The sequence below is a fragment of the Puma concolor genome, chromosome A1 (genome assembly GCF_028749965.1).
Source record: "Puma concolor isolate L17-30 chromosome A1, mPumCon1.1.hap2, whole genome shotgun sequence".
NCBI classification, from domain to species: Eukaryota; Metazoa; Chordata; class Mammalia; order Carnivora; family Felidae; genus Puma; species Puma concolor.
In genome coordinates this window covers 34,591,085-35,167,800 of record NC_141667.1, presented here as the reverse complement: position 1 = coordinate 35,167,800, position 576,716 = coordinate 34,591,085, and the positions used below count along the sequence as shown (strand labels likewise).

Here is a 576,716-nt window from a genome sequence, read left to right as displayed (position 1 = left end):
GCCCCACTGGAGGGAGGTTCCCATTCCTTGCACACCATGCCTCTGCCAGCCCTTGTCTGCAGAGACTTACAGAGTATCTGACTTACAGATATGAAATCCCCCCCATAACAATGGGGGAACAAAATCCCCCCCCCCCCAACTCACCTGCTTTATGGTAGATCAAGTGCACTAAAAGGAAAAAAACCATGGGATTGATTGGTTGTACCTCATACCAGAAACAGGTGTCCTCATAGAACAATTTAATGCCTATTGAAGACTCAGCTGTTGCGCTATTTTGGAACAATACCCTGTGGAGTTGAGACACGGTTCTCCAGGATGTGCTTTGTGTATTGAAAAAATGATGGACACATAATGTGATGTCACGAATAGCTATAGTGTGCAGATCTGGAAACTAAGGAGTGAAAGGAGAATTGGCTTCCCTCATGTCATTACCCATGACCTACACGTCCAGAATTTGTGATTTGCATTTCTATATCTCTCCATTCTGCTGGGTTGGAGGAGTTCTTGGTTTTTGTGATGAAGAGGATGGGGTCCCTTTTACCTGGGGACATAACATGGGTTCCACTAAACTTGATGCTATGCTATTGCCTAGGCACTTTGAGTCTCTATAATGGTGAACTGATAGGCAAAAGAGGAAAATGTTATACTGATCATCAACCTGATTATTGTGATAAGTTTTATAAAGAGGCACAGGGGAATATCTCTGTAATTTGGGGGACTCACCCAGGTGGTAACGATAATCAGTCAATTGTAGAGGCCGTGAACTAGAGCTTATAAAAAGTGAGATCTCTCGGAGATAGATTGAACATTTCCCACTACATCAGTAGCATCACAATGCTGGTGTGCTTAGAGGTGAGGAAAATCTAGAATGAGTAGTAGAGTGGGGAGAAGGTGAATATTAGTGATGGTTTTTAAAGCTGCTGCTTCCATGAATATAGTGGGTCTTGTTCTGTGTTCCACTCACCCTATATTCATAAGTCTTTTAATAGAGTTGCTATTGGCTACCACCTTGAAAATTAGTCCATGTTTCACCAACTCTATGGGTATAGAGGAACTTGTTCTGTGTTCCACTAATCCTATGGGCACAAATCTTTTCATACAGCTGCTATAAGTGCCATCTTGAAAATTTGGTGGCAGAATGGACTTAATATGACACACGGGAATATTTGTGGTACAAAGAAAGGACTGTAATATATGCTTGTGATGTGTGGGACCAACTGATTTTAGAAAACTGTGCTGGAGATTTCTATCCCAGCGAAATATCCCATCGAATACGTGTCTTGGTGGGTTTTCTTCTGCTTTTTCTAAAGCTATGGAAGACCACTTAGCCATGTGCAGTGTTCGTTCAGGAGTTAAAATCCCTGGTTATAAGCCGCAGACATTTATGGAGCAGGATAAATTAAGCGACTGGAGGGTGTATAGGAATCTGACAACTGTATGCTTGGCATAATACAATGTGTTGATTCAAGGCAAGCATGTAAATATCACAGGCATTAGTGTTATATTTCTTCTCACCATTTGTTACTTCCTGTGCAACCTTGTAATTCTCTGAGACACAGTTTCCAGGGGAAGGCAGTGAGGTACTGGCCCAAACAGCTGCTACAGTGTTTAACTATTATCAACCTTTGGCAATCTTGTTTGATGTATGTGTCTCAGATTTCAGATAGAATGTTTTAAAGAAGATCAGAGGCATCATATTGTTGCAACTCTTAATACTGGAGTCTCTACACAGAACAGATCACACCTTGTTCATAGTGCCATCATCATATCTTATAATTTTAACAAGAATTAACACCATCCAGTAGTCAGTACTCATGACCTTCTCCCCACTTGTCTCAAAAATACCCTTTTATACTTGAGTTCTTTACATGAGGATTCAGAGAAGGTCCACGCATTCCATATAGTTAATATGTCTCTGAAAACTCTTGATTTACAATGATTCCAGTCCACTCTTTTTTCTTGCTTTTCATTTCTGAAAAAGCAGGGTAATAAATTCTGTAGAATAATCTACATTCTAGATTTGGCTGATTGATTGCTATGTGTTGCTTGTACTTCTATTCCTCGTAACTCTTTGTGCTGTTAGATTTAGAGGAGTGGTTAGATTTAGACTGAATTTGGGGGGACGAAAATACTTCATAGGTGATGCTGTGTTTCCTTTCAATTAGGGGCCACATAGCCTGAGTTATGCCCCTGTTAGTGGGTCCCACTGTGAGCGAAATTCAAACATTATTAGGGAAGCTTCTGGGTAAGAACCATGTTTCAGTATAAGCTTCAGTATAAGGACTGCCTACAACTAGGACTAAATGATGAGGAGAAGGAGGTTGCTAGTGCAATGTGGAAATCCTGATGTGGTTCACCAGCAACAACGTCTGGGAAGAGGGACAGCATACAAAACAAGCAAAACTTCCATTCATTGAAGAATACACACAAAAAAGTGAGAGATGACAATAAATAGAAGATTACTGTAGCATGGCTGAATTGTATGTGAAGAGAAGCTAAAAATCATTCTTGATAAGATAACACGCTAATTAATCTATGCAACTGTCAAAAGGACACAAATTAGAAACGTGGGTAATTCATTGCTTTGTTGCTCAGGCTTTGAAGTGAACAGACCTCTCAAAAGGCTGGTATTCCTGTGAATTCTGGAAAGCATTATGGAAGTATTGGTGGAAAGCTTTGTCCTTTGTTTGTCTAAACAGTACTCCTGGACCCATCTCACAGAAAACATCTCATACAGGTCCCCAGGGATACATACATGAGACATTGATCACAATATTTTTTTGTGATAGAGGGAAGTTGGAGGCACTTGTGCTGTTTATGGAAAATGTCCTGTATTCATTCTATAAAATGTTCTGTAGCAGTTAGCTATAACAAACAAGTTGTATATAGAGCTCAACTGATTAATCTTAAAATCCTAGTGAGGAGTAACTAATTAAATAGAAAGAGATATATACCAGAATCACATTTATATACGTGAAGAATATTTACATGCCCAAAGCTACAGATTCCATGGGATACATGCATGATTCCATGTAAGATCCAAGCAGGTGAGCTATCTCCTGCTGTGTAACCAGCTATCTCACATGTAAGGAACTTGAAACAGCAAACATTCTAAGATGAAGAGAGTTCTAGAGATAGGTGGGGATGATGGTTGGCAACATGAGTGCATTTAACACCGCTGGCCTGTGCACCTGAAAATGGTTAAGGTAGTAAATTTTATGTGATGTGTATTTTACCACAATTTGAAAAATTAGGGGATAGGAAAATCCTCAGCAAGCATGTACTATCTTACACAGCTTGTATTAACCAAGGAGGAACTTTGCGGGGTGATCATCTCACACAATTTCTGGAGATCAGGGAGGAGCTTAGCTGGGGTGTCTTGCAGAGGGTCTCTCAGGAAGAGTCATCTGAAGTATTGTCTGGGGCTGAGGGATCACTTTCCAAACTCACTCATCTCCTTGCTGACAAGAGGTCTTAGTTCTTTACCACAAGGGACTTTCCTAGGGATGTTCATACTGTAGAAGCTGGCTGCCGCACATGTAATGATCCAAGAGGGAGGAGGGATCATGATAGAGTAACCAAAATAGACCTGCAGTGTCTTTTGCAACCTAGTCTCAGAAAAGACACATCATCCCTTCCTACATATTCTGTGAGTCCCACCAACCAACCCATTACAATGTGGAAAGGGACTGCAAAGGGATGTGAATGCCAGGCTGCAGGGATCATTGGTGGCCATCCTGGGAGCTAGCTACCAAGTCACTTTAACGTTTAGTTTCCCCCAACAATAAAGTTTAGTCCAAAGGAAGAAAATGTAGGAGCACCAGGTTAGCTCAGTTTGTTAAGTGTCTGACATAGCCTGGGGTCTTGATCTTGTGGTTTGTAAGTTTGAGCCCTACACTGGGCTCTACATTGATGGTGTGGAGCCTGCTTGGGGTTCTCTCTCTTTCTCTCTGCCCCTCCCCCACTCATGCTTTCTTTCTCTCAAATGAGTAAATACACTTAAAAAAATAGAAAATATAGTTACATAATAATTCTTAATGGCAATCAAATTATCAATGCTTCAAAAGTACTTACAAAGAAATAATAAAATCATGCTCAAACTCTCCAAAATAAAACTGGGATATATATATATATATATATATATATATATATATATATATATATATATATATTCAAATCACTTGTATATAATATATATATATATTGCCTGTTATAGATATTTTAAGTTGATACCCAATGTTATTGAGAATAGGGCAGTATCTTCTCATATAATTCATGTAGGAAATTAGTGCCGCCATATTTTAAAGAACACTAATTTATATAAATTATATTTATTATGCACAGATCTTTCTACAACGTAGAAATTTCACTTTTAGCAATGTATTCATCCAAAAAAGCTCCATACAATGGAGATTATATGAACCACAAAGTAGAAATGGGGAAATTTGAAATAGAATATTTTTACTCCCCTCAAAAAAGTGTAAGTAGGGTGAAAGAGAAGACTCCACAATGTGGTCTTTTAAAAGAAAATACCAGGATATCAAGAGGAAAAAATAATTATAAATGGAGCGTTTATCATGATTTCATATTTATATGTAACTAGGAGAAATATAGGACCTCAATAGCTTTTATGAGATATTAGGGGCAGATGTGCTTTAGGATTCAGGTTGTGGAGGGTTTTAGATGGACTCGAAAGTGCATATTTTGAGATATGGTAACTGTGACCATCCCGGTCTGGGGCAGCATTTTGTAACATATCATTGCTATTTATGGTGTTTATGGCATGAAAAAAATGAGTAGTCATGTTAATTGGAATAAATAAAGAGCATAATACATATTTACCTCAGTTCAGATCTGTTGTGATGTCTCATACTTTGGGGACCAAATTGTGAAATAAAAAGAGGAGGTTTTAAGAAGCTTTGGACTTTAGAACTGCTAATAAGAAATTGTGCTCCAATCTGAATCTGTGGTTATCGGCAAGGAGCTTTGTAGAATACTTTCCTTAATCCATTCGGGGACTGTTTATCCACTTTTCATTCCCCTCCCCCAGTGATTAGTTACTAATTTGGATAGAAGAAAATAAACAGTAAAATTAGAAGTAAAGATGGAATTTCTGGCAATCTGTTATCTTTGATGCTTCCCTCTCTATTTTCCTTGCTCGTCTTAGAAATAAAGATTAATCCAGGGAAATTGAAGTATTTAAGTAAAGGCACGCACACCAGTGTCTCTGGCATATATCAACCTCTCTGGTGGTATGATTTATGTTTTATGGGCTAACTTTAACTGAAGTACTCAGAATTGATTGAAATAAAGAGATTATCATCCCATGGTTTCAATTTTTCAATTCCCCATGGAAAGGACAATGTTTACTTCCTGGATGAGTTACAGTCTCAGCTCCAGTGAGGGAGGCCCAGAGAATCTTGTAACAGGAAAAATGGAAAGGGTGGTGTGGTGTCTTAAAAAATAAAGAAGGGGTGCCTGGCTGGTTCAGTCAGTAGAGTAGGCAATTCTTGATCTCAGGATTGTGAGTTTGAGTCCCATGTTCAGTGTAAGGATTACTTAAAAAATAAAATCTTAAGAAAAAAGAAAAAGAGGGGAGTAGAAAAATGTTTAGGAAGTAATTCACAGGGAGGAAGGTACATTAAAACCTTGGTTTGCAAGCATAATTGTTCAGACAACATGCTTGTAATTCAAATCACTTGTATATCAAAGTGGATTTCCCCATAATAAAGAATGGAAACTGAGATGATTCATTCCACAACCCAAAAATATTCATGTAAAAATGATTACAATACTGTAATATAATACAAAATAATAATGACAACACAAAATATAAAGAAAAGTAAACAAATTAATCTGCACTTACCTTTGAAAACCTTCATTTTCAAACAGAGATGAGAGAGGACGGTTACTGTGTAGGATGGCTTTCACTGTCACTAATGGAATCACGGCTATCTATTGGCTCAACGGAATCTTTTTCTTGCCATGGGACTTTAACAAGGAACCTATCCAATGGCACTTGGTTTGGCCTCCTTTTGAGGATTTCGTGGAAATGGGACATTGCATTGTGGTTAAACAGATACATCGCTCGCACTGCTACAGCCTTCTTTGGGTGGTTTCTACAACATTTTGCACTGTTTCCCACATTTTACACATCTCCCTAATCTCATTTGAAGTGAGGGATTCTCCACCTTTTTCTCCTCCTCCTCTGCAAAGGAGAGGCAGACTTAGACTTCTCATAAAATCCTACATTTTTGGCCACTCTCATCATACTTCTCAATGATTTTCTTCTTTTTTTTTTTTTTAAATTTTTAACGTTTATTTATTTTTGAGACAGAGACAGAGCATGAACGGGGGAGGGGCAGAGAGAGAGGGAGACACAGAATCGGAAGCAGGCTCCAGGCTCTGAGCCATCAGCCCAGAGCTCGACGCGGGGCTTGAACTCACGGACTGTGAGATGGTGACCTGAGCTGAAGTCGGACGCGCAACCAACTGAGCCACCCAGGCGCCCCTCAATGATTTTCTTCTTAACTTCCACCGTAATCATCTCCTCCTTACCACCTTTCTTTTCAACATTTTCCTGCATGGGGGCCATTGTATATGCTCACAGTGATGTTGACTATAGCACAGTATTAATAAACTCTTGCCATATACTATATTTACGGTAACTGGCAATAAGGCAGCAGAGGAAAGGGTCTATATCTGCAGGCAGCCTGACCTAGAATGAAGCAAAGCATTCTTAAGCTTACTCTTGTATGGAAAAGAAAAGGACTGTCCATAGGTGCTTTGAAGTGACAAAAAATACACTAATGCCAGTTGTGGGCACCTTCCAACGTTCTGAAATATCACTGATTTCTGCCAAACACCACGGCCTGAGACCTAGCATCTGAGCATGGGAGACAATCACCCACAATCTTGCAGTGAGAGAGAGAGAGAGAGAGAGAGAAGAACCATTGGCTCAGCTGTGATCATGTGATGTTCGGCATCACTTACTACTGGTATTATAAGATTTTGCTTGTTTATCAAGTGAAAATTTATTAGAAATATTTCCTCCTCTTTTGGAACACTTGCAGGGCAAGTTAATCACAAGGTTTTACTGTATGAGTTTTCAAGAGCTCCAAAACTGGTACTGGTGAAATTTCTAGGAAGGAGGAATTAGAATAAACTCCTAGTTAACATTTTTTTGAGTTTACATTGTGCTAGATGTATGACTAAGGGAGAGTATCCATTAAAGACAGTGATATGGTAGGAATTACAATTAAATTCTGTTTTCTGTTTTTTTAAGTACTATTTTTTTTTTAACTGAAATATAGGGGCACCTGGTTGGCTAAGTTGTTTAAGGTCAGACTCTTGATTTTGGCTCAGGTCATGATCTGAGGGGCGTGGGACTGAGATCTGTGATAGGCCTGCACTGAGCGTGGAACCTGCTTAAGATGCTCTCTCGCTCCCTCTGCCCTTGTCCCCCACTTGTGCGTGCACACACACTCTCTCTCTAAAATAAAAAAAAATTAAATAAAAAATAAATTGAAATATAGTTTACCTAAACTCTATTTTCTTTTTTTTTTTTTTTTTTTTTTAAATTTTTTTTTTCAGCATTTTTTATGTTTATTTTTGGGACAGAGAGAGACAGAGCATGAATGGGGGAGGGGCAGAGAGAGAGGGAGACACAGAATCGGAAACAGGCTCCAGGCTCTGAGCCATCAGCCCAGAGCCCGACGCGGGGCTCGAACTCACGGACTGCGAGATCGTGACCTGGCTGAAGTCGGACGCTTAACCGACTGCGCCACCCAGGCGCCCTAAACTCTATTTTCTTAATGAGTAAAATGAATCAGAAAGGATCAACTAACTTCTGAAAGTCAAAGCTGCAAAAAACTCAAACAGAGAAACCACACCAGAATCCTAGTGCTTAATCTTCCAGGCTATAGTGGCCCTATGGCTGGTGTCACCATGCCTCAGCCATCATTGCCCCCAGACTCACTTCTCCATCTTCCAGAACTGCGATTCCCCGATGCCATGGGCATCTCTTCCTTGGGCTTCACCTGAGATCCAGGGAGAGGTGCACAAGGAGGCCTAAATTTGTATGTCATTTGGGAGTATAGGGGTGTTCAGTAAATGTTGGTAGAGATGGCAAAGCAATGTAAAGATGCTTGGAGAGCTCCCAAGGTGGACTTGGAGAAAACTATCTCAGGGCTGCCCCAAGGGGACTTCAGCAATTACACTCTCAGAGACACATGGGATCCAGTTCCTGTTGTTCAATTTCTTTCATCTCAGCCCCTTTTACTTGTTACTTTTTCTCATCTTCTCCCCCTTCTATTCTGTTTTCTGTCAACCTTTCTCCCTCGTATTCTGAAACTGTTCTGTACCTGAACCATATCCTCTGATCTCCATTTTTTTTCTTATCTTTTCCCGGGATTTACTTTTCTTTGCAATTTCTAGTTCTTGCTGCTGGATTCCAAGGTTTCACTGACCTCGATGTCATGTTCTCTTGGTTCTTATCCATCTTTGTTCACAACCTGGTTCTGTTGGGCCCTCAAACCCGGCAGCCCTAGGGCTGATGTGAGGTGAGAGCGCAGTCCCAGGGGCCACTTGGCCGCCCCTCCCCTGTGGGTATGGAACTGAGACCCTCCCCTGTGGGACCCACGTCTTTCCTCACTGTGGAGGCCAAACTGCCTGGCATCCTTGTGGTTCAAAAGAATCCCTGAGGAGAGGGAAGGGAAGAGGAGCAGACTGACTTTGGGACAGGAAGTAAATCTGATCAGATTGGGAAGCCAACTCCACATCCAGACCACAAAACCACTCCAACTCCTCTTTGACCACCTATGTCCATTCTCAAACACCGACAACTGACATCTGTTTAATCAGTTCTGCAAGATGTGCAAGGCAAATGCAGCTTTGTCCCAGTTTCCAGAGATTGCAGTACCTCAACTCTTCCACACAGATGTCCCTGGTCTCCAACAATTTGACTTACCTGACTTTATGGTGGTGCTAAAGCGATACATATGCCACAGAAATCGTACTTTGAGTTTTGAAGTTGGGTTTTTCCCCGGGCTGTGATATGCGGGATGATTCCTTCTTGCCATGCTGGGCAATGAGTCTGCAGCTCCCATGATCATAGGGGTCAAGAACCTATAGGCTTCCAACCATTCTGTTCTCATACAAGCATTCTGTCTTTCACCTTCAGGACAGTATTCAATAAATTACATGAGATATTTGACACTTTATTATGAAATAAGCTTTGTGTTAGATGATTTTGCCCAACTGTGGCTAATGGAAGTGTTCTGAGCACATTTAAGGTAGGCTGGGCTGAGCCGTGATGTGATGTTCAGTAGGTGAGGTGTATTAAATGCATTTTCAACTTAGGATATTTTCAACTTATGATGGGTTCATTGGGACATAACCCCATTCTAAGTCAAGGATGATTTGTATTGAAATGTGGAACAGTCTGTGTAAAAGGAGAAATGTCTTCATAGGGAGATTCAATAATGCCAGCACCTAGTTTCTGAATCTTGAATTCTAACTTCTCAGGGGACAGAAATGTTTAAAAGCCCAAAGTGTCTTTACGACATACTTTTTCACTCCTTGTAGCCCAGCCACTTTCATGTGGTATGCAGACTGCAGGGCTGAGGACTAGAAAGCTTCCTCCTAGGACACCAGGAGAGTAACTGTCAGATGCTGCAGGCCCCGAGATGGGCAGAGACTCTGAGGGCACAGCCTCACTGCGCCAAATGGCTGCATGCATGAGCCTTCACTGTTGCTGGATCTTGAAGTACAGTCCCTGTGAGTCCTGGTACAAGGTGGGTGCCAACAGAAGTCAGGGGAGTTGGATTCTGTAGCTGCCTGGAATTGTCTGACCTGGGGCAGATCCCCTGGAACTCCATGGCTGTCAGTTCAGATAGCACAAGGCTTAAGATCTTCCTCTTGTCCCTCTTTTTTTTTTTTTTTTTTAACGTTTATTTATTTTTGAGACAGAGAGAGACAGAGCATGAACGGGGGAGGGGCAGAGAGAGAGGGAGACACAGAATCGGAAGCAGGCTCCAGGCTCTGAGCCATCAGCCCAGAGCCTGACGCGGGGCTCGAACTCACGGACCGCGAGATCGTGACCTGGCTGAAGTCGGACGCTTAACCGACTGAGCCACCCAGGCGCCCCTTGTCCCTCTTAAACTTAACCTCTCCCCCCCACCCCCAGCCCTTGCTAATGTATCCTTCAAAGCATTCAAGGAACACCGATGCCTGCTCTCTGCACTCGGCTGGAGGGCCACGTTCAGCTTCAAGACAACCCTCCCCCCAGGAGGTGTCATCTGCTGCCCCTTCTCTCCCTAATAACCATGACATCTGAAAGGGCACTCTAGCTGAGCCCAGCTCTTCCTGCCCCAAAGCCACCCATATCTCTTCCCATCCCATCTCGATGCCACGTTCTGAGAATCGGGTCCACAGTGGAGAATAGGAAAAAGGGTTTAAACCTTGTATACATATTCAATTAGAGAACCATGAAAATTATAAGTAGATCCTAAAGTTTCTTAGCACATTATTGATTACATTAAGACCGGTGTTTTTTTTTTTTTTTTTTTTTTCCAACTAAAAAAATCTGCAAGTCATTCAAGGGAGGGAAGATAAGGCATGCTCTCTATAGCAGTGTAAGAACTCCTACTGTTGTGTCTCGGGCTCCTTCCAGCGCATCAGTTGAAGGGGCGCTGTGGGCCCCGACGACGATGCTGGAATTCTTTCCCTCTCCGGCTTCCACCTTGCTTTGAGCCACGGTTTTCAGCAGCTTCCGGGGACGGCCTGGGCTCCTGGAGGCGGTCTGGCCGTGGGTCTGTCCACCTCCGCTGGCGCTGGCATCTCCTGGCCGGTTCAGGGTCCATCGGGCAACACGGTCTGTCGCATGTGTCTCTCGTGGAGGTGACTGTAGCTCCATCGCGGTCTCAGCCGGGACGTAAGGGTCTCGACAGCGTTTCTGGCCCCTCTCAAGCCGGGGACCATCTCCGTGCCAAGGGCCAGCGTGGCGCAGCCTCCCGCACGCACCGGGGTTCCAGTCCCCACACAACTGGGGGCGTTGGCAGGAGGGGCGGCTCAGCCCCGGGAAGTTATCCAGCGCCCAGGCCCAGGCCTGTTTTCGGTTCAGGCCCGGGGGCATGCGGGGCTCCGGACGTGCCCACCTGCAAGACGGCCCTTCCAGCGTGGGCAGATGGGGGTCCATGGCTTCCTCCTCTGACCAGGCCGAGACGTGCAGCCAGTCTGGGAGAAAGAAGATGCATCCAGCGCTGGGTGTGCCCTTTTATAGAGCTCTGTGGTGATCCATACCCTGTAGGATCTCAGAAAGGACTGTCCTGATACTTGGGGCTGATCCTCATTAGCCTTGCAAATTACCACGGAGCCGGATAAGATTAAGGAGAAAATTGCATCATTCCAGAAGGCACTATGGAAACTCCAAAGTGTGATGATTGGGGGATGAGAAGAAGGGTCCAGTTATTGACAGCTCCCTTAGATATAGAAAGGCTCCACATGTTTCAGATAAGCATAGACAAATTGCACTTCTTATATCCAATTCTCTTCCCATCTCACAGAGGCACTGCCCGGTGGTGGAGCTGAGACTCTGGTGAGGCTGGATCATCACAGAAGATCACAAAGCTAGTTCATGCTGGCACTGGACTGAGAACCTTCATTAAGCATGGGTATGAGGTAAGGGAATGAGCAAAGGAATAATTAGGTTGGGCAGGAAAAAGGAGAGTCTCAGACCTACTTAGAATTGTAATTTTTCTCTTTCTTTCTACACTTAATTGCCTGAATGAAAGGGATGTTCAAAAGTGCTATGATTTTCATACCCTGTACGCAAATGACTTAAGGTCACATTTTCAAGAGTGTTTTTGCTGAACTTTTTCCTTTTCAATGCAATTATGTGCATTCTTAGTTATTTCCCTTATTTGCTTTCCCTTCTTCCACTGCAACACTATTTACTTTAAATGTGTATTTTTCTATTAACCAGTCTTGTAATAAGTGATTTATTTTGTGTGTGCTTTTATTTTCAATTCATGCAGAAACTATTAGATTGCATGTTATTTTATTTATTATTTTGCACTCATTTGCAAATTTCTAAGATGTTTACATGGACATTTGATCTGTTGCTTCCAAGTCTGGCATATTAGCCTCTGATGAGTCTCTGCCAGTCTTTACCTGTCTGCTGTCCCCAGGGGATACTCAGATTGCCACGTAGCCACCATCACCATATATGACAGTCCCTTACAACCTGTAAAGAGAATTTCTCTAGGCTATGAACCCATAGCAGAATTGTGCCATGGGAAATGTCTAAACCCAATTTTACCGAGTTCCGCCAGATTGTTTTTTTAGCACGAATGCAGCACTTACCTGGCACATGAGGATTACTTGGTGCACACATTCCCCCCAAGCCCTTGGAAGACCCAGCATTGGAACACTTGCCAGGGTGGCATGGTTCTGAAGAGACCAGCTGTGGTGGTGACCACCCGATTCAGTATGTTCTGATTTCTGACGGCATCTCTCTTGGTGTGTCAGTTTGCACGGCTACACTTGAGACCTTTTCTCTGATGTTCAGTTAAAATGTGTGTTCACCTTCCTGTTGGACTTGAAGTTATTCTTTATCTGCTAAAATCCTTAAACTACTGGGCTTAAACTACTGTTTCTGTTGCAAAAAAAGAAAAAGAAAAAGAAAAAACAGAAAAAGAAACAACAGTGACCGCACATTCAACTTTATGTATATATATTTTTAGCTTATTACAATCTATTTTCTTTTTCTTCTTGTATTTTTGTATTAAAAAAATTTTTTTTTTAACCCTTATTTATTTTTGAGACAGAGAGAGACAGAGCATGAACGGGGGGAGGGTCAGAGAGAGGGAGACACAGAATCCGAAACAGGCTCCAGGCTCTGAGCTGTCAGCACAGAGCCCGATGGCTCGATGCGGGGCTCGAACTCACGGACCGCGAGATCATGACCTGAGCCCAAGTCGGACGTTTAACCGACTGAGCCACCCAGGCGCCCCTATTTTCTTTTTAACAACCTTGGTAGAATGAATGTAGTTTTTCCTCATAAACTATTTAAATATTTAAAGTATTTTTTTTCTATTTTCAGGATATTTCAAGAATTGTTTTTGTTTTTAGATTTTATTTTCGAGTAATTTCTACACCCAGCCTAAGGCTTGAACTTACAACCAAGAGATCAAGAGTTGTATGTTCTACTGACTGAACCAGCCAGGCACCCCTATTCGAGAATGTTTGTTTGACATTGCACATGATTTTTAGATGAGCAAAAGGTAAATAAGAAGAAAAAAGAAATTCCCCTCATTGTTGCATCTGGAAACCTTACATTTTTCCTTTCTTATAAGCCCTTCCATCAAGAATTAAGTAAATTATTTAAATAAATACATTTTGATCCTTTCTGTATATGTTAATTTCATTCACACAGGGATCTTGGGGCAGGAGCCACGAGGGCTGCTTTCCAGGACCTACTGTGATCCCGGTGGGGTTGTTGATCTAGATCATACATTGGAGCCTGACTCTATGGCTGGAGGCCAGAGAGGGGAGAGAAACTCAAGATGTAGGAACTACTCCTTGGCTGAACTCAGAAGAAAAATTGTCCAAGCAGAAATATATCCTCCTTAACCAGATTCCCGGATTCCTGTCTCATTGCATATCCACTCCCAGACCTGCCCAGATTTTAAGACTGGCTTTGAGTGAGGCTGAAATTAGCACTCCTTTGCCACTGGCCGCATTGAATACTTTTTACCCATCCTCCCAGGACCAAAAGGAGAGGAGAACTCTAAGTTCCCACTGCTAGTAGGTCTCAAGGATAGCTCAGGATCAGAGCTTTGTCCCCTACCCTTCACCCTTCTGCAGCTTACTACCTTTATTCCAAGTACTAAAAGGAGAGGAAAAGTACTTCCTCACAGGTGTACCCTCCCTCTCCTCTTTTCCCTCTTTTCTTTTAATTCTGTTTACTATGGAGAAAGATAACAAAACATTTACACAGGCCTATAAAGAACATTTATTGTCTTACTAGTGAGTATATGAAGAGACTTTTGTAAATGAAACATCTCTCTAGAAGAGGATAAACAAATACAAGTTCCCAGGCTAACACCTCAGTTTTCCTAAGACCATATGGTCATGGCTCAGAGGCTCAAAAGTAGCATGTATCTGGGGAGCATCATTCTGGAAGTCCCCACTGCCAGAGATCTCAGTCTCCAGGGGTCTCTCCAGAGCTGGATGGATCTGGCTAAGACAGCCTGCCATGGCAGGTACCTGTCCCAGTGTTCTGAGGCACCCTGCTCTCCTGGGGCTGACTTGCACTCCTTCTGGCTCATGGGTGATGGCTCCTAGGCAGACAGGTCTAAGTCTTGTTCCAAAGTGTTCTGGGCTCTAGACAAGTGTTGGTGTTGAGGGCAGACCCAGCTCAGGAGTCTGCACAGACTGGAAAGCAGTTCCCAGTTGAAACTGGGCTCCCCCAGCTTAGGGTAGAAAGGCAGTGGCCATGGCCCCAAATCTTTTGAACTCAGAGACAAAGGCAGTTGGGGTTCCAGTGTCACCTCTGCAGAATCCCAAGCCAGCTTCACCCAGGGGCAAAAAGCTGGTCCATGACTTCAGCCTCTAGATCTGGAGGAATGGAGTATCTGGACCAAGGGAGGAGGCCAAAGATGGACCCCAGCATGGGAATTTGCACCGTTTGGTCTCTTGTACGGTCCCAAATGACAGTGCATTAGGTAGGCTGGTGACATTACTTTTGGAGACAAATTGCTTCAGCAGGCCGAAGGCTGTTAAGTCGGAAGTGTAAACGAATTGACTGCAATTTTATTGAACTGGCATCAGTTCGTAATTGGATTAAGGTTGAAAACCAGAAAGGCCACAAATGGGGTTAGTGATTATGAAAAACCAGATACATTCTGTGTCCCTTATATATGTGATGTCTGATGTTCTCATCACCTGAAATCAAAGCACAGGCTCTGGTGGAGCCCAGATGAAAACCTGGGTCTCCAGAGAGAACATTTCTGTAGTGGGGAATGGCTTGGAGAGGAGATGGGGGCCAAGGTAACTGATCAATTCTCCAGTCTTGACTTGGACTCTCAACTTTCTGTTCTGGTCCTCTTCTTTGCAACTCCTAAATTATAAGAACTGAGACAAGAGAGCCAAAGGAACTTTAGATACCAAAAGGTTACATATTTTGGGTCCCAAATCTGGTTTCGACCTTTACTAAACGTACGTAATTATTATTTAAACTCTCTAAGCCACAGGTTTTGTTTTTTAATCTCTAAAGGGAGGGAAAAAATTACTAATTTCAAAAAGTAGCTTTGAGGATTTTTTTTTTTTTTTTTTAATTTTTTTTTTTCAACGTTTATTTATTTTGGGGACAGAGAGAGACAGAGCATGAACGGGGGAGGGGCAGAGAGAGAGGGAGACACAGAATCGGAAACAGGCTCCAGGCTCTGAGCCATCAGCCCAGAGCCCGACGCGGGGCTCGAACTCACAGACCGTGAGATCGTGACCTGGTTGAAGTCGGACGCTTAACCGACTGCGCCACCCAGGCGCCCCGCTTTGAGGATTTAATAAAGTAATATAGGTAAGGTGACAGTTCCTGACACAGAATATCGTTAATAACCTTTGCAAAGGTATAATCATTATTATTTGATCAATGCTAGTATGGTAGAGGTCCGCGGTTCTATTACGGCTCTTTATCCCCAGAAGAACAAATGGAAAATGCAGCTTTCAAGAAATGTCTCTAATGTAAGTAGATTTTTACATTCTTTTATTGGATCCACAAATTGTAGCTAGTGTACCCATTTTCTGTTGAGCATTTTGCATGACCCAAGTTTTCCTCTTCAGTGTCATCGACATTGCGTATTCATTCAATTAACAGGCGTATATTGAGAGCCTGCCTTTTGCCAGGTGCTGTGAAAGGAGCCACACATACAAAGGCAATGAAGGCCCATCTCTCCTCTCCTGCCTGAAGCAGGTGCAGGATTCTGCAGCCCCACAACTTGAGCCTGAAAGGGACCAGACGCTGTGGAATTTGCCCACCGGGAACGGCTCTCTGAAAAGCACTGGGCAGACAGGAACCCCAGCCAGCCTCCCTGCTAGCTGCTTGGCTTCGTGGTTAAAGACACGGACAAGGTCTGGACACCAAGCGTACATGGCCTCTGCCAGGCCATTTGGGGCCCAAGCTCCGGTCCTGGGTCCGAAAGCCCAAAGCAGCGCCAGGGGAAGTTGGCCCACCTTGGCCAGCCAGCGGGGGAAGCGTCGCAGGGAGGCCGGGCCCTGCACGGGGCCTGTCGTGCTTACAGAGCGATTCCCGCGGCTTGCTGGAGTCTTGGCTACATCCCACACCCATCCACCCATCGCTCTTTCACATCCACCCCCCACCCGCACCCTTACACTGCCGCCTGTCCCCGAGCCCTGCTGCGGCCCTCTCCGCTCCCCCTTCTCTTTTTTTTAATACTTAAAAAAATTTGTTTTATAATTATATAAAATAATTCTTAAAAATTGAAACCAAAATGAAAAACAAAGGTCCTAAATGTGTAACAAGTTTGTGTCATACCACACCAGGAGGAACTATTTCAAGTGACTTTAAAAGGCCGTAATTTTACTATTTCTCTCTAGTAGAATAGACCAAAGACTCTTTTAAGTGCCCTGGATGCATAGCCTTCCGAGGTCCTCAGCCCCCCGGGGGCCCGCTTCCTTTCCGTGCCCTTCGTTTTGTGCACATTTAAAAAGTCTTCCGAATTGAATCATCCGCTTATGATAAAAAAAAACGTACCGAGATTTGTCTTTACGGGTTTTAGAGATTTCGAGGGGATGTTTTTCAAAGAAATTTTACCCCCCGCCCCCCAAGTCACAGTCATTTCGCTAATTCACTCGTTCAGAGGTGAAACAGGAGAGCAAAAAACTCCGTTAACGTTAACGGGAAAATGCAAGTCTTTTTTTGCACCCGCCTTTCGTCTTCCAGGTTGAGCCCTGACACGCTTTTAAAAGCCTTAGCTAGTGTTTCCAATCTAAGTTTGCTTAAAATTAGACTAGTGGCCCAAGGGCACAGCATTATTAGCTAATGAGAAGAAACAAAAGGCATTCACGTTAAAAACCAGCCCGCAGCTACTAGGCATTAAAGAAACAAAGTTTAAGCCGGACGCCAGAAGGGGGAGCACAAAGAGAGTGAATCCCTAAGTGTTTCCAACACACACACACACACACACACACACACACACACACACACACGCACTAACGCTGTGAAGCGATGGATGTGTTAACTAACTTGATTGTGGTACACTTCGCAATGTATACAGTATATTAAATCATTACGTTGTACAGCTCAAAAAAAAAAAAATTAGAGAAAATAGAAGAATGGGGGACCTAGAAGCTCGAACCAGAGAGAGAAGCTTCCTCCAGATGAGAGAAACAAGTTTCCACTCTGTTCTCTTCCCTCCTATCACCCAGTACTTTCCAGAAACACAGTTAATTACATGGGTTATCTCAAATGCACCCACAGGCATGCCAGAATAACAATTCCAACTCCAATAATACGGTTATAAAAAATCATTATAATTTTGAGGCACTTAAAAGAGTCTTTGGTCTATTCTACTAGAGAGAAATAGTAAAATTACGGCCTTTTAAAGTCACTTGAAATAGTTCCTCCTGGTGTGGTATGACACAAACTTGTTACACATTTAGGACCTTTGTTTTTCATTTTGGTTTCAATTTTTAAGAATTATTTTATATAATTATAAAACAAATTTTTTTAAGTATTAAAAATTTTCCCAAACCAAATCTACAAATTACATCCAGAGGTGTTCAGATTCTGTTCAAACGTCTTCCACTCTGTTCTTCTATATTCATATATATGGAGAGAGAGAAGGAGAGACTATATTCTCATCTTGCTTTTTTCCACTTACTAGGTTTCCAACAAGCTTCTCCCTTGGGTTCAATCCTTCCCCCATCTTTCAGGATTCCATAAGGCAGTTCTCACTATGTCTGTCTTCTTGTTGGTAAAGGACATAATTTATGATGGAAAATTGAGATTTCTCCCCCCTCTCCCAAGTCCCCACCTGTCTTACTGATTTAGAATGAGAAAATTAGAGGGAGAAAGGCAGAGGGTGGAACATGAGAAAAGGGATTCCCATTCAAGAATGAAGAAACTTAATTTTGATTAATAATTAAAAGCATTCAGATAAATGGATTCTACTTTTCTGGTTTCCTATCATTTGATGTGAAAAGATAAAGACTCTCTTGATCTCTCATTGCTTATTATTGTTTTGAGGTGAAAAGGTGTTTTAGAAAAGAGGGAAAAATATTTAAGATTTAAAAATGTTTATTTACTTTTGGGGGGGGGGGAAGGGGCAGAGAGAGCCAGGTAGACACAGAATCTGAAGCAGGCTCCTGGCAGCTCAGAGCCTGATTTGAGGCTTGAACTCACAAACTGTGAGATCATGACCTGAGCCAAAATTGGACACTTAACCGACTGAGCCACTCAGGCACCCCTGGGGAAAAATATTTAAAACATGGCTAGGGTGGAAGGTAGTGATAATCATTCGTAAGTGTATTATTTATCATTAATCACTCTACAGATCATTGAGCATAAAATGTCTTTATTGAGATTTAAAAATAGTTCCCACCGCCTAAAAAGACTCCCTATTCTCCAACATCATTAAAACCTTGGAGTGCCTTCAGCAATTTCAGACTGTAGTCTGACTGCTGTCTCTGCAGTCTTGCCCCAAAGACAAGTGTTTCTGACTGATTTCCAGCAGAAAGACATGCAGAGCTTTGCTTATACTTAGATATCATCCACCTCTCTGTGCCCAATGGCCCCTCAAGACAAATTTTTATACGTCCCCCGGTAAAGACCTTTCCTTCTCTCCTTTGTGCTGGCAAATTGGTGCCGCTGCAACCCCCAATGGGAAGGTTCGATTTGTAAATAGAAAGCAGAAGAGGCTTTTCCCCCTTCCCATTCTTCCCTCCCAGTGGGGCCAAAAGTAAGCTAGGATTTGTAGTCTAAGTTACTACTCAGCGTGTGGTTAGCAGATAGCACGGGCATCACCTGGGAGCTTGTTAGAGATGCAGTATCCCAGGCTCCACCCCAGACCTACTGAATCTGAATCTCATCGGTGGCGGGTGATTTGTGTTCGCATTAGAGTTGAGACATACTCTGCAGGATTGGGGTCTGGGAGTTTGGGAACCAGCTCCTTGTAATAGGCCGAGAGGACACTGACGCCCAATGCGGTTGTAAGATCCTTGGGCACAGGCTTTGGAACACAGGTGGCACTCTAGCTGCTCAGTGCCGAACCGTTCTTGGGAGACGTGCTGCTTCCTGCAGAATAGCTGCCAAACTGGCCCCGTGATTTTGAGTCAGATGAAGCCAGCGTCACCTCCCAGTAATGTCCAGGAGGCAACCTCGAGGCAGCCATGGCCCCGTGTTGAGGACAGTTACTTTTGTTATTTGGAAGTTTTGTGGGACTGCTAGTCCATGATATTTTACACACAAATTAAAATTGTTCAATCCTGGCCAGATTGAACTAGAGGTTGAATCCAGAGACAAATGGCAAGATCCTTACGAGTGGATAAAAATGTTTTTTCTAAGTGTGAATGTTGAGCTTTCATCAATGATTTTTCTGTATTTTTCTTTTGTTCTTTTAATGCATGGAGTTGCATTCATCAATTTACCCTTAGATACATCCAATTTGGTATCTATCTATCCATAATTTATCTTGGCTGGTTTCAATTTCCTAAAGAGAAAGGGAAGCTGAAGGGGTTCCATAAAAATATGCTTTTTGCTCCTTTTCTTGCTAAGACTGGCACCCCCACCTTACACATGCCGTTTTCAGAAAACATTTTTTATTTATTATTATTTTTTTATTTTGGGGAGAGAGAGTTGGCGAGAGGGGCATAGAGAGAGAGAGAGAGAGAGAGAGAGAAAGAGAGAGAGAGTGAGAGTGTGTCCGGGAGGGGCAGAGAGAAAGGGGGATATAGGATCTGAAGCCAGCTCTGTGCTGACAGCAGAGAGCCTGATGTAGGGCTCAAACTCACAAACATGGAGCCTACCTAAGATTCTTCCTCTGGGGTGCCGGGGTGGCTCAGTCGGTTGTTGAGCATTTGACTTCAGCTCAGGTCATGATTTCAGTGAACTCAATTTTTTTTCTACCAACAAGAATGAGTCACAATAGAATTTTACTGATATAAAGAAACAAACTCGGGGCGCCTGGGTGGCTTAGTTGGTTGAGCATCCGACTTCGGCTCAGGTCATGATCTCACAGTTCGTGAGTTCAAGCCCCGTGTCGGGCTCTGTGCTGAAAGCTCAGAGCGTGGAGCCTGCTTCTGATTCTGTGCCTCCCTTTCTGCCCCTCCCCTGCTCATGCTCTGTCTCTCTGTATCAAAAATAAATAAAACATTAACAAAATTAAAAAAAAAAGAAACTCAAATCTATCATAGAACTTTGAAACTATTGTACCTAGAAATTTTAAACAAATTAAATATTTACAGTTTTCCTGAATAGCTTGTGTTTTTTTATCATAACCGTATAAAAAAGTAATGATTTTTAAAATCAGGCCTCATAAACCTCTCCCCAATCATCTTCACTTTATCTTAGGTGCCAAATATTTTCATCATATTCTTTTTTTTTTTTAAGTTTGTTTATTTTGAGAGAGAAAGAGACAATGTGAGTGGGGGGGAGGGGCAGAGAGAGAGAGAGAGAGAGAGAGGGAGACAGAGAATCCCAAGCACTGACACTGCGGAGCCCAAAGAGGGGCTTGATCTCATGAAACTGTGAGATCATGACCTGAGCTGAAACCAAGAGTCAGATGCTTAACCGACTGAGCCCCCCAGATGCCCCAAATATTTTCATCTTCTATGTGTGCCAGGATATGAAAACATTGAGAAGAGTTGTTTGAGATTATAGCACAACTTAGTTACAAACTATATTTATATTACATTTTTTTTAAAACTGGCCATGTACATATAACTTATCTGACTTAGGAAAACAAATATTTGATAGTTTAAAGCCTCATCCATTTCCAGTTTATGAAAAAATGGAATCTTTGCAAGGATGAATGCATGCTTGCAATCCGATAATGCTTTCTGTGTTAACTGCACTATTACTGAGTGCAAACTATAAGGTCCTGTTAGACTCTAGAAGCATTTAAAAAGTACTGGAGTTAGTAATTTAAAAAAAAATTTTTTTTAACATTTATTTATTTTTGGGACAGAGAGAGACAGAGCATGAATGGGGAAGGGGCAGAGAGAGAGGGAGACACAGAATCGGAAGCAGGCTCCAGGCTCCGAGCCTTCAGCCCAGAGCCCGATGCGGGGCTTGAACTCACGGACCGCGAGATCGTGACCTGAGCTGAAGTCGGACGCCCAACCGACTGAGCCACCCAGGTGCCCCCGGAGTTAGTAATTTTAAGAGACCTTACTGTTGGCCAGAATCCCAGTTAACATTTAGCTCTCCTCCCACACCTCTTGTGGTTCCAGGTGCTGAGATATTCAGCCCTACAAGAACAGTTGAAATAAGACAAATTTGAAACATTTCCCCCTGAGATCAGATAAAGTCGGAAGGAACATGTGAGTCCTAACTGGGCCACAGTTTCGTTAGAACATTTCCTCCCTCTTTCCCATTCCTCTCCTTGGTCCCATATTTACCCTCTCTAGTACATCTTCCATCTACCCTTTGCCAGATGACTCCTTTTCTCAACACAATTTCTTCTTACCAAGCAAAGAATGGTCAATATTTGTTTAGTCAATAACATAAACAAGCATTAACAGGCTGAATTTCAAAAGGGAGTTTCCCCCACAGCACAGATATTATTTGCTCACAGCTCGGAGTCCAGGGATGCGGTTAGGAGGCATCCCAGGAATGGGATCGGCCAGAACTATGAGTCTTACTACCACTAAGGACAAAGGTCTGGAGGTCTCCGCTTCAGGTCCTCTGGGACTGCAAGTGAAATAGCCCAGGCAGACAGTTAATCTAGTGAGTCAGGCAGAAAAAGGTGGTGGAGTCACGAGGGAGTGAAATGGTACAATTGTCCCTTTTGGAGGCTGGTTTCCCATTGTCCTTAAAGAATTAAAAAAAACAAAAAACAAAAACAACCTTCTTTCCCCAATAGCACCTTTCTATATGGAGAATTAGCCCTGCCCTTCTCTTTCAAATCCTCAGCCCTCTCCTGTTTCCTCCCTCCAGTATTCACTGTGTTCCAGTGTTTCGTGCTGGCCAAAAGCCAGCTCATCCTGCAAAGAGGGCATCAGAGGATTCTGGTGGGAGGAAAAGGTAGAGAAAGGGAGAGAAGAGGTTAGAGCGTCTGTTGGAAAACTATAAAATCTGTTCTATACTTATGAAAGCACTTTATTCACGGGTAACCACAATATTTTTATAGCATGTCCAGTGAATGTTAGCACTGAAGGGATATAATTTATTTCTCTATATTTTCCACTCAAGCCCAAGCAAGGAATTTCTGTTTCTGAGCTCATATATATATTATCTTCATTTGTATCTGACAACTTCTGCTAATAAATAAGTCAAAAACATATGTTTAGCATCATTTGTCTACTATTTTTCTTAAAAAAATTTTTTTTAACATGTATTTTTGAGACAGAGAGACAGAACACGAGTGGGGGAGGGGCAGAGAAAGAGAGGGAGACACAGAATCCGAAGCAGGCTCCAGGCCGGATCTGTCAGCACAGAGCCCGATGCGGGGCTTGAACTCATGAACCGCGAGGTCATGACCTGAGCTGAAGGCAGACACTTAACCCACTGAGCCACACAGGTGTCCCTACTATTTTTCAATCAACTGGGGGTCAGAGATGAAAAATTCTGTCCTCTAGTTATGAATATTTATATCTATTCAGACACACATACTTACACATCATATACCAGGCACTGTGCTATGTCGTGGGAAACAATGAAGAGCAATACAGACGTGGTTCTATACTGTTTTGTCCACAACCATCCCTTGTAATTCACCTGAGTCTGGAAAGGGACCAGAATGCTTTCTCAACGTATTTCTTCTGGCTGCTCCGTTGGCAGCAGATGTTGTTTCATAACTTCTTGGTGTATACTACACGACTTGGCTCACCCTTCATTATCCTCTTCTTTGAGCACCAAATCAAGTCTTGGAAGGAACCTAGGAATACATGAGGAACTGGAATAAGATTAGGTCATTAGGGCTACAGTTCAAGTGATTAGGAACTTCCCTGCGGCAGCTTGTTATCCTCCATAGAGCAGGTGGGAGATTGAACCAAGAAGCAAGACCAAATTGAGAGCTGGGATCAGCACTGGATACTCATCCCTGGTCATCCTGACAGATCAGGGGAGGCTTATTTAAGCCCATTTAAGTAGGGTGGGGCTGGAGTGGGAGAGGCTATAAGGGACTGGGGCTATCTTGGCTCCCAGCCTGTCTCCAATCTTAGATGAATTGACAACAGAGGGAGAGAAGCTAATCTTGCAGGGGAGAAGTGAGGGGCTTCTAGGAGAACTAGCACAGAAGGCAACGACAGAGACAGAAAAATGTGGTTGGGGAGCGTTTATACTGGAAGTAATGAGACTTGGGAATCATTACATTTCCCTAGAGTGGTGATTCTCAGCCCTTGCTGGAGCTATGGTCATCTGGGGAAGCTTCTAGAAATACTAATGCCCAGGCACCATGCTTCCAGACTCAATCATTGGTTAGTGTGATGCTTGAGCACTGATGTCTTTAAAGCTCTAGAGGTGGTTCTAACATGTAGCCAAAGTTGAGGACAAACAGCATCACCATAACCTGGAACTCGATAGAAATGCAAAATCTTCAGCCACGGATCTACTGAGTCACAATCTGCATTTTAAAGAGATCCCCGGCGTTCTTGGGTGGCTCTGTGGTTGAGCGCTTGACTCTTGATTATGGCTCAGGTCACGATCCCATGATCCCAGGGTGGTAGGGTTGAGCCACTCTTCTGGCCCTCATGGGGCCTGCCTAAGAATCTCTGTCTTCCTCTGCTCTTCTCCCCCACTCATGCTCTCTCTCTCTCTCAAATTAAAAACATAAAAGAGGTCCCTAAGTGATTTGTATGCCCATTAAGTTTGATAAACATTGTTCAAAAGGAAAATGGATTGTGGGCAAATAGGAATTGGCTAGAGATGGGGCTGGGTGTGCTTCAGCCTCAGGCTTAGCCTGTCCTCCCTTTTTCATTAATGATGGACCCCTTTCAGCTACCCCTTCATCATCTTCTCTCTTATTGCTCCTCTTCTGTATTCTTTGAACCATTTGCTGTCACCTTGCTCTGTTTACAGCCATCCCTTCTGATCCCCAGGCTTCGTCCTGCCCTTGAATTCATACCAGTGATACAACAGCACTGGGATATGCTCCGTCCTTTGGTGTCCACGTCTACCCAGGCTGTGTCATCAGGGCTACATCATTCTGTTCATGAGTCTCCCTGAGCCATTCCCAGACCAGAGTTGTGCCATCATTAATCTGTCATCCTCAGCCTCCACTCGGCAGTATGACTGGCCTGTTGTTCCCATTTCTCTGTGTCCACCTTCTGCTGCCCATTGCTCAAGTTTCTAATTGCTGCCATTTTGTGGGGTCTCAACTGCCTTCTCTGATTCCCTCTGTTTTCTAAATTCTTGGGTTTAAGAAATGTCTTTTAGTATTTCACTATACCCTCATAAAATATGAGCCATTATAGAAGATATCATGAGCATTCAGCGTGATCTTTCTGGTGTTCAAGCCAACCTTGTGGGGTCCTGGTGTTTCTTGTCTGGCTCTCAATCTAGACTAAGAGTGTAAGGAGGATGGGAACCAGGCCTCATTCGTTCATTTTTTTGTGTGCCCAGCATTCAACACGGTGCCTAGCATGAAGCAGATGCTCAGTGGCTGTGAATTAGGCTGTGTTTAATGGACAGAATTGGTTGTTTAATGGACAGAACTATTCCATTAAACATAGAAACAAAGGTACGATCAATCTATATGCTAGATGGAGGAAAACTATATTTGTTTCCACCAGTGTTTCTGAAAACAGAGGCTCAAGAATTAACTGTAGGTATAAGAAGTATAAAGAGATTTCACAGTGTATGTGATTTAAAGAGTCAAAATTATCTTCTCATAGAAAGAACAACCCAAAACTCTGTTCCTATTTTGGTGTTTATTCTTCATTAATGGCTAGTTGTTACCTTAAAGAATAGCAATAGAAGCAATAGGCATTGACTGAGCACTTTCTTTGTACTAAACGCTTTGGAAAGCATTTTACCTGTTGTACCATTATTAACTCTGAGGCAGCTACTCTTACTGGCCCCACTTTGCAGGTGGAGAACTGCCGGAGTCAGGGGTTCCCGAAGGATGAATGGCGTTGGCGAAAAATTGAAAACAAAACAAAACTAAAATAAAAAACTAAAATAAAAGCAAAAGACAAAAATGGACACAGACAAACGCAGTATGTTGATCTGACCGATTTATTGTAGCAAACGTGGCATTATATTTGCTAGTGATTGCCTCGTAGCATATACGTCATCTATGTTTTTCTAACATTACCTAATTTTAAAAATGTTCCTATGTGTGATCAACCTTTAAGAAATAACATGGCAATTTTCTCCTAATGTTCCCACACACCCTTTGATTATTGATTAATTTCTTACATTATTCCATTATGCATCTGCGTTTATCCATAACCTACAAAGCATTTGCTTTGCTGTTCTCGTGCAAGGCCCTCCATTTCTCAACACCTCAAGTGGAACAGTTACAGGGACATGACCTCCTAACCACATGAGGCCAGAAGAACAATATGTTTGCCTCGGTCCGAGGTGCCAGAAAGGGGCTGAAAAAGCCTTAGAAACCCACGCCTCATGCGTTCTCAGAGAGACAATGCACCTAGGAACTGATGAACGATTCTGTACCTTAACCGACTAGGTTCAGTCATCATCTGGAATGCCTCCGGGGGCCAGGCGGGCCTAGGGGTTGAAGTCACCTGTGCCCAGAGATACACTCCTTAGTTGCCGGAGTGGGGCTTTCAAATCCATATGCCTCTTCTTTACAGGCCCTCTTTGCTGGCAAATGCATGAGGCTCTCCTTCCTGTAAGTAGAGGAGTCTCCATGGGGAATGGCAAGGGCTAAACGTAAGGCCGCACAATTTCTTGCTGAACCTTACTTTCTTCCCTAATGGTTCTTTTCCCAGGGGGCCTGCCGAGGGCAATTCCCCAACAGACAATACCCCACGTAGTTTTAAGGCCAAATTACCTAAAAGCGGGAATACAAGAAGCTTCTCTGTCGGGTTGCCCTACAGTCACCAATCCGTCTACAGCCCGGGCCCTGCCACTCAGGGAGAGCTTGGCTTCCAGCAGAAAACCTAAGGTTTTAGAGGTGATACTGACACAAAGTTACTAAATATTGAGGCCCATATAGTCTGAATCCCAGAGCCAATGATCTTGTACTTTATTTGCTCACGTGCACATAAACATATTCGTGTTCTTAGATTGGAATGTTCAAAAGTAGAAAATGAAATAGGGAGATGTAAATCAGTCTCGAGAGGGATTAGTGTAGATCTGAATTCGACTCCTGCCCCAGAACTAACTAGTACTGTAAACTGAACCTCGTCCATAAAACCAGACTAGTCTTACCTGGAAGAGATGCCTTAATGAATAGACCATGAACATTCTAGAGCAGACTCTCTATGATGGTTGGAAGCTCTACCAGCCCTCAAAGGACCTTTCTTTACTAGGTCCTCTGCTGAAGTTTGTCCAACTCTGCTTCTGCTCCAACCCATATGACAATCAATTCACATTGAAAAATATCATCCAGATCGTCCCAGTTACCCCCTCAATTCTATCAGTTCTGGCATTTTGAACCAATGTCACCAAAGATTAATGCCAGCATCCGCCATTCTGCCCTTTATTGATTTCTGATATGCTTAGAGGTTTGGAATAAACTTCACCTTATGTCTCTGTCCAGACACACTGCTTCTTTAGGTCTGGAGACTGACTCTATGGCAAACCTACATGTTACCTGTGGAAAGTGGGCTTGGAATTCTGCAGTGGAGGAGACAGCACCTCAGGTGTTATTAGCCTGGCTCTAGGAATGTTTTGGGCTGTAGGAGCTACCTTACTACCCCAAGTTGGGTTATCCCTTTCAGCAGAGCCCCAAATTGTCCTTGGATTTTCTTGGACAATTTCTGTGTTCTGTCATCCTGGAATTGCTCACGATGTGGATGTTTGCTCAAAGAAAACTACAAACCCTGCCCAGAGTGTCCTGAGCCCCAGCCTGCAGCTGGGGATATGAATCCCAGGGCAATCAGAGCAACTGAGCCTTGGGAAGCTCTCAGGAGGCCAAGGCCCACCTCTGGGGTGACAAGCCTGCCGTCCTCCCCATAGGGCCTTCCTGGGGCGACCACTAGAAAGAGTGCAGCCTGTAAGGCAAGTGCCACTGGCCACGGTGCTCCAGTCCAGATGCTAGCAGTTCATTCGGGTTGTACAAGGCCTGGTGATTTCCAGGGGAGAAAGAAAGGAAGGAAAGGGAGAGACTCTAAGCAACACGATGGATGTTATTGTGCTGCCCTGGCCTTTATTGAGAACTGGGAAGCAGATAAGTCAGCAGAGTGGTGACTTGGCTCAGGATTTACAAGGAAAAACCATGCCTTGGATGGTTCGGTGAAGAAAGAAAGAAGAGGTAGCTTATTTGCCTGGTTCCCTGATGTCTCCATTTTTCGTTGGTTCAATTTTATCCTTAGGGGAGCTGACTGTATTGCACTTTGGATTGTTTCATCCTGGATTACAGGCTTTTCAGGATGTTAGATCCCATACCTGGTGGGCCAGTGTTTCATCTAAGACCCAAGGTGGCATGGCACCAAGGAGGAGAAAAATGGGGTAGTTGAAGGTGTCTAAGAAGATGTGTAAGTTTGTGTCTTAAAACTTTACCCCTTAAGGGAAACTAAAATAATATAAAAACAGGGATGGGGACAAAACATAAGAGACTGTTAAATATGGAGAACACACAGAGGGTTACTGGAGCGGTTGTGGGAGAGGGGATGGGCTAAATGGGTAAGGGGCATTAAAGAATCTACTCCTGAAATCATTGTTGCACTCTCTGCTAACTACTTTGGATGTAAATTAAAAAAATAAAAATAAAAAACAAAACGAAACAAAAACTTTACCCCTTTTCCCACTTAGATCCACTCATACCTTCCTAATATATGCAGCTCCCAAACCACAATAAAGGGCTTCCCTTTCTTCTTTGGGAACAAAAATGTCCTCACTCTTTGCCTGTAAGGAGTTCAGGTCCAACCAGCCATAGATTCTTCTTCAAGGCAGGTAATCATGATCTCCTGGAAGAGGAAGGCAAGAGTAAAAACAAGGAACATTCTCCACTTTTTGGTTGGTCTCAATGCAATCAAACAGCTCCCCAGTTCTGCCACCAGGTGGAGCCATTGCACCCTCTTATTTTTTCCAGAAGGCAGCCTGTTTGGCCAATTTTCATTTTGTGATGTCTTCCCTAAGTTAATGGGCGGCACTGAACCTTTTAAGCAGAAAAAGGGCATGCTCAAAATCAAATAAAAAAGTATGGTGGCATTTCTATGGAGGATGGATTGAAGGAGGCCATGACATCAATAAGGAAAATTGTTAGGAATTTATTGAAATAGTCTGGGTGATAGGTTATTGCAGGTTTGAATTTGGACCATAGTAGTGGGTATAGAGAACAGGCCACAGGAGTCTATAGCACATAAAATAGGTCTCGGTGATGAACTGACATAACTTGATATAATTGGATTTATATCTACCATCTTAATATTTGTTTTCTATTTGGCCCATAAATTTAGTTCCATTTCTCCTTCTTTTTTTTTTTTTATCTTTTGGAATATCCAGACATTTTTATCCTTCCAATGTTTTCTTCTATTCACTTATTGGTTATACATTATTTTACTATTCTTTTATTTTTTTTATTTTTTTTTAACATTTATTTATTTTTGAGACAGGGAAAGACAGAGCATGAACAGGGCAGGGTCAGAGAGAGGGAGACACAGAATCTGAAACAGGCTCCAGGCTCTGAGCTGTCAGCACAGAGCCTGACGTGGGGCTGGAACTCACGGACTGTGAGATCATGACCTGAGCCGAAGTCGGACGCTCAACCGACTGAGCCACCCAGGCGCCCCAACTATTCTTTTAATGATTATGCAAGGGATAAAAATATTCAAACTAGACTTATTTAGTCTAATAGATATTATTGATTTTATGGTTTTCCTTTTTTTTTTTTTAGTAACATCAATATCTGGATCATCTGTGGGTTTAGTTCTATTATCTGGTTTTTTTCCACTTAGTTAGGATTTGCCTTATTACCTATCATTTTGTTGTATGCCAAAAGCATGAAAAAGAGGTAGATGGAGCCTCCATATAATGTGATCTTCCACCAGAGAGGGCTCCCTCTCTGTTCCTTAGGCAGATAGAATGAAGGCTTATCAGTGTTTGAGGAAAGATGAGACTGGGCTCAAGACTTTGCTGCACTTTCAAAGAAGGTCCTTTTCATTGACAGCCATGCTAATCTCCAACTTCAGCCCTAAAAGACTGAAGGAGATCTGGCTCTCTTCTTCAGAAGTTCTCATCCCAGCTCTAGAGTCTCCTGCTCTATGCAGCTCCTATCAGGTATCTGGAGGAAGAGAGTGGCCATGGGCTTGAGACAGGCCTTCCCTGCTCACGGGTCATGTTTCCTGAAAGGGACAAAACACTCTGCCTTCTAGAAGCTTTCTGGATAGTTTCTCAGCCTCTCATACAGCCCCAGAATTTAGCAAATGTCACTTAGGGAGAAAAGGCTATGTATTTGAGGCACATCAAGTTTTACATTTGCCATTTTAATATTTCTATTTGCCTGCAGAATTGGCCTGTGCCATGGTAGAGCCTGTTGTCTCCACTCAGAATTGGTAAATCCTCTGTGGTGTGAGTGTGTGTGTGTGTGTGTGCTGAGGGGCGGTGGCTGACACTGTCAACATATCTCAGAACAGTTCTGTTTTCCCTGGAATGTTAGCTCATCTACTTTTCTTTGATTTGACAGATCTCCAAGTCCCTTTTCCAGTGTGCCCTTGTTACTGAGCTGTTCTGACACTGGTCGCCTGACTGCTTCTTCCACTTCCTGTTTTTCTCTGAAAAGCATGTGTGAAGTCTTGGCTTTTGGCCACGATTCAGAGACTGGTTTAAAGCACACTTCACTGGAAATCCACAAGTGACATTTCAGTAAAAAAGCAACATTTTTGAACATCAGAGGGGGAGGTCAGTTCCTGACTTGTTGCCTGGGAGTTCATTTCTCTCTGGGACCTACCTTCCAAGTCCCCGCCTGCACGTTGGTAGTCTCTCAGTCACCTGCACTAATATTGGTTGGGCACATACTAGGTGCCAGGCCCAGTTATAGGTGTTGGGGATGTAGAATTTAACAGTTCAAAATCTCCTTGTCTGTATGGAGCTTATGTTCTAGCAGAGGAGAAAGAGCAATAAACAAATGTGTGTATTCTATAATGTCAGGATAAGTAAGAAGGAATATAAAAATATATGAGTAGGATGGAAAGGAAGAAGAATAAGGGTGGTGATTTAAGATAGAGGAGTCAGGAAAAGTTTCTCTGGGAAGGTGGCATATGAGCAGAGATTGAACTATGGGAGACTGTGAATCCTGTGAATATCTAGGGAGAAGAATGTTCTAGACAAACAGGACAACAAACACAAGGGTGAGTTTGGCCCATCCTAGGAAAAGCAAGGAGGTCATTCTGGCCAGACTGAAGGGAAAAAGGCAAAGAGTGAAAGGAGGGGTGCCTGGGTGGTTCGTCAGTTAAGCATCTGGCTCTTGATTTCAGCTCAGGTCATGATCTCACGTTTCACGGGATTGAGCCCCACGTTGAGCTCTGTGCTGAGCATGGAGCCTCCTTGGGATTCTCTCTCCCTCTGTCTCTGCCCCTCCTCTGCTCATGTGTTCTCTCTCTCAAAATAAATAAATAAACATTAAAAAAAGAGTAAAAGGAGATAAAGCTGGAGAAATAAGCAAGATCCACATTGGTGATCTTCTAGGACATGGTGAGGAATTATGAGAAGCCATTGAAGCAGGGATGAGATAAGATGTAACTTATGCTTTGGAAAGAGCATTTTTCTTTTCAGATATTTATATAAATTCCAGTTAGTTAACATATAGTGCAATACTGGTTTCAGAAGTAGAGTTTAGTGATTCATCACTTACGTGTAACACCCAGTGCACATCATAACAAGTGCCCTCTTTAATATCCATCTAGCCCATTCCCCACCCACCTCCCCTCCAGCAACCCCCAGTTTGTTTTTTATCTTTGTTTTATTTATTATTTTTAAAGGTTTAATGTTTTATTATTTATTTTTGAGAGAGAGAGAGCGAGAGAGCAGGGGAGGAGCAGAGAGAGAGGGAGACACAGAATCTGAAGCAGGCTCCAGGCCCTGAGCTGTCAGCACAGAGCCCGACGCGGGGCTCGAACTCACAAACCATGAGATCATGACCGGAGCTGAAGTTGGACGCTTAACTGACTGAGCCACCCAGGCGCCCCTGTTCTTTACCTTTAAGAGTCGAGAGAACATTCTTTCTATCTGAAGATCTGACCAGTGAGGAGTGAAAAAGGAACCAGGGAGTACAGGTGAAGGGCTACTGTCACAATGTAGATGGACAGGGATGGTTTCTTCAGTCTAGATGGTAGCAGTGGAAGTGGTAAAATGGGGTGAATTTGAAATAAAATTTGAAGGCAGAGTGAATAGAAATTTCTGATGAATTGAATGTGAGCTATGAAGAAAAGAGTTAAAAAAAAAGTGTCCTCTATTTTGATTCTGAACAACTGGGTGAATATTTGGGCCGTTTATTGAAAGGAGGAAGGCTGGAGGGAGGGCTAGGGTGAGGGTTTCACTAAACACCAACAGCTGGAGACATGAGGCGGGAGTTCAGGGGACAGATCAGGGTAAAGATGTGGGTTTGAGATTCTCCAGTATCTAGATGTATGTAAAGCTCTGGTTCTGAGTGAGACTGTCTAAGGGGAGGAAAGAAGATAGACGAGAGGGTTGAAGACTGAGCCCCAAGATGTTGGAAGAAGGAAGAGGTACCTGAACAAGATCAAGTTCAGGGGAGTGGTAGGAGTGGCCACTTAATCATTGTGTGTTGAAACCACAATCAGTAAGAAAGTGGAGGTCTAAGTATAGACAACTCTATTTAGAAGTTTTCTCTAAAGGAAAGCTGAGAAATGAAGCAGCGGTTGGAGGGAGATGAGGGGCCTAAGGAGCGATCTTTGGCGCTTATCAGGAGAGATATTGCAACATGGTTCCCTTTTCAGAGCTCAGGTTTAAGGGCAAATGTACAGGACTTGTTGGACAGAGCTCTGCTCCTGGCGGAGGCACAAACAGCAGACTTTTGCCTGAGAACTTAGATTCGCCAGAAGGGATGGAGCCTATTGGCTGCAGCAGCGTAAACAACACCACTGGGCAAATTGAGCTGAGCAGATCTCCATTTTGTCCTGAAGTTTCACGGTGAACATTTTTTTTTTAAGTTTTTTGTTTGTTTGTTTGTTTATTTTTAGTAATCTCTACACCCAACATGGGGCTGGAACTCATGACCCTGAGATCAAGTCACATGCTCCTCCAACTGAACCAGCCAGGGTACCCCTGATAGTGAACTTCTAATTGGGTGGTCCAATCATGTAGCCTTCAGCAACCCCACATGTGTTATCCCCCCGTTATTGGTGAAATTGGGTCTAAGCAGCTGATGGGTGGGTTTGAGGTCTATGGACTATGCTAGGGCAGCGGGGGCTGTGTGCCGGGTGAGTGCAAGGACAAAGGGCATATCCACGGGCCTCTTTCTCAAGAGGAGATAACAAGGGGGGACCTACTGGTGCTATTCTCTCCATCTCTTCACCTTCTCTTACACTTCTTTGCCTTGTTTTTAGAGAAGATGTAGAAGCAGCCCTTTATATCCCTGTCACACGAGAAAAGTAAATTAAAATGCACTGACATCATCTGAGGTCATAAGAATCCCATTAGAGAGTGTGATTAAAGCATCCAAATGAGAATAGAATATCCCAGTTATCTTATGTTGTTGTGGAAATTGCACTAAACTAAAATCACGGTGTGACCTTGATTGAGCATGTTATCTTTGGGCCTAAGTTTCTTCACTTACAAAATGAAAGTTTGGTAGGACAAGACAATGTCTAAAGTCCTAGCTGCTTAACAGTTTCTGGCTCTATGATGTATACAATTTTGAAGTTGTGGTGTGAATAGAGCTGGGGTTCTTAACGTTGGCTACACATTAGAATCATCCAGAGGAATTTTAAAAGTTCTTGACCCCAGGATGCAGGCATCGTATCCTTTGTTCATAAAGCCTGTCTGTCACCTGACTGCACCATGCAAGACCTGAGGCTGAGCAGCAGGGCTTGGGAGCCTGGCTATGCCCAGCGTGCTTCATGAACCCAGAGAGGCGTCCCTTGACTGCTAATTAGACACACGGACCTACTGAATTAGAATTTGCCTTAAAAAAAATTGTCAAGGTAGCTAACATACAGTGTAGTCTTGCCTTCAGGAGTAGATTCCCGTGATTCATCACTTACATACAACACCCAGTGCTCATCCTAACAAGTACCCTCTTCAATGCCCATCACCCATTTTCCCCATGTCCCAACCCGCATCAACCCTCGGTTTGTTCTCTGTATTTAAGAATCTTTATGGTTTCCCTCCATCTCTGTTTGTGTCTTACTTTTCCTTACTTTCCCCTATGGTCATCTGTTAAGTTTCTCAAGATTTCAAGGAGATTCACCTGCACAGGAAAGTTGGGGAGGCTGTTTTAAGAGCTTTGCTGACACCTACTGGAGACAGCAAATTTTGAGTTCCCCCAAATCCCATTGCAATACCAAATGTCGCTGTAGTAAGTCAAATTTGTGAAAAGCCAGTTTTGTGAATCCTGAGAACAATGTCTAAAGGAATGACCGTGCCCTTCTTAAGAGTAAATAGTGAATACAAGAAACGTGACAAACGTATTCCCTTTAGTGGAAAAGAAAAATGAAAATTGCTGGTGAAAGCACCCGGCTTCTGTAAATATATGCCAAGATTTAGCTTTTTGCATGCAGGTTTTTGTTTTCAGTTTAATTTCTGGTGTTAAAAAAAGCACCAGAATTAGAAATAATTCAAGTGTTTTCCAAGAGGGGGAATGGTTAAATAATTACTACATCCACTCAATGATTTTCAAGCAGATACAGTGAGGTTTTGGAAACATGAAAAAAGACAGCAGTCAAGATTTAGTAAAAAAAAAAAAAAAAAAAAAAAAAGATAGGTACACATTTGTACACAATGTGGTGTACAATGTGAAAAATAAACAACGCAAAACAAGCCCAAGGGCACCTTGCTGGCTCATCAGGAGAGGATGCGACCCTGTGGGCTCAAAAGGAACTTTTGCTTCTCTCTTAACTACACAGAAGAGTCTAAATTGGGGGTCTTTCCCAGAATAAGGGTTATTAGCAGAGACAACTTTTATCTGAGTGACCCACCCGTATGACAGGACAAACATCTAATTCCCAAACATCAGCTCTTCTTATGGCTCCGTGAGGTGCATTCCTTTCCTCTGGAGTCCCAGACTCCACATCCTTCTCCTTAGTTCAAGATGACATACAGATCTCATTCTCCCAACTGTCTTAGGAATTTTCATGTCACTGTGGATTCCTTGTACATACACTATTAAATTTGATCGTTTCCTGTTGCTCTGCCTCATGTCTTTTGGATTCTTAGTCCAGCTAGAAGAACCTTTGAGAGGATGGGAATTCTTGCTCCCTGACACTAGAAAACCTCTCCACAAAAGTAGGAGAAAAAGAAAACAGTTTTATTATTGAATAAACATTAAATCAGTGAGCATCATGAGCAACCCATCGAGAGATCGCAAGGACAGAGGAAATCTCACCTTTCACATAGCCCAGCAGAAACGGCCCATCACATACATGTAGTGTACTTAATAATAGTTCTCAAGTAAGAGGATTTAGCTCCATTTGTCATACACAGTCCACCATAAATTCACCTGGTTATTGGGATACCTATTTGCATTAATTAGCTCAGTGGCTTTATCCACAGGAGAAACAAATTTCTATCTTCACGACAGGAGTTTTAAAATTTAAAGTAAGACACACACCCTGAAGTTGGACTCCCACTTTCCTGGAAACTGTGGCTCAACTTCCCTCATGTTTACATTTCAAAGAGATAGCTCCCAGGTCCTGGAGAAAGACATTCTGGGTCCTAAAGCCAGCGGTGGGAGCTGGGATCCAGCCTAGGCTTGACCTAGCGACCAGGAATTCCCTGAGGGAATTTGCTCCTTTTGATTCGTGGAATTAGCGTGATCTTAAATGTTGGCTCTAGATACAGGGGAGGCAGATTGTAAGATTTCTGTTCCTCCCCTAGTGCTGGAGCCTAAGAGGAGACACATGCACATTTCAGAGGGGCTGGGGAAGCTGTTTGTCAGCTGCTTGGGTGGACTCAATTAAAAACGTGCAGATGCAGGTCATTTCCTGTATTACACATACCTTAACGTGGCCTTAGGAGTTTATGGCCTTCACAGTTGAAGAGGCCTCACCTCAATCCAGAAACTTCCATTGCTGCTGCAGCAGAGACCATCAAAGGCCTCAGGGTTGTTGTTGAGAGGCCCCCTCTATCTAGTTATGCCTCTGAGCCCAATTCTCCATATATCCCATTTGAGTAACCAGAAGCTGCTAATTTCTTATTCACTTGAACCCCAGCTGAATCCCTCCTTCACTAAAGCTGTGCTGATTGGATCTGTCCAGTGCCCAACCCCCAGAATCCTTCAGTCTCTGATGATGTAAACTCACTTGACTCCTACTGTGCATTCATGCTTACCAGAGGCAATCCAAAACATCCCCAGGAATTTTAGGATTCTTAGGCCAGGGCACAGTGGCTGAGCACCATTTTGACATGGCATCTGGTCCTGCTTGAGCATCATTCCCTGTTCCTCTTACCAGGCTTCTGTTTGGTTCCTGAATCTAAGCCCCTATCTCATACCACGCCAGTGTCTTGTCCAACTAAGCCCCTCTGCCTGAATGATGACATTTATAATTTACCCAGGACTCTACTTGCTCTAAAACCTAGGCTCCCACTTGATAGTTACGTGCTTGCCCTTGAACCACCATGCAGACTCTGGGCTCTTTCCCTGGTGCTGCAGAACCCCAATGCAATTCCCAGGTCCTCTGCAGAAGCATTTTCCCAACCGTCTTCTCCTCCTAGGGCCTTTAGGACACAGCCAGGCATCAGGCTTGTGTTCTTACTAAGTGTTTCGATGCCTTCTGGACACTACACCCCCTGGATTGGATCTGTCCTCCAACCTCTAGGCACTCAACATCTGCTTCACCCTGAAGAGCTGCTCTAGCCGTTCTAGCAGTCAGGAATCCACTTCTCCTTTGGCCACCCTATATCTTTTCCGTTCCAATGCCCCTTGTGTCTATCCCTTCCCAGTGTGGACACTGACTGAACTGGGCAATAGGAATAGAGGTGTTGATTAAAGGTTAATGGTCTCTTTCAGGAAGAAATGTGACTCTGAAACCCTGGATGCAGCTTGGGTAATACCTTCCTTTAGAATCAATATGATAACTAGTGTTCTAAATTACTAATGACTGTACTTTTAAGAAACGTACTCATTATCCAAATAATACCCATTCATTATAAAATTAGAAATTATGCATAGAGGAAAAGAAATAGTCACTTATAAACTACTCAGCTAGGCTCAGCAATTTCCAGTGCTGTTTGTTCATCATTACTATATGGAGATAATGTTAGGAATACATATTTCTGGTCTCTAACCCAGAACTACTGAGTCAAAGTTTCCAAGGGTAAGGCCTGAGAATCTGTGTTTGCTGTTTTTTTTTTTTTTTAACGTTTATTTATTTTTGAGACAGAGAGAGACAGAGCATGAATGGGGGAGGGTCAGAGAGAGAGGGAGACACAGAATCTGAAACAGGCACCAGGCTCTGAGCGGTCAGCACAGAGCCCGACGCGGGGCTCGAACTCACGGACTGCGAGATCATGACCTGAGCCGAAGTCGGCCGCTTAACCGACTGAGCCACCCAGGCGCCCCGAGAATCTGTGTTTTAAAAAGATTTCTGATGTAACAAGTTCACTAATCTGAAGCCACAAGTCTAGATAGAATCACTGTTAATATTTGGTGGAGTCTACCACGTTTTCTGTTCACAGATAATTTTAATTTCTTTATTTTAATAAAATTTTGGGATAATATTGTGTATTACTCATGATGGCACCCAAGCCCTAATTACCTTCAGCAAAAAGAATTTATTGACTCATAACTTAGAAGTCCAGGGCTGGCTCTCACTTTAAGAATATTCAGTCCGGGGGTGCCTGGGTGGCTCGGCGGGCTCAGTGTCTGACTTTGGCTCAGCTCATGATCTTGTGGTTTGTGAGTTTGAGCCCTGTGTCTGGCTCACTGCTGTCAGCCTGTCAGTGCAGAGCCCACTTCTGGTCCTCTGTCCCCTCTCTCTGCCCTTCCCCGGCTTGTGCTCTCCCCCAAATAAATAACTATTAAAAAAAAAAAAAAAGAATACTAAATCCAGGGTGTCTGATATCTTTACCACCTTTAACTTTATTTGGAAGTCAAGGCCCTCCTCTCCTTTGACAACTGGAAGAAAAGTTCCAGGAATTGTCCTCATGAGCCTGTCTTTCGCGTTGTGCTAAGGGGATTGTGGTACTTAGGTTTGATCAGATTCACTTCTTTGACCTGGATGGGTTGAGTCAGTACCACTTGAAACACACGGCTTGTTCCTTTATGAGAAGGGGAAGTTCTGTCACCAGGGCAAGGGGAAGGACATTTGCTGACCAGACGGAAACAATAGATACGCAACAGATTGCACAGATGGGCCTGCTTCCCATTATTTTCACTTAATATTGTCTGCTCTTCACATTTCATGGCATCATGTATTCTTTGAAAATCTGATACTTTATTGCGGCGCAATGTTCTCCTTTATGTGGACGCTGTATTAGTTCTCTATTGCTGCATTTCAAATTACTTCAAAATTTAGCAGCTTCAAACAACAACAAAAAAACCTTCTTGTCTCACACAATTGCTGAGTGTCGGTAGTCTCAGAGTGCTTGGCTAGGTAGTTCTGGCCCAGGTCTGTCATAAGGTTGCATGCTAGCTGTCCCCCAGAGCTAGTCCTTGAGGACTTGGCAGGGTGGAGGGTCCTCTTCCAAGCTCACTCACGTGGCTGTTGGCTAGAGGCTTTGGTTCCTCATGTGGGATTCTCCACAGGGCTGCTGATGACATGGCTTGCTTCAAGGGAGACATCCATGAGAGAAGGCAAGGGAGGTATGGGCAGGGAGAAAAGAGAGCTGCAAGTTTTTATCTTATATTTTAATCTTGGAAATGCAATATCATCACTTTTGCTTTATTATATTGGTCACGCAGACCTACGCAGGGGCAATGTGGAGGGGCTGCACAAAGGTGTGAATACCAGGAGGTAGAGATCACTGGGGGCCATCTTGGAGGCTGCCAATCACAGATACCACCTCTTTCTTGTCAGCTAATTAGGTTGTTTCCAGTTTGCCAAGAGTTTAAAGCATCTTGTATAGCAAGCATTATGCTTAAAATTGGGAAAAATATATAATTTTAAAAAAAGAATTAAGAGCAGGGAGCCTGGGTGGCTCAGTCAGTTAAGCATCTGGCTCTTGGTTTTGGCTTGGGTCGTGGTCTCACAGTTTGTGAGTTTGAGCCTTTCATCAGGCTCTTTGCTGGCAGTGCAGAGCCTGCTTGGGATTCTCTCTCTTCTCTCTCTGCTCATCCCCCGCTCTCTCTCAAAATAAATACATAAACTTTTTTTAAAAATTTAAAAAATAAATAAAAGAATTAAGATCAATTGTTGAGAACTTTGATGATCAAGACCAAAAAAATTATATCTTGGCCAAAAGAGGAGTTTCCTATTGATCCAAAGAGAACTTGTAACTCTCTTGAGCTTACATAGCGCAAATGACAGGTATATAAGTGGTTCATTCTGTGGTAAAGCCTCTGGGCCACCGTCAGATCCTCTGAGCCCACCTCTGATTTCGGGGGCAGCTGTGATGGGCAGGAGTGACTGACTCACATTTGGCTTTTGCCTTGTGTCTTTCCATATTCTTCCCCAGGCCTTTCCTTTGCCCTCGGAGCTTGTCTGGTTCCTGCTAAGGGCAGTTCAGAAGTGCTAAAGAGTTAAAGCCCATGGGACACCCCTTGGGGACCGACATCATAGTATTTATTCCACCTTCCATCTTTCAGGAGAACCACTGAAGAGAAAATTCTGCACGCCACTCAGAAGTCCCAGCAGAATTGACTATTAACTGTCTATGGCAGGGACCATAATAACACACCCACCTTTCCTATCTCACTAAGTTGGCTTGCTCCTGCTTCCTGGGATAACCTCTCCAATAAACTCCCCGCACAATAAACCCAGTGCTTACCTCTGGGTCTGATTTCAAGGGAATACTCAATAAGTCACCATGGTTTTATAATTACATAGTAATCATCCTGTTGAATTAAACTGTGAAGTCCCAGAAAAGACCAAGGATTCTTTGCTTCCCTATGAAGTACCACAGGACATGGTATATATACCATGTTTTTTGTGCTTTTGGGTTAAAGAAACATCATTTCCCTATTTCCTTTACTGAACAGATTACAACAAGCTACATTAATAGATGTTAATAGAAAACATTGCTGGGGAGCCTGGGTGGCTCAATGGTTAAACATCCTACTCGATTTTGGCTCCTTTCATGATCTCACAGTTTGTGAGTTCAAGCCTGCTTGGGATTCTCTGTCGCCTTCTCTGCCCCTCCCTGCTTGTGCTCTCTCTCTCTCTCTCTCTAAATAAATAAATAAATAACTGAATAAACTTAAAAAAAAAAAAAACAAACCAACATTGCTTCCCAGATAGTTTTCGAAGCTATATTTCAAATGATCACAATAGTTTCTCCTCCAGAAAAAAGAGAGTAGTTAAGATCCACCTTTGGCAAGCCAAGGCCATTAAGGAGTGGGATGTTTCCATTTAAGCAAGAAGGACTTATACCAGCTGCACCATCACTGGGCCAGATGTGGAACACACCAAAGCTACTATTCAGGACAATTTCCAATTTTGTGATGTGTCAATCCTAATAAAAAGAGTACAGAAGATAGTCCAAGGTCCTATGAGTTGGCCACGTACTAAGCCCCATGACTTTATGCAGAATCCAATTGCTAGGGACGTGGCTTCAAGTCAAATCTAAATTACCCTGGGTTAATGGGAGGAGGAGAAGAAAGGCATCTGCTCTATCAATGTCCTTTATCCTTTCTGTACATATTTTTGCAAGTTATGGGTATGCCTTACTTTATGCAATAGAAATTTATATGAGAAAGTTCTGAGCAAATCATACCATTGTTTAAAATCGCTATACTTCTCTCTAGACTCATCAAGTTATATATACTAATTATGTACAGCTTTTTGTACGTAAATTTTTAAAAAATAAAATCACTATAAAAATGGAGGAGGAAGATGTTTATTTACTCCTGATGACATGGGATAATTTTAGATTTAGATTTTATTCTCATTAAAATTTTCAACATTCAAAAAGGATTCTGGCCAGTCTTTCAGTCCAGCAGCCTTTTTTAAAACATTTGTGTCCGAACTTAACTGAAAACACAATGCCCAAAGGACTTGGTAGAACTATATCTAAAAATAAAAAAAAAAGAACTATATCTATAAACTTGCTGTGATTCAATGTATATTAAAAAGTTAAGATGAAATGTGTAAGAAAACTCTAATATTTAAACCCTGTGAATATTTTGGTGAAGTAACTATCAGGAACCAGTCTAATTTATGTTTGGGTTTTTCACATATTAGATTTTCTGCTGAATCACAAATTATCTGTAATAATCATTAAAATGAATTGACATAATTTTAGCTAAAGCAAAAACAAAAATGAACCCCCAAAAACACCAAACAAAAAAACTTGAGAGTCTAGTAAGTATTTGTACCATTAGGGCAGGCAAATGAAGATAGAGTTTTTTTGAAATACAATTTTTTTAGAGTCCTCATGAACAATTTTTTTATATTTTCAATTACAGATATAAATTTATAGATGTAATCCAACCTCTGGATTTGATATATTTTCCCTTGCAAAAATACAAGTAATTTGAACATACTGGACCCTTGTACCACAGCACTGAAAAAAATCAAAGGGATATAATTGGAATACCAAGAAACGGCACGTTTGTATAAGTGTAGTAAGATTCATATAAGCTATAATCAGTTTAGCTTAGTTTATATTCTAAATATTTATATATATTTTATTGAAGTATAGTTGACATTGAAATACAATCTTAAAGAAACTTCTCAGACCCCATTACTACTTTCAAAGAACGTTGGGTATGTGAAGTCCCCAATTTAAGAGTCCCTGGTTTAGGTCGTTCTATTTCTTGGAAGTCTGTCTGGGTCACTTGATGCAAATCAAGCTGAGGCCCTGGTAATCTAGAATTATCTCCCTTCTAATGCCTGACTGTCTGGTAACCTAAAGATCATAAAACCATGTCAGAGAGAGGACCTTGACCACTGGGAGATGAGTTCATAGCCAAGTCCACACTGGAGGTTACTCTTTTACCAGTAGATTCTGCAGGGAAAATGTTTGATTAGCATTTCTAGATCAAAGTTCCCATTTGTGAGGTCAGAGCTTTCCTGTGGTCTTACTACCCTGTGCTGGAGAGCGACAAGCTTGTGTATGTGTGTGTGTGTGTGTTTGGGGTGTCCTTCTCAGCATCTTTTTCTCTACACACACACACACACACACACACACACACACACACACACACTTTGTGCTGCTTTGGAGCAGGAAAATGGACCCGAACACACAGTTCATTGTGCTTTTCCATGTTTGACATCTAATGACTCCAGATGTGGGTTATACTGGAGAAGAGCTGAATATCAGGACAAATATTCTGTAAATATTCTCTCTTCTCTCCTCATGGTTTTTTCTTTCTCATTGAATGGGCTCAACACTGAATTCACAATTTTTATAGTGAAACCATGTTATCTTTTTCTCGATCGAACACTCAGATTTTTAAGTAGTTGGCTTTGATCCTTAAAATTTATGAATTTTTTCCCCTTCCAGCCCTCCCTTTAGAAAAAAATCCAAAAGGGAGCTCATTTTGCATTTTGGGTAGTATATTTATGATGAGAATCATTCAAAAACAATGTGTGGCTCTGTATCTTGGCCATCAGAGCAGCACTGGAATGCTGGCATAAAATCTATCAATGGGGCAGGGACCATTTCAGCAGCTTTTGTTTTGTTTTGTTTTGTGTTTTGTTTTGTGAACTCTCTAGCTGTTGACCAAAGGGCGGTTGCTGTAATCGGATAGGGGATAATTTTTCACGATTAATTTGCTTCCTCTTGTCTCCTTTTTTTCTGAACATTTATTTATTTTCAAGAGACAGAGGGAGACAGAGTGCAAGTGGGGGAGGGGCAGAGAGAGAGGGAGATACAGAACCAGAAGCAGGCTCCAGGCTCTGAGCTGTGATCCTTAAACTGACTCGGGGCTTGAACCCAACAGAGAGATCATGACCCGAGCTGAAGTCAGACGCTTAACTGACTGAGCCACCCAGGCGCCCCTTGTCTCATTTGTTTTTAAGTTTGTAGTCATCGCATGAGGATTATCAGCCCTGTACTCTCCCAGCAAGGATGCTGCTTCCCAAGGCTGCTGCTTCCATCCCAAGGACAGTTCTGCTGCACTGTGCCCGTCACTTTCTATACTCCTTCTATTCACCCTGAATCCCTGTTTGAGAGAGAACTTGATAAAACAGCCAAGAGGGAAGTGAAGGTCTGAGCTCTCTGGTCTCCTCTGGCCTTTGACCTGGCTCCCCATGTGTTCTTGAGTTTAGCAGGCCTCAGATAGAATTACCACAGATGAGAAGCTAACCAGCCTTTGCCTTCTTCTCAGAAAGGTCCTCTTTTCCCAAGGTCTCTGGACGCTCAAGCTTTCTCCAGTGATCCAAAGTGCAGGGACGGAGCACAGTGTAATTAATGATGACAGCAAGCAGTCCTGAGTACCTATGGTGTTGGGGGTCACGCACTAGCTGTTTACATGCTATCTCATTTCATCCTCAAGGTAAACTTTGCAGACTGTCACTTTCATTTAGGGGTGATGAGATCATTTCCACACTCCCCTGGTAGAACTTTTTCCTACAGCCCGTGTCCCAGGCCTGCAAGCTGCTCTCTGAATGCGCAACTAAAAGCTACCGTTTATTGAAGGTCTGTTACAGTCCCAGGCATTTTAACGGCAGCCTTAGATAAGTTCTCTAACTCAGTTTATTCCTCACCACCCTATTAGTCAGCTAGCATTACACCATTTGCTATTTCTCATTTCTCCTTGCTCATGAGAAAATTGTAGCTCAGAGAGTTTGAGTTGCCCAGTCACCCAGCTAGTAAAAGAGAAAATATTCAAGCCCAGTTTTCCTGATTGAAAGAAAAATGTTGTCTTTCCAAGGCATTAATTATGACTTTGCTTTCTTAACTGAAAAGTAATGCATGAATTCATATCAGATTCAGCATGTAATGGGGCCCCCTGATAGAATATTTGAAGTTATGATTGTCCTAAATGAATGGGGAGACAAGTTGACTAAACCCTATTTCATGGTCACCTCTTGTCCTGTCTCCCACATGCCCCAAACTGGTAGATATCAAGTAGCTTTTAGGAAGGAAGCAACGTGATGAAATGAGTCATCCAGATCAGGCTGGTGTGCTTGTTGTGTTGTGTTTTGTTTTCTTCTATGGTGTGAGCAATGGATAGCTTCAAATTATGAAGTGCTTTGAGGATTTTCCTGTTTTTATGTGGAATTTTAACATATGTGATTGCTAACTTGACAAGAACTCTCTCTTTTCCTTTCTTCTTTCTTCTTGAACAATGTACAAAAGGCCCAAGTTTCCTATTGGCCTCACCCAGCAGATTCAAAGCCTTCCTTTGTCTGCCCTCTAGACAATGCAGGACCATGTCATCTCTTATCAATGTCTTTTTTTTCCTTTTAATAATCAGCTTTGTATAGGAAGGTAATTAACCCCAAAAGGAACGTCTAATTGGTGAGTTTCTTGCTGGAAGGGGTTTCTGATCCCTCTGAAATCACATACTGGGTGGACATGCATGCGCCCCAGGAGTGAAGTGAGTACCTGGTGAAAGGAAGAAGAGGAGAGTCCATGAGCTCCCCAGCAGGGGGAGGAGGTGACAAATCCAGGGGTGCTGAGACTTCCCCACTCCCACTCAGTTATCTCCTGGACTATACATGAGGCAGGTGACCCAGGCCCCGAGGGGTCTTAAAGTAACGGCTTGGTGGTCTGCTCATCAAGATTGCTTTCCCTGCGCTGACTCCTGTCGGTCGGACTGCAACCTGTGCCCATTCACTTCCTGTTTTCAGCTTGACCCTGGGCTCTGCTTCCTCTTTCATCTCTGTGTCCTGAGGAAGAGGAAGCACCGGAAGAGGAAGGTGACTCCCCAGAGGAAACAGAAGCTGTGCTGAGTCCAGAGGCTTAAGTGATTGACTCAGCACTTCTCGCTGGAGCAGGGAGTGGACATCCTGAGGGTACATTCTGGATCTTAAATGTTTGGAAATCTGGGGGCAGAGGAAAGGGCACCGGAGAAAAGGGGAAATTCATCAGACCAATAGGTTCTGGTAAAAGATGTTGTAGCATTATGATTAGGGGACTTGAGACCCAGATTCAGTGAAGCCACTGAAGAGGGTCACATTGCTTCCCACACACTGGTCCATGAGGGTGCCCTCAGGTCAGTGAGAGGTTTTTATTACAATTTTACAAGTTACTAACCTGAGATTTGCTGATCTTCTAGTTCACAAAATACTCAAATACTCTAAGTTGTTTTTGCTGCTTATTCATTTCTGGGCACCTTTTCACATGCGTAGGGAGAAAGGGCATGAACACATCATAGCCCCCCAACCCCAACACAGGCGTATTTACTCCTAATAAACCACCGAGGCCAAACTCCAGTGGGCACAGGCAACCTGAGTTTGGTCAAGTCTCTGAAGTTAAGTTTCCTCCTTTGTAAGTGTGAGAGAAAATAGGGTGTCGTGAGGATTAAATGGGTTAATCAATTTTCCTTCATTTTTTCCCAACAGATATTTATCAAAAGCTTATCCTGTGTTCCCTTCCTCCAAACTGTGGGATTCTCAGCAAACACAATAGATGGGCTCTGATTATCAAGGCACTTCCATGGCATAGTGCGTTAGTGGTTTCTAATCTTTAAAAAAACATTTTTTAAAAATTGAGTAACCCTTTGTCTAGTAGCAACCTTACCTGGAAATCACTGTGTGAAATAAGTGAAAAGGAAATAACTGCAGAAACTAAATTTCTGCTTGCTTATCCCAGTCCCAGTTTCCCGGTGAACTTTGGGAGTACTGTTTGAGAACTACCTCAGTCAATTTCTTCACACACCCAAAAGATACAGATTGGGAACACGATGACTCTCAAATCTGCAAATACTCCGTGTAGATGCTGTTAGTGTCCGCCCAGACCCCCTATGCTGGCTGGAGCCCCAGCCTTGCTGCTGGGACTGTTGGCCACTCGCAGCTCACAGCTGACCCCCCCACCCCGATCCAGAACTTTGTCCTTGGCTTTGGGGAGCCTACTTGTCCCGAGAAGCTAGGGTACACCTCCTTCCTTTGACTCAACGTAGAGAAACTCTGTGGAGCCAGCCCTTCATGCATCAGAGCGCTCTGTGGGACCCGGCTGAGACTGACTTCAGCTAGAGCCCTCACCTTTGCCTGCCTTCTTTTCCCACCTGTCCTGCTTCCTCCTTCCATTCTGATTTCCCCTGCAAACACCCTCTGCACAAATCTCCTACACAAGGATTCCCGTCGCAGGCTATGCTTTTAGGGAGCCCCACCTGACACTTTTCTCTGTTCCATATGACGCCTATTTGGCACAAAGGCACAGAAGCACGATGTTGATGGAACCCTAAAGGTTCCGTGTCCATCGATGCTCACTGTTAAATCGCGATACCAAGGCTCCTCAGTATATGTTAGCATTTCCTAAACTAAGTACTAGGCAAATGTGAATCTTTTTTTTTTCTGGCCAGGAGTGATAGCAGCAGGAATGGTATAAGCTGCCTTCAGACACTGACTGCTCTTCCCCACCTTTCACTAAAGTTCAAGTAAGTCAGCAGAGATGCACTAGCTTCAGAATGCTTGCTTAACTGACCTGGTTGGGGTGTGTGGTGACTCAGAGACGACATTATTTTGTCCTCCCAGCAAGCACAGCGCAGGACTCTCGTGGGACTGAACAACAGATGCGTCGCAACGCATTTGAAAAATTTACCATTTTCGGTAAAAAAAAAATCTCATTCTTGAAAGTTGTTTGGTTACAGTTATGTTTTATTTCCATGGGCAAGGGAGAAACTTGGGGGAAAAAAACCCAAATTCGTCTTTCATAAATTATTTGTCTTAAAATAATTTCAGTGAAGTCTGCAAGTGGGTGGGCTTTTGTCTGAAATAAACGTTATTCATGCTGCAGCAGAAAATGCGGCGGTGTCTTGTGTCACTTGTGTCTTCTCACCCTTGAGGCCGGGGAACACGACGCACATAGGCCAGGGAGGTCTACAGCACGGTGTTGGCTGGAGCTGGAGATCCCTCTTGATCTGGTCTTTCTGAGACATCCTGGGGAGAAAGTGTAAGTGTGTGATGCGTATGTGAGTGTGTGTACGTTCGTGAGAGTGTGTGTGTCCATGTGCACGTGAGGGCGCGTCTGTGTGAGCGTGCGTATGTATGTGGAAAGAGCTGGAACCACCAAAATCCAGGAGGGGCTGTGGAGTTCTCCAACCTCAAGGGGTTTCTCTGGTAGTGTAGAGTGAGCCACCAGAGTTGTTTCTCTGGACGAGAAGTAAGCATCCTGAGTGTGTGTGTCTGTGTGAGTCTGGGGGACGGGATTTGTGGAGCTAGAGCTGGGGTTCAAGAGGAAGTTTACTTTTCAAGCACCATGCTCTTGGAAAGGCTTTGACCTCTGAGACGGCTTTCATACCTAAGTTGTCAGCTATGTGTTTTCCCGAATTACATCACGTCGAAAAAAATTCTTTGCCACTCCATAAATATTTATATGCATCCTTATTGGTTAGGGCCCTATCATAAAACAGACGAAAGAGAATTTGTGAAAAGGGGTGAGTGAACAGAATTTAATGGGAGTGTTTACAAAGGCAGGGGCATGATAAGAAGCAATGAACTCAGTGAGAACTGTAGCCAATGGAGAAGCTGCCTGATGACCTTTGCAGACTTTAGCAGAGGAACGCAGCGGCTGCCAAACCAAAGCCTGGTCAGAAGAGGCTCTGATCTCTGCCTCTTCCTTCCCTCCATCTCCTGTCAATGTTCTGCACTGGTGGAGACCAACCAGAAACTGAAGGCAAGGAGCCCCTGGTGATGGCAGGCACAGAGCAGGGTGGTGATGCGTGGGAGAGTAGACCTGGACAGGCAAATGGAGAATGTCTGTGATGGCACACTGGGACGTGTCGGGCTCTATGCGAGGTGCTGCAGGTACACAGTGGGCGAGGTGTGGCCCCTTTCTAGAAGAACGCAAGTTAGTAACTCTAGGAGAGAGCTAGCTTAGAATCGCGGCCTAGATAGTGGCTGTCTTATGGCAGAGCAAATGACAGCTTATAATCAATCTAGAAACTGGAATCCATACGCCTAAGAATAGCAGCCTCTGAACCAAAACCCTGATATTGATATGCAATACCCTTCTCGTGTCTTTCTCTGACAGGGTCCTGTCAGAGAAATGCAGACCCTGACCCTTAGATATTTGGCAACCTGGGTTCCTTGTCAGTATGACCTGTTTTGCTAATGGCATTAAAAGGTGCCTTGCAGTAACGCAGTAGAAAGGAGAGGGACCCCACCCCCACTCCACTCCCACCTTACCTGCCAAGTTAGCTCACAATGTCCTGTCATCTCGGGGGGGGGGGGGGACAATTGGCAACTGAAGGAAACATGATGAAACGTGAAACAAGGTAATACAGGACGTCCGTACATGACAAGTACGTGACAGTACTTAACTTGTGAAACCTGTCACAGCTCTACATGGCAACACAGTAAACATCATGGGTGCGTGTGTGTGTATGTCTTACTTTTTAAAGTTAAAAAAATATATTTATTTTGGGGGGGGAGGGAGGGGCAGAGAGAGAAGGAGAGAGGAGAGAGAGAGAGAGAGAGAGAGAGAATCCCAAGCAGGCTCCACGCTGTCAGCACAGAGCCTGATGCGGGGATCCGACACAGGAACTGTGAGATCATGCCCTGAATTGAAGTTGGACACTTTACCGACTGAGCCACCCAGGCGCCCCAGGTGTATGATTTCAAACACTGAAAACACAGACAAATATGTGGATTGTATGGATCCACTCCTGCTTTGGATTATTCCCTTCCCATCTCAGTAAGCTTCTGCTATGATGAAGAGTAGATGTGGAGGTGGGTCTATATGTCAACCTAAGATGGGGGTGGCAGGGCTCCTGTCCCCTGAACATTGATGGCCCTTGTTCTGTGGTGGCTGACTGTCAGAAGGCAGCTCCCAGGAAGCCTGAGGGTTTGCTGGGCCTCTGACCTCCTGGGAGAGCACCTGCCCATCAAGAGTGGGCAAGAAATCTCATCTTGAATGTTGTAGTTCAGTCTCCAGTTGAACTGCCACTGGATGGTTAGGAAAACTTGAAACAAATTCTTAATCAAATAAAACTGTGAAAAGAATTGTTTCTGGTCAGAAAACATTCGTCGATTTTTATAAATGCCAGCAAGTATGTGGAGAAAACATCTGATTTATCCAATGCAAGACTCCACAATTATGACTCAATTTTTCTAAGAATTGGAAATGAAATCGTTTCCCTGAGATAGAAAGGAAGTGGTTAATTGACCCTCTCTCAGAATCAAGTCTTCGAGGGAAAGGGAAAGGAGGAGGCAGCACATATATTGGCAGTACTCCGCCATGTCTGAGTCCCTGGGAAGGTGGGGAGGTTGTAACGAACCCTGTAGGCTCCCTTAACGAAGCAAAACTTGCCTGAGATGGTGTTCATAAGTTCCTTTCTGAAAAGTAACACAAAAAGATCAGGAAGGTCTGTTTTGAACACAGACTCTCTAGTCTGACTTTGTTTTCAGAAGCTGCTGTTTCCATTCACCTAAGAATGTGCTTTTTTTTTTTTTTAATGTTTATTTATTTTTGAGAGATAGAGACAGAATGCGAGTGGGGGAGGGGCAGAGAGAGAGGGAGACCCAGAATCCGAAGCAGGCTCCAGGCTCCGAGCGCGACGCGGGGCTCGAACCCACGAGCTGTGAGATCATGACCCGAGCCGAAGTCGGAGGCTCAACCGACTGAGCCACCCAGGCGCCCCGGGACTGTGCTTTTTAAAGGTGTACTATGCACAGAAAGTTCCTCTGGGTGGGACCCAGGGGAAAGGGGCCCCAAGGCGAGAAAACAGTTAAACAAACATGCCCAGGAGAACGAGGGGTGGCGTACAGGTTCTAAGGGCAGACGATAGGGCTGCTCAGTCTTCACCTACGGCCGCTGGGTCGCTTGGTGTGGGGAAAGCTGGAGCCCCTCCTTGTCACCCAGGACGTGACAAGGAGGACGTACTTACTCCATGTTCCTGAGGAAATAATTCATGGACGGGTCTGCACTTTGTCTTCTGAGATTCCTTAGCAAGTAATCAGTCAGGATGTTGGTAGGTTAAAGCTTGCTGACTTCCTCTTTCATGACTGTGAGAATGGTACATATATGGTTTTTTAAAATCAGAGGTTGAAAGTACCAGTGTCTTTAATGGAAAAAAATGGCTGGAAGAATGCTGTTTGGACTCACTGCCAAAACAGAGCTTCCTTCTGTTTTCTCCTTTGAAGTGTGTTAACCCATTAAGCTATGGAGAGTTGAAAAGGAGCCAGTGGAAAGGGGTAGAAAGGTAGCTGGGTCTGCCCAGAGGGAGGAAGGCAGGGAGCCACTGCCTCTGGGTACCGGCTGGTGGGGGAGGAGGAGAGAGAATGAAGGTGGAGGAAAAGTGGGGCACTTGTGTCTTCCTGCCCGCAATATTTTTTCCCCTCCGTTGTCCCACCGCTAGAATAGAGGAATGAATACCCTCCTCCTTTTCCTGTTTCTCTCCTCTTGTAGCAGCCACACATACCACTGTAAAATGCTGGGCGCGTGCTGTTCTGCCAACCCTTAGTGTGTACTTTGGGCAAGCTACCTAACTTTCTTTTCTATTTTATTTTATTTATATTCAAGTTAGTTACCATACAGTGTAGTCTTGGCTTCAGGAGTAGAACCCAGTGATTCACCTCTTACATATGACAGAGCTCATCCTGAAAACTGCCCCCCTTAGTGCCCATCGCTGATTTAAACCCCCTGCCCTCCGCCAGCAACACTTAGTTTGTTCTCTTTATTTAAGAGTCTCTTCTGGTTTGCCTTCCTCTCTGTTTTTATCTTATTTTTCCTTCCCTTCCCCTATGTTCATCTCTTTTGTTTCTTAAATTCCACATATAAATGAAATCATATGATATCTGTCTTTCTATTCTATGACTGACTTATTTTGCTTAGCATAATACCCTCCAGTTTTGTCCATGTTGTTGCAAATGGCAAGATTTCATTCTTTTTCATTGCTGAGTAGTATTCCATTATATATGTGTATGTATATACATATATGTGTGTATACACACACACACACACACACACACACACACACACACTACATCTGCTTAATCCATTCATCAGTTGATGGATATTTGGGCTTTTTCCACAATTTGGCTATTGTTGATAGTGTTGCTATAAACATTGCAGTGCATGTGCCCCTTGAATCAGCATTTTTGTATACTTTGAATAAATTCCTAGTAGTGCAATCGCTGGGTCATAGAGTAATTCTATTTTTAATATTTTGAGGAACCTCTACACTGTTTTCCAGAGTGGCTGCACCACTTCACATTCTCATCCCACCAACAGTACAAAGGCTTCCTTTTCTCCTCGTTCTTGCCAATATCTGTTGTTTCCTGAGTTGTTAATTTAAGCCATTCTGACAGGTGTGAGGTGGTAACTCATTGTGGTTTTGATTTGCATTTCCCTGATGATGAGTGATGTGGAGCATCTTTTCATGCATCTGTTGGCCATTTGTATGTCTTCTTTGGAAAAGTGTCTATTCACACCTTCTGCCCATTTCTTCACTGCATTATTTGTTTTTGACTGTTGAGTTCGATAAGTTCTTTATAGATTTTGGACTGATACTTTATCAGATATGTCATTTGCAAATATTTTCTCCCATTTTGTCAGTTGCCTTTTAGTTTTGTTGATTGTTTCCTTCGCTGTGCAGAAGCTTTTTATCTTGATGAGGTCCCAATAGTTCATTTTCGCTTTCATTTCCCTTTGGGCAAGTTGCTTAGTTTTCTGGTTCCCTCATTTGTAAAACGAAAATAATAAAAGTCCTTAAACATCCTAAACATCCACTGACAGCACTTAGAACCGTGTCTAGCAATAGCAGGTTCTCAGCAAAGCTGATAAAATCACTGCTCCTCCTGCTGATAAGTCTTTGGATTTTCCCAAGGCCCATTGATCACCAACTTAGGGGTGAAGGAAGTCATGGTACAAGCAGCTAACTGGGAGGTGGAGAAAGAGAATTTGTCAACAGAACCCTCTTCTTTCTGGAAATTCCTGAAGAGGGTGAGGTCAGTGGCAACAATTGATTAGGAGACCACCCAATAAGCATTGAGGATCTAATGATAAGGGACCCTTGCTTCAATGCGTGCTGTTGATTGTGCTGCACAGGCATGGTACTTAGGCCTGCAGATCTTTCATCCAGAAGCAAAGAGGAGCAGTGTAGATAAAGAATGGGAGTAAAAAGGTGTGGGAGCACCTAGAGAAGGTTAGGATTAGCATAAAAAGATCTTGACTTGCAGAGAAAACTCACACTGGCTTGGCCCGAGGGGGTGGAACTGACTTTACTTCCCCCAGTAGGATTGAGAACTTGAGCAGAGTAAAATTGGTAAAGTAGAGGGACTTGGTAGGGAGAATTTTGAGATGTGAAGGGTTAAGGCCAGAGATGAAGCAGAGAAATCATAGCTACCACTTTCACCATTAATAACCAATATTCACTAAATCTCTAGACAATTTTTATCTCATAAGTAATATACACTTGGATTTCGAAACTGGACTGTTTACATCGAGTAATCTCAGTTGTATAGTGTTCTCACTGTAATGATTCAGGTTATAGCAAAAGTTTTTATTTCTAAGTGACTGATTGAGTAGATACCCATGATGAATCTGTCTGCCCTGAGGAGAAATGCATGGGAGAGATAGAGCAAAGATGACAATGTGAGGTCTTCGCCCTTCAACATGGAATTCGCCTTTAGCCCCGATAGCAAGGACAGGGCAACGTCTTCACCAAACCACGTACATTCCATTCCTGAGCACTCAAGGAAACCACCTTTCTCAGTGTTTTGGTCCATATGATTAATTCTGGCCAACAGAATATTAGCAGAAGTGGTGTAAGCCACTAACATTTCCAGATCTTCTACTCTCTCCTTGTCCTTTTTAGGGAGTAGAGCCATGGTTGGGAGGGAGCCTGTATCCCTGAGTCAGAGCTTAGAGAAAATCCACCTGGGAAAGCCACCTAACCAACATCAGCGTGCAAAGTGGACTAGAAATAAAACAGCTGTATTAAGCCACTGAAGTTTTAGGCTTGTTTGTTGGGGAAGCTAGTAGCATCAATGACCCTGACTAGGTCATTGACATCAATGACCCTGACTAGGCTGACAGCCTCAGACAGCAAAAGTGTTGAAATCTTACTATTAAAATAACCATGGACCATGGCATTTCATAGCAAAAATAATTTATTTTGTCTTAAGATTTTCCTGTTAAAGTACAAATATAGAAGTAGAATATATCATGTGATCAAAAGGCATGATGACACCTGCAGAAGTCAGAGACACATGGAAATGCATAGATTCATTCATTCACTCAGCATTGAACAAGTGCTTGGCAATGGGATAGATGCTAAAGGGACTGGCATTGGTGCTGGTTGGTGGTTTGCGAAAGGCTTGTCTACTAGGATGGAGAGGTTTTAATATTTATTTATTTATTTATTTACTATTATTTTTCATAATCTGTACACCCAGTGTGGGGCTCAAACTTATGACCCTGAAGGGCGCCTGGGTGGATCAGTCGGTTAAGTGTCCAACTTCAGCTCAGGTCATAATCTCACCGTTCGTGAGTTCAAGCCCTGCGTAGGGCTCTCCTGCTGACAGCTCAGAGCCTGGATCCTGCTTCGGATTCTGTCTCCCTCTCTCTGCCCCTGCCCCGCTCACACTCTGTCTCTCTCTCTCTTTCAAAAATAAACATTAAAAAAAAATTTTAAAAAGCCCCTCATGACCCTAAGATCTAGAGTCACGTGCTCTGCTGACAGACAGCTGGGTGTCCCTAGGATGGAGATTTTTTTAGACCGAAATGAGAAGCTTACACATTCTGGTGTGCCTCCTCTCTGGGTTTTATTCCTCAGTCATACCAAGGAAGGACAAGGAAAGAGTGCCAAATGGTGAACATCTTGACTCACCCTTTGCAGTCTAAGTAGAGGCAACTCCCTGGTTGAGAGGCCCTGGGCTGGGCAGGGGAAGAATAGGGAATCCTTATGCACCCGAGAAGGGTGGGTAGGAGAGGACTATGTACTCATTTATGGTAAGGTAGGAGCCTGGAGGGCTTACAGAGAGCTTGGGATTCTTTGGAATAGGGACCTATTAGGAGGTCTGGATGCCTAACAATGTCCACTGTATATTCAAACAAATAAAAGCAGTGTGTCGTTTCCCACCTATAGATTTATATCCTTTGGAATTCTTTCAACTCTCCCAATATGACGGAGACTCTGAAGAGTGGGGTGAATGGCTGATGTAGAATTTTAAAATACTTTGTGAGAAAATCCCGTATTTATAGAAAGATAGAAAATCACCTTGGTGTAGACATTTGTTTCACTTGACATTTGAGATCACTTGAGTGGCCTCCTCATAATTGTCCAAGGTGAGAGTAGAATGCCCTGATGCCCTAGGAAAGGGATCTGAACATTTAAAAAAAAATTTTGTTTTAACGTTTATTTATTTTTGGGACAGAGAGAGACAGAGCATGAATGGGGGAGGGGCAGAGAGAGAGTGAGACACAGAATCGGAAGCAGGCTCCAGGCTCTGAGCCATCAGCCCAGAGCCCGACGCGGGGCTTGAACTCACAGACCGGAAGATCGTGACCCAAGCCGAAGTCGGACGCTCAACCGACCGAGCCACCCAGGCACCCCGGGATCTGAGCATTTTTTAAAAAATGTTCATTTATTTTTGAGAGAGAGAGAGAGAGAGAGAGAGAGAGAGAGCATGAATAGGGGAGGGGCAGAGAGAAAGAGAGACCATAGAACTCAAAGCAGGCTCCAGGCTCTGAGCTGTCAGCACAGAGCCTGACTCAGGGCCGAACCCAACAACCGTGAGATCATGACCTGAGCCAAAGTTGGACACTCAACCAACTGAGCCACCCAGGTGCCCCAAGGATCTGAACATTTTGTATTTGATGAAGAGAGCCCCTTCCTTGGTTGGAACTTGCAGAGTTCTGGAGAAGGGGACCAATTGCATAAAGAGATCAGGACTTCCTGCAAGAAAGGGATGGGATTGTAGCTCCTGGGTGGCTCAGTTGGTTAAGTGTCTGACTCCTGATTTTGGCTCTGTTCACTATCTCATGTACTTATACCTGAGAAAACACTCCTATGCTTTTTAAGCACAATGTGACATTTATTATGAAATAATGAAGTTCCCCAAGATGGTCTTTCAATTTCCCTAAACGTACCAGGTTCTCTGTTCACGACCATCTACCCTAATCTAAGGAGGAAGCAAACTGGGTCCAGTTGCTGATATTACTAAATAGTGAACTTAAAAAAGTCTTGTAAGAAAAATAATACATGTATAGATATGATCTAATGATGTACAAATAAACAGTACATACATACTATGTGTTATAGGGTTTACTTTACAACGTGCCTTTGTATACATACCTAATTTGATTCTCTAACTTATCTGTAGCATGATTATTATTAGTGTCTAAGGATTACACATTATTCTTAATTTTGTTAGACAATATAATGCTTGTATATTACAACGCACACTGCGGTTGCCTGCCCTTCTCCTTGTAACCACTCCGTATTTCATTTGTAGGCACACCTCCTCATGGAGTTTTCTAGAGCAGGTTTCTCACCTGGCAGCTATTTTCCCCCCACCCCGAGGACATTTAGCAATGTCTGGAGACATTTTCAGTTGCCAAAACTGGAATAGAGATGCTTCTGGCAACTTGCGGGTAGATGCCAGGAATGCTTCCAAGCATGTGACAAAGCATGGGACAGTCCCTCACATCAAAGAATGATCTGTCACAAAATGTCACTAACATACAGAGAGATTCTAACAGCGGGGCACATGGTTCAAGCCTAGCTTAAAAATCACAATCCCGGGGCGCCTGGGTGGCACAGTCGGTTAAGCGTCTGACTTCAGCCAGGTCACGATCTCGCGGTCCGTGAGTTTGAGCCCCGCGTCAGGCTCTGGGCTGATGGCTCAGAGCCTGGAGCCTGTTTCCGATTCTGTGTCTCCCCCTCTCTCTGCCCCTCCCCCGTTCATGCTCTGTCTCTCTCTGTCCCAAAAATAAAAAAAATGTTAAAAAAAAAATTAAAAAAAAAAATCACAATCCCATCTCCTTGCAAGACTTATGGATTCAGGGTGAACACACGACCATTAATGATCAACGGACCTGAAGAAGATATTTTCTGAGGCTTTCTGGGAAGAGAAGCTTCCACACTCTTCTCTCTCTTTTTTTTAGATTATTTTATTTAGATTTAGATTTATTTATTTATTTAGATTTATTTAGAAATAAATAAATATTTAGATTTATTTATTTATTTATTTATTTGGAGAGAGTGTGTGAACAGGGGAAGGGTAGAGAGAGAGGGAGAGAGAGAATCCCAAGCAGGCTCTGCACTGTTAGCACAGAACCTGAGGCGAGTTTCCATCTCACCAACTGCAAAATCATGACCTGAGCTGAAATCAAGAGTTGGGAGCTTAACTGACTGAGCCATCCAGGCAGGTGCCCCCATACTTGTTTGAGAAAGATTTTGAAATTGACTCTTGATGGTTCACTTTCCAGCCTAAATGGACTAGTAGTCACAGTTTTACCCTCCTGTTGGAAATTACTAAGAAACAGAAAAAAATATATATGAAACGATGGTTTTAAGACATTGGACATCAGATTGTGCAGGACAGTCATTCCTGAGAAAGGAGAAAAGCTGAAATAAACACAGTATCAGTGAGCTATGGAACAACTCCAAGCAACCTAATTCTATGTGTTACTGGATTAAATCGGGGGAAAGAATAAAAAAAAATAAAGAAATAATAACTTAAAATTTTCCAAATATGATTTTAAAAAGCTCCAGAAACTCAAGATCCAAGACTCTTGATAAGCTTCAATCATAAAAAAAAAAAAAAAAAAAGGAGAGGGGAAAGAACATATTACTATAGTGAAAGTAATTTACATCAGTGGTGGAAATCCATAAATCGTTTTTCCTTAAAAGAGGTCCATATGATGTCTTGTAGAGTCTGTTGTAAATAAATTACTCTTCTCTAACTCAGCAGTACACTGGGGATAGTTTGGTTTCTGTTTTGGCAGAACTCAAAACTAGCTCGGATATGTGAATAAGTCTCATTGTCCTGCTAATATATTATTCATCTCGATCACATGTTCAGGCCAGACCACTCTTGAGATTGTTGACAGGCAGGAAGAGGATGTGCCCAGCGTGTTGGCAAAGATGGTGAGCAGCTCATCTGTGATCCTCCTAATTGTCTGGGTTCGGCTCCAGCGATAATCTATCTTTATAACCAATATAAAGCATGCTGGGATCATGCAGATAGGCTGTATATCAATTTATAACAATTGCCCAATTAGACCATGAACATGAATAAATGTAGATTAATAGAGATTTGGAAAAGACTTTGAAAGGCTAAGATTACTCCTCCAGGAGAACCTAAGTGATAATCACACACTGGTGCCTGGAGGTCGCCGTCACCTGGTGGGACAGGTTGGCTATGACTATTGCTCCAAGCCTGACTCATGTGCTCAAAGTTCAGATATCTTCCAGGGATGCTCCACTTACAGAAACAGAAAGGAAAATGTCCTCTACTTCTGCTTCTGCAGGAGAGGAGGGCCAGCCCAGGCAAAACTGAGTCCTGCTAGCTTAGCTTCCTTATTTGGTGAAGGTTCAGTGATTGTGGACTATGTGATCAAGCAAAACCTGTCAATTAAAAACACCAGAAGCTGACTCTTTAGAAAAAATTAATTGTAACTTTAAATTTAAAACATATGGAAAATAACAGACACGTATCTATTGAGTTAACAAATATTAACATATTGTCATATTTCCTTTAGATCATTCTTTTTCTCTATAGAAATTAATCACACTCATTCCTACATCCATCCTAAAACCACAATTTTGAAGTTCTCTTGCTTTGAAATTAGAGACTGTAATTTTATTTCTACAGTGGTTATTCTTACATTAACAAAATCCTCTAAAGAGCCAAAAGTTAATAGAGCTATACTTTTTCTGAACAAAACAATGACTTTAGAATTCTTTACTCTCAATCACCTTTCCACCTTCCATTTTTTGTTTAATATTTTAATTTTACCTCCTTAAAATCCCCCTCTTCAGCCGTTGTTATCGTTGTTATTTCAAAGAGCCAATGAGTATTAACCTGAGTACTTCCCCAATTCTTTGGTCCCTACTCTTCCTGGTTCCTTTCCTGCTCCTTAAGTGCATCCTTTAGGGGTTCCTTGAAGGACTGTTTGAAAATGTATGCCATTTATTGCATATGGCATACACACTCGGACTTTTTCAATTTTCTCTCTTCCCTTTTATGATAATTTGGCTGACATGTTTCTTAGGCACTCTCTATTTTGTGGTCTTAGTTTTATTTCTGTTGAGAAGTTTCCTTTAGTCTTATTGTTACTCTGTAGCTAATCTGTCTTTTTCTGATTACTGTTAAGATAGATCTCTGATCTAAAACACACATTTTGTTTCTTCCAATAGATTTTAAGAACTTAGCAAGAATTCTTTCTTCATCTGGGAGATGTTAGACATATAGAACATAAAAACTAGGAGGGACCTAGTATTATCTGGTCCATTTTTCATATTTCAGTGATGAGAAAACTGAGGTCTTGAGAGTTTAAGCAATGGCGCCATGGTTGGATCCTTTGCAATGGCTAGCAAAGTGTTACGTACATAGAAATGTGCTCAATAAATGTTCATTATATGCATGAAAGACTAGAAATAACTTTCAGATGGACACCAAAGCTGGCTTACCTTTCAATATGCCTCAGGAGCTCTATTCTAACAACTTTCAAGCACAAATGTCTGGTCAGAAAATGTGAATTGGATTTGCCCTCTACCTGCTAATCTCTCTCATCCTTGAGTTTTTGTGACATTGTAAGATTTACTGTGTGATCTAAGTGCTTATTATCTGAAATATTTTTCTGTACATTATTGATGCTTTTCTGCACTTTAAATGTTCCGAGAGCATCTTAGTTTGTATTGCTCTGCCTCCCTCCATCACACCCAATCTTGGAACAGTGCTGGGATTTTAATAATGGTTAACTAAGTTCTTTGTCATTAATCACTGATAGATTACTGATGCCTAATTTCCAAGTAAAGTTGTTATACAGGTGACATTTACCTTCTTTGAGCTGAATACTGTCACTTGACATAGTCTTCACAGTAAATGGGTGAGTAAAGGTTAAATTCTCTTTCAAGCATAACTTTAGCAAACAACACATTGTGCTGCCTTGTTTTTGGAGACTCAAAAACACAAAATTTGAAAGTAACTTCCTGTTCTTTAGGGACATGTGATCTTAGTCTGCAAACATTAGTGCATTTGAGAACGATGTCTTATTTACTCATTACACAATGACAAATCCACAGCCTTGTGAATGTTAATATTTTCTGGAATGACAACAGACTTTGAAAAGATAAGAGGTGCAGAAATAGTCAGAAGTCACCTGCAGCTTGGAGCCTGAATGCCATTATTACACAGGAAAAGATGAAGATGAGGGGCCTAGAGAGGCAACAAATTAAATTTCCTGTGAGTCAAGAGGTTAGAGCTCTACTGGTTCAAGTCAGCTGTGAGGCCTCGGATAAGTCTATAAATCTTGCTGGGCCGACAGCTTCTCACTTTTAAAACCAGAGGATTGAATTTCAAGTGATTTGTAATGTCTCTTCCAAGTCTAAGAGTCTACCATTTATTTGAATCCATAACCACTATGATGGAAAGAACATATAATGGTGACAGCAAGTGTTAGCACTGGGAAGATGGGCTGCAGGATGGAGAGGAAGAAACTAGTGGTCTTGTGATACAGGGAGGACATAATCCTTCAACCTAAAAGCCCAAATTTCACAGCATCTGAACTGAATATTTAGGTGTTTATTTCCTTGCTTAAGAAGATTTTGAGGGGTGCCTGCCTGCCTTGTTGGTAGAGTGTGTGACTCTTGATCTGGGGGTCATGAGTTTGAGCCCCGCCTTGGGTATAGAGCTTCCTTAAAAAAAAGATTTTTGGGGCACCTGGGTGACTCAGTCTGTTGAGCATCTGACTTTAGCTCAGGTCATGATTTCTCCGTTCGTGAGTCCGAGCCCTACGTTGGGCTTACTGCTGTCAGCCTGTGGGCATAGAGCCCATTTCAAATCCTCAGTCCCCCTCTCTGCCCCTCCCCCACTTGTGCTGTCCCAAAGATAAATATTAAAAAAAAGATTTTGAAGTCCATAGATATGTCCAGCTAACCATTAAGTGAGTGAAACCAAGATATACGTAGACATAGATAGAAGTTCATAGAAACTAGGATCTCTTCTACAGTTTTCAATCAGTTGTTTTGATTCTGGGACTATGAAGACCAAGTCTTCATGGTCTCTATGACCAAAACTTCCAAATAATTTCTGCAAAGGTATTACTGAATTCAGCCAAAAGTCCATCTGACGTGGAAGGCAGCATGTTTCCAAGAATGACAGTTGTGGCTTTGTGAAGCCTATTCTGGGTGATGAGCCCACATGCCTCCCCCCCCCCACCTGCTTTTTGAGGTTGGGTGTTGGTGGTTGCTCTTTCTCTGCCTATGTGTGAGGTAGTCCTGGGTAAGCATCATGTGATGAATGGGCTTTTAGCTCTTTTAGTTAAAAGATATTAAGACTTACCCTGGCTGAGTGATCAAGGTTTATAGAGAGGATGATCCACGTGTAGAAAGGATAAACTTATAAAGTGACTCTAAGGGATACAGAAAATCCATGAAAAACAAGGGGAGGCTGGGTTGATAGTTTTCAGGGAGAAAAGAGGAACAGCATTTGGGTAGCAGAAGAACAGAGCTTGAATAGCTGCGTTATCTTGCTGAACCCTCAGCACTGGACTTTCTTCTCTTCACTAGAGTATCACCATCAATGTGACTCAACTATGCCCTTATCTTTGTTTCTCTTTGTGCCTGGTCATTTCTCCCCTCAAAATCAACAGTCTGAGGCTATTCTTGTTTCCCAGATTCTATTCCATCATCAAAGTTTATCAGTCTAGCTAATAATTATCACCTCTGTTTTGGGCCATGTGCAGAAATGAGTTAATACAGCAGGCCCAAGACTGCTATGTCTAGAAGGCCAGTTCACAAAGTTGGCCCTCGGCTGGTGTCTGGGTGTTTCCACTATTCTCATAACTGATAAGAGTGGTCCTCTGTGCCTAGACTGTTTGCATAAACAACATTATTCATGCTGAATATATTATTTCCTTCTGGGAGTCTGGAATTTGGAAAATGATAAGCAGAATGCAGATGTGACCAGCCCCCAATAAAAATGTTGGACGCCGAGTCTCTAAAGGGCTGTTCTGGGCAGGAACACCATACACATGTTACTGTACTTTTCATTGCTGGAGAAAGTATCATGTTTATGTGTACCCCTCACAGAAGGAGAGGGCACAGGATGCCTGTGCATGGATTTCTCTAGATTCGGCCTATGTCTTTTCCCATTATGATCTGATGGTGTATCCTTACTATGTCATTGTAATAAATCTTAGCCATGAGTCTAGCTATGTGCTAGATCCCATGAGTTCTCCTAGAAAATCTTTAAATATGGGGAACGCCATCCCAACTCATGCCACCTCAAAGGACCCAGGCCAACTTAGGTATTGGCTGTCCTTGGGCCAACTGTTCAACATGGGTCCAATCAATCACATATGGGGGAGGAAGTGTGGGATTGTACTTAGCCTGGCCAGTTCAGCTTGTGGAATAGTCTAGCACAGGGGTTCTCAGTGCAGGCTGAAAAACAGAATCTTCTATGGTGGCTTTAAAAATTAGACCCTATCCGGGGCACCTGGGTAGCTTAGTCAGTTAAGCATCCTACTTCAGCTCAGGTTGTGATCTCGAGGTCTGTGAGTTCGAACCCCACGTTAAGCTCTGTGTTGATAGCTCAGAGCCTGGAGCCTGCTTCGGATTTTGTGTCTCCCTCTCTCTCTGTCCCTCCCCAACTTGTGCTATCTCTGTCTCTCTAAAATTAAAAAAATTAACTTAAAAAAATAAAAAATTAGACCCCACCCAAGATTAATTAGAATCTCAGAATTAGAATCTGCAGGAATGGGGTTTAGATAGTGACATGTTTTTAAAGCTCTCCAGCGATTCTGATGTATATCCAGAATTGGGATAGATGGTCTGGAGTACAAGGCTCTAGGTGGCAGATTCCTTTAGAAGGAGACTATAGTCTTAGGAGGCATTGTGATCCATTTGGCCAGGGCAAAGTACATTTTTCATATGAAGAAAGGAACTCATATCTTCAGTCGTCTTGAAAAAAATGAGTGTGATCGCTTTGTGCTTATGAGCAATATTCTGGGAATTATGTCATTTTAGGGGTTCTACTGGAGCCACCTTCATAGCATAAAGTTCATGTTGACAACTTTCTGTGCTTCTAAACTGTGGTAGAAAAACAGGAAGGAAAAAATGAATTATAATGTATGTAATCAGTTACAGCAATATTTTGCCATGGATCCATATTCTTGAACATATTATTCCACAAAATCTGTCTCTTATGAGATAAACAGTCACATCTGTTTCTTAGGGTTATTTGTTATTCAAAGATCCATGTTAAATTGTTTATCCTTAGAGAGATTCTTTCTTTGTCTTTATTTTTTAATTTTTTAAATGTTTATTTATTTATTTTGAGAGAGAGAGAGAGAGAGCACAAGCAGGGGAGGGGCAGGGAGAGAGGGAAAGAGAGACTCCCAAGAGGCTCTGAGCTGTCAGCACAGAGCCTGACACGGGGCTCCATCCCACAAACCATGAGATTATGACCTGAGCCAAAATCAAGAGTAGGATGCTTAACAGACTGAACCACCCAGGCACCCCCTTTCTTTGTGTTTAAAAAAGCTGACTGGCCAAAAATCCCTATTGGGTCAGCCTGTGGTATCATGGTGATCCTTCCCTTTCAGTGCAGGGGGGCACAGCAGTTGACCCTTGGGTATGGGGGCGAGGGTGAGGGTTCCTCGGCCAGTCTTCCTGTTGCTCACTTCCTCACAGCCTCCAGTTCCAAAGCTGGCTGGAAGCTGCTGCATGAGAGAGCTCCCAGCTGCAGGACGCTGCCTTCACTGGGCAGGTCTACTGTGATGCAGTGTCCTGTTCACAGTGGATGCCTGGCATATATTTGTTGAGTTGACTTGATGTGATGGAGTTACTGGAAGAAAAGAACTGCAGTTGACAGGTGGGCGCTCACAGCCTTGTGTTTTCTATAGAGTCCAAGTTCGCTCCACAAAGTGCCACCTTGGTCTGTGCCACTTTCTTTTTTTTTTTTTTTTTAATTTTTTTTTTTTCAACGTTTATTTATTTTTTTGGGACAGAGAGAGACAGAGCATGAACGGGGGAGGGGCAGAGAGAGAGGGAGACACAGAATCGGAAACAGGCTCCAGGCTCTGAGCCATCAGCCCAGAGCCCGACGCGGGGCTCGAACTCACAGACTGCGAGATCGTGACCTGGCTGAAGTCGGACGCTTAACCGACTGCGCCACCCAGGCGCCCCAAGGTCTGTGCCACTTTCTATATGGAAGCCACCTTGGTCTGCATGTCCTGGGAGAGATCCTGAAGCCCAGGTGGAATGTGTCTTTTCCTCTGTAGGGTATTTGTAAGAGAACTCGACTACCAATCATGCCACCTCATTGCCCCCAGAGCTTAGACTGGTCCTTGCACAGTTCTTAGACTGTTTACCTTGGAGGCAAACAGGACTTAACTTCCAGCTTCCCCTTTGGAATCAATGTCTTTCTTACCCACACATGCCACACGTTCTCTCAAGCTGTTCCCCTGCCCCCGTTAAAACCCGCTTTTGGAAAGAACCTGCAACTCATTTATCCTAAGAACTTGAGGTTTAAATGTTCTCATGAATTTTTGCATTTTAGGAAAGGTCAGTGGACAGAACTTCAGGTGAAGGAGGTTGCTTTTCGGTGATAGAGCCAGGATACGGGCACCGAGGGGGTAACTTCCTGGTACCTTTGGCACCACAGCTGGAGTCTCCTCCTACAGGCCTGCTCTGTCTTGTGGCGGCCTGGCTCTGTCAGAGGTGTGGGCTTGGGGCACAGCTGACCCTTAGAACCACTGCTAAAATCAGCAGAGGAGCAAACATCCATTCAGCCACCACCATTTTGTGGTCTCTAAAGCATTTCATTTCATGATTCCATTTTGTTTTCCTTTCCATGAGTTAACCAAGGCATCTGGCAGCTACAATGTGGAGTCAGCAGGAACGGTTCTGTTTAGTTTTTGCCTCCTGGCAGTGTCTCAGATTTGAATGAGTTCTCGACCCCAACTGTGCTTTTGGAAGTTTTCTCAAACACAAGGAGCCTGTAAAAGATCAAGAGTCTTACTTAGAATGGCATAGAATTCTATACCAAGAGGTCTAAAGGAAGCCTGTTCCAATGAAAACATCATGAGACCAGAAAAAACCATTCTTATGTATGGGGCATTTATATATCCAGAAATGAAACTTAATAGGTAGATAAAACTCTAACAAACATGAGAAAATCTAGACTGCAAAAATAATGTGGACAGAATGACCCCATTTTGGTAAAATACAGACTTTGTAAAAAGACACAGAATATTTATTGTTTGCTTCCTATGTACCAGCACTTAGGTGCTTTATATCCAGCACTCTATTAATATATAATTGACAAAAGCCCAGAGAGGCCGTTCTTATTATCCCCATTTTACAGATGAGCTCATAGAGGTTCTGACTTGGTCAAAGTTGGCTGAAGTCACATTGATAATATGTGGGAAAATCCATGATCCATTAGAATACTGTGAACCATCACTGTGTATATCTGCTGAGACAAATCATTGGTGCTACATCATAATATAAGTTGGTAAAGGATAACGAGTGATTTTTATTTTCTTCATTTTGCATATATATATTTTCTACTCTTATGTTTATTTTCTAATTTCTCTATTTTCTAATATTTTCTAATTTCTAATTTCTCTCAAAACACTTCTGATAACAGAAGGTTATTCCTTAAGTAAGAAACCCATACCAAATATAGGCTTCCCCCACTATCCAAGAGTTGTAAAGTTGTAAAATCTTCCATAGTCAAAAAGGCATAAAGTGAAGAAGCAATTGCCATGAATTTATATGGAAACAATTTCGAGCATTCCCAGACCCCAAAAATAATCTCCTCTAGGTTTTCCTAATACTTCAAAACATATCTTACTTAAAGATGATAAAATAAATTAAGATAAAGCACAGACGCTCACACCTACTCAAAAGCTGTAAAGGCTTGATACCGAGATGCTGAGTGTAGTTCCCAGGGAAGGCGTTGGGTGGCGCCATTCTCGCTGCCTCTAGAAGACTGCGAAACCAATGCTGTGCGCTATTGTCACTTTTTGCCTTTTTCGTGAAAGCAAAAATCCTCTTTGGATTTCTTTTGGTTAGCGGAAATAGGTACTAATGTAAATCTTTTTTGTACAAGCGAAAAGGTGTAAGGCAAACATTCGAAAAGCAGGGTAACCTGCTGCAAACAGTTTATAGATGAGTGAAAATATATTTACTATGAAAGAATGATTTTTAAAGTTTTAAGTAAATTCTCTTTATTCTGTTTGTGAAATGATGAAGACTTTAGTGTTAGTTTGCTAGGGCTTCCACAACAATGTACCACAGGCTGGGCGGGCAACCCTGCTGATACCTTGATCATGGACTTCTAGCTTCCAGAACTGTGGGAAAATAGATTCCTATTGTTTAAGCCACCCCGCCTAAACCCCCGATTTTAGTGGGGGAGACAGATAATAAACAAATACAGAGATAAAGAAGCACCCAGAAAATCCAGTTATGGTATGAGCTGTGCTAGGCATTAAAATAAGATGAGGTGAAAGAGTAAGCCGAAGTTTGGATTATAGTACAGGGTAGGGGGTAAGAGCAGGGACGCAGGGACTTCGGAGCCACCTCTCTCATTTACTACCTGTGTGGCCTTGGGCACATTATTGTGGTAAAAAAAAAAAAGTCTTATAAAAAATCTACCATCTTGTCCATTTTTAATATTTTTTTCAATGTTTATTTTTTTGAGAGAGTGTGAGTGGGAGAGGGGCAGAGAGAGGAGGGTTCAGAGGATCCAAAGCTGGCTCGTGCTGAGAGCAGCAAGCCTGATGCCGGGCTCAAACCATGAGATCACGAACCGTGAGATCTTGACCTGAGTCGAAGTTAGACGTTCAACCGACGGAGCCACCCAGGGGCCCCCCATCTTAACCATTTTTAAGGGTACAGTGTTAAGTGTATCCACATTGTTGTGATCTTCAACACATTTTTGCCAGAGTTTGCCGGATGGGAAGATTGCCTGGACCCAAGGAAGACCCATCTCTCCAAAGAACAGTGAGAACCTGGTCTGAGGCAAGTCTCACCTGGTTGCTTAGGCTGAGGTCAGGGCCTCCACTCCTGGGGACTCTGATCTTAGAGCTCATGAGACATTTAGCCTGGTGGTACCCTAGTGAAGTCAAAGTCTCTGGACAGACCACTGTGATCTCCTACATGCTGCCAAATGTGGCTGCTTGATTGATGCTCGATTGTTTGCAAAGAAACACAGGAAGGAAGGAAGGAAAGAAGGAAGGAAGGAAAGAAGGATACAGTCAGTATTGTTGCTAAGCAACTTTTACCGTCTTATGTAGACCCAGCTTTCATGGTGTCAGCATTGGACTAAATGATATTTCTTGTGTAACTACAAAATGACCAATGTGCATGCTCCAAGGGCTCAGAATGCTGGAGAAACTGATTGCAAGTCTGCTCGCTTGAGCTTTCTTCACTAAAAAAGAAAAAGAAAAAGAAACATATTGTTTTTCTTCCCTACAGGCCTTTAGCTGCCTGGCATAAATTTGTTTTCTCATATTTTCCAGAAAACCTTGCCGTTGGACTGAGATCAAGAAAACTCTAGGCTTTTCTCAGAGCAAATGCAAATAAGATTCTGAGTGAAGTCTTCAACTCTGAGGAATGCTCTGTTTCCTTTCACCCAAATACATGCTTACCTGGCCCCAGGCCTGGGGGGCTCTGTCTGGGCACTGCTGGTGGAAACCCAGGAAGACAGGAGCTGCTAAAAATCTGCCAGAAAACCAGTCATGCCTCTTCTTTCCCCCCAGCTGTTTTGCCAACTCACAATTTCCCTACCCGAAACCTCCTTTCCCAGCCCAAAACACAGAACCTTCTGAAGATTCTTGACTTCCTTATCAGTCACATCTGTACTTTTCATAGTGACTCTAAATTCTATTACTTGAGGGGAAAAAATTGACTTCCTTTTCTCAGGACAACTAACTACATATAATATATATTTGCGGTCACCAAGTTGACAAGGCATGAGTTTTGAGTCTCACTTGAAAGCTAGGAGGGGGCACCTGGGTGACTCAGTTGCTTAAGCGTCCAGCTCTTGATTTTGGCTCAGGTCATGATCTCATGGTTTGTGGGCTCAAGCCCCACATTGGGCTCTATGCTGACAGTGTGGAGCCTGCTTGGGATTCTCTCTCTCCCCCTCTCTGCCCCTCTCCAGCTCGCTATCGATCTCTCAAAATAAAGAAATAAAATTTTTTTTGAATTAAGAAAAAAAAAAAAGAACAACTCTTTAAATTGAGTTGGTCCTTTTTCCAGCCCTGAACTATTCTGGCCAGGTGTGTAAATAGCCCCTCCGAGCTCCTTTTGAGCCCCTGGGAACCTTCAAGAAGCGGGCTTATGGTTGAAAAGACAGAGACTGGCCTTTGGAGAAGCCTTTCTGGACTATCTAGGCTCCACCTGCCGTTCTTGCTGCCTTCCACCCCATTCCTCACTGTGTGCTAAAGTGATCTTTGAGAATACAAATCGGACATGTGGCACACAAACTCCCACCAGGTCTGGCCCCTGTGCATGGCTCCTTTTCATCGCTTACCCTCTGCTCCAGCCACACGGGCTTTATTCAGTCCCTTCTGCCTGCCATGCTTCCTCTCACTATAGGTCTTTGCTCATGTTCTGCTCTCTTCCTCCAGCTTCATCTGATTAACGCCTCCATCTCACGTGGGTGGCAGCTCAGTTGTTATCTCATCAGGGAAGCTTTTACCAACTCTTGAACTGGCTGCTTTTCCTGTTTTCTACTCGCTGTTACTTAGCACTCGCTGACATTCGTTCTACCGTTAGACTACAGTGTCGTAAGCATAGGGCTGAGTATTCTTCTGCTTTTTCTTTTCTGCTCTCTAATATACAGCTAGTGCTCACAGCAATATCAGTATCTAGATACTCAATACATATTTGTTGAATTAAAGAAAAAACACATCTTAGGAACAGTGACCAAGACAACAAACACCACATCTTCCCTTCCTGGGATATCTTGAGATTTTTGCCATATTTTTTATTTTTATACTGCTTTTAAATGATAGGGTATCATTCTGACACCCAATTCCAATGTGCGTGTCTTTCCCCCACACCACCAAATAATTCCCTGAGACAAGCTGGGTGTCCTACAATTTAACTCAATTCTGCCACTATCTACATGAAGATGGCATTAGATTCCACATGTTAAGGGCTCGGTCCCACACGACACTCCCTTCCCTCCCGATAAGATGTCCAGGTTATCACCTGCATGTCTCACCACCCGGCTGTAGGTCAGAGGTTCCAAGGACCCCCTTCTTGGGTTTGATTAACTGGCTAGAATGGCTCACAGAACTCAGAGAAACATTTTATTACCAGATTACCAATTTATGGTGAGAGGATATAACTTGGAAATAACCAGATCGAAGAGATGTATAGGGCAAGATATGGGGAAGCGGGGGGGGGGGGGGGGACCTCCCACCGTGGGCCATGCAAGCCATTCTAGCAAGTGAAGGAGAGGACAGGGTACGAAGAGTTCACTGGACAGTGGTTTTCTGCTCCAGTCCTAGGTCTTTTTATAGTCCGATTCCTGAGGTGAGGGGAGCTTGTTAGAATATTGTGTCACTTGATAAGTAAGACAATGTGTAGACATAGTTATTGCTACTATGAATTAGCAGCCTTTCAAAACTTACCATTGATTATCGGTTCTATAGTAGCCAAAAGGTAAATAAAAAGAAAGGTTATTACCTAGATAATTTCATAAAAACCTATCAGCTGTACAATTCATCAAGAGAATTCCTTAGCTTTAAAGAATCTGGCCACAAAGTACAACCAAAAAACGTGAGGAAACAACTTTTCCAATGCTTCAGGGGTTCCAAAGTTTCTGAACAAGCAACTGATTATTCACCGAGCAGCACCGAGCAGAACTGGGCTAAGCATTGCAGGGAGAGCTCAGACTATCACATGTGCCCCCTACAACATAGTATCTACCTGCAGAGCTAGGAAATACAAGTTTAACAACCACAATACTAAAATTACAGCAGTGGGAGAGACCTAAGGCTCAGTGAATGGCGCAAAACGTAAGCTTGAGAGTCCTTTGAGAAGGGAGGTCTCACGCAGGCTGGTGGGCTTTGGAGCCGCTGGGACTTAAGTTGGGGTTTGAAATAGCAAAATCAATGAACACTTCATGAGCACTTACGAAGCCAGGCATTGCACTAGGTGCATACGTGCATTTTCTTATTCAGTCCTCGCAACAACTGTGCAAAGCTCTTAGGTAACAGAACCCCAACTATGTCAGCATAATGAAGGGGAAGCTTACTTGTCCTCACATAAGAAGGAGGCCAAGAGCGGGCGGTCTGGGGCTGAGGCAGGTGCTTGAGAAAACACAAGGCTCCAGCTCCTTCTAACTTCCTGCTCTACCGGCTTGGGTGTGGTTTTTTATCCTCGGTATAAAGTCCTTGACCGATCCACTTCGGGCGTTACATTGGCATCCCAGCAGAAACATAAAACCACAAGTGCTGGGGCACCCGGGTGGCTCAGTCAGTTGAGCATCTGACTTTGGCTCAGGTCATGATCTCACGGTTCTTGAGTTTAAGCTCCATGTAAGGCTCTGTGCTGACGGCGCAGAGCCGCTTAAGATTCTCTGTCTCTCTCTCTCTGCCCCTCCCCTGCTCTCTCTCTCTCTCTCAGAAATAAATAAACATTAAAAAACATAAATAAAACCACAAGTGCTAACAATGGAAAGAAAAACTTCCCTAGGCGTCCCCAGCAGACTTCAGACTTCTGCTCCGTTCCATTGGTCAGACTGTGTCACATAGAGACCCCGGCTGCAGGACTGGCTGAGGAAGGGAGGTGTTTTTGTTTTTATTATTTAGCCTGAGTACAGAGCTGCTTAGAAACTTGAGAGCTGTGTACAGAGAAGAAGGAAGGGAGTGGGTGTAGGATGGGCTGCTGGCAGGGCCTCTGCAGAGAGCACTGCCCCTCTCATTTTACACTTAAGAAAACATTAAGCATTGAGAGTTAGGTAAGAAAGCATTAAGTTAGTTAGAAAGCATTAAGAGTTAGGTAACTTGCCCAGGGTCATATAGTTAATAAGTAGAAAAGCTGGACACACGCATAAGCAATCTGATTCCGGAGCCTGAACTTTTAACCCCGTGCTAGGGTCTGAACTGGAGAGCGGAGGGAAAGGCACTGTGGGGCAAGGGGGACGGTGTTGACAAAGGTGCAGACGGGTGCCGTGTGTGAGTGAGGCCCTGAGGCTGGAACAGGGGAGCTACCCCAAGGCGTGGTAGGAGACAGGCTGGAACGAGTGGTTTGGGCTCATTCCTCTGCTTGGTTAGGTCTTCAGGGTCATGAGAATTGTCAGTCCTGGGATTGAAATAACGATAAAACACATAGGTGAGTGCTGGCAAGAAGCGAAAGCCTTGTCCAGAAGGCGAAAAGCCAAGTCAGCAAGCATGACCAGGGTCAGTTTATCAGGAGCTGCTAGATGTGAGCAGAGCCCAAACCCACGGTTCATGGCACATTCAACACTGAACTTGGGGGACTCTGGAGCAGCAGCAGAGGTGTGGTCCAGGTCTGTTCTGGAGAACAGATGATTCCAGCTCCCCCAGAGCTGGAGGTCAGGGTGTGGGTCTGATGGTTTGGGGTCAGAGAGGTGAAGAACTGGACCCCTGGATATGACATGCCTAAAGCCTGGTTGGTTTCATAGCAATATTTGTACACTTGAGCACCTTTGGAACGTTACTGTCAGCCTCCAGAGTCGAACACTTAACTTTCGATAGGATGTGATGACACCAGATGTTTTCCATCGGGACTTACTGCTTCCAAATATTAGCTTTACCTTAGTTATCTCACAGAGTAACTGGAGTGAGGACAGGAAGAGAAAGGCAGAATTCATAAGGAGGGGGCTCTTTCTGTAGAAGGACCAACCATATCAGGTTGAGCGCATATGCCTTTCTGTGTAGCTCCTGAGATGGCGCTTGTACCGTACGACTTCAGGGTCATGTCAGGAGACATTATTTATGAGACGGGAGACTTAGCAAGCCTGCACACGACCACCCAGAGTGGGAATTTTCCACACTGGCAGTGTTTAAGCAGAGCCTCAGAGAGAGGTTTCAGAACTGTTTCCTGCACGGGGTTTGAGGACTTCAAGTTTACGTCTTTTATAATTGTACAGCATGCTCATCTGAAATCATCTGAATTTTAGGCTCTAAGTAGTTAATCTGAGAGCATGCTGTTCTGAGTTGGCTGCCAACCAAACAGTAGGAGAGGCTTTGCAGAACCTTCTTCCTCCTCCCACATGTTTATTCTTTCTTCAGTTGAAAAAGCCTAGCAGTTAAGGTAGTTTGGGAAATAGTTATAATGACATTTCTCTAACAATCGAGAGAATGGAATTCAACTTTAGGTGTCACGCATTTATTTAAATGTACCAAGCCTCAGCACACATGTGCCTAGCCTTAAATGAAACCAGATGTACAGATGATTCTTGAACAATGTGGGGTTTGGGATGCCAACCCCCTGTGCAATTGAAAACCTGTGTATAACTTTTGACTCCCCTCAAAAACATAACTACTCACAGCCTACTGTTGACCAGAAGCATTCTCAGTAACATAGCTGATTAACACATATTTTGTATGTCATATGTATTATATACTGTATTCCTACAATAAAGAAAGCTAGAGAAGAGAAAATGTTGTTAAGATTGTAAGGAAGAGAAAATGCATTTACAGTATTGTATTTATTTTAAAAATCTGCAAATAAGTGGATCCATGAAGTTCAAACCCATGTTGTTCAAGGGTCGACTGTACACACACACACACGTATTTACACGCACACATACATTTACGATGAGAAGTAAGTTCACATTTATTACAGCAGTTGAACTCTCCAACTCTGGAACTGCTGAATTTGATCTCTACTTTCTAGAACCAAATCTGGTGGAAGCTACTCACCATCTCATCGCTTCAGGTGTGAGGATTAAACGAGCTGTGACCTATAAAAGACTTAGGATCATGACTGGCACATGAGAAATGATAACCATTACTGTGAACTGTTTAGAAAAACCAACTGAGAGCAAAGAAGAATGAAGCTACCCTTATACTAAAGGAGAACCACTGGTCATTCTTAGTATATCTTCCCAGTCTTTTTCATGTGCATGTCTTCTGTTTATTTTCACTCTGGTCTCAGTGAATTTCTTGTAAAGGTTAGATATTTTTTTCTTTTGCTTCTTGTAAAGGTTAGAATGTGTGCTTTAATGGTTAGATAATCCTGCACAAATACGCATTCAGGATTAAACTATGCACCAAAAGGTCAAAACTTGCTTTAATAGTTATCTTGGGGTCATTTTTCGAAAAGGGACAAATACTTTGCCATTTTCCCATTAATTTTCTAATCAGAGAAAGTATATATTCTTCTATTGGTTGCTTTGTTTGAATGTTTATATTTTTTAGTTACATAACCACAGAATATCTTAGGACTGAAATGGATGTCTATTTACACGGCCTGTTTCAAAAGGGAAATAGAGTATATTAGTTGCTTTAGTTGTAAATTACTGATAAATTGCCAATAGTGTTTCAAATAGCTAACAGGTCCCTTTATCCTTCTGATCTGCTCCTGCCTTCCTCCCCTTCCTTCCCAATGTAGAGAAGTCATTTTATTTAACATGGGTCTCTGCTCACATATTTGTTGCTTAAGCGCCTGACTTCAGGTCATGATCTCGTGGTTCATGAGTTCAAGCCCCACATCAGGCTCTGTGCTGACAGCTGGGAGCCCGGAGCCTGCTTCAGATTCTGTGTCTCCCTCTCTCTCTGCCCCTGCCCCACTCATGCTCTGTCTCTCTCTCTCAGAAATAAACATAAATTTTTTTTAAAAAGCATACTGTTATACAAGTTAGAAAACTGAAGCACAGGGTGATAAAGTTCCAGTTTCCAGGAAGAACTGGAGTGGTGTATCCCTTATTTATTTCCTGTTCTCCAGAAGGAATATTCTCTACCTAATTTCTTCCCTTCTTCACGTGAGGATTTCTGCAGGCTCAGGGACCATGTGTCTCATTGGTGAACAATATCACCCAATAAGTACATGAGAAACAATGGGTGATGATGACAATGTGACTATTTATGTTCTCTACAGTTCTAAGCTCTAAGTTGCATTATCAGACCCTCCTGGCCTCATTTCCTTAAGCCCGTGGCCTTGTTGCAGCACTGAGTTACTGTGCTAACGGTAGCCTTCTTTCTCAACTAACCATTTGCTATATCCCAGCGCTTTCTGGAGTCAAGGACAATGCTCCTAGGAGGACTTAAGGTACAGAGGAAGTAGTTTTGTGCCTCTCAAACTAAACCATATAGATGATTATCTACCTGCCTAAAAAGATAGCTGCTTCCACAGGCTGCTGTTTTCTTTATTTCTTTTTAGAAGGACGATTTTCATGACTGCTTGCACCAACTACTGGAAGGGTTAATAAGAAGAAAATAGCAGAGGAGAGCCTAGAGCTAAATTTGGGTGCTGGCTCTACATATTTTGTTGCTGAGATGTCTCCATGCTACCAGCATTACACTGAAACTGTGTTGTAGCAAACCCTAGTCTTAAAACTCCAAGAAAAACTGGGGTGCCGGGCTTCTATTTGGTATTTTAAGGGCATAAGAAGAATAAAATCCCTTCTGCACCTAGGCTTATACTGTTAATACGCCAGAATTTAAAAGATACACTTACATAAGTTGATACGTAAACCAGCAAAGAAAAGCACGAAGTGAAAGTATAATTTCCTCAATATACAAATAATCTTGGTAATAAATTTGAAAAGGTGACCTGATTAATAGTAAAATAGCCAGCTGGCATGTACTGGCATTTCACAGAAGAGGACCTACAGATGGCTAATACTATGGTCTGAATTGTATTCGTCCAAATTCATATGTTGGAATCCTCATTCCTAGTACCTCAGAATGTGACTATATATGGACACAGGGCCTTTGAAGAAGTAGTTAAGGTAAAATGATGTCATTCAGATGGGCGCTAATTCATCATGACCGGTGTCCTCTCAAGAAGCGATTAGGACGTAGGTACACAAGGAGGAAGACTGTACGAAGACAGAGAGAAAATAGCCATACAAACCAAGGAAAGAGGCTTCCGAATGAAATCAACTCTGCTGACGCCCTGATTTTGGACTCCTGGTTTCTAGAATTGTGAGGAAATAAATTTCTATCGTCTGAGCCACCCAACGTATGGTACTTTGTTACGGCAGCTCTGGCAAACTAATCGTCGGTAAACTTACAAATGATGAAATAAGCTCAAATTACACAACAATTTGATGGTGGAAGCAAGTACTACCATGTACTTTTAGGTGGGAGCATAATTTGATACACTTTGCGGTGCAATTTGGTAATAACGATCAAATTGGAAAGATGCACTCCTTTGATCAACAATTTTACTTCAGGCAGAAATTATACGTCATTCACAAGTGCATATATTGTATAAATATGGTCATTCGTTCGTAGAATGAAATTTTGTGCGAATTTTTTTAAAAGAATGAGGTGACGCTATACACATTGACATAGAAAGATGTCTACGGTTTGAAAAGATGTCCATGATAAATTATTAAATTAAAAATAGCTGTGGGGGTGCTTGGGTGGCTCAGTCTGTGAGGTATCTAACTCCTGATTTTGCCTCAGGTCATGATCTCACAGTCGTGGGATCAAGGCCTGTATGGGGCTCTGTGCTAAGCATGGAGCCTGCTCGGGCTTCTCTCCCTCCCTCTCAGTTTCTGCCTTTCTTTCTCTCAAAATTAATTAATAGACATTGAAAAAAAATAGCTGTGAAACAGTAAGTAGAAAATGACTATGTTTATTTATACCCAGTATATACTTTTTCACCCTTTTAGGATATAAATTAAGACCGCATTTCCTTTTTTGAAAAGTTGAAGTATTTTTAATGAACACTATATAAACCCACCTGGTCTGATATTATTATACTTAGTTATTCTGTCAGAAAATTCATGAGATCTGCTTTAAAATTTTATCAGAAACTCTTTAGATTTGAGAAATCATCAAACACAAGTCCTAGAAGACTTTTTGGTAGTACATACATATGTAAAATGGAAAGTGGCAAATTAAGACCACCATAAATTAATGTATGTTGTCTTGAAATATCCATTTAACTGAGATGAGAGGTGTGGTTCTCCTATATGAACCTGGCTTCTTTGCAAACTGGATAGCATGTTAGACATGCTCTTGGAGACAGCTCTCCAAGTTTTTTTTTTTAAGTTGATTTTTATTTATTTTGAGAGAGAGATAAAGAGCAAATGGGGGAAGGGAAGAGAGAGAGGGAGACAGAATCCCAAGAAGGCTCTGTGCTGTCAGTGCAGAGCCTGATGTGGGGCTCAAACCCATGAACTGTGAGATGATGACCTGAGCCAAAACGAAGAGCTGGATGCTTAACTGACTGACCCACCCAGGTGCCCCAAAAGCTCTCCAGGTTTTAAGGAAAGTGGGTATAAATGGTTTTTGATAGTCAGTCTAAGGCATTGTTAGTTTTGGAAAGGAATTCATCAGATACAACTATGTTTTGGGTCTTTCTTTTTAATCTGGGATGTGAAAAATGAATATTCACTTGAGTTTTACTGGGAATACTGCAGCTCTGATCATGGCAAATATTCTGGATAAGAATGAAGGAAATGATTTACTTCATTATGTTTGAATGTTCTTTGGGCTACAAAGGATTTCACAGGGATTTCAATGGAATCTCATAATTCCAGAATTCAGACTTAGTTCATACGTCTCAGGGAAAAATTCACCATTAATTTACACATCCCTTCAGCAAATATTTATTGTGAATCAGTAATTTATCAAGCTGCCCAGTGAATCTCTACTGTTGTGATTCAGAAGCCCCAAGGGCCATGAGAAAATGTGGCATGTTCCTAGTGCTTGTCTGGGACACCCGTCTCTGGTCCTTGTCATATTGCCTTATCAAGTATGTAAGAGCCAAGTACTGTCAACATTGCCTGTACAGGTGTCTGTCCAGCCATGGCTTCCAGATTACTCTTTTGATTCCAAACTCCCTGATTTTTTTTCTCTCTGCTCCTTTTTCCTAGTTCCATACCTGATTTTTTGAGCACTGACACTAGCTCCCCTTAGTTTGTTGACCTATTAGAGCCCTTACAAACCTCAGCTTCTGACTCAAGATTTTATCTTTATAGGCTCCTTCGACTTTAGTGTTTCCTGAAGCTTTGAGTTGAAGATAGTCCAGTCAGCCCTACGTTCAAGAACTCTCATCTGCTGGGCTAGTGGGAAAATTATAAAGGTTAAGCGTCAATTATGAGAAAATATAAGAATAAGACCCAGAGTTGCATTTAATTTCAGATTTTGGGAAAACTAGATCGCATACTTAGGAAGAAATTCCATAAAATTTACTCCAGACACCAATCTAGACAATCGTATAAGGGCTGATCAATATTATTTTTTTAAGATTTTTTTATTTTTAAGTAATCTCTATACGCAACGTGGGGCTCGAACTCACAACCCTAAGATCAAGAGTCACATGTTCCACTGAATGAGCCAGCTGGGTGCCCTGATCAATATTATTATAATGAAAAATAATTGCCAGATTTGCAAGAATATTCTTGGCAAGAATATTCTTTTTATAAAAAGAGTTTTCTAAAAGTTAATAGACTCACAGAAGAAGTCCTTGATCAAAGCTACACATTTAGTTGGAGTGCTGGTTAACTCCGATATCAGTGTGCTTTTTCTTCCCTGAGGACTGGGGGCATACCTACCTATAGCACAGGGCAGATGGTGTGAATCAGAACACCACTTTCCCACATGATCGCTGTCTAGTGTGGCTGCAGTTGACTCAAGAATCTCCTTAGTGCTTCTCTAAGCTCAACAGCTGTGTGTGTTAGAGCCCCAGTGCAGCTATAGTTAGGTGGACACCTCTCTAAAAACACAAAAATACTTCTTCAAGGCTTAAAAAAAACCTAATGAGAAACACTACTGATATTTTTAAAGATAAGCTAAAGTAAGTGAATAGAACATTGATTTTTCAGAGTATGTGATTCTTAATAGGTCACAATAATGTTAAAATTCCATGTTAAATACTTTAAAAAATTAGCTAATATATTATTCCCTATTTTTCAAACAATGAATGTTTTAAAAATCATGAATACTAACCTCATTGTTCCCCCCAACCCCCCCAACAACTATGCTTTAAAAAAAACTAAAAATTCTTCTACCAATTAGCAAATGCGTTAATAATACTTAAATACATAGCTGGTTTTTCATTGGTCAAAACACAAACGTCATACTCTATGAATGTGGTTTCCTTAATTCAGGGGATTATGTCACTTGGGGGCCATCTGGTGCCCCTACATGCTTCTTGCATGTTTGTGCCAACACCGTGTCCCGTGAGGAGCTGTGGGCATCAGCTCTGGCTTTGACAAGTTTGTTTGTTTTAATTAATAGCATCCTATTTCAAGCAAAATGTGTCTCTTGTTTGTTACCTTTGGATGTGCTCAGTCCCACGTGAAATTTGTCACCATATAGTTACCTCCATACCTGCATTTATGTTTGATACAGCAAACAGTTCTCAGATCTGTAAACTTGTGAGCTTGAAGAAAAGCTCCCATCAAAGCAGATCTCAGTCTCATGAATAGCAAAGGATCAAATTAGTCCTTATCTAATCAAAGCTGCTGTTTCCATGCCTTCCTCTGACTACTGTTCTTATTTATCTACTTTGAAAACATCTTGAGTTTTCCTAGGCATCCCTTCCATATCAGTGGCTTATCTTTCAACATGGATGCTCAAACAATATTAGATTTGGAACAATGCGTAGGGTGAAGTCTAAAGCACCTTCTAGTATATGCAAGGGAAAGGACCTTTTAGTAAATGCAAGGGAAAGGAAGAATCATACAGGTCAATTGGTGCTATTTCCCAAGATATTTCCCTTTGCATGTAAAACCCCCACCTAACACTCAAGCTAAGGGGGTTAGTGCTTTACATAGGCTCTTCATGTAGCAATAATACTTTCACTTTCTCATATATTGAGACATCAGTGTTTTACAAATGCTAATGGATCAATGCTGTATTATCACCTGCTGTAGCTAATAAACTCATTTATAGAGTCACAGCTCATAGCTCTTCTCTCTTTTAAGTGTATATTGGACTCAGATTCGTAGGGTCCTATTCTCCATGGAAATTACCTACTACCAATAAAAGGGTGAGCATGCTTCTTAAAACTTGGACCTAAATAAATGCATCAACATTCTGGGGCCAAATAATAAGGATGGGGAAGAATGAGATAGTATGCAGAGAGATCATTAGGATAAAGTTGAACTTGATAGAATGCAGTCGATGAACTTAATGTTCGATTGTGTGCTGGTGGCTGGAGCAAATGGTCAGATTTTAATCACTCATACAAATTGGAACAAAAAAACTTTCTAGACGGTGCTGTGGCCAGGTCTGCTGGGTGGTCTGAAGTAGAGGGTAAAATAAAAAGGGACTGTTGAACTTGCTTGAAGTGTACTAATCTAGCATGCTGGCCTATCTGTAGGCTGGGTTTAATGCTGCTTTTTTCATTCCCAAGTTTCCGACAGAACCTTGCGCAAGCAGCCATTAGGACATTGTCATACTTTACGGTTTTGTTTTGTTTTTGTTTTTTTCTGTTTGCTTGTATGTCTACCCTATTAGATTTTGAGAGCCTTGAGTATAAGAGAACTTAGTAGCATTGTAAGGGAACTTAGCATTGTGCCTGGCGTAAGCACCTAATTAAATGTTTAATTTCATTTGATTTAATGTAATTTAACATCACAGAAAGGTTTGTTTGAAAATTCTGTTTTCCTTTTCTTTTTAAAGTTTGTTTATCTATTTTGAGAGAGAGTTTGAGAGACAGGATCCCAAGCAGGCTGCACGGTCAGTGCAGAGCCCACGCAGGGCTTGATGAGATCACGACCTGAGTTGACACGAAGAGTTGGACACTTAACTGACAGCCACCCATGCGTCCCCAAAATTCTGTTCTCTTAACAATGCTGACTGGTCCCAGTTTGCTTGGCACAGAAGAGGCTGAGGCTGTTAAGGATGGATTGGTTCCCTGCAAACATCCCCGCCCCCCACCCCCAGTCTTCTCCTTTTGCCATCTGGGGTTTTAGACACACGCTGACCTGCACTCACAATCCTGGGTACTTTGCTGTGTAGCTAGAGGCACATCTGGAGGGAATCCTTTTGGGGCAGGAGGCAGCTGCTAAGCCACTTGTAAAGGAGGGAGGGGCTGGTAAAATGTCCTGCTGCAGACGACCCAAGATGACTATTCAAATAATCTGTCAGGGGAATGAGGTACAAGGGGGACAATCGGCTTTAAACAAAGATTTTTGACAAAAGTCTTTCAAAAAAATAAGTCTGTATATTTGCATTTTTATTCCCTGGAAAAACTAGGCATTTCTCAAAGGGATCTGGGACCCAAAATAGTACTACTGCTTAGTTTGAGTAAACAGTTTGGCTTTCAAAATCAAGCTTCTGATTTGATAAATTTCTTTGTGGGAAGGCTGACATCTGAGCCTCTTTGTATTCACCCTGTGTGGTACAACAGTACTCAGTACACAACAATCAATAGGGGTTTGTTTGGGAAAAATACATTAATAGTATAAGCAAGGCTTACTTGAAAACCAGGGCTATCCAGGGATGACATTTGACGTTGCTCCTTACCTTATACCCCATGGTGTGCTCACGTGTAGCAGTTATTGGGAAGCGTTTACCCCCTTCTGAAAGAGTAAGAACTTTCCATTTAATTTGTGAAAAATGTGAAATTTCTATATCCTTTTCCATGCTCAACTTCTACCACTAAAATTTTTTATCTGTATGGTACTTATATTTGTAAATATTTTCCATTCAATTCTTAAATGCTTCTGTGGGATCCACAGGTCTTACAGGGAGTACAACATCTGTTACAATAAACTGAGGCTTGGTTTCCCTCTGCTAGGAGGCTTAGTTTCTTGTTCCTTTCCTTAAATGAAAAAGAAGAGAGCAGAGATCCTGTGAGATCCCACACAGATCCAAGTTTTAAACATAGATAATCCAAGCAACTCTGTAACGGCAGGAGAGGGAAAGATTTGAAACAGCAGGTGACTTTTGTAACAAAGCTCACACAGTCTGGGTTAGGCTAACCTGGCCACAACAGAGCAGAAGGAAAAAACAGATTTTTTTTTTTTTTTTTTTTTTAAAGCAGCAGCTTAACTTGCTGGCTCAGCAAATGTTTTTCCCTATTATAGTTTGAAAAAGAACATTACTTGGAGGCCCTTTTACCCTTAGTCCTTCCTCCCGCCCCGACTGTACCATTAAATCCTAGATACTGGGGTGACTAAAAAAGATAGGGAATAAATCAATAATCACAAAAAAGTTTCCCCCCATTTTATGCCTGGCAGCACGATGCTTTCTTTAAGTTGATTGTAACACCCAGTTCAGGGGTTTGCTCTGCTTGCAAGGTCACAGCCAGAGGGGGGCAGTGAACTTTGGACTACAGCCCGGGAGAGAGGTAAACAACAGGACTATAAATATCAGGGCTTCTGGCTGTGGAGCTGCGGAGCTGAGCAAAGAGAAAGGAAGCAGGCTGATCCGAAGGGGTTGTGTAAGTAGGAACTTTGTGTTCTCCAGTATTTCTTTTAGAGTCTGGTAAATAATTTGATTTTGAGTCTGATAAAATGTTTCTGTCCTTAGAATAGATTTTTTAAAAAAGAGAGATGGGTAAAGAGATAAAAATAATACAAAAGAAAGAACAAAAGGGTCTGGACTTGGGTGTGGTGGGTGGAGGTCCGCAGCCCTTTGCTGACTTCTGCCCTGTCTTGTGCCCCCGGAGGACAGAGATGGGAGCAGAGGAGGCTGGAAAAATCAGTTACTCTGCAAAGAGTTGTGATGTTATAGAGGCAGTTTTGCTTGTTTAAGCTTAAATGTCTCCCACTGCAATGCAGAGTGAGAACTCTAAGGAGAAATCAGCCCGTGGGTTTGAAGAGCAGAGACTGAAATACGGCGATTCTACAGTGCTGTAGAAACGTCCAGGGATACTGTGAGGAGTTTCAGGAAACAAACAAACAAAACAAAACAAAACAAAACAAAACAAAAAAAAATCCCTGGCGGCAGGGAGAGCAGGTTGGGTCCACTGGGCAGAAGTGGTTGCCCTTAAAAGAGTTCAAACCCATGTCAAATCAGGTGGTCTGTGATTAAGTGCAAAGTTTTGCAGTTTACAAGGTGAGTGGGTACTTTTAGGTGAATGAGGAAGGACCTTCAGATGCCAGTTTGAAGTTAAGGGAGAAAGTTTCTGCATATTCTGCCTTTTAATGGGGGAGTTTTAAACAAATGTTAGTCTGTATGTGGCCAGAAATCTAGTTCTGTGATTGAAAAGTGGTGAGATTAGTGAAATTTACAAATACTTTCAACAGCTTCTAATAAATCCTATTTAGTTATTTATAGATAGATATAACTATAGTCAAATGTTTATTATGCAAAAAAATGATCTTAAGACAAAGTTGAACGGCCTATTGAATATAACAGAAGAGGAAAATTTGCGAGTGTGAACACTGTAACCCACTACCCTTTATGTCTTTTTTCATCAAAAAAATTAAATGAAGGGAATAAGGGAAAAAGCCTTTTCATTTATATTCGCTACTTAGCCACTAGAAAGGGTATACAAAAGTGAAAGGGTATGGCAAAGTGAGGAAACCAAGCGCTGAATTTATGCTGAAGCTTCTATAGTTACTGAAATTCTATTCTAGAAAGTAGGGGAAATCGCTCCATCCTAGTAAAAAACCAGACAGATTGAATTGAATTATTTTGATGTTCTCCTTGCCATCCCAGGGCATAAACAAACAAAACCCTGGCTACTATAGTTATTAAAGGTGATCTACCTCATAGCTAAGAGGTCATGTTTTGGATTTAGCAGAACTGGTTTGAATCTAGTTTCTTTGGTGACTTAATATCTGTGTGGACTTGGGCAAGATGCCTAAACTCTCTTGGCCATGTTTCTTCAGCTGCAAAAGGGGGGTAATGGTCATATAGTTGTAAGGATTAACTGACATGATAAAAAAAAAAAAAAACTGCTTAGCACCACCTGCATAGAGTTCTGTAAATGCTCAATGAGCAGTAGCCATAATAAGGATAATTGTGTCACCAGTATAAATACTATCCTAAAGAAATTCCCTAGATTTAGTCCAGATATATCCTCTCTTTTTTTAAATATTAGAATTTTAAAAAACATTAGAATAGTTGGGATGGCCTTAATCATTTATCTGTCTCTCTTTAAGTTAGGCTCTTGGATTTTGTGATATTAAATGATATGAAAGATAATCAAGTTTTAAAAATTCTATACTTATCAGTGCACCAGATCCCAAATCAATCTGATTCTAACGTTTCTACTCCCATCTTAATTCTGGGCTCACTCTAACTTATCATTAGCTGCCTACTAGCAGCTATCATTAGCTCCCTCCTCCCATCCCTCCCCCCCCCCCCCCAAAGTACCTTTACTTTCTTATCCCAGATCAGTGCCTGAAAATGTGTCAACTTCCTAGTTCTGGAATGTTGCCCTGATCTCTCTCCACAGATTCTTACATCAGAATAAGCCTGTTCCTGGGTTTTTCTCTTTCTGCTCTTCTCTGCTGAATGTGTTCCTTGTTTTCACTATCTGCCTATAGTTCACCTGTTTCATGTGTACCTCCCTGCTGAGAGTTAGCCCTAGTCTGGGGAATATTTCTAGTCAGATATTTAACTTTTCTACTCAGAGGTACTTAACCAAGAACGTGCCATCTAGTCACAGAAATTTCTTGAAAGTAATGGTAGCCAATAAATAGACTGAGTGTGAATTGCAGTGGGTCTTAAATGGTTGAAGGGGTCGTGATTTGTGACATTTCTCCTTGGTCAGTCAGGCTTTTTCCTTTGGTTCCTATCTATCTTGGATGTGGTAGTAACATTTTGGCAGGCAGTTTTATACCTGAAAAGATTCAAGTCCTTTAATATTCACATACAGCTAGACTTTAAAGAATAAGAAGAACAAAAGGGAGCCGGACCCAAGAGAATTATAAATACAGAAGGCTTGAACATGAAGAACTAAGGGCCCCATATGGGCCACCTTCATGTTGGTAAACTGCCCTTACAGCCTCCTCTTTCTTCCGGGGTTCTCTTTCCATGCTGGCTCTTTTCATTTCTGTGCAGAATCCTCTACTTACCCTTTCCTTTCTTAGATTGGTGGAGGACAGAAAGCAGCAATCAGAACTTGGTGCATTTTAAATAAAAACAAAATCACGTCTGCAGAATGTTATTGGGTTATAGAGGGCACAGTCTCAAAATTTTTCTAAACATGTATATTCTCCTAGAGAAATACTGGGCTGCCTGTTCAGGCAGATTTCCATAGCATGCTTACTAAAGTATCTTGTCAGGTCAGATAGTTAAGAGGTGCTTTGACAACTCCCTTGCCTCTGGCTGATTTTTTACTCCTTTTGGGAAGATTTGGTGCAGGAAGGCCCAACATGATGAATGAGCCCAGCAACACTGGGATAGAATCAATGGGCTAGATAGTGATAGAAAGGGGGACTGTACTGGCTGTATTTCTAGAAATTCCTGGCTATGACTGTGAAGTCACCTGTGAAGATGACAGCAAGGTTTCCTCTTTTACAGGACAACCCCAGCAATGTGGAAAAGCCTGGGGCTTGCCCTGGCTCTCTGTCTTCTCCCATGGGGAAGAACAGAGAGCCAGGGACAAAGCTCTTTTTGTAAGCAGCCTCCAGCCTGGAGCATAAGGGATCAAAATCCAATGCTAAACTCAAGTGGTTCCGTGACCGTGGTTGCTCTTCTTCAAGCCAGCTGATACCTGTGCATCCTGCAGGCATCCAGGTGAGCTGGTTTCAGTGGTCTAGGATTTCTCAAGGGGAAAGCTATTAAATACATAATACATACATACATAAAATAAAATAGAAATGGAAAAGATGTATTTATTAAATCACATTTTATAAAGAAGAGATATGAGTAAGTAAAAAAAAAGTAGTAAGAGAGTTTCATGTAAAAAAAGAGTGAGGAGAGAGAAGTCACTAATAAATTCAATGAGATTTTTCCTTTTTTTTTTTTTTTTGTATTTTTCCCAAATATTTTAGATTGGAAGACCTGAGAGTAAAACTGGAGCAAGCAGGATATTTGAACATCTCTTATGTTGTTGTTAATCATCAAGGACTCTCTTCTCGATTAAAATACATGCATCTTAAAAATAAGGTTTCAGAACATATTCCTGTTTATCAACAAGAAGAAAACGAAACAGATGTCTGGACTCTCTTAAATGGGAAGAAAGATGACTTCTTCGTATATGACAGGTGTGTATACACACACACATGCACACACACAACCCAAATTAAAAGATGCCTTCTTAGCATTTAATTTAATAGTGATTTAAAATAAGACATCTTCTTTTGTTTTTATTACCAAGTACTCAGGTGAGCTATTAAAATGGTTTTAATGTTTTATCTCAAAACTGACTTTCTTCTGTGCAAAAGAACTCACCATTCTAGTAGGGAAATACAGAAAATTGACTATAATCCCCCCCCCCCAATAAATTAGCATTCTGCCTCAATAAAAGGATCAATTTGTGTATCAAGTACAATTCAAACCTGAGAATTTGCAGAATAACTACACTTTGCAGACCACTTTTTTATCTTTAATCTGATTAATAATTTAAAGGGTACACACCTGAATTTCTGAACTATAAAGTGTTAATCATTTAGATCTAATCTGCATGAATCTGCTTTTGATTCCATGAATGAATAAAACATTTGTATCTTAAGGGAACCTCCATGCTTACATTATTTGATATTACCAACATTTTTAGTTGGTGCTGTTTTCTTTTGACTCTTCAGAAATGGTGAGGCATACTCTGCTTAGACCTAAGCCCTACTTCATCTTACTCTAAATATTTTTAATATTACATACTCTTTTAGGACTGCAGACTTCTAATTTAGACAGTTGCAAAGTGTAGCTCTTTGATAGTCACATAATATTATATATCCTGGGAAAAATGTGGGAAAGAAGGACATTTCAACTCCACTATTTCTGAGAATGCTGAGTATTATAATTCCATTTCTTTCATTATGCTGAAATTTTTGTTGCATCAGACATTTTTATTTTTATTAAAAAAATTTTTTTAACGTTTATTTATTTTTGAGACAGAGAGAGACAGAGCATGAATGGGGGAGGGTCAGAGAGAGAGGGAGACACAGAATCTGAAACAGGCTCCAGGCTCTGAGCCATCAGCACAGAGCCTGACGCGGGGCTCGAACTCACGGACCGCGAGATCATGACCTGGCCGAAGTCAGATGCTTAACCGACTGAGCCACCCAGGTGCCCCAATCAGACATATTTTTAAATGGCTATTGGCCAAGACTTGAGGATACTATAATTTTTTGTTGTTTGAAATTTGTGCTGCCATAGCAGTTATGAAAACCTCATGTGATTTGCAGAGCCTGATTTATGGTAAGGTAGTGGTTTGTGCATTCATAGAATTTATAAGTCTATACCAAATTGTATTCGGCCAAGTCACAGTGACTTGACTATGTATTTTGATATCATTTATAGTGGCATATCTAGAAGATTTCAAAACGCTGGTATGAGACTCCCGGTAGTCTTGCTCTGACCTAACCTGGTATGTGGTGCCAGGGAGCTCACGTGAGACCCCATTCAAGGAAGTTTATTGGAGGTGTGAATGGGTCTTAGTTATAAGACCATTAAACCAATAGCACCTTTCCCAAACTGCTTGAGTATGATCATGATACAGAAAATATTGTAATGATATGTAATGATAAATGTAATGTTTGCCCTTTTTTTTTTAGATGTGGCCGTCTTGTATACCATCTTGGTTTGCCTTACTCCTTCCTAACTTTCCCATATGTAGAAGAAGCCATTAAGATCGCTTACTGTGAAAAGAAATGTGGAAACTGCTCTCTCATGGTATTTTATTTTTCTCAATTATTTCTCCTGGGAGAAAAGAGAAAGTCTTTTAAGCTTTCTCTAAATAAGTTAATATTTCATGATCAATTAGCTAAGCAATGTTTCTGTTGGTATACTATAAATAAACAACAGTGATTTTTATAATTACTGCCTATTATGTAACATACACTGTAAGACATTTTTTCCAGATCTGTATTGCTGCTTTTATCTAGAAGGAGTTTATAAAACAAAAACCAACATAGATGGCATATTTCAAATACCACCGAATGATGTTGGGTGTGTTCAAAATGCCTAAAGAATTCAGCCAACATAAAATATTATTGTAGTACCCTGAATGTGTTCACACGAGAGCATAGTGATGGCAAAGCTTATTCATGGCATTACCTGAAATGGAATTGAGGCCCAGATAGTTACTTACGATATCAAAGATCTAAGACTGCAGCTTTCCCATGAAGCCCTTACACTGTCTGCCCACTCTGCAGTCAGAATTACTGCATTTATTTCACAGTGGAATAAGTTTTCTACTTGTTACTGATATTTTTCTCCTAACAACCATGAGAATATTTACTCCTTTTTATGAGAAGCTCTACATTCAAGTATTGTTTATAAAAAGATACTCAAGGAATTGATTTTAATTTATATTAACTAGACTCCCCCCTCCCCATATTGAAAAGGAAAACAATTACAAACAATGTTTCCTTAATAGGGAAAATTGGCAAAATTTGAACTCAGGTTTATTTATTTATTTATTTTTTTAAAGTTTTTTTTTTTCAACGTTTATTTATTTTTGGGAGAGAGAGAGAGACATAGCATGAACGGGGGAGGGGCAGACAGAGAGGGAGACACAGAATCGGAAACAGGCTCCAGGCTCTGAGCCATCAGCCCAGAGCCCGACGCGGGGCTCGAACTCGCGGACCGCGAGATCGTGACCTGGCTGAAGTCGGACGCTTAACCCACTGCGCCACCCAGGCGCCCCTGAACTCAGGTTTAAAAATAGTTCTGAATTTTATTTGAGAGCTATACATCCTTCAGATTTTTCCAGTTGTAAAGAAGCCATCTCGATTTGTAATGAATTATTTAATTAATTAATTTAGTTGTTGTGGAGCACAACAGGTTAATTACTCTAGTTGTATAATTTTTCACATTTTAATCTTCATTATAATCCTATGAAGCTTCGTCTACTCTTTCTAAAGATGGGGAGACTGAAGTAATGCAAATAAAGTATTAACTCAATGTCTGACTTCTACTAAGTATGTAATAAATGCTAGTTATATTGATTCCTCATATTCTGGGACTATTTTGCATTTTTGCAAATGCCTAATAGTTATAAATATACCCCGTTATATTGAAACAAAGGCAGAAACAGTCCCATAACATGCTTAAAATTTATGAACCTCTTGTAAATAGGATATACCATATAGATCTGATGTGCCAAATCAAATTGGAGTTTTCCTTTTTCATAGTATCCTAGATGCCATCAATTGTAGGACACATTATTTTATGTACTATTTTAAAAATGCTGTCAGCTAAGGTAGGACACTGTTATTACAACACCATCAATAATAGGATGCATTCTGATTTTAAAGATATTAAAATGTGAAAAAAATACCTTGTAGGATCAATAAAACCTAGTAATCCGTTTCAGAAACTAATGAGACCGCTACTGTCAACTTTTGAACATTTAGAACATTACATAGTATATTTTAAACATTTGTCAAGTTGTTTATAAGCTTTTAATCAAATAACATTAAATACTCAAAAGGAAACAGGCGACAAAACTAAAAGGCATCCTGTGGAATGGGAGAAAATAGTTGCAAATGACATATCCGATAAAGGGTTAGTATTCAAAATATATAAAGGACGTCTAAAACTCATCACCAAAAAAAAAAAAAAAAAAGAATAATTCAATTAAAAATTTGGCAGAAGACATGAATAGACACTTTTCCAAAGAAGACATACAGATAGTCAACGGACACATGAAAAGATGCTCAGCATCACTCATCATCAGGGACACATAAACCAAAACTACAATGAGATGTCACCTCACACTTGTCAGAAGGGCTAAAATCAACAACACAAGAAATAACAGGTCTTGGTGAAGATGTGAACAAAGGGGAACCATCTTATACGGTTGGTGGGAAGGCAAACTGGTGCGGCCACTCTGGAAAACAGTATGGAAGTTCCTCGGAAAGTTAAAGATAGAACTACCCTATGACCCAGCAATTGTGCTACTAGGTAGTACTAGTATTAGTACTAATTCAAGAGGATACGTGCACCCTGATGTTTATAGCAGCATTGTACGCAATAGCCAAATTATGGGAACGGCCCAAGTGTCCGCTGATTGGTGAATGGATGAAGATGTGGTGTATATACAATGGAATATTACTCAGCCATAAAAAAGAATGAGATCTTGCCATTTGCTATGGATGTGGATAGAGCTAAAGAGTATTATGCTAAGTGAAATAAGTCCGAGAAAGACAAATGCCATATGATTTCACTCATATGTGAAATTTAAGAAAAAAACAAATGAACTCACAGGGATAAAAAAGAGAGCCAAACCAAAAAACAGATTCTTAATTACAGACAACAAACTGAGGGTTGCGGGAGGGGAGGCGGGCAAGGGGACTAGGGTAAATAGGTGATGGGGATTGAGGAGTGCACTTGTCATGAGCATCAGATGATGTGCAGAAGTGTTGAATCACTATAGTGTACACCTGAAACTAATATTACACTGTATGTTAATTAATAGGAATTTGAAGAAAAGCTTAAAAAATAGCATGAAATTCTCAAAAGTAATTCAGAAATAACCAAAAACTGTACCACTTAATAGTTGTATGCAAAAATCCATGGAATTTTTAACCTTTCAAAACACAGAACCATACCACTTAGAAAATCAGTTTGAGAGATGAAAAAGACTCACTAAATTTATAAATCACTTTAGGGTAAAAGTTTCATATGATATTGCGATATCTATAAGCTTTGAGCTTATATTCGTAGGCACACAAGACAATAAAGACTTGGCAGCAAATTAACTAGATTGAGGCAGAATGGGATTGTATGCCCAATGGAAGATGGGCGGTAATTTGCTACTTGCAGCTGCCAGCTCAACAGTAGGGACACAGTAACAAGACTGGTGAATGGTGAAGTTCAAAACATTTCCTGGCATAAGCTGAGGCGTGAAAAACTGATTTTCAGCAGAGTTTATTGGCATTTTTGAATTAGCAGAAATTAGTTTGCTTCAGAATAGAACATTAAGTATGAATATAATATTAGAAGTATCCATATAGTTCAGCTGCTTTTAGGATTTGATATTTGTTTGACTTTACTGCAATCGATGTAAGTTCTTTTAACCAGTTTATTTAGTTTTGATTCTGCAGATGTAAATATAGTGGTTTGGCTTTCTTTTTAAGCCTTCTGTATCTCTTAAATTCTTCTTCAGGGTTCTTAAAAATCAGGGAAATGCTCTTGATAAGAAAAGGAAAATTTGAATTCTGCTATTGATTTAACCAGTATAGAAGCTTAGGCGAACTACTGAATTTTATTTATTTATTTATTAAAAAAAAATTTTTTTTAAACATTTTTATTTATTTTTGAGACAGGGAGAGACAGAGCATGAACAGGGGAGGGTCAGAGAGAGGGAGACACAGAATCTGAAACAGGCTTCAGGCTCTGAGCTGTCAGCACAGAGCCCGACGCGGGGCTCGAACTCACGGACTGTGAGATCATGACCTGAGCCGAAGTCGGCCGCTTAACCGACTGAGCCACCCAGGCGCCCCTGAACTGCTGAATTTTAATTGTCTTGTGCTTTGTTTTATCTATTTGCAAAACATTAATGTTAATTCCTTTGGAAGATGCTTGAGGATTCTCTGATTAAATGCAAACTTTGCACAAGAAGAACTTTATAATTATGTATGATTGGAACCAAATTTTAATAAAAAGTCTGGGTGTTGAAACATCAAAATTTTATCTCATTAACATGATGCTAGAAAAACAAAGCCAGTTTAATCCTAATTACTTTGAATTTTATATATGTTAGCTTTATAAATAATTTTTTGTGCACAGCTCCTAAATCTACAAATTTGTTGAAAATGATTCATAAATTTGTTCTAGACACCGGAAGATGAGGACTTCTGTAAAATTGTATCTTCAGCTACCGTGGGAAATACAACTGAGGCTCCACAGCCACATCACCACCACGACCATCACCACCATCATCACCATCATAATCATGAGCATGGGCATCAGCATCATGGGAATGGTGAACTTGCAGAGAACCAGCAACCAGAAACACCAGATGTCCCTGGGCACCCCTCTTCTCAAGTCCCTCATAACCACCACAAGCACAAGGACCACCAAAGACAGGGCCATCCAGAGGACTGAGATATGCCAGCAGGCAGTGAAAGTTTACAACTTTCTGTCCCACCAAAGAAGCTCTGACGAAAGGGATGTATAAATCAATTACACTGCAAATTGCCCAAAGATTCAGAGTTGGCTCCTAGCAGCTGATGCTGACACTGACGACATCTGATATTTGAAAAAACAGGGTCTGCAATCACCTGACAATGTAAAGAAAACCTCCCCTCTTTATGTAGCTGACAGGGACTCTGGGCGGAGGAGAACGTCATTGAATCTTGACAGTGACGTTTACCTCCTGCTGCCTGACACGCAATTCAGCAGCCCAAGCCCACAGAGGCCAGCACCAATTGAAGCTGAGAAAATAAGGCCAAAATGTGAAAATGACCTTCATACTAAATATTTTAAATAGGATTTTACTCCCCAAGTCAGTCTAGACAATTTCGTTTCCAGCATTTTTATATGCTACCTAATTAACAATGATCTAAAACTAAGAATTGGATTTGTACAAAACACGGGGAAATCTATTATATTGGCTCCCAAATTTTAAAATTTAAGTCAAAGAAATTTTGACCTAAACCAAATTTTTATTATTTTATTATAAAGGTGATTGCAGCACTTGGTTAATATGTTTTTCTTTTTCTTTTTCCAGCATTCTACTTGTATTAATGAGAACAGAGACATAAACTATGACCTAGGGGTTTCTGTTGGATAGTTAGCAATTTAGAATGGAGAAAGAACAACAAAGACATGTTTTCCATTTTTTTCTTTACTTATTTCTCAAAAAAATACTTGTCTTTTTAATCTTACATTTTTAACTGATTAAATCTTATAAAGAACTGCCTTTATAATTCTTTCAGGTTCCAGAAATACTGACACATGAATATTTTGCTGTGACTACATTTTAAATATCCATTTATACTTTGTATGTCTAAGAGTCATAGTCTTGATTTTTACTATCACATATGAATGAAACTCTTATTTTCTTTATCTAGCATTATATCATACTGTTTAAAATTTGAGATAGTCTGTCTTGAAAGATGTAATGGAGAAGGTAAATGAATGTTGTCTGTCTCTTGATTGCTTAGAAAGTATTTCCATAGTCAATGATGGTTCAATAGGTAAACTACGTGCTATAAACCTGAACTCCTCTATGGTTAATACTATTAAGCAAGAATGTGGTACACACAGTTGGCCAAATGTGGATTTGTTTAAATAAACTCAATTTAAAATGTTTAAAGCGATCTTTTTTTCATTGTTATTATTTAGGTAGTATGTTATATTAATGACAGAAGTGGCATTTTCAACTGCTTTTAAAGAAATTAAGTAGCAACTAATGAATTTACTGTCATACTCAAAACCGTCTACGCTTAGGGCAAGAACCTTTGTCAAAAGGTTTAAGTTGAGAATCTTTGTCAACAGACAGACGTTGCTCTAAATTGCGAATGGTATTACGAAGAACTGCAATCTCCTTGTTTTTTTCTTCTTGAAGATGTTGAAGCTTCTAAATAAAGCAGCAAAACATTTGTTATTGCAATTCAGAAATAGTAAGATTAAATACAAGAAGCAATAAAACAACAAAAACTACATTTCTGGTTTAAGTAGATTAAAAAAGCTTGTTTTGAAAGGTTTATGATTTTATTTTTATGAGGCATATGGGGTACAACTGGAATAAGGATATTAAAACACGTTTTAGCACCATTTGTTTTAGTTTATTCTCTTTTTTGTATATAGCTTGAAGTTCTGAATCATAAAGTAGGAGTTGAACAATAAAAAAAATATATTACCTAAGTGCCTAAATAACTTCAGAATAGTAGGTCAGCCTTAGTTCAGAACAGATCATGGAATTCCTTACATGACCAAAGATCAGAGGACTTCTCTAACGTTTTAATTTACTGCTAAGATTTACTAGGTCTTTAAATTTTTTAAAGTTTTATTTATTTTTGAGAGAGAGAGGGAGAGAGGAGGAGAGAGAGGCTCAAACTCGTGAACTACGAGATCATGACCTGAGCTGAAGTTGGACACTTAACTGACTGAGCCACCCGGGCACCCCTAAGATTTACTATTTTAAATTGAAAGTGACTTTTAAATATTATTCAAGACCTAGTATCTTTCTGGTTGTGTGATATATTTTAAGAAAAACTGTTAAGTATATTGTTAGTAAATACTAGATAGCTTTTATAGAAACACACTGAGAACGTTTATTTTCTTACACAATGGCTATGGAAAAAAATCTCACATACCCTTCTGTAGATACTCTGTGGCAAAACAGTAGAATCTGCATAGGATTTTGATTTAGTTTGAACTCTTGCTAGTTTGGCATCAAACTGAATCAAGTTTAAAAAGAAAGTCATTGAGAACATTCTAGTTAAACAATTGCTTCTATAAATATAAGTATAATCCATTATATCTTTTAACATGTAATCTCTAATTTAAGTATATTCTCTGTACAATACAATATAGAGAAGTTTTTCTTTAAGAAACAGTTTTTAAGAAAGAGCAAGGAACACCCAAACAAGATTAACCTTGCTCCATGTTAAAATTTCCTGGGGAGCTTTTTAAAAGTACCAAATACCTGGGCACTACCTTAGAGATTCTGGGATGGAGTCAGCATTATCTTTTTAAGACATTAAAAAGATAGATGATAGATGATTCTATCATGCAAGGCAAAGAATCTAGATAACTAGGGTTGAGAATCTAGTTAAAGATGGATAAAAATATTTTCACATTACTGTGAGTATCCTTTTGTAAAGAAATGTAGTATAGTCAACAGTCATGGGATAAAAACTCACATACTCTACTGTAAAAACTTTGAGACTAAGTGGTAGAATCTGGATATAATTTTGTTGATTCAGTCTGAACTCTTTTGACATTAAACTGAATCAGGTTTAAAAAATTCTCATAAGTCATTCTTACAGGTCATATATACATATATTTTTTGCAAAATCTTTCATTATAATTCTTCCCTTCGGGTTGAGTTCAGTGTAGCCTCTCTGTGGTCTAAAAACAAACTCTGTGAGATTGTGTTCTGGTTTGAGGAGGAAAATGGATAGCTACAATGAAGACGAGGAACAAAAAGAGTTGTGTGCATCAGTGTAAACCACAGATTTGGGCTCCACCAGAGAGACAGGGCACAGATGGCAAACAAAATGCACATTTGCAATCAATGGATTAGAAGTTGATGGTAGAACCTGAAACATGGCTTATTGTTTCTCAGTTGGCTATCCAGACCTCTCTGTGGGTTGTGGGCACACTTGACCAGAGACAGTAGCAGCAGCAAAATGCCTCTCAAGTCAACATCAGTTCCCTTTTGCTCAAAGATTATACAGATTTCAACACTGAACCTCACCAAACACCCCAGAGATACCAAACATCCATGAACGTGAATAGTAAGTTATCTTTAATAACTAAACTGGGGAATTCTGACAACATAAAGTAAGGTGGGAGTCAGACTGGGGAAAAGCAATGGAAGAATGATGGAAATGGAGATGGGTAGCATCTAGAAAAAAATTTTAAAGAACAAATATATTGTCAAAACATCAATGTCTCTGAGATTCTGACATCTGGTTAAACAACCTACTGAAAAGGCTTTAGAGCCTAGAACTAGAACTGCAGCCTTTGAGATGCCCTATGTAAGGTCCCTTTAACATTTATTTATTTTTTAAATTTATTTTTATTATTATTATTTTTTAAATACAATTTATTGTCAAATTGGTTTCCATACAACACCTTTAACATTTTTTTAAACATCTAGTCTGTCTGCCCTTCTGATATGTATTGTCCACACATTTATTAGGGAGCAACCTGCCTCTTTTTAATAAAAGTTGAAGGAATTTCTATTGGTTTACCAGGGTTCCACAATTTCTGCTGAGGAGAGAAAAATGTTAACGATTAGATACACTCTCCCCACTGCTGGAATGGTAGTCCTATGAAGCTTGCATAGACTCAGCTACAAAGTGTGGGTAATCCTTGAATTATCGATCTCCAGTCTCAGAGTAAACAGTACCCTCTCTGGAAACCAGGACCTTTTGAACGACTGAAGAATCCCACCTTCCAGCCAAATGCTGCAAGATAGCGTAGCTAGCGTGGTCTGGTGTTTGAGAACTGCACGTGATGGAGAATGAGTGTGTCGGGGTTGTTTCTATACCTGAAGTTTATCTCACTGTGATGAAAAATAACCAAAATTCAATCTAGACTTGAGGGATGCATCTTCAAATTTAGCAGACCCTTAAACACTTACCTCGAGCTGTAATTTGATTATTTCACTTTGTTTTTCCTTTTCTTGAGTTTTTAACTTTGCATTTAACTCTGAAATTTCCACCTCCTTTTTCTCTATCAGTTCTTTATGCTTTTCTTCATTTGACTCAACTGAAGAAAACGAAAATAAATAAATAACTAATCAGTTAATTCATCTTAACATTTCAAACATTTTATAAGCTTGTATTTCATTAGCATTTTAAACAATCCATAAGCAAGTACATTTTGGTAATAAGTAAACATATTTTAGAAACTGTTTATATGCAGGGTAGGTTTTATATATTTTGAATAAGCCCCTACAAAATGCTTGAAACACAAAGATCACCCATTAACTGCTTCTGAACAAATACGCTGATTTAACTGAATCAGCTGCTTCTGAACAAATACGCTGATATAAACATGAATTATATATAGGGGTGTCTGGGTGGCTCAGTCAGTTAAGTGTCCGACTTTGACTTGGGTCATGATCTCGCAGTTTGTGAGTTCGAGCTCTGCATCAGGCTCTGTGCTGACAGCTCAGAGCTTGGAGCCTGCTTCAGATTCTGTGTCTCCCTCTCTCTGCTTCTCCCCTGCTTGTGCTCTCTCTCAAAAATAAACAAACATTTAAAAATTTTTAAAAAACAGGGGCGCCTGGGTGGCGCAGTCGGTTGAGCGTCCGACTTCAGCCAGGTCACGATCTCACGGTCCGTGAGTTCGAGCCCCGCGTCAGGCTCTGGGCTGATGGCTCAGAACCTGGAGCCTGTTTCCGATTCTGTGTCTCCCTCTCTCTCTGCCCCTCCCCTGTTCGTGCTCTGTCTCTCTCTGTCCCCAAAATAAATGTTGAAAAAAAAATAAAAAAATAAAAAAAAAAACACAAAAAACAATTTCTAAAAAAAAAAAAAAAAAAAAACATGAATTATATATAATTATATAATATATAAATAATATAGTAATAATAAAATTAATAATTAATTATTAATAATATAACATATTAATAATATATAATACATATAATATTATATATATATATATATATATATATATATATATATATATATATATATGAGAGACAATAAATAGGAGACTTAGTGGTTAAACAGGGACACAAGGCCTGGGTTCCTAGGTACAGGGGGTCCCAAATTACTGGATGATTCTAGAGCTACATCAAACCCCCGCTATACTCTGTTCCACGTGATTGGGCCTCTGTCATGTTCACACCATGTCTCTATGCTTCATCAAATTTCCTCTGGTCTTATCTTTCCTATTCCTACTAGTGATACCATATTATCCAGTATGGGAGTCTCAAGGACATTTCTGACTTCAGGGGGAAAAGAAGGAGTCAACTCATCCACAAGCCCCACAAATAAGGGGTCTCCATCCATGATTAATCCCCTACTTACTTAGTTTCAAGCCTCATTTTTGCCTCAGTTGGACTCTATGTCCAGGCTCTTAATCACAAGTCTCTACACCCTATACACTGTTGCCAGGTTAGTCTTCCTAAAGCATACCTCTAAGTATGGCCATCACTTTCTCAGAAACCTTTAATCCCTCCCCCCCCTTTTTTTTTATCCTAAAATTCAAGGGGTCAAAGAATCCAGCCCTAGCCATGGCTGCTGGCTTTTTTCTTGCTAACCTTTCTGTGTGGTGCAAAGAAGAGGTAAGAAATAGACTATTATTCCCTAGAATGTCCTATGTCTTCCCCTCTCTACGTCTTGGCTTCTATTTTCTTTCTACTGAGAGACTCTTTTTTTCCATCCTCTCCAGTGAACTTTAGCCATATTCAATCTTCAGGATCAGGGCCTTGTACTTAACAGTGCTGAAGGACAAAAGTTAGTAACTTTGATAAAGTTCAAGTTAGAATGTTTTCCTTCATTGTTTGTGCTTTTTAATTCTTTCCAAGGAGTTGTAGCTAACTCAAGTTCACAAAGATTATCTTCTATGCTTTCTTCTAGCAGTTTTGTAGATGTAGGTTTATATTCTGACATCCATTTCCAGCAAATTTTTACCTATGTTGTACATAAGTATGGGCTCATTTGGAAAAGTTTTTGTTACTTTTATGAAACCATATAACTCTCAGCATAAGATCATGAGACCTGCTTTAATAAAGGAAGAAATTTTATTATTGAAATTATATCCTATATGCCAAGTATATAAATATTAAAGGTATTATACATTTCACATTAATTTTTATATAAGGACATTAGCTGCTTCATATTAAATAATGTTAAGTACAAAAACCATAAATCCAGCTTAGAAATGTTGTAATTTATATCACATAAATAAATTGAAAGGTACAAAACCCAAATTAAAATGCATCAAGGCAATGTTCATTCAAGAATACGGGCAATTACTGAAAAAAGTTTATACATGCATTTAAATTATTTTATGATGTCTTAGAATTCAGTAGGTCAAAAATAAAAACTTACTTTTTTCCTGCATATCCTGATAAAGTTTCCTTATTTCTATTTTATGTCCCTCCTCTTTGATTTTCATTTCACTCATAAGTTTGGCAATATTATTCTTATATTCCTAAAGATTAAAACACATATTAATTCTTCAGTTTAAATATATGTACACAACTTTCCACTAATTAGAAAGGTGAAATTCAGGGGCGCCTGGGTGGCGCAGTCGGTTAAGCGTCCGACTTCAGCCAGGTCACGATCTCGCGGTCCGTGAGTTCGAGCCCCGCGTCGGGCTCTGGGCTGATGGCTCAGAGCCTGGAGCCTGTTTCCGATTCTGTGTCTCCCTCTCTCTCTGCCCCTCCCCCGTTCATGCTCTGTCTCTCTCTGTCCCAAAAATAAATAAACGTTGAAAAAAAAATTAAAAAAATAAAATAAAATAGAAAGGTGAAATTCTCATACTTTATATTAATTGTTAATATGTAACCATATCTAGAGAGGAAAGATACTGTTTATCGCTTGAATAATCAGCTTTGAGAAGGAACAATTTCTGATCCAAGGAGATACAGCCCATCCAGAGACAATGTATTCTTATCTTTGCTTCCTGAATACTCATCACCAGTGTTTAACATATCATATAATCTCAAAGTATTTTGGTAACTGTATAAATAAATGCCATGATACCATTAAAATATGTCAATTAAAGCCAAAGTTATACTTTAGAGCTAATAGTACATTCTGTTCGATAGCTGGCAAGCTTAACCTAACATAGGATGACTCCTTTGAATGTGACCTGATGTTCTGTTTCTGAAAATTATATAAACAGCCCTAATTCCCAGAAGGAAGTTAAGCACTACCCATGGTAAAGGTTAGTTTTATGAGGAGGAGGCTAGAGAAGAATGAATTTGGGAGTTGAGAAGTGCTTGACAAGTGCCTGAGATTAGTTTCTTAGGTTGCTGCAGCATAGAAATGATCATTGTGTTAATGTGGACAGTCGCATTCAGAGAGGTGTTGGAAGAGAAAGCCCCCAAAGATAAAATTTACAATTTTTCCAGAGGGATGTTCCTACATAAACCACTTACAGTCCTAAGATGTAGGCAGGAGAAAAGGAAAGCAGCAAGAATAAAAATAAAATAGGATACTAAGAAAGGTACATTAATGAAGGCAAGAGGTTCAAGAAAAGCTTCTAAACATCATAAAAGCAGGGACTTTATTTTTACTCATCATGATGTCTCCAATTCCTATAGTATCTTAGGCTAAGCAATATTCTATGGCTTGACATTTTAGAAGAGAAAGAAGGTAAAAATTTCTCCCCCTTTTCTCTGCCCCAATGATACCCTAACTGTACCATCTATCATTGAGCTTTATAGGAAAGGTATGGAAAGAATGGGAAAGAAGAAAGGAAAGGGATAAAGGAAAGGAAAAATAAAGGGTGGGATATATTCCACACATATTTAAATTAACTCAAGTGAGGAACCAGATTGAATATGGAAATGATCCTTCAACTTGAAGTTCTAAGCTTGATACAGATCCAGTTTGAGTTTTGGAAATCTTAGGTCTGCCAAGGTTTGACATGTTGGCTCTTGGGAAAGGAGAAAAAAATTATGATAATAAGCCTCCCAAAGGGTGGTGGGAGCTGACATTTACTGAGCACTTTTTATGTTCTAAGCACTGTGTTATTTGTTCTATAATTGCTGCCGTATGCTGTTCCTATAGGAGAAAAGAAAAAGTAGCAGAGGGTATGGTAGCCCTGGGGAGAGAAATAATTGGTTATCCACATAAAGTCTTCCCTTCGTTTGGATGATGTAATAAAATTGCAAAAGGTTACTTAAATCAGAAAGATCAAGACTCATTTATTTTATGGTAAAAAGTTTAAAACTGCTAATTAATATAACAGAGTATACTCTATAGTAAAAGTTTTATTAACATAATTTAAAAATATGTAGCAAAATAGTTGTATCTCTTTTTGGTGGGAAGACAAAGTAATATAAGTGATACCTTAGTGCGTTATAGTCTGCAAAGAGACTAGAGTCCTTAAAACTGTTATTTCTTTAAGAAATTTTATTCATTAAAAATTCTGGCACACACATACACATATATATATTTCCTTTCCAAATTTTGGCTGTCCTTATTAATGAAAACCACCCTCCTTTTTTTCTAATTTGAGAAGACAAATGCTCTACAGGAATTTGATTGAATACAAAAATACATAAACTCACTTGTTCATGAGACTTCAGCTTTTCTCTCATAAGATCAGCATTTCTTTTTAGTTGTTCATTTTCACCTATGTAAAAATAACCAGAGGGCATCCTAATACACAAAACATTTTAACTAACATGGGAATACATTTAACATTTTGAGTTTCCTTTCATATATGCATTCAACACATACATACAGCATCTACTACACACGAGGTTGCATGCATGGCGCTGGAAATATTGAAACAAACAAAATTATTGCTCTTCAAAGAACTTACGGCCAAACGGTAAAACAGATGTGTAAGTGGTTATGATATGCTATGATAATTGCTCTGGAATGGCAGTGTGTCTGAAATACCATGGGGACTTGTGGAAAAAAAGTCTTATTCAGCCTGAAGTCAGGAAAGGATTTACAGAAGAGAAACCATTTGCACTAAGACTTACATGATAAGGGTTACCCCATGTGGCAGGAACGCATTTCACATACATAAAACTGCACAGAAGACTTTGGGCTTGAGTGACTATAGCACATTTGGGCAAGTTACAATTCAAATACAGTATTGTTGGAATGTAAACTCTGAGGAGGATGTGCTACATAGGTTGAAGCCATATCCTAATAGGAGATGGACATATTGCATATGAATGGCTTTAAGTTTTATCTTATAGGTTACAGTCAAAGAACTTTGAACAGTGAAGGGAAATGATTAGTTACATGTTGAAAAAATGATCTGGCAGTGTAGATGACGAATGGGCAGGTTTTGACCCTAGATGAATGGGTATCAGTAAAAATAGATCAAGTAGGAAATAACAGGAGCCTCAATTAGGTCAGTGGCAGCAGGACATAAAAGAAAATGAAGATAATTATTTAGATGGTAAGATTACCAGGAGACTTATGACTGACTGGATAGCAGAGGCAAAAAGGAAAGGGGAACTTTTGCTTTCTAGGTTTCTGGTTTGGGTAATTGAAAAATGTTTTGGTGCCTGGGTGGGCTCAGTTGTTAAACATCTGACTTTGGTTCAGAACACGACCTCAAGGTTCATGAGTTGAGTCCCATATCCAGTGAGTTCAAGCTCTGGTAAAACCGGAGACCCGCTTCAGGTGAGCCCTGCTTCTCTCTCTCTCTGTCTCTCTCTCTGCCTCTCACTCACTTGCGCCCCATCCCTCTCTCTCAAAAAACAAAGCAAAATTAAAAAAAAAAAAAGAAAAAAATGTTCATCAGTTTGGGAAAGATTAGAAGAGGAAGACTTTTAGGAGTGAAATGAAGACTATAGATTTTTACCTGCTAAATTTGATTGCTTGAGATATCCAGAAAACATTTCTGGTAGGCTGAGAAATATTTAGAGGTGGCCAAAGGAGAGTATTCTGTAAAGGAGACTGAGAAGTGTCCAGAGATGCAGGAGAGAGTGGTACTGAGAAAAGAGAGGTTAAAGGGATCATAATAAGTAGCAATAAAAGCAGTAAGAAGATCAAGTAAAAGAACTTTGAATCTGAAAACTTTGGGAAATGCTCAATTGTTGTAAGTTGAAGACTAGGCAAAGGTAAGGCAATGGATAGAGTGAGTACACCAGACCATTCCCTTGAGGTTTGATTGTAAAAGGAAAGAGTGAGGGCATTTGGAGGGAATCAACCTAAAGTTAAGGAAACTTTATTTTCTTGTTTATTTAAAATATGGGAAAGATGTGAGTTGTTTAAATGCTGAGAGGAATGGACAGTAGAAATAAATGAAAGACAGAAAAGAAGGGACAATTGAAGATGCAATACCCCAGAAGAGAGACAAGAGTTAAACCCAAGTGGAGGAATTAACTTTGGATAGGAAGAAGGATTTTCTCTCTCTCTTTTTTTAAGCTAAAGAGGAAGGTAGTAAGGATATGTCCAGGTATGTATATATTTGGAAGAGGTATAGTGGGAAGAAGAGGTACTAGGTGGTAAGAAATGAGATAATTTATGTCTGACAGCTTTCACTTTTTCTGTGAAATAGAAAGTAAAATAAGTTGAAAGAAAAGAACAGGTTTAAAGTTGGGGGCTAGAAGATTGCAAAGTTTGAAAAGTCAGGATAAATGAAAGGTATAATTGAAACTGGGATTCATAAATTAACATAGGTCTGCAATGTATGGTTTTTTTTTTTTTTTTTTTTTTTTACCATTAGTCTTCAGTAATTGCAGCCTTGTAAGTAAAGCAGGTGTATGGTTGGATTGATCCATATTTGAAAATTACTATAGTTGGTATTACAGGATGGGTAATGGAAATAAAACCACTGCCAAAAGAGAAGATAAGTAATATTCTAAGCTAGATATATAAGCTATAAAGGGAGGAAGGTTTTATCTTACAGCAACATTATTGAGAGCATTGTTATATTTACTTAATGTCTTTTCATGTAAAATGTAAATAAGAAAAAAAGAGAAACATATTAAAATATGGTTTTGCATCTTTAATTTGCCATATTGTTTCAGACCTACCATAATTGACATCTTTTGTATATAACCAAAGCTATCTTCTGACTTGGGATGATTAAGAGGGAGCAGTGCTTGAGTTTTCTATACTCACCTTGGTAATCTCTAGATTAGATCAGGAAAGAGTCCATCCTGATATAGTGTGTGATGAGGGTTTGAAACAGAGCCAGACTCTGTACCTAAGCCAGACATAAAAGGCTCAAAGCTAAAATATAGGCCAGGAGTAGACTTGGCATCAAGACTTGTAATTCAAAACCAGTGCGAAATAGAGCCGGGGCTTGAGTTCAGGGACTACTGGGGACCAGTGACAAGGATGAATGAGACACTAGACTTGGATAACAGTAATTATAGCTTTGTATTGTTTAGAATCAGTTTGTCTGTCAATATAGACAAAAAAACATGCTAGAATTTTGATTGGGATCACACTGAATTTATAGATCAAGTTGGGAAGAACTGACATCTTGACAATATTGGGTCTTCCTATCCATAAACATGGACTATTTCTTCATTTATTTAGTTCTTTTTGATTTACTTCATCAGAGTTTTGTAGTTTTCCTTATATAGATCTAGAACATATTTTGTTATACATATAGTTAAATATTGAATTTTGGAGGTTATTGTGTTTTTACTCTCAAATTTCACTTGTTCATTGCTGTTATATAGGAAAACAGTTGACTTTTATGTATTAACTTTGTATAATGCATGCAACCTCGCTATAATTGCTTATTAATTACAAGTAATTTTCCTCCCAAATCTTCTGAATTTTCTACCTAGACAGTCATGTCATCTATGAACAAGGACAGTTTTATTTCTTACTTCTGAATCTGCATACCTTTTATTTCTTTTTCTTGTCTTATTGTCTTGTCTTACTGTCTTATTGTACTAGAACTTCTAGTACAATGCTGAAAAGGAGTGGTGAGAGAGGAATATCCTTGCCTTATTCCTGATCTTAGTGGGAAGTCTCTAATTTCTCACCATGAAATATGGTGTTAGTTGTAGGCTTTTATAGATTTTCTTTTTAAATCAAGTTGAGTACATTCCCTCTACTCCTAGTTTACTGAGATGTTTTATTTTCAATCATGAATGGGTACTGGATTTTGTCAAATACTTTTTCTGCATCTACTAATATGATCATCTTTTCAATCTGTTGGTGTTCTGGATTAAATTAATGAAGCTTTGAATGTTGACTCAGTCTTGTATACTTAAGATAAATTCTACTTTGTTGTAGTGTATAGGCCTCCCAAAGCATTTTTCCTTTCTGTTATGGAGTTTTTGATCTCTAGCATTCCTTTTTGCTTCTTTCTTAGGATTTCATCTCTCTGCTTACATTGCCAATTTGTTCTTACATGTTATCTACTTGATCCCTTACAGTCCTTAACATAGTAATCATAGCAGTTTTGAAATTCCCAGTCTGATAATTCCAACATCTCTGCCATGTTTGATTCTGCTCTGTCTCTGCAAATTGTGTGATTTTTTTTGCCTTTTAGTTGGGTTAATATAATAGAGAGTCTAGGTTCACCTAACTTTTGGTAACATATTAGCAGCTCTCTTTAGAATACGGAAATATTTAGCTTAGAAATATATATTTTTAAATCTTGTGCCCTAGTTAGTAATTTCAGGTTAATAGCACAAGTCCCACTCAACATCCTATTACACTTTTCCTCCTACAATCTTAACATAACATAATCAATAACTAGTCACAGCAATAATGAATCATTAAAGATTAAAAAAAAATTTTTTTTAACGTTTATTTTTGAGACAGAGAGAGACAGAGCACGAATGGGGGAGGGTCAGAGAGAGAGGGAGACACAGAATCTGAAACAGGCTCCAGGCTCTGAGCTGTCAGCACAGAGCACGACGCGGGGCTCGAACCTATGGACTGCGAGATCATGCCCTGAGCCGAAGTCGGACGCTTACCTGACTGAGTCACCCAGGAGCCCCATTAAAGATTTTTTTAATGTTTATTTTATTTTTTTGACAGAGAGAGAGAGAAAAAAAAAAAGAGAGTGAGCAGGAGAGGGGCAGAGAGAGAGGGGGACAGGGGATCCAAAGCAGGCTCCATGTTGACAGCAGCGAGCCCAATGTGGAGCTCCAACTCACAAACTGTGAGATCATGACCTGAGCCGAAGTCAGATGCTTAACTGACTGAGCCACCCAGGCACCCCTAAAGATTTTGGATGTTATATGAACAATGCTTTAGGAAGGCTTGTCTTGCAATATAGTACTGTTAAGAGGAACTTTGGAAATGGAGTCTACATATGAAACTGTCACAGAAGCATGGGTAAGAGGTTATGAATATGTAAAATTGATATTGTTGGAGAGGAAGAGTACATAGTAACTGCAAACTTTTGGAGTGCTGGTTATTAGGAGAATAGAAGTATTTGGAGCAGAAAGAGAAAATCCAGAACTATGTTTACAGGGGAAGATGATGAGTAGCATAAATATCCATTAAATCACAACATTACAGTGAGAGTAGAAATCTAAAATCAGTTTGCTTTCAAAGGCTGTAATCAGACAGATAAGAAAGTGTTATATTTAAAAATTTTTTTTTTCAACGTTTATTTATTTTTGGGACAGAGAGAGACAGAGCATGAACGGGGGAGGGGCAGAGAGAGAGGGAGACACAGAATCGGAAACAGGCTCCAGGCTCTGAGCCATCAGCCCAGAGCCCGACGCGGGGCTCGAACTCACGGACCGCGAGATCGTGACCTGGCTGAAGTCGGACGCTCAACCGACTGCGCCACCCAGGCGCCCCGAAAGTGTTATATTTTAAAGCGTCATATTTTAAAATGAAGAGCTTAATCTGAATGGTGGCTTTAGTTTATAAAAATTTTGCTGGAAAATTGATATTTCCTTGAATGGAAAGCACCAATAATTTGAAAATATTTCCAACTAAAATACTTACTTATAAAATATACTACTGCCTTTAGAACAAATACTTCAGATATGTTTCTCCCACTCACTCCCATTCTAATGGGATTTTCAAACCATAGGGACACAGTACATTAATAACCATGTAACCTGAAAGTTTCCAAGATGAAATGTGACTTGTTAATAGAATATATGTATTCTAGAATTAGGAAACTGGAGATTTTGGAGGATTTTGAACTCTATAATAAAGGAGTTATACTTTCCAGTATCATTCAGTTTTGTATGATTTTCAAGTTTAAGATTTTCTGTTTTTTTTTTTTTCTTTTGTTTTGTTTTGTTTTTGTCAAAATAATTAAGGGCTGGGAACTGTGTAAAAAAAAAAAAAACAAAACATTGTGCTAACTAGGCAACTAATACCTCTTGTACCTATTGGAAATGCTGAAGCATCCATCACTGAAAGATGAAAGAAAAGGTATTTGATGCTTTCTTTTTTCAAAAGTTTTTTAATGTTTATTTTTGAGAGAGAGGGAGACAGCACAAGTCGGGGAGGGCAGAGAGAGAGAGACACAGAATTCGAAGCAGGCTCTGAGCTGTCAGCACAGGGCCTGACGTGGAGCTCAAACTCACGAACCACAAGAACGTGACCTAAGCCAAAGTCAGACACTTAACTGACTGGGCCACTCAGGTGACCCCGATGTTTTCTAATTTATAAAAGTATACATGGTTGTCTTAGCAAGTGAAGCATCTGTAAGGGGAAGCTAATCACCTCTACACACCTTCCCTTCCACTTACCTCACCAAAGTTATCAATGTTAACAGCATGGTCTGTATTTCTTTCCTACTTTTCTTCCAGCTTATATAATCATATATAAACATATCACACATTTGTACTGGTTTTATTTATTTTTACCAATATAAAATTGTACTACATACATTACTTTGCAAAAAACTTGTTTCCTAAAAATGGATGTTCCTTCAAATCTGTACTTTTTTTATGCATATATGTAAATACATTTTTATAATTTTATATACATAGGGTCATATCATGGATGCTGAGCTATCCTTAGGACACTCTTCCCTTCTCTCTCTTTCATTTTCTTTCTGCTTTCTTTCTCTCCCTCTTTTTTTTCTCCTTTTTCCTCACCCCTCACCCCACACCCCTGGTGTAATTGTGTTTCCTTCTCAGTTTTTCCCTTGAACTTATTAAACTCTGGATCACATGTATGTATACACATACACATTTCCATAATTTTATTCATATCTTTTGTTCATTTAAAAAATTCTATTTATCCCTGCTGGTCAATTTGTAGATCTCTTTGTATATGGAGAGCTCTTTGTAGATTGTAGATATAAACTACATTTGTATTTGAAAACACTTTTTGAAATAAATTACTTGTTTTTTTTTTCACTTTTGCATGACAAAATAACATGCAAAGTTTTGTTGTTGTTGTTGCTGTTGTGTGGTACTTTTGTTGTGTTGTTGTTAAAAAAGTCTGTTAGGTCTTTTTTTCTTTATATAGTATCTGAAGTTTCCAGATTGGTCAAGAAGACACCCTGCAGCTAGCTCTAGGTTGTATCCTGGATACAGCTGATGATATAGCCTGACTTTTCTTTTAAGTTTTTATTGTTCTTTTTCATACTGAAGTCTTTTCTCCATCTGGAATTTATTTTTAATGTGGTAGAAAAGAGTCCAACTTTCTTTTCTTCCAGATGGAAAGTTAGTTGTGCCAGTACCATATGTTAAAATGCCATTCTTTTCCCAATAAATTGACATATTTCTTGTGTCATCTATTACATTAAAAAATACTGAGGCCTGTTTCTAGAATCTAGTTCTCTATTTTTTCTGTGGATGTATTTTTCCATTTTGATGCCAATACCATAATGATTTCATTACAACAGCTTCAGGGCATGTTGTTATCTGGTAATAAAACTCCCTTTTCTCTTCATTCTTCTTAGTTTTTTACAGTTCTCTTGTTTATTTGTTTTTTCCATCAAATAGCTTCAAGATTATTTTATACAATCTCCTCCAACCCCAACTTAGAATTTTACTTAAAATGGCATTAAATGTGTATATTAACTTCAGGAAACTGACATTTTAATGATGATAAGTCTTCCCTCTGCCAGAATAACTGATCAACCCATCCAAATGTTATACTGCTTGCATATTATCTGGTTTTGGCACATCTATAATTATGCTAAATGCTAAATAGAACCATATAACTTATCTGTGAACTAAAGCCACCTACTGAAGAAATAACAAACCTTCCTTAATACTTTATATTACACTTCAGTTGGCTCTATGTTGCCTTTCATTTGTAATACAAACAACATATGATTATTGTTGGCGCCGTTACTTTTTCGTCATCCTACCAGATTCTACATTAGATTTTCAAACACAGGTTCCTACTCTGGCTACTTCTTCAAGTGGTAAGGCTCTTGATGCTCTGGCTAGAGTATCTGTAAATTCAAATAGTATTTTGTATCAGTGTAGAGTCCACCTGGTCCTTATATTTGGCAAGTAATCCTTCTCTGGCCCAGCCAAAATTCAACTTATTCTCTTGGACTCTAATAATTTTGCAGTATATTTTTCTAAAATTAGCTATTCTCCTTTAGTACTGAACTGGGAGGAAGTCCTTAAGTGTACATTGTCTTTATACTCATTGTTCACTTACAGCGAGTTTTTAAAATATCATTTATGATTAGATTGCTTAGCTTTGTAATAATTTCATTCCATAATGAACTAGATATTTTTACATTCAAAGTTCTTACTTGATTGGTTGCCTGAATAAAGGCTATGTTGATCTAGGGGCGCCTGGGTGGGTCAGTTGGTTAGGTGTCTGACTTCGGCTCAGACCATGATCTCGTGGTTCACGGATTCGAGCCCCACGTTGGGCTCTGTGCTGACAGCTGAGAGCCTGGAGCCTGTGTCAGATTCTGTGTATCCCTCTCTCTTTCTGCGCCTCCTCTGCTCATATTCTGCCTTTCTCAAAAATAAAATAAACATTACAAAAAATTTTAAGTTTATTTTTTTTTTTTCAACTTTTATTTATTTTTGGGACAGAGAGAGACAGAGCATGAATGGGGGAGGGGCAGAGAGAGAGGGAGACACAGAATCGGAAACAGGCTCCAGGCTCTGAGCCTGACGCGGGGCTCGAACTCACGGACCGCGAGATCGTGACCTGGCTGAAGTCGGACTCTTAACCGACTGCGCCACCCAGGCGCCCCAAACATTACAAAAAATTTAAAAGAAATGCTATGTTGACCTAAATTAAGATTGTCCTCCAGTGGCATTTACTCAGATCCTGGGAAAGTTTTTGTCTTTTAACTAACTGAATGTTTTTATTTTATTTTATTTTAAATGGGAAATTTATAGTTATATAACCATTTTTCTTCTTATTTTGTTTTGCCTTGGTTTCTAGAAAATTTAGAGCTAACTTTTGTGCAATACTGAAATACCTACTCCTTAAGTGAGGTTTCTGATCCAAGTATTTTCCTAACTCTCTTCCTATTCATTACAGGCAGGGCCAGCATTATGAGTGTGCAATCTGTGTGTCCGTGTTGGGCCCTGCACTCGGAAGGGTGCAACGCTTGCTTTAACATTCTGCCATTAATGTCTTGAAGTTCTTTTTGTCTTCGAACTTGTATTTTTAAGTAAATTCCAGTGGGTCAATGGAGCATGCATGTGAGCAGAGAAGATAAGAGCAACATCTGTGTCTACTGCTTCTTGACACTACATTCATACACGGCACTTGCAATGCCCCATGAACACAGAATTCTGGTGGACTCATGATACTTGGGAGTTCAGCAAGACTCAAAAATACAAGTACAAGGTAAACATGTTCCATCTGCAACTAAGTAAGCAAGGGGCCTCATTTTCTTTTTCACTAGAACTCGCTTCAAATGCAGAAAGAAAGCAGTAGCATTCTAAGAAATATGAATGACCAAGGAACTCTACCATGTCCTTTCTTAATTCTGTTATTTCCCTCTATTAACCCAATAATTATGCTAAAAATGAAGACGTAAAAGGAAAGAGAAGGATAGGAAAATTCACAGTTCCTTTTCCTTTTAGCCCATCTTTAGTAAGTGTAGGTAGAGAGTATTGGTAGCAAGGGCAGGTATCAAGAAGTAAAATGAGGGGCTTTTGGGTGGTTCAATTGGTTGAAAGTTTGAGTTCAGGTCAGGTCATGATTTCACAGGTTTGTGAGTTTGAGCTCTGCGTCCTGGCTTGCTGCTATCAGCGTGGAGCCTGCCTGGATCCTCTGTTTCCCTCTCTCTCTCTCTCTCTCTCAAAAATAAATAAAATTTAAAAAAAAAGAAGTAAAATGAATAATAAATGGTTTAGGTAGTTTTGCGCAGCATTTACACTATTCTAGTAAGAATGAAACAAATATGCATGTGCAAGCTAGGAAGTATTAATTATGTACTTTCGTGATTCTGCATAGGAGTTAAATGCTCATGTCTTTGGATTTAAAATTCATTTGCACAATGTAAAGATGAATGGTAACATTTATGTTCCTAATTAAAATTTTTCATTCTTTTTTACTTACAGCAACATTAACAGCAAATACAAAACCCTGTCAAGTTGAGAGAGACCACAGAAGAAAGAAAAAAAGCTCTATATTTTAGAACTTTTAATGTTACTTTTTTCCTGCCTTTTGCACATTAGGCCCCACATTTTCATTTGGCATGGGGCCCTGCAAATTATGTAGTTGGCCTTGTTTATATGTTTTGTTCTTTAGCTTCCTTTTAACGTGCCACTAGCAAATCTCTTTTGGAAGGAGGCAATTTTTAAATAATGAAGATTCTGAAGTATATTCTCATAGCAGATCATTTTTCCATACAGAATATACTTATATAAATGTAGCATTTTCCCAAGGATGTACTAGAAGCTAACATGTCAAATTACTGCATGTTGAAAGAAGTTTTTCTACATTTTTCAAACTACTTTTAATTTGAGCAATACTTTTTTCTTTAGGAGTAACTTGTCATTGATTAGTTTACTTTCTCAGAAAATTCTTTTACAAAATAGCACTCAACTATGTGCTATTGTCCTTTTTAAAACATTCTTGTCAGTGATCAATTCTGATTAAATCACTCTGCTTACTACAATTTTGTAGAGTAAAGTTGTACTATGCATAATGATGTCTTCCTGGAAACCTACCCTGGTAGAGTCTAAGGGCCGAAATAAATTCAAATTATTCAAGTTCAGTTCAAACAGGGGAAAAAAAGCAATACGAAATTGCAAGAAATCATTTAGAGATAATTGGAAAAAATGAGTTTGAATTCTACTGATTTTGAAGGTGCTCTGTGTTTGCAGTTGATTTCATGTGTCTCCCTCTTTTCTTCATATGACACCCTGCCAACGTGTTTGAATTTCTAAATTAAATTCCTGAATTCTCCTCTAATGGACAAAAATCTCTGAATCTTGTTTTCTTTGCCCTGGTAGTAACTAACCATAAGTTAGATGGCATAATGTAACTATCTTTAATACAATGTATTATAGGGGTTCTCCTAAACCAGTATATAATATATAGTAATATGATATAGAAAAAATCCCTATCATTTGATATATTGTGATGAATTACTCTACTAAGGACCCATGTCCATACTCTAAACTCCAAACACACATTACTTCAAAAACAGGATATTATGACTATGAAAATATTGTATTCTTGACCATTGGTCAATATTTAATATCTTCTGTACAAAAAATTAATTATAATTCAGTAATGAATATGTTAAACATTAACTTTCTGAGACTTCAAAGTAACTTTAATTTCTGGTAGATGTTGTATTTGAACAAAATCCTAGGAAGAGTTCAATTAAAGTACCATTTGAATCCTAGAATAAGAGGACTGTAAGGATTATGAACATTCACAATTTTTTAAATGCAGCTGGATGTTGTATTTAGTCACAGAGAAGGGAAAAGTTGTTCTGAACCATTAGCATTGAGATGGGAAAATGAAAGCTCAGACCAGGTGTGGGATGGGGATCAAACCCTGAAAAAAAGTGAGCAGACTGCTAGAGTCAAGAAAAATGAAAATCTATTGGACATAAGGGAATCAGAAGTCTGCAGGACTAAGCCAAAAGAAAAGGCATTGGAGAGGCACCTGGGTGGCTCAGTCAGTTAGGTATCCGACTTGATTTCGGCTCAGGTCATGATCTCATCATTTGTGGGATGGAGCCCTGTATTGGACCCTGCTTGGGATTCTCTCTCTCCCTCTTTCTGTCCCCACCCTGCTCGCACTCTCTCTCAAAATAAACAAACAGTAAAAACACAGAAAAGAAAAGGCACTGGAGAAGGTGTAGTTCTCTATATTACTCTTTTGCTCTCCAGAAGAGCTGAATCCTTTCTGTACTGCAGATGCTGCTTGACAATGTAAGCGTAAAGTCTTTTAATACAATTTCTATATTTGTTTCATCAACCCTTGAGGAGATATTTTAAGGTAAAACAATGGGGAAAAAGGAAGAATAGTAATTCTTAAAGATAAATACCAGAACATTATAAAGACAATAAGGAATAACATGCCAAAGCAAATAAATGGTGTGTAAGATCATTATCATACTTCACCTACATATAAAAAGTACTTTATGATAACAATAGAAGACTAAGGTAAAAACATTCTTGTTTGATGAGAGTTTTATGTTGGAAGGGACTCTGAACTAGGGACTTTCATCTAGTCTCCTATATGAAAGGAAAATCCCAGTAACACTGCACTGTAGCTAACTCAGGACAAACACTTGGTTGCTTCATCTGTTTTGTCAATGAATAGGCCTATTGGGTTAGCATGACTAGTAAAAATAAAATAAGCTGAATATGCTGGCTTCATTACACAAACATAGCTTTAGTCTCTGATAAAACACTAAATAGTGAACTATCACTTCTGTTTGAATAGTATATTCATCATGTAACTACTACGAAATACCTACCCTTCAAAACTGAACACAGGATCATTAAAAACCAAGAGTACTTCTGAGAACAAATATATTTCTAAACTTTTGAAAATAATAAAGAGAATTATTATAACTGATTATAAAACATCCTCTGATGTTCCTGTCAGAATATGACTGAATTATTCTGTTCAGCATGGTATTTCTTATTTCATAACAATTTAGGAACGTATTATCTTGTAATGAGAAGTCTTGGCATTAGCTGATGAGTTTAACAAGACCAGATTAAAAGAAACTTACTGTCAGTGATGTAAAAACTCTATTTTTAAAGGCACTCAAATATATCATATTTTCAAAGATTTTTTTCTAACTTACCTTTCAAATTATGTTGATGTTCAATGGTCTGCTGTAGCCCTTTTATCATATTATGAAGAGCAGAACATTCTAAAATATGAAAGACACATTTATTTGAAAATTATTCTCTTTCATTTTGGAACTATTCTCTCAAAGTTGAAAGACTTAAAATAATTGACAATATGAGATTTCTAAAAATGTTTATTTTTGAGAGGAGAGAGAGAGAAAGAGAACGAGAGAGAGAGAGAGAGAGAGAGAGCGCATGAGCAGGGGAGGGGCAAAGAGAGAGAGGGAGACACAGAATCTGAAGCAGGCTCTAGGTTCTGAGTTGTCAGTACAGAGCCTGACGCTGGGCTCAAACTCACCAACCGAAAGATCATGACCTGAGCCGAAGTCGGACACCCAACCGACCGAGCCACCCAGGCGCCCTGACAATTATGATATCTTTATGGAGCAGCCAGGTATCTCGAAATAAATAATATAATAAGTAGTTTTTAATTACCCTTTAAACCAAATGCATTCTGGGATTTAGGAATGAGTTTTCCACAGCACAATAAATTTAGTATAGTAGGGATTCCCTACCCCATGTGCTTTAGCAATACCTACCCTAAAGTTAAGGCATACTTGGACATGCCTGGGGAACTATGTGCGGTGTATCCATGTGAGTTTTCCATGAAAGAACATCTCAAGGAAAGAGAGTCAAGGTACCCTCAATTTTGTTAAGATCGAGAGCCAGAGTTGGTGAGGTGTCATTTGGGAGAAGATAATGTTTTTCTTCCTCACTGTCTTCCAACCTGTCCTCTTAGTACTCATGCTTAAGTCCCAAGGCAAAGAGGTAAAAACTCAATGTGCTGAGTTACAAGGAATTAGCAACTTTGGTACTAATGACTTCTGCCACAATGGGAAATGAAGACTTCATTGCAAGCATTCATACCCTGACATGTGAATATAAGCTGGTTATAACTAGAAAAAGCTAAACCTTTGATGGGTAGCAACAGAGATGGACCCTTCTGTAATTTCAAGCAGTCCACTTGGCTGTAAGCTGTAGGAGATCAGGGACTATTTTGTTTTGTTCACCATTTCTCTAGAGCAGTTGTGATCCATAGCAGGCACTCCATAAATATTTGCTGATTGACTGATTGATTGATTGATAGACAGGCAATGTAATAGTAAACTGAAGCAAGAAAGGGGTAAGTGGAAAAACTGTCTGAAAATAATATATATTATATTGCTATTCTAAGTGCTTTGCAAATATTGAATAATTTAGCCCTCTTAACCCTATGAGGTAGGTCCTAGTATTTGTCTCATTTAAATATGAGGAAGCTGACACATAGAAGTTTAGTGAATTGCCCAAGGTCACACTTCTACTTAGTAAGTGGTAGAGCTACAGCTTGAACCCCAGCAGTCCAACAACACGTCTGTGATTTAGCTACTTTACTACCACAAAGACCAGTCCAGGAGCGGTCCTTTAGAGTAATATGAGTAGGTTGGACGCCCTGGAAAGAGGACAAGAACAGAATCAGAGACTCTTTCTGATTGTTATTGCTATCACATTTTTACTATAAGGTTAGGGAGAACAGGTTGCACTAGTTTAAGTTTACAATTATACTAGCTAAATATACAGTGATGAAGGCTTCATAAAAGAATAACAATATTTTTCAAATATTAAAACTCCTAAAGTTTAAGGAAAATTTCACCTTTTTTTTTTTAATAGGACAATTTCACCTTTATGTAGTTGACTTAACAACTAATAAATATTGAGCCTTATTCTCTTTCATTAGGTTTTAGAGGCCCAAGACCAATATTCAGCCAGTATGCACTGGTATGACATACTAACTTCCATTCTAGTTGGGCATCTGTTTTGATGGTTAAATATTAAATACCATATTTGCATCTAATAAAAAGTTACCTGTGTATAATAATACCATTGATTGTTTACTCTGCCAGGTATTACACTAAGTGCATTATAAACATTACCCCAATTAGTTTTCAAAATGATACTGAGAAGTTGGTATTATCCTGATTTTACAAAGAGAGATGGTCATCCATAGAGGTTTGGTTACTTGCCCAGGATTTTAGAGTTAATAAGTGGAAGGTATGGACTTGAGCATATGTTTTTCTCATTTCAAATCCTGCTCTTAATCTGCTATTCAATACCTCCTGGGGAATTATAGGATATAGTGATGAAACCATGAAACTTGGAGTCCAAGGAAATAGAATAGAGTTTCCTCTCCACTCTCTAGCTATGACACCCTGGACAAGCTTTTTGAGCTTTAGATTCTCCATCTGCAAAATAAAAGTATGGGTAATACCTATCCTCCTTCACATATAAGACTATTCTCATACATAAGACTAATCTGACAACCAAATGAGAAAATAGTACTCTCTAAATTTACTCACAAATGTTCAATATTGTTATTGTTGTTATTTCTCTCCTCTGTCTCTCAACAATTTGTATATATCTCTTTTCTCCTTTTATCACATTTCATTTATTTGTGGTTCCTCCTACTAGATGGTGAACTCTTTCAGGTAAAGATCATATCTTATCAATTTTGATATTTATTGCTTCTAATATGGTGGCTATTTCATAGGTATTCAATAGTATTTCTATTTATTGACTAAAGGAAAGAACCCATACTGTGAAGGGAAAATGCAAAATTTTGCCTTTCGGTTAGAGGTCCTACACTCAGTCTCCAGTACTTTCTTCAACTATGCTAATAGAAATGAAAGTACTTTGCAGAAGTTAAAAGCTTTATGCAGATATAAGGTTCTTCTGTTGTGGTTTTTCACTCTTCCTTGTACCCCCTCTACCACCCCCCACCACCTACTCAAAGTTCCCACCATCCTCCATTTTTTCTCTTTTACTATTTGCTAGTAATAGATTGATAGTTAAATCACACTTGACATTGCCTACTTCATATATGTTACTGTGTTAGCTGCTATAATTAAAAAATTAAGGGGGCACGTAGCTGGCTTAGTCAGTGGAGTGTGCGACTCTTGATCTTAAGGTTGTGAGTTTGAGCCCCACATTGGGTGTAGAGATTACTTAAAAATAGAATCTTAAAAAAATTAAGGAGGCATAGGCTCTGCCATCACTTCTCTTTGTGCCTTTTAGAGGAATAAATAGCTGAAACTATTTCAGTACAGTTGACTCTTGAACAACATGGGTGTTTAGAGGTGCTGATTCCTGTGCAGTTGAAAATCTGAGTGTGGATGTGCTTGGATGGCTCAGTCGGTTAAGTGTCCAACTTCGGCTGGGGTCATAATCTCGCGGTTTGTGAGTTCGAGTCCCGCGTGGGGCTCTGTGCTGACAGCTCAGAGCCTGGAGACTGCTTCAGATTCTATGTCTCCCTCTCTCTCTGCCCCTCTCCTGTTCACATTCTGTCTCTCTCTGTTTCTCAAAAATGAATAAACATTAAAAAAATTGAAAAAAAAATCTGAGTGTGACCTTTGACCTCAAAAAGTGAATTACTGGGGCATCTGGCTGACTCAGTTGGTAGAGCATGTGACTCTTGATCTTGGTTGGGATTGTGAGTTTGAGCCTCACATTGAATGTAGAGTTTACTTTAAACAAAAAAAAAAGTTCCAAAACTTAACTACTAATAGCCTACTATTGGCCAGAACCTTACTGATAACATGAAGTCATTAACACATATTTTGTGTTATATGTATTATAGCCTATATTCCTATAATAAAGTAAGCTAGAGAAAAGAAAATGTTATTAGGAAAATCACAAGGAAGAGCAAACACATTTATAGTATTGTACTGTCTTTATCAAAAAAACATGCACATGTAAGTGAATTCATGCAGTTCAAACTCATGTTGTTCAAGGGTCAACTGTAATCAGCAAATTGAAAACAGAGCCCTGAAACTGAAAGTATATTGAATTTTTTAAAAAATGTGTATTTTCAAAATATGAACACAAGGTGGCTCTCTCAACACTTTTTTTTCCCAAAGGAAAATGGCTCAACAAAAAATTATTCATAAGGTAGAATATCATTCCTTATTTTAGAATAATGGCTTTTAATTTTCTTTGCAAACCTTTATCCACATTATCATTTCTGTTGGATTTTAGAATGAATACTATCCTATCCAATGCTTCTTAAAAGCTAGAGCTCAGAATATTAAGCTACTTCTTTAAAAAAAATTTTTTTTAACATTTATTTGTTTTAGAGAGATAGAGCATGAGCAGGGGAGGGGCAGAGAGAGGGAGACACAGAATTCGAAGCAGGCTCCAGGCTCCAAGCTGTCAGCACAGAGCCTGACATGGGGCTCGAACTCACAAACCACGAGATCATGACCTGAGCCAAAGTTGACGGCTCAACCGACTGAGCCACCCAGGTGCCCCTAAGCTACTTCTTAATACTGTATAATTTAGTAAATAAATGGTGGTTTTGAGCTCAATTTAGGCTCTGCCATTAACTAGCAATTTGAACATTAATATCTATTTCACAAAGCACTTGGAAATGTTGAATACAATTATGTATGAAAAGTACTTGGCCATTAATACTAACATTATTATCATCTTCAACTGGCACAGAAATTCTTTATCTGGTATCCAATGTAGAAAATATAATGTCATGACCTCATTCTTTATCGTTGAACAAATTGAATCATATATGTAGTTTGTTATTCCTCTCTAGGTCAGTTGGTACACACTTGATTCTACAAACTTATTCCTACTAGTTCTTTTACTTCTGCTGCATATTATCCAGTAAAAAGGCCATTAGATTTAGAATAAGTAGAGCTGGATTTTAAAAAAGTATTTAATTATTTTTTCAAATGATAAATACACACGAAATACTAGTATAGTAAAAAATGATTATCTCTCCAGTTTCGGCCTCTAGACTAACCAGTTTCCCTTCCCCCAAAGCAAGCACTGTTACCAGGATACTGAGGCTGTTTATCTTTCCAGAGATATACAGATGTATCAGGGAGAGGGTTTTCTGTGTGTACAAAGATATTTTTATAAAAATGATAGAAGACGGTTGTGAACACTGTTGTTTTCATTTATGGTATCTTGGAAATTATTCTGTATCATATAGAACTACTTTTTCTTTTATCAGCTGCCATAATTTAACCAGAATCCTACTGATGGATGTCACACTCGGAAAGGCCTTCTCCGTACTAAAAAACAAACACACAAAAAAACCCACAAAAACCCATATTCTATTCTATTTTTTGGGGTGGTTTCATTTTTTTCACCTTTAATTAACTTTATTTGTTGGCATAGTTTTAGATGTACAGAAAAATCAGGAAGGTATTAGAGGTGCCAAATATCCTACACCCAGTTTCCCCTGTTATTAATACCTAACATTAGTATGAGATGTTTGTTACAATTAATGAACCAATGTTGATACATTATTATTAACGAAAATCTATACTTTATTCAGATTTTCTTAGTTTTTACCTTATGTTCTTTTTCTGTTCTAGGATCCCATCCACAATACCATATTGCATTTACTCATCATGTCTTCTTAATGTCCTCTTGGCTGTGCTAGTTTCTCAGCGTTTTCTTGTGTTTGATGACCTTGACAGTTTTGCAGAGTGCTGGTCAGGTATTTTGTAGAAAAGCCCTTTTTGGGGATTTGTCTGACGCTTATCTCATGGTTAGATGGGGTTATGGGTCTTTAGGAGGAAGATCATAGAGGTGAAGTGCCATTTTCATCACACCATGTCAAGGGCACATACATATGGCTTTCTCTCCTTTCCCTCCTGACACAGGGCACTTTATTAGTGAGGAGTGTTGGTCTGGGAAAAGGGTGTTGGGATGAACAGGATCAGCAACTATCCTGGGGAACATTCCTAAACATAAAGCATTCCTCCACGAAAATTTAGAGAAAACTCCATCATGGATGAAACCTCCCCAGAGGACAGCACTGTGACCACCCGGCCCCGCCAGCAGTGGTACAAAGGGCACCTAAGGCACAGATGGGCTCCAGTACAGCAGGGCTTCAATGTCAGGCACAGACTGTTGGGGGCATACCAGGAACTTCTCATAGTTCCATGTGAACATGAGGGAATTCTGGCTCTCTTGAGTTCTCCAGATACCCTGAACTGGTTGCACAGTGAAGCCAAGCACTACTGGGCCTTGAGGGCTGCAGGTGCAGCTGAAGCTCACTTACCTGGGTGTAATCCCAGACCATTGTGCCTCAAAGCAAGTTGGCATTCTCAAAGAGCAGCGCCTTGCCCTGCAAAGAGCCTGGGTTTTCAGGTTCCCTGCAGGCTAGTGGGCCTGCAAAGGATGGACCAAGACCAGGGACACAGCCAGGAGGACAATTGGTTGCTGGGAGCTGAGAGGCACACATGGCCTGGTTGTCCCAGAAGTAAGGGGAGAGCTTTAGACTAGAACAGCCCATTTTTGGCACTAAAATTTTTGACTCATCTGAAATTTCTTTTGGTGTAATTGTGAGACAGGAATTCAACTGTTATTTTTTCCCATGGTTTTGAAGGCTTGGACTTGCCATTTCTTGGTTTAGTGGTCTCCAACAGATTATTTAATTTCTCTCATCCTATGTTTTTTCATTATTGAGGTGGCTTAGTAATACCAATCCTATGTATCAGGGCTATAAAAGATAAAATGAAATGATAGCTCGGAAAGTTCTATGTGAATTTAAAATATTTTACAAATGTATGGTATAATATTAATTGTTGTGGTACCGAAAAATACTCTTATGAGATTTTGTATTTCTTCAGGCAGTAAAGAACTAACCTTTTTTAATTGAAACCTCCTTTGTTTGGGTTACTTTTAACAAATAGTTAGTTTTTTCCAACTGCATATCCAGTATATTATTCTTTCCACTGGTTTCTATCATTTTCTGTAGAAGAAACAATATATATTACCAAAGCAAGGAATGTCGCTATTTTTATTTCATTTTTTTTACCTAATGATATGAAGACTAACGAAAATACAGACCACTTAATACCTGAAAGTCTAATAATTAAGTGTGGCATATGTTTTATGTAAGCCAACTTCCTCATTTATCTAATTTTAAAAGTAACATGGCAAAAAATTAAAACAGACTAACAGTTATAAAAAGTTATGAAAAGTAAGAATATGAGCTAACTTGGAATCCCCTTCTTTCCAACTATTCAACCCTCAGTCCTATGGTTAACAATTCCTTATACATATTTCCAAAATATTTTATGATTAACTATACAACTATAGGAAAGGATCATATTATACTCTGTTCTGCACCTTGGATGTTCCACTTAGAACTATTATCTTGGAGATGATGTCCATACAAGCACATTTAGGTCTACTTCGTTCTTTTTATTTATTTTTTTTTTTTTAATTTTTTTCAACGTTTTTTATTTATTTTTGGGACAGAGAGAGACAGAGCATGAATGGGGGAGGGGCAGAGAGAGAGGGAGACAGAGAATCGGAAACAGGCTCCAGGCTCCGAGCCATCAGCCCAGAGCCCGACGCGGGGCTCGAACTCACGGACCGCGAGATCGTGACCTGGCTGAAGTCGGACGCTTAACCGACTGCGCCACCCAGGCGCCCCTACTTCGTTCTTTTTAAGACCTGCATTGAGTTTCACTTATGAATATACTGTAATTTATTTAACTAGTCCCCTTACTGAGGATAATTTGTGTTGTTTTCACTTTTTTTTTGCTATTACAAATAATGAATAAACCTTCAACATACCTTTTTGGTATCTTTGTGTACAGTGTAATAGCTGACATATACCCTTCAGACAGCTTCAAAAATCCTCAATTCATTGTATCATCTATATCTCTACCCACTTTCCCATTCTCTCTGCCTCTGAATTTATCTTAAAGCAACTCCCTGACATTATATTATTTCATCCACAAATATCACCATCTATACGTATCTCTAACAGGTAAGATTCTTAAAAATACAATCACAATACTTTATCACATCAAAAAATCAATATTTCTTATTTAAAATATTTAAGGATATGACAGATAGTTCTAAATAATCTCCAAAAATTTTGCACCAATTCCTCTCCCACGAACAGTGCTTCTTCTTTCTTTCTCTATTCTCTCTTATTTTAGTAAGAATCACTTGGTTAAGAAAACTCAAGTTCATTGTTTAAAGAAGTTCATAATGTGGGGCACCTGGGTGGCTCAGTCAGTTAAATGTCTGACTCTTGACCCCAGCTCAGGTCTTGATCTCTGGATCATGAGTTCAAGTCCTGCATTGGGGTCTGCAGGGGTGTGAAGCCTACTTAAAAAAAAGCTCATAATGCTATCTCAAAATACCCATTGTCATGATAATTCCTTTATTATGGACATACCAGACTGTGCAGAGGAAAAGAAGGAATAGAGAAGAATGATAAAGAGAGAAAATAGAGGTAGGCATTATTCTCTTTCCCACCCTTGCTTCAAAAACCCACTCCCCAAATCTTTCATTTATTCACCTATATCTTCTCAACAACTATTCTTACTCCTCTCCAAGGCAGACAAGGGGGAAAAAACCCAATATATACTTGTGGGTTTGGTCTATCATGTAATTTGTCTAGATTTGGGGAGAGGAACTTCAAATACATCTGTTTTTAGGCAACAGAGAAGGAAAAAGGAACAGCAGAGGAAAAGAGTAAAAAAAAAAAAAAATTAGAGTTAGTCATAATGGTAAGAGACTGAGGATTGAGTTTATTTTATTTCAATTCCTATTAAACCATTCCTGAGTTTATGGACATTTTGAACATTTAAGTATGTATTTTCCTTTTAACTTTAGCCAAAGTATATCAACTATTTCCTTGTCCCAGAAACATTTTGATGTATTAGTACAAATGATCCAAAATGAAATATATTTTAAATATGGATTTTAAAAATGAGAAAGGACTTAGCAAAAATATATTTCCATTGTCTTTACTTTGCTTATTTTTTGGTACATTTTTCTTTACTTCCCAAATTCTTCCACTGGCAAAATCTATTTCCCTTTTATACTATAAATTTTATACTATATGCTTTTATACTATATATAGTTTTTCTACTACAACTGTTTTATATCTTTACATACCTTTTCTATCTGTGAGAAATCACTTATAAGCTTGTCAAGATTCACACCGCTAATCTTTTTCATACATCCTTCGCTGCTTTGACTCATGTCTAAACTAGTGAAGAGCAAATAGGGTTAAAAAATAGATGAAGAAGTAAACAAAAGCTGTACAATAGTGACAATAAGTCAAATACTAACGTTTCTATACTCCACGCATAGAGCACCTACTTGAGCTCCACAGCATGTGGAAAATTTTTGCTATACACATTATTAATAATAGTCAAAAGCATTAAGGCTTCTCCATTCTTCTGCATGCCACCCAAGTTTTCTCTAAACAAATCTAAAATTAGTGCAATGTTATGTGCATATGTAGAAATTATTTGTCCCTGTTACACAAAAAACTATCCCATTGTTCAACTCATCTTCCTGCCATCAGTATGACAGGACTCAAAATGTGGTGTACTGCTAAATCTGATGTGTGACTTTTAAATATAGGTATTCTCAATGTACGGTGTTTAAAATATTTCATAACTATCATGCCACGAGTATTTTTTGCTGTATTTCCTGGTAGTGTGCTTATTGCCATGGACTGAATTGTGTCCCCCTGCCCCTCAAATTCCTTTGGGTATAACCAGCTAACTGCAAAGAATGAGTTTTAGTTTTAGTCCTATGGAACCAATCATAAGAAATTCTACATTATTCCAGAGGTAAACTCATCCAGTTAGGATGAAGAAATGGACTTTCACAAAACGGCTAGCATTTACACTTGGGGATGGGAGAGTGTTTAGAAGAATTAGGATTAATACAATCTAAAAATATGAGACACTTTAGACTTTTCACAAGCAAAGTGCAAGGAGAAAATACAAATTTGAAATTTAGGCATTCTGGATTAAGGAAAGAGCATATGCCAATGCCTGGTATGTGAAAGTGGTAATGGAAACTAGTCCAAAGTAAAAGGTAAATAAAATTCCTAAAGTAATTTTACGGGTCATATTATTGTTTCAAATGAAGTACAACACAACAGACATTGCTTTGACAATTTGTTACTTCACAAATCTCGTTTCCTTCCTCTTTTTGATTGGACGTTAAATCAAATATATGACATCTGACAACTATTAGTGGTTTTTAAATGAAAGAATTTTAGCTGTGCATTTTCAGCTTACTGAATTATTATTCAAGTAAAACTATATAAAAATCCCTTTAAAAATTATAACTTGATCTTTAAGGCAGGAAAATAATTGTAATTAGCACCCCATAATAAATACAGCAAAATTCTTTTTTGGGGTAAAGCTTAACAATCATCAGTATTTGATAACTGTTACTCTTTAATAGAACTATAGGATAATCTGAGGTAGTTAATGCAAAACTTTCCCCCGTCCCCCCCCCCCCAACATTTTTCTTTTTAGTTCCTAACATTTTAAATAAAAAGGTTTTACTACAGTTCTCAGATCCCAGCTCTTGAATTAAATTCATTTTAATTTCAGCTTGATTTTCCTCCCAAACGCCTCTGTTCTAATGAGACTCTGGGAGTGTTTTTCTTTTTAAAACCATCGCTAATATTCCACTGGCTGTTATCGCATGCCGTTCCGCCCGGTGTAGGAGTTTGTCACACAGGCTGAAAAGCCATCCAATCCATTTCTAGGTGTCTTCACGGTACCCCCCAATTTCCTCCATCAACATCTCTTCAGTGGCTGTGGCCTTCTTGCCCGTGAAACTAGGAAACAAGCTGGTGATTCAGTGCCGGTCAAGTTCATCGGTGAGAAGCAGGCACTGACTTGTGACCTTCCGGCCCAGCAGCAACCACCCCCCTCAGGTGGGTGACAGCGCCGTTTTCTCCCTGGCTCTTATGCCAACCAGCATCTGGGCCTCAGCTCCGTCTCTCCCCCTCCCCGGTTTGGCGGGGCCCGTGCGGGGCCCGAGGACAGACTGGGAGTGGGGGTGGGGCTCCTCCTCTCCCCTCCCTGCTGCGCTCGGTGAACGCACGCTCGGTCCCGAGGCCCGGGGCTCCCGCTCCCTCCCCCCGCGTGCCGGGGACCAGAGGGACCCAACTCTACTGCAGGACTCGGCGCACCAGGCCTGACGGGAGTGGATGGTTTAGGAGACGTGAGGAGGTATGAAGAAAAGAATTTCCAAGGCTAAAGTGGGAATTTCGAACCCGGGGACAAAAAGCCTGGAGCGTACCTGACGCCGCTCACAGTTCCCCACAGTCTCCCGCGTCACCACTTCCGGGTGCTGGTCCGCCCCGCACTGCTGTCCCCTCCCCGGAAGCAAGTTCCCCCAACAATAGGCCCGCCCTTCTCCCGGCCCCGACCTGGGCCGCCAGTTTTCCACCTCCGGTGGTCCCTTCCTCCTTGGCCTTTGCTCGCCTCAGCATCTGGTGCTTCTTAGATATTTTTTTCTGGTTTCTGGGACATGACCCAACATCCAGTGCCTGCCAGATTCCTAATTATTTCCCTAACCAAAGAATAAATCACATTGGTTTTAAGTTTGGAGCAGTGAGTCAGCATCATTGAATTAATAATCCATATTTATTTGAGTAACATGAAATAGGCTTATAATGTACGAAGAGATTGTGCTACGTGATGGAGATGAAAGCATGAATATAATCAGTCTGTGCAGTCCAGAGTCAGCTGATGGAGATGATCTCCCATCTACAAAACGGTCTTGGTAACTAATGGTAAAGGCTTAGTCTCCCTCCGCATGAATTCAAGCCCCCAACTCTTTTATATCCCAACTGGGTGATCCCGGGCAAGTTTTTAAGTGTACCAGCCTCGGCTTCTTTATTTGTAAAATTGACATTGATAATGATGCCTACTTCATAGGCCTGTTGTGATGACTAAAGGATTAGAATTTTGGTTAATAACAGTTTGAAACTGTATCCACTGCCAACTCTGGCCTACTTTTTTTTTTTTTTTTTTGAGTGGGAGAAGAGAGATATTTTTTATGAATTTTGTTTTCTATGAAATCCAAGATGTGGCCAGCAAATACATGTATACTGTAATAGGATAATTCATACTTGATTATTGGGAAGGTAGTAGAGCATGATGGCAAGATAATCTGGTCAAAGTGGGAAATGTAGGGTGGAGCCCTCTCTGCCTTTAGTCAGCTGGGAAGGCTGATTCATCTTCCCAAGACTTTTTTTGCCCCCCTAATTTTAAAATAAGAGAAGTGGACTAAATAAAAAAGCTAAAATTTTAGGATTTTAAACTGGTCTTATCAAATATTTTGAAAAATGTTTTTTTCATGTTCTTGAGCTCATTAATTTCACAAAATTTGTGTATATTATTTATGCATATATGTCTGTGTGCATTTTTGTTTAATTTTTATTTATTTATTAATTAAAGTCTATCTGTTTTTTGAGAGTGAGAGAGAATACGCAAGCTGGGGAGGGACAGAGAGAGGGGATGCAGAGGATCTGAAACAGGCTCCACGCTGAAGCAGAGAGCCTGACATGGGGCTCGAATCCACAAATCATGAGATCATGTCCTGAGCCAAAGTTGGATGCTTAACCGACTGAGCTGCCTAGGCACCCCTTATGTTTAATTTTTAAACTTCTGGCTACCCAATAAGCTTTCCTTGATGTAACAACACATAGGGATATTAAAAATGGCCTTTTGAATTGCTGGTTCTATCCAATTAGCACATATAAAATGTTCCATGTAACCCATATCATAATGGTTATTGAAATAAGCCCATTTTAAGACCCACCTAAGATGCTACCTTCTCCATAAGGCATTCACTGATCATATCGATCAGTTGTGACATGCCTTTCCTTACTCTATGCTCCTATTACACTTCGGACCAGGCTGGCCTTTGTTAGGGCTGTTGGAATTTTTTTTCCCGCTGTTTGATCAGCTCCTTGGGGGAAGAATCTCTATTTTATATATATATTTCTCCATAGTGCCTAGCTAATGAGAATAAATAGAAATGAACCAACACACCAGAAATAAATCAGAAAAATTTAGCTTGATTTTTCTAGTTTGAAATGAGTCATAAGCTTCTCTTCCAGTTCATAGATACTATTTTTTTTTTCCCAAAGAGTCTAGTGAGTTCAAAATATCTCTGTCAATGAGAAACTATATAAACTTCCCATGATTTCATTTTTAAAAAGGGAATGCCTTTCACAGTTGTATTCACAGTTTTATTCATCAAGTCTCATCCAATTGAGAAACAGAAAGGATTCTTTGAGTATTTGCTCAGAAACTGCCTGAAAAACCTAAGAGGAATAAATTATATTATTGTGCCATATTAACAAAGGGAGTATAAAGAAAGTAATGTGCAAGTCCATTAAAAAATACCATGATATAGAAAATAAACATATGAGCCTACCCAACTGCAAAAAAATCAGAGGCTACTGATTAATTCATATAAGGATCTTAAGATGAGTGATACGTCGATTTTTTTTTAGGTTACAAACAGCTTCAGTTATTAATTCATTCAAAAATATTTGTTAAGTCCTTGCAAGGTATCAGCTACTGAGTGTTTAGGCACTATGGAGAGAAAGACAAGTAAGGTGCTATCTTAATTTGGACCTCACATCTCGTAGGATTGCCTTTTTAAGACCATGAGCAATTACCCATCTGTTCAATCAAGAAATACTTGCTGGGCACCAAACCTGTTCTGGGATCTATAAGAATAGGAATGAATAAATCAGACATGGTCCTGGACCTCAGAAGGCTTACAGTTTTGAGAGAGAAATACATAATAAATAAGTAAACGACTGATAAATAAAAACTGAAATAAGAGCAAAGAAAGAAATACAAATCCAGGATATTGACTCAAAAAGTGAATGGGAGCAGCTTTAGATATAGTGATCAAGGAAAGTCTGAGGAGACTTCCTCCTCTTTTTCTTCTTCTTCTTCTTCTTCTTCTTCTTCTTCTTCTTCTTCTTCTCCTTTTTAAGTTTATTTATTTATTTTGAGAGAGAAAAAGAAAGCACTGTTGAGGGTGGGGCAGAGAGAGAGGGAGAGAGAATCAAGCAGGCTCTTCACTGTCAGTACAGAGCCTGATACAGGGATCAAACTCACGAACCATGAGATCGTGCCCTGAGCTGAAGTCTGATGCTTAACCGACTAAGCCACCCAGGTACTCCTCAGTTTCTTCTTAATGCTCACTTTCCCTGATCGATTTTCTTACTCTTACTTTTCACTAATCTGTTTTAGTGGCCTCTAGATCTCCTATGGGACCTCTTCATGGCACTACTTACAAGGGAATTGGTTCTTGTCCTCCTGAGTTTTAGGGCACTGTTGGTTGGTAACCTTCCAGGAAGCTTCACTGGTCTAATCTGAAACCAGTCTCCCCTTACTGTGAAGGCAGGAAGAGACCAAAGCAAGAGACTTGCCACTCCAGATAGATAGGTGGCAGTTTTAATAAACGAAGGGAACTTATGCGGTTTGTCTTGGGTGGCAGCAAGGTGAATGGATCCCCAAACCCACCTGTCAAACCGTAAGTTTACATAGAGGCTGTAACTAGGTTCAGTCATGTATACTATGCAGGTGGTTCTTAACACCACATCACTATCTCAAGGCCCGGCAGCCTCTAGAAGTGGGAAAGGCAAGTGGAATGCACATTTCAAGGACAGCAGAAGGGATGAAGAGCCTCTGAGTGCCCAGGTCCAGCTCATAGGTCAACTGGCAGTCACATCTTTTTGATGACCTTCCTCAACAGGCACTTTTCACTCTTTGAATCTCACGACCAGGTAAGAGAGAGACTTTCAGCTTGATGGAGATTGAAGGGATGCAATTTCTAGTAATATCCATTATACAATCAAATATAAATGTCCTATTTCATGTTAAGTTCATTCATTAATCTATCTTGTCTCTGACTTATAGTTGAAGACTGGAATTGAGTTCTAACCACTTTCCAGTATCTTGATTGTGGAACAACTTTGATAAAGCTGTTTGCAGCCTTTGTTGAAAAATGGGCTTAGCAATCTCCTCTGCGGCTGTGTTCAATCTTCACTAATGGAATTTACCTTGTAATAAGAGCTTATTCTACTCCATGGGATAATATCTTCATGTCACCGATTGTTTCTTAGGCTGCTCATGGAGGTCTGAAGCCTGTGTTCCAGCCGAGACTCAGCCCAAGTTTTTCCCTCCGTCCATTTCACCTGGGAGATTTTCTACTTCTCCACTCCACCCTTCCCCATTATAAGGAAGTATTTGTTTAGTCTACTTCTCTCCATAGTTAGGAGGCATAAATGGAAGTCTTGGGACTTTTCTGACTCAACAGTAATGTTTGTAAGGGGTGACGGTGGGTAGAGGAGCCCTCACTAACCTGCCTGTGTTACTCTCTTTGCTGTCATCTTTTTAAAAAATGTGTATTTATATATTTTGAGAGAATGTGTGAGCAGGGGAGGGGCAGAGAGAGAGAGAGAGGGAGAGAGAGAGTCCTAAGCAGGCTCTGTGCTGTGAGTGCACAGCCGGACGTGGGGCTCAGTCTCACCGTGAGGTTCAATCTCACTGGGAGATCATGACCTGAGCCAAAATCAAGAGTCAGTCGCTTAACTGGCACCTAAGGCTGTCATCTTTTTAAATGTATGATATGGGGTTGTCTGGTTCTTGTTGTTGAACTCTTTTATGGTTTCATCTATTTTTTGTTTATCTTGCTAGGTTATAGGGTGATGGGATTCTGTGATTTGTTTATTATCTCCCATCTTTACCGAGAAGCATCAATAACAATTGTACACCAATTGTGTGCATAGTTTGAAGAGATTTACGGAGATAAATCGTACTTGAAATATCATTTACAACTCCTACGAAACAATTTATCCATGGGCTTCATATGCTAGCATGATTCTCAAATTGCTTAGTGTAATGTCTCCCCAGCTCCATGGCATGCATTATGAAGACTTCACGTCCATTTCTTTTTTTTTTTTTTAATTTATATATGAAATTTATTGTCAAATTGGTTTCCATACAACACCCAGTGCTCATCCCAAAAGGTGCCCTCCTCAGTACCCATCACCCACCCTCTCCTCCCTCCCACCCCCCATCAACCCTTAGTTTGTTCTCAGTTCTCAACAGTCTCTTATGCTTTGGCTCTCTCCCACTCTAACCTCTTTTTTTTTTTTCCTTCCCCTCCCCCATGGGATCCTGTTAAGTTTCTCAGGATCCACATAAGAGTGAAACCATATGGTATCTGTCTTTCTCTGTATGGCTTATTTCACTTAGCATCACACTCTCCAGTTCCATCCACGTTGCTACAAAAGGCCATATTTCATTTTTTCTCATTGCCACGTAGTACTCCATTGTGTATATAAACCACAATTTCTTTATCCATTCATCAGTTGATGGACATTTAGGCTCTTTCCATAATTTGGCTATTGTTGAGAGTGCTGCTATGAACATTGGGGTACAAGTGCCCCTATGCATCAGTACTCCTGTGTCCCTTGGATAAATTCCTAGCAGTGCTATTGCTGGGTCATAGGGTAGGTCTATTTTTAATTTTCTGAGGAACCTCCACACTGCTTTCCAGAGCGGCTGCACCAATTTGCATTCCCACCAACAGTGCAAGAGGGTTCCCGTTTCTCCACATCCTCTCCAGCATCTATAGTCTCCTGATTTGTTCATTTTGGCCACTCTGACTGGCGTGAGGTGATATCTGAGTGTGGTTTTGATTTGTATTTCCCTGATAAGGAGCGACGCTGAACATCTTTTCATGTGCCTGTTGGCCATCCGGATGTCTTCTTTAGAGAAGTGTCTATTCATGTTTTCTGCCCATTTCTTCACTGGGTTATTTGCTTTTCGGGTGTGGAGTTTGGTGAGCTCTTTATAGATTTTGGATACTAGCCCTTTGTCCGATATGTCATTTGCAAATATCTTTTCCCATTCCGTTGGTTGCCTTTTAGTTTTGTTGGTTGTTTCCTTTGCTGTGCAGAAGCTTTTTATCTTCATAAGGTCCCAGGAATTCACTTTTGCTTTTAATTCCCTTGCCTTTGGGGATGTGTCGAGTAAGAGATTGCTACGGCTGAGGTCAGAGAGGTCTTTTCCTGCTTTCTCCTCTAAGGTTTTGATGGTTTCCTGTCTCACATTCAGGTCCTTTATCCATTTTGAGTTTATTTTTGTGAATGGTGTGAGAAAGTGGTCTAGTTTCAACCTTCTGCATGTTGCTGTCCAGTTCTCCCAGCACCATTTGTGAAAGAGACTGTCTTTTTTCCATTGGATGTTCTTTCCTGCTTTGTCAAAGATGAGTTGGCCATACGTTTGTGGGTCTAGTTCTGGGGTTTCTATTCTATTCCATTGGTCTATGTGTCTGTTTTTGTGCCAATACCATGCTGTCTTGATGATGACAGCTTTGTAGTAGAGGCTAAAGTCTGGGATTGTGATGCCTCCTGCTTTGGTCTTCTTCTTCAAAATTACTTTGGCTATTCGGGGCCTTTTGTGGTTCCATATGAATTTTAGGATTGCTTGTTGTAGTTTCGAGAAGAATGCTGGTGCAATTTTGATTGGGATTGCATTGAATGTGTAGATAGCTTTGGGTAGTATTGACATTTTGACAATATTTATTCTTCCAATCCATGAGCAGGGAATGTCTTTCCATTTCTTTAAATCTTCTTCAATTACCTTCATAAGCTTTCTATAGTTTTCAGCATACAGATCCTTTACATCTTTGGTTAGATTTATTCCTAGGTATTTTATGCTTCTTGGTGCAATTGTGAATGGGATCAGTTTCTTTACTTGTCTTTCTGTTGCTTCATTGTTAGTGTATAAGAATGCAACTGATTTCTGTACATTGATTTTGTATCCTGCAACTTTGCTGAATTCATGTATCAGTTCTAGCAGACTTTTGGTGGAGTCTATCGGATTTTCCATGTATAATATCATGTCATCTGCAAAGAGCGAAAGCTTGACTTCCATCTTTGCCAATTTTGACGCCTTTGATTTCCTTTTGTTGTCTGATTGCTGACGCTAGAACTTCCAGCACTATGTTAAACAACAGCGGTGAGAGTGGGCATCCCTGTCGTGTTCCTGATCTCAGGGAAAAAGCTCTCAGTTTTTCCCCGTTGAGGATGATGTTAGCTGTGGGCTTTTCATAAATGGCTTTTATGATGTTTAAGTATGTTCCTTCTATCCCGACTTTCTCAAGAGTTTTTATTAAGAAAGGGTGCTGGATTTTGTCAAAGGCCTTTTCTGCATCGATTGACAGGATCATATGGTTTTTCTCTTTTTTTTTGTTAATGTGATGTATCACGTTGATTGATTTGCGAATGTTGAACCAGCCCTGCATCCCAGGAATGAATCCAACTTGATCATGGTGAATAATTCTTTTTATATGCCGTTGAATTCGATTTGCTAGTATCTTATTGAGAATTTTGGCATCCATATTCATCAGGGATATTGGCCTGTAGTTCTCTTTTTTTACTGGGTCTCTGTCTGGTTTAGGAATCAAAGTAATACTGGCTTCATAGAATGAGTCTGGAAGTTTTCCTTCCCTTTCTATTTCTTGGAATAGCTTGAGAAGGATAGGTATTATCTCTGCTTTAAACGTCTGGTAGAACTCCCCTGGGAAGCCATCTGGTCCTGGAGTCTTATTTGTTGGGAGATTTTTGATAACCGATTCAATTTCTTCGCTGGTGATGGGTCTGTTCAAGCTTTCTATTTCCTCCTGATTGAGTTTTGGAAGAGTGTGGGTGTTCAGGAATTTGTCCATTTCTTCCAGGTTGTCCAATTTGTTGGCATATAATTTTTCATAGTATTCCCTGATAATTGTTTGTATCTCTGAGGGATTGGTTGTAATCATTCCATTTTCATTCATGATTTTATCTATTTGGGTCATCTCCCTTTTCTTTTTGAGAAGCCTGGCTAGAGGTTTGTCAATTTTGTTTATTTTTTCAAAAAACCAACTCTTGGTTTCATTGATCTGCTCTACAGTTTTTTTAGATTCTATATTGTTTATTTCTGCTCTGATCTTTATTATTTCTCTTCTGCTGGGTTTAGGCTGCCTTTGCTGTTCTGCTTCTATTTCCTTTAGGTGTGCTGTTAGATTTTGTATTTGGGATTTTTCTTGTTTCTTGAGATAGGCCTGGATGGCAATGTATTTTCCTCTCAGGACTGCCTTCGCTGCGTCCCAAAGCGTTTGTATTGTTGTATTTTCATTTTCGTTTGTTTCCATATATTTTTTAATTTCTTCTCTAATTGCCTGGTTGACCCACTCATTCGTTAGTAGGGTGTTCTTTAACCTCCATGCTTTTGGAGGTTTTCCAGACTTTTTTCTGTGGTTGATTTCAAGCTTCATAGCATTGTGGTCTGAAAGTATGCATGGTATGATTTCAATTCTTGTAAACTTATGAAGGGCTGTTTTGTGACCCAGTATATGATCTATCTTGGAGAATGTTCCATGTGCACTCGAGAAGAAAGTATATTCTGTTGCTTTGGGATGCAGAGTTCTAAATATATCTGTCAAGTCCATCTGATCCAATGTCTCATTCAGGGCCCTTGTTTCTTTATTGACCGTGCGTCTAGATGATCTATCCATTTCTGTAAGTGGGGTGTTAAAGTCCCCTGCAATTACCACATTCTTCTCAATAAGGTTGCTTATGTTTATGAGTAATTGTTTTATATATTTGGGTGCTCCGGTATTCGGCGCATAGACATTTATAATTGTTAGCTCTTCCTGATGGATAGACCCTGTCACTATTATATAATGTCCTTCTTCATCTCTTGTTACAGCCTTTAATTTAAAGTCTAGTTTGTCTGATATAAGGATGGCTACTCCAGCTTTCTTCACGTCCATTTCTTAATTGATGTTGCTGTTAAAAGGCAATTTCCAGTTCCATTTAAGTTGATCTAGTAATCCGTAAAGGATTTATGTTAGGATTTTAAAGAGAGAATCTGGGTCAAACAGAAAGAAGTGATAACCTGTCTCTTCAACACCTTCATCAGCTACTCTGGGGCCCCCTGGGTGATTTCCCCTTGCAGTCGGGTCTCCATCAGGAGCAATGTTGTTTATTTGCCAAAGTACTTTGAACTCTCTCAAAGCCTTGGACGGGAACAAACAAAACAACAATGGGAAATAAAATACTGCTGAGAACCAACAAGACTAATTTCGGCTCCAGGAACTTGAATTACCACAGAAATCTAAGTTACAGTCACCTCACGGGCTCAGCTGAAGGATTAGGCACCTCTAAGTGGTTGGGCTGAAAGTGCCAACCTCTCCCCCTGGATCTTTAGGCCAAACACTCAAAACCAGCTCCCAGCAGTGAAGCTGATTCCATCACAGCTGTTGTAAATACTGGAAAATAATATTGCCAAAAACAGGAAGAAGAAAGTGAAAATAGGCACACAGGAAACAAATGAAGATAATTAGATTCCACCTGGATCCTCTTGCTTACTGAAAGAATCAGAGAAAATCAGATGCCCAGGGTTAGCAAGTGGTAAAATGAAACGAACACTGGCAGAATGTCTTCTAACCAATTTTAAATCGAAAGACTTTATGGCTGGACTTGGATTTAAAAAAATTAAAAAAAACCTTAATGAAGAAAATCCAACACATCAAAGATTTCCCTAGGAAAGGCTTAGTGTGGCTGAAAGTGCCAGGCTTCAAATCTTTTGACCAGAACTGGCTACAAAATTTGTGGGGCCTTGTGCGAAATGAAAGCGTGGGGCTCCTGTTAAAATAATATTAAGAATTTTGGGACAGAAGAGCAGAACCTGAAACCAGGAATAGGCCCTTCTATACGTGAGGCTCGGCTCTGTGCTACTACACTGGTCACACATCCGTGCAGCTGGCCCTGCCTTTGACTCCCGCACTCTCATCCCACAGCTTTTTCCTTTTTTCTTAAAAAAAATTTTTTTAATTCATTTATTCTTGATAGACAGAGCACAAGTGGGGGAGGGGCAGAGAGAGAATGAGGCACAGAATCTGAAGCAGGCTCCAGGCTCCGAGCTGGCAGCACAGATCCCTATGTGGGGCTTGAACTCACAAACTTCGAGATCATGACCGAGCTGAAGTCGGATGCCCAACCGACTGAGCCACCCAGGCGCCCCTTTTTACTTTTTTCGAGTTCCTCTGTTATTTATATATTTTTTGCTTAGATGTTTAGGACTTGTCTGTGTGCGGCGGGTGGGCAGAGAATGTTTGGGATGCAGAGGAGGAGGGATACAGCTCCCTCTGTTGACGCCTCGAAGCATTGCATAACCACCTGCCAGGAATGCAGGCTCCTCCTAGGTTCCCTCGTGTGCTTTATCGCTAACAGTCACTGTTTTATAGCCGTGAACCAGTGCGAAGAATTCTTTAAAGTGACCTCAGAAACTATGGTGTCAGTGAGCTATTCAAAAGGTTACAGGTGTATTTGTTTATTCCCAAAGTTTCTTTGTTATGATGGGGGGGGTGGGGGGGAGGAAACACTGCTCTTTCAGTAGGTCAGATTTGGTGGAGTCACGGGGATACAGGACACAAGGCAAGGTTAAGGTCACTAAGTCGTTTCGTTAAAAATAGAATCCACACAGGCCATCAACATCTTCAGGCCAAAGCGAAAGCTCAGAGTTTTAAGGATTGGCTCTAGATTGAGATAGGAGTTAGAAGTGCCTACAGAAGGCTGGTGTTGCAGGCCAAGTTTGTGATGAGTCTTTTTTTTTTTTTTTTTAAATTTTTTTTTTTTTTTAACATTTATTTATTTTTGGGACAGAGAGAGACAGAGCATGAACGGGGGAGGGGCAGAGAGAGAGGGAGACACAGAATCGGAAACAGGCTCCAGGCTCCGAGCCATCAGCCCAGAGCCTGACGCGGGGCTCGAACTCCCGGACCGCGAGATCGTGACCTGGCTGAAGTCGGACGCTTAACCGACTGCGCCACCCAGGCGCCCCTGTGATGAGTCTTAAAGATGAGGCTAAGGAGCATAAACTTAACCTTGATGGCCGTGGTGTTGCAGGGTTTTTTTTTTTTTTACCTCAATACCTGGGATTCATGGTCTCACCATTTCGAAGAATGAAGAGGTGGACACAAAATGAGCAGCAGACAAAAGTTTATTAGAGAATAAGAAAGTAAGTAGTATGAAAGCTCTCTTTATAGAGAGGGTATTCAAAGGTGAATACCCATGACTATAGGAGAGGGTCCTTATTTCGTAAGGTTCTGGTCAACCCCCCCCCCCCCCCCCCCCCCCCCCCCGCTTTCCCCTCATTCCTTCTCAGGTCCTACCCTTACTGGCTGGACAACTCTAGGTGCTGGGTTGTCCCTTTCTGATTGTCTCGACTCCATTGTGTGAGGAGTCTGACTGGTCATACTACTGTTCCTCCCTCGTATAACATAGGTTTCATGGTTTACTTTCTGTAGTTAGGTATTTTGATTGTCAAATTCCTGAGGGGAACCCCAGGGAGAGTAGTGGGTGTCTGTTACATTCTTAAGACGAAACTTAAGCCCAAGGGGCTTTGCTGTGGTCAGATGCTCCCAGCACTGTTCCAAAAATATGTGGTTTTTCCCCACCCAGGGACCTCAGGCCCTAACCTTTCCCTCTCTGTCTATTTTATCCTATCTTTCCCTATCATAGTGGGAGCTCATCAACATATTTTAACCAAAGGATTGGCGTGATCCCATCTATATTTTAGAAAGACAGTTCTGGTGAGACCAGAGCTTATGGAAGAGAAATTTGGGAAATCAGACAATAAAAGTCTGAACTTTTAAAAGAGAAAATTCAAGGGATATGTAGAGGTTAAATCCTGGTGATGGAATGGGTGTTTGGAGGTCAGAGAGTGGATAGTTAGGGCTTAGATATTTTGTAACTTAGATCATCATAAATGCTGATGCATTATTGGATATAGGGAGTACCAGAGGAATAACAAGTCAGTAAAATTCCTGTCTGGGGGCAAGTGTAGGGGGGCCTCCATCCTATGGAGTAAGATAATAACAAACCAAGAGATTTATCTTTTGACTTCTACCATTTGCAACCTCATCTTTAGAGATTTAGTGCATTACAACTTTTGAAATTATTGAGCAACAGTAAACAGCTATTGTCCAATAAACTCCTTTTAAATAAGGCCAAATAATTAGAATATAGCTGAGACAGATGTCTACTAAAAAGTTCTGATAAAAGTTTTAATAAAGTAAGGCATTATGCTATGCATAGTGCTCTTTGGCATGAGGATCATATTGAGCTGATTACTTTGGGAAACAGCAGACACAGGAGAAGCTCTGACAACAGAGTAGAAGTTGCCCTTTTCTAAGGGTAATTTTACATTAGAAAGGGGACCTGTACCAGGAAGAGAGCTATTACCAGAGATAATTTCATCTGAGAGACTTATCTACCCAGTAGGGCAATCCTTGTTGAACAAACATTTTCCTCTTTTCACTTTCCCATAAATTGCCTTCCCCCCACTTTGAAGCTCCGGACCCCTAGCCCTTTCTTTAGTTCCAGAAGGTATATAATCCTCAATTGTCTGGCTGCCTTTTGCAGGGCTCCTGTATGTTTGAACATAATTTAAATAAATTTTCTTCTCCTGTTAATCTGTCTCATGTCAGTTTAACTCTTAGACCAGACCACATAACCTTGAAGAGTAGAAGGGAGAATTTTTCCACCTCGACAATATTAACAGTCCAAGAATGGATTTTCTGACTCTAGCTAAGTTACCTTATTTATTATGTAAAAGGAGATTTCAAAATGGAATAAGCAAGCCTAGCTAAGAGAGTCTCTTTTAAAATGAGGTCAGGTCGGAAGCTGTAAGGTTGGGGGAATTTATGCATGTCCTCATTGGAGGAACCATGAACTTTTTGCCTGCTGCAAACCTTCAGCATGGGTTTAACTCTCTCTTCACCAGGACACCTGTATCATTTGCGGTCTTCAGTTTGAAAGGCGTCAAAGTGATTGACGAGTCTCAATCCCTCATCTGCGTATTAACTCAAGCAATCCTTGTCTCGCTTACTTTCTATCCCTGTTTTGCGTCAGGGACCTGATTAAGAACCACACTTGTAATCTTTTGCCTTTATAATCTTGCACCCTCGTTGTCTAACTTGGATATGGATTCAGGTTTCGACCTGAATCTGTGTCTCCTTAATTGCCCAAATTCCTGTTTGCTTAATTTTTTTTAGCTAATTCTTGTTCAACAATTACAACAAATTCACTGTAATAGTCATCTACAAATCACTGAATTATATTTCTGAAACTGATCTAAACGGAAATAGCCCATTCTTTTAGACTCATTAGAAATGCTAGTCAGAGAATGGCAGAGAAATAGAACAGAAGACTATTAAATGTCATCTTTCAGTTGAGCCCATTTGAGAAACCTTCAGAAATACATCTCATTGGGATATGTCTTTGTCCTGTGTGCGCGACCTTAGGCGATCAATGAACGCGAGGTTACTTTGGCCGTGTTACAAAATTAACCGAGGCATATTAAAAATTTCAAGAGTTTATCTGAGCAAAAATTGATTCCACTGGGCACCTCCAAACCAGAAGTGGTCAGGAGGCCTCTGAAAACGGGAGCTGGGGAGAGATTTGTTTATAGAGAAAAGGTGGAAGCCAAGCAAGGAAATTATTGATGGAATATAGCTTAAAGCCCAATTGGCTGTTTGTGATTGGTTGTCCTTAGGTTTTGATTTCATAACCTTGAGGCATTTACAGGCTTAGATTCTGGTTTGCTGACGTAAACCTCATGGCATTTGAGCCTCCTCAGTCCAATGACCTCCTTGTTTAATTAATTTAATAGTGTCATAGGACTTGTCTTCTGTCAGTGTTATGAAAACTATGAGGCTGGGTCAATACTATACTTCTAGGCCTTTAGAGGTAGACTCCCCAAGAAATTCCAGGGAATTTCAATCTGAGCCCATTTTACCTAGCAGAAATATTTCTATAACCTTCCCCACCCTTCCTGGTGCTCTGTCCACTGTATTACTATAAAATGTAACTAGTCCAGAAATTGAGATAACCAGAAGACCATAGTGGTGAAACACACTGATTTTGCCTATGGATGCTGGGAAGCTTTTACAGTGAAGACAATTCTTGTAGTTTTTAGCCTCTTCTAGAAGGAGGGGTAAGAATTGTTCTGGATGAATAAAGAAAAGTGTAATATCAACAGGTGATTCTGGTTTGATCTTTTTGCAAAAGAGACTCTCCTCTTCCCTTTGAGAATTGGAAATCCTTAAGCAGGCCAGTGCCCTCTGGAGTTGCTCTAGTGTGATCTGCCTAATAGATATGCTCTATATGGATTGAGACTACCCAACAAAATCAGAACTTCTTTCTTACACTGTGTCAGGAAGTAAAAAGGGGGATATAGAAAAAGAGCATCAGGGCCACAGGAACAGGGTGGGATGATTAGAGGAGAGAGACCTCCAGATGAATGCCTCTGAGGAAATGTAAGAGTTAATAAGAGTTACCGTTGGGTCACTGTTGGAGTCTGATTGCGTAGCTAAGAATGTGACTTTCTGAATTTAATTTCTTAAGTTGATTTGTATATTGAGATCCACAAAATGGAGACTGCCCTAGTGGCCCAGCCCATGTCACAAATCTAAACCTAAGTCAGCCTGCTCTTACAAGAAGTATCTGTCAAGGAAATCTAACCACAGGTCTCCAACTCAGCTTTAGCTAGCTTACCTTACTCTAGAAAATGGGACCTGCTGGTCTTCAAAAGGAAATCCCTGACCTAGTCAATCCTGCTTTGCTTCCCTGTTGCTTTTTCTAAGCTCTATAAAACTTGAGCTTGCCTAAAATCCCTTGGGAAAAGTGCTCCACTGCTTAGGAGACATTGTACTCCCCCAATCCATGGCTTTTTTTTTTTTTTTAAACGAAGGACATCAAGGTCATTAATAAATTTTTTGTTTTCAACGTTTATTTATTTTTGGGACAGAGAGAGACAGAGCATGAACGGGGAAGGGGCAGAGAGAGAGGGAGACACAGAATCGGAAACAGGCTCCAGGCTCTGAGCCATCAGCCCAGAGCCTGACGCGGGGCTCGAACTCACGGACTGCGAGATCGTGACCTGGCTGAAGTCGGACGCTTAACCGACTGCGCCACCCAGGCGCCCCTCAAGGTCATTAATAAATTGGTTTTGTCACTTGACACTTCTTTACTTTTTACTGTGTTATGAAGGCTCATCACATAGCATGGTAGATTAAAAATGGCCAAAGAGTCACTATAGCTCCTGCCCTCAGAGGGGGCTCTGTTTCTTCATTCCTTTTAATTTAGATTGGCCTTGTGACATTCCCGAAGGGATGTTGTGAGATTTTGAGCCTAGTCCTCAGGAGGCTTTGCACATGAATCACCCTGTTTTAGAGGCCATATGGAAGAGCCTCTCTAGTGGATAGCTCACCCAATGCCCAACAGGTGTGTCCATCCTAGACCATCCAGCCTCAGCCAAGCCATCAGCCAATTGAGTGAATGAGCTTGGCTGAGATAAGCAGAAAAATTGCCCAGCTGGGCCCAGCCCCAGTGGCCAACACACCAACTTGCAAGCTAATAAATTATTGTTGTTTTAAGCCACTAAGTTTTGGAGTGGTATTTAAGGCATCAAAGGCTGAGGATATTGCTCTTACTTGAAACGTGAGAGAGTGTAACATATCTGCAATTGAGAGTGCAATTGAGAGTGTAACAAATCTGGCAATTGTTTTTCATTTACTGCCATTTTCCAGAAATGACCATTTCAAATTAGATGAAAGGTAGCTTTCCTAATCTGATGCAAACTGGGGGACAATTTAGGAGATTAAGACATGAGATAATCAGAGCCTGGACCAAGGTAGTGGAAGTGAGGATACTAAGAGGATGCATTAATGGGTATTTCAGAGACTTTCAAGTCACATTCCTGAGCAGGGCTATGGATGACATTTTCATTTTACAAATATTTCCTCTGTCATGAATAATTATAGATTTGTGTGCCAATGATTGTCCTGAGCAATCCCAATAATTGAAATTGCTGGAAAAATCCTAAGTTCTGCAATAATTTGGGTTTTCCCCTTCAAAGCACTGGTCATATGAGTGAAGACAATATTTCAAATAGGTCTGTGCATATAAAATTTCAAAGAAAGTTAAAATAATAGGAACAACAAAATATGAAAACCTCATTTGAGAAAAAAAACCACAGACTAGAACTCTTAAGTTCATTTCTCTGCATTTTGACTTTTGAGAGAAAGAGGTATATGGTAGGAATTTCAGTAGAAAATTGAAAACATGTTATATATTATTTTATGACCCTAAAATAATAAATATTAATTATAGACAATGCAGGAAATTATATTGAAGTAAAAATAAGAAAAATTTAAACACCCATCTTCCTACTTGCCAGAGATAACCATTATTAACATTTTGATGTATATACCATAAATCTTGCATCTAACATATACATACATACAAGTACTTGTGTACATGTATATGTGCATATTATATCAAATTTAGACCATACTGATTATATTGCTTTATATCCTCCATTATTCTCTTATTATGAACATTTCTTATCCCTTAAGAATATGAATTTTAGTAGTTGGGTATATTAAAATATATCTAAGTAATGTTGGGTAATAATGTTCTAACTTTTACAAAATACATGTGATAGACTTTTAGGTTCATCATTCTTTGTATACTCTTTAAGACTAATTTTTCTGATTAGTCTTATAATTAAATTCGTAGAAGTGCAAATACTGGGTAAAGTTTACGAATGTTGTCAAGGTTCAAGATACATATTGCCAAACACCTATCTAGAAAAGTTGCACCAATTTGGACTTGCACCATAGCCACTAAGTATTGTCATAAATGACAATAATTTATAAGACTTTCAGGATACATATGATCAGTAGATCACTTACATCTATATACATAGGGCAACATAATTTGAATTGAAATCCAGGGTAATGACCTTGATACTTAAAAAAAAAATTTTTAACGTTTGTTTATTTTTGAGAGACAGAGAATGAGCAGGGGAAGAACAGAGTGAGGGAGACACAGAATCCGAAGCGGGCTCCAGGATCGGAGCTGTAAGCACCAAGTCCGATGCGGGGCTCAAACCCACGAACCGTGAGATCATGACCTGAGCCTGAGCTGAAGTCAGTTGCTTAACCAACTGAGCCACCCAGGCGCCCCTAATGACCTTGATACTTTATGAGAGACTAGAGAAGTGGACTCAGATACTTAGTAACATTTGACAGAAAGTATAATGAAGCATTCTTCAAATTGGGCATTCTAGTTAACCAAGGGTTTACCCTTCTGCCATCTCATTTTTATAGTAAAACTGAAATCATCTAGAGACTGGTGTTCTGGTAACTATAAGCGTCTTTCACCACTCTGAATATAGGCAGAATGAAGACAAGGAAAATAAAGTGTCTCTCTTGGTGAAAAAGAGACTTAGAGCAGAGAACAATCATGAAAACACCCAAGAGCCAGAGGTAGCTTTCCTGACAATTACATACCATACCTCTGATCAGTTATCTCCTGAACAGAAGGAACCCTACTGGTCTGACTCTGTCTTTAAAGTTCAGATTTTTTGAATGAGATTCAAGGCTGCTGTAGAATAAGCAGAGAAAGAGAAAAAATAGGAGTAGATGTAAAGTAGAGGGAAGACAAGTTTAAAACTGCTTGGGTGATCCTGGCTTCAAGGATATAGAGGAGAAAAGAAGTAGGAATATAAATGTCATATCAACGGTGTGGTAGCAGTCAAACCACAGAGGGAGGAGGAGGGGAGAGAGATAATGTTAATAGGCTTGCTCTTTTTATAGAGAGAAGGAAAAGTGGAAGGGATGGGGTCAAAAAGACCCTGGATAGAAGTTTGGGTTGAATAAAGCGATAGGAATTGTTTGTAATTTTGAAGTCAGAGTCACGTTTTCAGCACTTTCAGTTCTTTTCATTGATCCATTTCTATCTTTTCTCAAAAATAGCTGGTAATGCATTCCCGGGGAACATGTATCTGACCAGGATTCCTGAAAATAACTTATTTTATTTTTTTAACAGTTTTACTGAAATATATCTGACATATAAAAATTATATATATTTAAGACATAGCACTTGATGTTTTAATATAGTATACCTTGTGGAATGATCACCAAAATCAAGCTACTTAACATATCTATTAGCTCTGAATAGTTACCATTTTGTATGTGGGAGTGGGAGGGTAGAGATTTAATTCAGGATATATCCTCTTAGCAAATGACAAGTATACAATACAGTATTATTAACTATTATCACTATGTGGTACATTAGACCTCCAGAAATTATTCCTCTTACAAAACTGAACCTTTGTACCCTTTGACCTATATCACCCTGTTTCTCCCTCTCCCTAACCTCTTAGCCTCTGTGCTTTTGTGAGTTTGACTATTTTAGATTGCATATATAAGTGAGATCATGCAGTAGTTCTCTTTCTGTGTCTTATTTTGCTTAGTGTAATTTCTTCCAGCTTTCTCCATGTTGATACAAATAGCAGGTTTTCTTTGTTTTTAAGGCTGAACAATATTCCTCTGTGTGTGTGTGCACGCGTGTGTGTGTGTCTGACATTTTCTTTAGCCATTCATCCATCAGCGGACACTTTGGTTGTTTTCCTATCTTGGTTACTGTGAATAATGCTGTGATGAATATGGGAGTGCTGATCTCTCCCTGTGATCCTGTTTTCATCTTTTCAATTCTAGAAGTGGAACTGCTGGATCATATGGCAGTTCTATTTTTTTTTTCAAGTTTATTTATTTTGAGAGACATCATGAGTGGGGGAGGGGCAGAGAAAGAGGGAGAGAGAGAATCCCAGGCAGACTCCGTGCTGTCAGCCAGAACTCATGAACCGTGAGATCATGACCTGAGCCGAAACCAAGAGTCAGAGGCTAACCAACCGAGCCACCCAGGTGCCCCGGCAGTTCTATTTTTAATATTGTTTTCCATAGTGGCTGCATCAATTTACATTCCCACCAACAAAGAACAAAGGTTTCTTTTCTCCACATTTGTCCTTTGTCTAATCGCCATCCTAGCAGGCGATAATCGCCATCCTAGCAGGCGATAATCGCCATCCTAGCAGGTATGAGGTGGTATCTCATTGTGGTTTTGATTTTCATTTCCCTGATTATGGGATGATGAGAGTTTTTGTAAATACCTGTTAGCTATTTGAATTTCTTCTTTTGAGAAGTATCTATTTAGGATTTTTGCTCATGTTTTTCTCCCACCAAATTTAATAAGTGTTTGTATGGGGAATCCACATAGTGGATGAAATTCCCCCTTTACCAATGTTTTAATTGGGTTATTAGTATTTTTGTTATTGAGTTGTATGAGTTCCTTATATATTTAGAGTATTAACTCCTTATTGGCTATATGGGTTGCAAATATTTATTCCCATTCTATAGGTTGCCCTTTCATTTTGTTGATCTTTTTCTTTGCTGTGCAGAAGCTTTTAATTTTGATACAATCCCATTTGTCTATTTCTGCTTTTGTTGCATGTGCTTTTGGTGTCCTATTCAAAAAATTATTGCCAAGACCAATGTCAGGAAGGTTTTTCTTATGTTTTCTTCCAGGAGTCTTAATAATTAGAGTTTTAATAATTAAAATTGTTATAAAACCCAGAATGAATATTTGAAATGGGCAGTAAAATAGATAAACATCTGATGAGTTCAATGATGAAAAAGGAGAAAGAAAACACAAATATCAAATAAATAAGAAAGTATATATAACTGTAGCTGAATGAATTTGATAAAATTCATGACCAATTTCAAGATTTAGATAAAGTGCTGGAAAAGCATAGACAATAGACATTGACTAAGAGTTCAACAAAGTACAAGAAATTGAAAAATTTGTTAGCAATCTATTTCCATAAGTGCAATAGATCAAGGTCTATCAAAACTTTAAAGAAGTCCTTTGTTATTTAAATTATTCCAGAGAATAAAATAAAATTTCCCAATTTATTTTGTCGATCAGCGTTTAGGAACAGCATTCCTAAGATATAGAATATTCTGCTTAGAAAGAAAAGCAATGAAGACCTATACATTTTATTCCTCCAGCTGAAACCAGAACAGAGATCAAACGTTCCAGACAACGTTATCATGCTTATATTTAGACTGATGCTTTTTAATATACATAACTGTAATTCAATTAATATAGGTTGGTATCTCTTTTTGAAATTAATAATTCATTTAGAAATTTCATATTTTTGTGTATACATTCACATTTGATTATTGTTATTGATAGGATAGTTGTAATTTTTCCAGTCTCAGTCTGAACAAATCCATACAATTTATTTAATTTTTAAAAATTTTTAGGTTTTATTTATTTATTTTGAGAGAGAGAGAGAGAGAGAGAGAGACAGAGCATGAGCAGGGGAGGGGCAGAGAGAGAGAATCCCAAGCAGGCTCCTTGCTATCACTGTGGAGCCCGATGCAGGGCTTGAACTCACGAACCATGAGATCATGGCCTGAGATGAAATCAAGAGTTGGATGCTTAACTGATGGAGCCACCCAGGCGCCCGAAGTCCACACAGTTTAAATGAGGAAAGAACACAGAACATTTAGTGCAAAGGCATGGATACAGTATCAGACACTCTGGTTATGTGGCTCTAGGCAAGTTCATTAATTCTCTGTCTCAACTCCGATAGGAGTGTAATTCCTCCTTTATCTACCTCATAAGCAAGTAGAGAATTAACTTTATGTGAAGACACTTGGCTAAAGTGAGTAAACAAGTGCAATTAATGTCTATGTGTAAGGTGCTGTCATCTTAGCTTCGCCTCAATATTTGGTTGTTTTAAAAATTTACACTTTTAGACTATAAAATCCTGTATACTTTTAGGACTATAACATTCAGTCATCTTGAAATCACTTGAAATATTCAAGTTAGTAATTACAAGACATGTATTGATCTATGCTATCATTTAATTGCAATAAGAACTTACAAGGATAAAAATACAGGCAAAATATCATAAAAATATTCCCATTTGCTGTAGTCCAGGAGTTCTTGCCCGTAGCACTGAATTACCTGGGATCAGCCATTGCTTTGGGTACTCACAGATACACACTGTCCAGATTTGGCAGTGTGGCCAAGGTATGTTGGTCATTCCATGGGCCAGATTAAGCTTTTCATCCTCCTCATCTGTGATTACATCTTACCTCTCAAATATATCAACAATGAAATGACAGAAAGCATTTGAAATTCAAAAGCATCAAAAGCATTTGAAAAGAATCAAAAGCATTTGATTCAAAAGCATCCAAATTCCCTCACATACACCCAAACTATCAAAATATTTATTTTCTTCACAATATTTAGCTGGGTCACCAACTTTTCTTTGATTCTTGTCACAAGCTGATTTTGTAAGAGTTATAATTCCTTCTGAAACTCTTTCTTCTTGCTAAGTAGTGATGTGGGACACTTGGTAGGTGAAGAATTTACTGTGGTAAATTCAACCACATAAATTAAGATTATTCTTAAGAATTTAACTTCTGGAAAGTTAATCAGAAAAAACATTTTATCATGTGCTTCAGTCAACTAAAAGTGAACAGATGTAAACAACAAAAATACGCTTTGATCAATGCCCTTTGGCTGCCACCACCAGAGAAAACTGGCTGGATTCTGTTTTCTTCTAGACTGGTGGTCCGGGACCAGTAGCCCAAACTTGGCAAGTGGCGAATTCCTCTTTCCATATGTTGACCCTAGTAATCATTTGCTCTTCCAAAAATGAATTCCTTCTGTAAATTTCAAAAGGTCAATTCAGAATGTAGTAAACTTAAAAGAAGTTGGGCATAGATGTTTGTTTAATACCAAAAGGCAATGAGGAAAATAAAGAAAAAACTGAAAATCTAGAATGAAAGATTCCCTTTTTCACTGAGGGGAAAGAATTCTAGTAGATAGTTTTGTCAAATGTCAACCCAACCTATTTTCTCTGGAAATTTCAGCATCCCTGATTATGAAAAAAACCGAACCCTACACATTAACACAGGGATGAATATGGAGATCTCACCCAGACTGGGCCAAGTTCATTTTCCTCCTGATACTTAAAATGGAAATTCAAACGTCATCAGTTATTCTTTTGAGTGGTTGGAAATGTGCTATCAGCTGCGGAGCTGTGTGGAGGCTGCCTTCTTCTAATTGCACTGGGGAACAGAAAATCAAGTTTTCAGGGGAGTGGGGAGAGAGAGAGAGAGAGAGCGAGAGCGAGTGAGCGCTGAGACTGAAACCAAAGGGTGGAGCGAAGTTTCTTTCAGGACGTTGACACCTTTCCAATTTCTCATTTCGATTCATCATGAGGCTCTTCATTCCTGTGCTTGGCTTTCATGAGACACCACTATGACTTCAGAGAGAAATCTTTTTAGCCAGACTTTTGTTTCTGTTACTTTTTTTTTAAGTTTATTTATTTATTTTTGAGAGAGAGAGAGAGAGAGAGAGAAAGCATACGTTTGCATGCACAGGGTGGGGGAGAGGCAGAGAGCAAGGGAGAGAGAGAGAATATCCCAGGCAAACTCCATGCTGTCAGCCAAGAGCCCAACGTGAGGCTCAAACTCATGAAACATGAGATCATGACCCAAGCCAAAACTAACAGTTGGCAGCTTAATGGACAGAGCCACCCGGGCATTCCTGATTTCTGTTACTTGTAGCCAAGAGTCTTAACTACAACAAAGGACCAATGAGGTAAGATAAGCGGCAAGGAAGTAAAAGATAATATGAAGACATCAAATATTAATTCGTGGCGTCAAGAAGGCAGAGAACAGTCTCAGGACTAAAATGTGTGTTAGAAAAAGGCCCTTTGCTTCTTCCCTGCTCCACATCACTCTGTGTTGTTCTTTAGCCTGGATGGTCTAAGAATATAAGAGATGGTTGATTCTGGGGGTTCAGTGGTCTGGGATATGTCCAACTATCCCTTTCAAAATTTAAACTAGCTATTGCACCTTGAACCGTGACCACTAAAAATGCTTGATGGGATTCTTTGGATTTTGGAGACAACATACATTATGTTTGAGTGTGCTGCTCTGAAACATTTATTTAGTACCCCAGAAGGCTGCTGGGTTTCAGTGGGCCCAGAGTAAGAAAAGGCACTTCAGCAATTCCAGGATGTAGTACAAACAGCCCTCCCACTGGGAGTTATGAGACAGCAAATGCAACAACACTCAAAGTTTCTGTGGCAAATGGAGATGCTGAATGAAGTTTCTGAATAGTGCCAATAGGAGAATCACAGTTTAGATCTCTAGGGTTTGGGGGTAAACCATGTCCTCTGTTGTCCTCTATTTTTTGAGAAATAGTTCTTGGTTTGATACTGGATCTCGGCAGAGTCTGAATCCTGACTATGGGACAACAAATGGCTGTGGAACTAGACTGCCAGTCACGAACCAGGTGTTAACTAGCTCATCATGTTTTAAGGTTGGGAGTGTGTGGGGGGGTGCCTGGATGCCTCAGTTGGTTAGGCATCCGACTCGATTTCAGCTCAGGTCATGATCTCACAGTGGTGAGATCGAGCCCTGCATCAGGCTCTGTGTTGAGTGTGGAGCCTGCTTAAGATTGTCTCTCTCCCTCTGTATCTGCCCCTCCTCCACTCTTGTAACCTCTCTCTCAAAAATAAAAATGGTTTGGGGGTGTGCAGCAGCAATCCATCATCAAGTGGAAGTGGTCTAAAAGAGACTGGGTTCAGGCAGGCAAGTAATTTGGTTCAAACTTGTACAACTTCTCTTCCTGCATGCTTCCTGTCTCTCAGGCTCTCAGACTTCATGCACACTCTACTCTCATGGCAATTTCTTTTTTTTTTTTTTATTTTTTATTTAAAAAAATTTTTTTTCAACGTTTTTTTAAATTTATTTTTGGGACAGAGAGAGACAGAGCATGAACGGGGGAGGGGCAGAGAGAGAGGGAGACACAGAATCAGAAACAGGCTCCAGGCTCCGAGCCATCAGCCCAGAGCCTGACGCGGGGCTCGAACTCATGGACCGCGAGATCATGACCTGGCTGAAGTCGGACGCTTAACCGACTGCACCACCCAGGCGCCCCTCATGGCAATTTCTTATAGCCAGTTGACAAAGGAGGGGAGAATTCGGGTTTGGTGCAAATGGTTTTGCATGATATGCTAGCACTAACCACATTTATAGTCATAATCTGGAACGTCCTAGGAAGACAATACTGGAGGAAAAATCCTTCCAATAGGCAGAAATGTGAGCAGTACATATGGCTGCCCCATGTTTTCTTGAGCCTACACCAAAACCTTCTTCAAATTCCCCAGGCAGATTATTTCCTTCCTCGTGCTTTCGTTATGTTCTCTGTATAGCACTAATACTGATTTATCACTGTGTCACAGCCATCTATCTGTTTGACCCCCATCTCAAGTGTGATCTTGAGGGCAGAACCTGTTTTGCACTTATATCCTCTTCATCTAGAAAATCCTTGGTGCACCGTAGGTGCTCAGTAACTTTCCTCAAAACCTCTTTATGGTGTTGGCTCCTCGATGATTGTGGCTATGCTTGTTCCTGGGGTCAGGGAGGCCTGACAGAAGCATTGTGGTTTAGTGAGAAGGCTGGCTCTGGAGACAGAGGGGCCATCCTTCTGCCTCTCACTGGCACTGTGACCTTTCGCACACTGAGGAAGCTCCTGAAGCTCAATGTCTTTACCTTTCAACTGTGAAGGAAGATAACACTGACCCTGCACGGCCTCAGGAATTATTAGGGGTGGAGGTGGGGGTATGAGACAAACCAACCTTTGTGGTAGTAGGGCAGGGATTTTCTAAAAGTGAGATAATCACCCTTCGATGGTTTGAAGAAGGTTGGTTTGGAGGTTCCTTAGGAAGGAAGAGGTTGGGATGTTCACGAGAGGTACCCTATTAAGTAACATGAGAGTAACCCTGTTTACTGTTTTCACATGTGTTCACACGCGCCATAAAATAAAATTTTCTTGGTAATGTTATAATTCTGTCTAGTTAATCACAACCTTTAACATTTTTTAATACTATATTTTATTTCCCCCAGTATATCTAAAATATTATCATCTCAACATGTAATCAAAATATAAATTTATTAATGAGATATTTTAAGTTCTTCCTTATGTGGCTGTTCGTACTAAGTCTTAGAAATGCAGTGTGTATTTTATACTTCTAAGACACACATGGCTACTATACTAAACAGCACACCTCTGGATTATCTTCCCAGAACATTCGTTTAACAAACAGGAAAAGCAAGGTTCAGAGGGGGCAATGACGGGCTTCAGGGAATGCAGGCTGTCGTCTTTATCCCACATTACTCTGCTGTGTAAAGTGTCCTCGGTCCTGTGCCACCTGCGGTGACTCCCAGAATGGCGCCAAACCCCGGCCCCCTAAGGAGAGGTGTTGCCCACACGTGGATCGGGCTTGAGGTGCACAGCCTCTTATTTAACCCACCAGCCTGTGATCATCTTCTGAGGGACTGTCAGCCGGAAGCACTGAGCTCACGGGCAGGGAGGGAATGCTTGGGGTCCGCTGCTTCTCTCACTCCCCTGCATTCGGTGACTGAAAGGGAACCATGAATCACACCTTTCTGCACAGCCTAGTTTGGGAGTGCTTTTGGTAAATAAAGGGAGCAGAGAGTTTCAAGAAATTTGACCTTCCCCAATTCACTGCATCACTAGTACAAGGAAGGTCTATGGTCTGGTTCTGTTCAGTGGCCAGCAGCAAACTTGGAGCAAAGGGGAACGGCACAAGATGAAGTCACCATGGTCATACGGAAGACTCAGAAGCAGCATTTGCCAATCTCTGTTTTTCCCAGATATGAATCTAGATGATTATCCCTGAGGGCCCGGGAGGATGATGCTGTGTTATGTAAAGATTAGCAATACTGAATGTGAACTATTTGCTTGGATTCTCAAGTGCTCAGTAGTTGGCTGACTTTTGTTTCATTATGTACATCCAATCTGGACACAATTAGCATCTGGAAATTGGCGGGCACTGAATTTAGAGCATAGGCTCTGGAGCTAGAGTGCATGTGTTTGCATCCTGGTTCTAATATTTCTTAATTTTGTGACTTAGGTCAAATTCATTAAACTATGTCTGCCTCAGTTTCTACATCAGTACACTGGGAATAACAGAATTTACCTCATTGGATTGTTGTAAGGATTAAACTAAATTCATGGATGTAAAGTGCTTAGAACGGTGCCTGGCACATGATAAGTGCTTAACGATTATTAGCTAGAAATGTGGTCTACTCATTATTAAAACTGTCATCCATTAGATGGAATTAATTATAAAATTGTGTAGACTCAGTGGCCTACTGGAGCCAGTTCACGCAGTCTCACGAGAGCCTATTGTACAATCTCTTCCCAATTTTGTGTTCAGTGATGAAACTGATAGCTTAAAATCAGCCACATTGGGAGTATTTACACAATGGAAACTGGCAAATGTTACACCTCTGACCTCCCCTCTCTCCCCCAGAGGGATTGTTAAACATTTATTAACATGCTGCTGGTTATGGTTATCAGAAAAAGAACATTTTATCTTTAGCAGGTGGTTCTTTGGATCCATGGAGATTATAAAACTATTTTCCATTTTCTCCAGACTATGAATAGGATCAGAAACTCCCTCATCCCTCATCAAGAAATGTTATCACCTCCCCTTTTTTAGAATACTGCACTAGTCAGAAGTTCTGTATTTTTGTCCTGGCTCTATCTCTTACTAGTTAGTTAACTCTGGGAAAATCTATTAGGTTTTCTGAGCCTTGGTCTTCTCTCCTGTAAAATGTTAAAAGTAATGTTTTGGGTTGTCTGCAACACATATTTGTTATGTTTAAATGAAATATTACATATGGAAGTGCTTTATGAAATAAAAATCCTATGCAAATAATTTTTATCATTTGGTACCATTTAAAAAAAAGCTAACAATACAAATCTTTCTACTTTGGCTTTCCCAATGGTACTATAATAAAAAATCCAAAGGGCATGCAAGTTCCTGACAAATTATTTCATGCTTACAGAAAATATTGGTAAAATCTCTTAATGCCCACAGAACAATCATGTATAGATTCTTTTAAAAAAATCAGTAGAAAATTGCTTTTCTGTATACCCTGCAAAGACTGTTTCCTGGGCCTATTGTGCAAAAGTTTATTATGTTTGAAGTTCCGTCTGGGTATTTTTTTCAAAACTCAGCAGATGGCAGTAAGGAATGAATTATTTTTGTTCAGGTAGTAACAGATACATATTGTTCTGGAGCTTTACAGAAGCAAAATATGCTCCTTTTCATGAAGAGTGATATAAGCATTTCTGTGTTATAAACCTTAGTTGAGACAAAACGAGGTGCACTGAGACTAAGAGTTTTGTTGATGTTGGTAAGTCTCACGTGTTAAGCATTCTCCTCCAGTCTTCCAGCCGAAGAGGTAGGAAATTCAATGTCTGTTTCCTCAAGGAGATAGAAAGTCCTTGGCACAGAGAGGACAACAAATGCTCTAAGACCTCCAAGCTCTTAGAAAATGTCATTCCATATATGAAAACAAGTAATGCATCTGAATTGTGAAAAATCTGTGGTTATTTTAAAGGTGTAGCTGCTTTGCCTTTTATATGAGAAGTGTTGCTGAGAAAGCAAGCTTAATGGCGTCACATAAAGATGCTTTGTTCAGATTCACATTCATCTGAAATTTATTATAACTTCATTTTGTGTTAGGCCTGTGAATTCTCAGAGCAGCTCTTCCCAAGTGTTAATAGATATAATAATGGGTGCTCTTTCGCCATTATATTTTTGGCTGTTAAATAAAGTAGGGAATGACGTGTTGAGTTTAAACAGGTGCATGTGTGTGCACGCAGGTGTTTTGTAGAAGCTTTAAAATGTCAATAGGCACACTGGCTCTCCCAGAGGGAAGTGTAGTGTGAAGTGTTTTCCAAACTTTTATGTGACCACAGAAGTACTCATTTAAGAACATTGTAGAGAACATTTATGCTCCAGGATACATGTTGGTACACCACCCATCTTACATGGTTGTTAGGGGACCTAACAACCAGAGTGTTATAAACGCCATTAAAAATGGTTTCAAGAGGGGAATGATCACTTAATGTGACGGGAACTGGGGACTGCAAGAAGGAGACATTTGAGTGGGGCCATGAGGGATCAGGGAAATTCCAACAGGTAGGTTTAGTAATTGGGAGGTTTTCGGGTGCAGGAAGAGGAATAGGCAAGGACATAGAGATGCTAATTGCCTAAGTTAATATAGTTGGCATAATACCCTTATTAGATTTCCAAAAGAACAGAGCTTGAATCTTAACCAAAGGTCAAATTCTTATTCAGAAGCTGTACCCTTCGTGCATAGCCTTCACATATTAAGCTAGCAAAGGAGACTGGGCAAATTGTGTAGATCTTGGATTCTAAACTAAAGCATTTGGATTTAAGTAATGTGCAATTTCCCCCCTATTTCTTACCCTAAGCAGAGAACACGAACATTTAGTATTTTAGTGTAAAACTGTGTAAATATGTAACGGGAGCAGACTTCAGTGTTAGTAGGTCTGAGTAGAACCAATGAGAAGATTAAATACAGAAAAACACATGTGTGGCCATCTTCAACAGGACACTAATGTTCTGTCATAGAAAGGGTTGTGCCCTTTCAACCCAAGGAAGTAAAGAGGTCTTCTTTTCCCTTCACCCCTGATACCTCGAAGCACCCCATAAGACTGAGAAGCCTGTAATACCACAAGGCTGAGTTTTCTACAGCATCTGTAAGAAATAAATATTTCATGCTTAAAGTGGTGAGGTTTTATTTGGTTTGTAATGTTAAGGCAGTGTGTATTCCAATATCTTAGTGACAGAAGAGACGTGATTTTCTAAACCATATTTGCAAAGGAAGGAGTAGGGAAACCCTGAGGCTTCACCCATAGTTCTTTCAGGTAATAGCTGCTCAAAGGGCAGAGGCAGCAGGTAGAGAATTATTTCTGGATTGAACGCAAACCCTCTCGTGTAACGAAAAGTTGTGGCGGTTTGCACTCAACTTGCTGCGGCAATAAATCATTGCTCCGTGGGCTTCACACCATCACTCCATCCTCACTTTTCATGGACCTGGTGCCTGCACAAGAGACTGTGATTTATTAGTTAACCCACCTGAGCCTGTCTCCTGAGGAGGAATCTGCGCTTCATGGCTTTATTGCTCCTTCAGGCTCTGACACAACCTACCTACCGGGCATCCCCATGCGGGCCTGACTTCTGTCCTTCCCGTGATGACAAGTATCTAGTGTGACACACTTGTGCCAGTGTGTGCGTGGGACAGAAGGCCTGCCTTCCCTCCTCCTGGGCAACGTGCTCCAGCTAGAAGTGTAGCTTCAAGGCAATGCTCAAGTATGAGAGGGAAAAGCTAGGACAAAATAGGCAGAGAGGGAGAGGTTAGGACCTGAGGTCTCCGAGTGGGGAAAAAACCACATATTTAGGAACAATGCTGGGAGCGTCTGACCACAGCAAAGCCCCTTGGGCTTAAGGTTCCTCTTAAGAATGTAACAGACACCCACTACTCTCCCTGGGGTTCCCCTCAGGAATTTGACAAAAGACCTGACTAAACATAAGTAGAGCATAAAACACATGACCCAGACCCAAGGAACAGTATGGCCATAGACCATCCCTCATACAATGATTGAGCCAATCAGGAATGGACAACCCAGCACCTAGAGTTATCAGTCAGTAAGGGTAGGACCTGAGAAGGAACGAGGGGGAAGGGAGAGGGGTGCTGACCGGAACCTTCTAAAACAAAGACCCTTGCCTATCGTCCGTGGGCATTCACTTTCGAATGTCCCCTCTCTACAGAGAGAGCTTTGCTACTATTTCTACTTTCTGGTCTTAGACTCTAATAAACTTTTACCCGTTGCTCATTTTATTTTGTGTCATTCTTCGAAGCGGCGAGACAACGGACCCGGGTATGGAGGTAAAATAACAAATCCTGCAACACAAGCACCACCTTCTCCTCCTCACTCTCCCGACTCCTCATGTCATACATGCTATGTTGCATCCAAACATGGCTCTAAGAGCCTCTGCCCACGAGGTGTTACAGCCAAGGAGAAGGCACAGTCCAGGCAAGCTGGAATAGTAATTTTGAGCTGGGCTCCTGCTTCCTCAAAAAGAGAGGGAGGGAGCTGCCAGCACATAACAAAAATCTCCACATCCATTGCCAATGTGTTTAAACTAATTGTGCTCAGCTCCCCTTCCAATGAGAACTGAAGAGCATGCGGTCTGGTGTAGGGTGCCTTTCATGTGGGTGTTTGACAATAGAAGCATGCCACCACGGGTCCAAGAAAATAAATTTATTAAACTTTGAAGGAAAAAAATCCACAGACATGAGGAGAGTTAAATATAAACTGCAGGACACAACTAGTCATACTAGTGAATAATGGCTTGTGTGGCCAGCAAAGTACCAGAATGACATTCTGAGACTGATTGAGGTATTTAGCTATTTTTGGCTATAGAAATTGTTGTCAGCCTATGGTGAAATAGTAAGATAGTTTTCCCAAGCACACAGTTTTAAGTTGAATTAGGTTTTAAGTTGAATTAGGTTCTACACTGATGAAATTGTATATGAAACTAAATTATGTAGCTCTTAGAGAAAACTATAGCAGCAAGGTAGCAGAAAAGTTCTATTAAACACCTATTACAAAGTAACATGTTGAACTTGGAACACCCAGTTCTAGCTTTTCACTGTCCTTCCCACAAGAAAGAGGGAATTTAAAATCACCAACCATTAAGCCTGTTTCCTAAAAAGGTCTGAGCTAAATGGCAAATACTATTTAAGTTAAAGCTAACTTTAAAGTTTCATTAAATGTAAAAAAAAAAAAAACAAAACACAAAACCAAAACTTAAAGTGAGAAGCATTTTTCAGTGAGATGAGATTCTTCTCTTTGGACAAACCTTTTGGGGAATAATCCCAACGCTCCCAAGAATGATGTTGAACGATAATTTCAACGTTACTTCAGGACGCTTCTTTCTCTTCTGACTGCCCTCTTGGAGGCCAATCCACTCAGAGGGGAAATAAAAAATGAGGACACTTCTTTGCTACTTTAAATAAACCCTAGAAAGAGTTGGGTGAGGAAGAAAGTTTCCCCATTGGTTTAAGAACATTTTGACTTATCCGAGGGGATTGGAAATCTTGTTTCTTCTGTTTCTTGTTACAATGAATAGTGGGTATATTTCTTTATCTTTTGGTTCCATTATCTGGTTAACTTCATTTTCAATTTGCTTCCACTTACAAAATGCTTCTTGTACTTTATTCCCTTCTTAGGTCACTGTGCAAGAGAATCACATTGTGTTAGAAGAGATACTACTACAAAGGTTCTGGGGCCATCACTCATGATCTGCCTGCCTAAACACTCACTCCGTGTGCAACAATAGCCCCTGAGCAGCCTGTCAGTAAGGACCAGCTAATACCCTCTCCTTCTCTTAGTAGGGAGCTCTCTGACCTGAGCCGAAATTTGGGTAAGAAAGAGTCTTTTGTTTGTTTTGGTTTGGTTCACGATGAGTAGACCTGTGCATACATCTTAAAAGTTGTCTCAATTAACAAATATTTCTTTAAAAATTTAAATTAAGACAAGCATGTGCCAATAATGCAGGTAACAACAATCATTTCAGAATTGCTTAAGGAGTTTTGGGAGGTACAAAAAGGGCTGCGTAAAAAACTAATTTGCTTATTTGTTTTTCTTTAGGTGGACTGACCAAAGCATTAAACCGGCTTTAGAGTGCGGTTGCTACATTCTCCAGATGGGTCTGCATGAACTACGGTACACAGCGTGTAGTGTAATATAAAATAGCCATGCTTGTAGTGTAAATTCTTAAAAATACCTTTATAAATTTTATGTCAAAATAAATGTTTTACATATCCAAACTATTTCTTGCCTTCTTACCTATAATTTTAGTTCCGGATTATCTAAAAAACATTGGCCTGTGCTCTGATTTGCATTCGATTTTCCTGAACTGCAAAAGCCACCTGATTTTTTGCTTTTTCAAAAAGCTTGATTTACTATACATTAGAGACAGCCATTCAATGCTTAGTATCACAAAATTAACACCCACATTAACAAGACAATCACTGCCACTAAACAGTCTTTGAGACGATTCTTTAAAATATTTACAGTTCACAATAGGAATATCTATCTGATCAGGCGTTCTTGTTTCTTTTTTAATATTATCTTTCAACACTTCAGGAAAAAGGCATTTAGAATCCGCTCCCCCCATCCCCCCCCAAAAGTTTAAACATTGTTTTGGTGTAAGCACTCATGCCCTAGCCAGCTCCTCACCATTCAATATGTAGCTTGTGGGAAATCAAAGAAAGGCTACGGCATGATTTTGTTCAGTTGGTCTGTGCTCACGTAGCCACACGATGAGAGAAACTCTTTGTCAGGCAAGGGCAAGGCTGTGGCATTGAGCACGAGGCCCTGCGGAGACTGTACTATGTGAATGGAGGTATAGTCTGGGACAGGCATCTCAGAACCCGGAGCCCGTTCTGCTGTCCCAGACTGGCCAGCGGTAGTGGTAAGGCTTTCTGTGGTGATGTAAATGTCTTCCTGGTTAAAGCTTGGCTCCACACGTGATTCAGCCTCGACGTGAGGGGCCATAGCGATGCACTTTTTGGCGTCTGCCTCGCAGAAGTAGGCGTTGTCCATGATGAAGTTTGCTTGGCAGAGTGAGACCGCTTCTGGATGCATGTCACACGGGGATATCCCTGCCTTATTCTTTTGGCCTGGGGAAAGGACCACACTCCCTGCTGGAGTAATGTCGCTTACCTGGGCATAAAAGTCGATGTTTGCCAGTGAACTCGGATTGCTCAGCTGAGTATGGGCAGCTTGATGAGTTGACTCAGTTCCGCTAATAAGAAGCGGTCTTGGTTTGTTTTCCTTTGCTAGGATAACACTGGGCTGCTGAGTGGTAGGGGTAGCATCAGTAGAAGGTGAGTTATTTTGATTCTTCTGGTCAAGGCACAAGAGATCTACTTCCCCTTTTAACCTCTGTGGCTGAGCAACCTCTGAGGTACCATCACACATGTCACTGGCATTGAAATCAGTCTCCAAAATGTCAGGTTCATAACAGCTGGTACGTCCAGAGTCATCATCCTTTGCTCCAAGGATGTTAAGTGATTTCTCATGGTCATTGCTTAGAAGTCTGTCTGTGTCGGAGCCTTCAGTCTTTTCATCGGGGTCATCAATATCCAGCTCAATGAATTCAACCCAAGAGTCATCGTTGTAGAATTCAGGTTTATAGTTGTCATGAATGGCTAAGATTGTGTTCACCTCTTCTAATTTTCCTTCCTAGGAAACAGAAAGAAAATGAAACCTATCAAAAGGAACTCATAATGATTAAATGTTTTCACAAATAACATTCAGAGACTAAAATTATGGTCACAAGAAAAGCGATAGCAACAAAGCCATATAATAAACACATTAGTGTAGAACTTTCAAATACATCATAAGACATTCTCATAATTTTAAGAGATACATTATTATTTTGAAACATTTTTCTCCAGAGGGGTTAAAAATGGAATGGGATACACATAGCTTGCAAAAGCTCTCAACATAGGACAGTATGCTTCACGTGGTATTTAATTAGTGTTATCTAGGCCTTAGATAATTTATTGGGTACCTTGAGGAGATCTGGATCAATTCCTTTAATCTTTGGAACTGGAACTGGGGGAAGAATCAGCATCTTAATCCTTGAAAACAAATAAAATTTTGGTTTGACATATCTGCAAAGTTATACATTCTCGTGTTTCAAAAGATAGGAATAAAATATTAATAGAACTATTACTTATTCCAAATATTCTGGTAGTCCATATAAGTGGAGTATGAGAAAGAAAATAGTAAGCAGTAAATGATGAGGAAAAACTACAGAAGAAGAAAAAAGCAACAAAAATTAACAAAAAGCCCTCATGTGAAGTCAATTTAAATAAAACATAATAGGTTGATGGGGGGGTGGGAGGGTGGGTGATGGGTATTGAAGAGGGCATCTTTTGGGATGAGCACTGGGTGTTGTATGGAAATCAATTTGACAATAAATTTCATATATTAAAAAAATAAATAAAACATAATCTTTTTTTCCTTATGTCTTTATTGACAGCCAGCAGCAGTATTTGGGAATGAGAAATCTGACTCTATCTGAAGCCAATTTCCATTTCATCTATAAGGATGGCAATTTTAATGTACATCTCATCAGTAGTTTGCAGAAAAGAGGAAGGAAGAAAGAAAAAAGAAAGAAAGAAGAGCTGATTCACTTGAAGCCAAAATTATTTGCACCCTCAAAAATGGGATGAATTGAGATAAGTTTGTACCACACAGCTCACATTAATCATAAAATTACCTAAGATGATCTCATAAACCAAGGTGTCATTGCAGGCTTCATTTCAGTTGGGAAAGGCTACACTTGAGCTATCTCTAACTGATCAATATGGATTTATATACCCAATTCTATGATGTGCTTGAATCTTCTGTTCCCAATATTTAAATTATTTCTTGATCATGATTCATTTCAATGTCTCTTCTGCCTGTCTTGCAGTTTATTGTATCCCTAGCACTTAGAACAACTCCTGGCACATAGAAGGTACTCAATAAACATTTCTTGAATAAACTTGAATACCTCATATATCTATTTTGTTAATAGCATAACTAGAATTTGTGTCTTAAAATTAACATTGCAGCTCTGGAATAAAGCTCAGAGATTAGCTATTCTAGTCAGTTCATTTATTGTTTTAAAACAACAAGAGTCAGAGGCACCACTGTTAGGCAGGGATGATAATCTGCTTTTTGGATATTAGTTGATATTCCACTTAATGTGAATGGATCGTCTAGTCTATTCAATAGGGAACCCATCTTCTGAATATTTCCATTTGCCTTTTTACCTAACCAAGGAATAAGCCAAATTTCACTTTTTAAATTGCTGTAAGTAGCCTCCACTAGGTTTACTTAGCGGAGCAAGTGTTAAAACAGATTTTTACTGATGAATAGAAGATACAGAAAAAATATAAATTATTAATAGTTGCTACCATTTTTTTGGAATGCCTCTGATAAAACAGACACCATAAGATATATTTCACACTAATCTATGGGCTAGTAAATGATGGTCTGAGGGCCAAATCTGGTCTGTTCTCTGCTTTTGTAAATAACGTTTTATTGAAACACAGTCATGTTCATTAGTTTAGATATTGTTATGACTGTTTTCATGCCACGGTGGCAGAGTTGAGTAGTTGTGACAAGGATTTCATGGCTCCAGAAGCCTAAAAATTTACTATCTGGGCCTTTAGAAAACAAGTTTGTCAACCAGACACTAAACATTTTATTTGTTCTTATAACTACCAGGGAGGCAGATATTATCTGTGGAAAGATTTAGAGGTTTAAGGAAGGTACTCAAATCATACACTAATACTTGGCACAGCTGGGGCTCAAATCCAAAGTACCTAACCCCCAAACCCAGGCCTTTTGCCTTCTGTCACGCTGCTGTGTTATTTGGTCCTACATCTCTAAATGAATATTTCAAATGTCAAAAACATAGAAAAATGCAACATAATTGTAATTGCAGGAAACAAAGATTCCTAAATGTCTAATGCTTGACTTTGTTATGTTTGCCTCTTGATTTGCAGAGTATAATGCATTTAGGCACATGTTAGCTTTCTTGGACTTGTAGTTGACTTCCCGCCAGGGTAACAGAGCCTGCAGCCTATAGGGCTCAAGCAGGTGATGCAAATGCACGAAGCAGGCCTGTTGCATGTCAAAGGGAGGGATGGGAATGGTCACAGAGAACACATATCCTTCCCAAATGGAACAGCTGGTCCTCTGCTTCAACACATGTTGCCACGCAGGAATATCAACTGAATGTCACGAGATCTTTCAGATTTTAAACATGACCTGGAAATCTGGGTTTTTGTGTGGAAATTCCCTAGTTTGTAAACATTTTGTAGCAAAATTTTTACTCCAAAATCAAATACATAAAATAACAAAACATAAGATCTGCAGGCTGAGCTTGGCTTTCAGATTGCCAGTTTGCCACTCCTGTCTGATGCTGATTCAGTTGTTTCTTTCCCCGTTAGTAATAGCTCAAAGGCTGGGATGAGTGTATGGTGAGAATGACTGAATACAGAGTAAAGATAACCTGGCCTGAAGCTATGTTTGTGACTTTGCCATCATTTTATTCAAATCCAAATCACATTATAAACATGGAAAGGGAAAAGTGGCATGGACTCAAAACTTCATACAAAATGTAGAACCTGAGCCCTTTAGAGCCCTAACATTCTGGGGAAAGCTGACATAAGAACCTCATTCTTTGGAGGATCATCTTATTTATTTATTAAAAAAATTTTTTTAATGTTTTATTTATATTTAAGAGAGACAGAGAGAGAGAGAGACAGAGAGACACAGAGTGCGAGTGGGGAAGGGGCAGAGAGAGATGGAGACAGAATCTGAAACAGGCTCCAGGCTCTGAGGTGTCAGCACAGAGCCTGATGCGGGGCTCAAACCCACGAACCAGGAGGTCACGGCCTGAGCTGAAGTCAGACACTCAACCAACTGAGTCACCCAGGTGCCCCTGGAGGATCATTTTAATCATTAGAACTTCATGTTCTTTCCACACCTGTTGACAACTGTTTTCTCCTGTTTCCTACTTTCGTTGGAACATGGAAATTTAGACCATGACAAGGGTTTTTATGGGCAAATGAAAGAACAAAACTAATTCTTTTCTATAAAGAACTTATTTAGTACAGGAAATGTGAGAGTACAGTAAAGATTTCAGAACAATTTTATAATTTGGTAATTCTGACTAAGCATTGAAGTTAAGAGCTTCATTATTCATAGAAAACTCTTTTATACAAAGATTAATATATTTTCTTTAACATCCTATTTGTTGAGAGAATTATTTTTTCTTTGAAATATTGGTAGCTAATATAATTAACCAATATAACAAATTTACATGGCCTTCACAAAGACTCAAAATTGACAGCTTATGTTAAGAGTGAATTACTTTATATACATAGTGGGTATGTCTACTGTACTTATATATAAATTAGTCCATCAATGATATAGATCAATGAATTCAAATTAATCAACAGAATTATTTGACTCTTCTGTTGTTGGCATTATTTAAATATATAAATTGCCTAAAATTCTATAAATTTATTTACATTTACTATTTCCCCCCAACAAATGAAAACCATATTGTCAGGCTTTATAACACTCATGCTTGTAAAAGAAATGCTGTTAAAAAGTTAGATAAAAATGAAATTCTGCAGAATGACTTCTGCTTTCCCATTGGTTTACAGTATGAAGCTGGAGATGCTACTCTAATTAAAAAGCTTTTGCAATGTGTTCACATAGACCCTATTTTGATTTGTAGATGTCTCTTGGCTTCAGCTGGAGAACATGTCTTTAGTTCTAGGAAATATGGCCAACCACCTTGGTTTGTCTGGAACTGAGGGGTTTCCCAGGACACGGGACTTTCGGTGTTCAAACTCCCAGGAAAACCGGGAGTGTTAGTCACCCTAGTCTTGGAGAAGGGGCAGGATTAACCCAGGGGACTTAAAAAAATACTCTAAAAGTAAGAAAATTTGCAATCAGTACCAATAACATTTCCTATATTCCTATTTCCAGTCTGTACGGAATTTCTTTCAGGGAGAAAAACAGAGAGTGATAGCTCATACAGCTCAAGGGACATTTAAGCCTCATTATAATCCAACATCCTCATATTATTGATGAGAACATGCAGCCTGGAGAAATTAAGGGGATAATCAAACAGCAGTAGCAGAATAATAGCTGGAACCAAGTCTTCAACACCAATACAGAATAGAATCTCCTCAACCTTAGAAAGCATTGTAGCTGTATTTACAAATTCAGGTACTTTGTAACATTGAAATAAAATTTAATAATTTAAAGAAAACCCAGATTTACTTGAAATCGCCATCATACGAAGTCTAAAATGGTTATATTAGATTGAATTATCTAGGTGGCTTTAGTTCGCCTTTTAAATTTGCTTCTATTTTAGGCCTGTGTCAAACTCAGCCAAAGGTTCTGTGCCACCTTGTCATCCTAGAGTGGATGGGCCTGCTCGTTCAGGACTCTGAAGAGGTCAAGGGGCAGCTCAGAGGTAATGATTTTGTGAAGGAGGTTCATATCACAAGGTGTGCAGTCGCTAGCCTCAGCGTCCTGTGTCCTATACAACTTCCCAGTTAGAAAAGACACCTGTGAATTCTCTATGATGAACACAACAACGTGGTAAATGTATACCTAGGGATAATATTTTACTGCATTAATTAAATTTTTCACTCATGATTTGCAAAAGAAAATATCAAGTAACAAATGGAAACACATATGGAAATCTAAACACTGGAAAAAACATCTAAATATTAGACCATTTCCCACCTACCTTTGCTGTTTAGAAAATACGAATAAAAATAGTATCATCGTTAGCCCAAATATTCCAAAGATAGTAATTAAGAACCATGGAAACTGGAAATCTGAAACACACAAGAATAGCATCTCACTCATAGGGTTAGGAATAGTTGAAGTTTACATTTCACTTTCCTTTTTCACATAAAAAGATTTCTTAATTTGTATTCATCTAGTAAAGTCACCGATTTTTCCTGCTAATCACTAAAACAGAATGCAATGATTTGGAGTATTTTCTTTCCCAAGAACATTTCTGTCCACTGCTTCAAATCCTTTCACATATGAAAAAAAAATCGAAATGAAGAAACAGCAAACAATTTAAGCACAATCCATGTTTGCATTAAAAAAACCCCTGCAGCAACCCCTTTAATTAAGCACCTTATGTGTTCAGGGTGCATCATTAGTGGCTTCAGCTCTAGAAAAAAGTGCTGTTTGTTAACATACTACTTTACCTAAATAATGTCTACTTGGTTCTTTCTTTTTTTCTTTTTTTTTTTTTTTAAGTGTGGTAATATTTTTTTTTTTAATCCTCCAGACTGAGGATATATCAAAAAGATGGAGGCAGAGTTTCTATTTTTGAATCATGACTGAAACTTCTTAGACATGAAGATCATGTATTTTACAGCTTAAAAAATATCCTGTGATAGAAGATCACTACTGGGGCTCCCATTTTTCAGATTTTAGTATACGTGTTAACAGACTTGGGGGAATCTGTTTGTAAAACTTCCGTTTCATTTCTTTTTGAAAATTAAAAATTTTTTCTTTTTTTAACCTTTTTTCCCCCAAAGTTTATGATTTATTTTGAGAGAGCAAACGAGAACAAATGCATGCCAGCAGGGGAGGGGCAGAGAGAGGGAGAGAGAATCCCAAGCAGGCTTCGTGCTGTCAGTTCAGAGCCCGAAGTGGGGCCTGATCGCATGAACCATGAGACTGTGACCTGAGCCAGGATCAAAAGTTGGACACTTAACCGACTGAGCCACCCAGGTGCCCCACTTCTATCTCATTTCTTAAGACTGAGTGCCTACCAGCTGCTTGCAGTAGGTCCCCAGTGTTCTTACCACTTACCAAGAGGTTACCCACTTTTTAATTGAAATATAGTTGACATACAATCTTATTTTGGCTTCAAGTGTACAACATAGTGATTCAACAGTTTCAAACATTACTCAGTTCTCACCATGATAACTGTCGTTACCACCTGTCACCATACGATGCTATTACAATATTATTGACTACATTCCCTATCTTGTACTTTTCATCCCTGTGGCTTATTTGTTTTATAACTGCAAGTCTGTATCGCTTAATCCCCTTTACCTATTTCACCCATCCTCCCTGTGCTCTCCCATCTAGCAACCACCAGTTTGCTTTCCGTTTTTATGAGTCTGTTTCCATCTTGCTTTTTTGTTGTTCTTTTTTTTTTTTTTTAGATCACACATATAAGTGAAATCACAGGGTATTTGTCACTTAGAATTATACCCTTTAGCTTCATCTATGTTGTGAATAGCAAGAGTTCATTCTTGTTATGGCCAAATAATATTCCTGTGTGTGTGTGTGTGTGTGTGTGTGTATAAATCACATCTTTTTATACATTCACCTATTGATGGACATTTAGGTTACTTCTATATCTTGGCTGATGCAAATAATGTTGCAATGAACATGGGGATGTGTATATATATATATATATATATGTACATATATACGTATATATATATGTACATATATATATATGTACATATATACGTATATATATATGTACATATATATATATATACGCACTTGAATTAGTATTTTCATTTTTGTTGTATAAATACCCAATAGTAGAGTTACTAGATTGTATGGTATTTCTATTTTTAATACTCCATACTTTAATACTCTATTTTTAATATTCCATACTGTTTTCCATAGTGGCTGCTCCAATTTACTTTCTCACTAACAGTGCAGGAAGGTTCCCTTTTTTCCACATCCTCATCAAGGTTATCCACTTTACACAAAAAAGACAGGTGGAGTTTACCTTAATGTTGCTTTATTAAAAGTAAGATTTTGTGCTGTAATGTTCCTTTCTTATTTTTTTCTTATTCAGTTATTAAAATCTCCAAAGGAGATATTATGTATAGCATAAAGAATTAATGGAGGAGAGAATACCATTTTATATCTTGTGGTATCTGTAACTTTGTATCAATTGCAGAGTATCAATGACAGTTCCCGTATGTATTCAGGAACATAACAAAGCTAGAACTTCAGGTTTTTTTTTAAGGAAAACAATTTTTGGAAGGAAAAATCAGTTAAAAAAATCTATGCTAACTGAATTAAATGGCATCACAAGAAGCTTAAAGGGTGTGTGGCAAATTTACTTTCGAAACCAGAATTTCAGTATATCAAATATTATACAAAATAATAAGCCTGTTAACTAGAACTTAGAAAAAAAAAACAGTGCTACAGGCATTTTCATTTAAGTGCTATTTAGTATCATGGATTTTACTTGTACCATCAATGCAAAAATATAAATTTAATTTCTCTATTGCTTGTGATTGCTTCATTAACAAACTTCACATCCTCATACATAGCCCTGTGAACCCTCTGTGTTTAATTGTAGATGCACTATAGCTAATTCCCATGTGGGAGTGATAACTTTATATACTTATTGTTCATTATTAGGCAGACTTCTTTATGTCTGTATCAAAAGTTTTAATTCTCTTATTTTGAATTCATAGATCTCATTTCTCTGAACTTGCATTATCTTTGTATTTTTCTTATATAAGATCTTCAAATGTTCCATGTTATCCTTGCACATAACTAGCATGCTACTTATTAAGGCTTTCTCCCGGTGAAAACCATACCTAAGCTTTCTAAAACCACTAAGCAGCTGGCATTGACAACCTATGCTGACACAATAGTAGGCTTTTAGATGCCACATATCCATCCATCCATCCATTTCTTCACTATGTATTTGAAATACACAGTATTTCTTCACTATGTATTTGAAAAACATTTTTCTGATTATAAATGCAAAACAAACTCATAGAAAATTTTAGAAGTATGGAAACATATAAATAAAAGAATCATCTGAAATTCTGATATCCAGAGATATCCCCCATTAATATCTTAGTACATCTTCTCCTCTCTAACTTACACCTCCCCCAGGACAATTCCTGAATTAAATAATTCAAAAAATAAGTTCTCCTTCCCCTTCTGTAATGAATAATATCTGTTATAGACTGTGAACTGGAGGTCTCTCACCCTGACATTTGAAGCTAATGGATCGTGATCTGAACAATGTTACGACATTGACAAAAGCCACGTTGGCTGCCATTTTAAATCTTTTACCTTCTTCACATGCAAATGGGCTCATTTGAGGAAGTGTTACATAGAGCACCTCACTGAACTCGCCATATTTTTCAGAGTTTCGTTGTCTGGATCTCACACGCACTTCATATTCTTTATCTAGTCTCAGTGAATAAACTGGAACTGATGTTGACAATACAGGGTCCATCTTTCAAGACAAAATATAAAACTTACTGGTTAGCGAGACAACAACTCAATGCAATCAACTCTATAAAGTGTTTCTGCGTCTGTATTCAAAATGAATTCTGTGAAATAGCACAGGGGGAGTTTGCCACTTAAAGGAAGATCAAAGCAAATAACTTTGTTAAGAAACATTTTGTTACATGGATCACAGTTCTCCAAGCTATTTTGGAATAAACCCAAAGAAATAATAGGCTTGTTTATAGAATTGCAACTCCATTTTTGTACTAGGCCGTCAGATATTCTATACAATCAAAGCATAATAGAATTACTATGGAGAATGGTGGAACTATAAAGAAAACTACAGATACGTTTTCTACCCTTTGGGATATTACAGTTTTGCATGAAGACGTAAGAACAGAAAAAAAAACCCAACATTATTTCTACACCAAAACAAATTATAGTCACACACACACACACACACACACACACACGCAGAGTTTGTTCTTTGGAAATTCTGGATAGTCACTCATAAGATCACAGAACTGGAAATGGTCCTAGAAAAATCACAGTTGTCTAAATTATTCTGTTAGAAGCAACTACATACCTATTCTGCTTCTTCTAGAAGGCTTAAAAGTACTTCAAATGATTTGCTATTCAAAATTTGCAAAGACATGCCGCTAGAGTCCTTGGTAACAAAAATCAAGGTCCCACAACCCTTCTTTTACCTTCCTGGGGAAGGGTAATAAGGCTATTAGACTTTTAAGACATAAGGCCATAAAAGAAATAGACCCAAGTAATAATGGTGTTTTCCTTCAAGTTAAATTCTCAAAGTAGGTATTCAATATGTGCTTTTCATGTGTTTTCAGATAGAACACCTTGTTACCATTTATAGAAAATTAGGAACACTTACATTTTCAACACCATGGATTTTTCCATTAAAAAGATTCTCATAATTTGTCTTATTAAGTCAGAGGCTGGGCCTGCAGCTTCTACAATAAATTTCCTTTCACCTCAGTAAGTTTCTACTCACAAAGTCCCTATTTTTTCCCCATGTGTACATGGGATGGTTAGTTTGTATCTTTTTTGAAGCTTTTTAATATATGATATATTTGCATGCCTAAAGTGCATTTTTATTTATTTATTTAAAAAAATTTTTATTATGTTTATTTATTTTGAGAGAGAAACAGAGTGCGAGTGGGGGGGGGGCAGAGAGAGAGGGAGACACAGAATCTGAAGCAGGCCCCAGGCTCTGAGCTGTCAGCACAGAGCCTGATGCGGGGCTAGAACCCATGAGGGTGAGATCATGACCTGAGTCGAAGTTGGACGCTCAACCGACTGAGCCACCCAGGGCTCCCCACCTAAAGTGCATTTTTAAAGGCAAGCTTCTGAATTTTAAACTTACCTTATTGGTTTCCTTAAATATTTTTTAAACTGTATGTGTCTAGTTTTGAAGCCCTAATTTCTGTTATTGTAACTAATATTATTAGAGTATAGATTTCACTAATAACAAAACTAAAAAGAGGCCATCAGTGATTTGACCGATGGTCCTCTCTTTATCTTCTCCCAACCCTCTAAAGAAGCCACACCCCACTCGATTTGGCTCCCACAGCCTGCACTGAACCCTGCCACCTGCCTTTGAGGGAAGGCCTACACTCTGCCAATCCTCAACGCAAGTATTGCTGATATCCTAGGAAGTCTTTCTTGGCCCTTTTTCCTACTCCATCCTGACAGATAATCAGTATTACGAAGACATTACTTCTTATATTTCACTGCTTATATTTCTATATTACTCTGCAAATTCCCTGGAGCAAACAAGGTCTTCATTACCTTTGCATTTCCAAAGCCCAGTTCAATACCAGGTACACAATGGGTGCTCAAGAGAAGGCCCATATAACTGTGGATAATTCTATGCCACACATTAAGTCTTAAAAAAACCCCATAAATTCCTTTTTTAAATTTTATTTATTTGAGAGTGGGAGAGCAAGCAGGGGAGAGGGGCAGAGGGAGAGACAGAGAGAATCTTAAGCAGCCTCCACGCTCAGCGTGGAGGCTGACACGGGGCTCCATCCCATGACACTGGGATTATGACCCAAGTGGAAACCCAGAGCCTGACGTTCAATTGACTGAGCCACCCAGGCACCCCCAAAACCCCATAAATTCTTAACTTGATTTGGCAGGTAAACAAATTGCAAACAACTACATGGTCATGACTATTACTTTCATATTCAAAATGTATTTAGTTTTAAAAAAAGGCAAAATTCAATATTGTCATTGGCAACCTGAATTCCTGATATAAGCAGCAAAACACTGGCTTCCACCTCCTCTCCACCTTACAAACCTCACTTGTTTTTTTTTTTTTTAATATTTTAATATTTATTTTTGAGAGAGAGAGAGAGAGAGAGAGAGAGATAAAGCACCAGCGGGGGGGGGGACAAAAAGAGGGGAAACACAGAATCCGAAGCAGGCTTCAGGCTCTGAGCTGTCAGCACAGAGCCCGACACGGGGCTTGAACCCACAGACCACAAGACCATGACCTGAGCCAAAGTCGGTCCTTTAACAGACTGAACCACCCAGGCACTTACAAACCTCACTTGTTTTTATGGTTATGGCATTTGTGCTCGTAACCAATTAGATGGTGTGTTTCTTTAGCAGAGGTCAATTTTTTTAAACATTTATTTATCTTGAGAGAGAGAAAGAGAGAGTGGGGGAGGGGCAGAGAGAGAGAGGAAGAAAGAGAGAATCCCAAGCAGGCTCCATGCTGTCAGCCCAGAGCCTGATGCAGGGCTCAATCCCATGAACCGTGATATCATAACCTGAGCAGAAAACAAGAGTCAGATGCTTAACTGACTGAGTCACCCACTCAGTCATGAAAACCCATGGTGTTCATGACAACTCTGTCTGAGACCCTTGTAAAAAATACCATGAGTATATAACTTCACTTATAAAAGGTGAGTGAAGTAAAAGTTAACTGACCCCTTTGGACTATCTTATGAGATTGAGCAGAGATGCAATTAAAAGTGAAACAAAGCCAAGCTGGGATGCAGCCCTCAATGGTCAATTGACTGAGTCCCAAGCTCCCATGCACCTTCCTCAGGGTGTGAGTTTCATATCTGTGCATCAGCTGATACACAACTATATGCACTGGGCTTTCAGGGTTGAAACTATGATTCGTAAATCTAAGAATGCTAATGTTTGGATTCACACCTTTGCTTTTTCTAGGTAGTCAACCTTTTTGTTTCAGGACTCCTTTATACTCCTAAAAATCACTGAGAATCCTAAAGGTTTTGGTTTACTTGGGTTATGCTTATTGCTATTTACTGTATTAGAAATTGAAACTGAGAAATTTTAAAAATGGTATTAAATTGATTTTTATAGAAATTATACTTTGCAAGACAACAGAATTATAGTGAGAAGAATGACTTTGTTTTACATTTTTGCAAAATCTCTTTAATGGATTTCTTAATACAAGATGGTGGTATTTTTACATCCACTTCTCTCTCTCTATTTTTTTCCAAACAAAAGGTCTCATATATTACCAACCAATCTACTGGTGCAGAAGCATAGTAACAGAGAAAAATCATTCCCCTGATAAAGCATGTCTATTGTTCAGGTAGTGGTGATGTTTACAGAGTAATAGGATAGGAACACATGACCTTCATGCAACATAAATACGTGTATCATCTCATGTGCAATCCCTTATAGACCCAGCGTGGTTTTTCTCCAATGCCTCCTCTTGGAGTTGTACTTGATTTTATTACCAGTTTTCATCTGAATCCACTGGGGAATGGGATGATTCTGCTTTTGTTTCTTGGCGAGGGATCACTTGATGCTGAAAGTTTTGTGAGAAGACGTGGCGAGGAACAGTGAACCGCACACACCATGATGGCGGAGAAAAGGAGCTACATCTGCTTCTGTATTGCATTAAATCTGATGTGTTGTCTTGGTTGAAGTACATGAATAAAATCTGGTCTCACATAGACATATAGTGAGGAAAAGGAGGGATATTTTAATAGCCTTTTCAGATAACGTGGATATTCTTTTAAAAAGATTTTAAAGTAATCTGCATACCCAATGTGGGGCTTAAACTTACAACCCTGAGATCAAGAGTCGTCAACTGAGTCAGCCAGTCCATGTGGATTTTCTTCTTTAACACTAATACCAAAACTCAACAAGTGGTAGTTTTTTTTTTAAGTTTCTAAGGAATGTTAATTTTGAAAAAGTGCCCATTGGCACATCTTAGCCTACGGTATTAAATATGATTGCCTGCAGAAAAATCAATACTGGGGATAGTTCAGAGTAATTGTGACCTTCTGTTGGATAAAGAAAGTAGCAAAATATTCACTTACAGACATGTCTATGGATAGACATCTAAGAAATCTTGTTATTTAATAAAGAAATCTATGGATTTTGCAAAGATCACTCTGAGCCATGGAAAGTGATTTAGTGTGGGGGAAGGAGTGGGCAAAGAGTAATACACAGGAACTGATAATAACACCAGTTCATGATATAACTTGAGCATGAATCAATAGGAACTGGTAATTATTTGGATATAAGGAATAAGATTAAGAGACAGATAGATGTCAGAATAATATTCTGGTTTAAATTTGAACAACTTTATCGACATGTTGTCATTTACTGAGGGGGGAAATTGGGGAGATAGGAGGAAGTTTGAACATGCTGTTTTTTTGAGATGCCAATGAGGCATCCCAGTGGATATGTTCAGGAGGCATTTGGATGTACAAGTGTGGAACACAGAAATGAGGTCCGGGCAGAACCACTGTGCTAAGTGCCCTCATGTGTTGACATTAATCTGGAACTTTCTATTTTTCAACTAGCTTCCACCAAATGGATTTTTTTTTAATACTCACAACCATCATGTGAAATAAAGTGAACATGACCAGTTTTATAGTACACTGAAATACTCCCAGCAATAAAAAGGAATGTTACACTCAGCAATATGAATGAATCTCATATGCATTATGAGGAGTGAAAGAAGCCGGAATCCAAAGGTTACTTATTATATCATTCCATTTGTATGACTTCCCGGAAAAGGCAAAACTACAGAGATGAGCAGATCAGTAGTTGCCAAGGATTAGGGTTTTGGGAGGATTTGACTTCAAAGGGACAGCATGAGGAAATTTTTTGAAGGTTATGATAAGTTGTTCTGTATCCTGATTCTGGTGGTAGCAACAAAGCTCTATGGATTTTTCAAAACTCACAGAATCATACAAGTAAAAAGTGGATTTTGATATGTGCATTTTTTGAGTTTTTATTAAAAGAATGTTAAGCGAGAGAGTGTTTTAGAATGATCACTCTGGCTCCAGTGTGAAGAATGGATGAGACGCATCAAATACCAGAGGCATAAGATCTGCTTGGGGGATGTTACATGAATGCGGTCAGATAGGACTGCAACTAGGAAATAACACATGGTAATTCCTTAAAGGTTAGTTGCAGTGTGGAATCTGAAACTGTATCAATGAATCTTGCCTACCTTACTACATGAAAATACACCTTTCCATCTAGCACTTTGAATGGATCATCTCCCTATGCATGATTTTGGTTACATCATGTATTTGGCATTTGGAAAATACTCGTGCACTGAGTTATGCAAATTTTCTAAATGTTCACACATTTTATTATACAATATAAAAAATCACTTTGGCTAATATCACCATTGCATCAGGAAAATCTTCAAAGATTGGGAAAGCTACCAGGCTCACTGCTGCAGAGGCAAGTTTCCCAAAACTCTGATTTTCCTTTGAAGGTTCAAATATCATTGGTAACGACTATCGTCCATTGTTTTTCTTGAACTGATAAGCACACTTCATTCTTTTCCAAGAAACGTTTGCCAAATACTTGCCAACGCCACTATGAGAAACCATCTATGGGGTTATCAGTTGTTCTTTCAAGCAAAAATGGCGTTCCACGTGAAAAGCAGCTGATCTGGCTGGCAACTTGGCTTTATTAAGACAACCGTGGGGGACTCAGTGTACAGCAGAAGTATGCTATGTGTCCTTGGCCTGTGTCATCCAGAATATTAAAAAGCTGTGTCATCAGGGGCGCTGGGGTGGCTCAATCAGTCGAGTGTCAACTTCGCCTCAGGTCATGATCTTGCGGTTCGTGAGTTCAAACCCTGCATTGGGCTCTGTGCTGACAGCTCAGAGCCTGGAGCCTGCTTCGGCTTCTGTGTCTTTCTCTCTCTCTCTCTCTGCCTCCCCTCTGCTCGTACTCTGTCTCTCTTTCTCAAAAATAAATAAAATCTTAAAAATTTTTTTTAAAAAAGCTATGTTGTCAAAGGTTGAGATTCAATAAAGTAAATAAAACATGCAGCTGCATCAAGGACATTGCTCAGTGAAGCTGGCTCTCCGCTCTCATTGACTGTGAGCGCATGGTGACCCTGCCAGTGCGGTTTGCAATGACAGCCTTGATTTTTCCTCAGGTGACAGTGGGTTTGCCACCATTGCTTTTGTACCATTGCCGCAAATCTCAACATGGTGAAAAAAGGCGATAGCATTTTAGTATGAGTAGGAAAACAATCTTGACCTTGTGGATTCCCTGCCAGGCTCTCAGGACCCCTCGGGGGGTTCACAGTTCACACTCAGACAACCTCTGCTCTGGAGTACGCAGTGCAGTGCCTCGTGTGGGGTAGTCCTTTCACTGTCTGGCTGTGGAATAAATGTTTGACCGAAACCTGAATTTAGAAAGTCTTATTTGACTCTGCATCCAACCAGGGATTTTTGCACCAAGTTAGTGGAACAGATATCTAAATTAAAACGATTCTGGAAACTGTACTGCAAAGTCCAGTATTTAACTGTTCACAGCCGCTCCAAAATTAACTTTAATGACAAAATTGCCTTCTTTTTCAGCAGAACATGGAATGGACAGGCCTGGTGTCTCAAAATTTTGGGAGTGAATCTGTCAGGGCACTGGGCACGACCTGATGACTGGCCAGAATCCACTGGGCTTGGCCAGGGCTTGGCTATGGTTAGACTGATTTAGAATTAGTTATACAGGGAGCAGCAAGACAATCCTGTTTTTCTTCTTGTTGTGTGCCATGTGGAATTTATCTAAGTGCCCAGTTCCCATGAATTTGTCAAGGAGGTAAGGAGTTCAGAGGTCAACCACATCCATGCTGCTTGCCTACACAAAAACTTCTCAGCTTGATTCTCCCCTGAGGTATGGAACAAAACATCCTTCTGAAACCTCTAGGGGACAAATTCCCTTCCTCTGTTTCCCTCCTGGAGTCACTTCAGCACTTAATTTAATGGGGGTCTTGTGAGCAGTAGCGACTAAGATCATGGGAGAATATTTAGCCATAGCTCACTATTGGCCTCGATCATAACTCTTCTCATGTTTAGCCACATCCCCAAAGACAGCTTAAGTGCTAGAGTACACGATTTTGTTCTAATGTTAAACTGGACACTGAGGATGACTGGGGAAATAGTTTTCCTTCCTTTCCATAGGCTTCTGTATAAGCTCCCTGTCAGCACCTGCTGTGGGACAGAATTCCAAGATGATATTTTACTGATCATATCCGTTTCCCTCAAATAAGAAAATATGGAGTATACAGCACGGGCATGTGGTATTAAGTCAAAAGGAAGTCCAATGATAAATGAGAGAGGTGTTGCTGAGATAAAAAGAAGAAAAGCCAAAGCATTTTTAAGTGTGATATGTAATGATATCTTACCGTTTTCCACTGGGACTCATTTACTTCTTTGTATTGCAGTTCATACTCCAGGACTATCCATCCCTTCTGAACGTCTGCATTGGGCGGTGGTTCCCACCTCACCTGGATATCTGCATGAATCCCCGTTAAACTGATGTTCAGTAGAGTCCAGTTGAGGCCAATGGGTGGATCTGGTTGCACTGTGCGTTTCGACAGAGAGTTAGTGCACAGAGAGACAGACAGGTACAGCTCGGTATTAATGGAGTGCTTTCTTCTGAAGAGACCAATTACTTCATGCATTTTTATCGTTTACACTCCTAATTCTTTCAATATTCTTATTATACACTCATTTTATAAGAGGGTACCATTTTTTTTTTGACTTGAGTACGATCTGTTTTTAACTTTGAAGAGAACCCCTACAAAAAATTCCTTTTCAAGTCTACAACCTGACCTAAAACTTTTCTTGAGGATCTGCCATGTCTTACAATTCTTTTAGCCCCCAAAGAATTAATGCTTTGGGATTTTGGCCAAGGAATTCATTTTAACTCAAAACTGAAGGAACAGAGTCAGAAAGACCTACAGCATTTAAATACGTGGCTGTTTTGGAACCAGGGATCGAAAAATCTTTTTTATTCCAAATTGCTTATTACCTGCGCCAAGGATCTTATATTAACTTCTGTATGGCTACCAGAACAATCCTTCCAAACACAGCACAGGCTCCTTAGCTTGTTGTCCTCCAGTCACATGTCATGATTTTTTCACACATAAGAAGGATGGGCATTGCACTCGACTCTCAAACGGTGAGGAGTCAGGGTTTTGTGCCTTTTACCTAACTGCATGTGAACAATCTGAAATCGTGTCTTGCTTGGTTTCTACTGACATATTGTACATTCTCTGGTAAGTCGGCTGTATTCTGCTTATTAGGACCGCAAAGACCACAATTTCCCAAAGGTTGATGCAGAGAAATACGGATTCCAAAGCTAGGAACATATCTAAATTTATGTCCTAGATAGTTCCCAATAAATTATTGCACTTCATGTCTCAGTAGAGGTTTTCAAAAATCACTTGCAGATACAGAGTAAAATGTACTTTCTTTTCTACTGTTTGTAGAAGGGTACCCAGAGTGCTGCAAAGTCTGGATCCCCAGAGTTGACCACAGATAAGCCTACAAATATATGCTCTGAGGAGCCATAATTGGCTCTTAAAATCTGGTGGTCAAGAGGGGAAGCCCTTGCATTTAACCAGAGTTAAAACAGACTTCACTGTGAAGGAGCATGATAGTGCCCCCCCTTCCCCCCCCCCACCCCGTAGAGTGGACACAACTTAAAAAATTAGGAAATCCAAATTTAATAATGAACACATTTCAGAAGTTAAATTGGAGGGATTTGCAACACAGCTGAGCCACAGTATGGCTACAATAATGACAGTAATGCTTCACTCTTCTGAATTTGTTGGGGACTGAGCAATTCTGAGAGCCGAAACTTAACACTTTAAGAGACCAAATGTTTTTTTGTGGAAAAATTTCAACTTATTACTCATGTTTCATCTTAAAAACTCCCCTTTCTGCTTTAAATAGAAGATATGGAACATGGTCTTTTTCTTTTCACTTTTTAAATGTTTATTTATTTTTTGAGAGAGAGAGAGAGAGAGAGAGAGAGAGAATGAGTGGGGGAGGGACAGAGAGAGAGAGAGAGAGAGAGAGAGAGAGAGAGAGACAGACTCTGAAGCAGGCTCCAGGCTCTGAGCTGTCAGCACAGAGCCCAACATCGAGATCGAACTCAGTAACTGTGAGATCATGACCTGAGCCAAAGTCAGAGGCTTAACCTACCGAGCCACCCAGGCGCCCTGAACATGGTGTTTTTTGAGTGGACTCATATCACCATTACAAGCATAATAATAACCTCTCCCTTTCCTCCGTACATACTGCCACATGCTGTACTTGACAGGTCCTCCAAGATGTTGGAAAAGCACCTGAGACTGAATACATCCCCAGGCAGCCCTGGTCCTCTCCCCAGAATATGCTCCCTCCCCTGTCACTTTCCATCTCTCTGTTGCTAGTGCCTCCATTCCTCCAGTCGTTCAGGGTGAAGTTAGTGAGCTCTTGAAGTTAGTGAGCTCTTCCAGGACTCATCCCTCTCTTACCACCCCCACAGTCTGTCAGTTGTACTTTCAAGACAGTCTCCGAGCCCAGCCACTGCCCACTGCTGCACCTCTCAACCCAGGCCTGCCATTAGGGTTTTTTACCCATGTTGCTGCATTAGCCTCCTGAACGGTCTCCTCCTGTTGTTATTGTCCTCATTTTTTAAATTTACTTATTTTTGAGAGAGAGAGAGCGAGCGAGCAGGAGAGCAGAGAGAGAGAGGAGAGAGAGAGAATCCCAAGCAGGTTCCATGCAGTCAGCACAGAGCCTGACATGGGGCTCGATCTCACAAACTGTTCGCTCATTACCTGAGCTGAAATCAGGAGTCAGACGCTTAACTGACTAAGCCACCAAGGCACCCTGGTCTTGATCCTCCTTCAGTCTATTCTCAACACAGTCCTCAATACACTTGTCACAGTGGTTACTTTCACACTTGATTTAGAGCATATCACTCATATAAAACCCTCCACAGCCTTCCTATCCCACTCCAAGTGGAAGCCAAAGTCATTCAATGGCTTCAGGTGTACTGGAGCTTTGCTTCTCAGCTCTCTCAGATGTGGCCTGTTCCAGGCCCCTCCTGGCTCACCCTGCGGCAGGTCCTCCCCAACCACGCTGTTCCTCAAGTGAGCAAAGGCAAGCTCCCACCACAGGAGCTTTACCCTAGCTGTGCCCTCTTGTTGACGTGATCTTTACCTCAGATGGATACAATCAATGTTCTCTCATTTTTTTTCTCTCCCAGCAAAGCCAGCTCTGATAACTCTATTAAAATTGCAACCTCTCCTGCATGGCTCTTCTCCTTCCCTATGTTAGTTTTCTTCATAGCCTTGTCTCTCTCCACCCCTATTGGGATAAGATCCCACGAGGGCAGACGTTTTCTTCTCCTGGCACCTAGAGGTGTACTTGGCCCGAGGAAAAGACTCAATCGATATTTGCTGAATGAATGAATAACAAATGTCTAATAATACAGTGCTTTCAATCCAAAGACAAGCCCTGTAAGGTAGTAGGATACTCTCGTAATACAGGAGGACGCTGAGGCCCATGGTTGTCATCTTCAGATCTATCAGGCTTACCTTGTTCCTTGCTGTCTCCCCCTCTCAGCTCCCTCCCTCCCTGCTATGGTTGTAATATCTGTCATCATCTTTTGTCTTGGTTATCACAAAGCCTTCTAACCTCTATCTTTGCTCCGTGCTACTCCAATCTACTCTCTCCACTGCAGGACGGATTTTCCTGAGACATTAGTAATGCGACCGTACAACTTTGAGATTAGGAACATGGACTCTGGAGTTACGCTGCATAGGTTCAAATCTCAGCTCTGCCTACTAGCTGTTTGACCTTGAGTTAGCCTTTAAATGCTCCCAGCCTCAGTTTCATCATCTGTAAAATGGGGATTATAATAGAATCTATCTCACATGGTTATTATACCCTACCCATAGGTAAGGGCTTTGTAAGTGTTAGTTAGCTATTACTATCCCCAGGTCATTTTCCTTCTTAAATATCTTTAAATGCACCTCTTGGCAGTAAGATACGGTCTTATCTTACTGGATACACTTATGATTTCACATAGGAACACTTACGATTTCTCTTGGCTGATCAGTCAGGCCTGCCTAACCGAGGCAGTTAGGTCTCCTGAGTCCTTCAACATTCTGTGCTGTTTGTCACTTCCGGAACTTAGTAGTTGTTGGAAGACACAGGCCAGCCTGTATACTTGGCAGCTCCCACTGATGCTTTCAGAAGGAAGTGAACTGCCATAATTTCTGGGCACCCCTTTCTCATCCCTCAGGCCCAGTCAATCATCTGTGTCTTTGGCCACTACCTCAGCTTACTATGTATTACACACACCTTGAGTCCAGCACCTAAGACACGGTACTGCGGTTATTTAACACATTGGACTCCCCTACTTGACCATATCTTACTCATTCTATAGCCACCATACCCAGCACAGTGTTCAGGGCATGGCAGGCCCTCAGTGAAGGCCAGTCACAGAAATGAGTGGGGCTAGCTATTGGCAGGGTCAGGATTAGAACATGGGTCTTGACCCGATATTCTTACTACTACCTATTCAGCCATTCAAAAGCTACATCTATTGATATTGGGGCATACACTGAATAGTCTCTCCAAGTTAAGCAGTTGGGTTCTCTTTTCTGCTTGTTCTTCTCCCTGACAGGCTATCAGATTTACTTGTTTCTGCCTGCAGCTTCTAGCCACATTTGCTCAGCCTCTTCTAGTCTGCTGATGCCTGGGAAACCACACACAAGCTTGTAAGAACAGCACGTCTCAGAGGAACTTCAAGGAACTTCCATCTATAACAAATGAGCCTTTGTGGATAGAGTCTGAGGCACCGATGTCATCTACTCAAAGTCCTTCTTTGGTTCTCTATATTTTGCTGTTTACACTATTCTAGTATAAACATAACAATTCCAATTACAGTTGTTTGTTTTGTTTTGTTTCATTTCCCCTTGTGTCCGCATGATGGGCAAGGGATCATCTGTCTAGATCTTTCATTTAGTTCACTGAGCTGATTATCTCCAATGTTTGTCTTGAGGTCTTATAAACATGTTTTTAAACCGATTTGGGGTTATTTTGTAACTATAAAGTTCCAGAATTATTATGCCTTGTGATAAAGAAAATCTAGGCTTTGGTTATAACAATGATAGGGATCAAAGGTCAACATGTGTCAGATCTGAATAGAATAATCCTATTGAATAATTAGGAATGAAGGAATCGTGGGAGTATGCTGAGTTTGTCTCTTGCGGTGGCACCCAAGAACACAATTCAGCTTTCAAGATCTCCTCAAGGAAAAGACTCTGGAAGGCTCCCACTCTTTTCTCGACAACATTTACTGCCATTTATGTTAGAGCCAACTTAAGTCCCCCGTGCCTTCTCTCTCTTGTTCGCTGGCTGATCTCATGCCCTATAAAGCAGACTTCCATTCACCTAGATTACAATGACCAAGGCTTCCTACTTGAACACACTTGGACATTGAGGCTTCCCTGCTTACTTAATCTAAAGCCATGTCAAATAAAACACAAACCTGTGATTTACCTATTTCCTCAACAGAGAAACACTTTTGATCCACTGTACCACCATTGCTGGTTAGCTTGATACAGTAGGGTATCCAAATGGAGGTATAAGATGAATTAAAGTAACAGCTGTTTTCTCCAGCAGAGACATAATCGGGGCATTCTTTCCATTCTTGAGTCCACTCTTGAGTGCTCCTGAAATGGAGGGTAAAAGAGCATGAATTGTTCCAAGCCTCATGCCACAGTTTAAGTCAAAGCGAAGAGCCCGACAGTCAGATTCAATAAACTGGAACACAAATGTTTTACAAGCAAGTATTTTAGCAGCACCATTTCCAAGAAGTACCCCATCTGTGGACATCATCCATAGTGTCTGCAGACCGAGAGGAGGCCATTTGGGACATGGACTATAGCAAAAGCATCTGTTCATTAACTGCATACGAAGTGCCAGCTCCTAGATTAAGTCATTTGTGGTTAGGTACTTTATTGTCCACATTTTACAGATGAGGGTTCTGAGGCTTAAGGAGGTCTAAAATGTTCCTTTATTAAAACACTCCAGAGGGTCATCTCCCAAACTGTAAAGATTCCCAGAATACAATGGCTCTTTGGACTGGGTGTTTCCTCAGCTCATGGTGGAACATCCTGGGGAGGCATGTTCTCCAGGAGGAGGGACACTGAGATTTGGGTGGCTTTGAGGTGGAAAATTACCACACTACTCGGAATCACTATCATCTTCCCAAGGCTGTCTTATGCTTGGGCGAGTTATCCTGATGTCTTGAACTCCTTCCCATACTCCTGGTTTTTTCCTTAAGTGTATGAAGAGCCTTGGGAACACTGTAAACATGGTAGACATCCAGGTGACATTTATGAAGCATGGGAATCCCAGCCTTTTTCTCCCCACCCGTAAACGAGACAAAAGGCCATGAACCCAGAGGTTAAAAAATTTTTCCAAACCTAGAAAGCAATTTTTTTTCTATTTTTAATTAGAGTGAATGTTTACTTATAATATGAAAAATGGAAACAAAATGGGCTCCACTGAATCCATGTGTTTGCCTATCTGTTCCTTTTTGTACTTTCTCTAAGAAAACAAATTCATATTTTCCTATATCTTGGATCTGATAAAAACACACAAACAGACAAACACAACAAATCATGGAGGAAAGATGGCCACATGGAGGATACCGAAGGAATCAGAGAAGCCACATCTCTGTAATTACACTCTGCCATACATTTATTCACTTCCGTCCTACTCTACAGAAAGCATCATTTACCCAGATGACCTAAAACACTGGCAGGGTGTGTGAGCTGGATGGAAAAGAGATGCTGGGAAGTTCACTGTGGAAGGAAGCAGAGGTTTGGGAAGGGAAATTCCCTGGTCAGCTGCCATGGGGACCTGAACAAAAATGCAGAGCAACCAAGGATTGCCCAGACTCAAGTCCACCATGGCAAGAACAGAGCAAACACGTGCTAGGATGTGACACAGCTCTCCAGAGTCCCATCCCTCTGACTGACTGAATGAATGAGTTCAGCAAGCCATCTTTGGGGGGCCTACTATACAAGTACTACAGAAGCATTACATCTGGCACCAGCACTGTGTGGATACAATGGTGAATAAGATTTCATTCCTACCTTCAGGCTAGAAGAAGACGCAGAAATTACACCTGAGTACTTTTTATTTTTTTCTGTCTCCTGTATTCATTGCATTCATATTTAATAAGCACTGATTATATATCAAATACTGTGCTGGACATTAAGGGGATGCACGTGTGTCTAAGGAATGACTCCTGCCTCAGAGGGATGACTAAAAAGCTGTATTACAAAGCATCATGAGTTTGTGCTCACAAATAGTGCTAAAAGTTCAGAAGAAGGAATGATTGCTCTGTTCATGGAAGGCTTCAAGGTGGAGGTGGTGTTTCCAGCAAATACATGGCAACAGGGAAAGGAAGGAGGGAACAGAGTAGACAAAGGCACTGAGGTATGCAAGTATGGGCACGAGTGTGGTGAGGGAAATAGGAGACAATGGAATAAACGGGACAACTTTTCTTAAATTAGAATTGCTACTTGGGTGGAGTAATTCATTATTTGCTTATTATTCATGAGGTATCAGCTGAGAAAAAGGCTTGCAAGTCAAGGAGACATAAAGCCAGGGAGTGAATGAGAAGAAGGTGGGAATGACCTTGTGTAGGCTGAGGTGCTTGGGGCTGGTAGGCCAGACAGTGGGGGGTCTGTGAGACTCCTTCTCAGGGAGGGGTGCTGGGTAGCAGCGAGCGACAAGGCTGTGGGGAAGGCAGGGACCGGAAGGAAGGGACGAGGGAGATAACACACACTTCCTTCTTTACAGCTGTTTCTCAGGCTGGTCTATTGGCACTAGGAGGAAACTTGTGCAGTATGAGGGGGTCCTTGAGACAGGTGCTCATCAGCTGTTGGAAAGAACTTGGGATTAACATGGCCAGTGAACTGTTTCTTAAACTCTGGTTGAGATTCTCAAAAGTTGCATACCCTTGGATGAGAGGGAGATCCATCCCTGATGGGAAGTGTGAGTGGTGTGTGTATACATGCATGTACGTGTGTGTATGTGTATGTGTGTGTACGTGTGTATATGTGTATGTATGTGCATGTATACATTTGTGTGTATATGTGGACATGTGTGTGTGCATGTGTGTGTGTTTAGAATAATAGGAAAAGGATTTAAAACGTTAGGGCTAGGTGGGTCATTGACATATACTATGGTTTATTTTATCTTGACTGTCAAGCTAAATAAAAGTGTATTCGGGAGAATGGTTTAGCAAGATTGTCCAGAGAAATGAGCCTCTTATTTAATAGCATAAATACAAAATGTATTTAGCATAGTTGATAGTATAAAAGTTAGCATTAAAATGTAAAGATGTAGAACAGTGCCTGGCAGGTCTGGACTGTAATAGGGAGTTTAGCTCTGTGTGTTTTACGGTTTCTCAACTTGTGACATCCCCATGGGGATGGGGACTGTATGAAAAATCTTGTTTAGATTATTCCAAATCCATGAGTTCCACAGAGCAAACAACTTAAGCACTTATCTTAAGCACGATGGGTTGAGAACAGTTAGTTCAAAACATGACTCCCAATGCCCTCCCCATCTTTAACCAAAGTTGAACTTTATTTTAAATAAATATTTAAAACTTCTTTTTAAACTCTTAAATTTAGACAGAAAAAACCCCCAAGAAACAAATGGACTCACAAAACAGAGACTCTGTTGCCTGCTTTCCCCGGTTGAATTTGTATGCAGGCAAGCAAAGCCATATGGAAACTACTCTCCCTTTGTCATGCTGCTAAGAGTTAAGTGCACTACGTTTGTTCCTAGTCTATCTTGTGAAATAGAAGGAAGCTGTACAATGAGACCATCAGTAAAAATCAGAATAAAGAGCAGAAGAAATGCTTTCTATCCAAATGCTGTTCCATCTAGCAACTGGAAGAAAAATCCTAAAAGTAAAACATCACTTATGTTCCAAGGACGGCTATTTTCATTACATACAGATCATGTGTTTCAGGCTTAAAATTCAACCTTTTCATTGGGAAAAAAAAAAAAGTAATAGTGCCCTTTCTCCCTTCTAATCTCCCCTACAACCTTGCATGGAAGATCAACTTCCCTTTAAAAGGCTAGGATATGTATATATTGTAAGCATTTGTATTGAAAATGTCCCATGGGGCGCCTGGGTGGCTCAGTCGGTTGAGCGTCCGACTGCGGCTCAAGTCATGATCTCTTGGTCTGTGAGTTGGAGCCCTGCGTCAGGCTCTGTGCTCACAGCTCAGAGCCTGGAGCCTGTTTCAGATTCTGTGTCTCCCTCTCTCTCTGACCCTCCCCCGTTCATGCTCTGTCTCTCTCTGTCTCAAAAATAAATAAACGTTAAAAAAAAAATTAAAAAAAAAATGTCCCAAATTTCTAAATGAAACTTACTGATAAAAACTGAAAAAAAAAAAAAAAAAAAAAAAAGGCTAGGATAATTGGTTGAGGGGAGTGAGCACGGGGGAGGGCAGAGGCGTGGGATACAGCCTCAGGGACTGGGCCTTCCCACACCCGCCCACTTTCTTCAAAACTAAAGCGTCTGCAGGCAAGGAGCTGAGAGCACAGCAACTCTGACAGGTTTCCCTGGAGCCTCCTGTTGGGGTGCCTGTGGTTTGCATTCAGGTGGGGTCCTCTCCCAGCTCGGAGATGAGACCTGGCACCACCTCCATCCCGGGGGGGGGGGGGGGGGGGGGGGCAGAGACCACTCCGCATCAGCTGCCCCTCCCTCCAGCTCACCTGGCTGGGAGCAGGGCCAGCCAAGCGTGTGGCTGCCTCTGGGCCCATCCTGTCGACGGCCTGACATGTTTAGGCTCCTCTGTGCTTTAGTTACCAAGGCCAGGCTGGTAAGCAGAAAGCCCAGTGGCCCGGGCCCCTTCTGTGCCCCTCCCTGTCCCCTCTGCTTCAGTTCTGGATGACATCCTGTCACAGTGTTGTATGTCAGGGAAGAGGGGTCATGGTTCTATACTTCCAGAAGTTGCCTGGGAACTGAATTCTAAGAAACAACGACAAGGGTCAGAAAGTGCATTTGTAGAGTCCTCTCTGTGCAAGGGGGCCAATGGGAAGTGTAACACATTTGTGTACTAGACGCTGTGGTCTGGGCCTGACACTCCAGGCCCTTTGATTCTGCCCTTCCTAGATAAACCGGGTGGGGGCTTATGCTATTTTGGCTAAATCTTCAAAATAATTACAATTTTGTAGAGAAAACAGAAAATACTGGTTTTGCAAGTTTGGGTTGGCTCTGATCACGAGGTTGAAGATGTGACAATTTTTTCCCCTGGGATCCCAAACTCCATTAGGGCAACAGTTAACGACATCCTTCCGAATATGTTCCGGTTTCCCTGCCACCTGGTCACACTTTCCGTGGCATCTCTGTTAGCACAGAGCCAGGGTTTGGAACCGGGGTGCTGAGAGGCCGAGGGTGGGCAGAGGAGGCCTGGAGGCAAAGGTCTGTGACCCTGACAGAAGAGGGTAAGGAACAGATACATATTTGTGAGGGCTTTCTACCTTTCGGGTTATCTCTTTGCTCACGTTCAGATTTGGAGACTATTGGGGTGGTAATAACCCGTTTTCATAAAATGGGCCCGACTCTGCTATTTCTTTATCCCGTTTAGCTCATTGTGCCTGCACAAATAACTTGTTTTGTTTCCACTGAGTTGGCTCTCTGTTGCTGAGGCAAAAACAGAAGAACTGTACCTCCAAAATCTCTCTTCACTCAACAGTCAATTCAACAGGCATTCAAGAGAGTTACCAAACATATGCGCTTCCTGTCTGACTGTATTCACACAATCCAGCTTAGCCTCTTGGTCCCTACCTCTCTGTAGGGTCAGCCATAACAGAGAAAAAGTGCATTTGGTGCCCAACCTTGTCACCTCCGTGGGTACAACCAGGAGACTGCTCTCACACCCGGGAAGTGGGGAAGGCCAGTAGGGGTTGCTAACTCAAAGTATTTATTTGTAAATTGAGTACCCAGTTTTGCACTAAAAATGGTCTTAGAGCACACCAATAATCACTAATAGTAAAGAATCAAAAGTCAATTTGGTAAGCTCAGGCATTGGATTTCTGTATCATTATTATCGTAAAGGATTACTATATTATAAACAATAATAGCAGCTACCACTTGCTGAGTACGTACAATGTGCCAAGCACTGTGGTAAGCGTGTTTCATGTATTATCTAAAACATCCTCACAAGATGTCATGAGACCAGGTCTATGATCTCCGTTTTGCAAATGAGGTGACTGAGTTGTGAACAAACTACTTTGCCTGGTGTATGCAGTGAGTGCCAGCCAGGCTGAGATGTGGCTTTGTTGGCCCTGAGCCCATGTCCTGAACTGCTCACCACGTCTTCACTCCCTTTCCCCACTCCTCAGTGGGGGTAGATGGCATCCTCCTTGGACTGATAAACACCCCCGCCCTGGGGTAAAGGGTCCTGGCTAACTTTACCTCTCGGCTTAGGCCTTCCCTGGGAGTTGGGTGGAAAAGGGGAAATGATAAAGTGTTTGAACCTAAAAATTTTAAAAAAGCAAAAAGGGACAACATAAGAGTGAACAGAAAGGGAAATAATTCTAGGGGAGAAGTCAGAAATAAACTACTTGGGTGGTGATGATACCGAGAGACTCTGTTTCACTCTTCCTCTGTTATTTTGCAAGACAACCAGTCAAAATGGAATGGAAAAGTATTACAGTTCCTTACTGAGTATAACTAATTTAACAGGAACATTGTCCATTTTTTACACAGAAACCAAGCTGAGTCTTTCAAAACATACATCTCTTCTAAAAGCCCACCACAGATAAAGTCAGATTCGAAGCCCAGCCATGACCAGCAAGGCTTGGCACAGTCTGGCTCTGGCTAACCTTCTGACATCTTCAAACATCGCATCCCTACGTCTAGGCTTGTGCCATTCTTGCTGGCTTCCTGCTTTCCTCCAGCAGCTCAGCCTCAGGAGCTTTGCACTTGCAATATCCTCTGCCTGAACAGTTCCTCCCCCCGCCCCTGCAGATATTCATGTGGCCTCTCTCACTTCACTTATGTCTCTGCTATAATACAACACGCCAGCAAGGCCCACTGTGACCTCCTCATCTAAAGTATCACCAAGCTCCCTACACACACACACACACACACACACACACACACATACACTCACACTTATCCACACTTTCACATACTATCTCACATACGTTTACACATTCACACATTTTTGCACATCCACATACCCACTTTCACACATTCTCACATGCACATACTATTCACCCTCTTGCACACACACTTGTACACACTCACGCATATTCACACTTGCACCTACACTTTCACGCACTCACACATATGCTCACTCACTTTCACACACTCGCCCTCAGACACTCTCATGCACATGCATGTACTCACATACAGTGTGGACACTTTTTATCCTCTTTCTGGCTTTTACTTTTCTTAATAACCCATATTACCAGCTGACATTTATTTTTAAATTTTTTATTGTCTGTCTTCCCCAATTGGAAATGAAGCCCATGAGTCTAGGGCCTTTATCTTTTTTTTGTAATCAATGCCATATCTCCAGTGCCTAAATAGTACTAAACACGTAGAAAGGGCTTAATTAATAATTTTTGACTAAATGAATGCATTTAAGTCATCAAAATAAATTATTTCCATCTCCACCACTGCATGCAGTTCAGTATACTTTCATCAGAAAATCCATGGAGGAAAAAGTCAGAAAGGCACGAAGGCTGCACCTTCTAATATAGAACAGCTGTGTGGATCCTGGGCTCTTGAAGCCACGACGAACCCCATCTGTCCAGTGGCACGAAAAAGTCTCTAGTTCAGGTGAACGGCACTTGGTGAACTTAGGCTTCCCAGAAGAATCTGCAGATAAGCAGAAAAGGCAAAGCATGAAATCAGGAGGGTAATGTATGGTCCTAATAAAACACCTATTTAAAGTGGTAAAGAAGAACCACTTTTTCTAGACACAGTCTTTTCCTGGGTCACAGTTTCAGAGCTTGTTGCCTGCCAGTTATTTCTCTGTCAGCTCTTGATTCCAGGAGCAAACTGTTTTGTCTTCATTACAAACATTATTTTTTAGGGCCTATTTAAGAAGCCAGAGCTAGAGAGAAGGTTTATTTGGAAGGTGACCCCAGGGACAGGAAGTAAGGGCAAGGAGGAGTGGGAAGGGGAGAGTTACCATAGTGGCCAGCTAGGGCCCAACTCCACAGCGGACCCTCTGAATAGCTATAGAGTGTGTCCTAGAGAAGGATGGGAGGCTGGGCTGTTTATCCACCAACTCCCACCACCCATTGCTTGAAGGCTACCCTGGGGGTGTTCATGCACCTGCACATGGGCTGAAGGTCCTGCCTGACTTGGGAGAGGCCTGGGCAGGCACCTGAAATGTCCCAGCAAGGTTCATGATGGCGACTGTCCACCACAGATGCATGCACTGACATCAGGTGGGACAAAGGATGTGGCGTGGGATCACAGCTTCCACTATAGGGCCCTTCCTCCCTTTATGGATTGTTTGATAAAAAGCCACTTAGGTTTGCATTCTTTTAAAGATTCAGCCATTACATGCATTAAATAGATGATGACTAAAAAATTCATGCATACGTATGTGTCAACTCTAGTTTGGGAAGTGATGACTGCCTCTAAGTGTTAGGATATTAGCTCAAACTCCTCTGCATCTATGAAATCTGCAGCAGACAAGTCTGAGGCAAAACCGATTTTTCTATATCAATTCTCATTGTTCTCTGACTTCCATGGCCTTTTTTGGAGATAGCCAAGTTTCTTTTTTCTTTTTTTCCTCTCCTTATCTGATTCTACTTCAATTATACTGTAAACTTAATACATTTGTTCTCTGATCTAAAGCTCTCATCCCTGAGCAACAGGGAGGCTCTCAATTTTAAAGTACCATTATAAATACTTTAAAATATACTTTAAAAATAAATAGCGTGCAACCAAACACATACAAATTCCTGATTCCAAGTTCCAGGTTCACATCTGATGTTCTGAACCAAAACATGCTTCCTTTTTTTCCTTTGTCAACCTCGTAATGAATGGGATGTTATAAACCTTCTAAATAAATCCATCATTCAACCATCCACTCGACAAACACTTACTAAACATCTACTTAGTGCCAGGTTCTCTTCCAAGAGTAGAGCAGGAAACAAAACTGCTAACATTCTGGTCCTTATGGAATTTCCCTTCCGGTGGGGGCTGGGGGGAGGGGGAGTCCCATGTAGAATAATGAGCAGAGTAAGGACATAATGGGCTGGGAAATAGAGGCCCCATCCTCCTTCCACTAACACCCATATTAATGCAGCAAAGAAGCTCAGGCTGGGGAAATGTGTCCTTGTTTCTGAACACCTGCTGCCCCAAATAGTCTGGCCACAAGAAAATGAATCTTCAGGAAATCCTGAGTTGCAGATAGGTCCTGCAACCTATCTGCAGATAGGGGTGGCAGAATGTCTTAATTAATAAAATTCCATGGTCATATTGTTGTAAGAAATATTCCTTTTCCTGTATTAGCTAAGGGATTCACAGAGTTTTGGGGAATGGATAGGATCTGCTCGGTACCAAGGGCAGATGGTCAGCCCTCTCTAGGTGGTCAGCATTTAAGAACCCCCTGAGAGCACTGAAGTGTAGGAGCCTGTGTGAGCTGCTACAAGTGAATATAGTGAACAGGGTGTGTGTTTTGTTAGGTAAGCACCTATTATACGGTAGAGTATCTGGAAAAGTTCCTTTTTCTATCAGCTGAAGCACTGAAAAGGGTATTTTCAGATCCTTCCAGAAAATAAGTAATTCATAAAACATATTTAAGCCACCACTACTTTTAATTCCTGCAGGTGTGAGGAGAGTCTTACATATTTTGACCACTCCTCTGCATACAAGGCAAGAAGAGGAAATGTGCCGGGTTGCAAAGTGAGAGATCCGTGTTCTAGTCCTGGCTCTGATACTATTTAGCCTTGTTCTTCCCAAGCTGTTTGGGCCTCAGGCTCCTCAATAGAGAGGCTGGAAGAGATGAGATCCAAGGTACTTTACAACTTCATTTTTACAATGAAATGACATATACCACCACTAATAACAACGTACACAACCAAAACGTAATTTTGGCATTTGAAACAACCAGAGAGCACCAAAAGGAAACACTACTCAGTTTCTTCTATTCTCTGTGCCACAAGCCTGCCACATCATGGCAAGAATAGTAAACCCAACTCAAAAACTTGAAACAGAAAGGAAAAAAAAAACCCAAAACTTTGTTAGCTGGGGAGAAAAAAACCTAAAAAATTTAATTTAAAACACATTTTTCTTACTTAAACATAGTACTCTTGTTTATTCTGTTTCCTTTTAACTCCAGATGTATAGAAAGCCCTGTATTATCTTCTCATTATACATAAGAAATAGGAGATTTCTGGTTGTGGTGCTAATGTGATGAAGTGTGTCCCTACACAGGCATTCAGATACAGACCTAGTGCAGCAAAGCTATTTTTAACTTGTCTTTTTGGTGTGTATTTTCACGGTCCACCCTCCTTTCCCTACCTTCCTCCTTTCTTTTCCTCTTTCCTTCTTTCTCTTTCTTTCTTTCTTTCTTTCTTTCTTTCTTTCTTTCTTTCTTTCTTTTCCTTCCTTCCTTCCTTCCTTCCTTCCTTCCTTCCTTCCTTCCTTCCTTCCTTCCTTCCTTCTTCCCTCCCTCCCTCCCTCCCTTCCTTCCTTCCTTCCACATGGGTATGTCCTGCTAAGTGCTGTAGACAGGACTAATTCTCAATGGCCCCAATGATCCCTGCTTCCTATCATTTATAAGCTTATGTATTTAATCTCCTTGAATAACTTGCTAATCTAATCTACAGAATGTGGCAGCATCGAGGGGATGTTGTATCTATGATTAGACTATGAAAACTGTGGCTTCCACCTCAGCAGACTTTCATTCTTCTTGGTTTTGATGAAGAAAGCTGCTGTGTTGGTGAGAACCACATGAAAAGGGACTGAAGTGGCCTTTGGCCAATAACTAGCAAGAAAATGAGGCCCTTAGTCTAACAACCCTTGAAGAACTGAATCCTGCCAGCAACCACACAAGCAAGGATGGAAGCTGATCCTTCCCCAGTCTGGCCTCAGATGAGACCAAGCCCCAGCTGGCACTTTGCAGCCTTCTGAGAGTCTGAGTAGCAGAAGTCCCAACTGATGGGCTAATTTGGAGGAAGGGTAGGGAATAATATTAGCTGAATTCTATTTATACTGAATAAATGAATCCAATATATTAGAACTTGAAAGTGGTGTTCCACAATGGCATAAGCCACTTTTCTTAGCAAATGGAATGCCTCACGGTGCGTGTGGGGAAGTATGTAACTTCTCTGTTGGAGGCAAGAAGAACTGTAGTGTAGCTGGCTGCTTAGCTTCTTCTCTGTTGCTTCCTGCTTCAGCTATTACTACTGTGGCTGAAGATAGCTGGCATTTCTAATGTTCAGCTCCTTAGTGTCATGCTGAGGTTTTTCCAAGTCTAAGAGGTACTGGCCTAAACTTAAAATGAGCACCTCTCTGATTATCTCTGAAAATCCTAGTAGAAGCTTGCTTTTTTTTTTAAGTTTATTTATTTATATTGAGACAGACAGAGAGCGCGAGAGAGAGAGAGAGAGCAAGAAAGTGCACATGCATGCATGCAGGGCAGGGGCAGAGAGAGAGAGGGAGAGAGAGAGAATCCCAAACAGGCTCTGCACTGTCAGCACGGAGCTGGAGTGAGTCTCAAACTCATGAACAGTGAGATCATGACCCGAGCGGAAATCAAGAATCGGATGCAACTGACTGAGCCACCCAGGCCCCCCAGAAGCTTGTTTTACATTTCATTATAAAGACAACAAATGGCTATTATACATTCTCAGGTCCTGTCTGATGAGCCACAAACAATAATTTTGAACTAGTATAATTCCTGCTCTTTCATGTTTTTTTTTTTAGCCTAAATCTAGAGACAATGTAGTTCAATATCCATTTATAGTATCTCTGTAAAGAATGTTGCACTTCACAAGAGAGCCTACCTTCGGCCCTTACTAGAAGAATTGAGTATTCTAACTCGAGTGGTCCCACATTTTGAAGAAATGTTAGTATTAACATTGATCAGCACTCAAAATCTTGAGAACAGATTTGGTATTTATTTTTATTTTCTCTTTGGAGCCTTTATTTTGAAAATGTGGATTTTGACTTGCAACTCTATATTTATTTTAGTTATAATTACCATGTTACATACATCACCTTCCATCTTATATCATGTTGAATACTTTACATATATTGTCTCCTTTAATACTAACAATGATTACAGAAGGTGGGCATTATATCCACTTAGAGATGGGTGAAAAACTGGAGTTTAGAGAAGTGAGTTGCCCATGTTTATACTGCTGTAGGAAGCAGAGGTGAGACTGAAATACAGGTGGTGTGTGATTTTAGGTCTAAAGTCAGAACTAGCAAAAAAACAGTAGCTTTTTTGTTAGACAATTTTCTCTGGCTTCTCAAAAAATTCCCAGAAGGGAAAAATGACAAGCTCAGATGTGCTCTTGATTCAATTCTCAGAAATCAGTAACCTGGCAAGCCCTAAGAGCAGCATTTCCTAATTGTAATTGCACAGTGGAATCAACAGGGGAGCTTTAAAAAATACTGATGCCTTGGCCTACTCCCAGAGACTTGAGTCAATTTGTCTGGGGTGCAGCCAGGTTATCACTATTTAAAAATTTTTTTTCAATGTTTATTAATTTTTGAGAGACAGATGGAGACAGAGAGAGAGGGAGGGAGACAGAGAATCCGAAACAGGCTCCAGGTTCTGAGCTGTCAGCACAGAGCCCAACACAGGGCTTGAACCCACGAACACTGAGATCATGATCTGAGCCGAAGTCAGACGCTTAACTGACTGAGCTACCCAGGCACTCCGGGTTATCACAATTTTTAAAAGGTCCCCATGTGTTTGCAATGTGTTTGCAATGGCACAGGCTGAGAGCCATGTAGAGAAATAAAGTTATAAGTAAGCACTGAAAAGTTGGCTTTATACATTATTAGGTTCTCTGATCAGTTCTAGCAGAGCTTTGTATCAAGAGTAACTCTTGGTTTGAGCACCTGGCTGGTTCAGTTGGTAGAGCATGCAGCTCTTCATCTTGGGGTCGTGAGTTCAAGCCCCACACTGAGCGCAGAGCTTAAAAATAAAAAAAGAGTGACACCTGGTATAAACTCCCATGAGCTTCATACAGGAGGGTGTGGGAAAGATATGAATATTAACTTTCACCTCAAAAGAGTGCCTAAACTTCTGATAAGACTATAAAATGGTAATGGGAATTATTAAGAAGTTAAACCGGTATTCCTACTGCAGTTATCATTTAGAAAGCTTGAAGAGGGTTTTACCAAATTCACGTCTTTAAATGATGATCGAATGACAATGTGTTCAAACTGCAATGATAGAAGAACAGTGTCAGAGGGGGCTGGTTGCAACACGTCACCGTTGACAGTGACCATGGCTGATTCTGCCAGTCAGACCAGCTGGGGTGGCCAAGGTCGGCTCCCCTCTTCACTGCCCAGTGGCTCTCCCCTTGGGGGGAGATGATCTTCCTGACAGTATGCAGAGCGAGAATGTCAAGTAGCAGTTACACACTGAAGAAGTCTTGTGTTCTTACTCTCCCTCACCAGACATGCTTTTCTATCCTCTACTCATGACAAAGAAAAAACAAAAACAAAGGAAATCACACGCCAGTTCCCAAAGTTGGCTTGGTGCTGGGTGTTAGGGGAAAGGGAAGAAGAGGAGGGGAAGGTTGGTGGGAAAGGACAACCTTCTTCAGAGAGCTCTGGGTTGTGGACTGGAAGGCACTCAGTGGTCACCTGCCCCGAAATGTGGAACATCCACTGGACCGCATCATGAAAGAGGAAATATTACAATGAGAGAGAAGCATGACACACATTGGGCCAGATGCCTTTTGGGTCCTTTTTGATAGATCTGAGCTCTGCTACGAGTAATCATCATATAAGTGTTTGCGGTGGTTATTATTTCCATCCTCGCAGTCAGCTGGGACTGCCAATTTATGGTTTGTTCACTGTTGCTACCCATGAAGAGCAAATGCTGAGCACGCTGCTAGATCTGAAATGTTTCCTGCATTTTACATGCAATTATAAGTCTACCAGCGCTAGTTAACCCACATGAAGTGTATGTGGTCGTATCGTGACAGCTATTTCCCTCACGGTTTAGAGGTGATTTTCTGTGGTTATCTTCTAGATAGTCATAACTACTGAAGTCTGAGTTCTAGATAACTAGAAGATGTTGCTATATTATTATATATTAGCATTGAAGTAAAAAAAAATCCAAGCACAGCCTTTCTCTGTGTTTTCTTGAGAAGCAGTTAAAAAAGAATGCTGTAAGTCTACGAAGAAGCAGCAGGAAGGAAAATTAGGGGCACCTCAGGCAGCACTGTGGGGCTGGCCCAAGAGGATCTCTGGAACACTGAGAATGCTACGTGATGCTTTTCCCTAGTGACCTGGGTACCCGTGGCACAAGTGTTAGCAGCTTCTTGGCAATGATCTTTTCAGAAAAGGCCCATTAAAACAGAAGAGGGCTGAATTGGAATTTGGAGAGTTCTGGTTCTGTCATGAAGAGTCCCTCCAACTATTTCAACTCTCTGAGCCAAAGCCACCCTGAACGGAATGGGCCGGGTGGTTGAATCATATTTTTAAGGTTTTCCATTTCATTTACTTGTAGAGGAATCCAGCCTGTAAGTATTTGCTGGGGCTTCCTGGGGATGGGGTTCTGTACTGAGGGATCCTGGGTTTTACACAGTACTTGTAAACAGATTCAGAGGACTAAGCCTCCCCGCCCCGCTTGTGGGGGTCCTCCCTTTTGAAGCTCTGCTTGGAGGCCACATATCTTTCTCCAAAGTACCTCTGTCATTTACAAAGTGCTCTTCTATCTGAAGAGCTTCAGGAAATCAGTGATTCCTCCTTATACACACTCCCTTTCACTGAAGGTCATGTCCTTGATGGATGCCGATCAAAATATGGTAAAAGAAATCTGTAAACTTCCTGGTTGATCACTATTGTCAAAAGTCACTGAACTACTTTGTAGGTAACATAATGTTAAAGAGCACATTAAAGAAAACTGGTAGGCTTTTGTTTCTAACCTATGCCATTGCCAAGTAGTTATGAAACCACAAACACTGAGTTTGCGTAGGCTATTGGCACAAAAGGCTTTGAATTAATGGTAGAAATTGGCAAAAAAATTTAATACAGTATTTCATTCATACTGAATGTAAGGAATTCACCTTCATAGTTGCTTTCCTTTATGGTTCTCCGAGGCACTGAGGAAAGCACAGCTGTAAAATCTTCTGCTTAGGTACTCACTGTTTCAGAGTTGAGAACAAGAGTTCCCAAGTTCTTTCCTGAAATGTTCATCTTTTTCTATTTCAAATTAAACTCTAGTACGCTTTTAAAAATGGATTCTTGGTGCATTAAAAAAATTGTAGGGCTGACTAAAATAAAGGCTTGGTGATCATGTCCAGGTACTTTAGGATGAATGTCAAGTCAACTGAACTGAATGGCAAGTCGTTAGTATCTTGGAGAAGTGTTTTTGGCACACGCTGTCTTCCAGGACATTGACCTGAATGGAGTCCACAGGCAGCTCATGTGGATGGTAATGTCAGAAAACAGAGGGTCACCTACTACTACCAGCACTTAGGCATTTATCTTTTTACCAAAACTTACTTTATGTTGCTTTATTTGGTTTTCATGGAATACTTTATAAAATGTACTGAATTTACTTCCCTTCTTAGGTACTTACGATTGAACATGATTAATCCTGGTTTTCAACACTCAGGGGGGTTAATCAATCACCTTTCTCCTCTTTCCTTTCTTGTCAATAGCACGTAGCTGGTGCATTTAGCTTACTCAGTGTTTTCACATTATTTCATTTAATTGTCCTGGACAGAGTGATCATATACTTCTCTAGCTAATTAAAAATTTTCTCTCTTCTCCCTAGATTTCATCAATTCTCTTAAGACTCACAGGGCTTCTTGGTGGAATGACAGGGACACTATTTTCCTTGGTGTTTTCTCCTCTGGCTAGAGAGGGAGATGTGCCAAGGCAGCTATAAGCAGCCCCAAGTTCCAACAGTGTAGCCTGCTGGAAGGTAGAAACAGGAACATCACTTCAAAGATACACATTTACTGCCCTGCAGAACTGACCTAGGACAAAGAATTGCCACGGTTTCATTATTAAAAAAAAAAAAAAAAAAAAAAAAAAGATTCCATATAGCATGGTTTTGAGATGTCCAAGTAACAATTAGCCCTACATTTAATAAAATTTATTTTCTGTTTGGATAAGGTAAGGGATATCCTAGATAAATATCAAATAATTATATAATCAAATATGTTGGATTATATATATTACAAATATATTTATAATAGAAATTATACATTATATTTATAATAGAAATTACATGTTATAAAAATATGAGACAACAGAATCAAATATTAAAGATAATATAATCAAATAATTAAAATATAAAGCAGGAGGATTAACTAACTGGAGTAGGTGGAGCTTCTGGACAGCATGTAAAATAGTACGGCCACCACAGAAATACAGTTAGGAGTTCTTCAAAAAGTTAAACAGAGTTACTTATGACCCAGCAATTCTACTTCCAGATATATGTATACCCAACGGAAATGAAAACATACGTTCACAGAAAAACTTGCACAAGTATGTTCATAGTAGCATTAGTCTTAATAATGAAAAGTAGAAGCAACCCAATGTCTGTCAGCTGATGAGCAGACAAACAAAATGGCATAAACATATCATAGAATATCATTTAGTCATAAAAAGGCATAAAGTACTGATAACGTGCTACGCCATGGATCCAGCTGGAAAACGTTTTGTTACACGAGTGAAGCCAGACACAAAAGGGTACGTATTAATTACATTACTCCATTTATAGAAAATGTCCAGAATAGGCAAATTCATAGAGACAGAGAGCAGATTAGTAGTTGCCAGGAAATGAGGGGAAGGGAAATCGGAAGTGACTACTAATGGGTACAGGGTTTCACGCCGAAGTTGAATTGATGGTGGTGATGGCTACACAACACTGTGAATACACCAAAACCTACTTTTAAATGGCTAAAATGGCAATTTCTTAATGTGAATTTTATCTCAATAAGAAAATCTATCTAAACTTTTTAAAGCCAGAAGTTACACTTACTCTAAGATTTATTACATATAATTTAATTTTTATGTTTTCTAAGCCTTACCTTTTCAATTTGAAACTCACTTTTCATTAATTTTAATGAATTTTAACTTTAATGTTGCCATGACACAACAGGGATCGCCAACTCACTGAACAGAAGACACCACTGAATCCTTCGGTCCTATGAAAATATCTTGCATGAAATTTAGTTAAAGTAATTGCGAATGGGACTGTCAGGTTCTTTTTTTTTTTTAAGTTTATTAATTCATTTTGAGAGAGACAGGGCGTATGTCATGCATGTGAGTGGGGGAGGGGCGGAGAGGGAGAGAGAGAAGCCCAACCAGGCTCCGCGCTGTCAGCGCAAAGCCCCACGCGGGGCTTGATTCCGTGAACCATGAGATCATGACCTGAGCTGAAATCAAGAGTCAGAGCCTAACTGACTGAGCCACCCAGGCACCCCATCTTTTTAATGAGATTATTCCAATTCCTGAAAAACAGTAGCTGAAGAGTCTATAGGCAGAGTTAACATGTTACATGCTGGAATCCCCTGGGGTTTTAAAAAATGCCGATGCTTGAATTCCAGGCTTCAACTGGAAGGTAATTTATAGAATTACCAATTTAATCATCTGGTCTTTGGATCTTTAAAAGCTCCCCAGTGATTTTATTATTTATTATTGCTATTATTTTTTAAATTTTATTTATTTATTTTGAGAGACAGAGACAGCATGAGCAGGGGAGGAGGAGAGAGAGAGAGACAGAGACAGAGACAGAGAATCCCAAGCAGGCTCTGTGCTGAGAGCACAGAGCCCGACTTGGGACTTGAACCCATGAAACTGTGAGATCATGACCTGAGCCAAAACTAAGAGTTGGACCCTTAACCAACTGAGTCACCTAGGTGTCCCAAAAGCTCCCTAGTGATTTTAAAGTGTAGCAGAATTTAAGAATTGCTGACTTACATCTTTTTCCTTCTGAGCCCAGAAGGCATTGTGCTTGTTTTTCACTGCTGGAGCCTCTTGTCTGGTTCTCATATGCAAGTTCTTGGCCAGGAACAGGAGGAAAAAGTAAGTGTGGGGACATTCTAATCCAAGCCTAAAAGTATGGCAGTGCTTTGCCAACATCAAATCTCTGTCACTGAAAAATATGAACCTCCTGAAGTTTAAGGGAAGCCTTCTACTGCCAGGAGAAACCAACTGACAAATGAGACTTTATTTTCCCCATCTTGTAATTTTGCTGAGGTCACTTCATCCTCGCTGATAATGATATATTCTATCACGTAATTTCATTTCCAAAGTTTGGAGTTTCAAATGCAATAAAACATGGTCTTTTGTAGTGAGCACACCAAAGTTTTTTGGTTGTAGGATTAACTGCTACATTCACCACTCAGTTATTGATGCGTTCATTTATTCAACAAACAAATCAATGAACACCTGCTTATAAATCAGGCTTCAGATTAACATGTTCACTTGCTGGAATAGTGTATTTGGTCCAAGGATCATGGCACACAAGACAGACCATTTTATTTAAACAGGCTGGCCCCATTCCCCGAGAAAGAGAATCAGCCCAGTCATTCTTCCCTAACTTTTGCTCTGTGTACATTTTCTGGCTTGGTGGAATTGCTATGACCACTTTTGAATTCCCAAGTCTATATTCACATTGAAAACCTGTTCCATGTATATATTTCTATTTCCACAAAAGAATGGCCAATATGATAAATACAAGGATAAATATGGTGGATGTGGACATGGTCTCCACAATGCAGAAGCAGAGAACATTTTTTCTATAAATACTTACACAGGAACACAGCTTGTCATTCTTTTGTGCGCATGTTTTAATTTTTAAGGTATTTATTGCTACAGTAAGGCAGCTGTGTCACACTGCATTCTCCTAAAACAAGTGTCCTCAACCAGGAACGAGCTTCCTTCCCAGGAGACATTTGGCAGCGTCTGGAGACATTTTTGATGGTCACGACTGGTGGAGGGAGTGATACCGGCATTTAGTAGGGAGAGGCCAGGGGTACCGTGAAACACTCTCTACTGCACGGGACGGTCCCTACAACAAAGAGTTATCTGGTCCAATATGCCAATAGTGCCATGCTCCAAACAAATAAAACCACTAACTTACAAAGTAGTTCTCCAAAATTCACATATGTACTCACAGTGAAAAAAGCTAACATAAAAATCTACATCTCCAATCTCCTCTACCCCTTTACCTCTCTAAACTCTTTTTCTGCTCAACAAAGAAAAAACACCCTGCATTTTTAAGTCCTTCAGATTGTTTTATTTTATTTTGTTTTCTTTGGATTTTTAAAACAGACTTCCACACAGACATTCCAAATTTCAGTTATTCAAGAAGCACTTATACACCATCTATCATGTGTAAGGCACTCCCTAGGTGCAATGGGAATTTTAAAAAGAACATGACAAATGGATTCTGCCTTTGAAGAGCTATATAAGCTAGTACAGGAAATAATACATGTACATATGAGAAGTAGCTAACAATAAAAGGCAGTTAAAGTAATAATTGCTTTAAGAAACCAGAAAAAGTAGTGAATAATAAGAGCTGAGGGTGGAGGGACAGAGGAAGGTTCCAAAGAGGACCAAGGAGAGGGTGATGAACTCATCCCAGTTTGCCAACATGGAAAAGTGCTGAGGGGTGATCACCACCCAAATGCCACTAGGGACACATCTGTACACAAAGTTAGTGTTATTTACCCTCCTAAGTACTGAATCAGAATCTGCATTCTCACAAGATCCCATGTCATCTGTATGCACAATAAAGACTAAGGAACATTGACTTAAGGCAACTGACTGCCAGCCAAGGGCTCTAACTGGATCAGTGGTTCTCAACTCTGGCTGCACATTAGAGTGACTTGGGGATCTCTAACAAAATACCTTCTAGAGATCTAATTTAATTAGATTGGATGATGCCTTATACAACATTATATGTCAATTTTATCTAAAAAAAAAAATAACACTATTTCAACATATTGAGTAAAAAGATTGGTGTGATGCCTGGACATTGGTATTTTTTCTAAGTGCCCCACATGACATGTGACTCTAAGGTGCAACCAAGGTTGAGGACCACTGAATTAGAACAATGAGCTTCTATGTTAGGTTAAAAGGTCCCTCAAATACCAAGTCCTGTGTGGAACAAACCAAACAAGAATTAGCAAGGTGAAACAGCATGCATTGAATCTCAGGGGGAACTGGACAAGCCCCTGTATACAATAAGGATCTGATGTTGAGTGTGTCTGTGTTGGCTCAGAGGGAAAGGCAGTGTGGTAAGAGCACAAGCCTCTCTTGTGGGTGACCTTGCTGGGGTCTCCCAGTAAGGTCCAGCCTTAAATTCCACTTGTGTGGAGCAGAAACATATGCTTACAGCTGTGTTTCAAGGGTTCTAAAGTTGCAGTTTCAAGTATATATGGCAGTGAGAGTGCAGCTGCCTTAATTGTGGGAGTCATGGAAGTTAGTGTTAGATTCTTTGCCATAATCCTGGGAGCAGAGCCAACCCTAGGCTCCAAGATGGCCCCGTGTCAGTCCACACAGGAGAACAGCCATAGTCGGCTTTGTGGGAAACTTGCAACTTCTCAACAGAACACGTTATGCCAATCCCTGGCATCAATCAACTGCAACAAATTTCCTAAGCCTTCATAGTTCTTCATTCATTGGCTCTTTCTGGAGTTTTCTGTTGTAGCAATCTGTGTTTTTTAGAGAGACGCTTCTCAAACTTTAGTGTGTAAAGGCATCACCTAGGGGTTTCGTTAAAATGCAGTAAGTAAAATTCAGTTAAGTGAGGACTGAGATTTTGCAACTTTTGTTAAGTTCTCATATGCTGCCGATGCTGCTTCTGGTGACCACATTCTAAGGAGCAAGAAGTTAGATCTGTGCTGTCCAATATGGTAGCTTCCAGCCACATGTGGCTATTGAGAATTTGAGATGGGGCCACTGTAACCAAGAAATTGGATTTTTAATTTTATTAAATTTTAAGTAGTTTACATTCAAATTGAAAAGTGAAAAGTTATTACATATAACTTTATTGTTTCAGTAGGACTACATTTCACTTTACTGAAAATTTAGTGTCCCAATTGAGATGTGCTGTAAAACACACTGGATTATGAAGAATTATTAGGCTAAAATAATGTAAAAATTCTTAATAATGTTTTTATCAGACTGATTACATATTGGAATGATAATACTTTGGGTATATTGGACTAAGATATATTATCCAAATTACTTTTAGCTGTGTTTCACTTTTTTAATGTGGCTACTAGGAAATTTGAAATTGCATATGTAGCTCCCATTATATTTGGTTTAGATGTAGAACTGCTTTCAAAGGAAAACCATAATTAATTAAAAAGGAGGAATTCAGAAAATATATCGCATCGGGCTTAAACATGAAATACCTTTTAAATGTTGCTAAATTGGCAAACTGTAGATTATGGTGTAGCTCTAACCCCCACTTCAAAGCATCTATCTCCTCTGGTCCACTCTCCTGAGACAGTCAGAGTTTTCATCTAGTTCATAGATGTTCAAGGGCTCCTCAGCAGAGCCCCTAAAACTTCTTTAATTTTCTTTCCTACCTTTTTTTCTTTAAAACACACCCGCCCCCATTTCTGATCTTAGATCCTTGCTAAGTAGGGCTAATACGGAATAGTAGAAAGAGCACAGGCTTGGAGGCCTGCGGGATTTAGGTTTGAATCCCAGATGTGCGACTTACTAGAAATATTATATAAATTTTGTAAGCCCCAGCTTCCTCAGGTATAAAGTGAGAGCAAAATATCTACACAGCTGATGAAAATTAAATCAGATTATTTACAAAAGTACCTGTCATATGGTTGGTTTTCAACAAAGAACCACCACCATTACTAAGAGAACAAATTCAGCGTTTCTTGTGGATCCTGACTCCGTCTATTGATACTTTTGAAATAGATCAGGTCATTATGCATTGCAAGGACTTAGCCTAGAAGTATACCTCATAATGAGAATCCAAAGCACTGGAATAGTGCACTTAGAAAGTCATTTAAGACTAGGCAAATCTCTTCATAATCCATGAAAATGGAAGCTACCCTCTTATCTGTGCACCTACTTGGTCTTAAATGTAAAACAAACTTAGCTCAGAAGTAAGGGACTCCCGAGGTTCAGTGGCATGATTTCTCAAAACGACACTACTTGTATTCTGGACCAGATAATTCTTTTTTGCAGGGGGTTGTCCTGTGTACTAAATATCCTGCATAGGATATTCAGCATCATTCCTAGCCTCAACCCACTAGATGCCAGTATCACTCCCCTCTCCCCCAGTTATGACTAACCAAATGTCTAGAGAGACATTGCCAAATGTCCCCGGGGGCCAAAAATCACCTCTGGTGAGAACCACTGCTCTATGGGAATGTATCACCCACTTTATAACCCTGATTATATTAAACTCTGATTATATTAAATTTTTTAAAAAATATTTTAATTGTTTTAATGTTTATTTATTTTTGAGAGAGAGACAGAGCGTGAGCAGGAGAGTGGCAGAGAGAGAGGGAGACACAGAATTTGAAGCATGCTCCAGGCTCTGAGCTGTCAGCAGGGAGCCTGACACAGGGCTCGAACTCACAAACTGTGAGATCATGACCTGAGCTGAAGTCAGACATAACTGACTGAGCTACCCAGGTGCCCCTAAAAAAATTTTGTTTTAAGTTTATTATTTATTTTGAGAGAGAGATAGAGACAGTGAGTGGGGGACGGGCAGAGAGAGCTGGAGAGAGAGAGAGAGAGAGAGAGAGAGAGAGAGAGAGAATCCCAAGCAGGTTCTGCACTGTCAGCATGAAGCCTGATGCAGGGCTTGAACTCATGAACATGAGATCATGACCTGAGCTGAAATCAAGAATCAGACGCTCAACCACCTGAGCCACTCAGTTGCCCTGAATATAATTAAATTGTAAAATTGCATTTAAATAGAATAATTTTTACTGTATAGAAGTAAAATCATTTTATTTAAATGATAGTTCTTTTTAATTTTCATTGATTGAGTTCCTACTATGTGCTAAGTTCTTGCCATTTGCTTTCTCATTTCATCCTTAAAACTCTTCTGTGAGGATGTTGTGCAAAAGGATATAATCTTCATTCTATAGGTAAAGAAGCTCAGCTTCAGAAAAGGTAAATACTATTTAGTCAAAAACCAAACTAACAAGTAACAAAGCTGGGATCTGAATCCAGATTTTTCTCACTTCAAAGGTTTTTTTTTCCCTCATATGCTGAACTGCCTCTTTCCGTTTTATTTGGGTTTTCTCTTCATTGTAAGGTTACTTTTTTGGCATTAGTCTCAGAGTTATTGGCTTTTATGAACTTGTAGAGACTAGAGCTTAAAGGTTAACTGTCCTATACTTGATTTGAGAAGATCTTATACTTCATCTTTTACCCTCATTCTATGAAGCACATAGGAAAAGCATCTTTATTATCAGAACCATATATATTTCCTAGAGAGCAATGCCAGATCCCCTCATGGAAATAAGAAATAGTCCTTGCATCTGTGAAGTTTTCAGTCTGGTGGGAAAATAAGATTTACAGATATGAAACAATGTGAAAATAAACATTTTAGGATATATTGGAATAGAAAATGAAATATTTCAGGATATAGCTATATAGAACTTTATAAAGAAAGGAAAGACCAGTATGAGTTATAATAGACCTAGAACCTTTAATAGAGAAGTTCTGGTGGGAAATAGACAGAAAAATGGCGGTCAAGTTTAGGAAGCAGATCATTTATAACAGGCATTATAATTCCAAATTTGCCATTGTGAGTTAAAGGAAGAGGTTAGATGTATATTGCTGAGTATCTAGTTAACTGTTGGTTGGACAACTCTTAAGAATCATGGTCCACATTTGCCTCTTTCTCTTCCAAGTCAGGCTTTCTGCTAACTTCTAACCAAAAGATGGATAAACACATAGAAGAGTCAGAGAAGCAACGTTTACTTCAGAAATAAAAGAGGATTCTGGGAAAATGGCTTTGACAGCTTCAAAAAGAAAACAGTTTATATGTAGTCACACACAGTCTTAGAGCTAGTCAGTAAGGCCACCATTTCATTTTACAGGTGAAGAAAATGATGTTCAAAAAAAGAGAAGTGAATTGGCCAAAGTGGCACAGCTGGTAAGAAGATTTTACTTCCCTCCCTGAAGAGAAATCATGGTTGCTAATTGTGGTCATTATTATTTACTTTGGATCTACCAACCTCTAAGGCCCTACCAAATTTCCAACTGTCACGTTTACAGAGAGCAAATCCTGAGCCTTACACTCCACGACAATATTTTTTTTAAACTTTATTTTTACTTATTTTGAGAGAGAGAGAACAAGTAGGATAGAGACAGAGAGAGAGAAGGAGACACAACCCCAAACTGCTGCTGATAGCAGCACAGAGCCTGATACGGGGCTCGAACTCATGAATCGCGAGATCATGACCTGAGCTGAAATCAAGAGTCGGACACTTAACCAACTGAGCCACCCATGTGCCCCGACTCCACAACAATATTAAGACCATGTTCAGGGTTCCAGTGATCAGAAAAATAGGTATCTGAGTAGGCATGTTGAAAGCTTGTAAGAAACTAAACTAAAGCATTATTTTAAGTACTAACGGTCAACCATGTAATGAGTTCAGAATTCCATGCATAATCAACCTATTTTATTACACTAGATGGCAGCAAATAGGTATCTAGGTGTATAGTCAGTAAACCAGGAAATTGAAAACAAAATGAAACCACACAAAGACTGAGTCTAAATTTGCCTAAATCAAGTAAAAGTTCCCACAATTATTAAGCTTTTGCATGCTCTTGAACATTCCGAAAGAAGTTGTCGTTCTTCTTACATGTTTTTCTATGGAGGTTCCTCCTTACACATAGTAGGGTGCTAAAAATTGTGATGAACCGTTTCAACGTTGAATTGTGTAATCACTGATGCTTGAATAGGTAGGGCAATATTTTATATATTTCCAGAATCCTTGTCCTGGCTGTCAGAGGCAGAGCAGTAATCAGTGAGTGGGGGATAGGAAGTAGTGAGAAGAGGACTTGGATAAGATGTTGCAGGATAGGACATCAGGATGCATAAGACAGAAAAAGCATAAAAGAAGGCTGTGAATGCTGGCAACAGAGGTATTTAAAATTAGAAAAAGTAGGTTAGATAATCACTAGTGGGACTGAAAGATTTTCTAGGTTATTCTAGCTTATTGTCTTCAAAGTGGACCATGCAAGCTGATCTATTGGGGAGTGAAAAGAAAACACTAAAACTTTTATTTCTAGGTTTGGTATATCTCAAGTAGGATGGAAATTTTTTTTTTTTTTTTTTTAACGTTTATTTATTTTTTTGGGACAGAGAGAGACAGAGCATGAACGGGGGAGGGGCAGAGAGAGAGGGAGACACAGAATCAGAAACAGGCTCCAGGCTCTGAGCCATCAGCCCAGAGCCCGACGCGGGGCTCGAACTCACGGACCGCGAGATCGTGACCTGGCTGAAGTCGGACGCTTAACCGACTGCGCCACCCAGGCGCCCCTCAAGTAGGATGGAAATTAAGGTTTAATAACACTGAACATTTAGAGTCACACGGAGCCTTCACTCAGCCTGTGTGTCAGGGTCACAGTCATATTTGGTAAGAGAGAAACCCTCAGAAAGAGTGGGAGAGCCACTGGTGGTTCAGAGGATGAGTTAGCAGTACCTTTACTTGTCTCTTCATGTTAGAGGTATTTTTCATGTGGAGTTATTCTACATGGCTGATTTAATGGATAAACACATTGTACTGATATACATTCTGGTGGTTGATCATGAGGTAACAAACAAGTGGCTTGAAAGGATTCACGTAAAGAAATCTCATATAAAAAGTAATTCTAATGGTGCCGGCCCATGTCAACAAGAAGGAAATGAGCTGACACTGTTCTTATTGTAGAACAGTCTCCAACCAAATCTGACGGGAAGTTCACTTCCCAAATGGGAAATCATCCTAAAGACCATTTGAAATACAGATTGACATCTATTACAACTAGTGTTCATTTTTTGAACCTCTAACTTGCTGTACCTTGTGCCCCTTTTCAGGTAGGAGATAGTAATGAAAAGCAAATGCTGAAGTAAATGTAACCTTCAAGTTGTGTATGAACTATTAAATGAGGACTCCCCCTGCAAAAGAAGTAAACTTCAAACACACTGAAGGAAGTATTTTGTTCTATTAAAGTTAAAATGTTTTATAATATTGCTTGGTTCAACTTTATCAACACTTTAAAATTTATATGTTTAGATACATCGTACAATGAACAAAATGTGTACGATTCACAAATAGGTGAGCAATGTATATTGTGAGCATGTGTTTAAAAATTGCTTTACTAATGGCATATAGAATCCAAGTTTCAGTAACTGATAACTTTTGCAGATAAATGAATAAAAAACGAGGCAAGAGGCTTAGGGACTACCAATGAACCAACATAGCACAGATTCCCAAATTCTTAGTATTCAAACTCTTTCCATTTTATTCTACTCTGCTTTCATTCCCTCCTCAGGTTTGACTTATAGGGTACACATTTAGGTACATGGATCCAGGGCACAGACCTGGGCTCCTCCTCCTTTTACAACTCTCCACATGCCTTCATCCTTAAAGGATTGCTCTCTGGGAAGCACAAACAAAGGTAAAAGTAATATTAAAATGGAAGCATCTGCCCATCAGATAAAATGCAACTATGTGCAAAAGACAGACTCAGATATTAGAGCAGAAAGACACTGCAGTATAAGCCAAGTGCTTATTCCTATAATTAAATCTTTTCACATGAGCCCTCATAAACAAGAAAATTACTAAAAATGTATTCTCCTTTTTAAACTGTACAGGAGAATGAGGAATGGCTTAAAAATAAAAGGTTGACATGGGTTTGAAGTAAATAGTCTGATATTCTGGGGCAAACACAAGGGGAGTTTCCTTCACAGATGAGGAGTTTCCATGGCCCTGATGGGTTTTCTTCTACGTTGGCTCCCTTTTCTTTGTAGAGTTTGGCTGAGAGGCCATAATCAATGGTCTGTGTAAACTGTGCTACAGAAGGTATGAACCCTTCCTATAGGCCAGTGCTTCCAAAGTGTGGACCTACGAGTCTGATCTACCTCCACCAGGACCACTTGGATAAGCATCCAGATTCCTGGGCTCCACCTGAGATCTACTGAATCAAATTCTCAAGAAGGGGCTATTTTTGATTTCCCTTGTTGATTTGTATACTTTTGACTTTCGATTCTCAGGCAAAATGTGCTGTCTGGTAACCAGAAAAGGAGAAAAGATCAGAGGTTCCCCGACTGGCCCAAGATCATTAGAGGCTCATCTTTGAAAGACTGTATATTCATGTTATGGGCTTCTGTAAGATGGAAAACTTCTGGCTCATCAAGAAAATTAAACACTAGAATTAAACACATTTAAGGAGAGATTGTAAATCTTCATTTTAAAAAGGACTTGTTTAAGCTCTTCTAAGATGTACCTTTGCCTAGGTGGTGGGTAGGGCACTGAGACAGATCCAGCTAATACTACACACAACTATGTTCCAGAAACACATACATTTAATGCTCAAGATAACCACGGATGGCAGTTTATAGATGGGAAATGTAAATGTCCTCCTAAATTCATTCAGCTGGTAAGAGGCAGAGAGGTGAGATTTGTACCCAATCTCTGAAATTCACAACCAGTGCATTTTCAACTGCCTTTGTGTTGCTACCTTTCTAGTTCTAAAATTCAGGATACCACTGGCAAACAGATGAGAAAAAAGGTAAACTATAGAGGAAACAGAAAAAAAGAAGGAAAAGCTAGCATATTTGACAAAAGAAAAAAGGCAGGCATTCCTTTTGACTATTTTATAGAACTACAGTAACTTACAACAGAGGCGAGTAAAGGAATCTTTCTAGACAGATGACTTAGCACCCTTGAAGTTGTAGGTCAACAAACAGGAAATATTCACTTGGTTTGAACTAGAACACAGAGTTCCTGTCCTAGAAATTTTATAGGACTGTCAACAGTGACAAGTGGTTGGGTCAGCTGTTGAGTTTCACGTCTTCCATGGACAGAGCAGGCTTAATAACCCTGGAGCATGGTTCAGTACTGATTTAAGAAGCAACAGCTTTCAACTAGGAGCTACAGCTGCCACTTCCTACATCCACCAAGATTTCTTGGGTCTTTCACCACGCTGCAATTATCAATGCAACTTTATTTATGGGCTCAGACAGGTCTTAGGACAGAGCAGGATAGTTGTTTTCCACTGAGTCAATACAGCTGCTTTGTTCACTTGCCCTACGGTGCAATTTCACAAGCTTGACATTACTTTTTCTCGTGTGTTTTGTACTCATGTTTTTTGATCAATGAATCAGAACTAGCTGAACAAACCTGAGCTTTAGAACAAGGCGAGGGTGGTAGAAGGAGCTAAGGCTTTGGGGCCCTGAGTCTGAACCCTTGCTTATTTGATTTTAGGAAAATAATATCTTTTCTTGTAGTCTGAGTTTCCTCAAATTCATTGAACTGGGAATAGTAAGAGTAATCTTGCTGAATTATTATGAGATTGAACTCTAAGAAATGCCTGCTTAATAAATGTTTATCATCTTTTGCCAAGGATATTTGGGTGATTCATATTTCATATACTGAAGTTGATTTAAATATATTTGTTATAACAAGAGCTAACATTTATTTGGTACGGCCATCTGTCAGACCCTATGCTCAGAGATTTTGATGTATTATCTCATTCAATCCTTTTAACTGTGGTATGAGATGGGGACTGATGGTACCCATGGATGGGAAGCACCACGCCCAGGAGGTCTCATTTCAAATCCCATGCTCTCAACCTCTATATCACCACTTCCTATTATTCTAGAAGAAGAGTTCTACATCAAGAAGACATAAGGAAGTCGCATAGCACAATGGTAGTGAGTAAGAGTGCATGAGTAGGATGCCTGGGTTTGACTCATGGTTCTGAACTTCTCAGCTATGTGGGCAAGTCACTTATTCTCCCTGTGCCTCTATCTCCTCATTTGTTAAATAAGGATAACAGTAGGATCTTTAGGATGACTCTTAATGATTTAAAATACATAAAGTGCTTAGAACAGCACGTGGTAATTGTAAGCACTACTGTAGATCTTCAACACGAACTAAAAACAATTTTTTTCTTGCTCCTTTCAATGATTACAAACTTTCCTTATAATTTTGCATCAGCTAATAACTTTGCTAGTGCTTTATAAAAAATAAGATCTGAATTTCTTTTTAACACAATAATCCATTCTGTCCTCTTTATGTTGTGAACAGTACTAAAACCCACTTAGGTCAGTGAAATCATAGGGCAAGAAAAAGAGAGAAAATAAAAGCATGGTCTTGAAAAGCAGGCACTCATCAGACCAGAGACCCATCCGACACTGTAGCCACACCCATCACATGCAATCTGTGATTTTGAAAACTCACACTTTTGGTGGCTCGGTCGGTTGAGCGTCCGACTTTGGCTCAGGTCATGATCTCGCGGTCTGTGAGTCTGAGCCCTGCATCGGGCTCTGTGCTGACAGCTCAGAGCCTGGAGCCTGCTTCTGATTCTGTGTCTCCCTCGCTCTCTGCCCCTCCCCCACTCATGCTCTGTCTCTCTCTGTCTCAGAAATAAATAAACATTAAAAAAAATAAAAAAAAAAGAAAACTCACACTTCAGCACTGTCACACTTTTAAAGATCTTATTTTTCAAGGTCAAAAACTCAAGTTTAGGATTACATTTGAAAGTTCAGAATTCCCTTTGTCACAAGTACCTGTGATACAAAATCCAGTACTTTCATTTCACTTGTTTGGTATAAGGAGTGGGAAGTGTGCAACATTTTCCTTAATTTTTGCAGCAGGGGGTTTACCACATTCTAATTCTGAATTTTCCTTTGGCCCCACAATTCCTGGTTTATGATTTGTAATTTGAAAGCTATGCATCAGCACAGCTACACAATAAAGTAGCACCTGCACATTTCCCTTTTTGAATGATCCTAAATAAACACAATTCAATAATGCCCCCAATAGTTTAATACATAGCTCATTTTATAGAATTTCAAACAGTGCCCTTTTTCTTTTGTACTTTTTTGACTAATTTTTTTAGCCTGGCGTTTAATTCAAGGGTGAAGCAACTATACCATCAGGTTTAAAATCACTGTAAAAAAATTTTTTTAGGGGCACCTGGCTGGCTCAGTCTGTTGGGCATCCGACTTCAACTCAGGTCATGATCTCATGGTTTGTGAGTTCGAGCCCCACGTTGGGCTCTGTGCTGACAGCTCGGAGCCTGGAGCCTGCTTTGGATTCTGTGTCTCCCTCTCTCTCTCTGCCCCTCCCCTACTTGTGCTCTGTCTCTCTCAAAAATAAATAAATGTAAAAAAATTAAAAAAAAATTTTTACTGTTTATTTTTTAGACAGAGAGAAAGAGAGAGAGCACGAGTGGAGGAGGGGCAGAGACAGAGACAGAGAGACACACACACAATCTGAAACAGGCTCTAGACTCTGAGCTGTCAGCATAGAGTCCAATGTGGGGCTCGAACTCTGAACGCCAAGATCATGACCTGAGCCTAAGTCAGACGCTTAACCGACTGAGCCACCCAGGCACTCCTAAAATCACATTTAAAAAATATTTGTACTGGGTGGTTGTATGCAAGTGATGAATCACTAAATTCTACACCTGAAACTGATATTACACTGTATTTTAACTAACTTGAATTTCAATAAAAACTTGAAACTACAAAAAAAAATTGTACTGGGACATAATGCTGAGGTTGAGAATACAGCAGAAGACTTACTAAATAAAATCAGTACAACTTTCCCTTTTAATAAAAAACTACCACCCATCTTTTGGATTGATAATATCAGTCTGGAAAATATTTTTGAATAAGCAAATTAACTGCACAGATATGACTGGGAGAATAGGTGGAAATGGAGGAGCAGAGAGAAATAGCTGGAAACAGTTCAGCCAGTCACTCTAAGAAGTATGTCTCCCGTTTCTCACTGCTCCAGGAGACACTATGGGCCAGCTACAAGAGAAGCCCATCTCTTGATCCATGTGTGTCTACTAACCTTGGGCCCCTGGCCTCTTCTTCTCAACATCTTTCTTACTGATAAATGGCTGCCACACACCAAGGTTTCTGTTTCATTCTCGACACTCAACCAGGGTATCCACTGAAAACCTGGTCCAGCCTCGAGAATCTGGAGTTTCTCTAACCCCTTTGAGATGTGCAAGATGTTGGGAAGGAGACAGAAAGATTACAGAGGTGCCTGGGTGGAGACTGAAGATTTCTTGGGAGCAAACCTCTCAGATGTGAACCAGATACACCTGAAGGGAACATGTGAGCGGTGTGGTTTCTTTGGCATCCTATCATAGGAAGCCCAAACCTTGTCAGCATTTATGAAAGCTCTCAGATTCATTGTAGAGGTCCTTAATACCCAAGTGGGGGCCCTTTGTACCAAGGATGTAGAAACCGGGCAAACCCTATTTCCAGGATCTCTTCCCCCTACTTGACAATTCCATGTTTTCCCCAGCAAAGTCCCCAAGGAGCAGACTAGATGAAGTCCAACTTATGCTAATGAAGGCCTATAATGATATGAAATCACCTTAGAGTTTCTATGTGTAAACTGACAGTGGTTACTTGCACTCATGAATTTACGATGCTTGGAAATGTGTTCAAGATAAAGGCTATGTCACCTACTTAATTGGGGAATTTGGTTCAGAATCCCCAAAAGACAACCACAATTCTGGTACGAAGAATTGCTTCATAAAGACTTCCACATGCTGGATATATTTTTATTGTATTCACTACTCTCACAGATTTTATTTCAACTAATTAGTACTTGATGTGATTACAAAGTGATAAAACATATCATTTTAATCATTATGCCAGCACTCATATATTTAAAAACATTATCTTTAAAACTGAGTAGATTGGGAAGTTTTAAATAAATCCCAATGAGGTTGTTACCACTCAAAGGATTTTTAAAACTCTTCCTTGGGAATTATCTTTTGAGTTAAATGAATTCATGCGCCACATAAGAAAATCAGTCTTACTACTTTTTAGTCCCAACCAATCTAATTTAATAATACCGTGAAAGTGTTCGGAGCAAAAAATTTCATTATGTGTAACTGGCTGGTACTGGCATTTTCCTGTCCCTACTTGCAATTTCCCCAGGCAACTGTGGATAACTGGGGTAGAAAACATAATGGAAGCATTTAAGTGTTACTGTTGCTCTCTATAATATTATCCCCAGTAAATTCATACCCTCGTGTATGACTTCGAATAACATCATGGTGTAAGGAAAATTGGCACAAAGAGGCTTCAATAAGTTGTAAGCACTTCAGGTGTAAGTTCTTCTTTCTTTCTAGCCCCTGGCTCCCATCCGTCTACTTCCTGGATCCCTTAAGATAATTTTATGTTTGCAATAGTGCTCAGTAAATACTCCCAATTCACTAGTAGTGGGTTGAAGGTTGAAATCTACCTTTCTAATTTATTCTTCCAACTGAAATCTATGTTTCTTAAAGGAAAGGACTCTGGTTCTCCCCTGGATGGCTGGCTTACCCCCAAAATAAACAGGATTTTCAGAACATTCTGTTTTCTCAACCTGTCACACTGCTTTATAGCAGTCAAACAAAATCCTTGTATTGGGCTACTTTATTTTCAAAAAGACTGCAGAAATTACCCTACTCCATGTCCAGGATCATGCTTTTCAGATTTAATTATTTTAACTAGTTCTGATAAATCATTTCATCTCCTTTACTTACTCTGGCTGTTCTTTTTGTGCTTCAGAACGTTGCTTGTTGCTTATCCAGAGTAGGAAATGAGGTCCAGGGAGTAGACCATAATTTTCCAGATGTCTGTTTTCAACAGCTCTTCAAAAAGAACCAGACTTTTTGGCTTTGTCTCCTCTTAAATGGGGTTTTATGGCTCTGTATTACCTTACAAATATCAAGGGCCCTGTACCTTATTAGTTTGATAATTTCCTCTTTTGCTGAATATTAATCTTCAGTTTATTTTCCCCAGGTTCACTAATTAAGGTATTTTGTTTATTTTAAATTAGTTATTGTTATTTTTACAAACAGTCCTTATTCCATAAAATTCCAAATTCCAAATCCCTTTTAAAAAGTATCCTGCAGGACCTCAGATCTTGGGGTTGATACATTTATATACTTTTCACTTGTGTTAATGAAATGTTAATGGCTTCCTGCACCACTGCATTTTCAGAGCTGGATAGCAAAAAGGAAGGAAACTAACATCGGCTCAGTGGAAACTTTCATGCATGCTTACGAAGTTGGTTGTATTTATCCTTGTTTACAGATCAGCAGTTTGAGGCTCAGAGGTTAAGTGACTCGTCCAAAATCCCACAGCTAAGTGACCAGCAACGTCAGGATTCAAGCCATGCCTGTCTGAGTGCTTCGGCAAGACTTCTAAGAGGGCTGTGCCTTTGAGTTTCATTTTTCAAATACTCTCATCTGAAGGAAGTTTTAGGAAAATCACTTGTGCTTTCTGAACCTCTCAGACGAGAGAGATTATCATTACTGATTCCAGGAACAACAAATATTGGTCAGTTTTAAGAGGCAAGATCTCGAGAGCTACAGGTACTGTAGTTTGTCACGGTTTATTGAGGACACTACCAAGTAAGCTAAGTGCAACAACCCAAATCTGCAGGCAGCCGTGCACAGGAAATATTTCCATTTATTTTGATTTCTCTTCCTTATTGTTATTGGTATTGTTAGACATGTAGAACATTCATAGACCAAGGGAGTAGGGTAAGAGAAGGCCAAATGAAATCTCAGCTTTCTGATGTTTATGAACGAAGGAGGGTGAGGAGTCCTTGTTTCCAGGCTTGGGGCAAAGACAGGAATAAGGCTCTAGGAAAAGCCAGGAGTAGAGATGAAGCCAGGAAGACAAATTATTTTCCCTTTCATCCTCCAACACACACACACACACACACACACACACACACACACACACAACTTGCACTGCCAGCCATGTCCCCCTTCACCAGAAAAAATAACCAGACCTAGTCACATGACAGAGATTCTTTGCCACCCTATTTCACTATTTGGAGCAACCCATAATTTCCTCTCCTTTGAGAGGAAACCTGAGAACTCCTTATGAGCTACAGAGTCCCAGAACACTTGGAAGCAATGTGCACATCATTGTCATACCTGATCCTTGTGAAGGTGAGAGTGTAAATATAAATATTTGCATTTTGGGGGTGCCTGGGTGTCCCAGTCAGTTAAGCATCCGACTCTTGGTTTTTGACTCAGGTCATGATCTCAGTGTTCGTGAGTTTGACCCCCGCATTGGGCTCTGTGCTAACAGCATGGAGACTGCTTGGGATTCTGTCTCCCTCTCTCTCTGCCCCTCCCCTCCTTGCTCTTTGTATCTCTTTCAAAATAAATAAAAATAAACTTGAAAAATAAATACATATATATATTTCTATTTTTGAAAAGAAAGACATAGGCTTCAAGAGGTCCATGACTTTTATATGGTGGAGCAGGTACACCAGGCCAGGTTTTCTAACTATGCTCTTTCTACTTATTCTTGTTGCTGGAAATCTCTGGTCTTTAAAAACTTAAAAACACTTTTTAAAAAAAAAAAAATTTTTTTTTTTTTAAATTTTTAATGTTTATTTATTTTTGGGACAGAGAGAGACAGAGCATGAATGGGGGAGGGGCAGAGAGAGAGGGAGACACAGAATCGGAAGCAGGCTCCAGGCTCTGAGCCATCAGCCAGAGCCTGACGCGGGGCTCGAACTCATGAACCGTGAGATCGTGACCTGAGCTGAAGTCGGACGCTGAACCGACTGAGCCACCCAGGCGCCCCAAAAACATTTTTTAAATCAAGGTACTTTACACATAGTGCAAAGCATAAATTTAACTTTACATTTCAATGACTCGACAAAAACACGCAGTGTCATCCATATCCAAACCAAGATACAGAACACTTTTTTAAAAATTTATGGTAGCATAAAATCTTGGACCATTGGGTAAGTCTATTCAAGAGGGGGAAAAAGTCATATTCAGGGAAATAAAACTTTAGGCACTTGATATACTTGTGTAAGATCCTTTTGCCTGGAGGGGAGAGGGGAGAAGCCAGCTAGAGTGCTGATTTTTCTAAGCTATCCCCTTGTTATTTCACTCATGTGTCCTGAAAGTTGGTAAGCCTCTCCACTCTTCTTTATACTTTCATATAAGATCTCCTAAGAACATGTGAAAGTTAAAGAAAAGCATCAGGTTTTCCCGTCATTTTTACTTTTGATTTTCTTATAGTATTAATATCATACCACAAAGCTCTTGGTTGCAGCTGGCTAATTAGTCTCACTCATAATGAAAAAAAGGACCCAAATCCTGTCTTAAACCTTACACAGTGCAGCTCAGTGTTTTCTAGTCAGATGGCTCTCAACCGTAATGTTATAATTACACCATTTTCTCAGCAGCACCATCCACTATAATTACAGTCAAAGCTAAGACTATGTTTATAGTGTACTAAAGAGGATGGAATTGCTTCATTTTAAGTGATTCAGTTACCTCCTCTGTTGGTAACAGAAATGTGTGGTAATGGAAGAGTCATGGTCTGAATATACTTCTCCAAACAACAATTTTGGATACCTAGAAGTCAAAAAAGAAAATAAAAACCCCAAACCCCAATATGAGAATTCCTGGTCTGGCTGCCACAATGACTCCTAATTTGAAAATCTAGGATGGAGACCAACATGCTGGCGGCCCCTGTGGGGCCTAGAGGATGTCCTCACTTGATTTGCTTTGCTGCACATCATGCCCAAGCACTCCAAGTCCGTCTGCAGGACCAACATCGTGGTAGTATGTTCTATCTAGGCTCTGAAGCTACATGATGATGACTCATCCAAACACAGAAAACTTCTGTCCTGCGGGACATTCATTCCTTTAATACATATTTCATTCATTGCCATATAGGTCAGTTCTGGGTACCAAGTACATAGCAAGGAACAAGGCAAAAATCTCTGTCCTCATGGAACTTAACTATAATCTATTTTAAACTTGTCTTTTGACTATTTACCTGGATGCATAAAAAGAAAGCTTTTGCTTTTACTAGGAGGGACTGGATTTATCCATATTAGCTTGCATGTCAAACCCTCAGTCGGGTATAGACTGAAAGCTACCATTTTCTTACTATATGGGTACGGACTCAGTCTGGCAAAGAGAGAAATGGGAAGTGAGTGGAACTTGCTGGGATTCTGTTTGCTGGGTCCGTTGGTAGTCAGCTAGGAGACAGCACCTGTCAATTCTGTGACACTGAGAGAGGCCGAGACAGATACTGCATTTTCAGTGCACCTCTCACTTGCTTGTCCAAAGCCTCTGTTTTAAAATGTTTCATAAAACCTTGACGCTCTTTGCCTTGTCCTGCTCCGTGGAACCTTAAGTGTAGGAAGAACAGGAGACAACACTGTGGCCAACCGTAAAGGATGACTTGGTGGGAAGACATATCTAGGGACATGTCTTGTGATTGTTTTTTAGGGATTATTTCCCAAGTAAATGGGGTTTTGTTCTTTTTCTTTTTAGAATAGGTGTAGGCTGAGTTATGAATAAATTTTGAAAGCTTTTAGGCCAATAAGCAAATGCATATGGTATAAATGATCCTCTCCTTGGTTCTGAGACATCTAAGAGCTGAGCCTAGGGCTCCTAGAAATCAGTCAGCAACATTAAGGTAACTGAAGAGTCTTGGAAATGAAATTCTATTATTTTTGGTTATCATTTGGATTCCTTCTTATTTATGTGAACTTGAATGACTATGTTACCTGCACTGCTTTCAGCCTCTAGGCTCCCGACTTGGGACATTGTGCAGAGGTGATTGGGGAGAAAGCAGGCCATGTGGCATGGACAAGGGCAGGGGTGGCTGGCCATATTCCAAATGCTCTCTGTAGGCTTGTAAATGGCAAGCCTTCAAGCTGTGGCTTTAAGAGAAAATAGCTAGAAAGTAGAAATGAGAAAAAGACTCCATTTAGAAAATTGCAACTAACTCGTTCTCTCTTCTTTCTCTTTCTTTTTGATTTGTGACTTAATCAAAAGCCTGTTGGTTATCTTTCCTATTTCTTGTTTATGAGTGGTGAGAGGCTAACCCACGGGGGCAGAATGTAAATACTCTGTGGCCATATCGTCCCAGAATCTCTACTTGTATACAGCAGTGTTTACTATAATGTGACTTCAGCTTAGGAAAATGTTTGCACCAGTGTCAGACCTAGAGCAGAGCTGGTGTGCAAGCAAATAACATCACACTAGGTAATAGCAGCAATGAAATCTTCCAAACTTGAGCTCAAATACGACTTAGAACCGCAGCCTTAAATTTTAGCCAAGTCGTTTATATTTTTCCTTGCCAACTGAAACCAAGGACGCCTTTCAACATCAACCCTCATGATTACACCGTGCAGCGTAACACATTAATGTCTAGTTAGCCAGAATGCAAACATTTTCTGGTTTTTCCTACAGCAGTTCTCTCAACTGATGTGTTCTTATGAGGGTCTTTCCTACTTTTCAGAGAGATAACACTCTGGTCACTAGTAAGGCTAATTTCATGGGTCTCACTGGGAATATGAATTGTCTTTACTAGGGGATGGGGGTTGAGATTGTTTATGAGGTATTACTCTATTTTTATTATGGAAATACACACAAACAGATAAAAACATGCAAATACACACAAAAATAGAGAGCCTGGCTTAGTGAACCATGTTAAATAATAATAAGAGTAACACTAGTAAAACTATGTATATTATTATTAATAATAACAACAATAAAACATATATTCATCACCCAGCTTGAAATATTATTAGCATTTTACCAGTCCTGTTTTGTGTAGTTTATCTATTTTTTGGTCATCTGCTTTTAGCCATAACTACCTACATGGCTATCTCTAAAAGCTAATAAAGACACTCCTGTTAAAAAATTAATGGGGCGCCTGGGTGGCTCAGTCGGTTAAGCATCTGACTTTGGCTCAGGTCATGATCTCACAGTCTGTGAGTTCAAGCCCCGCATCGGGCTCTGTGCTGGCAGCTTGGAGCCTGGAGCCTGCTTCTGATTCTGTGTCTCCCTCTCTCTGACCCTCCCCTGTTCATGCTCTGTCTCTCTCTGTCTCAAAAATAAATAAACATTAAAAAAAATAGAAAATAAAAAATTAATATGAATATTATACCTAACAAATTAATAATGATCCCTCAATACCACTAAATGCCCAGTCTGTGCTCAAATTTCTAAAAAATATTTTTGAAAATGTCTTTTGACAATTCATTTGTTTGAATCAGGATGCAAACTAGGCCCACACAATGTCTTGCCTGTTCAAATCCATGACATTTCTTCTCTCTTCTTTTTATTCTGTGATTTTTTTTTTGGTTGAAGGTATTTTCCTTCAGCTTATTGCATCTTAGAGTCATTTACAATGTTCCTCCATGCCTCTTATTTCCTATAAACAGGCAGTAAGACCTAGAGGCTTAATGTAATTCAGCTTAACACTCACAGAAAGAGTCTATCATGGGTGGTGTGGCAAACCCCTGTGTCAGGGACATATGATATCAGACGTTGGTAAGATTGATCTGGGTTCAAAGTGTTGTCAGCCTGAATCACCCAGAACAGAGTTCACCGAAGTATTTTATCATTCACTGACAACCTTGCCCAAATCTATAATTTCATTAGGGGTTCTAAACTGGTGATTTCTAATCCTACCATTTCATCTATACATACATATTCATACTTATATACATATTGATATTTATATACACATACACATGCTAGCTAATGTATATTAGCAAGACAGAGACACAAGAAGAAAACATTTCTTCATCAACTATTCAGTTACCCTGAAATGCAATTCATACAAAAAATTCAAAGAAATAGCGTATTTCCCTTGATGTATCAATTTTTAGAATAATGAGTACATACCCTTGTAACCTCCAAAGGTGACCACTTAAAACAATATATTGCTATGAACTTACTGATGAATCACATTTTGATGCCATTGTTGAGAGACTGGAATTACAGGAATAAAAATGATGAAGTCATTTCTCCTTTTTCGGCTATTCTGGGCATTTTGGAGAAAAAAAAATGCACATTGTGTAATGTTGGCTACCTTTCCTTTTCCATTCCCCCTTTCTCCACTCTATCATCACAATCCCTCCGAAAATAGCAGAAGGCAAGACCAGAGACTAGATGACATCTAAAAATCCACACACATACACAAACTTTCCAGACAACCCCGGTGGATATTTACTGAAGGATGCACTCATACTCAGAGAGGGATCAGTACACCCTAAATGTCTGAACACTCACATGCTAGACCCGCAGCATGCCCAAATCACTGACCAGAGCTGTGAAAGTGCCAGTTACCTGCAGCCTGTGCTCCCCTGAGCACCGGTGGCCACTGAAGCAGTAATAGATAATCCCTTAAAAAGAACCTCCCCAATCAACTATTTTCAGGAAGTGCTATTTTTTTTTCTTTTTCTGGGACAATCATAATGCAACCAAGCAGATTAGAGAATCTGAGTAGTTCTGCAGTAAAGAAGCCTGTTTAACTCTGCATGGCCTAGTATTTCCTAAGCACTGGGGAAATGGTGGGCTAATACATGAAGGGCAGAGTTCTTTGCAGGAGTGTGCAGAGTATCATTTTTGGAGGGGATTTTTTTTTCATATATATGTGTAGTGGGTTAAATTGTATCCTTCAAACATATGCCCAAATCCTAATCCCTAGTACCTGTGAAATGTGATCTTTGTTTGAAAAAGGGTCTTTGCTGATATAATTAAGGTAAGGATCTCAGAATGAGATTATCCTAGGTTAGAGCTCCAAATTCAATGATGGGTATCCTTATAAGAGACAGAAAAAGAGAACAGACACAGAGACAGGGGAGAGGCCTGTGAAGATGGAGACAGAGAATGAAGTGATACATCTACAAACCAAGGACCATCAAGGATTGGCAGCAGTTTCCAGAACCGAGGAGAGAGAGGCATGGAACAGATTCTCCCTCAGGGCCTCCAGAAAGAATAAACAGTGATGACACCTTGATATTTGACTTGTTGCCTCCATAACTGTGAGAGAATAAATTTCTGTTATTTTAAGCCACCAGGGTTATGGTACTTTGTTACAGCAGTCTCAGGAAACTAATACAATACCTATGAGCTCCATCAGTGCAGGTCTGAGGGAGACCTCTGGCATTTGTATTTATTGAAAATGTCCACAGGTGATTCTGATGGAGACACTCACCAAGAACCAGCATTTCAGGATCTTGGGGGTTGAAGGGTTAGTCGCCTGCTTATATTGACATCCTGTTAGGATTTTAGTCTGTGGCTGTGGCTCTGGATGCACCAACCAAGCCTCCAGCCCTTTATCTCCAGGTCTCTGTTTTTCAAAGAAAGTAGTCCAGAAAAAAATATTTATGGGCCATCCCTTAAGAGGTACGTTAGAACTGTCAGAGGTGGTGACAGTGGTCAAGGCTGTGTGAGTAGAGGAAAGGATTTACGGGCTCAAACACGGGAGGGAGACCAGCTTTTGTCAGATGAATCATATGATCTCACTTGAAGGGAATTCTCATTTTGCAGCCCAAATAAAGCTGAGCTTCCCTTTTTTTGGTAGTTGAGAAATCTTGGTCTCCTAAGACTTCTAATCCTTCTGGACCCAGTTTGCTTCTTTCACTCAGCTGCCTGAAAAGGCTGCTTCTTTCATCCCAGACTGTCCATATGAAAATATTTTATTTCTTTTCTTAGTTGTTCTCTTTCTTAGCAGCCTAGCTTCCCCAGGTATCTTTTTGATATACTTATCTCCCAGGCTTTGGGTATCTCCAAAAGGAGCTGGAGACTCCTCTCTTGTCCTGGCAATAATTGATGACTAATAACAAGGTACCTGCTTTTATAAAAACCTCAACAGGGGGAGGTATGCAGGGCAGGAAGGAGTTGGCATGTGTTATTCTGGTTTGAAAACTCACATCGAGGCTGACTATACCCTAAGAGATTATTTAGTCATGGTTTAGCCAAGATTGTTCAGTCACAAACTAAATTTGGGGGAAGGCACCAAAGAAAAATTTCATCTAATTCACAATTTTTGCCTTCATCCAAGAAAGGCAGGGTATTTAGAGTAGGGCATAGGGGGAGACAATGGGTAGGGATAGTGAGGTGTCATGAAGTAGGGTGGAAATTATCCCCCCTCTTTCTGTTCCATTGAGCTCCTGCTCCAATGTTCCGGCACAGCCACAGTTCACCTGTAGCGTGAGTCAAATGGGCTGTCATAGGTGCTGGCCTGAGTATGTCACCACTAGTTAATGTATTATTTGTTGTGGCTGTGAAATTTGATCCAGGAAGCCTCCTTAGAGCTGAACTCCTGAAGCAAAAACAAATTTTAAGTTAGTGACTCCATATAAGAGAATCCTAACAATAAAACAGCACACGATTATTGTCAAATGAATCATCCAGATAGTAAATGTGCCTTGGGACTGAGTTTAGTCTAGTAGGGGGTAAAGATGCTTTTTGGAAAAGTAGACAGTTTGTTTCGATGACACACACTTTAGTGATCTGTACAGCCTCATCTCTTGTCTATGCCTAAGGACAGTCTTTCAGGGAAAAGAGGAAGGAAAGGCAATAACATTTCACTAGGTGTCAAACATTTTACCTAATCCTGTCTGCGAAGCAAGTAGGCTGGGCTTCAGGCTGCCCTTTTGCTCTCTTCCCCAGCACCCTCTTCCTTAGGAAGAGGCTCTTGCCCGGAGCCCATGTCTTGTCCTCTGGTGTCTAGAGTGTGGCAAACCCCTCAGGCTTCCCTTCCAATGCCCCCTGCTTCCCTGACTTAAGCAGGCAGTCCAGATGGCGGTGCTCGTGGCCGGACCCAAAAGCAGGGCTTCTGGGACGAGGGCCTCTCAGGCCATGAAATTAAGTTTTGCACTTTTTTTTAAGAGATTAAAGCAGAATGAAAAAGACATGTCCATAACATTAAAATTTATTTGTTAAATCAATTTTTCTCAAACTGGGCGATACAAACATTCCCTGAAATCTGTGAGGGTTTTATTTTCTTAAAATATATACTACTCAGATGTGAGATATACTATATAAGATCAAGCCTCTTTCCTACTGCCCCCCACCCCCAGTAGAAATGAACTTAAATTGGAGATAAGCTTTGGTGAGTGGGGTCAGGAGGAGGGGAGGGTACTTCCGGGGGCCCAGGCCACTACCGCTCTTTCTACCACTCTGCAGTGACAGCAGTAGTAAAGATCATAAAATAGCTAACAAGTATTCCATACCTATTTTGTGCCAGGAATTTTTCTATGTACCTATTTGCTCCTCACAATGACCCTTAAAGACAGCTGTTGACATCTTCGTTTATAGCTGGATAAGTTGGAGCTCGTGGCATATTGGCAGGATGCTGGGGGCATACACAGAAGGCAACCTGTGGTCTCCATGCCCAAACCCTAAAGTCCTCATCAGATAGCCTATGACATCAACTGGAACTAATAAGAGTTTGCCAAAACCAATACTGTCTGATAAGAGCAAATATTTCCAAGGCTTCCGTAGGACCTTCTTCTCTTCCCCATGAGAACGAAAAATGGCAGAAGAGGAAAATGTATCTATTGCTCTCAAGTTTGAGGAAACAGTTATGTTACTCATCTGTGTGTGTGTGTGTGTGTGTGTGCGTGTGTGTGTGTGTGTGCGCGCGCGCGCGCGTGTAGGGGGAATTGGGATGCCAAACTCAAATATCATGATAATCCTCGCTAACACCTCTCCCTCCACTTCCCTTCTAGAAGCAGTTGTTCTCAGGTAATTCCTGGAACTCCACGTGATATCAGTTTGACAAATATTAAGCTCCCATTTTGTGCAAGGCCCTGTTTAAATTGTGAAGGAAAGGACAGAGCATATAAAGATGAGGAAGACTATGTCCTTGCTCTCAAAATAACTCACAATCTAGAAGGGAAGACACCAGGTGTACGCAAGCCACTTGAGTTTAATGCAAAAGATGGGCAACTTCAAATGCTTTTGGAATTCAGAAACAGAAAAGCTTCACTAGCGGAAAGGATGCTATCTCCCTTTCTTTGGGGTTTGCCTGGCAGGAGCTTCACAGCGACAGGTGCACATAGCCATGTGTGCCGACAGCACAGACCACAGATGGGCTCGCCTGCAAATATTTGCTTTCCCATTAATTCAAATTTGGAGTTTGAAAATTCTTACTTATTAAAGAATTTTAAGAGAGAATAAAGAAGTGTTCAAGGCTGCTTTTCCATAAAACATGAAAAATCAGAAGTTAGCCTGTAGGAGTAAACACACGATTGCTACTTGAGAATACCTTGAGGACTCATGAAGGCTATTCATCCGAATCCTAACATCGATGGTGATGTTGTGAGGTTTCAGGTTTAGGAGTCTCTTCCATTACACGATTTCCTAACAAGAGAGTCTTCTGTCTTTATTCTTTGGCTGGAATTCAGTGGCAGCAGTCAGTTTATAAAAGATTTACAGACCTGCAAAGTCAGGTTTGCCCTCACACTAGAGCCATGTGATATACTGACTATAATTCTTCAGAAGATACATATTATGTGAAAATGATGATGTATCCAGACAGTTGAGTTGCAGATTATTGCCTGTTTCATCCATCACCGAGCATTTACAGATGCTTTCATCTGACAGAGTACCAATAACAATGCCACCACTGCCACCACCAATAATAATAATAATAAATCCACATGTCCACATTGATTAGAAGATACTTTTAATCTACTTTACAATATAGTGTATTTCAGAAGAATTGACTGTGAAGTAAATTCATATAGTGAATCTAGTATCCTCATTAATGTCAGTTATCAAATTGAAAATAATTTTCTATAGGAGACTAAGAGACAACCACCGATACAAACATGATGACTAGTCTATCCTCAGAGCAGCCATAGACAATCTGAAGCAAATAGGCATGTTTATTTACAAAAGCAAGCATCTAGTCTGGGGACTATAGTTTGCCAACCTGTAGTTTAAATAATTGTTGACCTTAAAAGAAAATAGCTTATTTTGTATCACAGATTGCAAATTACGTGCAAATCAATTTCTTATAAATCATACTTTTTTTTGAGAGAGAGAGAGAGAGAGACAGAGAGAGAGAGAGAGAATGCAAGCTGGGAGAGGGACAGGAGGGGTGAGAGAGAATCTTAAGCAGGCTCCACACTCAATGCACAGCCCAAAGCAGGGCTTGATTCCATGACCCTCAGATCATGACCTCAACTGAAATCAAGAGTCAGATACTCAACTGACTGAGCCACCCAGGTCCCCCTAAATCATACCCCTTTTTTTTTTTTTTGGAGTATTGGCATTTTCTTTTTTAAAACTTTTTTTTTTATTTCAGAGGGGTGGGTCAAGGAGGGACAGAGGGAGAGAGAGAGAAAGAATCTTAAGCAGGGTCCATGTTCAGCACAGAGCCTGATGTGGGGCTCGATCCCATGACCCTGGGATCATGACATGAGCCAAAATTAAGAGTCAGACACTCAACTGACTGAGCCACTCAGGTGCCCGAAATCATATATTTTAAGAAGCCCTTTGAAAGTTGTATAACTTCTTTTCTAAGTGATACATTTTTCATTTAGTAATTAATCACCTGAGTTATTTCTTACTTAAATATGTTATTTCATATTGCATATATTTGCCATGAGGCATACTCTTATTTGAACTACTATTTAATGGCACGTGTGTTTGAGTTCCATGAATCTTTAGAAATGTGATGTAGTATTGTCTCTCTAAGTGTATAGATTAATTTGTATTAAAATCAGTGCACACCTATGTAACAAATTCAAATTTTTCCCCCAATGTACACGTGTATATTATCTGAAGAAACTGTTCATCACAAGTAGAAGCTGGTGTGGTCAAAGGCTCTTCTGGAATGACAGATTCAGGGGTTCTTTCCCTAGAGAGGCTCCTGTGTGCAGAAGCCAGAGCTCTCTTGAGAGCGGTAATTACAGAGTTGGTTTTGAAGAACTCAGCAGTGAATCAGAAGGCTGCAGGCTAGAAGAACTCCAAGGTCACAACCAACACTGGGAGGCTTTAGCTTTCTAGAGTCTAAAAAGTGTTCACCACCCACTGAGGTCACCCAGGGTGAAAGAACGTTTATCTTGGATTTCATCCTTGAAAAATGTGTGTTATGCTTTGGAAGAGAAACCAAACTAGAAATTGGTGTATAGAGCACACAAAGGGCCCACTGGGATTTTTAGGGAGTTGCTTAGTCATCCTTTGCAGACTTAAAAAAAAAATCAGTCACTTCTAAGATTCAAGGCTTTTAGAGGCCTATGTCCACAGATTTCTAAATACTTTCTTATTGTTTGGGTTCCAGAAGAAAGAAAAGACCTTGATAAATGTTTATAACCAGTAAGGAGCTGCGAGTACTTGAGGAGGCTGGCCTGAGCTGCAGGCTTACTTCCCACTCCCACAGTGCCACTAACACTGGCTGATGCATCTGCACAGAGAACAGCTCTCTTGTAGATTAAGTAGTAAATGTCTACCTACCCCCAATTGTGGCTCAGCAAATTGCTAGGAATTGAGGAAGGATAAAAAAGTTAAGACCTAGTATTTATCTTACAAAGAATCTTTATCTCCCAACAATTACATGTGAAAACAGGACGGTGTATGATAAAACACGAACAGCTGGGGAGTAACAGCAGGCATTGTCTGGGTGTTTGGGGCTGGAAAAAAGTCACTGCCAAGGCCATATTTTGCCTTGTAATTGAACACTGTTATTGAATTATCAATAATATGCATTGTCTACACTTTATTTTGCGTATCCTGGGAGAGATACAAAGTACTTTCACTGACAGTATCTTCTTTACTCTCTTGTTGGTCTTGTTGGTCTAGGAACGTCTTTTCTCTGCACTTCCATTTCGTTTTGTGTAAAGTACATAATTCTGTCTGTCTTCCTCGTACTTCAGAGAAGCAAGGAAGCGGGGGTGGGTAGTAAATAGTACCTGTAGGATGCTTGGCGTTACCTGGAGATTAGTGCTATGAGTCAGGAAGGGCTACCACTAGTCTGCGTGCAAGGGAGAGCCAACATAAACACTGTTTCCTTAAAAGGGATCATAATAATCTGTGTTTACTTACTGAATCATTTACTGACTTATTTATAAACAGTAGCCTGTCAAGAATTCAATGTCAGCTTTAATTTCAGAACCCATTGTCAGAACTGCTCTCTAAAGCATGTCTGAAGCTCAAGTTCTTTGTTAGAAGTAAATCCTGCAGATTCTCAGATACCGTCCCTGCTCTGACACACGCCCCTGTGTTGTGCTTATTTTAGCCATATTGTCAGCTAGTAAGCCCATAAAGTTGAAAATATCTGATGAAAAAGAATGCTCAAAGCTGAGAGGGTCATTCAGCTTGGATGGGGGCAATGATGGGTCACAGGCAGGAGTGGGGCTATGCTTCCCTCAGCAGCTGAAGTGCCAACAGAATACCACAGTGATGACATAGAGGTCCTGTGACATACCCTAAGACTAGACCATGACACCAGTCCCATGACCTGAAGTTAAGGTTCTGTGGAAGGCTTTTGGGAAAGACTATACGTGTTTATAGCAATGGACAAGAGAAATTTTTCTTCCTGTATATATTTGTCCCTCTCCTTTCATAAATGCCTGCTGGAGGGCATAGAGGTGCTCTGTGCTAGCCAAAGAGTAATTATGCTATCAGGGAAAACCTGGATTTTTTTTACATGTGTGCGTGTGCGTGTGTTCAAAATCCAGAAACTACTCATTAAGCACTTGGCATGTGTCAGGCACTGTGGGAGACAAGGACATATACAATAGAGCCTCTACCCTTGAGGATAGTATAGTCTATTACAAGGGAATAGAAAGCATACACAAGAATCCATTAGGTTGAAACAAATGACATGATATTAAGGTCCAAAATAAAGCTGAGTATAGGACATTTCATCCAGTTCAATCCTAATACCTGTTGGAATAAAATAAGGGCCACGAGAGAACACAATAAACACCATGGGGCCAGATACTATTCTAACTCTTTTAAATATATCAACACTTATAATTCCCACAACAGCTATGAGGTAGGTACTGTTAGCACCCCTATTTTAGAGACAAACAAACAAACAAACAAACAAACACAAAACAAACAGCCAAGGTACAGAGAGCTTATGAAACTTAGGAAAGATCACTCAGGAAGTACATGGTAGATCTGGGACTTAAACAGTCTGTCTTGCTATCTTGCTCCACAGGCTGAGTTTTGAAAAGTACTGTGTTATATACTCTTTCCTTAAGAGAAAGCAAGGAAGGCCTACACAGATTCCAAGATGGAAGTACTCATTCTCTTGGGGATAAAGTGATATTTGAAATATGCCTGAAAGAGAACAATCCATGAAGGATGTTCCTGACTCAGAGGAAAGAAGAGGGAAGTTCTGGTGAAGGGGTTATTAGGAATAGATACAATGAAGCAGGAAAAGCAGAGACACGAACGTGGGTATCCATAGCATACAAGGGCGATAAGGCTAGAAAAGCACTTAGGATCCACATGATGGACCTTCTTGAATGCCAAGGAGATGAGCTTCTTCATAAGGTAGAAAATAGTGGGGGGCTACTGAAGGTGTTCAGGCATAAGAATCACTGCATGAGACGTAGGCAGGAAGAATGAACATGGGAGCAGAGAGCAGGATGACTTGGAATAGGGAAAAGCAGGAGGTAACAGAGAGAAATTAGCAGACGAGGACAGGAGTCTGGCTAAGACTGTAAGATAAGGACATATAAAGGTGACGATGACTGTATCAAACTTCTGTCTCATAATCATGTTTCTATTGAAAAGTAACTTACGAAGTGAAGGAAGTTGTTTGGGAGCTTATAAAACTGTAAGCAATTCATTTGTTGTGCCCATCTAAGATGATAATCTTTTGGAATCCTTTCAAAACTTAACTCTGACCTCGGTCATTATGTTTATGTTCAGAATGCCCATTTTCATAAAATCTTGGACTCATTTATGCTCCAAATGCCAGTCAATGAAACTTCAATATTTTCCTCTGGTTGGATATTCATTTTAATTTCAGGTGGAAATGCCACTGATCACAAAATTTACACTCTCACAGCAATATGCAGTAAATTCAGTGAAAAGGAATGGCTTTTAAAAGTGAGAGAACAAAATCTCTTTCAGAAAGATGTGCAGGATATAGAAGTCTGTCAATGCTGCTTAGCAATGTAATTTGGTGTGCAATCCGCACCTAAAGTGGAACCTGGGGGCTGATGGTTAAGGGCGTCCAAACAGTTAGAATGTACCTACATCACTGGCTTACTACAGAAAACCCATCGTGAGAAGACTTTGGGCTTCCTGGTACAGAGGTGTTTGGCAGGCACTTAGGCAGTGATTCCAAATCTGGAGACAAAGAACATCTGTGTTTCACAGAGGGGACAAAAAGGCCCACACTTGGGTCAGACCCTGGCCAATGCATACCCTTCTTCTACTGTTACCATATCGTAGCCTTTGCCTGTAAAGAAGCTGTCCTCGGAGTATAAACCATTTGATTCCTAGGAGTCCTTTCCACAATGGAACAGGGTAATTAATGTGTAATTAACACAAGTGGGGAGATCTGATCCTCCATGAGGGTTCCAGCCAGCCCAGAGGCCCCATAACAAGGGGTGCTTGTGGGAATTGTTAAATGTGGAGAAGGATGGGTAACCAGGGAGCTATGAAGGGTGCTTCCATTTAATTAATTCATATGCAAGGTACTGTTCAAGGTACCATGTTCAAGGTACCGTTTTAGGCCCGGTGAATTACACAACTCTGAATAAGATCCAGCTGTTCACAATCCTGATGGGGAGATAAGAGAAATATGCAAATAGCTCTACTGCAAAGCAGCATTTGATATACTCCTTAAAAGTGGTATAAAATAGCATGATCTCCCTCGAAGACGAACATGGCGAAGAGAAGTACTGCTTTGGGCCAAGCACTGTGTTCTGGCTGAGCCTTAAACACGGGCAGGATTTATATTTACAGAATGCAGGGTGAGGTGGAAGGAGGATTGCTCCAGAAGACGGGCTGAAATGAGCAAGTCCCAGGGGTGGGAAAGCACAGTGTTGTTGGGGAGTACTAAGTAGTGTAGACTTATAAGCGGGGATGAGGGATGTTGGATTTCAGTGGCTTGGGGTAGGTTTGAAGTTTGAAATTTGAGTTGTTTAGAGCAGAGTGATATGTTGGGTTCTTAAAACTGTCATTGGCAGAGGAAGGTGGATACAAGAAGGGAGAGATGAGTAGGGGGGAGAAGGGGAGAGGAGGGAGACTGCTACTCAGGGGTTACTACAATAGCCCCATAATTTTTGACCCAGGTTTTAGCCCCAGGTTTTGCTTTGAATCTGAGAATTTAGAAAAATGCACATAGGAAATGTATGAATTATAACTGCGTAATGATCAGACAGTTCACGTTGAACACTAGCTTCGTGTGTGAAGTTATCTCCTGAGTGAGAATATGAGATTGCTGATGTTAGGACAATATCTTACTCATGTCTTTCTTCCCCAGGGTGCAGAGTTAGGGCTGGGTGCCTAGCAAAGAATTAAACACTTGGGATACAGTGACAGGGAGGTGATAAGAGCACCAGGGTCTGTCGCATCTCAATGAGATGCTCGGATGATAAAGGTGGCCCTGTGTCCAAGCATGTGCACTGTGGAAAAGTGTGCACTGGTAGCCACATCCACGGACGCGAGTAACTTTATCCAATCAGTCCTGGGATGGAGGGGGGCTAACTTTTGAAAAGGAGAAGCTGGAAGGGTAGTATTCTGCCTTGTGTGGGCAGGTCAGTATCTCTGTGATATATCACAGAGAAAGGATAATTGGTATTCTTGCTTATCACAAAGACAGAAAATCAACATATGCCAAATGACTTGGCAGGACTTTCTTCAACACATCTGCCATACCCAGAGGTTGTATTGCAACAAGGCCCAGCGTGACTTTACAAAGAAAATGGGAAAAATCGTATGACCCCTCCGAGGGAAAGTGAGGAGCAGAGTCCTACCTGTGTGGAGGAGAGACCAATGCAGGGCGGAGCATGCACATCAGTAAAACATTCTCCTTTCTGAAGTTTTTAATTTTAATTCCAGTATAGTTAGCATACAGTATTATATTAGTTTCAGGTGCACAATACAGTGACCCCACCATTCTATACATAGGAAGACATTCTTAACTGATTCCTTTTCACTTCCTTGCAGAAAGTAGCAATAAGTTACATTATCTGCTGCGTGAAGGCTTTGAAAAATACTGGCTGGGAGAACCCAAACATCACTAAAAAGCCACCCCTTTTCTAACCCCTCATATTAGGGGGTTATTAGGGAACAGACGAACATGGTGGAGGCTTCTAAAACAGGAGGGTTTGAGTTCTGCGCATAGGACCAGCATATACGCTCAGACACCAGGAAGTGGATCTCTAATGGAGCAGTGGACAAAGTTCCTTGGGAGCACAGAGGCAGAGCAAGTCTTTGGTTCTAGCCGATGTAGAGAAGCGTCTCCACAGAGCTGATGTCTGAGTTCAGTCTTGGGGATGAAGGGGAGATTGTCAGAGGACAAGAGGGTGATGTGCAAAGGCATTTTAAGGAGAAGAGCTCGCTTGAAGGCAGAATTTTGGATCATAAGACGATATGGTTGAAGGGAAAGCTTTACTGTCAATGAGAGCACTAGGTAAATAAACATCTCAAAATCATACTGACAACATAATACACGATTTGTAAAAGGAGGCAGTTCCTAAATTCAATAAACGAATGGTTGGTCCACAATTATTTTATCTTTTTTTCCCCTTCACATTAATTTGGCTTTACTTAACCTCTAAAGATAAGCAAATTAGAGAGATGAAAAAGCCCCCTTGTAGAGAAGCTGAAAAAGACATCCTTTAAAAGTCTATACATATATTTTTGCTTATTTTTGCAAATTCAGTCAGTCATTTATCCAGGTACCAAATCTCAAATAAGGCAGAGAAAAAAATAGTAGCTTGAATACGGTAAAGCATGGACAATATCACTGATGACAGAAAAAGGACTGAAATTCTTACTTGTCCCTAGGCCTGGATTAACTCTTTGCAGACTCTGGGATGCTCTGCCAAGGATAGCTGGTGTGGCTGGAACAGAAAGAGAAGAAAACCATTAGTCATCCCTGTAAAAATGGTCTGATGTGACTCTGTTACAATTTCACTTTCAAGTGACAAAATGTGACCTGGCTCAACCTCACAATAATCCTCTCCCTTGTTTTCTTTTTCTTTTTAAAATTAAAAGTGTACCTACCCTCTAAAAAGAACTCATAAATATCAGAGCACATGGAAACCCTGGTGTTAGTCACCTCTGGTCTCATGGCTAGACATGGTCAGAAACAATGGAAAATTGCCTTCCTATAACATCTGAGTCCAAGCTTGAGCCTTGCTTGTGAAAATGCAGAGGGACATAAATTCTCGTTTCAAAACAATATTAAAAACAGTTCAGTCAAACAAGTTTATTCTTGGAAATAAACATGTGAGCAATCTTGGGGGTGGGGAAGGGGTGAAGGGAACTGAAAAGTTGCACAGGAGGGACACAGGATTTGTGACGTGTGGCATGCAATGAGTCATCTATTCTAAAAGTGGCTATAATTCTATGGGTACCACTATTAGGTTGCATTAAAAACAGGAAAAATGGAAAATGATCAATGCAGTTGTCTTTGAACCTCTGAACCAGGTTGTTTTGCTACAACTGTTGCTACTATGCAACTGTTATCTGGGTGGACAAGGGATTTCTCTAGGATTCTGCACCTCCGTAGAGGGGCAACGTGGTCCGGGCTCACAATAAACTCTGGGAATCATGTGGAAGCGGGGAAGCTGCTGATGCTTTGGGGCCTCCGTAGAGGTCCGCAGAAACAATGCTAAGAAATCTCTCTCTGATTATGAACAAAGGGCAAGAAGCAAAACAAAGATGCATTGGGCAGTGAGCTCACTCCTGTCTCCCTGAATTTCAAGAGTCAGGCGGGTCCTGCCCACCAGCCCCGGTCCACTCTTCAATGTGCTTTTTCACTAACTGCTCCCACTGAGCTACCAGGAGGAAGCAGCTGTCGGGTGTGGTGTTCATAATATAGAGCCCAGCAGATGAAGTCAGGATCCTCTCACTAAACCCTGCAGGATTCTAACCTTTGTAAGATTTTTTCCATTCTGGGCATATCAGTGAGAGCATTTTTCCAAGTGAAGTTAGGCTTTGGGGGTTTTGGTGAGTTAATATTTTAAATTCTGTGCAACTATGACTTCTGAACTATGAGTTCTTTTTATTCTCTCTCTAAATGTTAATATTAGAAGCTCATTTGCTGCCAAATGCAATAAAGAATTATGACAGAAAGCAAAGAGAATACACATTTGCCCAGGATAGATAATGTATTACACATTGATTTTAACGTGACCAGAAGGAAAATTGCATTTTATGAAAATACCCTCAAGTCTACTTGACCAGAGGCCTTGATATCCTCAGTCTTTATTATTACCATTATCTAGAACATGCTCCCCTCCAATTCCTTACCACACATCAGAGAATGCTTTGTTTTATGACCCCTTGCCTTAAGTTGGGCATTAAAACATTATTTCAGTTGGTAAGTTTACATAATTTCTGACTGTAAATGAACTGTTCCACTGACAACTGTATGCACCTTAAGAAACTCGTGACAGCTCAAAGGAAGAGTAAAATTAAATCAATCACAGGACAGCACACAATCCTACGTGTTATTTTGGTCAAAATTATCCAGCAAATGTGTCTCAGCTTAAAACTGGGAACACTAATGGACACCAGTTTCCAGGCACAGATCAGCAGTAAAGCTGACAAATTTCTCCAGAATGATGACTGAGATGGAATGTGGGGGTCAATTATGAGGCCCCAAGGGAGCATGCAGAGCCAAACCCCAGGCCCGGAAATGCCTGGGGAGCCCTGGCTACCCCTGACTCGTCACAAACGAGGATTTTGCTTTCTTTGCAGACAGACATCTGGTGCTTTCCTCTTTATGGTATCAGCATTTGGTAACATTTTCATAAAGCAAATGTGCTCCTCAGCTAACACTCTCCACAATATGTGATGAGTCAAGACATAAAAGGAACAAATGGCGTCCTCAAGGAAAGGCCACAGATTTGCACCAGGCCCAAAAGGGTGCTGGTTACAAAAGTAAAACACAATGAATAAAACTGTCTTCTTAGCAAACAGAGGTGTCATGCTAAGTTGCTAATTTTAATTTGTGTCAAAGCTGTCCTTAATGTCTATAAGTGCTGAGCAGTGAGGGAAAAACGAACGCATGCGACAGTAAGCAGATAATGAACACTCTGACATATTTACATAGGAGCTTTTAAATGCTGCTGTTATAAATGGTCAGCTGCAGCCCCTGGCCTCAGCGAGCCCACAGTCTTCTGGGTAGGAATCTGTAAAGGAGCAGTGGGATGGCCCTTAGCAAGTCTGGACAAGCTTCCCGGGGAAGGGACTCTTTGAGATGGGTGCCGACCTTGGGATGAACAGGCAATGGAGAGAAAGGGAAAGGCAGCTGGGGCTAGGAGAACCACTGCACAAAAGTGAGACACAGGCTGGGTAGGTAAAGAGCCTCGATCTCTCTGTTGGGAGTGGGTGGAGCAAAGCTGAGCTGGGGTGTGTTGAGTTGGGGGGGATGTCAGGGTGCGTTGGGATGGTCATTCCAAACAAGTTAATTTTGATCCTGCAAATGTTGGAGAATTCCTGCTTTGCAGTATCCTGAGTAGAGCTCCTCAGGGTGGACCTGCCCAAGAACAGGACCCCAAGACTAGAACTAGCTGCAATCAGATCTTTCCTACTTATGTGCAACCTTGTACTCAACTTTTAACTATGGCATATATCTGCCCCTGGTTTCTCCATCTATAAAATGGGGACAGTGACAAGTATCTATACATGCAAGGTTTAAATCAGTTAGTACACACAATATACTAAATATACAATATAAGTGCTTAGTAAATGTTAGATATTCTTATTATAGCTATTCTTATTTTTCAGTTATTATTGCTAGCCATTACCCTGAAAGCAAGGGCCCATCTTTCCCATGAAGAATGTGACCGTGTTTTTCACGAGGCTGTGTGAACTTAGGGCTTTGCACTTAGGAGGACAGGTTGTTGCCCTAAGCCCAGTGAGACCCTCCACTATTTACATCCTCCTGTGCAGGCTGAATGTAGACAGTGGGACTCTGGGGAGGTGATTTTGGTCAAAGACTCAGGCTGGGACTAAATGCAGTCAATTCTAGTTTTTGTAAGTTAGTGAATTCTCTACTGTACCAGGAAGGAAGCTAGAGGGGAAGAATCAATGTTCTGGGGAGTATCGTAATTTACCAGTTGTGCAGCAATGGCATTTGGACCCAGCTCCGAATAGACCGTGCAAACACAAGTCAATAAACAAAAGTACTGCATGTGGCAGTCATTTTACACATGACGAGAGGTAACATAAAGGGCCTCACATGGAATCTGCCATAAATTAAGCATTGATTAATGTTAGCAGTTGTTATCCCTACGAGTTTAGGATTATGATAACGATGATGTAACTGTCATGAAATCTTTATCTCAAGACTGCCTCTGACTGTGATAATTATTTTGCAATACCTACATCTGTCAAGTTATTACATTGTACACCTTAAACTTACACAATGATTTATGTCAATTTTGTCTCAATACAATTGGGAAAAAAACCTTCTGGGAGGTTTTGCTTTCTCCTTCAGGAAGGTTAGTTGTTCTCCATCCGACAGTCCTGGATACTGCTTTTACCCCCCTTGCTGTCACTGCTCATTTGCCTGTGCCCTTTGACACGCAGCGAGCTTCCTGGGGTGGGTGTTTCATCTTTGTAACCTCTGTTAGGACAACAGGGCATGACACTTTTTAGAATCATGATGCCTGCTACATAAATGAGGCAAATGATGATGACCTATAAATGCTCTATACTTTGGCTTTGAGGCTAAAAGGGAATCAAACAAAAATAATTTATTCTCAGCAAATTGTGTCTCTCCTTGGAAACCTCACATTTGATTGACTATTGCCTGTCTTTCTGAGGTCTGTTTATCCTTGACCGTATAGCAGAAATCTTCTCTCCTTGGGTTTCAATGGCTACAGCTCTTTCCAGACCCACCTGTTGCCTTTCTGCCCTTCTTTTCTGTCAAACTGTGATCAACCTCACTAAAAAGTATTCAGTTTAAAGTCCTTATCTCCCTTCAACCTGCCCTTGCAGGTTCAAGGTCAAGCTGGGTATCTGGTCACACTGATGCCACACCCTAAACTATCCTGCTGTCTGAAGGCGCTGGCTGATGGCAATGTTAAAAAATGTGAGGTGCTTATGTCTCACATTGCTTATGTGCTTAAAAATGCACCAGGCACTATGCTAAGCACATTTTATAGATTTTCCCATTTTACCTTCACAACAACCCTCTGAAGTATTATTAGTTATGTTTTATGGATGGGGGGGGGGGGGTCAGAGGCCCAGACCAACTAGCTAACTTGTCTTAGGCTACCCAGCAATTATATGGTAGAATCCAAATTTGAACTGGAGCCAGATTCTGAATCCACCCCCGCTCCACTGTTTCCCAAACTGGCCTGACCATCAAGATCCACTGCGACATTTGTTAAACATACGGATTTCAAGGTTCTGTCTCAGATCTATAGAATCTGAATCTCCAGGGCCCTGGTCAATCTGTGTATTGGCAAGGTCCCCAGAATCTATTAGTTTATCTTCTATGCCCCATTCCCCAGCCAGGTGATTGTTATGACAAGGTGTATTTTCTCTGGTTGGAGTCCCTGTGTCCTCTTTGGGGCTCTACTGTGAGGACTTCCCACACACAGGTGATGCTCATGAGGGCATACTTGTGCTATAGAGCGCAGGATGATTTGTCTGAATACTGAAGACATTCTGTCAAGATATATTGATGGGGCCAGGTTGCTGGGGCTTTGAGCAGAAATACCCTTTAGGGGTCAATTCATGAGAGACCAGGTAAGACGCATGACAGTGATGCTACACAGCAGGTCCTGGAACTGCACTGTCTTCTTGGCCATGGCTACCCTTGGGCACAGCAAATCCTGGGCCTGACTGCAGGGATACTTCTAAGCTGGAACTTCCTTTCCTTTGTGGCTCACTGGATTAACTGAATCCCCATCTACAGTTTCTCCTGAATTAAAGCATATTATCTCGTACATATTATGACTCTTGGCAGCTCTAAAGAAGCCTGTGTAATCTGAACAGGAAATCTTTGGACCTTTGGAACAGACAATATTACCTCCCCAGAGCTCAATGAGGGAGTGTGTTTCTTTTATACTGGAACAGTAAATCACAGAGCACATCACGTGAGATAAGTGAAACAAGCAAACAAAAAGAACCATGAAATGATGCAGATGGTTTCAAACACTTTTTCATGCTAAAAAAGTTTCTTTATGAAACAATATATAACAATTTGGAAGAGAAACTATCATTAGGAAAAGCGCATGCTGAAATAAATCTGCAGTGGCCATATTTTGCTATAAATGTATTTTGAGAGTAGCTGGGCCTCAAGGTAAGAATCCATGTGCAGCGAGAGATCTTAGAGACCTCCTTTTCTCACAGGCCAGCCCCTTGCTTAGTGGGCCCAATGGGGGAAGTTTCCTAATAATAACTTTAAGTTTCACATATTCCTTTCCTGTCTGGCAGAGGTCTCCTTGGTGAATTTAAAAAAAAAAAAAAACATCCTCCTGACACAAGCTTATGCACGTACTGAGGACATCTGCTTGCAATTAAAGACAGATACTGGGGCCTGGCATTTCAAATGTAACCCTTTGGGTGATAAAACCAGTTAAAGGTGCAGTGGCTGAAGGAGAACACATCGGTGGTGCGGCTTGTGTTGTCGTGGTTGTTGTTTTTAAGAACTAAAAGGAGCAATTAATATGAATTCCCGGTCTCAGCTGGCTTGCATCTTCCTTCAGCAAAGCTTCCCAGCAATTTCTCTGGCTTTCCCTTCCAACTGCTACAAGAACAGTTAAACACCCTGCCCAGCTAGCCAGCCGCTCCTAGAGCTGCTTTTCATTATGGAGACAGCAGGGGTGTCAACACCGGCAATGGGCAGGAAGCCAGTCCCTGTGCCGTGCGATAGCCGGCCCGAGCATTCACAGACAACGCTAAGAAGAGCAACCAGAATCACAGGTTGGCACTTGGCCAAGATCAATACTAGGTAGGCCAGTCCGGGACATAGGGCTGAGAACAGAAGGACAGACAAAGAGTATTAAAAGGTCAGACTGAAGCGGAGGGAGAAGGGCAGAAGTGTCTCTTCCCTTATAATGTTGTTTTAGAGGTTTTTAAGACCTGTGAATCCACTCATTAAAGCAGTAGGGTCAGACTGATTTAATAAGGTCCAAAGCTCAGATGGTGACTCATAGATGGTGTGCTGGGGCTGGCACTTCTTCCCAACTTTGTATTCAGTGGCATCACGTCATCGACTTGAGATCAGCCAAACTGGGAATATTTACACAATAAAAGTCGGCAAATGCTACACATCAAGGCCCTCTGCCATCTAATCCTATGGAAATTCCGTCCACCTTTCAAGAGCAGTTTGAGTGTATTCTCTTCCATGAAGTGTCTTATTTTCTCCCACTTGGACTCCATCCCTCCATCCTTTGTGTTTTTACACTTAAAAAAATACCTGGACTGGGACACTTATTATTTCCTGTTACCATCTTAGTTATCTGATGTGCCCAATGAGTGAGAAATTCTTTGAAGCTTGAAGGCAAGAACCATGTCTCATTCTCCTTTGGGTTCACCATCCCATTAGCATAGTTTGTTAAACATAGTGAGTGCCCCATACATATTCATGAGATTACGGAATACTTCACCATGAACTCTTCCAACAAGGAAAGTTGGGAGGCATCACGACCTTACTTATATTATTACTTTGAATTTATCAGACATCCTGTGGCCTCTGGAGTCTGAATTTGCACAAAAGAAGACTCTCAAACACGTTATTCGGTCCTATGATAAATGCCCTCCAGGAACCATGAAAGCTCAAACCTGAGGCAAAGTCAGCATATTTTAACCCATTTTCATGGCGTCTAGCTCCTTAATAGTGTTCAGTGAGGGAAAGAAATAATGAAAATAAGATTGTTTAATTTTCTCACTTCCCTTCCTGTCACCTGGGTGGTTCACTTGCCTCGCTTTGCTTACAGCAGCGAGCCAGTCTTTTGATATCATGGCATACGGTTCCCCGTGTCCGTTTACGAGGCTGAGACTGGTAGCAGTGATTCTTACGTCCTGGGAATTGGTTGTTTTGGCAAATTTATGGATCTTGTTTAGCCAAGGTGCCATTTCAGAAGCACAGCATGCTAAAGGTGTCCTAAGAAAGCATGTACTTTGCCAGAGGTTTTAAGGTGTATTTTCCCCTTGCTGGGCAAAGGCATTTTTTATAAACAGGTTGGTCTGGCTCCTGCCACTCTGTCTCTTGTTTCCAAGCTCTACTCATCAATTTCCACATAACAGTTCTTGAACAAAATCTTGTTCCTTTGGGAAGGAGGTAGTTGAGAGCTAGGGAGCATGATCTCCAGTCAGAATTGCTGTGTGTGAGGGGGGCCTGGGTGGCTCAGTTGGTTAAACGTCTGACTTCGGCTCAGGTCACGATCTCGCGGTTCATGAGTTCGAGCCCCACGTCGGGCTCTGTGCTGACAGCTCAGAGCCTGGACCCTGCTTCAGATTCTGTGTATCTCTCTCTCTCTCTGCCCTTCCTCCACTCCCTCTCTCTCAAAAATAAATAAACATTAAGAAAAAAAAATTGCTGTGTGTGAGTACTTAATGGCATGCCAGGTGTGATCCTAGATGCTGAGGATACAATGGTGAAGAGAACAGATGGAATTCTGCCTTTCTGGGCCCATGTTCTAGTGTGTGTAGGGGAAGACAGCAGACAGATAAACAGATAGTGCCAGGGGGCAGGGTAGGGTAGCCAGATGTGGCGAGAGTGGCTATTACAGACCTGAAAAGCAGGGCGGAGGAATTTGGGCTCTGAGATTGGTTTGAGGGATAGCAAGGAGGCCCCGGTGGCAGTAGAGGGAGGAAAAGAGGGGGGAGAAGAAGGATTTGAGGTTGCAGAGGTGCCCAGAGTCAGATATCGTACAGTCTTGCAGGCCAGAGTGAGGACTTGTGAACTGCTCACCAGGTCAGTTTCCATGACAGGAACCCCAGTGAGTTGCAGCTGCTGTTGCTGTCAGACCTGTCCCACTATGGTGTATCTTTCCCACTTGAATCCCTTACTGTAATTGGGGGACTGGGAGGTATTGGCATTGGGTTCTGAGACTATTTGGTATATGGCTCTAATTCACTAATTACTCTTATCTCACTGTACTTGATCTGGGTTATAGACACAAACCAGAGGGCTGTTTTGTTTTATTTTGTTTTTGGTTCATGATATATTTATTGAGCAACTGTTTTGTGCAAGGCACTATGCTAGGCATTGGGATATGGTGGTGAACACACTAACACAGGCCTCAAGGTTCATTTCTTTCTATCCCCTAAATGGGTCTTTAGCCTCCGATCAATGTATCTGCTTGCCATCTGGCATATTCCTGATTCTAGATCTTTGCCTCATTCTTCTTTCTTTCTTCAGAATGGGGAGAAGATCAGAGGTAATTCCCATTTTTAGAGTGAGGATAGTACTTCAGGAAATGAAATAATGTACATAAACTACTTAACAGAATGTCTGGCACATAGTATTAGTAATTATATACTAGTACGTATTTATTACAATTAACTCTCAATTAATGACATTTATTATTTTTGCTACTTATCTGATAGTTACTTGTGCCCTATACTGTATGTTGCACTATTTAGTTTGCATGTGTTTCCATTCTTGCCCCCTCAATTAGATTGCAAGTCCTTTGAAAGTAGAAACCACACGTTATCCTTTCTAACCCTGCATACACAGGCCCTCAGTAAATATCTGTAATATGATGCCTCTCTGACTTTTTATTCTAACAACCCCTCTTTTGATGTGTACCTGTCTGATTATAGGTATGTTCGTTAACAGAGCGTCTTGGTGGTAGGTCACGTACATCCTATAGATCTATTTGTCGCATTTAGATACAATAAAAACAACAACAACAATAACAACAACAGAAAACTTTGACACAGCTTCGCTCAGATACCTGATTCAAAAGGTTTAAATTCATTTTCTGAAGGCCAGCTTTGGAAAGAAATTGTTGGAGCTCTGCTCTGTGGCTAACACGGGACCAGCTCCAAGAATTATTTCGCAGTGGAAAATGGAAGATCTACCCAACAGTGAATGGAGACTGGTAAGGTGACAATCCATCACAGACACGTACCTTGGCAGCAAGGTACCTGACGCTTGTTTTTTTGCACTTTGTCCTTTTCCTTATGCCTTCTGTAGTTCTTGGCTGCAGTGAGAAGCAACCTTTATGGGTGCCGAAGCTCACTTCTAAATCTAACTTCAGTTAGAGTTTCCAAAATGGACAATTTACAAGCAGAGTCAAAACAGTCAATCAAGTCACATAACATCCACTTAAAGGGGAAAATTATACTGGGTGTAAAAAAAAAAAAAAAACTTATGACATTTTTCTGGAAGGAACATGCTGAAACTGAAAAGTAGGTACATTTCTTTGTAGCCCTAGGGCATGCAAAGTCTTACAGCGTAGAATCTAAGTTTTGTTTCCTTGCTCGAATTATGTTTAATGTGATGATGACATGACATAAGGAAAAATCAAAAGCCTATTGATAGTCCACATGTGGCCCCTGCTCTGGCCATAGACACTTTGCACAGTGAGTCTTTGTGGCGGCCTGAAGGGGCATCCTGCCCATAGGTTTTCTGGCGGGACAGGGACACTGTATGGCTTTAAGTGTTCCCTGATCGAATGTGGGAAAAGAAGCAGCTAGCCAAATTCTGAACAGAGTTTTTATTGTGCTGTGGCCAGGAGGTGAGGGGGAGGGAGAAGGACAGGAGCTCCACACAACTTCTGCCCTGCTCTACTTTCTGGTGGATGTAAGTTAAAGGGACTGAAAGGGACACCTTTGGGTAGATGGGGCAAAGGAAAATCAGGGACCTTATAGAGTTCAAGTTTAGGATCTGTAGCAAATGCAACAAGTATACATATATTTGTATTATTTAATTCACATCTATATTTAGTTTACATTTACATTTAATTTACATTTATATTTAAAGTTTTTTTTTTTTCAACGTTTATTTATTTTGGGGACAGAGAGAGACAGAGCATGAACGGGAGAGGGGCAGAGAGAGAGAGGGAGACTCAGAATCAGAAACAGGCTCCAGGCTCTGAGCCATCAGCCCAGAGCCTGACGCGGGGCTCGAACTCACGGACTGCGAGATCGTGACCTGGCTGAAGTCCGACGCTTAACCGACTGCGCCACCCAGGCGCCCCTACATTTATATTTAATGAATGTCCTAGCAGGAGCTGGTCCAACTGGAAGAGCAACTGAGATCCCAAAGGAATCTTATCAGCCCCCTGCCCTAAACTGCAAAATCTCAATTGCCTAATTTCCTTTTAATAGACGGACTATGTAGGGAAAAGGAATCTATAGAAGCTAGAAATGGTGGGGCCACCAACCTCATTTCAAATGAAGACCCCAACAGGACATTTCTCTTTCCAAAGAATACCATCAGGGGCACCCGCCTGGGTGGCTCAGATGGTGAGGCGTTCCGACTCTTGATTTTGGCTCAGGTCATAGCTCATGGTTTGTGAGCTCGAGCCCCGCATTAGGCTCTGTGCTGGCAGAACCTGCTTGGGATTCTCTCTCTCCCTCTCTCTCTGCCCTTCCACCCCCCCACCTCTCAAAATAAATAAACTTAAAAAAAGAAAAAAAAAAGAATAACATAAAAAAAAAAACTCCTCTGGAAATGATACTCTAGTTTTGGGTTCTTAGGAGTTGTCATCCCAGAATCTTCTTTTATTCCTGCATCTTTTAAGCCCTGCCTGAATGACTGACTCCACTTCTAGTTTCTTCTCTTTTGAATCCACTTCAGCTATACTTCTGACCCTTTCCTTCCACTAAACCTGTTCTTATCAAACCCAAAGCTCTCTTCTTAGTTCTTAGATTTCTCAACTCTTCAGGTGCATTTGATTTAGTGGTACCATTGCCTTTTAAAGACATGTTCTTTTGCCTGGTTTTATGATGCCAAATTTGCTTGTTTTCCTTTTTATCTCACTGGCTGCTCTTTCTTGGTCCCCTTTCTTGGCTTCTCTTTCTCCTTATTGTGTTGCAGACTCTGCTTCCAGAGCCTTCCCCCTCCCACCACCCCTCAAGGCATATCTCATCAAGTCTCATGGTTTTAAACATCATCTATATACTGATGGTTCCGTAATGGTTTCTATCTTCAGCCTGAGCCTCTCCACTGAACTCCAGACTCTACTCAGCCTCTTTTGGCATCTTCACTAGATATTCAATATTCAATATTCTCAATCAAAACACAGAGCTCTTGATAATTCCTAACAAAACCTGATCCTTCTCAACTTATCATTATCTCTGTAAACTATTTTACCATCTAACCTGGTACTTAAGCCAAAAACCTGGAAGCCATTTTTGTTTCTTCATTTTCCCTAACTCCTACCCCCCAGTTCAACCCATCAACAAGTTATGTCAATTCCATCTCAATTCAATTCTCTCCATCTCCTTTGTTATTTTTTATAGTTCAAGCTCCCATCATCTCTTTCCTGGACTATCAGCTTCCCACCCAGTCTTCCCACCTCCCCTTTGTTACCTTTCAATTAACCACTAAAACATTTCACAGAGTGACCATTTATTTATTATTTATTTATTTATTTATTTATTTATTTATTTATTATTATTTGAGAGAGAGAGAGAGAGAGCGCGAGCACGCCAGGGAGAGGGAGAGAATCTTAAGTGGGCTCCTGGCCTGATGCAAGGCTCAATCTCAGGACCCCAGAATCATGACCTGAGCAAAAATCAAGAGTTGGACACTCAATTGATGGAGCCACGCTCCCACAGGGTGACCTTTTAAAACCATAAATCAGATCATGCTACTTCACTGTCTAAAATTCTTCAATGGCTTGGTGTGTATACAGAGTAAGTCCAAACTCTTTATAATGGCCACTAAGATCCCTTATGTAGTAAATATGGCTGGTTGCCTTTCCAGACTGCCTTTCTCCTTCTTCTTTCCTAACAGAATCTTAATTTTATTCAGGAGCCCTTCCTCTCCAAGCAGCTCATGTACCTCAAGGGAAGCTGACCCAACCCCTGCACTCTAAGCAGGTGTAAGAGGGTGGAGGGTCACTCCCATATGCTTCAGAAGTCAAGAAAGAGGATGTGGCCCAAAGGGAATCTTACTGAGGGGATTAAAGAAAATTTAAGGGAAAAAATGTTACAGTATGCCATAATCTCCTTGCTTTATCTACTTCAACCCAAGCCCAAAGATGAAGTTGATACACCTAAGACAGCAAAGACAAAACTCTTGGAAAAGAAATTTGGAGTCACTGGATTTAGTCAATCTACCTCTGGTTTTCTAGTTATATGTATGAGTTTTCTTGTTCTTTAAATCCGTTTGAATTATGCTTCCTGTCACTTGCTCCTGATGCTAATAAATTCCAAGAGTAGCTCCTGCTTTCCACTTTTACTTCTTATACCAATGTCTTCTTATCATTATACTCCAGCTCTGAAACTTGCTCAACTAATTCAGTCCCAGCTCTTGCTGTTCCTTGCACCTAAATGACCTGTGTGTGATTGACTGAGGTCTCAGCTCAAATGGTATCTTCCCAGGGATGCTTTCTCTGATCAAATAATTTGCAAGAGGTATCTGCAGTCACTTGTGGGACAACACAATGTTTTATTTTCTTCAGAGTCCTTATTTATCTTTGTGTTATTTTATTCATTTAGTTGTATTCTTGATTGTTTTCCTATTTTTTTTCCCCATGAGAATATAAGGCCTGAAAAAGCAAGAATCTACTTTCCTGGCACAAAATAAGCATTCTATAAATATTTGCTGAATGGATAAATACATGAATGAAGCCCTTGGCCCTGTAATAGTTGGAACTTTACCTACTTCCTGTTTGTTACCTTATCTGCAACAAATTTAAAAGTTGTAGGCTATGTGTTCTACAGATGCACCTGTAAGTATTTTCCTGGAAACTTGATGACAATTCCTTAAAATCAGCAACAGATAAGTGGTTGCTAATTTGCTTAGCTGGGCATAAAGGGCTGTAAAGCAGGAAGGAAGAAGCTTTGAATGCAAATAGTTGGTCATCTAAAGAGTAGCTACTGTCTTTTCCCCATCTCCAGCAATGGCATCATCACTGTTTTCTTAGACTCTTAGGCTTAAAATTTTGGACTTGTCTACAACTCCTCCTTTTCCCGCTAGTTGTCAGAACATGATGTTGGTTCTTTCTGTCCTTTATGGATTTCCTAGGCTCTTCCCTTCCTCTCCTTCCCTCTTAACACTTCCCTAATGAGGCCTCATTTCTTCACTCATGCCTTACTCCAAAGTCTTGTGTTATCTCTGTCTGGATCAAGGATTCCAGTCCATTCTTTGTATGCTTGCTGGATTAATCTTCCTAAAATACCATTTGCATTCTGCTATGTCCCTGCTTATGAACTCAACTGGCACCCTAAGTCCAAATTCTTCAGTCCAGCATTTAAAGCATTTCTTCAGGGGTGCCTGGGTGGCTCAGTTGGTTAAGCATCTAACTTTGAAGCTCAGGTCAGGATCTCATGGTTCATGGGTTCGAGCCCTGTGTCAGGCTCTGTGATGTCAGTGAGGAGCCTGCTTGGGATTCTCTGTCACCCCCTCTCTCTGCCCCTGTCCCACGGGCATGTGTACTCTCTCAAAATAAATAAATAAGCTTAAAAGATATTTAAAAAAATAAAGCATTTCTTTAGAAGGCTCTGCTCTACTCCTCCAACTCCTGTCTCACAACTTGTGAATGCAAACAGATGCCTCAGACGAGACAGTGTCCTTATGATCATTAGCCTGTGTTCTCTCTTCTATCTTCTTAACTTTTTTCTCTTTATCTTTTCCTGCTGAACGTTTCCATCTTTCCCTTCCTAGGCAAAATCTCCAACTCCTTGCAATACACCCCTCCTTTCTAAAACCTCTCATAATTGGCTTTATTCCAACAACTGTTGACATTTCATCCTTCCCCTTGAACTGGCCACTGAAGTTCTCCATCAGTAATTTTTCTTGAAAAGATTGCTGAGGAGGAACATGGAATGCAAACTATTTGTATACAGTTACTATCATCAGGATGATCTCTCCAAACAGGAAAATGTGACCCAAGTGTATGCTATAAATGAGTAGCATAACAGTGTTAGAGGACACAGAGACTTCCAAAAAAGTTCTTGAAGTCACATTGGAATGTGGATTATTTGGAATACTTATTTCCAATAAATAGAATCTATCCAAAGCTTCTAGGAAATAATTTACATTGTTTTCCTTCCTTGGACATCTTCCTACCATAGACTGGCACAAATCAGTATATTTTAGAAATATGCCAATTTATAGCCACATAATTTTCTTTAATTAAAACCAACTAAGTGTATTTTTTTTTTCAAATTTCTACTTTTGTAGTGTGGTTTTAGTAGGTAACTTCCTGTTTCTTCAGCTTAACCACAATACCCATGTATATTCATGACCAGTGGCACGCATGAAGGTAAATGAATGGTATGTCCGTATTTCTGAAAATGTCTTCTCTACACCCATTTCTTGATGATCACAAATATTGGGATGACAAACTGATTACATATAATCACTTCAGTCAAGGCATTGCCTAAATGCCTCGCTCTTTGCTAGGTTCTGTGGGCTAAGGAAAAGTGTTGAAGACATGATTCCTGGGCTTAGAAATTACAGTCTAGTTGGGGAGCAAAACTAACAGAGCAGATGCTACCAGAGGTTCCTAAGGCCTAAAATGTTTAGAAGTCATTGATGAACAAGGAGTTTGAGAAGTAGGAGAGCAGCACAATCAGGAGAAACTTGATAATTTTTAGTGTAAGTAATGGGACTAAAATTGATTTTGAAAGCTTGGAGAATGGAGGATGCAGACAGATGGGCAAATGAGGGAAATAACATGCCTCAGGGAAATGATAAAAGGGCAAGACTGGCTTGTAGCTGCATTCCTAGGGACACGTACGGCCATGATGAGAGGCGGTGTGTCTGGGAGGAGAAGGAGGAAAAGCTGGATATTCAGTATGGAGCCAGATGGCCTCAAAACACAGACTTGAAGCATCTGGCAACGGGGAAGCCACAAAGATTCTTGACCTAGAGTGTGGTGGGACAAAAGGGCTGTTTTAGGAAGTGGCACTCTTCAGCTGCATGCCTGAGGAATTGAGGAATCTAAGGGACTCTTACAACGGCCCAGGAATAACCTCTGGAAGTACTAAGGTCATATCCATTATTCTCTGTTGTTCCTACTTGTTCAGAAGACCTTGACAAAATAAGGCTTTCCACATGACTTAACTTCTATGTGAAAGTTTCCTTTTCCATATCTCCTGCCAAGTCTCCTAAGAGCCATCCCCCTAGCTTGCCTCCTTCAGTGGATGATGACTTCCTCTTCAGTACCCCTCTCACCCTCATGACCACTAAGTGCTAAAACACATAAGTGATCCTAAATTTGTGCTTGCTAAAACATCAAACCCAGCAGTGTCCAAAAATTAATAAAAATGTTCATTTCTCGTTGAGAAATAAAAGTAAAATGTTATAAATTTCTATCAAATGTTCCCCACCTCCCTGCAGTGTAGGCTATGTCAAATTCCCCCTTTCTCTTGAGTTGGGGCTCCTGCAATGCCATGTTGGGAAGGTTCTAGAAAATTTCAACACTTCCACTTAATGGAATAATCTCATTCTGATATTAAAGACTCCATCTGTTCATTTTAAGATAGGGCTTCTCTGGCAGAAGAGGGAGTAGAAGGCCCAGGTCGGCCCTCTAAATACATTTATTTGCTTCCTCTCTGCAGAAGGCTGTGGGAAAAAGCCTAAAAATTAAAAAATAAAACGAAATACCTGATTCAAATCATAATATTTCAGAGGTTATCTGTACAAATACTTGAAAATTTATGAGGTACTCGTAACAACAGAATAAAGCACTGTTTCTACTCATTCATTAAATCGACCCATGATGCCTGATAACTTACTCTACCTGGCATGTGACTGGTATGACTGAAATATCCCTGCCCTCATGAAGGTTATACTCTATGGCTACCCTGTCAACAGTATCAACCTGGTTAAAAACACTCAAGACAACATCTGTCTTGTGACTTCTTGAAAATAATCTAATTTCTTTAATGAGCAGAGAAATGAGACTGTGATGATGAAGAAAGTAGAGAATGAATTTGGAAAATAACTAAAATCTTAGTTAAACCTCCTTTAGTTATCTAACTCAGTATTCAACCAACACAGCCATAAGTTGTATATAAAAATGGTTTCTGGAGTGGGGCACCTGGGTGGCTCAGTTGGTTAAGTGTCCAACTTCAGCTCAGGTCATGATCTTGCGGCTTGTGAGTTCGCACCCTGTGTCAGGCTCTGTGTTGATAGCTCAGAGCCTGGAGCCTACTTCTGATTGTGTCTCCCTATCTCTCTGTTCCTCCCCTGTTCACTCTCCCTCTCTCTCTTTCTCTCCCTCTCAAACATTAATAAATATTAAAAAAATGGTTTCTGGAGAATATGCAACGTATTAACCTAAGCAAATGTCCAGCATTATGTACTGAATGCGTATTTCTAACAAAGGTTCAAGTCTATATGGTGGGTTATTTATGCCTCTTCCAATTCTCTCTCAGTTAACAGCAGCACATCAGTGTATGTGCCCCAAAATATCCTTATTTTCTCTGTAGTATTTTTTGTTGTGGAGGTTAAAAAATCTTTGAGACACAGTCTTGTAAACTGGCCAGGCATAGAGTTCGTGTGAAGCAGGTATGAATTTTCTGCAAAGTCATCAGCATGTGAAGAATGCCACATTATTATACTTCTCTAAAACTGATTTGAGTGTGACTCTGACATCCCCAACTCTTACCAAGTTGGTGGGATATTCAATTCAATTCCCTCTCCTGAGTTGAGAAAGGTCTTTGGCAATCATATTCAGAGATAAATATTTACAAAAACAAAATCCATTGTCTTTCTCTTTCTTCCCTTCAGGTCCCAACTCTCCTTAACTCCAAAGATGCTCACCTCTCTCCCCAGTATTTATAAACAAACCTAGGAAGAAGAGTCCTGTTCTAGACCTGCAAATCCCCAGGAGCCAAGAGAATGTGAAGACTTGGCTGTCTTTCGGAATGGGAGCTGGAACAAAACACAAATTAATGCATCAATAAATGCTCCTGTCACATTTGAAATGTTAAGTGGCCAGTGTTAACCTTTCATTCTTACAAAATGACTCAGAAGTGTTGAAAGGCAGCAATTTTGAGTCATTAATTCCTTGGAATTGTAACCTAGACTCGAGTAGGAATTTGTGTTCATGCAAAACTGTTCTCTGTGTCTTAGAGAGCTTGCTACTCTGGGTTCTGTGCTCTTTGGACCAGCAGCATCAGCATCACATGGGTGGGGGCTTGTGAGAAGGGCAGAAACGCCGGCCCCACCCCAGCCTTCAAAATAAGAATCTGCATTTTAACACGTTTCCCGGTGATTCATATGCACATGAAAGTTTTAGAAGCACTTCTTTAAGTGTTTTTCCTCCTGTTTTTTCTTTTCTACTTCTCAAACACTAGGCTTAATCTTTGCATTTCTTAGGGACCCCCCCAAAATCTTCCAAATGGGTAATGAAAATTAAGCTTTTGAAAGGCGCTTCCTTCTGTTCTGCAACCCTTGGATGAAAACTGTGTCAGAACATCTGGGATTAGGTAATCGATAGACTTTCAATGGAAAGTCCATTCCAATTTTCTTCTAGATGGAACAAGGCATAGTTACACTCTGGTTCTGTTCACGCTGCTAATTCTACTAAATTGTGTATGGAGGAACTTCCAAGTTGGGATCTCTAAACTGTAATTTGAGAAATGAAAGACCAGCATTTGGTCCGGGTTCCAAACACAGCTTACCGACTGCTTACTACAGAGGGCAAGAAAAATGCCCTTTGAGCCAGGGTACAAGTAGTTTTCAAAAGTCATTTGACTTGCAAAAATTCTATTTGGCCTATAAAATTTACACTTGGCTTAACCATTTACACTGTGCAATGCCAGCTTATTTTCCAACCAGATAGCCCCTTCTCTGAATGTCCCTAACTTTAATATGCCAAGGATCAAGAACCAGTTTGTCCCTACTCCCCACCCCCAGTGGAGATTAGACAAGGAAAACAGATTAGATTAACATTTCCTTTTTTTTTCTTTCTTTTTTTTTTTTTTTATCATTTCCACATTTCATGACATTTAGGTACATCAGTCACTCACTCATTCGTTCATTTACATTTTTGTCCACTTTCAAGTAGCTGTTTTTAAGGCAATTTTATGTCTTCAAGACAATGTCAAAATCAAATACCTGAATAATTTACACATGTTTTTGAATGATACTCTCCAAATTACACAGCTTCCTATAATGATGCCTGGTAGAAAATGCCACCAAGAAATACTTGGCTCACTCATTTCTTAAATGTATTTATCAGGTGGTAGTTATCTGCCCAATCAGTTATCAAACAAGAATAAACAACATGAGGCAAGGGTCATGGAAAGCAAATAGTGTAAGACAAATCCCCATGCTCGAGTAGATTACAGCTTCATTGGAGAAGCTTCACTGTCTCACACAGTGAGACAACTGCAAAGATGAGCCAGAATTAACAAAGCATTACTAGAGGGACTTCCAAAAACGCTGCCTGATAAGTCACTAACTAGGTCAGTGGTGTGGTCTGAAAGTTGGAGCAGTCTGGGAAACCTACATGGATAAAGTAGGACTTGAAGCAGAGCCTGGGCGATGGCTAAGGTAGGAGTTACAGGAAAAGAAATGCCAAGAGAGCACAGTCATAGATAATGTTATACACTTATTCTGACTTTGAAACAGCTTTATCTGAAATAACTATAAAAAATATAATTTCTCCTCTGGAAGAGCAATTTGGAAGCAAGGCTTGATTTGTAGAAGGTTCTCTCTGGATCTCAACATTATACAGACAGTAGAGGAGACTTAGAGGGCCACACTGCATGCTGGGTAGGCTGAGAATTTCAGACCAGGAACCATTACAGCAATATTTGTGAGGCTTGGGACCCTGGAATCGGATGGCAATCTCTGGAAGGTGCAGCTCTTCCTCTAAGAGCAGGTGCAGTTCTAATCTAAACCAGAAAGGATAAACAGCCTCCTAAATCTTCATTCAAGCAAATATCTTGAGGTAAAATTAAATAGCCAAAAGTTTTATGATATCAAAAATCTAAAACAAATAATAACACATTAGAAAAATACTTGAGCAACAGTTACACAACCTCAGAGACGTTCTGGTCTAGAATGTAGTTACCAAATACATCCTTGGTATGGTCTTTCCATTCTTCCCATTATTATTCCTCATCAGTTAATACTGCCTGATGGAGTCACCATTTGACAGGGCACTAGTAAGGCAAAGTCATTGCAAATTCTTGGCCTCTATCCAAGGAATGCTCAAAAAGTTGTTAAAAATCGAAGTGCCAGAAAATAGTTTTATCTTTTTCTATGGGGCTGTGACTTGTGAAGGAACTAAAGAACAGTCAAGAGTTGTGGTGAGTTGCCAATACTAATCCTCCATGTGTGGCAAATCACCTATTATTGTGAAAATTATTAATATGTCAAAATTAAATGGCTTTCCTAGCAGGCTCACTGGCAAAACATTTCCAAGAAATGTTATGCCTATAACTTTAGGTCAAATAAATAAGACAGCTCATCTTCCCAGAGACTTAAGTGAAATGCCTACTTTTTTTGAGTTTCCGTAAGTCATAATACTATAGAAAGGCCAAATTGATGTCTTTGCACCACAACTATTTTTACAATGGGGCTAGAGTTGTTCATTCATCATTGAGGCAGAAGAGCTAATTCTGTGTGTTTGTGTTACAGACTTTCTTTTTGGAAATTAAATACCTAAATTTGGTGATTTTTCAGTCAGCCTACTCTAAGGGAAGCAGGTAAACTACCATTTCTCTGGCATTTCACAAATAGCCATATTAAAACCAATACACCAAGAATCTATAGGCATATTGCTGCTATTTGTGAACTTTAGTAAAGACATTCATGTTTTCATTGCAGGTTTTACCATATCTGTTGCCTCCTTTTCCATTCTTATCTCTACTTTACCTCTAGCTTTTTGGCTCTTCATCATTCAGGATAATAATTTCTCACCTAAGTACAAAATTTCCTTCACCAAAAAAAAAAAAAAAATCAAAATAATAAAAATAAACGTCTTTGTTGTATTTCATGTATCACCTCCCTAGATTAGAACTTGGGCATTTTCAAAATTTTTAATTCACAACAGGCAGAAATGAGGACGTTATGTGGCAACACTCTGCACAGTGCCTGGACACATAGATATTTAACATGGAATAATAATATTATGTTATTTAATAACCACTTTCCATGGGCCAAACACCATGTTAAGCATGTTCTCATTTGGTTTGTGAGAAAAATCTCATGACACTATTATGCAAGTACTCTTATCACCATCATTTTAAAGACATGACTAGTGAGGTACAGGGAAGGTAAGTAACTCACCCCAAGTCACAAGGTGCTAAGTAACGGAAGTGAGATTTTAAGTGAGGGTCTAGAGTCACATGAGTAAACCCTACAGTCTAGTTGATATTTCTTCGGGTGTTTCTACGTATGGAAACTTTCACTTGGGTCATCATTGGAATCCAACAGCAACAAACAAAATGGACATGAAAGCAACAAACAAAACAGATCATGGAGGGCTAGGGTTTGAGTGGACCTAATTGTTAAATGGGCCACAATTTTATAAACAAAATAATTGGGTCCCAGAGTGGTTAAGGGACTGATCAAAACCAGACAACTAATTAGTTGAGCTGAAAATATAATCTAGGTCTCCAGCCTTGTCTGTAAGGTCTCTTTCTACTGTGCCATGCACTCTTTCCCCTTTCTTCTTTTCCTCCCTGCCTCCTTATCATTCCTCTGCCATTTTATTCCTCTACTCTAGGCAAGGCTCAGGGCATGAAGATGTTCAAAATCATAAAGACAGAGTATGAGTTATAAATTAAATAATAGTGCAGAATTAAGCTGGCATATACTTTATATATTCCTTTTGATGGCTTTATCTCTACTGAAAAAGTATCAGTTAACAGGTTTTTTTTTCTATGATAGATAACATTTTAATGAGAAGTAAAAAGTGTAGAAACATATTAAAAGATACATCTATATTGGACTAATTGGTTACATGAGATTTTTTTCACTGTTCTGATATAGCCTTAATTTGGGCAATGTGAATTGCAAGTGTGTGGGGGGAGCACAGAGGTTAAGAGGATGAGAGACAGTGGTATAATAGGGACGGGAATAAACTTCCAAAAAAAAAAAAAGGAATGATTTCAGTTGTTAAAAAGATACCGGGGCACCTGGGTGGCGCAGTCGGTTAAGCGTCCGACTTCAGCCAGGTCACGATCTCGCGGTCCGTGAGTTCGAGCCCCGCGTCGGGCTCTGGGCTGATGGCTCAGAGCCTGGAGCCTGTTTCCGATGCTGTGTCTCCCTCTCTCTCTGCCCCTCCCCCGTTCATGCTCTGTCTCTCTCTGTCCCAAAAATAAAATAAAACATTGAAAAAAAAAATTAAAAAAAAAAAAAAAAAAAGATACCGGCAACATGTACCTCTTGCCCAGCAAATGAGCGAAACGGTAAACTGGGTAGAATTTCTAGTACTTGCTATTGAATGGAGACTTACATATATAAGGTCAAATTTTATAATATTTAAAAAATCTAGCAGATGTTAAAAGGCATGTTAGCGTTTACAGGCAAAAAAAGTTAATTTGACGTTGATTCATTTCAAATGAATTATGTCCTAAACACTTATTTCTGGGAAATATTTAGGTTACAAAAACCAGTACAGAAGTTGGGTAAGTATCTTTCTTATTTACTTGTTCTTTTAAAATACTGTGTATGGTCTCTTTAGTTCTAGGTGAAGGCTGGCGTAAATCTTTTCAATCTTTCTACTGTAAGCAACCTTTGAGGAAGTAAAATTACGTATAATAACACTGGATTTAGGATGAGGAACATTCCCATGCTGGAGAGTCAAGGCACTACAATGTGCAAATCGCAGTTTTGTCTTAATGAAACTGCCTATGGTGGGGTTTCCTGTAGGAAAGGAAATGATATCATTAAAATAGTCCTCATTGAGGAGAAAGGTCTATTTTAAATAAAAGTGCTTCTGTGAATAAGCTCTGAAGTGAAGATCTGACATTGTAGCCTATCAACAATACATCGTGTTCCTTGTCTTTGTAACCCCTTGTTTCTGAGAAGACAGGGAAAAAGACAACAAAAAATAACAACTGTAAAAATCTGTATATTGCTACATACCGAGCTGTAGGTCATGTGTAAGGTGAGGTTGTGTTTGAACACACATGGTAATTTGATACAGTAAAACAACATTTTAAATTCTAGCTGCCAGTGGTATCTACCTACTGAAGAGCTGTTTCAAAATAGTAACTGATTTACTACTTGGCCGGGTGTTCTTCTTAAAACTTGTTATCTGTAATACCTGATTTTCAAATAAATGATAAACTTACAATATCCTATCTTGAAGGGAACCTACAGTTCATTCCCTCAACAGAAATGATCTCATCTGCTTAGATTTTCCTCTGGTTGAAGTTCAGAACTCTTTGGCTAAGTGAATGGTATTTTCCAACTATGATATGAAGTCTCCATTTTCTTCTACAATTCTGATAAATGTCAGAAAGGGCAAACTTGCAGAGAGCGTGACATTGTTCATGTATTCAACAAGTGTTTGTTGGATGCAACCAGAGGGTGCTATCCTAAATACCATGCTAGATACTGAGAGATGAATCAGACATGATTTATCAAAACTTCAGCTTACAGTCTGATAGGAAATATGAAATACACAAAAATATACTATAAAACATTTTATGTATAAACATGTATTATGTATGAAGGATGTACATAACATGGGACTCAAATGGTTGAGAATCTGATGACGCAAAGACTCTACGAATGCCATGGCAGTATCTTGCAAATGGTGAAATTTGTACCTGCAGAGCCTAAGCTCTTTATGTGACTATACCTCCCTCCTCATTCAAGTTTCACGTTAAGTGCCATCTATTCTGTGACCGCTCTATCTACGTGTATTTATTTATTATTTTGGGACAGAGAGAGACAGAGCATGAATGGGGGAGGGGCAGAGAGAGAGGGAGACACAGAATTGGAAACAGGCTCCAGGCTCTGAGCCATCAGTCCAGAGCCTGACGCGGGGCTCGAACTCACGGACCGCGAGATCGTGACCTGGCTGAAGTCGGACGCTTAACCGACTGCGCCACCCAGGCGCCCCTGTGACCGCTGTATCTAAAAGAGAGCCCTCCTCAATTCTGTCAGAACATCTTGTTCTTTGACTTCTGATGCTCACACATGATTTGTAGACATGTATTTGTCTATTGACCTATTTAGTGTCTGTTGCTTCTCCACTAGATTCAAAGCTTCAAGAGGACATAAACTACATTTGTTTTGTTCCCTCATATATACCTAGTTTTAACTACAGGGCTCAGCCTATGGGAGGGGAACAGTAAACATATATAATGAATGAATTATAGCTAAAAAGAACAGGATGAACAAAGAGATAGCAGTGGATAAACAAGAATCGTTTAGGAAATGGCAACTATTTCAAACGCCTAAAATACGATAAGTGGTGACTAGGGTTGGAAGGTGGGCTGGGACTAGACTGTGGGAGACTGAACTCCAAGCTAAGAAAATTTGGACTTTATTATTTGGATGCTATAGCCATATTTTTTCCAGCCTAAATTTAGATATATTGTGTGCTCATGGGCCAGTGGGCCATCTGAAAAAGTAGTGTTTCACAAAACCTGGGGTATAAGATCACACAAGTCAAGTCAAGGAGAAAGAACTAAAAATTCTTTGATGGGAGGAATGAGATGATAGCTGGGATGTGAAAAATGAATCCAATTGTTAATAAAGGGTCTTCATCAATGTATTTCTTCATCTGAAAAATAAGACATCTCCAAATTTTGCCTGTATAACCCATTGCTCCCCAAAGGTTTTGGGGTTGTGGTGGTCTGAAAAGGCATTTCTCAGATCTCCTACCGCAAAAGCATCCCTGGCCTATGCCCGCAGTTGCTGTGTTCTGAAATCCATCCAGCCAATGACTTAGCATGGAAAGGACACCAAGGCAGGTCCATTCCTGGGAGACGGGGGATTCCTCTGTCAGTTGACTTTGGCTTGAAGACTTCCCACTGGCTGCCCAAACTTTCCTAACATAGTCTGCAATCTAAGATCTTTCCCCTCTTCCTCTTTCTTTCTTTTTTAATGTTTCTTTATTTTTGAGAGAGAGAAAGAGCGAGCAAGCAGGGGAGGGGCAGATAGAGAGGGAGACACAGAATCCAAAGCAGGCTCCAGGCTCTGGGCTTCAGCACAGAGCCCAATGCAGGGCTCGAACTCACAGACTGCGAGATCATGACCTAAGCCAAAGTTGGATGCTTAACCAACTGAGCCACCCAAGTGCCCCTTCCTCTTTCCTATCTTTTTTTCTTCTCTCCTTCCTTCCCATATTTCATTCCTTCTTTCATTTCTTTTCTTCTTCACAGGGGTTGGTCCTGAATTGTAGTCTGACAGCTTGCCCAGTCTCAAGTTTCTTCCCCAGTTTTCTTCACAGGCATTTCCTCTAAAATAAATCTCTTGTACCTCTTATCTCCCAGTAAATCTCTTGCAGGACTGCATCTCAGAAAACCAAGACTAATATAGCAGCCAAACCTTGCATTCCCAGAATCTCAAAGACTTGAAAAAAAATAGATGATTTCAACTGGTCAGCCAGTAGCAAGCCACTGTGGAGACCCCAAAACACCATACCATGAACTTATGAACCACTTTTCTTTGCTGCTTCTCCTAAGAATGAAGTGTGAGCCAGGTAAAATGGCTGCCAAGCTTTGAAATTTTAAAAAAGTCTCAACGGATTAGAGGGGTTCAGATTCAGGTTAGATTCACTGCCAAAGGTATGCTTGCCAAGCAGGACCCAGAGGCTGGAAGAACATGGCTAATCTCAGCATCTAGGACCTTCTCTCTTACTTTTCGTTTCCCCCTTGAACATGCTATCCTCACATTTCCTCCATACTCTTGTGATTTCTGTCTGGTCTTCTTCCTTTAGAAATTCCCTTTCCATTCTTTGACACTTGAATAAGAAAAGAAGAGTAACTCCTGTCACCCACTTATAAAATTTTGCCTCCTACCATTCAAGGGCCTCCTAAGAGCCTTGGCTGTCAAGAGCCTTTCATGATTCCTGATTTACTATTTAAAGTCATGTTCATATTTTAGTGACAGTCACTAAGGCCACCTCATCTTCCAAGGTTTTTCTTAGTTACTGGACCATTACTTCCCCCATTCCAGCATGGTACCAAATGATAGACAACATAGTCATTAAGGTGGAAAAGGAGGTTGAAATTTCAAATGACACCTGAAAAAGATTAATCTTGCAGAAGCAAAAGATGACTGTAACAAGAATTACCAGAAATGAATCTGGCCACTTTGGGCCTTCCTACCTCCCTTCTAACTAACTTCCTTCCTTCTTTGAACCTGTGACCTAGAACTTGTGTCTATGAAATCGGTCAGGACACTGGACTTTACCCTAGTTCTTCTAAGAAGTTCCTGTGGGCAGGCACCATTAGTTGGTTACCAAAGTCCTCTATACATGTGCCCTGAATTGGGATTAGCCTAAACTAGTTCAGGCATCCCATTCACCTTCACCAGATGCTGGCCCTTCTGACAGCCTTTGTAACCGGAGGTAGCAAGAGACAGAGTTCTGACTAAAGAAATTTAAGTGGAAATTGGCTGAGGACTTCTGGAAAGGTTTCAGATGCCTTACAAAATGGACAGGCACAGGCAAAGAGCTTGAGGACATCATTCTCTTAATCTTCAGGCCCTGAATACGTGTGTGATGTCTGGAGTTACAGCTACCATCCATTCATCATGCAGAGACAATCATGAAACCCAAAAGCCGACTGAGGGGTAGAGCAGAAAGCCAGGCAAAGCCAGAGATCTTGATGAGATCTCAGCAGCTTAAGCTGCCCAAGCAAATCGGAGATCACTTACTTCTAAACTTATTTTCAGTACGCGGTAAATGTCCATATAGCTTGAGCCACTGTTGGTGGGATATTTTGTTACTTGCGCCAAAAATAATTTAAAGCCCCCTCCCCGCTTCTCTCTGTTCTGTGGCAGAGACTGTGTTCCGCTGTACGGATCTGGTCATGGGGTTCTTCTCCCACTGCTCCAGTTAAACTCTTTCCTCCCTGGACCGAAACTGATAAAATGGATTTGTATACACACTGAGCTTTATGTTTTGATTCCACAATCCTGAGAGTTTTCAAAAACTACAAAAAGTAGGGTAAGATGAGGTTCTAAGCTTACAGATTTTAATGGAAACAAACAAACCCTTTCTACATGCTTTCTACACCATATAGTAGAATGGGAGACACAACTGGAATTTTAACAACAGACATAAGAACGAAATGCCACAAATGTAGTTCAAAGCCCTATTTCATCATAATGTCACTTTCTTTACATAGTATAACTCATCTTTGAGACTTATCTTTTTGGTTAGTTTAACTTGAGGGTTCAAAAATGAGAACTGAACGTTTTTCACTTTCAGTACTATACTATTAAGCAGTGCCTTTCAATCTTCTTTGACAGTCCACAAAAAGCAATATATTTTACATTTGACCCATAGGTCCATCACTTATGTCTTTGTGCGTCACTGAACAATACTTAACATTATGATGAATGGTATAACCTTCCATGTTAAAGAATATAAGATGTGTCTTACTCTTCTGTTCTTGCTACCTCATTAAAAAGTATTAATTGATTACTGTTAATATATATTAAATATTAATTAATATACATTAATATATAATCAATAAATCAATTGATTGAAATATTAATGATTACTAAATAAATCTCATGGCAGTCTGATGGTTGCTACTTGTAGTGCAAAAGCCATTGCTGAATACAGGTAACTTTTTAGTGAAAATGAATCTTTCCAGTGAGGGTTTTTAGTGAAAAGAATCTAAATCCATGACATAAAAGTACGGTCAGGCAGAGAGGGTAACAAAAATATAATAGTTAAAAAAATTTTTTCCCACATTTAGTAATATAATTTAACAGCCACAATAACCCAGGAAGATAGATAAGACTGTCATTTACATTCCTAGATGGGAAAACCAGGGCTTAACAGAGATTAAATGATTTGCTCACATCCACACTGCCAAACAGTGCAGAGATTTCCATCTTGGACGCCTAACTCTTGCTTCTTCTAGGTTACCAGTAGGGAATCAGAATCAGTCCAAATTGTATTTGAGCAAGTCGATAATCTCAGTTGTAAATCAATAAAAAATACCTGCTTCTTTCACTTTGCCAGGAAATCTTGAAAGTAGATTCAGGTGCTGGATGTTTTCAACACTCAGAATTCTTAGGAGAAGTTAGTAGTAAGTGCTCACCGACATCAACCCTCTGCTGTTCTCGTCTTTAGAAATCTCGTTACCTCTACCATCCTTGTTACACAGGAAGGAGCCTCTTCCTTTATCTCTCCAAGTCCCACCCCCTTCCTTGATACTCAAGTTAGGCTCCTTCTCTTCCCTGCCGTCTGCCCGACCAATCCGCCATCTATCTTGTCCCCTTGCAGTTTTCTGAACTCTACCATCATTTATAAACTATCACAACATTTAGCAATTGATTCTGGTGCCTTGTTATTTTGCTTTTACCTTATATGTCTCAGTCTTTGCTCCCTGATTAGACTGTAAGCTGTCTCAGAGTAAGGATAACAAAGCCTTTGATGGCTGTATCTTTCTCAACCTTTAGCACAATACGGAACACCTAGTTAGTGTGTTTAAGAAATTAGTTAACTATTAAAAACTGCCAGACTTATTTTTATACTGTTTCCTTCCCTCTTTCTTTTTCTAGTTTTCACATTTCCGGACAAGAAATAGAGTTTTGAGCTATAAATCCTATTAAAAACAACTCTGACACACAGTAGGTTTTCATTAAATGTTTAGGGATGAATAAAAAGCTGAGTAAGAGGCAGGAAAGATAAGATCCAGCACAACTGAATTAGAAACGGCTTCTTTAGTATTTGACAGCTAAGGGCAATTACCTTACATATATTTAATACAGTATGAAATTATAATAAATCAGATTACATTTTAGCAATTAGTGACATTAATCCTGTCAGGGATGGGAGAGAGAGGAGAGTAGTAGGAAAATTACATTTGCATTAAGGCTTTACTGAGATTTTAGAAAATAACAAACCTATGATGTGTTTGGGACTGTAATTTCTTATTTGGGCAAACTGTTTCAGAACCACTTAGAGAAATGTATCTATTACTGGGTCAAGTCCCCCCACATCCCTCTTGCAATGAAGTGAGATTTTTTTCAAATGCCTGTGGCAGTAATCTTCATGAATAGATTAAAACAAAATAAATAAAAGTAAAAACTTGCACCAGCAATTATACAAACCACAGTTGAAGACATCTGATTACTCATTTGGTGGTTAACACAGCAGAGTTATAGGTTTGGGGGAAGAAAAGGGAAAGAAGATTCTGGTCCTTTTCAAAAAGCATTCTTTTCTGAAGTTAGAATAAGATACAGTAAGAATTGATTCAGATTTCTGGACACAGAGTGGTAACAGTTTGCTGATCTAATATTATGTGAAGATGAAAACTATTTCTGCAGTGACTGAATAAGTCAGTAAATGGGGTAGAGAGTATCATGGCACCATACTGCTCTCTTTAGGGCCAGAACTTGATTCCGAATCAGTCTGAAGAATTTAGGCACAGCCTTGGGTAACCTGTAGGACAGGGTCACACTCTGTACCTAGAGGCAGAATTGATATTCATCTGTTCTCACTGGCACAGCTCTGGTTGTGATGGGCACTGCGGTTTGCTCTCCAGACCCCTTCAGTGAAGGGCTTGTTACTCCAGATGCTGGAGGTGCCCTAGGCCAATAGCCTTCAGGTTCTCCGCCCCTTTGAAGGATTGCCTCAGCAGTAGAGGGCTGCCTCAACTGAGGGCAAGACCCTTGCAACCCTCAGTGAGTGATGTGTACTGGGGCAGAATGGCCTGGCCATCTTAGTCCCATCAGAAACAATTATGAAGGGCCATTCTGGCTCCAGAGTTCCTCATGGAGTTAGCTGAGGTTGCCATGGGCCTGTTTTGCAGCTTGACTTCCCCTCTGCCCACTTCTGCTCCCTTTCTCTCTCTTCCACAGGTATTAATTGATTAAGTGGTGTCCTTAATAAACATCCTGTATGCCAATCTCCATTTCAGAGTCTGCTTCTTGGAGAACCCTACCTATGACATAGATTTTTAACATTTTGAAAATACTTCCATGCTACCTGGTAAAAAGCTATTAGCCCAAGCCCCTGAGGGCCCCACAGCCCTCAGGCTGTGCCTCCTTAGCCCTTCCCTGGGATTTTCTGGTTGTTTCCATGATCCAGTGACTAAAGGGACAATGCCCAGCCTAGCAAAGTCACGTTTTAGGACTCTGTCTTGGTGCCTAGGCCCGGTTTCTTCTGCCTGTATTTGACTGCCTGTGTGATACCTGCTATTCAGTCTTTTAAATATGACCGTGGCCTACTGAAAACAGTGGGTAGCAAAAATGTCTGAAGCCACCATGAAGGGGAACAGTAAAAGAGTGGAGAATGTTTGCTCCATCTAAAAGGGGCAGAAGATACTTAGATCCAGCCAATTGTCTTAAGAATTCTGGACCAGGCTTGTCTAATTAGTCAAAGAAAAGCCAGAAATAAGAGCATGTTTTTGTTAAATCATTCAAATTTTAAGTGATACTAATCAATTTGACTTTATAAAAATGCTGCCTGGGTAAAACAAAACATGTCCATGAACTAGATATGGCCCACAGACGTAAGTTTATGAGCTCTGTGATTCAAGATCTCTCTGGTTCACATGGCACTAGGAGGCTAATTCCAGTAGGATTTTTCTCCCTGATCTGGAATCCATGGAGATGTGGAAATACCTGCAACTTATGCAAGTCAGAAGACCAGGCTAGGGTTAAGGATGCCAAAATCTACCTCAGATGGTCTTGATTGACTTTCTTTCTTTTCTTCCTTCCTTCTTTCAATTTTATTTATTAAAATTTTTTTAATGTTCATTTTTGAGAGAGAGAGAGAGAGAGAGAGAGAGAGCAAGCACACAAGCGAGTGAGGGAGGGGCAGAGAGAGTGGGAGACAGAATCGGAAGCAGGCTCCAAGCTCTGAGCACAGAGCCTGATGCACGGGGCTCGAACTCATGAACAGTAAGATCATGACCTGAGCTGAAGTTGGATGCTTAACTGACTGAGCCACCCAGGTGCCCCATATTTTTAAGTAATCTCTACATCCAACATGGGGCTTGAACTTACAACCCCAATCAAGAGTCAGATGTTTTATAACTGAGCCTGCCAGTGCCCTGGTCATGACTTTCGATGAGGTATGACACTGACCAAACTTTCACTAAAGCTATTGATATCATACAGGATAGCTTTGTCCACTGCCCCTGGAAGTGGTCACAGAGAGAGACTCAATAACTCAAATTTATACTTTCTGGACTACAAAACTGAATGACCCAGAGCTCTGAAATTATGCCAAATAATCTGAGTGTAAACGAAGTAGCACTCTCTTGAGAAGCTCCTGTCTACGGATACCCTTCATAGTTTACATTCATATCTGTACTCTCAAGTGACGTATCTATTTTCTTAAGTTTTTCCTTTTAAGATGATCTCAAGTAATTGGTCCTTAATTTTTTAAAGGTTTTAAGAGGCTTTGGCTATGTGTATTTTCCCAAATTCTCAATACAGATTTATAGAAACATACTTCCTGAAAATGACAGGACACAAAGTTCTATAACTACAGGCAGAAGATGAGTCTGACAAGTGCAAGATGCAAGCATAACGAGTTCTGGGGGTTCACAGCCATTTATGTGCAGAAGATCAGTGGACAGTTACTTAAATGATGAAAGATTCACTGTCTTGATTAAAGGTATATTGCTTTTCTAATTTACCTGGTGGAAAGGAGTAGAATAACTTGAAATATGAAGACTACTGTTTTGGCATTGAGCAAACACTCCCTTTAAGAACAAGTTGGGGCCAACCCCTAAAAGGCCCCGGTGTTGAAATAGCAGGCAAGAAGAAAGCCTCAAGCGGTACCCAGCAGCCTGTGTACTGACTTGGGAAATTTTACCATAATCCCCAGGTGATGGAGTGGTGCCCAAGCATTTTTTTTTTTAATTCTTACAAAAACAAACCTGATTCTTTCAGTCCCTGCATATTCTAACATCTTTCTGTTACTGAAAGGAAAAAACTAGAAACTCCTTACTATGGCATAAAATGCCCTTGACAACCTGGCCCTGAATCTCATCTTCCACTTTTATCTTTCCTGGCACTCTGGGCTAGAGGGCATTAGAGGGCCTCTTTTACAAGGGCACTAATCCCTCCACGGGCGCTCTATTCTCATGACCTAATCACCTCCCAAGGTGCGCCCCTAATATCATCACCTTGGGGATTGGGATTTCAACATATGAACTTTGCTATTCAGACCATAGCAGCCCACTACCCAGGTACCCAAGTGGTTATCTGGACAATCCTGAAACGCTCTATGCTCCTTCACACTCCTACACTTTGTCTACCGTGTTTCTTCCACCAAGGATAACCAGTCTCTCATCCTTCCCTCCCAGTGTCAGTGATGAGTCTTCTCTACTCATCATTAAAGACCCAATTCAATGATAGCTTCCTTCCTTCACTTTCCTTTGAACCATTTCAGAACCATAATTACTTCTTCATTTCTGCCTATTGACTATCCTACATTTGAATCCCTCTAAAAAAAATGTTCCTGAGACTGTCTCAAATTCCTTGGTGGAGTTCTCACCAAATACACCACTGGGTTTCCTACTTGGTACTAGATGTGGCAGGGTGAGAGCTAGCAATCATTCCAGTGTCTCCTAACAATATCACTCTGCTCTCAGGGCCTCCCAGTCTCCTGGCAAAGCTCATGGAGTAGCTCTACACAGTACTTTGCAAATGGAACAGTCAACCATAGATACAGGACCCGAAGCTAGGTAGGCCATTGAGGACGACTCACTCTCCCTTGAGAATGACAGTTTCCTGGCTGTTGGAAGAGACCTGGGAACAATACTGTAGCATCTAATTGGTCTTGCCTCAACCCCGGAACCACGGACAGTTGGAGCATTGGAACCATGGATGCCAGTGTTGGCACCTTTCTTGGGAAGGACAAAGTACTTCTTCCAGTTGTTCTTACCTAGTGGTATGCTGGAATGAGCTCTTACCAGCTCATGGAAGTGAGCTGGTTGCCAAATTTTAAGGAATTTTGTGAGCTGGTTATTAAACACAGTCACTATTAAAAATTAAAACATATCAAGTGAAATAAAACATTAAAAATAAATGTAATAAATACTTAAAACCCATCAGTTCATAATTATTTTACCAAATTTAATTATTATCTATGACCTTGAAATTATTGATGTCTGTTGTATCTGTATGATAGAAATACTATATAATGGTGGATGGCTGTGCCTCTTCCCAATGCCTTTTTCAATCATGCTGGTGGCTGGAAGTTGGCCATGGTGGGTGTATTTATACCATGGAAATCAGCAAATGCTACAAATCGCTGCTTCTCCTTCCCCTGCTCCCGCCCCACCACCAAGAGCAGTTGGTGAACATTTACCAGCATACCACTGCAAATGGTCCTTGCCAATTTACCTTGAGTGAACACAACCTGCATCCAGCCTGTTCTAATCATTTTTCATTGTGTCCTGTGGGGATGTCAGGGACTGGCCTCACAAGTCTTACAGGTTGAAATGCAACAGGTTACTAGCAAAGCAGAGTGCAGTGCTTATAGGCCACCCTCTCACTTAGGCTGGTGAGTTGAGTTAAGAACTAATCTGCTCAAGACTGATCTCCCTACAAGCTGGCCTCCAAGAACAGGAGGTGGATTCCTGCAATGCTCTGTGGAAGAGTTCTGGTCCAAGGCTGAAGCCAATCAATTCTATTCAACCTGAAGGCTTGGACCTCAGACACTTGATCGTGCCAGGCAAGAGGCTGGTACTACCTGTAAGCACAAACACTAAGCTGGTGGGATTGGGCCAAAGTTCTCATATACACTTCAATTGTATCCTGGCTCTTGATCACACCAGGGAAGAAGCTGATGTTTTCCTCATCAGGTGACTTAAAAATCCCACAGTCAAGGGCCCTGACCCTGCAAGACTGTTGATGTGCTACCCCCGCTTTTGGGAAAAGGCAAAGCGGGGTTATCCACCTGCTTCTGCCACCTGTCGTCTCTATGGGTTTCCCTGGCTGACTGTAGCTCCATGCTTTCTGCTTGTCCTTGTTCATAAGACCCTCCCAAAGCAATCGATGCATGGTTCGTTTTATCTACTGATTTACCTATCTACTTCTCTTCGTCTTCCTTGGAGGCAGGGACACATTTCATTCACCTAACACAACACTTCTGAAGCACCCACTATGTGCTCCCTGCTGGGGTAGGCTCTGCATGCAGTAAGGGATAAAGCAGACCTGGCAGAAAGTCAATAGTGAACTGATTTTAATGCCGGTCAGCGACAAAAGCTGGCTGCAATTCACTGATTCTTCTCCATACTCTCACGTGCTTCTCCCTACTTGTGTTTCGACAGACCTTTCTTCCATATATACCATCAGAATTTTCTCCTAATTGGCCTCTCAGTCTTTAATTCTCTACCTTCTCATTTATTTTAGAAACCGAAGTGAAAATCCTTCTTTATTAGGAAACTGACTCCACCTTTCCTTAGCTCCCATCCTCAGCTGCCTCTTCGATCCAATAAAAACATAAAAAGGCAGTCAGCTCCAGTCCCACAGTCAGACAGATCCCCTTACTGCCCTCAGAACATCACTCACTCAGTCCACAGCTGCACCTTTGTTAGAGCCAATCGCTCACTTGAAACACCCCTCGCCTTCAGCAGCCTGCTTCCTTTTCCTCCTAAGCTCCACTTAAGATCCATTTCATTCATGAAACCTTATACAGCAAACTCTCCTTGGTCTGCACCACTCCCGGTACTCCACTGATCCCTCTAAACTGGACCACATATCTTCTTCATTCATTCATTCATTCATTCATTCATTCATTCCCCCTGGAGATTAAATCCACCACAAGACATAATGAAAAAATATATGCAAAGAAAAATCAGAACAAAGGAAAAACAAGATCCAAAGGAATAAGATAATTCCTGGGAAATTTTCATACAGAAGCAGTGCCGTTGGGCTCTGAATGTTAAATGAATAGAAGTTGGGTTTTCAGCTCTTATCTTCCTGGTAACCAAAGCAGACCACAAAGCACAGGTACAAGGTTGACAGTGGCCATGAGATAAAAACACAGTATGTTCTGAGGAGAAGCAGAATTTTTACTATGGCGTTTGGCATTTCTCCCACAGGTCGTTATACCATTTCTCCCATGGGTCATTACAAAAGGGAACCGTGTGCTCTACATCATTGCTAAGGTTATGGGAAAAATTTCAGAGGGCTGCTTCTCATAAAATGAAAATCAGTTGAAGCAATTCTGCGAGGTAGGTAATAACAGAGTAGTCAATACCAAGTGGCTAATGAATATATGCTGGCTTCTATCTATATTTTTAGGATTATTGCAGGAAGCATCATTAAATCAGAATTGAAATGGGATCACATCATTTATTAGTATTAATCTTCGGCCTTGGATTGTAAGTTTCTAGATGTTATGGAATGTGCCATGAATATGTTCTATGTTGGTGGGTCCACAAGTAAAAACTATTATTATAACACTACATCATTTATGTCTTTCACAAGTGTAGTTTTCCAGAAGCTAGAGGACATGATGAAGTCATCACTCTAATGGCTATGTTCTAACATTTCTCAGTTTTAATTTCGAATACAGTAAATATCAATATAACTCCTATAAATAAAAGCTCTTTGGTGTCTTCAATAATTTGGAAGAATATATAAAGGGGCCCTCTGACACAAAAGTGGGACCTCCTGTTCCACTACATTGGTTACTAAGTATGTATAGAAAAATGTTAAAAATTTACAGTATGTGTGCTTTATTGTTACTAAAGTGAGCATTCTAAAGGGATTCTACAGTTGGCATTGCTACCTCTGTGGCTAGGAGGAAAATGTCAGCTTTATCTAAACTCAGCCCTGGTCATGACATTATTTTTGTTTCTTTTCCTCTTTTTCTATTTTAAAGTTTTTGTTTAATTCCAGTAATTCATACATCACCCAGTGCTCATCCATCACGACAAGTGCCCTCGTTAATCCCCATCACCTATTTCACCCATCCCCTATCCACCTCTCCTCTGATAACCATCAATTTGTTCTCTATAGTTAAAAGTCTGTTTCTTGGTTTGTCTTTTTCCCTTTGTTTGCTTGTTTTGTTTATTAAATTCCACATATGAGTGAAATTATGGAATTTGTCTCTGACTTACTTTGCTTAGCATTATACTCTCTAGCTCCTAGCTCCCTAGCTCCATCCATGTCACTGCAAATGGCAAGATTTCATTCTTTTTCTTAAGTCTGTTTATTTATTTTGGCAGAAAGAAATATAAAGAGAGAGAGGGAGGGAGGGAGAGAGAGAGACAGTGCATAAGCAGGGGAGGGGCAGAGAGAGAATTTCAAGCAGGCTCTGCACTGTCAACATGAAGCCCAATGCAGGGCTCCAGCTCATGAGCCCTGAGATCACGCCCGAGCCAAAATCAAGAGTCGGATGCTTAACTGACTGAACCACCCAGGTGTCCCAAGATTTCATTCTTTTTTATGGTTGAGTAATATTCAATTGTAATATATATACATATACACCACACTGTCCTTATCCATTCATCAATCAATGGATCCTTGGGCTGCTTCTATATCTTGGCTGATGTCATAATGCTGCTATACATATTGGGGTACATGTATCCCTTTGAATTAGCATTTTTGTGTTCTTTGGGTAAATACCCAGTAGTGCGATTGCTGGATCATAGGGTAGTTCTCTTTTTAACCGAGGGACCTCCATCCTGTTTTCCACAGTGGCTGCACCAGTTTGCATTCCTACCAACAGTATAGGAGGGTTCCCCCTTTTCCACATCCTCACCAATACATGTTGTTTCTTGTGTTGTTGATTTTAACCATCCTGGCAGGTATGAGGTGTTATCTCAGTGTAATTTTGATTCACATTTCCCTGATGATAAGTCATGATGAACATTTTTTAATGTGTCTGCTGGCCATCTGTATGTCTTCTTTGGAGAAATGTCTGTTCATGTGACCATGAAATTATTCTAATGACATATAAAATGCAGTCTTAAGATTTTCAGGAAAATGAAAATAAGCATGTAAGAACTATAAAAAATGATGAAAGGTTTAGTGTTATTTAATCCCAAACTGATTCCTCTCGGCTAAGGACTGCATTCATCTATGTGGGAGAGAGGAAACCCAGAGAAGGGAGCTATTTGGATCCACAAATCCACATCACTTTCAAGGACCGTCTAGCAATTCAGTAAATAAAGATACAACCATGACAAAGAAGAGCTATAGAAGTTGGCAGTAAATGGGGATCACATTTGAAAGTTTGGGAACTCCTGATTTAGAAGACAGGAAGGCTAATGTGATAGCATACACAAAGATATAAGATATTTTCACGAGCAAAATGTTGACAAAATTCTGGCAATGCAAATACGTTCCCCATTCACAAAGAACCATTTAGGTTAAATACAGAGTAAAACTCTGATGGCAAGGGTTTCCAATAGAAATAGTGCATCAGGGATTGTAAAGGACTTTTTTTTAATGTTCTAAGGATGATTCAGGTACAATCGCGGATGGTGACTGGGAGGAGGGAAGCTGAACTAGACTATTCTAAGTATGTTTATTGCCCTGTGCCCTTTTCAACCTTCAACTTCAAAATACTCTGCCTAAGAAACCAGCAGCTGAATTCCCAATTAGGAAGATCTGTCACTATTTCAAAGCCTCAAGAATGGTTAATAGCCTATTCAATTCAAAAGAGGAAACAGGGTTTGGATCAAGTATCTGAAATCACTGGCTATTTCCAGCGAAGGGGATTCCCCCACAAGTGGAAAATGTGTATGATGTGCTCTTGGAGCCTCACTTCAAATTCCAGGCCCAGGCACTACATTCCAGAGCACTGCCTTCAGAGATACCTTCAGCAGGGCCACTCGTTTCGTGGCCCACTAAATACAAATGGGCCACCTTAGGAGGTGGCTCTACCAGTGTAAAGTCTGGGATCCAGTTAGGGAAGCAAGAGTGAAGTGACGATGCCTCACACTTCTTCAGCTGCCCAGTGCTATATGTACATATATGTATATAGATCTAGAACGTTCACCAACTCAGCTGAATGTTTTTGCAAAAATAGTTTGTTTATGCAAAAACAGTTACTTTGACATCCATATTCATAGATAAGAGCTTCTAAGAGACAGCTTCCGTTGGCTTAATCTCCCATATCCCAAGGAAATCATTGAAAGCACAGTAAAACAAAAATTAAACTACACTGACTCATTAAATAAGCATTTGTTAATTGTCTGCTTTACACAAAACATTTTGCTAGATGCTGTGTAGACCTACGAGATATGGTACCTGACACAAGGCATTTGTCTCCAAGGAAACGGTAACAGGGAATTACACAGCTGACAATTTAAATCCAATATTGATTTCTCTAAATGCTTTTTACAGTGTCTACTGTTTTGTAATAATGAACAATGCTTGCACAATTAACTAGCATTTTAATAAGAATGATGCTCTGAACTACATGCTTCTAAATGACAAATTTATAACAGAACTTTGAGGGTAGAGGCCAGGTTTTCCACTGCAAACTGCTTGGCCTTCATGGAAAATTTTAAATCATTTCCCTCTTATCATTGCCTTCTAGAGGGCAACTACTACCCTTATTAACCAGACTAAGGTATCTATCTCCCTTTATAAGTTGGCATTACTTTGAATCTGATTAACAGAAACTTTCTGAAGTTTTAGCAATCTATAGGTAAGGCTGTCAAAGAGCATCTTCAATTCAGCTGGAGACTTGGTTTAACAACCTGAATTAAAATGGTAGCCCCTCCTCCCCCAAAAGCCTTCTCTTTTATTTTCACTGACCTCAATGAATTTTGGCAAAGGTGTGGAGATAAATGTTTTCTAAGACATGACTGAACTCTACATCTTAAAAAAAGAAAATGATGGGAAGTTGGATTAGGCATTTACCCAGAGAGTACAACCTGAGCAGCTAAGGAAAGAATCCCTTGGCTCCCCAAACTGTCCATACCAACTGGTGCAGGAAAACAGAAACTTCAACATCAGAGATTTATTCATTTGGATGACTCATGGTCCCCTATCAAAATGCTCATACCCCTTAGTTATCACATTCAGAATACTCGGCAAGTTATACCTCAGCATAAATCATTTTATCTGGTTCTTTCCACGGGCCATCAGTTTGGGGCACAGGTAAATAGGTTTGGAGGTAAGGCTAAGGTCTGGACCTCTTTCAGGAGGGCAGGCCTGGTTAGGGATGGCAAAAGAATGCCTTGGCAGCAAAGGGCAGTGGGAGGGTGCTGAGTCGAGCAGGCACGGGGAGGATAGGAGACAGGAGAGAAGGAGTCTCAGAGAGAGAGGTGTGAAGGCCTTTAGATGATGAAAACCGCTGTGCCGATGGCACAATTCTCCCTGGCTGGCAAGGTTCGGTGCAACAGTCCTTGAGGTGATTTGCCCACCCCTGGGGAAGATGGTGGACACCGAGGGATAGCAGGAAATACCAGGTCTCATTCCTCATCTTCCCTCTCTTCAGCTGCAGCTATGAAAACGTCTAACTCGCAGTAAAAGTGAAGCAGTTCAAAAAGCAAAGATCCTACCCTCTGGTTCTGAACAAGAAAACTAGCCTGAGAAATGATAGAACGAGGGCCCGGAGAGCCGTTCGCCTCACATGGGGTCAAAAGTTCACTTCACGAACCAGGCCGCTGCCACTGCTTTGACCTAATGTGGAAAGCGTCTGCCCTGTTTCTGGGCCTTCTAAGTGCTGTCAACAGCCCGCACAGCTCCTACAGACAGCCCCTGACAGTGTTACAGCTGTTTCCTCGCCTGCCAAAACCGCTTCAACTTGCAGGGCTCCCTGCATTCTTTTAAATCAGGGCTGGAAGCTATAGCTAACGGTAGATGATTCAGCTCAAGTGTTTTTCATTTTGATGGCAGAACTGTATATTTGCCTAACGTGGAATGCTTCGACACAGAGTCCCCTTTGAGCCACTGTGAGGTGGGTGGCCAACAGGGAGTTCTCTTCTGCTCAGCTTTTACTGTGCTGAACTGAAAAACAAGTTGCTAGGCTTACATCAGGGAAATCAACCATGGTCCCGGCAATGCACGCACGCGCGCGCGCGCGCGCGCACACACACACACACACACACACACACACACACACACACACAGCAGTATTAAGAAATCCAACATGGAAGGCCAGGAGTCTTTCACTGCTGTACAACTCGTGAGCAGCTCTGTGAGTTCTAGGTACACTCGTACTATGTTTCTGATGCTGCAAATCTGTAAGTTACCCGTTGGAATGTCAGTAACGCGCACTTACTGTCATGAGTAACAGCTTCTTAATATCAAAATTGCCTGTTTTAGATGCTGGTTTATAGTCACATTTCCCACAGTAGAATTCAAGCAGCAAAAATCCAGGGATAATTCTATAACAGAAACTTTGTAACATTCTGTAGTCGGTTTGCAATCCAAGCATGTGGCAAAACCTGATGAACTGTGGTTGCTTTTAGGGAGACAGTAGCTCTTGAATACTGAATGGATTCGTGTTTCCATTTCCTTGACCACATCGCTAGGATGCTGCCAACACAGCAGTCCTCCTATACTAAACACTAGCCTTATTAACTTTCCCCACAAAAATGCTTCTTCCTTTCTGATTTTCATTTTATGTCTCTTTAAATAGTTACAGATAGACTCTTCTGGAATCTGTCTTTTTATTATTTTGAAACATTATATGTCGAAGTAGAAGCTGGCTAGAGCTTATTTCCTTGGTTGGTTGTGTGTTCGGGACAGAAAAGCATATCGGTATGTGGACTGGTCCAGCTGTTGTGGAGGGTGGAGAGTGATTCCTCCTAACTCATTTTCACTTCTCATTTTGTCTCCCTCATCATCCTAGTTTCACTGAAAAGGATGTCAGGCATGCAGGATGCTCACAATAAATATTTATGAATGAATGCATGAATGAAAGAAAGAAAAGAAAGAAAGAAAGAAAGAAAGAAAGAAAGAAAGAAAGAAAGAAAGAAAGAAAGAAGAAAGAAAGAATAATTGGTCAGTGTTGCCTTTCCCTTCCCCATCTTCCCAATGACCTCCTGTTGACTCCGAAGGTCCCAGAGCCATTCACACATGTTTTCCCCTCTAGCTGTTCCTCTCTGGCTCTGATTTTCTCACAACCATTCCTCTCTACCTAAACTTAATGGTCTTGAGTTTTACTGGGTCTTGCCAAGTAATGGCACCAAATCTGATGATTTGCGATATTTAATTTGTAATTTTGAAACTTGTAACTTATTCCAAGAATAGTAACTCAAAGCAATTGTCTCCACCTTAAATTAAACCTCATGCATGGGTAGCTTCTCAGTTCTCTCACATGTAGCACAAGTGACCTTTAAATATTCACGATGCACTGAAAGAATGAAAAAAAAACCTATACAAGCACATGTAGGTGCAAGTGAGAGCGCACGTGTGCGCGCGCGCACACACACACACACACACACACACACACAAAGAAGAAAGAGATACTACAGACTACTCTTTTAGGATGATGCAATAATCAATAGTTCCAAACTTTTACACTTAAATGCTAAAATTATATGCTGAGATACATTTTGCCTCATCTCACAAAACTAAATATGAAAAAGAATAGACAACTCTGAGAAGAAAGGGAAGGCAAAGGGAAACTGTTAAAGAGTTTTCTTCTTAGTCAAGGGTAATAACAGGAAGACTGAAGAGTACAGAATAAATATGGTTAACAAAACTGAAGTCTAAAGTCAATGGACAATAAACACGATCTCAAACTAATAATGAATTCAAACATTTGAGATCAGTTGAGACCCACCCAAGATCCGGGAAATATTAAATGGATCAGTAAACTACTCGTTATTGCTGAGGATTTTTGGAGGACAAAAACAGGAGATATCACAATGTATGAATAGGTTTAAAAGGTTGATTCTTAAAGCTATACTTTTAATCTCAATCTCCCCCAACCTTCTAGAATGAATTTTTAGATGGTTTCTGAGTACCGAGAAAAGAAACAATAGGTCACTTGATATCAAGATGGATTCACCAAGAACAAATCATTATAGGAAATGTACGTCATTTCCTTTCATGGAAAGAATTATCTGACTGTTGTTAGGCGAGTGTTGCTCATCTAATGTTTCTCAATTTCAGTGAGACAGTGGTGTAGTCTCTCATATGTTGTGAGTGAAATACATTACTGTGACCTGAATAACTATAAAGATAAGTGAATTCACTGGTAGTTAAAGAAAAGACCCAAGAAAGTTCATTAGAGAATCCTGAACAGCCTGGGGCACAATCCTCAAGGGCAGGTTACAATGTTTTGAATTTGGTTTTGTATAAAAGCTTTGGTAGAGGACCAAAAGAAAAAAAAGGAACGTTTATGGATTTATCAAATCCAAGGATGAAAGAAAACTGGTAATGTTGTCATGGAGGAAAAAGATCTCATTAGATTCCGCTAATGGACTAAAGTGAACTAAAATTCTCCAAAATTAATTTGGAGATGTAAAGTCCTGAGTCTGAATTTGAAATTCTCCTGCAAAAGTCGAGGGCACTCTTTACCACCATGTACCACGGCCTGCCCTCCAGCTGGCAGTCTGTGTTATCAGAGAAGCTTCCCTGACACCCCCAGACACTGCATCAATATGATCAGACACTGGGCATCATTTTGATTTTGAAGTTGAGATTCAAGGAAGACCGGAAATTATTATAATGTTAAACAATGCACACTTGAACTCTGACAATCTTAGTCTCCCTGACTCACACCTCTATGGCAACGATAGAAATCCTGGCAAGGATAAAAGACAAGTTCAGTCCCTTCTCAGAAGATTGGCCCTGAGCCAATGGATTGCTCTTCCTGGGAGATTATAACTCACAGTCAGGGGCAGATGGGTAACCACAAAGTGTGATGAATATGGATGTGGGCTAGGGTGGGAAAAAGAGGCAATAGGAGACAAATCCAGGGGAGGGCATGCTGCCCCATTTGTCTAAGCTCATGATCTTGTTCTTTAGTTAGCTGTGGTTTCTGTGTGCCATGGAAGAAGTCTGTGAGAGCAAGTCAAGTCTCTGTTTCTTTAAAAGAAACAGCAGCAAAAGCTATCCCCTAAAGTTCATATTCCCATCTGAAAGAGAAGGGAGCCAAACTTTTGCCACTAAACAGGAAGACCAGGCAGTTGTGTTTGCACAAGGTTCCCAGGGAGGAAGGAGGAGGGATCTGGACTAGTGATAAGACCACAGCTCCCAGCCTGAGTGGCTTTCCCTGACCCTTTCTTTGGTCTTGGGAGTTCTGGACCAGAATTCAGATCCCTTCTGGCTTTGACAAGGGAAAAAAAAAAACCCAAAAACAGAAAGGGGAAAAGAAAAAGAAAACTTTCCCAAGTTAACCATCTCCTTTCCCCCTCATTCCTTCTGTCTTTAGTCCATCCATCCCCTGCCATGATTTGGAGGAGAAAAAATTATTTCAGTAAGATCCCTAAATATTCCCACCTCTGCAGCATCCCAGCCTTACAGACCATCCTCAGGAAAGCATAACACCTTCATGGGGTTTGTTTCTGGCTTTTGTTTTGTATTCATTTGTTCTCAAATTACACATGTTTTCCAATGTATTCTAAATAAAAGAAATCTTGTTTAAAAATTTGGCTTACTAGACTTAAAAATAAGCCCAGGCAGAGTTCATTTCATCCACAAGATCCATTTTTTTAATGTGCACTCACCTTGAGGTTTGGTGTTAGAAATGGTGAGACTGACCTCAAGTATCAGACAACAGCTCAATATTTTGCCCCTCTACCCTTTTCCCTTTCCATGTTATTTATAAACCATTTCTCCAACAAACTGATCTGCTGTACCCAGTGCCACATGTTTGGGCTTTTTTTAGTCATACATTTTGCACCTTCATTCAGCTTTGGCCGTAGTCCCAGGCCTCTGGCTCAGATGTGCTTCATGGCCTGGCAAGAAGGGCCCTTTGAGGTCAGTGAGGCCTTGGTAAGGAGGGGTGAAGATCAGCGAGTCTGGAAAGACACACTAAAGACACTGAAGGCCAGAGGGACAAGTTGCTCTTAGATTTTGACTTCCGTTATGTTTCCATGCAAACTGCAGCAACTCAGGCCAAAGGTTGGTGAAGACAAGGGAGCTTTGCATAGTAAATTCTCCTAAAAGCACACATGACATTCTTTTCACCTTCATCCTGTAGATCCCTGAGTCCAACTGTCCTCCTCTGTCACTGAGGCAACTTCCATGTACCCATATGAAGAGGCCCAGCCATCAAAAAGTTAAGCCCATTTCTTAAGAAGTAAGCTTTCTGATGTCACAAAGCCCATCCCTACTGGACACAGCCCCTTCAGCCGACAGGTATACTTGCCTATCAGAAAGCCTGGCACCTAGAGGTGAAAGTGGTAGAAACAGGATTCAAATCCAGTCTGTTCTCTGCATCACTCTGCTTTATCGCCTCCATGTTACATGGACGCCTGTAACACTGGGCAGGTGAACATTCCAGGTTTAGACAACATTCTCTCTCTTTCAGCCTTACTAACTCTGCCCCTCCTTTTTTCCCCCCAAGTTTGTTACAAAGATTACATTGGTACATTTATTTAGTATTTTATTCATCAGAAAAATGAAGAGATGGTTATTGCTCGGAATCCTGAAACTTCAAATGGTCAAAATTTGGGGGAAAGAGTTTTTTAAATTTTGATTGTAAACAGGTAAGCTGTGAGAACAGTAATAAACTGAAAAAGTGTGCAGCAAAAGGGGGCAGGAGGGTGCGTGGCTATAATTCTTATACACTGCAAGCTTGCCAGTGCTTAGCCGTAGGAAGGAAGCACAGGAAGTTGTAAGGAACATTCCAGGATTGGGGTTGGATAATGACAGACTGCCAGGAACTCAGCCTTCATCTATCAAGTCAGATGTACCCTGCACCCGAAAACTTGAGATCACACACACATAAAATGAAATTAAAAACAAGATGTCGGGGCGCCTGGGTGGCGCAGTCGGTTAAGCGTCCGACTTCAGCCAGGTCACGATCTCGTGGTCCGTGAGTTCGAGCCCCGCGTCGGGCTCTGGGCTGATGGCTCAGAGCCTGGAGCCTGGTTCCGATTCTGTGTCTCCCTCTCTCTCTGCCCCTCCCCCGTTCATGCTCTGTCTCTCTCTGTCCCAAAAATAAATAAACGTTGAAAAAAAAATTAAAAAAAAAAAACAAGATGTCATTCTTTACATAGACATTTTTATTTTTTTTTTATTTATTTTTTTTTTATTTTTTTTTTTAAAGTTTATTTATTTTTGGGACAGAGAGAGACAGAGCATGAACGGGGGAGGGGCAGAGAGAGAGGGAGACACAGAATCGGAAACAGGCTCCAGGCTCTGAGCCATCAGCCCAGAGCCCGACGCGGGGCTCGAACTCCCGGACCGCGAGATCGTGACCTGGCTGAAGTCGGACGCCCAACCGACTGCGCCACCCAGGCGCCCCTAGACATTTTTATTTTATGAAAGGTGTAATCTAGGATTTCTTTTAACTATGCTATGCCAGGGTAGTGCTTATCTGTAGGCTGTTTAGGAACCAGAAGAATCATGAGAGAAAACCAGATTGAAGGGATTCTCTCATTGGAGTACCTGTCAGAAAGGAAGGCAAGCATCATTTATGCAAGCCAATGGAAAAACACGATCCAACCAACAGAGACTTAATTTTGATTAACATGGTTTTCATGTAACTATTCAGTGGTTTCAACTGTTGTACAAATCAAGGTACAGCTCACAGGCCAGAGAGGCCAAAGGAATCTTTTGGATAAGACTATTTAATTGAGCCATATATGTAATGTTGTCCTGGGTATACAAGAGCAACTGAGGCTCACATTTTATTTACCTCACCAAGGTAGCAAAGTTTAAAAATGGCGGGAAGGTGGTACCTGGGTGGCTCAATCAGTTAAGTGTCTGACTCTAGATTTTGGCTCAGGTCATGATCTCACGGTCATGAGATCAAGCCCAGAGTTAGGCTCTGCACTGAGTGAGGAGACTACTTGGGATTCTCCCTCTCCCTCTCTCTCTGCCCCTCCCCTGCTTGCTCATTTTCTCTCTCTCTCTCTGTCTCCCCCCCCCCCCCCGCCTCAAAAATAAATAAATAAACGTTTAAGAATGACAGGAGGTCAGGAACTGGAATCCAGATCCTAAGTACTATTGTTTCCAGTGGGTCTAGAATTCACAACAAATTCTCTTATGTACATAGATATGTATTGTATTTTCTATCATTACAGGGAAAAAAGGCATCCAGGTGAGTGTGTGTGTGTGTGTGTGTGTTTGTGTGTTTGCGTGTGTGTATGTGTATACACATCCCAGTAAAGAAATTAAATAGGCACATCCCAGTAAAGAAATTAAATATTTCAATAATAATGATCACATATAATGGTAAGAAAAACATCAGCCAAATGAAATCTTGTATTATTTATGTTCCTTAAGAAAAAAATTATATGGCTAAAAAAATCACTTACCAAGATATTAACAATCAAGGATAAAAGAAGAATGAAAAACCACAAAAGGGGTAAACTCATGCTGGTATATCAGTCATGAAGAATCTTGTGGGGGATGAGACACACACACACACACACACACACACACACACACACACACACACACGCACAGTTTATATCAGTGCTTGGCCTAGGAGTTCCGATCTATCTGCTGGTTAATATAGATAACTACTTAGTTTCATCAAAGCTTGCAGGATATGTGGCCTCTATCCTGTGATAGCCAGTCTCAGCTTTGCATCGGCACTGTGGCTTCTGCTGTTCTCGCCTCCTACCCAAACTTCCCCACCTGTTCCTCTGCTAAACAATTCTGGATGCAAGAGTATTAAAAGTGAGGTATGGGGATTGTGTGGAGATACGCTGATGATTAAACATTCATTAAAGTAAGGTTGAATGATTTTACTATGAGTATAGTACCAGGAGACTTAATTTCATTTCCCATGAAAGTTATAATTTATTACTCAGAAGACTAAACAATCACTGCATGGGGGTAGCATAGCACATTAAAGGAACCCACAAGGGCTTGCCGTCAGCCACACCTGAGTTCTGGTTCTGGCTTTGCCCCTTGCTGAGTGACGTACCACAGTCTTCTCAAACTCTCTTGACCTCAGTGCCTCGTGGGTAAAAGAGAGCTACTTCAGGTATCTCACAGGATCTCAAAGGGATGCAAGGTGAACACATTGCTGCCTAAGTGTCCATTACACTGTTAATGCTGAATTTGCATCAGTACCTCTTATCTGGTGACTGGAGGCTTCTAAACTGTAAGGATTAAAAAAAGTACTTTCTTTCCTTGCAAGATTTGAGAAACCCAAAGATTAGGGGAGGTAGGGATGAACCACCTTCTTTGGCAAGAGGTGGAATTTGGATAAATGACAGAAGAAAGAACTGGGGAGAAAGAGGCAAAAATATCCCAAGGATAATCTTTTCCTGGTAGATTTCTGAAACCTGGGAAAAACCCATAGAGAGATGCAGGGGTCTTCATAAAGCTCTGCTCTCAATGTAAGTTGTGTGTCAACAGTGTCCAAACAGCTTGAGGCTATCCTAATGATTTCTCTCATAGCTGTGGTCTGTGGACACCCCTGTGGGGACTGCGTTGACTCCTTGTGAGCTCACCTGTTTAGACTGGTCAACCCCTGGTGCTCGCATTTAAATATTTTGCTGCTTGTCAGCACCTCCACTAGAGGGCAGCAGGTGGAAAGAAGAGGATGTCAACATGGATTATTAATGTAGACACTTGGCAATAATAGCTGTCAAGGTGGGGTGCCAAGCACTAGGGGTACAAGGGGACAAGTTAATGGAGTGGAAAAGATGAGAGCCTGGGTAATTATTGGTTTTCCGTTTCTAAGTGAAGCCATGGGTAGCAGGAGAAGGAGTTCGGCATTAGTAGGAAGTTGGAGCAAGGTTTCCCAAACCCGTAATTTTTAGATTCATGTTCAAAGTTTTCCTAGAACAAACACAAACATATAACATTAAAATAAATTTCAAATCGCTCTAGATCTTCTGCATTAGAATCTCTAGGTATAAAGTTTATGAATCTGTATTTTTCAAAAACTTCCCAGCTTATTCTGAGTAATAGCCACGATCGGTTCCCTAAGGACGTCGGAGGTCCCTTCCAACTCTCAGAAGACTAATTTCACTAACAACAAATATGCCTAAAGCAACCTTGAAAATAATGGTAACTTGTGTATCCCTCTAGTAACCTGTTTTTAGAGACAAAAGGGGCAGAAGGAACTGAAATTGCTAGTGTGGACCACCATTTACAGTTTTCAGAGTGCTATTACAGACACATTCTTCCTCAACCTTTTAATCCTCACAACAAGACTGAAATAAAAAGATTTTAAAACCCCGCTTACAGTTAGGGAAACCAAGTTCTAGCTAGGCTGCCTTATGGTGGTAAGTCTAGACACAGTGCCTGTTGACTACAGTTCATTCTGTTCCATCAGAGTGCTGTGCCTTTTCAGTTCTGTTCTTGACCTGGATTTACCATCTTTTCATCAAATGATTTAGTGGAACTCTAAGAATGATGGCCAAGTCTAAGTTATATTCAGAAGAGAAATGGCGACAGTCTTAAGAGAAAGCTGGGATGGCAAGGCCAATAGACCATCTCTAACTGTGTCTTCCGGAGCTCTAGGAAACAGAAAGAAGTGAACGGTGACAATATGTGAGCGAGAAAGATGGATGAGGGTACATGAATCAGAGCCCATGCTTCTGTGGTTGGCCTGCCACATGAAAGAGCAGAGTGATTTCATAGAGGCCTTATCTCAATCTAATTCATACATTTCAAAATCTTTCTGCTACTGACCTTTCTGTCAAGAGGGTGCCATTCTGCATGCACCTAAAGACATTTCCAAATTTTCAATGTTTCAAAATAGATTTTCAAGTGGATTCCACCAACTAGGTCACTTGTTCTCAAAGCGATCTATGGAAGAATGCACAATGGAGCAGGAGTTTGCATGTTGGCCCCACTCCTGCCAGTAACTGCTGGAATCTTGGGGAAGTCACTTAACCCTTTTGGGCCTGGGCTTCCTCTCCAATAACCAGACAGAGGGCTGGTGCTGCAGATTCCAGACAGACCATGAGAATAAGTTTAGTGTCAAATGACTTTAGATTGGTGTCTAACATTTAAAACCAAGGAGATTCATATAAAATATTGATGGCCAACCTTGGGGAACACTCCAACAAGGAACAAATGAAATGGTTTCCTATGGCCCCTTCCAATGTATTAGACAATTATTTTTTACTATTACAGTCTTTCATCTGCCTCACCCACCCACATACCCTCTGCAAACACCTCCTCCCCCCCCCCCCCCACACACCTCCTGTGAAGGAAAGCCCCAGGACAGTAGGAGTTTTTATCTTTCTTGTTCACTGAGGCACTCCAATGGTGCCTGGCACCTAGTTGGTGCTCAAAAAATATTTGTTGAATGAATTCATGGTAACTTTGTGAAAAGTATAGTTTTTGTTTTCAAATGAGGGAAGCTAAAGACAATCCACTCAATCCAGAAATAAGACACGAATATATCTAATAAATTCCTGATTTATCACAATACAGACTTTGTTTTCATGGGCCGCTAAATAAGGACTATCAGTATATATTTATTTATGCCTATATGGTGTGTTTCTCATACATATAGTCAAATTGAGACTAAAAAATAACAATGGTGAAGTCACAGGATTCTGAATGTACTATAAGATCCACCTGTCAGCTGTTTGTTTCACTTGTAATGCTTAAAGAAGCAGCATGCCATGGTTATTCTAAAGGCATGTGACAGTTCAGTATGTGGAATGTTCCATATTAGTGTAAACTTAAATATGAAGATTGATTTCTCTGGTGGTAAAAGGCAGGTCTTAAGACTGATGAAATTTAATCTCACACCAATTATATTAATTTCAACAGCTGGCTTTGCAGTTACCACACTCTCCCATGCTTCTTTTAATAAATGCTCATGGATGTCTTCCTGTTCACTCCACCAGCCTTTAATTCTCAGAGCGGTAGAGGGAGAAGTGACAGGAAGCATTTGCTGGAAGCAGTCAGATGTGACTGTGCATTCATGAGGATTTGTTAGCTGATGTTTAAGTCACTGCGCTCCTCATAAACAAGCATGAGTGACAGGCTTTAAGGGTAATCTTCCAAAACAAATGTGACTCATAACCATTAGTGCAGCACATGCTACAGTTAACAACTCTTGTTCTATCTAACCTATGAGTACCTCTGGAGCATGGAATAGGCAGAATCACAGGAAAAGTTTAAAGGGGGAAAGAAGTTGCAGACTTTAATGCAAATGTGGCTACACCAGGCACACCAGCCCTTAGATGGACTTTCCTCATCAGTGACGATTTTATTTAGAACACCGTAGAAATTTGGAAATTCTGGTACTTTCATGATGGTTAACCCAATCTCCTTGGTACAGAATTATTTCTGTCGAAATATACAATGTCAGATTTAGCGTTTCAAACAGGTGTTTATGTTGCTAAGAATGTTTGTTTTTGAATCAATAGACCTAAAATTATAAGCTTCCTGGTGTTCCTTGTGAGTGTTTCTGACATTTGCGCCCTCCTTAAGGAAACCTGGGTTGGAGTTTGGGGCTTTATAATTTTTATTTGATTGTTTGATATGGTTTGCTATCATTTAGCAAGTATGGGAAAAAAAAGATGGGAAAGTAACAGGTGTCTGTAACCATTTCAATTCTTAAGTTGCTCATTAAGATTTCATATCACTTTATAAGTAGCCCTAAAAATGATAATACCTTAATCTGTGTTGCATACTGACTGTTGGCAGGCACCTTAAATACTTCTAGCAACACTGAACAAATTTATGACATTGTATGAAAAAGAATTAGTCCATCTGTAATTACTATCACAGAGCTTCAGCTGTAGAGTCCAACTAGTTTTCTATGGTTTGGGTCAAAGGCAGGCCTTTCTTTCCTGGGACTCCCACAATATTTTGTGCATGTTATATATACACATTCATTTTGGAGGTCTCCATGATCTTTTTCTTCTAACCTCTTTGTTTACTTGGCAAACCCTAAAGCCTCTAAGTTTATTTATTGGTTTCCAGCACCTGCCCAGCCCCCAAATCTTAAATTTTTTTTTTTCAACGTTTATTTATTTTTGGGACAGAGAGAGACAGAGCATGAACGGGCGAGGGGCAGAGAGAGAGGGAGACACAGAATCGGAAACAGGCTCCAGGCTCTGAGCCATCAGCCCAGAGCCCGACGCGGGGCTCGAACTCACGGACCGTGAGATCGTGACCTGGTTGAAGTCGGACGCTTAACTGACTGCGCCACCCAGGCGCCCCCAGCCCCCAAATCTTAGATGAATGAACGTATGAATCAGTGAAAAGGTAAGAGATGTACTGTAACCAAACATGTAAATATTTTATTTTTAAAAGTACTTAAACACGCTTTCTGTAATTTGACTCCCACAACAATCCTGGCACTATCCGTTCAACAAGCAATCACCAGATCTGGAACAGTGGTTCTCAATGGGTGTCCATTTGCTCACCCCCAGGGAATGCTTAGCAATGTCTGGAAATGTTTTGGTTGTTACAACTGAGGGTAGGAATGCAGCTCCTACCACCTACTGGGCAGAGGTCAAGAATGCTGCTAAACATGCTACAATGCATAGGACACCTCCCACCACAAAAAAAATCACCTGGCTTACAATATCAATAGGCCAAGTTTGAGAAACCCTCATCTAGGCCCTCCAACTCTGAAAACTAGTATACCTCTATGTTCTGTGAGCTCCTGTCCAACAATATTTTTCTGATTAAGTCTATCTTGTAAGAAATTACTCAGTATTATCATATCAAACGACCTCTTGCACTCAATCATCTTCCTCAAAACATAGAAACAACTAACCTTGCATGGGAATAGCAAGTTCATGGTTAGATTCCTAATTGCTGGGTCAGGATGAAAGTTTGGTTTGCTAACTCTGTTCTTTTAGAAAAGACAGTTGGGGGCGCCTGGGTGGCTCAGTCGGTTAAGCGTCCGACTTCGGCTCAGGTCACGATCTCACAGTATGTGAGTTCGAGCCCCGCGTCGGGCTCTGTGCTGACTGCTCAGAGCCTGGAGCCTGTTTCGGATTCTGTGTCTCCCTCTCTCTCTGACCCTCCCCCATTCATGCTCTGTCTCTCTCTGTCTCAAAAATAAATAAAAACGTTAAAAAAAAATTAAAAAAAAAAAAAAAAAAAGAAAAGACAGTTGGGTGTAGTTAGTACCTGGATACCTCCATGCATCTCAATAGGAATGAATTCAGAACATTCACCAGTTCAGCTGTTTCTTATGATCAGAGCTCCTAGGAGGATAGCTAGAGAGGCCTAGGTGGATTTAAATATCAGCTGTTAAAAAAAAACTTCAGAGTCAAAATGCTGGCAAGTGAATTCCATGTTTTGCATTTGAGAAAACCATACCTGAGTGAGTGGGAGGGAGCAGGAAGTGATGGAGCTAGAAAGAACTAGAGAGAGAGTCAGAAAGCCCTTTTGTTTGTCACAACTGAATATCTTTCTATAACTTCCAACAATGATTCCCTGACTTAGTGGGTGTAGTGAACAACATATCTGGATCCTTTATAACTCAATCTCCAGCAATAAATTATAGTGTTAGTAAGCATCAATTCCAGCAATGCAGAAGAGCATAAATCAGGGAGAACAGAGGAGTCTTAGAGATCACATTACTCATATTTTCTGCCTATTTTTAATTTTCTGAATTATTTATTCACACAAAACATACCTGGAAACCTACTCTGTAAAATCAAAGTGTTATTATATGAAGCTATGTTTGAACAAGAATAGGGCACCAGAGTCCTTGGCAAGTTAGCTCCATACTCCCACATCTTAACCCCAGCCCTCTCTGACCTATTAATTCATCCTACTTTGGGATAATTATAATTGGCATAGAGTACTTTTTGTTTGAATGTTTATTTTTGAAAGAGAGAGAGAGAGAGATAGAGAGAGAGATCATGACCTGAGCCAAACTAAGACACGTAACTGACTGAGCCACCCAGGCGCCCTGGCATGGAGTATCAACCTAATTGCCCCCGTTCTCCTGTTTAAAAAAAGTTTGTTTATTGAACATGAGTCGGGGAGAGGCAGAGAGAGACAGAGAGAGAATCCCTAGCAGGTTCCACATTGTCAGCATTGAGACCAATGCGGGGCTCAAACCCAAGAACCAGAGATCGTGACCTGAGCTGAAGCCAAGAGTCAGACATTTAACCGAATGAGCCACCCAGGTGCCCCTGTTCTCCTTTGGAACTAAAGAGGAGATTAGCCTTTATGGAAAACCTCACTCTTCCAGGTAACTACGCCACCTACTGAACATGCTATCTCATTTAATTCTCATGGATAATTTTATGAGCAAGGATTATTACCTTTATGTTTTAAAAGATGATACATGGAAGTGCTGAGAAGATCATTTGCTTAGATTGACAGAATTGATACAGGTTGAGCTGAAATTCATACATGCATATGTTTGGTTCCCAGTCTATTTTTATGGTATAATATTTTACCACACTATATAAACAGATTTGGTTACAGCCCTCCTCAAGATGATACACTTTAAAAGCAAATATCTTGCCACTGCCCCTTCATTACCCTCAGACTAAACATCTCTAGTTCCTTCCACATGATTTCAAGGATCTTCACCAATAAGTCTGTTTTGTACTGGTTTGTCAATATCCTTCTTAAATCTTGATGTCTGCAGCTCACCAGATTATTCTAGATATGTTGTGGCCATTGCAGAGTCAAGACTGGTAACTTCCTTGTTCTGGACTCTCTATTTCTAATTAAAGCAGCTCCTTTGCAGCCACATCATAACAGGTTATTTACACTGTACTTGCAATGAACTCAATAACTAAGTCTTTCACAAAGGACTTGCTGTAAGCCAAGAATCTCACTGCCTTTATTTGTGAAGTTAATTTTTTTAAACCTGGACAAAGGACTTTACATTTATCCCCATCAAAGTTTATCTTGGTAGTTTTGGCTCCCAACTGTAGGCTGTTGAGATACTCTGGATCCTATGTCTGTCCTACAGCACGTTAGTTATCTTTATTTAGCTTTGCATCATCTGCAGATTTGATTAGCCTGTCTTCCTTGTCTGCACTCTAGGACACTTATTTAAAAAAAAAGTCCAGAAGAAGAAGGCCTATCACAAAGGACCTAAGATAGGGCTTGGCAGGAGGGAATCTGTTCCACAGTACCACATCCATGTCTAAGAAATTATAGAAAAAATAGTTTTTGAGTTGAAAGGGACAGATTAGACATTTTTTCTCTGAAAGTTCTATTAATAGACAGGCAACTGAATTTAGAGAAATTAAGAACTTTTGCACATAACCATAGTGCTGATTACTGATGGAACTAGATTCATAAGCAGGGTTGCTGATTGTTAACTTTTTTTTTCCTATCACACCATTAGATGGGATCACTAATGGCCAAGAAGACATCTCAAATTTGTTTCAAATAGTTTCTTGACACAATTTTCTTTTCTGACAACTTGCCCCTTTCTCCTAAAACAGCAACACAAAGAGAAATTCCAGTGAACTGAAGACTCTTGTTCTTATAAGCTTGGTTTCACTTTCACTGACTTATATGGACAAATCCTATCAGAAAAAAAAAATGGCATAAGAACAACGCTCACCCGACCTAAGTCCTATATGCAAAATGGGGTCTATTAATCCTATGAAAGGTAAAACTTTGGGTAAGGAAGTGTAGATTTAGAAGCAGGCAAAAGAATATGGCATAAAAGTGTCTGTTGTGTGTAGCATAACTCTATAGACCTGTTAGGAGAGAGAGGAGACTGCTTCCCTTTACTTTGATAGCTTCTGGATTCATGAAAAATACGTGAATGATACAGAAGAGAAAACCCAGAGTTGATTTCATAAGCAGTCCTTGTACCTCCCTACAACAATGGGGGTAGAGCCTTGTGGGTAAAGGACTGGACAGCAGGAGACAGCTGTTCAGTGACCCAGGAGGTACTTTTCATGGAGTTTTTTTTTCAAAGGGTAAGAGGTGGTTCCTGTCCCCATAAACTTTGGCTATTGATTTAGCCTCAGGAGGAGATGCCCAGTTGCTTTGAGAAAATTACCCATACCTCATCAGAAGCTTTATATATATATCTGATAATTTATACGTATAATTTATACCAGAAGTTATATATTAATTATATTATATTAACTATTTTATATCATATATCATATCATATCAGAAATGAGGTCCAACAGTGAAAGTCTAAGTACTACATTAAATGTAATTAACCTGAATCTAAAGGATTTACTGAAGTAGCTCATGGAATCACCTCCTGTCTTTTTGACGTAATATAACCATGGCTCTTTCATAGGCTGATCAGGTAAACCAGCAACTTCCAGGAATCAGATGAGATCCCTACAGAGGCATTACAGTTAGATAGTCACCAAGAGAATCCTAGGACACGACAGGCAGTGTAGTATGCACTCTGGCTTGGACTCTCACTTTTGCCCTCATTAGCTTTGTAAACTAGGTATGAAATTATTCTTGGTGTTCTTCCCTAAGGGTAATATCAAAAACTTCTTCTTAGCATTGCTGTGCAGATTAACCAAGGTAGTAATATAAGGGACTTACCACTGGAACCACTAACAAGCTTCTATATAATTATTGCAATAAATTTGTTTTAATTCTGTCTTTCCACATCCCTAATTCACCTAAGTGACTAACCTGGGGACCTGGCCTCATTCCTCTTGACATTGTGTCTGCCACACAGCAAGTGCTCAGTAAACGCTCACTGAACTGAATTGACTTGCCCAGTATTAACTACCAGCAGCAGATTCAACTCATGACAGACCCCTTTGCTGACTTGGTCAGATTTAATTTAATTAAAAATACAAGAACTAGAGCACTAAGGTTTTTATCAAACTTACCCTCTGAAGATTCATTACAAAAACTGTAAACAGAATAGTGTCTCATTTAGTAAAAGCTTATGCTGTAATGTCAATTCTATTGTTGAAAACACCTTAAATATTAGAATGCTCTTATCGACAGTGTTCTGAAGGCATTATTACAATTATCTTTAGCTTTCAAAACTTCCTTGTGCAATTGAAATGCTTCTTTTAGGCATATATTGTTACAAATCAAATTCTGCACATATCTGTTTGTTTATTTAGGCCTCAAGGTTCGCAGTCACTCACTTCAAAGCCAATAATAGTTACGTTATTGAATATCTGTTTTTCCCATGGAATCTCAACAGGTGGTCTATTTGTGTTACTTCCCCAATGATTTTAAACAAGTTATTTTCCTTCTATTTAACAGATGAAAACACTGAGGCTCAGAAGCTGTAATAATCTACAAAAGGCTTTGTAGCAGATGTTGTCAGTCCTTTGCTGATGTAGATCCCTTAACCATTTTTTACAAATGTTTATTTATTTATTTTGAGAGAGAGAGAAAGCCCATGTGTGGGGAAGGGGCAGAGAGAGGGGGAGAGAGAGAGAGAATCCCAAGCAGGCTCCGTGATTGGTGCAGAACCCTACGCAGGGCTCTATCCCACAAACCGTGAGCTGAAAACAAGAGCCAGATGCTTAACCAACTAAACCACCCAGGCTCTCCCTTAACTAGTTTTGTGCACACAGATTCCCTGTGTGCCTTCACTCTGGACACCCAGCACCTGTGTCTTTGCAGCCCTCAGGCTGCTGGAGCCATCTTGATCTGCCCTTGGAGAACTGATAGTGTCTAGGAACTTACATCCGCCTGGGTCAGCCCTTAACCACCAAATGAGGGCTAATCTGGACAACTTGGAACACTGCTTCTGGACGGGAATGTACCAGATACCACCCTAAACAGTCACCTCACAGTACTTGATATTGCACCCTTGCTTGCTTTTTTTTAATTTCTCTATCTTATTTCCCTACTTCCCTGTCAGCTTCTTCCTGGAACATTTTCTAACAATTCACTTTCATTTAAATCTTTGTCTCAACTTCTGGCTTCTGGGAAACTCAATCTTTTTTTTTTTTAAGTTTATTTTTTGAGAGAGAGAGAGAGAGAGAGAGAGAGAGAGAGAGAGAGAGAGAATCCCAAGCAGGCTCCATGCTGTCAGTGCAGAGCCCTACGTGGAGCTCAGTCTCACAAACCGTGAGACCATGACCTGAGCTGAAATCAACAGTTGAACATTTAACTGACTGAGCCATGCAGGCAACCCTGAAGAATTCAATCTTAAAAAAAAATCACGTGACTCATAAATGGCAGAGCTGCATTTCAAACCCAATTCTGACAAAGTTCAAGATCTGAAATCCCTACCTTAAACCACTTCTCCTCACAATGAGAGAAGAAACAGGAGTCTGATATGATTGGTACAGAGATTTTCTTGCTGATCCTTTCCCCCAAGCACCTCTGTACGTTCTCTGAGTACCAGCCAAGCCACATGACCAGCCTCTTCTCTTCTTGGCAAGTTCCTCCACAGTGTCCCTCAGCCTCTGACAGTGTAAGCCTCTGGCTGATGGCTGCTGCCCCAAGGAAGTGATAGCCATGGGCAGGACCACAGCACCAGAGGGACACCTTGCATAACCAAATCAAATGAAAATCAAACTGGGCTCCTGTCAACTAACTGCAGAAATCAATCAGTGGTCTATGCAGTATCTACCGAATGCCACTGTGGGCTCAGTGGCAGCCAGTCTCTCATTACAGCCTGGAATTTCAGTCCTTTCCTTCTATCTTCCGGTTTAAGGCATCAGTTGACTCTCCCTATATCAGAGGCTCTGACTTTGGGTTCATAGCAATCCACTCCCAACCAACATGTTGGAAAAATCACCCCCTAAATTCCACAGGGAAGAGTTCTATTTTAGATACATCTCATGTTAATGAAAGTGTTTAATATTCTTATTTTTCATGAAGTTAAATTTTTTAGACCTAGGAATACAGGTTTTTAGCACCCATTCATGGAAATAAGACAGGTCACACAGGGAGTAGCTACACTTTTGCCTTTCACACCCACAATGGCTATAATAAACATGAGTTTGACATACAGATATAGCCAAGGTATGCACAGAAATTAATCCAGCTCTTTTATTCCTCGATCAGAGCTTTCCAGGAAGTCAGGCTTAATGATAGCTGCGAAGAGTGAGAATGTTAGTCAACCGTGCTTATGAAGTTCAGAGCAAACATCCAGAGAATATGGTGCTGGCATGGTTCACACAGGCAGCTGGGCACAGTCATACACAAGCCAGGCCTGTCAGAGCATAGCCCCTTGGGGACTTCGCTGCATTCTACTCCTTGCTACATCTGACCAAACCGCCTGATGTGGAGCAGGGCTCTCTGATGGACTCCTGTCCATTTCCCTATTCCCTTGCTATCAGCACAACACATTCTTCCATCACCAGCTATTGTTCAGAACAGCATAGTGCCTCTTGCTCCAACCAAAGAAGCAGCTGGGTCAATGGCTGAGCAGAGGAGAAGGGAGGGCAGGTCCTAAATGTTAAGAAGCCACAAAATGGTCCTTTCCTTTAAAAATGACCTCTTGTTAGATGCTGGCAAGGATGTGGAGAAACAGGAGCCCTCTTGCGCTGTTGGTGGAAATGCAAACTGGTGCCCCTCTGGAAATCAGTGTGGAGGTTCCTAAAAAAAATTAAAAATAGTACTACCCTATGACCCAGCAATAGCACAATGAGGAATTTATCCAAAGGATACAGGAGTGCTGATGCACAGGGGCACAAGTACCCCAATGTTTATAGCAGCACTTTCAACCAATAGCCAAATTATGGAAAGAGCCTAAATGTCCATCAACTGATGAATGGATAAAAAAGATGTGGTTTATATATATAATGGAATACTACTTGGCAATGAGAAAGAACAAAATCATGCCATTTGCAACAACGTGGATGGAACTGGAGGGTATTATGCTAAGTGAAATAAGTCAGGCAGAGAAAGATATCATATATTTTCACTCACATGTGGAACTTGAGAAACTTAACAGAAGACTGTGGGGGAAGGGAAGGGGAAAGAAAATAGTTTCAAACAGAGAGGGACACAAAACATAAGAGACTCTTAAAAATAGAGAACAAACTGATGGTTGATGGAGGGGCAGGGGAGAGGGGAAAATGGGTGATGGGCATTGAGGAGAGCACTTGTTGGGATGAACACTGGGTGTTGTATGTAAGCGATGAATCATGGGAATCTACCCCCAAAACCAAGAGGACACTGTATGTTAGCCAACTTGACAATAAATTATATTTTTAAAAAATATAAAAAAAAATGAAAAAAAATGACCTCTTATTTTGGGGGAGGCCAAGGCTCTCCAAAATATAGTGGTCAACATCACCAATTCAATCTCCGATGATGTGAATCTGGTAATTCTTACACATAGCATGTGGCTATCAAGAAGTCAAATGCTCTAAACATTATTTCTCATTCCACAAATTTGCAAAGTTTACCAAATGATTAGACAATACAGAAAATACCAGTTTTTATTCATATTCAGAGACTAAGAAACTAAGGATTTAAGCAGTATAACTTTGAATTTTAATTTTGAGAGTTTCATGCTTTAAGATGGGTTCTCACTGGAAAATTGGAAAGACCTGATATTTAAGGAAAGGAGCTGGGAAAAGTGATCTAGCTATGCATATAATCACTAGTCAGAGTTTTCGTAATCTAAAGTTCAATGTCCAAAGGGGCAGAGAAAACTTGGATTTGGGATCTGCAGGCCTCATCATACCTCTCTATGTCTGTCAATATTTGAAATAATTTAATCAGGTAGGTGGGGCACAGATAAACGTGGTGTCTATCTGTGGGGGTTGGTGCTGGGTGACTGGTTCTTTCAATGCAGGATGGTAGGCAGTGGCTGGTGCATGGGGTACAGAGTTCAGTCACTTGGGAAAAGGTTGACAAGACTTAGGAAGGGCATCAGCCTCTTAGACATTGGTGTGTAGGACAGATTTCTGACCTTGATGGCATCTGAAGTATATAGCAGAATGAGATCATTCCATCCACGCAGAAAGCCCATAAATCAGGGCTTAGAGTAGGACACATGGATGCTCAGGGCTTCTTTGAAGCCACTGGGTTTTAGCTTCTATAGCTGCACAGCTATTTCCCACTGGAAGGGGGTCCTAATTCAGCCCCCAGTCTGGTTAAAACAAGATAACCGATCCCTAGTGACAATTGTGGGATATGACTAGAGAAGTCCGAGGTCAGGATTTACATTCTGGTTCATTCATTCACTCAAGAAATAAATGAAGATCTACTGTGTGTAGGGGAGGGGGATATAGGGAAGAGCAAAACATCCTTCATCGATTTTAAGGTTTGGTGAGTTTTAAATCCATGACACTTTATTACACAGGTACATGGGGGTCATTTTGTTAATCATTTACTTGAAAACAATTAGGTTGCCTAGTTCAAGCCCAATCCAGACTTTGTCACATAATTTAAAACACAGATGTCATTACAACCTCATTGAGAACTGGGACACACAACAAATGTTACTTTTCCTATACCCTGATCCTACCTCCCCTTCCCATCCCCTTGTCCAGCCTTTTGGTGAGAGATTCTATTAACAACATCCTAAAACATTTCCTTCATGCTTGGGACATGATCCACCATGATTTGGTACGTGCAAACCTGCCAAAAAAATGTAATGAAGACACTGTAATGAGTTAAGGTTAAGGCTTAAGGCCAGTAAGTTGTTGTATAAACAGAAGCAGAGATTCCTGATAGATGTATCTGGTGAGATACTGTGGATTCATTTGAACAGATTTGAGAAATATGAGCCAGAGAAAACTCTGATTTGCAGCTGAGGCTGAAGAAGGGCTCCAGGCCCCTGGCCCTTGTGGTCTGTACAGTTACCACCAGCCAGGCCACCACAGAATCCTAGCTTTGTATGGTCAGATGCATCAGATTTCAAAGTGTGTTTATGTTACACATCATTACCGCCTTTACGCTGCTAACTACAGATCATGAGGAAGCTTCTCTTTGGGTTTGAGAATGACACTGTTGACAGCATTACTTCAACACCCATACAAGTGTTGGAAAAGCCAAAACAGGAAGGTGATGCCTGCTGCTTGTGAAAGATGAGGGTCGTGGCTGCTGGGGACTGCCTGATGACAAGTTAGAAGCACAGGCTATGGATAAGCTGGCAGTTAAAAGGAGCAGGGGCTAGGTCTTCAAAAATGCCTTTGTTGCTGGCTCTGAAATGCTTAAAATTCTATATCATATAGAGATTAAAATTAAGGTTTAAACTGAATTAACCCTGGGGAAATAACTCACTGACTTAAATTCACACTGAGGAGAAAACCATCAACCACAGGTTCTTCCCAAGAGGGTTTTCTAGGGAAAAGGTGCTGGGTGGTTGAGGAATGCTGGGTCCCATGTCGTGGAGGACGATCTCAGGCAGAGGCTGGCTGGGCTGGTCCAAGCTGGTGCGGACTTCTGCACAGCCAAACGTGGGTTAGCCTCCAACCAGAGGCAGGAAGCCCAGTGTGTCCATGAATAGAGGCTCTGGCCACATATCAAATCTACTATATCAGCCTCGCTCCTGTCTACCCCATAACCAGAGCCCCAGTTTAGACTACCGAACCAAAGTGGTGGGGATACATTTTGCATACCAGGATTGGCTCATCCCGAAAGAGTTGGAGTCTGAGGTGGAAGACTAGAAGCACAGTCAGTCACTGGCATGCGTGAATTGAATGTTCCAGGTTCAGACTATTCCTGGGCGGTCCCAGCCCTTTCATTTACTAATTAGCTGAGGCACAAACCTAATCACCCACACTGCCAGTTGCTTTGTAGCGGTGAGTCACTTAGCTATGTGTAAGCCTGACCGACCTCCCAGATTGTGCCCGGTGCAGGGCTTTGCTGCTGTCAACTTATCCTGTATATATTTCATTGTGCTCCATGAGGTAGGTACATACTCTGGTGATGATATAATATCTGGGGGTATGTTCAGGTCTCAGGATATAGTCATGAATGTCTGGAGACTACATGGGGAGACAGCCAGGCCTTTGTTCCATGGCAAACCCTCAGTGCACAGTAGCCTGAGCCATACCACAGCGACATGACAGAGGCGGGAAGCTAGCTGTGCAGCCCAAGCTGGGCACAGGCAAGAGTTCTGGAAAACGGTACAAAAGGAAGGAAGCTTAGATGCCCTGTTATATCAGTGTGAGTATGTCTCCTCCCTTACAGAGCAGCTCCATGCAAGTACCACTTCACTGCTAACAGTCCAAGCTGTGTTCTGGGACTTCCCCGTATTAACAGTGAGTCATTGCTGATGCTGATAACCTTAACTAAAAATATGAGAACTTAGAGATGGATGGAGGAAGAAAGGTCTGACAGTTCCTGAAGTCAAAAATGCACACATAATTGGGCTCCAAGTACCGACGATTCTGTCTCCTCAACATCTCTGTGATCCATCTATTTTTTTTTCATCACAACCATCACATTTATATCTTCTCTCTCCTGACCTATTACAATCATCTTCCTCTACATTCATCTCTCTCAAATTCACTTCCATCCTATTACCAGTAGTATTTCCAAAGTGAAAACCTGGCAGTGTTATTACCCTCTTTAAAACTCTTTTAGTAACATAAGGGGATCACAATTAAATAATGTTTACTTGTCTGTCTTCTCTTCTATAAACCATGGGCAATCTAAAGGCAAGAACATAAAATTAAAATTCATCCTTGGATCCATAAACCGGCCAGGAGGAGGTCAAAGTTTCACTCCTCACAGATGACATGATACTCTACATGGAAAACCCAAAAGATTCCACTAAAAAACTGCTAGAATTGATTCATGAATTCAGCAAAGTTGCAGGATATAAAATCAATGCACAGAAATCGGTTGCATTCCTATACACCAACAATGAAGTGACAGAAAGAGAAATCAAGGAATCGATCCCATTTACAGTTGCACAAAAAAAAACCATAAAATACCTAGGAATAAATCTAGCCAAAGAGGTGAAAAATCTATACACTGAAAACCATAGAAAGCTTATGAAAGAAATGGAAGAAGACACAAACAAATGGAAAAAGATTCCATGCTCCTGGATAGGAAGAACAAATGTTAAAATGTCGATACTACCCAAAGCAATCTACATATTCAATGCAATCCCTATCAAAGTAACACCAGCATTCTTCACAGAGCTAGAACAAATAATCCTAAAATTTGTATGGAAGCAGAAAAGACCCCGAATAGCCAAAGCAATCTTGAAAAAGAAAACCAAAGCAGGAGGCATCAAATCCCAGACTTCCAGCTATACTACAAAGCTGTAATCATCAAGACAGTATGGTACTGGCACAAGAAGAGACGCTCAGATCAATGGAACAGAATAGAGAACCCAGAAACGGATCCACAAACGTATGGCCAACTCATCTTTGACAAAGCAGGAATGCATATCCAATGGAATAAAGACAGTCTCTTCAGCAAGTGGTGCTGGGAAAACTGGACAGTGACATGCAAAAGAATGAACCTGGACCACTTTCTTTCACCACACACAAAAATAAACTCAAAATGGATGAAAGACCTCAATGTAAGACAGGAAGCCATCAAAATCCTTGAGGAGAAAGCAGGCAAAAACCTCTTTGATCTTGCCCACAGCAACTTCTTACTCAACATGTCTCCAGAGGCAAGGGAAACAAAAGCAAAAATGAACTACTGGGACCTCATCAAAATAAAAAGCTTCTGCACAGCGAAGGAAACAATCAGCAAAACTAAAAGGCAACCGACAATGGGAGAAGATACTTGCAAACAACATGTCAGATAAAGGGTTAGTATCCAAAATCTATATAAAGAACTTATCAAACTCAACACCCAAAAAACAACTAATCCAGTGAAGAAATGGGCTAAAGACATGAATAGACACTTCTCCAAGGAAGACATCCAGATGGCCAACCGACACATGACAAATGCTCAACATCACTCATCATCAGGGAAATACAAATCAATACCACAATGAGACACCACCTTACACCTGCCAGAATGGCTAACATTAACAACTCGGGCAACAACAGATGTTGGCGAGGATGAGGAGAAAGAGGAGCTCTTTTGCATTGTTGGTGGCAATGCAAGCTGGTGCAGCCACTCTGGAAAACAGTATGGAGTTTCCTTAAAAAACTAAAAATAGAACTACTATACAACCCAGCAATTGCACTACTAGGCATTTATCCAAGGGGTACAGGTGTGCGCTGTTTCGAAGGGACACATGCACCCCCCATGTTTATAGCAGCACTATCAACGACAGCCAAAGTATGGAACAAGCCCAAATGTCCATCAATGGATGAATGGATAAAGAAGATGTGATATATATATATATATATATATATATATATATATATATATATACATACATACACACACACACACACACACACACATACATACACACACAATGGAGGATTACTCGACAATCAGAAAGACTGAAATCTTGCCATTTGCAACTACGTGGATGGAACTGGAGGGTATTATGCTAAGTGAAATTAGTCAGTCAGAGAAAGACAAAAATCATATGACTTCACTCATATGAGGACTTTAAGAGACAAAACAGATGAACATAAGGGAAGGGAAACAAAAATAATATAAAAACAGGGAGGGGGACAAAACATAAGAGACTCATAAATATGGAGAACAAACTGAGGGTTACGGGAGGGTTTGTGGGAGGGGGGATGGGCTAAATGGGTAGGGGGCATTAAGGAATCTACTCCTGAAATCATTGTTTCACTATATGCTAATTTGGATGTAAATTTAAAAAAATAAAAAATAACATTAAAAAATTCATCCTCGGATCCATAAAAGTGCTTGATTAAAACTTGACGAAAGACTGTTTTGTGTCATCATCTGCAGAGGTCTGTGCTCACATCTTCCACTGGCACCATTTAAATTGTTGAGGCCAGGAGCTCCTCAGCCTGGTCTGCTACGTCCTGCTAAGCTCCAGTGTGGAAGCGGTTTGTGATATCAAGAGGACCAGGTGACACAGGGTTGCTAATGTACATGGATGCAGGCTATGGCATGACAGCAGAATGAAAGATTTCTTCTTGCCTCCTGGTGACAGTGAAGACAGCAGCAATCTAGAGCTCTGTGGAGGTTATCTTCACTTTCAGTATGCATGGAAAGCCTAGAACTTCTTGAAATCATTTGATAGGCACACCGTTTACTGGTTACCAACTATAACCATGACTCTAATCCTTGCTTGATATATATCCTACAGGTGTTGGCAACTTCTCAGGGCCCTGTGGGGCCTCACTGTCAGGGTGGGGGGAGGGCTTATTAAAAAAAATACAATGTTCCTTCCACTGGGTCATTATTATTTCCATTATTTCCTTCTCATTAGCAATGAGAAGAGAGGTGTCTTTTTTTTCCCACATAAGTGCTGTGTCAGTTTGTGTAAGTTTATAAAAAATGTTTAAATATATGCAGAAAATATTATTTTGAGGACCCTGATTCCTTTAGGATGTAGCATGTCACTCCTAGTGCACATTTCTTACCTTGACTGATACAGAATGATGTAGCACCTTTTAATCTGCCGATAAAATACTAATTATGTGCTTTGCCTGCAATCCATGCCACATCCACACACATATATATAATGTACATTATACATAAATATTATAGATGCAATTTACACATATTACACACACACACACACACACACACACATTATGTCCCATCATTAGGACTTATGCATGGCCTACAGCTTTGAGAAGAACTATGACTTACTTGCAGGATATGCTTTACACTCTGTCTCTTCTCTTTCTCTCCAAATACCATCTTCACTCCTCAAGACCCAGCAAGACCTGCCTTTTCCACAAAGCTTTTGCTATTGCTAAGCCTTCTGTAATTTAACTCCAATCTATTGACCTAAGTTTACTTCCGAAGTGAATAATTACAAATGGAGTGCTCATGTGTAGCACACTCTGGCCAAATGAATCATATGCCTTCTGCAAAGTAAGTGCTCAAAAAATAGCTGTTGAATACCAAATGTGTAAAATAGAACCACTCATTGCCTGATACAGTGTCTGTACGTGGGAAAAACTCAGTAGCTGAATGAGTTGTTCTCCATGTACACCTTCTACCTACACCTGTGTGCTTCCGTTTATGTTGTTCCTCTATCACATCGGCTATTCCGAGAGTCTCCTCCTGCTCTTCTCAGCCTTTTAAAGTCTTAAACAAGTATTGTAGTTCTGCTGAATAACACCGACCTCCTTCTTGAAGTTCTAATTCACTGCAGCAGGAGGTGACCCTCCACACTTCACTCCTCCTAATGAGTGTAGTTCGGGGCCACTATTTCAATTGTTAATAGGCATGGTCTTACACGGCAATTCTTTGTGCAGGTTCCTGATCTCTTAACTCATGGTAACTTCCTTGAGAGAAGAATCACTATATTCCTCATAGCCCTAAGCTGAATCTTTGAAAAAAGAAAGCTCTAAAAAAATATCTATACATTAAACTTGAAGTAACTATTCCAGTCCATCTTCATTTACTCTTTTTCAGAACATCTTGACCATATGTATTCATTGCACAATTTAGACCTTAAAGCTATACAGTTTCTCATTAATTTCTAGAAGTTCCTTATGTCCCAACTAGACTGAAATTCTTCAGGGCAGGGGCTAATATGCTCCCATGTTTGGTTGCTGAGGTCAAAGAGGATGCTCAGTTGTGGACTGACTGAAGTAGCAGAGATGTGATCTAATTTATAACAGGCACTCCTTTGAAGAATATTTCAAAATCTTTATACACATTTCTCATTTAAAGTCATCATCCCAGGAACATCAGTTCTGATGCAGCCAGTTGACAGTTTAACCTGTGAAGGCCCTCTGAAAATAAGGCACTGCTGGTCATTCCTGATTTTGGGGTAAGAAATTGTCCCGGAGACTATGTAACTGGTCATGAGAAGCAGATGTAGAGACTAATATAAGGATGAAAGACAACGAGAGGGCACCTATTACAACATCGCAGCTAACACAATGGTGCACTGTTCCATGTTTAGCTCTCATTAAATTTCTCACAGGGCAATTAGACATAATGAAAAATCCTCTCAGGGCCGGTATATTTCTAACCACTCATCTGCCCAAGCAAGAAAAACCCTGCTCCAGGCTTCAAGTGCCAACCTTCCCTAGGCATAGAGATGTGTCATCTTTTACCAGCTCCTAGGTAACTTTTCTCCAAGTAACACTTGCCACATGCCTTCCTCAGCAGTGTCACATCTTTCCCTGACCAAACTGATTTCAAATGAATGGTTTCATGGTGAAACTACAGTGGTAGCAGGTTTTTGTTTTTGTTTTTTTTTTTTAAATTCTTACCTGTATGTTTAGTCTGCCTCATATAATGGGAGACAACATAAGAACAATTTGGCTACAATCTGGACCTGGCAGAAGAAGGACCACATGGCCCCCAAATGTCATCTGAGATTCAATCCACGTTGTCACGTGACCACTCTGGCAGAACTCATCAGATAGATGGCCAGAACTGGTAAACACATTTATGTGTGTGCACGCTCATGTTCGAACATGTTCATCTACACCTTCTTATGTAGACATCATACTCATCCATAACAATCCCCAGGCCATTTTAAGGTAGAACCCTGGAGTAGCCACATATTCCAAAAGAATTTTGGTTAGCCCACTAAATTAAAAAAAAAAAAAATTTTTTTAAATTTAAAAAAAATTTAAAAAAAATTTTTTAAAAATTAAAAAAAAATAAAAAAAAACAGAAGAAAAAAGAAATTTTTTCCTTTGCTAAATTACTTATTATGTGTAAGTACTGGTAGGCTACATGATTTGTTTACAATAAGCCAATGCATTTTCTTATCTCTGTTACCCCCAAACAGAGCAAACAAAAAACTATCAAAAAGCAAACATAAAACCAGTTAATGGCGGTGTTTTCTCCACTCTCCTTATGAAGTTAAAGGTTTATGTCAAAGCTAAAATGTCAAAGCAGCTGAAATAGATGCTCTTCGCAGCCTCTCTAGGTCTAAAATGTAACTTGAGCTCTACTCTTTCAGCTGGGGCTACGTTTTTAATTTTCTTTAAAGATTTCCTTTGCCATACTTTTCATTTCACAGGTTGTTTTTTTTTTTTTTTTTTTTTTTTAATTCCTCAAGCCTTGCCCAGTGCAGTGAAAGCTACCTTAATGAAGAAAGTAGAGATTAAACTACCATGACTTTGGAACAGCAGAGGCTCTCAGCTGTAATTCTTTGGCTCAGAACCAGGGTCTAAAACCAGGCATGGGAAAAGCTGCTGACATGGAGCCTGCAATTCTCTCCATGTTTGACTTGCACAATGTTGACATTATAACACCAGAGAGACCCAAAAATATTTCAAACAATTATGACTTCTTTTCTATAAATATTTTAAAATTGCTTTACAAGATAAAATAACATATTTTACCCTTCTTGTTTTTTTTTACTTTGGTGGCCCTCAGCAGCTCACTACTACAGATTTATTTTTGGCTCAAAGGTCAGGGAGGACATCTTAAGGCACTACCTCTGTTGTTAAACTGTGTTTTCCAACATGAGTTGCCCAGTGAGTAGGGGAGTCAGCTACTCTTAAAGCAACAAATGAATGCAGTGTCAGAGCATAGGAGAAACAGACTTTATTTCTTATGTTGGACACTCAAGCAAGGAAAAAAAAATCATGCACTCAAGACAATCTTTTAAAAAGTCTCGTACCCCTTTATAAGCAGAGTTTACTTTCTGGACAGGAACATCCTTCTTCTCATTCCCTTTCATTACTCATTCTCGCTCCAGTTATTTCTACTATGAGACATACGTTTGAATGTACTGGGACTTCACTAGGAAGAGTGTATAAAAAAGGAAGGAGACTTATAGAGATGGCCAAGGAAATCATGAGTTCTTAGTACATTATTCAACTCTTTTCATTTGTGTCTTCCTTCACACTTTGCCAAATGGTAACCATCCAGAGTGTGAGAGGTGAAATTTATTTGAAACCTGCAATTTCCGTTCTCAGAGAATATGATTCAGAGACCTTAATTCTGAGCTCTGGAAATAGGCGATGATATCCTTAGTCACGGATGAACAGAGTGATCAGTAGGTTAATAACCAACCTTCCAGTGCAATTTCAATATCTCTCCCAGGACCAACAGACCTGGCTTGCTTTCAATATAAATGTCCTCAGCATGATTTGCAGCATTTATTTTTGATGTGAAAAGATCAGATGCCAAAACTGTATTCCTCCTAAAACATCCACAGAAAAGTCCTCCCAGTTTATGATTTTAAAGCTAAGACCAGTTTCCCATTTGCTGCTACTTAAAACTTACCTTTTCTAATTAAAGCATCCAAAGAACTTATATTTAACAAATAAAGTTCAGTGTTATTTCAAAACACTGGGGGTGGGAATGGGAAAGTAGAACTCACCTTCACTCCCAGAAAAAGCACTGCTTGATCCTGCCACTGCCAAGGTCAACAGCAGCTGCCAGAAATCCATACCTGTAGGACCTGCAATCATACAAAAAGGAGTAATCATACAAAAAACAGTAAGATAAAAGCAGACCATTATCATTACACACTGTTTATAAGCTGACAAAACCATGAATGAGCTGACATGCATGTCAGTTCCAGAAGGAATCCCAGTAAATCTTTCATTGCCCCAGAGTCTCATATTATTATACTTTTCATAAGGGCAAACAGTAGGTTTGTAATAAATTCTATTTCCCATGTGTGCTTGCCTCAGGAAATAACATGGACACTAGAGAGTTTCCCATCTTGGCCAACAGCCCTAGAAACACTTTACAACAAAGGACCCCCTCCTCCTCCCCTTCCCCCCTCCCACTGCTTCAATAATAGGGCCAGTGTGGTTTCACGTTAATTTGATCTGGAAATAGAAAAACTTGTCAGCAGTATCACCAAGCATAGGGCCTTAAGCTGGACAGGCCATAAAAGGCAAAACACAACAAACCACTTGTAATAGTAAAACTCCTCCAGTGTTTCTCACTGAATAAAGGAGCTCAACTAATACTTAGAAACCCATGCTGATGAGCCATCATGAGGAGGTGTAGCTAGAAGGGAGCAGAAAGGAGAAGGTGAGAAGCACAAGAAAACAAAACACCTGTGCTTCCTAGGTGGCCTGCCTAGGATACCCTGCCTGTCGTGGTTGTTTTCTGTTTTAGGAAGAATGTGGTCTCTGAAAGGCCCAGGAATGTGAACACCAACCCCCCCCACCCCACCCCACCCCCACTCAAAGAAAGGTCAGTTGGTGGCCTTGCTAGCTATCTGGGTGTGGCCACGCCTTAATCCCTTCAGTTTGATGAATAGGGGAGCAGATCATGCCTCAGCCAGCCCACACTTTTACCTGGGGGAAATAAGCTTCTTTGGAATAAATAAGCCAGGTGTCCACTTCTAGGACCTCTGAAGAGACAGGTTTGGGCTGGTTTAACATGAACTCAGCACACTGTCCTTTGGAGAGCTGTTGCTACATCTGACAACTAATGCCAACTACTTTAAAGCTTAGCGGCAATATTTTCATAAAATTACATTACTTACACATCACTCAGGCATACCTGATCATCACATTGGGAGCTCCACCGGGGCCTCTATTGGCCTCATTTTCTCTATGGTACATTCTTGACAATAATGAAATAGCCTTTCTCATTACCCCTAATCAGGCTGAAATGATGAACAAGAATATTTGTTCTCATGGGTAATGGAATGGTGTGGTTCCCAGTAATGGCTGTGTAATTCTGAATAGGTATAAAGTGTGATATTTCAAACTTTCATTTCTAGATAGTGGATGGCCCATCATTTTTTTGTTGTTGTTCCATATGATTTCACATTCTTAAGAAGTTCTGAGAAAACACATCTCTACATAAACTGAATATCTTCCTGGGTCTGAATACCCATGTATATGCCTATCGTATAAAGAATGCCCTCAAACATTGCCTCGCGGAGTCACTGACAGAACTGAGTGACACTGCATGTGCACACACTGCCAATTACAGGATTGCACACAAATGTGAGTTGCAGTTATTGTAGCATCCATGTTTTAGGTTCCTAACCTGGAAGGCTCTGGGCTAACGGCCTTTGCATCGTCCTCATCTGCTTTGCAAATGTGAACCACTGAGCGGCTCTCTTTACTGCTAGGTGAATAGGCTATGTGATCCTAGCTGGAAGCCGCCAGCAGAAATGTGTAAAAAGGGCAAAAATAAATATGTGAAAGGCTGAAAATGCCATCCTTTTGCTAACTGGATATTTCCTTTTAAAATTTATTTTTAAGGTTTTTTTGTTTTGGGGTGTGTGTGTGTGTGTGTGTGTGTGTGTGTGTTTGTAAGGAGGAAAGGCATCGAGGAACTGGGCTCTGAACAGTGTTAGTTTTCGTAGCAATCCCCCAATGCACTTAGTGTCAGGTAAAGACACCTCCTCTGGCACTTGCTCTCTCGATATCAGGTTGTAACAGAGAGTTCCAGTTCTAGGCAGGGTTTTTTGCTTCCCAACTGAATCAAGATATGAATAGGTCTGCCTTTCTCAGAAGGCTGCTTTCTCTGGTTTGGAAGTCACATCTTCAAATATTTCAAAGACACTTGGCAGATGCCAGAAACAAGGGAGTTTTGCTTCAGATGAATTGTAGTTGGCTCCCTCTCGTCCCCAAACTTTTGAAAGCTGCTGCCTGCAAATGAACTTCACCTCTTTCAAATTTTCACAACATATCTCCATAGAACGCATTCTATCTCATAAAGAAACAAACAAATCAGAGTCCTTAGAGCAAAATTAGCCATACATCTGTTTGCACAGCCCTACAGAAAAGGAGGTATTTAAAACTGCTATTTTACCCCTAGGAGATAAGAACAGGTCACTGCACTGAGAGCATGGCATAGGGCCCCAAGTCTCGCTCCAACTAGGGAGCAGAGAAGAGGATGGAGAAGTGTGGCTGGATTCAGGAAGAGCTAACTGCTTCATCCAAAGACTAAAACTCTCCTTCCACTGTTGCTGGCTCAGTGGGGCTGACTCTGAAAGTAGTTCCTTACTGAGCGGTCCCCAGAGCCAGCATGTGGCTGGGCTCATGGATATTCTGTTCGATTTGACTAGAGGCTGCTCTCTTCAGTTTTGCAGAACTCCATGTGGCAGCTTCTAGGTGAGAGGAGCCTTCTTTATTAGGTTTAAGCTGAGAGAAAAATGTCCCTAGGAGAGGACAAAGTGTCAACACACAAAGTCTGAAACTTTAATGTAGTTCATCAGTGATGTGCCCATGTGAGAAGGAGAAAGTACCATTATTCCCCTTCCCCACCATAAGTCTCTATGTAGAGGCAGGTACTCCAGAGGAATCTACCAAATTGTACCTTAGCCTACTGGGTTCTTATTTTACAATGTAAGTTTGTAATATTTTTCTAGGGAAAATACCTCTGTAAATTTCTACTGATATTTATGCATTCTTTGGCTATAGCCTCACAGCAAGATTTTCATTTGGGGTGGGGCGGTGGTTGGGTGGGGGAGACAAGTTTCTATTCTTGCATAATGGAACTCACACCATTTTCACTTTCAAAGCCTGAGGCATTTTGCCTGCCCATGCCCCCAACCCCCACTTCCACAAGGGAGAGCTAGCTGAAAAGCAGTGTAATCCGCTGGTGTGAGTTTTCATTCTATAAACTGCCCAGCAGAGGAGACTTCCAAATCACAGTTAGGCCTGTGATATACTGACTTTTATTCCTCGGCTATAAAACGGTACATAAACACATGAGAAGAGATGGAGATTAAACATGATATTTTTTTCCAATATGTTATAACCAATTCCAGGCCAAGAAAGGAATCGCTTCCATTTTTTTTTTTAATCTTAAAATGAGCAAGCAGTTGTTGAATTCTTAGTTCTAGAATTGTGCAGGGCACAATGGAGAATACAAAAGCAATCACAATCATGGTTCTCTCCCCCAAGAATTAGGCAAGATAGGCATGTGAAATTATGAAAAGAGGAAGTGTACCTAAAAATGAAAGAAAGATCAGAGTGGGGAAATAGCGAGCGACTGAATGACAGAGAAGATTGTGCTAGGTAAGGAATAGTGGGGGTAGGATGTGAACATGCATTATGGGTAAGAGCTCAGATGGTACAAATGTCCTGGGTATGGCTTTGGATCTGATTAGCTCAGGGCAGTAGTTGGAATGAGCTGGTGAGATAGAGAACAGGTTTGAAACTATGAATAAAGGGGAATAAAATTGGACTGGCAAAGGAGGACTAGCCCGAAATAGCATTTCAACTCGTATTAATCAGAAAGTCACTAGAAGTTTTGGGATAGGCAAAGCATGTGTAAAATGGATTATTCTTGGGTTAAATCTGCCCCTCATACTTTCCTCATTAAGTATCACTGAGAAATACTGACAAGATATGGTGATGACTGGATATAGAAGATGATAAAACATGTCTATTGTAAATGGCTGAATATATGTGTGGAGGAAAGATGGCGCTATTGATAGAAATCGGAACTTTGGGATCGGAGCTGTTTAGAGAGGATAAGATCACATGACTGTCTTGGGATATTTGGTACTAAAGTGATTTACCAGTGATTGAAAGACTTGTGGAAATGTTAGAAATGTCTGGTAGGAAGATGAAGGTAGGAGACCAAAGACTGGGAGAGAGAATGAGGTCATTACTGGATTTTAGAGATATTTACATAGAGAGGATGAGTACCAGATGAATTTAATGTGAAGACTAGACTATTTCAGGAAGAACCCCCATATCAACTTGATTAAAAGTAATCTTAAAAACCATGTTAAGCCATATAGGGGAACATGTGTTCATATCTGGTTTGTAATTTGGCAGGGACAAAATGAACCACCACCCACAGCTACCTATACCCTCTGATTTGTATCAAGTATTTAAAAGGAAAGAGGTTAACAGCATCCCTAGAAGAATGATGTTAGCATATTTATATATAGGAGGAATAGTATGGAAGATTAAGGAACTTGTAGCCCTGTTAAGGCAAAATACCAGAGTGGCAGCTGAATTGATAGAAATAATATATCCCCAAATTTTCATTTTACTGAACTAGCTATTCTGATACCAAAAAAGTAAGAGCTGATTAAAAAATCCCTACAGAAGCAGAGGTGTTTATATTGCAAAACCAAGACTCTAGCTAGATAACCTAATAAATGTGTACTTTCTGATGCAGGTGTTGATTAGTAATGAAATATTGCAAAACTGAATCGAGTTGATTTCCTGGTGAAGCTGTGCTAAGAACTCAATGCTGAAAAAGAGGCTAATCCAAAAGAGTATTTGTAACAACCCATTGTAATTAGTACTGGGCACTTACTTGAATAGTTTGCATTTGTTCGTGTCATTACCCACTTTTTATAGTGGTGGTCACTTGAAAATTGTTCAGACCTAAAATGCCTAAGGTCATTTTATTTCTTTCCCGTTAGTGAGACAGAAAAAGTTCACAAACATTACTGACTTCACTAGTTTTGCTGAGATTTCGCTCTTCTCAGAATCTAATGGGGAATACAGGATAGGAAATTATTTTAAATGTGTAATGTGTGAGGGAAAACGGCCTTTCGGAATATTATATATACTAAGTCTCCTTTTTTATAAAACATTTAAAGCATAGATCATATGTACCTGCATTAACCAATTCAGTTACCAATTCAGTGTCCGTGGTGCATTGGAAACAGGGTTAATGTAACTGAGGAAATAAGTATGCAAAATTTTTACAAAATTTCAATTAGATAGTTTAATTAAGCATTTAATTAAGTATATTTGGGACAGGTTGAGACGTGAATCTAGTGAATCTAGATTTTTATGAAATCTAAATACAGATCAGTATTTCTGATGAAATGTTAGCATTCAAATTAAGATGTGCTATAAGTGTAAAATATACACGGATTTTAAAGGCTTAGTACAAAAAAGGGATGCAAAATATTTTGACAAGGCCTATGCTTACTATATGTTAAACTCATATTTTGGATTGCTGGGTTAAATAAAATATATTATTGAAAACTAATATTCCTTGTTTCTTTTTATTTTTTAAATATGATCAGTAGAAAATTTAAAATCACAAAAGTGGCTTTCATTATATTTTATATTTCTCTTTGACAACACTAACATATACATATTATGGTTTGTATGTTTGTACTTGCATTCAGAAACATTAAACTGTTACAGTGGGCATATATGCTTTTGTAACAAACAATAATAAAAAATTATATTTCTAATGATGTATCAAATCCTGTGGTTATATTTTAAGAGGTCGTCCCAAATGCAGAATGATGGGGACTGAAGGTTCGCTGAAGAATTAGGCATGATTATTTTTGTAGGCTTTTTTTTTAGGGTACTCAGTATGCCTTAGTTTACCTTTAGAAGGGTGACAATTCACACTGTATCTCTCTTTGAGTCATAGACAGTGGTGCACTGATAAATGTGTAACAACTGTCTCTCTGGAATTTAAAGAGAGAGAGGGAGAGAGAGAGAGAGGGAGAGAGAAAGAGAGAGAGAGAGAGAGAGAGAGAGTGAGTGAGAGAAAGAAGGACCATGATTGGTAGCATTTACCACTTTCTTTGGTGTAAATACCTTCACCACGGCTGATTTTAAGTTATCAAGTCACTGAACCTGGATTGCCTGAAGTCACTGAACGTGGACCCACAAGCTAGTACAAACGGGACCCAGCACACCATCAGCTCAGGAAATGAATGATGTTATCTAGGCTCCATGCAGGTGACAGGTACAAAGATTAATCTGCTGACATTGATAGAAGATGTAAGAGACAGGACTACTGAGTGGACCCTGGACACAATTTCATTTGATGTCATCTGTTTTACTGTTTGCTGATCATATTTAGTTAATAATCATTGACAGATATTTTCCCAAGTCTTTAGAAATTAGCATCAGCCTCTACCATAAATGCCATCTTTGATCATCATTTACAGAGAGGGTGAGCTTGGGGCTAAGTGCATGTGTTCTGGAGTCAGAGAGAGCTAGGTTCAAATCCTAGCTTTACCAAACCTGTTTACTAGTCTCTAATATAAGGATGATAATCTTATTACCTTTTTCATAGGAAAATCAGGAGGAGATTAAATGAGATGTTCTATTGAAAGCATTTTACATGTATCCAATAAATAAGTTCTTTATTAGACTCTTTCTGATACTAGTAATAAATAGATTATGTTTTGTAATGCTTCCATTGGGCGGATTGGGGTTGGGGCCCTCATCTATATATCATGAAATAGAAGCCTAGGGAGGTGGTAAAGCAGTCAGTAAATATGTTCTCGGGTAGCCACAACATGTACCACTCCCTTCTTCAATCATGCACTTACATCACATAAGGGTCCGAGGAAAATGAAGAGTCATCATAATGTAATGTGTGCATCTTCTAGGATAAAGCAGGAATGCTGCTCATTTTTGCTTGGGTGTATAGGCAATTGTACACCTTTGACATGGATGCCCAGTTGTGGGAAAAAATCTAGAGGTTGATTTCACCCGTAATTACTATCTCAGCTGTTGTAAAAAAAAAAAAAAAAAGTCTATGCTGTTGTTAACTGGGTCCAGATCATTTGTCTTATGAATCATGCATTTCTAGAGATGAGAACTGGGTAGATGAATTCCAATGATAAGAGGCTTGACTTCAAGCTAGGACTTTCCCTGTGAGAATAGAAAAAGCAGCTGGGTTATAGGAATTTTGGTATTAAACTCTTCCTTTCTGGAGAAGTGAAAAAATACAGGCCTTTTCAGAACTAAATACTTAGTGCTGCCCCTATCTTGGTCTGCATGGGCATTCTGCTAGGAGTGGACCTTTATTGGTGCATGGGCAACCTGTTTGAGTTTATTAGTAAGATCCGGTGGCACTTTGCAGTACCTTGACATAACAACTACCCTTGTGGATGGTGGCCAAACTCACCCAGCTTGACTCACTTGGTGCATCCACTGATTCACAATGTGGGCGTATCTCTCACATGAAAGAGAAAATCAATTGCATAGGTACGTATTTGAACAGTGCGTTCCTTTTTATATCATACTTTATACCACTGCACCTACAGAGTCATTTTTGTTTTTCCAAAACAGAATTTGAAAAAGCAAGTCTCTTACTGGATTTCTGCTGTGTCTCTCTCTTTTCACAAGTGGCTTTTTTTTTTAAATCATTTATTTTTTTAGTGTGATACATCATATAGAACATGGAGAATATACTTTAAACAAACAAAGTTGAAGATGTTGGAATTTCTTTCAAACTCTCAGATAGAAATTGGTTTTGTTTTACCTAATTTAATAGGAAATGGATAGCTGTTGAAGACATGATCACAGTGAGTGAAGTCTTCAAGCAAAAACATTCGTTATCTTGATGAAATGATAATCTGACAATGATTAGTAAAGTAAGTCAGTGCACTAAAAGGACTTACTAACAGACCCAGATAACATATAGAGCAAACATTGGGAGAAACTCTTCTTTCCTTTCATCAAGTCCAAAATGAACTTGTTCTTTTAAGGCAAACAAGTTGAGAAACCAAGAGTGAGGCAATATGATCTTCTGGAAAAAGCATTTCCAGAGAAGGTGTCAGCAATCCCAAGCCTTGGTGCCAGCCCGACACTGCCTGACCTGGTAACTCAGGCACTCATTCAATCATTGTGGGCCTCAGTTCCCTCATCGGCATGCCATCCGTGATTTTGTGGTAAGCCAAATCCCAGGCTGCGCAATGTAATGAAAGCTGCCATTCTTTGAGGACTGCTTGTCCCGATGCTGCCAGGCTCCTTGTCCTTCTCTTCTTTTAGCTGTGAGTAACTGGGGGCAGGAGGTCTGCCTCACGTACACGTTGTGTCCCCAACAACTAGCCTTGGGCCTGACATAGAGTAGATGCTTCCCCTAAAAACTGCCTTATTATTTCATTCAACTTTTACAAAGACTCTGTGAAAGACAGCCTCATTTTAACGTTGAGAATACAAAAGTTTAGAGGAACTTTGAGAGGTTCCATGAATCCCCCGACAGAACCATGCCCAGAGTCTCCAAGGCCTGTCTTCACCTTCCCATGCTGCACCGTAAATATGAAACTAGGCCAACCGAGCACATGAGCAGAGTACCAGTGAGGCAGGAAAGCTACAGAGGGCAAGAAAAAAAGAAAGAGGAAAAGTTTGGATTCGAATTATGGACAGGGTCAGACCACAATATTTTCAGTGCTCCGGCCTGTCAAGGGCGGTAATAATTCATAAATGCTGACACAGTAGGTTCTTTAGGAGTATTGCTCAAGGGATATAATATTCATCTCTAGGCCTTACAGCCTCCAAGAGCACCTGGCCTACTTGCGGGTACGTTACTTAAGAGCTATAAAGTGTGCGCTTTCCATGACATGGGGCATCCCCCCACCTCCTTTAAGCCTATATATATAAATAGAAAGGAGTCTACTTGGCCAGACTGACTGGCTGCCAGATAGATGGCAGACACGGGGCAGATCAATGTCAGGTCTCAGCTCCAGGAAGTTTATAATATACCACTTCACTCTTCGAGATCATAGGACGTGTAACAGTTTGGACTTGGACCATTCATTGTTAATAGCTTTAATAGAAGATGTCCTCTAGAACAGTGCTGGGTCACAGAAATATAATGTGAGACACAAGTGCCAGCCACATACGTACTTTCGAATTTCCGAGTAACCACGTTAAAAAAGAAATACATAAAATTTTAATTTTTTAATATTTTCAAAAGATATCTTATTTACCCCAATATATCTAATATATTATTTCATCATATAGTAAATATGAAAAGCATTGAGGTATTTTTCATATGGAATCTTTGAATCTCTGCGTGTATTTCACGCAGCCCATCACAAGTGGCACAAGCCAGATTTCAAGTGTTCCACAGTCACATGCAGTTAAGTGGCTACCATGTGAAAGTGTGCAGCTCAGGGACACAGAGACTGTCGGTGTCCATGTGGCCAGCTCCCTGGCTACCGCAGAATGTATGTGCGCTCATTACTGCTCATGAGCAGAATAAGCTGCTGAGAAGGGACCTTGAAACAGTCATTTTTCAAGATGTAACAATTTCTTAAAGTCCTGGAAAGAAATAAGTCTTGCTACGAAACCAAGAGGCAGGATGCTCCAGTCCTTCCTAACATCCATTTTACATATAATTACCGAGCACTGAAATCTACGTACAGTTAAATCATAAACCCTTTGTTTGTGGCACAGAACTGGCACAGAGCACCAGATCTGTCACTGGTTATGGGACTTTCAGCAAATCATTTCTCACCCTCAGCCTCAGCTTCCTTATCTTCAAAACAGAATGTCTGGAGCATATCAATAGTTCTCAGCCTTGACTGCAAATTAGAACCATGTGGGAAACAAAAAAAAAAAAAAAAAAATGCCCTGCCTTTACCATATATACAACAGCATCTCTGTGGTGGGGCCTGAGTATTAACACTTTAACATTTGTTATGTGATTCTAAAGTGCAGCTAGGGTTAAGAATCACTGACTTAGTCCAAACCAAATGTGCTATGATGTTTCAGTCTGTGCAAATGGAGCTCATATGCCCCAGGGAGCCTTCCTCAGCTGAGTGGAGGGAGAGAAAACAAAACAAAACAAAACAAAACAAAACATCAATCTTTCCCATCCAGTCAACCAATAAATGTAATTTTTGCAATAGAAAGCCTTCTATGCCAACTGGGGTTGAAATACTAAATATAAAGGTAGGAAAAGAAAATATTATCCCATGAAATGGCAAGATAAAAAGAATACATGTAATGGATGAAATCATTCACAGATAAGATCACTCAAGGAATGATGAAACATTATTTCAAAGTGTTGCTGATGAGGTCCCCTCAAGATGACCATCTCTGGGTTTTCAATCAAACGCTAATTTAGGTACTTCCCTGAGGGAATTCTACAGATGTAATTAAGGTTACTAATCAACTGATTTTAAAATAGGGAGATTATCTTAGATCACTGAGGTGAGTCCATGTAATTATCCTATAAAACAGAAGTAATCCATGAGATGTGGCGGAAGAGGAAGCCTGAGAGGTGAGAAATGTGAGAGGGATTTGATGTGCTGTTGCTGGAGGGGACGGCATAGAAAACATGAGATGCAATGCAGGCAGACGAAAACAGGAGTGAAAACTGGCACCTAGCTGACAGCCATCAAGGGAGCAGAGAAGACAGTCCTACAATGACAAGGAATTAAATTGGGTTAGCAATCTTAAGGAGTGTGGAAGCAAATTCATCCCCAGAGCCTCCAGAAGGTAACAGAGCCCTAAAAAGTTTTTTTTTTTTATTTCAGCATTCTTTAAGCAGAGAATTCAGTTGAGCCATGCTGTGTCCAGACTTCTGACCTACAGAATTGTGAAGTATTAAATGGGTATTGTTATAAACCAATACATTTATGATGATTGCTTATGGAAGCAATAGAAACTAACACAGTCTCCAAAAGTCCATTAGAGAGTCCTAGATTGATTTCCTAAACATCAATCAGGAAGATAATTATCCAGTCACCTTTGAAACATGTCCAAGTGAATAAGGGCCTTTTTCCAGAGCACAGAAACTTGTGACTTGAGAGGCAATCTAGTTCAATCAATTAATGATGGATAAGGAGTGCTAAAAAAAAAACTTAGATACCAAATAATCTGTGGCTTTGTCTCCTCCAACTATCCTTGGCCAAGAGCACTTTAATCAGCCAACAAGAATGTGCCAATATGGAAACAGGTACAATAATCTCTCAGAGCTAGGTGATGCTCTCACCTGAAGTCATTCAGTTCCCTCTATTCCAACTCTACGATTGCCAAATGAACTTCTGATTCTTATCTTACTTTCTGGGTTTCTTCTCTTTCTGGATAACCAACACAATAAATAGCTGAAATGAAATTGCTTGACAGATGAAATGGAGCATAAATGAATGAACTGGCATTCTGGTATACTGGTCCATCTCTTGAGCTTGGCTAGTAGAAATTGAATTCCTAGAGTCTAATCACCTCTGGGTCATTTGATGGAATTTATTTTTTGAACACATAGATCTGGACATGAGATGATCCCAGGGAAAGTGAGAAACACTGCGAGCACTTGTCTGAATTAGTTTGTTGGCCTTGCTTCTCATCTTAACCCCAGGTCTAGCCAGGGAATTAAAAACAGATGATGTGTCAATGGGAAGGTAAATCAAAACAAAGGTCAAGGTCTATGACAGAATAGGGTAGGGGGAAGACAAGGATAAGCAGCATTTATTTTATGGAAAAGGTGGTTTGGAAGGGGGAAGTACAGGCTATCTTTGCAACATGTCCTTGTAAATTTAACATCTTGGCTCAGGAGAGCCTGTTTTTAGTCCTTTGCATTAAACATTTAATTCCCAGGAGCCTTGTGTTTACCACCTCATGAGACCACAACGTAACTCAGGAAATGGAAATTCAATGAGCTGGCCATGTTTCTCCTAAATCAGTTGGCTGGTGGATGATGACTGGAACAAGCAGGCTGAGCCAAACCCTGACCCACTCACTAATGAATCACAGAGACTGTCCACCTACCAAGAAGTCAAAGAAACAAATACTTCAGTGCTTTTCCATTGTAATCTCTGGGTGATTTCAGTTTCATATCTTGTAGAACAGTAATACAACATTTATCTTCTAACCTGAAAACTGATTCAAATGAATTTTTTTTTATACCCAACCTCTTGTGATCATGTTACTAACTAAAACTTTACTTCCAAACGAGGAAGAAAAGCTACAGGGAATCCCCAGGGTGGCAGTTTATATAAAGCCTCATGTAAATACTGCAGAACTAGAGAGCAGGTTCCCCAGACATAGGGACTAATACCCATAAGCATCTGAAATAACTCCTGCCCAAATTGAACTCAGCACCTCCTACCTGTCCCCAATCTCATTCCTCACATTCCCTGTCTTGATTGATGAGATTAGGGTTCTGCAGCTACCTGAACTAGATACCTTGGTTACCCCATCCCTTTTCACAGGTAACTTGATGCTATAAGAGAGTAATTCTACCTCAGAATTCTCTAGGAAATGTAACTCCTCCTCTCCCAATCCTAGCCCCACTGCCTCTTTCCTCGTGCAGCCTTCCTCGTGGTCTATCTTCCTTTACTTTTAAGGCTGCTGCCAGACAAATCACAAACCTATTTATGCTTCCATGAAGCCTTCTACACTCCCCGAGAAACGTAAGTGTTAACTCTTCTGTGCCTCCACACGGACTTTTTTTAACCTCTGCTATACACAATGCCACAGTCAGAAGATGATGAACCCATTTGTGGAATAAATGAGTTCTCAGTGCCTGTGTTACTATCTAACGCTCTGCAGGGCAGAAAAAGTCCCACTTCCGCTATTTATTACTCTACCCCACCACCAAAGTACTTTGCAGGATTCGATGAGTGGACAGATATGTGGGTTGGTTTTGCTGGCGAGTATTGCTGGATATAAGGTGGGCCAGAAGCACTAGAAGTTCTCCCCTCCCCCCAAGAACATCCACAGTATCATCTACCTATAGTTTCTGGATCTTTAGAAGTTAGTTTGGGTAAAAGAGAGCACAGTGCAATTTTGGGGTTAGAAGATGGGCCCAGGACTGAACTTTGGGCAGCCAGAATACAGTCTGAGGGTGCCAGGTATAGGTACGAGAGAATTTCACAAAGGGACAGAGGGTCACAGGTCAAAATTCTGCCTAGGACCCACCCGAATGGCTGCGAATGCTGACTAAAGGCTGCACTTGTTTGGAATATGGCAGAACTCAGCTTCCACAGGTCAGCCTCCCCATGAGTAACCTCACCCTCAGTCCCTTCAGATTCCCCATTCAATTTCCTCTCTACCTTTGCAGGAGGGGCAAGCAGGAAAAGTCAAGAGAAAAAAGAAGATGTATCCAGGTGGCTTTCTGCTTTCCTTTTATCATCAGCACAGCACAGAGCATGCAGTGTAATTATTTTCCTGCAAGTTATTTGCCACGATCACCAGGTTACGTTCTTTAAACTACAACTGGTTTAAACATAAGTGGTTTTGCTAGTTTTTCTCTTAATCAGAATGTCTGGAAGTCCAAGGTTAGTGCTGATGGAGGGAAGGAGAGCCAATGTGGAAGCCAGAAGCCCAGTGAGAATCCGAGAGTTGGAGGGAGCTCTAAGGACCATGTTAGTCCAAACGTTTCACTTCACAGCCGAGGTAAGCGAAGTGCAGTGAGACACCACTGCTGGTTACAGCCCAGCTGGGAGCAGCACCCAGGTCTCCTGCCCCTCCTCCAATGGTGTTTTTTTTTCTTTTCTACAACTCCACATTGTTGTGGAGCAATCACCTGTTGCTGTGATTTCAAGAAGCAAAAAGCCACACTTAGCCTCAGCTCACATGTGCTGTCATACGCAATATCATTTATCATTAGACATTCAGGACAAGCAAATCATAACACGTATGGGCATACAGCCACCCAGTTCTTCTAGCAGCCACAGAGGGCTGGCCACTACCCACCCTCAGCAGGAGCGGAGTGCCCCCTGCCAGCTTCTTTAGGGTAGGAAAAGAGGCCTTGAGTCATTGAGAAAAGGAGTTTACTCATAACCAGCCCTAAAGTCTGGAGCAAACTGAACTGAAATTTCTGAAAATAATCCCGGATAGAACCTTGCAAAAATCTATCCTCTACACGGATGCCACAGTGATTTTCCTAAATTGCTGATCAACAGCCTCTGATTCAGACTCCTCATTATCAAATGATAAACTCCTAGAAAGGTACACCCAGCCCTGGGCAGTCTGACCTGGACTCTTTTTTTTTTTTTTTTTTAACGTTTATGTATTTTTAAGAGACAGAGCATGAGCAGGGGAGGGGCACGGAGGGGCAGGGAGGGGCAGAATCAGAAGCAGGCTCCAGGCTCTGAGCTGTCGGCACAGAGCCCAACGTGGGGCTTGAACCCACAAACCGCAAGAGCCTGACCTGAGCTGAAGTTGGACACTTAACTGACTGGGTCACCCAGCACCCCTGACCTGGCCTCTCTCTACCCTTCCATTCCTATCTTTCACTAATTTCCCAAACCGCCCCTTTCCTCTGTCCACGGGAGGGGACTTCTCTGAAGTTTCCGGACTCTTCACCTCTTTGGCCCCTCTGCCACCTGTCTTCTTCCGACTTCACCCATCTCTGTACTCATCCCCCCAACCCTCAGATCAAGGTCACTTCAACTTAGATGCATTTCTTCACTTACCAGATAAAATTAGGAGCCCCTCCTCTCTACTTCCATACAGCCTTGACAAACCCTTATCAGAGCAATGTAAGATAGCCATGATTTTCCCATCTCTCTCCTGAGATGCTATTTCACACGTGCCTAGCACACTCCGTTTAAAATGAATTTTGAAGGAATGAACAGAGACACCTGACACTGTTTTAAAAATGGGTATTTTAAGGGGTGGGAGCATGTCCTTCTGTGGAAAGTTCATCTGAGTGCATTTTAATGAGATAAAGTGGCATTTCCATCATATCAGGCATGGTGGGATAGCTTGATTCAGGCATGCAGTAAGGAACCCAAAGCATAGAGAGCACAAAAGCATAGAGAGCACAAAGCATAGCTAGGCTAGAAGCACAAAAAACCAAAGTAATGTTTTCTTTTTCTTTAAAGTGTATCTTTTCTCCTTACACCTGTCAGAATGGCTAGAATAAGACAGACAGGAAATAATAGGTGTTGGCAAAGATATGAGGAAAAAGGAACCCTCATGCACTTTTGGTGGGAATGCAAATTGGTGTAGCCACTGTAGAAAACAGTATGGAGGTTACTTAAAATATTTAAAAAAAATAGAATTAGCATATGATCCAGTAATTCTACTAATGGGTATTTACCCAAGGAAAGTAAAAAAAAAAAAAAAAAACTAATTCAAAAAGATATATGCACCCCTAGGTTTATTGCGTTATTAACAAGAGCCAAAACAAAACAAAACAAAAAACAAGAGCCAAGATATGGAAGCAACCCAAGTGTCCATCAACAAATGAATGGATAAGGAAGATGTGGTATATATATATATATATATATATATATATATATATATACACACATACATACATATAAATACACACCACATACCATGGATGGTATACCATGGATGGATCTATAAGGTATTATATTAAGTGAAATAAATCAGAGAGATAAATATCATATGTAGAATTTAAGAAACATAACACAGAAAAAAAAGACACAAAAATTCATACTCTTAAATACAGAGAACAAACTGGTAGTTACCAGAAAGGACGTGGGGTGGATAGGTAAAATAGATAAGGAGATTAAGAGTACACTTATCATAATGAGCACTGAATAATGTATAGAAATGTTCAATCATTACATTGTACACATGACACTAATGCAACACTGTATGCTAATCATATAAATATAAACATATACACAAAAAAGTGTTGACCTTTTCTAAGACTTCAGAAAACCTAGAAGAAAATGAAAAGCACACATGGACCAGAATCAAAACTATGAAGTGTTTCTTGAATGCAAATTATAATCTCTATTGACATTCTCAAAATGTATGAGCCCCTTAAATAATCAGAAAACTAGCCTTTCATTCAAAGAACAAAGTTTGGAAACCCAAATTATATCTCACATGTTCAGCTAAGGAGTATGCCTTCAGTACACTAACATTCATATGTTCAGTTTTGTTTTGTTTTGTTTTGTTTTGTTTTGTTTTGGCAGTTGACAAGAAGTTAATTTGCTTAAGGAAAATCCCTCAGTCAAGCCTTTCTAGCTTTTCCTTGCCGTTTTAATGTGGTACATGCTATAGCCCCACAAACGTGTTACTCCAGTATAATCTGCAGTGTCCTAACTAAAGTTACTGACTGGGTCTTATCTGCACAGTTTTTGTGTCCTGTTTGCTTCTTGAATCTGATTAACCAGAATATTTCTCTTACCTCTTTTTAATATGTGAAGTCACTTGACCTAATTTATGTGTAGAAGCACTACACCATTGGTTTCAATCTTTATATTCTGTGTAAAAACAAAATCCAATTTATATAATAAAATCATTTCTCTAAAAATTTAAGTCATTTTCAGATAAAAAAAATAAACATGCATTTCTGATACGCAAAAAAAATCTGTTTTTTTCTGATAATATTTTATGAACTCCAGCACAAGGAAAGGGGGTTTTGTTTAGAGTAGAAAGGAGAAGGATGAAGAAGTAGAGGAAAGAGGGAGCAAGGGAAATTAGGGCAGTTAGGGGAAAGAGTGAGGTGGGAGAAGAAAGAAAGCAACTGGCTGAGCCATCAGAGATTTACATCAAAAAAAAAAAAAAAAAGAGACCTGACTCTCAGCCTCTTAATCAAAGTTAAAAAGAACGGCACGCTAACAAATAGTCCGGCAGACATTCCTGAAGTAGAAGCTGGATTTTCATAGGGTTTCCTCTGGGCTTTACGGCAAGAGGTTTTTAGATGCCCTTTTTCATTCAGTCATGTGTGCAAGCAGACCATATTATTCAAACTTGGTTAAAATCTGTCAGAAAGAGGAGGCATGAAGGTGGAATATGGTGAATTTCTTGGTCACTGCTTGGCATGTCTTAATCACTAGTTTCTCGGACTTGCTGCTTTCACTTATATATGGCAGCAAAATCCTCTCCAATCAATTATATTCCCTCTCGTGAGCCCCGCCCCCCCCACATGGGCGCGCGCGCGCGCACACACACACACACACACACACACACGCACGCGCGCGCCTCTGGTACCAGAAGAGTAGATGAAAGCACACGACCATTGCCTCATATAACAACCTCCCCCCACCCCCCGACCTTTGCCCAGAACGTCTTTGGGTTCTGCCAACTGAAGTGAAGGCCAGGCCTGGGCTGGAGCCTCGTGAGACCCATCACAACATCACAGTAGAGCCAGCCAGGCCAGAGGAGAAGGCAGCCAAGTGTTAAAATTCAACAAAGAGTACGAGCTGGACAGGCTGACGACAGTGATAGCCGTAACTAACTCTAATCCCGTGGTCTAAGGAGCGCAAAAATGAAAGCTCTCAGAGGGCAGAGGTGTCCATCTGCTATATTCACTGGTGTTTCACTGATGTATACCAAGTGCCCAGAGTGTAACACTTTGAATACTTGTTAAATGAAGGATAAATGAATGACTTCCAAAGCATTAGTGCCCATTGGAAATCTTAACACACTTAACTGTTAAATGTTTAACCATAGTATCAACGGTGCAAAGTAGTGGACTAGAAAATTATTAGTACTACCTACATATTAACTGGATATCTATCCCACTAATAGGATATTTGGGTTGACTGGCAGGAGGACATAGTACTGAGATTACGCGGGTTTCTCTTTTGAATTAACTTGTAATAAAGAGAAGTAGGTCTCTCTATGAAAAAAAATCACAAGTCAGCAAAAGGTGCTACACACTCAACATTTAGTGAATTAGGTCCACAAGCGGCACAAGAGACAAAATAACTGCTTTCTAGCTCTGGAGTTTCACCATCTTTTTTGTTGTTCCTCACATGGTTGGAACATCATGATGATTTCCATCACCGAGTGCGGGCTGAGTTGTTATAAATGCAAGGCTATGTTACTAACATTCCTGTGTATGATCAACACTCCCGTCCATCCTATTAGTACGAGAAGACTGCTCATGATTTGTGACCACAGCCGGAATTAGCAAGGCCTGTTGGTGGTGAAAACTCCTTTCTGCCTACTTGGCTTTCCTAAGTTTGTATGCAAGAAACCATTCTATGACATCATCCACACAAAGTCCTATAATATAAGAAAACCTCACAAGGGAACATTCACTTGACTAGGTTAATTAACAATGACTAGATAGGAGTCTCATTAATTGTGAATTGGAGGTTAATTTATTACGAACTCATATTTTGGATGTGTAGAGGCAGCCTTCCTGACGCAGGTCTCTAAAGCACATTTCTGAAGTTGAATTCAGGGGTCCAGAAACACTTCCTCCCTCAACTTGGTGTTCCTGCAGTATTTGTAGCACAAGCCAGAAACAGAGGAGTTACCCGGCCATCTTCTCTACCTCCTCTGTCCCCATTTCCTCTGTCAACATCACCTCTTCAGCATCTTGAATTCGTTTCATGCCCTTATCCTCTGTATTGCTATCACCAAGTCCCAGCCACTCTGTCTCACTCGGACTTCAGGAATGCCCTCTTAACATCCAATAAGACTCCCTCCAATCCATTTTTTACACAAAGATTATGTGTTGAAACACAACTGTGATTATGACACCCTTCTGAATAAGACATTCAAATGACTTTCCTTCTCCACAGTACTCATACCACAATCCATTAAGGTGGTCTCATATTTACCAGTTGTGCTTAATAGTCACTCACTCTACTTTCAACTAGTAATGGAATCCAGTGCAAGAAGACGTTTCCCACACAACCTTGCAGCAAACTGTGTCACGTGACTCAGTACTGGGTAGGAGGATGTGAGCAGAAGTGGCAAGTGCATCTTTCAGGGAAATGCACATCTCCTCTACTTCCCCTTCTCCACTCCCATTGGCTTGGATGTTGATGTGCTTGGTCACCAAACACATGGATAAGAGCTACCTAGATCTGGGGAACACTTCTGGAAGTCACTCTGCAGAAGAATCACAGAAAATGTGGGTTTGAACACCGGCAAAGGACCGAGGGGCCAATGGTTTTTTTGACCAGCCAGCATAGATCTTTCTAGCTTATCCTTGAAAGAAGAAGGTCATTTTCACCTAATTTTTTAGGCTCAACTGTAAGGGTAGTTGGAAAGAGTAATTACACAGGACTTGCACAAAAACATAGGCTGAAATTTTATCCTTAATACCTATTTTTTTTTCTTTCTTTTCTTTTCTTTTTTGAAGAAAGAAAATGTACCTGAATGTATAATGTGACAGGGCTTTTTTTTGAGTCCTTTATTTTTTTTTTTTTTACAAGACTTATGAATCCTATTAGTGTGCTACAATCAGAAGTATTTTTTACTTTAGAACCTGTGAATTGTTTTTTGGGGGAAATTATTAAGGCCACAGAAATGACCACCATAGTCAGATAGAAATATTTTGGTCTAATAAGAAAATGGGACAATCTATCCCACCCTATCCCAAACCAAATTTCCAAACCTCAAGTTAGTAAAAACAGTTAATAAACACTGGTTATACAAAGAAGAGTAGGGAACTATAGGAAATTAGGAAAAGGAGCCTGTCCTACTAGTGTCGTGGGTTATATTTTTCCAGGTTTGGGCACCCAGCTTCCCAAAACCAAACTGTATACTGAGCAATGTATTTTGAAATGGTGCCAGTGGGACAAACATGAGGCTCTCTGCTTCAAACAGCATTTTATTCACAGATGCTTCATATTTGTATGAAGGAGATGAGCTAAATCAAGAGTAGGAGTATGTGATGCTGGTTTGCAAAATGATATTTTTTCCTGAAGCCAATCTTTATTTTATTTTTCTGATAGTAAATGCACAATACTTATGTAGAAGTTTGGTAAGTATTAATACAATGTAAAACAAATTATGAATTCCCTTTCTGTCATTCTCTTTCCAATAAAATTTCTAAAGAAAGCTGAAAACAGACCCTATACAAAAAGCTGTCTCATGTTTTTTCTTTTTCTTTTTCCATCTAACATTAGTGTCTCTTCAGTACCTGCAATTAGATTGCCACTTTATCTAGGAAATGCAGCTTTTAGCAATTCTTTGTTGATTCCAATGAAATCAACCTGACTCAGCTAATATGAACTAATTAGACTGAGAATGAAGTCCTAATACCAACTGCTGTCCAATAGTAATTACTTGACATTAAATTTTGGGTGACCCAAGCAAATTCTATAAGCTTAGAGAAGTTTCAAGTAAGAGGATAGGGAGCTTGAAGACATTACAAAAAAATCCATGAAGGACCCAAGATGTACTGAGAGAGAGATACATGAGAATGGCTATGCACAGCAGCAGAGATCTGATGTCATTATAGTAAATCCCCATTACATGGAATTATATGGCAGCATCCTCTTCCTTGCTGGCTAAAAAAGCACAATACCCTCCTGCCCAACCACCACCACCCCAAAATACAAAAACTGCATATAAAATTTAATGGCTGCACTAATTAATATTCCTCCATATTCTTGTTTTTCTAACTGTGAGTCACAGCCTATTATACTGTAGGGTTAGTCTAGTGGGCCAAACCCGGCTTTGTTTGCTGGCCTATTTACACAAATAAAATGGTGCTATAAGGCTAAATTTTCATACCCCCTGCCCCAATTCGTATATTGAAACTTTATCCTCAATGTGATATTTGGAGGTGGGGCCTCTTAGGAGGTGATTAGGTGATTAGTGCCCTTATAAAAGTGGTCCCAGAGAACTCCCTGTACTCTTCCACCATCTGGAGATATAGTGAAAACAGCTGTCTATGACCCAGGAAGTAGGCCTTCACCAAACATGGCATCTGCCAGCACCTTGGTCTTAGACTTCTCAGCCTCCAGAATTGCAAGAAATAAATTTCTGTTGTGTATAAGCCACTCAGTCTATGGTATTTCTGTTACAGAGCCAGAACAGATGAAGACAAATGGAGAGGAGAAGGGAGGAGAATAAGATAGTTTCTTCACATGAACCTTTGTGCTGGCCAACATGGCACTGCAAGTTTACACTTTGAACTTCCTCCTCTGTGCCAACTACTGCAATGGTAGGTTTGTTTGTTTGTTTGTTTGTTTGTTTATTTATTTATTTATTTATTTATTTATTTATTTATTTATTTATTTATAACTAAGACAGTAGTACTGGAAAATGTTAAAGAGCAATTACAAGCCATGGAAGGCAGATTGAGGAGCTCCAACCCACATATGGTGGGAGTTCCAGGAGAGAATTTAATTCAACTGCAAGAATCATTTTTGGAAAAGGTTATTATTAATTTTATAAAATTAAAAGAATGGAATGAGTTTTCAGATTAAAAACCCACAATACTCACCAAGGATTATAAATAAAAAGTAAATTCACAATAGGGCATCATGATAAAGAAAAACTCTTTAAAGGGACTTCAAGTAAGAGGCAGATTATCCACTAATGAATTCAAACATACCAGTAGAAGATTTTTCCTCAGCAACAACAAATGTCAAAACACAAATGAAAACCTTTAAGTGTCAGAGAAATAACCATCCATTTAGAATTTGATACCTAGCTAAACTGTCACTAAGTCTTGTGGTGAGCAGGTGGTGGAGGGCATATGAAAACAGTTTTCTACCTAAAGATTCTAATTTAAATAATTATTAAAAGAACTATTTTTGCAAGAAGACATCAATCATCTTAAAAATATACTGAAAGTCTTTTTTAAAATGTTCTATCCCAACTATTCCAGTTATTATACCTATATTTGTTGACCCATTTCTCTGCCCCCCATTTAAAGCCAAACTTCTCAAAGGAATTACATTAGACTCTTATTCTCAATTCCTCTTTGTCCACCTTCCTAAACCCATTAAAGTTAGGCCTTAACCTCCACCACTCCAATGACATAGATTTGTCCTTGCCACTAATGACCTCTACATTGCTAAATCTAGTGGTTAGTTCTTAATCATCTCATTTGATTTATTAGCATCCAACATAATGGATCACTCTTTGAAACACTATCATAATTTGGTATTTCGACACTATTCTCCATTGATCCTACTACCTCACTGGATACTTCATCTTGGTCTACTTTGCTGTGTCATCTTCATTTCCCAGCCATGTGACATTGGAATACCCTTAGTCCTTATCATCCACTCTTCTCTACCTACACTTATTCCTAGGTGATTCCATTTGTAATATGTCATTAATATCATCTATATGATTATGTTCTCCAAATATATAACTTTAATTCAAAACTCGAACTATAGGCTTATACATCCAATTGACTAATAATCCCCTTGGGTGCTTGATAGGAATCTCAAACTTATAAATCTATAAACAAACTTTTGATTTTACCCTCGTAACCTTTTCATTCCACAGTGTTGGTCATTTCATTAAATATCACCTTAATCCTTCCAGATTCTCAGGCCTTTCAGTCATACCTTGAAAACCAATCCATCAACTAATTCTCTCAGATATGCCTTCAAATTACATCCAGAATGTGATAATTTCTTTCTATCTTTATCTCTCTCACCCAAGTCACCAATATTTCTTATCTGGATTATTATAAACATTTCTTAATTAGTCTACATGCTTCTGGTCTTGAAAACCCTTATCCCCAAATATATAAGTCACCCATCAAGATCTTGCTAAAATAAAAAATGTCAGTTTTTTGTTCAAGACCCTCAGATGGCATCCCATCTCACTTAGAGTAAATGCCAACGTGCTTACAGTGGTCTAAAAGTCTTACTTGGTCTCCTTTGACCCTCTCCCCCCACCATTAATCACTATCTCTGCCTTCATCTACCACACTTTTCCTGCCCATTCTTCTCCAACCACACTGGACTCTTTGATGTTTCTTGAAGACCCCATGCAGTATATGCTATTCCCTCTGGGATATTTTTCTCCCAGATTTTCATCAAATAGCCATTAAAATATCACTTCATCTTTGAGCTCTTCCCTGAAAACCCAGATTAATAATAACTCTTATATCTTATTCTTCTCCATAGCGCTTATCTTTATTTATTTTCTGATTTTTATTTATCTCCTCTTACTAGAATGTCAATTATATGAGTTCAGGGATTTTATCTGTTCTGTTCACTGCTATATTTCCAAGCACCTATAACTACAGCAGGCCAATAGAAGACATACAATAAGGATTTATTAGATGACTAAATAAACGGTGAGGAAAAACAAAGGTAAAACATGATAGCCAACTCAAACAAATATTGTTTGTAAAAACAATATAGGCCACATTTTCTACTGATCAAAAACGGTGAAAGAAACTTTTAGATGAGGCAAATAGGTGAGTTTATCTCAAAGAACAATTAAAATGTGTTAGATTTTCTACTTTGTTTGGGAGAAGGACAGATAATCTGTGTGAAATGGGAACACTAATGTTGCTTGATGTGGGAGTGAGCGGCCCAGCTGAGGGGTGCATGAGTACATGGGTGTAAGGTCAGCACTGATGATGTGGCTGTCGCAGGCCTCTGCTGCCTTAAGAATCAGCACAGTTGTTAGGGGACCCACATCAGGGAAGACTGAGAAGGTCACACCCCACCCAGACTCTAAGAAGGGAAAGAGAAGGTGAGCATAATCATGGTCTTGGGAAAGTGGCAGGCCTCACATAGTTTAGGAATAGAAAGAGGAGATGTTATAGACTCATGTTCTGTGGATGTTTTTTCTCAGTAGGCAGAAATGAGAATCATTATTGCCAGGTAATAACTATACGTATTTGAAAAAAAAATGAAAGAAAAACCTTTGCATTTTTAGCTTTGCAAAGAAACATTTCTGAAGAGTGATTATTTAAACCAATACCTAAAAAAAAGAAAGTCTACCAAAATATGCTTCAAGACATTCTGGGGGAAAAAAGCCCCAAAAGATAATACAATAGAAACATCCTGTACAAGTAACATTTAGACCAGGAATGCAAGGACAGTGCAATATCAGAAAGATTTAGCAATATAATCTACTGCATTAATAATTTTAAAGAGGTAATCAAATGGTTATTCTACCATGCAGAAAACCAGTGTTTATAATTTAACATTTATGATAAACTCTTAATAAACTAGAAATCCAGAGTTTTCTGAATCTGACAAAAATATGTCACCCAAAAACCTGTACCTAACAGCATACTTAAAATGAAACTTTTCAAGCGTTCTCACAATTATGTGGCACAAGAAAAAAATGCCTATTATAAAGGCATACTATTTACATGGCATGGTACCTTATAAGGACAGGAAAGTTGAGATCAACAGGGAAAAAAAGCCTAGAAAAGTTTAAAGCATATATATGATCTTAGAACACAACAGAGAAGGCACTGCAAATAATGGAGAAAGAATAGAGCTCAGTAAATGGTATTGAGACAACTGGTTTTTCATATGGAATAAAAATAGATCCATGCTTTACACCACATATACAAATTAGCTCCATGTAAATTCATTGTCTACACATGTAAAACAAAACTTTGAGAAGTAAATTAAAGCAATTTAGAGTACAGGAGAGATTTAAATATAATATACTCATGGAGGAGAAAGTGACTGCTTAAGCAAGGCACAAAATGCAAAATAATAAAAGAAATTTAACTATATCAAAATTTAAAGATTGTGTTAAAAGAGGTCATGAAAAAAATTAAAATGCCATCAACAGACAGGAGGCAAAATTTTCAACAATATATTTTTCAATATATGAAAAAGTATGAGTCTTATGTATGAAATATAAACACATATATTAAAATACATATACATTAGGATCATACACACTTACACGTTTTTGGAAATCAATAAAGAGAACAGACAATAAAAGAGTAAATAAAGAGTAGAAATAGATAATTCACAGAGGAGGAAATCCTAATGGCCCTATAAAAATGATGTTCAATTTTACGAATAATCAGAGTAATGAAAATTAAAACAATGAGATACTGATTCATATCTACCAACCCACACATAATTAAGTCTGATAATAAGTGTGAGCAAGGACCTGGTGGGAGTGTAAATTGGTAAGAGAGCACTATGGAGAGCAATTTGTTAGTGTCTACCAAACACGAAAATGCACATACCCTATGATGTGGTAAGCCCACTGATATATACTCCAGAAAAACTCTATTACATGTATCCTAAAGGAAATGTCTAAGGGTATTGATTTCAGTACAACTTATTTTTGTAAAACAATTGAATCATTTTAAATTTTCAGTAGTATGGGAATGGATAAGTTGTAATATTTTCATGAGATGGAGTAATATACAGATATTTTTAAAAGAATGAGCAAGGGGAATATAAAAACATAAATTCTGAAAACAGAATGTTTGATAGTAAAAGTAGTGATTGCCAGAATACCACAGTCCATATTTGAAGTAAAACATATGGGTTTACCTGGGTGCTCAACTCAGTCAGTTGAGTGTCAGACTTTGGCTCAGGTCATGATCTCCTGGTTCGTGAGTTTAAGCTCCACATCGGGCTCACTGCTGTCTGCCTGTCAGTGCAGAGCCTGCTTCAGATCCTCTGTCCCCCTCTCTCTGTCCCTCCCCCACTTGTGCTCTCCTAAAAATAAATAAATATTTAAGAAATAATAAAGCGAAATATATGAAAATTTTATTTATTTTTTTTTTGAGAGAGAAAGTTTGCAAATACATGTGCATGAGACAGAGAGGGAGAGAGAGAAGCCCAAGCAGTCTCAATGCCCAGTGCACAGCCTGACATGGGGCTCAATCTCATGACTGTGAGATCATGACCCGAGCTGAAATCAAGAGTCAGACGCTTAACTGGCTGAGCCATCCAGGCATCCCATGAGTATTTTAAAATACACAAATAATTTGTATTTCACGCATACAATAATCATGTTTTATATATGTAGCAAAATTTAAATGTATAAAAACAGGACTGTACAAAGGCCAACACATGGCAGTTGTTCTGGGGTAGCAGAGAGTAGGGTGATGCTGAGAAAGGCAAAACAGGGAACCTCAAATTCACCTGTGTACTTTGTTTCTTTACAAATAGAAGCTAGGCAGCACACATGGGAAAAATATTTACTTTTGATGTATTCATCTGGGTGGCAGGTACATGGACACTTATTTTAGGGTCCTGAGTATATTAAAAAAAAATAAGAGTATTAGAGAGCTCTAAATCTATATCCCTGCCCAGGGTCAAAAATAACAAGCCTGCACAAATTTATGCAGATAGAAAGATAAAAAGAGGTTCTGATAAAGAGGAGTTTGTGTAGGGCACCCACTCCTGGACAACACTGACAGAGGAGGGTTGGAATGGTTACTCAGGTGAGTTCCGGTCACTGAATCCATGACTGTCACCCCCATATGCACCCTACCCACCCTCATGGCTCAGCAGTTGGCCCTCCCCAGACACAGTGTTATATGACAAGGAAGGGGAGCTTTCTCAATACCTGTTTCTAGGCTAGGCTGAGGAACATTTTCTTCATAGATTCCAGAGAAAAGCCACAGAGTGGACCTTCCAGGAAGAACGGCAAATCACATGTGAGATTGCACAGGCTAGGTCCTGTCACAAGGCTTCCCAGAGTTCTGGTGCCAGCCATGTCTGATTAGTGCAAAAAAAAAAAAAAAAAAAAAGAAAAAAAAAAAGCATATTTTTTACTAGCTTCAAAAAAGTTAATTTAAGCACTTCACTCCAGTGAAAAACTGATTTGGGGCACAATGATTAACAAATGGTTCTCAATCTCTGTCCCTGGAAGTCACAAACACATGCACAAGCCCTAGGTAAGCTGGACCTGGGGATCTTATTTAGTCACGTGAGTCACAACAAATGGGTACGCCAAAGCTGGTTCATCTTACTCAAGTAGACCACCATGGAACCTTCCAGCAAACACTCATTAAAACAAGAACCAAAACATTTCACAGACTATAGCGTGTTTCAGTTGGTTGAGAGCCATCATAATTAATAATACAGTAACAAAAAAATGACAGCACAGGCAGGAGCCCTGTAGCGTAATGATCCAGAGTGAGCTTCACACATCTGTGGTTATGTCAGTTCCTGAGTGCAAAAGCACCAGAATGCCACATTCATGGTCTCAAATGATGGCAGAAAGTATCTGGAGAAAGGCCATAATTCATCTTCTTTTTTTGTCACCAGAACCACTGAGAATAAACTCAGAAGCTCCTACTGAGAATTCCTTAGAAAGAGAATCAGTGCCTTAAATAAAAGGATTTTACTCTTAAAAAAAGATATTCCGAATAGGCTTCCTTTTATATTTCATGTATGCAGAAGTATTTTCCTTATATATTTATTCTGCATGTCATATAATAGTATCCTTCTCAAACATTTCCCATAGAGTTGACCAGCAGCTTCAACTGCTTCCCTAGAAAACACTCCAGCTATTCCTCTCATTAAAAGAGACAAAAAGCCAAGAGGATAGGTGACTGACTTAGTTTGTGCCAACAATCTATCTCTTAATATGACAGAGCTTGTGCAAAACAGGCACTCCTTATATGTTAATAAAAGATTGGGCACTGGTAGTCATTTCTAGAGCCCCAACTGAGCAACTGAGTTGCATCAGTATTTAGAAAATTTAAAAGTCTGTGATTTGACATCTAATTATTTCCCAGTCTGAAAAGATTTTATTTTTCACGTTCCAATGTGGTCCCCGCTTTACAGCAAAAAGGCAAAGTATGCAATAGATAACACCGTATGTGCCACTCTGAGTTCCATCATGGCTCTGTCTTGCCCCTTCAACTAAACTGGCAACATCTGTTATTCTCTAAGACAGTGTGGACATTTCCTTCCATGTCAGTCATTTCAGAGGTAAGTGCCCCCACTCATTCACAAATGTTTGACTGTCTGAGTCTTCCTCATTATCATTTCTAAAACTGAACATCCACATGACAATTTCTCCTCTTTGATCACAATTTTAATTGTGTTGTAAGTTGTAGCCTGTTTAGTGCTAATGTTACATTTAGCTTGTTGCAGGTGAGGAAGGGGGGGCGCGAGCGTCATAGGGAAGGTGGGCTGAAGAGTCCCTCCATTTGTTCACTTTTCTTTTGGTCCTGAGAATGAAGTTTGGCTCCATTTTTAGTTAATAATAGGATATTTTTAAATCATAGAACCAAAAAAAAATCGTAGATCTTCTATCTCAAAGATGAAGGGATGACAAGAGTGAATGTATTTCATTAACTCAGCTTAGGCAAGGTGGGTATTTCCACTATGGATCTGAAACCAGCCGAGACCTCAAATGGAGCAGAAACTGAGTGACCTACCACGAGTTAGGCAGTGTCTGTGACACGGGCTTCAGTTAAACACAGTGTGGAACACTCACTTTCATGAAGGCTGTCAAATTCAAAACTTGCCAGACAGATTCACCTTCAGGACTCAGACATCTTGTAGTTGTAGGGAATGAGCTGCCTTAACTGTTGGCAAAGACACACAGCCTTCCAATCTTCAGCGTTACAGATAGTAAGAAGATGGCCAGAATTTTAACAGGTAAAGAGAAATGTGTACTGATGTATATACTCGAATATACATGTCCTACAGGGTTTATCAGCTCACTGTGATCTGCATCATCATTAGATATTGTTCCTAATTCCACAGCTGGATCATCAAACTAAATCCCATTACAATGAAACTCCACCGAATTGTTCCACTTAATTTGTGCTCTAAACAGATACTACTCCTTTGAAATACACTAATCTGTGAAGAGGTCTTACTGTAATCACCTACAAAAGTGGATCTATTCCCTTTGTTCATTTTGGGGACTATTACCACACAGTCCCTGTTGTCCAACTCTTCTGTCTCCAATTCATCGTTTAATTTTCCACCAGGAATTGAAAGTCTATCTCCAAACATGAAATTTTCTTGTTTAATATTCTTTAATGACTTCCCTAAGGACCCTGAGTCCTTGGCTGACAATCAAGGCCCCAAACAACTTGTCCTGGTCTATTTTTAAGCTATATCCCCCTCTATACTCAACTTCTTTAACTTTGCTGTACGGACTGGCCCAAACTCTTAGTTGATAATGTTCAATACCACTTGGCATACCCAGCTATTTCTCTCGACACTTTAGCTCTTTTCATCTTGTAAGATTTACCAAGCTTTCCAGGCCTACCCCGCCTGTCATGAAAGTTGTCCTCAGCTACCAAATCGGGAGGGATTTTTCTTGCTCTGTATTTCCAATGTATTTTCTTTGTCACCTGAGCTCACTCAGGTTACCACAGCCTGTCTATGACAGTGAGATGTACACTGTCTTCTCTTTACCAAACTATCAATGTCCTTTGGACAAGACAGACTTACTGAATATATTTGCTGTTAAACGGACACTGCTTCATATTGGAAAAGGTGCCTGATAAATGTGATCATGTGGTTCACACACAAAAAAAATCTACTTAAAAATGATCTAGAGCTTTTCAGTTCTGCCCCTTCATTCCTCAGTGCCCAAAGGGAAAGAGATCTGACATTTGGAAGCAAGACCTCATCTGTGCCTCCTCCATTATCTTGCATAATGTCCAGAAAGTTATGAGCCCTGATAAAGTGTTATTTTTCTCCTTCAGTAAAGGAGGCTTGGTTGAACGGAAACAGCCAATCTCACTACAAGGAGGCACATCTTTGGGTTTTGATCTTCTTTCTTATGAAGGGACAAATAACCTTGTGAGTGAGAAAAGTTGCCCAGCCAGCAGCTGCAATGACAACCCACCTTGGCAGCAGAAAAGAGTGATAATTAGACACCAATTTCTTTTGTAGGATGAGTAGTGGGTGGGTTTTTTTTTTTTTTTTTGACTTGTTATTTCAAGATCAAAGAAAAAAAAATTTTTAAATGTTTATTTATTCTTGAGAGATACAGACAAAGCACGAGCAGGGGAAGGACAGAGAGAGAGGGAGACACAGAATCTGAAGCAGGCTCCAGGCTCTGAGCTGTCAGCACAGAGCCCTACACGGGGCTCAGACTCATGAAGTGCAAGATCAAGACCTGAACCAAACTGGACGCTTAAACAACTGGGCCACCTAGATGCTTCCTGAGAAAAATGTTTTTTTTTTTTGTTTTTTTTTTTTTTTTTTTTTAAATTTTTTTTTTTTTTTCAACGTTTTTATTTATTTTTGGGACAGAGAGAGACAGAGCATGATGGGGGAGGGGCAGAGAGAGAGGGAGACACAGAATCGGAAACAGGCTCCAGGCTCCGAGCCATCAGCCCAGAGCCCGACGCGGGGCTCGAACTCACGGACCGCGAGATCGTGACCTGGCTGAAGTCGGACGCTTAACCGACTGCGCCACCCAGGCGCCCCGGGAAAAATGTTTTTATATTTAGCAGTTTTATTTTGATCACCATAGTTAATATTATTGCCAGAGTGAAAACGTGGTAAAAAGATGCTAAGACTGAATTTATCTGTATTTACATTGTCACTTTTAAGCTTCAAATAGGAAATGCCTTTGATCAAGATTTTTCAACAGATTGCTGAAAACAGAAAGTTTCTTCTGCTAAGTACTAGCATGCATAAATTTCTTACATAATACATGAGAAAAAATTTTTTTTGATATATGGATGTTTTTTTCTTGTGTTGACAGAAATTTGGCAGTTACTGTGCACCACCCTTCACACAAAAAGTGGCTCAATCAACCACTGGCCTTTTCTTATAAATCTGGTAATCTGTGTCCCCTTAATAGAATAATTATAGGGATGTTTTCCTATTTGCAATACAAAACTATGGAACAATGGAGTGTTTATTTTGGCCCAATGACTTTGTACAAAGGTCCCATCTATGATCCCCCTTCAAAATCCTGCTTATAAATCCCTAACACCCAACAAGTCAACCTGAGAAAAACCATGACTTTAGCATTTCCTTTTGGCCAAAATCTTTAATTTGGAGAATGCAAATAAGACTTTCAAAATTATTTTTGAGCAACTGAGAGAACCCATGAATATGCCAAAACCTTTCAACCCAAACTATTTCCAAAAATTATCTGCTTGTCCCATTTTTGATTCAGTTAAGAATTAGAGAAGTACATTTTATGTAACTACAACTCTCCGCCCAAGTAACATCTTCACTTTTAAAAAGAGAAGTCAGTTTTTTCTCTTCCTTTATTACAGGTTTTCCTAGCAAAGCAAAACAAAACAAAACAAAATTAAAACAAAATTAACTTAAGTAATATGAAATATATGTGCCAAAAGTGTCTTCAGTGATCTGCTTTTTAACTAGACAAGCTCTCTGGCAGATGAAAATCATTAGCAAGCAAAACTGTAGAGCTTTTAAAATGTGCTGGAAAAGTTTCAGAGAAGATATACAGCATAAACAGCTTTATAAACCCGAAGCAAAATTCTAAATCACACCTGGTATATCAGTTGTGTGAAAGGCTCAGGTTAAGAAACATGAATTAAATCTTGAGAGATACTGGCCTCAACAACATTACAGCCTAAAGGGAACCTGTATCCAAGATGCCATCCTTTAATCGAAAAACATCGGTATGTGTGTTCCTAGTGCCCACTGTTGCACACGTAGAGAGGTATGGGCTGGAGCTAAGGCAAAGGCACCTCAAGCTAAGGCAAAGGCACCTGATATTCTTGCAAGAAGTTTTCTTCAGGCAAAGAGCACAATAGGACTGCAGACCATTTCCCTCAGCACCTAGCCACTCACACATTCAATTTATCATTCAATAAACATGTGGGAGTGCCTATCATATGCCACACAATTTCCAGGGCCTTCCAAACCGGTGATAAAGGTCTCCTATTTCATGGAAGTGACATTCTAGTGAAAGAAAATTGACAATAAAAAATAAACAAGTAAGCGAGAAACGAACTATTAGATGGAATAAATGCTATAAAGAAAGCATAACAGGGTGATGGAAATGGGGGTGGGGGACTTACTCATCTAACTGGGATCACAGAAGATCTTTCAGTTGAGTTGAGACTGGATGACAAGAGGAGTCAGCTATGCCAAAATCTGAGCACAAAGCATTCCAGGCAAGGGAATAGCCTGGTGGATGAGGTAACAGAAGGAAAATCAGTGTGGCTGGAGCTTAGTCCTCAATTCAATCACCTATAATTGTGCACGCTTATGTCACTGTAACATGTTCTTCAAACCTGGGGCAAAACAAGGAAACCTACAGACAAAAACACACCCATGCCTGTAAAACATGAAGAGGTCTTAGGGTCTTCTGGACACAACAACAACCCTAAGAACCTTCATGTCAAGAGCTTGAGCTTCATTCCAGTTTGTTTTCCAGTACTGATGTATTTGACCAGTTTCTCATGGTTGAAGGCACAGAGAGAGCATGCAAGGCTAGTAGGACTGAGAAGTGTAGGATGTGGCCTTGAAAGGAACCATAACTGCTTATTTCCTGGGACCTCTGACCAAAAAGGAAACACTTTTCTTGATTCGTCAGGAGATTTGCATAAGATCACAAGATATCTTGTGGTACAGTAATCTCTCTCTTGCTTTTGACTCTTTATTATGTTCTCCCTTGTATAATAGTTATTTTAGTATTGTCTTCTTGCCATTGTTAACCTGTAAGTGACTTCCTGTCAGAGACAGTCTTACTGATTGTTCTCTGAAGTACTGAATACATTGCCAGGCACATAGGGATGTTGAATAAATGATAAATTCCCCGGGGTTGTCTTTGGCTTTTTTAGTCCAATATTCCAATTATAGGTACAGTAATGGTATCCAAATGATGTAGTTGTTTTTGTTTTGCTGTATATGTAATAAATCCTTAAGAACTTCTGTGCTATCTGACATAGTACAGATGGACTCCCAGTAATGCTTTGGCACAAAGTAGATAATGTTGCTTGTTGAATGTATGCATGCATGTCTGAGTGGGCAAATCTATGAACAAATTCCAGCAAGAACAACTGCACCCAAGGCCATTTTATTCAATCAGCAATGGGTTCTACTGTATGTTCAGCAGTAAGCTAAGTGCTGTAGAGACAATGGTGAGTAAAACAGATGGTCCTGCCCTAATGGAGCTATTGGTATGGTAGGGAAACATACTGAAGATATCACGCATGTACGTAAATGTAAGTGCTGTGAAAGGATGATGATCAGAGAAGCGTTCTTTGAAGGCTACCTGAAAGACATGGTCAAGTTTATTCAACATTCAATGCCATAATCATGAAGTCTTTTTAGGAACCAGGCCTGTAGACATAGAGCAAGTGGTCAAGAAAGATGACAACTGATGGTAGCTCAAGTTGCCTCTGGTAACCAGGGATGGGTTACTGAGAAAATATTTGGAATCTTCCATTTTGGCCACCTTTAAAATTAAACTCAAACTTTTTATGTGTCCTGATTGTGTGTGGTCTTGTTTAAAGACAGAATATACCAAGCAACCTAAAATTGTCTTCTGTGGGCATTCTTTACTGTACCATGATTCCTTTACTAAATGCTTTAAATATAGCAGCTCAGCTATTTTTCTGAGGTAGACCAGGAAAAATTGAAATTTATTTTATGAGCAAAAAAACAATGCAGTGCCCTTGTTCTCCCATCATTCAGGAAAAATAGCTAAGTGAAATTCTGGTCAAACTTTCCAAAAAGCTTTGGGCTGAGGACAAGCATGGAAAAATTCAAGCCCAAAGGAGAAATTTCCAGAAATTTAGAAGCAAGTGAAAACAGGGGGTTATAACAGTTCAGTACTTGCTGCCAGGAACAAAGTATATACGATATTATTTATTGCTGAAAGCTTTTCAGAGAGGCAGCATCTGGTTTCAGTGAGGTCTTGCTTTTTCATCCCATCCAGCAGCTGGACTGAGCACTATGGCACAAGGAGATCAACCAATTGGCCAAGGTGACGCAGCGAGTCAGTGACTCTTTCCAGATTAGACCACAAGAGCCTCTGGCTTCTTGAATGCCAAGAATAAGTCACATGACAAATGGAGAGTTTAACACTTTTTATTGACTCCAAGTGGATTCTTCAGCTTTAATTTTCTATTTGTGTTTACATTTTCAGAGTCCCAAAGAATAATTCTTTCTCCTTCTTCTCCAGTGGACACATCAGATATCAACTTGGTTCTCTGTGAATGCCAAAATTCCCCACCCCCCTCAACTAGGAATTTTTCATCTAGGCTGAGTGTGCTAATGGCAGGAAAAGTCAGAAATGGTCATGCAATGTTCCACTCACACTGGAAAGAGGAAGATGGAGATCGAAAGGCTGGCTAACTCTGAGCAGAGAAGCTGGGCACTCTGCTTTGGTCATTCCAAATGTGCCTCTCTGAGGCAGGGGAAACACTGAAGAAGGTAAGGTTAATCTTCCAGGAGAAAGTGTCATAAGCTTTTACTTCTCTGTGAGTCTTTTTCTCTACCAGTGTTATTTCTCACAGAGCCCTGGCAAGAGAAAACACATCCCTTCATTCCTTCTGCATGTGTCTTCCATACCAACAGGAGAAAAGGAGGCTCTGTTTCCTAAGCATATGTGTTTCTCACATCCCAAGAAGACTGTAAGGGAACAAACAAGCAACAACATGCACACGCACAAAATACATTTAATAAGAAATTTCAGCATTAATACAATCGCCAGTGTAGTACTTAATTATTCTAAGAAGCAACTTCAGCTACCATCAGTTGTCATCTCTCTTGACCACTTGCTCTATGTCTACAGGCTTGGTTCGAAACAAGGCACACACATCCCCTAATAGTATCAGTACAATAGTATCAGTACAATTAATTAATGATTAATATTATTACTAGTTTCATGAAATTAAAAAAAAAAAACATTTTTAGGGAAAGAAAGGGAGGGGAGGGTGGCGAAGGGAAAGGATTTTCACCATTTTTTTTTTTTAATGTCTAAACTTTTAGATGTAATCGGAGAAGACTAGAGAACTGAGCCAGTTAGTTGTGTGCATGAACTTGATGTATTGTGAAATGATCAAAAGAATATCAGGGAGGGAATAAGCCTAATCTGGTTATCAGACTCTGCAATAGCAATAGGGCACAGCATCAAGAGAAACCTTGCAAGCTTTTGGAGTACCTAGCGATGCCCAGAAGGCATGCCATTTTAATAACGTAAAACATATGTCTACTCTATGGCAGCAACCTAATTTCACTTCAAATTGGAACGAACAATACCACTAAGAAACATCTGACAATTTCAACACAATAGGAGTTGGGGAATTTTTACTCCAAACTTAATGCAGATGTCAAACACAATATGAATAGAACATCTCACTTTGTTTCCTTAACATCACAATTTTCTCTTAATTGGAACAGACGAAGTAATTTCTGACCAGAAAGACGTGATGACATTTCAAGCATAAGGACTTCAGTTTTGGCTTACAGACATCTTCTATCCCCCTTTGGCTTATTATTACTCGAAGGGACAGCCACAATACTATAAATATTGTACTCATTCATTCGGCATTTATTGCGTGTCTATGACCTGGGTACTAATCGAGGCCCAAAGGTTAGAGTCATAAACAACACAGACACATCCCTGCCCTCCTGGAGCTTCTAACCTGGCAGTTCACTCTTATTTCAAAGTTCAGTTATTGTTTCGATAAAGCTCAGTTCAGGTTTTAAAAAGGAAACCTTCATCTAAAGACAATTCTTAAGTTATCACTGTCTTTCCAAAACATTTTTTCAACCCTCCAATTAGTCCATTGATATTAAACTCCCAGTTATGGTCATTCTTAGAAGAAAGAACTAGGACATGATTAAGGGTTTTTTTTTCTTTTGAGAAGATGAGCTCCTAAATTATAGATGTCTAATGAGTTAACCAGTAGGTTCAACTGCTACATGTCAAACTAAGAACTGTCACAAAAGCCTGGACAGGTTGCCTGAAAAAGATGCCTCCAAATAGTAAATGTAATCCTTTCTGGGCCAAAAACCCTGAATGGATTCCTTAGCAAGCGCCGGTGAGTAATTACACATTTTGGCAATCCAGTGCAAACAGCCCCATTAAGTTTGCCCCAATCCTGTCCACGAGATCCTTTGTTCCAACAGGGCTCAATCTGACCAAAGGGATGCCCAGGCAAATGGCTAGGATGTAGGTCACTCTGCTTCAGCATGAGTTTCCACCTTTTGCTGATGAGTGCTAAGGTGTTTCAAAGCTACGTGAGCACACCTATATGTCTCTTCTTAGAAAACAACACAAAACAAAAAATAGCCATTTTATATTGGAGATTTCTTCTACCTTACCTTTTTTAGCTTTCTCTCTCACTGCCCCCGCCCCTCAGCCTTGCCTCCTTTCCCCTTATCATTTCTCTCCTACTTCCCAGGCAACAGGGTGAAACACTATTAGAAGCTCATTACATTTTGTGAAGCTCTACAAACATTGTATGTTGCCGGAGAGGACCCTGAAGCCCAAGGTCACACAGTGGGGAAGTAGCTGAACCAGGATTCCAGGTAGCCCATCTGATTTCAGAGTCCTCAATTCCTGGACCATACTGCCTCTTAAAGAATTTTTGGCTTTCAGTCTTTATGATAAAGATGGACTGTTTCTAGGCATTAAGAGTAGCAGTGAAACGTAAGAAATTAATGTTAATCTCTGCTACACTTGAGAAAAATCTAACAAATTCACTGAAGTGCTTTAAAGGAAGTAATTAAGGGGACAATTTATTAAGGTTTTACATCTCAATTGCACCAGCAATCAGGTCTTTTTTTCCTCCAGTTTTATTGAGAAATAATTGACGTACAACACTGTATAAGCTTAAAGCACACAGCATGATGGCTTGGTTTATAGATACTGTGAAATGATGACCATAAGGGGTTCCATTAACAGCCATCTTCTCATATGGATACAATTAAAAAAAAATGTTCCCCTTATGATGAGAACTTTTGGATTTACACTCTTAATAACTTTCCTGTGGATCAAACAGTAGTGTTAGTTTATATTCATTATGTTGTGCATTACATCTGTGGTACGTATTTATTTTATAACTGCAAGTTTGTACCCTCTACCACCTTCCCCCTTCCCCCTCCCCTATCCCCCACCTCTTCTTTCTACGAGTGTTGTTCTTTTGCTTGTTTTAGATTCCAAATATAAGTGAAATCATACATACATACAGGACAAATACTGTATGACTTCTCTGACTTCTTTCACTTAGCATCATGCCTTCAAGTTCCAAGCATATTGTCCCAAATGGTAGGATTTTTTTTTTAATGGCTGAATAATGTTCTATTGCATATCCTAATTTCTTTATCCATTCATCCATTGCTGGACACTTAGACAGCTTCTAGGTCTTGGCTATTGTAAATAATGTTGCTGTAAACATGGCAGTGTACATATCTTCTCCTATTAGTATTTTTGTTTCTTTTGGATACATTCCCAGAAATGGAATTACTGGATCATATGGTAGTTCTATTTTTAATTTTTTGAGAAACCTCCATCCTGTTTTCCAGACTGGCTGCACCAATTTACAATCCCACCTACAGTGTAGTGGGCCCCCGCCCCCCCCCCCCTTCCTCCGCACCCCTGCCAGCATGTGTTATCTCTTTTTTGATAATGACTATCCTAACAGGCATGAGGTGATATCGCATTGTGGTTTAATTTGCATTTTCCTAACAACTAGTGATGTTGAACATCATTTCATGTACCTGTTGGCCTTTGTGCATCTTCTATGGATTCAGGTTCTTTGTTCATTTTTTAATTGGGTTGTTTGTTTATGCTATTGACTTATAGGAGTATTTTATATATTTTGAATATTAACCCCTTATCAGGTATATGGTTTGCAAATAATTTTTTCTCATTCTGTAAGTTGTTGTTTCACTTTGCTGAGGGTTTCTTTGGCTGTGCAAAAGCTTTTAGTTTGATGTAGTCCCATTTGTTTAGTTTTGCTTTTGTTGCTTATGTTTTAGGTTTCATGTCTAAAAAATCATTACCAGGACCCATGTCGAAGGCCTTTATTCCTATGCTTTCTTCTAAAGTTTCATGAGGTTTCAAGTCTTACATTTAAGTTAATCCATTTTGAGTTAATTTTTGTGAGTGGCATTAAAATATGGGTCCCATTTTCGGGGCAACTTTGGCTCAGGTCATGATCTCATGGTTCATGGGTTCAAGCCCCGCATTGGGCTCTATGCTGACAGCTCAGAGCCTAGAGTCTGCTTTGGATTCTGTGTCTCCCTCTATCTCTGCCCCTCCCTGGCTCATGCTCTGTCTCTCTCTGTCTCTAAAAAATGAATAAACATTAAAAACTTTTTTTTTAAATATGGGTCCCATTTCATTCCTTTCCATGTGAATATCCAATTATCCCAGCATCATTTATTGAAAAGGTTATCTTCTCCATTGAGTGTTCTTAGCTTCCTTGTCAAATATTAGTTCACCGTATATGCTTGGGTTTATTTCTGAGCTCTCAATTCTGTTCCATTGGTCTATTTGTCTGTTTTTATGCCAGTACCATACTGTTTTGATTACTATAGTTTTATAGCATACCTTGAAATCAGGAAGTGTGATGCCTCCTGATTTATTGTCCTTTCTCAGGATTTCTTTGGCTTTCATGGTTCCATATAAATTTTAAGAGTGTTTTTTTTTTTCTAGTTTTGTAAAGAAAATGACATTGGAATCTTATTTGGGATTGCATTACATCTATAGATGGCTTTTAGCAGTATTGACATTTTAATAATATTAATTTTTCCAGCCTATAAACACAGGATATATTTCCATTTATTTGTACTTCTTTGATTTCTTTTATCAATGTCGTGTTTTCTGAGTAGAGTTCTTTCACCTCCTTAGTTAAATTTATCCCCAAGTATTTTATTATTTTTATACTATTATAAATGGGATTTATTTCTTTTTCAGAAAATTCATTGTTAGTGTATAGAAATGCTACTGATTTTTATATATTAATTTTGGGTCCTGAAACTGGACTGAATTTATTAGATCCAACAGTTTAATTTAATCTTTAAGATTTTCTCTATATAAAATCCTTCATCTTCAATCAGAGATAATTTTACTTCTTCCTTTCCAATTCTGATCCTTGCTTCCTCCCTTCTTTCCTTCCTTCATTGCTTCCTTCCTTCCTTCCTTCCTTCCTTCTTCCTCCCCCCCCCGCCCCCCCCCCCCCCCCCACCTAATTGCTCTAGCTAGGACTTCTAGTACTATGTTAAGTAGGAGCGGTGACAGTGGACACCTTGTCTTATTCCCGATTTTAAAGAAAAAGCTTTCAACCTTTCACCATTGAGTATGATGTTAGTTGTGGGCTTGTCCTATATGGCCTTTATAACGCTGAGATACATTCCTTCTATGCCTAAGTTGTTATGAATTTTTATCACAAATGGATGTCGAATTTTGTGAAATGTTTTTTTTTCTGCATCTATTGATATTATGATTCTTTTCTTTCATCCTATTAATGTGATGTATGACATTGATTTATTTGTGTATGTTGTACCATTCTTGCATCTCAGGGATAAATTCCACTTGATCATGGTAAGTAATCCTTTTGCTTTGCTGCTGATTTGGTTTACTAGTATTTTATTGAGAATTTTTGCATCTATATTCATCAGAAATAATGGCCTGTAGTTTTCTTTTCCAGTAGTGTCTTTTTCTGGGTTCGGTATCAGGATGTTGGCCTTGAAAATAGGTTTGGGAGTGTCCTCTCTCTCTCTCTCTCTCTTTTTTGAAGACTTTGAGAAAGATTGGTGTTAATTCTTTTTTTAAAGTTTACTTATTTATTTTGAGAGAGAGAAAGAGAACATGAGCAGAGGAGGGGCGGGGGGGGGGGGCGGGTTGGAGAAGGAGAGAGAGAATTCCAAGCAGGCTCCATGTTGTCACTGCATAGCCCAGCGGAGGGCTCCATCTCACGAACTGTGAGATCATGACCTGAGCCAAAATCAAGAGTCAGATGCTTAACTGACTGAGCCACCCAGGTGCCCCAGGTGTTAATTCTTCTTTGAATTTTTAGTAAAATTGCCAATGAAGTCATCTGGTCCTGAGCTTTTATTTGTTGAGAGGTTTTTGATTACTGATTCAATTTCCTTAACTAGTAATTGGTCTCCTCAGATTTTCTATATCTTCCTGACTCAGCCTTGGTATGTTGTATGTTCCTAAGAATCTTTCTATTTCTTCTAGGTTGTCCTAGAAGAAATAGGTTCTTCTATTGTTATTCATAGTAGCCTCCTACAATCCTTCAAATGTTTTATTGTCAGATGTAATGTCTCTTTTCTCATTTATAATTTCATTGATTTGGGTTCTTTTTCTTTTTTTCTTGGATAGTCTATCTAGGGGTTTGTCAATTTTGTTTATCTTTTCAAAGAACCGACTCTTAGTTGGGTTAATCTTTTCTACTGGTTTTCTCCTATTTCTGCTCTAATCTTTATTATTTCCTTTCTTCTGCTAATTTTGGGCTTGGTTGCTCTTCTCTTTTCTAGTTCCTTAGGGCATAGAGTTAGGTAGTTTCTTTGGGATCTTTCTTACTTCTTAATCTAGGCATTTATTGCTATGAACCTTCCTCTTAGAACTGTTTTGCTGCATCCTACACTGTGGTAGGCCGTGTTTGTATTTTCATTTATATCAAGAAGCTATTTTATTTCTCCTTTAATTTCTTCTTTGGTCCACTGATTGTGGAGCAGACTGCTGTTTAATTTCCATGTGTTCATGAATTTTTCAGTTTTCCTCTCATTATTGATTTCTAATTTCATGTCATTGTGCTCACAGGAGATACTCAGTATGATTTCAATCTTCTTGAATTGGCTAAGGTTGTTTTGTGGCCTACCAAATGTTCTATCCAAGAAGAAAATGTTCCATGTGTGCTTGAGAAGAATGTGCATTCTGCTGTTGTTGGATTGAATGCTCTGTATATGTCTGTTAGGTCCATTTGGTCTATAGTGGTGCTCAAATCTGTTTCCTTATTGATTCTATGTCTAGATGATCTATCCACTGCCGAGAATGGGGAATTAAAATACCCAACTATTATTATATTACTCCTTCTGGCTCTGTTAGTTTTTGTTTTACATATTTAGGTGCCTTAATGTTGGGTGCATAAGTCTTTACAATTGTTATATCTTCTTGATGTGTTGCCCTCTTTATCATTACATTATGACCTTTTTGGTATCATTTTCACATTTTTTATTTAAAGTCTGATATATGGATAGCTACCCCTGCTTTTTATTTTTTGTGTTTTTTTCTTCTTTTTCCTTTTTTATTGATTTATTTTTTGGTTACCATTTGTTTAAAATGTATTTTTCCATCCCTTCACTCTCAGTCCATGTGTGTCTTCTCTAAAGCTAAAGTGAGTCTCTTGAAGCCAACATATTGTTAGATCTTGTTGTTGTTGTTGTTGTTGTTTTAATCAATTCAACAATTCTATGTTTTCTAATTGGAAACCCTAATTCATTTATGTTTAGAGTAATTACTGATAGGTAAGAACTTACTATTGCTACTTTGCTATTTTCTGGTTGTTTGTAGATTCATTGTTCCATGTTTCTTATCATGCTGTTTTTGTGTATTTTGATGTCTTTTGTTATCAGTACACTTTGACTTCTTTATCATGTCCTATTATATAACTACCATAGGACTTTCCTTTGTGGTTATCATTAGGCTTACATAAATTTATAATACCCTATTTTGAACTGATAACAGTTTCTTTTTTTTTTTAATTTTTTTTTCAACGTTTATTTATTTTTGGGACAGAGAGAGACAGAGCATGAACGGGGGAGGGGCAGAGAGAGAGGGAGACACAGACTCTGAAGCAGGCTCCAGGCTCTGAGCCATCAGCCCAGAGCCCGACGCGGGGCTCGAACTCCCGGACCGCGAGATCGTGACCTGGCTGAAGCCGGACGCTTAACCGACTGCGCCACCCAGGCGCCCCTGATAACAGTTTCAATAAAATGCATAAACTTTATAATTTTACTTCTCTTCCTGGTCACATTTTAAGTTTTTGCTTTTAAAATCCACATGTTATTTTATTGTAACATGAATTTTATAACAGAATATTGTAGCTATAAGTTATTTTTACTACATTTGATTTTAACTTTTAAACTAGAGTTTTAAGTGAATTATGCCCCACTATTACCATATTGTAGAAGAAAACATATTACCAGAGGATTTACTCTATCTTTTTATGTTTTTATGATGTTAATTAGCATTATTTTAATTTTCAAAGAACTCCTTTTAACATTTATTTTAGGGCAGGTCTTGTGGTAATAAATACCCTCAGCTTTTGTTTGTTTGGGAAAGTCTTCATCCCTTCTTTATTTCTGAAAAACAGCTCTACTGGGTATAGAATTCCTGATTTTCAGTTATTTTCTTACGACATCCTGAATATGTCATCCCATTCTCTCCTAGCCTGAGAAATCTGCCAGTAGTCTGATGGGGGTTCCCTTGTTTGGAACTTCTCTCTTCTCTCTTGCTGCTCTTAAAATTCTTTGACTTTTGATGATTTAATTATAATGTGTCTTGGTATAGTCCTACTTGGGTTCAATCTATTTGGAATTCTTTGGGCTTTATGGATCTGGATAACCATTCCTCTCCCCAGGTTTGAGAAGTTTTCAGCCATTATTGCTTTAAATATACTTTCTGTCCCTTTCTCTTCTCCTGGATTTCCCATAATGCAAATATTCCTTTTCATTGTGTTCCATAATACCCATAGGCTTTCCTTACTCTTTCATTCTTTTTCCTTCTCTGACTGGGTAATTTCTAGTGTCCTATCCTCCAGGTCACTGATTCTTCTGTATGGCCAAGTCTACTTTTGAAACTCTGTACTAAATTCTTCAGTTCAGTTATTGTATTTTTCAACTCTAGGATTTCTATTTGTTTTTTTGATGGCTGCTATCTTTTTGTCAAACTTCTTGTTTGTTCATGCATTGTTTTCCCAATGTTATTTAGTTGTCTGTGTTTTCTTGTAGCTCATTAAAATTCTTTAAGAGAATTATTATTAATTCTTTGTCTGACAGTTCATAGATCTCCATTTTATTAGTGCCCTATTATTGGAGCTTTATTATTTTCCTCTGGCAGTGTCATATTTACCTTTTTATGATCCTTGACTCCTTACATTGCTGTTTCCTCATTTGAGTAATCAGGCTCCTCTCCCAGACCTTACAGGTCTCTGCTTTGGCAGAGACAGTTTTTCACCAGTCCACTCATTTTGGGTTTCTGTGTGTGCTTGCTGGTAATGTCCTTGGGCAAGTGGCACCTGCTTTTATGATCTATTTTTGAGCAAGGCAATTGCCAAGCTCAGAGGATGGGGATGGTGGTAGGAGTGGTTTGCCACTGGCTGAGAACAGTTGGATAGGACTGCTGGCTTTGTTTCCTACCTAAGTGAAGCTGTAGGATGAGATCCACAGTTGCCTAGATTCTTAGGTCAGGCTTACTAGATGGTTGGGACTGGGTACTATATTCAGTAGTAGCTGGGGCTATGAATTAGCTTCCCTGCCCTATCAAGACAGACCTATACAACCTGTTGTTTGAGGACCCAAATCAGTCCAGACTGCGCATTCAATTTCCTGGTCAGGTGAGACCTCAGACAAAGCCAAGGGTTGTGCTCTCTGTTCAAGTGCCACTATATGTAGGGCTGCTGAATGGGCTCTACAGCTTCCTATGTGCCCGGGTCTGGTTCCCTGGTTCAACAGGCTGAAATCTGTATTCAGCAATGGGTGGGGCTATGAATTAGCTTCTCTGCCTGGGCACAGCAGGAGAAGCAGTTCTAGAGTTGGTAAAGCATGCTAGTGGCTATCCTACTCAAGCCAACCTGCATCCCAAGTTCCCTGACCAAACAGGGCCACTGGCTTTGCTCTGCGAAGTACCAGCTCTGCCAACCTCTTGGTTCAAGTGTCACTGGACTGCACAGCTTCCAGTAGTTATCTCCAGCCCTTCTGGTCAGATGGGGCTGGAAGACACTCTCCATGGTAGGTGGAGCTGTCTCAGCTCTCACGCCTGGGCATGAGAGTAGGGGCTGCTCCAGACTGCTCTCAGTTTCCCAAACAGGCTCTCTGATTGGGAGGAGCTGGGAGCTACCCTCAGCCTTGGCTGTGAATTCATCTCCCTGCCTCTGCATACATTGGGAATGTTCCATGCCTGGTACTGGCTTTGCTCTGGGGATGATCAACTCTGCCTGCTCGCCTCTCAGCTCAAGTGCTGCTAGGCCACGCTGCTTTTAGGAGTTGTTACCAGGCCTTCTGGTCAGATGGGGCCAGAAGGCATTCCCCATGGTGAGTCGGACTATGATTCAGCTCCTTGCTTAGGGCTAGCAAAACTCCTCATTTGAGGACCCAAATCAGGCAGACTTGCACTCCATGGAGTTCCCTCGTCCGAGCATACCCTGATGTGGTTCTACAGATGAGCAAATCTTCTGGCTGGGTTTACTACGAGGACACAGCAGGCATGAACCTGGTCTGCCAAGATCCATGTGCTGCTTGTTGCAAGTCCCTCTCATTTTCTCCATCATAGTCAGATTCCCAGTGGCTGAGATTCCCTGAAATCCCCATGGTGCAAGATTAGAGTGGGGGCTCCTGAAAAGAAACCTACAATGCTGGGGGTGCTGCTAACTGTCCCCCTGGGGTTCTCTTCCCAATGTAGGAACTGGAGGCTCAAGGGAGACCTCTGCCTTTGGTGCTGGCCTTGTGGAGGGGCAATGTGGTCAGTGTGTAGCTGCTTCTTTTACTCTTGCAATCTGTCTTAGCCTCTGTGGTGTAAGGTGGTTCTTCAGCTGCACCCTCTGTTTTAGGATTCTCTCAGTGGTGTCCTATTCTTGAATAGTTGTTATTTGTTTTTCTTATGAGGGGGAAAACCTATGTTACCTTGGTGATGTTAACCCCAACTTCAAGCCTTTTGCCTGTCCCATGTGGGAGCACGTTGACAAAAGTCAGGAACAAATACCAATTAGAGGTTACAATGACCCACATGAACACATAAGTAAATAACAAAAATCTACTCTATAATATCACAGTTATGCTCTGTAACTCGCTCCAAAAGTAAGCCAAATGAAGCCTTTGTTTCTATTAGCATTTACTATTGTTACTCATTTCATGGGTCCAGAAGAGCCTTTGGTGGGCATAGTTCTTAGATTTATACTAAGCAACTCGATGGAGAGAAAGCTGAAATAATGGCTCCCACAAGACCAACGTACCTAATGAACTCATTTACAGGCCTGTAAAACAGACGACATGGAAGGATTCCTACTGGCCTCCTTACCAAAGCTTTTACAGCCCAACTCCCTTCTTACTGGTTATGAAGCCTGGACCACCCACTAAATTTTCTCCAGCTAAATAAACAGTTATAGTTGAGAGAAGTGCAAACTTCTGGGCTTACTGTTTTTAGATCCACCCAGTGTTCACTCAAGTCTGAGTTCCAGCAGGTAATAGACAAATCCCAACAGAATGAAACTGGGATCTTAATTAAGCCTTACCGCCAAATGCATGAAATCATTAGGTTGGTCCTCAACCTGTGTCTACCATCACTCTTCTTTCCATTGAACAACTGCCTGACTCAGAATAGCCAATGCTTTTTAGATGAAACAGATCATTATAACACTGATTCCATGGAAAAAAGAAAAATGGAGCAGCTTATAAAGGAAGTTCCATTAGTAAACTGACAGCATTTAACAACAGAGAGACCATATACCGGGAGATGAAGAAGGAAAAATATGACAACAACAGTTGTAAACAGTAGCTGTCTGCATGAGAGAGACACTAGCCTCTGCCAAAATAAACTATGAGGAGAAGAAAACTGTTTACCAGTAAGGCAAAACTGGTTTCTGGGTTTGTAATCATTTCCCTTTAGAGTCGTTCTTTGGTTTTCTGAAAGGCACCACGTTGAAGGTCTATACAGAATTCTGATGAGATCAGGGGGAAAAATAGCAGCTAGTATGTATTTAGCAAACATACATTAAATGCCCACTGTGTGTAAAGACGTTGCATTTTGGTAAAGCCTGCATCATGCTTTATGACCTTGTGGCATAAGCACTCTTTGCACTTTCAGTCGGTGTTCTTGATAAAAGATGACTGCCCCCTCCTGGCCACCTTTTATGAGATTGTTTTAAGAATTTGTTGTTCCCATCACCTGTCCTCATTGCTCTTCCTTCTCTGAGATGTCACAAACTTCCAGTGAAATGGAGTGTCCCATTGGTCTTTAAAGGGCTAATCTACTTTCAGATGACAGAGACGAAACACAGGAAATCTTACAGAGCTCCTTTATCCAATAGGGCTGGGATCATATTACTTAGAGGGACCCTCCACTGTCTCTCCCGCAATCTTTTCTTTCCATCTTCGTCTGTCATTGTGTAATGACTACAAACCTTCACCAGTGTTCTCACCATGGCAGAGTTTCAGAGACAGGCCTGGGTATTACCTCACCAGAGATCCCAGTCTATTTACTGCCCTAGCTGCTTCTCTTACTTAGGCCCTGCTCCAATTTTCCATTTCTATTTCTCAAACCCACACCTGGTTCTGCTAACTCTGTACCCTGAGACTCTGTAATTGGTCTCAGGGTATCTTTTTTTTTTTTTTTAAATTTTTTTTTCAACGTTTATTTATTTTTGGGACAGAGAGAGACAGAGCATGAACGGGCAAGGGGCAGAGAGAGAGGGAGACACAGAATCGGAAACAGGCTCCAGGCTCTGAGCCATCAGCCCAGAGCCCGACGCGGGGCTCGAACTCACGGACCGCGAGATCGTGACCTGGCTGAAGTCGGACGCTTAACCGACTGCGCCACCCAGGCGCCCCAAGGTCTCAGGGTATCTTTACATTTCTTTCTTCCTGCATCTAGAACCATTTATGTCCAGGATCAGAGCTAGGTGGGAGTTTGCATAAACCCAGATAAAACTTGCTTTTTGAGGATAAGTTTTAATAGGAAGTAAGAGGTCTGGTTATTAGAGAAGCAAGGCTAGAAATCCTACCACGTAGTATAGTGAATTTATCTTCTCAATGCAGAATCTCTGGACCTTCCTCTCCAAGGAGGGGACTTTGCTCATGGTGGATTTGCAGAACAAATCTGGACTGGGGACCTGTACCCAGAAGCCACTTGCAAGCATCAAATTCCCACCTGCAGAATCCAAAGCATAGGTGTTAAGATGGATCCACTGACTTTAGTAAATCTTTTTACTATAATTAGCCACTCGTCGTCAAGACCAGCTGAAGAACTTCCCAATGTTGACTAGGAAAAATAACATCCAGAGCATAGTAGGTTTTATTTCATTTTGATTTTCCTGTAAGTGATAACATAATTTTTTCAAAGACCTATAGGGTCATAAAGAATTTTCATATTGGCCTCATTAATGTTGGTAACCAACTCACACTTAACCGCTAGAAAAAAGGAGGCAGGGAAAGGAGGAAGGTAACGTACATAAGTTAAAGTCACAGACAATCCCCAGACCTCTTCAATCCAGTTTTAACCTCATCCTGCTAAGGCTTTTATCAGAGTTGCTAAGAAATAACCAATGTGACATATTTAAGCTTCATCTCATCTATTTCCTCTCCCAGGCTTCTACTTGGGCTGCTAATGAGCTGTGAAGTGGCTAAAGACAGCTGGCCTCCACACGGGAGGGAGAAGACTACAAGCTGGATAATCCACAAAGTCACGTGGATACCACGCAAGAAGGCATACTCTTGTTACTCCAGCTCCGCTAGATAGGAATGCAGAGTCTAAATAGGACTTTTTCTTCCCAATAACTGTCCCTACGCAGTTGAAATCTCGCAAAAGAGGTACTTTTGTTGTTGTTTAAAGCATTGGGTCTCTAGCAATCATCTGATTATCAAATTTGGCTACATTAGCCTACTGAGATGCAGAAATATACAATAGTTGGTAGTGAAACACAACCTGCCAATGGCAGAGCCGAGAAATGGCTTACAGCAGGGCACTGTTTTCCTCGGGAACCTCACTAAGGATCTCTCTAATTCAACCTTATTTCCTTGATCATTGAAAAAAAAAAGTTTTCTCCCAGAGCCATGAATCCAGGATACCAAAGTAAGAACCTTAAGGTGTTAAAAAATGTTTAGGGTTGGTGAGCTAGGGGGTGGGGAGCAGTGACAGCACCACAAGCCGAGAGGTGAATCAGAAGTGGCAGAGAGACCTGGGGAAGAGGATGTGTCAAAGCTTTTAATTCAAGTCAAAAACAGTTATGGGCAGTTTACTTGTTCCGTTACCTTTATTAATTAATAGTCTTAGCTAGTTGCCAATGGGCAGCTCACGTTCAAGTATAGGGCCCTAAAGGATTTAGATACAGAGTAATTTTTGCTGTAGAAAAACATGCAGAAATGAATATTGCTAGTTATCAGTACATATATATGTATGTGCGGATATATATCCGCACATACATATATATGTACTTATATACCCACACATATATATACACACATGTAAATGAACACATAGAAGTACAAATATAAACATATATTCATGAAATATCTTTACAAACAAAAACAAAATCAGAAAAGGTAGAAAGGCAGATGGACTATTCTCTAGGTAAGAAGGAAATGCAGGTGAATTCTAAAGGAATTTGAATTTCATTAATTCAACAAAGATTTATGAAATGCCTTCCACATGCTGGGCCATGCTCTAGGCACTGAAGATACAGCACAGAAAAACAAGGAAAGCAAAGGAAACAAAAACGACATAATTCTTGCCTTCACAGAGCTTATATACTCATGGATGCAGGTCAGGCAATAAATGAGTAATATCTATCAGGTGATGAGTACTATGGAGAAAAATAAACAATGGCATCCAGGGAAGAATGTCTGGAGGGGGTGAGAGCGTGGAACTTTTAAATGAGCTGTCAGGGAAGCTGACGCTATGAAGGACAAAAGTCTGAACAGAGATCTGCAAGAGATGAAGAAATCCGGGAGGACTCCTGGAGGGACAGAACTCCAGGTGGGGAGAGCAAGTGCAAAAGCCTCAAGGAGATGCTTGCTTGACACATCTGAGAAAGAGACACGATGACAGTAGGTGAGAACAGGCCGTTCTGTTACAACATGTGTTTCTGTAACAGCAATTAGCTCATAGACTATTGGTTAATAGTAGGATAACGTTGGTATAAGATAGCAACAAGATTTTCCTTAGGCAGAAAGAGCCAGAATAGGAGCAGAATTCTAATCTTAGCAGGAAAGGGGAAAGCCCTCAGCTTGGCTACTGCACAGGCTGGAGTGTCTTCAGCTCCATTTAAGAGAATTAAAAAGGAGTACCTGCACCAGAGGTATCTCCCCAGAAATATGTCCCCTCTCACCTAAACAGCTTTTCCAAGTTATCCTTTATTGCTTTCATTAGTGCTGAGGTTTTAAATCATATAAGACAGGAGAGGTCTGCTCCAATCCAAATTTTCCCAGAAGCCTTGTTATTTTTAGAGTAGGTTTTGCAGAGCACAAAGTTTTTCAGAACACATAGAGTACTACAGTAGAAACATCTGCTCAAGTGAAGCCAAGGATTACAGAGAACCGGACCACAGTGGGCCTTATTGGCCACTATGAAATGGGGAGGCACTGGAGAGCTTTGAGCAGAGGCATGCGATGATGTCATGTGCTGAACACAAACTGGCGGGGGGAGGGGATCAGAGGAGAGAGGCTAAGCAAGTACAGAAGCAGGCAGACCAGATAGGAGCCTTTACAATAATGCAGGTGAGAGAGGATGGTGGCTTGGACCAGGAAGGTAGGAGTGGAAATGGTGTGAAATGGTTCGCAAGACTCCAATATGGTTCTGCCTAAGCAACTCAAGGATGGAGGTGTCACCAGCTGAGATGGGGATGGTTAAAGGATGACATAATTAAGGGTGATCAGTTCAGTTTTGGTAAAGTCAATGTTATGTGCCTATAAAACATTCAAGTGGAGATTTCAACATGTCCAGAGCTCAGGGGAGATTAATTTGGAGCTTTTCAGTGTATGGGTATTATTTTAAGCAACAAGAGTAAACATATTCCAATTCCTATCAAAACCTGACTTCCCAGCAACCTACTGGCAGCTAGACATGCTAATATCTACAAAGCCAATGGACTTAATTTTATTTCTTAGCACAACAGTCTAGATGCCTGGAACAGGAGCAGGAAGTGTTTATGGTGGCAGAGGAGTACCCACCCCTCCCCCAACAGAAAAGGGTCTAAGGTTTGGTTCCTGGGTCATTCTAACAGAGGTTGGGGTAATGAGCAAAAACAGCAAGGAAAGCTTAGAAGGAAGACCTGTGAGATGTGAAGAGTATCAGGAGAGTGTCTTGTGTCCTGGACACCAAGTAAAGAAGGAGGGGGTTGGTGATCAAACAAGTTAAAGAAGAGGAAGACTAAGGAATTGCTACTGAACTGAGCAACCAGGATATGGTGAGCAAAGGTCCCAGTGGCCAAGCACAGTTTCAGTTTCCATCTGCCATCCCACCATAATTAGTGTAGTATAGACAACTCTCCCAGGGAGTTTTGCTGAAAAGAGGTATAAAAAAAATGGAGCAATGGCTAAATACACAGGATCGACAGCCATGTTTACTTTTTAATAGCACTGGGACATTACAGCATGTTTTTATGGTGACTGGAATGGTCCAGTGAAGAGAGAAAATATATAATACAAGAAAGAAAGGGGAGAATTTCCGGGGTAATATCCCTGTGTAGAAGGCCAGGGGGAAAGCAAGCGTCAAGTGGAGAGGTCCGTCTTAGCTCTTTGTTAACGGGAGGTAGGCAGAGCATATGGGCACCGATTCTGAGACACAGTGGATGTGGTGGTGGGAGTTTGTAGATTCTCTTCTGATTGCTCTGGGTTTTGTTTTGTTTTGTTTTGCAGTAAAATAGGAATACCAGTTATCTGCCAAGAGGTAGGATGTGGGAAGTAAGTGTTAGAGGCTTGATGATAAATGAGAAGGTGTGAAATAGTTGTCTAGAAGAGTAGAAAAGAAAATGGACTAGGGAAATAAGGACACTGCCAGACATTACTAAGGACTCTATGAGGGTAGTGGCTGTGCATTTAAAGAGAAACCAAGTCAGCATGGTGTGTATTTTCTCCAGTGTTACTGAGCTCTCAGGTACACGCATGGTATAGGTGGAGAGCTGGATATAATCTAGGGTGGAATTTTGCCAGAGAGTATGATGAAGCAAGAGAAGTGCAAAAGATTATGATAATGAACTTCTATCTATGGTTTGAATGTTTGTGTCTCCTCCAAAATTCATATGTTGAAATCCTAACGCCCAAAGGTGATGGTATTAGTAGGTGGGGCCTTTGGGAGATAATTAGATCATGAGGGTAGAGCTGTCATGAATGAGATTAGTGCTCTTATAAGAGATCCACAGAGCTCCCTTCCACCACATGAGGACACAAGAAGTCTGTGACCTGGAAGATGGTCCTTGTGTGACCATGCTGATGCTCTGATCTCAGATTTCCAGCCTCCAGAACTATAGAAATAAATTTCTGTTGCTTTTAAGCTACCCAGTCTCTGGTATGTTGCTACGGCAGCCTGAATGCACTAAGACATGAACCATGGAATATGGTTGTGGTAAGGGTGTTTATTTCTTGTCAGCTGAAAGTGGACATCTTTTCCTCCTTACTTTTAAAATGTTCCTCTTCCCCTTCAAGCTGGTGGAACAACAGTAACCTCAGACACCAACTTCCTGTTGGGAGATGGGTAAGATATGTAATATCTCCACTCATACCATGAGTACACATCTCTTGAGGTTCACTACTTATAATAAAGAGTCTACCAACCATGCCCTCAAATGAGGGCTCTAGAAGATAGTGGAGGGGACCAGTAGCAGGAGTGTGGGACAGAACATTACCATATTGCTGTGAACTCATTTGCAAGTCATTTTCATGCACATGCCTCCTCCAGGCTTCCCTACTGCTCTTATTCCATCCCTAATTATAACACTTCTGGGGAGATTCTCAATGTCTTTTCTATTTTTTTCCCTTTTGACCTTCACCCATCAGTGAGCTATAGAATGAGCCCTCTCAGTTCCACAACCACATACAGTCTTGAGTGAGGAGACTGAGCCAGGCAGAACTGACCAGTGACTCTGGCTGCTGTGAGGCATTTACAAGTGTCTTTGCAAGAAAGTACCAGAAAGTGGATGCTACCCCAAGATCAAATGAGGTCAGGACCCTGAATTATTTGAATATACTATTCTTTTTTGGCAGCTTGTGGACTCTAAAATAGCATTTCCCATCTGGGCTGGTTATTTTATTTGGCTCTGCTCCCCTAGCAGATCCATTCTAGGTCTTTCTCTCCTCCTCCACCACAGGAGGCTTGCCTGCTATGGGCTGCCATCACCACCCTCGCTTGCTGGCTGACTTCCTACTGGGTTTGAACAATTTGGATTTGAAAGAGAGGTCAGAGAGGACTTCCCCACAACTCCTTAGAATCCTAAGTCCCGACAGGATTCTAGCTTCTGTCACCTGTCCCTCCTCTGTGGCACCTGCTTTTCCAGAACTAGAGTAACACCATTTCCTCCCACTGCTGCTTCACATATAGGGGTGGTAACAGCCCCCACCTCGTGGCGAGGGTCTGAGTGCCTCAACACACCTTGTTGGTGACTTCAACCCTACCCACACTTCTGTCAATCTCCCCTTCATTAAAGTCTCTTGAAATTTCTAAGTTAGACTGTTTCTTGACAGGACCTGGACTGATACAGCATTTCAAATTCTACCGTGTGTAATTTTACAACTGCATGTCAGTCCTGAAGCTGCGAGAACAAAGGAAGGAAAAGCAAATCTCAAACATGTGTAATATATTCATTCATTCAGTCAGGCAGTCAGTCAGTGAGTCTAGGTGAATATGCTAACACCTATGTCCTATTAAAAGTAGAGACGGAATACTTTTTTTTTAAATTAATTAATTAATTTTATTTTATTTATTTTTTATTTTTTTAAATATATGAAATTTATTGTCAAATTGGTTTCCATACAACACCCAGTGCTCATCCCAAAAGGTGCCCTCCTCATTACCCATCACCCACACTCCCCTCCCTCCCACCCCCCATCAACCCTCAGTTTGTTCTCATTTTTTAAGAGTCTCTTATGCTTTGGCTCTCTCCCACTCTAACCTCTCTTTTTTTTTTTTTTTTCCTTCCCCTCCCCCATGGGTTCCTGTTAAGTTTCTCAAGATCCACATAAGAGTGAAAACATACGGTATCAAGACAGAATACTTTAAGAACTTCAGAATCATTTAACAGGGAACCAGCTCTACATATCCCTTTTTTTTTTTTCTAATCGAAGTTTCACTTCCTGAATTAAAGGACACTTACAGGGGCGCCTGGGTGGCGCAGTCGGTTAAGCGTCCGACTTCAGCCAGGTCACGATCTCGCGGTCCGTGAGTTCGAGCCCCGCGTCAGGCTCTGGGCTGATGGCTCGGAGCCTGGAGCCTGTTTCCGATTCTGTGTCTCCCTCTCTCTCTGCCCCTCCCCCGTTCATGCTCTGTCTCTCTCTGTCCCAAAAATAAATAAAAACGTTGAAAAAAAAAATTAAAAAAAAAAAAAAAAGGACACTTACAAAGGCTAGTGGTCACCTTTGTTAAAATCTTTTTCTATTAACCTTGAAACTATAATCATTTTGACAACAAAGCTTATTTAATACCATAGACAGCTGGTTATTAGATTATTTGAGAGGTTCTCCTAATAAAAGCCCCTAAGTTTCTGTTTCAGAGAAAGAAACACAGGGAATAAGAATTTTAATTTACCTCAGGGCACAGGGGTGGCCCAGTCGGTTAAGAATCGACTCTTGATTTTGGCTCAGAACATGATCTCAGGGTTGGTGAATTTGAGCCCTGTGATGACAGTGTGGAAACTGGGATTCTCTCACCCTCTCTCTCTGCCCCTCCCCCGCCCCCACATGCATTCACTTTCTCTATCTCTCCTTCAAAGTAAATAAATGAACTTAAAAAAAGAATTTTAATATACTACAAAAGAAGTCTTCAATAGCAACAACTGGCCCATTGGATAGCTAATTTGTGCTAAATGTCAATAGATTAGTAACACAGTCATATGTATCCAAGATTAGCAGTTTGGCTGTAAAGACTGAGGTCAAAGAATACTTCTGTTAATTTTCAATGATTTTGCTTAATAATCAACTGCTAATGACTACATCCTTATTTCCTCGTAAGGACCTAGGATCCTGAAAGTCTAGGGAGAAATTTGCTATTACTCAGCTGAACTCAGGTCAGGGTGAAATTTCTAAAGGAGATCTGAGTCCAGTGGTTTCTTATCTTAAGGAAAATAACTTTTCAGATTGACCAATGTCACCAGTGATGTCAACATCAAATATATGTGAACATTTCATTGTGCAGAATATATAGTCTATAAAGTCTGGCTAGGAAGACTAAAAATGTACTTCTGTTAAGAATTAATAAATAGGAAACCTACAGTTCAACCTAGCGATGGATCAAAACTGTTTTGCTATGGAAAAGGAAGTGAACAAAGATGATACATTGGCAACTTTTTATACGCTTTGTTACTAAAAAGTGTGGTAAATGAGCAAAACCAGACAAATCTCAGTTCAAATACTGGCTTTGCCTTTGTTACTTCATTAATCTTGGGCATGTAAATTTACACCGCCAAGACCCAGCTTTACCACCCAAAATACAGGAAAAAAAAATATTAGTTTCCTTTGCTTCATAGATACCATTAATTATGAGATGTCCTATCTCACTTAGAAATGGCTTTTGGGGGAAAAATTACCACATTAAACGTACTTATTATATAATGAACCCTGACTTAAGAAATATTCAACTGGATAAAATACTGCTTAGAAGATAGGAAACAGGACAAGATTATCCATTTTATTGAGTGTGTCACATGGAATGAATCACAAAGAAAGTAAAGAACCCATACGGCTCCTGGCTCCAGAGTAAGTCCTCAGTAAATACTGATGATTTATCGTTAGCATTAGTATTCCAAAGGAGAAGCATCCACTTAGATTTTTGCTCAATACATTTCAGTCCAAAATAACGTGGAATTTTAGAAGTAAAACACATTGTCCAGAGATTTTTTTTTCCTTTCACTTTATAGATGATCTACACATGTGGTAGGATAAAGTGACTTATCGAAGTTATCTAATAATTGCAGAATCAAAACTAGAACCCAGGTCTCCTATTTGTCTAATCAAGTAACAGTAGTAAGTGCTTCTCATGTGCCAGCCTTCTAATTGCTTTGTGTATAATATTATTGAGTCACCAAAGCAATCCAATGTGACAATGTAATAGATATTATCATCCTAGTTTACAGAAGAAAAAAGCTGAGGCCCACATAGGATAAGTGAATCTCACCAGGCATGCTCTTGGTCAGAGTCAAAGCACTGATCCAAATCCAGGTCTACCCGATTCCAAAGCCTGGACTCTTTCTGCTGAGCTAATGCCTCCTGCTTGGCTTCTCACTTGCTCCTTCTTGGAATTCTTTTTTTTTTTTTTTTTTGCTGCTGCAAGTCTTATATCTTTTTAACAAAACTAACTCTACAAGTTCAAGGACAATGTTACCTAAGCCTTTTGGACATGTATGGCATAGGACTGGACTCTGGGTAGGTGCTCAGGAAAGGTTTTCTGAGTGCAAAGAAAAAGAATTTTTTTTTTAATTATGACTTGTAAAAGCAAAAAACCATAAACACTGAAGCACTTGAAACTTGCAAACTATGGACAAAATTGGTCAAGTAATGACTTGTGTCTGGATGCCATCCCTTTTCAGGAAGTACTTCCTTGCTTCTTTAATCACTCTTGATTCATCAGTCCCAGGATTGGGCTTGAACAGAAATTCTCCTCAGCTCTAAGAAGTAGAATTCCAGCATATTCTCTTGTTGGTCCTATGCCAGTCCTGCTTTAACAGTCAACAACTCTCAACACGCATGCTCAACAACCCCGAAGGCAAGGCAATCCTGAGAGGCACAGAGGTGAAATCTGACTGTCCTTGAGAACAGGGAAACCACTTCCAACGAGCACATGTGACCCCATTCGATGTTAGGCATTAAAAAACCTAGAGCAATTCCTAGCTGCAAAGGGCAGCTGATGCCTCTTTTCTTTACATGTTTAAGAAGAATAAAGCCCCTCTTGAGCTAATAAGGAGATGCAGAATAGAAGGTAAGAATTTCCTGAAAGACTCTTGGAAAGGTTCTATGACTGAAGTCCTCAGCATCCTTCCCCTGGCCTGGAGAACATGTCACACCCTTTAGAAGAACATTTCGCTCATATGAGACCAGACTAGAGGGACATGAAGGCAATGTGAAGCCAAGTAACATGGGATCTTTACCTATACTCTTCTGTTTTTCCTCCTTGAAACTGCCCTGCCCAGCACGCTCTCTTCCCATTAAAATCTGGTCAAATGGACTAGGGCCCACAGTGAGGCCCAATCTGGTTGTTTTACTTCCCGGCCCAGATGAATAACATCCTCTAACCTGGGCAATGTTGATGAACTGTTGTTTTTTGAGTTAGCCTAAGCTTTGCAGGACAGCTCAAAAAGACAATCCCATCTTCATTATAACTCAGTTTATACAAAAGACAGAGCTATGGGTCTCATATTTAAAAACCATGTAAAAGATTGGCAAACACCTAATTCAATTTTACGGTTTGTCTAATCAGTGTATAAATTCAGTGAACACATTCAATGTGTCTCTATTGCTTTCCCTGAGCTCCCCCTTTTATCTTTCCCTCTTTCATCTAAGTACAGATAGGCCTGCTATTCTGAGTCCTAATAAATTTTCTGTTGGAACATTTATAATGGTTTCTAATATCTTCCCACAGATATCCATAAGACTCTCCGTTTTATTTCCTTCAGTTCTCTGAGCAAATGTCACCTTACTAGAGGCATTCCTTGATGATCCCATATAAAATACTAAGTTCTTGGTCAATCTGCTTCACCTATCCTCTTACCCTGTTTTGGTGTTCCCCATATCACTTATCTCTATGTGACATATCATATATTTGTTTATTGACCGTCTCCCTTCATTAAATGTAAACACGATTTTGTTTTGTTCACTGTGTAATCTCTACCACCTATAACAGTGACGGGCTCATAACAGGCTCTCAGTGTTCATTAAATGCATTAACAATCTTCAAAGGGATTCTTCATTTCACATCATTGCCAAAAGGTGACAGCACAGTCCTAGGTAAAAATACCGTATCTCTTCAACCACCTCTCTCTTTAAAATCTGGAATAGATTATATCTCCACTCCTCCAAGAAGCATTATTTTTTAAAGTGAATCATGTGCTTATTTTACTAGCACACTTTGTATTTTGACACCATACCTATTTCTGAATAAGATCATCCTTGAGATCCAAAAAAGGTCGAAGGCATTTCCTGAAGTCTTTTGACAACCTTTATACCACATTATAAGAGGAAGCTTTCTTTTTATTGCTTGGGCACAGGAAGATATTTGGAGCACAGGAGAGAAGTTGGATCCACACCTGACCTTGGAGAATTGTTTCAGAGACCCTGGTAATCATAAACTAAAGTTAGACAGAGCCTGGGGCATCACACCAGGCAGCAAGAGTACACCTTGTAATCAAAACTTGCACATACCAGGACATGTTGTACCTTTCCTTTGGTGATGTTCTCATATTCCATTTGAACACCATCTGAATCTGATCATCTTCCTGCCTTACTCTTTTTCCTCTGGATCAGGAGCTGACCACATGGAGAAAACATGAATAGTACATATTCTCCATATAATACTGTATATTCCTCCAATTCGTTAAAGAAATTTGGATACAGGGATGCGTATCCTGTACCAATGTGATGAATTCATTCACATCACCTTATTTTAGAATTATAATCTGAGGGGCGCCTGGGTGGCGCAGTCGGTTAAGCGTCCGGCTTCAGCCAGGTCACGATCTCGCGGTCCGTGAGTTCGAGCCCCGCGTCAGGCTCTGGGCTGATGGCTCAGAGCCTGGAGCCTGTTTCCGATTCTTAGTCTCCCTCTCTCTCTGCCCCTCCCCCGTTCATGCTCTGTCTCTCTCTGTCCCAAAAATAAATAAACGTTGAAAAAAACACATTTTTTAGAATTATAATCTGGGTGAAGCTGATAATGCTGCATGGAGGTGGGAAGAGAAAGGGTGAGAATATTTGGTCTGTCTTAAGGACAAATTTTAAACCATAGTTCCTTTCAAGTTCCAAATAATTCATTTAGTAGGCATAATTCATGAGTATGATAAGGCACATTAATGGAAATCTACCCTTTCCAATCAGTTGATACTATGCAATCATGTGTTATAAAGAGAAAATAATTATAAATTTTGGGATCCTGAAGCAAAGGGTACACTGATAGTATTTTTAATTTTTTGAATTTGAAAAACATTTTTAATTTTGTCTCTGGTTTCTCTTAATTCCTAAAACTTTGAAAATTGACTTGAGTATATTTTTAACATTTTACTCAGTAATTCTGTGTCTATACTGTTCTATACCTGTATTGCTGAAAATTTCAGGCTAGTGTCTGAATCACCAAAGTTTATCATAATAAATTATGTTGCAAACTATTCTCTGGACCTCAGTGCCTTGTCCTATAAACCATAAGAAGTGGATTTGATCTCTGAGGTCCCTCTTACTCTTACTCTTACTCCCGATGAGTTTACACCCGAAGAGCTTTTGATGCAAGCACCAATGGACAAGCAATGCTCCTGTTTACAAGTCTGGATAAATGCTTTAAGGGTGATATGGATGATTTGGATGACGACTCATCCTTCTAGACTGGTTAGCAATTTATCTAGTGTGATAGCAATTAACACAACACATGGAAAAGCTGCCTCATATGAAGCTTAGCAAAATCACCCATCTGCCAAACATGGTCATTACAGGATTTTTCTCTAAGCATTTTGGACACAGTTTGCAGATCGCTTATTTTCAAAACTTTTCGAACTCTAGGGCCTTTTGGTCACACACACACACACACACACACACAGACACACACACACACACACACCCCAAAACCTGTTGTGTTTACAAATATCAACACTTTTAGCCAAGAGCAGTTGTTCTCAACCAGGAAGATCTCCTCAAGGTGGCATCTGGTGATGTCAGGGACTTTTTTTTATTGTCACAAGTTGCGGGGGAGGGCACTACTGGCAGCCAGCAAGAACAGATAAAGGATGCTGCTGAATATCCTACGGTGTGCAGCACAGCCTCACAATAGAGAATTACCTACCCAAGATGTCAACAGTGGCAACACTGAAAAATCCAGGTGTAGAGAGCACAGCTTTGGATTTATGGTAGCCCAACCAAGTCTATGTGAAGGAAATAAGAATTCCTGGGGCGATCCTTGTCTTCCCAAGTCTCACCGAGAGTCTTCGTATTTTTTTAGGACTTACTGAGTACTTAGGGGAAGCCTAGATATTAACGAAGTGGGAGAAAAGTTACTTGGATGTAGGTAGAACTAAATACATTGTTTCTTGGATGCCCTTTCCTGGTCATGTTACGGAATAGGTTGACAGGCTGCCTTTTCTTTAAAGAACATTATTGAACACTTTGATAGGATTGGACCTCCCAGAGCAACACTTTGCCTCATTTCAACCTAAATCCTTGCAGAGTCAGTCCTGGATCATCACTCTTCTCAGTAGAGTCTCACTGACGGGAGTTGAGCTTACGTAGAGCCTTGATGCACGTTGGATGCAAAGAACTATGATGGTTTTTAACAATAGAGTTATCTACTCTCTGCCCCCCACTCCAAGAGAAGAAGCCAGTTTAGAAAATGAACTCAAATAATTGAGCCTGAGTGTCCTGAAACTCCAACCCTTTTAAATTTTAAATTATTCTAAAACGTATCTCACACACCATGCCTTTTGCAACAGATGATACTAACTTTAATCTTTTCCTAATGATTTTAAGGCATCATGTTATGGATGTCAGCTGTGAACCCCTGTAACTGCTTTATGCAGGGAGACAGAGACAGTGGTCCAAACGTTTACTTCACGAAGGTTTTTATGGCCCTGGTAGGCCCATTGGTAAGTAATGCTAGTAAAGCTAGTAATGCTACCCTCACAAAGTTACCAGAGACAGAGCATAAGCATTTTCTGTATAAATAGGAAGAAATCCTGTAGGTCTGAAATGTACTTTCTCATCCATTTCAGATGCTGTGAATTCTCCAACAAAACTTGACTTGCAAGGATAGGCCAATGAATGTGCAAAGTCTGTTTTTTACATGATTTTGATATTAACTAACACTTATCAATGCTATTAGCCATACTCTGAATGGCTAAGTGCATTTCATCCATTATTTAATCTCAACCTCGTAATAACTCTGTGAGGTAGGTCCAAGTATTTATACCCATTTTACAGATACTGGAGGTGGAAGCAGAGAAAAACTGAATAATATGCCTAAATACTAAATAGATTTGAAGCTGGGTAGTCTGATGCTGAAGCTTTGTTTAAACCACAACCCCAGGGGCTGCAAAATGATAGTCTGTGGGCTAAGTGTGGACCACAATATCAACGTTATGTGAGCCAAACAAACGTAACTTTTGGGGCCATGTCTCAAAATGGGCAGCTGGTGGGGTGCCCAGCTGGCTCAGTTGGTAGAGCATGCAGCTCTTGGTCTCAGGGTTGTGAGTTCAAATCACATGTTGGGGTAGAGTTTACTTACAAAATTAATAAAATAAAATCTTAAAGTTGGGCAGCTTGTGTCTGGCACAAAGGCTCTGCCACGGGGCAGGCAAGGATTGATATTCAGCCCGCACTTGACTTGCACAGCCATGGGTCCATGTATGAAGAAAGGGGTGCCATTTCCTAATCTGCACAAAGGAGTCAGATGAGCTAGCAGCAAGCCTGGTCGGCAACACTAACAAATTGGACTATGACACAAAACTCCACATTTATGGCTTCTCAGGGAAGGGAAGGGAAGGGGAAGGAAGGAAAACCGAAAGGAAGGAGGGAATCAGGAGTAGCATTCCCCTGTAGCAACCAGTTCTACAGAAGGGACACATGCTTGCCTGTGTGCAACTGGCTCATTTCACACCTTTATGTTACTTGCCAAGACACTCCAAGCTTTCCGAGTTTGTAACCTCTGTACTACATTGCACTTCTGGCATTTTGTTTTAAAATCCCCTCCCTTCTCCTTCTGAACAAGGGTCCAGTCACAGTGCCTCAACTGTTTTGGCCCCCTCTGCAGAGTACCATGAAAGTCCAGCTCTCCTGAGCTGACTGACTCCTGCAGGTGACCAGGCAGGGTGGATTCTGTTTTCCTTTGCAGGCTGAAATTCTTGTTTTTAGGACACACTGTTCTCTTCAGGCTCTATGACTGACGGAAAAAAAAAACCCACCCCCCAAAAACATGGAAAAGAACTTTGTTGTGGGTAGCCACGAATGGGGGAAAGACCCACGTATTTGATAACTGTTCCCCTTAAAGCACTTCCTTATGAAGGTGCACGTGAAAAATACCCACGTGAGCGTTTACATTTTGGAGGCATCACTATTTCTTCTCCTTAGACCACAGCAGGTCTCAGCCAGGTCTGGGGCATGTGAGCAATCAACAAAGAGCCACAGGGGATTGGCGACTGGAAGATGAAAGTTAGCTGCTGACTGAACAGTAGTCACTTGGAGGGTGCCAGATATTTTCCTAGCCCGCTAGAGCTCCAGTAGGGGCCACATTTGTCTCTGCAAGCTGATGCGGTCCAGCAGCTCCAAGCGGCCTCCCCATGCCCTCACCAAAGGGACTGTTGGCTGGTCCACAGAGACACCTGTTGTTAATACACAGCTAGAGGACTTGGAACGTCATCACACCTCCCCACATTTGGCTGAGGACATCAAGCAGTCACCACTCCTCACTGGCATGTGTCTTGTTTTAGTATGGAAGCCAGAAGGAATTAATTCTATCTGCTGGATCTCTGCCCTGTACCAGGAGATTAGAGAGGGATAATAACCTTTATTCTATCAAATTCATTTGAACTGAGGAAAAGCAAGATCCATGAGAGTTTAGATCAGAAATGTTTAATCAGTCCATGTATCAGAAGGACCTCTTGAAGAAAAGATTGTAAATGGCCTATTGAAAAACATTTCTCCCCCACTGCTGTACCTGCAGAACATATTTCTTTTTTTTTTTTCAACGTTTATTTATTTTTGGGACAGAGAGAGACAGAGCATGAACGGGGGAGGGGCAGAGAGAGAGGGAGACACAGAATCAGAAACAGGCTCCAGGCTCTGAGCCATCAGCCCAGAGCCTGACGCGGGGCTCGAACTCCCGGACCGCGAGATCTTGACCTGGCTGAAGTCGGACGCTTAACCGACTGCGCCACCCAGGCGCCCCATAGAGAGAGGGAGACACAGAATCGGAAACAGGTTCCAGGCTCTGAGCCATCAGCCCAAGCCTGATGCGGGGCTCGAACTCACGGACCGCGAGATCGTGACCTGGCTGAAGTCGGACACTTAACCGACTGCCTGCAGAACATATTTTTATGGGAGTGGTAATGTGTGCAGCTTAAGACAAACAAAACAAACTGCATATTTTCAGGTTTCCCTGCAGAAAAGGATGCCCTATGATGGTGACTAATGAGATGTAAGTTGAAGTCACCAAGTAGGACATCGAGGAAAGGACAGATGTGGCTAGCTTGTCTGTTTACCTTCTGTCCTTTATCCTTAACCTTCTTCTTGCTTAGAAACACGGTGCTTAAATCTCTAGCAGCCATTTCATGAGCATGAGAAAGGGGCCAACAAGGTAAGGATTATGGAACAGAAAGCTAGAAGAAGCTCGTGGCATTGGCTGACAGAAACTATCATGGGAACTGGGCAATTTACTTAGTTTTTCTGAGTGTCAGTTTCCTGAAGTGTATTACCTCCCTTGCAGGGTTTTTTATGAGTATCTAAATGAGATAATATGTGTCACACTGCCTCACAATGACTGATATAAAAGCCAATCCAATCAACAAATCACGACTTTCCCCTTCCCATCAGATCTCCAGAGTCAAGGAAAAGTTAAGCCCGACTTACTTGCTACTAGCTGACATTTTGAAAGTAGGCCTCTGTATAAAGTGGTTTTTTTGACTTGCCGTCAACTGGCGCAGATACTACGGAGCAAACAAGTCCCGAGGCAAGTGAAAGAGATTCCCTTCAAGGTGAGCAGTAGGAACCCAAGGTAAGCACCAGACTGGGCCTTGCCAGACTGGAGCAGAGAGAAAGCATGGCCTTTCTCAGAAGAGAACCTAAGAATATCTGAGATAAAGCAACCATCAGGAAGTATCCAAATCCCCTTATGGTCCAATGCATTCATCCCTCAGGGAAATTACGGCAAAATGGAAGAGTAAAGAGGGAGAGCAATCCTCTGCATGACCTCCAGCCTGGAGACCTCCACACAAAGAGAAGGCCTGTCATTCTTTCTCCCAAGTACAAGCGTGCACAGTGTCTTGATACCTAAATGCATGCAGGTCACCCGTGAACAAGCGACTTTTCCAATGTGTTCCATTTTTTAAAGAAAATCTAGAACTCTACAATTTCTCTTTTCTAGCCAGCAGTTCTTTGGCACCATATAAATCTGATAACTCTTTCTCTTCAAAGCAGCCATAAGCAAACCTTTACTGTAAAGGACCAGAGGGTAAATATTTTAGGCTTTGTGGTCCATAGGGCCTCTGTTGCAACTATTCTCATCTCTGCCGTTCCGTGAGACCGCAAACACTGGTAACACATGCAGGGATGGATATGGCTGTGTTCCAGTTAAGTCCCATTTTCAAAAACAGGTGGCCTATAGCTTAGCAGTCTCTGCTTTAAAGGACACTGAAACCATGCAAAACTAAACAAGAAATGTTCAATAATAGAAAAGACTCTCTCACCAATAATCATTACCATGAGAGTTTGAAGTAGAGGAAGGAAATGAAATGCGGAGAGTCAGGCATTCGTACATTAGAAACAGTGCCTTTCACGCAAAGCCAAAGACTCAAATGTTACAAGATTATTGCAGATTGTGATAAGGAAGGGCAGAGAAGGCAACCTGATTGCAGAAATAGGTTAAGATAAATATTCAAGTGAATAAAACAACCTGTGAACTACGGCATGGGGGTTCCATGCGACGGAATGAAGGAATGGGAAACACCATTACGAGTTTTAGCCTTTGACTCTTGAAGCACAAAAGTAGGACACGAGTAGTAAGTGTGTGAGGTAAGGGCTAGAGGCAGTAGCAGAACATAGGGCCCAAACAGGTATCCTTCAAACATCTGAGGCCCCCGGGTTCCTGGCCCCAACACCACTCAGCACTGGTGACACCGCTTTGCTTTCTTTTCTACTCACACACAAAATGTTCATATAATGAAAATAACTTACATGGAATGGAACGTGGAGAGAGATGGGAAACAGAATTCCATGAAAAAACTTAGTCAGAGGAGGATCATCTGGCACAGTTTTCAGGAAGGCTGGTCTTTTGGCTGTTCTATGGCCATGTACTTCTTTTTTTTTTTTAATGTTTATTTATTTATTTTGAAAGAGAGGGAGAGAGAGAGAAACAAGTGGGGGAGAGACAGAGAGACAGAAAGAGAGAGGCAGGGGAGAGAGAGAATCCCAAGCAGGCTCCGTGCTGTCAACACAGAGCCCAATGTGGGGACTGATCTCACGAACCGTAAGATCATGACCTGAGCTGAAATCAAGAGTTGAATGCTTAACCAACTGAGCCACTCAGGCACCCCTGGCCATATACTTTTGTTTCTACTGTTCTTCTTTCCCTGAGCTCCCCTTTGCCTTCTCTCATAAATATAGTAAAGTGCTAACGCCATGCCAATGTTCTAAGGTATGCCACATTACATGCACACATGTCGATCCTCCTGATCCTTATAACCCTGTACGTAGGTGTTATTATTGTTCTCACTGAACAGACGAGACAACTGAGAGGTCAAGGAATTTTCCCAGGGCTATCCAGCTAAGAAGTGACAAAACTGAAACTGGAACCCAGACAGTCTGGCTCCAAAGTCCATGCTTCCAACTGCCACTTTTCCCCAAGTTCATGGTCTTCCTCCTCCACATTCCAAAAGCCAGCCCTGACTGGGCACCTCATACCAATGACTCCACTTTACCCTCCAGTGTTCATCAGTGCTTAACGTTTTCATTTTCTCGAGACAGTAATTTAACACAACTTTCAGGTACAATTACCAACGTATAGACTATAGGGAGGACAGAAAAAACATGGCAAAGGATACCATGGGGAAATAATCAGCAAAATGCAGACCGTAGCAAACTCTCCCAACAGCTCGGTTTCTTCAACAAATAAATTGCAGATAGAAAGAGAAAGATTTTGAACCTATAGATTAAAAGGAACTTACAGGGGCGCCTGGGTGGCGCAGTCGGTTAAGCGTCTGACTTCAGCCAGGTCACGATCTCGCGGTCCGCGAGTTTGAGCCCCGCGTCGGGCTCTGGGCTGGTGGCTCGGAGCCTGGAGCCTGTTTCCGATTCTGTGTCTCCCTCTCTCTCTGCCCCTCCCCCGTTCATGCTCTGTCTCTCTCTGTCCCAAAAATAAATAAAAAAACGTTGAAAAAAAAAATTTAAAAGGAACTTACAGACTTAAAACCAATTACAGTATATGGAAATTATTTGGAGCCTGATTCAGACTCTGAAAAACAAATTATGACATTTGAAACAACTGTAATTTGAACACTACATGTATATTCAATTATTTAAAAATGTTTATCTCTTGGGGCGCCTGGGTGGCTCAGTCGATTAAGTGTCTGACTTCAGCTCAGGTCATGAACTCACAGTCCACAAGTTCGACCCCCACGTCGGGCTCTGTGCTGACAGCTCAGAGCCTGGAGCCTGCTCTGGATTCTGTGTCTCCCTCTCTCTCTCTGCCTCTCCCCTGCTCACGTGCTATCTCCCTCTCTCTCTCAAAAATAATAAACCTTAAAAAAATGTTTTAAATATAACAAAAATGCTTATCTTTTCATAAGTGGGGTGATGGATATGTTAATTAGCCAGATAGGGGAATCCCTTCACAATGTACACGTATATCACATCATCGGAAAGTACACTTTAAATATCTTATAATTTTATGTATCAGTTATATTTCAATAAAGCTGGGAAAAAGAAGAAAAAATGCTCATCTTTTGGAGATTGATTCTGAAATGCTAATGAATAAAATGGAATGTTGTCTGGGATTTGCTTTCAAATAATACAGGAGGGGGAAATTGTGTGGGCAGAGATGAAGTGAGTCTGCCCTGAGTTGCTAACGACTGAAGCTGGGTAACAGATATTTGAGGATTCGTTATACTATTCTGCCTACTTTTACAAACCTTGAAAGTTTTATATAATAAGAGCTTTATAAAAGCTTGAAGGAAAGACACACTAGGGTTTATAATTAAACTTTAGTCAGGGAGAAGATTCTTGATTTATTGGTATTTCATCTGTATGCCCATGCATAGTTTTGTTTGTTTGTTTGTTTGTTTTCTCTCAATGGGTATTTTAAAGATTAAAGGGAGAGTTTAGAGGAAATACAAGCGTGGGAGTAAACTGTTCTTATTCCTGAAAGATAGGCCTTGGAGATGCCGGGATAACCTGCAACTTAATTTCTTAATGAATGAATTTCTTGAATGGCACTAAAGTACTCTCACAGCAATGAAACATAACCCTCTGTAACCCCCTGGCCAACACTTCATCCTGCAGCTGACAAGCTCAAGGCAGAAAGTACGAGGAGGAAGAAAATCACACCCAGAGGTTTTAGGATTGGCGGATGAAAAGGAAACACTGAGTGGAGAAGATTATGGAACATCTACACATTTGACAGAGTGAAAGGTCATTGGGGTCTTGTTCAAAGCACCATCCCAAGAGCCCTAGGTTTCTATTCCGGCCCTGCAACCAATTGGCTGAGTAATCTTAGATGATCACTCTACCACTGTGGTCCTCAACTGTTTTATTTAGAAACTGAAGAATCTGGACTAAAATTCACAGAAAGATCCATAATTTAAAAGATAAAAAAAAAAAAACCCTCAGGATTTATGCTCCTGCAAGCCAGCCAGAAAACACTAGCCCCTGCCATATTACCTACTACTAGTCTAGTGAGAGCTGCTCTGAAATGTTACCACTGAGCCACAGAGCCCCGAGTTTTTGGCAAGACAAAGAAACAAGGTAAAATTAGTAAAGTTAGGAAGAGACCATACCGGAGTAAAATGGAATGTGAAAACTAATATGCCCTATACTGGGGTCAGTGTTTCAACTAAATTATGAATGCAAATGACTAATGAGAGCAAAGGAGTTTTCTGTTAGCTGTGAACTCTGGGTATTCAACCACCCATGGGTGCCAACTGTCCTGAAGGCAATCTGTCCTTCAACAGCTGCAGTCGATATGCTGTTGGACAAGGCATACCTGACACAAACTTCACAGGCCAAAGAATACTGGCTTAGCTTCCAGAAACTAGGCTCCCACAACACAGCACATGGATTTCCACTCGGTGCCTCAAGATCAGTCACAGTTCCAGATCTGCATCTCGACATAGATGCATCCAACATATCTGGCCTTAAACTCTCTGCATGCCATTAGCTCTGAAACAAGATTTTTTAAGAAAATACTCAGACCAGTTTGCCCAATGACCTTCAAAGAGAGAAAGAGTCATTGGGAACGATGAGGAAGCCTGGCATATTGAATTAACTGACGATACTTTTTGACCTTAAATTGCAGGAACTGCTCACTAATCAAGAACTAATTCCCTCTACTCAGAAAGCCTAATTATTTTTGTGCTTATGCTTCCCCTTCTGACATAAAGTACCTCTTCACAAAGCAGGGAAGTTCCTGACTGCGTTGCCTCAACTGGTCTTGACAAAAGAAGAGATGAATCACCGGAGCAGCCTGGCACCATCTCAACTTGTAATAACTCTTTACTAAGAGCTAAATCATAGCTGGCCGGACACGGGGAGCTCTTCCTTTCTCCCTCCTTTCTCTCCTTCCTTCCTTTAATAAAAAGAGGGGAATTCACCAAGGATCACTCCTTGACATAATTGGTAGAATCATTGGTGAATTAGTGGACAGAAGTGCTGTCAAGAGAGGATCTATGTATATAGTAAAGGCAAGGACAGACAGGTTGACTTGATCTTCAGGAAAGCTTGTTGATGGCCCCCAAACTAATCTGTAGCAACAGATGGAGAAGTCAACATAATCTCCTATATAAAGATGACAGAGAGAGAGAGAGAGAGAGAGCGAGCGAGCAAGAGAGAGAGCTAATTACCTCTGAGATTTCTGAGCATCACCTCCATTAGACCACTACAAGCCAAGGCTCTCAGGCTTCCTCTACTGCAAATGTTTCTTCTTATGATTTGAAGATATATATACAAGCTTCAGTTATCTGCATGAACAACTCTCCTCCAACCCAAATGAACCTACTACCCCATATGTCTGGGTTGGGCTAACTTTGAAGCCTGTGCATTTTTTCCTGATCTCATAGGAATGGGGCAGTAACAAAAAGCTGTCCAGAAGAAAAATATGGGATGGTAATGTGTGTGTGTGTGTGTGTGTGTGTGTGTGTGTGTGTGTAATACAAACAGGATGAATAGCCTACATAAGGAAAATATGCAAATAAATAGAGTAACCAATATTAATAATCTACCAGGCTGGCAAGCAACAGGTGAGATGATTGTAATCTTGGTGGAAAAATTAGCTAATAAATAATTCATAAGTCTCTGGGGGGGTGAACAGGGAAAAAATTATATTTACTCTGTAGCCATACCATGTCACTCTCTAAGGAGCCCACTGCTGTATTCTTTTTCTGTGTGTGAATCTCCAAGTACACACAAGGTGACTGGAAGTACTTATTAGACTGTCTCTAAGTACTTATTAGACAGATGGAGTGACCTGAATGTGACATGGGAATACCTTCCTTCTACCCATTATTTTCTCTTCTCTTTTTTTCCTTGCCTATAAAAGTAGCCAGTACCCTTAAACAACACCTGCACCTTATAAATGTAATCTATCCTCCTCCTTAGATAGATAGATAGATAGATAGATAGATAGATAGATAGATAGATAGATAGGAATTGGGAGATATGTCATCTAGTTCCATACAATAAAGTGTAGATGTTGGCATATTGTCTCAGTGAGGCAAGATTCAGAAATTCAGAGATTCAGAAATACCAAGAAACACTCAGAAACAGCAAGATGTGGGAGCTTCCATCACCTATCTAAAGGGGGTTCTGCTGACAACTTAATTCCAACCATTTACAAGTTTGGCTCTGATAGTCAAGCACTACAAAAGAACTAATCCATTCATATAGCACCAGGTTATACCTTCTTTGCAGTTCATCTATCTATGAAAGACAATGTTCAGAAATAAACACCTAATATGTCAAGAAGACTCTCTATTGGACTTTTAAATTCTGGCTAAGGATGTTATCCATCTGTCTAAGGATCAGTTTGCTTTACATAAGTTGTATTTAAGGTAGTATGTTTTCTCTCTTATCCTCCTATTCATGCTAGGCTATGCTTAAAGGTACACAGAAATGCCCGACTTCCTCATGGCAAATTTCCAGAAGATAGAGTGTTGAATGAATGCTTAGGTTTGTAGGATTAGTTATGTGTCTCCTGGATACTGCCACTTTCATATATATCCATCCATGCTTGATGATGCTTGGGAATTTAAGACAGAAGACAACATCTGGCTCTTTTATTCCGCACCCCTCCCCAACAAGTCTTAAATAATCAGAGTCGGTTTCTAAATATTAGGAATTTAAATAGGGCTCCATTACATCTTGACCTATGTTACTAGTATCCAGGAATGAAGATAAAAATGACCCCTAAAAATGACCATCCCACCACTTCAATCAGCCAGGATACGGTTGCCAATACTTCCAGCAGGAAGAGAAGTGTTTGGTCAGCCACAGAGAGTTAAGGTCCAGTCTTGGTGATGATGTTCCCTTTAGTTTCTGTTGTTCCTTTTGAGTTCCTAAAATAGGTCAGCAATAGAGCTTATGGAGAGTTTGGTCATGAGAGGTAGAATAAAATATATGCTGCACTATGGAACTTATATTCTCAAGCATTTTCTGGGCACCCGTTTAGAACACCTATTTTCTGCTGCAGTGAGTAATATTCCCAAGAAACTGTAAGATTCACTTTCTGTCCTCCAAGTGCTCGCTGTCAGTGTCTTAAAAGGCTTCTCTGTGCTGATTATGTAAAACCATGTTAGTTGACCTCTAGATATCTAGACCTACAACAAAACCACGATGGAGGGTTTGCAGCATGATCATAATGTAGGCAAGATAAGGAAAACTAAATCCACCTGGCTGTATCTTACTAATAGATAGTCTGTCCTGGCAAATGAAAGCTGGAAGAAATAGTTCAAACCTAATACCTGTGTAAAATGTATATGAAACTGGTAATCGGGTATATGGATACAAAAGCAGTACTTCTAAAAAGATTTCTTTTGCTCTAAATTTATAAGCATTAACAGACTCTGAAAAGTTTACTTTCTTTTCTGCTATCCCATTAATTCTGCTATCCCATTTCCCACGAATAAGAAACAGACAATGCATGATCCTTCTAAATTATGTGTTAGATCCCTCCACAATAATCATTTATAATTGGATACCAAGGTCCTCTCAGAAAGTCACACACATAGGTCTGAGACTATGTATCCTGTATGTTCATGTAACTGCAAAAAATAATTTTTAGGTTCACAACCCTCCACTGAAACAGATTTCCCTTCCTTTTCTTTTTTTTTACTTGAAGCCTGGAAGTGTTTAGGTATTTAGGGAGTTTGAAAAAATAGACTTGATAACTTAACAATATTTTTAAAATCCAGCATTAAAAGAACATTTTCCCTGATAGGATATACCAAATTCCTTCTCCTTTCTAAAGAAAGGCTGGCTTTATTCAAAGCAACAGCTTTCATTAAACACACTTTAAGTCCTCTATCTCCCCACCTCCAGAAACACATTTGGCACCAAAAGCTGTTTTCCCTACAAAATTATTAAAACTGGAAAACGCCCCAATCACTCATAGGGAGAGGGGAGCATTAGCCCTTTGAAAACACAATTTCCATTTTATCTTAAATGTACCAAATAATGGAGTTTCTACATACTAATAAGACTTTCCTGACAGCATGGATTCCAATTTCCTGTTACATTCCATTATTTTATTTGTGGTGATCTAAACTGCTTCTGACATTCTTTGATGCCTCCACCCTTTACACACTTGCAGGCTTATCTGTGTTTTAAGTCAACTTTGCCCGCTGTTTGCCAAATTCCCATTTAACTCTCAAAATCTTTACCCAGGCAACACGGTTTTTGGTTCCCTTGCCTTGAATTTGAATGCACAGAAAATATGTCCTTTCAGGATGGCCCATTTGTAAAAGCTCTCTCTTAGGAGTACTTTTAAGCTGTGATACCAAAGTGTGCTCCATCAAAAAATATTTAAACATTCTAAATATATTTCTCCGCAGATTTGTTTTCCAAGTCCGCAGCAAAAAGAAAATCTGGATTATAACCAACATTTGCAAGTGTTAGTTTATGAGTTACCATTAGTTCATTATATTTAAAAATCACTCTTTCCTCTCTATATAAACAAAACCTTAAGCCAAGTGGAACTACAGCCTTCTTCACCTCCCTGGGTCACCTCAACTACTTCTGCCTACAGAGGAAAAACTCTTCAGCATCTTCCTGAACATGCCTCCCCATTCTCAAACCAACGACAAGAACAAACTCCAGTTTTTAGCTCCACATATCAGAGACATTGTTCCATCAATCAATTTCTATATAGCTTCAACCTGAATCGTTAAGTAGTCCCTTCCCCATATTTCACTTCACTTCTTACTTATTCCCACTATATTTTACTTTTCTCTATCCTAATCCTCATATTCCTCAACATTAGCCACTCATTGTTTTTCCCACCACTGTCCACTATATGGATTTGCTAGTTTTATAAACTCAACCAGCCTTTTGCCTCATCATTAGAGTCCCCATCTAGTAGTTTGCAGAGCTTCACAGAGACCATACAAGTGGACATACAAGTGCAGACAAAAAGGGATCCCTTCCTGCAGGTTTGACTTCTTAAAATTGCTTAAGGAATTGCACAGGAACAGACAGCAAGGAAGAGTTGGAATTGGTGAATATGACACAGGCAAGAGGGGAAGTAGAAGGGGAAAGGAGGCCTGTGATTTTTCTTTTACTCCAGCTAGTAGTCACTCTTCCATGAACTCCCAGTCTGCTTGCTGTTCAAGATCTTTACATCCAGGCTTATCTAAAACTTCCTAATCTTTTGCCCTGTAAATGCCACATGCATTCCTGCCTTCATGCCTTGGCGGGACCCACACCTGCTGTCAAGAATGCCCTCTCCCTCCACCTGCTTAATGGTGTCCCACCCACATGTCTGTTCTCAGTTCCAGCTGACCCTTTGGACAGCAGACCCCCTCATTCACACCTCCTGTCTCCTTGAGCAGGAGGAAAGGAAAACTGAGAAAAGGAATTGAGCCTCACAAAATTTAAGTGATGAGCCCAGGGCCATACCTGCCTCTGAAACCCTTGTCTGTTTCATTATGCTAATTGCCTCTAAAATGCTTTAACACCAGACCTGTGTCTCACATCTCTCAGTGTCCTCAGCTTGTAGGCTGTGAGCACTTAATGAATATTCATGGGAGCTTATATTCAAACAAGGTCATATTTCCCCAGTATACCACTATAGAGGGAGAGAGCCAAGAGGCAGAGGAGAACAAGTGCTGGATTAAAATTTCCGTAGATAATCCACCAAGTGAATGATCCACAGGCATGATAATCCAGTGTTGGCTAGATACCCAATTCCACAGAAGTCTCCTGCTTCATGTCACAATGTCAGAGCATAAGCACCAGCCTGTGCTTCCATGGCCGTTTCTGCTCATCCAATGAACTTGCTGGGCCTGGAATTAATCCTCGGTGGATGTTAGAAATATTATGACAACAGCTGGCACTGTCATTTGCAGTGTCCAAAATGGAACTTCCATCTCTTTTTTTCCCCAAGGAAGATTTATGTGTTTCTCTTCAAGTACCAGGCTTACTTCAAAATTAAAATATTCAATTTCTCTTCAACAGTTGGATTTTCTGATGATTTAAAACAAAGAAAAATGGCTTTCTAACATCAAACTAGCCCCTGTGTTATACAGGCTGTGATATATTCATGTTTTACATTCAAGGTAGTGTTTCTTAGAAACACGTTTTTGATGATGATTTTCGAATCTGTGCAAGTAAGAGGTGTGATACAATGGATGCCAGCATAGTGCTTTTCGTAGGGGATGGAGAGTAGTTTTTATTAAAAAAAGAAAGAAGGAAAGGAAAAAAAAGAAAAATGCCTCAATTTTTGTTTGTTTGTTTGTTTTTCTTTCTGAAACTTGGTCATGGAAACGTCAATCCAGAAAGACCAGGCAGGATATTGGGGGCCAGGCTAAGGCTGAAGCCCTGTTTACTAGGGCAGCCATGTCTATGGCATTAACAGCCTGGGCACAGCAAAGTGGCATATGCCAATGAAGGCTATCCCAGCTGTCACAAATGCAATATAATCAGGCAAATTTGACAACACAGCTCTGCCAAGATAATTCATATTCCTGGGCCAGGGTTATAATCAGTTTGTGCAATTTTCAAATATTTTTGTGATCCTTCTATGCAATGGTACGCAGTATTCATAATATAATTCATGTGGTGATCCCATTACTGATAATAAATGTGGTTTTAGGCAGCACAGAGCCTAATCTTTCTGTAAGAATTAAGGTAGAAGCCACAGGGGATCCTATAAGCCATTCTAGTGTTTCAATGAGTAAAACTGGATCTCCGGGAACATTTCAATAATCAAAACTTCTCCACACCATTCCACAAGCTCAGAAGTTCATTCCATGGTTCTTCTTCCAAGTTCTACTGGTCAGCTTTAAGTACTTGCCCAATTTTTGTACTTTTCCATGTGGGAATCTCTCTTACCAAAATGTTCTTACTATATTTTTCTTTAGAATCTACTGTAATTGTTAGGCTTTTTTTTTTTTTTTTTTGGCTTCTCTTCTTTAGAGAAAAAAAGTGGGGGAGGGTGTTTAAATGAGATTTAGAGTTCAAAGCTAAATAGAAGGGCAGTTTGTTTAGCTGGGCATATCCAACGCTGTTTCTTAAATGTTTATTTTATGGCTTTGTCCTACTTTAAAAGTCTTATTTAAAAGATGAATGACCATGACTTCAGAAATTGGACAGAAAAACAAAATGCCTAAGCCCAGACATCCAAATGAGACTTCAGTGGTAATTCATATCAGTGTATAATGATCTCCAAAGTAACTCTCTAGACAATAGAACACAAGAAGGAAGGCCATGTGATGAGCCTATCTATACTTCTGTATGATAACTTGAATTATTTTGTGGTTGTTGCTGCATTGCTAAAAATATGCTGCCCAATAAAATGGTCATCAATGCATAAAACAATTTTGTGTGTGTTTAAATAGTGCCTTATTTGGATACTTAGAAACCAGGGAGTTCACGACATTATAGTCACTCATCATTTATGTTTCTAATAGAAAAAGTAAAGAAATTCTTTATTTCAATTCTACATTCTACTTCTGTTTTCACCTAGCTAATTATTATATGGTAATGATTAGAAATTGCCAAGGAAGTTAGAGGGTCCATTGTTAGGCATGAAGGTGTTTTGTTTTAAGATTAAAAGGTTAAAAAAGTGAAAAGGGGGCCAGGCAAATGAGGTGGGAGGGCACTGGGAAGGTGGGAGAGGACCAAAAGAGGACAAAGTTAAGAAAGAGGAAGATGGTGGGGCGCCTGGGTGGCGCAGTCGGTTAAGCGTCCGACTTCAACCAGGTCACGATCTCACGGTCCGTGAGTTCGAGCCCCGCGTCGGGCTCTGGGCTGATGGCCCAGAGCCTGGAGCCTGTTTCCGATTCTGTGTCTCCCTCTCTCTCTGCCCCTCGCCCGTTCATGCTCTGTCTCTCTCTGTCCCAAAAATAAATAAACGTTGAAAAAAAAAAAAAAAAAAGAAAGAGGAAGATGGAGAAGATTGAGTGGGAAGGAAAGAATAGGTAGGGAGGGAAGTGAGAAGTAGAGAGAACAGATGGTAAAGAATGGAAGGAACAGACAGTAGGTAGAACCCTAGATCCCACTGAGGGAAACATGGGGGTAGTTAAGCATGTGGAATCGGTGTTGGATAGACTCAAGCTCTACCATGTAGTAACTGGATGAACTTGGGCAAGTCTCTTAACCTTGAGGATAGCAATATAATCCACTTGACAGGGTTATTGTGAGGATTAATTGAAATAATCCACGCAAATGTCTGGTACATGGTAAACACTGCCTAGATGTCAGCTGTGCTGATGAAGATGAGGAAGACTATTGGGGGTCAGGAATGTATGTGTTTGGCTCAGTGGAGAGTCCCTAAATGAGCAACTTACAATTACTCTCCACCAGAAACTTACATTAGAAAGGAAGATAAACATGTAGACAAAAGAATCACTATTATGTAAAATAAGAAATAGTTGGTGGGTCTTCAATATTAACACATGCACAAAATTAATACACTGAAACCCTTCCAAGTGAAAAAAAATGGGAAGTTAAAATAGAGAGCAGGTGAGATGTGAATAAGGTTTTGTATCATAGTTAGCAAAAAGGGATATGGCGACTGTGTACATAGTAATTAAAAGAGTGGGCTTTAGAACTCCATGCACCGGGGTCTAGCTCACTCATTTACTAACTTTGAACATGTTACTTGTTCTGGACCTCTGTTTATGCATCTATAAAAGGAGAATATAAATCCCCATCTTGCAAGATTGTTATGTGGATTAAATGACGAAATATACAAATTTAGCACAGTGTTATGATAAAGGTGATGTCATTATTACTTTATTAGAGTTTAGTACTATAGTTAGAGTTCATCACAGATTTAGAGAATACTTTATATGAGAAAAACAAATACAGCTAGGCTCACTAAGCTTACAGAAAAGATGACAGGAGCCAGAATACAGGGCACAGGGAGTAGACAGAGTAGGTATGTTGTGGTGGGCAGTGAGAGGCAGAAGTGTAAGCACATTAAGGGCCGTACCAAGAAAGATAAGCAGCTGTTCTCATTTTCTGATATGGCCAAGATAAGCCAGAAAAAGTGTTTTTTTTTTTTTTTCATTTTTTTTTTAACGTTTATTTATTTTTGAGACAGAGAGAGACAGAGCATGAACGGGGGAGGGGCAGAGAGAGAGGGAGACACAGAATCGGAAACAGGCTCCAGGCTCTGAGCGGTCAGCACAGAGCCCCACGCGGGGCTCAAACTTATGGACCGCGAGATCATGACCTGAGCCGAAGTCGGACTCTTAACCGACTGAGCCACCCAGGCGCCCCTCAGAAAAAGTTTTAAGTTAAATGTTGGCAGAAAAGTTCACAATACCCAAATGTTCAGAGCCATGACAAAGATCCTCAACAGTATAAGCTTCCTTTGGAGGATTTTTTTAAAAATTTTATTTATTTTTGAGAGAGAGAGACTGAGTCAGGGAGGGGCAGAGAGACAAAGGATCCAAAGTGGGCTCTGCGCTGCGTGCTTGAACTCACAAACCATGAGACCATGACCTGAGCCCAAGTCAGACACTTAACTGACTGAGCCACCCAGGCACCCTTTCCTTTGGAGGGTTTTCAAGATATATAGGAAGTAATCTTTACTAGTGTTTTTAAATACAAGTCTGCTTGCAGGCTGATGGATGGAGTAAATAACTCTCTTAGTCGGGTCTTCTACTCTAGAGGACAAATGGCATTTGCCTCTTAGTTGAAATATAGTTTCTTTCTTCCTGGAAGAAGAAAGAGGAACAAAGAAGGCCCACTATCTTGAGAAACTACATCTAAGAGTCTGGCATTATGGTAGATCACCTGTGTTGGATTTGTAGCAATTCTGCAATCTGTTCCACAATGATCTTTTTATTATGTTGTATTTCATGATCTCTATTCATTTTAATCCTACTGATGAACAATATTGTAGTATAATCTTTATTTAGCAAACTTGGAGACTGAGGCACAAGGAAATTAAATTAGTGCCCAAAATAACCATGGAAGATAGAGTTTTTCAGCCTAAATCTATTTGTCAAAGCTTATGTTAAAAATGGCAGTGAATTGCCAATGAGTTATTAGACAAAGAAAAATGTTTCCCATACCAAGAATTGATACACTAAAAAATATTCATGATAATATTCTATTTGATAAAACTGCTCTAACTAGGAGAAAACCTTTCCATAGCTTAGGATCCAGAACCACTTTGGCCCCTTAATGTGAGGCGGGTTCAATCATCAGAGTTGGACTGAGATTCACCATGAAAAATTATGGTCAAATTGTATGAAATTTTCTAAAGAAAAATCAATGTCATAATAGTAACAGCATGTTAAAAGAAGAAGAAAAAATGAACCCTGAAATACTGAGCCTGTTAAGGATATCATTATGTAGAAGACTGTTATCTACAAATTTGAAAAAGTGATGATTTGGAACCCATCTTCTGGATTAAAAATAAAAAAAAAAACTATTAAATAATGATAACCAGGTATTTTTATAAATCATGCAGAGAGAGGACAAGAGGGAAATTCTGAACCATCTCACAGCATTAAACATTTATTTAAAGAGCACCATTTGATTTCAAACAAATGAGACTTTTAAAGGATAAAGTTAGAGGCTTACACTCTTTCACTCATGACTACCACTCATTCATTCAATTGGCACTGATTAAGCTCAGAGCCCTCTATCAGAATGTTATTCAGGGTTCAAAAGGAATAAAAGATATGGTCTTTGATCTCACAGAATACACACCTTAGATAGGAGATAATGTTTCATTAGGTTTCCTCTGGATAATTTAAAATCTAGAGTTATATATGAATAAGAATAAAGTTGCATGTGTTATAGGAATATAACCAATTTTTAGAAAATGAGTAAAGCAGGGAAGTTTCCATTTCTTTTATATGTCTTGCCTACATGTTTTATCTAATTCCTATGTATTTTAAAGAATGCCAGTATTAAATTAGGAAAAGCATTAATAGTAAGAACACAGGTAGGAATGATTGCAAAGTATGTTTGGATAAGATTATGATTCATTATAAGTAATCAAGATTAATGAAGCAAGGTGAATGCAAATGAGAAGGGTAAGTGACCATCAGAAAAACAGACAAAGCATCCTTATGCAGCAAAGTCCTTAAGGAAGGAGAATAATCATTAGAATGCAAAGGAGTTCATTGTGAAATGTTTCAAAGTACATTTGCCCTCCCCTCTCCCACCTCCAACTGCTTAATGTAAGGCTGGCGGCAGTCCTACGATGCCCTAGAGGGCAACAAATTCAGGTCAGTGAACCAAGTCTGCTATTCCAATATGGTTCCTAGAGGAACCATCCTTATTAGAATATAGAAATGTACAAGATAACTCTTTAGTGATGTGTCATCAGTCTCTTCCATCCACCTCCATAAAAAAAAAATAATAACATGGCTTAATTCTGCTGTCTTCAAGCCAATCCCCAGATTACAGTATCTCAGTTCCTAACCAATGGAAATGAATTTGAAATTGTCATGTATTCTTACAGAAATCATTTTGTTTACGATCATTAGATGTGCCAGTGTATCTTAAATGCTACCCCTGAGAGAAGAAATTAAAGCAGTTTTGTTAGTAAGAGAGAAATAAAGGCAATAGAATGGGTGATATAAAAGCTGCAGAGGGACCGATGGGCTACAAGACCCTGAACCAGACAAAACGAGCTGGGATAAAAACTGCGGGTAAAAGGGTTTGGCTTTGGAAGAGATTAGGCTTGTCTGAATTGTCACTCACAGACAGAAAGGAAGGCTAACAGTGGAGAGAAGTTTTGTATCGGAGGAGACAGCCATCACACAGAATGGACTAAATCAGTGGCTCTTAAAGTGTGGTCCTCGGGAGAGCTGCACTGGCATCCTCTGCGAGCACCACCCCCGAATCAGATGTAGCGAATCAGATCCCTGAGGATGAGGCCCAGGGAACTGTGCTACAACAAGCCTGTCATGTGATTTGTATACACACTAAAGTTTCAGAACCAGGGACCTAAATCATCTCGGTTAAAGCAGATCCTCCGCTGAGAACAAGAGGGTGGGGTCCGGATTTCAGGGTGGAGATTTAGAACAGCTGCAGGGAGGAATGTAGGATGGAGGTGAGAGAGATGAATTAAAGGCCTGTATGAGGCTAGGAAGCATATCCCTCGGAACTGAAAAATCTTGTCAGATGGCTTCTGGGTCTGTCTTCTGAGCACAATAATAATGAGTCTATGTAAAACTGCATTCAGATTATCACATAACTGACTACGAATCTGGAAAGACAGCTTGATTATGATTTAGGGACTGCTATATATGGCACATATATATGTAATCCACATATGGGGTGTGTGAGTGTGTGTGTGTGTGTGTGTGTGTGTGTGTACAGAATGGGTCAAATGGAGCAAAAAAGAAGAAAATCTTCAGATGCCTAGCAGAGAAAACACACTGGCACAACAGACTCAGAATGAAGTCCATAACTCTTCTGTGTGGCCCTGGGAAAATCATTAAACTTCTTCATAGCTCATTTTCTCATCTGTAAAGTTGAATCCAGTATTCATTTATTCAAACAAAGCGGGGGTGAGGGGGAGTAGACAAGTCCATTAATAACTACAGCACAGAGAAAGGCTACGATAGGGGTATTTATGGATATTTACAGAATGCTTAGAGAACAGTAAGGAATTACAATCAATTCTAAATAAGGAAAACAAGGAGGACTTCACCCTGAAGAGGCCACGGAGCTGGACCACAAAGAATGAGAGGAAATTCAACAGATGTTAGACCATACAGGTAGAGCGTAAGAGAATGCAGGGCAATCAGAGGGAACAGAAATAGGCCAGCACGGATTTGTAGGCATGAGACTATTCTGAGGGAGGGAGAAGGTCTCTTCTAGCTCCACAGCTGGTTTTTCAAACATCTTTCAGCAGCCTGAAAATAATGGGCAAATTTGATAGTGTACTTTTATCCACCAAGCCAGTGCTAGGGCACTTTTTTCATTTTTGAACAGTTCATAAATATTGAGCTTTGGGTAAAAGCCTCTCAGAATTCTTCCCGGCTGGTTTTAAAGTAAAAGAACCAGGAGTGTAAACTGTCGAAGGATGCCTAGCCCTTCCATTTTCCATACTCCTGGCATGGGGATCACAGGTATTCTGGGGGCCACTTGGCAGAAGGGTTTCTTGCCTCTATGAAAAATATTGCTGCTCAGAGGCCAGAATTTAAATTGATTCCATCGTAGGAAAAGGAAGAACACGCTGCAATGAACTTTTGATTACCCTTTTATAAGTGGGCCAACTTTTTATTCTTGTAGTAAAATTCATATATTGAATCTCTGGCAAAGAGCCCTTGCTAAGCACCCTTTTCTTGTCTTGGGTCAAGCCTCAGGGGACCTGAATGAGCAGGAAGCAGTTGTCCTCTTGAATTTAAAAGCAGTTCTGAGCTCTCCTCAGGGTAGCTCAGTTACACTTAAGACAAAGGAGTAGCAGACTGAATTTCTGGAAGAGAACACACATAAGAAGAGTACCTTTTTCAGTTTGATCAGATTCCATGATTCCAGGACAAAGGAACAGGCTGATCAATCACAATATCATACCTCCCTCTTCTGGAAAATGTTTCTGATCAGTCACTTTTTACAACTTCTGAAAACTTTCCCAGCTGCCAGCCTGAAAGGGCATCCTCACAGGGGACACCTATGGTTCTACTTGAAAGAATGAATCATTTTTTCAGGTAATGAATTATATACCAGGCACATGAGCCTCAAAAGTTTAGTCCAAAGAACATTATTTCACTAAGTTCTAGGTTCACATGGAATAAATCACACGCCTATCTATTAAGATGATTTCTCTGGGCTTTTTAAGGCTTCCCACAGTGTGGAACCTCCAAAGGGAAACCATTTCCCCAGAGCAAAGCGTTCAGGATATGCACTCACACCATTATCGGGCTGAGTGATGACCAGCAAGCATTATGAAGCATCTACTTTGTGCTGAGCAGAGACTACAGTGGTTGGTTCGAAACACAAAAAATCTGAGTCAAATCCTGTCCCGGAAATACAGCCCAGAATGTTACAGTTGTTGGTTTTTAATCCTTCTCTGACAGTGTTCTGACAGAATGACAGTGAATTTTGAGACTTCAGATCTGGGTGAATTGGTCAGCTACCCTTTCCCCGTCTTTATGTTAATGATAATGTTTTGAACATGGGCCAAACCTTCACTGTGTAAGTTTTTCTCAGCTCTTGCTACATCACTTGGCCTCATAAAATGGGTATCGCTTTTATTTTTTTTTTTTTTATTTTTTTTTTCAACGTTTATTTATTTTTGGGACAGAGAGAGACAGAGCATGAACGGGGGAGGGGCAGAGAGAGAGGGAGACACAGAATCGGAAACAGGATCCAGGCTCTGAGCCATCAGCCCAGAGCCTGACGCGGGGCTCGAACTCAGGGACCGCGAGATCGTGACCTGGCTGAAGTCGGACGCTTAACCGACTGCGCCACCCAGGCGCCCCTGGGTATCGCTTTTAGATTTGATTCCCTCCCCTAACATGTTAACTAGGTATCATTCAGGAAATAGTTGATATCATGAATGATCACCCCTTTCCTCGATAACCCTTATCGTCAATAAAAGGTTTTGGATACTGTAAAGAAACAGGTTTTTGTTTTGTTTTCACATATCCAAATCAAATGAACCTTGGAGATCTCACAGAATCATAAACTGACAGATGAGGCTAACAGGAAACTTTCTCCAACAAGCACAGGCTCTTTGGGCAGATTTCTCATTTGCAAGCCAGGCATAATGCCAATTAAAAGACAGGCAGTGTGAATGCCAACAAGAACCCCAAGTGTGTGTGTGAGGGGAGACGGGGTGGAGGACACAGAAGACAAACCACTGCCTTGACAGGATTTCACTGAAAGCCCAGCAGGGGCAGTGATACCCGGAAGCACTGTAATTGTTAGAACCTCAGAAGTCTCCAATTTCTGCTGAATTTCTGTTGGCCATTATTTCTCCCTCAGAAGGGAAGTCTGAGAAAAGGCATTATCATTATGTAAAGTGCCAAAGAAAAGGGAAATACAGTTTTCAAACAATTTTTCTCTTCAGTCAGTTTTCTCACTATCACTTTCACAATTAACTCAATTTGTATTATTTTCAAAAATTCATGACTTTAAACATTATTTAATCTGATGTATTTTTCTTAACCATTACATGCAACCGTTCCATGCAACGGGTAGTCTGTTCAAAACAGACCCCAAAGACCAGGATAAAAAGCCCGATTTCCCTACTGGCAAATGCTGGTTGGGACATGGATTCCCATTTGCCCTCCCTTATGGCATCTTCCCGCTTTTATTTCTGACTCTGACATTTTGGCTCTGATTCATAGGCAATTTCTGATTCATAGGCAATTTCTGATTCATTAGCTATTCCATTCCTATGCCCAGGGGAAGATCCCTCTTTATAGTGCTTGAAACTCCTGCAATTTGAGGGATCCTTTTTAAGAAAAGGATACCACATAACAAATACAAAATGCCGATGATAACTTGAAAGTCACCCATGTGAAGGGGAAGCACAAAGGAGGGAAGTTGAATTGGAAAGTGACAGTGATTTTAACACTTACCATTGAAATACATTGTGTTTAGAGTTTTTACAAAAAACCACCATGACAATACATTACTAGAGCCCTTTCCAGAATGCTGGAAGGGGCCTGTGCAAGTGAGGAGCTTCTACAGTTTCATGACAACAATCCTGCCTCTGCTCTTGCGCAAATCTCCACTGCCACCTTTACAGCCAAACCAAGGGGGAGCTCCAGCCCAAGAATAAGTCTAACCCCCTTTACTGGTTTCCCTGAATCCAGAGAAAGATCAAGCTCTCAAAAGAGACATAGTTCAAATTAGTGTTTTCATTTTCCTTAGGTAAATACCCAGAAGTAGAATTACTAGGTCATAGGGTACTTCTATTTTTAGTTTTTTAAGATACCTCCATATTGTTTTCCATAGTGGCTGCACCAATTTACATCCCTACCTAAAGGGCACAAGGGTTTCCTTTTTCCACATCCTTGCCAACACCTGCTATTTCTTGTCTTTTTGATACTAGCCATTCTGACTGGTCCACTGACAGATGCGTAGATAAAGATGTGGTGTGTGGATATATACGTGTATATATGTACGTAATATACACACGTGTATATACATACATATGTATGTATACACGTATATAAATGTATACATACGTGTATATAGTATGTATACACATATATATGTGTATATATATGTATATATATGTACACAATGGAATATTACTCAGCCATAAAAAGAATGAGATTTCAGCATCTGTGAAACACGGAGGTACCTAGAGTATATTATGCTAAGTGAAATAAGATAGACAAAGACCAATACCAAATGATTTCACTTGTATATGGAAATTACAAAAAACAAGAAAACAAACAACAAAAAAGAAAACAGACTCCTAAATATAGAGAATAAACTTGTGGTTGCCAGGGCAGGAGGTGGGGAGTAGGGGGGGCGGGGCAGTGGAAGGATAGGCAAAACAGGTGAAGGGGATTAAGAGGTACATCCTTCCAGTTAAAAATAAGCCACAGGATGAAAAGTACAGCATGGGAAATATAGTCAATGATCTTATAACTTTGTGTAGTGACAGATGGTAACTAAACTTATCATGGTGAGCATATAGGATATGTATATAATTGCCAAATCAGTGCTGAACACCTGAGACTAATTAAACATTTTTTTTAGTTTAAAAAGTTAAAGAATTAAAGGTAAAAAAGTGAAAAAATATTGTAGAAAATTAAAGTATTGCTCCTAACTATACAGGTTTCTGATCCTCAAAATACTACCCAATACCTCCTTGATCATCTCATCTGAGCATCCAGTTTTCTTTTTTTTTAAATTTTTTTTTTAACGTTTATTTATTTTTGAGACAGAGAGAGACAGAGCATGAACAGGGGAGGAGCAGAGAGAGAGGGAGACACAGAATCCGAAACAGGCTCCAGGCTCTGAGCTGTGAGCACAGAGCCTGACGCGGGGCTCGAACTCACGGACCGTGAGATCATGACCTGAGCCGAAGTCGGACGCTTAACCGATGGAACCACCCAGGCGCCCCTGAGCATCCAGTTTTCATAGGATGCACATTACCATAATGTTCCTCCTCATGGAATGTTGTATTTAGTGATCAAAATTTACTTCTCTCTTAGATTCCATGCCCCCCTCCCTTTTTTTCTTTAAAGTTCAAACAGGATCTTCCATTGTGGTTCCGGACTCAGGTCAGAGAGACATACGTTATTCACAAATAATTTGCCAAAGACTTCTACAGGCTTCTAGAGCTATTTTTGATGACTCTCACAGAAGGGGTTTTATTTAACAGTCTAGTCCCGACTGTGTTCCATCAAGTGACTGGCTCCCCAGGCAGCCGCTAGAGCTCACGGCCATCCTGAACCAGGCACTGCCACAGTAGCAGAGGGGCCACTCAGAAGCACGTTGGCAGACAAAAACATTGCCATAGACCATTCTAATTCACTTACCAGCTTTCCTGAACCTTGCCAAAGAATAAGTCCTTATCTTCAGAATGCACATTGTATGATTCACCTAATTATGTTCTGGTTATGACCTACTATGTATCCAACACAGACCCAGAGAATAAATTCTTTCTAGCCACAGAGAAATCTTATTCTGGAGCCATTCATATCTCTCCCACTTAGACCAGCTTCATTCTGAGCCTCAGCTGCTTATATGGCAAAAGCCATGCTGATGGCCGCATACCAATTCACCCAATCTTTAGTCATACACCTTTTTTTTTTTCAGTTTCGTTATTTACTTTTTTGTTAAAGTATAATCAACATACAGTGTTACATTAGTTTCAGGTGTACAGTATAATGTTTCAACAATTTTATACATTGCTCATTGCTCATCAAGATAAGTGGACTCTTGGGGCACCTGGGTGGCTCAGTCAGTTAAGCATCCGGCTTCAGCTCAGATCATGATCTCACAGTTTATGAGTTCAAGTCCCACATCGGGCCCTGTGCTGACAGCTCAGAGCCTGGAGCCCGCTTCAGATTCTGTGTCTCCCTCTGTCTCTGCCCCTCCCCCACGTGTGCTCTCTCTCTCTCTCTCTCTGTCAAAAATAAGTAAAAACATTAAAAAACTTAAAAAAAAGAGTCTCGAAAAAAGATAAGTGGACTCTTTTTTTTAAAATATGAAATTTATTGTCAAATTGGTTTCCATACAACACCCAGTGCTCATCCCAAAAGGTGCCCTCCTCAATGCCCATCACCCACTTCCCCCTCCCTCCCACCCCCCACCAACCCTCAGTTTATTCTCAGTTTTTAAGAGTCTCTTATGGTTTGCCTCTTTCCCTCTCTGTAACTTTTTTTTCCCCTTCCCCTCCCCCATGGTCTTCTGTTAAGTTTCTCAGGATCCATATAAGAGTGAAAACATATGGTATCTGTCTTTCTCTGTATGACTTATTTCACTTAGCATAATACCCTCCAGTTCCATCCACGTTGCTACAAATGGCCAGATTTCATTCTTTCTTATTGCCAAGTAGTATTCCATTGTATATAAACCACATCTTTTTTATTCATTCATCAGTTGATGGACATCTAGGCTCTTTCCATAATTTGGCTATTGTTGAAAGTGCTGCTATAAACATTGGGGTACAAGTGCCCCTGTGCATCAGCACTCCTGTAACTCTTGGGTAAATTCTTTGCAGTGCATTGCTGGGTCATAGAGTAGGTCTATTTTTAATTTTCTGAGGAACCTCCACACTGTTTTCCAGAGTGGCTACACCAGTTTGCATTCCCACCAACAGTACAAGAGGGTTCCCGTTTCTCCACATCCTCTCCTGCATCTATAGTCTCCTGATTTGTTCATTTTAGCCACTCTGACTGGTGTGAGGTGATATCTCAGTGTGGTTTTGATTTGTATTTCCCTGATGAGGAGTTGAGCATATTTTCATGTGCCTGTTGGCTATCTGGATATCTTCTTAATTTTTTATTTTTTTTTCAACGTTTATTTATTTTTGGGACAGAGAGACACAGAGCATGAACGGGGGAGGAGCAGAGAGAGAGAGGGAGACACAGAATCGGAAACAGGCTCCAGGCTCTGAGCCATCAACCCAGAGCCTGACGCGGGGCTCGAACTCACGGACCGCGAGATCGTGACCTGGCTGAAGTCGGACGCTTAACCGACTGCGCCACCCAGGCGCCCCTATCTGGATATCTTCTTTAGAGAAGTGGACTCTTAATCCCCTTTATCTATTTCACCCATCCCCCACCCTAAGCATCCCCTCTGGCAACCACAATTTCTTCTCTGTATTTAAGAGTCTGTTTGATTGTTTGTTTTATGTTTTTTTCTTTGCTTATTTTTCCACACACGAGTGAAATCATATGCTCTTTCATATTTGTCTTTCTCTTGTCTGACTTACTTTACTTAGCAATATACCCTTCAGGTTCATCACGACCCAAAGCAATCTACAGATGTAAATGCAATCCCTATCAGAGTACCAACATTTTTCACAGATAATACTAAAATTTGTATGGAACCACAAAAGACCCCAAATAGCCAAAGCGATCTTGAAAAAGAACAAAACTGGAGGTATCACAATTCCCTATTTCAAGACATACTACAAATCTGTAGTAATCAAAAGAGTATGATAATGGCACAAAAAGAGACACATAGATCAATGGAACAGAAGAGACATCCCAGAAATAAACCCACATTTATATGGTCAATTAATCTACAACAAAGGAGGCAAGAATACACAATGGGGAAGACAACCTCTTTAACAGATGGTGCTGGGAAAGCTGGACAAGCCACACACAGAATGAAACTGGACCACTTTCTTACACCATACACAAAAATAAACTCAAAATGGATGGAAGACCATTACATAGGAGACTTGAAACCATAAAACTCCTAGAAGGAAACCTAGGCAGTCATGTTTTTGACACTGGCCATAGAAACATTTTTCTACAAATGTCTCATCAGGCAAGGGAAACAAAGGCAAAAATACACTATTGGAACTACATCAAAATAAAAATATTTTGCACAGTGAAGGAAACCTTCAATAAAATGACAAAGCAACCTACTGAATGGTAGAAGATATTTGCAAATGGTTAATATCTTAAAATCATAAAAAATGTCTACCACTTAACACAAAAAACAAATAATCCGATTAAAAAAGTGGGCAGAAGACCTGAATAGTCATTTTTCCAAAGAAGACACACAAATGGTCAAAACACATGAGAAGATGTTCATCATCACTCCTCATCAGGGAAATGCAGAGCAAAACCACATTGAGAGATCACCTTACATCTGTCAGAATGGCTAGAATCAAAAAGACAAGAATAATAAGTCTTGGCAAGGATGTGGAAAAAAAGGGACCTTCATGCACTATGGGTGGGAATGCACACTGGTACAGCCATTACAAAACAGCATGAGGTTTCTTTAAAAAATTAAAAATAGAATTACTATATGATCCAGTAATTCCACTACCGGGTATTTACCCAAAGAAAATGAAAATACTAATTTGAAAAGATATATGCACCTATATATTTATTGCAGCATTGTTTATAATAGCTGAGATATGGAAACAACCCAAGTTTCCATCAATAGATCAATGGATAAGGAGGAGATGTTGGGGGCGGGGGGAGAGGGAGAGAGAAAAGAATGTGATCTTGCCATTTGCAACACCAACTTAATATTAGACTAGCTAGCATAACAGCAGCATTGGAGCTAACATCCAAGTCATGAAATCACAGAGTAATGGATTTTTAGAATACAAGGAGCATCCAAAGTGATCTGGTTGAACGTCCCATCTAGCAGAAGGAGTCTAGTCCCTAGAGCTCAGAAGCTTGTCCATCTGGCTGCAACTGCATAGATCCACTCACACAGAGCTCCTCCTCTTATATGGCAGGCCATTTCCTTGGAAATTGATTTTAATGTTTAGAAACTCTTCCTTATATTTGCTCATTTCTAGGCCATAGTCCCCCATCTACCATTCCTATTCTGGGAGCATTCAAGAATAATCCTCTTCTTACTCTACCAATGACAGACCTTTTAGCTCTTATGAACAATATACTGAGTTCTACTTAGGCATCTAATTCTTTTTCTACTATTAACCATTTGGCATGGTTTATTACCCTTTCACTATTCTGGCACCTGCTTCTAGGTGTTCTCTAATTTGTCATATTCCTCTTAAAACATCTCACCTACACCTGAAATTACTAACCTAAATGTGGTCTATACATATTTATAGTAGATACTTCTATTTTTGTGGAATAGCATTCAAAGAATACACAACTGAATTAATTTTGGGAGTCAATTGTGTGAAACCCTTGGCTACAATTAAGCTCATAACCAATTAGATTTAAAACAAGAATGTTCTCTAAACTAGATTCTCTAAGAATAGAATATTATGTCTCTAGAAGGATTTAAAACTGTCTTATAGGGGCGCCTGGGTGGCGCAGTCGGTTAAGCATCCGACTTCAGCCAGGTCACGATCTCGCGGTCCGTGAGTTCGAGCCCCGCATCAGGCTCTGGGCTGATGGCTCAGAGCCTGGAGCCTGTTTCCGATTCTGTGTCTCCCTCTCTCTCTGCCCCTCCCCCGTTCATGCTCTGTCTCTCTCTCTGTCCCAAAAATAAATAAACGTTGAAAAAAAATAAAATAAAATAAAACTGTCTTATAATGATCATCTTCCAATTGATATTAAAAGAATGGAACTCCATAATAACCATCCCCCATCCAACTGTGTTGACCTGCTGTAGAGTTGGTAACCTAAGGTCTGCAAACTCATCCTCAAATTCTGCCAAGTGTCTACATGGTACCATGCTATTTACATAAAAGTTGTCTTGCAATTTATGACTACAGTCTTCAGTGGAATGGTCACCAGTCCTAAAAAAACATCATCTAGCCTAACCCAGGTTAGGTAAATGCTTTATAAATTTCTTATATTTTTATACTTGTCTTCACATTGTTGATATCATTCCAAGGCCTATAGTAAGCATTATATCAATACTTACTAAGCTATCAGATAAATGAATGATAAGTTCCCTTGCTCTCACCTTCTCTTTAATAATGTTGATTGGTTTTCCCAGCCCTTCAAGAAATTGTAAGGGGGACTTTCTGAGGGGAGAAAAGATACATATTTATATAAAAGATATACATTTATATAAGAGATATATATTTATATAAATATATACATATCTCAAAAGCAACAAAATATTAGAAAGGACCAGAGAACACCATCAGAAACTCCAACTTTACAAGCATCATAGTGGCAATAAATTCATATCTTTCAGTACTCAGTCTAAACGTCAATGGACTCAATGCTCCAATCAAAAGACATAGGGTAACAGAATGGATAAGAAAACAAGATCCATCTATATGCTGTTTATAGGAGACACACTTTAGACTTAAAGACACTTTAAGACTGAAAGTAAGGGGATGGAGAACCATCTATCATGCTAATGGTCAACAAAAGAAACCCAGAGTGGCCATACTTATATCAGATAACCTAGACTTTAAAATAAAGACTGTATCAAGAGATGCAGAAGGGCATTATATCATAACCAAGGGGTCTATAGACCAAGAAGACCTAACAATTGTAAACATTTATGGGCCAAATGTGGGAGCACCCAAATATATAAATCAACTAAGCACAAACATAAAGAAACTCATCAATCGTAATACCATAATAGTAGGAGACTTCGACACCCCACTCACAGCAATGGACAGATCATCTAATCAAAAAATCAACAAGGAAACAATGGCTTTGAATGACACACTGGACCAGATGGACTTAACAGATATATTCAGAACATTTCATCCTAAAGCAGCAGAATATACATTCTTCTCCAGTGCACATGGGACGTTCTCCAGAATAGACCATATACTGGGACACAAATCAGCCCTAAGCAAGTACAAAAATATCGAGATCCTACCATGCATATTTTCAGACCACAATGCTATGAAACTCGAAATCAGCCATAAGAAAAAATTTGGAAAGGCAACAAATACTTGGAGACTGAAGAACATCCTACTAAAGAATGAATGGGCTAACCAAGCAGTTAAAGAGGAAATTAAAAAGTATATGGAAGTCAATGAAAATGATAACACCACAACCCAAAACCTCTGGGACACAGCAAAGGCGGTCATAAGAGGAACATACATAGCAATCCAGGCCTTCCAAAAGAAGGAAGAAAGATCTCAGATACACAACCTAACCTTATGCCTTAAGGAGCTGGAAAAAGAACAGCAAATAAAACCCAAAACCAGCAGAAGACAGGAGATAATAAAGATTAGAGCAGAAATTAATTCTATCAAAACCAAAAAAAAAAAAAAAAAACCAAAAACACCAAAACCCAGTAGAACAGATCAGTGAAACCAGAAGCTGGTTCTTTGAAAGAATTAACAAAATTGATAAACCACTAGCCGGTTTGATCAAGAAGAAAAAGGAAAGGACTCAAAGAAATAAATCAAGAATGAAAGAGGAGAGATCACAACCAACACAACAGAAATAAAAACAATAATAGGAGAATATTATGAGCAATTATATGCCAATAAAATGGGCAATCTGGAAGAAATGAACAAATTCCTAGAAACATGTACACTATCAAAACTGAAACAGGAAGAAATAGAAAATTTGAACAGACCCATAACCAGTAAGGAACTCGAATTAGGAATCAAAAATCTGCCAAAAAACAAAGTCCAGGGCCAGGTGGCTTTCCAGGGGAATCCTACCAAAGATTTAAGGAAGAGTTAACACCTATTCTCTTGAAACTGTTCCAAAAAACAGAAATGGAAGGAAAACTTCCAAACTCTTTCTATGAAGCCAGCATTACCTTGAGTCCAAAACCAGACAGAGACCCCACTAAAAAGGAGAACTATAGACCAATTTCCCTGAAGAACATGGATACAAAAATCCTCAACAAGATATTAGCCAACACGATCCATCCATACATTAAAAAAATTATTCACCACGACCAGTGGGATTTATACCTGTGATGCAGGGCTGGTTCAATATCCACAAAACAATTAACATGATTCATCACATCAATAAAAGAAAGGACAAGAACCATATGATCCTCTCAATAGATGCAGAAAAAGCATTTGACAAAATACAGCATCCTTTCTTGATAGAAACCCTCAAGAAAGTAGGGATAGAACGACCATACCTGGAGATCATAAAAGCCATATATGAACGACCCAACACTAATGTTATCCTCAATGGGGAAAAACTGAGAGCTTTCCCCCTAAGGTCAGGAACAAGACAGGGATGTCCACTCTCGCCACTGTTATTCAACATAGTATTGGAAGTCTTAGCCTCTGCAATCAGACAACACAAAGAAATAAAAGGCATCCAAATCAACCAGGAGGAGGTCAAACTTTCACTCTTCGCAGATGACGTGATACTCTATATGGAAAACCCAAAAGATTCCACCAAAAAACTGCTAGAATGGATTCACGAATTCAGCAATGTTGCAGGATATAAAATCAATGCACAGAAATTGGTGGCATTCCTATGCACCAACAATGAAGTGACAGAAAGAGAAATCAAGGAATCGATCCCATTTACAGTTGCACAAAAAAACCCATAAAATACCTAGGAATAAATCTAACCAAAGAGGTGAAAAATCTATACACTGAAAACCATAGAAAGCTTATGAAAGAAATGGAAGAAGACACAAACAAATGGAAAAAGATTCCATGCTCCCGGATAGGAAGAACAAATGTTGTTAAAATGTTGATACTACCCAAAGCAATCTACATATTCAATGCAATCCCTATCAAAGTAACACCAGCATTCTTCACAGAGCTAGAACAAATAATCCTAAAATGTGTATGGAAGCAGAAAGGACCCCAAATAGCCAAAGTAATCTTAAAAAAGAAAACCAAAGCAGGAGGCATCAAATCCCAGACTTCCAGCTATACTACAAAGCTGTAATCATCAAGACAGTATGGTACTGGCACAAGAACAGACGCTCAGATCAATGGAACAGAATAGAGAACCCAGAAATGGACCCACAAACGTATGGCCAACTCATCTTTGACAAAACAGGAAAGAATATCCAATGGAATAAAGACAGTCTCTTCAGCAAGTGGTGCTGGGAAAACTGGACAGCAACATGCAGAAGAATGAACCTGGACCACTTGCTTACACCATACACAAAAATAAACTCAAAATGGATGAAAGACCTCAATGTAAGACAGGAAGCCATCAAAATCCTTGAGGAGAAAGCAGGCAAAAACCTCTTTGATCTTGCCCACAGCAACTTCTTCCTCAACACGTCTCCGGAGGCAAGGGAAACAAAAGCAAAAATGAACTACTGGGACCTCATCAAAATAAAAAGCTTCTGCACAGTGGAGGAAACAATCAGCAAAACTAAAAGGCAACCGACAGAATGGAAGAAGTTATTTTCAGACAACATATCAGATAAAGGGTTAGAATCCAAAATCTATAAAGAACTTATCAAACTCAACACCCAAAAAACAAATAATCCAGTGAAGAAATGGGCAAAAGACATGAATAGACACTTCTCCAAGGAAGACATCCAGATGACCAACTGACACATGAAAAAATGCTCAACATCACTCATCATCAGGGAAATACAAATCAATACCACAATGAGACACCACCTTACACCTGCCAGAATGGCTAACATTAACAACTCGGGCAACAACAGATGTTGGCGAGGATGCGGAGAAAGAGGATCTCTTTTGCATTGTTGGTGGCAATGCAAGCTGGTGCAGCCACTCTGGAAAACAGTATGGAGTTTCCTCAAAAAACTAAAAATAGAACTACCCTGTGACCCAGCAATTACACTACTAGGCATTTATCTACGGGATACAGGTGTGCTGTTTCAAAGGGACACATGCACCCTCATGTTTATAGCAGACTATCAACAACAGCCAAAGTATGGAAAGAGCCCAAATGTCCATCGATGGATGAATGGATAAAGAAGATGTGGTGTATATATATTACAATGGAGTATTAATCAGCAATCAAAAAGAATGAAATCTTGCCATTTGCAACAACGTGGATGGAACTGGAGGGTATTATGCTAAGTGAAATTAGTCAGAGAGAGACAAAAATCATATGACTTCACTCATATGAAGAATTTAAGAGACAAAACAGATGAACATAAGGGTAGGGAAACAAAAACAATATTAAAAAAAAGGGAGGGGGACAAAACAGAAGAGACTCATAAATATGGAGAACAAACTGAGAGTTGCTAGCGGTGTTGTGGGAGGGGCGATGGGCTAAATGGGTAAGGGGGTATTAAGGAATCTACTCCTGAAATCATTGTTTCACTCTATGCTAATTTGGATATAAATTTTAAAAAATAAAAAATAAAATTAAACAAAAACAATAAAAAAAATAATAATGTTGATTGGTTTTCAATGTATTTCATTCCCCATATTCTTCTTAGGAACTATGGTTCTCCACTAGGGCACTAAGCAGTGATACTATTCTTGCTTCTGCCATTGAGTGATTGTGTTAATTTGGAAATATGTGTAAACCTCTAAGGATCCTTATTTCCCCAGGTGAACAACATTTCATGTATTTATTTTTTTTTTAATTTTTTTTTTAACATTTATTTATTTTTGAGACAGAGAGAGACAGAGCATGAACGGGGGAGGGGCAGAGAGAGAGGGAGACACAGAATCCGAAGCAGGCTCCAGGCTCTGAGCCATCAGCCCAGACCCTGACGCGGGGCTCAAACTCACGGACTGCGAGATCGTGACCTGAGCCGAAGTCGGACGCTCAACCGACTGAGCCACCCAGGCGCCCCAACATTTCATGTATTTAAACAAAGACATAATAATACTTCATTTAATTTTCAGGCAAATCAGAATGAAGGACAGAAAGGTTAACTAATTTTGCCAGGGTCATTTTGCTAGCAGGTGGTGGAGATGGGATCTAAATCCGGGCAGTCTGGCTTCTGCATGTGTGTGCTCAATCCCTGTGCCATACCATCTCTCCATGTCTTCTGAGAGCATAATGTTTGGGAAATAAGGAAGAACTGTGTCTTCTCTTCCTTGGGTAGTATGGAAGATCACTGATCACACTGCTTACATAATAAGTGAATCTCTCAATATATAAAAAACTGATTGGGGGCATCAGCTGTGGTGACAGCTCAGAGCCTGGAGCCTGCTTCAGATTCTGTGTCTCCCTCTCTCTCTCTGTCCCTCCTCCACTTGCACTCTGTCTCTCCCTCTCTCTCTCAAAGATAAATAATAAACATTAAAAAATTAAAACAAATAAAAATAAAAAACTGATTGATTTTTCATTAGTTCCTCAGAGAATAGCCTCTTCTGAATCATATTTTTTAAAGTTACCAACCAATGGAAAATCACTCAAAATACAGTGCCTTGAACACAGAATGGATGCAAATGCCTTGAACTGATTTGGATTCCTTCCAGTCACAACTGTTGGAAGTATTTACCCGAAATGTTAAGAACCATGAGAGTCAGTTGACCTACTGCTGGAACAACAGCAAATCAAAAAAGTGCTACACCAGGCACCAGGAATCCGAGGGAAAAGGAAAAACGCATTTCCTCAGAAAAACATCAAGGTACAGACTATTCCAGAGCTGAGCACTGGAGCACTGGCCCAGTTGAAGGTAAGAACAGAAAGGTACTCAGACACTTGCAGGCAGTTTACAGTAGCATAAATAGTTACTTATGACCTCACAAATGAGAAAATTCTCAGGATTTATTACCTTGCTCTAGGCTTGTCCACACCCATGCCCCCAGTCAGTGAGTTCGCTGGAGTTCAGTATTTCCTGGGTGCCCACTACTCTCAGGGCTCTTATCCCAATGGGTTCAGGGCAATGTCTTTTTACAAAATAATTAAAGCCAGTTCCCAAAAGCTATAAACAAACAAACTCCTCAAGAATGTGGTGATAGGGAGAAAAGGAAGAGTTGGAAGGCAAAGTGGTCACAGAAGCAGTTCGACTGAGTGGCATTTTTTTTACTCCAAATTTAGATTCAAACTGAATCCAGTATTCCTTCAGCTGAATAAGAAGTACTCTAGCACCGCACAGAGCAGAACCCTAAGGGGGAGGTTTCTATTTCACAGTAGGCTTCACAGAAGGCAAGACCTTTCAATGTAAGGTTAGCATCTGTGGCAAAGTAGTCTCTAAGTTCAGAATTTCTCTCCAGAAAGGTTATTTCTGAAGGGAGTTTATGATGATTAACTCTAATCATCAGAAAGAGAGACACTGATGGTCTTCTGAATGACTAAAAGTCACACTTCATTTAAATTAAGCAGCAGGACACAGCAATAGAACATCTGCATTCAATTAATGTTAGAGATAAAATGATCCACCAAGATTCTGGAGGGAAGCTTTTGGGAATGCAAATATGAATCTGGACTTTTACCTTTGGCTAATTGAAATACTCTTCTGACATATTAGATGAAAGGAATAAAGAGCAAGAAATTGCAAGACAATTTAAGAAGATAATGCAATATATATGTATACTCGTTTGCGCGCGCGCACACACACACACACACACACACACCCCTACATTCCTTCCACCCTCTTTAGGGGGTAAAACTGTTAGGTTGTTGACATAGGCTAATTCTTGACATGTTTTTCTGAAAGATAAAATGAATATTTGCCCCCAATGAGTAAGTATTCCTGGGAACTTTCCAGAAAGAAACTATTAAAATGTGAAAACCAGTAAACAGAAAAAGAAGCAATAGCCCAGGTAAAGTCCAAACTTAAGAACTCAAACACACCTTACACTTATTCTGGCACCAAGGGCTCCATTTCCCAGTTGAGGAGGTGACCCAAATACCATGAGAACAGAGTCCAGGAATGCCCTGGGTCTGTAGGTCTGAGGAGGCTGCTCTCCTCTCAAGTCTTCCCTGGGCATTGGTCTGATTGTACTGGGAATTAAGTTTCTGGAAGATGCCTGAACACTGGCAAGAGAGGAAAATCTCATGAGACTCTACGGCAAGGTGCTTAGACATGTCTTGCAGAGGCAAAGATGGGCAGTAGCAATGGCAAGGAGAAAGCAGACGTTTTTCCTGCCACCATGAGACTCTTTTTTCTCCTTGATCTCTTCGGCATCTCCTCTAATATAGGCTGAGGCAGATAATGGATTGTCAAAGTGGAATACTAGATGTGAACAGGTCTAAGTCTCAATCTCTTGATCTGTAAAGTGGGGATAACTATACTGTCTTCCCTATCTCAAAAGCTTGCCATGTAAAATCCCAGTGTGTATGATCCACCTGCTATAGACTATTTTGTGTTCCCCAAAATTCCTATGCTGAAACCTGACACCCAATATAAAGGTATTAAGAGGTGAGGCCTTTGGGAGGTGATAAGTCATGCAAGTAAAGGCCTCATGGATAGGATGAGTGTACTGAAAAGAGACCCTACAGAGCTCCTTAGTCACTTCAGCCACATGGGGACAAAGTGAAAACATGGATGTCTACGACCCAAGAAGCAGACCCTCAGCAGAGACTGATTTTGCTGGTGCTTTGAGGTTGAACTTCTCGGACTCCAGAACTAGGAGAAATTTCTGTTGTTTATAAGCCACCTACTCTTCTGTTATAGGAGCCCAAATGGATTAAGACACTATCCTAGTATTATATTTCTTCCTTTATCAACAACTTCTAGACTATAGAAATATAAGGAACAATTTTCCTTCTTTTCTCACTTCCCATGAGGCTATCATAAGTTCCCTGGACCTACCTCTCCCAATAAAAAGTGGGAAAATGCAGTTTTTTAACAGAAAGTAATAAAATGACAATATCTGTCTTGTCTCAACCTCCCAAATTGCCTCTTTCCCAAGACAAGAGAACTTCTTCCCAGAATAAAGTTATTTGGAACTACCATTTATCATAAACTCATAATTAAATATGACTCCATTTTATGGACTTCAAAATGCCATACTGAAATTTACCTTGCCTGACATGTACAGACATATTTAAAACAAACTTGTTCTTTAAAATCATCATATTCCATAAAAGAAAAACAATCTCCATTCAAAGTTACAGTTCTGGCTTTGTCAACCTGATGGCAGCCTCTGGGCCTAGTTATTCTGTTTTCTTCTTGATTCAGATGCTCATTATTTTTTTAATGTTTCATTTATTTATTTTGAGAGAGAGAGAGAGAGAGAGAGAGTCATGAGCAAGCAAGGGAGGGGCAGAGGGAGAGGGAGAGAGAGAGAGAGAGAGAGACTCTCAAGCAGGCTCCACGCTCAGTGGGAAGCATGATGCAGGTCTTGGGCTCACAACTGTGAGCTCATGACCTGAGCTGAAATCAAGAGTCAGACACTTAACTGACTGAGCCACTCAGGTGCCTCCAGATGCTCATTATTAACCAGTGTATCCCACTGCTTTTCATTATATCTTAGACTAAAAGGAACTGGGGTCTGCGTCACACTGTGCCTACGATGGAAGCACTTTTAACAGAATGATCATTCTCTATGTTGAAGGCCACAGAGTTGGTCAATCGGCAACAGGAAACGATTATTCCACAGAGGAGAATCTTCTCCTAATGTATTTCTTCATTATTTTCATGGAAATAAACATATTCCAGCCATATGCAAATCCTGGTTTTTCAGTCAGTTTAATTCACTCACTAGGTTCACTACAGCCTGGTAATTTCTAATCCGAAAAGAATCTGATTCTCTTCCTTTATCTGTGAAGACAGAAGACACTTGCTCATAATGACAGACTTTAGCCAGTACATTTTGTGTGTGTGCGTGAGTCAGTGCAGACATTCATAATTGAGAATACAGACTCTGCTAAGGACTCCAGGGGGCCCCCTGCCTCAACCCTCTTTGATCCCCATTATAACCTGACAAAACTGAGATAACATGGCTGAGACTTCCCTGGTTCTGTTTCTTCTTCCAGTCCATTAGCCCACATATGCAGAATGGATTCATGACCTTCCTACCTTTCCTCTCCTTCCCACTTGGCCCTTTCTCTGTCTTTTCTCTCAACCAGGTCCACTTTGTTCAGCCTGCACACCTTTCCATCAGCTGCCACCTTCCAGAGACCTCATTCACACAGTGCATCTGAGTTTTTCATGGAGGTGTTTCAGATGACATGTCCCCACTGCCAATTCTTTCAAAAATGCAAAAGTATCAATAAACTTAAAACTGAATGCTGCAGATCAAGCCTCAAAAGGGCAGTTTCAATTGGAACAAGAAGAGAGAAAACTAACTTTTGAGCCAGAATGCAAGCTCCCATTCACCGTTGACATTATATCCTCGGCATCTAAAGCAGTGCTCAATAAATACACACGTAAGTGCTCAATAAATAAATAAATACAAATGTAAGTGCTCAATAAATACACACGTAGATTACTGTGGAGCTCCAAGGACCAGTCATTAGCAGATAGAAGATCGTAAAGCTAGAGCATTAGAAGTCAGAAGCCCTGGAACCCAGTACTGGCTCTGAAAAAAATAAATTTTGTGACTATGAGCAAATTTTTTCCTTGGTAAAAATCAATGGATTACCACTAAATTATTTCTAAGGTAGCTCCTATTTTAAAAATTCTATAATGATAAAATACATGAATCACAGCTAAAGGTTGAAAGGTCTCTGAAGAGGTATATGGTCAAGCCACCCACCTCTCTCACCTTTTTTTTATATTTCCAGAAAGATGACTGACTATCCTATTTGGAAAATTTCCAGGAAAATATCTGAATTTCCTGTTGTCATCTATGCTGAGATTTTAGTTCAAAAAAGTCATTCTCAGATTTAACCTAAAATCCATTTCTATGCTGTTTCTACTGCTGTTAATCAATTTAGGGCGTAACTATCCAATTATAAAATTCCACAATCCTCATAATCTTGGAATGTAATTTTATTTCCAATTCAAGTATTAAAAGATATGGCCAATAAGGCATAAAAACATTTTCCCTGAAGTCGTATCATTGACTAAATCATTAAGCTTGTCTACTGTGCTTCTCTGTAAATATACATTTGTAGCAGGACTTGATTAGTTTTCTACCAAGAAATACATGTTTATTAAATTATATCTCATGCACCAGGGCTCCTTATTTATCTTAGTAATTTTTAATGGAAAAGTAAATGAAACATTATTACATAAATGCTTAGAGAGATGACAGTAATTTTATTCTAAATTAAATAAAGAAAAGGTTAAATAAATGTTACAATCTTTCAGGAATTACAGTATAAGCCTTAAAATCATAAATCTCCCACTTGCTTTTTTATAACTTATTCTTAAAATATTTATCAGCATAATATTGAAACTAAGTTCTTGTTAATTATTTTCTGGCAATTTCCTGGTTTTTCAAAAGTTTCAGTTAGATGATGTGCCAATTCCCATTCAGAACTTAAATATTACATTTTTAAACACATTCTAGTTTTCCAGTTTAGTAATGAATTTTTGTGCAATAGGAAATGCTGACATTTCAACCTTCTATCATAATCTCTGGATTTTAGGGTATATATATATATATATATATATATATATATATATATATATGGTATATATATATATATAGGGTATATATATATATATATATATATACACACACACACACACACACACACATTCTCAAACATACAAAACATTTTGTTGTCAAATATCTAAAACAAAGTACTCAGTCTCATAACCATAATAAACCAGAAACAGAGGAAGAAACCTGCTTTCAGTAATAAGGAATGGCAAATATCTGGATAATCTCATTATCTATTTGAAAGTACATCTCCCTCATGAAGAAATAATAAATTACACATTATGACAAAGTGGTTAAATCTACATCTGGATTAATAAAATCATTAAAATCTAAAGTTCCTCCCCCCATCCCAAATCTTGCATCTTTTTTGGGTGCAAAATTAAAAAAAAAAAAGGTCTAAACAAGTACTATTAAATTTAATTTAGCTTCATTTTTAATAAGAAGTGACCTCATAATTCCCACAGACATGTTGAAAAATAAAACCAGGGGCGCCTGGGTGGCGCAGTCGGTTAAGCGTCCGACTTCAGCCAGGTCACGATCTCGCGGTCCGTGAGTTCGAGCCCCGCGTCAGGCTCTGGGCTGATGGCTCGGAGCCTGGAGCCTGTTTCCGATTCTGTGTCTCCCTCTCTCTCTGCCCCTCCCCCGTTCATGCTCTGTCTCTCTCTGTCCCAAAAATAAATAAACGTTGAAAAAAAAAATTTTTTTTTAAAAAAAAGAAAAATAAAACCTATCTCTGACTCGGAGAGTCTGAGTTGAGAACCATCAAAATAACTCTAAGGGCAGAAACACAGCCATGACCTGTTACAGACGACAAGAGAAAACCAATAATTGAAATAAGTCCTAAACAGAGTAATTCCCAGTTTTGTGTTCAAGTCAGTGTCTGTATCTGGGCTGGAAATGTGAACATTAGATTTGACACTCATTTTTAAGACCTTACTTCAAAAAATGTGACCCTGAACAATTTCATCAGAATTCACTTCTTATGAGGCAGTCCTTGGTCCCTGGGTACCAACCTCTCTGATAGGAAGAAGAAACCACATACTCGAGGGGTTATGTCCATAAGCTTTTAGGTATGGGACTTGGAGGTGGTCGCCAGAGGTGAAATTGCAGAAAGTAACACTCATTCTCTATGCTCATGCTCCACGCTCCTGAACTAGTTTCCACCAGCCTCTCCTGCTAGCACCCTGCTTCCCTAAGGTCCCATCTCACTCTCCCTAGATAAATCTTCATGCATTTCTCTTCCTCTTTTCATGTTCCCTTCTATAAATACTGAAAGACTTCTGGTGTTGAACCCAGCACCAAGCAAGGGAGGGGTTAGGGGTAGAGTTGGAACCAAAGTCACACACAGTCCCATCCTCATGATGCTGACAGACTACCAGGAAAAGATGACCACAAATCAAATAATCACATGGATAAACATACAGCCAGTCAAGGTGGTTGCATCTCTAGTTTCTTTGCCTCCTTAAGGAAATGACAACTGAGCAGATTGTCATTATGTAAGGGGGACACAGTGGGGGAACAAAGAGTCTCATGACCTGAAAGATGATAAATGTGGCCACTGCCAAAAAGGAGAATTGTGACAGAAAGCTGGAGAGGTAGTCAGGTGCCAGACCATGTGGCTTTTCAAGGAAAAAAGTAAAGATTTACTCTAACAGCACTGAGGAACAACTGAATAATTGTACACAGATAACGAATGAAATAATGAGGTCTGAGTTTAGGAAAAGGTCATTCTGACCAAATGTGGTGGACAACAGAGTGGGAAGAGGACAAAATATAGCCAGCCTGACTGCCCAGCAAGTTCACTTGCCTCCTTCTCCCCTCTGCACTTAAGAGGGACAGTTGTGTCCTCTATGGTCAGCACCTGCCCTTCATTGAAGTGGGCTCCTCTTAAAATCATCTATGTCACTTTGTTTTCCTTATCGGCAAAGAAGGAATATGCCCACCCCAGGATTGGAAGCAGATCCTAGATATGAAATACTCAAGGGATCTCCCACTCCTCAGCCACAAAGCATGATTAACGGCGGGCTGCTAGGCTGCTGCACACCTTAGGATATATTCAGGAACGTGGGAGCTTTCTCATGTCTCTCAAATGATACTGAAAAAGGTCCTAGAAGTCCATCTGAAGAAAACGCACTAGAACTCTAACTTTGCTTCATTGATTAATAATGAAAGACAATTATTTCCTTACTGACAGGCATTCAGATGAGCATTATTAATATAGCTTTCATTATTACATGTTTGGTTTCTTTCAGATTCCCTATTAGCCCATCAACTATTAAGAAACATTTATACTGCTTTTGGGTTGAGCACTGGTATACGCAGATTTAACACCCTGCAGATAAAAATGTAAGTTTAACATGAAAAAAATTATTACAATCAGTCACCAGACTATTCCAACAGAAGGTGAACCCTTTGCAGAGGAATAAGCACTCCCCAAGGCAAATATTTGCATAATTAAAGATCCTTTCCAAACTTCCTGGAAATGAAACCAACTTTAAGAGCCTACTACGGGTCCGCATTATGAAAAGCAAGGTACATATGCGACTTCATTTAAAACTCAGACAAAACCATTTTGCAGGTTGAGGAAAAAGAAATGGGCCTATATGACTAGTAAATGCTAGAAGCAGGATGTGAAATTTTAAGCAACTTACTCACCTATGAAGTAAATTCAAGTAACCTGCTTCCATGATAAATTAGTCTGCTCGGGCTGTCATAACAAAATACCACAGGCTGGAGGCTTAAACAACAGCAAGTTTTTTCTCACAGTTCTGAAGGCTGGAAGTCCCAACATCAAGATGTCAGTCAACCTGGTTCCTGGTGAGAGCCCTCTTCCTGCCTTGCAGGTGGAAGTCACAGCCCTCTAGCTGTGTCCTCACATGGCAGAGAGAAGGCTCCAGGGTCTTGTTCTTTTCTTTAAGGCCACTAGCCCTATTGGATTAGAGCCCCACCCGTATGACCTCAAGTAACTTCTATCTATCACCTCCTCACAAGCCCTGTCTCCAAGTATAGTCACACAGGGGGATAGGGCTTCAAACATAAGAATTTGGGGAGGCACAAATAGTCCACATATAACACGTGGCTAGAAAATGATAAGAGCAGGACTTGAATAGAGGCCTCAAACACCCACGATCAGTCTACTTCTCCTGCTGTCCCTCTTGGGGTGAGAGATGTAGAAGTTTAAGCTTCAAAAAGCTAGAACATCATTAGTGTATCAGGACAGCGGGACTTCTTGATCAAGTCTCTAGCCTGCTAGCAACACAAAGAAGTAACTCATTCATCTCACTGCCCTCACGTCATACTCCTTAGTCTTTCAATTTCTTCTTTACCTTGCTCACAGGCTCTTTATAAATGAAACTGATTAAACATTTTCACAACTATACTACAAATCCACCCGGTCAAGCATTTCGCCCCAGGGAACAAAGTTTAGTAAAAACCTTTGACTGAAACACAGGGTAACAACAACGGGCATTTAGCCTTTGAAACTGAAGTATAAACAAGCAGATAATTCATTATGTTGAACATAGTCAAAGGACTAATTTATTAGTGCCAGAAAACAGGTATTCGATGGTGTGATTTATACAGCTTCTCTAGTTTGGCATCATTCTCTTTCAAGTTAGACATTACTCACGAGGTTGGAAATAAAAATCCTCTCCTTTAAGCAGAAATTCACATTAACTGAGTTTGAGCAAATAAGAGTTATAACTTGTATTAGTAAGTAGCTCTTAAAAGACTTCAAGTTATCTTGAAACCAAATAAAACCCCAAAATACATTCTAATTACTAAATTAAAACTCCTAAACTTCTTTTTAATAAATCTTTAGAGGAGAGATTAGAAAGTTCAGAACATTTATCTTTCACTACCTTTAGAAGATTACTCTAAGAATTAACAAATATTGGTTTTTATGTGCCAGAGAACTTTATGAGAAAGTTGTTTTAAAATAAATATTTATCTTATCCCACAATATGAAAGATGGAGTTTCTCAGGCGGCTAGAGCATTTACTAGGGACGGTTATGTTTCCTGGCCTTTTTCTAACTGCTGTCATTGTTGAATTCATTGCAGTGATTACATGTAGTATTAATTATAGTAAGTATGCACACGTTCTGCCTATATATGTAAATTCATACCTATATATACATGTCTAGGTGTGCACACACATTCCTATATATATATATATATATATATATATATATATATATATATATATATATATATATATACACGCACATAGCCACTGGGACCTGAGAAGAATATGGATCCCTGTTTTTAGTGTTTTACTTTTTTAAAGGCTATCTGTACCATAAAGTAAAAATTAATGATGACAAGCACACAACCACACGTGACACAATGAATGAAAGAGTCAACTCATAATTTAAAATACTTAGCAGATGGGAGAAATTGTGCCCCCCCCACCCCTATTCCCAGCAAATCTTTTCCTGACAAGTTAGCATGAGCTATACAAGGAGATTCACTTCGTGTGTCGACTTATGACAAGGTTGAACACACATAAGCAACCTTTCAGGACAAAGAGTAGACATGGCTTCAACAGGAAAAAACAATCCATCACATCATCCATTTGCACTGAGAACAGCTTGCCAGCTGATGCCTCGAACAGGTATGGAAGGAGACTGTTCTGGGAACAAGTGTAAGAATGAAATCAACTTGCAGCCCGAGCTTCAGAGACAAAAATTACTCTTGTCTGATCAATCCACATACCTCGAAAGGGATTAAATCTCTAAAATGGAAAAATCGCCATGGATTATTGTCCCTAAGCACAAGTATGTTTACCTCATATTCTACATCATAATGAATACATCAGTATCTAAGATAAACATGGACATCTTCTAGGGTTGATGAAATACATTTTCATTCATTAACACACTCGATCCTAGAAACATCCCTGTGGGCTGAGGTTAGGTATATATTGTCATTTCTATTTTCCCAACAAGGAAACCCAGGGTCATGTGGTTAATAAGTAATTTGCTTGGGTTACAAGTGCCTGTTTTTTTTTAAGTTAAAGGTAGGAAATACAGGTGATAAGCTTATATTCAAGATTTCTGAGGTTACTGAGAATTCTGTAATCTAGCACGAGTGAACAATATCAACAGACCATAAAAATATAATCCAGTGAAGTTAACTGGAGGAACTAGGGGGAAAAATAACAATTAATCTGCAACAATGTACCTTGTCTTTGTCAAAAACAATACCAAAAAACTGCTAACAGAGGTCTGGTTATCCAGGTAAATGGGTCTCACCCGGGCTTTGAGGCTTAGTATTCCTCATCTATAACACAGGGATAATATTAATACCTGTTTTATAGGTTAGTTGTGGCGAATAAATTAGATATACGTGTAAAGCAGTTGTAACATTGCTGGCACATAAAATGCTCATTAACTGTTATTTTTATTATTGTCATCACATATAATATATCATAAAATACTGTTTTCTTAATAGAACACGGCAGAGAGGATTATTCACTTTGGGTAAGAAGTCCTGCACAAACCAAATGCATCTTTTCAACCTGTAAAAATCCTATCAATTCAAATATACCCACTTAGATCTCACTCCAGGCGGCTACCAATTAACTACACAAATCAGTCCTCTCTCCCACCTAGGTATTTGCTCTCAGGCAGACACAGCAGGAAGCCACAAGGAAGCTGAAGGAGGGCAAGAACCTCAAGAACCTTCCACAACCAAGCACAGGAAGAAGAGAGCAAAATCTCTGATAATTGCCTCTTTGCTCCCTAGGGAAAGCCAGTCACATCCCAACTAATGATCCCACTCCTAAACAGGAAAGAATGAAAAAGAGGAGGAGAGGAAGCTTCATTAAAAGTCACCGGAAAATGAATTAATCCTCTGCTGCCCCCCCTCCCAAGCAGGTGTTCTCTATACAGCAGTATGAGGAGTTCTGCTGGTAACAAGACACATTTCCCCTTCCTCTGGACCCTGGGATTTTTCCATCTTCAAAGATTGAGTTCCCTTTGATTTCATATAACGACTAGCTTATAGATAAAGGTGTCATTTGTTTGCCATCACTTTTCTGGTTTTGGAAACAAACGATTCAAAGAATTTGAGACTTTAAGACAATCTAGTTCAGTTTCACAAATGGAAATGCTTTCAAGAGCCGGGAAAGTAACACAAATGGATGAAGTGGGCCCAGCAGAAACTGTGGTTTACTTTGTGGAATTTATGCCACTCAAAAATATACACTTAATTGTTGCCCAATCTTTCCCTTTTTTTCAAGAGAAATTGGACCTTTCTTTTGAAATGTTAACAACAAATTTAAAAAATAATTAAGCTCTATTCCCACATTCAGAGAAAATTCCCCTGTAGATTTCCAGTAGGGACCTCCAACCTAGTGCAGCTTCCAAAACAACAACAAACAACAGAATCACTGGGACCTTTAAAAATATGCATGCCTTCTCCTCCAACGGCAATTCTGATTTAATTGGTCAAGGGTAAGTGTTCAGGTGATTGTAATGGACAACCAACGTAGAAAACCCCTACTCTGGTCAAACCTACGGATTCTACAGATGAAACAATGGTCCAAAGATGAACACAACCCACAGCGAGCAAGAGAGCAAGAACAGGACCTCTCATTCCATTATGCTGTTAGCAAAACCCTACCACAAATGCTACTTTTTTGCCCATGAATGGGAGTTTGGGCTTCAATATACTTGTCTGTAAAACATTTCAAATCTTTCCCCAGCACAAGTGTCAGTTTTTGATGCTAGAGTTCTTTTTTCCCTAAATCCAGTGACTCTCAGGCCACATTTACTTGGACTATGAACTTCATGAAAGCAGAGGGCTTGTCAGTCCCTCCCTCACCTGTGAAGCAAGTCAGCGCCCCCATAAGTACTGAGTCAATGAATGATGTGATTAGGATTTTCCAAATTCTCTTCCCATGCAACCTGGGAATCCAGTTTCATGAAAGCTCGAAAATTCATCCCATACAGAAAAGTGTCCATAAGCAGGTCCGAGTCAGGGGAAACAAACTGCCAAGTGTTGGCTTTAATCTAATGGGAAGATCACTTGGCTCACTTGATAGAAAGCCATGAACAGTAAGTGGAAGAACAGCAAGCTGTTCACAGGAACCCATATCACTGGATTTGAAGCTTCCTTTCCCTGTGACAGCACAAAGGAACAGAAAACTCTCCTCATGTCACCCTCACCGCCACTGACTTGGTGTATTTACTTTCCCTGGAGCTGAACCCTTGCCAATACCAATAGCCATACTTAACTATCCTGTCTGGTTTCCTGCCGGCCTGTGACAGAGAACTCTGTGTGGCATGCCCTCATCTGACTGCACGTGATGTGCTCTTCACACACTATGTCCTCGAAAATGGAATACAGCCTTGTGTTAGAGTTACATCGCAAAAGATTTGGTGACGAATACCAGGCTTCCTTTCATCTTACGAAGATGCTGGCAAAATCCTACTCATTGTGCAAGAGTAAGACAAGTTATTGCTCATTCGGTTTATTATTGAAAAATACACCTCGGCCCTACCTGTCAGTTAACACGATGCAAGCGTCTCACTCCTTCACACTGAGCTATCTTTCTAAAATAACAAACCTGATCATGTCACTTACCTACAGAAGATATTCTGGTACAGCTACCTACGGTGCCCCAGAAAAAGTCCAAGATCCCAGACACAGCTCATGAACTCTATCTCCTTTTCTAGCCTCATCTCCTTTCAGCTCCCTCAAATATCCTCCGGTTCAGCCACCTCAAACCTTATCTCTCCCTGACACACCATATTCTTTTATATTTCCATGCTTCTGGGTTGTCTCTTTAAAGAACACCTTTCCCCTTTTCTCAGCCTAATGGCCTCTTCTAGAACACTCAAGAATCACCTCAAATGGCACATTTTCTGGGAAGCCTTCCATGACTCCTCCAGGAGTAATGAGTCCCTACTCCCCATCTCTGCAGCCTCCCATTGGGCTCGCGGTGAGTGTGGCAGTGCGATGCCTCAAGGCTGTGTCCCCCAAAGCCCAGGTCTGCGCTTTATCACACCCCTGGTGCCTGACTCATGCAGGCACTTGGTCTGGAACATGGGTTTACTGAGTTCACACTGATGCCCACTGCCCCACCTGTGTGGGTAAAGCAGACAAAGGTGGGTTTCCTGGGCAGTTCTGCCTTCTACGGCAACTATGGCTTCTATCCACAGTGAGCCTTGTTAGTATTTGTGGCTGTTTTGTTTTGGCTTCAATTAGGAATCTCATAAATTGTTTGAACCCATTTTTAAGTCTGTCTTGTGAAAGAAAAAAAAATGCAATATCTCACTTATATGTGCAACATGAAAAAGCCCAACTCATAGAAACAGAGAACAAATTGGTAGTTACCAGGGGCTGGAAGGTGGGTGAAATGAGGAGATACTCGTCAAAGGGTATAAAATTTCCATCATAAGATGAATAAGTCCTAGAGACCTAATGTACAACATGGTGACATAGTTAACAAAACTGTATTACATACTTGAAATTTGCCAATAGAGTAGATCATAAATGTTCTCACAACACGCACACACACACACACACACACACATACACACACGAAGGTAACTATATGAGGGGATGGATATATTAACTAACCTTCTAACCTTAATATAGTTATTATACATATGTGTCTTATATATGTGTGTGATATCTATATATCTATATATCTATCTATCTATCTCAGGGGACCTCAGTGCATGTCTTAAGCTTATACAATGTTGTTCGTCAATTGCATCTCAATAAAAACCTTAAAATACATTAAAACAAACTAATAAACAAAAATTTGCCCTCTTCTGTGAATCACACTGAGCTTAAGTCAGACTCTCCTTACTCAGCATTGCGTATGACATATGAGCAAATGTTGAACTGAAGTACATTTTTCAAATCAGAAGACAGATACCATAGGCAGTCTCTATTGATATTTATCCAAGTCTCTTTTGCTGTGATTTAAATCAGGAAACATCAGGCACATTTTCACAAAACTCACCACCAGAGATTGGAGGAAACAGAAAAGCACACTCATGCCTAGTTTATAAATAAAAAAAACATTTTCTTTTAATCACAGGGATTGCTGGACTACCGAATCTCTTCCCCAGCAGAACACGCTCAGACTGCTCTTTTAGTACATAAAGTTGGCTATGGGTGCTCTCTGGAGACATCACCACCAATACATTAGAGTTTGACGGTAACACAATTCCACCGATGAATCTGACTCATGACTGATTCATTTTTCTCTTTCCTGGGCTTTAAAAGATACCATAGTTTCCTCCCATGTGCCTCAGGAATAATGCTGCCTTTCGAGACTTGTATCATCAGACCAAGCCTCCTTTAGCCTGAAAGCACCCAACAAACTTTATCGAAAAGAGAATAAATCCATCAATTGCTGATTAGTGAATGCCCACTGTGGGCCCACTGCCTAGAATATCACTAAAGTACTGTGGAGGATGCACAAAAAAGTCAACAACAAAAAAATCTTTCCTTGGATGAAACTGATAAATCATACGAGGCTTTACCCATCGGGTCCCTCACTTTAATCTTCTCGGCAAGAACACAGGAAGAGCACATCACGTGCAAGGTACTGCAAGGAGACTACTGGGGAGTCCGCAGACATCGATCCTGGCAGCGGGCCACACAAGGTGAGCCAATGCCCACAACAAACTCACGAGTGAATCTACACAAATGTGCCAATATTTACTTAGGAAAGAATAAAGGAGTTTGTAGCTGGAAAGATGGCAGGTGGGGCAGGGGAAGGATCAGAGCTGACACTATGGAGCTGTGTTTCGTGGCGTTTGAGCTCAGCCTCAGGGTAGCAGAATAAGACACAGAGGGGCCAAGGCGGAGGGCACAACATGCACTGAAGCTGTTGGGCAGACACACACGAGATATTTTGAGGGCCAAGGAGTAGTTCAGTTTGAAGCTCAGCAGAAAATACAGTTAGATAGGTAGGCTGGGGTAATATCACAGGGCTGTGAACACCAGGCTTAGGAAATCTGAAAGTCAATCCATAAGCTGGAAGATGGTTTTTGAGAAAGTGAGTGGCCAGAACAGCATTTCAGATGCTTTGGCGGCAGTGAGAGAGAATTAAAGGAGGATAAATCAGGACTGCTGTGGCTGTTTATTCTGCTCCAATCCAGGTGTGCGAGCTGAAAACAACAGGGAACCTTCTGGTTAATGTTTACAGCCACTGCCAAATTGAAATCTATTAACTGCTGTGGTGTCTTGTTTCACAAAGCTTTGGCTTCAAACACAAGTGTGTGAAGTCACTTGTCACTGGCACTGAGCACTGTGTGTGCTCTGTCGCACAGAGCTACCGGAAGTGTTATAAGACAATGCCAAAAGACATATATAAAATACCCCAAAGAAGACCAAACTTGTAGTATAATGTCTATATTCCACATAGCCCCTGACATACGTTAAGCACCCTACAAATAACACATTGGACTGAATTCAATCTTGTTGAATCCAGAGAAGACAGCATCATAACTTCCCTTGGTGTGATGGTTAATTTTATGTGTAACCTTCCTGGGCCACGGCGCCCAGATAGAAGCATCCCCCACTTTTCAAAAGTTCATGTTACACCACTTCACTTTTATGAAAGACCTACATTAGTACTTGTTCTCGCCAACGGACAGAAATCCAAAGAGGACTTTTGCTCTTAGGAAAACGGAAAAAGTAAAAATAGAGCTCAGCAAACCATTATAGAGGCAGCACCCACCCCAAACAGTAAGAGTGGCACCACCCAGCTCCTTTGCTGGGAATTACACTCAGCATCTCAACATTAAACCACCACAGCTTTGAACTGTGTCTGTGAACATCTGTGCTTTATCTTGATTTATTTTGTGTATCTATTAGCAAGATACATCCTAACGCATCACAAAAGCCTAAGAGAGGTTATTTTGGGGATCTGGGAACACTCAGAAAGTTTTCCATATAAATTAATAGTAACTGCTTCTTTGCTTTATGCCATTTTAGTTTACAAAAGTGTTCACAGGAATGCTCCACTTTCAGATATTGGGGGAAACCTATATGTGGTCAAACATAATTATGTTTCTGTGAGGTGATTTTGGATAAGATTAATATAGAAATCAGTAGACCCTAAGTGAAGCAGATTACTCTCCATCATGTGGTGGGCCTTATCTCATCAGTTGATGGCCTGAATAGAAGAAAAGACTCACCTGCTCTGAGCAAGAGGGAATTTTGCAACAGACAGCCTTGAGACCTGAACTGCAACATTGGTTCTTCTCTGGGTCTCCAGCCTGCCTGCCCACCCCGCAAATTTTGGACTTGCTAGCTTCTATAATTTCTGTGAGCTAAGTCTTTAAAATAAATCTCTTTCTATACACACACACAAACACACACACATCCTATTGGTTCTGTTTCTCTGGAGAACCCTGACCAATATACTAGTAAAACATGCTAATATTTTCACAATGTGCTCTATGTCTATGAATCTTTTTATGACGGTCTTCTCTAGAAAATGTCCTTGATCTATACAGTGGACTTCTATTTAACATGGAAAGAACAGAGGTAAGTTTCCTTAACTGAAAGAGCTGGCAGTGATGACCCTTGTCACTGAATTCCAGATAAAACCTTAACAAACCCTCATATGTGATTTCAATGAGTAGAATTTTGCCACTATTTCAAGATGAGTGGACTGTAATACAGCCGCCAAGTCCAAGGATCTGGGCTGAGGGCTGACCATGCCCCATATAGGGACCTGAGCCACACACGCAGACCTCTGCAGCCAGTCTGATACCATCCCATGACAAGTGAGCCAAGCATTGTCCCTCCAAAGAGACTGTATAGTCACCATGCTTCTAATTCCAGTTTCCATTAGTCAAATACCTAAGCATCTAGCCCCCAGGTAAGTCATCCTGAATTACACCATCTTCCTCATAATAATCTTTAATTCTTTGCCTTGGACATCTAATAGCAGAGAGAATAAAAAGAAGGCAAGGCTTAGGACTTCAATTTGTAAAGAAGGAAATGTGTGGTTTCTGTCTTTTTATTTTTTATTACTTTTTTTTTTATTTTAGAGAGAGAGTGCACACATGTGCACACAAGTGGGGGAGAGGCAGGGGAAGAGAGAAAGAGAATTCCAAGCAGGTTCTAAACTGTCAGTGCTGAGCCCGACATGGGTCTCGATCCCACAACGCTGGGATCATGACCTGAGCCGAAATCAAGAGTCGAAAGCTTAACCAACTGAGCCACCCAGGCACACCTATTTTATTTTAAAGGCACAATTCTTTGCTTTCTCTTTTTGTCTCTTCAACTTGATTTCACACTACTAGTATCTTTTGCCATCATGGGCTTAATGACAATGACATTGGCATTATATTCCTTTTTTAAAAAGCACTGGACTTGCCTGAGGACCTTTAAATAATTGATAGGCCCCGCCCCTGAGATTTGGATTTAATTGGTGTGGTATGCACCAACCTGTTCTCATCACTGACTTCTGTTCTCCCATCACCTTTAATCAGCTTCTCTGACTACAACCTTCACACAGACCTCTACTCCCTCCCTCTCCTGTCTACTTTATGCTTAACCAGCTTTGGCTTTGACTTTGACTCCTGGTTTGTCATTTCCATGGCTCCCGTGCTGCTGTCATCTTTCCATCATACCTCTCAGAAAAAGCCCTAGGTCTAGATGATTCCACTTTCTCTGTACCTGGTGAACTGTGGAACACCTCCAGAAAGGGTCACATATTTTGTAATACTTTTAACAGTGGCACTACCATGAATTTGTGATCATCGACCCCAGTCCGGCCTTCAAGTAATGACTAGCAATCCTACTAAGCTTTACTAATTTATTCCCTTTTATGTTCTAGCTTTCTCTCTCCTCCTCAAACACCTGAAATTATCTCCTTTCTTTTCCAGTATGCCACCTCCTTCCTGTTTCACACTGACCTTCCAAAGCAGATAGAGGCCATAGAACACATAGAGACCACGGAACAGAAATGTCTTTAACTTTCAGCTACCACACCTCAACATCTGCACACATTCCTCCTCCTTCCTTCCCTGGACGGAAGGGCTAGCACCCTTTCTCCTCTCCAGTTACTCCCAAGCGCTCTGGATCTAACCACTCCTATCTTCTCAGGAACCTTACGTGATTAGGGTTCCACCCAACTGGCCTTCCCTATCAACGTTTAAACATACTCAAATCGCCCACCTTTATCAAACCCTCCCATAACTGTTTCCTTCTCCAGCTAAAGCTCTATCCTTTTGATTCCCTTGACAGTCAAATGTCTTGAGTTACCTTTATCCATTGTCTCCTTCCCTTTCCACCCACTCACCAAGACACTTCATTCTGGCCTCTGCCCCCATCACTACACCCATGTACCTCTCCTTAAAGTCCTATAACATCCACTTCACTAATCTAAAGGACATATGCAGGACTTTACTTTTCCCTTTATCAGCATTTAAACTATTTTCTGTCCTTGGCCTCTGAGAGCCAGGTAATCTCCTTAAAATGCAGACCTGATGGTGTCACCTCCCCCCCCACCATGCTTCAAGCAATAAATAAATAATTTATTTATTTAAATAAATATTTTTAAATATTATTTATTAATTCTTTTATTAAATTAAATTAAATTAAATTAATTTATTAAATAAATTAAATTAAATTAATTAAATTAAATTAAAATTTTTAAATATTATTTATTTAAATAAATATTTATTTATTTAATAATAAATAATTAATAAATAATTTAAAATAAATAATAAATATTATTATTAATAAATAAATAATTTATTTAAATAAATAAAGACTATAACACAGTCTGCAACACCATGTAAGATATAGTCCCTTCTTTGGCCCCTTCTTACATCATACTCCTTCCCTGCTCTGAACTCTGGGCACCCTGACTGTTTTCAGTTCTCGAAAGTACCAGGTATCTTCTTGACTCCTGTTCCCTTTGCCCAGATTGCTCTTCTGTCTTCCTCCTACTTCTACTCCTTTAGGTTTTAAATATTTTCTTTTGAAAGCCTTCCTCAACTACCAAGCCCCAAACAGATCAAATCCCCTTATACTTTTACTTCATATTACTTACAACAGGTTTTTAAAAAATGTTTATTTATTTATTTTGAGGGAGAGAGCGAGCACAAGTGAGGAAGGGGAAGAGAGAGAGAATCCCAAACAGGCTTCACGCTCAGCACAGACCCTGACACAAGGCTCGATCCCATGACCATGAGATCATGACTTGAGCCAAAATCAAGAGTCAGACACTGAATCAACTGAACCACCCAGGTGCCCCACACCAGTTTTTAATTTTTTAATTATACTTGTTTAATGTTTTTCTCCATCTTAGACCATGAACTCTAATAGAAAAGAGACTATTTCTGGGTTGCTTATTAAAGTATTCTAGCACCTAGTCCACTATTCTGGGCAAAGTGTAGATTAAATTAGTGAGTTTGTGAGTAGGTGAGCATATGAATGAATGTGTACTGGATTTTTACACTCAGGCTATCAGTATTCCTCTTTATCTCCCTCTGCAGCACAAACCCATGAATCAAGGTCAAGTATATACTATCAAGTCCAGCTGAATATAAAAAATGGTTTTGAGAACTCATGGTGCAAGCTGCATGGAGGAAAACACATTGAAAGGGAAAGACTAGGAGAGTCTGATCTATGTTTTCCAGCTTAGGCAAGGAAAAGGTGGCAGCTCTACCTTACTTTCATTCTGATTACCAAACAAGAACTAGTCATATCTATTTCATGATGAATTCCTTAACTCACTTAAATTGCTTTGTAAATATACAAGAAAAAAATCACTTTCACATAATTTTTAAAGGCAAATCAAGTGGGATCTTTTGTAAGGACTTCTAAAGCTTCAAGTGTAGGGGGCACCTGGGTGGCTCAGTTGGTTAAGAGTCCGACTTTGGCTCAGGTCATGATCTTGCATAAGTTTGAGCCCCACATTGGGCTCGCTACTATGAGCACAGAGCCTGCTTTGGATTCTCTGTCCTCCTCTCTCTGCCCCTCCCCTGCTCGTGCTCTGTCTCTCAAAAATAAACATAAAAAACCCCTCCAAATTCAGTACCTATGCATGTACTAAAACCAACACCAATGCACCTCCTTCCAGCTTTCAGAGTCCATCTTTAAATAAGTTTATAGTACTATATCCCAAAGTCTTATACAAATTCTTAATCTCAGGCTAAAAGATATTAATCAAAGTCCAAGTCATTTATTAAACTGCAAGTGGCCATAAAGCAGAATTCATGCAATTTGTCAGGCAGAGCAAATCAAGAAACTGCTTGACCTATGAGCTTTTAGGACCCTCTTTGAAAAGCTGGGTAAAATCACCAGGGAAGAGGTTAAAATTCAACTTTGCTTTATGTCCCTCTTTAAATCACGTAAAGTGCAAGCATGCTCCTGACAACTTAAGATTATGAGTGATAACTTATCAAACAGAACACTTCCTGAGTTTTCCCATGAGGATTTTTTGAAAGTTCAAAATGCTATCTTCAGCAATGTGGTTATTATTAATATCCTTCCTCTTTAAATCACGGATTTTTAAAGCAGTTGTCATTTTGATTACAAAATCCCAAATCCCAGAGAAATCATCGTAACTATTATGTTAATTGGGTATTAATATTCTACTAGTTATATTGAGTAGCATGTTTTTTCTGGAAAACTCCTCCTTGCTGTGTATTTCAAAATTTAAGATTCAAGGAAATTAAGACAATTTCTTTTTTAAAAAAAGTAAGGCAATGTTAGGCTGCCTTAGTTATTCTATTGCCACATATAACAAATTAACCCAAAGCTTAGCAACTTAAAACAACAAACATTTATTATCTTGTAGTCTCAGGGCAGGGACCTGGAAGAGGTTTGGCTAGGTTTTTCTGCCTCAAAGACGTTCATGAGGTTGTAGTCAAGCTGTTGAGGGGCGGGGGCTACAGTCATTCTGTAGCTGGACTGGGTCTGAAGGCTCTACCTCCAAGATCATTCCCATGGTGGTGGTCATCAAGATGCTTCAGTTTCATACTGGCTATCGGACTGGGGGTCTGAGCTCTTCAGTCCCCACTGGTTATGGGACTCCCTTACTGCCCTTCCATCTGGGTGTACCCATAGGGCAGCTCAAGACATGGCAACAGGTTTCCCCCAGAAGAATGATCCAAAGACAGAGCAACTAAGACAGAAGCCACAATGCCTTTGAATGATCCAGTCTCTAAAGCTGCACATCTTCACTTCCATTCTATTTGTTAGAAATTAGTCATTGAGTCTAGCCCACATTCAAGGAGAGGAAACCTGGACTCCACCTCTAAAAATATCAAAAAATGTGTGAACATTGTATTAAAATCATCACATAGTGGTGGCTAAAATGGTTGGAAGCACGGGAGTTAGAGTCAGAATTAGGAAGATCTGTTTGATTCTTGATTGTGCCACTTGCCAATGGTGAGTCCTTGCACAAATTACGTAACCTCCTAATGCCACAGTTCCACTAAATGTAGAATTCAGTGGATCATGGGGGTTTTGCATGGGATTAAACAATACAACATGAAAAAGAACTTTATAGAGCCCTGGGTCATAGTAACCACTTCCTTAATGCTGCCCACACAACAGTAACTGGTGAAGCCAACTGTTGTGTGCCCACTAAGTAGAGATTATGCAGTCCTTTACCCTATAGGATCTTAGAGTTGAGGAGTTGGAAAGTAAATCTGAATGTGGACATAGAAAAGCTAATGTGATTTTTCATCTAGAAACCAAGGGACTGCCTACCAAGAGATAGGAAAGCAGTCTGTTCCGCATAAGGAACTCTACAATGGGATTTTAAAACCTTTTTGTTTGGTTGCTTTTTTTAAAGAGAGAGGCAGTTTCTTCAACTTAAAATTTCTGAGACGCACTATGTGTAAAACAGATGGGCACACGGCCTCTTGCTCGGTTTGGAGGCCTGCAATGCAGCCAGCCTGGCCCTCTCTTCTGGAGCCCCCAGGGCCCCTAAGGGAGCTTGCTACAGCACAGTTTGCAAATCTGCACAAACAGATTTTGCCAGTAATTGCCCATACAAAGGATCGAAGGTCATGGTTTAAAACCATGCCAATTTAAAGTAGCCATTTAAGTAAAGAAAACAGTTTTGAGCATAGGTTCTGAAAGGTAATGGTTTTTCTCCTTTAAAAATGTCTAATGCTCTAAACATTAGAGTCTGAAGCGATTACCTTTCAGTCAATCCCTGTTTATTCCTTCTTCAAAAAAAAAAAAAGTCCACTTTCACATGATTGTCCCTTTGTATCTTCTTGGAAGTTAGATTTCATAGTGAGCCAATAATTTGTGTTTTACATAGATTGTGTTATTAGATCCTAACTCTAGGCTTCCAAAACTTGTAATCAAAGTAAAAATAAATAAAAAACCTTAAAGCCTATTCTTTTCTGAATTTAGAATTAGAGGTTAGAGGAACCTCAGCATTGGTTAGTCTAGATATTCATGTTGTTTATTTTCCCAGAGTCAAAGCCCAAATAATTTATAGGAATTTTTCCTTCTGAATTTCATGTCCTGCACTCTAAGGCAACTAAGGCAAATTTTCCGTTGGGCCACTGCAAGTATAAAGATTAATCAAAGATTTCATTGAATGCTTCATATCCCTGAGGTAACACTTAAAAAAAAAAAACTATGAAAAGACTGAAAAATGGAGGTCAGCAACCCAAACTCAAATGCATTATAAAACAGTAAAATATTTTAATTATTACACAACATCAATGCCCTGCTCTTTAGAGATGCTTGCTTCTAAGACTGCTATTAGCCCTGTATCAAAACCTTATCACTGATGTATGGGTGTCTTTCTGAAGAGCTCTGTGATCAATGTATGTGTATGCCAAGATGACAGGTTTTACAAAAGTTAGGTGGGCTTTGAAAAAATTCACAGATTTCAGGTTGGCGCTTAACCCAGCTCACTTAGAAATATACCATGTATCCACATCCACTGCAGTTTAGTAATACAGACTTGTTAAAGAGCACATGCCTAGCAAAAAGTCACCACAATGAGGTGTTGGGCAAGCAGAGAAAAACGGGGATAACTGAGTATAGTAGTAAGAGTGTAGGAGCCAAGGCAGGAGACGTTTTTCATCTCAGTGGTGTCATTTACCATTTCTGAAGAGCCCTGAGCAAGTAAGCCTAACAGTCTCAAGGCTATGCGACTCACAGCAGAATTAAGTGCAACACGCACATACAATGCTAGGCACATTGGAAGGACTCAGTCATGTCTGATTTAGGGGGTCCTGCTTCATATTTGATGATCAGGACACATGTGCAGAATCAAATTTCTTCCAAGTCGTCACACTGTTATGAGTACTTCCTAGCTAACTGATGGAGGCTCAGTTACACATATGTCTATTGAGTAGACTTTTGCTCTTATTGTTGTTTTGATGTTATTTGTTTTGTTTTCAAAACATAGCCTTGTCTCACAATGATGCTGGATGTCAACATCATTGTATTTTCACTCAGAGAAAGTGAGTAACCACCTAGTTACAAAGACTAGTTAATCACAAGAAGGCTCAGATAAAACAGTGTATGCACAGTATTTAAAAATTGTAAAATTGCGATGTGATATTATAAATTGAATCCTACAATACAAAAACGCCATTAGCTGAAACAGAGAAAATAAAGCCTGGAGTTTAGTTAATAGCACTGTACTAATATTTGTTTCTTAGTTTTGATAACTAGACCATGATTATGGATGTCAACATGAAGGAAAACTGGACAAGGAATATATAGGAACTCTAACATTTTTCTTCACAGGTTTCTGTTAATCTGAAACTAGTCCAAACAAGAAGTGTATTTAAAAAAACACATGGTCTTATTCGGGGCAAGTTGCCTGTCCCTTCCCCAGCCAGATCCCCTCACCTCTACTACTTCCCACTGCCTAATGCCTAACTGCCGGCACCTGCATTTCTTCTCCTAAGGGTTCGCTTTTGCATCCGGAGACTGCTTTGTCCTCCCCAGAATTACTGATCAGGAACTAAGCCTGATGAAAGCTGGTTGGGGAATATTCAAACCTTTTTCACTGAGAGGGACTCTGAGACGTGTATTTTGCCTGGGCTCCCAAAATCTCTCTGGGAAGATCAAAAACTCCAGGGGCTAAAGGTATCTTGCTTCCTAATGCACCCTTTATTGGCTCCTTTCCCTTCCTTACTTCACTTTTCTAAATAAACTTTTACCTGAATCTTTATCTCATGGTCTGCTTCTGGGAGAAATCCAAACCAAGACATTATTCCTAACTGTATTTGCTGATAAAGTAAAGTGGCTACTACATGTATCAGTTCAAGGTAATTTACAGGGAGGTATTCTAGCTGTCCTGGATTATTTTTGGTCCCTGGAAGGAGCTCCTCACTCCATACCATGAGGAAAATCACCAAATTATAAACATGCTAGGAACTGGCACATGAAAGCTATACATTTTTGGATGTGTGAAAGAGATTTAAATATCTGGAAGAATGCTAACAAAAACTTCTCTTAACTACTAAAAGGCATTCATTTATTTATTCAACAAAAACTTCCTGAGGATTTTCTATAGAATATAAAGTGAACAAGACAAAAAAAGTTCCTACTATTAAGGAGTTTACATTTTTGTCAGTGGAAATGGACAAACAACAGGAAATCTAATAAACAAGATAGTATCAATAGTGATAAGTAATGTCAACACTAAACAGGGGCATATGATAGAATGACCTAGTTGGGGGAAGGTTACTCTATTAGATTGGGGTCAATGAGGTCCTGTCCTTTCTGAAAAGGTGACATTTGAGCTGGGGCCTGAATGACAAGAGAAAACCATTGTGAAGATAGATACACACACACACACACACACACACACACACACACACACACACACACACACTGATTTTACTTTGTTGAAATGACCCCTTAACATATCACAAAATCAGGCCTGAAGAGTATAATGTCCCCTCCAAGTATATCTCTCTGTCCCCATAAAATATAGACTGTGTGGTTACTAAAAAATAGGAGACTTACTTGTTAGACATGCATGTTAAAGTATTTACATGTACAAATGAAAAAACACAAGATGTCTGGGGATTGCTTTAAAATAGTCAGGACCACGGTGGAAAGATGAAACAAGATGAGCAAAATACTGATGACTCTGGAAGCTGAGGAATGGGTACCTGAGGCCCAAAATACTATTCTCTTTATTTTGTACGTACTTAAAATTTCTCATAATCACAAGTTTTTAAAACTAAAGCATATATTTGGGAAAGATGGAGAATTCCAAACGTTATAGGAATCCCACTTCCCCAAATTTTCATCAGCAAATTAGGAGTTCAAGCCAATGGAATCATAAAGGTGTAAGGAAAACTCTTGACTTTGAAATGAGCAAGGAGATTACTGGATATCCTTTCAATGGAATGCTGAGGCCCCCAGGGATTAGCTGATCCTATGGAGATCAGAGCCTTTGTCTTTGACTATGCTGTTTTTTCAGCTCTGAGGAGACCGAAGTTAACCTGTAGAAATCAGTCATAAAAATAATTTTTGTCCATACAGTGCAAGTCAGCTGTGTCCAGCGGAATGTAATTGATTACCGTCCTGTGGATAGATTGGATTTTGCAAATTCTCTTCAACATTCCTTTATATACATTTGTGGTTCTTTGAGTTCTCCTCTAAAATGGCTACACAATTATCTTTTTAAATTACTTCATTAATTAATATCTGTATCATTTTCCATCTGTTCACTTTATATCTGTATCATTTTACCCTTTTAGAGAATTATCTTTTAACAAAGAAAAACAATTTTAAAGTGTTCCAATAATGGGAAACTGTGTACCTATGTGTCAAAGTCTGCATATTTCCTCAAAGTCAAGGACTGAAACACTCTTAGGCTTTTGTGTGCATTCCTCCAGGCTCTTGTATCTTTCAGTGGACCACCATAGGCTGTTCTTTACCCAGAAAGGCCTTTTACCACAACACTACCACCCCAACTGGCCAACTTTCAATTGTCCCTGAACTTACAGACAGTATCACCTTGCCTGAGGAGGGTCTCCCAACACTGGTAGAGATCTCTCTGACAAACATACATCCAAGAATAACTTTTAATATTGATTTTTAAAATCCAAATTTTATAAGCCACCAATAATCATCTGGATATAGGTTTTGTTTCTGTTGTACAGGAATAGTCTAGGCACACTGACAGTGCAGTCATGAGCAACTAACCTCTGGCCAGTAGTACTCTTCCGAAGGAGAGACGTTTCAATAGTTTAAACAAAAGAAACACTTCAAGAACTCATTAAAGCCCTAAATTTGGTGGAATGGGGAAAGGCGGAGGAAGCAAAAAAAAAAAAAAAAAAAAGCAGATACCAAGTGATCTTTATGGGGTGAAGGTAGGAAGTCTCCTCTCTCCAAGTCTCTCAAAAGGGTGCTGCAGGGAATCTCTTTCTGCAGTGTCCAATATGAGTCGGGCATTGTTTTGACTCCTATAAACTACAACAGCTTCGTAAAGTAAGAATCACTATCCCCACTTTGCAGATAAAGCCGAGAGAGTTTAATGAACTTGCTGAGAGTTGCAAAGGTAGTAAATGGCAAAGCTGGATTCAGATCTCATCAGACAAGCCAGATTTATGGGATTCCAAAGCCTACTCCATGACCTTTCCAGAATTCCAACCTACCTTCAGGCTTTCACAGTGGTTGGCCCCTCAGAGGGCATCTGCCAGCCCTAATTTACAGTGAAAAGAACTGCTGGTCAGGTGTCATTTGCCTCAGTTCACAACCTCCCCACTCAGGTGGTTAACACAGCTTAACTATCACCCTCACATATGAATGACAGAGGTAAACAACACCCTATTCCATGGGTAAAGTCCACGTTTATGGGTGGGAATGCGGTATAGCAAAAAAAACCCTTGAAAGAATGCTAGAAGACCTGGGTTATAAACCTGTCACTATCACAGTGGAGTTTTAATCCTAGAGAAGTCTTGTCACTTCTCAGGGACTCCCACTTCCTCACCTATAAATAAAGTGAGGATGTTGCACTCAGTTTTCAACAGCAGTCTACTGGCATTTGAGGACATATAATTCTTCCCGGGGTATAAGGCTACCCCGGGCATTACAGAAATTTAGTGTCCTGACTCTGGGCACTAAAAAAAGCCTATAACTCTTTTTTAAGTTTTTATTTAAATTTCAGTTAACATATGGTGTAATATTAGTTTCAGATGTACAATGTAGTGTTTCAACACTTCCATAAAACACCCGGTGCACAAATGCCCTCTTTAATCCCCATCGCCTATTTAGCCCATTCCCCCTGCCGGCCTCTCCTCTGGTGACCATCAGTTTGTTCATAGTTAAGAGTCGGTTTCTTGGTTTGTCTCGCTCTCTTTTTCTCTCTCTCTATATATATCATAGTTTAAGCACTAATTCAGAAGCCACTTTGCCCATAAGTGCTTGCCCCAAATACTTCAGGCCAAACAAATCTCCTTTCTCTCAAAATAAATATAGCATTTATACCCTGTAACACAATTTTTCATTAAATTGTATAATTGTCTACTGTTCCTTAATCACACAACAGACATTATTAGTGTTGCCTTCCTAGCTTGAATGATAGGCCCCAGAGTCAAGGGCCATGTCTTATACTACTTTTATATTCCCCAGAGTGTCTAGCACATTCCTGGGAACACAGTAATGGCTCAATAAATATATGTCCTGTCTTTGATTTTTCAGTGATCCCAAAAATACCACTAGCTTGGCCAAACTTACATCCTGCAGGCTAATAAAAAAATTTATTTATTCAGCATCTTTTTCCCAAGTAGTTTTCAAAGTATTTTTCAGATGACATTCCTAATTCTCACATACCCTACATGTACTATAAGGAATAAATAAAAGCAATGAAGTTTCAGGACAAAAGCAAAGAGAATTAAAATTTCATGCTCTTTGATGAGAGGCATTCTGAGAGCTGGCAAACTGGATATGTCTCCCAAGTCCTATTGATTCGCACAGAAAAACTCCAACACATCTCCGTCTTGCTTCAAATATTAAAAACTTCTCGACATTGCCAAGGCCCTGAACAGGATCCGCCTGGGAAAGCTGGTCATCAAGTATGGGTGTGATCATTAACCTAAACAGAATAATACCAAATTTGCATTATGAGCTTAGATTCTAGTCATCACCTGACCTGTTCAATATCCCTTTGCCCCCAGCTCTCCACATCCTTCTTATCAACACTTCCATTTCTCTGGTTTACCACAAACTAAGGTCATCAAAAAATATTTATTAAACAACTGTTCTATGACAAGCAGAGCACGGTTTTGCCAATGTCTCTAAAGGAAATAAGATGCTATGCTGACTGCAAATATGAAAGAAATCATTCGCCTTTATTTCTGCTCCTCTTTCTTCAATCTTTCTGACATGCTAGGTATCAACGTGCTATGTTTTCTTCATTCCTCATCATCTTGCACAGGGACTCTGGTGTCCTCCTCTACCCCTAGGGGAAGAAGCCATGCAGAGGCTCTGTCTTCAGTATTCTTTCCATAATTCATCATTCACATATGTTGTGCCAGACTGTTTTTCACTCTGCTTTGCCAAATTGGGGTTTTCCGGGATAACAATAACATAGCTTGAAGGTGTCTAAAGAAGCCACAGAGACGATGAATTAGAATCATATGCCATCATCCTGACCAAGGACAAAGGCTGCTTAACCAATGGCAATCAGAATTGGAAGTCTGACTAAAGTTTGTCACCTGCCATCACCAAACTTGATGTGAGCTGTTTACTGCATCACTTAGCACCTTTTGTTTCAATAAGCATCCCGGGGGAGAGCTACGGATGTCTATTTTGTACTAGTTACACTCTACTTTTTTCTGACATGGCAACTCAAAGCAAAAAAAGATAGATATGATATTTGTTATGATAAAGTACACTTTTTAAGCAAGAAAAAAATGAATTTCTCTTTTGACCAATGACTTTATGATATATCCAATATATTCTAAAGGAACAGAGAGGGATACCTCTCCAAAGTTTTTAAAAAATATATTTTCAATGTTTTATTTTATAAACAACTGAAGAAACAATCAAGGAGGAGTCACTATAGCAAATGTCTAGCATAGCAGGCTGTCCACCACAGGTAATTACAGAAAAGAACCTATTCAACTTGCAAAATCTTTTGATGTTCTAATACCGAATAAGGGCTTTATCAGGGTATTCTCTATCATCTGCCTTAAATCCCCATGAAATGAGCATCTTCACCAGGATACACTTTTCACTCAGAAGCCCAGCCAGCTGGAGATAGATTTGTTTGTGTTTACACAAATTCACAATCTAGGAAGTGTAATTCATTGGGATTATAACGATATTATTCTAAAGAAAACTGACTGAAGTCTTGTCAATACCAAAAGAAGTAAGGCCTAATCAAAGCAGTAAACACATCTGGAAGTTTTAAGGACTCTGTAGAAGAAATTATCTATGATTTTGAAATGGAGTATTTGAAGGTGGGTTTAGATGCTAATTAAAAAGACACAGCCCAACAATTTCTGACAAAATCACAGACTTCTTATAAATCATTATTAAGTAAAATTGGTACCTGACCTAAGGCTTCATTGCCTATATTAAAAGGCAGCGAGAGGCACCGAAGAAAGATGTTGAAACTAAACCATGACTGTTTCTGTCACCCTTCTTTTTCTTTCTTTTTAAAAAAATATATTGGTGACATTTTACTTTTTTAAGAGAGAGCATGAGTGGGTGAGGGGTAGGAAGGGAGAGGGAAATGCAGAGGGAGAGGGAGGGAGGGAGAGAAGGAGAGAGAGGGAGAGAGAGGGATAGAGGGAGAAGGAGAGGGGGGGAGGGAGAGAGAGAGAGAGAGAGAGAGAGAGAGAGAGAGAGAGAGAGAATATCTTAAGCAGGCTCCACGCACAGAACCCCACTCAGGGCTTGAGCCCATAACTGTGAGATCAGGATTTGAGTCGAAATCAAGAGTTGGACACTTAACCCACTGAGCCACCCAGGCACCCCATCATCCTTCTTTTGAGATTCTGGTACTCCTCATGGCAACAAACAAACAAACAACAAAAGAACACAGTTTCAGAAAGATTTTCTGCATCAGACCTTGGTGAGCTGCTATGGCTCCAGAAAGCATAGCGTGATTATATTTTTATCTGTTTCCCTTAATTGATTAAAAATATTAATGGTGAAGGAATAAAATAAGCAAACGCTATTTCTCGATGCTTATATTGAAAATTATTGAGGCACCTAAGTGGCTCAGTCAGTTGAGCATCTGACTCTTGATTTCAGCTCAGGTCATGATCCCAGGGTCATGGGATCAAGCCTATGTTGGGCTCCACATTAAGCATGGAGCCTCCTTAGGATTCTCTCTCACCCTCCCTCTCCCCATGTCCCCTACTTGTGCTCTCTCTCTCTCTCTGAAAATAAAAAAAATTTAATGAAAATTGTATCTTAAATAAGTGATATGAATTATAGCTCAACTATCCAAAGCATTCCACGTTAATTACACTAACGCTCTTTCCACAGCTGCTGTGTTTACAAGCATTCAGCAAAGAACGGAAAAATATAAAAATGAATAAAATTTATTTCCTGTTTCGAGGAACCCTTCCTAGCAAGGAAGACAGATAATGAAAAAGTAGACCACGAAACTGAAAGCAAATGAAACAGGTGTTCTTAAAGAGTTTCAAGCAAAGTCCCAAAGGAGCTGAGAGAAAAGAGAAATTCAGTAATCAAATGAATTCAAATCATAGCCCTGTAAAGAATCCTAAGAAGGCATCTTGTTTATTCCTCATTTTTGTTGCTGTTGTCTGTTATTAATGTGTAAGAAATATGAAACCCAGGAAAGTTCAATAGTTTGCAAAAATCACATTGCCCATTTGAGGCACAGCTTGAAGGCACACAAGTTCCCGGACATCGAGTTTACTATTGTTTCATATTATGCCATCCTAAGCTGAGGGTTTCTTATACCAAAGTAGAACTTTGGGTTGGAAACTGCATGTCTAAGAACTTGTTGGGGATGTACTGCAATTTTTTGTTTGTTTGTTCATTTTTGCAGGAGGTTGGGGCTAAATAGGAGGTGGAGAGTTGTGAAATAAATTTTTGAGCTTTAAAAAAAATATGTACTTTATCATTGGTTATTTCCTCCCTTTATAGGAGAACAAAATAAAGCAAAGAAGAAAATGTAATATAGATGGAGATCATAATTCAAGGGGCTTAGTGAGCAATCTCACTGCAAACACACACACACACACACACACACACACACACACACACACACACGAGGGGGACAGCATGAACAATTTTATTAAAGAGAACAAGGCTGCATTGGCCCTTTGTTCTGACAAAAGGTCAATGCACAAAGTAGGAGCTTCTGATAGGCCCAGATGTCAGCCTATATCACAGGTTGGTTTTCTCTCTTTGCCAAGAAAAATGGTTATTTTGTTCACACTCAGACTTGCTGAGAAAAACAACATTGTCATCATCATCAACCATAAACATTTCTTGCAAGAGGACAGAAGATTCTCAGCTGAGGCAGATTCTCAGCTGGTAGCAGGGGAAACATAACTTCCTTGGGAAGCCCCAGACAGATACATAAAAGGGAAATCAATCATGCCAGGCAGGTGTCTAATGTGCAGTGCAATGCCATAAATGCTACAGAGGTTGTGTGGAAATACCTCAGCCCAGGATGGTAAGCATCGTAATTTTCACAGAGGAGAAGAGTGAGTCTCAGAGGAGCTAATCCGCACATTGGTGGTAAAGCTCAAATTCAAACTAGGGTCCAATGGGCCTCAAAGTACTTGCCTTTGAACCAGACCCTCTCCCCCTGTATATACCAGCTTTGCTTCCTTCCCCCAAGAAGGTTAGAACTTGGTAAGTGAAGACCATCAGAGCCTTTGTCTGACTTGGATCCAGACACACAGCAGGAGGGAGGAACCTTCCTTAGAACTGATGCAGTGATATACCTGCTTTGGACTTCTCTGCCACATCACAAGCCATTTACCTCCAGGGGAAGAAGAGGTTGCTGACTCAGTCATGTCCTGTATGTACATCTTAAATCCCAATTGCCGAAGGAAGCATTTCTGTCAGTTGTACTTTTACCTCATTTAGGGCCAGATGGCATACGGTCTGACTTGGACAGAATGAGCCATCAGTAAATGCCTGATTACTAGTACTGACTCATGCTTGTGGAAGCAGACACAATAAGGTCCAGGAAAATAATACCTCGTAGTCCCTACCTGTCCATGATATGCAACTTCAATCTGCTTGTCTCCAGAACATTCTACGTCTGTTTTTTTTTTGTTGTTGTTTTTTTGTTTTTTTTTTTTTTGGCTTGGTGTTCCTTGACAGGGAGAAATTAAGCAGCCATTTTCATTGCATGTAGAATTCTATACACCTGCACAGTAAGACACTTTCCATAGATTTATAGGAAGTTCAGGCATGAAAAGAAAATTTTTTTATTATTGAAGTACAGTTTAAAAATATTTTGAAACAATTATAATGTTTCGACTATGGATGACTAATAATCTGAAAAGACTAAATTGTTATCTTGTTTACAGGTTTGAAATTAGTGAACAGTGTAATGAGATGGCTAAAATAGTACATGAAGATTAACCTGCCTTAATGGATACAGAAAGTCTAGAACTAAGGATTTCATATCTGTGTTTGAGATGACAACCATGATGAGGGGCAGCATAAATGCGGACTCTAGGGCATATTGGTCAGGGCAGGGAAGGGTGGGACCCCACTGTGGGTGAGAATAGCTGCAAGAATAAGCAAAAAAAAAAGGTATTCAGGAAGAAGGGGCATAATGTTTGTTTTCAAACATAGCACTTAAAAGGAAGAGAGATTAGATTCATTGTGTGTTGCTCCAGCAACTGAACAGTAGGTCAATAGGTAGAAGAAAATGTTGATTTAGTGCAAAGCAGAACTTTCTAAAAATGAATCTCTCCTAGAATGGACAGGCCAGTGGACAGAAGCAAGATTCCCCCCTCTGATTATTTTCAAGAAGAGGTGGGCTGGCCCACTTATAGAAAGGGCTACTGAAGTGGAAGTTCATCCCTATGATAGGTACCTCTGAAGTTGGCTCATACTCACCAACCATTTTATTGGGCACATCATTGATATTATATTGCCCAAGGTCCAAAAAAAAATGACTTGCCAAGAAGACATCCTACATTGTTTTGTTTACACAATGAACAGAGGGCTAACTCCAAAGCCTTACCAAACTTCAACTCATTTTTTTCCGTTTATTTACTTTTGAGAGAGAGAGAGCGTGCGTGCGCATGAGCGGGGGCAGGGAAGATAGAGAGGGAGACAGAGGATCCAAAGTGGGCTCTGTACTGACAGCAGAGAACCTGAGGTGGGCTCAAACCCACTCTGGGAAATCATGACCTGAGCAGAGAGCTGAAGTCAAACACTTAACCGGCTGAGGCATCCAAGCACCCCAAACTTCAATTCTTATCTATTCAATATTCAGAAAGTGATTAGATGATTTGAAATCTCATATTATTTAAATAACTACCATAGAGATTATAGAGTTTTCTCTTTAAAAAAAAAAAAAGGGAGGGTTTTTATGGACATATGTAAACACACTAAGTTATTTTCATTACTGACATGTTTTTAATTGTTCTCTAAAACTAAACCAAGTCTCCATAATTGTGCAATTTATTAGCAGAATGACCAGAGAAGCTTAATCTTCAGGATAGCAGATTTAATCAATATAACCCATGCCTGTTTTTCTAAGTTAAGCAATTTGCTGTGCCACATTCTCACTGTATCACTCAGATTTATCTTTACATTAACAATGCTTACCAGCAGATAGCCAAAAAAGACTTGCCAAGTTGGACCAACTTCAAGGTTTGTTTCCATGCTGGGGTGTTTCATGCACTTGGCAGAAGCAGGCTGCAACTGGGGCTCCATTTATTACATTCTGCTATAAACATTATGTCCTGACCTAACAAGACACTGCACATGACAATCCCATAGGTTACCAAGCACCGTAAACATCTGTTAACACAAGCACCAGAGATAGCATGGAGAAGATGTCTAGTATCCATTCTAAGTGGTTTATTATGTGGAGTCTGCTGTTTACACACAAATAATCAAAAACACAACCCCAAATTCTGCCTAGAACAAATATTTGCAAGACAAAGTTATGCCCGGTTTGAAAAAAAAATACACTGGAGTCATCACTTTGTCACTGCATTTACAGACTTTTATTTCACACCTTTGCCTATTAAGTGTTGGCTTTCCATGACATTCAGTAGACCTAAACTATAATTTCACTGTGATATATTTACTCCAAATGAAAAGCTGAATGTTGACTTACCAACTTTCCTTAGACTTATGTGAATCAAAAGTTTACAAGTGTGGAAGGAGATAAGGGATGGGCAGTGCTTCAACTCAAACTATGTTTTTTCCAAGGGTGTCTGGGTGAAAACACATCCTTCCAGCTCCATCTAAAGTCCATCTGAAGAGAAACCAGAGACCCCCTTGAAATCTAACCTGGGAACACCAAGCTTTGCTTTTCTCAAAAGGAAACAAATCCCCAATCACAGAAAAGATGGAACCAACAGTCCTGTCTACTAAATTATTTTATTTTGTTTCTATTCAGCGTCTTAATTTCTGGAAAATGTTTCCTACTAGTTACCTCCAAGGTCTATATACCTTGGCACTCCAGAGAAAAGGATTTACAGGGTGACCCAGGTGGAAACTAGCCTAGAACACCAATCGCTTAGGGCACAGCTGCCACAACATGTCTGAGGAGAGACGGGTGCCTTCCCAGGCACACATGCCAGGGATTCTAAAGGTAAACATCACGGAGACCATGTAGTCTCTGGAGTGTGCACAGCAGCACCCCGGGAATCTCAGATCCACAGCTCCAAGTTGGGTCTGGGCCTCCAGGGTCCTGTGCCTACACATACACACGTCTTCGAACCCTCGTCCTCCTCTGCAAGTCTCCTGAGAGCTTCAGGAACCTTCACCTCTAGCCCTCAGCTCCTCAAAGGCAACGGGTTTAGTTAGTGTTTTAAAGTCCGTGGTATTTAAATCCTACGCAGGGTTGCGACTTCCCAACCCTCTGGCCTCCCGTTACCTTTCCCTGTCCCTTCCAAGGTCTCCTGGCTGCACAAACGGGCGGGCGGCACCTCTCTGGCCTCCTCCTCCCACCCTGCACACCCTACTGGCTCAGGCGCCGACACGCCTCCCCAGGCGCACACACACGCGCGCGCACACACAGTGCTCACGTACACCCATTCAGCACACGAACCCGGAGCCAAGTTACCAACTCCCGCAGCCCGGCCCGAGAAGGCGTCCCCCACTCCGGTTATATATAAAGCACTCGCCCCAAATTAGACTCCCCTACGCGCCCGGGAGTGGTGACCCTGCCCGGCACCCTGCACGCGCGGCCAGCACCCTCTCCCCTGACACGCCGCTACCCCACTCACCCGCAGCTCTCAAGATCCGGGCAGTTCTGTCAAAACTTTGAGCCTGGTTGATTTCATAACCACTAGTGTGTTCGGGGCTGGGGGTGCTCGGCTCGCCACGGTTTCCACCCACTCCAGCTCATGGGGACTGGTGGCAGTGACTCTACTGACCCCAGCTCCGCGGGTGCCAAAGCGTGGCTGCAGCCTGCACAAAGGCGCAGAGGGCGGTGCGCTTTGGGGAGGAGCGCACGGTGTCGACGAGCACAGCCCGACGACCTCCCCTCTCCTCCGGTCGCGCCGCCAGGGACCTCTCTCCCCGCTCAGCAGCGACAGCCTCAGCAGTTCCTGCCCCAGCACCGCTGATGATGTCAAATAGAAACACTCGCAAAACTTTTACGACTTCAACAAAACTGGCTTCGGAGGCAGCCCCTCCAGACACCGCAAACATCGGTCACAGCAGGCGCCAGCGTGGGATGGTTCGCCTGTGGCCCCCAACTCCCTGACGCCCCCCACCAACGTGCACACACACACGCGCGCGCGCGCGCGCGCGCACACACACACACACACACACACACACACACACACACACACACACACACAGCGTGGATCGGGTTACGACAACCCACCAGCAGAAAACAACTTCGCGAGGAGGAGGGGAGCACAGCCAACCCCCAAGTCACCCGGAAAAAAATTACTCGTGTAAATACATAATCCAGACCCCCACTTTCATAAACAACTGGTGCCCCAGGGTCCACTCCCAGGTCCCCTGGCACAAAAGGGGGGAAAGAAGAGCCCGACTCCCTCAGCCCCCCTCCAGTACCTCCGAGCCTCGCCTCCGGATAGAGGGCGCGGGTTCGCTTCCGCGCTGGGGCCGAGGGCGCGGGGGCCTCCGGCCTGCGTGGCCCCAGCCCGGGGTCCCCGCCGCCGCTTCGGCTCAGCAGCAGCCGCCGCCGCCGCCGCTCCAGCAGCCGCCGCTGCCGCCGCCGCCGCTCCCTAGACCGCCTCCTCTTCCCATGGCTGCGCCCTGCTTGGCAGCTCGCGGGCTGTCAGGCTTGGGGAGGAGGAGGGGGCGGAGTGAAACGGGAAGGGAGGACGGGAGGGGATGGGTGGGAAACGGCGGCCGCCGCTCACCAGGGGTCACTCCTGGACGGGCCTGCCGCCCCCGCGACCCGGGCTGCCGCCGCGAGGTGAAGCGGGAGTTCGGGGCGACCGGTTCGAGACCCGCTGCGGAGGCGCGGAGCGCCGTCCGGGCCAAGCATTCCGAGCAGCTGGGATGAAGCGTTCCCCGGCGAGGAGTTGGAGTTGGTGCGTGTCACTCTCTTCTGGGCTGCGCGGCTCCTCCTAGAGGAAAATATTGGTAGTTGCAGGACACTTCCTTCCTCTCCGCCCACCCCTGTTCCCAAAAAGAAGGCAGGACCTAAAAGAGCATGAAGTGCAGTCAACAAATTGAAAAGAACACTTACAGAAAAGTTAGCTATCTGCAGGAATGGGAAAAAGACGAGCAGGATAGCTCGGAAAGCGTGATAGGCCAACCAAACATTGCCTCTCTCCACCTGCAACCAATTTCCAAACTCTTGCTTCCTGGGTAAAAAGATAGTTAAAAGTAGACGGGATCTTATTTTAGAGGTTAGAAAACAGAGACAGAGAGATGAAGTAATTTGCCAAAAGCACAAGTCTTGTTAGGAGAGACGTCTGTCCCGAAGCCAGAGCACGGGGCTACAGGGTGTCCGGACACAGGCCTCAGCCGGAGGACTGTCCTTGTGTATGACTAAGGGAACGCAGTTTAACTGCCCTGCACAGAACACAGCTCATCTGTCAAATACGAGCCTGTCCACCACTTTTCACCGTAGGAAGACAAAGTGACAGAAGTTGTCAAAGTGCTTCAGAAAGTTAATATCGTTGTGCATGAGCATGTCGTTTTGTAAAGCATCAAACTCCCAGTCACCACACGCTTTTCTCAGCAGAAAGTACAAAAGTCCAGGTCTAGGTTGTCTGAGATCTGAAGGAGCAGCCAGTCATGCTACCTTTTTACTATTTACTTTACTACTGACAGCCAGTTATAATGTCGTTTATCTAACAGCTTCTAAACAGCTTGGGCTTACAAAATGACTTTTTTTTTCTTTTACAGGGCTCCAAACACAGAGCAGAGTTTATAACCAGAGAGAAATGTTGAAACAACAATCTAAAGAAACCAAGCTTCTTAGCACTGGAATAAAAGATTCCTGGGGTGTGGAGAGCAGCACATGGTGAGTGGTACATGGCAAGTAGTACAGAGAAGGCAAAAGGAAGGAAGGAACTCAGGACCCAAGAATGCATCACATAAGATACTCCTATTTTTAAAGGAATCAAAGATATGGAAAATTCTGTTCCTTAAGAGTCCTTTTTGAGTCTCAGCTATGGCTCAACAACCCAAATGTTCCAGGCAAAGAAGGACAGCCAGAATGAAAGAAGGAGGAAAGATTCTAGAAGGGGTTTGTATCATCACAGTCCTATACCGTGGCAGGAGTCAGGTGGATGTTGATTTTGAACTGGTCCTGTTCTATCCCACCTGAGTACAAGGTGGCTCTCCTTCTCTTCTCCGGTCCCTTGATTTCTAGGGTTCCGGGCTCTGCGAGAGCAGTAGGGTGCTTCCCAGTGTCTAGAGTTTTTAAAACAGGAGGTGCTCACATAGACAAAGATGAGGGCCCAGGCAGGCGGAACTCCTGCTGGGCGTTCTATCCATGCCATGTCAGCTGAAAGGGCATGAAAGGGCATGACAGGAGGGAGACAAGGCAGTCCTCACGTGCTGACTCCATTCCTGTTTGAGGTGACCTTCCGAGTTGGCCCTTCACACTCTGGCACCACCACCTTCTCTCTTTATATGCCTTTTCATCCTCTTTCCCCCATCCTCCAGCCCAGGGAATCTTGACATAGTCTAGGAGGTGCCAGATGGACTCACAAAGTATTTTCTAAGTTCTATTGTTTATGGCCTGAGATGATTTAAGAGCAATGCTATAAAAGAAGGATTGCCTTCTCTTTTTTTCTGGGTTCAGCAGTAGCCTTCATTCCCTGAGTCAGGAAAATGTAGACTGATTGCTTTGGCTTCTGCTCCACCTTTGGTAAAATAGTCATTGTGCACCAAAGCACAGGAAAAGACATGTTGGTTAATATAAAATGTTATGGAACTAGATATAGCCTTGCAACTTACACGAAGGGCAGTCTTTAAGTCCCACAAATAAAGGTCCTTGATCTCATACATGACTATGTATAGGTCTATAGTGGTATGTCCCTCTTTATATTCTCTAGGTTATGGGGGGAAATGTATCAGGTCTTAGGTTGACTAATATGTTACAAATTAAGGCATACCAAAGCACACTTGCCTTGTGAAATGTGCAATTGCATTTCCTCATGCCTTCTCCTCTGCCTGGAATATCCTACTTTGACCGTGTAGGGAAGTTCTCCTTAACCTTCCAATTCCAGCTCAGTTGTGTGGTTTCTCTATAAAGTCCTTCCTCGCTCTTCCCAAAGGCGGAATTAATGAATTATCTTTGCATCTGCATCCTGATAGGCTTTTATACCTACTTTCATTACAGTTTTTATTGATAGGTCCACTTTCCCCATTAGTTATGAGACCTCCAAAAGAGGCACAGGTAGTCTTAATATTAGTACCTAAAAAGTCTAGGTTTGTGCCCAGCAAATGGTAAAGTGCCTGACAAATGCTTAACCAAGTTAAATGAAAATTTATTCCATCCAAATTTGTACCTCAAACCCAGATCTCTATACAGAGCTGCCATGTTCCATGTCTCTCAAACTTACTTTAAAGGATTTTTAAAAACTAATCCTGAACTCCCATCCACCAGTTTCTTTCATTCAACAGATGTTAGAGAGCATATACCATGACAAATTTGTTCTAGGAACTTAAGATGCATCAGGGAACAAAACTTATACAGCATCCCCATAAAGACCTTGCCCTCAAGGGGCTTGCATTCTACTTAAGAGAGACAATGAACACAGTTAAGAAGTAAATCACTGAAGTGCTGATTATAGAGAACTATGGCAGGGTAAGGGGCTGAGGAATGCCAGGTAACAGGTACAAGAATGCTGGGAATTCTCTCCTTGCTCAGAACTGAGCAGTGTATTAGAGGAGTCGAGCATGTGATGGTTATGAACACATAAGCGATCCTTGAGCAGGATAACCTCTCCATCCTCATCCCCAACTCCAGCCACAAATGCCTTGGTTGAGAGGATGCAAAAGGAATCATAAAGGGAAGAAAACAACTTAGGAAACTTCCTCTACTGAAAGGCAACATGGGAAAACCCATTTCATGATCTAGAAATTCTTAGCCGAGACTTATGAGGAGGTCCCAGAACTAGAATTAAAGCTTCAACCCACCACTGATTTTGTGAATTTCAAAAACAGTAGGTATTTCATTTCAGAGCTCATAAAAGCTAAAAGGAATATGATTGCCTTGACTCTCTGGTGGATTCAGAGCCACCCACAGGAAAGCTCAGGGCCTGAGCAACACCAGACAATGGACAGACACCTGGTGGAAAGGAACAAAATAAGAGGTCTCAGTAGGGACTCATGAATGAATGTTCCCTTTTAAATCATTTCAGTGTAGGGGCGCCTGGGTGGCCCAGTCAGTTGGGCAGCAGACTCTTGATTTCAGCGAGGGTCATGATCTTGTGGTTCATGGGGTCACGCCCTGCATCAGGCTTTGCGCTAGCAGTGTGGAGATTGCTTGGGATTCTCTCTCTCTCCCTCTCTCCCAGCCCCTCCCCTGCTTGCATGCTCTCTTCTCTCTCAAAGTGGGTAAATAAACTTAAAAAAAAAAACCACTTAAGTGTAAAGATTTAAAAAATAAAAACAATTTTTGAGATTATTTTTCCCCTCCTCCCATCAAATGCAAAACCTTGTTTTTAAAAAATGTAATAGAAAGTCATCTGGCTTCTGTCTGGATAATTATGTTGATGAGTAACCCACTAACTCCCTTACTGGGAAGCAAGCATGTTCCATTTTGTGACTACACCATTCGTTAAAAGTACTTTAGCCAGACTCTGCTATTCTATTATTTATACCCAGTTCTATCTCTCAAGCTCATAGGAACAAAATTAGGCATTTAAATTTATTTTTTTTTTGAGACACACTTTCACTCATGTCAGTGCAAGTTACTTCTTCTCTGGGCCAAACGTGGCAGATCTTTTCGGTTCTTCTCATGCAATGTGGTTTCCAAACCTGACAACATCCTTGTCCTTTACCTTAGTGTGTGCTCTGCTTCATCGAAATCCTTTATAAAGTGCTGTTCCCAGTATCAAATTCAGTCCCATTATGGACACCACAAGAGAGAGGAGAACCGTGAGCTTCCAACTACACCTTCGGGAGTAATGGAAATGGTAGAAAGAATCCCTGGAGTCTGGCAGATGGGGCCGGAACCCCAGCTCTGACCCAACTTAGCCTACGCTCTAAGAAAGTGAATTTAGCAAACTTAACCTCGATCCTGGCATTTGTATCTCTTCTTTCCCTCCACATTCAGTCCTTTCCTACTTTTGTCTTCACAGATTATTTTGTTCTTTGTTTCTATACTTCTCATCTTTAAAAGAGGTGGAAATATAAAAGCAAAAAGGGAGGTGAATGAAAGGAGCCTGAGGAGGTATGAAAAAGTTTCTCATAGCAACTTTCCTTTATAGAAATTAGGCACACAGAATATTCCAATTACTAAATAAACTACCAATCTAATTTGCTTATCAGACTTCTCTGAAAGCGACCCAGGGGGAAGAACATTGAATCCTTTGCACATAAAAGGAACAGACCTACCTACCTACCACCAAGGTTCTACCCAGTGAAATCAGGAGAGGTCAGGGGAGGAGATGTGAGAATTCCTGGCTGGAAATTCCCTTAGGTATATTGAAGAGAGAGAGGGCTTGCAGGGTAGCAGCATTTTTCTCAAGGTTACCAGCCCTCTGTAGCAATTGCTGAACCAAGCCTATGGTTCTCACCACAAGAAAGCACAGTATCTTTAATAAGAAAGTTTGAGGACTAAATAAAATAGGTCTCAGCTATTGTAGACAAATAATAGATTAGAATGTCCAAATTGCATTTGCCTCATAAATTTGTTTCTCATACTTCCCTAATACTCAGTATTCCAAACATTCACATAAATTATGTCAATTTTTCTTCACAGTAGTTCTGTGAAGAAGGTGCAGTTATCTTCTGTTGATCAGTGAGGAAGCTGGCTTAGAGAAGCAAAGGGACTGGACCAAGCACACAATTAGGCAGATTCAGGTTTGGATGGGGACACAGAGACTTTCTGGGCTGAGTCCATTCTTTGGACTCCTCTACTGCCTCACCTCTCCATCTTGTCCATCTTGTGTGTGTGTGTGTTTAAATATTAATTATAGTATAGTTAAAATACAGTGTTATATTAGTTTCAGGTAAAATATAATGACTCAACAATTTTATACATTACTCCGTGCTCATCGTGATAAGTAAGTGTACTCTTAATCCCTTTCAGCTATTTCACCCATCCCCCACCGACCTTCCCTCTGGTAACCATCGGTTTGTTTTTACCCCAGCAGACCACAAGCATCTGTCTGAGGCAAAAACTTTAAAATTTCTTCAAATTTCCAGGAACCAAGTTAATAGGGAGTGGTGGGGGGACATAAGCAGTCTATTGCATTTTTAATACTGTTCCATGCAGGTTCACCTCTAATATTTGTGGGGTTCAGAGCCAGAAGATAAATGGAGCCCACATACCACAGGTCTAGATATCCAAAAGTGATGGTCAAACTAACAAATTGTTGGATACAATATACTCTATCTTCTTATCTTGAGAAATGTACCTTCAAAATGACCTGGGATAACAGATGTGAGTTTGGATTTCTCAGAGTTCTGCATCGCCGAGTGGTAATGTAGTAAGATCGGCTTGATCTCAGTGTCCATCCTCCCCGCTTCTCTTCTCACTCCTGGCTCTCCCTTACACACAGAGAGGTCTCCTATACATATGTGAAGGACCCTAGTTCACATGTGTAAGCTCTAACCAATCTCTCTCTCTCTTTCCATCCTCAGGACTTCAAGACATTTAGGCTGGGAACTCCAAAGTCTGAGATATCCAAAGGATAATCTAAAGAAAGCACAGCCCATGGATAGGCAATCTCATTCACCCAAAGGTTCCTTGTCTTGTGAATTAGGACATGGCCCCAAGAGAGCCAGTGGAAGGACCTTTCTTTCATAGGTCTGAAGGCAGTACTTATTATTTGATTTCATTTAGATGCATGTACATTTCTTTAATGGAGGCATTGGTCTAAGGGCATCTTGGAAAGGACATCCAGTTGAGGAGCTCAGTGCAGAATGCAGCATGCATTAAGTACTCAGCAAATGCTTGTTTAAAAAATTGAATTTCAGGGGCTCCTGCATGGCTCAGTAGGTACAGTGACTGACTTCGGCTCAGGTCATGGTCTCGCAGTTTGTGAGTTCGAGCCCCACTTCATCTCTGTGCTGACAGCTTGGAGCCTGGAGCCTACTTCGGATTCTGTGTCTTCCTCTCTCTCTCTCTGCCCCTCTCCTGCTTGTGTGCATGCTCTCTCTCTCTCTCTAAGAATAAATAGGCATTTAAAAATAAAAATAAAGCATTGGATTTCATATTTAAGGCAATTTGATGCTCAATATTGAAAACAAACTAAAAGAAAAGCAATATATTACAAAATATATTTGAAATATATATCTAGAAGACACCAACAACATGATAGTATAAATGCTTGTATATATGGGAATTTGGATAATTTGCAAATTTTAGTCATTGTAAGTAGTTCTCCTATGGACTTCTGATGTGTATCTTTTGGTGAGCATTTGTACCCATTTCTATTGGGTACATACAACCAAACGCTGCTCAAAGTGATTGTATGAATTTGTACTTCTGCCAGCACTATATGATAGTGATTGTTCATATCCTCACCAACACTTAATATTTTTCACCTTTTTGGATTTAGTCATTCTGGTGTCTGTGGAGTAGCACTAAGTATTCTGATTTAAATTAGTATTTTCCTGATGTCTAAGGAAGTTGAGCATCTTTTCATATATACTAGTTACTTGGACCTCCGCTTTTTAAAGTGTCTGTTTAACTCTTGCCATATGTGTGTGTGTGTGTGCACACACACATCATTATTTTTCAGTTATTTGTAAAAATTACATTAAATTATTAACTGTGGTTTCCTCTAGGGAGTGAAATTTTTTGGAAAGTGGGAGGTAGGTGGAAGGAATGAAAGAACAAGGTTTTTTATACTTTTAAGCTCTAGTTTTGTTTTCAATCAGGAAACATAAAATCTGAATATGCATAACAAAAACCTCATCTGTATCAGAAGCTGAATATTTATACAATATTCATATGATACTAAAGCTCTGTGCTTATGAAGTGCTCAAATGGCAAGTTCCTGTAGTAGATTAGATATAGAATTTGCTTTATAATAATCTGATTCACAAGCAACGTTCTGCAAATAACATCTGTTGTGTGATGTGATACAAGGTACCATCACTAATTAATTAATTATTTTTATACAATAAAAAATATGGATAAATCAAAGCAGTTGATACATAATAATCACTTTATTTCTGCTTCCTTGAATAAACCAACATATGATGTCAGAATTTTTTAATTTGCCTATATGCCTTATTACCCACTTTATCATTCATTTACCTTATTTGTCTAATTATTTAATGCTTTTCTAGTTTCCTTATTCTAAACGAGGACTTGAGATGGTTTGCAGAGAAATATATAAGCCATAAAGATGAATAAATAAAACAAATGAGAAAATGGGAAAGAAAGGAAAAGAGGGGATAAAACTAACATAACAAGCAGAGATACTTAGCCTTTGAAATTCGTATCATAATGTCCTGTTCATTTGCCAGAAGTCAGACACAATATTGGCTCTGACAATTGGTGACTATAACAAATAAGAAGAAAACTATAGCCAATAAAAAACATCTGCAAGGTGTACCCTACCCATAGGTGAAAGCCAAGCATTGGAAGGGCATCTTCTTCTAAAACCAATACATTCAAGAAGTTGTTCCTGGAGGTCATCTTACAGGGATTTGACATGGTGGGCTGGATGATGTATTGGTGACGTATATGATAAGACTGAAGGACCTTCTTTCCTCTGAAAATTTGTGTGGAGATACCCAAAACGGAAAACTTTGCCAGAAATTACAGGCAATCTCATACTCACCTTTAACTTCTTTTTAACACAGCCATTGATAACATTTAATTTTAAGAAACAAAGTGTTTACTTCATAGTAACCACAGAAAGTTTGGTTCAAAAGTTATTTCAATTTGCTAATATCTTAGATTTGAGAATATTGGTGTTTAAAATTTAATTGCCCTCTGGGGCACCTGGGTGGCTCAGTTGGTTGAGTGTCTGACTTAGACTTAGGTCATGATCTCACAGTTCGTGAGTTCGAGCCCTGTGTCGGGCCCTGTGTAGTGCCCCTCTCCCACTCGTGCTATGTCTCTCTCTGCCTCTCAAAAATAAAGAAATGTAATAAATTTTGTTTTTTAAATTTAATTTCCCTCATAGTTCATGAAAACATTAAAGAGTCTATGGAACTATGTGTTCCAGGGTTTAAACAAAATCCATCCAGATAAGCAAAAACCAAAATGAGCAAGGTATCTGAGATTTATTTATGATTTCCAGCTTTATTGGGATTATTTGAAGTAAAAGGTTGATCTATCAACTGCCTTTTCTGGGGTTTATTAAGTTTACTAGAAATATATCAATTGTTTCATCCATGCTTATGACATACAAAAGAGTTAAACAATTTTAACCACATTTACATGCCTTATACATGATGAATGCTGATTTCATCCTGAAAACTATCAAAATACAACCCAGAACCTATTTTTTACCCCTTGAGATCACTATCTGAAAATAATTTTACAGAAATAAATAGCCTCGTTAACTTTAAATTGTTGTAAACATCCATAACAGGACTGGTAGGATCAGCAGCCCTACCAGAATTTCGGACATGAAATTCCAATTTTAAAATCCCTTCTTTTGGTCAAGATTTAATTTGTAGAGTGGTCTTGTCAAGATTCAAATATATTTATTTGAGATGAGCAACAAAATTAATTTATTTACTAGAAGTTGTATGTGCATTCACAGGGATGAATGAGGTGGTTATACATTTTTAAAACAATTTTTAAAACATTTTAAAACCTGTTTCATTTATATTTTCCCCCAATAATTCCACATTTGAGATTGTATGCCAGATATTACATTCATTTATTCCCATTTTTATAATTTATCCATATAAATACAAAATTGAGCTGCTGATCACTATAACATTGAGTTAACACAGTTTCATTCAATAGGGAGGAATTTGGTGTTGTAGATTTTCTATCTGGTTTTATTATAGGTAGTGTATATTTTGCATTAGAAGAAAGTGACTTAGATATAGATGTAGCTATGTCATAATACTATATATGTATGCACATTTATTCTAGAATTTTGCTTTAATTTTGAAATATAATATATCTCTATGGTAAAAAAAAAAAGCACAAAAGGATATAGAATGAAAAATTATTTGCAACAGATAAAACAGAAGAAAAATTTAATTAACATAAAAGGAGATCTTAAAAACTGATTTATTGGGGCACCTGGGTAGCTTAGTCAGTTAAGCATCCAACTTTGGCTCAGGTCATGATCTCACAGCTTGTGAGTTCGAGCCTGGCATTGGGCTCTTGGCTGACAGCTCGGAGTCTGGAACCTGCTTCAGATTCTGTGTCTCCCTCTCTCTGCCCCTCCCCTGCTCATGTGCTCTCTCTCTCTCTCTCTCTCTCAAAAATAACATTAAGAAATTTAAAACAACTGATTTATTAAAAATAGACAATCCAATGGAAAAATAGGCATTTCAAAGATGATTAAGAAGAGACAATTCAAAGAAAAATAAAAATAAAGTATTATGAACATATGAAAAGATGTTGAAATTCATTTACTGCTAAGAAAATGTAAATCAAAATAATAACTTTAAATCTATCAGATTGGAAAAGATAAACATGTTAATAGCATACATTATTAGTCAAGGTGCAGGGACAAACACCTTTTCAGGACAATTTGGCATATCTATAAAATCTTCAGTGCATATATTCTTTTGGCCAGAGATTCCACTTTTAGAGGTATATATTTATAGATAAACTCACAAAATTTTGCTAAATTATATGAATGAAAGCAATTTCAAAATAATTCTACATTCTTTACCTTGTAACTTTTTAAAATGGTATATTGTTTTGATACAGAAAATAATTTTTATATGGTCATACTTATCCATTTACTTATCACAGGCTATTAGTTACCTTATATAGTCAACTCCTATGAGATAGGACAAAGTACCCCCACTTTTCATCTGAGAAAACTGAGGCTCAGAGCATTTAGCTACTCAGAACGAGAGTAGAGATTTGATCCCAGTTCTAACTGACTTCAAAACCTATGATATTTTCACCACATCAAACTCCATTTTGAAAACTTGAAAGATTGAAATCTTGAAGGTAGCTTGGGCATCATCACCACCACTGTTTGAAATCCTACCAGTCTGGGGACTACCAGACAGGAAGAAACTACTCTTTGCTAATACACAGTTCCACTAGTGAATTCACTTATTTCACTTCTTAGTTTTTGGTATATCGAGTATGCGTCCAAACCTTGCTCCACTATAGAATGTTGGAATAAATGAAATCACATTTCCACATTTGGAAATGTATCTCTGAAGATACTAATGTTTTCAGAGATTTCCACATGGGAAATTAACACATCAAAAAGATAGTGACAGCAAGCACATGGGGAAAAGGACACCCCCTATATAATGATGAGATAGATGGTATGGTTAATAACATTTTTAAAAGGCACTTTGGCAATAAATATCAAAATTCAAATTCCATGTATCCTTTGCATCATTTCAAAAATAAATAAACATTAAACAAAATTTTAAAAAAAGAATGTGATAGACCAGTCACCCCTGATATGGGCTACTGTCAGTGATTAAATAAAAATAATTGCCAAAAAAACCCCTCAAGTATGAGTCAAATTCTATAAAAATGAAGAGCGAAATATCTGGTTACCCCTAGGGGTAAAAATAGAGGAAGGGACAAGTGGGGAAAGGTGAATGTTCACTCCTTATTTCATATAGTTCTGTGTACTGTGTGAATTTTTCCCAGTGAGTATGTAAAACTAACAAATCCACTCCTCATATAGTTTTATTTTATGAGCTTTTTTTTCAATGAGCAAGGACAACTTCTGTAATTTTTAAAATGCAATGATGTTTTTTAAAGCACGTGATTTTTATGAAGATAAAAGTAGCACATATGCTTTGGTTTAAGAAATAGGTAGTGTAGTCAAGCTGTGTAGACCACGTATTGAAATAAACCCGTGAAGCAAACTGAGGATGAAAGCTCACTTCTACTAACACAAAGCATTAGATTAGACAGCTTTTCTTTCAGTAAGAATTGTTTACCTTAAAATTTGGCTTTGTTATTAAACCAACTTTCTTGAGATGGCCTCATACCCTTAAGCAAAAATGAATCGCAGAGAATGATAGTTGTGTTAAAAACTCCCATAAGGACTCTCTTGGGGAGATTCAACTGATTCATATACTTTGACGAAAGGAAGAGCTCAAGTGGAATAAGGCTGGTCATTATTCCAGCTCCTACTAGAGATCAATTTCTCTTCTTTCTTCTAAGTGCTGGCACCCTATCCCTGTGCTTGGCAGAGTATTTTCTCTGCATAAGTTAGGGAGGGGTTGAGCATTCTTTCTTGTGGAGGAGCTGTCAGAATCCTTGGCACGTTTTAGGTTAAGGCTGGATTATGCTATCATGGTAAAAAGTTTAGCTCAGGAGCTAATCTCTACTTTGTTAATTTATCCAGACACGGGATTTACCAAGGAAAAACTGTAATTATTGCTCCCTAGTGGATTCAAAGAAGACACAATAGCTTTTCTGCTTGAATGCTTTGTATATGATGTACAAATCTCTACCCAAAATGAAATGTTTTAGTTGGAAGTTTGAGATGATTCTTTTAAAAACATAAATTCCAGGGGCGCCTGGGTGGCGCAGTCGGTTAAGCGTCCGACCTCAGCCAGGTCACGATCTCACGGTCCGTGAGTTCGAGCCCCGCGTCAGGCTCTGGGCTGATGGCTCAGAGCCTGGAGCCTGTTTCCGATTCTGTGTCTCCCTCTCTCTCTGCCCCTCCCCCGTTCATGCTCTGTCTCTCTCTGTCCCAAAAATAAATAAACGTTGAAAAAAAAAAATTTAAAAAAACAAAAAAAAACAAAAAAAACAAAAAAAAAACATAAATTCCAGATATGCCAGAAAGAAGGCTGGGCTGGTCAGAAAGTGTGGGGGTGGTGCTGTTATAGTTTACACTCAGTTGTTATGAATTGATAGAAATACCTCTAGGTGTTGCGGTGAGAGGTCTAGCAGTGTTGTGCAGAAGCAGGGTGTAACTGACTATGGTTTGTTTCTTCTCAGGCTCAGTCCCTAGGGTTTCCTCCTAAAGACCAGAGACATAAAACCCAACCCTCCTTCGTCACCACCCTACCTTCTCTGGGTAAAACAGAAGTAGCTCAGAAACAGAACTTTGTGGGATTTTTTTTTAATGTTTATTCATTTTTTTGAGACACAGAGAGAGACAGAGCGTGAATGGGGGAGGGGCAGAGAGAGAGGGAGACAGAATCTGAAGCAGGCTCCAGGCTCTGAGCTGTCAGCACAGAGCCCGACCCGGGGCTCAAACTCACAGACCACGAAATCATGACCTGAGCTGAAATCGGACGCTTAACCAACTGAGCCACCCAGGTGCCCCAGAACTCTGTGGGATCTTAAATGCGGTCATCATTTCCACGTATTTTGATTGTCAAAGAAGGAAGAAGAATCCTTTGTAATAGTTGTTGTAAAATTAGGAACAGTAATCAAATTACTGAAATAATGTACATAGACAGAATTCATGTAACAATAAGTCTGCAATTGAGACTGATAATTTTGTAGTATTATTAGTAATATGGTCAATTATTTGATGGAAAAGCCATTTCAATGTAGAACTTCATGAAACTCATGAGGGAGATGAAGGAAATCTGGGCCATGAAATAGTCAAGAAGGAAATCTGAACTCAGCACAACAGAAGCAATTACTTAAGCCATGCTTCTGAGCCCCAGCAATTGTCTGTATTTCATTGTATGTAATAACATATATATACTAAACTGCATTTTTTTTTAATTTTTTTTTCAACATTTATTTATTTTTGGGACAGAGAGAGACAGAGCATGAACGGGGGAGGGGCAGAGAGAGAGGGAGACACAGAATCGGAAACAGGCTCCAGGCTCTGAGCCATCAGCCCAGAGCCTGACGCGGGGCTCGAACTCACGGACCGCGAGATCGTGACCTGGCTGAGGTCGGACGCTTAACCGACTGCGCCACCCAGGCGCCCCTAAACTGCATTTAATTGTTGTTTCAACCATTGTTAACTAACCCTCTTGTCTTTTTAAGTAGCACGGTTAGAGAATCCTGTGGGCATTATTTTAGAAAGCTATCTGTGGCAGCCATGGTGGTGCTCAGATTTTCCCCCCAGAGAACTTTATGCAAGTACTGGGGTTGGCAGACAGCCTCCAGTGGCCACACCTTGGAATCTGCCATAATGTGTATGCCAGGGCCACACTTTCTCCAGGCTGCTCCCAGCCAGTGACTGGCTACTAGAACTGAGCCATTTCTTTCCAATAGCAGATTCTTCTAAAGGGCAGTCTGTGCTCTGGGGCTCCCTGTCGACCTGACCGAGTCATTCTCAGAGCTGCAGTATAGTCTGAGACTCTTCCCACATGATCCTCCTTCCTTCTTTCCTTAGGTGCTAGACCTGCATCATAGTGTGATGCTCTCCTTGCCTATTCTGCTCCCACTCCCCCACATCTTTCACAGGGGTCTCCTACAGTAAATCCTGCAAGCATCTAATTCTGTCTTGGCATCTGTTTCTTAGACAACTGGAAATAACATAGCATTTGAATTAAGTGGACCCTAACTTGCAATAGAGTTAAAAGTTCTCCTAAGTACTTTTTTTGAAGAATTTTCAAGCAGTAATTTAAAGCTTGCTCCAGCAAGAGTCATTGCTGTCTGGATGTGCTTTAGATTATTTACAAGGAGGCCTTGATTAAGGAGCCCCTTATCTGAACAATGGAGCTATTGCTGTTTAGAATGCTATGTATGAGAGAATCCTTAGGGACTTGGCTTTCTCTCTGACCCAAGTACAATTTGTCTATCAGCCAAAAAGAGTTGCTTCAAAGCCAGCTGGCCATAACTGTTTATTGGCATCTCATTGGCAATACTTTGCAAACATATGTTTGATGTTCAGGTTCAGAGTTCGTACATGCAGAAATCAAACAACTGAGTAAGAGTATGATGTTGGATTTTTCTTACACTTGCCTCTGCTTAAAATGATAACCTATTCACTTTGGATGCCAAAATATGATTTTAATATGATTAGATTCAGATTCAATTAATTAAAAAATAAATCAAGAGGGCCAGTTTACTTAAAATTTTCAGTCACATATATATGTATCTATAATATGTTACTTTGCCCTGCAGATGAGTGTGTGGAGTCATGCACTTTTTCACTTCTTGTTTTCTTATCCATTCTGTTACCCTATGTCTTTTGATCAGAGCATTGAGTCCATTGACATTTAGACTGAGTACTGAAAGATATGAATTTATTGCCATTATGATGCTTGTAGAGTTGGAGTTTCTGGTGGTATTCTCTGGTCCTTTCTAATCTTTGTTGCTTTTGGTATTTATATACACACACACACACACACACACATATACATATGTATATATATATATATACACACATATATAAAATATACATATATATAATATACATATATATATAAAATATACATATACATACATATATATATATATATATATATATATATATATATATATATATTCATCTTCTCTCCCCTCAGAGAGTCCCCTTAAAATTTCTTGCAGGGCTGGTTTAGTGCTCACAAATTCCTTTAATTTTTGTTTGTCTGGGAAACTTTTTATCTCTCCTTCTATTTTGAATGACAGCCTTGCTGCATAAAGAATTCTCGGCTGCATATTTTTCTGATTCAGCACATTGAATATATCCTGCCACTCCTTTCTGTCCTGCCAAGTTTCTGTGGATAGGTCTGCCGCAAATCTGAACTGTCTTCCCTTGTAGGTTAGGGACTTTTTTTTCCCTTGCTGCTTTCACGATTCTTTCCTTGCCTGAGTATTTTGTGAACTTGACTATGATAGGCCTTGTTGATGGCCAGTTTTTGTTGAATCTAATGGGAGTCCTCTTTGCTTCCTGGATTTTGATGTCTGTCTCTTTCCCCAGGTTAGGGAAGTTTTCTGCTATGATTTGCTCACATAACCCTTCTACCCCTATTTCTCTCTCTTCCTCTTCTGGGACTCCCATGATTCTGATGCTGTTCCTTTTTAATGAGTCATTGATTTCTCTAATTCTTAAATCGTGCTCTTTTGCCTTAATCTCCGTCTTTTTTTCCTGCTTCATTATTCTCTATAAGTTTGTCCTCTATATCGCTGATTCTCTGTTCCACCTCGTCCATCCTTGCCGCCACTGCGTGCATCCATGATTGCAGCTCAGTTGTAGCATTTTTAATTTCATTCTATTTTTTTACTTCTTTTATCTCTGCAGAAAGGGATTCTAATCTATTTTTTCCAGCTAGTATTCTTATTATCATGATTCTAAATTCTGGTTCAGACAAGTTGCTTGTATCTGTGTTGGTTGAACCCTGGCTGTTGTTTTTTCATGCTGTTTCTTTTGGGATGAATTCCTACTGAATTCTGTGGTTCAGGTTGTACAGATTGTTGTTAATCCTCCAATCAGTTTTCTAGGTGTATAGGATGGTTAAGTGTTGGTCTGGCTCTATTTCATGGACGTGAGACACACAAAAAACTTCCATGCTGTTCCGCCATCTTGGCTGCTCCCCCACATTTTTTCACTTCTATAGCCCTCCTTCAAAGTGGCTCGGTTTTACATAGAAGGTGCCCCAGGTTCAATATTATACCCTGTGCAACTAATGAGATGCACAAATATAATTTAAATAGCCTGAAATATTTCTTGATAAAACTATTCATATTCAATTTTTAAGCTATTAAGAGCAGATTTTATTCACTATGTGTTACAATACTATCAGGAATTTTAGCATGATGTATTTATATGTTTCCTGTGTTATCTTACTGTTCTCTATGTGTGATGACCTATTAGATTGATTATCTCACAAAACTCACATTATAACCTTATGTGGTAGGCTACTTATTATCTCCAATTTAAGACATGGCAGCTGGGTTTTACAGAGGTTGTATGCTCGCTCAAGGTTACATAGCTAGCTATCATTTTAGCAAGGATTTTATTGTGGGTTACTCTGACCCCAAGTCTATACTTTTATGTACACATGGTACTTCATTCCTAAATAAATTCCCTACACAATAAAAGAAAGGGGCCATGTTACACATTAATATGACATTGGGTAAATCTCTTAACTTATTTAGGAGAGTTTATAAAATAGAGTTTATAAAACAAGAAGGTTGGATTGGCCTTAAGCCCTAGACACTCTCTAGGGGTCCCTTCTGTTCTAACATTCCTTTACTTTAGATCTCATCTGGATAAGTTCCTACTAAAACATAATCTGAAAGAAAAATTATATACAGTGTAGGGTGCAAGCCTCTGCACATGCTGATTGGGTATGCCATGTCTTCTGAAATGTTCTTAAGTTTTATTCCTTCCTCTACCTTAAAAATGGAGTATATATGGCAAGAAAAGAAAAAGGTGTATAGTTTTGATGAATGAGTGTCCTGTGCTCCTGTTGAGGAATATGATTAAATTAAAAGCCATGAATAAATTTCAAAACCAAGACATCATGATTTAAGATGAATGAGTAGCTGTAAACTATATTTAACTATGCAAGTGAATTCACCCCAAGGTTTAAAAAGGCCATATATCCTACAAAATTTACATTAGTGTAACTTATTATAAATTCTAATTTAAGCAATATTATTCAGGGGGTAGGTCTCTGATATGTACATTTCCTCACCTGTACTCATCTTAAAGTCTCTAATCTGATAATACTAGTAAGTTATAATATCTGAGATAAAGGCCATTTGGATCTAGAAAGGCCACTTCAAAGCTGTTCAACAATCAGTGAATGATCCAAATGGAAAGTCTCCTACAGGCAGTATGACATAAATTGTTCTGTTTGAAGGACTGGCATCTAAAATTTATCTTATGCTTGAAAATGTATAATTTCCATTCAAAATATAGTCAATTTCATGTTTGTATTAGTAGACTGATGCCATATGGACAGAGTACTATCGTATAGGCCAGGTGGCACTGTGACACAATCTTGTAATTTCTTCCTCAGGGTTCTCTTCAGTTTTATTCATTCATTCATTATTCCCATTTTTGTATACTACTGGAAGCCTAGGGTGAACTTTCTGCCATTTTGGGCTGTAACAGATTGTTGTTGAATAACCTGCTCATCCTCCACTTGCTATTATCAGACAAACAATAGGAGTACTGAAAAGTGAAGTCAATATTTAACTCAGCAAAGCACTGAGAGTCCTAAAAAGCACTAAGCCCAGGATTTACTTCATAAAATTACTCTTTTCACACCTTCTCTCTCCATCTGTTATTTTATCATCCACTTCAAGTTAAAGACACAACTTTTGCCCAATGGACCTGCCATTGCATTTTTATTATTTTTTTTTTAAATCAAATTGTGCAGCTTATTGAAGACATATTGAGTGATCAAAATGAAAGAGTTCTATAAAGCTTCATCTTCCTTTCCTATTTTTTTTCACAGTGGCAGCTAGAAGAGAAGCTTTCATGTTATTCAGGAACAGACAGAAATTGCTCCTTTTTATGGATACATTAAAACAGCCTGGAAATATAATTTCCTTTTCTTTTCCCCACGAGGGGAGATAACCCAGATTTTAATATGACAAATATGCCTGTAAAACAAAATGGAGCTATCTCAGTTTATGTGGATAGTCTCCTTTTGATACACTGTCACCAAAATGAAACGGAGAAAGGTAGATTTTTCTTCCTAGTTGAAAGAAAGAATTAACAAAAGGAAATGGAAGAAACAAGCTAAAAATATTTATTCTTTATCTTGCCAGAAACACACACACTCATCCCTTCCCTGAAGGTGCCACACAGCTGATACGGCTCTTGTTAAACAGTAACTAACAGTGAAATGTCAAGCATCTAAAAGGAAATTGGTTTATAGTTCTCGATTCCAAAGTGAAATGTAATGAAAGTCAAACGCAGCAAACATGTAACTCAGTATCTTGATGTTAAGTCATGGAAGGTAACTGTCAGAATTGAGTTTTGTGAGAGCAATGAGAGTTTAGTCATGCCCATATTTTTCTCGATAAATAATGCTTACGTTTTCAGCTGCTTAATTTTCTGACTAATGCTGCTACCCTCCCAGTCTGAGCCCATTTAGAATGACTTACCAATCATTTAAAAAGCATGCAATTTCAGATGATTATTTCACATCATTAATCTCCCCTCAAACCTGCAACACCTCTTCTTCACCTTCATTTTTGGCTGTTAACACTGCTTCTTAGTTCACTAAGAAAATTGAAGTAATCCAAGGAGAGAATCCAGAGACTGGTGCCCCCTCCACTGCCAACACCACTGCATCTACCCACATTCCAGCATCTGTCCACATATCTCTGATGGGTCAGTTTTTTCACTTATAATAAACCCAGACTTCTTTCTTGTGCACAAACTTCTATGACATGTCACTCCGGACATTACTGTTTCCCTTCTCTCCTACTATCTTTTGCTCTCTCCTGAACCATTCTTATAAGTAGGCAGACATATTGTCATAATTTTTATATTAAGAATAAAAACTGTTCTTGATGCCATTTCCCCTCCCAACTGTCACTCAATTATTGTTACTTGCCTTTGACAGCAAAACTCCTCAAAAGAGTTACTTACACTCACCCTTTCCAACTATTCTTCTAAAACTGCTCTTAATTCCACTCCACTCAGCCATTTCCTCAGCCACTCCATTAATACTGGCATTAATACTCCATTAATACTAGGTGATCAATGAACTTCCCATTGCTAAATTCAACAGTCAATCTGTAGTCCTCATCTTAGTTAACCAATCAGCAATGTTTGAAATAATTGAGAGGTCTCAACTCCTAGATTTTGCTTCTTCATTAGGCAAGCAGAGACATACAGATGGCTTTGGAAACTCATTTGTTCTTCCATTCTGGTAGTTTAGTGACGCTGAATTAGCTCAGTAGAACTGGCAGGTACCAGTGCTGGGTTCCAGAGTGGACTTTCTAGGAGTCACTTTCTCAATAAGGAAGCTTTCATTGTTACATAGTATGTAGACATTGTTGTCTATTCTTGTGCATACACAGCACATTAGAGTGGTGGTATCCTTCTGGATTCCTGCCTGTGGAGATGGTGGCTCAGGGGATCCCTGTGTGCTCTGCTTGGTTTGTGAGATTTTGCCCAATATAACCTATTCTGAGTATAACACGGTGCTCACAAGTAGTGCATGCATGAGACTCTTCTGCTGTCAAATGGCTCCCAGAATGCTTCATTCAAATATTGGTGGCCACTTTCTGAATGATTTTACCCAGTCTCATGACTTTCACTTCTAAGCCAGACTATTCTATTGACCATGAGAGGGCAAGAGTGAGGATATTGGGTGCTGATAATGTTTTAAGCCTAGATATGTGTGGTGATTAAACAGGCTTGTAAGAATTCACTGAATTGTACACTTCTTATGTGTTCATGTTTCTGTATGTTATCTTTCAATAAAAATGCATCCAGGGGCACCTGGGTGGCTCAGTCAGTTGAGCCTCCAACTCTTGATTTCAACAAAAACACTTAAAAAAATTTTTTTAATATCCAAAAAAATCATGTTGGAGGTTGTGTCTTATCTCCAAAATGGAAATAATAATACTTACTTCATAGAAATGCTATGATTATTAAAAGAGGCGATACCTGTGCAAAATACTGTCAGTTTCCAAGGTGGTCAATAACTTTTATTTTACTCCTTCACCTTTCTTCTCTTTAACATTCTGATATTTACTCATTTTTCTATAAGCAAAATTCCTCATGCATTTAAAGAACTAGTAGGTCTTATGGAGGCTACTTTTGTCACAGACTGGAACACTGACTAACCATGAAACCATTAATAAGGGATTATAGTAACTTAAGGTCAAGGGAATATTGATTCTAAGAAGGAGGTGATCAAGTATGTGTCTGATCACAAGGAAAAAGATGTGTGTGTGGGGGGGGGTTAAAAATAATAAGATGAACTAATTGGTACTCATCTGGAGCTACGGAGAAAAAGTACAGTGCTGAATGGTGTGTAGAATATATCACCGTACCATCCTCTGTGTGTGTGTGCCTGTACATGCACATGTGTGCTTGTGAAAACATAAACACACACACACACACACACACACACACACACACACACACACACCCTTAGATGTTTGCATAGGCACAGAAAGATAACCAAGATGCTAAGTGCCTCTGCAAACAAAGGAAGGGACAGGGTTCCCCAACACCACGCAGCTACTACAATTGCTCTGGACTGCCTATTCCAGACATTTTCACTTGGAGGAAAAATAAAACTCTGTTTTGTGTAAGATATCTGTCATACATGGTTGAACCTGATAGCAATTGCCACAGTTCTATTTCTTAGTGATTAATTTTTTTTTTTACTGAGTAGGTAATTTTTTGAAAATAGTAATAGAAATGAAAAATTGCCATTTGAATCTATGCCAAAAAACCAAAAGTAGATTAACTGACAGAAACTAACAAATCTAGGAAAATATGTGGGATTTATGTCTTATATATGAAAGGTCAAGGGAGATGATTTAGGTGAAATTAGCACATAGATGAATTTTGTGTTTGGGGTCCTATCAATTGCCTTCATCCACACTTTCTCTCCTTCTATAATCTCTAGTCTCTCTCCTGCCCCTAATCATTATTATCCCCAACCAATCTTTACATGTTTCATTTTGTTCTTTTTTTAAAAGATTTTATTTTTAAGTAATCTCTACATCCAACATGGGGCTTGAATCACAACCCCAAGATCAAGAGTCATATGCTCCACTGACTGAGACAACCAGGTACCCCTTATTCTTGTTCTTTGATGACTTCCACAAATGCTCTCTTAAGAATTAATAGTTAATGGATGAATGGATAAAGTAGATATGATATATATATGTACATATACATGTATATGTATATACATATATATATACATATACATGTATATGTATATACATATATATATACATATACATGTATATGTATATACATATATATATACATATACATGTATATGTATATACATATATATATACATATACATACATACACACATACACACACACACTAGAATACTACTTAGCGATGAAAAGAACGAAATCTTGCCATGTGCAACAATGTGGATGGAACTAGAGGGTATTATGCTAAGCAAAATAAGTCAGCAAGAGAAAGACATCATATGATTGCACTCATATGTGGAATTTGAGAAACTCAACATATGAACATGGGGAAAGGGAAGGAAAAATAAGAACAGAGAGGGAGGCAAACCATAAGAGACTTTTAAATACAGAGAACAAACTAGGGTTGCTGGAGAGGGGGATTGCTGGGGGAAAGGATTAAATGAATGATGGGCATTAAGGAGGGCACTTTTTAGGGTAAGCACTGGGTGTCATATGTAACAGATGAAACACTGGGTTCTACTCCTGAAACCAAGACTACACTGTATGTTAACTAACTTGAATTTAAATAAAAAAATAGAATTAATAGTTAGCAGGAGTGTTAAAAGTGAACTGTTAACATTGATTATCTGCTGGGATTATAGAGAGGTGGGTCTATATGGAATGAGGTACTCTAGTATAGCAGGAAGAAGCTTCCTATTACTCTTGCCTCTTCGATATACTTGACGTATACATTCCATGTTATAAGGCACTGTTTTTTAATCAATGGTACATGTTCATTTAAAGGCTGTGCAATCAGTTTAAGAGGGCCATGGCCAGATTAAAAATGGAAAACCAAATGGAAGAACATTTATTTGTAATAGATTCAAACTGGAAACAGTCCAAATGAATACCAACATGTTAATGGGTAAATAAATTATGATATATCCACATGATGGAATATTATTCAATAATAAAAAAGAATGAACTGTCAACAAATACAGCATAGATAAATCTCAGAATAATTACATATTTAGTGAAAGAAGTCAGACCAAAAACTGCATACTCTATGATTCTATATTTATAAAAACCTAGTCAATGAAAACTAATCTATAGTGACAGAAAGCATTGGTGATTATCTGTGGGTGGGGGAGGGAAAAAAGGGAGAGGAAGGCTTAACAAAGGAATATGTGAAAACTTCTGAGTATGTCGGATATTTTCATTATTTTCATTGTGTTGATGGATGCAGGTGTATGCATATGTCAAAACTTATCAAATTGTACACTTCAAATATGTGTAGTTTGTTTACCAGCTTTATCTCAACAAAGCTACTAAAGAAATTCATAACATCAGAGTATATCATACAGTGAGTTAAAACTTTGTCTCATGAAAATTTTCAGTGTATTTTTGTGTATATGTGTGTGTGTGTGTGTGTGTATACAGCTCCTGTATTTACATACTGATTCTTTTAAAAAAAATTCTGTCTGGTTAATTTCTGCTTTTATTCTTCTTATTTTCCTTAGGTATGTTTTTTGCACCCCCTGTTTCTCCTCCTCCTCCTAAATTCTGGAATTAAGTGCATAATTCATTTATTTTCATTCTCTTTATTTTAAGAATAAAATAATTTAAGGTTATAATTGTACCCCTAAATAATGCTCTTGGGGATTCTCATATATTATTTTCATGTAGTATTTTCAGTGTCATTAGTTTGTTTTGGGTTTCTTTTTGATGAAACACAGATTAAGAGAATTTTTAATCTATCTTTTTTAAAGTGTAATTTCTAATTTTATTGCTTTGTGCTCAGAGAATGTGCTCTGATCAGCTTCTCCTAATAAGAATTAATCAGTTAGGAGCATAGCTCTGAAGTCACATATGCTGGAGTTAGAATTCTATCTCCCTCACAATAATTGTGATTTGGAGGCAATAAATTAGATAAGTTCTTTAAGCTTCAGTTCCTAGATCTTTAAATATGTTTAATAGTGTCTGTCTATCTCTTGTATTATGGTGAGGATTAAATGAGATGATATATACAAAAAAGTACTTGGCATAGTGGCTGGCCTAAAATGGAATTAAATACATATTAGCTAAATAATATTAATATTGTCAATTCATTTTTGGACTAGGAAATAAGCTTATTCTAACATGTATTCTCAAGATATAGCATTTATTTTAACTTCTAAAACATCTTTTATTATTTAAATCTACTTATTATTTAAATCTATAATTTTATTATTTAAATATGTTATGTTCTTATTTTGTCTGTTTTAGAATGGTGTGTTAGTCTCCCACTAAAATTGTAATTTTTTGAGAACTTGTTTTGGCAATCACTTGTTTATATATTTCAGTGTCTTGATATTTATTCCACAAAGTTTCATGATTATAATATCTTCTTTAATACGATACTTTAAGTAAATATAAAATGGTGACCTTCCTCATTTAATCAAATGCTTTGAGGCTTGAATTCTACATTGTTTCTAATAATAGATTAGTTACCTGATTTTTTGTTTGTTTATACTTACCAGAAAATATTCTTTTTACTTAAATCTTTATAAATTATGCTTTTTTTTTCTTCCAAGCTTTAACTACATTCAAATTAGTTAACATATTGTATAGTATTGGTTTCAGTAGAATTTAGTGATTCATCACTTACATACACCACCAGTGCCCTCTTTATTTTTTTTCTTATTTTTATTTTTTAACGTTTATTTTATTTTTGAGACAGAGAAAGACAGAGCATGAACGGGGGAGGGTCAGAGAGAGAGGGAGACACAGAATAGGAAGCAGGCTCCAGGCTCTGAGGCAAGTGCCCTTTCTAATGCCCATCACCCATTTAACCCATTCCCCGCCCCCCCCCCCCCCCGCCCACCTATCTCCCCTCCAGTAACCCTCAGTTTGTTCTCTATAGTTAAGGGTCTCTTATGGTGTGCCTCTCTCTATTTTTTTAATGTTTATTTATTATTGAGAGAGAGACAGAGCATGAGCAGGGGAGGGGCAGAGAGAAAGGGAGATACAGAATCCGAAGCAGGCTCCAGGATCTGATCTGTCAGCACAGAGCCCGATGTGGGGCTGGAACCCACAAACCGTGAGATCATGACCTGAGCCAAAGTCGGACGCTTAACCTACTGAGCCACCTAGGCGCCCCAATCCTCTATTTTTGTTTTATTTTTCCTTCCCTTCCCCTATGTTCATCTGTCTGAATTACACCTTCAAGCACATCTTTGTAATTAAAATAAATATGGAATTTGATAAATTCATTAGCCTTTATTTTTTTAGTAGAGGGTATCAATACAGTTATGTTAGGATTATGTATTTCTGTGTTAATGCTTTTTAGAGGTTATTTTTTACCCTGATATTTTATGGTTTTCTTTTTTCCTTTTGTTCAATAGATTTTTTTAAAGATAAACATGACTTAGAGTTATCATTTTTATTGGAAAAATTATATCTGTTTTTCTGTTATTATGAATGTCAAGAATGGAATGGTTTCTATTGACACACCTGTAAAATAATTTTGTTCTTTTCTTCCTCTCTCAATTTACCAGTTTTATTAACATAATCTATTATTTAAATTGGGAGTCTATTTTATAAGATTCTTATGTTTTACAATTTTATTTTTAATATTTGCATTGGATTTTCTAAATATTTAAAAGTAACTAAAATTTAAAATGTCTCTAGCTTTCTAGTTTCATTGCCTACTTACAGTTCATTTTATTTTCCTCATTCTTGAGTTCTTCACTTAGTTTTATCTCTTAGATAGCTCTAGTAAATCTTTGAGTAATATTTGAAGGGATGGTATCTTAAGAGTATATTTTCAAAGCCCTGACATTTCTATTCTTTGATGAGTATTTTTGATTAGTAGACTCAGATCTTTCTTCAATTCAGGAAATATTTTATTTTCCTATTTTTTCTTTGATCATAGCCTTTGCACAGTATGCCTTATGCTTTTCTTCTTGAATTCCTATTAAACTCACTTTGTTCTATCTTCAATCTATATACAGAGCAGTCTCCATTTGCCCCATAGATTCATTTTTGTCCCTCAGCCCCTCTTGTCCTGCTACATTTTGCAGAAGGCTATCCTCTATTTACTGTATTATCTAGCTTCTTTTGCCCTCTAGTTCTGGTTGTCAAAAGAAACCAGCAAGGGATCAGAAGGATGAGGAGTGAGGTTGAGGTAATTATTCACCTGCTGTCTTCCATCGGCCTTGGTTGGAACAGAGGCTGCATTCCTCAACCAAATGTCATAGCTCCTGTTGGATAGCATCTCTCTTATGGCTGATAGAAAAGAAAGATAATAAACAATGGGGTGTTGTGGTAGAGAATACCCTCAGGACTCTACTTAGGAGACCATGGGCAAGGAAACCTTCCCTCTGGAGGTAACACTTATGCAAAAAGATGAGCAAGACTGGTCATATGAAGGCTGGAGAAAGAATGGCCCAAGCAGAAGAAAATGTAAAGCAAAAAGCTTTGGCCATTCTAGGAATGAAAAAAGTCCAGTGTCACTAGAGCATAGTGAGAAAAAACAGCCATGGCATGAGATGAAGAAGACAAGGATTTAAAGTGCAGTGGAAAGCCATTTGAAGTCTTGTCAGCAGAGAGAGATGTTTTGGTTTGTTGTTGTTGTTGTTGTTGTTGTTGTTGTTGTTGTTGTTTTTAATTTTGAGAGAGAGAGGGAAAAAAGTATGAATGGGGGAGGGGCAGAGAGAGAGAAAATCCCAAGCAGGTTCTGCTGTCAGCACAGAACCTGACATTGGACTCAATCCCTGAGCCATGAGATCATGACCTGAGATGAAATCAAGAGTCGGACACTTAACCTACTGAGCCACCCAGGTGCCCTGACAGATGTATGTTCTCAAAGGACTGCTATGAATGCTCTATGGAGGGCGAATAGGTTGTAGAAAGGCAAAAGTGAAAATAGTCCAGTTAGTTGGCTATCTCAGGAGTCCATGTGAGAGATGTGGGTGGACTAAGGTGATGGCAACAGATTGCTCCTGAAAAGATTTGCTGATTTACTGGATGTTTTGCTAAAGGAAGAAAATAATTCCACAGTCTTTTGCTTGAAAACAATGGGACAATTTGTAGTGATAGGAAAGACAGTAGAGAAACAGTCATGAGACAGCCAATAAGCCATTGGAGATGTTAAGAGGGAGTTTTTCATATGAGACAGAATCTCAGAGGAGAAGTCTGTTCTGGAATTAGAATTTCAACATTGTTAGCACATAGACAGTATTTACATCAAGGGAAGATCTGGAGAAAGGATGTATAGATAGAGGAGGGAAAGTGGCTCCATTTGGATCCCTGAAGAACTTCAGCACTGAGACATTGGATGGAGGAGTTGACCGCGAAGGAGATGTAGAAGAAATAGTTGGTATGATAAGAAAAAAAAAAAAAAAAAAATACCCTGAAGAGCATGATGTGAAAAAGCAGAAAATGGGAATATTTTCACTGAGAAAAGAGTACCAATTATTTCAAATGTGGCTGAGAGATCATTAAGGAAAAAGAAGGTATCCACTGGATTTAGCAATATATAGATTATTGTTGTTTTTAATAAAAACTGTGTTAGTGGAGAGGTTGGGACAGAAGCCAGATAACATAGGTGGAGGCAAGAATATTTGATGAAGAACTGGAGAAAATGAATGTAAGCAATTCTTTGAGATATTGTGCTATGAAAAGCAGGGAAAAAATGGTGTGGAAATGGGAATAGCAAGTTTTGTGGTAAGATGAGCACTCTTATTTAATTATTGTTAATTTTTATTCAGAGAAACTAAACTATGTGTTTAGGTTTATGGGAATATGCCTAGATGATATAGGTAGAGGGACTGAGAGATTGATCTTGAAAAAATAATTTTTTTAATCTTTATTTATTTTTGAGAGACAGAGACAGAGCACAAGCGGCGGGGGGGGGGGGGGGGGGGGTGAGCAGAGAAAGAGGGAGACACAGAATCTGAAGCAGGCTCCAGGCTCCAAGCTGTCAGTGTTGAGCCTGATGCGGGGCTTGAACCCATGAGCCATGAGATCATAACCTGAGCTGAAGTTGAATGCTTAACTGACTGAGCCACCCAGGCACCCCAGAGATTGATCTTTGAAGAGGGTAAGGACATGTCCTCTTATAAAAAAAGGGAAGAAAGAAAAGATGGTAGTGAGTATTGCATAATGTATAGAATTGTTCAATCACTATGTTTTACACCTGGAGCCAATACAACTTCGTATGTCAATTTTTTTAATAATAAAAAAACCTTAAAAATATAAACAAAGTTAAACTCTAATGTTTAGGAATGCATAGCCTGGAAATAAAAACAATTAAGAAAGTAGTTACAATAAAAGTTAGAATAGTGGTTGTCTTGGGGGAAGAGATAACAATGGGGGGAGCAGAGGGGGATTTTTGGGTGCTGGTGATGTCCTATTTCTCACATGGATAGTGGCTGTCGAGGTATATACTTTGTGACAAATCATTGAGCTACATTTTTCATTTTGTGTATATTTCTGTATGTGTGTTATTATATAACTAAAAAGGTAAACACTAGCTTCTCAGTTAAAATTTTGAGCATAAAAAATCATTTCAGGTTGTAATGAGTAATTTTTAAAGAGGATGATTCTTTGCATTATTTTTCGTAAACATACATATCTATACCAGTCCAAAAAAAAAAAAAGAGGCAGGTTTGTATGTTTGCTGGTGTAAGGAATTCCCAAACTGATGGCCTCTATATTCTTAATAAAGATGAGGTAAGATTATTCTCTAAGTGTAAGATGTCCAACTTTTAAAAAATAAAAAATAATATTTTAATCTCATTTTTAACCACAATTACTTGCTAATGGGATATGCATATTCTTGGCCACAACCTCTCAAACTTTGGAATCGTATTAGATACCGCCGCCTGCATTTCCTGCTCTGCATTGATTCTAGCATGGTCCTTGCTTATGTAGAATGTCTTAAGTGAAGGTGTGAAATGGTCAACTCAACTAGTGGGAAACCACATTTACTTGGAAAATGTAGTTGAATTGTTGGGAAATGTTGAATGACAAAGTAAAGTTTTTCAATCATCAATTTAAAGTACAATCACTTATACAATTTTATTTTTCCTAGTTCCTTGGGTGTTGACAGATTAAAAATAAACATCTAGGTTGATCCAAGTTTGGGGTTTGGAATATACAGCATTCATCTAATCTGCTTTTTATTATCTCCATTGCAAATTTAAATTCTAGGATCATACATTACTTTGCATGAAATCTTTCTTAGTCTCACAGTATAATCACTCATGACTTATTCTTCGTCCATGAACTTAATGTTGGATTGAACCTTCATACAACATAATTCAGAACACACTATACTTTTATTTCTTGTGGCAAGTTTATCTTATGGGGAATGCTGATCATCGGCTGATTTCTCAGGGGAAAAAAACTCTTTTGAATGCATATGTTATTTTATATGTCCAGGGAGGTGTTTTTTTGTTTGTTTGTTTTGTTTTCTTTTTGTTTGTTTTAATTCTTTCCTCATCCTTATAAGGGAAAATCTATGATTGGCAGGATTGGGAATTAAAATAGATTCTTTCAGGTACCATGTGAATTTCTGTTCATTTTTTAAAAATCAGAGAAAGAGAGAAGAGAGAAGTTGGAGATTATTGCAGCTAACTCTCTTAGTTCAGAAATCCAGAAATATGGAGGGTATGAGAAGAAAGAGACAGGGCTAGACAGAGTGGTGACAGGAATCCTTACCTATGTAAGGAATTATTTTTCTGTCACCATTACTGTGGTGCCAGAGGGAGGCCAAAGCAAGATCTCCACTCTTTGCCTGGAGGTTCCTTTATTAAGAGCCCAGTGCAGGGGCACCTGGGTGGCTCAGTCAGTAAAGCATCTGACTTCAGCTCAGGTCATGATCTCACAGTTCGTGGGTTGAGCCCTACATCAGGCTCTGTGCTGACAGTTCGAAGCCTGGAGCCTGCTTCATATTCTGTCTCTCCCTCTCTCTCTGCCCCTCCCTTGCTTGCACTCTGTCTCTCTCTCTCTCTCAAAAATAAATAAACATTAAAAAATTAAGAAAAAAAAGAGCCCAATGCCATACTCTCCATCAGTCTGGTGGTTCAGAGAAAGGGTAAGCTTGCCATCAGCACCATGGGTGTCTCACATACTATGGTCCTGAAACCTATTACACTTCCTGAGACCATGGTGTGTGGTCTTTCTGGGCTTACTTTGCTTCCCTCCACTCTTCACTCTTTGATTTAGACTCATAGAAGATTTCTACCAGGTTTTCTGTTATTCCCTTCCCAAATAAGTTGCCGGGTAGATTCTTTTAATCTGTTCACATATACATAGTATCTGGATAAATCCTTCCAATATTCTGATTTGGGAATATTACTGCTTACCTATTCTCTGGACTGAGTGGGTTTTTCCTTTATTAGTATATGAGATGGCCATTTGAATGGGAATCTGGATAAGAGGGAACATAGCGAATCTCTGTTGTTCCAGAGACCCTGCATCCAGGCACCTTTTTGTTGTAACCATAAATCATCTTTCCTTTGGGGAGCTAATCTGCAAAAATATCAGTCCCTGTGCTTAAAGATCAGAGAATGAGACAGATAAAGCCTTTTGCCGCACTTTCTGGGAAGAGGTCCTTGTTCTCTCCCATGGGGTCTGCGCCTGAGAGAATGTGGTGCTAGATATGCTGCATCAGTGCTGTTTGCAATTGTGAGGGGAGAGGCTGTGTAAGAGTGGATTTGCCATAGTCAGTGGCAAAGCCTCAAACCAGAGGCCTGGCACTATCATCTGAGCCCTGGAGTGTAAAAAGTGTATCCCTTGCACTTTTCAGATACGTGAGCCAATTAATATGTTTTCTGACCAAAGACAATTTGAATTGGGTTTCCTTTCATTTGCAGCTGCAAGATTCCTAATTGATAAACACAGAGGTGAGAAGCTAAGCTCAAGATATCATCTTATCTAGAAACCTTTCCTTTGATAGATCACATACTGGGTCACAACACAGCCCTTCATAAGTATACAAGAATTGAAATCATACCATGCATACTTTCAGACCACAATGCTATGAAGCTTGAAATCAACCACAGGAAAAAGTCTGGAAAACCTCCAAAAGCATGGAGGTTAAAGAACACCCTACTAAAGAATGAATGGGTCAACCAGGCAATTAGAGAAGAAATTAAAAAATATATGGAAACAAATGAAAATGAAAATACAACAATCCAAACGCTTTGGGATGCAGCGAAGGCAGTCCTGAGAGGAAAATACATTGCAATCCAGGCCTATCTCAAGAAACAAGAAAAATCCCAAATACAAAATCTAACAGCACACCTAAAGGAAATAGAAGCAGAACAGCAAAGACAACCTAAACCCAGCAGAAGAAGAGAAATAATAAAGATCAGAGCAGAAATAAACAATATAGAATCTAAAAAAACTGTAGAGCAGATCAACGAAACCAAGAGTTGGTTTTTTGAAAAAATAAACAAAATTGACAAACCTCTATCCAGGCTTCTCAAAAAGAAAAGGGAGATGACCCAAATAGATAAAATCATGAATGAAAATGGAATTATTACAACCAATCCCTCAGACATACAAGCAATTATCAGGGAATACTATGAAAAATTATATGCCAACAAACTGGACAACCTGGAAGAAATGGACAAATTCCTAAACACCCACACGCTTCCAAAACTCAATCAGGAGGAAATAGAAAGCTTGAACAGACCCATAACCAGTGAAGAAATTGAATCAGTCATCAAAAATCTCCCAACAAATAAGAGTCCAGGACCAGATGGCTTCCCAGGGGAGTTCTACCAGATGTTTAAAGCAGAGATAATACCTATCCTTCTCAAGCTATTCCAAGAAATAGAAAGGGAAGGAAAACTTCCAGACTCATTCTATGAAGCCAGTATTACTTTGATTCCTAAACCAGACAGAGACCCAGTAAAAAAAGAGAACTACAGGGCAATATCCCTGATGAATATGGATGCAAAAATTCTCAATAAGATACTAGCAAATCGAATTCAACAGCATATAAAAAGAATTATTCACCATGATCAAGTGGGATTCATTCCTGGGAAGCAGGGCTGGTTCAACATTCGCAAATCAATCAATGTGATACATCACATTAATAAAAGAAAAGATAAGAACCATATGATCCTGTCAATCGATGCAGAAAAGGCCTTTGACAAAATCCAGCACCCTTTCTTAATAAAAACCCTTGAGAAAGTCGGGATAGAAGGAACATACTTAAAGATCATAAAAGCCATTTATGAAAAGCCCACAACTAACATCATCCTCCATGGGGAAAAACTGATACTTTTTCCCTGAGATCAGGAACACGACAGGGATGTCCACTCTCACCGCTGTTGTTTAACATAGTGTTGGAAGTTCTAGCATCAGCAATCAGACAACAAAAGGAAATCAAAGGCATCAAAATTGGCAAAGATGAAGTTAAACTTTCACTTTTTGCAGATGACATGATATTATACATGGAAAATCCGGTAGACTCCACCAGAAGTCTGCTAGAACTGATACATGAATTTAGCAAAGTTGCAGGATACAAAATCAATGTACAGATATCAGTTGCATTCTTATACACTAACAATGAAGCAACAGAAAGACAAATAAAGAAATTGATCCCATTCACAATTGCACCAAGAAGCATAAAATACCTAGGAATAAATCTAAGCAAAGATGTAAAAGATCTGTATGCTGAAAACTATAGAAAGCTTATGAAGGAAATTGAAGAAGATATAAAGAAATGGAAAAACATTCCATGCTCATGGATTGGAAGAATAAATATTGTCAAAAATGTCAATACTACCCAAAGCTATCTACACATTCAATGCAATCCCAATCAAAATTGCACCAGCATTCTTCTCGAAACTAGAACAAGCAATCCTAAAATTCATATGGAACCACAAAAGGCCCCGAATAGCCAAAGTAATTTTGAAGAAGAAGACCAAAGCAGGAGGCATCACCATCCCAGACTTTAGCCTCTACTACAAAGCTGTCATCATCAAGACAGCATGGTATTGGCACAAAAACAGACACATAGACCAATGGAATAGAATAGAAACCCCAGAACTAGACCCACAAACGTATGGCCAACTCATCTTTGACAAGGCAGGAAAGAACATCCAATGGAAAAAAGACAGCCTCTTTAACAAATGGTGCTGGGAGAACTGGACAGCAACATGCAGAAGAATGAAACTAGACCACTTTCTCACACCATTCACAAAAATAAACTCAAAATGGATAAAGGACCTGAATGTGAGACAGGAAACCATCAAAACCCTAGAGGAGAAAGCAGGAAAAGACCTCTCTGACCTCAGTCGTAGCAATTTCTTACTTGACACATCCCCAAAGGCAAGGGAATTAAAAGCAAAAATGAACTACTGGGACCTTATAAAGATAAAAAGCTTCTGCACAGCAAAGGAAACAACCAACAAAACTAAAAGGCAACCAATGGAATGAGAAAAGATATTTGCAAATGACATATCAGACAAAGGGCTAGTATCCAAAGTCTATAAAGAGCTCACCAAACTCCACACCCGAAAAACAAATAACCCAGTGAAGAAATGGGCAGAAAACATGAATAGACACTTCTCTAAAGAAGACATCCAGATGGCCAACAGGCACATGAAAAGATGCTTAATGTCATTCCTCATCAAGGAAACACAAATCAAAACCACACTCAGATATCACCTCATGCCAGTCAGAATGGCCAAAATGAACAAATCAGGAGACTATAGATGCTGGAGAAGATGTGGAGAAACGGGAACCCTCTTGCACTGTTGATGGCAATGCAAACTGGTGCAGCCACTCTGGAAAAGGGTGTGGAGGTTCCTCAGAAAATTAAAAATAGACCTACCCTATGACCCAGCAATAGCACTGCTAGGAATTTACCCAAGGGACACAGGAGTGCTGATGCATAGGGGCACTTGTACCCCAATGTTTATAGCAGCACTCTCAACAATAGCCAAATTATGGAAAGAGCCTAAATGTCCATCAACTGATGAATGGATAAAGAAATTGTGGTTTATATACACAATGGAGTACTACATGGCAATGAGAAAGAATGAAATATGGCCCTTTGTAGCAACATGGATGGAACTGGAGAGTGTGATGCTAAGTAAATAAGCCATACAGAGAAAGACAGATACCATATGTTTTCACTCTTATGTGGATCCTGAGAAATTTAACAGAAACCCATAGGGGAGGGGAAGGAAAAAAAAAAGAGTTAGAATGGAAAAAAAGAGTTAGAGTGGAAGAGAGCTAAAGCATAAGAGACTCTTAAAAACTGAGAACAAACTGAGGATTGATGGGGGGTGGGAGGGAGGGGAGGTTGGGTGATGGGTATTGAGGAGGGCACCTTTTGGGATGAGCACTGGGTGTTGTATGGAAACCAATTTGACAATAAAGTTCATATATTGAAAAAAAAAAGAAACCTTTCCTTTTATTTTGTTTGTATAAACTCATTTAATATTTTTAATGGATTCCATTTAACAATTTAGCTTTATGCACTGAAGTCAATTCTAAAATAATTGATTTAAAGTCAAATGAATGTAATTTTGAATTTCATTTTTGTATATCAAGTTGAAAAGCATGACAGCTGAATGCTATTACTCCTGTTAGAATTTTAGTCAAATATCATTTAATAAGTAATTCAAAAAGTTTTGTCAATAAACATATTCTAAAGCCCATCTGCCCATTTATTTGTCTGCAACCTTTCGGTTTGCTATAAATTTGAGTAGCCCAGAGTGAGACAAACTGCATCTAAAATATTCCTACCCATTCTCTTCTGCAAAGTGCCCATGCGGTGCACTTGTTTCAGGATAACTCAGGGTGTAGAAAGAGTATTTGCTTAAAGTTTGGAAACAGTCAAGAATTAGATATGTAATCCTGGACACATCGAAGAATAAAATTACATTTCTATGCATGCAAATATATAAAAATAAGTCTCATGTGGACCAAAAAATAACTAAATATGAAAAACAAAATTTTAATCTGCCATTAGAAGAAAATATGGCGCAAATCTTTATGTGTTGGATGGAGAAGAGCTTTTTAAACAGGGTCCAAGAAACACAAATCAACAAAGTAAAGTTTGGCTATATCACCAGTTAATCTTTCTATATAATTAATAGTCCCACAAACAAAGTGAAAAGATGATAATGAAACTTATAGGAAAATATATTTTCAATGTATGCAACAGATAATGCATATTATGATAATGTATCTAGAGTATATTGAAACAAATTTTAAAAATCAATAAAGAAAAAGACTACTAAAAGAAAAATGGGGGAAAGACAAGAACAGGCAATTTACAGAAGAAAAAAGAGAATCAATAAACACATAGAAAGGTGTTCAACTTCATTAGTAATCAGAGAAATACAAAGTAAAAGAAAAAAGGGATTTTATTGTTTACCTATCATATCTCTTAAATATTTTTAAATGGGTAAGATCAAGACTGGCAAAGCATGTAAATTTTAATTAAATGCTACAGAGAGCTTAAGTTACTATAGCCACATGGAAGAATGCACTGAAAATTTTATAAACTATAAAAAGCATATAACTTGTGGCCCAGTAATCCTGCTACTATTTATATAAATCCTAGAGCAATTATTATGCTACACACACACACATAAACACACATATATTAATTTCAGAATTGTTTATAGCAATGAAAATTTTAAAACAATATATCTTTGGTGGCCATAAAAATCTCCAGCCTGCCCTCTGACTCCATCATTGCCTTTAAGCTAAGATCAGACTTCCCACAGGCTGCTCTTAGCCAATGATTGAGCACAATGAAGATAGTAAGGCAGTCCCTTTCTATAGGACATATCTGCAAGTGACACTGAAATAAACCTTGCTGAAACACTCTTAGAACTACAGCACATCTGGTTTTCCTTCCTTCCTTCCTTCCTTCCTTCCTTCCTTCCTTCCTTCCTTCCTTCCTTCCTTCCTTCCTTCTCTGCCTCACAGGAGCCGGACCTGCATCCCAGTCTGATGGCTCTCCCAGATTCCTATAGCTACCTATACATTGTCCCTTATAGGTAATTTCTCCAATAAATTTGTTGTATAACTAATCCCATGTTGGTATATGCTTCTTGGGACTCCTCAACTAGCTCAAAGGATGCCAGAAATGGTCCAACAACACAGGTGGTAAAATGACATGGATATTGCTACTGGTCCAACTGCTACAAATTTCACTGAAGGTTACCTGGGAAAATCTCATAGTGGAGGTGGGGCGGGGGAATCCCTTTATGGGTGAATTGATTCATAAATTTAAAAGATGGTGGTGGTAATGCAAATGCTTACAAAGACAGCAGAGCTGGCCGTCTACCGCTAAATTGTACTGATGTCTTTCCGAGTAATAATGAGAAACTTAGATCCATCAGTAAGAAGTTATAGGTTAAGTGTGAAGACCAGAGGTCCTCACTAGTAACTAACAGAGGCCCATATCTCCTATAGTGGGATTTATGACACAGTTAAGCAGCAAACAGTTGGTAGTTAGAGTTACAGAATTATAGAGATGTTTGAATGCTCAGGCTAAGGCAGAACTCTTACACTAACAGACCCAAGTTGGGAAAACCTAGGATCTTGAAATATTGGATACAAATATCTGGGTGGATGCCCTTGAGGATGCTGGCTCTGAACCCTCAGAGCCTACAGAGGTACCACACTCCCTAATAAGTGTTAGCACCTGCCCTGTGAGACAGAATACTGCAGAGGTCCCTCTCCCACAAGGCAATAGGTGCCCACCCCTTGGAGTTATCTGCATCTCCTCTCCTGGCTGCTAGACCAATAACTAGCAAGGCCTTGCCAGGGAAGTGTTAATTCTATAAAAGAGAGAGACAGAGAGAGAGAAATGTTATACATAAAAGGAGATACAAGAATTAGCTAGGTTGTATTGGCAGGAGCCATTAGAGCACCTTTGGGATTGGATTTTGAGGGTGCATGATCAAGGAGGCCAGCATGTAAGACAAAGCAAGAATTTATTGAGTCAGGGTCAATTTATCAATACATGGGATTTATCAATTTGCCAAGGCTTCAGGGGATGGGGCAAACTCACTGTCAGGGTGACTCTCAGAGGTCCGGAAGACACTATAGCCAATGCTGAGTGAAGCGGAAATGCCCCATCTGCGCTGGCAGACAATAAAGGAAGGGATTAAGAGGCTGCTGAAAAGTAGGCATACCAGAATGGATATATTATTATATGAGACCAGAAAAGCCAACAGAGGATTGTGTTCTACCAGAGCCCAGAAGACACACAACTCACTAAGGCCATTACTGAGGACACCAGTCAGCAATATCCAAAAATGTGGTAGTAGCTCTCCTTTGTCGACCAATGTTAACAGTAAAGGAAGTGGCCAAAGAGTTAGGTTCATTAATATCATGGGGACATGGGGCCTGAAATGATAAAAGCCATTGGCAATGCTTAACTGATAGGAGCCAGGCAGCTGAAATTACCATAACGCCTGGCAAGGTTATAAAGGTAGCAAGAGGGCTTAACTGGCAAGGAATTGCAGAAAAGGTAAATAGAGCATGACATCCCCAGAGGCATATTTGAGGGCAGCCAATAAGGATGCTGTTTACCATCTGCAACCAAAAAAAAAAAAAAAAAAAAAAAAAGTAGTTCTAGAATTCTGGCTAAAGTGCAACTCCTAGTGGACCCACTCTAATTATTTGCCCAGTCCCTGAATGTATAATTGCAATTGTTACACTTGGCATTGAAGTTACATGCCCCTCCAACACACACACAAACTGGTCCTTTGCCTCTGCAGTAAAAGTTATCTTAAGGGAGAAGGTCAGGTGGAAAACTCTGAAACTACCCCCCACCCTGGCTAAGAGAGTAAATCAAAAGCAATATGACAGTTGGGTGAGATGGCAGAAATGAGTGTGTCCATTACAAATCTAAAAGATTGCAGGGGTAGTATTCCCTATCATATTTCTGCTCGGCGTGCCAGTCTGGCCTTAGCAGAAACTGTATGGATCCTGGAAAATGACTGAGGACTGGTGCAGCTTAACCAAGTAGTAGCCTCAGTGCAGTGAGAGTGATTGGGTGGCAAGGAGGGTATTGCCATTAGAAGAACACATTAATAATGCCTCAGGTACATGGTATGCAATCATTCATCTGGAGAATATATCCCTTTCACTCTGAATCAGGAGAGAGGATCAGAAACTGTTTGCATTCATGTGGGGCAGCAATATTCATTTACAGTTTTGCCTCAGGACTCTCTGAACTCTTCTGCTCTGTGCCATGATATGGTCCAAATAGCCTGGGCATTCCACAGAACATCACACAGATATATTACATAAATGACATCATACTAATTGGGAAAAACAAACAAGAGTTAACTAATATGCTGGAAGCCTTGGAAAGATACACATGTTGCAGAGGGTGGAAGATAAACCTTATGAAGATTCAAGTACCTGACATTCAGTGATGATCTTAAGGATCCACGATCAGGGGCATGCCATGATACATCATACAAAGTAAAAGCCAGAATTCTGCACCTCTCCTATTCCCCCATACCCACCCTCTGCCCCAACAAGAAGAAAACATAAAGCTTGATGGGTCTCTCTTGGTTCTGGGCTCACTGTGAACTAGACTTCCATGACTGGGATCTCTGGGCTGGGTAACTGGCGGACGGTAAAGTCATTAACTGAACTAGGAGAGGCAGAGGAGGACAGTTTTGCTTGAGGGTAGAGAGAGACTTGAGGCTGCAATAAACACAACCTCAGACCTCAGATCAGAAAAGGCTCCAAGACACAGAAGGGCTGTTGGAGTGTAGGTGTAAATGGGGACAAATAGCTATTTTTTATCTCTGTATGAAGAGAGTTGCAGGGATAGAGTCCCAAGTGAGCATTCTTCTAGCATGACACTGCTTAGAGTGTGTGACAGTTTGGAGGAGTATTATTTCACTAAAGTCATTATAGATGTAGATGTAAAAAATGCTTATTTGTTTGATGTTCTTACTAACCTCCATCGAATAACATCTTATAAGGACATTTTAAAGCCCTTGTTTACTCATCAAAGAGTAACTGTTGTTTGCTCATTAAGATCAGTTAGTTTATGAAAACATCCTGCATTAGTACCAGATGTTTTCAGTGAGTTAGAGAAAGAGGTTGAACCACCAGAAATGATGTCTATGTTGAAATCTAGATGTAATTAAATGACACTAGGTTGAAAACCCTATGTAATATCTTTCTGCATCATGTATGTAACTTATTCCTGTGCTGTGAAGATGAAACATCTTCATTTTTAAAGTTATATAAGGACCTTTTACAAACCTTAGAAGGGAGAAAAACAAGGAAAGGTGTTGGAGGAACTTTCACTGGATACTCTTGAGTGCATATTTTATTTTGATCCATGGGTATATATCTTATATTTAAAAACAAATAAATATTTAAAAATACACAGAACTGAAGAAAAACAGTTCTATTCACAAAGTCATCCAAATTATAACATGCATAGGAATAAAATATAGCAGGAAAGGGGTAGGATTTTTATGACAAAAGCTATAAAATATACTTTAAAAACATACAATAAGACTTGGATTGGAAACAAAACCTATGTACTTGGATGGAAGATTTACTATAAAATATCAATCCTTCCCAAATTAAAAAAATAGTAATTTTTTTTAATTTTTTTAACGTTTATTTATTTTTGAGACAGAGAGAGACAGAGAATGAATGGGGGAGGGTCAGAGAGAGAGAGGGAGACACAGAATCTGAAACAGGCTCCAGGTTCTGAGCTGTCAGCACACAGCCCGACGCGGGGCTCGAACTCACGGACCGCGAGATCATGGCCTGAGCCGAAGTCGGACGCTCAACCAACTGAGCCACCCAGGCGCCCCCCAAAAATAATAATTTAATGCAATTACAATCAGAATTCCAATGGGTTGGGACAAAAGCATTTTAAAGTACATATGGATGCATAACTGATTAATAATAACCACGACAATTTAGAATAAGGAGGGAGCATTGGTGAAGGATCTAATGTTATTGGATGTTAAAAATTTGCTGTAATATTTTTATAACCTACTGTTTTGGATAGTATACCATTGAAATTTATTGTTCTAAGTGCTTTACAAACATTAACTCACTTAATCCTTAGACGACTCCATGAGAGAGATACTATTCTTATTTCCATTTCATAGGTGAAGAACTAAGGCCAGAGAACCTTGCCCAAGGTCACAAAGTCAATACATAGGAGAACCTGGATTCAGTCATGCCCTTGCTTAGTATATTAGGCAACTTCTCAAAGGCAAATAAATCAGTGGACTAGAACAGAGTATAGAAACGGATCTGTTCCTGGGTGATGGGTTGTGGAACTCCTCAGTCCTTGTCTTTTGGAAAGAATTCAGTCAAGACATTCAACAGAGAGTTAAAGTAGCAACGTTTTTATTTAGTAAAGAGCGGCAGTACTGACCCGAGGATGGATGGCAATGCTCTGAGTCGCTGACACTTCTCCTTTATGGGGATTTATTTGGTGTGCTCCCTCCCATCTCATTATCATCACTCCACCCTTGGATCCACCTTGCTTTCCTCCCCTTCAACATTTTGCTCAAATTTATGTTAATCCTTTTCCCTGTGAGTGCCTAAGTGTAACCCATGGCGATGCAATGATGCTATGGTGATATTATAATAACCTCGAGGTTACTAGTGGACAAGGTCTTTCTCAAGTAAGTGTGCTTCAAAGTTGTATCTTCTGCTTGTCAGTCTGTGCTAAACCACAATAGGGAGTGGTTTATGGGAGTTGGACAATCTCAGGGTGGAGATCAGGTGGTCTCTGGCAATTGTCCATTTGTTATTCCATCATTCTTCTTTCTCCCCTCCTGCTTGTGTCTATCCGCCTACTCTAACAGATCCACTGGCAAACAGGATCTTATTAGATGCAAAGAGTAGTGTTTCTATTCAGTAAAACATTACTCTCTAGTACCAACACACTGGTTCTTCAACAAAACTCTAACTTGTCTGATCCTAGATGACTAAAATCATTTGAAAAAGTGGGTCGCCAAAAAAGGTTTCTTGGAGGTGAAAAGAAGGTAAGGAATGACTGTTGTATACTTCTCTAATCTCTTTATCATAAGAATTCATGTATGGAAGAGTGTTTGCACAGATACCAATTCTCTGGGTGGGGATTATGTGGTAGAGATCCTGTGAAAAGAAACAGGATCTAAGGTCTTGATCAACTGGCCAGGGATGTAAAGACCAGAGAACTACTTCAAGCTGTTGGTGGTAGAAATAACGCATCCCACCAATCAGCACAAAAATACCCAGGAGCTAACTGAATTTGGCTACTACCCTGTTTTTATCCACAGGCAATTATTCTGTTTCTTCTGTTATTTCAGCTATAAAAATAGGATTTTGGGGGCACCTGGGTGGCTCAGTCAGTTAAGCATCGACTTTGGCTCAGGTCATGATCTCATGGTTCGTGAGTTGAGCCCCGTGTCAGTCTCTGTGCTAACAGCTCTGAGCCTGGAGCCTGCTTTGGATTCTGTGTCTCCTCCTCTCTCTCTCTCTGCCCCTCTCTGCTTGCTCTCTCTCTCACTCTCTCCGCTCCCCCTGTCAAAAATAAATAAATATTTTTTTAAAAATATGATTTTCGGGCGCCTGGGTGGCGCAGTCGGTTAAGCGTCCGACTTCAGCCAGGTCACGATCTCGCGGTCCGTGAGTTCGAGCCCCGCATCAGGCTCTGGGCTGATGGCTCAGAGCCTGGAGCCTGTTTCCGATTCTGTGTCTCCCTCTCTGTCTGCCCCTCCCCCGTTCATGCTCTGTCTCTCTCTGTCCCAAAAATAAATAAACGTTGAAAAAAAAAATTAAAAAAAAAATATGATTTTCATTGATGTATTTGTTATTTTAAGATCATCCAACATAAGAAGACACTATATCACCCATTCTACAGTTCAAATTGGAACTGCTTCTAAAAAAATCACCTTTACCCATTTTCACATTTCCCCTAATTCTTGCATTTCATTAAGAGAAAAAGAACACATTAAAGACATATACAAGCAGATATGTACATGGATTCCCATGAAAGCCAAATTAAACTGAAGAGACAATGAAGATACATTATAATGCATGATTTCACTGCCTCATTTTCTTTAGAGCTATTCTGAATTCTTTTAGAGATTGACCACTTCTCTCCCCATCTCTCTTCCTCCTTCCCCCTTTCTCTCTCTCTGTCCACGCTTTATCCCTCCCATCAATTGTCTTTACTTTAGATATAGCTTAAGGCTACAGCCATTTTTTATTCATTTTCTTTGCAAACATTTTACCTTGGGAGTGTTTCTCAAAGTGTGGTCCATGGACTACCTGCAGCAGAAATACCTGAGATATTTGATATAAAAATGAAGGCTACCATGTTCCACTTTGTACAAACTAAACCCAAATCTCTGGGAATGGGGATCTAGATTTACAAGCATACCGTGCAGAGATGTGATTCCCATACATGTCTAGATGTGATCTAGACATAATATTTAACATGGATACATCATTTTAGAATGCTAGTGATTTGCACATGAAAAGAAGTCCCAGCAGTCATTTCTTTAATCAATAACGTTTTTTTTTAAGTTTATTTATTTATTTTGAGAGAGGAGGAGGCGGGGGGAGAGAGACAGAGAGAGAGAGCGAGCATGAATATGGGAGGGCAGAGAGAGAGGGAGAGAGAGAGAATCCCAAGAAGGCTCTGTGCTGTCAGTGGGAGCCGGATGTGGGGCTCCAACTCAAAAACTGAGATCATGACCTGATCTGAAACCAAGAGTCAGATGCTTAACTGTCCAGCTTCACTTAACTGAGCCACCCAGGTGTCCCTCTTTAATCAACAACTTTTTAAAGGACAGTTACTATGGGCCAGGCACTGAGTTGGGTACAGTAATATGATAATGAGTAAAGCAGACATTGTCTTGCCTTTATGGTGCTTTTAGACTAATGGGGAAGAAAGATATTGATCAATTAATCATCTAAAACTGTGTTATGCTATGAAGTAGTACCATATAATACAATAGAACTTGGGATTCAAGGAAGGCTTTCTGGAAAGAAGTCCCACTAGAATCACACTTAAATTGAACTAGGGAAGAAATGGAAGAGAGTTTTCTTTCTAGACAAAAGGAATGTGATGTGCTCGTTGTGCAGTAAGTCCAGTGCATGGGACAGAGGAGAGCTGTATGGCTACCTCTGAGACAGTGGGGAGGGTACGTAGTGCAGGGTGAGAAGGAGCTTGGGGCTTACAGGACATTTTTAGACAGTTTCTCAGATTGTAAAATCAGGTTTGTAGGTGATGACCTATCTTGCTAGGATGATGCAGCAGGGTATTTTGCAAAGAGTACTTGAGAGATTAAGACATGTTACCTTGTCCTACCACCAACTAGTTGCATGATAAGCTATTTAGCTTCCTTACATATAAAGCATGGGTACCTTCCCTGTCCCTGTATACTGTCAGAGTGGTTTTTGTGCTTTAACCTTTATTATTACCCAGGACAGGGAAGGTACCCATTTCTGAAGGTCTGTCATGAACTCAGCTCTTGATCTTTGCTTCTGCTGGCTTTTACCCACTATTTCTTACTACTTCTCTGAGCTCTTTTCCTGATGATTACACTAGTCTTATCAGCTTTAGATGACTGATGTCTCAGTTCATAGTTGTTAAAAAGCACTCTGAGGATGTATTTTCCCCTGAGTTTCTGGCACCTTTTCCTTTCTTTCTTCTTTTTGCCTTTTTGAAGTTCTACTATCCTTTATTCTTATGTCTTTTATTCCAGCCTAGAATTCAAACAGCTGAAAATACCTTAAAAACACCCAAAGATTGCCCCTTTTTTGCAGTACCCCTTTCTTAGCTGTTTAGTCTTAGAAATTTCTCACTTGCCTCAACTTCAGTGCCAGATTTGATTCTACTTTAAAGCAGAGCATTAGGTCCCTTTAGTTCATACATTTTCAGAAACACTTAAATTGAACAACGTGTCTGTATTTCTTCTCTTCCTTAGCCTTGGCCATCTCCACTGTCATAAGCAGCACTGACTTATCTTACTTTCCATAAATATTAGATTTGAAAAAATATGCAATGATTTAGACTCTACTTACAATTAACTCTGCTGGTATTTCAGAGGAGCTGAGTCTTATAATCAAGGTTATCCCTTATCACAGTCTGGTGGCTGACCATGAAGAAAGTAGATGGTGAGTTTCCAAAGTCCTTGGAGAGCAAGGCCATGTCTTCTGTTTCTTTCATATCCTTCAAAGTTCAGAGCTGAGCCCAGAATTAGTCTCAGCTCTGGTACCAAATCAGTGAGTAAGGGAACATCTCAGAGTTATGCTTTCCAGACCTCTACATGGCAAGTTGTAGCTGTGACTCTCTTTATCTAATGACAGACTTGATGTTTGACAGTTTCTTCTAATTCACTTAAACCTACTTCAAGTTTAACAGGGAACTAAACCTCCTCCCTCTTCTGCTCTGTCCTGAGGCCAGACACCATTTCTTGGATCTCTCGGTTCATGGCAAGCCTGTTGCCTTCCCTAAAGGATTGGTTCTTCATTTCATTCTGGCAGCGTCTCAATTCTAGAAGACTTGGCAATAATCCCCAAATGCTTTGCATATGTTGTCCCATAAGGACTGAGAGAAATGTAAACAAATTTAGGGATAGCCCCATCCTACAGTATAATATAAAAAGTAGGCATATTAAAATTCTTCATGGTCTTAGCTTATATGGTTATGAAAATTAGTTTTAGTTCATGTGTCCAATATCTAAATGAAGCAAATGTCGGACATGTAAAAACCAGACAGTAGCTCTTGGAAGACCTGCCTTCTTCTGTTCTCTCTCTGACCCAAGAATGAATTGATAATAAGGGAAAAACCCAAGCAGAGTATATCTGTTAAAGGAAGACAGTTAAAGCTTCCTGGGTTTTATCTCTGCATTCATGCACCTGAGTCAGTTTTAGCAGTCAAAGCAGTTGCTAAGTAGAACGTCTCAGTGGCAAAAAAGGTTGAAATGACTAGTTGTCTGTGTTATTATGCTGTTGTTTTGATTTTCCATTATCAGGCTAAATAATTTATTTTAAAAATGATTAATCAATGAAACATAAGCATAACCTAAAAATCAAGTTTGTGGAGTTATTAGTCCTACATGGTTGATGGAAACTAGAGAATAGATGAGAATAAATCTGCCCTTGAGGGCCTTATTCACTAAAGTGTGGGAACTATTCTAATCAATAGAATACAGAAGATAAATCACAAAACCAAAGGGAGTGGAAAGAAAGGAGCTCACCAAAGTAACTTTGAGAAATAGTGTTTTGACTGAATAGAAATAGACTAAATAAAAATTTAAAAATTCTGAAATGACTTTGTTTTTATACTGTAGTTGATAAATAAGTATATGTATGGTAGATAATAAGAGCCAGGTTTCTCACCATCAGAGAAAGAAGATATAAATAAGGAAAAGGAGGAAAGCAGAATTAACCCTGCAAGGGTGGATTGGTATCCGAGGCATCAAAATGACTCATGTTTGTTTTTAAATACTTATACAGATAACTAAATAAATAAATAGAAGTTAGTATATTGGCTTTATCCACTGAGAGTGGCTAGAATAATGAACGCTCAAGAGCAAGGAGAACATCTAATACCAAGATCCCATTTTCTAAATACCATTCTCAAACTAAAAACAAACAGACAAACAAAAACAGAAGTCTTTAGAGAACTGGTTTATTCTAGGCCTGAGTCAGGGAAAACACAAGTTTAACCTGAGCATCTTGTAGTGTCTAAAATAAGGAAGTGCTAAACAAACAAACAGACAGACAAAAAATGAGATCATACCAAAAAGACACTGGAGATCCTCTAAAAGTTCCCAATGGCCAAATTTAGAATAGTTTGAAGAACAAAATAAATAATGATAGTATTGGATTATAACCCAAAGACTAAAATAAATATCTATGAGTGTATATTGATACAAATAAAAATAAATAAACGGTCTAGAAGTGACAACTTACAAAAGAATTCCAATTAGTAAATGGAAAAAGAATGATAGAAATAGAAAATCATTATTAGCATAGCATAGTAAGAATTGTTGCAGACAAGGTCCATTATGGAATGCTTAAATCTGTTGACTGAACTTTAATTAAAATAGGGTATTTGCATAACCTTAAAGTATCTTTGTCAAAATATTAATTTCAAAAGGAAAAATAGTGGGGTGCCTGGGTGGCGCAGTCGGTTAAGCGTCCGACTTCAGCCAGGTCACGATCTCGCGGTCCGTGAGTTCGAGCCCCGCGTCGGGCTCTGGGCTGATGGCTCAGAACCTGGAGCCTGTTTCCGATTCTGTGTCTCCCTCTCTCTCTCTGCCCCTCCCCCGTTCATGCTCTGTCTCTCTCTGTCCCAAAAATAAATAAAAATTGAAAAAAAAATTTTTTTTTAAAAATAAAAAAAAAAAAAGGAAAAATAGTACATTTCCACCTTAGTCAAGTGATCAAGGGTAACATCATCATTAAAAATAGTGACATCATGTTTGATGATTTGATACCCTGAGAAGGGCACATCATGCCTTGGTAGCCTTCCCCAAAATACGTAATTTCAATATAATCATAGGAAACTTCATATAAACTTAAGTTGAAGAACATACTTCAAAATAACTGACCAGTGCTTTTTCAAAAATGCCAAGGTTATGCAATATAAGACAAGACTAAGGAATTGTCAGAGTGAAGGAGACCTAATTTAGATACTACATCTAAATTAGGGGTAGGCAAAGTTTTTCTATAAAGGGATACATTGTAAATGTTTTAGGTTTTGTAGGCCATGTGACTTTTGTCCAACTATTCATTGCTACCAAATTTAGTGTAAAAGCTGACAGAAATAATATGTAAATAAATGATCTTGGCTATGTTCCAATACAAGTTTATTTACAAAAAAGACAGTGGGCCATATTGATATCTGGAGCCATAGTTTACTGACCTCTGATCTAAATGTATTGTAGGATCCTTGCACAGAGAAAAGACAGTTAGTGGAAAAAACTGATAAAATCTAAATGAGTTCTGTTTTTTAGTTACTAGAATTATATCAAGATTACTTTCTTAGTTTTCATAAATGTTCTATGGTTATGTAAAATGCAAGCATAAGAAAACTGGGAGAATGGTGTGTAGAAACTCTGTACTATTTTGCTATTCGTCTGAAAGTCTAAAATTATCTTTAAAAAATTCCAAAAAGCCATTAGTCAAATACATACATTCATAGCTAGATACATAGATACATAAATGGAATTGAAGATGGCTAGGAGAGAGAAGAGATGGGGTTAGTTACTGTAGGAAAAATCAATGCAAACATAGCCAGAAGTATAATATTCGTTGACCTTGTGAGCTTTTAAAACTACTACATATTGAACTCTTATTTAAGTTTTTGTTCAAGTCACTAAGGTTTTTCCCCATAAGCATTTTTTCCCCCTTGTGATAAGAGATGGGCCAGGGGCCATTAGGAGATTTTTGAGACAATGCACACAAAAAATTGTTCATTTGTAGAGAAAGCTTGCACAACTTTAAAGAACTACTAACAGGTACATTTATGAGCTGGTCAAAGCAGCTTCTCATACTCATTGTTGAATGATTCTTTGATTGAATCCAGGCTGACCTGTCAATTTGTTTAGGGACTGAGGCCTTTCATGTGGTTAGAAACACAAAAAGACCTCTCAAAAAGACAAAGGCAGATATGTCTACATATGCATATCCACAGATTTAAAGGGATCTGCATTCCCTTTAGATCCACTTTAAAATGCTTAATTCTTTTCCTAAGAAGTATAGAAATATGGGAAGGAAATGGAGGAAGGGATTGTGACATTTGGGCTCAGGCTCAAATTGAAACACCAGCTTCTTTCCTTGGTGAGAATCATATGTACATATCTGCATATCTACATACATACATTTGTTCATTTTTATATTGTTAACTTATACTTGGAGGATCTTAATTACTTATCTTGGAAGGATCTGAACTCATAAGCCATCAGCCAATCAAAAAATCCTTATTGAGTAATTACTGTGTGATAACCCTCTCTCACACCCCATCTTATTCAATACAAATCCTTTTGGTGCTAACTCTGAAATCTATCACAAGTGTAACCATTTTTTCCACTATATCCTAAGTCCAAAACTAGTACAAACCATCATTTTTCCTTGCCATTATTCCTGCACTACCTCTTTCCTTGTCCCCCGGTCCACTCTTCAGTTTGTACTTCATATAGTAGCCAGAGTGGTCTTTCAAAACTGGAATTCAGGTCACATTACTTCTTTGATTAAAACCCTCCTATATTTTTCCATGCACCAAAAGTAAATCTGAAATCCTTTTCAAGTACTGCACAACTTTACACAATCTCTCTCCTGCTTACCTCTCCAATCTGATATGATTATTCCCTTTAGTGTGAATATCACTCCTCCAGATCTTTCCTTGGCTTACTTGTTCTTACTTAGATCTCATTTCAGATGTCAGGAACCCCTCCTGAACTTCAGAAATAAAGTTGATCCCACCCCATCAGTCTCTATCTCATTACATTTTTTTCTTCATAGTACTTACTACCCTCTGTAATTATCCTATTTGTTTCCTTTCATATAGTGATTTCCCCCAACTAGTTCATTAAGGGTAGAGGCCGTATCTGTTTTGCTCGCCACTGTACTTCCAATGCCCAACATTGTAGTTGGCATAAATATTTCCAATAAAGAAATATTTATTTATTCCAATAAATATTTGTCAATAAATATTTCTTGATGGAAACAAGTGAACATGTAAATGAATTATAATGCAAGGCCCTGTGCTAAAAATAGCAAGTGTTCAAGACTGATTTCTGGGCTCAAAGAGTTTATAATTTGGTAATAGTCACATTAGGGAGCATAGAGTGCATCTGCATGAGGTCTTAAAAGAGAGGTCTTAAAAGAGAAGAGTAATGCTGAGTTAGGATTCATAGGAAGGACTAATGGATTCTGACCAAGGAGATCAAAGTGGTGTCATTCAGATTAGGCCTTAACGAGTGAGTAAACCTAAATGCAAAAACCTGGGGCTGCAAAGGGGATGGATAGATTGCCCTTCCATTCACCCCTCCAGGCCAAAACAATAATATAGCCTATCAATGAATACAACAGTTGATGCAGACAGTGGGAAATAGGAGCCAAGGATGCAGGGTTTCTTGGGTCATTAAGTTTCTTGTCTCATTAAGTCACAATTGGAACAACAGAAGTGGAAGAAATCTGGGAGGCAAAGAGGGAAAGTGTACAGATGAAGGTAGAATAATTATATTTAAGAAAAAGTAAGCATAAAAGTCACTACCAAAAAGAGACAGAAAGAGAGAGAGAGAGAGAGAGAAAAAAAGAAACAGAGACAGAGAAACAGAGAAAGAATGGTCAGAGAGGTAGCAAGAGAACATGTGATGGGAACTCATTATTTACCAGCCCTCTGTAGTCAATTCTGAAACAAACAAATGCAAACATTCTCTCATAGTTTAAGGAGGAGGATTATAGAAACCAAGGGAAAAGAGATTCAAGAGCGAAGAATTGGTCAACAGGGTCAAAGAACAGTTATAGAGAACTGGGAATTGGATTTGGCAATCAGGAGGTTATTGCTGACCTTCTGGGAACAGTTTCAGAGGCATGCTGGAGGGAGAAGCCAAAGTGCAGTGGGGTAAAGGGTGAGTGGCAGGTGGTCAAGTAGAGGCAAGGCAGTGAATTCAGCTTTGTTCTTCAAGAAGCTTGGTGGTAAATGGAGGCACAAGAAGTGTGTTTTATTTTTTGTTTTGTTTTGTTTTGTTTTGGTGGGAGGACTTCTGGCCATTGCAAATCATCTCAGGGAAGAGGGTGGGGCAGGTAAGTGAGCCAGCGGCATCACTGAGTGAGTCCTAGTCAGGGAAGTGACTTCAAAAAAAATTTTTTTAATGTTTATTTTTGAGAGAGAGAGACAGAGTGAGAGCGGGGAGGGTCAGAGAGAGAGGGAGACACAGCATCTGAAGCAGGCCCAAGGCTCCCAGCAGGTTGGGCTCAAACTCCTGAACTGCGAGATCATGACCTGAGCAGAAGTCAGACACTTAACCAACTGAGCCACACAGACACCTCTGGAAGTGATTTTTGATATGCCAATATACTCAGTGCTGAAGGAAAGTAAGGGGTGCCAGCCAATTTCACCTGTTCAAGTTAGTGAACTGAGTTAAATTTGGCTCAGAAACATATGCTTTTAAATTCATCTTTTCCTATATTCTTTGTTTTGTGCTCTCATTTTTTTTCCTCTCTTAAAGTTTTCTTTTAAAAACTCTCACCTTGGGGCACCTGGGTGGCTCAGCTGGTTAGGCACCTGACTTCAGCTCAGGTCATGATCTTGCAGTACAAGTATTTGAGCCCCACATCGGGCTCTGTGCTGACAGCTCAGAGCCTGGAGCCTGCTTCAGATTCTGTGTCTCCCTCTCTCTCTCTCTGCCCCTCCCCCATTCATGCTCTGTCTCTCTCTGTCTCTCAAAAATAAATAAAAACATTAAAAAAATACAAAAATTCACCTTAATTTGGCTGAATTAAGAAGACTTTTTTTTCACTTTAGTCAAGATAGACTAGTATATAATTGGGAAAAGTGTGTGTGTGTGTGTGTGTGTGTGTGTGTGTGTGTTGGGGGAGGTGTGAGTGATAGTTAAAATGATTGAGAATAGATGGGTGGGATTGGGGACAAGGGGTAGGGACAACTGTAGACACTGGCCCTTTATTACTTACATAGTTGTCCCTATTATATTTACAGAACAAAAATCAGCTGGGTGTCAAAGTTTTGGGGAGCTCAAAACCTTATGCAAACTTTAGATATGTTTGAATGCCTGGTTTATCCCTTTGAGTATAGGCATCTCAACTTCTGCATGTGACTGTCTCCCAACTCTGTTCACCGTCACAATGTCTAATATGAGATCGTGTACTTTGTGTGTTCTCTACTGATGGCCATGAACAAAGTTCACAGCAGCTATAAAATTCCTGCTGCATTTTGGTATATCCAATGTGGACTAAGGCATTTATTAAGACATAATAACTGAATCAAGGATGACACTAATTCTATATCTAATGTGAACCCTCTTAAATTAATGGCTAAGGTCTGGAAGTTGTTTCTTCTTCCCCACACCCAAGGCAATAGCTAATTATTTCAGTGTGAAGGCTATTGATGGAGCTAGTTGAAGAAGAAAGCCACTGAGGGGCACCTGGGTGGCTCAGTCAGTTGAGCATCCAACTCTTGATTTTGGCTCAGGTCATGATCCTAGGGTTGTGAGATCAAGCCCCATGTGGAGAGCCATGTGGAGCCCTGCACTGAGTGTGGAGCCTGCTTAAGATTCTCTCTCTTTCTGTCCCTCTCATCCACTTGCATTCTCTCTCTCCCTAAAATAAAAATTAAAAATAACAAAAAGAAGAAATCTAAACTCTTGACTGTACCTGTGCCCTGGTAACAAAGGATATCTTTTTTCAGAAAACTATATGAAATGGGTTTCACTGGATTCTGTCTGGTGACAGTATTTTATTACTGACCACAGTCTATCAGACTGAGGAACCAAAATAAGGCGGCAGCACTGGGCAAGAAGCAAGTGGGAAAGAGCCGCTAGCCTTTGGCCAAAGCTGGTAGTTTTGGTCAGAAAACTTGATTGTGTCACCTTTTCAAATAAGCTGGTCTGTAAGAATACATTTAACCCCTTTTTCTGTATCTGTGCTAAGTTCAGAATCAAATATGTGGTAAGAGAAATCACTCTCTCTATTTAGACCGAGTTCTGGACCAGAGGTTTTCACACCTTTCATCACCTGAAGTGTGTGTGTGTGTGTGTGTGTGTGTTGTGTGCAATTCTTCTTTTTCAAGAGCCATGATACTTAAATCTTCAACCAAACTTTAACCAAAGCAGGCAGGCAGATTTATGTGATCTATGGGATTTCAACTTTTACTCTGCTGCCCTTAAATCACTTTTATTATTTCAAATTTAGACTTTTGTCCATCAGCAGAATATCAAGCATTAGCATCCATCTCTGACCTAACAGCCAACCTATTTGGTTTCCATAAAACAACTATTTTTATATTACAATGGTACTTGTTTGTTGATCCACTTGAGTGTTTTATTACGTTTTCCTTCATTGTTTAAAATAAATAAATGTAAGATGGAGAAATTTAACATGCTAACATTAGCAATAATATAGTTAAGAAAAAGATGGAGAAAGCATGCAGTAGACCACACATTGGTATTGCAACCTTAATAGTTCCCTGGATGAAATATGAAATTGGCTTCCACAGAGAGAGGTCAAAGAGAGACTGAAAAAAGAGACAGACCACTCCAGATTGGTAAGTGAAAGTTTTAAGAAGCAAGGGAACTTACATGTTAGGCTTTTCTTGGGTGGCCACAAGACAAGTAGCTCTCCACACCAGCCCACCAGAATCTTAAATTTTTGTAGTAGGCTTAACTGGGTTCAGTCCTGTTTTAAGTCCAGATGGCCTCAACAACACTTTACTCCCTCAAGGCTATGTCCTTGAAATAACTTCTAGTGTGGAAATGGTGAGCAGAAGGACAGGAGAGAGGGTAAAGAGCTTCCAATGGCCTGGGTCCAGCTCACAGTTCAACTGATAGTCATGTCCTCTCAATAACCTCCTCCAACATCAAAGAAGGTGTCTCTTCCGTCTGGTTTGGATGCACATTACAAGTAACCCTGTTGAGAAGAAGTCAAACCTTCACTCTGCAAATGACATGATACTCTATGTGGAAAACACAAAAGACTCTAATAAAAAACTGCTAGAACTGATATATGAATTCAGCAAAGTCACAGGATATAAAATCAACGTACATAAATCTGGCATTTCTATATGCCAATAATGAAATAGCAGAAAGAGAAATCAAGGGATTAATCCCATTTACAACTGCACCAAAAACCATAAAATACCTAGAAATAAACATACCCAAAGAGGTAAAATATCTATACATTGAAAACTGTAGAAAGCTTATGAAAGAAATTGAAGAAGGCACAGAGAAATGGAAAAATATTCCATGCTTAGGGACTGGAAGAACAAATATTATTAAAATGTCGATACTACCCAAAGTAATCTATATATTCAATGCAATCCCTATCAAAATTATAGCAGCATTCTTCACAAAGCTAAAACAAACAATTCTAAAATTTGTATGGAACCAGAAAAGACCCTGAATAGCCAAAGTAATGTTAAAAAAAAATCAAAGCTGGGGCGCCTGGGTGGCGCAGTCGGTTAAGCGGCCGACTTCAGCCAGGTCACGATCTCGCGGTCCGTGAGTTCGAGCCCCGCGTCGGGCTCTGGGCTGATGGCTCAGAGCCTGGAGCCTGTTTCTGATTCTGTGTCTCCCTCTCTCTCTGCCCCTCCCCCGTTCATGCTCTGTCTCTCTCTGTCCCAAAAAAATAAATAAACGTTAAAAAAAAAAATTAAAAAAAAAAATCAAAGCTGAAGGCATCACAATTCTGGACTTCAAGCTGTATTATGAAGCTGTAATCATCAAGACACTCTGGTACGAGCAAAAAAACAGACACATAGATCAATGGAACAGAATAGAGAACCCAGAAATGGACCCAAAAATATATGGCCAACTAATCTTTGACAAAGCAGGAAAGAATATCCAATGGAAAAAAGAAAGACAGTCTCTTCAGCATAATCGTTTTGGGAAAACTGGAGAGACATGTAGAAGAATGAACCTGGACCACTTTCTTACACCATACACAAATAATAAACTCAAAATGGATGAAAGACCTAAACATAAGACAGGAAGCCATCAAAATCCTAGAGGAGAAAACAGGCAACAACTTCTTTGCAGTAACTTAGCTGCAGTAACTTCTTACTTGACATGTCTCAAGAGGCAAGGGAAACAAAAGCAAAAATGAACTATTGGGACCTCATCAAGATAAAAAGCTTCTGCACAGTGAAGGAAACAACAAAACTAAAAGTCAACTGACAGAATGGGAGAAGATATTTGCAAATGACATATCAGATAAAGGGTTAGTATCCAAAATCTATAAAGAACTTATCAACTCAACACCCAAAAAACAAATAATCCAATAAAGAAATGGACAAAAGACATGAATAGACACCTTTCCAAAGAAGACATCCAGATGGCCAATAGACACATGAAAAAATGCTCAACATCATTCATCATCAGGGAAATACAAATCAAAACCACAATGAGATACCACCTCACACCTGTCAGAATGGCTAACATTAACAACTCAGGCAACAACAGATGTTGGTGAGAATTCAGAGAAAGAGGATCTCTTTTGCATTGTTGCTGGGAATGAAAGCTGGTGCAGCCACTCTGGAAAACAGTATGGAGTTTCCTCAAAAAGCTAAAAATAGAACTACCCTATGACCCAGCAATTAGACTACTAGGTATTTATCCAAAGGATACAGGGGTGCTGTTTCGAAGGGGCACATGCACTGCAAAGTTTACATCAGCACTATCAACAAGAGCCAACGTATGGAAAGAGCCCAAATGTCCATCAACTGATGAATGGATAAAGATGTGACTATTCTTCTTCCATTCCATACCGTGGAATATTATTCAGCAATCAAAAAGAATGAAGTCTTGCCATTTGCAACAATGTGGATGGAACTAGTGTATTATGCTAAGCAAAATAAGTCACTCAGAGAAAGACAAATATCATATGATTTCACTCATATGTGGAATTTAAGATACAAAACAGGTGAACATAAGGGAAGAAAAATAATATAAAAATAGAGAAGAAGACAAACCATAAGAGACTCTTAAATACAGGGAACAAACTGAGGGTTGCTGGCAGGGTGTTGGGTGGGGGAAAGGGCTAAAGGGGTGAGGGGCATTGAGGACATTTTGTGGGATGACCACTGGGTGTCATATGTAAGTGATGAATCACAAAATTCTATTCCTGAAATTATTATAACACCATATGTTAAGTAACTTGGATTTTAATTAATTAATTAATTAAATGGAACAAAGAACAACAGGAGGCCTTTCAACAACTGAAAACTAAAAACAAAACAAAAAAATAGTGTCCGACTTTGGCTCAGGTCATGGTCTCACCATTTATGATTTTCAGCCCCCGAAATGGGCTCTCTGCTGTCAGTGCAGAGCCTGCTCTGAATCTTCTGTCCCCCTCTCTCTCTGCCCCTCCCCCCATATAGGCATATGTAAATATGCTCCACCTCATGTCGTCAGGGAAATGCAAATTAAAACAACAATGAGATGCCACTACATACCTATCAGAATGGTCAGAATGTGAAACACTGATAAGGCCAAGTGCTGGTGAGGATGTGAAGCAATAGGAACTTGCATTGCTGGTGGGAATGTAAAGTGGTATCTTCACTTTAAGAGAGAGTTCGGTGGTTTCTTCAAAACTAAACACAGTCTACCATTCAATCTAGCAATTACATTCCTTAGTATTTTCCCAAAGGATTTGAAAGTTTATGTCCACACAAAACCCTTCACATAGATGTGTATAGCAGCTCTATTCATGATTGCCAAAACCGATGAATGGATAAGTTAACTGTGGTACATCCAGATGATGGAATATTATTCAGTGCTAAAAAAAAGAAATGAAAGCCATGAAAAGATACAGGGGAAATTCAAATGTATATTACTAACTGAAAGAAGTCAATCTGAAAATGCTATATACTATATAATTGAACCATATGACATTCTGGAAAAGGCAAACTATAGAGACAGAAAAAAAATTAGTGGTTACCAGGGGAGAGATAAATAGGTGGAACACTGAGGATTTTTAGGGCAGTGAAAATACTCTATATGGTACTACAGTTGAGCCTTGAGCAACACAGGCTTGAACGGTCCCACCCATAAGTGGATTTTTTAAAGTATAGTACAGTGCATGTATTTTATCTTATGATTTCCTTAATATTTTCTTTTCTCTAGCTTATTTTATTGTAAGAATACAGGATATAGTACATATAAAATACAAAATCTGTGTTAATCAACTTCATGTGAGTGGTAAGGCTTCTTCTGGTCAATAGTAGGCTCTTAGTAATGAAGTTTTTGGAGAGTCAAAAGTTATATGTGGATTTCTGCAAGGGATTGGCACCAAAGCCCTACATTGTTCAGGAATCAGCTGTAGAATGATAGCTACACGTCATTGTACATTTGTCCAAATCCACAGAATGTGCAGCACCAAGAGACAACCCTAAGGTAAATCAAGGACCTTGGGTAATTATTAATGTATACCTGTAGGTTCATCAGTTGTAACAGACGTGTTGCACCACTCTGGTTGGGGATGTGGATAATGGGGAGGTTATGCAGGTGTGAGGACGAGGGAACACACGAAATCTTGGTACCTTCTTATCAATTTTGTATAAACTTAAAACTGCTCTAAAATAACGAAGTCTTTAAAAAATAAAGTCTACTCCCTCTATCTCAAAAATAAATAAACATTTTTTTTTTTAATTAAAAAAAAAGGCGGGCACCTGGTGGCTCAGTCGGTTAAGCATCTGACTTCGGCTCAGGTCATGATCTCGCGGTTTGTGGATCGGAGCCCCGCATTGGGCTCTGTGCTAACGGTTCAGAGCCTGGAGCCGGTTTCGGATTCTGTGTCTCCCTCTCTCTCTGCCCCTCCCCCACTAGCGCTCTGTCTCCCTCTGTCTCAAAAATAAGTACACATTTTTAAAAAAATTTTTTAATAAAGTCTACTAAAAATAATTTATAAAACACTATCAAAGTTATTATAATCTCCTTTCCATCTGTCGCAAATTACCATCAGGGATTCCATTTTACTTCATTACACCTTTTTTTTATTTTATTTTTTTTAAATTTTTTTTCAACGTTTATTTATTTTTGGGATAGAGAGAGACAGAGCATGAACGGGGGAGGGTCAGAGAGAGAGGGAGACACAGAATCGGAAACAGGCTCCAGGCTCTGAGCCATCAGCCCAGAGCCTGACGCGGGGCTCGAACTCACGGACCGCGAGATCGTGACCTGGCTCAAGTCGGACGCTTAACCGACTGCGCCACCCAGGCGCCCCTACACTTTTTTTTTAAAATCAAATGTGATTTCAGTGAAACTAAGAGAGCTAGGCTTTGAGGTAAGAAATTTATAAAATTCATTTTCATCGCACATTATTAATGTTTAATCCTTGTTTTGAATATTCATGGATATAGTGTATGACATACAGGGGTTAAAAAGCTGCAGTAATCTTTGTGTGAAGAATTTTAGAATTATTATTTATTCTCTGAGAAGATACCTCACTCCCCTTTACTTTCTTTCAATCACACTCTCAGGAAAGCTTCATTTATAAAAGTAGCAAATTGTATCTTAATGAAATATTAGTTTCATACCCTCACAAAACTTATAACCTGACTCTGTCTACAATTCCCATTTTTAGACTCACCTTTGGGTTAAGGCTGTTACTACAATGTAGGCAACAGAAATAAAGCCCCATTATGTTTCAAAATGAAAACATAAAAGATTAACTTTTTTGATGGGCATTTTTCTAAAATGTATTGCTCACGTTCCTACATTCTTAGGGTATGTAGAACATAATGACAAGTGTTCTCAGTTATCTGTAATCATCACCATTATGTATTATTGTGCCATTTGGAATAATATTCTCAGGGCCTAATGAAGTAGAAGTATAGGGTTTTATGGATTTACTTATAGGCATATTTAATAGCAACCATTTAACTTATACAAATTTCATGTCTGTTTTTTATGTATTTTATTTCTTCTTCTTCTTTTTCTAATTACATTTTACTTCTTACTACTTTTAGCCAATCTTATAAAATTACATTTAATAGGCTGTAAATAAGGATCTGAGAGTTTCTGCTAGGAATAATGAGTTTGAGCATATAGTTTTAGAGTTTGTGTTTGGCAACTGAGATGCCTCTTGGTCTCAATTGTCTTTTATATGATGGAAATCACCCAATGAGTGACAGCTGGAAATGTGAATGTTATGTTTCAGTTTACTAATAACTTCATGAGTATTCCTAAAGGATTGGTAAGCTTTCCCTCTTCTATGACAAAATATTTCAAGAATGTCAAAAATACCAAAAAATATTTTTAAATTTATTTTTAATAGGTGCATATATGCCAAACAGATTATATAAAATATTGACATTTTCCTATATTAAGAATTTTCGTTAAGGGCACCTGGGTGGCTCAGTCAGTTAAGTGTCTGACTCTTGGTTTCAGCTTAGGTCATAATCTCACCATTCGTGAGTTCAAGCCCTGCATCAGACTCTGTGCTGACAGTGCAAAACCTCCTTGGGATTCTCTCTCTCTCCCTCCCTCTCTCTCTCTGCCCCTCCTGCACTCTCTCTCTCTCTCTCTCTCTCTCTCTCTCTCTCTGTCTCTCAAAATAAATAAATAAACTTTCAAAAAAGAATTTTTGTTAAAGAAATAAAATGCATGAAGACAATTGAGGTTTTTTATATTACCACAGATTCCCTTCTCCTTCTTTCTCAGATGCAACCACTTGCCTGAAGATGATGGGTATCCTTTCTGTCCAAGGTTTATGCATTCACAGTGCACATGTATTAATAACTCATTTATGTAATATACTGTTGTATGTTTTTTAAATTTTAAATAAGTAGTGTCATACTTATGTTACATTCTGCAATGTGTTTTTCATTCAGACTTTTTCAAGGTTGGCCTATATAATTCATGGGGTTCTAGTTCATTAATTTTAAATACTGTGCAATATTCCATTGTATAACTAACACAATTTACATGAATTTTTCACTCTTTTAAATAGGATTGCTATAAACATTCCCTTGCATATTTCATTATGTATATTACATCTTATATGCATGTTGGAGAATTTCTCCAGGGTGTATAGCAGGCATTAGAATAGCTAGGTTACAGAATATACACATCTTCACATTTACTAGATGTGGTGAAGCACCCTCAGGTAGTGGCAACTTCTATTTACTCCAGCAACGCCACGGTGGTCCCATTATCTCAATTCCTTACTAACTCTTGATTTTGCCAAATTTAAACTTTTTTTTTGCCATTTTTGTTTTTGTTTAGTTTTGTTTTGTTTTTGTTTTGTTTTTCATGAGTGAGGGCATGCCAGAGAGAGAGGGAGAGAGAGAATCCCAAGCAGGCTCCTTGCTGTCAGCGCAGAGCCCAATGCAGGGCTCGAACCCACAAACTGTAAGATCATGACCTGAGCCTAAGTCAGATGCTTAACTGACTGAGCCACATAGGTGCCCCATTATAGTTGTTTTAATTTGTATTTCCATCATTATCAGGGAAGTAAAACATTTTTCTTATATTTACTGGACGTTCAGGTTTTGGTTTCTGTAAACTGCATGTTCATATCCTTTGCTCATTTTCCTATTACATTTTTGAATTTTTCATACTCATTTGCAGTTATATTTATATATTGAAATACCAATCATTGGCCAGGTATTTGTGTTACAATGGTCTTTTCCTAGCCAATGGTTTGTTTTTTAAATTTATTTATGGCAACTTTTATTTCACACAAAACATTCTCGTTCTTGAATTTAAAGGAATTGAATATATTAGTCTTCTGCTTTTTGTTTCTTAATGAAATATTTTCTACCCCAATGTCTTAGAGATGTTCTTTCAGCTGGGATTTATCTGTGCGCATTGTGTGACACAGATATCTCACTTTGTTTTTTCACACAAAGAATCTACTTAGATCTCTTTTGGAATCATCAACATCTTTCAGATATTGAGTTTTCATTGGTGTTAAATATTCATTTTTTGGATAAAAGTGTGGTTATGTTTCACCCTTCCTTTTAGAGGTTAGTTCTTTGGATAAAGTGACCTTTCATCTGTCAACTCAATATCTATTAATCATGTTGTTGTTATTACTATTGTTAGTGATAGTAACAAGCTATGCTGAGTTGGAATGCAACTAGTCCTCATTTGTTCAGAGTAAGCATCACACTTGTTCATGTGCAAGGGCAATGACTAGTCCATGGAGCAAATTAACAGAGCTACAGTAAATAATAATGATTAGTTATTATGTGCCAGGCATTATACTTAATATTTTACTTGAATTAAGTAATTCAATCCTCATAAATATTCCTTGGGATAAATTGTTATTATCCTTGTTTTCCAGAGGATGCAGAAAAGGTTTAATAACAGTCAGCCATTGTCAGTTTTGACCACAACCAAAAACCTATTTATCCCAAAGTCTTCACTGTTTCTTAGGGAGGTGGTTATTGTGAAAACAGCAGGAAAGAGAAGTATCTACCCAAATTATTTGGCTTTTGTTGTGATTCTTCACCAAAGAATTATTAAGTTGTACCACAGCCTAATGTTTGCCCTCCCTTGAGAATAATTATTAGTATTTCTAGGATAAGACATGTTGTTAGTTTTTTGGTTTTTCTTTTTAAATCAAAGCAGCAAGCCCTAATTGATCCGATAATTGACAGAAAGGACCAGTTGATGGGTGAGACTTTTAAATATGGCTGTAATAGCATAACATATCGAGAAGTTGAATCACTATGTCGTGCATCTGAAAATAATGGAGTATTATGTGTCAACTATACTCAAAAAATAAAAACAAAAAAATAATACAGGCGGCTCTTTCATAAGTGAAGAACAGACGCATATAGAAGAAAACTGCAATAGATATTTCATCACCGTGTGAAATACTCTAAAAATATTCAGGGCAAGGAAGAATGATAAACCAGTGTTTGGCTGAAACCATGCAGAAAATAAAGAAATCTAAAATCACATGAGATGTTAACTCAGAGTAGTTCCATCTCTCCACTTGGAGAATTCCCTAGCAATGTTAGTGTAGCTGCTTTTGTCCAGCTATTAACTGAAAGCATTCTGTTGCTCATTAGTGAAGAAACATATTGAGTCCCCAGCAAAATATAAAGGAGTTATAAGCTAAATAACGTTTTAAAACATGCTATGTAGTAAAATTACGGCTTTAGATTTTTCTAGTAATGGGTAGTAGTCCAAATCAATACAATAACATTCTATAAAACATACTGTTAAATAGTTTACTTAACTCTTAGAGAAGAAAAGGTAGGAAAGACGTTTTCCACAGTAAACATTAAAAAGTCTTTGTAAACCAGTTTCTTGTCATTTCAACAAGTATTTTTTTTTTGAGAGCTTGCTTTGACCCTTGTATTGTACTAACCAAAAATACCAAGATTAAAAACTTAATTATCCTTATCCTTAAAGAAATTGTCATCTTGATTAGTGGGCCATTAGTGGCCATCACTTAGCTATATCCTGAGAGCATAGACTAAAGACAGATAAAGTTTGATGGTAGACTGACTGCAAAAATGGCCCATTCTATTCTCTGTAATCATGACTTTTGCAATATGACTTTATAGCTCCTCCCATTAAGAGATGAGTCTGGCCTTGTTATTTGCTAATAAAATGTGATAGAAATGATAGCATATCAGTTCCTCATTTAGGCCATAAGAAACTTCTGCTCCCTAAAGCCCTGCCACACCCATGAAAACAAGACTGGAATAGTCTAGATCAGCCAGCCTGCATCATTGATTACCTAGTTGACCACAGAATGAATTAGGTGGAGCAAACATATATGAGATCAACTTATGTTGCTCCAGATCGCCAATACTGCCCAGCTTACCCACAGCTCATGAGAAGTAATAACTGATTATTGTTTTAAGGCTCAAAATGTAAGACACTAGGTTTTGAGGTGGTTCGTTTTATAGAAGTAGCTAACTGATAGAAATATGCAAAATATTTATGTGGCTGGAGTATGGCTCTAGAAAGTCAAGTCCTTCCGGAGCAATTCAGGAAGTTTAGGCAACTGAATGTTCCTTGGCAGGTATTTGGTGGGAAAATATGAAAATGAAGACAGTTGAGGAATTATCAAGTCAAACTTGACCAACTTCACAAGATTTTCAAAGTCAGGGCCTCTGTACAGGTGTTGCCAGGCTTCTAAATGTCTTCTTTTATGCTTTTGACAGTCAGTGTTTAGGCTCAAAATCTAGTGTCAAAAGACCATAGAATGTGAGAACTAATAGAAACTTCAGAGATTTCATACCCTCATTTTGCAAATAAATAAGAATAGAGACCCAAAAGTGATCAATGACCTGTCCTAAGTCACACAGATAACTTTCACCTCTCACTCTTATTTGTCACTCACAATTAGTTACAATTGTCAGTGTTCTATGGATTGGTGCCTCTTTTTCACTGCTTCCTTCAAAGTTTATGGCTTTATCGCTCGGTATTTGATTTACTTCAATGGCCTATTTCTTGATATTTCTTCTTATTGCAGTATTTCATAATAAGAGCACCACTGGCATTTTAGGTAGGAAAATTCTTCACTGTGGGAGACTGCCTTGTGCCTTGCTAGACATTTTGTCTCCTTGATCCCAAGGTAATAAGTGGTATGTTATGTGAGTTTTGCCACACCTAAAAATAAAAGTTAAAAAAAAAATACCCCTACATAGTTACAGTTATGCCCCTCTCTCACTGACACTATGGAGGGTGTACTAAGCCACTACAAAGACTCTTAAGAAACCCTTTGGAAATTCCTCCTAGAGCCTTCCCTGGTGAATCCAGCCCATTTTATTCTTTGAATTTTCTGACCATAGCAATAATTGACCTTTATTATATTTATTCATAGCTTCAAATTATTAGTATCACATAATCTGATATTTTATACATTTTGTTTCATTAAATGGCTATTATCGATAAGCTCTGTGTTCTGGGCTAGACCTTAAACTGCTTGGGCTTTTGCCTTTCTCATAGCACCTTGCTCAGTAGTAGGTCTGTGGTTTATATTCTACATATACTTGTTGATCAGTTGACTATTGGAGACTTGACTGGAGAGCAACAGAAAGCTACTAGAGTCGTGGTTACTTTGAAATTAAATGTTGCATTGTGCACTTTACCTTGCCTTTCTCTGCATTGTCTAGCGTACTACAGCACTGTGAGCTGCTGTCCTCCTACAGACTACAAAAATACACCATTGTCCTGTGGATTTTGAGTCTTGCTGCCTAGTTTTATGGAAAATCGTAAAGACCTCTTTAAGTTTGAGCTCCCTTTATCCATGTAACACACAGGATGACTTTTAAATCCAGGGCATTGTCTAGGCCCTCCTGGAGGAAGCCTCCCTTCAGTTGTCACATTCACCAATAATGCCAGACCTTTCCCACCTGTTTGTGCTGGCCTTTTCATTTACTATTCTTTGGAACCATTTCAAACTTACTGTCAAATAATAACCTGCCATCACGTAACTGTGTACCTTATGGCTGTCTTCCCTCCTGCACTCTCTTCCTCCTCATGTAACTCTCCTCACCCACTCCAATCCCTAAACTAGACATTACTGAAAAAGATCCATGAGGTTTTCCAGCATTCAGCATTTCTCTGTCCCCAACAATTCATTTTAAGAATCATAATGCATTTAATCTTTCTAAATTTCTCTGACCTTAGGCTTTCATGCAGGAATAAACACCATGCTCAGTTTGTCAGAGTAAGTAGTAGAGCGGGGAAAAAAGAACCTTCGCAGTTTGGTACAGGGAAATGGAATCCTGAAAATCTATTTGAGGCATAATCGTCTGACAATTGTTCATGCCCCGGATGGAGCAAATCAGATTTATTATGCTCAAAAAACACCTTCAATTTTGATAGAGTTTCTATACAAGAAAAACAGTCATTTCGTGCTGATTGCTGATATTACTTCTTATATTTTTGTTCAATTTTAACAGCCTATGCAAGAGCAATAACATTTCCCCCCTAATTTTTGCCCTTCATATTTGTTCAGAGGTCATAAACCCTACAAGTCATTGATGACCATCTTGACTGATTTTATTTAGTAGAGTTTTAGGTGGTCTCCATGATTTTGGCTCACACTGGAGATGAATTATACAGGTCCTGTTTTCAGCATGAGGCTGCGATTCCAAGTGTTAACTTGAACATCTGTTGATTTTGATATCTGCCTACCCAGAAGGCGTGTGGTTCTCTTCTGAAGAACTCACGTTAAATGTTAATTGGCTCCTTAGGGGAGTCTTCTTTGTGAAAATAGAAGATAATTTGTACTTTGTGCTAAACATTTTTCTCCATTGATTTTGGCATAGAGCTGATGGGAAATGTCATGTTTCCTTTAGCCACAGGGAAGCAATGAGGCTGGAAGGGTGGGTAGAGGGCTTTATTTACCTGTTTCCTCAATGTTCCTTTCTTTCCAAGGCAATGTTTCAGGGTAGAGAATGTCCTCTTTGAGCACAAATACTGGTAATGCATTTCTCAGGGCAATATAGTTAGCAAGGTCCAAATCCATTTTTGTTAGGGCAGTTTTGGAATGTTTCAAAGTAGTCCTGCAATGTCATAAAGTCTTGTATTTCCATGCTCCATTAAGAAAAGGTGGCTATTAATGTAATGGAGAAAGAGGCAGGTGTGCTTGGCACACTTGTATGTTTTCTAATATGTGATCTGAACAGATGGCGAGGAATGTGTAGAAATCCCGATGTCTCCTGGTCTTCTGACAAGTTGATCTCTGTGCTGCAGTGTGAACAAGAGTGGAAAACTCTTCAAAGGAAGACCAGTTGTTATGTTGGCAACTCTGTCAATAAAATGATCCTGCTCAACATAAGTCCAAATCTGCCAGGGACTGAGGTTAAAAGAATTCTATTCACTTCAAGAATTGGTAGTCCTTGTACTGCTAATGTCATTATTTTAAAATTAGGGATTCATGGTCTTCCTCCTCTAGGTGTGTGGTGCCCTATAAAGTTGCCCAACACTACAGGAAACAGACCTACCTCTGCTTCATAGGCATCATCAATTAACCCTTTACTTAGTGTTTTTGAGTTTCCTGGGAGAATTACAACATAGCTTTAAAATGTGTGAGCTGTGAATTCATCTGTGTGATTACCAAACCATAAACCATTTGGTGGCAGTTCTACAAGTCCAACATGGGCAGAGACTGCAAACACATGTTTATGTTCTCTCTCTTTGTGGCAGTTAGATTCAAAGTGACTCCCATAAAGTCAAAATGATCCTCCTCAGATGAGAAGGTGGTGATTATTCCTTTGACAGAGAGAGATAGAAAGAGAGAGAGAGAGAGAGAGAGACCTTGGATCATCTGGAAACTCTTGGTGAAGGGTATACATGCTTGGAGGTCAGGCCAGCTTCAGTTACAGCTGGTCTATCTTTGTGTCATCTACACATTAGGCTCATGTATAAGCTTTTATTCAAATTAGGAATCCAAAAAGTTAAATCCATGACAAAAAGCTAAAAAACTACTTTTTAGCATATTACAGTTGGCAAAATTAATTTTTGATGCCATGTCTCACTTCCACCCTCTTTCTATGTCCTTATTTTCTTGATTTTATTCCAATCAATCAATCAAGCCTCTGTGGCCTCCTTTTAGAAAGCTTAAATTGAAGTAGGAATAGAAGATGGCACCATCTATGGCTCAGAACCCCCCTTTTTTTTGCAAGACCCTTCTCACTACTCCATTATCTTCTCTCTTTCTCTACTTTTCTCACTTTGACTTCTACTTTGATCTTTACTCTGCTTTCATCTAAAATTTTCTTTCCTTCCTTCTTTCTTATTCTTTTCTTTCTTCTCTCTCTCTCTCTCTTCCTCTCTCCCTCTCTCTCCCTCCCTCTCTCCTTCCTCCACCTCCTCCCCCACCTCCTTATCCTCCTCCTCTAATTCTTATTTCAAGTGGAACTATAGAAGATTGTGAGGCAGAGAACAGGAGTCAGAGAAAAAACTGCATGTCTGTGATATAGATACAGTTATTCTTTCCTTGTTTTCTGTGTCCTAATTTGTTCACCTTTTACTGGATCTTAGTTCTTTCTCTTAAAAATATGCACAAAATTCTTTAGAGCAAAGCAAAGAGCAGCTTTAGCTGCAGAAAACCTGGGACCCTGGGTCTTCTAAAGCTCTGCCATGCTTTTCCAGGCATGTCTCCTCCACTCCCTTAAAGCACTTGGCCCTGCCCCAGGCGTGCTCCACCTCGCTGCTGTACATCACAGAGCAAAAGCAAATTCTCAGTGGATATGGAACAGGGGTTGACAAATTTTCTCCATAAAGAGCCAAATAGTAAATATTTTAGGCTTTGCAGACCATCTATGGTTTCTGTTGCAACTACTCAACTCCAGCAGTTGGGCACAATATCTGCCAAAAGCAATACATAAATGAATGGGCATGGCTGTGTTCCAATAAAACTATATTCATGTACACTGAAATTTGAATTTCAAATAATTTTCATGTGTCGGAAAATATTCTTCTTTTCATTTCCCTCAACCATTTACAAGTATAAAAAGTAGTCGTACCTGGTGCTTTAACAAAATCAGCTTCCTTTTTTTTTTTTTTTTTTTTTTTTTTTTTTTTTTTTTTTTTTACCAAAGATGTCTCAGGAATTCTATCTTGGCCATTGGCTCCATACCTCAACACTTCAAACCACATCACTTTTCACCTGCACTTGCCTTTGATCTCTTCAAGAAAAATACAAAGGACCTGGACAAAAGATTAAAAGACATTGGCTTCCTGCGAGGTTTTCACCAACTTTGTTGCTCTCAGACTGAAGTCTAGCATCTAAATCCAAGCAACGAAACGACTGCATCATTTGAACAGCAGAAAATTGAGTAGGAAAATTGAATTCTGAAGCTGAAGGACAAAGTATAGAATCAAAGGCCTTTGCTTATAAATCTTGCTTTTTCATTTATCTTCTTTTTTATTGTTGTCAGACTATTTTTCCCAACTAGATATTCATATTAGGAAGTTCTGCTTAAGCAATTTGTTATCTAGAAGGGAAAAAATGTACAACTTGAAGAAGCGGTGGGTTTTCAAAGAAATGAAAAGAAACATTTGTTGCAATGACTTGTAAAAACCCTGTGGCAAAGATCTTGTGTTGGTACAAACAGCTCTAGACTTATAAGTGGATTGTGAGCCAAAAGTTTGTAAGTCATTTGTTTATAACTTGGAAGGCATTTGCCTATCGGAACAGTGTTGTAGGTGGTGGCTGAACACTAGCATTTAGTTACCACAGCTTGTGTAATACACCGTCTTACATTTGAAATGGTAAAATAACAGGGCTTGAGGCTCTCAGACTGAAGTATGCAGAGACATGGCAATGAATACTTCTGGCCATGGAATAAACATGGTGCATCTCTCTGATATGTTCATTTTGTTATAAAATTTAGGGAAGTATCCCTTCTGAATTAAAAATAGGTAATGCAGGGGTGTCTTAAGTACCTCAGTCTTAATTTCTGCTCAAGTCATGATCTCACAGTCGTGAAATCGTGAAATGGAGCCTCCAGTTGGGGTCTGTGCTGGGCGTGAAGTCTACTTAAGATTCTCTCTCCCTCTGCCCTTCCCCCACTCATGCTCATGCTCTTTCTCTCAAAAAAAATGGGTAATGCATAATTTATCGAATAAATCATAAAATCCCTGAAAAATGTAAAGATAAAGGACAAGACTCAAGAATATTTTGTGCTTGTAGCTTGAAGCTTTGGTCCAAATCCCCAGGCTTCCTTGATTTCCCTATTATGCAAACTGGAGATGTGAGAGAAGCAAAGCAGGTCAGCATTCCAGCTCCACCTTTGTCTGCAGCATGGCAGCTTCTAGAAGTAGACTCCAGTGGCTCCAGCCAGGCAAGGACAATAAATGAAACTCACTTTATCTAAAATGTAAATTACCATCTTGCTGGGGTAGAAGGAAATAAAGTACCCAAAAGTAACTGGAAGAGACAAAGGAGTCTTGACCACTTCATGAAAGGTGGATCCTAGACTGGATTGTGGAATAGGAAAAGGACATTAATGGAAAAACTGGTGAAATTCTTTTTTTAAGTTTATTTATTTTGAGAAAGAAAGAGGAACAAAGCGGGGAGGGGCAGAGAGAGGGAGAGAGAGAATCCCAAGCAGGCCCTGCTCTGTCAGAGCAGAGCCCGCCACAGGGCTCGAACCCATAAACTGTGAGATTAGGATCTGAGCCAAAGTTGGACGCTTAATCCACTGAGCCACCAGGCAACCTAAAACTGTTGAAATTCTACTAAAGACCAGAAATTAGTTCAACTATTGTAACAATGGTGGAATGCCAAAGAAGAGTGGGGAGGTCAGAAGCACATGCTAAAAATTAAACTGCTAAAAACAGTGCTCATATCAATCTCAGTCTTTTTCCTTAAACATCCTTTTATTAATTAATAAGATAAGGGGATATCCTGATATTGTTTCCACATCTGTTATCTCTAGAGATAGGAATGGTGAGGCAAGCCTGGGGCTTAGTGTAAAAAGAGCTTGCTTCAGATGGTTCACACATCTGAACTGGACAGTTCATGGAAATGGATCAAGTTTTCCAGACTCTACTATGGCTGGGAAAGTTTGGGGTGAGACAGAGCTTTCCTGGGAGACTTCTTGGTTAACTTTCTAAGTCAGAGGTCTTGTTCCAAGACAGTTGACCTGAAAGGCTGCCCCTGCTCCCAAGGTATTGGTGGATCCAGGAGTATTTCCTGCTCACTGGGGTTAATCCAAGATTTAGTATCATTTTGGCATAATGTGCAATTCCCCAAGCCCTTAAAAACTTCATGCCATCCATGAATGGAAAAGACCTGTTATATTAGCCTGACAGATACACTGTCAATATAATTAGTGCTATTGAATTTCTTTCTCCTTTAGGAGGGAATAGGAAAGACAAAGCAGAAAAAGAACTAGTCATGCAAAATGAAAAGGCAGATGCGGGGGGATGACAATTAAAGAGAAAGGGGAAAAAAAGAGACTACGGCAGCAGGTACAAACTCAGTGACTGCAGTTTTGCTGCTCCCCTGTGGAAGGACAAATAGAAGTTTGGAGGTTAGTATCACGAGAACTCCCTAAACTACAGACACACATGTGCACATTTGATGGGACTTATTCTGACCTATGCTTACTTTAATTCCAGAGAGCAGAGTCTAGGGAGGGTGTCAAGGGCAGGGTGGAGGGAAGAGTGAGGGACGCTCACGATTCTTAAGGTAAGTGTAAGGGACAAAAAGAAAACTCTGCATGTAGCTTGGAAGGCTTCCTCTAGCACACACTTATGCCTAAGGATGTTCTTTATGTCTCCAACTATTTGAGAACAAACAAAAATTACTCCCAGAGGTGTTCTAAACCATGCATGGATCATAAAAAAAAGCACTTCTCCACTTTACTGTTCTATTGCTGGTTCTGAGGTCTGCAGAGCATTTAGTGAGACTTTGAAGTCTCCAAGAAAATGCCTTTCTCTGCAGAGAAAATATCCCCTGTCCCAATATGCCCCAGTCCAGCCATCCAAAGGGGGAATTAATTATAAATGGCTTCACCGAAACCAAGACATACTTATGTATTGTTGGAAGAGGGGTTTTTCCTTAATGTTTAAGTGTTTATTTTTTTAAATGTTTGAACTTAAAGAAAAGTTGCAAAAATAGCACAGAAATTTCCCACATACCCTTCACTGAGGTATTCCCAGTGTTAACATCTTACATGACCATGATACAATGATCAAAACAAAAAAATTAACATTGGTACAATATTGTAGATAACCCACAGACTTTACTCAGATTTTCTTAGCTTGTCCCCTGATGTCCTTTTCCTATTTCAGGATCCAATCCAGGATCCCGTGTTTGAGTTAACTGTCATGGCTCCATAGTCTCCTCTACTATGTGATAGTTCCTCAGTCTTTCCTTTTCTTTCATGACCTTGACACTTTTGAGGAGTACTGATCAGTACTGAAGTTATGCATTTTGATGAAGAGTACCCTTCTTGGAGCATCATTTTGGGACTTTATTATGTCAGTATGTTTTATTATTAATGATGCTAACCTGGTTAAGGCGGTATCTGCCAGGACTCCCCACTGTAAATTTACTATTTTTCCTTTTATAATTACTTAATATATTATAGTGAGACACTTTGAGCCTCTTCAAATATTCTTTTTCATTATATGTTACTAAGTTTAACATTCATCAATAGTTCTCCTTTGTAACAATTATTATGATGTCAATCACCTAAAGATGATTTTCTATTTCTATCACTTTTTCTACATTTATTCATTAGAATTCTACTGTAAGGAGGAGGTGTCCCTTCTCTCCCATTTATTTACTCATTTGATTATTTATTTATATATATCAATATGTACTCAGGATTTTTTTCAGCCATAGTTATAATCCAATTCTATCATTATTTGCTGGAAGTTGTTTTTATTTTGTTTTTTAACCTCATGCATCTTGAGCTCCTAAAAGGTGAAAATTATACCAGGAAAAAGAGATCCTCTCATCTATCTTAGATATTACATTTTAGTGCTAGACCTGAATGAATCTTTCAGAAATACTAAAGAGAGACCGGAAGGCCTGGGGAAATGTTTGGTACATTTTGGTAATACATAATTCTGGAGAGCCTTCTCTCAAGCAAGCAATTTAGAGATACCCTTAGTGGCTAAAGATAAGATTTTAAACCAGGAAAAAGAGAATTCTTCAATTAAGAAGATAAATAGGAAGATGAACCCACATTGGAATCCTCAGAATTTGACTTTGAATGCTCAGAATTTGTCTAAATTGTAAATGTACAATTGCTTTGCTTCTAATGGAATCCCTTGCCCTGTTGTTTCCTGCTTACTAGGGAAAAGGGAAACAACACAAAATCCACAAGTATTCCATGTAGAAGAAGGACTTCCTCCTGTGTACTATTTCAGAACCACTTTTCTGAGAAAAGCCAAAAACAAACACTTGTAAAATGTCCTAAATGTCGATCCTTTCCCTTGGGTGAGATGTTCTTTAATGCTGGAAATCATCCTCCTTTCCACAAACTCCCACAGCTCCTTTGCACTTTTCTTAGGACTGTTACCACATTTGGTCCTATCTTGTAACCTCTGTATATATCTAAACTTCCCAATAATTCCAAGTCAAAAATAAGCTGCTTTATTTGATGATACTAATAAATTATTCTTACATTTTTAAAGCTTGATAATAGTATTGTGGATTTGTTTTTTAAGAACTTGTTTTTTTGAGATACACACCAAAATATTTATGGATTTCATGGTATGTCTCAGATTTATTTCAAAATCACCCAGCATGGGGGTCGGGGGAGTAGGTAGCATATGTAGAGGGTGGAAGAGAATATCCTCATGACCTTGAATGAAAAAGAACTTCTTAAACAATACTTCAGAAACATAAACCATCAAACAAAGGATTGATGACTTTGATTAAAATTAAGGCTTTTCTTTGAAAAATGGTGGAACATGGGTAAAGGCAAGACAGATTTGGAATGACAAAATATATTTGCAATATTAGAACTGATAAGAGGCTTATATCTAGAATATACACTACACAATCTTCAGATCAGCAACAAAAACAAAAGAACAGTCATCCCCTTCAAAAAAAATGAATAAAGCAATCTTCAGCAGAGGAACTCCTCAAAATTAACAGGCATATTAAACAGAGGCTCAATGTTATTCATAGTTCTAAGAAATGCAAGACAGTACAGTAGATATATTGTTTTATTAAAGTGGCAAAAATCTGAAAGTTCTTTACTGTCAAGTAAGTAGGGACATGGGGCTCTCATAGTCCTCATTCTTAGTTGGTAGACTGTAGGCTGGAATGGTCATTTCAGAGAGCAGACAAGCAGAACTTAGTCACGTTAAATTTACAAATGCCCCATGATCCAGCAACCATGCTACTGCACGTATATCCCAGGGAAAGCCTCAACGGGTCTGTAAAGATGTTCATTGCAGCATTACTTTAAAGATGGAGATTTGTAGTCCCAAATAATCTTATAGGCAACACTAAATAAAAATATTCAAGAAACAGATATTCCATTTCTACAAATTCTTCCAGAGAATAGAAAAGAAGAAACGCTCTCCTACTCATTCTCTTAAGCTGAAATAGCAGCAGTAGATAGATCAGTGATTCTCAGTTCTCAAACTTTGCCTCATCTTAAAAGCATGATGTTTTTCTTGTGATCTTTCATATTTCTGTGGTATCGTTGTAATGTCTGCTATTTCACTTCTGGTTTTACTTACTTAAGTCTTCTCTCTTTTTTCTTAGTCTAGCTTAAGATCTGTCAACTTTATCTTTTCCAAAACAACTCTTAGTTTCATGTATCTTTTCTGTTTTTCTAGTCCTTACTTTGTTTATTGCTACTCTGATCTTTGTAATTTCTTTCCTTTCTTCTAATTTTGGGCTTAGTTTCTTCTTCTTTATCTAGTTCCTTGAAGTGTAAAGTTAGGTTGTTTATTTGAGATTTTTTTTAATCAATATAAGCATTTATCATTATAAACTTTTGCCACATCCCATAAATTTTGGTATGTTGTGTTTTCATTTTCATTTGTCACAAGATATAATTTTTGTTTCTCTTTTGATTTTTTCTTTGACCCGTTACTTGATCAGGAGTATATTGTTTAATCTTCACATATTTGTAAATTTTACAGTTGTCCTTCTGTTATTGATTTCTATTTTCATTACATTGTGGTCAAAAAAAGGTATTTGAAAGGAGTTCAGTCTTCTTATATTTGTGAAAATTTGTTTTGTTACCCAATATATGATCTATACTCGAGAATGTTCCATGTGTGCTTGGTAAGAATGTGTATTCTGCAGCTATCGGATAAAATGTTCTGTATATGTTGTTAGATTCATTGGTATAAAGTATAGTTCAAGCCTAATCTTTCCCTGTTTTTTTTTTGTTTTTTGTTTTTTTTTTGGTCTGGATGATCTACCCATTATTGAAAGTGAAGTCTTGTACTATTTTATTGTTTTGCTGTCTATTTTTCCCTTCAGATCTATTAATATTTGCTTTATATATTTAGGTGATTTCATGTTAGGTATAAATATATTTACTATTTTCAGTTCTTGGTGAATTAACTATTTTATTATTATACAATGATTTTTGTCTCTTGTTATATTAGACTTAAAGTCTATTTTGTTTGATATAAATATAGCCACTATTCTTCTCTTTTGATTTCCACTTGCATGGAATATCTTTTCATATCCCTTCACTTTCAGCTTGTGTGTGTCCTTAAAATTGAGGTGAGTCTCTTGTAGTGCACATAAAGTTGTGTGTGTGTGTGTGTGTGTGTGTGTTATCCATTCAGCCACTCTGTGCCTTTTGATTGGAAAATTTAATGCATTTACATTTAAAGTAATTTATATGTAAGGACTTACTAATATCACCTTATTAATTGTTTCTGGCTGTTTTGTACTTCTTTTGTTTCTCTCTTGCTGTATTCTTTTGTGATTTGATGATTTTCTACAGTGGCATGATTTGATTCTTTTCTTACTATCTTTTGTGCATCTATAAAGGTTTTTGCTTTGTGATTATGGTGAGGCTTATATAAAACATTTTTCCTTTTATTTTTTAATTTTTTTTAATATGAAATTTATTGTCAAATTGGTTTCCATACAATACTCAGTGCTCATCCCAACAGATGCCCTCCTCAATGCCCATCACCCACTTTCCCCTCCCTCCCAACCTCCATCAACCCTCAGTTTATTCTCAGTTTTTAAGTCTCTTATGGTTTGGCTCCCTCCCTCTCTAACTTATAAAACATTTTGTAGTTATAACAGTCTGTTTTAAACTGATCATGTAAAAACTCCGCCCTTTTATTCCCACCTCCACATTTTATGTTTTTGATGTCACAGTTCACATCTTGTTTGTATTGTATATCTAGTTATATTGGGTATTTAACAAATTAGTGTGGCTATCATCATTTTTAATGCTTTTTTCTTTTAATCTTTATACCAGAGTTAAAGTGATTTACATGCCACCCTTATAGTGTTACAATAGTCTGAATTTGACCATATACTTATCTTTACCAATGAGTTTTGTGCTTTTATGTTTTCATATTACTAATTAACATCTTTCATTCCAGCTTGAAGAACTCCTTTTAGCAATTCCTATACAGCAGGTCTAGTGTGAATCTGCTCAGCTTTTGTTTGTCAGGGAAAGTCTTCAGAAGAAGGAGAACTTTGTCAGGTAAAGTATACTTGGTTGGCAGTTTTCTTTCAGCACTTCAAATATATTATCCCATTCTCTCCTGAACTACTAAGAAATCTACTGATGGCTCTAGGGGATTCTCTTGTATGTGATAGTCTCTTCTCTTGCTGCTTTCAAATTTCTCACTTCATCTTTGATTTTTGACAGTTTAATAATGTATGACAGTATAGACCTCTTCAGGTTGAAACTCTTGAGGGACTTTTGAGTGCCATATATCTGCATGCCCGAATCTTTCCCCAGATTTGAAATGTTCTCAGCCATTATTTCTTTAAATATACTTTCTACCTCTTATTCTCTCTTTTTTTTCTGGAACCCCCATAATTCATATATTAGGTCTCTTTATGGTATTCTATAAATCTCATAGTCTTTTTTAATTCATTTTCTTTTTTTTTTTTTTCTCCTCTGACTAGATTATGTCAAATAACTTGCCTTTAAGTTCACAGATTTTTTTTCCTTCTGGTGTCAAGTCTGGTGTTAACACTCATGATTGCGTTTTTCATGTCTTTCATTGTATTCTTTAGTTTCAAACTTTGTTTGGTTCTTTTTTTTCTCTTTTATAATTTCTCTCTCTTTTGTTCAGCTTCTTATTTTACTTATGTATTTTTTCCTGATTTTATTGAGTTGTCTATTTTTTCTTATAGCTTGCTGAGCTTCCTTAAAACAATTATTTTGAATTTTTTGCCAGAAAATTTACAGATCTCCCTTTATTTATGGACAGTTACTAGAAAATTATTGTTCCTCTGATGGTAGCATGTTTGCTTATTTGTGTGTGTGTGTGTGTGTGTGTGTGTGTGTGTACACTTTGAAGTCTTGTATTGCTATCTTTGAATTTGAAGTAGGTGTCACCTCCTCCAGTCTTTACTGGATGGGTTCAGAAGAGAAATGCTTTCACAAGTCGGGCCAAAAAAGGTTTCTGAGACTCTCTCAGACCTTTTGTGTGGATGCGCCCACTCCACAACTCTTTTTCCTTCTTGGGGGATTAGTCTTAAGATTGTATGCCCTCTCTTGATCCTGCAAAGCCAAGTAGAATGCTGAGAGCCTGCCATTTGTTTTCCCTAGGGCAGTGTCCTGAAGTGCTCGTGTTTGTGTGCCTTCTCTCAATCCTGCAGAGTTGGTTTGGCATTCTGTGCATGCTTGCAAGCACCTGCAAAGACTTGCACTCACAGTCCATATGGGAATGTGCAGGGAGCTGGCCATAGGGTGGTGGTTGAGGTAATGGAGCATTGGGGATTGGCCACATTAGGGATCTGCAGGCAAGGCATACCTAGTGGCTCACAGATGGGCTTCCTGTTGGGAGTCTACAATGTGGTTAATAGGATCAGCAGCCCTGTGATGAGTTCCAAGTGCTGTTTGATGTGCTTCCAGCCTCTCCTAACCCTTCAGTCATGCCAATCACTTGAGTATTTTGCATTTGATAATAAATAAGTGGGTTTCTTGGGCAGTGTCTCACAGAGCTGAGGAAGTCAGACATTCACTCACTATGTTCTCACTTTCCCTCTGTGAGAATTTGGCACTGAGCTGTGCTGCCTTGGAGGAGGAGTTGACATGGATAAATTGAAATTTTTCTTACCCTCTTCAATGCATCTATTCTTAGATGTTTTTTCTCTTATGGTGTGTTAGAACTTCTCCACTGGACTCCCAGTCTCCCACATAGTTACAATTACCTATGAGTGGTTGTCAAAATTGATGTTCTGTGGAGGATGATGATAGAAAACTTCTATTCCATCATCTTGTTGACATCACTCCTTCCCTTCTGCCTTTATTAATGGTAATTGTATTGTAAAGAATATCTATCCATTGTTCCCAATTTATTTATTTATTAAAGAAGAGAAAAGGATGGGAGTTAGATGTCTTTTATTTCCGTTACTTTAAAATTTTTTTAATGTTTATTTATTTTTTGAGAGGGAGAGAGCAGGAGCATGGGAGGGGTAGAGAGAGAGAGAGACAGAATCTGAAGCAGGTTCCAGTCTCTGAGCTGTCAGCACAGAACTCCATGTGGGGCTCAAACTCACGAACCACACATGAGATCATGACTTGAGCTGAAGTCAGACGCTTAAGCAACTGAGCCACCCAAGCACCCCAGATGTCTTTTATTTTAAACTCAAGTTTTAAAAACTAATATTTTAATTAAACATGATACAGATAAGTGTATAGAACATATATGCACTACCTTACAAATATTTTTGAACACATTGTTCAAGAAATAGAATATTAATGACTTTCCATAAACTCTTAGTCTATTCTTTCCCAGTGAAAATTTATCCCCCGCTTAGAGATATCTGCAACTGCCATGACTTTTATAGTAAACATTTCCCTCCTTCTCTTTATGTATCCCTAAACATTAAAGCTCACTTTTGCCAGTTTCTGGATTTTATATGAAGAGAATCATGCTCATGCTATATGTGTTATTTATAACATGCTTTTCCTTCTTCAACATATTTTGAGATGTCGATAATTCTTTAGATTTCTGAAGCTCATTCATTTTTAGTGTTGCATAGTATTCCATTGTATGACTAAAGCACAATTTTTTGTTCTATTGTTGATGAGTATATGAATTGTTTTTAGTTTTTTGCAATTATGAAAAAAAGTTATTATGAACATTTTTCTGTGTTCTCCCTAGCTCACATGTCCACTTATTGCTGGGGCTATATATGAAGGATGAGAGTGCTTGTATAATAAGGTAAAGGTATCTTTCATTTACTCCATAATACCACAATGTTTACAGAGCCAACAGCAGTGTATGACAGTTTCTGACCCTTTACATATTTGTCGACACTTTATCATGTCTAACTTTTAAACTTTAGTGACTCTAGTACATATAGTGTTATCTCAGTGGGGTTTTGATTTTTATTTTCTCAGCTACTAATGATGTTGACACCTTTTAAAATATTTGTTGGTCATTAACATATCCTCCTTTATAAAGTATCTGTTGTAATCTGCCCATTTAAAAAAACTGGTTTTGGGGGGTGCCTGGGTGGCTCAGTCAGTTAGGTGTCCAACTCTTGATTTCAGCTCATGTCATGATCTCATCGTTCGTGACGATGCCATCAGGTTCTGTGCTGACAGTGTAGAGCCTGCTTGGGATTCTCTCCCTCTCTTTCTCTCACTCTCTCTTTCTCTCTCTCCGTCTCTCTCTGCTCCTCCCTAACTCGTGTGCACACATGTGCTCTCTCTCTCTCTCAAATAAATAAACAAATATTGAAAAAAATTAAAAGGCTGGTTTTGCTGTCTTTTGGGATAGACCTATAGTTCTCTGTATCTTCTTATATGTTAGTAGTTCTTTGTTGGTTATACTACTGCAGACATCTTTCTTCCACCTGGTGGCTTATCTTTTCATTCTTTTTATAATGCCATTTGGTGAACAGATGGCTTAATTTCAATGTAGCCAAATTTATCATATTTTCCTTTATGGCTAGTGCTTTTGTATCTTGTTTATGAAATCTGTCTATACCACAAGGCCATAACGATATTCTCTTATATTCTCTAAAACTTTATGATTTTGGCTTATACTTGCAGACTTTCAATCTATCTGTGATTGATTTTGTGTTTCGTGTGAGGTAAGAATTAATTTTTTTAACCCATGGGTAGTTAATTGTCCTGAGATCATTTATTTAAAGGAATGTTTTTTATTTAAAAGAGAAGTGGTTGCCAAAAACCTCTTTGATCTTGGCCGCAGCAACTTCTTACCCAAGATGTCTCCAGAGGCAAGGGAAACAAAAGCAAAAATGAACTATTGGGATCTCATTAAAATAAAAAGCTTCTGCACAGTGAAGAAAACAATCAGCATACCTAAAAGGCAACTGACAGAATGGGAGAAGATATTTGCAAACGACATATCAGATAAAGGGTTAGTATCCAAATCTATAAAGAACTTATCAAACTCAACACCCAAAAAACAAATAATCCAGTGAAGAAATTGGCAAAAGACATGAATAGACACTTCTCCAAAGAAGATATCCAGATGGCTAACCGACAGATGAAAAAAATGCTCAACATCACTCATCATCAGGGAAATACAAATCATAACCACAATGAGATACCACCTTACACCTGTCAGAATGGCTAACATTAACAACTCGGGCAACAACAGGTGTTGGTGAGGATGCCAGAAAGAGGATCTCTTTTGCCTTGTTGGTGGGAATGCAAGCCACTCTGGAAAACACTATGGAGGTTCCTCAAAAAATTAAAAATAGAACTCCCTACAACCCAGCAATTGCACTACTAGGTATTTATCCAAGGGATACAGGTGTGCTATTTCGAAGGGACACATGCACCACAATGTTTATAGCAGCACTATCTACAATAACCAAGGCATGGAAAGAGCCCAAATGTCCATCGATGGATGAATGGATAAAGAAGAAGTGGTATATATATATATATATATATATATATATATATATACACAATGGAGTATTACTCAGCAATCAAAAAGAATGAAATCTTGCCATTTGCAACTATGTGGATGGAACTGGAGGGTATTACACTAAATGAAATTAGTCAGAGAAAGACACATATCATATGACTTCACTCATATGAGGACTTTAAGAGACAAAACAGATGAACATAAGGGAAAGGAAACAAAAATAGTATAAAAACAGGTAGGGGAACAAAACATAAGAGACTCATAAATATGGAGAACAAACAGAGGGTTATTGGGGGTATGTGGGAGGGAGGATGGGCTAAATGGGTAAGGGGCATTAAGGAATCTACTCCTAAAATCATTGTTTCACTATATGCTAACTAATTTGGATGTAAATTTAAAAAAATAAAGTCAAAAAAATGATAATATAACAAGTAATAAGCATAAAAATAAATGTTCTTTCCTTCTCCAAAAAAAAAAAAAAAAAAAAAAAAAGAGAAAAAGAGAGAGAGAGAGAAGTGGTTGCCAGAAGTTGGGGCTGGAGAGAGGGAAATTATAGGTAGAGCACAAGAGATTTTTAGGGCAGTGCAACTATTCTGTATGATATAGACATGATGGCCACATATCATTATACACTTGTCAAAACCCATAACATGTGCAACACAAAGACTGAACCCTAATGTAAACTATAAATTTAATTAATAATAATATATAAAGACATAAAAAGAGCAGCATGGTCCCAGCCCTCTATGAACTTAATGTCTTTTCAAGTTTAGCTGGATACATTAGTTATTTATGCCCTTGAGATTCTTTGCAAAAATAAGAATGGAATTTGCTACATTTACAAAGAAGGTGATTATAATTGAAATGTATAATATGTAGCCTTAAAGTTTGATCAAGATGAATTTTATACTAGAATGTTATAAACTGAAAGCAGTTAAGCTGTACTTCCACAATGGAATCTTTATATCTTTGAAGACAGCAGGAGACAGCTCAGGGGTTCTTTCCCCCAGGTCTGACCCAATTACAAAAGGATGTGATATTTCTTGGGAAAGCATTGCTCTTTACAGTATTTCCTTAAAAAATAAAGATGTCAAAAAAACAGTGATACAAAAGGAAAGAAGAAATAGAAATAAAGAGAAAAATGTTCAAAGCATAAAAGAATGGATGAAAGGAAAAGAAAGAACTGGCTAAAAGGAGAAGGGGGAAAGAGGAAAGAGGAGCAGGGGAAGGGACAGGAGGGGAAGGAGAGAAGAGGAGTAGTTTGGGAAGAAAGAGGATTCAGTAAAGACTGGTGATTTCCTGAGACACAAAGGGGAAAAAATAGCTACTAAAAGAATTTTTTATCTTAAAAGAAAAAAAAAAAAAAACATTGCACAGTCATCCCTTCTGTCCCTGGTGCTCCACTCCAGCCACACTCTTATCTGAGGCATTTCCAGGGGAGCTTACGTCCCCTTGGGCCACTTGCCTGTTTTTTCTCCAAAGCATCTTACTGGAGGCTTTCACAATTCTCATTAATAAGCTCTAGATATTCTGGCTTTGTAAGTCTTTGAGGAGAAAAGCATTTCTAACCTAATTCTGAAATAGATATAATTAGATAAAATAAAACCAGCCTTTTAAAAACATGGCTTCATTAACATCATCTGCTTCTTTTTTTATATAGCTTTTCTCTGAATCCCTTCTATGAAGGACCATGCAATGAAAAAAGGTCAGGGAGAAAGAATGAATACATTTTAATGAATATCTTTTATTATGGCAACTGGACTTTAAGGAGTCACAAACATTTAAGCACTGAATACAACCTTAAAGATATTTTTATCCAAATACTTTGTTGCATATGTCGTATATGAAACAACATATCCATATATTTTGTTTCTAAATAATTTTTGGTGAGAAGCCCATTTGGGAAGAATAAAATGCTGTCATATATAGAACTAAACATTGACCTGTGTGATTTGTGCTCAGTACGGACTCTTGGCCAGGTCTGGGCCTGTTGTGCAATGCGAGGCACAGAACTCAAAATCTCTAAGCCCCAATGTCTTCCACATGTAAAATGGAAAGAATACCATTTATCCTTTAGGATTATCAGAATTAAGGAAGATATATTCGAAGGCAGATGGAACGCAAGAAATAAGTGTCATCCTCTATTAGGGTGCCTGCCCTACGTGCTTCCTTTTCTTGACCTTCTAGCTTTTCTGTTTCTTTTGTGGTGCCTGTGGCTCAGGCAGCATACCAGCAAGCATGTTAGACCTAGAATTAGAGTTAACAGCAGTCAAGAGGCTGTCTTAATGGCAAACTGCATCACCTTTAAAGTTGGGAATCCTTGGCCTCTGTTGGGCTGCTCAAAATCTTCTTTTCCCTTTTCTGATACTCAGCCAAGTACACCAGTCTGTAAGTGGTCTATGCCAAAGTAACATATGGCTATAGCTTTGGTGATCCACTGGGAGGTTTTCTGATTCAAGTGCAAGAAGTTTTGTTTTGGCATAGAAACTTTGAAATCTTCCACATTGGGAAATCACCCATTTTTCCAATCTGAGTAAAGTAGTATTGAAGAGAGATTATGTAGCTCTCAAGAGTAAATTGTCTTAAATAGAAGTTTCAGACTCTCCCTTGTCTTCTACCAGGATATTTCCTCAAGATGTCAATTATATTTTGTAGTGAGACAGTGACATTTATTTCAACCTGTTTATTTCAAACAACACCAGTAAATCCAGACAGATATTATGTACTCCAAATGGATTTTATGTATGTATGTATGTATGTATGTATGTATGTATGTATGTATTATTTAGAATTTATTTTTCATTTTCCAGAAGAGAAGGCAGTGTGGGATACCAAATATATAGTGTATTCTTTGTTTCCTCCATTCCTATTAGAGCCTCTTAGACTTCCACAAAACCCCAGCATCTTTTGAGACTCATGTCCTTCCAGAATTATCTTCTCTGGCCTTCTCTCCCCAACGTGACTCTCTTATTTATGAATTCACAACTTTTCCTTCTCATTTCTCACATCAAAATTTATTTGTGCTGTGTCCCTTTCATATATTTGTATAATCTTGGAGATTAAAGGACATGATTATCTAGTAGAATTAGGAGTTCTTATTATGATAGTGGTTCTGAGGGGTTTTTGTTTGTTTGTTTCAGTTTCCCTTTTATACTCATAAATTATTGAGAACCCCAAAGCTTTTGTTTTTGTGGGTTATAGTTATGAAGATTTGCCATATTAGAAGTTTAAACCTAGACCTATTACATTTTAAGATAAATAACATTTTTATGAGAAATAACTATTTCCCAATAATTTGTAAGAGCAGTGCTGTTTTACGTATTTACAAAACCTTTTTTATGTTAGCTTAATAGAAGACAGCTGGGTTCTCATATCTGCTTCTGCATTCAATCTGTTGCATTATTGCATTCAGATAGCTTCTGAAAAATCCTGTTGTTCACTCATGAGCAAATGAGAATGGAAAAGCCAAATAATATCTTTGGATTTGTATTGGTTTTCTACTGCTGCTGTAACAACTACAAATTTAATGGCTTAAAATAACACAAATTTATTATCTCATAGTTGTGGAGGTCAGAAGTCCAAAAACTTTTTCTGAGCTAGAATCAACATTGGCAGGGTTGTGTTCCTTCTGGAGGCTCTCAGGGTCAGTAGGTTTTTGGTCTTTTCCTTCAGGCTTCATGTAGCCACCAACACTACTAGGCCTGTGGCCCCTTCCTCCATCTTCACAGACAGCAACAGTTAGGCCCAGTCCCCTTCTGTCTGGTTCCCTCTCTAGATTCTCTCTTCCACTTGTAAGGACCTTTGTGATTACACTGGGCCCACCCAGATAATACAGGATAGTCTCTTTATTTCCAGGTCAGGTGATTAATAACTTTAATCCATTACAATCTTAATTCTCTTTACCATGTAATGTAATATATTCACAAATTCCTGAAATTTGACCATGGACCTCATGAAGAGAGTGTTATTTTGCCAACCACAATACTATTATTAAATTCATTTTGACTTCATGGATCCCATGAAACGGTCTCAGAAACCTTCAGAAGTTTCCAGATCCTACCTTGAGAACCACTATTCTATAATATCCCTAATAGGTAGCATGTTCCTGACAAAGCATCTCACAAGGAAGCCTTTTCGAAAAGTAGTGAAAATTGAACACTTAAAAAAAGTCTGTCTTCTGTAATTCCCACCCAGTAATGTTCTTCTATTTTTTGGAGCTACAAATAATAAATCTACTCTACAATGTTGACAACCTTTCAAATATTTAAAGAACATTAATGTGCCCCACATGATTTTTCTCTTCATGTTATATATATACAGATCCTTATGAGAGAAGTTATGATGACATTAGCAGCAATAATATTTGTCCAAACTCCACCTCCCTTCACAGCCCAGCCTACGTGTCAAGTTTTCTGCAAACTTCCTCAGATGCCACTAATGGAAAAATTTTTTTTTTCCTCTAATCTCCCACAGCACATTATCAGAGAAGTCATTTACATTCAGGGCTACTCTGTAATATGATTGTAGATTTCTTGAGTGCAAGGTCTTTCACTCATTTGTTTTTACATTATACACAGCTTGATATCTTTTGGAAAAGAAACACCCTAAGTGATGTCCTTTTGAATAAAAGGACCAAAGAATTAGAGCAGGAGTTCCAGCTGGAACCCATGCTTACCCTTGGTTTCAGGCACATATGATAAGGTTGAAGATTCCACGTAAGAACCTCCTACCTGCAGGGTATGTACTCCAACGGAAAGGCGAATAGAGACCCACTCTGAAGTGAGGAGGATGCACAGGTTTGAGATTAGGAATGACTGAGCCCAACACAGTGTCCATCACTGGGGCTGTCTTGAATCCTAGAGAGAAAGGACTCAGAATGAAAATGAAAAGTACTATTTCCTAAAAATCCCTAGAAAGACCAGATAACAAAGTGCAGCCTCACTCTGGGGTCCATGTTTTAGTGATTATCACCTGATGGTACAACGCACACCTTCTCTGAGGCACAGACTGGGGTATCATCACATGGGGCCTGCTCAAGGCTTCTGTTCAGATGGAGCCAGCTTCTCAACACTGGGCAATGGCAACTTTAGCAGAGACAGATTGTTTGCTAAAACTTCTTTCTTTGAGCAACATCTTCCTATTTCCCTCATCCCTTGTCCCAGTAACCATCATTCTACTCTCTGCTTCTAAGAGTTTGACTTTTTCAGGTGCAACATATAAGTGACATCATGCAGTATTTATCTTTCTGTGACTTGTTTGTTTCATCTAGCATAATGGCCTTAGGGTCCATCCATGTTGTCGTAAATGACAGGATTTTCTTCTCTCTTTTTTAGGCTGAATAATATTCCGTGTGTGTGTGTATGTGTGTGTGTGTGTGTGTGTGTGTGTGCACGTGTGTGTGTGTTTGTATATATACATCTTTGACCTTTGAACAACATGGGTTTGAACCGTGCAGGTCCACTTATATGTAAATTTTTTCAATAAATACAGTACAGTAATGCAAATGTATTTTCTCTTCCTTATGATTTTATTAATAGCATTTTCTTTTCTCTGGCTTACTTTATTGTAAGAACACAGTATATAATACACATAACATACAAAATACGTGTTCATCAACAGTTTACGTTATTGATAAGGCTTCTGGTCAACAGTGGCTATTAGTATAGTTAAGTTTTCGGGGAGTCAAAAATTATATGCAGATTTTCAACTGCTTAGGGTTAGGCCCCTGGCCCTCACATTGCTCAATATATATTACATATTCTTTACCCTTTCACGCATTGATGGACACTTAGGTGGTTTCTATATCTTGGCTATTGTGAAAAGTCCTGCAGCAAACAGGGAGGTGCAGATTTCTTTGATATACTGATTTCATTTCCTTTGGAGTTTCAGATATGCATGATAACTATAGTAAATACTGTATCATGGAGCACCCGGGTGGCTCAGTCGGTTGGGCGTCCCAACTTAGGCTCAGGTCATGATCTCACAGCTTGTGAGTTCGATCCCCACATTGGGCTCTATGCTGTTGGCTCGGAGCCTGGAGCCTACTTCGGATTCTGTGTCTCCCTCTCTCTCTCTCTGCCCCTAACCCACTTGCGTTCTGTCTCTGTCTCTCTCAGAAATAAATAACATTAAAAAAAGTTTTTTAAATACTGTATCATAACTGGAAATTTGCTAACAGAGTAGATCTTAATTGTACTCGATTTTTTTAAAAAAGGTAATTATGTAAGATGATGGAGGTGTTAATTAACTTGACCGTGAAATGTTTATAATGTATATGTATGCCAAAACATCACATTGTACACCTTAAATATCTACAGTTTTTATTTGTCAATTATACCTCAATCAAGCTGGGGGGGGTGGGATCCTCTTTCTTCGTGAATAAACACAAATATTACTTTTAATAATATGACTGAGAAGACGAGAAACAGCAGCAGTAGCTTCCTTACCTCTCGGGTGGAGGCATATTCCTTCTCTGAACTCATGCAGGGAGGCAGGAGCAGAGGTGGCTATTCCACTGTTTTCAGAGGCGTATAAAGCAACAAAGCACGTGGGTGAGGAGAGGAGGGTGGAGGACACTTATCAGATGCCATATGACAGCTTGGGAGCCAGTGCTTACCTTGGAAGACATGGTCTAAACAGAGGAGTTGGGTTTAAAATGGGGCATGGAGGCCCTAGAATGGTGAATAGGTAAGGCCGGGAGAAGAGAAGTTCTGTTTTGGCTCCTATTCATTAACTCCAGAATGGCATAGCCCACAATGGGCCGTGACTGGGAATCCTGGCTTGACTTGCTCACAGCTCTACTTACCAGAGGAAGAATCTTGGTCTCCCCATTTCCCACTTATTTCCACTGTTATAGCAGTTCCTGACTCTTTTCCCAGTTAATGAACTCTAGCACTTTGCCATAGGGCTAATACTTAGCTTCTGCAAACACTTGAGTCAGCTCTTATTGGAATCAATGTTTTTTTCTTGAAACCAAATCTGTTTACTATTAACAGTTCAGACATATTAACTTCAAGCTAATTAGAAACATACACAGTGTAAAAGAGCAAATAAATATTGTAATTCATTCCTTGTTTATTTATTAATGAAATTGGATGAACACGCTGATCTTAGTATTCTAATGATTTAACTGTATATGTGGCACTAACTACATAATGACCCCCAAAATTAAGTAATCAAGCTCTTATCCAACAATTGTATAACACTAATTTTGGTCCAGGGCTAGATACATCATAAAAACACAAACGCTGCTCTCCACCAAATGGGAAGAGCATTAGTAGCTCCCTACCCTCCCCATCCAGACATCTGTGTTTGCACACGTCCTTAGTTACTGAGGTCTCTATCACCACTGAGTGTCTACAGCAGCATGTACTATGGGGTCCCCTGTACATACTAGTGTTTGCTGTGGTATAGCTCCTCTCCATGTGTGCACATTGTTTGATGTGCTCTGATAGCTGAGATGTTGTTAGTCCCACCTGGTTTTCATACATAAGGTACTGGCTGGCATCATTGATAACTGATATTCGTGGTCTCTGCCTTTGTCTCAGATCACAACATAATTTAGTGCCATAGTCACACTGACAAGAGTCCTGTGAGTTGCCTCATTCCCAGCCAGCTTTTTGGATGCTGTGTCATACTACACTAAGCCAATCTGCCAAGATGCCTTTGCCTGTCATTGGCATTTGACCACCCACGTGTTGTATTGGACTTGAGGCTTGACTCCTAGACTTGCACTCTTTCAGGCAGGAAGCAAGTGCAAGTCCTCTCTGCTGTAAGATTTAGCCTAATCTGTGGATTTCTGGGGTTATCATGAAAGCACACCTCTCAGATGTCTGACTATGGAGAGTATAACTGATCCCTAGCTCTACCTGCTGTGCTCAGAAATGCATCACTGTGTTCGAACGATGTTACACTTTCTAGGGACTGTTCCCAGTAAGTAAGGAGCATGGCTGGGCTACGAAGGTCAGAAAACCACCTGGAGGCACAGGGCTCATCTGATGGGGGACTTTGGCTTGAGGACTCGCTGTAGGTTTTACCAAAATCTTCTTAGAAACTGCACTGCTGTCTACATCTTCCTGCCCCCTCCTTTCCTTTCTCCTCCACAGGCTCCAGATCATGGTCTGACAACTGTCTTGTCTTCACCCCTACTTTTCTTACCCCAGGAAATCTTCTTCATTTCTAATCCCATCTTGGCATCTATTTCTCAGGGGGCAAGGACTATAACAATCTAAAGCAACTAAAATTTTCATCTTCCTGCCTTATTTCTTTGGGATACTCTCTTTGGGACCTAAATATTGCCAATTTCTTCTACTTCCCCTCTTCCTTCTTTCTAATTGAACTTATTTTGTGGGTGGGAGAATGGCTAACATTATCATTCTGTAAACACTTCAATTTTATTGTTTATTTTTGAAACTCTATAATCTAGCTTCTAGCTTTCATCTTGCTTAGAAAAGTTAAGCTTTTGGAATTTCAGAAAACAGAATCTCTAAACCAAGCAAATCAAACAAAAATATCTATTCTTCCCACAAAACTTGTCTCTTACTTTGTTTCCATACAATGTGTTCATCAAAAGCCCATTCAGAAATTCATCTATCCCTTGGTTTTTGGATGTGTTCACTCTCCTTTTGTGGGCAGAGCAATGAAAAAAGCTATCACTGATAATTAAATGGTGGGAGAGGTATAAAAGAATTGTGGGGAAAATGTAAAGTAAAAGGAATAAAAAATAACATGTAATTTAGAATCAAAATCACTAAAGTATCATTTAATATAATTTAGCATCAAAATATTTTTAATCCCATCTAAAGTTCATCTCTTCCTTGTGATTCAGGATCCATGGGAAGGAACTGACAGTTCCCTAGTAGGTATATTTCAGTTGTAGGAAAAGATTATATCTATTTTTCCCCCTTCCCCTCTATTTCTTTTGGGAACACCAGCCCAGAATTTCAAAAATTCTTGTGCACTATTACAAATCATATATGAGAATTGGAGTAAGTCAGCTTGAGGCAAGGACTTTAACCCTAGGAGAGATGGTATATGCAGAGAGGGAGCCAGATTTTGGTTTTAGAGCAGTGGACTTATTAATGTTTAGCTTGAAGTATACTACAGATTACTTTAAATCCCCAGAAATAATCAGCAGAAGTAAGAAAATAGGAGGAAGGGGGCAGTGTCATGGAAAATTAGGATTCTCTTAGACTATGAACATTGAAAAGAATTGAAGCTTTTCTTTAAGAGAAAAGACTGATTCCAATAATATCAGCCCAAAATGCAAGAGAAGGATCTTGAGGGGGGAAGATTTTCATGATGACAGTTAAGAGTTGCTCTCCTTTTGGGTTTCCTTTTGGTAGGAAAATGGAAATTTGACATTAGTTTTATCACCAAAAAACAAAAAACAAAAGGCATTTAGACAGAGTTCAGATGGGGTTCAGGAATTCTCTGGAAGTCAGAGGGAGACCAGAGACTGGAGCCCAGGTCCTGGGATCATGCCAGGCTTGGCTGGTGCCTACTCTCCTTATAGGTCAAGGCCAGTATCTGAGCAGTGACTCATTCACACTCTGTCAGTGAAGCCTGTGGAGTTGGACACACACAGGGAAGCTTCTCATGCTCCTGAGGGCAGAGCCCTGGAGGATGAGGGAGTGGTAGGAAACACAGAGCAAGGAGCATAGAGGCGTCAGGTGGGGGGGGGGTGAGTTTTTAACCCAGTATCCAGGTCCTAATATATGATCTCAAGAGCTTGGCATTATATTCTAAAGAAACAGACTCTGGAAAGAGTCATAATCCCACCTGTTTAGAAGGGAAGAATTTAGATGCGAGTAAACATCCTTGTGGTGGCTTACTGGGAAAAAAGAAGGAAAAATTTATATTATAAATTTTCTTGGTAAGTTACATTTTTCCTAATTCACTTTCTTTTTACATCCTTCCCAATATTTAATGGTGATGAAGGTTTTCATCTTAAAGCCATGACTATCAGGATGGGAACAGCACAGAAAAAGATAAAATCTAAATTCTAATTTTTGAATTATTTTATAACCTTCTGTAACCTACAGCAGAAGCAACATTTTTGAAAGACATGACCTCAACTGCAAAAGCAAAGCATTTAAAAAACTAATGATTGGGGCGCCTGGGTGGCGCAGTCGGTTGAGCGTCCGACTTCAGCCAGGTCACGATCTCGCGGTCCGCGAGTTCGAGCCCCGCGTCAGGCTCTGGGCTGATGGCTCAGAGCCTGGAGCCTGTTTCCGATTCTGTGTCTCCCTCTCTCTCTGCCCCTCCCCCGTTCATGCTCTGTCTCTCTCTGTCCCAAAAATAAATAAACGTTGAAAAAAAAATTTTTAAAAACTAATGATTTATATTTAGCTACCTATTTATAATTTTTTTTACCATTTCAAAAGCTTCCTTTAAAATAGTGAAAACTATATAGGTCAATACAGAGATATAGAACACAGAGTTGATAATACAAACAACAAAGTCTGGAAGAATCCTTGATTTAAGAGAAAATTTCCCCACTATGGCAAGAGAAGTCTCCTTTCTAGATTGGGAAAAGGAGTTTATAAAGGAGAACAAGAGAGTTTTAGGTTAGTGTTGGGCTCTGAGCACTTCTCTAATCGTCTCTAGGAGTTGAAACATTGGGGTGTGTGTGTGTGTGTGTGTGTGTGTGTGTGTGTGTGTGGTATGTGATAGAAATCTCTTGGCTATGTTTGAATCACTGAAAGCTGATAGGTCTTGTGTCCCATTTTATATCTGAAACTGTAGGTGATAAGATCATAGGTTTTATTTCTCTCCTGATGCCTTTTAAAAGATAAAAAAAAAAACTCTGAAAAGTGTAACAGGTAACATAATTGATTCTTTGGGGGAGTATAATACTCTGTGGTGGGGGTTGTTTTGTGCATTGTGAGATTGTGGGGTTTATAGAGTATCCCTGGTCTCTATTAACTAGATGCCAGTAGCATACCCCCTCCCTCAGCTGTGGCAACCAAAAATATTTTCATACACTGTGAAACATCCTGAGTGGCAAAATTAACTCTGGGTAAGAACCAGTGCCCTATGGTACATTAGAGTTTGTTAGATCATTCTCCTTCATGCTATGGGGACTAGGATGTCATAGGCAGTAAGGACAAGAATGGAAAAAGGGCATTGAAAAGGAAGTTGGAACCAAACCCCCAAGCTTCCTCTACCAACATTTGTCCTGGGTTGGGTCTTTGTTCAGTCTTCAGATTTTTATTAACATTTTTTTAACAAGATGTCAAACTTAAGGAATGAATTCATCTCCTTAGGAGCCTCTCCAAGTATGTGGAAAGAAGAATTATTCCAAACAACAGGAAATAAAAAAGACAATGTGTGTGTCTAATGGCTTGGGGTTGGTTAGGTTGCAGTGAACAAACTAGTTTCATTTAATGGCTCATTAGTGGATGGCTGAAAAATGTGTAATCGTTCTAATATAAAATCTGCAGCTAGACCAGAAAGCAGCTTGAGTCCCAGACATACATAAAAGTGTCCCAAAATAATAAATTGGAATTCATTTAACAAAATATTTGCTAATGCATCTGAAAAAAAAATATATGCCACAGATATTCTGATGGTAATATATACCTAATGAATAATATTGCCAAAAAAAGCCCATGAGTGTGCACACAGAATGAATTCTGCAATCTGATACCCAAATAAGAAGGACCAAAACAGTGTTTAGTTGTTGTGGAAGGCCTGGAAAAAGCATTAGCTTCATATGCTCTGACCCTGAGATTCTGGGCGGTAAATATATCCAGGTGAGGTCACACCTGCCATTTTAAAATGTACTTTGGCTCATTTCAGGTCTGGATAGACATAAATTATTTGGCAAGCATTCAAGAGTGAGCAATGATGAAGGTAGGGGAGGTGGTGGATGGAAAAAATAGAAGGTAGAGGAGACAGAATATTACCAGGAGCCTCCCCCAAGTAACAAGCGTGAATGCTACGCTATATGCACACATTGTCTGAGACCAATTTATGGTTGAACCATTTAAAGTGACTCATACTCTAACAAGCATTGCTATTAACAATGTACTAAGGCAACCTGCAGCCAACCCAATTTGAAAGTAGATTATTGAGACAGAGGTCTGTAAGAGACATTACTTATCTAGTTTATCCATTTGGGGTACCAGAATTAATTATAATAGGTAAGATTCAAAATATCACCTGGAACTGTATATGTTACTATTGGAAGGAGGTTCCTTAGATGGAAGCTTTAAAGAAAACAAAATGACACCACCCTATATATTTTACTGACCCCAACAAATTGTTGAGAATCTATGTATATGTATATTTACATGCTCTCTCTTTTTCTTTTTTTTCTCTCTCTCTTTCTCTGTCTCTCAAGTATTTTGAGATCTATTTCCTAACTGAGGAATTAGAAATAACTCATAACTAGGGACGCCTGGGTGGCTCAGTTGGTAGATCATCCGACTTCAGTTCAAGTCATGATCTCATGGTTCATGAGTTCTAGACCTGCATCAGGCTCTGTGCTGACAGCTCAGAGCCTGGAAACTGCTTCAGATTCTGTGTCTCCCTCTCTCTCTGCCCCTCCCCCACTCATGCCTGTCTCCCTCTCTCTCTCTCTCAAAAATAAATTAAAACATTAAAAAAATTTTTAAAAAAGAAATAACTCATAACTAGCATGGTGAAGAGAATAATCTGCATCCTTGTCTGATGTTGATCCTAGTTTCCATGTCCCATGATGTGTTCCTCCCAAGCAGTCTGTGTTGAGTATCCATTTTTTATTGAAGGGGCTCTGAATTAATCCTAGAAGGAGGACAGCAAATAAAGGCTGGGTTTGGGGGAGGTGAGCTGATAAATTTCCTTATAGCATAGATATTAATATGCTTGGAGATAGTTTTTTATGGAAATACACCTGTAAATTTTCCTTGATAAAATTAGATTCATTATACATAACTGTTTTTAAGATCATCCTTTCAGGAACATATATATTCTATATGCATTAAGGATCATTCACATATATTAAAATGATTCAATCCCAGTAATGTTGTCATTTTTACGTGTTCAAAGAACCTTAAAAAACTTAATTATATGAATCACCTTAAAATGGTCAAACAACCAAATAAGAATGTAGAAAGACTTCCCACCATAATACTTTAATTTGACTTGATAAATACCATTCTGTGTAGGCTCCTGCAATGGCTTTCTTCTCAGTTGGATGGGAAAAGAGAGGAGTCCAATAAGACTCTCTTAGGGCTACTCTCTTCTGGTTCTGACTCCTGCCCCCAACCCTTTTCCCCTCAAACTTTCCCTTCACACCCTCTTGCTCTGGTTTGATTTCCCCAGATTCTGTAAAGTTGCCTAATTTATAAATAACTAACATTTACTTAGTGGTAACTGTATTGTTAAATATCTAGTTAAAAGACTAATGGCAAAATATCCTTGTCTCTTTATGAAAAGAATCTATGATCCTTTGTTTATTGTAACTTATGCTAATTGGGCACAAAGAAAAACTACTAATGGGTGTTTTGTTTAATCCCCACAGTGTTTTATAAATTGTCCAACTGGGGACAGAACATATTTAAATGGGAAGGAATTCAGGGATCTGACAGCCAGTGAGCTGAAGCTGGGTAGTCTGTTTCGCTAGGCAAGGCTGCCTGCCAATGCTTGAGGACAGGCTGGCATACTTTAGGTATCAAGGATATTTCTGATGACATCACAGAGAAGGTGATCCAGAGGATTGGTAGAAAAGTCAAAAGATCAGCCCAGAATATGGCTGGTAGAAAGTTCTAAAAAGAAGTATCTTTGGCAGAATAGCAATATTGCTTTATCATCAGTTAATTTGCTGATGTTGGTCTTTATAGACATTTGTTTCACAACCAGAATTTTGAAGTTACTTGTCTTCGATCTGTTCTCAGAAGGTTACACTGTTTGACCAAACCGTTTCATTCTGATATGCTTTCAGAGGTATAATGAGCCAGAGGCCCAGGAAATGTTGAAATCCTACCACCTCAGGATTCTTCCGTATTCACAGATGGCCACAGTATTGTGATTATAAAAGGAAGCACAAGTCTGTATTATTATGTAAAGATTAAAATGTGAGTTCTCCTGACTCTTCTTAGTGAAAGTTTATCCACATGATTATTCACACCAGGCCTAATGGTTCATCTGTGTGTTTATAACGTTAATGAACCTTTTGAGTTTTCAGATTCCAACCTCAAACATCTGAGTGATAATAGAAGTTTCCATGTAAAGGTTATATGATTTAAACAATAGATTTACTGTTTTACTAGGGAGAGCATTTTTCTTCTGTCTGAAGGCTTAAGGATGAGAGAATGCTAGCACTTGGTAGTTTTTTTGTCACTGTTTTTCATCTTTCATACATGTTAAAAGGGATGAAAAACACCGTATTAAAAGGTTGGTGATGAGACCTTTGAATTCTGTATCAATATTTCAGTCCCTTGACTAGATCTGCAACCATTTCCTTTCCAATAAGATTAAAATTGAAGTATTATGTGATGAACATAGACCAGTTTAATAGAGATAATTAAAGTGTAGCATCATCTTTAATTAAGGACACTTGAGATAATTTCCTTTTCCATCTGCATGGCTATTTAAAATTGTCTCTTATGGACTATAGATGCTGGAGAGGATGTGGAGAAACGGGAACCCTCTTGCACTGTTGGTAGGAATGCAAACTGGTGCGGCCGCTTTGGAAAACAGTGTGGAGGTTCCTCAAAAAATTAAAAATAGACCTACCCTATGACCCAGCAGTAGCACTGCTAGGAATTTACCCAAGGGATACAGGAGTACTGATGCATAGGGGCACTTGTACCCCAATGTTTATAGCAGCATTCTCAACAATAGCCAAATTATGGAAAGAGCCTAAATGTCCACCAACTGATGAATGGATAAAGAAATTGTGGTTTATATACACAATGGAGTACTACGTGGCAATGAGAAAGAATGAAATATGGCCCTTTGTAGCAACGTGGATGGAACTGGAGAGTGTGATGCTAAGTGAAATAAGCCATACAGAGAAAGACAGATACCATATGGTTTCACTCTTATGTGGATTCTGAGAAACATAACAGAAACCCATGGTGGGAGGGGAAAGAAAAAAAAAAAAGAGGTTAGAGTGGGAGAGAGCCAAAGCATAAGAGACTCTTAAAAACTGAGAACAAACTGAGGGTTGATGGGGGGGTGGGTGGGAGGGGAGGGTGGGTGATGGGTATTGAGGAGGGCACCTTTTGGGATGAGCACTGGGTGTTGTATGGAAACCAATTTGACAATAAATTTCATATATTAAAATAAAATTAAATTAAATTAAAAATTAAAAATTAAAAAAATTTTAAAAAATTGTCTCTTATGCCTAAAGTTTGCCTATTAATCTATGGTCATCCAACATTTCAATCCAATAAACATTGCATTTTCAATCCAACAAAAATACTCTAACTCAGTGCTACATCTCAGTTTGGGTTTTTGAAACCTGTAGGTGCTGACAATTCTGGTACATTAATAAAACTATAGCAGTTTGAAGAGAAAACTTTCTTTCCAATGTTTTCCAAAGAAAATGCAGTATAATTTTGTAACTGCAAGGTACCCTAGAAGTATTTAATCCAACATCTTCATTTTACATAGGAGAAATAAGACTTAAAGGAATGGAAAAAGTTGTCTATCACACAACCAACTGTCCCTAAAATCTATGTTTCTTTATTCTGGGTCCAAAGTTGGTCTCTCCCTATGTCATGATTGTACCATATATAGAACTTCTCTCATCATGTATCTGATAGCTGATAGCTAAGGAAGGAGCCTCTGCAGAGGCAGAAGAGCTTAGTGGGTAAGGGTTTGGACCACCAGCTGAGAAGATTCTGGTCTAGAAACCTGATCCTACTGGATGTGATTTTAGGTAAATTACTTAACTTCTCTGGCCTCAGTTTTCTCATCTGTAAAATGGAGTTTGTAATATCACTAAGTTTACAGGTCATTATAAGAATCAAAGGAGGCCCTGACACATATTATGAACTCACTATGTTTCAGAATAAGTATCCTAACCCTGCTTTTGATAAGCATGAGTATAGTTCAGTAACTTTAACATTGAGACCTTTATCTCTTTATCTTCAGACAACATAATTCAATAGATAGAGAGTAGGGAGATCCAAATCAATTTTGACTAAAATACTTCTTATAATGTTTTGACTTGTCAAATCCAGCCAGGCTGTATAAATTGGAAATCTGAGTCCTTTCCCAGAGATTCAGATAAGTATTACCACAACCATTTCAGGCCGCAAAGCATCTATCTCAACTTGTGACATCTCCAGAGATAGAGATTTGAGAGACCTGTGGTGAACCCATTTTTGAGCTCTAATCACCATCTTCTTTTCAGTTTACCTCACTAATTAAATATCAAGAAGAGAAGAAAGTTGAACTTGGACTTACTGAATGCTTGTACCAATGTGTAAAAGATTTCCTAAGTATCTGCTTTGGGTCCCCTGAGAAGCAGATGCTAAGACAAAGATTTGAGTGCAAGTGGTTTATTTAGGAAGCCATCTCAGAGGGAATCAGTAGGGGAGCAGAAAATAAGACAGAGAAGGGAATGAAGTACCTTATCAAGCAGATTATTGCTGGGAGCAACTGGCACCCAGTCTCTCTGGGGAACTACATACAGAACACACCCGGATTTATCAAACCTGACAGGTTGGGGAGGTTAGGATATTTATTCTTCAACGTCAGCCATGCCTGAGTGAGAGCTGCTCCTGGAAGATTTAATTCCCCAACATTTCTGGCTTGTCCCATACTTGGGCTGAGAATAAGCCATGTGGCAGGGTATTGTAGTAGAATGCTGCCAGCATAAATTTGATCAGTGAATATACAAGGAATATGGGTGATGTCCACTGTAGCGTGCCTTGTGATTAAAACAATAACCACTGGAAAGTATCTAGGCCTAGAATGTGACCCATGAAACCGAAGAATCTGATAAATTTATCTAATGAAATGTCACTGAAGAAAGAGTCATAGACCATATTATATCCTTCTTAGAAAAAGCAGGGGTAGGTGGATTACAGGTGCCCTTTTGCACATTCAGATGCATACACGTAAACCCACATAATTTCAATCCCATCTTCATTTCTCATTTCACTAATACCTTCTGGAAATATAGCCTATTGGAAACCATTCTAAAACACAATAGGCTGTTATCTCTCTAGTGCCCATTTTCTGCTCAGCACACAGTGACAACATGTTTATCAAGTTTGTGGAAGTATCAACAGTCCAAGACTTGACCCTCCATTAAGCACTGTATTCTACAAAAGCTCAGTTGAGGAGTAATTGTAAGTAGGCACAGAAAGATAATGCAGATAGTACTGAAAGAATAACAAAATAAGGAAAGTTAGCATGAATCTAACTCAAAGTTCAGAATAAGTTCAAGCTGTTGCTCTGGCATATGCTTTCACTTGGGACCAGAGCGAAGGGTGGGAAATTTCAAAATTACCCAACATGTTTTCTTGTTATACTTGGAAAGATGTCTAGTGTTATTTTTTCTTTTTCCATTTATGAAATGAGCCCAATTGCTTGTGTTTCTATGATGCATTCACACCACTAAGAATTAAAGCACTATCTGGGTTCTTTCTTCTCTACCCAGGCTCACTAACCTGCTAATTGGGAAAAGTCATTAACAGCATGTACTGAATTTATTTGCATGTTGCGACTTGCTGTAACAATAATGCAATGGTATCTTTACCTTTTGCAGTCAAGGTTTCAAACAAAGGAGCCTTGTTAAGGATGTCTTATCAATAAATTTTGACAAGACAGATTGTTAATAACCTATTTTCCAGAGGCAGTCTTTGGATAAGAATTTTATATTAGACTATCAGCTAGATGATCACTGTAAGATCCACAGCTATAGAAGTAAATTAATTTCTCTTTTGGTGTGCCCTGTGACATGGTAGGAACACTAAACCCAAACATTTAAAGTGAGTCTATGAGAGCAGAACATTTGTTTCCATTGGACTTTAAGGTGGGGAATTAGGCAGAAAGCTGGGTCAGGTCAACACAATGCTTTAGCTGATTGTTTAGAGATCAATCACCATCAAGACAGGAAAGCAACATTTTCTATTTTTTGTTCCTTTTGATCACTGCAATAAGCTAATGGATTGTTAGTGAACTGGAAATTAAATAGCTGACTAATGACTAAGCAATCCAAGAGGAAATGGTTAAATCTTTTACATTTTTTAAATGAATGCATTATAAAGCAGGGGGTTAGCAAACTATGGGCCACGGGCCAAATCCAGCCCACCATTGTTTTTTTTTTTTTAATTTTTTTTTTCAACGTTTATTTATTTTTGGGACAGAGAGAGACAGAGCATGAACGGGGGAGGGGCAGAGAGAGAGGGAGACACAGAATCGGAAACAGGCTCCAGGCTCTGAGCCATCAGCCCAGAGCCTGACGCGGGGCTCGAACTCACGGACCGCGAGATCGTGACCTGGCTGAAGTCAGACGCTTAACTGACTGCGCCACCCAGGCGCCCCATTGTAAGTAAAGTTTCATTGAAATTTTAGCCACACTCCTTGACATATTGTTTAAGGCTGATTTTATGTTACAACAGCAGAGTTAAGTAGTTGTTGCAAAGACCAATAATACCCAAAGCCTAAAATATTTACTATTTGGCCTTTTACAGAAAAAGTTTATTATATCTACTATAGAGATGTAACTCAATTTTTTTTTTTTTTTTTTTTTTTTTTGGTACAAAATACGCTTGATAGACTGCTTACCTAGAGAGGCCAAAGATGTGGATTTCACACCACATACACATGTTAATATCACCTTCTGATGCAAATTCTGTTCTGTCCTCTTAAAAATAAATGCTATTAATCATAAGAGAAATTGTTGTAGCAAAAGTTAGAATGTAAATTATTAGAATTGGGAGCATGCCATAGAGACCATATAGTTTGAGGTTCTAATTTTATAGATGAGGAAAATGAAACCCAGAAAGGTTAAGAGGTTTGCCCAAGGTTACTCAGCTAATGGCAGAGGCAGGTCACCATTTCTCCTCCTAAAACAAATAATCAAACAGCAAAAGCCCTTTTGATGAAGCCCAGTTCTTCCTGATAAGAGGCAGGGAATATTAATTTTGTTCTTTCAGGAACAACCCTCATTCTATGTCGAGTAAATTCAGTTACTTTAATACAGTGGTTCTCAAATTTCAGGGTGCATGTTGTTTAAAATGAGGATTTCTGGGCTTAATGCCTCCTTTCCAAATTGCTGATGCAGTGGGTCTCAAGAATTTGCATATCTAACAAGTTTTCCAGGCAACACTGATGTGCGGGTCTTGAGAGCACATTTAGGATACACTGGGAATGATTAATTTCTGTCTCTCTCATGTGTAGGGATTTGCTCTAAGGTTGAAACAATGATAACTTGCTCATGGCTTATTAGAGGATGGTAATCAACAAAGAGCTAGCAACACACTATTGCACTATACCAAATAAAGCAAAAAGAAAGAACAAGAACAAATGAGACTAACCACTTTAGTCTAGTTAGCAAGCTCCTGGAAGGTGCAGGGACAGAGATAAAGGAAAGATGATGTAGAAAGTTTTCGTTCTGTGGGGTATAGCAGTTGACAACAGAAGGAAGAAGGGTTTGTGAGGGTAGAAGAGATGACACAAACTGTCAGGATGTCAATATGTTCTCAGCATTTTTAAGTACATGATTCATTAGGTAGTGATTCAGCATTTACATTATAAGAAATCACCTGGTACTATCTTCTCCCCCACATACAAATGAGTTAATTTAATATGTATGTATGCAGATTTATATAAATATTTATTCCATAAAAGTTTTATGTGAAAGAAAATAACATGTTATTTCCCTATGTTCATAAATTCACAAAATCTCTTTATGGTCAAAGATTTCTTTTACAACTAGAAAGACAAGAAATAGAAATTACATTAAGTACCTAATAACCATGCAACAAACCAGTAAAAAGACAAAGAAAAATGCTAAATTCCCTTGATTCTTTGAGAAAAAGACATTAATAGAAATGAATAAGGAATAGAGGTTTATTTTTCTTGGATACTTTGTAATTTAAGTTGTTTTGCCTTTTCTTGAGAAAAAATGGGGGAGATATTTAATCTCAAAAGATTGAATTTGAACAGGGCAGTGGTGATGAAGAAAAATAATTCACACCCCACCCTCTCACCAATCATCAATAAACACGATTGAAGTGGCTTCTTGTAAGAAAAAGCTCTAAAAATTTAGAACTGAGAAAATTTAAACCTGATGTTTCCATTTCCTTCCAACTTCTCCTGTGTCTGTTGCAACACTTGACTTTTCTTCTGCATCTGTGCCTGTGGATTACTGGATTGCTGGCACCATGGGCTCCCTGACTATTCCTCTTGGGATTATGAGGCCCACTCGGGGCATGGCTGAAACTGAGCTCACCCCTACCCTGCCCCTCTCTTGGCCCCAGTTGCTCCCTCTCTGTACATCCTCACTTCTGTCAAAATTATTATCAATTCTCCTGTCATACAAGCTCGAAAGAAACCTCAGTGAACCCTACCAACTCTTTCTTTCCTACCAAATTTAGCCTGCTCCCAATCCTCTTGATTCCCCCTTTATAATGTTCACACTTATCCTGTTTCTCTCCCTCTCTTCCACTCCCACCCACCCATTCTGAGCTCTCTGCAGGGAATAGTGGTTAGAGCAGGGGCTTCAAATTCAGATACCTAGACTGCACTGCCAGCTCTGAAGCCTCCTAGCTGGGTAACTTTCAGTGGTGAAGTGTCTGAACCTCAACGTCATCATTTTATTTCTAAACTGGGCATAACAACATTGCCCACAGAATTGTTATGTGGATAAGATAGCATATTCAAAATGCTTAGCACCGTGTCCCATACAATGCTCACAGTGACACACAGAAATGCAGTCACTAGAGTGATTATAACAGTTCTTATGTGAGAGGAACACTTACAGTGTAGCTTCAACTTTCATTTTCCCCTTATATACAAATATTCACTCTCATCTATAATCTTGTATTCAAAATTCTATTTTACTTTCTCACATATAATCTTTATTGTTTTTAACAAATGATTCATCCTCTGCTCCAGATGAGAAAGAACCCTGTGGAAAGAGAAAAGCAAGAAGTATTTCCTTCCACATTGACCGTGTAGGGGTAGTGGTGAAATTTATTCCTTTGTGCAAATGTCAGGAAAATAGAGAAGGCTCTGTCCTTTCTCCCACAGTAGTATTTATATATCCCATTTAAGTTTCTAGGGTGCTTTCACATTTGTCATTTCTCTGAACCCTAGTGTTATGGATCAAATTGTGTCCCAGCTCCAAATTCTTACGTTAAAGTCTAAAACCCCAATACCTCAGAATGTGATATTATTTGGAAATCGAGTCATGCATATATATTTAGTTATGCATGTATATATAATTAGTTATGCATATATAATTAGTTATGGAGTAGAGTGGGCCCCTAATCCAAGATGACCAGAGTCCTTATGAGAAGGGGAAATCTGGACACAGATGCACACACTGGGAGAACATCATGTGAGCATGAAATCATGGGTAATGCAGAAGTCAAGGAACACCAAAGATGGCCAACAAACTACCAGATGCTACAGAGAGGCATGGAACAGATTCCTCTTCACACCTCAGAGGAAGCATGGCCTTGTTGACACCTTGACATCAGATTTCTAGCCTGAAGAACTATGAGATGATAAATTCCCATTGTTTTAAGCCACTCAGTTTGTGGTAGTCTGTTACGGCAACTAGCAAATTAATATACCTGCAAAGATGCTATGAGACAGAGAAGATGGTGACTCTCAAGCTGGCTAGGGTCTGGTGGATGGGACCAGACAAGGTGAGAGCAATGAGTGGTGCCAGGCATGTCATGGGACCAGGTTGGATCCTTATGCAGCACCTCTGTTTCCTTCTCTGCTCACGTCTGGCAAGGAAGGGACTAGGAGGTTAGATTAGAAAAGGAGGTTTGAGTTAGCCTCTGAAAAGCCTGAAAGTTCGGGTAGCTACATCCCCATTTGCTGAAGGTTCATCTTACTATAAGGGAGGGGAGTTCTACAGGGATGTTAAAGAGTGGAAGGTTTCTTGCTCCCAGCCCAACCAGCCTGGGATGGTTTTTAGTTTGTAGAATTTTCCATCTAACACAATTTCCCAATACACTGGATCCTCATACTCAACCAACACACTCCCTGTTGCTTTTAATCCACAGGCCAGAACAAATCATAATCATGCTTTTAAAAGCAAGAGGGTAAGTTTACCCATAACCATACCAATAGGTATAGAACATATGCCGGCACTGTCTTATTTTCTACTTCTGAGGCTTTTCCTCTTTAATTGTGAATTTATGACTGTTTAATTGATAACTAAATTGCCTGGAAGTCTGATATCAAGATAAGTAAGGTTTTATTTTAATCATAAAATAATTCCTTTCAAATTTACCATCTGAAAAGCATGCAGGTCTTATCCCTTGGGAGCTAATTATGGTACCTTCATGATGATGAGAATGGCAGCTCAGCTTGACCCAGGAAACAGATCATGCCCTAGGTAATATAGACCATTTTTTTCCTCTATACAGACACTACATTCCCACAATGCTAACTACTTTTTCCCACAATACCAATGTGAAGACACCTGAAGATACCAGACAATCTGAAGACACCTTGTTTTCTCAATGCCTTCTTCACAGTCTTCATCTATACATCTCCATCTACCCTCCTCTTTGTCTTTCTGAAAAAATGCCCATTTATCTTTTTATCAGCTGGATCATTTCTTTTTTCTGTGAAGCTTCCCCTGATCTACCCCTTCATCCCCCTCCTCCACCCTTACTCCCTAGACAGGCAAGACTGAGGGACTCTTTCTAGCCTCTCATATCACCAAGGAAAGAAATGGAAGCCGGGCAGATCTGGCCATGGAAGATCTGTAAGAGACCATGTCAAGGGTTTGCAGAGTGCTGAAGTATGTTAGGCTCAGTGAGGGTAGAGACTGGGAGACTTCTGTGGTGGTAGCATTTAGGACAGGGAGCAGATGAGGTGACAGAAAAGGAAAAGTGAGTCTAACATGACTCTGAGATTTTGATCCTGGCTGACTTAGGGCAGGTGTCACAAACTTGTTCTGTAAAGGTTCAGATACTAAATATTTTAGGCTCTGTGGGCCATAGAGTTTCTGTCACAACTACTCAACTCTGCCACTGTGGAACAAACACAGCCACAGACAATATATCGATGAAGTGTGACTATGTTGCAATAAAATTTAATTTACACAAACAGGTGGTAGATCAAATTCGGCTTGTGGGCTATTGTTGCAAACCCAATTGAGAGGATGGGGGTTTCGTTATCACAAATAGAGGCTCTAAGTGCTAAAGCCCGCAGATGAGGACAAACTGGCAGAGGTGGGACTCAGATGAATTTGGATGAGCCGAGTCTGAGATGCCGGCATGATTTCAATATGAAAGGGTCCAGTTTGGAACAGACAACTGAAAAAATCAAGATGGACACAAGGCTGACGTATTAGTTTTACTTTAAAATAATTTCTATAGGAGATAATGTATATGAAGCATTTAAAAGATATGAAGTTATGCTTGTTACAGTTTCCAGAATTCAACTTTCATGTGCAAGTCATTTGAAGAAGGCCTGCAGTTTGAGACTAGCAAATAAGGAGTCAGGGGGCCCCCTCAATGTCACTGATTGGTCAACATAGGACTCTAAAATAGTAAGTCTCCTGTGGCAACTTGAAAACAAGCCAAATAAAAAACAAAACCTGCTCTTTCCCCTGTTTCCTCTATCCTCCTTAGCAGTAACCTAAGCTAGGGTCATAGGGATTATCTGAAATTTCTTATTCTCCTTTAGAATACTCCTATTCATTTGGCTTACTTCATATGTTTAGTATTTCAGATGCTGATCTTTCCTCTTCATTGCCGCTGCCTTACTTTTAGGCTCCCATTAGTTTTTGCCTGAATCACTACAATAATCATTCTCCTAATCCTTGACCTTATCTTATACTACTACTAATATTATTATAATATTATTAAATACTAATAATCCCTATACTAACACTCACTCTTGCATTCTCTGTGCTGGGTTTACCATTGATTTCAGAGATGCACTTGAAGCATGTGTGTTTCCCTTCTCTATAAGACGCTATTGGTCCAAAGAATCTGCTTCCAAAGGGAGAAGGCTTTCATGAGGGAAAATAACTGGTTCTTCCTGGTCACTTTTGCTCCCTTGTATCAAGACCAGTAGTTAGGCAAGGAAGAAGCACCGTCCCAACAGAAATAATTGACCCTAATGACCAGGAGACAGTAGGGATGTTTGTTACACACTGGTAACAGGGAGAATATATTTGGCACTCAGATGATTCACTGTGGTGTCTCTTGCTTCTCTCCTAATTTTGATAATAAATGGACAAATGCAGAAGCAGGTTTGTCCAATTGTGACAATAAATGGACAAGTACAGAAGTTGCACTTCTAAACTTAAGGATGAGAGTCAGGGTCACCCCCTCAGGTAATCCCCTTAGACTAGCAGAGGTACTAGACTAGCAGAGAATAAGAATAATCTAGAATGGGTAGTCAAACAAAAAGATGATAAGAATTAGTTGCAACTCTGAGACTAGCTATAATCATGGAGACTCCAGTTTTATTCTGCTAACTTTTCTTATGTTAAGTCTTCCTGGAAAAGAGACGAACCAGAATCCTGGAAGAGTTCTTCTCATTGGGGATGAAGCAAGCAGATCTGAGTGATGTAGGGGGTGAACTCTAGTGGATGCTGAGGTGCACAGCCTAGGTCCCCTCTGCAGGACCAAGGCCCCCACACTCCTGCCTGACAGGAGTGTTGCCTGTTGACTGCTCCAATCTGGGGCCTTCCTCAGGGTATAAAACCTAGCCCCTGTTTTAGTTTGGGATATAGCTAAAGAACTAAACCAGCCCAAGGGCTCCTGTGGGAGTGGCTGATGCCTCTGTTGCAAACTCATCAGTTCAACTTCTTCCCCTGCCCAGTCCTGCTTCCCTTACTCCCTTATGAGTACTGTTCCTGAAGACACTCCACAATAAGCCACCCACTTGCAAATCCCATCCCAGCGTCTCTTCCCCTGGGGTCCCAACCTATGACATCAATATTACAACATTTTCCAAGTGGGTAGGTACCATTTCAAGTCTTGGAATTAAGTACGCACATTTTTTATTAATAAAAACTGTGTTCTTGATTCTTTCAAAGTTCAGAACCTACAATGCTTCCTATCTACGGCAGCCTCTCTGCTCACAGGCCCAACTAGTTCAGTCACTGTTCATGGCTTCTCCTCAGGCACATCATTTAAATTCTTTGGCCTCATTTTAAGCCAGCCAGGAAATTGAGCCCAAACTCTAGCCTGGAGACCTTTGAAAATCATGTTAGAGCCATATTAATTCAATTTCTATTACTTTGGTTATATTTTATGATATATTTAAAACTGTCATTTTTTAATCATCCTGATTTTCATTGTTAAAAGATGAATGATGTACTCTAACCTGATTCAATCAGCTGGACCCAATATGTGAGATGAAAGCCATGTAATGTTGAAAACGCTGCTGACCAAATAAAATTTTCCAGGATACAAAACAAGTAGATTAAGGAGGTCAATATTTTGCTTCATGGTCACTTTACTGCAATCGTCAGTGATGAAGATAAATGTAGTCTGAAATTGTGTCCATGTTACGTAGTCAGTCAATACATCCTAATATGGAGGAAGTGCACTTATAAGGTGAATATGACCTTTGGCATTTGATGGTGTTTCAAAGTACTTCCAAGTAAGACTGTCTATTTAATTTGTGGAACTCAGTGCAAAATGAAAACACAGGGCTCTTGTTGAATAATTCTCAAGAATCTTTAAGATAACGACAGTAGAGCATTAAAACCAGCACAAAGCCCTTCTAAGCCAGGGGCTCTGTGCAGATGCAGAGGTCTCATGTCCATGAAGCCAGCTCGGGCCCTAACTTTATGATTCACTTAATTTGTTCTAGAATTTTATTTGATATTTGACAAAGCAAACACGTACTGGAGGGGAGAATATAACTGTAACCAAGAAAGGAGGTAAGCACATTTTATCATATTATTGTCTAAATAACTGCTATGGAAAATAGCATTGTATTTTTTAAAATTTATTTGTTGATTCTGAAAGAAACACAGAGAGAGTAGCAGGGAGGGGCAGAGAGAGAGGGAGAGAGAGAATCCCAAGCAGGCTCCATGCTGTCAGCACAGAGCCCAGTGTGGGCTTGAATCCACTAACTGTGAGATCATGACCTGAGCCGAAATCAAGAGTCAGATGCTTAACTGACTGAGCCAGCTAGGCACCCCATAACATTATAATATTTTTAAAAAATGTTTCATTTAATATTTTTAACTGTTAATTACTCAAAATCTCAAAAATCAAATTAGTAATACGTTTCATGGATATGTAGGATTTTAAGGTTTAAAAGGCAATTGGTCTGCAGATACTTACTTTGGAGAAGGAAGAAATTATCAAATTTTTCCTTTTATGTAAATGAGCCTATGAAATGAGCCTATATTGTACTTTCTACTGAGAAAAAATTATTTAGGAAATATTTGTCTTTCTGTGTCTGGGTTATTTATTTCACTTAGCATAATGTCCTCCAGTTTCATCTATTTTGTTGCAAAGGGCAAGACATCCTTTTTTGTTGAGAGATTTTATCATGAATGGATGTTGAATTTTTTCAAATGCTTTTTCTACATCTATTAAAATGATCATACGATTTTAATTCTTCATTTTGTTTATGTGGTATATCACTTTTACTGATTTGCCTATGTTGAACCATCCTTGCTTCTCAAGAATAAATCCCAATCGGTCATGTGTATAACTCTTTCTAATGTGCTGTTGCATTCAGTTTGCTATTATTTTGTTGAGAATTTTTACATCAGGGATGCTGGCCTATAGTCTTCTTTTCTTGCGGTGCATTTGTCTGGTTTTGGTACTGGGTGATGTTGATCTGACAAAATGAGTTTGGAAATATTCCCTCTTCTATTGTTTGGAAGAGTTTAAAAAGGATTCTTTTTTAAATGTTTGGATTAATTCACCTGTGAAAGCCTCTAGTCCTGAAATTTTCTTTTTAGGAGGTTTTGATTACCGATTCAATCTCCTTATTTGTTACTGATCTGTTCAGGCTTTCTATTTCTTCTTTGGTCAGTCCAGGTGGATATATGCTTCTGGAATTCATCCATTTCTTCTAAAGTGTCCAATTTATTTGTGTGTCATTGTTCATAATAGTCCTTTATGATCATTTTTATTTCTGTGGCATCAGTTATAATCTCTCCTCTCTCATTTCTGATTTTCTTTAAGTCTTTTCCGTTATTTTCTTGATCAGTCTAGGTAAGGGCTTATTGACATTGCTTTTAGTTTCATTACTTTTAGTTTCACTGATTTTTTTCTATTGTTTTTGTTGTTGTTGTTGTTGTTGTTGTTGTTCTCTATTTCATTTATTGCTGTTCTAATCTTTGTTATCACCTTCCTTATGCTAACTTTGGGCAAATTTTGGAGCTTCTTGGAAGGAAGGGACAAACAGAAAAAAATTACTTGAAGGTGATTTATACAGTGGGAAATTAGTGGCATATGAATTATATGCTCTTTGGAGGGTAAGGCCATTTGTAATTTGTGAAAACCCAGGCAATTTGTGCTGTTAGTTCCTTAAAATAGTTTTAAAAAGAAAAACTGGCCATATTTAACCAAGTATAATCTTCTCTGAGGAAGTACTCCAATCCCACTCTTACCCAGTGACATTTTCTGGCTCTGTTAATGTTTGGGCAGATGAAGAGGGAGTCACAATGACACAATAAATTAATACACTTCCAAGAGACTCTTGTGAAATACTAAAGTATACTTCCAAACCAGAAAAGGCTACTTACACATTATTCATGTTGATAATAGTATTTAATTTTTGAAACTTTTCTGAGGATCCAGAGGGATACTTTGTGAATTATACCTCATGAAATGAGAAAGATAATTCAGTTCTAATGGTTTTTACATAGCCAAGTGATGCATTTTCAAATTTGGCAACAATCTATAAATATTGTAATTCTCATGCTTGGATGATGATCAGTAATTAGAAGAAGGGAAGGCAGGAACACATGTCTCACTGAGGAGCTTTTCAAATGAGCAGATTCCCCATCTTCCGCCAGAAATTGTGACCACTGTGTCCAGAGAGTTGCATGTCCACATGCAACATGCATAGTAGATGATTCTCATGCAAATGGCCCACACTCTTAAATACACCAGAAGAAACTCTACCTGCTGGAATCAGTCCAAGGAGTATCTGTTTTGCTTTTCCATTCACTTTTTAGGTCAGTTAGCATGATTCCATCCTCTTCTTTAGAGCTATTGATTTAGAACATTCATGGGTGTGACCCCAAAAGAGATCATTTAAAAATGGTCCTGGGGGATTATAATAATCCATTGGTTTCCTACTGGATTTGGTATCCAGTGCCCCAGAACAGTGTTTGTCAAAGTTGATTCAAGAATCACTTGTATCAGCACCACCTTTGAGCTAGATAAAATGTAGATTTTGGGGCTCTATCTTTAGGCTCATGTACTCTGAGTTGAGACCTATAAAAAATAATTTTTAACTAGCTCTGTCCCTGATGTCTGAGAATATCCCGGTAAACAGTTTGTTCCTGGTAAAGCAACAAAGGATCAAAACTACAGTAAAAATAGTTACAGGACTGGTTGTCCTACTAGGCATGTCAAAGATTCAGATCAGACAGAGCATGAAAACCAGCAGGATGCCAGCTTCACATTAGGCGGGTGTAAGAGAAATGGGCTTACTCAATAGTCTATAATTAAAGAATAAGGGAGAAATGGTGAGAATCAGCAAGAGGCATTCACAAGAGGACACAGAGGTCTCTCTGGGGAGTTCTAAGGACTGCAGTCTGAGCAGAAGAATGAATTCAAGAACTGCAGAGCTCACTTTCAGAGTTAGAGTTTAGTCATAGGATAATGAGATGATTTTTTTTATTAACAGGTTTTACTTTCAGAAAAAAATTGGAAGTTTTACATTGGAAGTGTCCCCTACATTTTATGTTCAAATAGGAGGAAAAGTAATTATCTAGATCAAATTAAATAAACATAGATTTACCAGTTATAGAGTGAGCTCCTTTAGGGCAGAAATTGATCATTTTAATTTCCTTTCCTTATTTTCATTTTTAAAAAATTGTATTTAAATTCAAGTTAGTTAACATATGTAGAATTTAGTGATTCATCACTTACATATAACACCTGAGATATCTTCATTGTATTGTCTTAGGGCTCTTTGGTTTGAAAAATAGTCATTCAGGCTAACTTAAACAAAAGGAAATTTACTGTAGGAATGCTCATAGAGTGAAAACCAGATGAAATATACAAAAATGCAAGGGCTCAATGCTAGAGATGGAAGAGGCTCTAAATGCCTATAAACAGAAAACTTAAAGACTGTCACTCTGGTGCCCTGCCATTAGCAACACTCAGCTGCTCTCAACCTGTCTGGAGTGTTCTAGGTTTTCTGCTTTAAAATGAGTATTTTTTCCCTTTGATTTCCATTCAGTTTTTCAAACAGGGAATCTAACTGCCTAAGCCAATTGTTGGTCTGTTTTTCTCCAAGTTGGCCAACGTACGGATCAGGTTGCCAACATGGGTCTAATTTTTGCCATGGCAGAGGATGGGGACATGGAATTGGGATTCAGGCATATGCATCAAAATGACTACTTTGGAAGCAAGGGGTGTGGGGGACACAGATTCCTTTAAAATACAGAAGGTAGGCAGCAGACAGGCAGAGTAAACATGTTTGGGACCTTCCTCTTTTTACGTGAATCACTTAATGTCAGCATTAGTTTTTACCTGGGAACATGATAATTTTGCTTGACCTTTCATGTTGGGGCACATAAGCAAAACAGGCAGAATGGCCTGGCTAGAAATTCAGGGAAAGGGCTGGAACCCTGATAGCTAGACAGGACACTGTCTGGTGGCTGAGACTTAGGAAGACAGAGCTCATTGTTTTGGCCTATATTTCAACAAATTTGTATACCTTGGAATTAGGTCTACACAAACAAATTGATAGGTTTCTACCTTACTTTTCATTTCAATCTTTTGTGGAATTCAGGTAAGTATGTGTGATTTCAGACTATGCTTCAGTACCTTTCTGCCAACTGCAACACTACTGACTTCGAGATTTCAAATTTTGCTAAAATTACAATGACTTCTTTATGGATACATCTCAGGAGATCTATATAATTTTCTCTTCCTCGCTTTGGTAGTTGGTTGGAAAAAGTCCAAGATATGCCACAATTTCCATGTCTCAGTATGACAGATGTTTTTGTTTGTTGGTTTGCTGGTTTGTTTGTTGCTTATATTCTATAGTCATAGTCAATCCTTTTGAGACTTAGCAAAGGTCAATTTTATTTAGACTTGTAAAAATGTGAGGCATTACAGTCATTGGTCTTCCCTTATGACAACTAATTTTCCACTTCTTTCATCACAAGAAATCCTAATCTGTAGGGAATAAGTTTAGGAATCCCCTGGGCTTACACCAATGGGGTAACAAGGCATAAAGAAGTACAAAGTCATAGGATGCTCACACCTAAGTGTGGGTAAACAAGATTAGCACACCAGAATAGGGAGGTGAAAAGGCACCAAGAATAGGGAGGTGCAAAGGCACCCCAGAATAGAGAGGGGGTGCAGAGGCCCCAGAATATGGGGGGGGCAAAGGCCCCCAATACAAAGGTATATGAGGTAAGCAAGATTCAGGGAGAAAACAACCCCCCAATTTAGTACTATAGCAGAAAGCTGCTTTCACAGGAAGGAAGGACCAAATTAGGTAAGCAGGTAAATAGGGCTATAGACCACACGCTGAGGGGCGGTTGATGCTCCCCAGAGTGGAGCTGACTAACAAAAGAAAAGATGCCTTGTTAACCCTGAGGTTATTCCCCTTACCTGTCTTATCCCCTAGGCTAGCTAAGATAAACAGACACAGCACCTCCTGTCTGCCTTTAACAACCATCTGCCCGGTGCCAGGATTTTGTTTTATATTAACCCAAACCCCAAACACCATATATCTTCAAAAGCCCCCTTTTCCCTCATGCCCATGGTCTCTTTGTGCATGCCCATCACGTTTGTAAGCCTTCTGATCCTAATAAAACCGGGGCAAGGACACTTACTCAGGGCTCTTGTCTTCTCCTGGACCTGAGCCATCTCTCACTTTTCATCCTGCATCCCACTGTTTTGCTGGCCAAAAGAGAACTTCAGACTTAGAGTCTACGACACTAATCCTACATTTTGTATGCCTTTGAGAAATATCAGTGACTGGCTTTCTGAGGCTAAATTAGAAGAATAATTATTAAATTATTAATTAATGTGTATTAATTAAATATATAAATTAATAATGACTAAATTATATCAAATATTTTCAATAATGAAGAAAGGAAAAAATATGGCTAAAAGGGTAAAGGTGAAACATCTAGAAGTAAAAACATTGCATCATATGTCCAGGAACCAGAGTCTAGTCCCAGCTGTGACATTAACTCTGTCTTCTTGGACAAAGTCGCCTAAAACTCTTGAAAAATTAAGGAGTTACATTCGTTCTGTAAACGATACAGTATGAGAAGTTATTTTGGGAATATATATGCATATATATGTATGTATTTATGTGTATATATAAGGAGTATGTCTATATGTATATGTGTGTATGTGCATATTTAATATATATGTAATATTATCTAGGTAATATATATTACATATATAAAATACATATGCAATGTATTAAAATGTAATGTGTTATATTTAATATATATTACATATGTAATCATATATGTAACATATTGTTTATATATACAAAGAAAACTCAAACTTTCTATATGATTTCTTTGTAAGCTCAAGCTCCCTCTTTGGAAAACCCAGGACTATGTGCTAAGGACTTTGAATTCAGTCAACAGTCAATGTCAATTAATCTATCCATCCATCCATCCATCCATCCATCCCCCCCATCCATCCACTTAGTGTTCCTCAAACTCTAAGGTGCTAGATAGTGACACGGTAAGGTTTGATATGTAAAGGAGAGGAAATAAATCATTCCAACTCTATTTTGTTATTGTTTGTTTGTTCCTTACTTTAAGTCCTGGGTTTCATTTTATGGAAGGAATTGAGGCAATGTGTCCCTTAAAGGAAGTAGCATGTATCCTTATCTATCCCTAAGAACTACTGGGGTACTCAAAGATATTTGAAAGCATGAATAGGTGAACATATGTGTGAATGTACTTCAGAGACCAAAATGCTAGAAATTTCTCTATGATCTATGCCTTTTGAAGAGCTCCTGTCCAAAGTTTACTATGACTGACAAAACCAGGGACTTGAAGAATGGAATATTTCTCATTCCTCTTTTGTTCAGATTTTACTATGTTTGTGCAGTGGAGGACATTGGAGAGCAGAGAAAGAAGAGGAAAATGGAGGGAAGAATTGAGAAAACATTTTGGAATGTTGTATGCATGGTCAAAAGAGGTCAAAAGTTAACCCAGATGGTGCATCAGAATGGCATTACCACTAGCTCTCTCAAGCCCTCCACCCTCACCCCCCCCTTCAAACCCAAATCTCTTCTCTTAAGAATAATGAAAATGTTATACTGATGACATGGATGAATACTAATCCATGTGAAATATCAATTTTGTAAACATAATTTAGAAATAAAAATTATTCTATCCAAATTCCTCATTCCTGTGGCTAGTCAAACTTTCCCTAGATTTAAATAATAGCAAAGGAGAGAGCAATATTTATAGTTGACTTTGTCATTGTGGGAACACAAGCAACCTCAGCCTGAAGGATGCTGAGACTTCAGAGGCAAGCAGGCAAAGAAAGGAGCATATGTTAGGACAAGCTGGCATAAGAGAACTGGAGAGAAATGTAAACCAGGCTACTTGTGGTTGTCTTTGCAAAGGCATTTAGATTTTAAGTCCTTTTTTATTGCAGCTAGCATCCAATTACAGTGACGTGGCCATGGGAGCTTAAGGACCAAGCACTGCCACTTTATTTTTTATTGTTGTCTATATGTTATAAAATGGGTGAGTTTAATGCCTAGATCTTTGAGTATATGATTTCTTCTGGAGGCATGATAATCTCACATCCTTTCATAAATGCCATCTAGTCATCCTCATGTGGGCGCTCAGTGAAAGTCTATAACATTATAAGAAATGGAGTTAAATAAAATGCATTTGAATTTTAAAAGCTGCCCTTTATTGCCCATGAAATACCCAGAGGTCTCCTTTTAGCACAAGAAGTCTCTTTTACACTTATGGACAATGGTAGCTATTGCAGACCATTATAGAGTTAAGTTAGCACTTAGGTAAAATTTGGTCATTTTATAAAATCCTAAGGAGTCTATGATGTTTCCGGTTGTCAGAAAAGGTTCTGAAAAGTTATCTATGCTGCTGACACCATGCACGTAAAATTAGGTCCTGAAATGTAGCTTGGACTCGTTGCAAACTGAAATCTTTTCAAAGGTGAAAACACAGGAAGAAGGGATCAAATCAAAGAGTAACCAAATTTGACAACTGCCACAAAGAGAAAAATGGGAAAAGAAATGACACTTTGTGTTTGATCTTGATCATAACATGGAGAAGTTTCCTCCTAAAAAAAGTGGCTTGAATTCCCCCCTTAATTGATTGGCAAATAGACAATGCTACACCTGTAAGCAGTCAGGTAATAAGAGCAATTAAAAACCAACCCTTCCATTTATTTTTTTTTTAATTTTTTTTTCAACGTTTATTTATTTTTTTGGGACAGAGAGAGACAGAGCATGAGTGGGGGAGGGGCAGAGAGAGAGGGAGACACAGAATCGGAAACAGGTTCCAGGCTCTGAGCCATCAGCCCAGAGCCTGACGCGGGGCTCGAACTCACGGACCGTGAGATCGTTGACCTGGCTGAAGTCGGACACTTAACCGACTGCGCCACCCAGGCGCCCCCCAACCCTTCCATTTAAATAAGACCTTATCAAAACTTGCTACCAGAACTTCCCTTTTGAAACAATTCTTTTCAAAGGTTAATTTCAACTAACAGTTGGATATTTAGCATTCCTTTGTGGAAGTCATTTCAATTAAAAATAGGAATTTGTGCCTTGGGCCCAATTAACCCCCCCCCCCCACCTTTCTAAATTACATCCATAGTAACAGGAACAGCTCTTTCTACCATGGAACATATTTAACCTGGTGTCAAATCCTGGTATAAATCTAACATAGTAATTCCAAAATTTTTCTGAGCCTCCTCTTTGAGAATCTGATGAGAGCAAAAGTAAGAATTCATATTTACACAACAACTTGTCAAAAGTTCAGCAAGTTAAAAAAAAAAACTTGAAGCCCTTCATAACTCAAATGAAAAATTCCTGAAATAGAGCCTTTGCACTAAAATGTCTAGATGCCCAGCTATACACATAAGCTATTGCTATTGAGTCAGTAGCAGATTCCTAAAAATGGAGTTGCAAAAGAGCTTAGCTATGTCTCATAAAATCTAAGATATTCCTGAAATCTGTTCAGTTTATTGTGCTCAAAGGAGTATCAAAATATTACACTGTTCCTTTGTTTTCATTTTTTTGTAATTTGAGGAACAACTTGTTGTGTTCATTCTGATACTCCAGTGAACCCTTCATGACACAATGTTACTGAAGCCATATCAAATTTGGCAGGTTTAGAGCATGATGATAAATGAGGGATATCCTCTGGCTACCCAATGAGGGTGTGTGAATCAGCAACACTGTATCATATGAACATTTGAGGTCACTGAACCCATCTTATAACCAAATCCAGGGATTCCGTCAAGAGTATTCCTTGACCTATAGTTTTCAAGCCTCTGCTGAGACACCCCAGTGAAGGAGAGTTTATTACTCCTCGAATGATTCATTGTATTTTGGCAGAGCAGAAAATATTAATAAAATTAATTAATAGTAATAAGGTAAATTTTATTCATTCATGTTGAGCTGAAATCTTCCTCCTAACTTCCATCCTATAACCTCCACATGAAAATAAGTGATGTATAATTTTCAAAAATACAAGATATGTTCTTTTGTGCTTGCTCCTTCTCTTTAAACTTCTCATAAAATTGTTTAATTTGCAATTACAGAATTCATTAAAGCAATGTTAGATATTGATCAGAAGATCATCATAGCAATGCATCACAAAGCTAGAGAGGGACACATTTTGGTAACATGCATGATGCTTAGGAGCATAGCCCCTGGGTTAGACCACCGTGTTTTGAATCCTAGCTCTGCCCCTTACTAGCTGTGTATGCTCCGATGAGTTACTTAACCACTCTGTGCCTCAGTAAGATGGAGGTTTTATTATCTACTTTACAGTGTTGGGAGGATCAAAAGAGCTATCTCTAAAATATCTAGAACAATGCCTTGCTTATAAAAATAATACTTTGGTTCACTGTGAAGAAAAATGTTAACAATCAGAAGAATATATTTCTTGGCACTAATAGAAATTTGAACAAAAACGAGACACCTGATTTTCAGGATTAAGTGTGCAGTCTTGCATCATGTACCAGTTTGAATTAAGACTGAATTAAGTCATCTGCTAAAGTTAAGGCCTCAATTTAATTATAACTAATCCAAGGCAAATTCATGGAAGATTAGGCCTTTACCACTTTCACTGTAATGCTTTAAAATATGTAAGGATTGTGCCTTATATAGCTACAGTTCCATCTCATGTGTTAGGCATTCTTCATTTCCTTAGGTCTTATGCTTAAGCCACTTTGTATCATTCAGACAGTGAAAAGTACCCATTGATGGAAAGAGTGATTTGTGAAGCCAATGAAGAGGAACAATAACAATGCTCATACTTAAGGAAGCTCATGGTGTCTTCACATAGGAATGGTAAATGGCCTTCATCTGCTTACACCAGAAGGCCTGGCAGATATGAAATTAAGTGCTGTGAAAAAAAAAATCTTTATTCCTTTAAGAATACTCCATAATTCACCAACTTTGCCACTGAGTTTGGCTTTTTTTTCCTTCTGAGAACACAAAAGTAGCAATAACAACAATAATAAAGGGTATTCTTAACTGTCCTCCTTTTTTCCATACAGTTTTGGCAGAACTTGTGAACATCCTCTTTCAACAACTTGTCTAGAGCTCTCAACACTTCCAAGTAATTTAACACTCCACACGGAGCCTTCGTGTCATCAGGCTTATTTCTTGCCCTTGTAGCTGCGTTTCCAAATAATTCGATCCCATTCACTGGCTTCCACAGGTGGCCTCTGGTTTCTCAGGACTAGATAGAAATAGGCCCCCATGGGATAATGAAGTCTTCCATGGCTGGCCGCAAGTTTGCCTTTTAACACCGAACTCTTAAGACTCCAAAATATTCATCATTTGTCACAGCAGATAGTCTGCAGGAGATACTTGGCTTTATAATCGGCAAGACAGGTAATTGTAGTGCAAGAAGGAGTTATGGTCTGAGGTTGGGCATGCGGTTTATTTTCCATTTGTTACTGGGAGTTGAGTGAGCACCTGAATAGGAATGAAAAAGTCCTGCTGCTTTTTTATTGAATCACCGGTAGCAAGGTCTTCTAGGTAAGGCTATTATAAATTGGGAAGTCATTCTTAATTTTCTATGGCTTATTTTCTTCTCTCATGACTGCCAAGATAGAACTTTGGAAATTGTAAGTTATGTGAATATCATTAGAGAAGATACAAATGATGAAGATTTCAGCACAATCCCTGTTCTTAGAAACCAGAGAGAAGGGCAATCTGCAGCAAGCCAAATCTGTTTCTACACAAAATGGGGTTCACCTGAAATCTCATTCCAAATGCTTACAATCAGCAGTGCAAGAGGACATGCCTGTGGTTCCCACAGCTTTGTCCCTTTAGGATCATTCTGCAATTTGTATTCACCAAAAGACACTCCTGGGCAATACATAGGGGACTGTTTTTTTAACAATGCCAAGGTTAATAAAGCCAAGATTAAAGGTTATGAAAATGTAACACTGAAAGTTGAAAAGCCACACACAACCTAAGATCCCTGGTCTGAGGAAGCATCATGGCTCAGTGAGTCTATTTATTAACCCAGCTTTATGTTTTGGTTTGTCTTCAAAGCTAGAATGGAGCTCCAAACAAGAAAAATAACCACATATTTGGTTGCTCCAAGCAACCAAATAATGCCCAGTTATTTTCTTGATTCCTATTATTTCTTCTTCTGTCACTTGTTCATGCCTTTTGTCTTTATACTGCTGGTCTGTCCCTGGGTTCAAGTGAAGATTATGAAATAACAGAATTTTCCCCGTGAAAATCCCCCAAACAAGTTTGAGAAAATATTCAGAAGATAAATAAGTCATATTCTGAAAATTGGTTGGTTAGAACTGAGAAAATAATTCATTTAGAGAAATAATGCTGTGATGGTTGGTTGGTCAGCAGCTAGCCCAATCCACAAAAGCCACTTTAGTAATTCATTCCATTAATAACTGTTTATTGAGTATTTGCAATGGGTCAGGCACTATGCTGAGCACTGAGAATACTATAAGGAAGGAACAAGTTCCTCTGTCCTGCAATTGTTTACAGCTTTCCCAGGAGACAACAAGTATCAGACAATTGAGAGATAGTAAGATAAATTGTATTTCAGAGGCAGATTAAAAGTCTGGATCTTCTTTTCTTACTTTTATGATATGATTAATAAAAGTGAGTCTTGGAGCACCTGGTTGGCTCAGTTGGTTGAGCGGATGACTTTGGCTCAGGTCATGAGCTCACAGTTCATGAGTTTGAGCCCCGCATCGGGCTCTGTGCTGCACAGCTTGGAGCGTGAGCCTGCTTCGGATTCTGTGTCTCCCTCTCTCTCTCTCTGCCCTTCTCCCGCTCACACTCTGTGTCTCTCTGTCTCTCTAAAATAAAATAAACATCAAAAAAAAAGTGAGTCTTCATTTCGTGACCCAATTTCATTGTTTTCTAGAGAAAATGGAAAACACACTTGTGAGACTGTTAACTTCTGCTGGTTACCTTTAAGAATCATGGAGAATGCAAAAATTAAAAGACTCAAGATAGGGAAATATCTTCATATTATCAAAAAAGACTAAGCTGCAATTTCCAAAAAATATTAACTAGTAGATGTGATGTCAATCTCAAGTAAGCTTTTAGGAAACATTAATGAAGAAATAGTTTGTAAGCACCTAGAAGTGAAAGCAGAGATTACTAGTTTCAAAAAGCAGTGAAATTCTATATTAAGAAGATTTTTTGATAAACAGAGCAGAAAAAGGCACTTGATGGAAATCTAAATTTTACCAAGATACTTGACAAAATATATCATTATAACACTATGCATAAATAAAAGTTGGAGTAATATGGTTCTCTTAAAATACAATTCATCCAATTGAATCCTTTTCTTTTCTTTTTTTTTCAAAAAAATCAAAGTATCTAAGTTTGCAACAGGGTTCTGTCCTAGCCAATATTTATCATGACTTGGAGAAGATACAGAAGGTATTGTAATGGGACTGAGGTTCACACAGAGAGTCGTGACACTGAGGCTTTTCTTTCCAGGAAGCAACTTTATTTGTGCTGGCATGGGCTCAGTGGGTTTGTACCTGAAAAACACCCCCAGCACAGTGAGGTGTATGTAGCCTTTTATAAATTTTCTTCTTCTTTATCTCCCATACATGATAACCTACAGACATACAATCTGATTGGGTGGTCTCATGTTACAGGGTCATGAGGGATGTCACATATGCACACATAGCCAGGTTGCCTTCCCTTATCTTGAGGGATTTTTTCTCACCACATTCTTTAGGAAGGGGACTCTACCACAGTATGTTCATCCAATTTGAGGATAAAGAAAATCAAATCTGGAGGAATAAAGAGTGTTGAGTAACAGACTCAGAAACTCCAACAATTTTCACAGGCTATAAGGAAACAGACAAACCAAAGCTATTAGAATGAAGATGACAAATAAAATTATCTAGCATAAAATAATATTATCCTAAAAGTAGAAGCTTTAAAAAGTGTAAAAAGAAATATATGTAGAGCTGAAGTATATAATTCATTTCAATTTTTCTTGAAATGAGGAGCTAAATTTTTCTTTACGTTATGTGCCAGGAAAAACTGAAACAGAAACTTGGACACTAAAACACATTCTAATTACTGAATGTCATGGGTAATTTCAACAGAAAGTTAGACATCAAGACATATTCTAGTTTTAAACTTCAAAAAAGGTCACCTTCAAGTGGGAAGAATCAGGCTGTCTCAGTTTTCTCTCTAGTGATACTCAATTCTCAAAGATAAAGGAACTTGTCTCCAAATTTGAGGAAAAGATGGTGACCCAAGAATTTTTTTCCAGCCAAGTTGTTGGCTGGAAACTTTATTCTCTGACATAAAAGATATCAAGAAAATTCACACCAGTAAGTTCTTCTTCAAAACAAAATCTAACTGAGGCACCTGGATGGCTAAGTCAGTTGAGCATCCGACTCTTGATTTCAACTCAGGTCACAATCCCAGGGTCATGTGATTGAGCCCCATGTCAGGCTCCATGCTCAGCATGGAGGTTAAGATTCTTTCTCTCTCTCTCTCTGCCTCTCTCTCTGTTTAAATTAAAATTTAAATACAAAATTTTTTTTAAAAAAAGCAAAGAAAATCTAACCAACTAGAGGATAATTCAAAATTAACAAAAAATTAAGAATATATGGAGGAAGGACTGAGAGTGAGCATTGAACTCATTTAAACATAAAATTGGTGGTTGAAAAATAGAATATAAATATTATAAAATCTAAACTTACAAAAATAAAAGAATTTGGGACTAGGGAGAAGATACCTAATTATAAGTTGGAGAATACATAATCTTTTTTTATTTTTAAAATACTTTAGATCTATTTTAATTTGTTTGGGGTTTTTGTATTTTATTTCTGCTGACCCTTAAAATTTTATTTATTTATTTTTGTTTTTCTCGAAGTATAATTAACATACAGTGTTATATTAGCTTCAGGTATACCATATAATGATTTAGCAATTCTATACATTGCTCATTTTTCATCACTATAAGTTTACTCTTAATCTCCTTTTTTTAAATTTTTTTTATTATTTTTTTTTTAATCTCCTTTATCTATTTTACCCATCCCTTTATCTACCTCCTCTCTGGTAACCCTCAGTTCGTTCTCTCTATTTAAGAGTCATTTTTATATGTTTCTTTGTCTATTTTTAATCTGTTCATTTGTTTGTTTCTTAAATTCCACGTGTGAGTGAAATCATATGGTATTTGTCTTTCTCTGACTTATCCTCACTTTTTAGTTTTTGTTTTTAATTAATAGATTTTTAAAAAGAGTAATTTTAGGTTCACAGAAAAATTGAGCCAAAAGTACATAGTATTTGCATATGCCCCTCTCCCTAACCACACAGTTTCCCTTATTTTAACATCTTGTATCACTGTGGTCCATTTGTTACAATTTATGAGCCAATACTGATAGATTATTATTAACCAGAGCCCATAATTTACCTTAGGGTTCACTCTTGGGTGAATATTCTGTGAGTTTGAACACATGTATAATGAAATGCATCCACCATTTAGTATCATATACAATTGTTTCATTTGTGCTCTATCTATTCATCATTCTTTCCTTCCCCCAGAACTCCTATCCCTTAGTAACACTGATAATTTTACTGATCCATAGTTTTGCCTTTTCACATAATAATTTAATTATCAATTTAATAGATACTGTCTAAAATAAAATGTACTAAAAAATTCATATGGCTTCCATCCCCAAGTTTTCACTTCCTTTTAACTTTAGAAAAGACATCATGCATAAAGAGATATTTGAAATTTATAATTAACTTCAATTTTAATTCTTCTCCTTTTTAAAGTTTAATAAAAAATACTTTTATACTGATAACTTTAAGAGAGTATATATAGGGTAGATATATACTATGGAATATTACACAGCCGTAAAAAAGGACGAGATCTTGCTATTTGCAACAACATGGATGAACCTAGACAGTATTATGCTAAGTGCCATAAGTCAGACTGAGAAAGACAAATAACATATGATTTAATTTATATGTGGAATCTAAAAACAAATTTAATTTATATATGGAATCCAAAAACAAAACAAATGAATAAACAAACAAACAAACAAAAAGCAGAATCAGACTGATAAATACACAGAACAAACTGATAGTTGCCTGAGGGAAGGTAGTGGGAGAATGGACAAATGGGTGAAGGAGAATGAGAGATACAGTCTTCCAGTTATGGAATGAAGAAGTCACAGGAATAAAAGTCACAGCATACGGAATACAGTCAATGATATTGTAGCAGCATTATATGGTGACAGATGAGAGCTACACTTGTAACGAGCATAGCACAATGTATACAGAAGTTGAATCACCATATCGTACACCTGACACCAATGCAACATTGGGTGTCAACTACAAATAAAAATAATTTAAAAAATAAAATAACATGCATAGTATAATTATATTTGTATTAGTTTTTTTCTGAATATATCTGTCCATTGACCCAACTGCACATATACATAGAGATAGATTTGGAATCATGTTCAACAACTATCATAAGGTTATTCCAAGGTATTGAAATTTTAGACAATTTGTAGGGTTTTTTTCAGGTGATTTATAGCTGCAGGTTGTTTTGCTGTTTTTCTTTCTTTATTTTTTAATTCATGTTAGTTAACATACAGTATAGTATTGGTTTCTGGAGTAGAACCCAGTGATTCATCACTTACGTATAACACCTAGTGCTTATCCCAGCAAGTGCACTCCTTGATGCCCATCACCCATTTAGCCCATCCTCTGCCCAATGTCCCCTCAAGCAATGCTCAGTATGTTCTCTGTATTTAAGAGTCTCTTATGGTTTGCCTCCCTCTCTGTTTTTATCTTATTTGTCCTTCCCTTCTCCTATGTTCATCTGCTTCTTAAATTCCACATATGAATGAAATCATATATTTGTCTTTCTCTGACTGACTTATTTTGCTTAGCATAATATACTCTAGTTCCACCCACGTTGTGGCAAATGGCAAGATTTTATTCTTTTTGATCACCAAGTAATATTCTAGTGTGTGTGTGTGTGTGTGTGTGTGTGTGTGTGTGTGTATATCTGTTTAACATATATTAAACATCTGTTTAATCCATTCATCAGTTGAGGACATTTGGCTGTTTCCATACTTTGACTATTGCTGATACTGCTGCTATAAACATTGGGGTTCATGTGCCCCTTTGAAGCAGCATTTTTGTATCCTTTGGATAAATACCTAGTAGTGCAATTGCTGGGTCATAGGGTAGTCCAATTTTAAATTTTTTGAGGAACCTCCATAGTGTTTTACAGAGTGGCTGCACCAGTTTGCATTCCCACCAACTGTGCAAAAGTATACCCTTTCTCCACATCCTCACCAACATCTAGTGTTTCCTGAATTGTTAATTTTAGCCATTCTGACAGGTGTGAGGTATAAGGTATCTCATATGGCTTTGATTAATATTGCCCTGATGATGAGTGATATTGAGCATCTTTTCATGTGTCTGTTAGCCATCTGGATGTTTTCTTTGAAAAAGTGTCTGTTCTGGTCTTTTGCCCATTTCTTCACTGGATTATTTGTTTTTTAGGTGTTGAGTTTCATAAGTACTTTATAGATTTTGGATAGTTGAGTTTGATAAGTACTTTGTAGATTTTGGATACTAACCCTTTACCTGATATGTCAATTGCAAATATCTTCTCCCATTCTATAGGCTGCCTTTCAGTTTTGTTGATTATTTCTTTCACTGTGCAGAAAATTTTTATCTTGATGAGGTCCAATTGTTCATTTTTGCTTTTGTTTCCCTTGCCTCTGGGGACATGTCAAATAAGAAGTTGCTGTGGCTGAGGTCAAAGAGTTTACTGCCTGTTTTCTCCTCTAGTATTTTGATGATTTCCTATCTCCCATTTAGGTCTTTCATCCATTTTGAATTTATTTTTGTGTATGGTGTAAGAAAGCGTCTAGTTTCATTCTGCTGCATGTCATTGTCCAGTTTCCCAGCACCATATGCTGAAAAGACCATCTTTCTATCTTTGGATATTCTTTCCTGTTTTGTTGAATATTAGTTGGCCATATATTTTTGGGTCCATTTCTGTGTTCTCTATTCTGTTCCACCGATCTATGTCTGTTTTTGTGCCGGTACCATAGTGTCTTGATGATTACAACTTTGTAATACAGATTGAAGTCAAGAATTGTGATTCCTCCAGCTTTGGTTTTCTTTTTCAACATTACTTTGGCTATTTGGGGTCTTTTCTGTTATATACAAATTTTAGATTTCTTTGTTCCAGCTCTGTGAAGAATGCGTTATTATTTTGATAGGGATTGCATTGAATGTGTAGATTGCTTTAGGTACTATAGACATTTTTACAATATTTGTTCTTTCAATCCATGAACATGGAATGGTTTTCCCTTTTTTGTGTGTATTTTTCCATTTCTTTCATAAGCTTTATATAGTTTTCAGCATACAGATCTTTTACCTCTTTGGTTAGGTTATTCCTATGTATCTTATGGTTTTTGGTCAATTGTAAATGGGATAGATTCCTTGATTTTTCTTTCTGCTACTTCATTTTTGGTGTATAGAAATGCAATCGATTTATGTAGATTGGTTTTATATCCTGTGATTTTGCTGAATTCATGTATCAGTTCTAGTTTTTTTTTGGTGGAGTCTTTCAGGTTTTCCACATACAGTATTACGTCATCTGTGAAGAGTGAAAGTTTAAAGTCTTCCTTGCCACTTCGTATTTCTTTTATTTCTTTTGTGATGTTATTGCTGAGGCTATGACTTTCAGTAGTATGTTGAACAAACAGTGGTGAGAATGGACATCCCTGTAGTATTCTTAACCTTAGGGGGAAAGTTCTCAGTTTTTCCCCATTAAGGGTGAGATTAGCTGTAGGTCTTTCTTATATGGCCTTTATGATGTTGAGGTATGTTCCTTCTACCCTTTCTTGAGGGTTTTTATCAAGGAAGGAAACTGTATTTTGTCAAATGTTTTTTCTGCATCTATTGAGAGGATCATATTGTTTCTACCCTTTCTTTTATTAATGTGGTGTATCACGTTGATTGATTTGAGAATACTGAATCAGCCCTACAGCCTAGGAATAAATCCAGCTTGATTATAATGAATAATTCTTTTAGTGAACTGTTGAATTTGATCTGCTAGTATCTTGTTGAGGATTTTTGCAACCAGTTTCATCAGGGATATTGGCCTGTAATTCTCCTTTTTAGTTGGGCCTTTTCTGGTTTTGGAATCAAGGTAATATTGGCTTTATAGAAGGAGTTTGGAAGCTCTCCTTCCATTTCTATTTTTTGGAACAGTTTGAGAAGAATAGGTATTATCTATCCTTTAAATATCTGGTAGAATTCCCCTGGGAAGCTACCTGGCCCAGGGCTCTTGTATGTTGGGAGATTTTTGATAACTGATTCAATTTCTTTGCTGGTTATGAGTGCGTTCAAATTTTCTATTTCTTCCTGTTTCAGTTTTGGTAGTGTGTGTGAGTTTCTAGAAATTTGTCCATTTCTTCCAGATTGCCGAGCTTGTTGGCATATAAATTTTGATAGTAATTTCTTATAATTGTTTGTATTTTTGTGGTGTTGGTTGTGATCTTTCCTCTTTCATTCATGATTTTATCTATTTGGGTCTTCTCACTTTTCTTTTTGGGAAGTCTGGCTAAGGGTTTATCAATTTTTTTTCATTCTTTCAAAGAACTAACATTTAATTTCATTGATCTGTTTTACTGGGGTTTTTCATTTCTCTATTGTTTATTTCTGCTCTAATCTTTATTACTTTCCTCCTTCTGCTGTCTTTAGGCTTTATTTGCTGCTCCTTCTCTAGCTTCTTTAAGTGTAAGGTTAGGTTGTGTATTTTAGACTTCTCTTGTTTCTTGAGGTATGCCTGAATTGCAATGTACTTTCCTCCTAGGGCTGCCTTTGCTGCATCCCAAAGGGTTTGGACTGTTATGTTTTCATTTGCTTCCAACTATGTTTTTATTTCTTCTTTAATTTCATGGTTAACCGATTCCTTCTTTAGTAGGATGTTCTTTAACCTCCACATATTTGAGGGCTTTCCAATTTTTTTTCTGTGGTTGATTTCAAGTTTCATAGCATTGTGATCTGAAAATATGCATGGTATGATCCCAATCTTTTTGTATCTGTTGAGGGCTGATCTGTGACCCAGTATGTGATCTATTCTGGAGACTTTTCCATGTGTACTCGAGAAGAATGTGTATTCTGCTGCTTTAGGATAAAATGTTCTGAATATATGTTAAGTCCATCTTAACATTCAAAGCCATTGTTTCCTTGTTGATTTTCTGCTTAGATGCTCTGTTCATTGTTGTAAGTGGTGTGTTAAAGTCTCTCCTATTATGCTATTATTATCAATTAGTGTCTTCATGTTTGTGATTGTTTTATATATTTGGTTGTTTTGCATTGGAGGTATAAATATTTACAATCTTCTTGATGGATTGACCCCTTAATTATGATATAATGTCCTTCTTCTTCTCTTATTATAGTGTTTGTTTTTAAAATCTAGTTTGTCTGATATAAGTTAGGCTACTCCAGCTTTCTTTGACATCCATTAGCATGACAGATGCTTCCTCATCCCCTCACTTTCAATCTGCAGGTGTCTTTAGGTCTAAAATGAGTCTCTTTTAGGTGGCATATAGACGGATCTTATTTTTTTTATCCATTCTGATACCCCATGTCTTTTGATTGGAGCATTTTGTGCATTTACAGTCAGAGTGATTATTGAAAGATATGAATTTGGTGTCATTGTGTTACCTGCAGAGTTGGTGTTTCTGATGATGCTCTCTGTTCCTTGGTAGTCTTTGTTGCTTTGGTCTTTTTTCCCCCCAATTCAAGATAGTTCTCCTTAAAATTTCTTGCAGAGATTTTTAGTGGTCACAAAATCCTTTAGTTTTTGTTTGTCTGGGAAACTCTTTATCTCTCCTTCTATTCTGAATGACAGCCTTGGTGGATAATGAATTCTTGGCTGTATATTTTTCCCATTCAGCACATTGAATATTTCCTCCCACTCTCTTCTAGCCTGCCAAGTTTCAGTGGACAGGTCTGCTGTTAACCTTACATGTCTACCCCATGTAGGTTAAGGACCTTTTCCCCTAGCTGCTTTCAGAATTCTGCCTTTACCTTTGTATTTTGCAAGTTTCACTATGATATGTCATGGTGTTGACTTTTTTAGTTGAAAAATGCCTGTTTCCTTCCCCAGATTAGGGAAGTTCTCAGCCATATTTTTTTTCAAATCTTCTGCCTTTTTTCCTGCTCCTCTTTTTCTGGGATTCCTAAGATACAGATATTGTTTTGTTTTAGGGAATCACTAAGTTCTCTAAGTGCCCCCTCTTGATCTAATAGCTTATCTCTCTTCTTTTCTAGCTTTATTATTTCCCATAATGTTATCTTCTACATCACCTATTCTCTCCTCAGCTTCTTCAATCCTTATTGTGACTGTATCCAGTGGGTTTTGCATCTCAGTTATAGCATTTTTAACTTTCAGCCTGACGAGTGTTTAGGTCTTTGATCTCTCGGGCAAGGGTTTGTCTGGTGTATTCTATAATTTTTTTCAAGCTCAGCTAATAATCTTATGACTGTTGTTCTAAATTCTTATTCAGATATATTACATATATCTGTTTTTGAATTCTGCCTTTGATTTCTTCTTGACCTTTCTTTTGGGGAGCATTCCTTCATCTTGTAATTTTGGCTAAGTTTCTGTCTTGTGTGTGTTTTAAAAGTTTGTTATGTTTCCTGCACCTGAGAATACTGCTATATTAAAAAGGGGTAATACACCATCCAGGGCCTGGCACTTCAGGAAGTGTTTCTTGTGTATGCTGTGTGCACTCTGCTGTTGCGTTTTGGCTGCTCTTTCCCACTGGTCAGTCCTCTGCAGAGCTCCTCCTTGCTTGCAGTGGGGAGTGTTTGGACCTTCAACTAGGTGTGTTTTGATTTGTTTGTTGAAGTAAGCCTGGGAAAAAAAGGAGGAAAAAATCCTAATCCCAAAAAAAGAGAAAAGGAAAGGGAATAAAAAAAAAAGCCAAACAGAGAATCAAACAACTATAAGACTGAGTCCAAAGAAAAAGAAAGGGAAAAGAAGAAGAAAAGAAAAATAAAAGAATAAAAAACCTGAACCAAAAAAAAAGAGAAAAGGAAATGAAAAAAAAACAAAACAAAACAAAACTATGAGCCTGATTCCAAAAGAAAAAAAGAAGAAGGAAAAAAAGAAGAAGAAAACATAAGCTTAGTCCTATTTCCACCATAACTGCAGGTGACACTTTGAAGCACTTGATTTTCAGTACACTTGGTGCATACAGGGTTCTGGTTGTGCAGGTCTTCTAGATGAGAGGCTCACTGAATAGGCTGAGGGTCAGTCTTACCCCAGTAAATAAACAGTTGTGGACCATGGGCAAAGGATGGGGGGGTGTGGTGGTGGTGGGGGGGTGTTGGTGTAAGTGGGTCCTGCCTCAACTGGGGGTCGCTGTGTTGCTCTCTGAAGTCCAACCATGTTGGTGTTAGAGGGAAATGGCACCACCCCAATCTCTCATCTCCGGACAGGGGATCTCACACCCTCCCTCCCCACTGTTCAGGCAGCCCTCACAGAATAGCAAGGGCAGTCAGCTCACCTTGTGTCATAACTCTCCTGTGTTTTTTCCCTTTGTGCACAGTTGGGATTCAAAACTTGAAGTCTTAATGGCCCCCACTGCTGGATCTGCCACCCTCCCCCAAGTAGAGCCTCTCCATGCTGTGTCTGGAGTCCTTTGTCCCTGAAAAAGAATCCCATGCCTGCACATTGTGCAGAATCTATGGTATAGCACTGCTAAAAGCAACAAAGGTTATATTCCCTCTGGGTGCGCCTCTGTCCTTTGCTGATGAAAAGCCTTTTGCTAGTGCCTGCAGGGCCTTTTGTCCTTGTGGAGGCCATATATCCTCTTCAAAAAGTACTTCACAAAGGGAATGGTCTCTCCAAATATGCCTTGGAGATCCTTACACCACGCAATGCACTCAGCTGCCACCTCCCTCCTCCCCAGAACTGTGCACCACAGCTCCACTCTGGAGAAAGTGGTGCACTGCCAAAAACCTCAGTTTGTAGTCCAAACTCTGTTTCCAAAAAAACACCTGAAACATTCAGTACTTCTCGCTCTCCAGTCGGTGGTCCAGAGAGATTTTCATCTTGTGTGAACATGATGCCGCACTTTCTCAACTTCTCTTTCTCTCCCTTTGTCTCTCCAGGGAAAGGGTTCTCTCCTCTCTGTAACACCAGTTTTTCTCTCCCCCAATTCACTTCCACGCAGCTCACACCTGCCACACTGTCTCCCTCCAACTATAGAGATCCTTCTGTCATTCCATAGATCCATTTTCTGGGTGTTCCAAATGATCTGACATCAATACAGCTATGTTTCAGGGATGAGGAAAGCTCAGAGCACCCCTCCACCATCTTAACTCCTGCTGTTTTTCTTTATATATTTCAGGTGCACATATTTTTAATAAGAATTATTATTTTAAAAATCAAATATATTAAAATAAATGTAATGAAATTATGTCAAACTTTTCATTTGGGTCAAAAATGCATCTCATAACTACAAGATAAAGAAATGAAGACTAAAAAGTTTTAAAATACTTTTATTATTGATGACAGTGAGCTTAATGCATACACCTGAAAAGCTTAACAAAATATTAAGCTATATTAATAATGAATAATATCAAATGAAGAAGTCCTTGTGGGTTTTAAAGACCACATGTGGAAGTTGAATTCAGCTCTGGGTGCAAATTCAAATGCTTTCAGAAAAAAAGTGACTAGGATTTTGAAAGAATCAAAATGAATTCATGATAGACCAGCTTGTGAAAGTGTTAGTATTCTTATGTTTTGTGATTTCAAAGAATTCAATATGTATTAATAGGTAGAACCTATGGAGAGAAATAATTTGATTCAGTAACGGAAAATCTTCCTGAGAGGACTCTCCACCATAGATGTCTGAGCATAAGTTGATCATTCCTTTTGGCAGGGATGCTGTGGTAAAGAATTCAAACTTCAGGCAGGTGAAAGAGTGAAAATATCTAAAATGTTACCAGTTTTAAGACCCAAGTCTGGAAACAAGCAAAGATAATGTGATGAGTACAGTGTTTCACAATCAAATAAATCCACTGGGAGCCATACTGATGCTATATTGGATCACCATCATGAAGTGTGAACCATCAGTGTTTCAAAAAGCAGTTGTTAGCCTTCATTACTCCAAATGTTGACAAAGATTTTTCTTTTCAACGGGCAGTGGTAGAAGAACGGGGAAAAACTATGCTAATTAAGATGTATATATTTTTATGGTTAAAAAATTTATATTTATATTTAGCCAGCTGGACTCAGTTTGGCTGACCCCAAATTTGTTGTGGCAGCATCCAAAGCATCAGAGTCAGGAGCCAGTCAAATATATGCCTTCTTCTCTCCATTGGGCCTGATCAGAGTGTTGACCTTGGCCATGCCAATGTCATAGAGCTTCTTCTCAGCCTGTTTGATCTGGTGCTTGTTGGTCTTGACATCCACAATGAACACAAGTGTGTTGTCTTGTATTTTCTTCGTGGCTGACTTGGTGGTCAGGGGAACTTGAAGATGGCATAGTGGTCAAGCTTGTTTCTCCTGAGGGAATTCTTTCCAGCCACCTTCAGAGATGTGATGTCTTGGGCTGTTGGAACATAGGTGACATGCAGATCTTCTGTGGGCGGCGGGGGGGGGGGGGGGGTGCGGGAAGAGAGAGAGAGAGAGAGAGAGACTGTGGATGCCTTTCACCACCACTTTCTTGGTTCTTCAAAGCCTTTGCTTTGGCTTCAGATTTGGGAGGAGCAGAGGCTTCTGTCTTTACTTTTGGTGCCATCTTCATGAAAGATGTATATTTTTTAAGGGGTAAGTTTTTATGGTTGATGCAAAGACAACATTCCTTGCCCCCCAATTTTTCTTAGCCTGATTTTCAAAGTTAAACTTAAGGAGAAATTTATAATTTGTGTACATATAACATGTGCAAATATATGACTGAAGGGCAATGCTTGTGGAAATACCTGCTTCTGTATCTTTATTTTCCATGCACTTCTTTCTAGATTGTAGAGATTTATAGCTCAAAATGGTCTTAGAAATCATTTAATACAACCACTACATTGAAGAAACTGAGCAACTTGCTCAAGGTCACATAGTTACTTCCTAAAGGAGGTAATTCTATACCTCAGTACCTCTGATACTCAGCCCAGAGTTCTTTATATTACATCACGTAGTGAAATTTCTGTGCTTTATTTTCTCTTTTCATATTGGCTTCCTGATAAAGTGCAATGCTTTGTGCAAAAGCCTTTTCTGTACATACCTGTTGCAGACATTTTGAATAAAATATAATCTTTGACATTCTCCTGTTTTTGTGTCTATGAACTGTGCCTGTGAACGAGTGTCTATGTCTATGAACGAGTGTCTATGTTCACTGTGCCTGTGAACGAGTGAACTGTGTCTATGAACGAGTGCTGTTCCTGTCTAGTCTCTTTCTTGAATTTTGACTGTTTTGCAAAAACCACTAATTTTCCTTTGTTTAAGGGGATATATTATTTAAAGAAATTCTTGGGGTTTTCTTTTGTTTTGTTTTGTTTTGCTTGAGAATATTGAGTTGAAGAGAGAATCCCTGAATAGGTCAAGGTTCTGGTTTGCAAACACTAAGATCCATTCTGCCCAACTTCTTAAGTTTAAGCAATAAGGAATTTATCACACAACATTAATTAGCTCAGAATACAAGATGGTGAATTTTTAAAAAAATTCACAACTATTATGCTCACTAATCCAATTTATGAGAACTCATTCCACTCAACTGAAATTTTGGAAACCCTATTATCAATGGTATTATATCAGAACAAAAGATGAAATTTCTGACATATAATTGGAATCCAATATGCTCCACAAAGTCTAGACTAGAGTGAACATAAATGCTTGGATATAGACAAGCAGGTGAAACCCAATCCATCTGACAGTCTGCCAGGTATATTTTCTGCTAGAAGTGGTAATACTTTGTAAGGAAAATTCACTTTCTGAATAAAGAATTTATTTAATATCCATATACACAAGGCTGGGCACCAATTCATTATAAAAACATAGTATCTCACAGAACTAATAGTTTGCAAATGAAAATAGATGAATAATGATCCAGAAAGACATATGACAGGGCATTTGTACACATACTGAATACGGAAATTATTAAATATGTTTCTATTATGTAAAGTCATCAGTGGGAGTCTGGGGGTAGATAGGAAATTGTTTGAACAGTAGTGTAAGACTTATGGAAGGTGAAGTTTTCTCCCTTCCTGTTATTTGTGAGAGACTTGGATTTAAAGAGAACCTTGAATGAATATTCAGGTTTGAGAGCTATACCAAGTCTAATAGAAAATCAGAGCATTGGCTCAGAAATACTTACAGCACAAAATTCATATGTTAGTTAGCTTTGTTGCCGTAACAAACAATCTCAATAATTGACAAATATTTATTTCCTGCTCTCATTACATTTGGGCTATAGGTCAAATAAATAAGGCTTGGCTTGGCTTAGCTTCATGCATTTTCTCATTCTGGAACCCAGGCTATTGGAATAGCTACCATTAGGACATGCTGTTTTCAAGGGCAAAGGTTGTAGAGGAGGATGAACAGAAGCATGTGATGGCATTAAAGCCTCTGTTCAGAACTCACACACTGACATTTATATCCACTTTCTATTGGCTAAACCAAGTCACATGGCCAAGCCCTAAGTCAATGGATGAGGATGCACATTCCACCCACTGCAAGATGCTGCAAAAGGTGTACATGAATAACTTTATCACAGTGAGGGAGAGAATAGTTGGGAACAATAATCTGATCTACAAAAATGTATCAAGAATAATTGTTTAAATAGATGTCATAAAGGCTGGAGGGGGCAAGATTAGGTCATCCAGGGTTTTTTCGAAACAATCTGTAAATACAGAAGTTTGTCCTGATTTAGAGAATAACCCCAAGCAAGTCAACCAGATAGACTCATAGCTGGAAGTAGGTGATTTGTTTTAGATACTTCAAGTCTCTGCTTTCGACATCCTTTCCTCATCCCATCTTAAAATTTGCAGTCACTTTATGAGCTCCCAAGTCACAACATCAAATCTTACTTAGGACCAGGACCCATCAAAGTAGGGTATTCACCATAGTCTTCAAACTTAGCATTTTGAACTTTTCTCTAAATGGCAGTATACATAGAGTCACACAAACAATATTGAATATTTAATTTTAACCCTTTCTTGAGCATTTTTTTCAATCTTTAATGTAATAAAAGCCTCAAAAACAAAAAGCTCTATCTCAACTTCTGAAAGGCTCAGCCTAGGAATATATTAAATAAGGTATGTCTGGTAGAATAGTAGTTCCTTCAATGAAATTTTACAGGGATGCCCAGTGGATACAAATAATATATTTTGATTTCGGCAGTCCAAAGGGAAGTCCAGAGTTACTTCCACCTTAAACTCTATTCTTTCCAACTACCTTTGAGGGACTACTGAGGAAGCCATATCACTTTTTGAAACACCACCAATATAAGTGTCTGATAAGGCCTAATGAGTTACATCTTTTGAAACTCTTAAACAGTCCACAGTTTGGTCAGGCAAGGACACAGAGTATGAACTCTGGAATACATGGCTCTTTGGGTAGGTCAAAGAAGTACTGAGGAGCAGGAGGCATTTCTGCCATCCCAGAAATCGTGCCTCATAGAAAACTACTACTCATAAGATAATTATCTTCAGCACTATCAATGTTACTACATAGGAAATTACATCTGATGTCACATTAGATTAGAATGAAACTTATCAAAATCATAATTCCTGCAACCAATTAAATAAAGGCCATTTAAACATATTCCTAGATGGTATTGTACTCTCTGACACAACAGTCAAGCTATGCCAAGTTGTGTAGATGCAAATTACCTTAATGTTTCTCTCAGATAAAACAATTTTACTTTTAGAAGTCTCAGTCTGAAATAATGGAAGGCAAGTATACATGCACACAATTACACATTTAAATAAAACACTAAAATTCTTTTGGGAGCTCATAAACAAGAGTAAGGAATGGTCCATGAGTCACTGCAGAGATCATTTTAGATGGACCAGGGCCATGTAATTAACTTTAAAATGAAATGGTTCTTGGGCATTAAAATATGAGGAATAATTATTAACTATGTAATTAGGGACATCGCTAAGGTTTCCAGTTTGATTTAGTATCATCCCTTTTATCTACATACAGGGGATCCTCTGTATTACACCTCTTAATCCTCTGTATTAAGGATTATCATTCTTCATTCAAGAATGATATTCAACAAACACACTGGGGAATCATTAGCTCAATAAAAGGACAGGAATTTATGGGGGGGCTTAATGAATAAAAGGAAATATTCACTAATCTCTTCTTGAACACTTATTATGTGCAAGAATTGTTCTAGATTCTAGAGTTACAATGTTAAATAAAGCATTGAATTCCCCCAAGAAATTTGCAGTCTACTGGGGGATACAAATGCATGAATTGATTACAACGTGCAAAGTCCTGACCTAACAGACCCAGGCACAACGGGCACTGAGACACATATGCTACAGTCAACATGTGGTCAAAATATAAAATAGAGTTTATTGGTGATAAACTGCTAGCAGAGAGATAGTAAAAACCCTTAATACTCTGGGTTCTCATTTTTTCATGGAGTGGTGTGCCTAAGCCAGCCACAGCAAACTGCCCCTGAAACACTCTTCATTTTTATACAGAAAGGCCACGGTCCTCTAGGTGACTATATAACAACGGAATATTTGATAAGAAAATGGCCTTGTTATCAAGGAGGAGCCTATAGCAATTGGTCCCTGGATCAGCCTGTTCTTCAGGTGAGTTACTCAGGCTTGCTGAGCCAGCAACTTGCCAAGCTACAAAGGGAAAGGATATTAACCTCAAGGACCATCTCTGAATTTGCTGCTTGTTACTCTGGAAGTTCAGAGGATGGCATGAGGATTCAGAGAAGGTTTCCCAGAGGAGGACATTAGAATTTAATTTTGAATTTTGAAGAGGTTTGCAAGATGAGGAAGAGGAAGATCATTCTGGTAAAGAGAAGAGCAAGTAAGAATGAATAGCATAAAGGACACAGTATAGTCAACATACTCCTGGAACTGCAAATGGTCCAGTGTAACTGGATAATAGTTAGAAGTGAGATAAGTCTACAAGGCAAGTGGATACCAAATCAGTGCATTATGCAATTTCTAACAGGTCAAAACAATGAGGAATTCATCAGCATATATTCTTTCTATTTAGTCTTCATTTACTGATGTTGGGGAAGAGAGATCACCAAATAACCAAGAAAACAAAGATGACAAATTCTACCTCTTAAGTTGAAAAAGCCACTGGTTTAGGTATAAACCAGAAATATTCTGATGTATATGTACAGACAGAACATTCTTGCTCCTTTTCTAGATAAAAACAGTCTGATGGGAGAGGGGAGAGGAGAGATAGCAAGTGGACAGAAGAAATCTGCAAACCCCAAGAAGCTACCAGGAGTCTCCAGAGACAGGAAGCTAAAATAGATGCAAAACAAAACCCAGAGACTGCTCTATCTCTGTGCAGTGTACCCCTGAATCTCTTGATTCCATCAAGTGAGATCTGTTGATCCACAATTCTATCACCTATTGATTGTCCAACAGGATGAAGGCCCTCTTGTGTGCTAAGACTGTGCTTAGTTAGCTCTTTAAACAGCTCACAAAGACAACTCCATTTTTAAGAGCCTAAGATACTGTAAATTCCTAGGAACCCTGGACCTCCAGAGGGTTGGGGATGGTATGGAAAGGAGAGTGCCTCCAATGGCCAAATATGTGGTAATGGAGCTATATATATGGTAGAATATCAACTGTAGGTAGCTTGTGAGAAGCTGTGGTGAGCTGGTGAGACTAATATGGTTATTTTCCAGAATGGAATATCCAAACTAAGAAGGGTTTAGAGGACTATGAGGAGGACCAATCATGATGTGAAATCATAATCCAAACTAGTGAAGTCTCTTGAAATCCTTTAATACTTGTAAAAATCAGCATTGCAAACTCCTCTTTTTTTATTTGTTAAGAACACTGAATGAAAAAAGTCTTTAGAAATCTATATAAATGTTTTTAAGAAAAAAGATTCTTAATGTTAATTTCTTTTGCTATAATTCTTACTATTATGTAGTATGAGTATCATTATATAACTCAATTCCAAGTTATGATATTTCAACCTGCATTCAGTGCATTGATCTTAGTCTTTTGGATAAATTACTTTTCTTTCATGATTATCAAAGTACTAAAAATACTTTAAAATAAAGGAATTCCAAATTTCAGAAAAAAATACCAAAAAGCAGGAGAAAATCATATGTCATTCTAGCACCCCAAGAAAGCCAGTTTTCACCTGTTAACCTCAGGTCTTTATTCTTTCCAGTCTTTTTGCCATATGATCTTTCTTTTGGGTAGTTGACATCATACTGTTGATAAAATTTTTCTTATTCTTTAACTTAATATTATATCAAAAGCATTTGCACATGTTCTTGACCAAGAAAGAGTTCATTTTCTTTTTTTTTTTTTTTTTTTTTCCTTCAACGTTTATTTATTTTTGGGACAGAGAGAGACAGAGCATGAATGGGGGAGGGGCAGAGAGAGAGGGAGACACAGAATCGGAAACAGGCTCCAGGCTCTGAGCCATCAGCCCAGAGCCTGACGCGGGGCTCGAACTCACGGACCGTGAGATCGTGACCTGGCTGAAGTCGGACGCTTAACGGACTGCGCCACCCAGGCTCCCCGAAAGAGTTCATTTTCTAAACGTTTTTTAGTTTTACTAGTGGGTTTTATCATATATTTGTCTCCATATATATCCAGGCAAAGAGCAGGAACAAGGTGAAGTAACTGAGAATGAGAATAGCCCCTGGGGATATAACAGTGACTACAAGTAAGGAAAGAAGGGAGTATATGCAGAGGTACAAATGGGGATATCTGTTTGCCTCATGCCCTCTAGAGGGCAAAGACTTGGGAATGTGTCTCAAATGAACTTCTGGTACCAGGTATGCTTGAGCATCTTAAAGGGCAGAGAAAAGGAACATCATTAAGCTTATGAATAGATTCATTAATTGTTAGTACTGCTTTGTTAATGAATTTTGTCTAATAAATATTATATGTGTGGAAGATTTTATTTGACACTGGATTTCATTAAAAACCAGTGAGATTTGGGGGGAGTAACGCTTAGCATCTCAAATTTTATTAGCAGACATTCTTTTCTACCAAGAAAAATATTAAGGAAACTGAATTGCTTGGGACAGTTTGCAACAATTTCACAACTCCAGTGCATCAGTTCCCCAGGGCCCAATGTAGAGTCTTGTTTCTCCATAACAGCTCCCCGGTATAGAAGCTGTTCTGCCACTTCAACTTTCCTAAGATTTGTGCACAAGGAATGCTCATGGGAAAAACCAAATACTCTGTTACTATAATGTTGTTGTGATGGCTACAGAACCCCTGCTGCCACCACCATTAAGAAAGCCCCCATCCTACCCCAACTGCTGAAATTATCTTTACTGTTGCTATCCAGAAGGAATTATAAACTGGGATTACATTATGAGCCATTCCCTTGCCTCCCATCACCCCCCTCAATTCTATCCCCTCACACAAGAGAAATATATGGACCTAGAGCCCTATATTTTTCAATGCCTGGCCCTACTCATGGGATCCCAGTGATAAGCCCACTTTTCCTACTTTTTTCCTAGTTCCTTATACAGCAATCCAAATGGTACAGATCTTCATTTTTTCCCACTGGCAAACACATTCCAGACTACTTACCCTAGGCGGATGGATAAGACCAGCTAAGCTTACATTTATATTCAGTACCTCTGGTTTGTTTAAGTCTGGCATTTAAGCAGGAATGCCATCCAGATCTCCTGAGAAGTTTTTTTTCCAAATATATATACCTACCTCCCACCAACAGAGAATCAGGTTCATTTCTCTGGGTGGGCCCAGGCATGTATAATTGGAAAAAATCCAGGCTATTTACATATATAGCCACATTTCAGCATCACTGATTAAGTCTCTAGATAAATGGGCAGGACCTAGGTGCATTGAATGGGTAACTAGGCTTGCTTTGATACACATTTTCAAAACATTTCATTTCCTAAAATTGTGTAAGAGCAGCCCCTAGATGTTCTCAGCTGTTTTTCTTGCATTTTTGGCTGGTTCTTAAGGACTGGGGTCACTTTTGTGCTCCTCCTCACTTTTTAGGTTGCCTGGCATAGACCAATCAGGGCACTTTTAGTCATATTTTTCTAGGTCTTATATTACACAGAGAAATTGGAATATTGGTTTGGAGCAACAAATATCTTTCTGGTTACACAAGCCTGGTGGCTGGGTTTGGGCTGTGTGCAGTACAACACTTCACTATGGGGGTGGGGAACGGAGAGCACACAACTGAGAGGCAGTGTTCCCTAGCTCCCGGTGACAAAATAGGATGGGTAAAAAATCAAGCAGGTCAAGAATTAAGAGTTGCTGAGGGGCTCAGACAGGGGGACAAAAGGAAGGGGAAGGAGTATTTATGAGAACCTACGGGCCATGCGTGGTACATATTACAGTGCATTTGTAAACTCTAGGAAATCCCCAAGCTGGGGAGCACGTGTTCAACCATGGCTTGTTATACAAGCCTAAGGCCTATGGTATGGGTGTGCTGGGTTAAAAGTCTTCCATACAGGAAGGATGGAAGAAACAAAGGAGTTGGCTTGCCTGGGGATATGTGGATTCTTCTGGTACCTTTGATAGTAATAAAACAAGGCTACAACAATTTCTACTCTTCTTAGAAATAATTCCCCTATCACTGAATGTTCCAGAATCTATGTGAAATTTGGTCAAATGAAACTCTTATTATTGAAACACCAAACATTAATCTGTTCATTTTTCATACTTGTCATATTTTTCTCTGATAAGAAATGAAGTAAGCTTTGTGATTATTCACCCTGTCACCACTTAAATGACTCATTTACAGTGCAGAACAGAAGTGATTTTGTGGACAAAGGACCTAGGTTTTTTGGGTTTTCTTTTTTGCCACAAGTGTTTCCAGATGACAAACGTTGAGCATCCATGGTATGCCTGTGCTGTGCTCTTTTCCAGTAGGTGGGAAAGACCTGAATTGTATTTTCTTATAAATCAACAGATTCTAAATAAAAAGCTTCAAAATAAATGAAACTAAAATTATGCCACAAAGCTTTATCTCCCAAGGGTACCCATTAATTTTTTCATCCAAATTCCTTGCATCATAGCAAGGAATCAAAATCATAAAATATGAATTTTTCAAGGGAACACTGGAAACCAGTTGTAAACACTTGAAAAACACTTAGTTGAGTTGACAACTCAAAAGCAATTTTTTTGTGTGTTTTTTATATTCATATCATTTTGGTAGGAGTGGGCAAACTCTGTCACTATGGCTACCTTTCTTCTTTTTGTGCATCATTAATTCATTTCCACCTTCATTCATTATTCATTCAACAAGTATTCATTATGTTTGCCATGTGTCAGGTACTGTGCTTTGTCAGGAAATAAAAGGGTGAACACAAGTGGTTACATTCCTACTGCTTAGAACTCTTAGTCTGGCAAAAGATATGCATTAATGAAAATATCACACATACTTATAAAATTGTATTTTAAATGTTAAGTATTAGAAAGGAAAATGACAGCATACCATAAAATAGGGATTTAACCTTGTCAGATGAATCAGGAAAGACTTCTTTAAGGATAGGAAGTGAGCTAAGATCTGCACAATAGGTAGGATTTATCTAGGCAAAGACGTGCAGCAAAGGGAAGAGCATGGGTGAAGGCCATGTGGTCAGAGGTGCATTTTGAGATCAAGGACCTGAAGGAGGACCTAGGTAGCTGAAGTGAGAGAGCAAGAAGTACAATAGGAGATAAGGTTGAGAAGGTGTAAGACAAGGCCAGATGAGGAGGGTTTCCTCTCAAGAATACCCCTCTTACCCTGTCTTATTTTTCCTTACCCAATGCTCTCAACTGAAGAATTCTTCATTCCCAAAACACCCCACCACTTTCCCCATATCCATTACTTTCACCTAGAATTTCCCCCCATCTCCATTTCCTGTGATTTTATTTAACTTTCATTCCTGCTGAGTTCCATTTTCTCTGTGAACCTTTTAGTAATGCCCTAAACAGAATTAATCTTACTCTTTCTGTTTCTATGAACTTTGCATTTTTTGTTAGAGCTCATCATATTCCAGGTTACCTACTTTTTTTTTTTTTTTTTGGTATATATTTCTCCTTTTCCAAATTGTATGCACCTAGATGGCAGGAATCATCTCTCATTCATTTAATATAAAGCCTAGCATAGATTCTGTGTCTAGTAGGTATCTAATCAATTCTTATTATATTGCATTAAAACACCAAACTTCTAGAAAATAAAAAGGCAAGTACATTCCTTTGTTTTCTTTCTCTTTAAGAAGTTTGTTGTTTTAAGAAAAGGCAGTAGATAACAGTGAATGTAGCACTGAAGACAGAATCCAAATAGCTGCTTAATATTTATGAAGATTAACTTTATTTTAAAGAAGAGATATGCCACTTATTGGCATGATGCATGGCCATTAACTTTCATACGTGTACTTTCTGTAATCCTTTCTTATGCACATACTTATGCCTCATGCCATTACTGACTTCTTTTAGAAAATGTTATTTCTAAATTTACAATCATGCCTGAGGTTAAATGCAGACTTAACGTTTGTTAGTTTTAACCCTGATGGAGTGGATTTAGGTATTGAGGTGCCCTGGTAAGTGATCGAGAGAAATGAAATTTAGGGATTAGTGTTAAATGTTGACAACAGGCATTGCAATGATTTGTGGCAGTGGGAATTACTCTTTTCAATAATTATGACAGTAAAGGAGGATAGCGGTATCATTGCTAAGTAAGAGGGACAGGAGAAAAGCTGGGAGAAAACAAAAGGAATCTGAACCACTTTGCATGAAGTTCATTCAACAAAAGGAATTGCAAATGGTTTTCATGGCCTTTATGAAACACTGGGATTTTACATTTTCCACAGAGGCAGAGTGGTATGAGCTCAAAGGGCATTGAGAGAGACAAGAAAGAGTATAAAGAGTAATGCACAGTACCCACTGACAGATTTTTAGCCTGGGATCCACAGATCATTTCAAGGAGCCTGTACACAAATTTTGCATCTGTGTGTATTTTCAGGGGCTCATGAAAGTTAAGAAGCTCTAGGTATGGTATAATTTTCTACTTATTTAATCAAATACATGGTCTGCTATTTACTTTTGAATACTTCATGTTAAATCGTGTGATATAGTTGTGTCTATTACCTAGCTTTAACTGACATCCTAGCGTAGCAGTTCACAGTGTGGTCCCACACACCTCCGGGGCTCTCCAGGACCCATTTAGTTCAAAACTATTTTCATGATAATACTAAAAGGTCAATTACCTTTTTTACCGTGTTGACACTTGCGCTGATGGTGCAAAAATGGTGGTCAATAAAACCGCTGGTGCCTCAGCATGCATTAAGGCAGAAGTGCATAAGGTAGTGGCAGTATATTCTTCGGGTTCCATTTTGGGGGGTGGGGCAGAAATTTCTATTTATTTTCAGTTTACCACAAGAACAACATGTGTAGTCACTATACTATCATGCTAAGCATTTGTCCAGAGAAATTGTCAAGAAAAAATAAGCACAAAACCACTAAACTCAAAACCTGTGAGTTCATAGCAGCAAATTCTGCTACTTAGCGTACAGTGGTGGGCAGGTGGGTTACAGCAGGCACCAGCACTGACTCACACGGCAGGGGCCCCTGAGTTACTGCCTGTAGGATACACAGCAGACTCCTCTCGCCTCTCCATCTACGCTCCTGTCAGCACAGCAGCTTCCCAGCGCCCAGGGCTCAGGGTAATTGGGCCTAGTATCATAACTACAGATACCATTTCCTGCCAGTTAGGTTAGAGGGAAAGTCTACCCAGAAGGGAAAATTGGAGGATCCTTCCTTTCATGTGCACCTATTTGTGTTGGATACCTGTATTCTCCTGGCCAGCCAAAAGGAAACATCTCTTGAGGAAACCTAGGTCAGGAAGAATTTGGGAGGGGGCTCCCCACGGATGCACATCTCCACTTCTGATGAAGATAGCCCCTGTCTTCTGTGTCTGGGATCCTTCAGAAGTGCTGGTGATTGCAGGGGTCAGCCTGCCCTTCCATAGTGGCCCTTCCTCCTTCCCTGCCCTAATGTTCTATTGAGCCCTTAATCCCTTTATCATTCCTGGAGACATCATGATACAGTTCTGCTTACCAACATAGTTTGCATGCACAGCCTTGGTCTCAGCATTCTGAATTGTCTGTGCCATGACAAAGATAGGGAGCAGAGAGTTCAAGGAATTCCACATAGGACATGGCAGTAATTTCAAATGGAAAAAGACTGTCTTGCCTAAAGCACCCACCTCTGAAGGGATTTGAGGACCACGGGAAGTGGGCCAGCAGTGACAACAAAGTGACATATTGACTCCCAAGGATGACATATTAAAAAGCTGAGTAGAGTCTGGCAGTCTTAGTTTTAGAGATACAGTTTTAGAGTTCAAGGTTTGACAAGATAGAGGAACCTTGGTAAACATTCCAGGATTTCATTTGAAACCCCAGAAGATGGAATCCTAAGAATGGGCCAAACAGAAATAGATCAGCCCTCAAAAAAACTGGCAGAGAGACTTGAGGGCCCTTAGTCCCTGCTTATATTATGCTAACTTGCCCCTGGGAAAACTACATGCCAGAAACAAAAGCAAATTCTCTTTAGGAAAAGATACAATCTCTGATTATTAAATGATTCTTCATAGGCAAGATCCTGCATTTAATCAAAGCTATCTTTGTTTTTCAGCATCTTGACACCATGATGTGCCTATGTGTGATTTTCTTTTTATTTATACTACTCAGTTTATTAGTGTTTCTTGAATCTCTGGTTTGATGTCTTTTGTCACTTTGGGCATACCAAAAGACAAGTCCAAAGGACTGAAAACTAGGAAAAAATATCTATAGGAAATCCAGATTTGAAGTTATTATGTAGGGGTTTAACCATGATTAATACATTCAAGAAGATACAGGAGAATGTGAAATTTTTCAGTCAAGAAGTAGAATCTATTTTAAAAATATCCATAGAAACACTGAAATTTTAAAATGTAATAACTGAAATTAAGAACTTAATAGATGGATGCAGGGACAAAACCAAATCAAAAAATAGACAACTGGTAAAAAAAAAAAAAAAAAAAGGTTAAGCCAGAAACCAGTGAAACTGGGTATCTACATGAAGTATATGGAAATGAGGTGGAAAGTAAATGTAACTTCTTCAAATATTCATTTTTATCTAGCTTGGGATTTGTAATCATATTACTGTTTTACATATTTGAAAAAGTTTTATCATGCTCTGTCTCTCTCTGTCCCAAAAATAAATAAATGTTGAAAAAAAAAATTTTTTTTAAAAAAGGGGCGCCTGGGTGGCGCAGTCGGTTAAGCGTCCGACTTCAGCAAGGTCACGATCTCGCGGTCCGTGAGTTCGAGCCCCGCGTCGGGCTCTGGGCTGATGGCTCAGAGCCTGGAGCCTGTTTCCGATTCTGTGTCTCCCTCTCTCTCTGCCCCTCCCCCGTTCATGCTCTGTCTCTCTCTGTCCCAAAAATAAATAAATGTTGAAAAAAAAAAATTAAAAAAAAAAAAGTTTTAAAATCAACAATAAAGGGAAATTAAAATAGAAACAAATAAATATAATCATGTATCAGATAACTATGAGAATTAAAAAGAGGCCAGTATCACAACCATGAATTTTATTAAGAATTAATACTAGATTTTACATTTCAATAAAAGAACTTACACAAAACCACAAACAAAGATGGGGTCTATTATGTTATATGTTTTCTTAGGTCAGCTTCCTTAGAAGCAGAATGTGAGATGGGGATTTATGTGCAAGTGATTTATTAGGAGAATATGCTCAGAAAAATCCTCTATGGGAGTGAGGGAAGCAGGCTAGTCAAGTGAAGCAAATTAGCAAGGAGGTGATTTCAGATAAAACCTTGTCTCAGACTGATCGCACATAGAGATATGAAACCTAAATTATGCCAGAATTTGTTCTGCCTAGACAAGGGGCTGGGCTTGTATAGGCCTGTATCTGTCATTCATTGGATAAAGGCCATTCCAAAGGAGAGGCATATAACTCTCAAGTAACCTAGGAGTGATGGGTCTAGCTATGAGTGTCCCTCCAGAGATTGGTAGCAGCAACTCCTAAACAGCTACAAGTGGGGAATACCAAAGAAGTAAAAAGAGTTCCTGAGATCTGGGCAGGACTATACAGCTTCTACAACATCCATGTGTAAGTTCCATGATTTAAATTCCTCCTAGAATTTTGTTCTGAGAAAAGCACACTATGTGGTCTATCATGGTCTGAATGCTGTAATGACAATGATTATAATTATAATGTGGTGCATACTAGGTGGCATTCATCTCCCATAAAGGGTTTTGCATGTGTCAACTAATGTAATCCTTATTAATGACCCGAAGCTGGAGAAACTATTATTACATTTATTTTTATAGGTGAAGAAACCGAGGTAGAAAGAGTTTAAAGTTACACAGTTAATGGGAGACTGGGATTTGAACCTAGTAAGGTTCTAGAATTTCTTACCTAGTAGGGAAAGAAAAATATACATTCTCTTTATGTTGTGTTAGGCTACAACCTGGGCCACAACTGACTGCACTGAGAATTAACACTGAATTCAAAAGCAGCTCTCTCCAGACCAGACATGAGAAAGGCCAGTAGGCTATTATCAAAGGCATTGGATGAGATATCTATTGAGTGATACTGTAATCTGAATACTGTTCAGTTAATCAAATCACAATATTTAAATGTGACAAAAGGTAGAGAGTCAGGAGTAGAGGTCAAAGTCTTAGACAGAAGCCAGTAAGCAGAGACCTTCAAAGGATAGAAACAGGATCAGTAGATGGAAGTGGAAAGAGGAAGGAAGTAATGAGAAGATGAATCATACATATATATGAGTGGGCACAGAGTTGGGGCAGGAACTCCAAAGGAACTGACAAGGGAACTGAGACACTAGTCTGGGGCTGCAAAAATTGTTAATGGGACACTTCTCTTGTTGTGGCACATCAACCCACATTTTAGCTGTTGTAACGTATTTTTAATATAATAAAACTTCATCAACATATTTTTTTAACAACTGAACTGAAGGAAAATATAAATCCCATCTGATGAGCTGGGATGCCTCATTTTATCAGACAAGGGGGCCAAAAATATCCATTATGTTTCCTTTTATGACTTAGCTGTTGAATGGAATAAAGCTAAATCTAGTTTCAAGACTGGGAACAATTTTATTCCCATATTCTGATAAAATATTATATATGTATAAGGATTGCTCGTGGCACTCATTTTTTGATCTGTAATTGTTCTGCTTTAATCTAGGTTTGATATTTTAAGCTTCCTTTTTTGAAAACAAGCACAGCATAAATTTCAAATAGCAATATGGGAGAGATAAAAATGTTATTTCATATCAGGTCATGGTGTAGGAATATATGACAAAGTAAGTTGATAGACATAAAGTAAAACATCATGGAGTAAAAGCATGTGACAAAAGACAGGAAGTTAATTTACACATTAGCAAAGTACACAGCTCCTTAAAATGCAGCCAAGAGTGGCAAAGAATGGCCAAGGAAACCATTTCCTTGCGTAGCAAGAGCAAAATACTTTATGTTGGGAAACAGGAAGATGGAAATTCATACTGGTTGTGACTATTACTATTTATTTAATCTTTTGTAAAATCAGTTATTGTAAGTTTGTAAAAAAAAAAAAAGCAAAAACTGAAGTGTGAGAGTAAATGCAAAGTAACTGAATAAATACATTAAATAGTACTTGACTATATTAGAACTTTGTTACTTAATGCAATAATTATCAACTCTTAAAAGCTGTGGAACATCAATAATAACATAACCCAATGCAGAAGTAAAACTAAAACCTCCCAAATCTCAACTAATCAGAATTTTTAGGACATAACTACATTTTTTGTTTCTAACTTTTTTCTATTAACCGAGAGTTCACCATTTAGTCCATTTTGCTTCAACTCTCTGCAGCTAAAAATATCTATAAGTATCATGCTAGCCATCAATTTTCATTGTTGTTAGGGGAGCCTCTTTGATAGAATATAAATGTTACGACTAAAGGTGCTTTTAAGGAAATACATTTCTCACTTGCCACAGGAAGTTTTGTAAAAATACTCAGCACAGTATCTGGCCCAGAGTAAAAATGCTCTGTGCATGAAAAATTAGTATTAGTATTGATATCATGATTGGCCCACCTATAATAAAGTAGAAAGCAGAAAGACTACTAAGTCATTGAAGATTTCCTTTATTTTTCAACCCAAGTTTATTTCTTTCTATGATAGTTTTTCATATTTATTGTATAATTTTTTTAAATAGAAAGAAGAAAAAAATAATGTCAATAAATAAATAGCTGGGCAACCTTTATCTGTGCTTTAGTAAATTGTTCTAAAACTTTTTCTTTCCTTTGAGAAGTGCAAAATGTTTCTACACATATTCATCATCTATCTGCATAGCAGTTCTGTGTAATAAAGGGCAGTCACTGTACCCAGTGCATAGAGGAAAAAACATACAGAGGTTAAGTGATTTTCCTACTGGGTAAAAACAGAACTAGAACCTCTGGCACTTGGTACATGAAGCTTTCACTATTTGGCTTAAGACCATCTTGCTACCAAACAATATTAATTACTAAGCACTAAAATATTCATGAGCACAATAATCACATGGATTGATTTAGGCCCTTAACATGTGGTGGGAAACAATTTCTTACCTCCTTCACCTAACAACTAAAGCCCCGATTAGCTAAAATGTGCACTTAATAGTTTTAAATTTTAAATTTCCACCTGTGATACCCTTTGAAGATATCATGTAACTCTAAAACAGAAATGAGATTAAAATAAATAGATGGATACAGTCCTGCAAAGAAAATTAGAAAAACATAACATCCTACAATCAGCCAGCACTCCCTAGGATATACTGCTTACAACTCAACCCAAAGCTGACTTCTAGTGATAATCATAGAGGTGGTAAGACAGAAGAGATTAAGATGCACTTTGGAAGTAGAGCTGGCTGGGTTTGCTGACAAATTAGGTGTGAGAGAAAGAGTCTAAATTCCAACTTTTGAGTCTGAGCAGCAGAGTGAATGTAGAATTATTTCCTAAGATGAGGAAAATGGGAAGAACATGTTGGGAGAGATGGAGAATTTGATTTTAAAAATATTAAGTGTAAGGTGCTCAATATCCAGTTAGATGGAGCTATCACATAGGCAGTTACATACTTTAGACCAAGACTTACAGGAGTGATCCGAGCTAAAGATAGAAATGTGGGGGTCATTTGGGTGTCAGGGAACTAGATGGGATCACCAAATGGAGAATTCAGGTCAAGATTTCTGATGGCTGCAAATTAGAAACACTGAGCCAAGGAGGATCCCACAGACAAGATGGTGCAGTTAGGGAGTTTGTGATGCAGTATGGTATCCCAGAAACCGAGGGAAGAAAACATTTCAAGACATGTTCCCAAAGTAATGATCAATTCTATTAAATGCTACTAAGAATTCAAATAAGAGGACTGAGACGAGATTCTTGAGTTTTGCAACATGAGGTTCATTATTGACCCTGAAAATGAGATTTCTATTGGAAATAAAGTTCTAATTGAAATGAGTTGAAATATGAAATGAGAAATTAGAGACAAAAGATAAATAACCAGTTCTGGCAGTTTAGTCAAACAGCAAAGCAGAAACAGGACAGTAGCTGGAAGGATATACAGGGTCAAGCTTTCTGAGGTTTTTTTTGGTTTTGTTTGTTTAGACTGACTTGGTTTGTTTGCTTTGTTAAACATGAGAGATAGTACAGCATGTCTGTATGCTGTTGAGAATATAATAGAGAGAGAAAAACTGATGGTACAGAGGCAAGGAGGAATAACTCCAGGAACAGAGTCCTTAAGTAGAAGAATGACACCAAGTGTATAATTGATATATCAGCCATAGTTTCAAGCATCAATAATTTATTCACTGTAATAGGAGAAAGGTAGAATGCACCAGTTATAGATGCAGATAGTTTATAAATGGTGTGAAAAAAGATGAGGAAGCCTATTCTGCTTACCCCTATTTTGTTAGTGAAAAGAGAAAAAAAGGCATGAGAGTGATTTTGAGGAGAGGGAAGTTGGGAGAAGAGAAGATATAAGAAGTGGTCTCGGAGAGGGGGAGAATGAACTGACTAGGGAAAACTGTAGTACTACCATTCAGTACTTGGGAACTATAGCATGGCTCTGTGTTTTTTTCCAGGCATCTTGAACTAACTGTTCATCCACAGGCACCGAGACTGAAGACAGTTGGATTTAACCAAGATTGGGGTTTGCCAGTGAGTATAATGATGGGAGAGAAAATTAGAAGAATTAGGAGTGTATAAAGGGTAATGATTATAGTAATGATTATAGAATCTAAACCAGAGAAGGAGGGACGCCTGGATGGCTCAGTCGGTTAAGCGGCTGACTTTGGCTCAGGTCATGATCTCACAGATGAGTTCAAGTCCCGCATCAGGCTCCGTGCTGACAGCTCTGAGCCTGGAGCCTGCTTTGATTCTGTGTCTCCTCCTCTCTGCCCCTCCCCAGCTTGCACTCTGTCTCTGTCTCTCTCAAAAATAAATAAATGTTAAAGAAAAAAAATTTAAACCAGAGAAGGAAAGGACTAAGTACATTTGCAGATTAATGGAAAAAGCAATAATAAATGCATTAAAAATATCAGCTAGTTCAAGAATGGAAAAGTCTATGGCTCTTATCCTCTTTTCTGCAATGGTACGAATATTTTTATAACAAAAATTTCTTAGAAATGTTAACTATCATATAATATTATTGTATAACAGTCTACATTAAAATGATACTAATTTGGTGGAAACTCAGTGAAAGTTACACAGTTTTTTGACAAATATCTGCAAACTTTCATTTATGTATTCCAAACCTAAATCATAGGAAAGTCCAATTAAACCAGCATTGCCTGTTGGGTTTGTCCAGTACCTAAATCTGTTTTGACTCATTCTTCTCAAACTCTATATCCAAATGAACCCCCAAGCACTTTGAATTCTTTTTTCCATAATGCTTCTTTTATTTGTATTACTTCTGTTCATATATACCTTAGACTCATAACGATACAATCTTCATCTAAAGACTCCAGCCTACATTGCACTGCAAGATTAACCATCAGGTTCCCTGACTTATGCTCCATTTGCAACCTAAATGTGTCTCAAATACAGCTAACTTTGTTTTTTTTTAATTTTTTTTTTCAACGTTTATTTATTTTTGGGACAGAGAGAGACAGAGCATGAATCGGGGAGGGGCCGAGAGAGAGGGAGACACAGAATCAGAAACAGGCTCCAGGCTCTGAGCCATCAGCCCAGAGCCTGACGCGGGCCTCGAACTCACGGACCGCGAGATCGTGACCTGGCTGAAGTCGGACGCTTAACCGACTGCGCCACCCAGGTGCCCCTCAAATACAGCTAACTTTGTTTCATTTTATGTCCCAATGCAAAATGTTCACATCTTTACAATACTATCCAGTTAATCTGGAATTTCCTGTGCTTTTACATTGTTTTATGTCTTCCCCTTTCCTCCCTGTTTCTATTCCATACCCCATCCTGTGTATGCCTAAACCTGCCCCTGGAATATTCAGAGGTTCCACTGTGCATTTAGGCAGCTGTGAGGGAGAGACCTTGAGAATCCTGGACACCAGGGGACCACAACTAGCTGGCAAAGATCTTCTTTGGCAGCCTTGGTTTGGAAACACTTCACAGGCCGTTTCTTGTGAGCTGGGCAGAGATTGCTCTTTTGGAAAACTCCCTCCTAGTCAGCTGCATGCTGGCTGGCCTCTGTGCAAAAGTATGATCCTTCAAAAGAAGGCAGCAGAAGTTTGCTTGGGAATCATTTGTTAAAGATGAGAACGATTGTGATTTTGTGAATTCAATCCTAAGACCAATCAACTTTCTTTCCTTCCTTCAAACATATGGTATGAATATAGAGAGACAAGTAAGTTTAGTGACTTAACTAAACTTATTTATCATCTCCCCCTTCCCAAAAATAAAAAAATAAAATTTATAAAGGAGAAAAAAAGCCATGGTGGTTTCACAGCTTAGTTAGAATAGCTGGTGACCCAGCTAAATTCTTCAAAAGCTTTGGCCAGAGGGAGGGGCAAATATGTAAGATAACAAGATATTGATATTTTATACAACATAGAGGAGCCGATTATTCGGTCCATAGAATAAAAGAATTTAGCCAAATGCCAGGTTATAAATTCTTTTCCTGAACACATAATCTAAAAGCCTAAGAAAGTGTCATGAAACCTGCTGATTGTTCAGGCTGTATGCAAGAAACATTTCTTTGTACTGTCTTTCCAATAGTAAGATTAAAATGATGGCCTAAGGAAGACAGAATACAAAGATGTTGGTGAGTGACTTCCTGTGTATAGGAGATGTTTCAGGGACACTGCAAACTGGGCCTTCGAAAGTATGTCACTACTTCCTCCCCACATGTTCACAGCAGGAGCCCAAACAGCCAACTGGCCTCCTCCTTGTTTCAGGGCAGACAGAGGTCAATGTGACTCAGGATAGAAAGTTGCCAATGGGAAAATGAAAACAGACCTAACTGAATGGATTGCAAGAACTGAAAGAAATCACATCAAAGCTCATGAGGTTGACAGAGTGACCCACAGAATGTATAAAGTTCACCAGTTTCTCATTGGCAATTTAGGTGCAATTCAGAGCAAAGTGTCAGTCCATGCAAATCACATGACTTGGATCTCCAATGCTTTGCTTTCCACAAAAATGGAAGGTTCTGCAAACTCTGCATTTTCTCCCATTATATTTGGTGTCTCTAGGGAGGAATGTCAATGAGCATATTGTTAGAGAATGTTGTTGGTAAAAACACGATCATAAATCTGGAGTGTTTATATGTCTTATTATACTTTTTAAAGGCTCTACCATAGACTAAACTTAAGAAAATTGGTAGTGTCTGGGGAACACATTAAAAATGAGTTATGTATACAGCCCAACTCAGAAAGCCCAAAAATCAGTTGATCAAATATAAGTGGGTCTATTACTGGATATATAACTATAGCTACAGCTATAGGTATATTCTTGTGTATGTATATGTGTGTGTGCATTATATATATTATATATATATATTATGCACACACACAGACACACACACTTATATATATACACACAGACAGTCCATATGCCAATATCATAGTCTTAATTATTTATAGCTTTATAGTAAATTCTCTTTTTCTTTCATTCAAAATTATTTTGGCTATTTTAGATCTTTTGCATTTCCATATAAATTTTAGAGTCTGCTTGTCAGTTTCTACAAAAAAGCCTTCTGGACTTTTAATTAGCTTAACATTGAAACCATGGACCAATTTGTGAAGAAATGACAGTTTAACAATATGGGATCATCCAATGCAGAAACATGGTATATATCTACATATATTTATGTGTAATTTCTGTCAGCAATGTTTCATAGTCTTTAGTATACAGAACTTGCACATAATTAAAATTTTTTCCTCTATCTTGGGTTTTTGATGCTACTGTGAATGGTATTGCTTTTAATTTTTATTTTTAAATTTTTTATTACTAGTATATAGTCATTTTTGTGTATTAACCTTATAAACTGTAATCTTTCAAAATGCGCTCATTAGTTATGAAAACTTTGTTTTTTAGATTAAGATTTTCTGTATATATGATCTTCTTATCTGAAAACAAAGACAATTTTACTTTTTGGTTCCAAAATACAAATTTTTCTTTATTCTTATCTTATTACATAGGCTACCTTCAGCACAATGCTCAATAGATATGATGAACATAAGTATATTTGCCTTGTTTCTGATTTTAGAAGATGGAATGTCATTCACTCTTTCACTAGTAAGTCTAATGTTAGCTCTGTAATTTGTTATAAATTGTATAACAATTTATACAAATTGTATATAACAATTTGTAAAAATTGTTATAAATACTATAAGTTGAGGAAATTCCCTTCCATTTCTACGTAATTATAAATGAGTATTGAATTGTACTCAATGTTTTTTCTGAATCTGTTTGGATGATCATATTTTTTATCTTTATTCTTATAAAATGTGAATCTCATTGATTATCAAAAACTAACCCAAATTTCAGTTCCTGAATTAATCCCACACCGGCTTACCACTTGACAAAAAAATTTCTGAGGATTTTTGCATTGATATTCATGAGAGGTGTTAGTTTACAGTTTTATTTTCTCATGTTTCTTTTTTCTGGTTTTATTTTTTATCAGGTGGTGCTGGTCTCATTAAATGAAGTAAAAATTTTTTCATTTATCCCTTATTTTGCAAAAGAGTTTGTGCAAGATAGGTATTATTTCTTCCTTAAATGTCTAGCAGAATTACTGGTAAAGTCATCCAGACCTGGAATTTTCATTGTTCAAATATTTCAGATTACAAATTCAATTTCTCTAACTTAAATAGAGTTATTCAGATTTGCTCTTTCTTCTTGTGTATGTTTTGTTAATTTGTACTTTGCAAGTAATTTGTGCATTTCATCTATGTTGAATTTATTTGCATATAATTGTTCATTATATTTCCTTCCTATCCTCTGAATGTCCACAGGATCATTGATTTATAATAATCATAGTTTGTGTTCTACTCTTCTTGGTCAATATTTTCAGAGTTTTCCAATTTCATTAAGCTTTTCAAAGACCCTATTTTTGGTTACAATTATTTTTGTCTATTATTTGTACATTTTCTGTTTTACTGATTTTTAATATTAGATTTATCACTTCCTCTCTTCTTTTACTTTGGGTTTTATTTGCTTTTTCTGGCTTTTTAAAGTAGAAGCTTACAACATTATTTTTCACTTTTCTTCCTCTTTAAGCATTTAACTTTCTTCTAAACACTACTTTAACTTCATAATAAGGGTTTTGATAATATTTTTTGTTAGCATTCAATTCAAAGTATTTTGTAATTTTTTTCTTTATAAATGTATAAAGTTAAGTGTCCAACTCGTGATTTCAGCTCAGCTCATGATTTTGTGGTTGTGAGATTAAACCCTGCATCAGGCTCTGCACTGACAGTGTGGAGCCTCCTTGGGATTCTCTCTCTACCTCTCCTTCAGCCCCTCCAACTCTTGTGCTCTCTCTCTCTCTCTCTCAAAATAAATAAGTAAACATTTAAAAAATTAAAATTAAAAATATTTTCAGTTATTGATATCTAGTTTAATTTACTTTTGGTCATAAAATTAAATTGCTAAATATATTAAAGCCAGAGTAGCAATATGTATATAAGACAAACTAGATTTTAAACCAAAGACTGTAACAAGAGATGAAGATGGGCACTATATCATAATAAAGGGGACTATGCAACAAGAAGATCTAACAGTTACAAATATTCATGCCATCAACATGGGAGCACCCAAATATATAAAACAATTAATAACAAACATAAAGGGGGAGGAGCCAAGATAGCGGAACAG

At 39.6% G+C, this 576,716-nt stretch overlaps 3 protein-coding genes, 3 long non-coding RNA genes and 1 pseudogene across 20 annotated transcripts; 4 read left to right on the top strand and 3 right to left on the bottom strand.

Moving 5' to 3' along the window:
* Positions 1-80,276: 80,276 nt before the first annotated feature.
* SELENOP (selenoprotein P) lies at positions 80,277-91,377 on the top strand. Its single transcript, XM_025924795.2, has 5 exons — positions 80,277-80,432; positions 83,468-83,683; positions 83,941-84,153; positions 85,663-85,780; positions 89,891-91,377. Exons 2-5 carry the CDS (start codon positions 83,481-83,483, stop codon positions 90,530-90,532), a joined length of 1,176 nt encoding a protein of 391 aa, XP_025780580.2. The 5' UTR covers positions 80,277-80,432; positions 83,468-83,480; the 3' UTR covers positions 90,533-91,377.
* Positions 85,789-87,695, top strand: LOC147584094 (uncharacterized). Its single transcript, XR_015241059.1, has 2 exons — positions 85,789-86,512; positions 86,766-87,695. It is a non-coding gene; the product is annotated as an uncharacterized LOC147584094 (long non-coding RNA).
* CCDC152 (coiled-coil domain containing 152) lies at positions 91,197-122,739 on the bottom strand. Of its 5 annotated transcripts, none has more exons than XM_025923771.2 (8): positions 120,522-122,675; positions 118,245-118,350; positions 111,554-111,622; positions 98,988-99,052; positions 96,796-96,898; positions 94,374-94,501; positions 92,377-92,460; positions 91,197-91,637 (listed from the first exon to the last, which is right to left on the bottom strand). In XM_025923771.2, exons 1-8 carry the CDS (start codon positions 120,606-120,608, stop codon positions 91,488-91,490), a joined length of 792 nt encoding a protein of 263 aa, XP_025779556.1. In that variant the 5' UTR covers positions 120,609-122,675; the 3' UTR covers positions 91,197-91,487. The 5 variants fall into 5 exon arrangements, with proteins under 5 accessions (XP_025779556.1, XP_086534274.1, XP_086534264.1 ...); XM_086678148.1 differs by adding an exon at positions 122,682-122,739 and having other exon boundaries at positions 91,458-92,460; positions 120,522-120,615; XM_086678138.1 differs by adding an exon at positions 122,682-122,737 and having other exon boundaries at positions 91,458-92,460; positions 120,522-122,214.
* A 29,820-nt stretch (positions 122,740-152,559) lies between these two features.
* On the bottom strand, positions 152,560-426,993 carry GHR (growth hormone receptor). Of its 10 annotated transcripts, none has more exons than XM_086678072.1 (11): positions 426,551-426,817; positions 322,723-322,874; positions 296,289-296,369; positions 227,655-227,720; positions 184,230-184,359; positions 176,991-177,163; positions 171,830-172,008; positions 164,002-164,167; positions 160,658-160,748; positions 155,897-155,966; positions 152,560-155,565 (listed from the first exon to the last, which is right to left on the bottom strand). In XM_086678072.1, the coding sequence occupies exons 3-11, from the start codon at positions 296,356-296,358 to the stop codon at positions 154,594-154,596; spliced, it is 1,917 nt and encodes a 638-aa protein (XP_086534198.1). In that variant the 5' UTR covers positions 296,359-296,369; positions 322,723-322,874; positions 426,551-426,817; the 3' UTR covers positions 152,560-154,593. The 10 variants fall into 10 exon arrangements, with proteins under 10 accessions (XP_086534198.1, XP_086534220.1, XP_086534205.1 ...); XM_086678094.1 differs by lacking the exon at positions 426,551-426,817 and adding an exon at positions 425,752-426,017; XM_086678079.1 differs by lacking the exon at positions 426,551-426,817 and adding an exon at positions 424,635-424,774.
* LOC147584093 (large ribosomal subunit protein eL39-like) lies at positions 164,174-168,063 on the bottom strand (annotated as a pseudogene).
* LOC147584092 (uncharacterized) lies at positions 426,919-457,373 on the top strand. Of its 2 annotated transcripts, none has more exons than XR_015241049.1 (3): positions 426,919-427,035; positions 427,859-427,976; positions 456,836-457,373. It is a non-coding gene; the product is annotated as an uncharacterized LOC147584092 (long non-coding RNA). The 2 variants fall into 2 exon arrangements; XR_015241048.1 differs by having other exon boundaries at positions 426,969-427,315.
* Positions 457,374-526,491: 69,118 nt separating this feature from the next.
* On the top strand, positions 526,492-536,834 carry LOC147584091 (uncharacterized). Its single transcript, XR_015241029.1, has 3 exons — positions 526,492-526,679; positions 530,126-530,195; positions 536,528-536,834. It is a non-coding gene; the product is annotated as an uncharacterized LOC147584091 (long non-coding RNA).
* The last annotated feature ends 39,882 nt before the right edge of the window (positions 536,835-576,716 follow it).

Excerpts from the sequence above, each read along its gene's own strand:
- CCDC152 (XM_025923771.2), bottom strand. The coding sequence starts at position 120,608 with ATGAGTCAAAGCAGCGAAGGATGTATGAAAAAGATTAGCGGTGTGAAT. Across the intron at positions 111,623-118,244 it reads GGAGGTTTCAATTAAAAAAG|AATGTTCTGCTCTTCATAAT; the intron begins GTTAGTTCTTTA and ends TTCATATTTTAG. Across the intron at positions 99,053-111,553 it reads ACATCAACATAATTTGAAAG|GTGAAAATGAACAACTAAAA; the intron begins GTAAGTTAGAAA and ends ATTTTTACATAG.
- GHR (XM_025924136.2), bottom strand. The coding sequence starts at position 296,379 with ATGATTGCAGGTCCTACAGGTATGGATTTCTGGCAGCTGCTGTTGACC. Across the intron at positions 184,360-227,654 it reads TAATCCAGGCCTAGGGACAA|ATTCTTCTGGGAAGCCTAAG; the intron begins GTAAGAATTTCA and ends GCTTATCTGCAG. Across the intron at positions 155,967-160,657 it reads GTATTTTCTAAACAGCAAAG|GATTAAGATGCTGATTCTTC; the intron begins GTAGGTGGGAAA and ends TTTGTTTTCAAG.